This window comes from Papilio machaon, chromosome 8, assembly GCF_912999745.1.
Source record: "Papilio machaon chromosome 8, ilPapMach1.1, whole genome shotgun sequence".
Classification (NCBI taxonomy): domain Eukaryota; kingdom Metazoa; phylum Arthropoda; class Insecta; order Lepidoptera; family Papilionidae; genus Papilio; species Papilio machaon.
The window spans coordinates 6027949-6474828 of NC_059993.1; the positions used below are offsets into that span (position 1 = coordinate 6027949).

Sequence of the window (446880 nt, forward strand, 5' to 3'; positions counted from 1 at the left end):
TATAATTGTGACATAGCTGGACGCGAACTACTCTTGCCCTTCTTGTTGCAACCATTAACTTTCATTATTCTATGGCCAGGAGCTCGGGGGTTAAGCACTTAAAACATCATGTTGCAACCCGCACTGCATATGTGTTAACTCAACCCACCCACAATGGGCCCGCGTAGTTGACTATGGTCTAGTCACCTCTAACTTAGAATAGGATACGAGCCCCTCGGTGGAGACATGAAGTGGACTATATATTTGACATAGGTTAAGTCTTTTGTCTGAGAAAACCGAAAACCAATCGTTAAATGTAGACCCAAAAACAGTTACACATTTATTTTATATGTTTCCAATTGTTTTTCTGTATGCGATAATTGCGTTGTAAACAACTACTTTTGGACGAAAGTGCTTGGTCATTTACCTACATAAATTGTGATACAGAAAGCAATGTGAGTGTCATTAAGGCTTGTTTGCTTGGATACGGTAGCGGCAGCGGCGGCATCGTTTCCGGGGAACCGGCGTCGCATCGCATTTATTGTGCGTTCACTTGTTCCGCATGAATAGATTCCCGTTGTATGCATTTCATATTCCGTTTGCAAACCTTAGTAATTGAAAAAGTGGTCTGCTTCTAGTATTTTATCAAACGTAGTGTGTTGGCAAAGCAAATGGATTTTACTTCCATTTTCGATGTTTGCTGACGACAGTATATTTTATTTTGCACTTTTTAATGCATTATTTTAACTTTATTAAAAATAAAAAGTGTATTGAACAAAAGTTTTCTTTGTCTATCACAAAAAATAATTTTAGAGTTGGCATACTGAATTAGTATTCAAATAAAAATACTTCAATTGTACAAGTTAGAAAGTAAATAGATTTGAATAAATAAAACTTTTCCATATAATACTCCCTTACAGCATCATGATACCAAAATTTCTAGATAATTTGCTTCTCAGTTATTAAAAAAGTAACTTGAATTTTTATAACGTTATAGGTAATAATATAACTTTGAAATATTAATGCAAAATAGAAGCTATTCTTCCATAGTCCAATCCAATATTAAATTAACAAGTCCACGTGAGTGTTACCTTGCATAATATTCAAATTGTATAACTTCGAGAGTTATTATGCTACCTTATTTACTTTTACTTATTATATTATGAATAGAAAAAGATTGGGTTAACAATAGAACGATGATTTGGATGGATTGTGTGGAAGAGAACACGCGTAAGAAGGGAATGAATTGATAGAGATGTATGGAAAAGTAGAACATACTATGCGGATCCTTCGTAAGGAAAAGAGCAGCCTGGTTAAAAGTAAATAAAACCCGATGTAGGAATTTTGTTACATATAAACTAGTGATTATTTTTATTCTATATTTTTAATTTATAAAACAGTAGAAATAAAATTTTTACAAATTAATCCATATAAAATAATTACGAACTTGTACGCAAATATACAAAAACAATTTGTAGTTTTAAAAAGTTACATCGTTATGATTAGACCGATATCTGTGAAGACAAATGCATTTCTATCAATTATAGAAGACTTATAAATAACTCTTATACTTAGATACATATATGTGTGTGTATTCACTAATATTTAATAAACATGATATATTTAGCAATTTCATAACTACTTTTTACAAATTATTTCTCACATTTACATAGCTTATTACAATTATTTAATGAAGACATAAATTAAATTTAACAAACATCATATTTAACAAACGTTTTACGTTTTTGACAACATTTAAAATAATACAAATAATTTAATATTGCCTGATTATCTAAAACAATCTTATAGGTATAAATACAAAATAAGGCTTATTAAAAACGTTTATAACACAAAAATAAACAAATAAAAAGTTACCTAATTGGTTTCCATAAAGTTAATGTAAAGTATTAGAATGCGCAATAATTTCAGTACTTATCTAAATATTTTGCTTATATTTTTAACTTTAGGGTGATCATAAAATATGGTCAGATTATCGTAACCTATGTCACAACTAACTAACTTTGTTTAAATTGTATTTTACTTTTATCCATAATAGTATTTAAATCCATTTCTGTAGTCTGACCGTCCGGATTGGATGTAGAAAAGTTATCATAAGATATATATTGTGGAGTTTGTTGAACTTCCGACTTAATAACAACAGGACGCTTCTTTGTCTTTATATATCCCAATGCTGATACAAGCACTATGAATACTATAAATCCTATGCAGCATCCAACTACTAAACTAAGTCTTCTCGTTAAGATATCAGCTAGACCCAAATACGTATTAGAAAAAGGACTATCCATTGCAGCACCGAATATCTCTATTGTACGTACTGTGGTACATTTTGTAGTTAACGAATCGTTCATCGATGATTTCAAATAGTTGAATTGATGTTCATCACCGAACAATGTTATACTAGGATTTTCTTTTGGCAGTGCAACTCTCGCATCTGTGGTAGATGAATCCGTCGGTATACCGAAATTGCCAATGGCTATTACGCATATGTAATACCTTGTCCCTGGAGTTAAATGATTCAGTCTGGTTGATCGGGCAGTAAGGTTGAGAAGTTTTCCTCTTATCTGCAAACGTAGTGTCAAGAATGTAACAAACTATTGTACAATTATTTTTTACTAAAACAACTTTAGAAATATTTTTACGAATATGTGCTAATTTACAAATTTTATTAAAGTTTATAACATTATTAAGATCATACATTTGCATGTTAATCGTGAGAGTTTGTAATTAAATTAGATTACGAGCTAATTACATTATTCCCGTCCTTTAATTATAGTACATTGGTGTTAATATTGACTAATTCAAAACTGCATACTCACGCTATTTGTATTTTGCTCGCTAAAGTAAGCAACTTGAAATCCACTTAATCCTGTCTGATTGCGGCTCTGCCAAGATACAATTACTGAATATGTTTGAATATCTTGTATTGCGACTCGTAGTACAATGGGCACGTCGCACAATTTGTGAGGCGTCAGTTCCGTGAAACGGAAACCTTGCAGTTCATCGGGATGTTCACATAATAAGTTTCTCGTCCCTTTGTAAACTATTTTACGATGTTCCTGCATCCATTTCCATTGATCTTGTGACTCGCAATTGCACGTTATGGGATTTTCTGAAATGAAATTCATATACATTTGAATGAAAGGTTTTTTTGAACTTATTATTAACTTAAATGTGAAAATAGTAATAACACAAAGAAAACCGCATCGTAAAAATACTTCGGCCACATTTTCCTTTTTTTCTATTAAAAGTTGCAATACAAATTAATAAATATTTTTTATTTTTATAAAAACATTCAAAGGAATTACGCTGCTTTTAAATTGGTACGGAGTTATGATTGTAATTAAATAGAGGTCAGTAGAGATCATCATCTCGTAGACTTATCAACCTATAAGCAAACCTTGAACAAGATAAGTATTCTAATCGAATTCGGTACAATCACGTTGCAATTGTAAATGTCGGCTAGTATTGATCCGACTCTCAGGGCTGTATCACCGTTTTTGTAAAAAAAAAAAAAGGCATGAGAATATGGTTGAGTACAAGTACCTTCCAAAATTAGAGATTTTATTTGCGTTTCCAATCCATTCAATAACTTCATTTGAATTTTTTCAATGTAATTTCTACTCAAATCTATATAAGTCAATTTGTGTATGTTCTGGAATGCTTCCGATGATATAAACGATAGCCAATTTCCACTTAAATTTAACTCTACCAAACTTTGAAGATTACGAAAGTTATCTTTTGTTATTCTTGTCAAATGATTTAATGAAATATCCAACTTTTGCAAATTTTGTAAGTCTGGCGTAAACTCTTCTAGCTCTCTCAGTGTATTTCGTGAGATATTAAACAATCGAATAGAATATAAGCCTTGGAGTCTCTCTCGGGGAATATTTTCCAATTTATTTTGACTCAGGTCCAGTACTTCCAAAATATGAAGTTTGGAGAACGCGCCCGGGGACAAGCGAATTATGTCGTTGGCTGATAATGTCAATTTCTTCAAGGATGGAAAATTTTCGAAATCTTTGCTAGTTATAATAGTTAAATTTGTCTTAGTTACAACTAACTCCTCAAGAAGTGGAAATTGTTTTAAAGGATATGTTTGTAGCAGTTGAATTAACGGATTATAAGACATATTTAATGTAGCTAGCACCGGCAACACAGTTTCGGAAAGACCATTGCTTGGAATGTGCTTAAAAATATTATTTGATAAATCAATTTCCTTTAAACCTAGCGAGTGTTGGAAGAAATTTGGAGGAAGAACCGTTAGCTTATTATTATTCAAGTTTAAAGTTATCAAGTTTTTTAATGCCGGAGAATTGAAACCACTTAGAAAGGATATTTGATTTTTACATAAATTCAACGTTCTTAGATTTTGAAGGCCAACGAATTTGAAAAAATCAATACTTTTTAATTGGTTCTGACATAAATCCAAAATCTCCAAAGATGATATATTAAATAACGCAACATGTGGGAAGTCTGAAAAATGATTTCCTTTTAAATTTAGTTCTTGCAATATCGTAGTGTATGCAAATACATCTTTATGCAAGTCTCTTAGCATGTTAAAAGCCAAATTAATTCGTAATAAATTCTGATTCTTAATAAAGGTAGCCGGTCGTAGCTGCGATATGTTCGAACTTTCTAATGTTAATGACTGTAAAGAGGGTAATTGAGAAAATGTCGTATTTTCTAGGACACTAAAGTTGTTCTTGGAAATAATAAATGACTTTAATACTGGTATCTGAACTTCAATAATGTTTTCCCAGTTGAGAAAATTATTGCTCATTTCTAACTCACTTAAGTTAGGCATTGTTTTTAATGAATTGATTTCTATAGTTGAAATTAAATTGTTATTTATTCTGAGATGTTTAATTGGAAGCGGAGCGAGAATTAATTCTAAAATTGTTATCTTATTATCAGATAGATCGAGAACTTTCAGTTTAACTAAATATTGAAATGTATCTTTGACGATGTGTCGTATATCATTATTTTGTAAATGAAGTTCTTCCAAAGAAGTAAGATTAAAAAATGTTTCGTTGTTCAAAACAGTAAGTTTATTGACACTAAGATCTAAATACTTTATTCTCTTTAAACGAATAAATGTTTTGCTTTCAATGTGCATTATTGAATTATTTTTAAGATAAAGTCTTTGAATATTAATTAAGTCACTAAAAAGATGAGCGTTTAAAGCTTTTATTTTATTTTGTGTGAGCCACATGATGTGTACATTAGTTTGTCCTTCTAATGAGCTATTTTTTAATAAAGTTAAAGAATTCGCACTAAGTTGAATCGACACCAATGAAGAGTTTCTATTCGGGAATATGTCTCCAATCGTTGTTAACAGATTTCCTTGTAAGTTAATATGCTGAAGTTTTCTCAATGTTATAAAGGCATGTGATTCTATAGTCGTAATGAAATTATTTTGTAAATGTAATTCTAATAGACCCGGCAAGGGGCTAAATACATTTCGCTTAATATAATTTAAATGATTGTTTTGCAAACGAATTTCTCGTAATTCTGTCAATGTATTGAAAACAAACTCGTCCAGTTCGTTTATTTCATTATTATCTAGACTAAGAGTTACCAGTTTCGTATTGAATTTAAAAATATCACTTGGAATTTTTTGTAAAAAATTTGTTCCCATGTGCAGTTGTGTTATATTTTTTAAAGATGAAAAGCAATTGCTATGTAATTTGTGTAAGGCGTTATGTTCTAAATTAAGAACAGTCAATCCTTGTGTGTTTTGAAATGCATTAAACGGTATTTCTAGTATATTATTATCGGATAAAAATATTTCTGAAAGTTGTAAAAGATTGGAAAAGACACCCTCAATTTGATGGAGATGATTATAGCTTAAATCTATTGTACGTATTTTAAGATTTCTTTTAAAAGTATTTTGCGCTAATTGTATAAGCTTGTTTCTACTTAAATCTATATTTTCTAAATTTTCTAAGGGATAAAACGCCTCCTCATCAATCGTTTGTATTTGATTACTAAAAAATGCTAACGTCTTAATATTTGGCATACATTTTAACCATTCTCTTTCAATTTTTATAAATAAGTTAGAGTTTAAATCTAAATTAACTAAGTTATTGATGGTAATATTATAACTTTCTGGAATAGTTTTTATTTTATTCCAAGCTAATTTTAGATGACTTAGTTGGTATAGTCCTCCTACAGATGTCAATGGAAATACTTCAAGGAAATTTTCGGTAATATCTAATTCAGTCAGTGAATCTTCTAAATTATAAAATGCATTTTCTGAAATATTTTCAAGTTTATTTGCTTTCAAGTTTATTTTCTTTAATTTAACATCTTTAAATGTATTTGCCTCTATTTCTTTAATCTCGTTTAACTGCAAATCGAGAGCCTCAATTTTAAGTAGTTTTGAAAAAGATTCGTGTGGAACTGTATTTAGTTTGCTTGATATTATGCTTAAACTTTGTAATGAATCATGAATGGCCAAAAACGCGTTAGGATTGATTCTATTAATATTTGACTGTGAAATTTGTAAATTAACTATTTTGGTTTGAGGTGAAAAGAGATCCTGTTTAAGCTCTGTAATAGACCCATCTAGATCATAGATGGATAGAGACTGTATAGTTCCTTTGATCTTCAATAGTACACTTCTTACGACACCGGGTGTCGCACTTGGACATTCAAGAAATAATCCTGAAACATAAAAAACCACATTAAATAAGAACGCTTAACTATGTTTCATGATAGAGAGCGCCACATGCATACCTTCTTTGAAATTATAACAAGGACAGATTGGATTCTCTGTTAGACTGGGGCACTGTGGTTGTTCTTCTCCTTGCAGTATCTGAATATGGATGATAAAAAGAAATGCGTATATTCCGAATTCCACTTTGGACAGCTGAGTACAAATGCCCATATTGATTTGACGTCATTTCATCCACATGTTGCATTCGGAGCGTCGATGTTCTTAATCTAAAATACATTTTAAATAATTTATAAAATTTTACAATTTTCAATGTCGTTGTATAATATGCAATTGTTATAAGATACGTACAAAATAAATAGATCCAGTTTTACAATTACTTTTTATGTTACCAGAATTCAGTTTGTGACAAAAGTTTTACCAAGATGTTTAATGATTACCAAGATTTGTTTTCATGAATTTAAAAAGGAACGGATAAGTAAATAGCTTTTCCATAGTTTGTTTAAAGTAAAAAAAAAAATTCTGTGACCATGTGAATACAAACCATGGCCAATTATTAACATTAAAACAAAAAAAGTATTTGGATTGAAAGTTTGATGCGATCAATTCGGACAACGAAAATTATTTTGCTTTTGTAAACAAATTTTCAGGTTACGCATTTAATAAAAAATATATGAAAGTTATTAAAGCGAATCGGAAGTAAATGCAAATAAAGTATGTCTGGCTAGTTAACGTTTCTTCTCGAACTTTAAGGCATCTTTAATTTAAAAAGTTTCTCTTCAATTCCAAACTCCACAATGTAACCTTTGCACACACAACCTATTTTAATGGTATTTACTATTGTCAGTGTACCGATAGAAATCAAACTGCCTTTAACTAGAAAGAAAAAATAACTTCTAATTAAGATGTATGAATATTAAGCTTTACCTGAAGTTACTTCTAACTTTGTTTATAATGATAGATATTACTTAATTTAATTTCGTTTTGAAAATATTTTTTTTTTACATATAAAGTTTAAAAATAAATATATAATATCATAGATTTATAACAGACTTATTATATGTACAGATATCGTTGTTTAAACGAAATGTAAGCAAAATATGTTTTACGTTTATCATACGATGTAAACGAGCCAAAGTTTTCGCATAAATAGGACCAAGTTGTCATGTCGCCACGTTTTGTATTAATATAAATTAGATACACATCGGACATTTCAAAAGTTACGAACAAGAATTTAAAAATAACAATTGTTAATATACGAGTACTTGTATGAAGACAAATGAATGGAAACTTTAAACACCAAGTATGCACTGAAATTATTAAAATCTTTACTGAGACCACTTAAGATTGAATATCTAACAGCCAACTGACTAAGATACAATTCTATGACATGTTTGATCCGAATGCATTGTAACCGGCAAATAAAAATTTTACCGAAATGGGTAGTAATTAAACTTCCGCGATTGTACTCGTGCATTTATAAGTATGAATATGCGGCTATGTTACGAGTTTTAGTATAGTTCTTTTAATCTTATGAACTTGACACAAGTATCATATGATTTATTTTATATATTTGTAAATATTTTCTTTATAAATTTCATTATGTGCTTGAACGTCTCAAGTCAATTAAGTTACATGAGCAGTATATCGTAATAAGTTTTTGTGTGTGTGATATTGAAGTTTCTTTGTGTGGTTCAACATCAGAGCTGTTGTAATTCTGAAGCTTAAATAAAAGGTTTCTTCAAACAAATATAAATGTTTATGTTGGGCTTGTTAGACCATGTTTGTGGAAGAATCTGGAGCAAATAAATACCTTTGTGGTTTGAATATACAGTGACGAGATCAAATCGACTGTGTTCCTCAGTGTTGATAAAAGAACACATATTGTCAATTAAACGTAAACAAATGAGAATACAACATTGAAACCATTTTGTATTTGTATTTACAAAATTTATGGAAGTATGTATTACACACAAAAGTTCGGATAAAAGGCGAATGTACCTGTTTTCCTAGAATGGTAGTTTCAATTTTATCTTTCGATACGGATTCATATCATCTCGGTTAACGATCATACCTTCGTCGATTTCAATTTACTGCGGCTTTTACTGGGATAACAAAAACCGACCATTCATCGTGTTGTGTATTGTTGTTTTTCTTTTAATTTTTTACAATTTATCGTACTGAAAATTTGGAACGACGTAAGTATGTACGACAATGAAATTGTTTGCTAATCCTGCCAAGAGAAATTCTGTGTTTGTAGCTTTTGTCTGACCTACTAAATAATTAAGCAGTGTTTTTTTAAACTAGTATCATTATTTTAAAATAATTACCTAATTCCGAAAGAAAGACACACATTTTTGTGGAATCCATCCGACTGACAGAAGGATAATATTTTTCGCGCTTATTTAAGTTTGTTTTTATGTGTATGGATTTGTATGTATGTAAATTTTAGCAAGTCAGGTGTCTTTCGATTCATATTCTTTCTCGATGTGTCTAAGGGTATATCACATTAGCACAAGATTATACGTGAGTGGAAATAAAACAAAGTAAATTAATCAAAAACGAGTTCGAATCTAAGTCGCATAGCTTTTTTTAAATCGCTAAAAGTTTTTCGATGTTTTCAAGTATATTTAGAAAAACAAAGTGTAACATATTATAACAATAAAGTTTGATTAAATTAAATTAACAACATTTAAACTCTTTGTTTTAAGGCGCAGCCAATAGATGGCGCTATTTCATCACTTAGAGTCTTAGTCAGATGGGGTTTTTGGTTTTAAATTAAGGGTAATTTTCTTCTAAATGTTATTTATTTGATTTATGAGGTATACTTATTTTAAAATAGTATTTCGCCATCAATAATTTTAGATAACTAAGTTAAGTGGAATGTTTACTTAACTTAAGAACATAGTTTTAACGATAAAGGGTACAAGTAGGTTGGAAGCGACCGTTAAAATAGAACGATTCGAATGAAGAAAAATTCTTTTTGATGCGTAAGTTATAAAATTATAATTTTATTATGTAATAACTCAGGACACTTAACAATAGTCCTCCAATATTTCGCAATATTTTCCTTAGAAACCTACAATAAGTATCTAAAATTACTGTTCAAGGATAACGTTTGAAAGTTAGAAAGTTTTAACTTTCGTTAAATAAACGCTACATGGTTTCTTAAATTTTACTGAAAACTTTAAAATTTAATGTTTTTTAAATTGCATAAACTATATCACAATGATAAATAAATTTACGTCAAATTAATTTTTGTCACTATGACCAACATATAAAAACAATTAACTATACAAATATTAAAACACTATACTTACCAGATTTAGTTAATTTGAATATTCAAATTGCGTGAAAGTACTAAACGTCACTTTCTTCCGTTTGCAATAGCATATTATAAATAGATCATCCAGTTACATTCGCACATTCAAACTTCACTCACGATGAACTAGTCGATCGCGGAGCTAGGTTGTAGTTCGGGACGTTTGGGAGCATTCGGGAGCGACCGCTCCGTCCCCACTCTCGCAGCCTACTGGAGCTCTGATCTCGACGGAGTCTGCGTAATAGGGACGCCATCTCTACAGATTGCTGTATGGGAATAAGCGCTAATAAATTACAAACGTTGTACGCGTTACGCGAACGGGACCATGTTCTTGATTAGTTTGAAGTCTTCCGCTAATGTGTCTGACGATCATAAGGAAGTCTGTTCACCCATTCCACTCGATTTAAACTTCGTTTGATTTTTTAAATTATTTAAAAATGAATTCCATCTTATTTTACAAACTAGTTTGTTAGTTTCAATCAATGTTTTATACATATACTAGCTTTTACCCGCGACTCCGTCCGCGCGGAATAAAAAATAGAAAACGGGGTAAAAATTATCCTATGTCCGTTTCCTGGTTCTAAGCTACCTGCCCACCAATTTTCAGTCAAATCGATTCAGACGTTCTTGAGTTATAAATGGTGTAACTAACACGACTTTCTTTTATATATATAGATATAAATAACAAAAAAATGTAGGTAAGATATTGGTCCTCTAGATAATTTGCGACTTAAAGCTAGTTAGTTATCAACCAATAGCATTGTACCGAACATTAAAGTATTGAATAAGAAAAACGGTTAGTTACTTCAATCAACAAGAACTGTTAGAAACTGTTAAGAAGTAAGCTCTTTTGTACGCAAGGCAACGTTAATCTTCGAAACTATAATATTGTATCCTTGCATTGCGTGTATCGCGTTACTCGCACTCTTAAGGCCTTCGCACAAAAGGCAACGTTAGTTAGTATAAACTTAAAGGAAATCACGGCGACTTTCCTTAACGAACAGGTTGCGAGCGACTACGCACAAACGTTCACGATGGTTGTCTGTCTACGAAACTCTATCACATATTATTTCGTAATGGCTTAGCGACTAAAATCACCGGGTTTCAAAGATTTACGTTGCCTTGTGTACGATGGGCCTAATGTAACTTACCTCATTAATCAGCTTTATCTTAAGCTTGTACTTCACACTACTAGTGTGAAGATACCATTTTCACCACCATTTCCATCACTTCTGAAAAATCAGAGATATTATAGTTTCGTTCAAGTGTTTCAGCTATGGAACTATCGAATAAGTTTTAACGTGTCGTAGTTTTATGTTAAAGCTTATTTGTAACATTGCAATAATAGAAATTCGTTAACGCTTTACACGCTCTAGTATAAAGTAGATTAAATTCATTTTACTACTTTTTTTATACCGCCGTTGAAATAAAACAGTAAGTGATTTGCATAAAAGTGTAACGTTTTCTACAATATTAGACTGTATTCTTTTAACTTTACATTCGTTCCAATATAAAATTCTGATGCAGTAAATGCTAATAATTGCTTTAACAGAGTTAAAATTAAATAAATTTTCAATCAAATGAAATAAATTAATATATATTTATATTAATAAATAAATTTGAACTCTGTTGAAACAATGTTTTATCATAATCTTTTTATTTTTAATTTTTTTGTTATTTGAAAAACTATAATAAAAATTTTCAAAATATTTCAGATGTTAAAATTTCTTTCAACTCATTGAGGCATTTCCTATCTCGATATCGGTCGAATGTATGTCCTCTACAAGTTGACTTATCCCGGGGGAAATAAGGAAAAGCAGGAAATACCCTTGAGATCTCACGTAAAAATATGCCGTCAAACGTTGTTTTCTATAAAATAAAAAGTTTATTTGAAATAAAAGAAGAAAAGTCACTTTGGTTTCATACTTTGATATGAAATATCACCACGAAATAAACTTGAAGTTTCGTGCATTAATAAACTAAATGTAATAAAAAAAAAAACTTGAGAGGTATCATGGAACACCCGGATGGAACGAAGTTCCTTTCGATTAATTAGTGAAGGAACCAATGTTTATTCTATGAATAAAAAACTTAAGTCTTCACAAGAAGTACATTTTATTTCTATGAATTTTTGTTATATATTGTCACGTCGTTGCCATGGTTACTATTGCAAAAAGTGTCGTGACAACTTTTCGTAAGAATTTTTTCCGTCTAGCCCCCCTTTCACAACGCGCGATAAGGAATTTCGTTCCAAAAAATGAAAATTTAAGTTTTATTCTCATACAAAGTACTCAGCATTACAGTTGTCAGAAAAACCTCAACATGAAGTATAAATTAAAATTAACATTATATTTGAACAGTTATTTGGAATTTGTTAGTGAAATGTAAATTAAAAAATGTCGATGTGAGAAATTTGTCGTGCTACAAACTGCAGTAATTGAGTACGCCGGAGCCCGGATGTTTGTTTACCAAGGAGAAGTTTTTATCAGCCTCTACTAGCGGACTTTCAGTGTCGCGCTAACTGCTCGTTACATAAAAACCATGGAAAAACTTCCACTGCTTCCCTTTGACTATAAAAACTAAATTAAAAAGTAAATTGGACATTCGATCTTATGCCTTTTGGGTGGCTCAAAGTTGCACTTAAAATGTCTGTTTTTAATAATTTAAATAGTAATTCGTAATGCAAATGCAAGATTATCGCAATTACGAGTATATACGGACAAAAAAAGTAATGATTTGTCCAACTAACATATTTTTATTCACCATTTCAGACAAGCAATAAATAGTGTTTGATAACAAGACTCGGCCTCTAGTCAGTTACTTGTTTATGTTTTTCCTGTGTGATGTTTTGAACCATTGTATTTTTTTCATTGATAAATATACATTGGTTTGTTGTAAAATGAATCTGTAAATATTGTACAGTTCCGAGCAATCCTTCAGCCGGAAAACAAAACTTGATTTCACAATCCGCGGCCCGACGACGCCCTAAAATTATTTACCTTTCATTCCGTTCACTAAATGAGTAGGTTTATTGGATTAAGGCCAGAAAGCTTTGCCCTTAATTGGGGCTTTCCGACAAATAACTTTTCTGTTTTCTCAAACTCGGACAGCTCTTAAATAATACTCTTAATTAAATTTGTATGCCTCACGAAATAGATTTTGGTAATTTTCTATTTTCCATACTTTATTATTAGGTTTTTTCGTAATTTTAATTTAGATCGCGTTACGATGTACCTTTTTATTTATTTTACTCGTATCATTCTATTTTTAGATTACTTATATTACGAATGAATCGCAGTAATTTAAAACTCTTCAAATACTTTAGACAATACTTGAAGCAGATTGTAAAGCAATTGAATAGTGTCGAGACGGTAAGTCAAATTGAAAGAATCAGTGAATGATTCAATTGCTCGGATAATCGCATTCATCCTTTCTCTAACAAAGAGTGACATGGGCTACTGCGAAACATTCTTAACAAACATTTAGATCATTTAATACTTGAAATCTATTCGTGCAAATTGTGTGTTTTATTATAATTCCCTAGTTTTGAACATGTATTAACTCTAACTAACCTTATTAATCTCATAGTCTAAATTAGATAACTTAATAATATGGACTTTTTTGTCACAAAAGATACATTTATAATAGTCTTATTAAAATTTGTTAAAGCTAATCGGATAATTAAATCCTGTAAAATGACTAAAACCAGATTACAAATTTACAATAAAGTCCATTAAGTAATTAAGTGTGTATCTACAAGGCCCTTTGTCTAATTTCGATTAGTGATCTTAAAAGTGTCTAATTAAAATGACATTTCAACCTCTACGACGGTTGCTCGATACCCTAAGTACATGTTGTACCTTGGACCCTAGGGATACATTCTTTGAAGTCAAGGTGAATTACGCCTCTAGGCAAAGAATAAGTCACGTTTTTGCTTTCTTGGCATTCAATACTTGAACCGTGACATTGAAAGTAAGACGAATTTCTTACTTTTTCCAAAAATACAGAATTGCAAACTGAAAAACGTCACACGTTCAATATGTGATTTAAAAATATTAATATAAACTTTTTCAATTTAAATTGTCTTTTCAATTTAGAAACGAGAATGGAAAAAAACTTAAGAACAGCGCGTAAAGTACATCGTTTACAAAAGGTGGTGTGTGATGGGTGCCATTATGAAAGGTATTACCGACAATTTCCAGTTTGTATACATGAATTATTCATATACACAATCTATAAAGCAGACTGGGGGAGGGCGTTTTACAAAATAAACAAATTTTATTGATCTCTCAGGCGTTGTTTGTGCGTCCACAATAAAACATTTACATTTATTTAACACTTCGTACGTTGAGGGATTATATAAATAACTCGGTTATGCGGGGAGTTCCCGCATATAGATGCGCATATGGGCATATGGGCTAACGCCTATTAAAAATTATCGGTCGATGTAAAACAAACGTCGTGCACTCAGTTGACGAGTATAATACGCAGTAAGGAAAAGTAAGGATTATCGCCCAACGCATGCGGGCCCTTACGACTAATGAAAATCTTTTTTGCGTGCGTGAACAGGAAATCTCTCTCACCAGGCATAAAAGCGCTAGCGAGTAAGGAAACTGCACCCCCAACATATTAGTAAAGTTTAGTTTAGCGGGTGTATTGTGTCTGAGAACGAGTTTCACTTTGTTTTTTATAGCTTTCCTATATGACGCTTGACTGCCTTAAATTCTAAGTTCCGTCTTAATTGAAAACCTCACAAAAATGGTTATTAATTGCGGTCTCTACATTTAATTTTAACGACACCGAAATTATACTTATCGGCGTGACCATCTTATTAAATTATCTCATTGTTGAAATTAATTAAATAACTCTTGTAAATACGTTCTTACAATCGATTAATTGATTAAAACTTCATTTATTGTAATTTTTAGATTAATTTACAAACGATTACTAAATTCAAACACTTTATTGTAAGTCTCGTGAGGGTATAAATAAGAATGTTCCGGCGGCACAGAGCCAGTCCCAGTACAACCGCCGGAGTGTTCAGAGCTCTTCAAGGAGGCAAAAACTCTGCTGCAAAATATAAGTATTTTCATCAAAGGCTGCGTTTCATTTAAGGATGAGCAATGCTAAAAATGATGTTAGTGGTGCTACCACCACTGACGTTGTGTGTTTTTCAAACACTTCGGGCGGTGCTCTTCCGACATCAGAAGTGGGATTACAAGAGCTTTCAGCCCACGAATTCACTTCGGTAGCTCATCCGCCGCCTGATGAAGTAGAGAACAAAATTCTCAGCGATGATGGAGATGATGCAGAAGATGTCGGAACGTTTGTGCGCTCCACCCCCAGAAACAAAAGTCAAGATCAATGATATCTACTTCCCATCGTTTGATCCGGATACAAACGTCGGTGTACGAGAGTGGTGCCAGCACATAGATCAAGGTAATCAAAGCTTATAACCTTAATGATTTAGACATCCGGATGGAGGTGTGTAGCCTGTTGAAAGGACGCGCCAAAATGTAGGTAGATGATTGGATGGTGACCACTTTTAAATGGGAGAACAGTTGACCGTATCGGCAGAGAATGAATCAACCCAGAATGAATTAACCCAAGAAGGTGATACTGTTTCAAATCAACCTCTCCTATCAACCTCTCGAGAAATATGCTGATCATCAAAATAAAATTGTAAGTTCACATTTTTATTACTATTAAACTACTACCATAAATTCATAACAATAAAACTCTGAGCAATCTACGAGACCCTCCGAGATATCTACGAGACCCTACGAGAATCTACGAGACCCTACGAGACCCTACGAGACCCTACGAGAATCGACGAGAATCTACGAGAGTCTACGAGAATCTACGAGACCCTACGAGAATCTACGAGACTCCACGAGACCCTACTAGAATCTACGAGACTCTAAAAAAAAAAATCTACGGGACCAATGTTCAGAACATTCATAGTCATAACATTCATGATTGTTTGTTTAGTAATTAATTCGCAACATACAGTGTTGATTAACAATAGGTTACTGATTAGTGACAAGTTGCTTACAGATAGCGAACTCAGAGAAATACTCTTCAATGATTACAGGTGAACAAACAGGTTTCTACGAGGCTGGTGCAGAGCGCGCACCGCCTGTCAGCATGGCCGTATCGGCGTGACCATCTTATTAAATTATCTCATTGTTGAAATTAATTAAATAACTCTTGTAAATACGTTCTTACAATCGATTAATTGATTAAAACTTCATTTATTGTAATTTTTAGATTAATTTACAAACGATTACTAAATTCAAACACTTTATTGTAAGTCTCGTGAGGGTATAAATAAGAATGTTCCGGCGGCACAGAGCCAGTCCCAGTACAACCGCCGGAGTGTTCAGAGCTCTTCAAGGAGGCAAAAACTCTGCTGCAAAATATAAGTATTTTCATCAAAGGCTGCGTTTCATTTAAGGATGAGCAATGCTAAAAATGATGTTAGTGGTGCTACCACCACTGACGTTGTGTGTTTTTCAAACACTTCGGGCGGTGCTCTTCCGACATACTATATACTTACAGCAAATAACAGATTGCACTATTTTCAATGAAATAGTCTGTTTATAAAGTTGACCAAAAATTAAGCCTAAAATATTAAATTGATTTAAGGAACAGGTACCTAGAAAACGTCATATGGCAAGGTGTCAAGAAAAAGGTCCCGAGAGAACCGGAGAACAATAAATTTAATTCAAGCAAGAACCAAGAGCTTAGATTATTTCACACCATTTACTCCTTTCAGCTATCGTGTTCGTAATGTTAGGTTTCATGAAAGGGAATTCTTGAACGACTATATAAAGTTTAGATATCATATTTCCTGAGTCAGAATTATAAAAAATATGGTCACAAGAAATTTCAACGTTATATTAAATTTAGTATCTAGAAAAAAAATCCTTGTTTCTACACCTGTAAAAATGAAAATTAGCAAATAATTTTAGCACTTTATAATCATTGTTAAGTTTCCATTCGGAGATTCATTGAGAAATAAATAAGATATAAGTTTATTAAATGAAGAGATTATAATTATTATATTTTTACTGTGGTAATAAAATATAAATGAAAATGTCCTATCGAACCCACAGTGTCTGTCAGCAAATATTGTACATCATCAATTTTAATATTTCAACACTTTTTTTAAACTTTTATACATTTTTTATTTATTATTTACGCCTCCATCAAAAACAATTCGTTTAATTTCAGGAGTTTTTAGAATGTGAACCTTTTGTCCATGGTAGTATCTTTTCGTTGTAAAATTAAGGTGTCGGCGAAATGGGCCGCTATGAGAATCGAGGGGCAATAAATTCCTACTCAGCTACACAGAACTATGAGTTCCGATTATTTCGCGCCATTTACTCTTTTCATTCACCGTCTGTGTAATATAAGATTCAATGCGAAATTTCGTAACACAATTTTCCGGTGAAATATAATATTATATTATTAAACGTATCAAATATATTTATTACTCCATAAAATTTATTTTTTTTTGGCCGAAAAAGTAATTTAATATCACTGAATTCCTGAAATTTCAGTAAAGAATTGGCGACACCCTTTTACTATTGAGACCTAACATAGTGACAAACCAAGCACAAATACTGCGTCAAATGGAAGAAAAACATTTCAATTAGATTTCAAAAATATGCTTACTAAATTCATTTGGCTAAAGGTGATCTTTACTATTGGTAAATGTATAGGCAATGAGTGGTAGGCAAATGGTTTGTGTTAACATTTACGGTCTAAACAAGTTGAAATTAATGTTACAGAAATACTACCGACGGCGAGCCGGGCGCTGCAGTCCCGACGCTATCTGTCGTCCGCTGACCTATATTTTATTTTTAAATTTCCTATATCAATGTACTTCTAAGTCTGATATTACTAAAAAAAATCATTGCTAATCGGGGAGCTAAATTTCATAATTTTTAATAATAGTTTGATTATACTTCTAACATATCCTTATTTTATCAGTTATAACACATATCTATAAATTAAATTTTACTTAAACAGTGAAAGTGAGTAATGAGTTTATTAACTGTGTCATAATCTTTTAAAAAACAAAATGCGATAAAAGAGTATCACATATGTCGTAGGTAATCGTTCAGTTTCTTGATTATGGCTCTCCCTCAGCGGATTGGGCCAGTGTCGAGTGATTATAGTTTTATTCTTGTATTAAATAGGTAATCGTTATAGTCCCACAAGAATCTTATGACAGTTTCTTGACATTGACACGGGGGCACCTACTAGTTTTGAGGGTTACCAGTGAGCAAAAACTTTTTCCGAAAGTCGATGTTGCAACTCCAAGCAATTGATTTGAAACTTGTTGACCTGTGTTCTCGTAACAATTCCTTACTATTAATCTTGATACATCCATGCATTAGCAAATTTACTTATATGTCATTAACATCATGTGGAATATTTTTATGTAATTATGAAAATAGCAAAAAAACGTGCAGATGCCGTTCCCTTATTGGTCGAAATGTGACGCTGTCAAGATGATATTATTACTTCACATATTTTCCGACTGGCTCCAAATCATTGTCGCATTATATTTGCTTTAACAACAAGAAACTTGCAATTAAATCTGATAGCTTTATATTTTGAATCCACAAATTAGGCAAATTTGAAAGCAAAATGAGCTAGTCTTGTTGAGTGCAGATTGTAAAGTTCGTCATTTTATGTGAAAACTTTAAGACACGCTCTGGTACTAGGAACTTGAGGACAAGTGCTGGCGACGTGACGCTCATTTTACGTTAAAGTTTTATTCTCATGTAAAGCGCATGGTGTACAGTAGCTTACAGTTAAAATTTACTTTACGTCACACACTTCGAACTTTAAACAACGTATTATAATATATAGGTATTAGTGATTATTGCCGATGCAAATTTTATGTGTTTACGTTTTTACTTAAAATTGTATATTTTTGAGTTTAGAATATTATATATTTTTGTTAATCTTAGTTATTCTAAAATGTATCAGTAGCAAATATACTTCTTTTCGCCATTTTATTTAATTATTTAAATTTTATTTTTCATTTTTATTCTTTACAAAATTATCTTAAATTATCGCTCGTGGTTTTTCTTCCTCACAATGACTGTTAAGTAATTTAACCCAAGGAAGACTGGCATTTGCTTTCATCTGTTTGTTGTAAGTTTAAAAATTTTGTCGTGGTATTTTATTACTTAATCAAATAAATAAATTTGATTATAAAATCAAATAAAACGAAGCATAAAATAATATTTTACGGTTAAATATCAAGGCAGTGATAAATTTTACCGAGATTTTTTCACGGTGTCTCGTTTAGCTTTTATTTATTTCTGTAAGTTTTTTAATAATTCTATGTCATATATTACAAAAAGTAAAGGCAATGTGGGGGCTATATACTATGAAAAGACCTTTGAGATTGGACGTATTTCCTTTTTACGTGCATAGACCCACCATTAATTTTCTTAGGATCATAAGAAAGTTTTATTATAATGTAATGATTAACGTTACTATCAGTGTAATAAAAAAGGAACCCTTATCTTTTGAATTAATATAAAACGTTGAGATTGATATTCGAAGTTCAAAGTTTAACAAGAAATCATTCGATAGTCAAATGAAAAACGAAAAATGTTCTTGGGATATTATGATTACGTGACAATTTATTGACGAAATTGATAAACAACTTTTTTAGAATTTCAACACTTGCAAATGATCTTGTAAATGATGACTAGGTTTTATCGAATTAGTAGAAAAAAAAAGTAAATATAAAGACATGACTTAAATAAGCCTACAAGTATTTAAAAGTGCACTCTTGATATTTCTTTTCATATTTGTAGCATACATTATTATTCACAACATTACTAGTGAGTCATTAAATCATACACACGCAAATAAGTTCGAATGTTCGTTCGCTAAACAAGGGAACTGTTCTAAATATAAATAAGTGCGCTTGCGATGTTCCTTCGTACAGGAAGGCATTTATGACTTCAAACAATGCGTAAAAGATTGTACGTCGACGCGTTAATGTTCGCTTTCGTAAGTAGATGGAACTACAAAAAAGAAATTGGTATTTTGAAACATTGACAATAAATATTGGAATTTTCTTATGTAGAGCTTCACAAAGATATTAAAGTTTAATCATTATTGGAATGAATAATGTAGGCATGTTGGTTGATAAACATAATTTAAAAAACAAAAATCTTAAGCAAGCCTAGTCTTCATCATGATTTTTATTATTTATAACATAAAAATATAACCACAAAGCGTCCAATTCCTCACTCATTCATAAACTGAAGCACGTGTTGGCTAGAGCTTTGAATGAACGAGGGAGAACATTAAAGCTACATTTACAATGAGGCAAAGCTATTTCAAGCAACTTTACGTCAACAACAAGTTGAGTATAAAACTCGGTGTATAACAATGTCGTGGTGAAAGTTTCATGAATTAGCCTCGAGAGTTATAATGCCTCGTTCAAGTGGTGTATTTTGAACGGCATTACGTAAACTTTCATAATTATTTTCATTTCCTACTCTAAATATTGAATTACGGTTGGTTTACTAACTTTTGCGCCACGATAGCTGTTTTTGCCTTCACAAGTGTTTACGAGTCTTTAGTTTGCGGTGTAAACTAAACCAATTTCATATATCCATACGACGAAAAGAATGAAATCTCTTAAGAAATCCTATGACTGGTGTAAGTCTATTCGTTGCATAGTCGATATAGGATGAAAATATGGAAATAATAAAAAAAAAAAAAATTAATAATATGAAAATAATAAAAGCCTTCGATAGTTACGTTCGTGTCTTACAACTGGGTTAAAAAGATAAAAACTTTTTTGAAGTGAAATTAAAAACTTAACTTGACCCGTCACTCTTACTGTGGGTTTCTAAGACCCAAATCTCCAGATAAACATATTTCTATCTTTGTTTTGTTAAAGATAATGACAGGGATGACGATATGTTTTATACAGAGATTTTAGTCTCAGAAGCAAACGGTTTGACATGTTATTACAAGAAACATTAAACGTACGTAGAAGAAAAAAGAACTATTCAAAAATAGCTTTTGCCCGCGACTTCGTTCCTGCGGAATTAAAAATAGAAAACGGGGTAAAAATTATCCTATGTCCGTTTCCAGGTTCTAAGCTACCTGCTCACCAATTTTCAGTCAAATCGATTCAGCCGTTCTTGAGTTATAAATGGTGTAACTAACACGACTTTCTTTTATATATATAGATATAAACATCACAAGCAATACTAGTTATATTGTCTTTGACACACGCGTTGGATAAAAAAAGAAATTTTCCTTTTCTTAACTATATTTTTATTTCTATCAAAAGTGTACGTTTTTTGTATTATAAGGTAAACGAGCAAGCGGCCACCTAAATTCACCAAAATAGTGAAGCGATCGTTACTCGTTTTAGAAGCAAATAACGAAATCAACAAAACCAAGTTTAATATGAAAACTGTTTCCAGCATCGTTTTGAATGGAAAACATTATGGAATAGACAATGAAATAGGCAGGTTAAATTGAACTGACACGTGATGCCACTTTGAGATACATGATTGCCACATGCATATTCAATTATATCGAGCAGGTAATTGCCTCTAGTTGAGCAAGTGATTTTGTTATATAACTATTCAGACACGATCTATCTTAATCTGAAGGAGAGCTATTATATTTTTATTTGATATTGGTTTTACTTTTTGATTCAAAAAGGGGATATTTTTCTTTTGAAAACTAATTAATATAAACTTCATTTTTTATATTACAAGGTGGCAAACGAACATGGGCAACTGAATTCGCCAAAATAGCGAAGCAAACGAAGCCCATGGACATCTGCAATTGCACATGCTTTGCCTACTTTTTATCAACGGATGAGGGATGCACAGTTAGAAGATATTTCCCCTTCTTATGTGTCCAAATTCACTTCCCCTTCCCATCATTTCCTTATAGAAAAAGGGTGGGATACGAACTTAGTCTAATATTAGGCCTCTAACACGCACGCACATCAAACAAAACGCGAAATTGCTTCCACTTGACGCCTGTCTTCTGTGTGGTCGTTATATTTAGAATATTATAAGAAATATTGTTGCGGGATCTATGTAATACTGTATCATTGACAGTATTAGATCCCACAATCCCGATTATAGAGTGTTTGTTGAGTTTAATTGGTGAATCAAAATAGTTGCTGAAATTTAACTTTTTATAACATTAATATGTGGTTAAACAATAGTATAGAAATAGTATAAAAAAGTGTTATCACATATTTAAGATTTATTAACGAAAGGTTGCTCGGTGAAATCGTCTGAAATATTGAACACGTCGGCCAAATTTATAGGGATAATATGTTGTAGGAAGCAAACTGTGCTTCCAAAAATTTATCTTTCAACAAAAAAGTATTTACTCTTAAGATACCTACAAGCTTTATTTTGTTCAAACAATACTATTTCTTCATTATTTACTTTGTTTCTTAATTTTTATCAGGGAAATATAAGGATAATATAAGTTTTGTTCTGTGATCTTTCATCTCTAAATCTCATGTAGTTATAGTTTTAAAGCGTTTTAGTGTACAATAAAAACTACTCTTATAGGTAATTGTCTCTGCGATAGGCAATATATAAGGTACAAAATAATTTCACATAGGATATATTAAAATTTACCAAAAGATAAATTTTATATACTTAGGTTTACTACGCCACGTTATATTTATAAAGTATGCGTGACGTCGTTAATTATATAGAATTAACTGTAACTATCCAACGATCGATGTAAATGACCGACACATTTATGTTATCTCACTCTGCAAATTCACTTTACCCTGGGCCATAAAAATGATACATGATAGCACTTAACGCGTCTAACGCCTCGAGGTTTAGAAACGGAGGAACGGGATCTGTAAGGAATGTGTGTCCCATAAACATAATCGCACTCATCAACGCCCAAAATCATCGTCCGAGCATTATCGAATAATGTTTTTCCTCGATGAGATTTCGCTCTTATTGACGAAATATTAAATTCTACGAAAACGATCACGAACTATTAGATAATGTGCGTATTCGTGTATTAAACATAACAACACGAAAATGAGAAACTTTCACATGTTCATTATGAATGGGATAGAAATTAATATAAAAACTTTTGTATCAAGTTTGTGCTTTGTGTGTGTCTTACGTTTTATGTTCCTTATGTGGTGATAAATGTTTTTTATCCTTCTTTTTTCCTAAAAATTTTTAGTTATTTATAACAATGCCGAAATAATTTCTACCCCTTAACCTTTGTGTGTTTGGCACAATAATATTTAAGTAGATTTCTCCAGTTTTTTTATTGTTATTCATGCATTTGTAAAAATAAGATGTACAAACGCTTATTTACTATAATATCAATTTTATTTCAAAAGTTATAGACATCTAAGGTCTATAAGAGTAAGTAAGAGTAAGCCTGTCCCTGTGTACTATGTAATTAAATGTCTCGAGAGCTTATTTTAAATATAATATTAGAACATTTTTTTGTCTAAGAGTGCACACTGGCTTACATTTGAACAAAGCAATGCTTTGCTTAGGTCTCTCTGTGAATTGTTAAAAATATGAAACAATGACATTCTAATTAAAAACAAACAGTAAAAATATGGCTCGCTGTCCTCTTTAATGTCTTGTTTAATATAACAGGTTTACATACCGTAATGATACAGCAATGATTTTTATATTTATTTAATAAGTAGCTACCAGTTAAGGTCAAGGTCATAAGTATATAAGTTAATTTAAAATGTTATTACTTCAACTAAGACATTTTTTTAATTGTTTATATTGAATTGAATAGAGCTTGTCGACGATACCAGCTGATGTTAAGTGATGATATGGTCGAAAGATGTTACGCGCTAGTTTAATAGATATGAAATAGTCTTAATGGAAATAAATCAATTAATGATTACTTGAGCGGTTCTTTAGTGTATTCGAATGTATGTATGTATAAATGCGAATGTTTGGATGGATGGATGGATGTTTGTTTGAAGGTATCTCCGAAACAACTCAACGGATCTTGATGATATTTGGCACAGATGTAGTCTGGAAAAACACATAGGAAGGAGTCGCGGGTTACAGCTAGTTAGTAACAATTTCAATTCACAGTAACAATATATGTACAAACAAAATTTTAAATGTTTAAACATATACATCAACGCCTTGTTTTTTTTGTGCCTTTTTAACGCTTTCAATATAAAAGAGAATGCAAAATTCTAAAATGTGTGAAGAGCTGGGAGCGTAGTTGAAAATTCACGCGTCGGGTAATTCTGCAAAGCGTAAAAACCCAAATGGACTTTTTCTTATCAATGTTTGTGCACTAAATTAAAATTCTATTTATAACAAGATTTGATGATTACAATTAAAATATTTTTTAACATATGTTTTCTGGAGTAGTCACGAAGTAGTAACGAAGAAAGCAATATGTACTTGAATGGAATATTGTTATAAGATAATATTCTAGAAATTACTATCCTAATAAAACTAGAACAGATTTGTGTTTTACCGATACAACTAATATAAATATTTCAGTAACAAACATTTGTCGTCTAATTAAATAACAAGCGATTGTGGATGTGAATTTATTCATATAGCGTTTTATCCACGCATGTGCTTACATACTAGTAACAAGATAAATTTCCTCTGGCACAAGTTTCAAATAACATCGACTTAATTAAAGTTAATCTAAAATGGCGTAGCTCACGACGACATGATTCCATTAGTCGGCTACATCGAACTAGCTCTATCTAGGACAACTTATTGAATTTATTCCTCCCATCAATTGTTATAAGAATAACAAAGTTTTAGTTCAATTGACTTCGACGTAACATAATTTTAGTGGTTTTTGATTGATATTTTTACGAAGAACATTGCGCGAGTTTCCACTGTCGTAGTTTTACAAAAATAAGAAAGTACGACTTTTTTATATATCATAAGGTGGCAAGCGATCGAGTGGCCACTTGAATTCGCCGAAACAGCGAAGTGATCGCTGCCCATAGACGCCTGCTAATCGAGGAAGGACGGGACGCACAAAAGAGAACATTTCCTCTTTCATTCCCTCCTCCGTCAAATCCACTTCCCCTTCCCATTGACTTCTTATAAAAAAAGGGTGGGATGGGAAAAAGGACTAAAATTAGGCCTCCGGTACCACACTCATAAAACAAAACGAGGAATTGCTTACACTTCAGGCATGACTTTTTTCACCGGACGAGCCGGCAAAAATGTGCAACAGATGTGGTTCTTGCTGGCGTCTATCAGTGTTAACAAATATTTTAATACAAGTATAATTGCAGGAGAATAACACGATAATAATATGTTTAGTTACAAGGATGGTAATATTTTCAACACGTAAACTAACGATATTTAAACAACTTATAACATTTCATGTAACGAAACCAAGTTCCGGATGAAGGATTGACATTCAGTAAAAAATACATATATGTGATGAATGCTGGAACTTTAAAGTTTTATTTTTATTTCTACTTTATCTCACTACTATCTGCCGTCGTTCAAAGAAATATGGTCATTTTATTTGTTCCATGGTAAGGCTTTACGGGGCGATTTAGAGCCTCGTTTCTATCGTGTAAAGAGAGGATAGAAACATTTTCCGACATAGCAGCAAATGCTTCAGTTCTGCTGAACTGTATTATTTGCTCATCGTGTTTGTCAATCGTTTAAGAACTTTAGTGTAAAAGAAGATACATTTTTACTAATTTTATGGAACCACGTTCATTTAAGTTGCTACGAGAATAAAACCTAATAAAACATCATTAATTAGATTTTGGCGTGTTTTCAAAAATACTTTGAAGAATAAGTGAAGATAAAGTTAATGAACAATGTAATTTTTAAAAGACGTCCGAAAAAATTGTATTCATTAGACGACTTGAATAAATGAATAAATACAAACGATTGGTGTAAACTTACTTTATGCTAATTATCGTTAAATCAAAGTAATTCTTATCAAAGTTAGTTGAATTTGACTTAAATTCTTATAGCATGAAAATGTATGGCGTTTATTTTTAGTATGTGATCTAATTTTCATAGCACAAAAGTTGGAATATGAACTCAACTAATTGCTTGTACTCACGTAAAAGGAAAATAACCCATCGTAGTTAATTACATTTTCGCATGCTTTACTTTCTTTGAAGGGTCACTTTATATAAACTGTTTACTTTTTCCTATTTAAATTCTTTGGCATTTATTTTATGTTTCTAAATTTTATCATTCCTTGCGTTTGATAATATAATTTTGTGTTACTATTTAAAGTTAAACAAAACACTTAAACCAACTATTTTATTAATATTACTTATTTTGCTCCTCATAATCTTCAGCCTACTATACGTCCCCAATGAGGGACTCGGAGCCTACCCTAAGTCAGGACAGGAGTGACTAGGCCATAGTGTACCGTAAAAGTAGAAATAAGGTATTGAACTAACCCAATTATGTATTAAATAACTGATAAAATTCACATCATTAACGAAATCAATGTTCGGTAAATTAACATGGTTTTCATTTATTTATCTAATATATAAAATTCTCGTGTCACAGTTTTCGTTCCCGTACTCCTCCGAAACGGCTTGACCGATTCTCATGAAATTTTGTGAGCATATTGAGTAAGTCTGAGAATCGGCCAACATCTATTTTTCATACCCCCCCCCCCATTTAGTTTCTTTTTACTGCGCGCGGACGACAGCTAGTAATATATAATACACCAACACTAACGTAAAAGACAAAACAAAATTACAGTATATTTTTTCCATTGTTACCTTTTCGCCAAAATATAATTAACTTTGAAACGCTATTAAGAGAAAGGAAATATATTAAATTTTGAAAGTTCAAGTATGGAAAGTTTGAAACGCCTTTTATTAACAATCTCTCTAAAGAAAATAAATTATGATCAACTTTCAAAGGAAAAAATAATTTAATCAGTTTCTTAGAAGTTTTTTTTTTTTTTTTAGACGAAAAAAAGGATAAATCAACTCTAGTTTCTTATATAAAAGTCGGATTGATTTTACACACACCTTTGAATTTTGTTATAGAAAAGTGTAGGATTCCTCACGATACTTTCTTAAGGTAAGTTTGAGTACCCGTGGAGACGTATATTAGCTAGACGATGACTCATCTGTAAAGTTGGCTACAGACTCATACTGCACAGTGGAACTGTTCAGTTAAGACTGTGCAGTTTAAACTGTGTATCTATCTGGCTTAATGTGTGTAATAGTCGTACACGGGAATATGAGTTTTACCGAAAAATTATTTCCTTACATACGAAATGTAGAACAATGCCATTGGTTGACAGTATTCTATGTTGTGGTCAACCGTATAATATTAATAATTATAATAAAGCCATTTATTTCCAAACAGATAAAAAAAGAAAAAAGTAAATAAATTTAGCAATAGGAATTAAATTAACAAAACACAGAAAATGAAATAAAATCAATATGTTAAAATTGTAGTTAAACGGAATGAAATCAATATCGACTAGTTACAATTTTAAATCTTGCTGAACCTTTGCCCTATTGAGCATTCTAACTAATTGGAACACTCGTTCCAATATACGTAGCGATGTTTTATTTTGATGAGATTATTTTATTTGTAAATGAATATTGCTGGATAATAAATTTGAAATTGTATATTGTAGAAGCAGAGTAGCACTTGAGCAAGATATATCTAGTTAAATTACAAAGTGCCGAGTGTTACGAGTAAGCAGCTATTCCAACTAGGTTACTTAGTTATTATATTCATAATTATTAAAAAATATAATTTGTTACGTTTTAATTAAGACTTGAGACGTTTAACAAATTGATTAATTTCTTCCAACATCTACATTTTTTTGCGCTTTTACTTTACTAAAAGTATTAGGTCCTTACATATGAAATTGGCGTTTTTCGTACTGGCCACTTTAATCACGAATTTCTCCTCTTTGGTAAGGAATTCTAAATTCAAATTTGTACAGCTATAGACTCATGTATTTGTGGTTCGATGACCGTCATTCATTTGTTTTTTTTCTTCTGTTTTTTTCTGTTTGCGTCACTCATTTTACAAAATGGAAAACTTAAAATATCGCATTATTTACGAGTACGAGTTCCGCCGTGGCACTAGTGCTGCGGAAACGACTCGAAGGGTGAATGATGTGTATGGCGGTCGTGTTGCAAAAGAAAACACAGTTCGTTTTTGGTTCCAACGTTTTCGTTCTGGAAAATTCGATCTGCAGAACAAGCCCCGTGGACGGCCTGAGACTCAAGTTGATAATGAAGAGTTGAAGGCTATTGTGGAAGCGGATCCATCGCAAACCACGTCCGAGTTAGCTGCAGGTTGCGATGTTAGTGATAAAACTGTTTTAATCCACTTGAAGCAAATTGGGAAGATTAAAAAGCTTGAAAGGTGGGTACCTCACGAATTGACTGAAGCAAACCGGCAAACGCGCGTCGACTGTTGCGTTACATTACTAAACCGGCACAATAATGAAGGTATTTTAAACGGAATCATTACCTGTGATGAAAAATGGGTTCTTTACGATAATCGGAAGCGCTCAGCGCAATGGTTGGATCCTGGCCAGCCAGCCAAATCCTGCCCCAAGCGAAAATTAACCCCAAAAAAGTTACTTGTAAGCGTTTGGTGGACTAGTGCCGGTATTGTTCATTACAGTTTTCTCAAATCTGGCCAGACTATTAGGGCTGATGTCTATTGTCAGCAATTGCAAACCATGATGGAAAAGCTAGCGGCTAAACAACCTAGGCTGGTCAATCGCTCCACGCCACTGCTGCTTCACGACAACGCTAGACCACACACTGCGCAACAGACGGCTACTAAATTAGAAGAGCTTCAATTGGAAAGTCTAAGACATCCTCCGTACTCCCCGGACCTTGCTCCAACAGATTACCATTTTTTTCGAAATTTGGATAACTTCTTGCAAGGGAAAAAATTCAACTCCGATGGGGCAGTCCAAATCGCCTTCAAAGATTTTATTGATTCCCGTCCGACTGGTTTTTTTAGTAAAGGGATCAATGAACTACCTATGAGATGGCAAAAGTGCATAGAAAATAATGGTTCATACTTTCATTAATTAAATATATTATATCAAAAAATATTCGACTTTTTGTTCCTCCCATACAAAACGCCAATTTCATATGTAAGGACCTAATATAATTCGTTTAACTTGAATGAAATCTTTTATTTAACGAATATTTTTTGTGTAAAAAGTCTGTGGTCAAATAAAAAATATAAAACATCTAGAGACGGCGACAGGTGTGCATTCGTGAATAAAGGAAAACCACTTTCTTTCTTTGTCCCGACTATTTCCACAAAGAAATTGCAAGTATTGTAGACAAGGATTTTAAGCAAAATACTTAAATTATTTTTATGCAAAATTTAAGGAATACAATACTGCTTAGGTTAAAGGAATAATAGAATTGAATAGGGATTTTTATTGTTGAATTCTTGATAAACTTAGTTAAAACTTCTTTCCTTAGCTTTTTTTCTAAGCTGTTTAGTATCTAATTAGTATAACAATAAAGTTTATAGATATTTTATGAATTACAACTCTGTTTATAAAGAGAAAAAGAAATTGAAAAATAAATCGTTTTTACTTTCAAAATGTTTACTTCCTTAGCAATTTAGTTATAAAAGCTTTTTATTATTAATAGTAATAATTGTTACCATAAAAAAGCTCTGAAATATTAAGAAGAAAATTTAAAAGCAAGTAGTTAGTCGCGTCGGTACCCGACGGGCGCATAGTTATAGAATAAATTCGCTTTCCCACGGAGACATTTTTACAAGAAATTTTGAATAGAGCGTACATTATGAAACCTTACCTGCGTTATAACAAGAAGCCTCTCAGGCAATGTCGTTACGTCACTTTTATCCCGACATAGGCAAAGACGTTTAAGAAGGAGCCATAATTTTATCATAGTTAAGCAAATTCTTTAGAAATGGGATGTTTTAATTTAAAACATTTAGTTTTTGTGTATCTAATAAATTAAATTATCTAAAGTTATCTTAATGACTTCTCTGAGTGTGGTATATATTGTTTACTAAGGGGCACCATTAGCAAATATTCTGAAAATAATATGAGGTTTACATTAGTTTAAAAATTAACTTCACTACACGCGCCTGAGCAATAATTTCTCTGAATTGTTTAGACCGCTCTTTAATATTTACTTACATATGTTTGGTACGTGTTTTAATATTATTTGTACCCTTTCGACAAACTTTTAGTGACGTGTGCTTTCAAACTTGTGTATATCCCGCAGACCCTTTCGTGAGTAAAATTCTAATACTTCAAAATCGTTTAAAGCTTTTGAGCTGGCCCGTTCATTTCATTTCACAAATAGACCATTAGGTCCAATCCCTTTGCTATTTTAAATGGACGAAGGGTTAATTTACAAGCTTAAAATTTAAATCTATGACCAACTTCCTTAATGGTCGCCTCAGGGTTAAATGTGTTGTTGAACTGTATTATTATGAAGCAACCTCGCTTAATGTATTCTTATTTCATTTTTATACAATGAAAATGTAAATCCGGATCACTTATTTTCCTGGATTTTTAATCCTGAAACAAACAGTTACCTCCGCTAACAGCTTTACGTTCGTTTATATCTGTGTAGGAACGATAAGTAATGAAAGATAATTTGAAGCGATATGTCATTACAAGAACTAGTGTTTTCGATGTCGATTGACAAGTAGCGAAACTGTTTGGTTTAAGAAAGGATAAGGCCCATTTCGAAGAATATCTTGGTTTACAAAAAAGATAAAGACACAAACATTCTTTACAGTAGTTCTAATGATTTAATTTGATTTTATCTAATTTATCCGTCATATTTATAAAGATATTTAAGTTTATGAACATGTATGCTCAAACAAAAGGGAAAATTTCGTACCCAACTCACTAATTATGTTTCCGCATCCTTTATTTAACTCAAAAAGGGTTACCTGCCTTACCGTTTATATAGCTGAAAGTTGTTACAGATTATACGGACCTCCGGATTTAGGATTATATTTGGTAATTAATACATTAAATTCAACTTACATTTTCTTATGTTATGATATATGATAGAAAGGTATTTATTATCAAGTAGGGTTGGTGACAGGCAGGCGGCCGGCCGTAAAAAATGAAGCCAAATCTTTAAGGTTTTTAAAACCTTGTACGCCGACCCCACGTGAGTAGGATAAGGCCAGGGTGATGATGATGTTGTTGGAGAATGATATTTTTCAGATTTTAAGCACTCATTTTGTTTTCAAAGTCGACATATTAAATGAGAGACGCATATCGCGCCTTAATGCTTAAAGTCATTTCTTGTATTCTTCATGTAGTTTGGCATGAGTTCGGTAATTTATGAAATGAAGTAAGGAGACTATCACATTCTTTATTAATCTTGATAGCAATAGAAATCAATTGCATCACAATCGTCGAGGAAAGAGTTTCGTTGATTACTCTGACGATAAAGTACATTTTTTAAAATCCTCATTTTAAAATTGAAGCAGTTTAAAAACAAAATATAAGTAGACATTATAATCAACCTTAATTCAAATTGTATATAAACTACGCTCAAAAACTTTAGTTGAATAACCAGAAACTCCTACAGGCGTATTAGTTTTCTATAACTGAATAAGTTGTTTCAACGTTATGTCTGAAGTTAGAAATAGAAAGATGGAACTTTATGAAAACATTTTTACAAGTTGCTGAGCAACGCAGGGGGTTTGTCTTTATATACCTTGTACTAGTTTCACACGTGAGCACAGTGAGGCAAAACAGTAGGAGAGAATTTCACTGCTATTGTTTGAACGCCGAACACCACAGGCTGACATTACAGTACTGTTTTGATAACAATATATCGTTGTCTACTACTCGGCCTCTCGTGTGAAACTAGCTTTACAATTAATATAACTGAATAGATGTATTTATTTCTACAATCGACATGTGTAAAAACGTTATAAGATTTATGGCAACCTAGTTAACAGACAAAACTTTTCTTTATGTACTCATTGTTAAGTCCATTAACACGAGCAAAATTTCGAACTAATATGTTTTATATATAAAATGGACATTAAATTGATATATGAGCATTACGTAATAATAATTCTTAAATGATGTTTAGTAAAACAATGTGAATTTATTGTCTGATTTATAAATTTATTGCTAACCAAAATCTCCAGTACACGTCGGAAGATATTTAATGGCTAAGACCTTTATTTTAGGTTTATGTATATTTTTGTTTAGCAATCATGACATGACATAATACGAGATAAATTCAACCTACGATTTTGTTTGTACGAATTATTTATTACTCTTCAGAAGTCGACAGTACCAACTTTGTACAGTCGGCTGCATAAATGTGTATACGTTTATAAAGCTTCAAAAACTTCTATTCGCTCTTGGTATTTGAGCGTATCCGTCTGTACGGTTCCGACCATGTATACAAGCTACTGTCGAATACCTGCATAAGTATTTTTACGAGTAAAACCGAACTTCTACACAAGTTTCTAAAATGTTGTACGTTATACATATTTATGCAGCAGACTGTACATGGGAGTACTGAATCGAACAAAGAATTCTCGAAATACGGATGTCAAAAAGTAATCTTACTAATTTTATAAACACGAATGTTTGGATGGTTGGATGGATGGATGTTCGTTTGCACGTATCGCCAGAACGGCTCAACGGATCTCGATTAAATGTGGCATAGATGTAGATCATAAACTTGAAGAACACATAAGACTGCTTATAACGTTTTCTCTTTTAATTCCGCGCGAACGGAGTCGCGGTTAACAGCTAGTTACTAAATAAAATGATTGACGGGTACTAAGTATACATACGTTCTGATATGTTATAGGTTACGGATACCCCTAATATCCGTTTCCGTTTCCTAATTCATGCGAAACGTAACACTAATAGGAAAGATATAATTTCATCTTAAAATTATATATCTAAAAAAAATAATACAATGATAATGTTATAGAGTGTATTTTCGCAAGTTAAAGCGATTTTGAAAGTGGAACTTTGGTATTTTATTCCTCGGTATTTATGTTAATACAATAAATAATGTGGGATATTTATCCGGCACGTATAATAATAAATAACTGAATAATAAATCCGGAGTATCTACGTGGTATCCCCGGTTAGTCAAAACCCTATGAAACATATGTATCTTCCCGTAAGAGACAAACTGCGGCTGCTTCTGAATTATTCATAAGGTATTTGGACCTAAATCTCAGAGTATTCCAGAAAAGAATTTTAAAAACATAAAAAAATACTTCATTGAAAAGGAATAATTTCGAAAATAAATTTTACCATGCATTTTTATTTTATTAGTAATCGTAAAAATTTTCAAAAAGTGTTGTGACAATGTAATTAAAAATCTAAGTGATTTCCTTTTTCTATGTAGAATCCGATAAATACATTTTAATATAATTGAGATACCTATATTATTAAATTAGTGTAGAAAAAGGGCATAAATGTAAATGTTTTGTATTACATTAATAAAATTGAATAAAATGTTTCAAAATACAAACAGAGCTATGCATTTAAAAAGCCAATTATATAATTAATTCGATAAACCAGCGTATGTCCCTATTTGAATTAATTTTATGCTTAAAGAAAGAGTATAACAGCATTAAAAGCTTGTTTAGTATTCCAAATACATTACAATATATTTTATTTGTTTCACATTTAGTTTCGTTGAACGTGATTGTACAAATGTAAGTCCACTTAATTCAGAATTGTGACTCAGAAATTTATGCCGTGTTGTATCATTCTAATGCTAAAGCCGTGACAACGCATACGTTATCATTTGTAACTTAAATGTAATGTAAAAAAATGTTATATTTAATACAAAATTGCTTGTATTAATAATAAAGAGATTCCCGCGAATTCGTCTGCATGAAATAAAAAAGTAGCAATAAATATAGCCTGTGTCACCAGGGAATAGTGTAGCTTCCAAACAGTGAAAGATTTTTTAAAATCGGTTCTGTAGTTTTGGAGACAATGCAAACAAAGAATGAAACCTTGTCTCTTTATAATATCGGTATAGATATATTTATTTTGAATTTCAAAAACATTAAATTTTAGAAATTCATTTTTATATAATTTACAGCAATATTTTAATTTTAACTTGTCATTTTATGTGAAAGTCAAATAAAATTGAACGCACGATATATGGTTTTTAAAACATTTATTTGTTTTTCTGACTACAATTTATCTACTAATTATTTAGAAGAAAAAATGTCTAATAAAGATAGACTAACCACAGAGTAATAACACTGTCAGAGTGATCGTGCCTTCGATAAAGCGATTGTCCTCACGTCTACGGTCTACGGAACGAATGACAAAATACCTCTACGTGCCAGGCTAACACTCGATTAATTTGACGTAGCGGCGAACTTTATCTAAGACTCAGTTTTTTTTTTATAATTACAAAGAAACATTTGTTTTTAGTGTCTTTTTAAAATAGAATTAAAATTGTTACTAACTAGCTGTCGCCAGCAACTTCGTCCTACGTGTTCTTCTAGACTATGTTCTACATCTGTGCCAAATATTATCAAGATCCGTTGAGCAGTTCCGGAGCTTCCTTCATACATACATCCATCCATCTAAACATTTGCATTTATAATATTAATAAAATTTGTTGACTTACACGTCCCTACTGAAGGGCTTGAAGCCTACTCTAAGTCAGGGGTGACTAGGCCTTAGTCAAACACGCTGGCCCAATGAGGGTTGTTGACTTCACACATAGCTTTGAATTTCTTCGCAGATATGTGCAGGTTGTATCACTTTGTTTCTTTCACAATTATTTAACATGGATGCACTTAAATAAAACGTTTTTCTTCAACTTAGAAAGTCGGATTGTACATACGTAAATTGAAAATCGAAAAACACTTTGGTACATGGTGGGATTCCAACCCAGAACCTGCAGATTACAAGTCAAATGCTTAATAACTGAGCCACCAACGCTCTTAAACACTACAAATATGATTGAAAGTAATAAAAGAACACAATCGTTTTAAAGTTGTCAGATTCTGTCACGAAACCGACATATGTTCGAAGAAGCGGTATCAAAGTTATAACAGTTAATTTGAATATTAATGAGAAAAGTTAGCTCATTTACCACAATCGTTATACCTTTATAATGTTGTGTTTGTTTAACGACAAACAATAGATTTATATATATGAATATTTCTCTTTTTACACGACTGACTGGATGGTAATGAGTTAGGCAGGTACGTCACAACTAGCTGTCGCCGCGACTCTGTCCGCGCGGAATTAAAAAAAACTTAATTAGTAGACTATGTTCTTTCAGACTATGTTATACATCTATACCAAATTATGCCGTTCTGGTGATACCTTGTAACAAACATCCATCCATCCATCTAAACATTCGTATATACAATATTAGTAAAAAGTAAGATATTGGTTTGTAAATACGTCTGCTAATTGCATTTCAGCCGCCTGTAAACTATATCTTAGCATATATCCCAGCAGAACGGATTTTGATTTTGGTATTTTTGACACCACACGGAGAACATCGTCATAATTTTTGATGCCAGTACAAGTACTGTTTTTTTAATCGAGAATTATTTTTTTGACTTAAACATACTCACATCTATTTAGATGATTACAAATAACTTAATGCCTAAAACAACAGTATGAGAACAACGCCCTTAGACATCGATTTTATACTGATATTTTGGGCCTTATTGTTTTCATAGATTTCCGATGAGACCCATAATATTTGATGCCCAATATCACTTAACAATATGTGGATAAACTCCAGCTTGTTGTAACAATCTTCTTCAGTATAAAATTTATTAACATAATAATGTTGCGGCACCTTTCTAAATAGTTTCATGTCTATAGAACGTTAATCATTATCTACCTACGATGTTACCTTATAGCGTTATAGGTATTACAAGCTACCAAAGCTGATTTATGTCAAACGTAACTTAATGAGACTAAAGAAAATGTCTATCAATAACAAATGAGTTCGTTGCGTGACTGTGAGTAATCATATTTTTCTTTACAACGTAATATATTGTTTTTTTTTCAAGTAACACGTTACATCGCGTTATTTTCCAGCTATAAAAATAAGCTTTATTAAGTTTTTTGTAAAATTAATTAGAGTTCTCTCTTTGTACTTTGCTATGATTTCTATTCTTAATATTAAAGTGTATTTTTATTATAAGTTATTGTATCGGTGTTGTTGATAGACTCCTGCATCCTTTGGCCCGTATAAGCAAGGATATAGGGACCTTAAAGCTGTCTTTGAAATCTTATTTCAATTCTTTCTTTTAACTTTTAATGTATTAAATTTCAAAAGATCATTATTAACCAGCAAAATGTGCTTGTACACATAAATAGATGAAAATATCTTCAATAAATCAGTGATTACTACTGATTAGACCTGATAAAAACTTATATAACTTTAAACTTTCGTGGTTTTTACTAATATAATGTTCGTAAGAAACGGGATTCTTACCACGATTAGGCTGTTTGAGCTCCCGATATTTCGGCACAGTTGCATGCGCCATGTTCACGGGCTGACGTGCAACTGTGCCGAAATATCGAGAGCTCAAACAGCCTAATCGTGGTAAGAATCCCGTTTCTTACGAACATTATACTGATAAAAACTTTCTTAATAATCTCAACTATTAAAACTATGTAAAAAAATAATACAAAGTAATCTATTTGTTGAGTATACGAGTAGAGGAAAATTTAGACTGGTTATTGGAAACAATTGAAACACACGCTAACCTAATTCTAATTACAAAATAATTCTCGCTACATTACATAGTAATTTATCTAACAGTTTAAATTTTGCATACAAACGATTTAACTGTACAGTTCGACTGTTCAGTTCAAACTGTGAAGTTTAAACTGAAGGTGTGTGGCGTGTTTTAAATTCATAAGATTAAGTCAATCAGTTGCTTCACTGTTTGTATCAGATTAAACTGATTCGCTCAAATGACTTGGCTCAGTGATACCGGAGCCCGTATTTGCTTACGATCAACATAGCATTTCTGTTTACAAGATAATATATGGAATGGGGCAATGACTTCGTCAAACATATTCCATGTAAACATGGACTGTATAGACTGGATTACTACATAACTTAGTGTTTAAATTAGTGTAAAGCAAATAAACTGGAAGAACAGACAACCACAGATATTAATAAGCTTTATATAATAAAATGGATAGCAATTTCCGGCGACTTCGTCCGCGCGGAATTAAGAAAAATTTAGATTTGAAAGATTTTTCAAATCGGTTAAGTAGTGACAGAACTTATTCTATGTAAACAAACAAACGATCAAATCTTCCTTCTTCACAATACAAGTATAGAAGACTATTCGTTAGTAATACAATCTGTAAACTATAAACTTCTGTAAACTAGATTATTTTTGTTCTGATGTATTTTATTGTTCTTAGTCTATCGGCTTGCCCTGTGCTTCGTGTTGCCGAAGCTTGGCACTTAATTATAATGTAATAATCTAACGATAAACTTAGTAAAATTATATCGAAATTGGTTTAATTCATTTATCGTTGCAAATCTGCTTTGATTCAACTAATTTTTTTAATTAGTTTAAATTATAAAAGGAAAACTTTTATTGCCACTTAAAATAGCAAATACTTTAATTTTTATGACTACAATTTGTAAAAGAGGGCAAGTATACTGACCTATATGCTGTCTGGGGTCGAGGCAACGAGCTAAATTTACAAGAAGCCTCACTGAAGTGTTGGCCTATCTCCATTTCTTTGCATTGGTACAGGGAATTTTATCAAAAAGTCCAAAAAAATGTAGAGACGACAATAAAAATAAAGGAAAAGGTGAAATACTTTTATAGTTGACATTTAAATCACAGACGAACAAAACTAACAGTATGAATAAAAGTGTTAACTGCTTCTTCATAAATATTCTATGTATTGTAGTGTATTAAGCTTTAGTACAAATCTTAAGCGATGTTAAATTACTGTTCACATAATATAAACAAGAAACAAATAGCAAATACCCACAATTCTCTTGTCCAGAGATTCTGAACCAATTGAAAATAAAGTCAAACTTCAAGTAAGACAACATTGCGTCCGATCTATTTAAACTACGTTACTATGTGGTGAACCATCCCTTTTATTGGGGTTAAAATAATGGTGTTAGGACCAAAGAAACAAATAAAATTCATTTTATCTCTTAATTTTAGATTTAACGACGGAGTGTATCTAAAAGCAAAAGCAATAAATAAAATACATAGGTAGATTTAAAAATAACAGACAGTTAAAACATAAACTCTTTGAAAGAGCTTCTTTGCTATTCTTTGCTATACTTTCTACTTATACTTTCTTTGCTTTACTTTCAGTCGGCTACTCAAAAAAAAAAAAATAGTGATTTACAATGGGAATATTTTTTGATTCTTGGACTCAATCGACCAAAAGAAAAAAATATCGATATTGTACCTTACATTGAACGTTTAGATAGCCTTTAACTTAAATTGCCTTTTTTAAGTCTATGATTTTCGTCACCGAATTTGTAATGATGTCGTATGGTATAATATAACCTTACTCGTAACCTACATTTGTTAAATTTTAAAAGTGTACGCGAAACATTCTGAAGCTGAAGTTTCCGCCTACATACATATGTAGATAGTATAAACTTTTCAAATTGAATTCTCATAAACGACGTTACTTTTCATGAAAAATATTCTTTGCAAGTAAAATGTTTCTTTTTGTCTTTTTTTAATGCAAACTTGTTACGAAATAAACATGACTTTCCTAATTGGTACTTAAGTTTCAAAACTTGTAATAAAATTTAGAGTAATAAAAAAATATTTATGGTTATATATACTTTGGTATTATTACTTCAGTACCAACAAAGGTTTGTTTTTAATATCTGAGGTAAATTTTACTGAAACTACGAGTACATTTATTTTATGAAGGAGCATGAAATTTTGCTGAAAAATAAACGGTTATGCATGTTAGATAAGCTCTTATGCGGTGGCTTCACACAAAGCTCGAGTGGCAAAATCCGATTCGTCATAAAAGTATAATAATAGTGGGTCGTGGTCGGGGGTGCCGCAACAACGCGGTGACCTACACAGCGCGCGCCGCCGCGGCAGTCTTCACTCGAGCTTTCTAATGACCTCCAGCGTTCCGTGTTTCGTTCCACAATAAATTTGTTCACATACAACTTGCATAAAGTATTACAAAAGTTCAGTTAAATACTTTTACTTCCAACGCGGGCACGTAACAGAGTAACAGATATGCGCATGTGAATCTCTGCAATCGGCGTCCGGTTGATCTGCGAAAATGAACTTTAAGTTCTACGATATAACTATGTTTTGTAATTAATTATGTACAAGCATGTGCTACTTAATAACATATTCAGGTGAGTAACAGTTTGCTTTGCTATAGTGTTTTTTTAAACTTCAAGGTCGTTATTTATTGTTACTTAGACACAATAAATTAGTAGAATGTAATAACGATCCTTTCTTTTACACATTTTCGTACTAAGCTAACCATTGTATACAATTTGTTTTTGAATTCAATTTGTGCTCTTTTTATAAAATCACATGATGGACTCTTTAAGTTTTAACGGCATTAAGCATTATTATGGTGAACTTTTTATTAAGAATAAATAAAAAAAAAAATTTGTACACTTTATTGATTCAAATGTTTTGTTTCAGATTTATATGCAAGTTTATTATGAAGATTTAAAATGCTACGAATTATGTAACTATGATAAATAATTTATTTTTGGGAAACAAACAAAATGGGCGAGATTTACTGCAAGTTATATCAGTATTACTGGTATTCTATATTATACTCCGAGCTGAAGATACCTTGGCTTGTTCAGATGTAATGACAAACGATAAATGCTCATGCTACACATTCGAAGATGGTAAGTAAAAATTATCTTTTTGTCATTTATAACATATTTCTATACGTTTATTTTTTTCAGCTGTTTTCCTCGATTGCCAAGATTCTAATACAAAGCAAATAAAAAATGCTCTGAAGAAAGTATCCGCCGTACATTCGTTGTCCATAAATGATCTAGATGACACTGAGGAAGTTTTGGGACCACATTTTGTGCCGTTAGGTGTATGCATAAAACATATACATATGTCAAGAACTGGCATAAGAGATATAGATGATGAGACTTTTATGCCACTAAGACAGTGCCTTGAAACGTTAAGTATTGTGTCAAGTAAAATTAAATTTATACCACAAAAGGCATTTTCTGGATTGCTCAAACTGATTTCAATCGAACTCACATCAAATCACATTGAGGATATTCCAAGTTATAGTTTCTATGGTCTTCCATTAATGAAAATAAACATAAAGCAGAATATGATACGACATATTTCAGATTCCGCGTTTTCTAGTTTAGATTTAACTCTGTCAGAAATTGATTTAAGTGAAAACAATCTCACTACTTTCCCTATTATATCGATTGCCAAATTAAGGCACCTTCGGTCTTTACGGTTGTCTTGGAACGAAATGTCATCTTTTCCAGTCGTCGATGATTTCGATTTACCATCTCTTGAATTTTTAGATTTAAGTTCTAATAATTTTGAATTTGTTTCGGAAGACTGCCTTAAATTTTGTCCGTCCCTGTTAATATTATCGTTTCATTTTAATTTCATAAGTAATATACATTATCGTGCATTTCAATCCTTAATTCATCTCAAATCTTTAGATTTGAGCCATAATAGAATCAAAGTATTGAATACTAATTTATTCCTAAATAACAAGAAATTAGAATTTATTGATTTGAGCCACAATCATTTGCACCATATACACGGCCTGTTTTGTAACATGCCAATATTAGCCGAAGTATTTTTAGGTAACAACAATATTTTGGAAGTGCCAATTGATTCCTTTTTTAACTCGACTAAAATTAATACGATACATTTAAATAAAAATTGTATACATACGATTCATAGTAAAAGCTTTAGTGATTTAGAAGAATTAGCCACGTTACGTTTAGATTATAACTACGTAACTCAAGTGCCACACGATACTTTTATTAATAACAGTAATATAACGATATTAAGATTAGACAATAATAATATTGTAGATTTAAAAAATGATACATTATGCTATCAATCAATGCTAAACGAAATACGTTTAAATAATAATAATTTAAAATTCATATCAAAATATCATTTTCATAATTCATCGAAAGTTGAAGAAATTTATTTGAATAACAACAAAATCACCAGCATTGATTCTGAAACATTTTCAAAAATGTCTCATTTAAAACATTTAAGTTTACACGACAATTATTTAGTTGAAATTAATGACATATTACCGAAACCAAGTTCATCTCTGTTAACATTTCACATTGACTCTAATTTGTTATCATCATTAAAAAGTTTGACATTTCGTTATCAACAGAAGCTTTATCATCTCAGTTTAACAAATAATCACGTAAAATTTTTATCAAAAAGTATATTTGCTAATTTGACTTATTTAACTAGGATTGAGCTTTACAATAATGAAATATCTGTAATTGATGATTTTACATTCCAACAAATTCGTTCTGCGAGAATCTTAGACTTACATAATAATTTACTGCGCAATGTGACAAATTATACATTTGTAGGTCTGTTTGAATTAGAGGATTTAAATTTATCACACAACAAAATCACTTTTATCTATACCATGGCATTCGATACCTTAAAGAAAATACGAACCTTAAATATATCATTTAATCCGCTTAAAATACTTTATAAAAATCTATTTCAACAAGGATTACCATTGAGTTCATTATATTTAGACAATTGTGAAATACAACAAATAGAAAATGGCACTTTCGAAGGTATGAACAATCTTAAATATCTCTCTCTTAAAAATAATTCACTGAAATCCAGCGAATTGATTTTCATTGACATACCCGGATTAAAGTTTTTGTCACTTTCTTACAATATATTCGACAACTTACCCGTTGAATCTTTCTCACAACTTCCTCTTTTAGAAGTTTTATTTTTAGAACATTGTAATATTGAACATATTTTCCAAGGCACTTTTTCTTCCAACAAACATCTTGTACGTTTAAATGTAGCACAAAATATTATTAGCGGAATACCTCCTACATTATTTGAAACATACAATTCGGTATCTGAGGTAAATATAAGCAATAATTTTTTAGATTATGTACCTTACAATACTTTAGATAACCTTACGCAAATAGAAATTTTAGACATCGCCGATAACTTGTTACCAAAAATAGAATTTAGCGGATTAGAGAAGTTAAAAAAATTAAAACATTTAATTCTAAGAAAAAATGAAATTCAATCGATTACTATGAAGAAAAACGTTATTTTCAAAGAACTATTAGAAATGGATATAAGTTTTAATAAACTGACTGCTGTACCGTCTATGTTGTTTGAAAATTTTCCGAAAATTCAGAACGTTAACATTTCGTACAACGATATCGTGCGATTTGATTTTCTATTGTCACACAAAATCAATGGAGTTTCATTAATAAGTATGGACTTAAGTAAAAATCCTGCAGTGTCATGGCCTTCAGTAAATAGTAGAGATAATAATAATACACTTTTGTCCAATCTTTATGAATTACACATTTGTTATACAAACTTATCTAATTTAGATGACGTCACATTCGATTCATTCCTCAGTTTGCAGCATTTATACTTAAAGTTTAATAAAATAAGGCGTCTATCTATAAGTCCTTTTTCAAAATTAAGTTTCTTAGAAAATTTAGATATGAGCTATAATAAAATAACGCATGTAAAAACTAGCAACTTTCGCGGCCTCGTTAAGTTGAATGCTTTATGTTTATCCAACAATTATATAGAGTCAATAGAAACTTTTACTGAAGACCTTAGCAATTTAAAACTTTTGGATCTTTCTCATAATAGATTACAAAACATACTTAACCAAGATTTAGTAAATTTAAAGGAACTAACTGTTTTGTACTTAAGTTTTAACAATATAAAGTATATCTCAGTCACAGCATTTAACAATTTGAATAAAATTATACATATAGATCTAGAACACAATAAACTTCAAACAATACCAATTGATCTGTTTACAATAATTGAAAGTCATATTCAAGAAATATCAATAAAAGGTATGTATGTATTATATACGTGTTAGAGGCCATTTTAAATACAATTTAAACTTTACAAAAATGACTGACTTTCTGTTATTTTAGATAACATTATAATGTGTAGCTGTCAAAGAAATAATACATGGACTTGGATACAAGATCATCCGAAAATAATAGACTCTAATGCGGTGACATGCCTTAACGACGAATATCCTAAGCAGAAGTGTGATTTTCCGACCATCACACAATTGTCCATTGACAAACATAAAGATAATTCTGTTTCTGTATCGTGGTTTATTCGTAATCGTACTGCTGTTAAATCACTACAAATAATTTACTACGATGATGATATAACTACCGATGTAAGTATTGTACAAAAAAAAATATTATCGCCCCTTTTATTTATAACGTATGCGCTTGCGACGCGATGAAGACTGTCGAGCGTAGCGGTTTTCTAAACATCGCTCTTCCGATGTCATCGGGTCTAATGAGCGATGACCTTTTAATGGAGTCTTAACAATTATATATGTTATAATGTACATACCATTTCTATTTCTTGCAGGTGACATACAGTTATTTGGATAAATCTGAAACGTCTACACTTATATCTGATTTGATGCCGAATAAAAACTACATTGTATGCATTTTAACATTGGATCTTAATCCTTTTTCTAAACTAATTGACGAGGAAATATCTGAAGTGAATGTTTCACTCAATGATTTTAAATTTACATCTAACATCAGTCGAAGCTATGCCGCAACGTTAATTTCACAGTCCCCTTCTAGCGAATGTGTTACCTTTGATACATTTACAAAGCACTCTATAAAAATGAAACCAAATAAAACCTTTCATTTATCGTCAATACTAAATCGACGAATGGGTCTGATAGTAGGCTGTGCTTTAGGATTTGTAGTATTTTTTGTTATGGTATCAGTTTTATTATACACAAAAATAAAAGAAAGAAAACGAATTGCTAAATCTGACCCAGCGTGGTCAGAAATGAACGATTATCACTCGATTCAAAGTAAAGAAGATGTTTTGCAATCTACTACTGCTTCCACGGATAATATATTACTAGGCATGGCAAAAAATCGGAAAATGTCTTTAGAACAATTAAAATAGAATGTAGACACACAGCTATTTAACATGTTAAGTAGGTCTGAAAGTTGAAGTTGAGTTTTAAGTTTCATTAAACTGTTAAATAGTGTTGTAGTTAGCTTAAAGCTGTAAACAAGTTAATTTAGATGGTGCAGTATAGTGATTGTCAAAAAATATATTACAGGTATTGATAATATTTACATAATTTAGTTTAGTAGCAGTAGACGACTACAACACACTATTAAATAAATTGTTGAAACAGTTACTGAGGGAGTTTTATTTTTATAAGTTTCAATAAGCAATATGTTTGAATTTTCACGTGAAAGGGATTGGGATAGTAGATAAAAAAATTTGGTCCTAAATAATTAAAATACATTATAATTTGACTTGTGCATTTCACTGAGATGTAATAGTATAATCTGATGCATAAACGTGTCAACTTGTGCAGAATTCTGTGAGTTAATAAATAAACCAATATGTGACGTAAGGTAGCACAAAGTGTGAATATTCATTTGTGTATTTTAGCGTCTGTTAAGTTCCATCTAATAGTTTTAATTGACAGACTCAACTTTGGTTTGTAAAGCAAAAGCTATAAAGACTAAGAGCCTACAGACATACTTTAATATATTCTGTAGTTCAACAAAAAAAGAAAATAGTGTATAAATAGACATAAATAGAACGGAACAACAGCTTTTAATGTTCGAGTGTTCTAAATTGCACTATATATTTATTTTTGTGATAATATGTAAAAAAATATAAAAACTTAAAAAGTAAAATTAATCGAAAATTCTTGTAAACTTTTCTATATCGACTGCGACAAATATCTTACAATATTAATCTTCACCGATACCATTTCTTATTGTTTCTCGAAGATTACAAAATAATTGCACGCTCATGATACTTTTTTTTACCCAGCCTGAACTTTAACAATGGGTCTGCGGAAAGATTAATCGTCCAATGAAGCTTTCAGATGAGAGAAACATTTTTCATTTTTTATCATGTTTTTCATATTTTATTATTTTGGGAAATGGATCTGCTTTTGTTAGAATTATTTAAAATATAAGTTCTTCGGTGTATTGTTTGAGTGCTAAAGAGACGCTGTATTGCACGAGTTCTTTCTTAACTTCAAATGCGAACAGAGGCTCTGCTAGGTTATTGTTACAAGCTACAATCTTACGTACAGCCTTAGTATTAATTGTTTTGATATAACACGACAGTGACTACTTACTAAATTATTCTTATCATTTAGTTGTAAATCCATAGTTTACACGAAATAAAAGATATTTTTATATAAATAAATATATAAATTTCAATATACATTATTAATCATCCACATGGAAGTTCGGAATACGAGCAGCAAAAACGAAGCTTAATTAATACCTTCAGTTTGTCAATGAAAGCCGTGCGCCCGGACGCATTTACATGCATTGATAGGATGATGTCGCTTCCATTCCGTTAGCTCTAATTTAAAGGCCCACGCGGTGATTACGAAGCCTGACAGAGAATGGATAATGAGAGAATAATGTTGCAACGCATTGATCCGCCATTACTAAATGCCATTCGGAGCTCTGCTGATATTTCGGGATATTACCCGAAAATGCATGAAGTCGACAGTAGAAAAAATTGTACACTAATCATGATTATCAATAATAAAATAATATCAATATATACCAAAACATATAATACATTTTTATTTTTTAGTATATAAGTAATGTCATTGATCTAAGTTTTTCTTGTAACTTATCCACATTGGCATTAAATTTTGTCGTTCGTAATTTCAAGTATATTGCAAAATTTGTCTACAAAATGTAGTAAATATTCATTTCGATACATTTCCATCCATTCCATTCCATCCTCCTTGAGGAGTATATCATGTCGTTGTTAATAAAGTTGCTAAAATTTTAGAATTATAAATATAAAAAAAAAATTAAATATTAAAATGTTTAAAATTATAAAATATATTCCATTATTCGAGAAATAACTTATGGTGAGTGTACTCTACGCCAGAACGGAACGGATTAATAAGGAAAATTAATGGAATAAGTGGTTAAGCCCAGCTATCATTTAAAGAGAGTAACTATCAACGCTTTTTTATTTCAAACTAGCTTTTTCCCGCGACTCCGTCCGCGCGGAATAAAAAAAAAAGAAAACGGGGTAAAAATTATCCTATGTCCGTTTCCTGGTTCTAAGCTACCTGTCCACCAATTTTCAGTCAAATCCATTCAGCCGTTCTTGAGTTATAAATGGTGTAACTAACACAACTTTCTTTTATATATATAGATATACTTGAATGTTAGCGACGTTAAATTATGTTGAAAATGTAATTGCGATAAAAAATCTAATTTAATAGTTTTATTGGTTTATTTAATAATCCTGTTTTATGAAAGTCAAGCGTACTTAATTATCATGTCATAAGTCTGAAGATCCCCTTGTATTAAATCGTTACGGATTAGCTCTCTTAAAAAACTTCACAAAAATTTAATACAACAATTTAAATAAAATTTGCAACGTATTTTAATGTTTACTTGAAGAAGGAATTATTGCGTAATATTTGTACATTAATCAGAAATGATCAGTGTTGTTAATGATTGACTAAATTCCTTTCTCGTCCACTTCTATTACAATGAAGTAGAGATCAAAAAGGTAAGCGAATACACCAGAACGAAAACGTTTATTTACAAGGAAGTCAATTTTGTAATAAAGAAACGGGGGTTACTTTTGATTAAAAGTAGATTTGACATAAGATAAATTGTTAGTAACATCGAATCAAAATTTCCCATTGTATTGGCTTAATTAATTGTAATTGCTTTCGGTTTATTGTTTTCTTTTTTTCTCGAAAGAACGGTATTAATTAAATTGTCCATAAAATGATTTATTGCAGGCAGTCGTAACGGCAACAAATCGACTCATATAGAATATTAATCTTTTAAGTGGTTTCCTCCAATTATATTTCGAATGGATTTTCATTTTACACGGCATATATATATTGTATAAGTAGCTGTCGCCCGCAACTTCGTCCGCGCGGAATTAAAAAAAATAGCCTGTGTGTTCTTCCGGACTATGTTCTACACCTGTGCCAAATTTCATCAAGATCCGTTGAATCGTTCCGGAGATATCTTCAAACAAACATCCATCCATCCATCCATCCATCCATCTATCTAAATATTCGGATTTATGATATTAGTAAGAAGTAAGACTGGTTTTTATTAAATTGGTTTGAATTAAATCTTATTAATATTATAAATGTGAATGTTTATATGAATGGATAGATGGATGTCTATTTATAAGGTATCTCTAGAACGGCTCAAAAAATCTCGCCGTTTGATACAAATGTAGAATAGTCTGGTAGAACACATAAGCAACTAATGAAGATTTTTTATTAAATCCGCGCGGTCGTCGGAAGTCGTAGGCGGAAACTAGTAAATGTAGTATATAACCAGAAATACAAAGAGAATATTTATACGAGAAAAGGTATTATTGAACACATGACATGACAGTGTGTCAACTTCGTAACAAGACGACAAGGAAGGTGGATTACAACAAATGACTAAAAACCTTACAATAATATATTTTGATTGGTATTTTGACAGAATATTGTCATATTTAAGACATCAGGTTTGGATGATGGTTCATCTATTTAAGAATTTACATTCCCACCCCACCGAGGTCTCGGAGCTACCCTAAGTTAGGTGTGACTAGGCCATAGTCAAGCACGCTGGCCCACGGGTTGGTTGACTTCACACATATCTTTGAATTTCTTCTCAGATATGTTGCGGGTATAAATGTACATATGTAGATCGAAAATCTAAAAACACATTGGTACATGGCGGGATTCGAACCCAGGATCTACAGATGGCAAGTCAAGTGCTTAACCCCTTAGCCACCGACGCTCTAGAATTTCCATTAGAATTCAAGAAATAATTTGTAAAGTAAAAAGCAATTTTTTTAGTCTATGACCACAGAATTAATAGCGTACACTTAATTTAATCGTTTTTATTTAACCTAAATTGGTTGTCTCATATAATGACTGCCCATGAACTGCAGGCGACATTGAACTAGTTTTTGTTGTACTTAATTTCAATGAAAAGACTAACTTCATTATGAAGCTTTTGGATTTTAGAGTTTTTGCCTATTCTTGATTTTGTTCAATGGAATTGATCCCTAAGGTATTATCTAAATAAAAGCGTTACGCATTTAAAATAGAACATGAAAATAATTAAATATTGCCTACAGGCTATATTTTTCTGTAATATACTCGTAATTTCCTATGAAATACATGATCACGAAAGAGTGTTTACTTTTCTGCAAGAATCAAAACATATTAGCAGTCCAAACAACAATTTTGCAGGATCAATGTGAGCATTATATCTGCTTCATAATATTAACTTTATTAAATTTTCAAAATACGAGTGAAAAATCCTCTTTAGCAGTTTAAGCAATACACATTAAATATAATGTGTTTTTAATGCTCTCATGTTGCTACAAATCACTAAACCTTGCACGATTGTAAAAAAATTATTCCCATTCCTATATGGGTCTCAAATTAATAAATTACATTCACTAGTAAAATGTTACAACCAAAATAATTTGTCTCCAATGTCGTTAGCAAAAACACATCATAAAATTTGGTAAATTTTAGAAAATTCGGCTGCAGAATGCAGTATTATGTCGTTTTTTGCTGTCTTTTATGAGGCTTTTGAAAATATTTGATTCGCTTTAGAATCTTCCCTAGCTGCTTGATATAAATGTATAACAATTAGGGGCAAAATGCAGTCAGAACCTCGGTACTGTTCAAGTACTTATATGCACGACAATGTTTCTTCCTTAATTATTTATAGGCAAAAGACGTTATAAAAGTAATGTGTAAATGTTGTAAGCTTCCTATACTTGAAATTCTTTAGTATACTATCTATCTTCTTTGATTCGGAAATAGGAAAGTGATTGCTGTTAAAATACCTATAATTTTTCTGTCTAATCTAAATCTAATAAAATGTACACAAACATAAAAAACTGTGGACAAAAATCCTTAATCCGTAAATGACCAATTGTATTTGGCTCTATTGACATTTCCACGACAGTCCACTCACTGGAGTGAATGATCTCTCTCGATTTGACACGTGACGTTTTGGAGATACGATGTCAATCCACTACAGTGAAGGATTACACTTTATCACATAGATTAGGTTTTGAAGTTCCGACGTAGTATGTAATTATTATGGATATTTATTATTATATTCTATCATAATTGTAAAATAAAATAAACAGTGATCAAGTTTATCAATTCCTTTCTGGTCATATCATTCTCAACTTTATCAACTTTTCAGTGACGCTCTGTATAATAAAAGACAAACACTACATTTATAAAGGCTAAGAGAAAAAAAAACGTGAGCCGTCACGGGACGCCTGGCAGATGTGAAACATCGTGTGTGTACAAGTAATATGCATAAAATATTAAATAAATAAATAAATTAAAAATGACTGAATGAATGAATGAATGAAGGAATGCATGAATGAATGAAGGAAGGAATGAAGGAATGAAGGAATAAATGAATGCAGGAATGAGTGAATGAATGAATGAATGAATGAAGGAAGGAATGAAGGAATGAATGAATGCAGGAATGAATGAATGAATGAATGAATGAATGAATAATAATAATAATAATTAATAATATTAAATAATATTAAAATAATATATATATATATATATATATATATATATATATATATATATATATATATATATATATACCTTCATTCATTCATGAATTATAAAAAATAATTAATTGAAGATAATATTAATATAATTTATATAATTACTAATATGATTAATATGAATATAATTAATTAATAAATATAATATAAAAATTTTCACATCAAAATTAAATAAAACGCAGGTTATGTGTACCGTAGTAACCAACAACGTCGAACTGAGTGAGAAGCTACACCGTTCACTCAACTATTCATAAAATATATACATGTATACCTTAGTCACGGCCAGTACTTAAAATAATAAACATTAAACCAAAAAGTTGTATATATCACACAATCTGTTTTAGAGTACAAGATGAATTATATCACAGATAATATCAAAATATTTTCGAGGTTTTTACATGTGTAATTAAGGTTTTGATGCGTCTTGAGAAACGGAGATATGCTAAAAGGCAATTGCTACTCATTTTATAACCTTAATTAATTAAATATAATATCTGATTATAATCTGTGGAATGAGGTTGTGTGTAAAATAACAGGCCATTTAGAATTATAAAAAGTTGTATAGTTACAGTTGTAGAAAAAAACATCGTGTACAAGTAATATGCATAAAATATTAAATAAATAATAATAATAATAATAATATATTTATATAGTTTATATTTTACCATTATTTATTTACTTTATCTTTCATATAAAAACCAGCCAGGCGGAGACAGAATTAATATAAAAGAAATAATAATGATGATAATGATAATGATAACGATGACGATGATGATGACGATGACGATGACGATGATGACGATAATGATAATGATAATAATGACATTAATGATAAAAATGATAATAATGATAATAATGAAAATAATGATAAAAATGACATTAATGATAAAAATGATAAAAATGACATTAATGGTAAAAATGATAAAAATGATAAAAATGACATTAATGATAAAAATGATAATAATGATAAAAATGATAATAGTGATAAAAATGACATTAATGATAATAATGATAAAAATGACATTAAAGATAAAAATTATAATAATGATAAAAATGATAAAAATGACATTAATGATAAAAATGACATTAATGATAATAATGATAAAAATGACGTTAATGATAAAAATGACATTAATGATAAAAATGATTATAATGATAAAAATGACATTAATGATAAAAATGATAATAATGATAAAAATGACATTAATGATAAAAATGATAATAATGATAAAAATGACATTAATGATAAAAATTATAATAATGATAAAAATGACGTTAATGATAAAAATGATAAAAATGACATTAATGATAATAATGATAAAAATGACATTAATGATAAAAATTATAATAATGATAAAAATGACATTATGATAAAAATGATAAAAATTACATTAATGATAAAAATGATAATAATGATAAAAATGACGTTAATGATAAAAATGACATTAATGATAAAAATGATTATAATGATAAAAATGACATTAATGATAAAAATGATAATAATGATAAAAATGACATTAATGATAAAAATGATAATAATGATAAAAATGACATTAATGATAAAAATGATAATAATTATAAAAATGACGTTAATGATAAAAATGACATTAATGATAATAATGATAAAAATGACATTAATGATAAAAATTATAATAATGATAAAAATGATAAAAATGACATTAATGATAAAAATGATAAAAATTACATTAATGATAATAATGATAAAAATGATAAAAATTACATTAATGATAAAAATGATAATAATGATAAAAATGACGTTAATGATAAAAATGACATTAATGATAAAAATGATTATAATGATAAAAATAACATTAATGATAAAAATGATAATAATGATAAAAATGACATTAATGATAAAAATGATAATAATGATAAAAATGACATTAATGATAAAAATGATAATAATTATAAAAATGACATTAATGATAAAAATGACATTAATGATAAAAATGATAATAATGATAATAGTGATAAAAATGACATTAATGATAATAATGATAATAATGATAATAATGATAATAATGACATTAATTATATTAATGTTATTAATTATATTAAAGATATTAATGATATTAATGATAATAATGATATTAGATATTAATGATAATAATAATAATAAAAATAATATTAAATATTCAATATTATTAAACTAAACACATAAAATATATATATGTATACCTCAGTATAGCTTGGCGACCCGTCGCCACGGCAAGCGTCGCCAACCCAACGATTCGGTTTACAAGTGATCCTATAGATGTTTCACATCAAAAATAGTTTATTATATTTTTCATTTCAACTGTATGGTTTTAAGAAGTTACTTTTACTGTATGAAATAAATCTTAAGACATATCTATATTTTAAGATCAAAATAAAGCGTGGCACTCCTCCGAAAAGCTGAAAAGAAAATCCTAAAATCGCTGTAATTTTTCGGGTACGTAAAATATGTTGCCATTTCGAAACAACAGAATGTGTGAAGTCTTCGGGCATAAATCACTTCACGGTTCAACAACGTAATAGCAATTCGAAGTATAAATTTAAACTTCCATTCTATGTATGTGTACACAGTCATGAATTTGTTTTTGGGTAGCAGTTGAGTAGATTTATGCATGCGGGTTACGATCATTCCCCCTTGACTTTAAAAATTGCACATAAAACAATACTTTTTTTTAAATATACATCACGTGGGGTACTGCTGAAATGGGCAATATAACTTTTAAATGTCGAATTTTTCTACAACAAACTGCTTGCAACAAATGTGACTGTGTTATTGAAAGAGCTATGAAAAAGTTTGGGAATGAGTTCTAAAAAACAATTGATACATATTTTTGTTCTATCGCATAAAATGATGAACATAAAATAAGGTAAAATGTCGTTGTTACCTTCCACACTTACAGTTGATTGAAAGGTAACCTTACTATAGAATTATCTTTATACGAACTACTTAAGCAATCAGTGGCAGTAACGGGGATAACTCCAACAAGACAAGCGTAAAGTCAATCGGTTTTTATTTGTTTCTAGATAGAATACTTCGTTATTTCTTTACGACGTAGTACTGTTTTGTTCAGTGAGACGATGAAGCTAAAACTTATTTCATTATCAGTACACAAAAGGTCTTTTAACAAGACGACGGAATAAGTGGAATGAGTTTTATTTAACGTTTCTATTAACAAAACAAATATAAATTAAACGTTCAACTGAAACGTACTTAGGTTTTAAAACTTTATCATAGATGATATGAAAAATATATTCAGTTTTCATAATTCTTAAATCGATTGTTTCCAACCGTAGTTATAGTCTTATAAATAATACTTCAGTTACGAATTCTATCTGCTCAAAATCCCTGATTTAGCGTTTTTACATTTATTAATTTTTGCTGCACACTTTATTTATTTATTCGTTTATAAAAAGTAGCAGTTGACCATATCCCACCTGCCTGTCACTTGACAACGGTTTCGGAAGCACATATGCACTATTTTATCAGATATTTAAGTAAATATATTTTCCAATAAATTATCATGCTATATCTATGCAAGGCTATATGTTAATAGATAACGCAGGGTAAGCCTACATGGCATGTGTCGCAGGATACATTGAGTTTGAATATTAATTTGTGTACCTTGGCGCCTATAATACTCTATCCATTAGACGGAATTGATAGTCTGCAATGAGGCTTAAACAAGTTATATATAATTTCCAAAGTATAATACACACGCTCATAACTTAAAGGGGTAGGCAGGGATTGCTCACTATATATGAAAATATTATTTGTTTATTAAGAAACCAAAACACCCGTGGTTGAATTCAATGGAAATAAGAAATTATTTTATCAAATTTTATTCTCTTTATTGTCTCTGGATTTATTATGGATAGTATTCTATATCCGGAGTTTTTATATTGATGTTACAAACAAGACCGTTTTTAATAAGTCTTTGATTATAATCTTACTTAAGTAAAATTGTTAAGATAGGGTTGTTATATTGCTCATTTCTATTGAATTCGACTATAAACCCATCAGTACATTCAGGAGACGAAAACGAATTGAATAACACCTCACTCATCAAAATTTCTTCAGTTTTTTAGGCTACAGTAGGTAACAATAGAATTGACATGTACATAAACGCATTCATACACGCGAAAAATATTCCGCTCCTGAGTCAGTTGAGTAAAAACAAATTGTATTTTGGATTTATCTTGTAATACACAAATTAAAACGATGCTCGTTAATTCCTTTGCTGATACAGCGATGTCGCTTCAATTTCCATTTCGTTAGCTCTAATTTAAAGCTGCCCAATTGATGATTACGCAAACTGACAGTGATTGGATAACAATGTCAGTACGTATTGCTTCTGCAATACTCGTACAAAGCTCAATCAGACAACGTTATGCTCATTTCTGTTTTACAATATGTAATCTAGATGTAATTTTTTGTAAGTTTTTATCTAATAACACTAAAAGGGATTGATAGAATATATTCTGGAATAGCGGACTGGCTACTAAGTATTTTTTTTTAATTTAGCGCGGACGAAGTAGTTCGCGATAGTCAGTAAATTAAAAAATGATGCAGTTCTTCTATGATCCAAATGCTTTTTTTCGTACTGCTTGAAATGCTTTATTTAGGCGCATTCATAAAAAGTTGCCTAGCTTGAATTGGGAACTTTTATTTTAACAGTCGCATGGAATGACTTATAGCAAGCGGTATGCACTGCGCCAAAGCGGAGCCGCTTAATAAAGAAAATTAATGGAATAAGTGGTTAAGCCCAGCTATCATTCAAAATAAGTGAGTGCCATTAAGCCCGTTTTATATTTTATTTTAGCTTAAACTTCTGTGTCACAAAATTTAGCCGTACTGGCAATTGGAATGGTTCCAAATTTACATTTTACGTGTAGTATGTTAATAGATTACAATTCGAATTTATTAATTTGAACATGAAAAACTATTGAATTTAGTACTTTTTATTGATATCATACCTATATATATTGAAATATACTATGTAGTTATAAAGAGGACATAACTCTTACTTTCCGTCTGACAGTTTTTCACATAGTCAACAGTAGTGTTATCTGTTAATGAATAGTTAAAAGTGTATGTCAACTTAATTAGTTTCCATTAGTCAGATAGTCCGTTAGATATCCTATATTATTATTATTTGGATAGAGAGAGGATATAACGACATTGGTAACATCGATAAATCATTCCTAACTAGCTATCGCTCGCGACTTTGTCCGCGCAGATTTTAAAAAAATCATTAGAAGTTTATATCTAAGCTAAAGTCCTACAATTTTAATCAATTTGGCTGTCAGTTTTATAGTAAAAAACAAAAATTTAAAGAATTAATAAATTAATTTTCAATAGCCCGTAGGTACGATCCGAGCCCTAGATATTCCAAACATTCTGCTTATTGAAATCTTCCGGCGATCACGACATCACCCGTCAAGACGAAGGATTCCTTTATATTCCCGAGAGATATTTATAATGAAATTCGTTCATACCTTTTTCACTCATTCTTAATCCCCATACTTGCGAGACCAAGTGAGGTTATTAAGGAAATAGAATAGTGATTTTTTGTTACATTCTTACATAAGAATGAATATAAGTGGTTTCGATTCGTCAAAATTTTAAATATTATGTGTTATTCGGTATTTTTTTTGTATTATTTGATTTTAAATTGCAAAGAATACTACATCAATTAAATGTAATACTGAGATAACCTCAAATAACATTATCTTTCCATCATTCGGACAAGAACTGTAATTATAATTATGTTGCATTGTGCAATATTTCAATACGTTCTAAAACAAATATGTAATTATAAGTTACAGTAAGGCGTAGTCGATGTGGTTCTCATTTGCGGCGACTGGAATATTGTAATAACATAAACAAAGTGCCACATGGAGCTGCGTAACCACATACATGACGTCTACTCGCATATTCATGATTAATATTAATATCTAAAGCAATCTATCTTATCACCGATTAGTAAAATGTTACATCTTACTAATATTATAAATACGAATGTTTAGATGGATGGATAGATGTTTGTTGGAAGGTATCTCCAAAACGGCTCAACGGATCTCGATTAAATATGGCATAGGTTTAAATCATAGTCTGGAAGAACACATAGGCTACTAATTAAGTTTTTTTTTTAATTCCACGCGGACGGAGTTGTGGGCGACAGCAAGTTGCCTATAAATTGCAAGTATGAAGCGCTAGAAATTAAGAAAGATTTCTACGTAATAATAATTTAACTATTTTTATGCCGGATACCTTATTTTAGTCCACGTTCATTTTCCACTCTTTTCTTATAAGGAAATTAACGAAAGAGGATTAACGGATTTAACGGAGGAGGGGACGCATAGGAAGAAGGAGTATCCTGTTTCTGTGCGTCCTCTCCTCCGTTTATTAGGTAGTTTAGTAGGTAGGCAACGCATCTGCACTTACAGATATCCATGGGCAGCGGATGCTTCGCTGTTTCGGCGAATTACGCCATAAAAATACCAGTGTACACCTATGTGTCGAAAATTGGCATTGATTTTAATTAGAATAACTTTATGTACTTTTGCTTCATATTAACTTCAAATGATTCAATTTAATATTCATCCTTTCTCGCAACTTCCTTATAATGGGATAAAAAGTCTTCGCTTCACGTATTAATATTTTTCTACAACATAATGATTACTTTACATAAAGTAATTATTATTTGTTCAGCAGCATTGTTTAGTAACCTTTCAATCATAATTATTTAATGTAGTAGTGTCTTGACAAGTTGTACATTAGATATTCAGTCCTATTTCAATCAACTTAATTAGTGACATGACAGCTCTGCTGCCCCTAAGGTGTTAATAGCTTGTTAAATTTGAATAGAATTCAATTATGTTAGACTTTAACTCAATTAATGATTTCCGAATTGAATTCTGTGGGAAATTTCAAATTTAACTAACAGATGTGCTAAAGTCGATTTATCGCAGTAAATTAAATAGTTGCTCAGAGAATTAAATCATACCATTTTATAAAATTAAAAAAAAATAAACGAACCTGACTAAAATAGAATTAAACTTCACTGTTCAAAGATGCACATAATTAAGGTTGCCTTAATTGTTGTCTTGAATTCATGTTACTAACAACTTCATAAGAACCTTAGAAATGCTACATCAACAAACACATAGAAATAATTACTTTCTTAATCCTTTATTTAAGACTTCTGTTCTGTTGAACAGAACGATGGAGCCGAAACTTATTTCATTATCTGAAGACAAAAGGTCTCTCAGTAAACAAACAAGCTACGTGCCTTTTGTTTACCCTTCTATTAACTGAGGCATGTTCACGCTTATTATTATGTACTACACGACGTCTAGAGTTACAATTTCCGAATGAGTAAAAGACAAATGCTAACTTTTTGCCCGACTGATAGGTCCTTAATGTTTTTCACGGGTGTGTTATGTACACGTACATGTTATGGGTTTTTATATGTGTATGTTTATTTCATTTTGACTGTCTTCAGCTTAAGATTGATCGATTTTGACATGCTCAGTATAATTCTATACGCATTCTTCTCGAGTGTTATATTGAGTAATAATAGGTAACGATAAATGAATTAGAAACGGACATTAAAACTAGTCTTACGTCATAGATAAAGAATAACTTCTTTCCATGAAGGAAGAGTAAATAAAATACATATAGAGCTAGTTGTTTATTTTTGTTTAGACGACGTGACGCAAAATGACGCAGATGGCTTCCTTTAACGTCAACGCGCACTGGGTAAGTGAGGTCGATGCCTCAAAAAAAGACGTATGTGGCGACCTCTGTTTGTAGTATAGCCGAAAACGACCGAAGAATTTCTATATCTCTCGTATTTGAAGTAATAATAAAGTATTAAGAAAGTAAAGACATTAAAAGTATATAAGAATTAAACACTTATTCGTGTGCGGCAATAAATAGCGTCGTTGTAGAAGATAATGTGTAGGGGTTGGTTGTTTACGAGCCATAAGACACGCTCGATAAGCCCCAAGGTAGATAAACAATTTTTTTCCACGAAAACGTCCGTGTCAACTATAACGACTGAGCCGTTTTCATATGGGCGACTATAAACGTCTTTTATTTGTAAAAAATATATTAAATGAATAACTAGTAACTTTAAGATGTGATGTTTTTATCTATTCGAACTTCACTAGAAATTTAGACTTGAAAAATTTGCAATGCTGTCAAACTAAAGTCCCAAATTACACCACTAAATAAATAACTATTTGCAAAATTTTCAAGTCTAAATTACTAAACATCACTAAAATATTTCTAATCCTACCCCAGTAACATTGTGCAAACAAAATTAGAAAAAAACCTCTGTTTGAAGATCAAATTATTACACAAAGGTTCAAAATCTAGCTATTTCCAGGAACTTCGCAAAAGTAGACACTTTTCTTACATCTGTATCTTGTATTCTAATATATCTATAGGAATAAGTGATTTTCTAGTCGTTTAAGTTTTAGTAAGTAATTAATTACAGTAAAACATTTTGAATAACTTATTTATTAATCTATGTAATCTACTAAACACAGTAAAAGTACTCTTAACAATATAAATATTTTATAGCTCTTTACGGATCAAGGAAATGAGAGTGAATGTTTGGCAAATAACACAACGTAACATCTTTCCTCCGGATGTGACGCAAGACAAAGTAATTCATTCATATAAATGAAGCGTGAGTAACTATATTTTTCTGGTTTTTGTATTACGCACATTCGAAGATAAGGCATTATTATTATTACCAGTTTTTACTATTCATCTACGACTAAAGACTTACAAGGATTAATTTTAATTTATAATTTAATTGAAATGCTTAAAAATTTATTTAGGAAACTTTTTATAAAGCTCTTTCTTTTCAAACAATCGTTGCGTGACTTTTAGATTCGTGTCAAACTTTTATTAAAAAATTGTGGTCAATCATAAATAGGCCCCGTAATGACGGTTAATTTAGCACAAAGCCATGACCTAATAACCGCAAGAATAGATTAGGGCCTATTCTAAATTACTTTTTAATTCAGTCATTAACGAGACTGTAAATTTAAACTAGTTGCGAAAAAAAAATCATTCCGAAATAAATAAATGGGAAAAATCCCATCGAATAATTTCGCGTGCTCTTACAAGGAAACTTTGCTATTAATGAGACATTTGGCATTTAGCACACAAGTTTCAATTTTTAAATAATACAAACTACGCTATAATATTAAACGTGTCGACATCGACCGCTTAATTTTGTGCTATCTGAATAATTTCATTTGCTTGCACAATAATGCGAAATTTTCAATTAAGGTCAATTAAGGTTTTAATCAATTTTATCGGTCTTTAAGCGGATTTCAGATTACAGATGTTGCTGTGCATAATATTTAAATTCTATTATCGTATTAAGCCAACATTTACATTTTCACACATAATTTTCGCTTTGAATTTTCGAACTGCGTTCAGCTTCACTAAGGATTAAGTTTGTTTGCTTTTAATTTTCACGAGCTTTACTATATCAAATAGATCTTCAGATATTTTACGTTAGCTAAATAACACGTTGTGTGGAGGAAAGAATCGTACAACATCGACTTTTAGTGGATAGGTCTCGGATGAGTTGTGTGAGACATGAATAGAGAAGTAATAAAAATATAACGTACGTACAAGATACGCTAGTCATATCGCGACTAATGAAAATTACCTGAAAATCAAATAAAATAAGAGGCTATAATAATATTTGACAGGGATTTTAATACTTAATTACCTCGCCACCTGAATCAATTGATAGATAAACGTCCCCTAGGATAAATCAGGGAACGACAGTCGCTTAATCGAAACTATGTCGATGACCTCTAGTATAGATCCTAATACTCATATCTACGTACTCGTATTAAATAAAGGCGCCTAATGTTACGTTTTTTGTCCCATATAACTAACCTTATTTTTATTAGTTAAGCGATTGCGTGCACGCAACTCGTTTTATTTGACCTAAACGTTTCAAATTGCTAAGCCAGGTCAAATTAATAACTAACCTGAATAAATAAAATTTAATTTTAAGATAGTTGAAAAACATATTAAAAATCACCTTTAAAAAAAAACATCTTTTAAAATAATAGATGAAATTTCTATGTTAAAAATAGTTACCTTTGTGATTTTTATCAACTTTAATAATCAAAACGCTATAAGCAGGTTTTTACATTTTAACTTAAATTTTCTAAAGTAAAGGCACCGTGACTCAAAACGATGTTGTTAGTGTACTCTAAAATTCAAAGCGAGTGACTAGCCTCTAGCCTGAAATAGCTTTCGTCAGATTTTATATGGTAAGGTAGTTATTTATGTATGTTGTTACAAACTTGGTTCCTACTGGTAACGTCGCGAGTTAAGTCTTTGTTAAATCTTAAGTAAACATTTCCTTACTCGGACAAAGAGTTGAAAGGGTATTAGTACTAAAACCAGTAATATCAAAGTTATATTGTTAAAGAAATTGAAAACTAAGCAGTTTTAGTTATAAAAGCAATAAAAATGTGTAAATTATTTTAATTATAACCTACCACAGGTTACAATATTTTTGTTTTTATATTAAAAGGTGGCAAAAGAGCAAACGGCCACCTGAATTCGCCGAAAGGACGAGGCGACCGTTACCCATAGACACCCATAGACGCAAATGCTGATGCGTTGCCTACCTTTAATCAACGGAGAAGGGGACGCACAGAAAAAGGACATTTATTCTTCCTATGCGTCCCCTCTTCCGCCAAATCCTCTTCCCCTTCTCATCCTTTCCTAATAAGAAAAGATTGTGAAGGGAAAGAGGACTAAAATTAGGCCTCCAACACCACACTCATCAGACGAAACGTAGAATTGCTCCCACTTCACGCTTGTCTTCTGTTTGTTCACCCAATAAATGTTGTTGCGTGATCTACCACTGTTAAAATTATTACAATGGTATTAAAAATGCACGCACAGGTTTCATTCTTTTTAAATTCCGCAGAACTGACGATCGCCGACGGCCATCGGTGTCACTTAGCAGTAGTACAGTGCAGTATAACAATGAAATTTTCTTTTGGTCCTTTTATAATAAATCTATATTTCTACCAAAAGGTATAATAAAAATAACCCGAGAGTCGTCGCTAACATACTTGGAATTTTCGACCGAAGAATTTTCATTATAAAATTTCGTAAATGAATGTTTTAATAATTAAGGTGGCATAAAATTGGAAAAGTAAGATTATAACAATATGTTTTTGTACAAGTAGTTCGACTGTGGACCTGTAAAGTAATATGTTTCATGAAATTCTTGTAAGACAATGAACTTGTGCGACATGAAACTTAATGGAACAGCAACATATGAAACTCTGGAGCAATTGATATTCCTGGTAGTGTAACAAAGAGCAGCTGCGCTCGTGTGTCTACGACGCAAATTAAAACCGGATTTGCATAGGACATTATAAATAAGCGCACCCGTCGAACGGCGCCCCTGTGTAATGCAGATATATTCAAATTAATTTAGCGAACGCTGCAAACTACCTTTTATTATATTTGTTGTTTAAAGTTGGGGATTGGGAAAACGAAGCACGTCCTTTAACAACGGTTATAGCAAACTACTCTTAGGAATTTATAATTATTTCTAATCTTATCTTCTATCTTCTATTATAAATAAAAGGACCAAAAATTAAATGTTGATGTGCTATGCATTAATAAAACAATAAACAGTTTTTCATAAAACTTTGATTGAATGTTCCGAGGATGTCTGAAAAGGTTAGTTAGATTGACTATTTTTGTTTGCTTGATTTTTATTTCTATATATTCGGGGCGCACGCCTAACACAAAACAAAATAAAAATATTTTCACTATTTTTAACAGATAGCTCAACTATGCGTAAGCAAGCAAGATAAACAATCAACTTAATTTACTTTCTAAGTTAAAATCAATTTAATAACTACGTAGACTTTTGTAGAAGAGAAGTTTTTTTTTCAGTTAATCACAATATAATTCAAAGTGTTTTATTGGAACAATATTTTAACTTTGTTCAAGATATTTTAAAATCTGAGTGTTGTAGATTGTCAGTAAAACAAATAGAGTTACCGTGGATTTCTGAGACCAAAATCTCCGTTTAAGATATATGGTTTTCTCTGTTTTATCAAAGATAATGACAGGGATGACGCTCTATTTTACACAGATATCGATCTTAGAAACAACGGATAGTGATGTGAAATAAGAACTAATGAAAGATTATTTTTACAAGTGTTTTTATTAAGATTAAGGATGCATACATTTAGAGAGGTATAACAAAGTGCGTAGCTAAGCGCACTGTGGCGCTGTAGCAATTAGTCGCCGGCGACAGTTGCTAAATATTAACATTTGTAATTGTACGTTGAACGTCAGCTTTCTCGATGTTCGTTACAGGCCCCGCTCGCCACCTGAATATAAATGAATCCATTATCAGAAATTGCGAAGATAGTAGATTGACACTGGTATCACGTACGACCGTATTTGTATGTTGTAACTACATATACTTACTTTTTTTTAATTAACTTTACAGTTTGTTTAAGCAATATGTGCTCAGCTTAGTAATTAATAATGGTCAATATTTAAAAAAAATCACGACCACCTTACCATTCATTAAATTTTGTGTCAAAAATTAGTCTTTCAAAAGCAAAATCGAAGGCCAAGAGAAAAAGTAACTAATGTCGACCAACGCTAGAATTTATTATATGTGCATACTCTTTAAACAAAATTACTGATCACTTCAATGTTCAATTAATGAATAAGGTCGATATTTTCACTTTATTATTAAATTAAAAATTGCTTTCCCAAAAATTAAAATCATTCAAACTGTAAATAAGTTTATTTAATCAATTTAATTTCATCTCATTTTACAGTCCACTTCTCAAATTGTTTTAAAACCCAAAGTTTTTCAACAACTTTACATTACTACATATATTCTATTGTCTACTAAAATTATCTTTGTTACTACGAAGCTTTGAGTCTATCTATAAGGAATGCATTTTTTTTTGTATAGAAGGCTTTAAGTTGCGTTGCTGTATAATTATAAATTAATGAAATTACAACTTTGTTAAGAAGTTTTTGTCGCTATCTCGGGTAGTACACTCGATATGAAAACATTTTTTAAAAGTTTGTTTTTGAACATAGGCTCTGTATTCAAAGCTCGTATTTCGTTTACTTCCTCTCAGGCTTGCATTGTTTATTCGAGAGATACGGCTCCGTTACAATTGTTCGGTGAACGTTTTTGTTCGATTTGTTTATTGGTTCGTTAGATACGATTCTCAATAATGTACAGTTTTCGATTCTTCGTCAATATGATATATTTTTATCAAGTTTATTTTCGATATAATAATATAGAATGAGTCTTGTTAATTAGAATACCGCTATTGAATCATTACATTATTTTTACAATAAAGAGATCTTTATGATGCAGATTTGATGATTGCATCAACGACACAGAAAAGCGAATTTAGGTTATGATTTTATTGTTGCCTTACATTAAGCCAAAGTCTTGATGTAAGTACTCATTTAGATTTTTTTGTGTCAAATAAAAAAAAATATCTGTCTCAACCTTAACCGATCCCTATAACTATATATCTTTACTAGCTGTCACCCGCGACTCCGTCCGCGCGCAGTTAAAAAAAAAATGAAAAATAGATGTTGGCCGATTCTCAGACCTACTGAATATACTCACAAAATTTCATGAGAATCGGTCAAGCCGTTTCGGAGGAGTATGGGAACGAAAACTGTGACACGAGAATTTTATATATTAGACTAGCTGTCGGCCGCGATTCAGTCCGCGCGCAGTTAAAAAAAAATAATGAAAAATAGATGTTGGCCGATTCTCAGACCTACTGAATATGCTCACAAAATTTCATGAGAATCGGTCAAGCCGTTTCGGAGGAGTACGGGAACGAAAACTGTGACACGAGATTTTTATATTAGATTAAATTATGGTATTGTTACTTACGTCAACTTATTAGAGTACAAATAGAGAAATTATTGTTGTTCCCAACTCCCAACTTAATTTTAATGCGTTAAGAAATCTGTAAGCTTTATTTTCAATCCGTCTGCAGCTTTTCAACTTTCTCTTACCATTTGTTTGGCACTTATAAGAAAAGTTTATTTGCGCCGCATATTTTTACTTGGCGCATGTCGCATAACTTTGTGTTGAATTTGGCTTTCATCCAATTCTATATTTTTGTGTCTGTTTTGAATTTAAATTTTAATATTTATATAAAATATGCCCGGATTAAAGGTGAAGAAGACTTTAGGGTACTTAAATGCAGACTATTTTAACTTGATATATTTATAAATGAACCTAATAGACTATAGTTAAATAAATCGTAACCGTAAATATGTATACATATATGTTAATACTTTAACAAAAATTTCCTTAACACGAACACAATATACCTTAATAATGTTATAAATGCGAATGTTTAGATGGATGAATGGATGGATGGATGTTTGTTTGAAGTTATCTCCAGAACGGCTCATCGGATCTCAATGAAATTTGGCATAGTTGTAGATCATAGTCTGGAAGAACACATAGGCTACATATTATGTTTTTTTTTTTAATTACGCGCGGACGGAGTCACGGGCGACAGCTAGTACTGAAAATAAGGGATAATAACACTGTTAACATAAAGGAGCTCTAAAACTTCATATTAAACATTAAAATTGAAAAAAGTGAAAAATCGTTCTAAATTTAAAAACGGTTGCAGCGTGCAATTATTTACCTTGCAAACGCTAGCACTCGTACTGCGATCTCTTCCTTTATGCTCGCATCCTGACAGAGAACCGTGTGATTGCGCCACGAAAATCCATTATCCTTCTCGTCCCATAGGTGACATAAAAGGGAAACACTTATTTTTTCCATTTACAACTGATTCAGTAAATGTACTAAAGTCAACTCTCTTTTTGTCGGCTTTACATAACTGATATTGTATTGTTGCTACAGCATGTAATTTTTTTTGTAATTCCTTCTTTTATCTAATTATTATGTTATGTAATTATTTCATTTGAAATGAAAAATGTGATTATAAGTTTTTTTCTGCAAAGCAATAGATTTGCTTCTTTTGCAGACTCAGAACAACTTGTCAAAGTTTGATTTAAATCGAACAAACGATTTTGGAAGCAATTACGACAAATATATAACATTATTTTTTCAATAACACTCGATTACTTCGAGTACTTACTTGTATATAATCAAAGATTTTGAAATGAAATTATTTTCGTACCAAATCTTTTCTATAGTCTCAGTAGCACTTACAATGAAAGGAAATAATGAACTTCGATTGATTAATAACCAAGCCGGATTATTATGGCGGGTCACCTTTAAGACTAAAAACGTCTGAACGTAAGAGATAAGCTCACGTCTATTGTCAGTAACCCAACCTATAAGTAGTCAATTGAAAAGATCCTTCACAATTTTTTTGCAGAAACGAAGAAATGAGTAGAATGGTGAAATTTAATGTAATTCCAACTCCTTCAAAAATATTAGACTTAATATTCAATTCTTAAAAATGTGTTATGGAAATTCGCTTCTATTTGTAATAAAAGCTATTATATTTAAATATAACGTAAATATGTCTATAACGAGCTAAATATCGATCGATATACAAAGATGCAAGTCACCTTTAAAGCTATATGTAGGCATATATGTAGGTTCTTACTTATATCTGTGTATAAAGGACATACATAATTAAAAAAAAATTACTTTTACATTTATTATTTAACGTAGAAAAATGTGCATAATTTTACAATTGATAGTCTGTTTTGTATTAATGTTTGTATTAATTCTCTATAAAAGTTGACCGGGTTGACATTAATTACAACACTTCGATTATGCGACTTTTATATAAGAGGATGACTGTTTAACCACGACCACAGTATTAATTACATCATAATTTATAGGGAATAATAATAACATGTAATCTTCACCTTACTAACTTCCACTATAACCCATCCGAATTGTCCACCTGGACTGGAAGAAGCGCATAGAGTCTTGGGCAGATAGAGACGTGGACATCAGCACATCGGGTTTTCGTCTTCCAGATCGATTTACTATTTGGCATTTCAATCATCACTTCCTACATATTATAATTTAGGATACAATAAAGTCATGTTAATATCTCTTAAAAATATCGCAATCGATGCCCACTTTATATGAAATGAGATGTAGATTTCTGTGTTTTCCCTTTTCTATTTTTCAGGGAATTTTGTACAATTTTGGGGAATAATTTACTATTAATTACCACTTTCCTATTTTCTCCACTGCTCTACTGTACTTAGCCGGTACCTTATAATTTTTAAGATAAAATTATTTTAAATTCATTTTATACGAAGCTATGTTTAATGAAGAGGATACGCAATTGTAGTCCCCTTTTTTAATTCATGTAGTCCACTGACGATAGCAAATATTAATTAAACGCTTACCTTTCATACACGCACAGCAATTATATTTTGTGGTTCGCCACCACAATGGTCTATTAAAAGGGATAATGCGATGAAACCGTGAGTCCGCTTTGGTAATATGGAAATTACATTTAACTTTATCCTCCGAATCTGTGTTGACTCAGGTGGCATTGTGTGCGTAGGCAGCTGCATTAACTATAACGCCAGCTCGCTCCTATACGATTAAAGCACGATTAATTAATTCTGGTTATTGAAAGATTTATAGACACTACGTTTATAGACATTAGTCCTGTTCCGTGGTCTTGCCCATCACGGCGAACATTAACAGAGCGTGCAGATTATATATAACATGTAAGGAGCCGGTTCAATATAGAAAAAAAAAGAATGAAATCATTCCTTTTTTATTTATTACAAGGTGGCAAACGAGCAAGCGGCCACATGAATTCGCCGAAATGGCGAAGAGACCGCTGCCCATAGACATTCGCAATAGCAGACGCGTTGCCTACCCCCAATCGACGAAGTAGGAGACGCACAAAAAGATAATATTTAACCTTCCTATACATCTCCTCCTCCATCAAATCCACCTCACCTTCCCATCCTTTCCTTATAAAAAAGGGTAGGAAGGGATAGAGGGCTAAAATTAGGCCTCGGGCACCACACTTATCAGACGAAACGCGGAATTACTTCCACTTCACGCTTGTTATTAGTATTGAAAATATAAATATTTACGATAAGCACTTCCTTTATCACTTAGCATTTAAGTTAAGGCTTATTAATGTCGCTGGTAAAATTAGATCGCGTGTTAACGTTGCACATTGCCCTGGGAATGTCGGCGGCTAGTCGCACTCGCCTCGGCTTAATTGAAGGATCTAGAATGACTTAGCACGCAACCCCATATACTATTATAAAGTGAACCCTAATGTTATAATATAAAGGAGCTCCCAACATAGGTCAATCATTTTATTAATGGTGTCAGTTAAACAAGGTTAACGATTTAGCATTCACGTACCTTTTGAATGAAATATGGAGCAACTACTAATGGACTTTATTATGTTACGTGTTATTTGGTTATGTAATTTCAGTATGTTATTTTATTTTATAAAAAAACATTCAGGTATTATTAAATACGAAATAAAAAATTCTTGTTTCGAAATTTGATACCTCCATTAGGCATACATACTTCTCTCACAAAGAAAGGATCTTACTAGAAATGAACTCTTGAACAATACCTTGTTTACTACGAGTAATACATTTTCCATAGATTCTCATTAAACTCTTTGAATCAAGTAAATTGTAAAGAAATACTTGAATATCATAAATGTGTGGTTTAAGATCTTTATTTCTCTAAGAATTTACAAAATTCACTGTACGAGAAAACAAAATTATAACTTACAAATCAAATTACACCAGTAGTCTAATTTGGCATATTAAGTTTTATACACGTTTTATATTAAATTTACATTTTACTAACAAATTTTTTTAGTTTGTTTTTAAATGATGACATTGTTTTTATATCACGGGTATTTCTAGGCAAATTATTATATAACTGCACTCCCTCAAATGTTACACTTTTGTGACCAAAATTTGTTCTAGGTTTTGGTAATTTTAATTTGTCTTTGCTTCTGGTTTGATATCTATGAGTCCTCTTTTTAAATATTATTTGCGAATTTGTCTCATGTGTTAAGATTTTCCTAATGAGAATACACGTATTATATATGTAAAGTTGTTTTATATTAAATTTATTTGTTTTTATATAAATTTCAGAAGTCGGTGAAAGGTAATGGAATCTAAACAATGTTTTTATAAGTTTATTTTGTGTCCTTTGTAAAGTATCTAGGGTTGTCTTTGAAGCAGAACCCCATTTTCTATTTTTCCTTCCCCAAATTTCTATTTTAACTGAAGTTCTCCTTGGAAAGTCAAACAAATCTAATTAGATGTAGAGGTAGATTAACAAAGTACCTCGTTACATAGTTTTTCTTTTACATTTTTATTACTGTAGCTTCTTTTGAATGCGATGTTTAAGTCAAGTACACGGCACACACGGCAGTCAGAGGTAACACCGTGATAACTCCAAAGCACAGCTCTCTCTCACCCTCGTTAAATTTTCACATACTCTTGACGTGCTTCCCCCGGGTACTTTAATTATGTAATCTCATTTGTGAGCAAACCTTAACGTTTGAAATATGAGTATTTTCAGTGTAAAGGTTCTTCTTTCATCCTACACTACATCTCTAGCTTTTGTAATTTATTATTTATTGTGAGTTAAATACGCATATTCAACGCATGTTTGTTCTTGACTTGTGTAGAAATTGTTTTATGTTATAATTCTCTTATGTACGTACTACTAAATTGTAGTGAGATATTTATGAAGTATACACTCTATATTTATGACTATTTCTTTAAATTATTATCCCTATGATACGTACAATAAATTTTTATAGGACATCATACTAATATGTAAAAGTTTGAATGGATGGATGTTTATTACTTTCATGAATCTCCAAAACGGCTGAACGTATTTTGGTGAAATTTGGCCTATATGTAGGACATAGTCTAGAAGAACACATAGGCTACTTACTAAGTTTTTTTTACGGACGAAGTCACGGTCAGAAGCTATTGTATATACATAAACAAGTAAACCAAACACACTGATATGAACAATAACATTTAGAAAGTTGTTTCTAAATGTTAGTGTTTAGAAAGTTATTTATAAATGTAGTGTGTTAGTCGAGGAGCTTAATTTTATTTAAAATGAAAGGACTTAAAACTACACGTTAAAAGGCATTTTCTTCTTTTATAATATGCATTGGAAATGGCGATGTCATAATTCGTCCTAGCGCTCGTCAAAAATGACAAAGCAGAGTTACAACTTTGCAGCGCAGTCCGCAGCTTTGTAAATTTACTTCAAAAAGTTTCAAAAGCTTCTTCGCTTTTGCAAAACTTCGCTATATCGCAGTCACGTTTGCATTTGCGTCAACAGGAATTATAGCTTCACTGTCCTATATCAAAGGAGACTTTGTAATTTAAACCGTTTACTTATGAAACTGCCTGAAAGTGCTATGTTATAGGAATTTTACTAAATACCACTACATCATACTTCATTCCGGTTCACAGAAATGAAGGCGACAACACTACTTCGAAAATTATTTGATACTTTCAAATAATTTTCATAAATGAAAAAAAATAATAATTTTCAAAGTACCTCTAGTTCAATCTTACCTCTTACTAATATTACAAATACGAATGTTTTAAATGGATGGATGTTTGCGTGAAGTTATCTCCGGAACGGATTAACAGATTTTGATGAAATTTGGCACAGTTGTAAAACATAGCCTGGAAGAACACAAAAGCTACTTATAAAGTTTTTTAATTCCGCGCGGACGGAGTCGCGGGCGACAGCTAGTTTATTATACACTTACAACTTATTTTATATTCATAATTAATGAAATTATTATGAAGATAAAATAAGTTGTAAGTATTGCAGATGTCCATGGGCGTCGATGAACACCTTGGTGTTCTCGCTGCTCGTTTGCCCCAAACTCTTATAAAAAAAAAACAATTCCTTCAAATGTTAAACGTTTTTTGATTTCATTTCACTTTCAAATCCTGTTCATTAAAAAGTCTTATTATTTCTACGATAAATTGTATAAAATCGACTGTAAAATAAAACTAACTTTGTTTAAATTGTAATATCAAGAAGTTAGTACAAATAGTTTATCACAGCAAAAAGTTTGAGGCATATCTAAGGCTGTAATTTATTGTGAGTCAGATAAGCGGTGCAAGTTCCGTTGGATTACACTTTTTACTGCGGACAACGAGTAAACAACTATTTAAGCCTAAACCAAAGAAATTTATCTCTTCCACCTTACTTTACTAAAATTTATACTGATACATTATATTGTTATATAAATAAATGATAACATAAAAATAAAGGTAAATAAAATAACGAACTGGCTGTTATAGTTCAATAGGTAATAGTTACTGTTTCAAGTTATATGAAAACCTTTAAATTAGTAATTTTCAGCATTGTTATAAATAATTAGCATGCGAAAGTAAATAATTTAGTTAACTAATCATATGGTTATTGTGATAACCGTGATATGATTTTTATATTAATTTATTGTTATTGTAATAATTATATTAAATCTAATAAATAATAACAACGCAGGCTATTGTAACAACGTTTAATTTCCAAGTCTGAGTCGTTTTTCCGTAATGTGTTTTTGATGTTCCCATATTACTAGGAATAAAAAATAACAGCCACTTCTGTTCTTCATAGCTTTAACGGCATATTGCTAAAGATTATAAGGTTTTATTATATTATACGCGCTTTATAGTACCTCGTAAGCGTTTGAGGAGTAAAAACAAAGTATTATTTGCTTAACACACTTCAAAAAGGACGCACACAAAAGATTGTATATTTGTTATATTTTCGGAAGACGTAAATAAAAAAAAAACTTCTCATTTTTCTTACATAATAAATTTTGCTGGTTTGTATGTTTGGCTAGCGGCATGTATTGAGTATAAGTTTCGTATGTCTAATTAAATATTTCGATGAGCGTTAAAAAAAATGTTGAGGCAAAAAAAATAAATGAAAAGAATATTTTAAAAAGTTTAGAAAAATCCAAAAAAGTTTAGCATCTGCGAAATATTTCGTTGCCGCTAATTAACACAAAACAAAAGGCGATGTAGCCAAAAATGTTTGCAGATGTTGAAGGAATTTTTGAAGTTAAGATAATTTATGTCCAACAATTTTGAGTAATACTTAGTGGCTGGCTTTTTTATTATTACTCCGGATAAAAAACCAATGTGACCTATAATAATATAAATAATATTTAATATGATTATTAATAAGACCAGTTGAATTTATATCTCCGTGACTGTATAATCATTAACTCACAAGAGTTGCTTAACTCAAACATAAGCACGCGGCGCTGGTTATTACTTAATGCTTCAGCTATGCAGTTTGTGTGCAGTCGACTTATATCCCTCGTTAAAATGTAACATACACTTGACATGATTCCGTTTGCTGAAATTATAAACTACAAGAAGTAAAGATTATATAAATTATTTCAGGATTCCAATTTTGTACAATCATAAAACACAAATAAAACAACAACGTAGCAATATTTTCTTGCAAGATAATTAAAATCTAACCGAAGAAAATTTAGTCAAGGTTATAAGAATATATTTAAAATTAATTTTATAGATCGTAGCAACTTTTCAATTCGTGTTCTTCGAAACTTAAAACCAAAATTACTGTAAACTAATTAGAAATAAGTAGTCAAAATAAGCCTAAAACGTGTTTGTTAAGATCTTGTTATTTAATGAACTAATTAACTGTTATTAAATTCGTAATTAACATTAATTAGAAAACTTCTTATCTTACCGAATTTTTGTTTACCGAAATAACCTAAATAATTTAGTTTACCACTGGATAAAAAAACTAACATATTTTCAGCAATATACCTTTTTATAAATACTTTTCTGCTCTTTTAATTCATACCTTAATTACAGTTTTTTTTAATTGTGTATAAGAAAAAACAGTTCAAACAATTTGGAGAAATCATTTATTAACGTTGAAGTATCCTTCCTTACTCATGTTTTCGTAATGCGTTTTTAATGTTCCCATTTAACTTGTATAAATCACAAAAGCAACTTCTGTTCTAGATGGTTTAATGGCTTATTAAATAGAATGAAAGGGATCTTAAATAATTTTCCGCGGCCTGATATATTTTTGACATTAAAAACATAATATCAATATTCCGTAAAATTTCTGTCAGTTTTAGATTAAGGAAATAATCAAAGAAACAGTTTTTTTTTTTACCTGGTTATAGCTAATTATTATGTGATGATTGCTTTTGGAACTTTAATTTGCTTAAATCGAATCATTCAAGCAACTTTGCAGCTATTCTAGAATAAGAATTTTTATAAAAATTAAAATCTGCTCTTTTACTAAATTAGCACTTAGTAAAGTCGTAGAGTAATTTAGTTTTTCGATCTCGTTGAAACTTAATTAAATTGGTTATATAACTTCATGGTCTATTAGTGAGACAGTGATGTTATTTAAGACTGCTATTACGAGCTCAGTATAATGTGGCAATTAACATCCAGCGCAGTACAGCTTTGCATAAGTGCATTATCTTGTTCTTGAGCGCTTATTGGCAAATACATCAAGCATGTGTTCAAATTTACTGAACGTATTTGTCAAGACTACGAGGTAACAAACTATTATCGTGACTTGGTCTGTTTCTTAGATCTTCCAAAAGTTTATTTAAAATTTTGTTTCTGTTAACAAAATAACTATTTATTTCACATTAGATCTGCTGGAAAGAAATGTTTAGAAGCTCATGAAATATTTAATAAAGTACGAATACGAGGACCTAACACTTTTGTTAACGTCGTATGTAAGATACAATGCATGATTAAAATCCACTTTATTTCCGTGAACTTTGTATTTCAATGGCTTAGATTGTTTGACCTGAAATGAGTATAATAATAAATATAAGATAGTCCCTCTTTAAGTGCACATAAATGTTTAATGCGGAAAGTGAATGGGTCTCGGTGATGAATTGAAACCATATGTACATATTTAAAATAAATAAATATATTTCTACGTGTTTTCATTTAAATAATAGTAGCAAAATAGTTGTTTGGTTGAGTTAAATTTAAAACATAAGAGATCAATAACAAAAATAAGAACTTATTATACTAGTTTGTTACGTGCTGTTTTTTGATAAAACTTAAAAGCTCAAGAGAAAGAATAATTATATGCATATAGCAAGCAAAACTATTTTTAGTTAACTCTAAAATGTAATTTATTGTAAAAAAGAAATGCTTAATATACATTTATATTAATTAACAATACATTATTTATTTTGTATCTAATTTACATAAATGGCGAGCACTATAAGACGTTTAAACTTTTATCTATTCTAATCTCAGTCTATTAATAGTTGACAACAGTCGCCGTTTTACAAGAAACGGAAATGTAGGCCACTGAAACTTTCATGATACGTATCACTATTAATTTATCGCAGCTTTCTCTGACAAATTGAATTGGAGCATAACTTTTATATAAATATTTTTCTATGATAATCAAACTATATTTTTAAATAATACTCTTTTCATTGTATAAGGTAATAAACAAGTAATCGGCCACCATAATTCTCCAAGTGGCTGTGGTTCGTAGACACTTGCAGATGTGATTCCTACCCTTAACAGGCAGTGCATTATATAAGTGAATATTTATTCTTCATATGCGTCCCCTTCTGCGTCAATACCAAAACAAGAAAAAGGAGAGGATTAATTTCATTCATCTCTAGTCAAAAAGGATTCTGCATTACGTGCATATTCATATTTTCTCGGAGTTATATTAAAATAAAACATCGTAGTAAATGTGTATAAATAAAGAAAAAAATACAATAAGTTAGTTTGATTAGCAACTTTTTCAAGACTTTTTTATTTTCTTCAGATGTTATGCTCTATCGAAAAATAGAGAGGCCCAAAAAAGGGAACAAAAAGACACGCACAGCTGAATTATAATTAATACTCGCTTGTTGGCAATCGATCAAATAATCCAAAGCCAACAACATGAGCAATGTTTCCAATTCATGTCCGCAGCTTAATTTACTATTAATCAAATTTGTCGCAATATTGGAAAATCGTAATTAAACAATACGTTACACAGTTGCACGTTAACAAACATTGATGAGATATTTTAATAAATGTAATAAAATTGAAATGTATTTAAATGTTTGCAATTTTCAACATAAATTCATCAATTGTTGTGTCACGATGTGATTGTAATTTATAAACGAATATTTAAAATTTATTATTTATTATTCTTCAACAAGCGTTTTAGCATGGTATAGAACCTTGTTCGTGTTTATTAAAAAGGTTTTAAATAGAGTAAATCTATAATTAATTTAACTAAAAATCTCTCGGATTTATCGAAATTAGTAAAACTGTCGATATCTAAACAAATGAACAGATTAAACTTTATGATTTACTGCAAACTCTGTTTTCTACTCCGTGATGACATAACAAAGTTTCCGCTATGTTTTACTCATTAATTATACTTTAACTTGGCCTAAAATATAGAGACCAAAGTTTCCCAAGATTGAAAAATTTGGTTTAAATTATCTCTACCAATTTTATCATTAATCTACATTGTCTTGAAAAATTACTTAGGATTTTGGATTACATTTTTTATGATATACTTGCGATTACGATGATAAAACAAAATTATTTATAATATATTGTTTTGTCAGATCTGTAAAATGTTGGTATATTCATTGTAAGATGTTGGTGTAGTGTTGGTATCTATGCCATAGATACAAATCACTGTCTCATGTACCACACTGGAAGGCACAGCTGTCCCTGGGTAGTTGAGTGACGAACGCGGTACGAAGCGGACGTGCGCCTGCGCTCCAGTGTGGTAGTGGTGAGCCAGTGTCTGTCCTTAATCATCTTTAGGGACCCTATGGTCCTACAGTTGGTGTAAAAATTAGTGAGTTTTATACGGAATAAAACAAATTTTTGCCAGAGAGGGAAGAGACGTGTAATGCGAGTTGATCGATAACAGCGAACAGAATGACACAGTTAAAAATTAATTTAAATTAACAAATCTTAATTCTATGACGGTGATCCTAAAATTACGCCGTTGCTCGTTGAAAAATGGCAGGCGCATATCCCAACGGCGAATTGGCGCGAACATGCCCCCGGGCGTTGAAGGCTCGTCCTTCAACAGAACTAGATGTCGTCTTGAGGCAGCGGGCAGATCTTGCTAAAAGCGCGGCGTACGACTCCTGTCGCAGTCCGCACGTCAGCCACACGGGATACTCCGTCCGCTCCGGGATGGACTGCCACGACTCGACCCAGCCGCCATTTCAGCGGCGGTAGATTGTCCTCCTTCAGGATCACGAGGACACCTTCCTGTAAAGGGTTTAGATCAGAGCGCCATTTCGTCCTCAACTGAAGTTCCGATATATACTCTTTGCTCCATCTGCGCCAAAAGTGTTGGCGGAGTTGCTCCAAATGTTGGTATCGGCTCAGTGTTCCTGTGACGTGTCGCTCGTAGCAGTCTGTCGGCAGGGCGGTGAGAGGGCGGCCGATGAGGAAGTGTCCCGGCGTCAACGGAAGCAGGTCGCTAGGATCTGCTGAGAGCGGCGTTAGCGGACGTGAGTTGAGAACTGCCTCAATTTGGACCAGCACAGTGTTTAATTCCTCGTATGTGAGGTTACAATTACCAAGAATTCGTTTAAGATGGAACTTTACAGATTTAACGCCTGCCTCCCATAGACCACCGAAATGAGGGGCGTGAGGAGGTAGGAAATGGAAATTAATACCTTCAGGAGCTAGGTCACCAGGCAGCGAATTGTTACAACTTTTAATAAAACGACCGATTTCATTATACGCACCTACGAATGAGGTCCCGTTATCGGAATAAATGTGTTTAGGTTTGCCGCGACGTGACATAAATCGACGAAGAGCCGACAGAAAATTATTACTTGTCAAATCACCTACTAACTCAATGTGCATGGCCTTAGTAACGAAACACACGAAAACAATAATATAAACTTTGACAAGTTTACAGCCGCGTCCTTGTCGACTGGCTGACATGATAGGTCCGGCGTAGTCGATGCCAACGGTCTCGAAGGGATAGCCACTCGCGGTCACACGTCGCTGCGGCAGGTTACCCATGATAGGATTCACTACCTTTCCTTTAAATCTACAACATAAATGACAATTACGAAAAGTTCGTTTAGCTAAATTTAGACCACCGATTGGCCAGTAAGTTTCTCTAATTGAAGTCAATAATAAACGAGGGCCAGCATGTAAAAGTTTTACATGCATATATTTAAAAAGTATTTTTGTTAAATGATGAGTGGACTGTAATAAAATAGGATGCTTCTTTTCATAAGAAAACAATGAATTACCTAAGCGACCGCCGACACGCATTAATTTGTTGTTGTCTAAAAACGGATTAAATTTCAATAGATGGTTCTTTGCGGGCAAGCGCTTATTCTGCAATAAAATATTGTATTCATTGAATGACTCGATTTGTGATAATTTTAATAAAACAATTAAAGAATTTTGAAGTTCATCGTTGGTTAGAAATTGTGTTGGTGGACGCTGTTTCTTACAAATATTAATGAATCTTAATACATACGCCATGGTGCGTTGTAATCTTACAAAATTAGAAAAACGTTCGAAATTGATTAAAGATCTATTAGAGTAATTATTAATTAAAGTAATTTCAGTACGCGTTTCAGGTAAACACTCATTTGCCGTAACATTTTTTGGCCAAGAGGAAATATCATTCTTCAGAAACTGAGGGCCTGACCACCACATGTCGAGATCGCGTATCTTTTCAATAGTGACACCGCGTGAGACATAATCTGCCGGGTTCAATTCAGTGGGAACATGACGCCAAACGTGTGAGCTAGTTTTATCTAGTATCTCGGCTACGCGGTTACGCACAAACGGTTGTAATTTACTCGGCAACATTCTTAACCAGCCTAAGACGATAGTGGAGTCTGTCCAAAAAGTTACTGATCTTACTTGAACTCGTAGAGAACGTAACACCTTTTCGTATAGGCACACTCCGACGAGCGCAGCGCACAGCTCGAGTCTCGGGATCGTGGTGGGCTTTATAGGCGCCACTCGACTTTTTGCTGAAAGCAACCGCACCAAAACAACATTATCATTTGTGCTACGAACGTATAAACAAGCACCGTAAGCAGATTGCGATGCGTCACAAAAAATATGCAAATCAATCGAGTCGTAACTATTGCAAAGTATAAGACGAGGAATACGCAAAGAACTTAATAAAGGCAAGCTGTCTGCAATTATTTGCCACGATTTAATAATTTCTATAGGCAGTGGATCGTCCCACGAAAGTTTAAGAAGCCATAATTTTTGCATTAATATTTTCATGGAAATAATGCAGGGAGCTAAGAGACCAAGCGGGTCGAATATTTGTGAAATGACTGAAAGTAGTCCTCGCTTAGTTAATTTATTTAATTTAATATTATTTGTAGAAAAATGCAAATCATCTGATTCGATAAGCCAACTGAGACCTAATGTTTTACAAGGCTCCGTGGACCCAATGTTTAAATTTAATGAGTGATGTGGAATAAAGTAAGCTTGTCTCTGTGAATCAAATGAACATTCGGACATATGACCTAATGATAGGTATTCAGACATAAACTCAATATAATTATTTTTAAATTCGGATTGCCCTTTGAATTTTCTCTCTAAGGAAAGTAAACAATGCTCGGCGCGCTGCAGCGAGCCGCCTAATACATCAGGTGACTGTGTCAGTGGCAACCTGACACAGAACCGACCGTCTGCCTGACGAGATGTATTTTTGATAAAATGTTCTTCGCACATTTTCTCTTCTTCGGAGAAAGATGAAGACTGAGGGCTGACCTCCTCGAGGCGCCAAAACCGCGTTAATAGGGTTTGAATGTCATCACTGGAATCATTGCACGAAGAAACATTATTATTTGATTTTACCGACACGAAATTGGACTTAAAGTCAGAAGTCGAGCGCGCTTGGCCACTATTATACAAAGGGCCTGAAACTAGCCACCCTAGACTAGATTCAAATAGCACGGGTTTCCCGGCTCCTAAACTAATTTTACGTAGCCCTAATAAATCCCAGAAAACATCCGCACCAATAATTAAATCCACCGAAGATGGAGTGTGGAAGTTGGGATCCGCTAAACAGAGGTTGCTAGGTAAATTTAAGTCTTTTAAAATTATTTGCTGACTGGGCACATCGTCAGTTATATTCGGCAAAACAAAACAGAAAATCTTTGTCGAAAAGTTTTCATTTAACGACTTAATGGGTAAACAACACATTTCGCCTATATGCGATTTTGAATTATTTATACCCAAAAGTGACTCGTTTACCTTCATTGTTGGTAAATTTAACGATTGTTTTAATCGTTCACTAATAAGGCATGAAGTGCTGCCGCTGTCGAGAACAGCGCGGGCGAGACGCTCGCCGCCGCGGTCGTCGATAATTTTTATAAGGGAAGTGGCTAAGAGTACCTGCGTTCTGTTGGGCAAGTAGGTTGAAAGTTGAGCAGACAACGTGACATTACCAGAGGGCTCGTCACTGCCTTGTGTCGGGTTTGCGGGAGAAAGTGCGGAGCGGTCCTCAGTGTTAGAACATACATTAGTTGTTGGCTTATACTTCAGATCTGGAATGTGAATTAGAACATTATGTCGCTTTTTACATATTTTGCAACCGTTAGTTCTACAATTGTTTGCATAATGACCTGAACGTAAACAATTGAAACAAACCTTTAATTTGGGTAAAAGTTCCAAACGCTGTTCGTAATTAAGTTCTAAAAACTTGGGACAATTGCTTAATTTATGTTCGCATTTGCAATTAGGACATAACTGTAACGAAGGCTTCTCGTTATTTTGAATTTTTGAACATTGTGCAATCGACACCATACTTTTAATACTGCTTGTCCTCTTTTGTGCAGGTTGAGAACAACGAGATAGTTCTAAAGTTTCTAAAAGGTCTGCACGATTTCGAAGAAATGTTAGAAATAATTGAAATGAAATAGCAGTATTACAGTCCAACCTACCTTTATATTCCTCCCACTCACGATACGTTATTGAATCTAATTTATGACTAATTATGTATATTAATAACGTATCCCAGTAACTTACAGGTTCTCCTAACGATTCTAAAGCCCTAATATTTTTATTTATCGTATCAATTGTACGCTTTAAAATATAATTCGACTCCTTTGTAATTGTCTCGATATTAAATATTACAGCAACATGATTCTGTATCAATAGCCTTTTGTTATCAAACCGGTCGCATAACAAATTCCAAGCAATTAAGTAATTACCGGCTGAAAATTCAATAGATTGAATAACTACAGCGGCTGTCCCTTCGAGCGACGCGCGAAGATAATGAAACTTATTTATATTATCTATACTATCGTTCGAGTGTATTAAGCTAGAAAAAGTGTCTCTAAACTCAAGCCAATTATCATATGAACCACTAAACTTAGGTAGCTGTATAGTAGGCAATTTAACGATATTATCGTTGCGCTGTGAACTACTGCAACTTAGTGCGCTTTTGTTTTGCTCACTATTGTCATGACGCATTATTAAGTCTTGCGCCTTTGCAATAATTTTAAAATAAATTGACTCGAAATCGGTACGTTCGCTAATTTGACTGTCAATATCGTCGGCTAAACACTCTAAACGTAGTTGGACCTCATCGTAGTTTGTATATAAAATATCAATTTTACTTACGCGGGTCTTCAATTCGCTAACCTGGGACGAAGTTAAAGGCTCTTTTAAATCGCTGATGTAATTACTAAATACAGTTAGGCGACCTTTATAACTCGCTCGCTTTTTAATTAATTCCCTCTCCTCGGTCATTGTATATGGAAAAAGGCAAAAATCTGAAAATTTACAAAAATAATCTTAAAGTAAACTAAACAACACTACACAAATGATCAAAATACTAATAAACTTCCATTAAACACTGTGCGGTGCTGAGTATGTTTGTCCGTTTCTTTGTTCTCAAGATGTCCTTCACATGACCTCCGGACGAACTAATGTCTTCTTCAAGATCTTCGTTAAATCCGTAGAAATCGACGAAATTATTAACTCCACTGGTTATTAACAATATATAATTTGGCTCGAAGCTGACCATGTAAAAGTTAGTGAGTTTTATACGGAATAAAACAAATTTTTGCCAGAGAGGGAAGAGACGTGTAATGCGAGTTGATCGATAACAGCGAACAGAATGACACAGTTAAAAATTAATTTAAATTAACAAATCTTAATTCTATGACGGTGATCCTAAAATTACGCCGTTGCTCGTTGAAAAATGGCAGGCGCATATCCCAACGGCGAATTGGCGCGAACAGTTGGTTTATTCATTGCTTCCTGAGAAGTGGACGAGTATTTAGTAATATATAAAAACTTAGATACATAATTTTTTTAATTATTCACAAGGCTAAAATATTGAGTATATTTATAAACAACGATAGAAGTACGTGTATCGTCACTCGAGGCGGGCTATACCATCTTCACACCAACTCGTTTCCCTCGTTAAATATTTCCATGCACTTGACGCAGAGTTAAGTAGGGAATCTCATTTAAATGCACACCTACTGATTTAAGCATTAAACCTTGAAAATTAAAAGAGTAAGATTTTTTATTTATATTAAGTTATGTGTACAGTAGACGATGCTAATAAACGCTGAAAAAAACCTTTATTATGTAATTTATGAAACCAATAAACCTGAATAACCATAATCAACTTGAAGTTAGCATAGGAATTCAATGACATACCACCGTTAAACATTGTTGATTCCGTTATAATAAATAATAATAATAATAATAATATATAATATATTATAATAATGACCTCATATTATGAGAGCATCATGAAAAGCATGTCATATGCCAGTTTTCACTTTTCAGTAAAGTATTTTCCGAGTTTATACGAAGCACATTATTTTATTATAAATTATTTTATATTTAACAAATACAAATTAATTAATTAACAGGATATTAGGTTTTTATCTTCAAAATTATTAAAATGCCGAATAAAAGCAAAGTATGAATTTCAATTAATTATGTACAAGTTTAACCTGTACAAACAAGAACAATACGCGGGTTAAATGTGTAAACCTTAGCTTTATAATTCAAAACTAATTACAATCGAACAACAACTTTAATTACATCCTCTCAAAGGCTTTCAATATGCTAAAGGTTTATGTTTGTAGAAAATACTCTTAATCCCAAAATTGTTTTTGATTAAAAGATTTTCAATAATTTACATTATGTATAAATTATTGAAGTTATTAAGCAATTACTTAAGCAATTACGTAAGTCTTAAACTAAATCCTATATCTTATAAGTTTTTTTTCAAAATTGTATTTATAAAGCAATAAAACCTTTGTAAAATTTTATTTATTTTTACACATTTTATTTTTCAAACCTCTGGCAGTATTTTTACAATCTAAGTAAAAACAAAGCCGTAATGAGTATTGATCAAATTCATTTCAATTTATAAATCTCGTTCATATATTACCGTAATATTTCCTGCGAGAAATTCTTGTCTGTTTAATCTTACCATCTATTTAACAGTAATAATATAAAAAGAACAAAAGATAAATGTGCATGTTTACATACGAGTGTAGCGACTTCACACTTTAGTAAAAAATAATTATTCAATCTACGTCAATCTCATTGGTCATGTCGATATACGCATTGCAAGTGTTTAATTTTTCTCTCAAATGATTAGCTCTATATGGTTAGATTCGGACCTGATCTGATTGTATTGCCAATTCTGTCAAAACACAAAGAAAATATCTTTTACATAGACGTTTGGTTAACATAATCTATCTATATATACGTACACCTGTTTGTTATCAACTATATGCTTGAACCATCAAACTCTGCATTTAGTTTTCAGTTCATATATGTAAATGTCGTTTATGAAATATCCCAAAAATCTAAAACGGAAAATAAGACGGTGCTCGTATGGAATAGCTTTGCGCTCGCGATTTCCGCCCGCCTCAAGTTATGCAACTACCTTGAACCGGAAACCTACTTTCTTCCTGCCGACAACACTCCCATCAACACATTTTATGCCACAGTGATCTTAAAATGTTAGAACTTTACGCAAACATATAGTATATTTTTTGCACCTAATTTTTGACTAACATAAAAACAATGCACTCATACAATTATTAATTAATATGAATAACTTTACCCGCTTATTCATTTAATGCCAGATAAATATAATGATTATTAATTGGAAAAATTAAAATCCTATACGCCTATAATTTACTTATTTCTCTGATGTAAAGTTGAATTTACACATTTTCTATACACAAATTAAAAAGTACTTTGTATAGAATACCTATTGTGGCAACACTAGGGTTTCAGAGTGAGATACTCTTTGTTTTTAATCTATGTTTTTAGTAGTAGAAAAATTATTATTAAATAAGTGGGTAGCTAAGGAGAAAAGTCTTGTTATAAATTAGTAAAATATTAATTGATTTTTATTTATTTAAAGTGTGTCATACTAAGATAATATACAAAATAGTACATGGCGCAGCCGGTAGGATTCGAACCTACGCTCCCAAAGGGAATCTAATTCCGATTCAGGTACTTTGTGGTTTTACAAAATTCTAAGTACACTTAAAGGAATTATCATGTTAAACATATTATTTCAAATCAAGAGAACAGAAGTTGCAAACTGCATTTAAATTGCTAACAAGGAGAAACGATATCCGTTAAGTTATTAATTGGCTGGCTGAATAGCCTTCTGGATGCAGCTTAGGAAAGTGGAGCAAACGCTAATTAACAAGATTATTTCATGTTATGATCCAGTTGGCAAATACTAAAACGGTTAGTTTAATTTCTTAATACACCTGTAAACCCTATACTGTGTTATTAACATAATATTATTGCAAGTAATGATAATGTAAATACTAAACGAAGCCCTCTTATTAGTTTCCAGTCCCTAACTGTAACAAAGAAAAAAACCATTTATGTTAACCAGTTGATAATTCCCAATTAGGGCTGGTAACAGGTAGGCGGCCGGCCGTAAAAAATGTAGCCAAAACTTTAAGGTGTATAAAACATTGTGCGCCGAACCCACGTGATTAGGATAAGAACTGTTGATGATGATAATGACATGGCAGTTGATAAAAGTAATATTGAGAAACCAAAGACTATGATGACGAGAGGGAGACTTATTAAAAGGTTTTTTAAAAATCATTATGAAGACACTGTTAACTTTATTTCCCAAAGGCCAGCAATGCATCTGCAGTTCCTGTGGTGTTGTTAGTTTCCATGGGGTTCGATGATCTCTCCGTTATAAAAAAGAAACAATTACAGAAAAGTTTTTTTATAAATCTTTGTAAAATTTATTTTTCTTTTATTTATATCCATGTCTAGTTTTATTGATTGATATTTGTGTCACCATTGATGTGATTTAGAACATTAAACCTAAACAGGGAAGTTAAACCTACCAGATGACACACAGTAAAACATCGGAGTCCATGATTCAATTCCAGTTAAAGTATTTTGAGTTGGAAACATCCAATTCGTAACAATAAATAAGAAATCTACAAAAAACGAACGAAACGAATTGATAACGTAAGTATTTGATTTTGGAAGTCGGTTGAAAACGTTAATAATACAAAAACTCGTAGCCTCTGGCGTGACCTCGAAGGGTTTTTGTAGTTGAGTAACATTTTTCTCACAACGTCCTTCACCACAGAGCACGTTAATCAACACAGAGCCGCCACAATAGCTAATTAGGTTTCACTCTAATTAGTACAACAAAGTAGCCTCTACCTACTTCTTGTCATCCTACATCTTTGAACCAGAACTCTAGTGTAATGATAAAATATCTGAAACAGATTATAAATAATTTACAGACATTGGTGAGGTAACGAGCTGTTACCCACAAATTAGCAATTCGTTCATATTTATGTAATAAACGATACCACGGAAATTAATACTGTATTAGAAAGCTTATTGGAATAAATAAGGAAAAGCATGACGGAAATTATCCAAGGACGATTCCGCGTTGATTGATCATAGTTTCGTACCGACATGTTGTTTATTTTTCACTTGATTGACCAATAATAAAGTTATTTATATAATACAATAATTTATATGTATTTTATTTTTGTAACAATGTCCATGGTTTGTAAACTTTGCTTTTTATTGAAGATTCGTGTGCTCCATCGAGGCATCAAACTCGATATCTGCTCTTATTTATACCAATATAGAAATCTACATGCCTACGCCGTAGCGATCGCTACGTTCAAGCTTTTGTTATGTATTGAAGAATGGGAAAAAGGGTGACGTGGTATAGGTATACATACTTCATCTTAAAAAAATTGAATATTGTATAATTTTTGAGTGACCTAAAGACTTTTCGTTATCATCTAAAAAAATATTTTAAATCATATGAATACGATTTATGGTATAAGAATACAAAGCACACGCTTTTTAATTGAATTCTTCTACGTAATAAGTATTTTGTTTTAACTGTAATGAATAACAATCCCATTAAGATAATTGCCTTTCGTGACCCAAAGCAAAGCGGCTATTTAATCTGGTGTTACAATAAAATTTACATAAAACTTACTCTAAATTGCACTGTGGTCAGACATAAATTAACCGTCATTGTTATTTTAATTTTAAAGCTTTAAATTTTTAAAGGATACCTATAGTAACTCTAAAATAACCTAAAAATAAGATCTTATTATTTGTATTGTTGTTTAACTTTTTACGAGAATATGAACATTATGAATACCGACTGCACTGTTTCCATCTGATTAATCAAAGCCTTCATTGCAATGAAATTGAACTAAAGAATTAAATTAGTCGTGAACTATAAACTTTTGACCAAATAGATTTCAATACCATTGAATTAATTAATTTCATTGAACTTTCTGGTACCCTAAATACATCGAAAAGACTAGACACTTCGTAAATAAAATAACATTACAGTAGATACATACACAGAAATTGACGACCAACAAAACGCAAATTTTAAAACATAATTATTACAATTTTTAGGACATTTCCTGTACTTTATACGATTATTTATGAACATAGGATTTTATAGAATTAAAAGATGTAAGTAATTTATTATCCAGTTCGGAAACAATGTCAGCCCACGCGCTGCAATGACAAATAGTATTCAAAATGAAATCTGTGAGCCAACAAATGATTGATGTGTTGTGACGATTTCGCTGTATTGCTCTCATGAAAGCTATGTTTCATTTTGGTAATTAACTGTTACGAGTGAAAACGCGCCGTTTAAAATATTTTTATTGTGTCACAATATGTTACACCGTTCGTAAAGTAATTTGGGATAGTCATACTTCATGCTAATATTATCAATGCGAAAGTTTAGATGGATGAATGGATGTTCGTTACTACGTATATCAAAAACAATTTAACTATTCTCGATGTAATTTGGTATAGATGTAGACCATAGTCTGGAACAAATATTCACATAAGTGGACATTAACTCGTTAATCCGTTAATCGTTAATTAACGAAGTAAACAATCTGCTTAACGGATTAACTTTTAAGTTAAGTTTAAAAAGTGTTAACGCTTTTGTTAACTTCAGTTAAAGTCTACTTCCGTTAATTTAGTCCGTTAATTGTTACAATAGACACTTATTGACATGCTGTAATTTTATTTAAATTATGCATCAGGCTACAATCGTAAGTTCGGCTATGTTCGGTGACCGTCGGCGAATCGAACTTAGAAAATTTAGCTTTCCTTCACCTTAAGAACGTCGGATAAATGTACATGTGTGTCAGGTACTTGTAAAGATGTTGAGGGTAGATATAGAAAAACAATAAATCAGTCGATACTCAGCTCCTCTTTGATTTAACACCTCTCGTATATATTATAAAAATTACATGGCGCAGCCGGTAGGATTCTGGAAATTTTAAGCTAAGCTAGTTTAAAAGTGGTGTTAAGACTATATCAGTGAAAAGATTTAAACAGTTATCAAGAAAGTGCAAAGTGTACGTTCAAAATGAATAACGCGTTACAACCGCCGCCGCCGTTTCGTTTCGACGACTCTGTGAGCAACGTTACATCGGGCAATATAACGCGAGAGTGGAGCAAGTGGAAAAACAGTTTTAAGATTTACATGAAAGCGATTAAGCTGGATAAGGAGACACCGGATGTGCAGGTCAACGTATTGCTGCACGTAGCTGGCGAGAAGTGTCAAGAAATCTTCGAGCAATTTAATGAACAATTCAGGACGGCTGAAGATTTACTCATAAAGTTCGACGGATATTTTGGTGGTAAAAAGAACCTAACGATCGAGAGGCATAAATTTTTTGGACGCAATCAACAGGATTGTGAATCTATGGAGCAATATATTACTGAGTTAAGTAAACTCTCAATGTCTTGTGAATTCCAAAGTTTACGCGAAGACTTGTTAAAAGACAGGCTAATATATGGCATTAGAGATGACGGCCTCCGCGAAAGGCTATTGAGGGAGCAAGACCTTACTCTCAATAAGTCTATCGAACTATGTAAGCTAGCGGAAATGTCGAGAGCACAGGCCAGTATGATTAAAAGAGACAATCTACGAGAGCAAGTACTTGAAGTGAAGACAGAAGGTCATGTACATGCAATTCAGCGGTCTCGCGGCTATCTCGGGACTGGTAACATGGTGTGTACGTGTGGCATAAACCAGACCGGCAGTTCGGCGCGCCCGGTAAACAGTGAGCGTGCCACCGGCAGCCGGCAGCGCGGCAGCGCCGGGCGCGCGGTGACGTCATCTCAACGGTCGAAGAGCGCAGCGCGACCTGTTCAGTGGCAGCGCGGCGCATGCGGTTATTGCGGCACTGTGCACTCGAGATTCGAGTGCCCGGCGTACGGGAAAACATGCAGAAAGTGTAACAAATTGAACCATTTTTCAAAAATGTGTCGTGCGGGTCATATCCATACCGTGCAGGAGGACACCTCGGATCGGGTATGTAAAAATTATATATTTTCTAAAAATAGTGATTGGGTGGTAGATGTAATAATCAATAATACTGTATTGAAAATGAAGTTGGACACGGGAGCTGACGTAAATGTTTTGCCGACTAGGTATTTGACATCAATAGGTATAAATAAAATTAACATAATTCCAACTTCGACTAAGTTAATAGGATACTCGGGTACAGCAATTAAAGTTATGGGTAAATGTAGTTTGAAAGTAAAATATAAACAAAACGATTATATATTAAGATTTATTGTCGCGGATGTCGATTCTGTGCCTATTTTGGGGCGTCAATCGTGCGAGGAGTTAAATGCAGTGCGCCGGGTGTTAGCAGTTAACAACCAGACGAGTGATAGTATTTTAGATGAATTTGACGACATTTTTCAAGGCATGGGCTGTTTGCCAGGTGAATATAAAATACAAATAAAAGACAATATCTCACCGGTAATACATGCGCCTCGGAAGTTACCGATAGCGTTGAGAGATAGTGTAAAAAACAAGTTAGATGAATTAGTCAAACAAAATGTAATTGCTAAAGTTGAGGGTCCGACGGACTGGGTGAATAGTATGACAGTCGTGAAAAAACCAGACGGGGACATACGTATTTGTTTAGATCCCAAAGATTTGAATAAAGCAATTAGGCGGGAACATTTTAAATTGCCTACTTTGGACGAAATCACGTCCAGGTTATCGGGTGCAACATTTTTTAGCACCCTGGACGCTAAGCAGTCTTTTTTCCAAGTAAAATTACACAATAGTTCAACCAATTTATGTACCTTTAATACCGCGTTCGGCCGATATAAATTTTTAAGAATGCCGTTTGGGATTTCGTCGGCATCCGAAATCTTTCATAAAAAATTGTACGAATTTTTTGATGACTTAGATGGCGTTATATTATTTGTGGACGATTTGTTAGTGTTCGGTCCAACGCGACAAGTGCACGATGAACGGTTACGGCGTGTATTGAAAAGATGTAGGGAAATTAATATAAAATTAAATAAAAAGAAGTGCAAAATTGGATTAACAGAATTGAAATATTTAGGTCATAAAATTTCAAAAAATGGTATCTCCCCTGATGACTCGCATACGTTGGCCGTACAAAATATGCCCACACCTAAATCAGTAAAAGATTTAGAAAGGTTTTTAGGTCTTGTAAATTACGTAGGCAATTTTATACCAAATTTGTCAGAGAAAACACATCTTCTTAGAGAACTACTTAAAAAAAATGTTGAATGGCACTGGGATGAGAGACATGATAAATGTTTTAATGAATTAAAAACGTGTTTGATTAGTCCACCGGTGTTAAGGTACTACAGTTTAGAGAAGCCGGTGACGCTGTCCGTGGACGCCAGCAAGCACGGGCTGGGCGCGTGCCTCATGCAGGACGACGCACCTGTCTGCTACGCGTCCAAGTCGTTAACGGAAACCGAGCAGCGATACGCACAGATTGAGAAAGAATTATATGCGTGTGTATTCGCTTGCGAAAAATTTTATTCGTATATTTATGGCCGCGACGATGTTATTATAGAAACCGACCACAAGCCTCTCATAAGTATAACAAAAAAGCCAATATCCGAGGCACCGGCACGTTTGCAGAGAATGCTCTTGAGATTGCAACCGTATTCTTTTAAACTTATATACAAACCGGGCAAATACTTGTACGTAGCAGACACGCTGTCACGCGCAGTGGCACCAGCGCCGGCGTTGAGTGAAGCCGCGCGTGAACACTGGGCGATGCGCGCGCAGGTGTGCGCAGTCGCGATCAGCAATCCTCTGACGGACACGCATTTTTTGGAATTGCAGCGCAACACAAAATTAGATGAGGAAATGCAATTATTAATTAAAACGATAAAGAAGGGTTGGCCCGATCACAAGAGCAAATTAGATTTGAGCTTGAGACCTTATTGGGACAGTAGGGATGAGCTCACTGTTGCGTACAATATGGTATGGAAAGGCGCTAAGATAGTTATACCTAAATGCATGCGCAAGCAAATGCTAACAAAAATTCACTCAGGTCATTTAGGAGCGGAAAAATGTAAAAACAGAGCGCGCGAAATAATGTATTGGCCTAATATGAACTCGCAAATTGTAGATTTGATATCGCATTGTCAAGCTTGTCTTACTTATAGAAAACAAAACAATAAAGAATGTCTGATACCTCACGAGATACCCAACAGGGCATGGTCTAAGTTAGGAGTGGATGTTTTTCATTTTGCAAGTAAGCCGTATTTATTAGTGATAGATTACTATAGTAAGTACATCGAAGTGGTCGAGTTAAATACCATGACCTCATTGGAGGTAATTAACAATTTAAAAAACATATTTTGTAGACAGGGCATTCCTGAAATATTAATGACAGACAATGGTCCTGAATTTGTGTCACAATATTTTAAACGGTTTGAGACTGATTGGCAGTTTAAACATATAACCTCATCTCCGCGGTATCCACAGTCTAATGGTCAAGTAGAACGAGCGATACAAACTATCAAAAGTATGCTCAAAAAGACGTACTACGATCAATCGGAATTTCGGTTAGCGCTATTAGAATATTTAAATACACCAATTTGTACCGAATTAGCGTCCCCCGCACAACTTTTAAATAATCGTAGACTTAGAGGTATATTACCGAGGGCTCCGACATTTCTCGAACCAAAAATTATAGATAAAAACAAAATAATAAAAAGTTTACGCAAACGACAAAATTATCATAAGTTTTATTACGATAAAAATTGTAAACAGTTAAAAGAATTAAAGGCAGGAGATAAAGTAAAAGCTTTAATTAATGGAGATTGGTCCAACGGCATTATAATAGGGAACATAGGGCCCCGTTCTTATATTATAAAAATGTGCACAGGTCGCGAGATACGCAGAAACCGTAGGCACATAATAAAAGATAGCCAGTTCCGTTCTGAGTCATATGTGTCGCCGTATGATGCGGACGACTTCAATATGAGTTGCGAGAGTACGTCACATGACGACGACGCCCGTGTCCAACCACATCAATCTTCCACCCAGTCATCATCATGTAATAATACAAGTAGAGACGGCCGTAATTTACATGTAACTAAATTTGGCAGGACAGTGAGGCCTCCTGAGCGGTATGGATACTCCTAAGGCAGGGGTAAGAAATTTATAAAATCTAATAGTTGCACAGTTGTTACGGAAGGTTTTTGCTGGTTTTTGTTATTGTTTAATTTCCATTAATTTTAGTGTTGTTGTAGTTAGTATGCCCTGTAGTATGTAGTATTCAAAAAAAAAAAAAAAAAAAAAAAAAAAAAAAAAAAAAAAAAAAAAAAAAAAAAAAAAAAAAAAAAAAAAAAAAAAAAAAAAAGAAGAAAACAATAAATCAGTCGATACTCAGCTCCTCTTTGATTTAACACCTCTCGTATATATTATAAAAATTACAATGTGTAAATCAAAAATCGAAAAACACGTTAGTACATGGCGGGATTCGAACCCATGACCCGCAGAATGCAAGTCAAGTGCTTAACCCCTGAACACCGACTTATTATTTTCGCAAATACATTATTATCACGAAAAAAATGATATTCGAATTGAAGAATACTAAGACGGTAAAAGAGAAACAAACATGTTTCAATGACACAAATGGAGGAACGTGTGTTCCATCAGTGCGAAATATTATGCCTGGACACGATCTGGTGTAAGTGACGGGCTTTATCTGCAACGCCGCGCCGCGCCGCGTGCTCACAATCACACGTAGCGCGCAAAACGAACCCAAATCATAAATGGATTTAAATACAGGGTATGTTGTATCAACATACACTTTTTATCTTTGTAAAACGTTAGTGAAAATGAGAAAACGTATGCGTGTAACTTTTTCAGGACGGATGGTTTAACTTTGCGATTTTGTTTTGTGTTAGCCCGCGACATCGCTAGCGCAGAATTTAAAAAAGTTGCTTATATTCCCGCGTGCATCAGCTACCTTCCCATCTACTTCAATTTAAAATCGGTCCAGCCGTTCCAGAAATTATCTGGAACAAACGTGGCCTTGCGGACAGACACAAAGACAAGAATTTAAAAAACTATTTCGTTACAAGACTAGAGTGGGAAAGAGAAGACATCTGACGAAACGCGGGAATACTTTCACTTCACGCCGGCCATCTGAATTGTCGTGATAATGTACCGGTCGAGCGGACTATTCTTGCAGCAACTAAAGCTGTTTTAGACTCTATTTAATTGTACTAATATCGTCGTTTACAATAGGATTGATTCCCCTTAATATTGCAGTTGTATTTTGTTGCACTCAAAAATTTGAGAACGTTTTTTTATATCGAACTAGCTTTTACCCGCGACTCCGTCCGCGCGGAATAAAAAATAGAAAACAGGGTAAAAATTATCCTATGTCCGTTTCCTGGTTCTAAGCTACCTGCCCACCAATTTTCAGTCAAATCAATTCAGCCGTTCTCGAGTTATAAATAGTGTAACTAACACGACTTTCTTTATATATATATAGATGTTTAACGTGACTTCGCTGCCTATAAGTTATGACTTTGTATTTTAATTATGACTTTTTTGTATGTCAACCAATTTCTTAGCCTTGAACTGATTAAAAGGATGAAATTACTTTAAATGAAATTAAATCAATTTAATAAATTAAATTAAATAAATTTTAATTACATTCATATTAAAATAAGTTTGTTTGAAGAAGGATAACTTAAACGACCTAAAATACTTTACTGGCAATGTTCGATAGAACTCACCTTGGTGAGGCTTGACGCATTTAAAGCAGACCTCGTATCTTAAATATTCGAATTGCATTTGAATACAAAATGGGAATCACATAATAAAATTTCAAGGGAACATTATTCGCACTATATAGGGATATTCACAACATTATATGGACGATCTCGAACCTTCATTTGTGGTTTAAATAATATTTTGAAATTAAATAATATTTTGTACATACGATACCAACTGAAATGAAATATGAAATGTATTTTCAAAAGTAAACCTGTGTATAAAATAAAACAGCTGCGGCCTTCGAATAATTCCACGATTTCACTTTAACATATTCTCGTATCCAAAGTTACACCAGGAAAGTAATTCATATTTAAACCTATATCTAATCAAAACATTTAAATGCAATCTTTATAAATGACGTAATATTTAAATATAAAACTATGAATAATATGTTAAAACTACTAAACTAAACTATATACTTATACCAAACTAAAAATAAAACTAGATTATGTAAAAAATCGACCCCAAATCGCTGCGCTCACAGGGTAAGGTGCCCAAGAGACTGGCGGCATTTCCCCGTTGAATGGCCAGGCTCACTTTAATATATCTGTAAAAAATGTTAAAACATTGCTTGATTTATGTAACTAATAAATTTCACATCCCTACGTCAGCAAGCGAACATTTATTCAGTGATTACCAAACATACATAATCCGCTTAAAATACAGTATGCTCGGGGATCGCAAGGCAAACCAAACTTTCTAATATAAACCAAAATCCGACGCTGAAACAATTCAACACAAACAAATGTTAAATATACTAAAGAGCTATCACGAATACGTTGTCTGAATATCATTTTACTTTGTGCACGATGTTTTAGAGCTTTATAATTTTAATAACAAGCTTAATAAATACACATTAATAATGTGTTCTTGAAAATCCAAAGACAAATTCAAATCCTCCTTCTCTTCAAATCCTTTTGTTATATCAGAGTATATGGACTCGACGGAAGAGAGGATGAATAGGTAAAAAATCTTTGTTAGTTTAATCTCTCCTCTGCCCAACAAAGGTAGTCGCGTCCTTTACACAAAAGCGATCACTTAACACCAAGTGGCCTGCTTGCTCGTTTACTTCTTCATTGATAAAAAAAATATAATAATCTCAGTATTTCGTACTTTTTTATAGTACAAGATGGCAAATGAACAAATTTATTTCAGCCTATAAAAAATAATAAAACTCTATCAGTGAAATTTAGTAATTATTTAAATCGTATTCGCTACAAAAAAACGTATTCGATGTATATTGAAAGTGAAGTGATGAGATTCTTAATTCAACAAACTCACGGATCCCTTCGCCTATTTGCATATAAAAGGTTGGAAACTGTACCTTCACTTTAGAAACGCGTATCATTGAAAGCCTAATATTGTAACTTGGTGTCTAAAAGAGTAACACGTTTACTTTCTAAATAAAAATATAAAAAGGCTTAGCATGAATATTAGTGACAATTGCCTACGTATCATCATCGACAAAATGTGTGCAGCGTTTGTGTATGTTTTGTGTGTGTGCATTGTGTTAGGTTACTAGATTTATTAGTATCGTCAACAACAATGATGTCAAAATTGCATCAAAAACCTCATACTAATTTTCACATAAGTAACGATGATGATATGAAGGCGATCGTCTCAAATATTCGTACTAGGCGCTCTGTAAAACTTTTATTACTGTAAATTTACATTTAGTCATTAAAAATAATGAACGAGACATTAAAAAAAATAAACTACATTTTGAAATACGTTACGAATCATATTAATTATTTCTAAATATCAAGAAGTAGTTGGCGAAAAAAAAACCATGCCCCGTTTGATTCCTAAGCAGGTCAAGTTAAGCTTACTTCACACGGAAAAAGAAGCCATATTTAAAATGACAAATTTAGCTTCGAATAATGTAAATGTATTTTTTCCCTTTAGTAAAATTACTTGAAAATTACAGATACAGAGATTTGTTATCTACTGCGGAATTTATACAATTTCATCTTCTGTGCGGACGAAGAACGCTTGGCCCAAAATTTTAGTACAGTCAGCTTCATAAATATAGTGGCAGTCAAGATATCCAAATATATAGGAACACCTAAAGTGATCAATTATATAAGTACAACCAAAGTTATCAAATTAATTGAAGCATCCACTCTGCTCAAAAACACCGGAGCGTTCACATCGTCATATATATGAGTACATTCAAAGTGCCCATAATTATAGTAACAGACAGAGCGTCAATAGTAACGAAGCATCGAAAGTATGCAAAAATATCGTAACATTTGACAAAATTGAACTCTATCTTTATTTACTTAAGATACACTTTGAAATATACTACTTCTGTTAAATTCATTTGACATTTTAATCAAAACATTTTTTTGCTATTTACTTCAAGTTTACGTCCCGCATGACAGATAGATACGAGATAGATAAGCAATATCAAATTTTAATTTGTCACCATATATGCCAGTTTAGCCTTACGGCTTAACTGTTCGCTGTAATACGCAGTTTTGGCGATTCGAATCCCAAACTTATTTTTACATTTTTAAGGTTTTTAATTTTATTATCAAAGCATTATATAAAATTGAACTTTATCGCAACAATTATTGGTTACTATTCGACATCTTTAAAAATTAAGGAACCACAATATTCCTTGTTCCATGTTTTTTTATTGTTAACGTTTATTATTGTAAGTTTCGTCATTAAATTCCGCGCGGACTGTCACTGGCGACATCGAATAAAGATAAAGATAAAGATAAAGATAGCTTTATTTCCCTTATAACATGGTACATATAATGTGAATTGTATTATTTACACATTTACTAACAAAGTTTTAAATAATTATTTACTATGCTAATATTACTAAAATTTATGACGGAAAGAAAAAAATAATAATAATTGTTAGTTTGGTTAGTATTCTTAAGCTATTGTATGCAAAAATATTAGTATTGTTAGTATGATTGCTACTCATCTTCATTATAAGGGCCGCCTAGCGCGGTAAAAGCCTCCTCCAGAGTGCTCCACGTCGTCCTGTCAGTCGTCAACCTTGTCCAGCAGTGACCCGCTACTTTGGCTATGTCGTCGCACCACCGTTGATATGGCCTTCCTTTCCTTCTTTTGTGATCGATGGGCAGCCAGTTGGTTATTATTTTTGTCCATCGTTCATCTTTCACTCGTTGTGTATGTCCGGCCCATTTCCATTTTAGACGTAATATTTGTTTAGCTACATCTTTTGCTTTTGTTTGATTCCTTATTACTTTGTTTTTTACTTTATCTTTGAGTTTCAGTCCTAGGTAGCTTCTCTCGATTGCTCTCTGACATGTCTTAAGTTTGTACAGATTTTTCCTTGTTAATGGCCAGGTTTGACACGAGTATGTAAGACAGGGTAGGAGACAAATGTTCATGGCCTTTGTTTTCAATGCCATAGGGATTTTACTTTTAAATACTTCTTTCATTGACCAATACTTGTTCCATGTCCTTTTAATTCTTCTTTCTACTTCTTTATCAATACTCGACTTGAAGAAAATTAAATGTCCAAGGTAGATATAGTCTTCAACGTATTCTAACGGTGTTAACGGCGACATCGAATACGTGTAATAAATCTATGCTTGGAAAATTATACTGCAACCGGACTGAAGATACCTAACAGGAAGAGAAAAATATTTTGATACAAATTGTCAATTAATTTAACAGAAGTTGTATAGATGGCCGAACCTAATCGTTATTAATTTTATTTAAATATTTAATACCCCAAAAATAAAAATTTAAATTGTTTTTGTTAAGTAAAAAACATATTCTAAGTAAATTACTAGATTTTTCCTTTTCATTAAAAATAAATCAAGCTCTATACATATATTGATAATATTGAAAAATAAAAACCTTGTAAGCCTGGGATTCGAACCATTAAACTTACGTACTGCGGCGAAAATAGTAAAACACTGAAACTAGCACATATTGTGACAGAATAAAATTTGATATTACTTACTAGCTTTTACCCGCGACTTCGTCCGCGCGGAATAAAAAAAATGCTCACAAGATAAAAAGTTCCTATGTCCGTCTCCTAGTTCTAAGCTACCTCCCCATCAATTTTCAACTAAATCAGTTCGACCGAACTTGAGTTATAAACAGTGTAACTAACACGACTTTCTTTTATATATATAGATAGGTAGATTAGGTATCTGTCATGTATCGTCAATTTATAAATTTTAAACGTTATAATAATAAGAAGAAAAATGTTGGGTTGTCCAATAAGTTCGTGCCCATTTTTAATGGAAATTTTAAAGGCCCTTAAGTTTTGGCATACGTCTTTTAAATTATATTTGTTCGATTTTATAGCAAAACGTCTTATGTATTTCGGCAAAAATTAAGTCAATCAGTTTTTATAAAACTGATAGAAAAGAACGAATCGTGTCCTACCATTTGTCAAAATATGGCTGAAGTTAAGCTTTTCAGTACGTATGTGTTATGTAAACATGTCATATGTTTTCAATAATTGTAATATATTCGGGTCTATTCTAAGATACCTATTGAAAATCGGAACGAACTTATTGGACAACCTATTATGTTGATACAAAGCGTCAAATGAATTTAACAGAAGTAGTATATTTCAAAGTGTATCTTAAGTGAATAGAGATAGAGTTCAATTTTGTCAAATGTTACGATATTTTTGCATACTTTCGATGCTTCGTTACTATTGACGCTCTGTCTGTTACTATAATTATGGGCACTTTGAATGTACTCATATATATGACGATGTGAACGCTCCGGTGTTTTTGAGCAGAGTGGATGCTTCAGTTAATTTGATAACTTTGGTTGTACTTATATAATTGATCACTTTAGGTGTTCCTATATATTTGGATATCTTGACTGCCACTATATTTATGAAGCTGACTGTACCTTGGCAGTTGCGTTCCTTGAATATTTTGCGACATATGTCATAACTCTTGTGTGGCTTTTCATTGCCCTTCCTTACGACTTACAATAGATAGATATTGATATTTTGCAAATTGTTATTCGGAGCGTGCTTCCTATGAAACATCTTTTAGGTGATGTGATTTAAAATGATTTTTTTATACTCATTAAAAGTTATGTTTTAATTTATTATAAACAGATTGAAATAGTCGTCGATGCTAAAAAATATATGTTTATTTTTAATGAGATGTCATAATTAACGCATGTTGAGTATCCCCGTCGAGTACACGTGAAAATTTAACGAGGGTTTTCAAGTGGCATTTTCAGAGCTGTCGCGAACAAAGTTCGAAGTTTAGTGCAGTCAAGTACCATTTATAAAGGAGAATTAGATTTAAATTATATGTCATATGCCTTCTACTTTGGCTATGTAGAAACTGATTAGACCGCCGTTGTATAGCTGGCTCAAAAATTTATACACCTACACAAAACGAGCACACGTGCATGAAGCATAAGAAGTATGATCGTTTTTATTTTACAAGAGGGAATGCGCGAGCTTGACTCATCCTGTCAATTAATAGTCAAAGGTTTTTAATATGTCTGTACATCTTTTGTATTATTTAAAGAATTTGTATTATTTCACTCGAGGTGTGATAAAATTTAAGACGTGACTTGACTTAAAATACTTCGATATTAAATTGTAAAATGACCTATTAAAACTACAGAAGAAAAACATTTGTCCCAAATTGCAGTTATTAAATTAAAAACAATTACTTGTGAACCTGAATAAACATGTACTTATTAAGTTTTTAACATAAAAAAACACTTTTGTTATTATAAACTAGCTTTTTCCCGCGACTCCGTCCGCGCAGAATAAAAAAAAAAAAAAAAACGGGGTAAAAATTATCCTATGTCCTATTCCTGGTTCTAAGCTACCTGCCCACCAATTTTCAGTCAAATCGATTCAGCCGTTCTTGAGTTATAAATGGTGTAACTAATTTTTTTTTTTTTTTTTTGTGACTGAGTAGTCACTGTTTGCCTTGAGGAGGCATTTACAGTTTCACCGGGCTTGAGGTGGCCGGGCGCAGATGGCGCTTAGCCTAAACCTCGTTTAAGAGTAACTAGGCTCGAGGGCTCCCTCAGGAGCCTCGGCTCGGGCTGTTACTTCGTTATTATTACCGGATTGGGAGGTCACCGAGCTCTTAGGTCGCTTCGGTGGACGCTCCATGGAGTGACTGGGCGCAAGGGCCCCCGAGAGGGGACCTCGGCTTGGGCTGTCACTCATTACGCGTTTAGCATTCCGATTCAAGGGTGCCCGAGAGGGCCGAACCTCGGCTTGATCGGTTGCTATTATCTGATTGCTATTATTAATACAGCTAACATTACTACCACTTCGGAAAGCGTTAGCGCTGGGAGAAGAAGTGGCGGAAGAAACTCCAGCAACGCTTCTACTATTAATAGGAGAAAACCTGCCTGCTATGAGGCCGTATCGCGAGAATGATTGTCGCAGCCGACATCGACTGCGGCGTGTGATCTGTTTGTGATGTTTGAGCTTAGCCTGGGCGATAGTAATTGCATCGTCTTGAAAGTCAAGAACGTGCCTAGGTCTACGATAATCCCGACGAAACTTACCGAGCGCGATTGGATTGTAGGTGGCGGCACCTACAACTAGCGGATTAGGATGACCGACGGCAGAGTCAAAATAACGACGCGACGCCAACTTCAGGTGTTGGGCAATGGTGGGCAAGTCCAAGTCTATATGGAGATCGCTGTTGCGCATGTACCACGGGGCTCCCGTGGCTCTACGCATGAATCTATTCTGAATCACCTGAAGTCGATGTATTTGTTTCGGGGCGATGTGCGCGAATACCGGACTAGAGGTGTAACTAACACGACTTTCTTTTATATATATAGATAGTGTTAGAGACAAAAATCAACACTGTGCCGGTGTATCGGCGCAGCACTAAACATGTCAAATATCAACGCTTACGTCGCCTCACTACAGCTATCTGTCACTTGGTTTGGGGAACTTTGGCGCGCAATTCGCTCGAGATGATCTTGACTAATAATTCTCTAAAAATAGGTATAGACTAGCTTTCGCCCGCGACTCTGTCCGCGCGGCTTTAAAAAACTTAATAAGTAGCCCATTTGTTCTTCTAGACTATGTTCTCCATCCCTTGAGCCGTTCCGGAGAGACCTTCAAACAAACATCAATCCATCCATGTATATAAAGATAAAATTAGTAAGATGAAATATCGAAATATTCTTATTAGATTTTATTCATGTTGAAATCATGGTTATGGTTATTAAACTACACAGTTTTGTGATACATAAAACTCGATAAGTTTCTAAATAATTCGTCTCAAAATCAATATACACCATATTGATGATTCAGTAAAGATAACATCAAAATGTATTACATAAAAATAATTATACTGAATTGAAGTTTCTTATCTATGTACTGGAAATAAATTAAAACACGCGTATTGTGGTATTTGATGTCATACTACATTCAAACACGTTGCAGAGTAGATATTTTTATAAACACGTTTGGTGTTTTAAATTATTGAAAAATGATTATTGATCAACATTCTGCCGTTGACGAAATTAGTGATTCTATAGTAAATTGTATAAAACCATTGTTGTATGTTGAATATTGTTATGGGTTATTCAGATATCGCCTGGGAAAACAATCTTCCGATTCCATTGATTTGCGAATGAAAATAATTAGTGCTGCTATTACTGCAATATGGATTATCACCTTTTCCTGCGTCTTTGCACATGATCATATAGTTCCTGCTAATGCGATCTTTATAGCATCTTATTCGATTTCCTTGTTGATTATGGCTGCATACGCAAGTTCCACACTTATATTAATTTTGTGGCAAACCCAATATAATCGAAAATTAATTGAGATGTTTGCCTCTATTGATATTTCTCTCCATGCAAGTATTGACCAAAAAGTTTATAAAATGTCATTCCGTCAGTGCAAAATATTGTTCACGTTATATTTAATCCTTTGTATTATGTGTATGGCTATTTACGTTTACTCTTCTAAAAATGGTATCAGCATTAGCTTTTTATTATTTACTTTAGTTTATTTCCAAAGAAAAATTGAACTGTGTGTGTTTTGTCAATTTTTGTATATGCTCAAACAAAGATTACTATTGATAAATAATTATTTAAGTATGTTTACAGATGATCCAAATTATGTAATGTTTAGACAAAATAATGTACAAAGATTGAACATCAACTTCATTGGGAAAATTTGTAATACAAATAACAGACTACGGGATTTGGCACGTGTGTATTGTAAAGTGGGAAAAACTTTCATATTTATCAATAAAATTTATAATTACATAATTATAATGACGTTAGGTACTGCATTTATATTTATTTTAGTAACTTCATGGACCATCTTGTATAGTCATAAGATTGATGATAATTCTATAGTTTCATTGTCATTGTTGTATTATCTATTTATTGAATTTGTGTCAATAATTTTAATAACATATTATTGTGAAAACATTATAAAAGCACGTAATAAATTAAGAAGGTTATTGTATAAAATGAATCATATCGATTTACCAATAAATATGAGTAAACAACTGAATATTTTTGTGAAAATAACAAACATATGGCATTTATCAATTAATGTATTCGGTATGTTGGAAGTAAATCTTAGTTTAATTCTTAAAATTATAAGTATCTGCACTTCTTACTTAATTGTTATAATTCAAATTAATCGTTTGATATAGTTAAGTTAGGTTTAGGTTTAAAGAATGTATTCTCAAAAAGAGAAAGGAAAGTCACTTACATGAGATCAATATCGCACAATATTTATAATACAAAATGGTCGCCGTTTTTGTTGTCAATTTACTTTTTTACAACAATCTAAATGTATTGAGCTAGCTTTCATTTAAATTGGTTATATGAACTTAAATGTTTAATGTATCAAGGTAACGAGTTATAAAGTTGATTCCCTTCGTATGTTATACTTTTTGTATTGTTGGGCAGAACAAGTAGACTTGCTCGTCGAGTGTGACGCTTTTTAATGAAAAAAAAATGAAAAATGAAAAATAATTTATTGCAATCCAAAAAAAAATTAAGTTTAAGTTTACATTGAACAGTTAAGCTAAGAATCTTTATGGATACAAAAGGGTTGCTTTATAAGCATTGATCAGTACCCTCGCATTAGGCGTAGCCTGTATCGCGAGGATCCTGCTCTTAAGTTTTATCAAAGATTTGTTAGATGGCAACAAATTAACTAAAGAAAATCAAAAGTGCAATTTGTCTTAAAGTAAAGTTAAATTATTAATACTAAATAAATAGTAATAAACTCAATACACTATTTTAAGAATATCTTCTGTGTCCTCGTACGATATTTTCAACAACCACGATTTTAATTTTATTTTGGCTTTATATATCGAGTCTCGCTTAATGTCGCACTTTCCTAAGATTATGTTATAAATATATGGGCCTAAGAAATGCATAAAACCTTGGGCAAACGAAGAGTTAACCCTCGGTTTAGGCACCTTAAACTTTCGCTTTGCAAGAAAATTTTGGCGAGTGGTACTATTTGTAATAGCTTTATGCTGTAATATAGTTGTTGTAATATAGTTGTGATAACTTTAGAAAAGATGTTTCAGTGTTGATTTGTTTGTTTATAATTTTTCTAATTATAATGCACTAGCTTTTACCTGCGACTCCGTTCGCGCGGATTAAAAAAAAATTGCACACAAGATAAAAAAGTTCCTATGTCCGTCTCCTAGTTCTAAGCTACCTCACCACCAATATTCAGCTAAATCAGTTCGAGCGATCTTGAGTTATAAATATTGTAACTAACACGACTTTCTTTTATATATATAGATAGATGTGTAAAACTGATATAGATTTTTTTAAGACTGAAACTACTAATTTGAAAATAATTATTTAAAGCTTTTTATATAACAACTAGCTGTCGCCCGCGACTCCGTCCGCGCGCATTTAATAAGCTTATATGACACGTTCGTAGATTTACCATAGCAGCGCCATCTATTGATTACTTACTCAACCCAGTCGAAAGGTATCGACATATGTTAGAATCATTTGGAGTTAACAGATAATTGTGACTGTCAATTAATAATAGAAAAATAATTAGCAATAAATTAAAATTGCGACTATAATTTGAGATTTAAACTATCCTATCTCTCAAGTTGGATCGAACTGCACATGGTGTGCGAATTTTATTATAATCGGTTAAGTGGTTTAGGAGTCCATTGAGGACAAACATTGTGACACGAGATTTATATATATTAAGATTGGTTTGTGGAATAATTTCCAATCTCAATCTCTTGAGCCATCCTCTTTACTTCTTGATACGAAATAACCAAGAACCAAGAAAGTGGGTTCTTGGTGCTTTTTTCTTTTCTTTTCTAATTTTTCTTTTATTATTGTGGTTATGAGGTCACTATGACACATCAAATGTGGTAGTGTCTTTCCTCTTTTGTTTTTTTTATTTGCACTCCCTTCTTTTATTCTGTCTAATACTTCCTGATTTGTGACTTTTCCACTTAAAAAAATCTTTTCCATCTATCGCCAATACCAAATCCCCAACGCCTCAAGCCTTTCCCTGTCCTTTTGTGTGCATACCCAAGTCTTGCACGCTTACAATGCTATACATGTATGATTTTATTAATATTTTTTAAGTTTTTAATGCAGGTAGCATTTTTTTACTTTAACAGGTGTTTATTTTTGAAGAATTTTTGAACAATTTGAAGGCTATGGCAATTCTACTTATAATAAATATCTTTTATGTTTCGGTTAAACGGTTTTTTAGGTTTATTGTGGGTTTTTAACGGGTCTTTTAGACGTTATCATTGTTCTTGTTATTATAACATATAAAAAAAGTTATGAAAACGCAAACCTAAATAAAGCGTTGTTAATAAGAGTCGATATTCGTTGTTCTATTTTTCTTAGTACAAACTCAACCAAGAAGCTATCATTACTTTAATTATACTTAATGATTTCCAAGAGCAATTATTTCGAAGTATCAAAGACTAATGATTTTGAATTTTCATTCATCCCTTTTCAAACGAATTGTTCAAATTGGTTAATCAATTTGGAACCATTTTGATAATAATTGGCGGTTAATAACTTTGGAATTATTTTATTCGAAATTATTTGATATTTCTCTAATTAAGCTAATTAAACGTTCGTACAAAATTATTTTACATTTTGTATTTTCCTAAAATAATTAATATTTATAAAAGAACTTGTATATGTAAGTATACATATTGTATAAGTACACTTTTCAAGACTCAGTGTTTCAATTAATAATAACGTAATAAAATGTACAAAATTTTAGACTCGAAGAAACACTTATTACATAAAATTCACACATTTTGACGTCCGTATTAATCACAAGCGGTCAAAGGTTCAAAACACATGTTTTATTAAAAAACTTTTTGAGTAATACAGATAATTTTTCTTCTGTCGTTATTTTATCCCGGTAAAGTTTACTTTAGGAAAACAACAATAACGGACTGCTTAAGTAATTAACGCTACAGATGATTCAATAATAACGAAACTATTGAACAGAAAAGTAGCTTTTAAATTTATATAAATAAGGGATATTTTATAGCGTACTTATAATAAGGCGATGCAGAGCACGGCTTTGTAAATCAGATGTGCCGCGTTCAAAATGAATGAGCAAATAAAACGACCGCACTGAATCCAGACCGGTACGTGGAATTCATTTAATTTACCGTCACTCGTGTAGTTATAATGTAATTTGTTACTTTAACTTCAAGTTGAACATGTTCCTTTTATATCAATACAAAGAAAAGTTGTTATAAATTAAATATATTTTTCTTTGACAGTTGAAGATTTCTCATCATGGAAAGAGATAAGATTTTATTTTAAAAGTATAACTCTGCGTGAGAGAAGGAATTTTTAATTTGATGTCAATAATTAAGTGGTTATGAACTCTCTCTTTGTCACGTTAATATTTGTGGACATACTGTAGCGAAGCAATAATCAAACTTGAAAAATTAAAATCAAATTGAAAAAAAAAAATTAAAAAATTGTAAATAATTTGGAAATAAATTTTTAGTTTAACCTTTTTTCTACAAAAAATATGAGACGATAAAGAAAGCAGCTGAAATTTTAATAATATGTAATTGAATAAATCAACCCTTAAGGGTTAATACACCAATATTTTATGTTTTATTTTGAGATATATCTATTGTTATTTCGTAATACTTTACTTCTAAAAACAGAAGCTTTTGTTTTTTAAAAGCTTTTTAAAATAATTTTAATTTAAATTTTATTTTATTATTTTATTTAAATTAATTTTTAAAAGCTTATACTCCTACATTGTTCAACCTACGTAATTGGTATTTCAAATTGCTGAACTTATTGTTGCCTTTAATAAAAATAAATGTACGTGGGATTTAATCTCTTATTTAATCGTTCATTATATTTCAGGATGGATTAATTGATTGATGAACGCTTAAATTCGTTTATTTTTTGCGCAACTAAGACATTCTTTAATTAAAACAGCTCTGATCTATTCATTGATACAAGTGTAGAAAATCGAATCAATTTAAAAGCGATATCAGCTAAGGAAAAACGTTATTTTAAAAATATATCTATATTGTTAGAGTTTTTATTCCTAGGACCGACTTATAACAGAATGTATTTTACCAACGTTGTAAAAGTATTCTTGTTCTTATTTTCCTTTTACTTAATTGTTAGACACCTTCAACAAAACGAAGCCTTGCTACTCTTATTTGTTACATAAACTCTTTTCTATTCAACGTTTGTTATTTTGAAAGTGACATTATGATTTTAAGTTCAGTTAAAGCGTCTTTTATAAAAAAAAAAAAACTTTGTACAGGGTGATTGTTAATACAGGATTCAATTGATTTTATTTTTCTTCGAATAGAAATATTGAAAACCATAGAAATGTTATTTGGAACCACATGTCATTTTTTAATAAATCTTCGTCATATTGTCTCTATTTTCAATTTTCTTCTAGATTTCATATTCATCACAATCGCTGTAGTGGAAATAGGACACATATGTAATTCTACACAAAAGGCGACTATCCATTACGGTGCGTTTGTAACTAGTTATATCTGAAACCTAAACGTCTTGTACTATCTATTGTCATTATGTGCCTAAACGGAATGTCATCGATTCGTATCCTTCCACGAAGTATTATAGAGTTTATGTCTTTCGAGTTCATTTCTTTAATTAGCAACTAATTGTCGAAATAGTTTAATGCAACTGTAACATAAGTATATAGTCAATGTGTAAATACGAAAAAAACATAAAAGAAAGATAAGATTGGTTGCTAAGAAAACATATTTCATAACACAATGGTTTCGCTCAACATATGAATGGTGCCATTCTTCACGCCGCCTCGTCTATCACTTGCGTTCGGTTTGATATGTATTCATTCTATTGTATAGGTATATTTATATTAAATATATTAAATCCAATTTAAAAAGTTTTCAAATAATCGTTTCTCGTTTTAAAACAGGAACCTGTTTCAACTTATAATCAGTTAGCTGTAAATAGTCTGAACTCTGAACCACTAGATTTTTGCCAAAAATTGAGAGTAACAATTTCTTAGTAACATTTTAATGCTTCGATATAAGATTTTGAGCTTAGTATAAAGTTTTTATATTGGAACGAAGTTCCTTATCGCGCGTTGTGAAAGGGGGCTAGACGGAAAAAATTCTTACGAAAAGTTGTCACGACACTTTTTGGTATAGTAGGTATGTTAACGACGAATGAGCGCTACTTCACCATGGCAACGACGTGACAATATGTAACGAAAATTCATAGAAATAAAATGTGCTCTCAAGTTTTTTTTCAAATAAAGGATTTAACATCCAAATTCTCGAAATGTTTCTTTAATTTATAACGAATGTTGAAAAAAATCATAAAAAGGAAAATAGCACAAAAGCAAAATATATCAAAATATGTAGGCATCCGCATTCGGCTTTTGTTTCTTGTAGAGTCGCACTGCTTGCGCTGATGAAAAAGAAAAATGGCGCTTTAAACTCACTGTCATTTGAATTGTCTCAAGAGAGATGAGTGCGAATAACTCTTATAATGAACAAAAACCACAGCCATAGTAGTATACAAATGTGATGCACTTTTCATTTGGTATTATTTTAGTAGCATTTGTTATTGTAATAAAAAATAGGTGAATATTTTTAAAGACGGAAGCATCTAGAGAGATTTATAGAGACTTCTCGAAAACGTAGGAAGTTAAGTAATTAATTAGTGTAACGTATACCACTTTTAAATGGGAACAACTAGAAAATTTGTTTCTTTTTTTGTCCGAATTCAGGTGAATATTGTTTTTCATTGGAATTAGAAGGGAAAATCACTATCAAGCAGAGATAATGGAAAGGGGCAAAAGAGTACTTAGCCTTGCAGTGTAACCATTTTCGTTGTGATCGCTTGTAGTCTTAATATCCTGACCTATTTTGAGATTCATTTTATAAAACTAAGATACATTCAGTAAAAAAGTATTTTACAGAGATGTGAAATTTAGATGCAGATTCGTATAAATTTAAAATTTAATATACACAGGTGTTCGTTATGTGTAACCTAAATCAGCATATAGAATAAAAATTATTACATCGAAGATTTTAATATTAAAAGTAGAAAGAACTTTGTTTCAATATGCAGCTATAATCTGCAATTACTTATACAATATCTACGAAATATCGAAGCCATATTTTTCCGAAACAACTAGAACTTCACAGAAGCGAATTATATTTTTACATATTGCCATCACATTTATTCATATTCATTTTTTTTTTTTCAGGTAAACTGACACTAGCGAGTTCGAAGACACTTGTAAATCATGTATAGATGTAAAATTACTAGTAAGGGAAGTAATGTAAGTACTAAAATATTTAAAGATTTCCTAGACGGGCATAAATTATATGTAAAATTGCGAAGTCAGTGGTTACAGAGTTATAAAGGCTAGTGTTATGATGTTACAGAGTTTTGTATGACAAAACTTTTAATCTTAAAGTACGTGGGGACATTTATGTAACAACTTCACACACACACAAATTTAAATAATTTTGTAGCCTAAATTACTCTTATAAAAATACTTTTATTGCTAATAGTGTTTTTAAAGTTGATTCACTAGTTTTCTGTATTCTCCAAATAAAAATCATTACTCTGTGTAATGTAAGAAATCGTGGATCGGGAAATTTGCTTAATGTCCGCTCTATAATTAATTTATTTAAATCTCATTGGTTGTATTACACGATTTCTGTGTAGATGACCAGACAGTTTATTTGTTTGTATGTCATTTATCCCATTTATAACACAATTTACATCATAATTCATAACCTATACAATTTTTTATAACTAGCGTACAGCGAACATCGACTATATGTTCTTTCTTTTTCATCTTGGGAAGGGGGGGGGGGTGGCTGAAAACCAGCTCGACACTTTATCCTAACCGGTGTTGGCGAAGCTGAGCCACCCCCTTTTTCCATCACTGAACATTGAAAATATCTGTGTTTTAAAATTTTATTAATTTCTATGGTAAAAACAAAAATATTATTTAGAAACTGCTCCAATTCCCTCCCTTGCAATGGAATGAATTTTGTCCAATAAACTGTCATTAACATTGCTTTTGTAGTCACTTTTAATGAATATTAGTTAGGATTCGTGCGTGGGACACATTTGCCGTGAAATACAATCGTAATTACATCCGTACATTTGTGCTATAGTTGAGTGCTCAATCACAACTATGTTATAATTAACCGGGCAAATCGGTTATAGCTCACGATTTATTTGAAGTTGAACTGTGATTATTCTTCATGATATTGAACTCGATTATAATTTGCTCGACTAAAATTCTTCCTATGTTATGTGAATGAAGTAATTAAAATGCTTCCAAAGTTGTATTAGTTTCCTTATATGACTGATAATATTTTTGAAAAAAACATCTTTGCTCTATTAAATGATAATATTATAAATATCGGAAGTGATAAAATGATAATGTCCCGATTTCCTGAAACTGTAATAAATTCAACTGATTCTGATTAAAGTTTTCATTCGCGATACATTTTAAAACTGTCAATTCTATTTGTAGTTTGTATCACAAAATGTTCACGATCTTTTGAGGTCAGTTATATTCAATTCGTAATACAATATAGATGTAATATTTAGTTCAGCCGTAGACACGGCCAGCTAAATTAGGTTCAGAATTTCTTTGGTAATAATAACACCTAATGTATTAGATTCTAAAATGAAATATCATTGCAACACTCCGCATCGGCAATTATAGGCCGCTTTATTTTTGATTTTAAATCAAATAATAGCTAATTTTTTAATAGTTTTTGATGTTCAATCATCATCAAAATCATCAAAAGTTACTTTACTTACAATACAGGTAAAAAAGCATGCACTCCTCTTATACGAAGAAAACGAAAAGAGGTTACATCAGCATTCTTTGATGTTGAGGTGACCTATTTATGTTGCAGTTGCAAGCTTTATAGGGCTCCAAAATTTTGGGACTAATAAGGGCTGTATTATGCTTTAAAAAGTGTAAGTTATGGCAAATTACAATACATCCTGTATACCGTTAAAATTGGAGTAGTGCTGTTAAAGACTGCCTAAGTTAGTTTTAACAATATATTTCACGTTTTCATATAAAAAGGTCCTACAATTAGTTATCATTCGCCTGTCCTTATAAAAATCATATCGGTTTTAACTTCCAGATGAACTCTCTTCCGTCATTTCGATGTGCCGTCTTAATCATTTCACCTTTCACTCAATTCATCCATCTATTGCTTGGCTGAAACCTACCGGTGTACTCCTCCAAATTCTTTTTTAAAATCGTAGTAAACGCAGTTCTCAAAAAAGATATAGTACAAAAATAAATTGTTATTAGATTTTCTAATATTTAAATTTTATGATGTAAGTTTTTGTATTAAAAATTAGTTGACTAGACTAGGCATTATTCAAACTAATCCCTCAGGTAAGAGTACCTTTAGTCAATAATTGCCAGCAGGCAATGCCTAGCTCAAGTTGTACAATTAAAGTCTTAACAGTGCCGTTAAGCGTGACCCTCTCATTAGCAGGGTGCTTGTCGTTGGCGACGTGATTTTATCGAGCAGTTAAATGACTTCTGAAACATTAAAGAGCTTTAAGGTATAAAACGGTTAAGTATTTTCATTACCTCAGCTCAACATACTTACGAACGACAGAGAAGTACATTTTTACATGTAGTGTAAGAGTTGCCAAAGTAGATTCTATCGTTAAATTCTAACGTAGACAACTGCCAGTGATATATAGAACATCTATATATATAAAAGAAAGTCGTTTTAGTTACACTATTTACAACTCAAGAACGGCTGAATTGATTTGACTGAAAATTGGTGGGCAGGTAGCTTAGAACCAGGAAACTGGCATAAGATAATTTTTACCTCGTTTTCTATTTTTTATTACGCGCGGACGGAGTCGCGAATAAAAGCTAGTTCATTATAAATATGTTAATTTATATGTTATTGATGTGGCATTGAAACTGAAATGACTCTCCTTATCTTTAACTTCGTTCTCATATTTATCAATATATTAACCGTTTTATTTTTTTATCAAACATACTATCACGCGCAGTAGGCAATCAATCGTACTGTTCTATTAACGGCTTTAATATTATCAGACGCACCAGGTGTTAATTATTAAAAGTTAAAAATTATAAAATTATATTCTTCTAATACACTAAAATGTTATTACTTTTAATTATTCTTATTTTATGTTGTGCAGTTATGTTAGGAATGATCATAAAAATCTATGAAAAATTGACTTTAGGAATATGTCGTTCAAGTGCACACATGGTTGGTAAAGTGGTGATAGTAACTGGTGGGAATAGTGGAATCGGTTTAGAAACTGCAAAAATTTAGCAGATCGAGGTGCTAAAGTGATAATCGCATGTCGAAGTGCAATCCGAGGCGCAGCAGCTAAGGAAGAAATCATCAAATCCACTGGAAATCCGAATGTTAACTATGAATTATTAGATTTAGCATCGCTACAATCAGTTCGTGAATTCTGTGCGACGATTATGAAAAAAGAAGAGCGTTTAGATGTTCTTATCAATAATGCAGCGGCCGGTGGTCTTGGAAACAATAAAACCAAAGATGGACTACACAAAGGAATGCAAGTTAACTATTTCGGTTCGTTTCTACTTACATATTTATTGTTGCCCCTCCTAAAATCTTCTGCTCCAAGTCGCATAATAAATGTGTCATCGGTAATGCATCATTACGGTTTAATGGATTTTGATAATTTAAATATGGAAAAGTATTGGAGTGACTACTTGGTATATGCTAATAGCAAATTATATCTTAATCTAATGACGTTAGAGCTAAGTCGGAGATTGAACAATAATGAGGTAACAGCTAATGCTGTACATCCAGGAGTTGCAGCGACAAACATCTTCAGAAATATTAGGATATCTTTCATTAGAAATATTTTTTTTTTTTTTTTTTTTTTTTTTTTTTTTTGTGACTGAGTAGTCACTGTTTGCCTTGAGGAGGCATTTACAGTTTCACCGGACTTGAGGTGGCCGGGCGCAGATGGCGCTTAGCCTAAACCTCGTTTATGAGTAACTGGGCTCGAGGGCTCCCTCAGGAGCCTCGGCTCGGGCTGTTACTTCGTTATTATTACCGGATTGGGAGGTCACCGAGCTCTTAGGTCGCTTCGGTGGACGCTCCATGGAGTGACTGGGCGCAAGGGCCCCCAAGAGGGGACCTCGGCTTGGGCTGTCACTCATTACGCGTTTAGCATTCCGATTCAAGGGTGCCCGAGAGGGCCGAACCTCGGCTTGATCGGTTGCTATTATCTGATTGCTATTATTAATACAGCTAACATTACTACCACTTCGGAAAGCGTTAGCGCTGGGAGAAGAAGTGGCGGAAGAAACTCCAGCAACGCTTCTACTATTAATAGGTGAAAACCTGCCTGCTATGAGGCCGTATCGCGAGAATGATTGTCGCAGCCGACAGCGACTGCGGCGTGTGATCTGTTTGTGATGTTTGAGCTTAGCCTGGGCGATAGTAATTGCATCGTCTTGAAAGTCAAGAACGTGCCTAGGTCTGCGATAATCCCGACGAAACTTACCGAGCGCGATTGGATTGTAGGTGGCGGCACCTACAACTAGCGGATTTGGATGACCGACGGCAGAGTCAAAATAACGACGCGACGCCAACTTCAGGTGTTGGGCAATGGTGGGCAAGTCCAAGTCTATATGAAGATTGCTGTTGCGCATGTACCACGGGGCTCCCGTGGCTCTGCGCAAGAATCTATTCTGAATCACCTGAAGTCGATGTATTTGTTTCGGGGCGATGTGCGCGAATACCGGACTAGCATACGTCATGACGGGACGAACTACTGATTTATAGAGTGTCACCTTGTTCCGAAGGGACATTTTACTCTTTCTATTAATTAACGCGGAAAGACGACCTAGGATGAAAGCCGCGCGGTTCCTGACCCGGGTCACGTGAGCGGAGAAGTTAAGTTTAGTGTCAAGTGTGACACCTAGGTATTTAACTTGGTCTTCCCAAGGTATTGGGCTGTCCATGAGTTTAATAGACGGAAGAGCAGCACCTTTCTGGCGTGAAAAGTATAGTGCCGCGCTTTTGCTAGGATTAATTTCGATCCTCCATTTCCGAAACCAAGCACCTAACGTGTTGGCAGCGGTTTGGAGACGTCGACATATAGCATCGGGGGAACGACCAGATGTGTATACGCAGGTGTCATCGGCGAATAGAGCTAGCTCTACACCGTGTACGCGGGGAATGTCATTGGTGTATAGGGTAAAGAGAACTGGCCCTAACACCGAACCTTGGGGCACCCCGGCTCGAACGGGGTGCAATTGTGAGCACACTCCCTCGACGCGGTAGCGAAACGTGCGATTACTTAGGAAGTCTCGTATTATGCATACGAGACGGTCGGGTACTCCGTACTCATATAGCTTGTATATAAGCCCGTTGTGCCATACTTTATCGAACGCTTTCGCTACGTCGAGGAAGATAGCTCCGGTGCTAAGGCCACGTTGGCGTTTGACAAGTATGTGCTCCGTGATGCGGTGCACTTGATTGGTGCATGAATGTTTGGCGCGAAAGCCAAACTGTTCTGCAATAGGCATGCCTTTTGTGTCCATAAAGATGCGAAGGCGAGCTAATATTAATCTTTCATAAATCTTCCCAAGGGTTTTGAGAAGGCTTATGGGGCGATAAGACGTGGGATTGGAAGGCGGCTTTGAGGGTTTGAGGAACCCTATGACTTCAGCGTCCTTCCACTCGCTGGGAAAGACGCCTTTGGTCATTGCCGCATTGTAAATGGCTACGAGAAGTTGTATAATGGCAACTGGAAATAGTTTCGCCACCCTATTGGTGATGCCATCTGAGCCGGGAGCTTTGCGTGGACGTAGATTTTTAATTAATTTCTCGACTTCGTCGCTAGTAACCGGAGGAATTGAGTCGAGAAGGGGTTCGTTTTTCCTCCGGTCGACCTCGCTGTCCACCTTCCGTAGGTGGTCAGGGTCGACCGGTAGGCTACTGGGGGAACACTGGGCCTCGAGGCTGTCGGCAAGACATTCGGCTTTCTCTTCGTCCAACATAGCTGGTGTTGTATTTGGGCGTGACAATGGCGGCATCGTTGAGTACGTGTCGCCTTTAAGTGACTTGGGAAGCTTCCAGAATGCTAAGTGTGATGGCTTTATATTTCGAAGCGTTGAATCCCACCGTTCGTTCCGGATGGCAGCTATGCGTGTTTTTACTTCACGCTGTAATTTACGTAGCTGTTTTCGGTTCGATTCAGTGGGATACAAATCGTGAGCTCGGGTAGCCGCGTTCTTGCGTCTCAACAAGTCTCTGGCATCTGGTGGTAGTGCCCAGCGTTGATTGTCTGACTCTGGCATTTGCCTAGAGCAGTCCTTGATGACAGTTTGGATATGACTTGTTAGAGAGCCGATCGCGACGCCCATATCGTTATCAGAATTAATTATGTCGGGGATGTCGTTTAGATGTGGGGAGTTAATGTCTTTGAGCCTGGCACTAAGTTTGTGCCAGTCAACGACTGTCTTAATTGGGGGGTCAGCCGGTGCAGAGGGCCCTAGCTGTAGCAAAACTGGTCGGTGATCTGAGTGAAGCTCATGTATCACCTCAATATTACGTAACATTCAATATTACGTAACATTAGAAATACTGTGCTGAAGAGTATTAATTTCCTGTTCCAAGATTCGTGGGAGGCTTCACAGACATCGGTGTATTTAGCGGTATCGCCTGAAGTGGCCGGTAAAAGTGGCCTATATTTTAGTAATTGTAAAGTGAAGAAACCTTCAAAGTTATCACAAGATCTAAATTTAGCAAAAAAATTGTGGATACAATCGGAGAAATTGGTAAACTTATCATAACGATCTTAAGTTTAATAATTGTTAACTTAAATAGATATTTAGTTATTTTATGGACAGTTTAATTTCATTCCTCATTTCTGTTTACGTGACATGGCAGGTAGACGTCTCATAAAATAGACCATCTATTTCATAAGGTTGCATAAACCTGAATTAGACGAGGAAATGGAAGATTTGTAGATTCATAGATGCACTATATTGATTATTTCATTCCCTGATTTTTGTTATTGTTGTAAGTATATTGTTCTGTTTCTTCACTTCATGTTATTATCCTAATGAATTGCACGTTGAATTGCACAATGTAATGTGTGTGTGTACGGCGTTTAATAAATTAATTTTTTATAATCATTTATTCAAATAAATTAGAAATCGTGATGGAAACTGCACATATCTACGAAGAAATTCATAGACATGTGTCAAGTGAATCAACCTGCACTGAGCCAGCATAGTTGACTATTGCTTAATCACTCCTGACTTAACTAGGGTGGACTCCAAGCCACTTGTTGGGGACGTAAGCTGATGATGATGATGATGATTCAAATAATTAATTATAAATAATAATTCAAATATACCTTATTAAAACATTCGCGTATAATACATTATATTATATAATATTTTATTACATATTATAATTATTATATTGTATATAATAGTGCAGTAAGTGCTGCGGAATAACATGACTTAAGTAACCATTGGTAAGGGCTGGAGAGAAAAGAACCTCCTTAGTATGCGCGGTTACTATAATAACTGCTTTTTGTATCGAGTCCTTAATCCAACTATGTAGCTTCTTAAAATGTTGATCAAAGTTCTTCACAGTTAGTGCTTACACCGATACAACTATCAGAATAATGTTAGTAGATTTCATATGTCATATGGTAACCTCGTGAGCAAGTCTAAGTAGTTAACATTTAAGTTTAACATTTTGTGTTTATTATTAAAAAGGAGGCCTTTTGCTATTATATTGTTGGCTGACGGAGAAAAATTAAAAAGATTTACACTTATATATACATACTGATCAATAGTTATATTGAATTCTTGCTCCAGTGAATACTTATTTGATCACTAGTCCTCATATTCAGCCAGGCAGATGAAAGGTGACCATGTGTAACACCGAATCCCTTATTCAATACCTGTCGAATGACGTCGTGGAATTTTCACGCCTGCGACCCAAAGGGTGAAGCTGACATCGTACACGCAAAAAGCGTATTCGGCGCTTAGCAATTTACAACTGTCAGCGTCACACACCTATCGTTTATGATTTTACGCTTACGTGACTCTTAACGTAATGCTTAGAGCTGGCGCTGAATTTTTATAGCAACATTTTGCTTATAAAACGAATGATGTTTTTATTATGAAAAGAATTCTTTTAAAAAAGTAATTTGAATACTTACGCTAATTGTAATCTCAGATTTCAGCAACGAGAGAACACAATACTAACCTGCATCTGAGGTAATTCACTTCATTTTTATATTTTCATAGTACAAAAACAGAGGGCCTGGCACGAATATTTGAGACACGCGCCTTCATGACGTTATCGATAAAACATGTCAAAATTTGTATGAGATCTGTTGGTGTACTTTACTTCCGGTAGGGACACTACACAAATTTTACTATTTTATTTTACAAATATTATAGATGACATTACGAAAACGTTCTCACGAATATTATGTAGAAATGTCAGATGAGAGTGGAAATAAGTTCATTTTACTTGTACTATATAATAATGGTGGAAGATTACTCTTTAAAAAAAACTAAACGTAAAAACAATTCAAACTTTATAGTAAATGAAAAAGTAGTAAAATATTAAATTATTACGTTGGGGCGCCAGAACTCAATTAAAATGCTCATGACGTGGGTTTAACCGAGCGATTTATTATAACTTTTAATAGGTCACAAGTGGTTAAAATATGAGTAGGTATAATGGTTACAATAGTTTATAAATTTACATAAATCTTTTAATAAAAAGATTTATATAAATTAAATAATAATTTAATTTGTGAGTCTTATGCATATAAGTACTTTAGTCTTGTTTGATCAATATATTATATTGATCAAACAAGACTAAAGTATATATTATATTGATCATCTTTGAAGATTTAGAATACTCTTTAAATTACATAAAAATAAACGAGAAAAAACAAACGACTACCAATAATCGAACTTTATCTCGTAAACCCACACAGGCTAGCCAGTTTTGGCTTTGGGAGAAAATTGGGCTTAACGAATTTTTAAGATAACCAAAAGAACATAATTACTTAATCCATTATTTATTAAAATTATCGTGTAGAAATAATTGAGTTTCAATTACTTGATATTAGGTCTCTTAGTAATCATTAAAGGTGAATAATGAATGAAATTTACGTAACTGAAAAGATACCCCAGCGACGTAATTTCAAGAAGCGACTGAGAATGCAAAAGGTAAGCTTTTAAATGAACTTTTTCCGTTTTCATTGTGAGAATTTCTTTCTTAATTTACTTTTGGCAAAGCCGAAAGCTCAAGTTCAACAATTAAAAGGCTTAACGTAGCCGTAAGATGCGGCTGGCTCATTAGCAGCTTACCGCCCTCTTGCGGTAACATTTTATCAAGCGGATAATTGAGTATTAAAAAGTTTTAGGCACCCAAAGGGGTTATCATGTAAAGTATTTAGTTTTAAAAGTCTATTTACATAATTGGAAATACGTGGAACTTCGCTTAACTATCTTTGTCACCTTAACACCAACATTTGGTATTCGAATAGGAAAAATCTTAATGTAAAAGTAATTTAAAATATGGAGTTAGAAGTATTTATGTTAATGCCATAGTTCCATAATTAAACCTTTTTAAATTCTTTGAATAATTTACTTACAAATTAATCCATTGTAATATTCACTTCCGATTATTTAATTAAAATGATTCTGGAACAATTCTTTTCTATCAATATTAATAAATATCAAATAAGTCAATAAATTTGCAAACACATTAAAATGTCACGGTCAATGGATTCAGTTCCAAATCGTTGTCGTATTTTTCCGCTACATTATGATAATTTAGTGTCCTTTGATTAATTATATGGCAATAGATTTTAGTTTTGTAGTATCTTTGAAATTGATCAGAGGCAATTTTCATAAAACGCATTTAAATGATTCTTTACATAGACTGTATAATAATTGTAAGATATCAAAATACCGTGCACAACAACAGTAGTACGAGAGTAAAATTTTTAAATTGAAAACTGAACTTTTACTGTCAATTTATTCTTTTTACAACGTAATTGAGCAAATGCAACGAATGTGAACGACCTCTCTGGAACAATAAAATAAATTGCGCCTAGCTTTATATTAGCTGCAATGTTTGTTTGTCAGTACAACTTGCCCTGAACAAACATAAGTATGAAGAAAATTTTTGCGTTTACATTTGGTCATCATCTTCTTGGTCTTACCCCACTAGCGTGACTACACATAAGGTTTTATAAAGGTTACTGGTTTGGCATAACTTTTGTCATGGTCATAAATATTGTAATATTTTGATCGTATTACATCAAACATTTGGATTATTATGCGAATTTGTATTCAATTTAAATAAAATGAATTTTAAATTAAAAAGTCTTAACCTCGTCTCTTAACGGTAAATTATTTTAAAATGATGTTTTTATTAATTTATCTTGATGAATTGCTAGTAATTAATAGTCAGATATCACATAATATGAAACTAACTTAAATCTACTGTTGCGTTTGATGCATTTAGTTATAAATTATACTTTATATAAATATTAATAAAGTAAGTCAACTTGACCACAAGCTAACTGTGCACAGGTCAGCATTAAATTAGCATATCTAAATACAATCAACTTCCTATTCAGTATTAAATAATTTACCTTCAAGGCTAGATTTTTTAGAGCGACACAATTTCAATGTTGAGTTGCGCAAGAGCGTATCGTCACGAGTCAGTCGCCGGCGCGTACGCACGCGCGTTACTGCTCATAAATAAAACACGAGACGGCCACTTTCGTTGCGACTTGCGATGTACAAAAATGTAGAGAAACCAAATCGATGTGTATTATCTACGAGTACACACGTCTATCGCTCGAATGACAGTATCATAGACTTTATCGTCTACATAACGGAGTGACCTTAGCTCGAGCATACTTTGAAATATAATTAAAAACATTGATGTTAGTTGCCTGTGCGTTGATTTCCGTCTTATATAACTATCGGTTGTGTTTAATAGATATGTAAAATGCTCTTGTGGTTGCCTTTATTTTCCTTTGTGTTAATAGTGATTATTGTGAAAGTGTATCTACAGTTGACGAGTGGAATCTGTCGTTCGAATGCTCACATGGTCGGCAAGGTTGTCATCATAACGGGAGGTAGCAGTGGCATAGGATTAGAAACGGCTAAGAATCTAGCGGAGCGCGGCGCTAAAGTGATCATAGCGTGTCGAAGTGTTCGTCGCGCCGCTAAAGCCATAGAAGAAATAATCAAACAGACTGGTAACACTAACGTACACCATAGACAATTGGATCTCTCTTCACTGAAATCTGTACGTGAATTTTGTTCGAATATATATAAAACAGAAAAACGTTTAGATGTTCTTATCAATAACGCAGCAGCCGGTGGCCTTGGAAGTGGCAAAACTGAAGATGGACTACATAAAGGAATGCAAGTGAATTACTTTGGACCTTTCTTGTTAACTTGTCTTCTAGTACCTCTTTTAAAATCTTCAGCACCAAGTCGTATCATCAACGTTTCATCGTCTATGCATAAATACGGTGAAATGGACTTTGATAATTTAAACATGGAAAGGTATTGGAGTGACCACTTGGTGTACGCAAACAGTAAACTGTTCCTCAATTTAATGACCCTGGAACTAAGTCGAAGATTAAGGGGCATCAATGTTACAGCAAATTCTTTACATCCTGGTGTAACTGCTACTACTGTCTATAAGAACATTAAAAATTCTATTATTCGTGAAATAGTTAATACGCTTGTTAATTTTTTAAACAAGGACCTGTGGCAAGCGTCGCAGACGTCTGTTTACTTGGCGGTATCTCCTGAAGTAGCAAACATAAGTGGTCGCTACTTTAGCGATTGTCGGGAAAAACAACCATCGCTTTTGTCGCAAGATTTAGAACTTGCTAAGCGATTATGGATCGAATCAGAAAATCTTGTCGATTACAAGTTACCTATTGAATAAAACCGTTTAACTAAAAAATGTTTATTAAAATAATTTATTTGTAAATATAGACATTAGTGACTGACGAAATATTGCTCAACTCAAATTTGACAATAAGTGAATTTTTAACATCAATGTATTTGTATAATACACGTATAAGGTATGTTATCAAAAATAAAATCTATTACTAAAAGTGACTCGACACATTAATTTTTCAAATTTCCGTAACGTGACGAACTCTATATCACTTTATATCGCTGAATTATAATCTACAGACATATTTACCCATTATTTTATTAAAATTTATGTAATGAAAAAAAATCTTATCAGTCTGTGAACATCACTATTTTAATTATGCTGTAAATAATCGGAAATTATACAACAAAATCTTTTAAATTATGCAAATATATATTAAGATTGTACTTATGTATATAAATTAAATATAAATTTATTGTGTAAAAGTTTTTATGTGTACCAAGTAGCAATGAAGTCGTGAAACAAACATTTTTCCTTAGTAATATATAAATTAACAACTATTCAAACAGACAAGTAATTTATGTAGATGTTTCAAGAAAGAGCCTTATAACTTTTTTGTTCATGTTTTTCAAGTGTTTCTTCAATCTTCGTTTTATTGCTTATCGTTACAAAGACATCGAATAAAAAATGTTGATTCCGGTTTCATTATCTGTGTCTTTAAGCATTAGGTTTTTTGTAGGATAAAGTAGAAAAAAAAATTTACATATTTAACTGAATCTTGCATTAATTTTAGCGTTTAAATTTGGATGAAATGTATGCAAAGTATATTAAAACACCAAACCGTTCATTTATGTCGCGTATTATATTTATTTTTATTCTTACTGCCCGGAAACACGCTATAAAAACATTAACATTAACTAGTTGTAACCTTCGTCGATCTAGAACAGTGATTCTCAACCTTTTTTTGTTGCGGCACATATTTATCGATTTCATAATTTGGCGTCACACAAAGAAAAAGATAAAAATTATTTACTTACTACAACACACTGCATAAATAGTTTATCAACTGTATATCATTATTTGTATCTATATGACATTTCTAGACCCTAATTTATTTTGTCAACTATTTTTCTGGCATTGTTCTTATATGCGAAGAAATACAGACAAAAAACTTATTTAGAAAACCGTGTAAAAACGAAAACGTGTAAAACAAGTACCGTGTAAATCATTGGATATGTGTACTGCAAAGTTAATAAGTTTACAAATTTATAAATTGACACTACATGCAATTAAATTAATATTAAACCGAATCACATACATTGGCAAAATTTGGCGGCACACTTTTGAAATTTGGCGGCACACAGAAGTGCCGCGGCACAGTGGTTGAGAATCACTGATCTAGAATAACGCTTGAAACACACACACAAAAGAATCGTATGCGAAGTAAAGAATAAACCATTTAAAATATGAAAATTTAATTGGTAGGCAGTTCCTCGGAACTACTGATAATACTATAACATTCTAGTACACCATATCCATTTTATCTTTATATTGAATTTCACTTCGGGTCGGTTTTACTTCGCTTTCGCGGTTATGTGCTACGGACATAAATATGGCTTACCATGGTGACGTATAACGAACAGCGATTTAAATAATTATGTTCTATAGAACGCTACAGTAAAAAAATGTTGCATTAATAAATGTGTATTACTACTACATGATAAGAAACTTGCATAACGTACAACATGCAATCAAACATTAACTGTGAGTTAGTGATATAAAAATTTCCGTTTAAATCATTTTGTTATCTTATTTCTCTTATGTCAAAGATAATGACAAATATAACTGTATGTTTTATACAGTGATTTAGATCTCATAAACCCACAGTAAATGGTACATTAGCAGTTTTTAGTCCTAAAAGGATAAAAATAACGACGTATAAAGAAACTTCTAGAATATTTCTACTAAATTTCGTCAAGATCGATTGAGTTAAGTAGTAACGATTAAAATCAAGTTCATAAAAGTTGTTCATTTAAGTTTAAAAATCATAAACTACAGTAGTTTTCAAAAATTTTAATTAAGGTTATAATTCATATTTGTAGAAAATTCGCATGAACTTGGACAATTTATGGGCAAGCACACGTGAACGTTAAATTGAAATAGCTTCGTGGCCGAGAACGCTATCCGATTTATTTGCTGATAAATTCTTCGAACCGAAATTGAACTTTTTATGAAATATCTCTGTGTTATTTGGTATTGGAATTTGTGATATCATTGCAAGGTGTTTAACACGACACCCTAACCTGGGACACGACCTGACTGACAAGAGACTATTGTTTTCATGTAGATATTTGTATATTATACTAGCTGTCGCCCGCGACTCCGTCCGCGCGCAGTTAAAAAAAAAATGAAAAATAGATGTTGGCCGATTCTCAGACCTACAGAATATGCTCACAAAATTTCATGAGAATCGGTCAAGCCGTTTCGGAGGAGTATGGCAACGAAAACTGTGACACGAGAATTTTATATATTAGATATTCATTCTGTTGTAAAATGCAGCTTAAATTCCTTTGGCCATTTTGAAGAGTCGTGTTTCATTTAGTTGTGTTCTTTGAAGTGTCATAGAGGTATAATGTGTTGGGCTTATCGATTTTATATTACACAAATCCTAATTGTATTGTTTCCCGTCTAGTTCAGCCGAACTTGGATAAGTGAGAACTGGATAAGCGAGAAAAATATTACAGTTTTTTTGGACTCTCGCTCGGATTTAACAGATTTCAGTCTGAATTATTAATATAATTTTAAGCTTTATAAAACATTAGATTAAGCAAACTCTGATCAATTCAAATAAGTAATTAATTTACTTTACTGTAAATTTATTACGCTCTCAATCAGAATGTAAGAAATTGTGTTAAATTTTAATCATTTCTTAATAGCAAAGTTTGTACAAGAAATTAATAAACTCGTATCTTGAAGAATTTCCGACGAATAAAGAATAAAAATTATCAAGAAATACTTTACGAGTAAAAATTATATTGTTTACTGGTTTTTCTCAATACTTAATCATCTATCTATATATATAAAAGAAAGTCGTGTTAGTTACACCATTTATAACTCAAGAACGACTGAATCGATTTGACTGAAAATTGGTGGGCAGGTAGCTTAGAACCAGGAATAGGACATAGGATAATTTTTATCCTGTTTCCTTTTTTTTTTAATTCCGCGGGAACGAAGTCGCGGGCAAAAGCTAGTAATATATAAAATTAACTTTTACTCGATATTTAAGAAAAATGTCATGTATTATTTTAATACATTATACACTAACAAACTAAAATTATGTAATATATCTGGATGTATATATATTTTAATTTAAGATATGTAATTATATATTTACTAGCTGTCGCTCGCGAATCCACCTGCCCGGAATTAAAAAAAAACTACTTGGTAGCATATGTGTTCTTCCAGACTATGTTCTATATCTATACACCAAATTCTAACGAGATTCTTGGAACCATTAATAATAATAATAATAATAATAATCAATTTATTTGCCAGAATATGGTACAAATGGTGTTACATGATTAGACGAACAAACATATTCTGCCACGTATGGCATGCAAATATTATATTGAATGCAAATTTAACCTTATTATATAAAATCATACTAGTAGCATTATTTTAGTCATTAATTATTTATTTATTATTAGGTCAACATTTTGTAAATTGTCAGCTAGGAAGTGTTCAACACTATAATAGCATTTATCCAACAGCAAATTAAATAATTGATTTTTAAACCATTCTGTAGATACCTTCTAACAAACATCCATCTAAACATCCAGCTAAACATTCGCATTTATAATATTAATATTATAAAGATATATTTTGGATATAGTGCTTTCTATTTGTATTTTATAATATCTAACAAGAAGGACTTATTTCAGGCGAGGGTTGAGGATCAAAATTATATTTTATGTAATATAACTATTAGGTCGACGGGCAAATTGTTTCACAAAACTAACGTTGATTTGATTTTCAATGTGGTAAAATAAGTGACGAGGGTAAGTATGAAAATATTTTCATAAATGTTATATGGAATATTACAAAAAGCGAAAAAATAAACAGAATACAAAAACAATTTAAATACTAAACATAATCCACGTAAAACCTATTTTTTTTTATGTAGACTCAAGTAAGTGGAACGTCAGAAAAATATAGATTTAATATTGTTATACTATGCCACCCGAATGAAACCGGGGAGAATAGCTAGTTTGAGAAAAGAGTCTATATTTATTTGTTATTTTTTTATAAACCACGTGTTCAACGTTGCCATGTACATATTATAAGCTTATCGCCCTAAAACAAATTGTAATTAAAGCCAGAGAGGGTTCAGGAAAAAATGAATTCCTTTATATTTTGGCTGAGGACGGCATATTTTTCACATATGAGCTGACAGACGGTGGCCGCCAGTACTAATTAACGAGATTAGCATACTTCTTTGCGGAGTTTTTACATTTCAAATGTTAACACGAATTTAAAATATTGAATTTTTTATTGCAATAAAATTCTTTTAACAAATATCTGTAATGAGACTTATTAATATGAGTTTTGACCCTAATGTGCATATTTTAAGATTCAAATGATAAGGGAATGTAAGGAAGCTGATTTTTAATTTTGGTTTATTATAAATATTATAAATTCTAATAGCCTTCACACTCTAGTATAGTCGTAGAAAATATCCATATCACATGATTCACACTTTGCTATTTTGAATTAGCAGGCGCAAATTTTAATAATTACTATTTATTAAGTTTCTTACATAAAACATTAGGTTTATTCAAATTAAACTCTTTGAATGTAGTCTAGATATGTATAATAATATTTAATTGCAATATTTACGAACCTACTACTGTAAAAAATGAAAAGAAATTTAACATCAGTCAATTAACTAAAGGAATAAACCACAGACCCCGCCGAGTGTCTAATTGTTTGCATCAGTGGATGCTTTAAAGCCAGCAATTACTCTCCGGTTGCCAAACCTTCCGGTAAGCGTGACAGGTATGTAAATTACCTATTTACATAAGTATGATAACTATAAGATGGCTATATTCTCCACCAGACAAATACGGTCTTAATGATTAATATTACCAAAATAAGAATGTTCGAAGCATCTAAGCATTAAAGGAAAATTCCTCCAACGCTTCTATTGAGCTCTGTATGAAGAAGTTTCGACAAATTCCAAACTATCATATATTTTTTAAAGAATGGTAGCCTAAACTTTATGTATAAGCTCATTGTTGCCGTATTTTAGTATGTAAATAATTACCCAGTCCTTTTGTTCAGTTCTCTTTATTTATTCCAAAAAAAAAAAAACTTCTTAATAACAGTCTTAAGTCAACAATCGGAATTTTAAATATCCTTCGTTTTTAATTTAACAAGATAAAAAGTTTATTTCTCTTTTAGAAATTATAATAAAGGCATGAAGGTCCGGAAAGAAGGACAAAATTGATGTTCGCCATTTTTCAGTTAAGGACGTCGAGGCATTTTTTCACGTACAAACTGGGGCAGCTCGAGCCACTAATTAACAGGATTAGCTTTAACTTTTTATTCAACCCTTGAAATATTTTATTTAATATAACTTAAATTAAATTTTACAAGACTTCGATATCTGTTCAAAATGTAGATGTGTAGGAATGTAATTTAATTAATACATTTACTTATTAGTCATTTAAAATTACATTTAATAGTCATTTGTCCCTTGGATAAATTTTAATTGAGCATCTGTCTGATAATATTGAACTTACATTTTTATTATTTAGATTATTTAAATATAAAAGTGGGCTTCGCGAAAAACTAGATTAGTATCAATTACAACTGACCGTATGTTTTTTATGCATGACTTGGCAAAAAGAGTGCGCTTAATATTAATTAACAAAATTATCATTTGTATATTGAAAAAATCTTTAAGCAACACAGTTATTCAATATTAAGTGATTTTAAAAATACATTGTGTTAAAGTTTATTTAATACTAGCTATCGCCCGCGACTCCGTCCGTAAGTAGCCTATGTGGGTTCTGGACTATGATCTACACCTATGCCAAATTTATACCGTACTAGATACCTTCAAACAATCCCCCATCAAAACATAGGCATTTATAATATTAGTAAGAGTACACTACAAAATGTATGTATAGACTAAAAACTATGAGCGAGTTCCAAACGCATTATTGATTCATGTATATCGGTAAAGTTTAAAGTTATGAGCAAACTTAGACATTTAATTAATTATCTTCATAAAAGCTTCTCAAACAACTAACTTGCCTGAAATATTAATAAATATAAACATAGCATCGATTTCCTTCATTTCTTAACATGACTCTATTAAAAAAATGTACCCAAAATACGGCCAAGATAAGATATGTCGTTTAGTTACTGAAATTTCACTCATAACAAATTTCGTTTAAATAAATAACTGGGATTAGTGAAAAACGTCGTATAATTTGGATATCTTCAAATAAACTCTAAGTGCATAAGTATAAAAAGTAAAGGCCTGTTCAATAAAACTTTTGCTATTTTTAATTCAGAGCAATTTGTTGATATGATTTTTTCATCAATTCTCATCAACATTTTAGGCTGACGACGTAAATTATTATAACTACAACTCAAGACGGTTGTCAAATTGTTAATTAAATTATCAATTTTTCCCAGTGTACTGCAAAATCGAGATATTTATTAGCCTCGCGCAGTCAGGAAGTGAACGCCACGCTGTACTAATTAAACAAGATTTGTTAGTTCATTTGGAGAGTATTCCGTCAAGTAATTTACTAATTTATTACGTAGTACTGCGTACTTCTATGTACGAAATATATATGTATAAGTATACGATACATTAACATATCAGAAATATACAAATTAATTATTCTACTTATAAATTGTTTCACATTACTTAATTTCTCGTTAAAATTGCAACGTGCCTCTCAACTCTTTATATTGTAAAGAAAATCTTGACATGTTAATTAACAAGATTTACATGTTCATTCTAAAAGAGCTACTCATATGAACGGGCAGACAGTTTATCTTACATACTTGTGGTCTTTAAGGCTTAATATTATGTTAACAATTAACATGAGAAAGTTACTATTAAGACTCACTTCTTAATTAAATTAGGAATAAAAAACACTTGGTTATTTATTATTTCACAAACTTTTAAAAAAATCTTTGAATCTGTAAATAATTAACAAACAAACGCTGTATAACTTTCATGGTTTTTACTAATATAATGTTCGTAAGAAACGGGATTCTTACCACGATTAGGCTGTTTGAGCTCCCGATATTATTAGCTTTATTCAACCCGTGAACATGGCGCATGCAACTGTGCCGAAATATCGGGAGCTCAAACAGCCTAATCGTGGTAAGAATCCCGTTTCTTACGAACATTATATAAACAAACGTTGTATTTAATCTAAAACCGATATCATCAATTCAAATTTATTTTATTTTTAAAGACAAATAATACATAAATAGAAACCTTTAAGACAACAACAAGCCTTGCTAACCACAAACATTTCATCGTTTAACCTAAAATCATGAACACACGTGTGACACCGCTACATGGAAATTAAACTAGTGGCACTGATCAAAGTTTTCTCATACAATTTAAACTTTATATTCAATGAATAGAGTCTTATGTGATATACGTAACAAACGAATAAAGCCTCTACTGCTACCAGGTAAGATTTATTATTATATACAATCTTTCATTTTTATAACATACTAGCTTTTACCCGCGACTCCGTCCGCGCGGAATAAAAAAAATAGAAAACGGGGTAAAAATTATCCTATGTCCGTTTCCTGGTTCTAAGCTACCTGCCCACCAATTTTCAGTCAAATCGATTCAGCCGTTCTTGAGTTATAAATAGTGTAACTAACACGACTTTCTTTTATATATATATAGATACTAGCTTTTTCCCGCGACTCCGTCCGCGCGGAATAAAAAAAAAAAGAAAACGGGGTAAAAATTATCCTATGTCCGTTTCCTGGTTCTAAGCTACCTGCCCACCAATTTTCAGTCAAATCGATTCAGCCGTTCTTGAGTTATAAATGGTGTAACTAACACAACTTTCTTTTATATATATAGATAGAAGTAGAGGATTTTTAATTGTTTAACACAAATAGCAGGTTTAACCGATGTATTAAACTTTCAGAAAAAAATCAAACGTATATGTATATGTTGGTTTGTTGCCTTAGATTTATTTCTAGAAAAAATTGAAGCACAACTAATTACGCCACAAAATACGTTGAAGGTATATTGTATATTCGTACAGCAAACTCAAGTATTGCAGACTCGACTAATTAACAAGATTTGCATGTTCGTTTTCAAAGGACGTCTTAGTTAGTGGAACAAGAGCTTTATTACAGATACAGTGGAATCTCTATAACTCAAACCTTGTTAAGTTGAAATCCTTAGTAAGTTGAAAAATGTCGTTCCATTTTTATATCATAAGGTGGCAAACGAGCGAGCTGCCAAATGATTCGATGAATAGCGAAGCTACCGCTACCCATAGATATCGAAGAGGAAACGCACAGAAAATAGTATTTTCCCTACCTATGCGTACCCTCCCATCTCTTCATCCTTTCCTTATATGAAATTTGTTCGTATAGTCTTCGAATAAAACCACAATTCATTCAATCAGTCGAATCACTATTACTTTATAATTTAATAGTACATTTAAAAAATCATCATTTCAATCAATTTTATAATAATCTTGTAATAATCATTTTTATTTACCTACAAAAAACATAATCCTTTAAATATTAAAACACTAAACATGCGTTTAAATAATTGATCATTTAAATATTTTTTATTGTTTTAAAAATGTTGATTATTAGCAGGTATCATACAGTTGAGCCGTAATTAAATTAAAACAGATTTGAATCTACAATAATTCCAGCAATGTCAGTAGAGGATAAATCCCACAAGACGTACTCGTGATTTATGCAATTACTACTTGCGCTAACTCTAGTTTTGCAATTCGAGTTAGTGTCAAGAACAATTGGATATAACTTAGTCGGACTCACTGTGCTGTTTCTTTTAATAAATAAATTTTAATTTAAATTCCATTCGTTAATGAACGTGGTAAAGTTGAACATAACGATTTGGTTCATCAATAAATAATTTAAAAAAAAATAGTTATGCAAATTATTGTTTTCTTCAGGTTAGAATTTAATATTACATACACGTATTTGTAAAGCATTAAGAATGTTGCTAACCACAAATAACATGATGGCATCTTTCTTTTCTGATAAATATTGGTGAATTTTTAATTCAAAACAAAATACTACACATTAAAAAATCCTCGGTATTCAAGATGTCTATTTCCTACTAGCTAAAGCAGAAATAATACAGCAAAAGTTATGTAACTCTATATTTACTCGTAGAGCAGCAACTAATCTTCGTCATTGTGTTCACAAAAGTTACTTTGACTTAAAGCTCCTTTTAATAATAAATTTTGACACAAAGCACAGCTTCGCTTTCGTACACTTTGAAATTTAACATTGAAACTACAACTTTGGTAAAGTTTCGTTTCCGGTTCGTCGCACTCATACGTTCCTTTATATTCAAGATTTGAATAGGCTGAAACTTTAAGCATTCGTTCATGCGAATAATGAGAATTAACCAACTTACATCATCCTAATTGGACCTTGAAATTATATAATTAAAATATAATGACATGATATACCTATATATGTTGTTTTGAGTAATCGACCTAAGTACTTAAGTATAGGATGTGTGATACAAATTAAATCATCGCGTTTTTTATCGATTTGATCATTTTATTAAGAATGCGTTGTAGTACATTAATTGGCATTAATTTAAAGAATAAGTTTGAATTGTTTAGTCTTTAGTCGATTTCTTATTCACAGTTTTCAAGTATTAGACTTAACCCAAATGCCTAGTACTCGTAGTAGTACGAAAGACTATACATACACCTGTAAAACATAGCCGGCCTATCCAATGGGCTATAATTAATAATCACCAGTGAATTTAAGTCTTATTTCCATCATATTCGTTACTGACAACCATGTTTGTATTTGTATAAGTAATAAAACTATGAATTTTCATTTTTCATCTACAACATGACTACGTAACCAAACAGCTTTATGTGTAAATCGTCACATGAAACTAGCTCGCGTCAGTATCGACAAAATTGTAAAAAAAAGTAACTGGATGAAACTTTTTTTTATCGAAAAAGTTCAGTTTTCAATATAGGGTACAACATTTCATGTAGAAAATTTATTATTTTTCTAGTTCTATATTTACAGTAACTCGATACATATCTAACAATATGTTAATATTTAAAACTGTTCCTGGTCATAAAACTATAAAGTTTATTTACCGTTGGTTTCCAATGGTTGGTAGATGTAGAACATAGTCTGGAAGAACACATACGCTACTATTTTTTTAACTAATACCGCGCAGACGAAGTCGCATGTGACAGCTAGTAAGCTCCTAAGGTTATTTAAGGTAAAGAAAAATCAAACGTACAAAAGAAGTAAGGGTGACGCAGTACTTATACCTAAGTTATTTGTTTTGAACTATTCGCACGAAAACACGGTTTATAACGAATGTAGAATTAAAGAACGTATTTAATTGTATTACATGCACAATTAATTTTTCCAACGTCGCGAGCTGCCATATATTATTCCAAATAATAAACGCTTATACCTTGTACTTGTATTAAAGCGAGAAGAGCGCGAACCAACTGTTGTTGGGTTGCTTTATTACACTATAAATCTCACAAGCGGCAAGGCTGATTTACAAAATTGCTTTTTGCGTACATTGCACTGTTCGTAAAGCTAAAAAAAGACCGCCAATTTGTTAAAGCGCTGTAGTTGCTGTTAAGAAAATTGAATGCTTTCCATTAATTTCAAAAAAATATGCACGTTTCTGTTCACATCGATCAAAGTGACAGAAATAGTCGACTCAATCAGATTATCTATACATAGTTGTACCCATATAATTTGAATTTTGAAGATATAGAATTTAACAACATGCCTTGGAAAGTCACGGCTACGAAAAACGGCAATGCCCATTTCAATACAGAAAGGGAACGTATCATCAACTTCTGTACATGTAGCGAAGCCTAATGTTTGTGGGTAGTAATAAAAGAAATATCGACTCTGATATTCTGATATATATGATTATTTCTAAAAAAACTATAAAATAACTAGCCTATTAAAACAGCCAGAAAAAAATGCAAATTTACAGCACATTCTAATACAAATGTAGGAACAAATTGCAGTCGTGTCAGAGCAACGGTCGCAGTGTAAAACTATATATTTCTCCCTCTAAAATATAGCTGCCATTAATACTGAATTACTTTTATTGTTCCTATTATATCGTCACAAATTTAAACCAAACAATGTATGTAACAGTTAAAACATACATATATATGTATATACACATGACAATGACTACAAAGAGTTCATATATGCAAGTTTATATAATGTGCTAAAATTCATTTTGAGCTAGGCCAAGAATTCAGCTATTACACGAGAATGTAACACAAGAAATTTTATACTTTTGGGTTTTTACAATCTTCATTCAAGGGCTACAAAAGTTATCTCGTGTGGAATTCTTATAAGGTCATTCAATTAAGAGCTGAGTGTAATTGAAATATTAAACATACCATATCTACGAGTAGTAGTGAAAGTCCTTCTAATAATTGGACTATTCATATACATTCAAGTACACTTATGTCCTACTAGCTGTCTGCAGCGATACCGTCCGTGGGGCATTAGAAAAAAAAATACAATAAGTAGCCTATGTGTTCTTCTAAACTATTTTCTACATCTGTGTCAAACTTCATCAAGATTCGTTGAGCCGTTCTGGAAACAACGTCCTCTCATCCATCCATCCATCTAAACTTTGGCATTAATAATATTGGTAAGATTAAATTAAGTGAAATATTTTTTAAGACTGACAAATCAATTGGTTCGAAAACGCTCGTTACAACATACATCTTCTATATATATAAAAGAAAGTCGTGTTAGTTACACTATTTATAACTCAAGAACGGCTGAATCGATTTGACTGAAAATTGGTGGGCAGGTAGCTTAGAACCAGGAAACGGACATAGGATAATTTTTACCCCGTTTTCTATTTTTTATTCCGCGCGGACGGAGTCGCGGGTAAAAGCTAGTATGTGATACTTAAAATGTAGCTCCTATGATGACAATTCGATACAATACTAGATCCTTAGTTGAAAAAATATTTTGCGTAATATTATTCAATTCTTGTTTATTTTCAATACAGCTATCGAAAATACTGCAGTTTATTTAAAAGTGTAAGCTCTTTCTATTTCATAGTATTTGTTTATTGCGTATTCAAATACAGCAGTTAGTAACACATGTCGCTTCCCTTTAGAAAGTATATAAATCGGTGCAATACGTTCACGGGTGTCCGGGCAGTCGCGCGAAATCACCAGCCGACAGCCGAATGAATAAAAGCTTTTAAATGTAAATCTTAACAACGTACAAGCGTAAAACGAATTTGCATTCTGTCGGTAATGTAACATCACTATTTAAAACTCTAAATTAATAGTTTAATTTGTTAAAAAGGTAATTTCAGTGAAGATCTCGGTGACGATTTCAACATACTTTTTAATTATTATTTTTTCTTTCAGACGGATGATTCTTAATTATAACTATCAATTGTAAGTATAGACAACAAGCTTATATATTCCTACGATACTCAAGGGATAGGGTAGAGTGTAAATTATACGTTTAAAAATAGTAATTACTTAAGTCCTACTTATATTTCTTATTTCTCTAAGTGAGAGGGTAAATTACTGACGCAATGGGACCTTAGTATATGTTTAGGTCTGCATACAATGCGCAACATTATATAAATGTATTATATAAGGGGAATCCTTAATATTTACCTTACCATTGGCAGAGTGACTACATGTCAACTGTAAAGATTTGCTCCACCATCTTGAAAATCGCAGAAACTTTTCACATGACGATCTTGACCAACAGGTTGCGAGCGACTGTCTTTGGCAATCTAATATATAAAATTCTCGTGTCACAGTTTTCGTTCCCGTACTCCTCCGAAACGGCTTGACCGATTCTCATGAAATTTTGTGAGCATATTCAGTAGGTCTGAGAATCGGCTATCTATTTTTTTTTAACTGCGCGCGGACCGAGTTGCGGGCGACAGCTAGTAATAAATAGAAATGTCGGCGATGCGCGCTTTGTATGAACCTCTATGTCTATGACATTGCAATGCGTCAGTCGCTTAGCGACTAACTCCGCCAGGTTTCGTAAATTTACGTTGCCTTGTGTATGAAGTTGTATGTTATTATTATGCAAATATTTAAATAGTATGATCCATGCATAGTTGTAACTATTATAAAACCATTGCATACAACACCAGATAAATATTAGGTTATTCATACTGTGTTTCAATAAGAAAACCCGTTCAAAGTTAACATTAACGTCAAAAGTATTGTGTGCATTCTTTCCGGGCTTTTCGTACGCGGTGCATTCACTTCGCGGCCAGCTAGCTATTGCGAATTTAAATAAGAGCTGCTGGATTAAATAGTTTAACAGTAGTTACAGTTCGAATATTTAATCATATCCATTCTAGTCATATTTTATCGTGTTTTGTGCCTTAATTATTTTGTGCCTAGATCAACATTGGATATTCCGAATCTCTGATAAATCTCTTCTTCTTCCCAGTCGCTTCAGTCTTTACAGGCTGGTCGTGGTCAACAAGTAGGTGCCGTGACCCGTTTGACTAGACACCTCCACTCTTCTATAAATACTCTTCGATAAATCTCTACCCATTGTTAAAAACGTATTTTGTGTTTGAAAAAAAAAAACAGTTTATAACTTCCAATAAACATTAATATCCTAAAATTTTACCGTTCAGCGTCGTAAATTTTTACTTTGTGAGAAATTTAGAACTAAATCTATTGGGCATTCGCCCTGTGTTCACCACTTACCACACCCAATCTAATCGTTTTACCGATCACCGTTAGATGTGAAAATGGCTTAATTTTTAAACAATTGTAAATACATACATTTAAAGTCCGCTTACATATAAAGTAAAGAACCGACGGGTAAATAAATTACAAACCGAGAACTGAATCAATATATGCTCTACATTGTAACGTAGCTTTGAGGTTTTCACATTCGCGGATATAAAATACTCGACTGGATTAACACAATACAGTTGGAAAATGTATGTGAATTCGCGACTTCCGCAAATTGTATAATTTAAAATACAATATGTAGGAAATAATTGAACTTGCAATTTTAATCACAGTAATTTATTCTTTATTAAAAGATAACGAAGAAGAACAGTAAAAATAGAACAATCTGACTGCAAACGACCAATATAAAATGTATTTAAACATTTACATATGCGATGAAACTGAGTTTTATTCCGTAAAAAAACAATGATTCGACTATTCGCCTCGGCGGGGGCATCGCTGCGACCCCAGATAACTAAGTAGAAGATGTACTTGTCATCCTAAAATAACAACGTTATCTCTACAGAATTTGTAAGTGTTTAACAGAGGTCTAAGTGGGGAACAGGCCAAAAATTATTTAACTTAGGAAATCCGTCAACAGCAGTTGTTATATTAAATAATTAATAACATAAAATACGTCTGAATCAGCATTCAGCGAGTATAATTTTTACTTTCGTACATGTTGGTAATTTAATAAATTGTTAATCATAATGTAACAACTTAGTGTAGAAACGAGGAAGGGAACTAGGTATCATTTTTGTTAAAACTATTATGATAATAGTATTACAAAAGGGACAGAAATGACCAGTTTGGATGACGGTCACAAGCATTATAAAGTAAAATTGTAACCAATTTTGTAGATTTCAAAATGTAAATTAAAAACATGTCTATAATTGTGTTACTCTAGTCGAAACTATAAGGTCCGTTGTATACACAAAGCAACGTAAATCTTCAAACCCGATGGTTTTCGTCGCTAAGACAATTCGTACAATACGCACGTCGCGGATATATCAATCCATCATCGCCAAAGAGAGGCGCTGGTATCTTGTTTGTCAAGATCATTGCTACAATTCCCTATATTGACTGACTGACTGCGTCCGGAGTACATGCAACGCAATACTCGCGACGCAACCATATAATATTAATTTTGACGATTTAAGTTGCTATGATTACTGTTGGAATTTAATAAAACTCCCGGTAGATTTGATAACGACGTTTTAATGAATAGATTAACAGAGTGAACAAAAAGGATGTGACACAAAAGAAAAAGCAAAGAGTAAACATAGAATAATATCATAGAGTAAATAGATGAAGACACAATTTATGTTTATTCCATCATCCTCCCTTAAACATAAATCAAACCCATCTTGGATGCACAATAAATTAGTTTAGGGTAAGGTGTAGCTTTGGTGAGAGCATCTGCCACCATCATGTCGCTTTGTATGTACTGCACATCAATGGCCCCCGCTGCAACTTTATCACGGATGAAATGATGCCGCACATCAATATGCTTGGTCCTCGGATGATGGCCATCGGTACCTGAAAGCTTTATGGAACTTTGATTATCGCTATAAATGATCATTGGTTCATTTTCTAGCACAGGCCAAAAACTTTCTTGAAATTGTTTAAGCCACAAAGCCTCTTGTATACATGATGACAAAGACATATACTCTGCTTCAGTGGTAGAGAGAGCAACAGTAGGTTGCCGTTTCGAGTTCCAGCTGATCGCTCCTCCCTGAAACAAGAAGGTGTAACCAGTACAGGAACGCCGGTCGTCTTCCGAGCTGGCCCAGTCAGCATCACAATAACCATGACTCATATTCTCTCCAGAATTGCATTTATAAGTTAATTTATATCCCTCAGTGCCTTTCAAATAGCGCATAACGCGTTTCAGGGCAATCCAATGTGACATTTCAGGTTTGTTATTGTATTTACTCAACATACCAATGACAAAACTAATATCCGGCCTTGTAATCTGTGAAATATATAATAAGCAGCCAACAATTTCTTGATAAGGGACATCATTTAATGTACTCGATTTATCCAATGTGTCATGTTCAAACTTTACATTAGTGTCCATTGGTGTCTTTACACTTTTACAATCTGACATTCCATACTTATATAACACTTCTTGTATGTATTTTTTTTGATCTAAGTAAATAATCCCATTCTTTCTGTCTCTTTGTACATGTATACCAATGCAATAGTTTATATCACCCAAGTCCTTTATTTTAAATTGTTTTTGAAGTTCTTCTTTGAAATATCTTTTTGATTCCAAGTTATTTGTAAATATGATTATATCATCCACATATACAGCCAAGAAAAACATGTTTTTTTCATCAACAATTTTATAAAAAATACAAGGATCTAATCTATTCTGTAATAAGCCCATACCTTTCAGTGTATGACTCAGCTTCTTGTTCCACTGCCTGCTGGCCTGCTTCAGCCCATATAAAGATTTTCTTAAACGGCAAACTTCTTTACCACTGCCATACATTGGCGGTTGAAGCATATATATTTCTTCTTCTATGTCTCCTTGGAGAAAAGCAGATACTGCATCCATCTGACAAATATCCAAATCATATTTAGCTGACAACGCAAATAAATATCTCAAAGAGGCATACTTTACAACTGGTGAAAATACTTCTGTGTAATCTACTCCAGGTCTTTGTGAACAACCTTTAATTACTAAACGGGCTTTATATTTAACCGTCTCTCCATTCTCATCTGTTTTCTTTTTGAAAACCCATTTGCATGGTATAGGATGTTTGTTGTCAGGGAGCTTCGTAATCTCCCAAGTATTATTTTCTAGTAAAGATTGGTACTCCTCATCCATAGCAGCTTTCCAGTATTCAGCATCAATGCCCGACAAGGCATCTTCAACAGTCTGCGGATCTGGAATCTGTTGAACACACATACAGTTTTTGTGTATCTGACGGGACCTTAAGGTTATATTTCTTTCAAAGTTATGGGTTATTTCATCATCACTAGTACTGGGACAATATGTTTCATCATTTGTTTTGTTCTCAATACAACTGTCAAAGGATGAATCTTGTGAGAAGCTTGATGTGGACAAAGTCTCATTCAAGGGGCTGTCATCATTTTCATTGACTAGCTCTAAATTGGCTTGACTAGAAGATGTAGGTTGTAATTTATCAATATTATTATTCATTGAGCTTTCAATAAATATGACGTCCCTACTAATAACAATCCTTTTATTTTGCAAATCATACAATCTATATCCTTTTGTATTGTCACAATAACCCATGAAAACTAACTCCTTTGACTTGCTATCCCACTTTAATCGACTCTGTTTGGGTACATGCACCATGGCTTTAGATCCAAAAATTTTTAAATTAGAAATATTTGGCTTTTTACCTGTCCATTTTTCATGAGGAGTTACCTCATTCAAAACTCGAGAAGGTGAGCGATTAATCAGGTAGGCTGCAGTGGCAACCGCCTCAGCCCAGAACTGCTTTTGCAGCTTTGCTTCAAACATCATGCATTTTGCACGCTCCACCAATGTCCTGTTCATCCTCTCCGCTAGCCCATTTTGCTCCGGAGTATAAGGAGTACTGGTCTGATGCTTGATACCGGAAGCTGCTAGGAAATCTGAAAACACTTTATTATCATATTCTTTTCCATTATCACTTCTTACTACTTTAATCCTTTTTTCTAGTTCATTTTCTACTTCTTCTTTAAATCTCTGGAAAACTGTCTTTATGTCTAATTTATTTCTTAGAAAATATACAAAAACTCTGCGGGAAAAATCATCTATAAAGGTTATAAAGTACCTTGCACCACCTGCTGATGGTGTCTCCATCGGACCACACAGATCGGTATGCACTATTTCTAGTAATGCTTTTGCCCTTGAACCTGCATGTGGGAAAGGTGATCGTGTTTGTTTACCCTCACAACAGGGTATACAGACAGTATTAATATCTTTATTGGTAATAGTTATTCCCTCCGCACATGACTCTAATCTCTTAACATCTGCCAAATTTAAATGACCCATTCTCTTGTGCCATGTAATTATATCTGCATTATTATTTTCACATGAAATGGCATAAGCTTTATCAGGAATAGTGTTCAGTTTATACATGTTATTGATTAACTTTGCATTGGCTAATATAACTCCATTGGCATTAAGTATTTTACAGCCTGTGTTAGTAAATTCAACTTTACAGCCATTTTTTGTTAATTGACAGACTGATAAAAGATTTGCACTCAAATTAGGGATAAATAAAACATTTCTCACCTGAATAGGAAGTTCAGAACAAAATCTTGTTTTAATATTGACTTTACCCATTTTTTCAACATTGATGACATCATTATTAGCCAGCTTAATGATTTTAATCGGTGAGGGCTGTATGTCATACAACCACTGGCTGTTTTTAGTCATGTGCATTGTGGCACCAGAATCTATATACCAATTATCTTCATTAATATTATCAAAAGCTGAAAAAACTGCAGAAAAATTGTTGTGATTAAATTTTGTCTCTTTACACTGACTTTTAAAATGACCATAGTTATTACAATTGAAACAGCGTGGGCCTTTTCCCTTTGATTTAGCATTGTTGTAAGAATAATTTCTGTGTTTTGTATAAAAGGCGGTAGAATCAGAAATTTTCACTTCCTGTAAAAGTTTCGTTTTTACGAAATCTGCCGAAATTACTATTCCGGAACTTTCCAAACCCATGATCATTGGTTTATAATCATCGGGTAATCCTGCTAACATGAGTGTACCCAGCCATTGATCACCAACTTCGAAACCAACATTTCTCAATTTGTATGCGGTAGTCATGATTTTATTAATATATTCTTCTACGTTTGCGCAGTTATCCAACGTAGTATTTATTAAATCTCGTAATAGACCGACTTTCCTTGATAGCCCGGAGTCTTCGAAAGCATTTTGGAGGTTCGTCCAAACTTCTTTGGATGATTTTGCGTTTTCAATATGGACGTAATTTATTGGGTCGACCAACAAAATGATTTTTGACTTGGCTTTAACATCCTTTTTTATGTCGATATCAGTACCCGGTTCGACACAATCCCATAAATCTTCATGCTCGAGATAAGATCTGACTGCAAACTTCCAAGTTGTGTAATTCTCCCGGCCGGCTAATTTTTCTATTTGCGGGTTGAGAGCGGCCATTGTTCTCAGCGTCGGCGGGTGAATGCGTCACGACGAAATTAATACGTTTTACAAATATTGATGCAGTTTTCTTCTTCTCGACAATTAAATTATACCGAGTCGTCACAAAACTATTTAGGTATACGGCCTGGGCCCATAACCTGTTGGAATTTAATAAAACTCCCGGTAGATTTGATAACGACGTTTTAATGAATAGATTAACAGAGTGAACAAAAAGGATGTGACACAAAAGAAAAAGCAAAGAGTAAACATAGAATAATATCATAGAGTAAATAGATGAAGACACAATTTATGTTTATTCCATCAATTACAAAGGGCCTAAGAGAAAACAAATGATTTCAGCACATATTCATTATTTTTTATTATTTTCGTAGTAATAAGGTAAAAAGGGAGACACGTGATAGTAGGCTAATCTAATTCCTATTAAGTTGACTTGCGTTACTTAATGATAGTCAATTTATCGCGTCAGAAATCATCAAACGATTCCATTACATTCCCGATTCCGAGGGAGTAACGTTTATTACAGCTTTCATTGCTTTGATATAGACATAGGCAGGTTAGGTGAAATATATTAGTGATCTAAAAAAATTAAATAGCAATAAATAGAAAACCTAGTGAGTTAATAAATATAATATATGCATACTGTCTATTTACTTTTATTGATTACTTTTATTTTTTATATTGGTTGGAAGCAATAGGCGTCTGAGCTTATAAAAATTACTTACTTGCTGATAACTGACATACTACTGACTATCGAATAATAATTACACGACTCTGGTATTTCCAAATTCGAAAACAATGACACCTATCTTTTTTTCCAAGAGAATATGACGGATGATAATATACGATCTTAAAATCAAACAAGAATATCCGGCCCCGTCGAAAGAGGCGATGTTATCGCGGTATATCTGTCAGAAGATATTGTAAACCTAAAAATGGCCAAAAATAAAATCGTCGGTCTACACATGTAGAATCAGTACCATCTGTTGTATTACAAGTGTTAAGGCAATTGAAGTACTCGGTTAGGTTTATACAAGTTAATTGTGTTAAGTTGATAAACATTAATTAATTTAAACCCTTTAATAATTGCACTTAATAATTACCACTCGATTAACAAGCCCTCAGGTAAATTTAATTAAATTATTCTAAGCTTTTGAACTCTTCCCTGTTTAATTTTCAGGCATCTAATTAAAACGTAACTTCGTGACTCATAATACTCTAATTTATCTATATCATTAGTGATGTGTATTAATAAAATAAAAATTATTTTATCAGTAGTTACTTTGTTTATTATAACTATAATTAGCAGTTACATTAATTAAATTAATAATTTTAAACAAAAATGTAACAAAAATATTAAAAAACAAATGTTGTATCTAGGAAATCTTTAAAATATACTCCGCCTTTTTGGGGAAAAGACAGGGTTACGAAAGATTTCTACTCTCTAAAACCCCCTCAGTTCCTATCCTCAAGTGAGACTACGGGGGTTCCGGGATCTTTAATGGAACGCACTGGGACCCTCTACATTGAGCCTCTGTACGACCCCAGGAAAATATTTCCTCGGCCTTTAAACAATTTGGCAACATGGGATTATGCTATGTTTTCGTTTTACATACGTTCGTCTCTTTACGATCTATGTAATTACTATGTAAACGAGTGTCTTTCCACGAATAAAAAAATTAAAACGGTTAAAAAATTAACTTGAAGTGTCGGTAACTTCCACCATTCAATTGTTATTGTAATTGTGATAGATTTTAGAACGAGCTTTTAAGCTTTTAAGCACGACTTTCTTTTATATGTATCTTCTATATAGGTACATATAAAAGAAAGTCGTGTTAGTTACACTATTTATAACTGAAGATCGGTCGAACTGATTTAGCTGAAAATTGATGGGGAGGTAGCTTAGAACTAGGAGACGGAAATAGGAACTTTTTTATATTGTGTGCATTTTTTTTATTCCGCGCGGACGAAGTCGCGAGTAAGAGCTAGTTTTGTATAAAAAATACCATTAATTGAAAATAGAAAGTCAGTAAAGAGTGCCTCGTTCAGAGTTAATTGGTGTAACGTGTAGGGCTACGTAATTTTCCACGTCGAATATTATCAAAAGAAATGATTACGAGCCAGATTCCACACCAGGAAGACTTGGCAGGGTTGTGTACCATTATAACCCTAAATTGCGTATTATATTATTTATAAAAAAGGAAAACTTATTTCCGTACTTCTGATATTTGTTTCCTTGTTTGTTTCCCGTAAATAAAAATGAATAAATACGTTGAATTGGGACGTGGAGACTCCTAAATCGATGTCAACAAGAATCTCCTGGGAAACGATAAAGGACGTTGTATGTACTATTAATTTGCATTAACAATTTCTATAGGTTTATCTTTCGTATTATAAATAGTTATATATTTTTATTCAAGGAAGTTTAATAAAATTAAGCGACCATTCGTTTAACTTTTATAACTCAGTATTAAGTATGCCATTTAAAGTTCACTTCGTAAATTTAAGTACTTACTACACTTTATGATAGGCCTTTGAAATGTTTATTATATTCTGAATTTACGATCTTTCACAAAATTACATTCTCACGACAAAAGGATTTAATGTGCATGAAAAAACTCGAGTTTGGATCAGTAATAACATTTCACCATGACACAACAAACACACACGTGTAAAGTACAAAGTCTTATGTTTTCTCGTAGATCAAAGGAAAACATAGACTATTTAGTATTACGGTTCAATGCCAAATATTTCGCTCTTAGATTTAATTAGATATTCAAACATAAAGGAACAGTTTAAAACACATCTACTCTCATGTTATGTATGATAAGTGATAATCTTAAACGCCTGATAAATTACAATAGTTCAAAATTAATTGAAAATAGATTGCTATTTTTTTGTATTTCACAATACCAATTTTTTTAGGTTTCTTGTTGAAGAAATGCACTTCACTTCTAACGGATGTGTGTTGTTTGATTTTACTTACCACCATAGAGGATGGATTGCCTTCATTTCGATTGTGGAATGTGGTGAATAATGCGAATCCGTTTAAGCTACAGGAATAACGGAATACTATAACTCACAAACAAAATTACACTCTTGTCAATAACATAAAAACTGATGAAACCCATTGCAATTCAAAACGCTGTCCAACGTTTGAACTAAAGTGGTTCAATAATTTATTATTTTAAATAGTTTAATCGTAAATTCACGTTTTCATTTTGGTGCCAAAACTCTGTATAAATACAGAGATACTCGCTCGGGCTTACGTTGAAGTGAATAATGGATGCTTAAGTGATACGTGCGGGGGTTTTGATGCAGTCTCCAAGACAAGGAAATATACATACATTTATGTCTTTACTTTGAATATATTCCACCGAATCAAATTAAATTCGTAAAATAAAAAAAAAAAACCAAATTATAAATTCCTGCTTGCGTTATATCATGTTTCAATTTGTTTTATTAACATTTGATTTTTTTTATGTTTTAGACTCGTCTAGTTCAGTTGACAAAAATGTAGTTTCAAGGTGGTTTGAAAATATTGTTGCGGAGTTGATAAACAATATTACGATATTATTTACACCTTACTTCCCGTTTTGAATTGAAGTGCCATTTTTTTAATAAATTAGCTTTGCGCCATTCTTTTTCAAGCTGTGTACCAATACCAATATATTGTATATACCAATCAGGTTCCTTCTTAGAAGAGAGATATTCAAATAGATCAGTTTCATTCTAGTGTGGATTAAATAATATCATAGTTACATATTGTAAGGATACATGAAAGCGTTATCTATTTTAGGCAAACTCACAAAGGCGATATATTAATTAATTTTCGCCAGAGCAATTAACCGTTACGTAAAATTGCCTTAAACCCCTAATTTCTTCTTGGCCGTCAAGTAGCGAACGAGAGGGACTAACTTAACAATACTATTAAGCCCTTTATTGCTTTAGGGTTGAAGTGTTAGGTCCTTAAACCAACGAGGTATAAATTCAATTTTCTTTTGAAAATTGAATAAATATCAACTGTACCAAAATCTATCAAGCTTTTCTATCAAATCTTCATGGAGTGAATAAAACCTAGTATTATGATTATTACTTCCAAAAGTTACAAAAAAGGCAGAAACATTTAAAGTATTACGTCTAAAGTTTAGAATAGCAAATGAAACAAATTTAATCTTTTGTAAATCCATGATTTCCTTGATCCCGCGCAAACATAACTTTAACAGGAATGGCTTCCTATTGGGACAAGCGGAATTCCGTCGCTAATCCGCAAGCTTGGCAGATGATGCTACAATTTGCTGAAATAATATTCATATTACAGATATTAATAAGAAGTTTAGAATATTGTTGACTTAATTAATTTGCATCTGACTAGTGATAATTAACGTAATTGAAGATGCCACTCGAGTACCTAGTTTAAAGTTATTAGTTTATATACTCGTAATATACAAGTACTTTAGTTCAGTACCAAAATATGTCTTTTGACAATGGCTTTTTCAGAACACAAATTTTTGCATCAATTTTTTTTTATTTAAACTTAAAAAGTCGTTAAAATCCAATTCAACTAACTGTTTAAAATAATACTTTATGTATTGTTATAAAAATCTAATATTTTTTAATATGTCGCCTTTGTCATGCTAAAAACGAAGTAAAATCTAAAGGATAAAGAACAAAAGGAATAGAGAAGAAATAATTTATATCTTACATGAATTACCCAAATTGCTATGCCATTGTGCGTAATTTAAATAATTAGAGTGGTGATAACGTTCTCTTCTTTGAATTGAAGATCTCATTATTACAAGATGAGTTCTTTTGATGAATTTTGATGTGAGGAATTTCACGACATTCTCATGTATATTTACGTTTTACTCTAATAATAGAGTTGTTTAATATAAATTGCTAACTTTTACTTATTCGTTTGATTAAGAATAATTCTAAAAAATAATATTATGTTTTGATAATCATAATAAACATTTCCCTCATAGAATAATGAATACTCAGTGCCGGGATAACGAGACAAAACTTGTCAAGTTTTGAGTATAGCTTGAATTCAGTTGAGTTTCGCTCTATTGTTGTTGTTTAGTTTGTTTTCTTGTGTTTATGACGCGACTATTTCGGTCTAACTTTGCAGTCCTAGTCACTGTTATGCTAGGGTTAAAAATGTGGTATGAAATAATATTAACATAAAATTATTCAGTATTTTATGAAAAATTCATTATTTCAGTGGTATACACCAGTAATAACAACATCTTTAGCACGGATAGGCCGTCTCGCCCGGTAAAATACCATGACCACGCAAAAGATAGAGGTTAAGTGGAAGCAATCCTTCTTTCCCTTCCCTTCCTTATAAGAAAGGAAGGGAAGGGAAAGAAGGAGGTTTTGATAGACGAGAGGACGCGTAGAAAGGGGGAGTATTATCTTTCTGTGCATTTCCTCTTCCATCTATAAAAGTAGGTAACGTACGTAACGTGCAATAGCGAATGTCTATAAGCAGCGGTCGTTTCGCCATTTCGATCAACTCAGATGGCCGCTAGCTTGTTTGCCACGTTTTAATGTAAAAAAAATCTTAACAAATTATGAGTTTGTATAAAGAATGTAATTTTGAATTAAAACAAAGGATAAAACAAATATTTTATCATAAATTTGATATGAACTATTCAAAAAAAAAACATCTTATTTACTGATTTAAAAACTTTCAAGACAAACTTTTTTGTTTCCATTTTTCCGATTATACAATGTTTTTTAACAATAAATATTATCCATTGTTTCTTTAAAAAAAGATACAAAGCGTAGCGCACTGTTCACATAACTCTATCAAGCATAAAAGCTAACTGTACCCATTCAAATTTAAATCGTTTGGTGCGATGCGAGCACAATGCAAGGAGTGCGAGAAAAGAAGGAAAGCGCACAATGCATCTGACGCTAATGTTTAACAACGTATGAGTGAGAACCTCTAGCGTTTGTATTAAACAGAGCAAAACTAGGCAACGATGCACATTAATATTTTATGAAAAATGCAGTTTTGTTGTTTGTGTAAAAAACAAAACTTTTAGCTTAACAACTGGTTAATCAACAAAGTAAAATATATGTTCGTAATGGAAACAATTTATTCCACGATATTGGGATATCCACAAAAGACTTAGCTATATTTAAAACGTTCATTCATTCGTCTGTCTGGTGATTCCGCGCAATCGTACACCTGTGAACCTGTTACGCCAATTTATTTCCTATTCAAAGGGGAACATTCTACCAGCGATACGTCTAAACCTCTTTGAGGGCATATTTATAAAGAATAATGAAATTAATATCAATGTAAAAACATTTTAGATTATTACAGATACCTTGAGTTTCCAATGCCGAAATACCTGTACGAAAATATGTTTTTTTAACAGATTGTGAAATACGTTTATTTTTCCGTTTCAACGGTGGAAAATTGAGTTTATACAACTCGAAAATTCCACAATTTTTATTTTTTAACTAATAAATCGTGTCTAAAACAAAACATTAAGTTCAATCAATTATAATTCGATTGTAGGTTTAAATTTATTTAGCTGAAAATTGAATACATGCATCAAACTTTAATAACTTTCGTCGTCAGCACCCCATAAATCAACTGCGAGGCTTCATGAATTAATAAAACGATATTGTGACCGATCATTTTATGGAAATTTTTCCATTACATTTTTATAACATCGAAAGTATGTATGTTAGTTTATTATTTTATGTATTCGATGATTAACATAGAAACTATAAGTCCTTTATTCTCTTATTTTACATATTTTTCACGTGATCGTGACGTGAAAATATCGTGATCTTGACGTGACACTTGATCACAAACACGTGATCTTCAACTATGATGTAATAACTGAGACTTGCAAAGTATTCGTCTAAATAGTAATAAGAACCGTAAACGAAGAATATTTCTTATATTAATATAGTTAAAAAGTGTATTTTATTTAAAATCTAGTGTTCTAATTCAACCAGCATTAATAACAAAAATATTTCTCACTTAAAAGCTTAATTTGTCGGCTTAGAAACCTTAATATGAAAATAGCTGTGTAAATATCAACATTCTTTACACAATAGGTAAATAACTCGAATTTCACACCGCACCGCATTTGTCAACAAAGACTTCAAAATATGGAAAAACAGATTGTGACGAAACCCAGAAATGTAACCACCGTATAATAATCCAGATTCTTCATGTAATTAAAAATTTTCAAATTCAAGGCTGCACATAAAAAGTTGTCGTATATTATTACGATTTTTACTGTTTATTTAATCATTTAATCGTTTTCATACCACTTTGGAGTTTACTATTTTTTTTTTTCTTAAACCCAAAGGTTTATAAATCCAAAGGTTTATAACAGTATATAAACCTTTGGATTTTCTATATGATCCAAGCAATCGCTTTAAGAGTGAAAAAGCCACTTTAATACAAATTGCTTGGATTTGGACATTATTTAAAAAAAAAAGTTTTCAGTTCAAGAATTTAATTAAATTTCAACAAATAGAAGAAAACGAAATCTAGTAACATTTATTTTTCGATGATCAAACTTTTTTCTTCATTCAATTGTATTTTTAATCTTTAATAATTAATTTAAATAAACATGATAATATTTATCAATATAAGAAGACTTGTCTATATTTATGATACTCATTTTATCTAATAAATTAAATTGAAATCCTTCTTTATTATTAAAATAGCAAAGGATTTAACTAATTGTATTCATCAGTTTTATATTATAAAAGAGTGATGAGGTTGTTAAGAGGCTAACTAAGCTAGTGCGTATCATCTTTCGACAACGAAGTAACAGCCCGAGCCGAGGCACCTAGGGGAGCCTTCGAGTCTAGTTACTCTTAAACGAGGTTTAGGCTAAGCGCCATCTGCGCCGGGCCACCTCAAGCCCAGTGAAACTGTAAATGTCTCTTCAAGGCAATCAGTGACTACTCAGACACAAAAACAGATCTTTCGATAGCCTCGCTTTCCGAAATCAAGTGCAGCGAATCGATCAATGCTAAATAAAAAAAAAATTAATTAAACATAGGATTTTCAATTGTTGTACAAAATTTTAGTGTTTTTTTTTATAAATATACTGTATACCTATGTGTATACATATATGTATATTTAAATTTGAAACTGTACTATTCAATGCGAGTGCGGATTGCACGAAACGTTGGCAAAGAATGCACACAATGCTTTTGACGCTAGTGTTTACTATGAACGAGCGGGAATTGCTTGGATTTGTATGTAGGTATAAAATTGTACAGTTTGGTGGAACTTTAATAATTTGAAGATAAAAATGAGTGAATACATTTTGGTCTTTCGAATCTCATGGTGTTAGGACGAGTTTTCCTTTCAAAACATTAAATCAACCATAAACAGAACATTCAATTTACATTAATTTCATCCACCAGTTGCAGAATCTTTCATTGACACATTTCTCATTGTATTTTTAATAGCAATGAAAAGTCCATATTGTGGTTACAGAATTAATAAACACGGTAAACAACGTTCCCTTCACAAAATCCGGCTTGTAATGAGGTCTTTTAATGAAAACCTTAAACGATACAATCCCTGTTATTAAAATTTGGGGTAATTAAGGTATTTGAAATTCAATTCAAACTAATAGCTGTTAGCAAAATGATAAATATCAATCATGAATAAAAAACCTAGAAAATTCTCTATTATCATCCATCCAACTAAACTTTCGCATGTATCATATTAATAAGATAAGTACAGACTTTCAGTGAAATTACAAATTTAATTTTTATTATACATTTTCGAATAATTTTAAAACAAAATTTTAAACATCTTGTGAAATTCAAACTTCAAAGTAACCTATATCTGGAAGAATATTAGGATAGATATTTAAAATTTGACCTCTCGTATTTCTTTGAATTCAAAAGGATAAAAAATATCCATAACGAATAATAATACTGGTAAAAGGGTAGCATAATCCATGATATTCCGTTTTTTGTTCAATGTATTAAAACGTCAAACGGAAGAATGATATAGAAAAAAAAAACTTCTAAAATTTAATCAAGCCCATCACAATTGAAAAAGGAACCTGTAAAATTTAATTGAATAGAGGTTGTATGAGCGGCTATCGTAGTCCACGGTAAACAAACTAAAATACCTACGACACGAACCTACAATATTTCAATTTACTTTGAAAAAGTCAAAATAAAGTTTGCCAAAACAAGCAAAATTGTATGTGTAAAATGATGGAATGTGTAAAAGATGATGTGTGTACGTTAGTTAAGTAAAATTTTATTTTATAACTATTATATTATGTTACTGACTGATTAACAAATGATAGGTTATAAAAGATGAAAAGAATTAATGTTTTACTCCACAAATGTGTGTTAGTATAGAGATTCAAATACAAAATGTGTATAAATTGAAAACACCAGCACGGCCGCCAAAACTGCTTTTATTACGATGTTAAAATCATTTATACTAACACTATATACACATTTACAATAATTCCAAAAAAGTCTATTCGCGAATACATTTATTTGTTAATACAGTTTTCGCGCCATTCTCCTACTATTTTTTTACCTATCTTTTTCTATTACAAAAGGCAAAGATCTTGGTGGCCAGTATGCCAGAATTAATAAGAATAGAAGAAACCTCTTTGGCCGAATGTACATTCCTTGTCTGCCAAAGAGATGGGCAAAGGTGGGCATTAACTCGTTAATCTGTTAATCGTTAATTAACGAAGTTAACATTTTGCTTAACGGATTAACTGTTAGCAAATGTCCTATTACATTAGAATACAGTTCGGCGTGTTGAATTTAACAACTAAGGTAGTACCAGTAGTATATCTGTTTGTAATATCCGTCTGATCTTATTATCTAGAGTTTCTTTGGCGTCAATCATTTAATAATAATTGTGTCGTATAGAGGAGGGAGTGTCCGTTCACTGTTTGACGTTGTACGTACTAATGATACGAGCACTCCCTATAAACGAAACGATACAGAGGTAAACGGTAAACGTAAACGGTAAAATGGTAAACGGATACATATATACAACACTACGGATTAAATTAGAAACAGGTATTTTTAAGAAAGAATTGAAGTTGTTTAGGACACTAACATGTTATACGTTATTATAACTATTAAACTGTACCCACATATCTGAAATTAATGTCCTTCAAAACCTGTTGTTTAAAAATTCATTGTATGTAACGTTATCTCGCTTCAAACTTACATGCGCTGCGTGGAATTAAATGAAACAAAATTATATTGTACTATCTTTACATTTAAAGGCTAATATCATGCTAAATCATTAACTTACTAGTGAAAACAAAAACTCACACAAAGAATTGAAATAATAAAGCATCTGCCGATATTACAATTACTAACCATGTGTTTCTGAGACCAAAATCTCTGTATAAAAATATCATCATATCTGCCATTATCTTGGACAAAACAGAGATAACGATATGTTTGAAACGGATTAGTCTCAGAAACCCACGGTAAGTCAAAAATGATGTCTCACCGGCCTCACCTATATTTCACTAAGACTGTTGAATGATAGAAACAATATATAAACCAGATAGCAAATATTTACTTGTGACTTCGTGGCGTCATTGCCGTAATAATAAAACACTGTCTAATCATTCATTCGCAAAGTGAACGTACTTCAAGCACCATGTTGTTAATATCGCTAGTGATACTGATAATTTCCACGTACGGAATTTTTTATGTGTATTTAAAGTTAACATCAGGTATTTGTAAATGTAGTAAGCATTTAGTGGGAAAAGTGGTTATTGTTACTGGGGGAAATAATGGTATCGGATTTGAAACCGCAAAAGATCTAGCAGAAAGAGGAGCTCGTGTTATACTGGCCTGCAGAGACGAGAGTCGCGGTACCGCCGCAAGAGACAAAATCATCGCTGCGACAGGTAATAATGATGTACACTATAGACATCTGGACCTTGCCTCTTTAACTTCCGTCAAAAAATTCGCCGAGGAATTTATTCGAGATGAGAAATGCCTAGATATACTCATCAACAATGCCGGCATGAACGGATCTCAAAATGAGCGAACTGAGGACGGACTACTACTGGGAATGCAAACAAATCATTTCGCACCATTTTTGTTAACTTGTCTTTTGGTTCCTTTGCTCAAATCATCAGCTCCGAGTCGCATTATTAATGTCTCTTCGATGGCCCATTATCGAGCAACTCTCAATTTGGATAATCTCAACATGGAAAAGGAAACCGAAGAAACCTTCAGCAAAAATCATGTCTACGCTGTATCTAAGCTTTGTAATATCTTATTTACTCTGGAATTAAGCAGAAGATTAAAAGGGAGTAAGGTGACAACTAATAGTCTTCATCCGGGTGTTGTCGATACTGATATTTTAGATGAAATGGATTTTAAATATGTACACCTTATAAAACGATTAGCTAGACCTTTGTTGAAAAATCGATGGGAAGGTTCACAAACCACCATATACCTCGCAGTTTCGCCAGAAGTTGAGAACGTAAGCGGTAAATACTTCAGGGATTGTAAAATGGTCGATGTGAGCACGGAGCAAGCACGAGATGTCGAACTGGCTCGGAAACTTTGGGAAAAATCGGAGAAACTGCTAAATTTCAAATCAAATTTGTAACATACTCTAAGTACTTGTATGCTTAACCTTAAAACAATAAAAATAATAGTAGACATAGACAAAATTTATATGTTTCAAAAGACGGGACACCTTTTTTGTTGATATCCAATCTTATCTTTAATGGTTTATCTTATCAATTTTATACGTAGATATATTGTATGGCAAAACATTTTATGTCGACACTCTCGCAACATGTAGTTTTGGAATGATCTTATTATGCTTGTTGATTTCTTTAAAATACTCCATTCGATCAAAGTACTCCTAAACAATCCCTCACTCAAACATTGTCATGATTATTTGGTGTGTTGATCTTCACACACCTTTTAAGATTTTCGATAAATGTAGCACAAGACTTCAGTTTATTTGCTAACTGTTTGCTAACTGATAAAACATTTTTGAATGCATATTTCCCTACTGTGATATAAGCTTATAGTAAATGAAACACAACAAGAAGCTCAAGAATTTCAAATAGTCGCATCGACAAATTTGTATGAGATTTGTCCAGCGCCTCTGTCGGGCTTAAAAGTAACTAAGAAACTTACAAGCACAACAACAACAACTTCTGTTTGACGTACGGTGAACTTTCACGGCCAATAAGTCGATTATATGTTTCGAATCATTTCGCATCAAAAAAATTTAGGCTCGATAGCAGCCGCCTGAATTAGTTTCACCATGCGTCAAAATGAATTTTGTGCTAACAAGATTCTTAGTAACTTGTATGCATGATAGAGGCACTGCACAAATCTCATACAGATTTGTCGATGTGTCGATACGAAATTCAGAGAAATTCCGGTAAAATGTTTCCTGTAAAATGGTATATATGTATAAACAACAACAATACAGTGTATTCCTGTTTTTACGTTAGCAAATTCTTCTCTTTTCTTCTAAATATGCGGTCACTTGTTAATGCTAAACCAATAAAATCACTATAGATATCTGCAACAACTGGTACAAATAATTTGTCATAACTATAAATATATTTAGAAAAAAAAAGTAATAAACATAAAAAATACTAAATGATAATCACGTCTGAGACGATCGTTACGTGAATGAATGAGGTTACAAACTGAATCAATCATTCGTTGAAAATGCTAATTCAACCGCGTATTTTTTTCCTTCCGTAAATACATTGTAGCAAAATAAAACCGTCGACATGTTCAATCACTCAATGTAGCTCTCTGTTATCTTTAAATCACTCAGGAGAAACGAAAACATATAGTATATGTAAACAAGTATTGCTTCCTATGTACTATATGTACTAAAGCTCGCAATCAATCGCAGTTCAATTTGTGAGCCTTCAAACATTGTCAGCAAATTATCTTACAATGTATTTAACCAGCGTGATATTTTACAATATACGTCTAATGATGACGATGGTAAATATTTTGTATTAAAAATCACTTAGTGATTATTTTTTTATACTTTAACATACTTCATTTGATCAATGTATTCTAAAAAATCCCTCCATCAATAATTTCTATGATTATTTGGTGAGTTGCTCTCTATCGATCTAACACGATATGTATCTCTAAATTTCAATTAATAGAAATGATATTTTATCGTTAAAAATTGAACTCGAAACTGAATATTTCAGACGATTTATGTCACAGGTATAACTGGCAACTTTAATTTTAAATTCTATTTTCATATAAAGTTTTTGTTAACACAAAACTCCCTATTTTAATTTTACACAACGGTTACAAACTTACAAAATTTTATTTATTTCATCATTTAATTTTATCCGATTATTTTGCAAAATTCTGAGCCACCATAACATTCGTTGTTAAATTCAAGTGACGCTATAATTTTTCAAACTAAACTCGATATTTGTATACTTATTTTAGGGATACAAGGTAACTTGCAGAACATAATATTTGTACTTTTATGTTAATATAATATTACTATACTACTATATTACATCAACACTTACCATGAGGTGGGTTGAGGTTGAGGTGGAAAAAAATACTACAATAGTAATTATTATCCAGTGTGTAAGTTTTATTAATATTGATTACATATGTAGAACCTAATTACACTAAGTCAAATTAATATTTGTAAATTTTTAATGTTTAAATTACATTTTTAATCGCTATTTCTTAAAACGATTTCGTTAACTGCAGAAAAAGTAAAATTACCTCAACATGAAGCCAAATTGTCTACTAATTTGAGTAAACGTTAATAAAATGTTAATTAAATACACTAAATGGTTTTAAAGCCCTTAGAAAAGCAGTAAATCGCATTAATTTGAATTTATTAAATAAAAGGTTTTCAGAAGTACTAAAGTGTCGGTTTTCTCGACGCCTTTGTAAATTACTTATACATTTATTCATATCGTCGGTAGCGTAGTGGTCAGGACACACCATTATATCTTAGTATCCAAAAGTTAAATTGAGAAAAAAATATTTTCAGTTAAAAAAAAAATATTATGCAATTAGATTTTTAATCATTTTATAACCTGTCATTTAATGACTAATTTCTTATTACATAGAATTTTAAATTGATTTAATAGTTTTGATACGATTTTAAGAATCTAAGTCTAAAAGTGCATTTCACATCCCTCTTCTCTGTTGCGGCAAGTATTCTATCTCTTGCAGCATTACCACGGCTTTGCCTTCGACAAGCGAGAATTATACGACCTCCGCCGACTGCTAAATGTATTATGGCTTGAAAAACACACCAATACACGTTGTTTTAAAGGGTAACTAATACAAAACAATTTTAAGTTAAAAACGTTCTTAAAGAATTTATGACATAAATTCGTTATGTCATAAAACGCACAAACTGATTATGAGTTTTTACGAAAATACACTTTTAGAAATAAATTTATGAGTCCATTTCCTCAAAAGTTAAATCAAAGTTTGTTGTTAACATGTTCGTTGAATTACTAGTGTTTTTATTTCTTAATTGCATTAAAGCTTTTATTAAAGTTTTATGTTTTTGATTTATATCCCTATAGTAATTAGTTAGTATAAATTGAAGGTAAGCTACTTGTTTTTGGTTTTAATACAGCATTTATTAATGCAGTCGAAAAAATGTCCCTTACATTTATTATTATTGTTACGTCAGGAAGTCCAACCTGTGAAATTATTTTTTTATTACTTAAATAATTATTATAATCTTAATCGATTTTAATAATTTATTTAATTGCTTACTCATTTCGAAGAACACGTGAGTCATTGCAATATTAGTGTAGGTATAATATCAGATAATTATCTGTCCTCGATATTTTGATTCGATATTTTCCGAAAAAGATAAAAAACATATTTTATTACTTTATTCATACATTAAGGAACAATACTACAACTACTATATTTATGAAGTGAAAGGTACTACGGCACTTTATCACGAGTTGTCACTTTATGATATTATATGGGGAAATAATGCGTAAAGCGGAAGAACACAGACTTACCGGTTAAATTGTATAGTTTAGGCGCTATAAGGCTTTGCATATTTAAATAATACACTCGATAGTATACTTTAGATCCTCAATTTTCACCAACTGGGTTACCTTTTCTATAAACTTGAATTTGTTTAAAAAAAAATTTGTTCCGTCACGTTCTATCACTCAGGGTTCTTGCTATGCGTAAATTCGGTGAGAGGCGAAAACAAACACAGTTCCACAATCGCTAAGAAACATCTTCGAGCCTTTTAAAGTACTTTGTAAACACATTTCAAGTGAAGGCTTAAATTGAAACCACAGCCTAAATATATATTAAATAAGACAATGGTACAGACAGACTATTTTGTGATGCTGAATCGTTATTTCTACTACTTATTGTTTTTCTCTATCTATCCTTTTCCACGTTCACCATCTTTGTTCTTCCCTTACGTACATGTAGCTTGGGCTTCGCCCCAGAATATAACTCATAGTGATAAAAATAATTTATAGACTAAACAAAACATTATTAAATTCAGTTATGCTATAATGTATTGCCTAAAAGTTATTTCAAAAAATGAGACATAAGGTAAACAGTACAATAAAATAAAAGACATCTTTGTTTATACTCGTGTTATAATTTAAATTGTACCCAATCACCTGTTAAAAACCCCCACTTTAAAAAACATTCGGTTAGCATAAAAGCAATTCGAGCTATGGGAATGTCTCTTCAGTATATTAAAGACATTCACTGCAACAAGTTACGTAGGATTAAAAACTTTTGAGATAAACATGTATATCGAATATTATTTTGCATTCAATTTGATACTAATCATTTTTGTATTTGTTCTGTGGACGTATTGCAAATTATCAGTCGGTATTTGCAAATGCAAGAATCATTTAGTTGGAAAAGTAGCGGTGATAACAGGCGGCTGCACGGGAATTGGGTTCGAAACAGCAAAAGATCTTGCAGAAAGAGGTGCCAGAGTTATTATAACTGACATAGACGACAAACGAGGAATCAATGCTAAGAACGAGATCATTGCAGCAACAGCAAATAACAATATCCACTATCATTACTTGAATCTTGCTTCTTTTAAATCTATAAAGAAATTCGCAGCAGAAATCATTACTCAAGAGAAACGTCTAGATATTCTTATTAATAACGCTGGTGTGTTCGGTTCAGAAAATGTCAAAACTGAAGATGGTTTGTTGCTTGGAATGCAAGTCAATTACTTCGGACCATTTCTTCTAACTAATCTACTGCTACCTCTACTGAAATCATCCAAACCCAGTCGCATAATCAACGTATCATCGATGTTAAGCTATTTCGGTACAATAGATCTTCAAAATCTTAATATGGAAAAGGAATCTCCAGAAACATATAAAAGAGAAAAGGTTTACGCAAATTCGAAACTTTGCTTAATTCTTATAACACACGAATTAGGTCGAAGGTTAAAAGGAACCGGGGTGACTGCTAATTGTTTACACCCTGGAGTTTCCTTAACTGAAATGTCAGGAAATACCAATATAGCATTAATTGCGTATTCTCTACCATGGTTAAAACTGTTTTGGAAAACAAAGTGGGAAGCGGCACAGACAAGCGTATACTTAGCAGTGTCGCCAGAAGTTGCCGACGTGACTGGAAAATATTTCCGAGATTGCCGTGAATCGAGTGCACTTAGTCGGCAGGCAAAAGATACGGAATTAGCACAAAAATTGTGGATAATAACAGAGAAACTCGTTGGGCTGTAAATTGTGATTTTGTAAAGTGTTTGTGATTGTTTTGATATAAATTTTGCTTTGTACAAGTATAATTCATTACAAAATTTCTTAATAACATTAAATTCAAAATAATCGACATTATTAGCAATCTTCATAAATCGTGTATTGCATAATTAAATTAACGGGCGAAGTTTTTCGCTAAAATTATGAAGTTACTGAAGATCAGAATATTTCTTATTTATTTCTGTATTCATTGTTGGTCAAATTGTAATTTTTGTTCAGACGAGATAATACAGTATTTTTCTCAGATTTTAGTGTATAAAATAAAAAAAAGTGTTTTGTCCGTTTGAGATACAATCTTATTCTTTCTCATATATTATAATAATACAGTTACAAATAACTTATAGATGACTAAATCTTGTATTATTCTTTGACAAACAAGGCTCAAGCCAAGGCAATTACTAAGCTTCGAATGAACAATAAAAGTAAGAGACAATAATGAGGACATTTATAAATTTAAAATTAATAATTATAATATGAAATTATACTAAAATATATCATAATTAACTAATTAAGTGAATTATAATTTTGCTTATTATCTAATTAAGTTCAAAAATAAAGGATAACAAACATACACACCAAAATAATTTTTAATTTTAGTACCACTTCCGACAAAAGTGAATATACATGACAACAGTGACAAACTGCTCGTAAGACTGTTCTACTCGTATTTAACGTTAAATTTATCACCTATATCTATATATCGACGCTGGAAAGCATAAACGCTGTAACCCTTGAAATCGCGAATATGTTTTTCACACATTAATAATTTCAACCATTATCAAACGATAATGATTTTATTATAGGTTAGCACACACTATGTGTAATGTATATGTGTAATGTGTACTAACTATAATAAAATCATTATTATAGTTATAATAATGATTTTATTATAGTTAGTACACAACATTGCTAAATACCGCATGCTTGTAGGCGTATCAGCTCACGAGTTATCATTTTTGGCTCTCCTGTAAAGTTCATACTTTCGGGGTTACAGCGTTTACGCTTTCCAGCGTCGATATATACTCGTAAAAGAAAGTCGTGTTAGTTACCCTATTTATAACTCAAGAACGGCTGAATCGATTTGACTGAAAATTGGTAGGCAGGTAGCTTAGAACTAGGAAAAGGACATAGGATAATTTTTACCCCGTTCTCTATTTTTATTCCGCGCGGACAGAGTCGCGGGTAAAAGCTAGTTTCTAATAAACTAGAAAAAATATTTTAATATTCGCACAATATTAATATTGATTAATGATATCGTAAGCAACTTTTTATTTTATAAGTTAGTAAAAAAATCAACTAAGCATTACAATTAACATGTATACATTTTTAAACCTTTAAATATTAATATTACCTAATGTTTTGTAACAAAATTCCACTATTTGATTACTTACTCAAATACCTCGAATAGCAACTACAGTTATGAAATATGTGCTGTTTCATTGGCATGAATTAGAACTCAAGCGGAAAATATATGTATCATCAATAGTTAGCGACTCGCTGTCGACGCGAAATCATGTTACTAATGTTATTACTTGTTATTTTTGTGATTTTAATATTTCTTTTAGTGACATGGGCATACTCATATAATAGACTAACTCTTGGTATATGTAAAAGTAGCCGACATTTAGTAGGAAAAGTGGTTATTGTGACTGGAGGCAATGCTGGAATCGGATATGAAACAGCAAAAGATTTAGCAGATAGAGGGGCTCGTGTTATAATCGCCTGTAGGAACGAGGTTCGAGGTATATCCGCCAGAGACAGCATCATCAAGGCAACTGGTAACAACGACGTCCATTACCGGAACCTAGATTTGGCATCATTAAAATCTGTCAAAAAATTTGCTGATGATTTCTTAAAAACCGAAAATCGCCTTCACATACTTATCAATAACGCTGGAGTATTTGCATCGGAAAATGTTAAAACGGAAGACGGATTATTATTAGGAACGCAAGTAAATCATTTCGGGCCGTTTCTCTTGACATCTTTGCTATTACCACTATTAAAATCGTCGGCACCAAGTCGTATTATTAACGTTTCTTCGATAGCATACGCGAAATGTGAAATGGATCTAGATAATTTAAATGCTGAAAAAGAAAACGAGAAGTCATATCAAAAGATAAATTTGTATGGAATGTCAAAACTTTGCAACATTCTCATGGCAGTGGAATTAAGTCATCGACTTAAAGATACAGGAGTAACAGCAAATAGTTTACATCCAGGTTTAGTAAGGACAGATATACTTTACGACATTAATGTTTTCGGTTTTCAATTGATATTACCACTGGTAAAACTTTTTACTAAGTCCGCTTGGGAAGGTGCACAAACGTCAATATATCTGGCTGTTTCGCCTGAAGTCGATGAAATATCGGGAAAATACTTTGTGGATTGTCGCGTTAAGAAAACTGTAAAGAGAAATGGATATGATCTGGAGTTAGCACATAAACTTTGGGAATTGTCAGAGAAGTATGTCGGTCTCAAAACATATCATCTGTAACATTGTGAACAATATTTGTGAAAACAAAAATGTAGAGTTATAAACATAAACTTAAATAAATTCGCCAAGCAAAGGGATTTATTAAAACGAGAAAAGTTTTGTTACATTTTTTTTGTCATATATATATATATATATCATACCATTTTATTATATTGCCAATAAAATCAAAATGTCTTCATTCCAATGTCTTTGTTTTGACTTATTTTTTTAATCTACGCAATAATTGGCAATTTTTTTAAATGCCGTTAAAATGTTTTTGAAAAGCAATAACAACTTCTTAATTACATGTTACTTTTAATAAACATTGACAAATAATGTATTCTTATTTTTTATTACATTAAATGATAAAAAAACAACAACTTTTGTATATTTTTCTTCCCTTCCTATATTTCCTTTTTTGATCCTACAGTCAAATTATTTTAGATAATTTTGTGGGATATAGTTGTATTTCCAAGGTTCACTGTATTATAAATAAATAATAATAAATATAGTTACTAGAACGTGTTTGAATTGATAATCATTAGAATAAACAGTTTTGGTATTTAAACCGATTCCAAGAGATCTAATACTGAACCCGATAGAACACAGATATCAGAATAAGGATTTTTGCCATCTTTTCTTGGGTATAACGAAACATGAGAAACACCATCACCCAAAAATAGTTAAGACAACATTTCTGTGAGACAATTTTTTTACACACTTGAGATTACCCGACGGGCAGACAGTCATATATTTTAAAATTGGTTTTTCATTATCTATTACGCATTAACATAATGTGTACGAAATGTGACTTTTTAACATAACATACAAACACTCTAATTTTATTAATATGTATAAATGAGCTTCTCAGTAAAATAATACTAAATTCAATATTACTCAAAATAATACCTTTGGCATACTACAAGTACAACAACATAAAAATATAACATTAACATCATCATCTCTATGGCCTTTTCCCACTCACGTAAGGTCGGCACACAAGGTTTTACAAACCTTAAAGTTTTAACCTTAAACATTAACATTTTTTTATTTACGACGAATATTGACAACATATAACTGGTCCTTTATTTGGTTTTACAAATTTGATACAAATTTAATTGGTTGTAAATATGTTGCAATGTACAATATTAATTAATTATTATAAATCTCGTGCGTATTTTTTCCTCATATGGTTAAGACATTGATGACATCAACTACGTAAGTAGAATATTGTTGACGTAACATTTTATCTTTAAAGGTGGAATCATTATTCTTTTACAATATCAGGCTCAGAAATAACTAAATAAAGTTAAATAATCACCACTAACTTTTGCATTCTTCACAGTAAATACGTCACGTTATATTAAAATACGCTTTTTTAACTTTCTTTGCTGTAAATATTATATTACCAGGAGGATCTAAGAGAGTACTATATCACAATGTGAACACTTTTGTAGTACACTTTACTAATAAACCATTACTCTTTTAGATATGACTTTGGCCCAGTAATTTATTAATTAAGCAGTATTAATTTTTTAAAAATTATGACACCAATAAGATGTGTATCCCTAAAAGTTATATTTTTTTAAATTATGACAAAGTAGAAGTCTTCGCAAGCCCTCTTTAAGCACCATATTTGTTGGTTTAATGTATTATATTTTAATTCAAAACTCTTTATCGAGAACTAAATAACTATTTGCCTTCTTGACGAATTTATTCCGTCGCGGGAAACGGGAGTGAAAACCAAATTGTGCAGCTACGGAAGCTGTGCTTAGAAATCTTTTAGAGATTCAATTACTCGTTTGAAAGAAACCTTTTCCCCTTAAAGAAACCCGTTAGTAGTAAAATATTCTTTTCAATCTCAGTAATTGAATTTCTTTGATAGTCCAACAACTTTAACTATGCTTAAAGTTATATTTCTCAATACGTTCTCTATACATAGAATATAGAAAGACCGCAAAGCACTTGAGTTTCAATTTGTTTTCAAATCGAAAAATTTGATACTATCACCTGCGTACTTTTTGTGATCTCTCTTAATATTAAATATTGTAAACTTTCGTTTAAATTCAGCAAAAAACCTAAACGTCTTTTAAACAGTTGACTATTTCTCTTGTTTTGAATCAATAAAACCTATTAACATAAAAGCTCATTGTCACACAGTTAAATGGTCCTCTAAAATATCTTATATTCATTATAACAATTCATATAATATAAAGAAGTCAAACATATAGCAGAGAAAATTGGCTTCATTCTATTTCCATACGAAACTTTTCAACTCACTTTCGTTATACACGATATACTGTTTGTGAGAAATTCCTCTGCATATAAAACAATTTAAACTTTGAATTAACTTCTGTTTGTTATACTCTATATGTAATATGATTTCGTTTTCACTTATTCAAATTTGTTAAACTTTGTTAATATTCATTGAATTTAAATTTAAAAAGTACATTATAAATAAAATTCGAGTAACGAATTCTACCGATACGTATACAAAAGAAGATAACTTGTTGTCCGTAAAAAAACTATAGTATCGCAACCGGTTTTAAATTAGTTTGGATTCGAGCCTCTTTATATGGTAATAACAAATTACAACCGGCTTGAGTACTTACAATTCCAAATCGTATAACAATATTAAATTATTCGTTTATATGCAAAAATACGAAATCACTTTAAAAGAAAAACAACTTATAATAACTGCATATACCACAACTATTCAATTCGTAGTCAGCTATATCTTTACAATATTACCTATATAACTGCTGAAGCGACTTAAAAATTCTTACACAGTTACATACACAAAGATACATAATCCACAGTCGTCATAGGCTATATTTTTTTAATCCTGCGCGGACGAAGTCGCGGTCAACTGCTAGTATGTTCTATAAAAAGCACAACAAAACTGTATCATATGAAATGGTAAAAGCTTAACTTGCGAGCTTAAGATAAGATATCATAAATCACTTTGATGTTGGCTTAGAATCTTGTCTTTTGTGTTCCAAACTTTGTACGCTATGAAATATTGCCAAATGTTACACAAATATATCTTAAAGTGTGCTGTTGAAAATATATAACGCAATGGACTTGGATAGCGCACTCGCAGACGACGATGCAACTTCTTAGTAAGCAATTTATACATACACAATGCAACCACCGAAATTCATTGAACAATGTTTTTGTTGTGAAATTCAAAACATATTATAATTATTAGATACAGTTGATGCCATTTTCATTGTCAATCCTTACTAATATCATAAATGCATCACGTCACGTATTCAAGTCAAAACTACTGAAATGATTTAAATGAAATTTGGTACACTGTCTAAAACCTGAAAAAGGATAAAAAAGGATTGTAAGTGGTTGAAAGGGGGGATGAAAAGTTGTATGGAAGTATCGTCATTTTAACTACTTCTTAAAACTTATTTTTTATAATGTTAATTTAATAGAAATAAATAGGACATTCAAAGTTCTTAAAAGTTTTATCCTCATGCTAGTTTATATGAGAATATGTAAAGTTTATGTGAATCTTTAGTAAGTATGATATGTTTTGTTTTGATGTTTTCTAAGTTTTAAGTAAAATAATTAGCCTAAATATTTAAAATGCTACCCGCAGACAATATTGCATGCGGGAAGTCGCGGGCACAACTAGTTGAGTCATATTTCACGACACGCGTACTCATTCAATTACTTAGTGAGGAAGAAATATATTTTACATTAAATTTCAAAAAGTCTAGACTTCCTTTTAAGTAAATATAAAAATATGAAAAAGTTCCTCGAAAAAAAATATTTATTAAAAAAAATCCACCAGATTTCTCTGAAATGAACAAAATTTTGGCGCAATAAACAATTTAAAATCTAGAAGGTGTTGACTCAAGGCCGTTGGAGCGGCGACATTTACAGGTCCAGAAATCTTGAAAGGGTAATTAATGGATGCATAAATTTTAAAATGTCGTCCTATAATAATTCCTTATAAGAATAGTGAGATAATCTTCAAAGATTTAAGAAATAACATTTTATGAAATTAAAAAGTTATTCTGTTTCGTGCTTTTACGGTTATTATTGTTCAGAATACGACACCGCCAGCATTCTGCACTAGCAAAATAAAAGCGCTCAGTTTGACAATGGCGGGTTTAAGTATACGATGATGTAACAAGATGGGCGCTTTCATTAAAACAATATCATATTTCTATGAAACTATCAAACCTAAAATGATCTATTGTACCATAAGTTTTATCAAAATACGCCGTTATAAATACACGCTTTATAAACGCCTTTCCGTTTAAGTGTATATGTTTAATTAAATCTTATTTCCAAAAATTATAGACTGATACGAAATATTCTCAAGAAAAATAAAGCGTGACCAAAAATATAATAAGTCTATCATGGGAGGTCGATGCCATGGCAACGAATTTTTTAATGTTTTTTTAATTGTTTTTGCATTTCAAGATATCAGTTTCGTAGGTTTTTTCACTTTATGGGTTAGTGTTCTATTTTTATTGGCATCATATTTTTCTCAGTATTTCTTATCCGAAGTTCGAAATCGGAATATTATCATCTGTACTAAGCTTTTTAGACTTTTCTCTCTTTGACAGAACAAAACATGTACTCTTTGTTTTGCAGAAGACTAAATCATGTCAATTTGACGATAAGTATTTTCGTCAAGATGTAAAAATTTATCGTTTGTTAGCTCAATATGAATGATTCTTATCTACATTCGTGCTTCTGGAATTCCATAAATTTCGCTGAAGATTTTTCGTTGTTCACCTCCTACCAAAATTCTCATAAATTTTTCGTATTACTGATTGCTTTACATGTCAGTGCGTTGGTTATGTTCTACGCCAATGTATTATTCTGTAGAGACGTGGACATCCTGCTGAATCAAACAGATGAATGCATAAAAGTAATCAAAATCAAATTAAAATCTATCCAGTTGGATCATAAAAAGTTGACGAATATTAAGAAAAGAACGGAAGAGCAAACAGAGACTTGTCGCAAATGTGAACATATGATAACAATGCTACGTACTGCCTGTGTAAATAATTTTAGAAACATATCAGAAATGAGCAGCGAAAACTAAAGTATCAAAACTTAGTTATCTAATTTTGGACGGATAGAGGATTATGGAAGCGAAAAATAGAAAAATCCAACGCTGAATTTTGAGTTGAACATTTATAATCTTGTACAAATTATTGCTATAATCATTATTTCACCTGAGTTCTTTCGCAGGTTAGTTTCTAATGGTTAATTATTTTTTTGCTTGGCTGAGTGGAAATAACTTTAAGAAACATTTAAAAGTTTGTCGACAATTTCCATATTGCTCAAAGCTTTGCTTATTGTTCCGGATAAAACTCAGAGAATGATCCTTTCCATGATTTATCATTTATGACAATATCTTTTTTGGGTCGTCGTTAAGCACCCAAAGAAAGTTAGCATTACGTACAATTAATATCAAAATATTTCATTTACAAACCATCTTTTTTTACTGTTTAGTTATCAATCTTAATATTTTTTGTGTAAAGGGTGAAGCGTAATATTAAATTGTTGTAATTATTTTTTTGTCGTTATTTTTAAGGTGAACAAAATTTGTACAGTATTTACTCTTTATTTAAATTGTTCAGTCAGCCATCAATAAATTTATAAGAAAATTGACTTATTCGACAATTTTTTTTACGCCTTGATAAATTGTCCGCTTCGGTTACTATCTCGTAACTTTAAGAAACTGAATTCAATATCTTAAGTTGTTATTGCGATTTACACTGACCTAGATATTCGACTTCAAAACCATTATAACTATAAATTCATGAACAGCTTCTTTTATTGTAGTTGTATTGTTTATTTTTTCAGATAATCGTGTCTCTTCGATAACTGTCATTAGCCACAATTTTTCTTTACCACATGGACCCTATGTATTGATTTGTTTTATTTTTATTGATAGGTTTTTTATCAGACGGTACTTTATATAATACGCCATAAATAACATCATGTGATTTGTGTTTTAGTTCTTGAATTTTGCATAAAATCTATGACAACATGGACCAAATAGGTAAACTAAGTTTAAACGCCATCTATTGCTTCCACTGATTTTTTAAATAAGTAAGTTTATTCATGTTGGAAACAGCCAGAACTATTTTTTTTTAAATATTAATTCTAATAAATGTTATCGACATTGACATTGCTGGTAATTAGACGTGGTAATTAAGATATAGGTAATAAATTTTAGTATGTCGTAGATTAAGATATTTATCGAAATAATTAACGATACGATATAAAGTTCTAAAGTAAATTCAACGCTTACTTTGCTCCGAATGAAGTATGCGTAAAGTTAAACGAATTCCACGACATGGTAGGAGGTATTAGTTAAAGTTAAGCAATTAAGAAGAGCGTAAGCGGAGAGATTGGATGCAGTGAAGTTCTTGTTTTCCGTTCCTAAAACTATCTTCATTACACTATCTCCGTATCCGAGCGGGCCGGGGCGCCGGGCGCTCCGCCGGGTCGGAGATGCTGTTTCGTAACCGCGCATATGAACACACACCAGCAGTATTTCGCCGGCGGATAACAGCGCGGTTGGACAGCCTCCAACCGTTTCCGGCCAGATTAACTTTTTATTCAATCCAAACCGCATTAAAGCTCTCGCGACCGACAAAATGTTTATTAAATTCAAACAGCGAAATTAGGTTTTTATAAGCTTTATTTTACACACGTGCCAGTTCTATGTTATTGCTAATTAAAGTAAAAAACAGATTGTGTACGAATTTCTTGAACAAATGGGTATCTACTCCAGATAGGAAAGAAAATCTGAGAGAAAGAATGAGTATAAAATATGAATGTGACGAATATTAGCAATCTTACTAATATTATAAATGCGAATGTTTGGATGGATGGATGGATGTTTGTTTGAATGTATCTCCAGAACGGTTGAACGGATCCCGGTTTGTCTGGAAGAACACGTAGGTACTTATTTTTTTTTTTTTTAAAGCAACGCGAGCGGTGTCGCGTGCGACAACTAGTCTTATATAAAACGAGAAGCGCTCCGATTTGGTGCACAATTGAGAGATGCCAAATTAAAAAGCAAATTGCATCAAATACAAACTTGAATTGTTCCACCGAAAATTAACTCAAAGTAGCTCCAATTAAATAGATAATTAATAATAAGATACACTATCATCTAGTACTTTGTTTTGTGTCTATGTATCGATGTCAGGTGTTCAATTGTCTCGTATACTATAAAAGAAAAGGTTAACAATGAAAAACAAATTATGATTTCATCGGCTTTATTTCACACAATCTTCACACACATTATTCTCACTTACATACCTATCGTATACCTATTTGTTAATTTTATACAAAGCTTTTGTTTTAACTTAATGTAAACACTTAACTATGTTTTATAACTACACAATTTTACGGTGACATCACTATTGTATTTTACAGTGTGGCCTTAATGTCGGCAGAACAATTAACAATCCAAAGTTAAAACTAAAACTCAACATAAAACTAACAAACAAAGCCAAATTTAAATTCAACAATAACGTAACATTAAAACATAACAACAAATCAATACTTAAAAATTATTTAACATAAACAAAGTAATAGATTAACAACACAACCATTAAGCTTTTGATAACGTAAATTTTCGCTGACGAAAGAACAAAAACATTCTTATCTCCCTCATTCCTTTGAAAAAAGACAGATAACAATATGTATCGCCAGTCGAATCTACAACTTAACAATAACAATTAACGCATAACTTGTAACTATTTTATCCCCTTGGCAAATTTTCTTAATCACTGTAAATGTTTAATCATTTCTACAGATATATTAAGAATATTATAAACTATGTATGTCAGAATTCATTTACTATATATACATAATACCTTGTACATAATTGTAGTATTTAAAAAAATGGAGGAGAAAATAGTTACAATATTAAACTATAGTTATTATGAATTAATGTGTGCATAACTCGTCGCTCACAAATGATGAAATTATAACAACCAACGTTAACGAAATTAACAATGTTAAAACAATGTATACTATATACGCATTGTTTTCTCCGATTTCAATTATTCGAATGGTTTTGATTTCAATCTATTTTATAAAAGTTTTGACTCGTTATTTCAGACTAACAATAATTATTATGATGTTTAAACATGAAAATTAATGTGTGACATTTCTTTACTGTATTTAAAAAGGATTTTGGAACCCAATCTATACGAAAAATACGTACGAGCGTGCACACAATATTCATACAACAAAAAGCATCCTATTAAGATTCTATACAGAACCGTAACAGAAGGCGAAACAAACAAAAGCATAGGAGAAACAATTCAGGCACTTCGTGAGATTAAGGCACGATGTGATCGGTACGAATGTTAGCAAATGTTTATGGAGTAACTTACAACTTTCTTATTTGTATCGCAGAGAGTGAGCCCCAACTAATTGTGCTGGAGTACTTATTTAAGTTATCAGAAACAATCGGTGGATGAACAACAAAACAAAAACTTAACTTCGAATCAATTAAGTTAACATTAACAATGGCCGGTTATCGAATTATTCGATTGCGTCCTGATTAGTTTAGTAACAAAACAAAAATTCAACTTTTAACAGCAACGAAGATGAACATCTTTTGTTTAGAGATTAACATTTAAAGTGCAAACAATCAAACTTAATTTAACAAAAAGCAGCAAAAACTGATAACTCATTACTATTAACATTGTGTCGTGTCAACTGAAATATTAACAAAACAAAAATTCAACTATTTAAAAAAAGAACTTTAACTATTTTTCTTGAACATCATAGGGATTAAAATGAACTTTTGAATTTACAAGAAAGTTCAGAAAATAATCAAAACAATATTATTTACAAACAAAAAAAAAACAAACTGCAATGAATTAACAATAACATATTCAAACTTAAACGATATCAATATCAGACCAGCTGATTATGAGTTTGTGTATGAAACAAGTTTAACAAAACCAAGTAAACAATTTTAATCAATTATAATCAAGTTATCAATTGGAAATAATTCTGTGGGTATAAGTTAATACCCAATTATAAAAAGTGGACTTATTAAAACAATGTTGTGAGCCAAAATATTTTCCTAATTATATTGAGATTTATTTTGCAATATACTTTGATGTTATAATTGATTAAATTTTAATACAATGTTATTATGCTGGGAGATCGAAACTAAAAATCAACGAATTCAAACAAAAACATTAACTGCCAAAACATAAACAACTGAAAGTAATTTTAGTTAAGTAAACAACTCAATGGTACAAACTTAACGCAAGCTTGATGCTTTAGAAAAACTAAAAACAATGTACAAACTCTTGTTACACTCAACTCAGATTTCCAACAAAAGATTTAACGTGATTTAATTAAAAAAAAATAGAATGGGATGCAAGTAACTATAACAAAATTACATCCAACTCGGAACAAGCGTAACAAGATTAAACGAGAACGTGAAAGGTAACTCAAGAACTTTTAACAAACAACGCCGTACATTAAGGCACTCTTGATCGAAAACTGAAGAACGTCTGCAAAGCATTGAACAAGTATTGACTGTGTACTTTACAAGTAAACGTATTTATTCTTTATTTATTTAACATACTTCTATTATTATAAAATGATGTACTAAGCAATAATAAAAACCATGAACACATTTAGGTCACTAAATGAATTCCTATTCCTAAAATACACGAACACAAGCCCTAAACTATCCTAGCCTACCGTATCTACACTATCTTTGGGATTATCTAGAAGAAATATTGTTCCAAATACCTCTTATTGGAGCTTCTTCATAGATGAAATGTATAATATAGCTCTCCTTACATATTGTAGCTGAATCACTGATCATTTTCTATTCAACAAGGAATAGTCTTCGCAGTGTAATCCTCCGATTTCAATCATGTTTAGTAACTGGAAGGAAAAAAATCATTAATTAAATAAACATACAAATTACAAGGCAAACTGGAATAGAACAAAAGTTGAAGTGTGCACAACACTAGTTAAATTTAACTTACCCATAAACATTAGCGAGAGATCTCGACGTTCGGGAAATAGTATCTTTTGAAACTGTTTTTCACAGACCCGCTTTCTCGTTGCTTAAACATTAATTAACTTCACTAGAGACTCGAACTTTTTAATTGACAACTATTAACGAGTACAGTAAAGTTTGTACGTGAGTTGTAATTTAAGTTTCACAAAGCTCAACGGGGGACCCGAGCCGGTCCCCCGTTGATGTTCACCGGAGCCGTGTTATTTCGAAAGTGATGGTCTACGGGACTTTGCCCGCTTATATATGGGTCCTGAATTCCCTCCAGGGCGCACCGTGGGAGCGCGAGCGCACGTGTGGACTCCACGTCGTTGCGTAAAGCGAACACAATAGTTCCCTTTTCTTTGTCCTATCGACCCCTTGAACGTCTTGCCTTCTATCTGTATTTACCTTTACTTGCGCTAGGGGAGAAATCTCGCCCGGTGGGAACATGCGCAATCCTAACTGAACTTTAATTGTAGTGTAGGATTATCGCTTTATATTCTAAAGAGGGTCGATACGTCGCAACGACTTTCACACGATGAAGAAATTATGCATTCATAAATATAACCGTTATTTTATTATCTGTGTCATTTGGTTTGATATTGCATGCTAAAAAACAGATGTAACCTAAACCATAGATAAAATATGTTTTTTGCAAAACCAAGCAAATTTTACCAAAACCTTGTACTTATCTATCTTAAAATCCACGTCCATTTTGCTTCGTCTCCGTTTTATTTTATTTTATTATTTACGTATTTGAAAACATTCTAAACCGATGACGAAAAGTTTTTCAAAACTTTCTCTTCATAAAAACACCACAATATTTTATATTTTGTTTTTTTTTTATTTGATTTGAATCATAATATTGCCTAACTTTTTGATTGAATCAAAATGCGCACAATTGAAACATGTTAAAACAATAGAAATTCAAAAGTAATAACATAGAAGTGCGAATACGCAATGCATGCATTGCCAAGAGAAGCATAATATAAATCTAAGTATATCCGCTGTACTTAGAACTCATTAATTTGCAAACGTTCAAAGGCCAACTCGACCGCTACCCGATTGACTCGCCCCAAGTGTTCCACACGAACAAAAGATCCTTTCAACGATGCCCCGTGAACGTGCTCCGCTTAAAATAATGACGTCTTTAATTTATTAAGGTAAAAAGTAAATACTCAGCTTACAGTGACCCCTTCCGTACTTAGACGTACGCAAGAGTGAATTACTCGCACTTACCGCCTGGCGTTTGCAGGATTTCTGATACGTGCTTGACATTTTATAGCACGTGAACTTTTAGCACGTATTAAATTAAAAAGGAGGAAATTAGAAGTGGATTTTCATAATTAAAAATAATATTTTTGCATAATTGTAACCATCGCTCGTTAAATACGAATTTATAAACATAGTTATTAAATTAATAAGACAAACTTTTTTTATATGCTTATAATCTTCATGACACAAGGTTTTGTTTATTAAATTGAAATTCGAGATATTTTATTAGATTCAATAAACTTAATTACCTTCCTAAAATTTCTACTCTAAACAATCCATATACTTATACCAAATTATTAGTTATTTCCGTCTATAATCAGCAGTGGAGTGAAACAGTCTGATTGTTGATACATAAATAAATGATAATGGTAACGACCGCGACTTTGTGCAATTATACAACAAAACGATTCCTCTCTTAACTAAACAAAAAATAGTGTAGGTGTTTGCTCAGTGAAGCAGCTGCCTTCACCTGCCAACAGCACAGCTAGATCTTTTGCAACTATTTATTAAAGTATACGCAAATCGATAGAGAAGCGGAAGCGGCACATCGCTACGTCTCATAGAACTATCTTACGCTTCTACAAACACGAATATCTCACTAGCAAAGCGTCTGCATACTTTCTACCGTCTTATTTATATAAATAAACTGAAGATATCTTGAAAAGCAGACATTAAACACTAAATGAAAAGCACTGTTATGTAAATACGTAATAACAGACATCTATTCCTGCAGCATCGGATTCTTAAGCGATCCGAAGATTAATTATTATTGCAATGCAAAAATCTTAATTATAAGTAGCTTTGACAAGCAAACATGGATCTATTGCTTGCCAAGGTTTTAATAGGTTAACCAAATGTGGTTTGACACTTGGCAGTACAAAGAGAAAGATATCTCAGTTTTAAAAAAATGCTAACTGCATATCAGACTTTATTATCAATGTATGTATTTATATTAAGCTTGCAAATACATACATTCAGTTTAGAAAACATTGTTTCTACATTCTCTATTACAATTTTAAGCCCAACATATGCAATTTCGGTAAACATAGACCAACAGAGTATTTAATTGTTTAGACCATAGTCTAAACAATACAGATGTAAAATTAACGAGCGATACTCAGCAGGGTCAACTATTTGCTTATAGTTATAGAAGCGTTTAAGCTTCCATTAACATTGCACAGCTGTTACTGCTACACTGTAATAATGGTAATCGTCTAAGTTCTACGTTTGGTGAATGTTACCGATTCTCGTGTTGTGAGGTATCCTGAGATTATGATAACATGGCTTAACAAATGATCTATTTTAAGAATTAAGAAAAGAAGAAAGGACCGCAGTCGAGTCAAAATCGAACTGGTTCATAGTTCTTGAATTATTCTATGTTAAATAATATTCCAATTTGAACAAAAAATCACACTGTTTTTTAATTAATTTTATAAAATAACAATGCCAAAAGCAACTTCTAACCCAAAAGAGCATAACATGAAAGAATTTCGTCACAATGTTTGAAGAAAAATAAAATTAAACTTTAGACATAAAAGTTTTCTCCGATTTCTTTCCTTTATCTAAGAAAGTTACGGACGTTAGCAAAAATTCAATCTGCCATGGTTAACGCTATTAAACTGGAAAACTGTTTAAAAATCTTAAAATGTTTTTAAACTCGAATTATATTAGCATTTTACGAGCACAATAGTACAATAAAATAATTGCATAATTAAATACTTAACTCCAGTACTGGCTTAATGATATTAAAGCAAACGCAAGCTTGCATTTTGCTTCGGTTGAGCACAGCTATAGCGAAGCACTACCATTTATTTTCATTTCAGATTATTCCGGTTCAAACTGGTATGAGAGTTGTATCAAAGTGTATCGTTATGGTCCAATTTATTTACTTTGAGTAGCTGTTATCACCAAGCTACTTTAATCCGTTATCTGGACAAAACCATACTAATCGTCTAAAACCACTTTTCACCGAAGCTTATTTGAAACAAACTAAACCCAAAACAAATAGATTGACTATGAAGTTTCAGTATTTAAACTAAAATAAAACAATGTACAAAATAAATTAGATATAACGCAAAAAAACCAAACTTTTGAGCAATAGTAATTTAGTCTTTAAATTTAAAAATCTCCCACAAAAAGACTATACAAGTCATTCTGATTTGCTTCCTAAAAATCTTAGTTTTATTTTTTCAAAATTGTGAATATTATCGTTTAATTTATACATTGTATCGAAGTGTATACGAAGAACTGGTAATCAATGTTTATTCCTCAGCCAGTTACCCCAGTTACCCGAGATCCGGGTAAGGCAATCGCGGCGGCCGCGAGCAGGGCGTATTTGCCCGACTCCATTGGGAATTATTCCCGGCCGTTTCGCTCCACGCTATCCCATCCGGAGCGGGGATTGCAATTGTCTTGCTTTTCGTATAATTTTATCTTGATAAGATTGTTAGCACTATCGTTAATTCCCCTTTGACTGCTCTTCGCTTTGTTTTGTTAAGGATTAGCGTAGAGTAAATGTTTTCCTCGTAATATGTTACTCTATATGTTTATTTCTGTTGTTCATTTTGATTTTTAGATGTTACCATATTATAATATTGTCTATACCTAAGTATTTAATTCGACATATGTAATATGGTGTCGCCAGGGTGATAAAGAGGGGCAGCTGAGAGAATTGAAAAAAGTAAAATAGATATGAAAACTACTTTGAATAAGATCATATAGCTCCCAAAAATTTTAAAAGTGAATTTAAAATGTCATTATTACTCATATTGTATACTAGCTGTCGCCCGCAAATCCGTCCGCTCGGAAGAAAAAAAAAACTTGATTAAGTAGCCTATGTGTTCTTCCAGTCTATGACCTACATATTTGCCAAATTTCTGGAGATACCTTCTAACAACATCCATCTAAACATTCGCATTTATAATATTAGTAAGATTAACTGTTTACTTCTGAAATCCCAAATATAAAGTTATATTCATTTTATTTTCCGTACGTACGAACTTGACTCGTTAACTCGCATTGCAGTTACCAACATACGTATAAAATATATAAATTTTGTTCCTTTTTCCAATCTTAAACGACGAGGTAAAAATGAAAACCTGTATTTGCTGAGTAAATCACACCGCCTTAAGGGCACAAAGGTATAATGAAATTGCGTATGTATGAGTTAGTCTTTGACCCGGAATAAAAAATACGTAAACGCGCTCTAAGATTCGAGGGGGAAAATTCCACAGCAAATTTCATTCAGAAGCAACGCGAGGACCAGGAAATCCTGTGTATTTTTAATGAATAAAATTTTAGAGAAACACTACTAGTTCTTGACTCTACTATTTTTTACGTGATGCTATAAATCATATTTGATAAAATGTACTCTAGCAGTGAAGTTATTTTTCTTTAGAAAATTTATTTTTTGGTTTTCTAATATTATATACATAATATAAGTATCTGCAATATTAACACAATCTATCAAGATTAACAAATCAAGATTAAATTAAAGTTTATTAGATTTCATATTAAAGCGTTTATTAACAATATTTTTTGTGTGTATGTTTGTTGCCAAAGAATAAGTTTAACGTTCATAAGCAGCGGTTAGTATATAAATTATTATTAAAATGCTACAACTGGCAATAATGCGGGAGAAAGAAAATTAATTCATTGGAAGCTGAGAGGAAATTTATGCGTTGTACAAGATAAAATATTTCTTGCTTTTTAGTAGAGACGACATAAAGAATAATTTATGAATGAAACGAATTAATAATAATGAGACGGTTTCATTATTAATATAAGAAGACGATTTTCGAGGTAAATTATTTTTTTAATATACGCTGTACATGAAAGTAATAATATCATTATTTGAATATATTAGTTAATGACTGTCAGTTAATATCTTAAATACACAAAATATATTTCCTGACGTTTAAAAAAATTTACTATTTAAAGTTGATAATACTTATTGGTTATTTTGTACCAAAATCTATTAGTAATTAGAAATTTAAATACAGGTCAAAATCTTCATCGTTTAATTGTCAGTTAGATTAAAGTCTACTTTTAATAGTTGCGTGCTTTGACACAGTTTAAACCTGTAAAGCTATGTGTACTCAAAAACTTCGTGCCTGTCGTAGCAATCGCGCACATCGACGGTAAAAAAAACTACCGCGAGAATATTCCAAAAATTCCGTATTTCTTCGTGTAACAGGTACTAGTATAGTGAGGCCAAGTGATGTCTGCATACGAATTTATTACGTTTCATATCGATGTTATCTTATTCGTAGCCAGCCTTATCCCGCCATATGTAATATTCTGGCATATGCCGCTATATTCTGAGCTCTTGATCTTCATAAGACGGTACATGCACATAGAATTACCTGACTACACAACCTGTGTCGTAGCCGATAAGTCTTAGTCAGCTCGGATTCTACTCCGTGAGGAATGCTCGTATGCTTCGTGGAGTACAATGGGCAACACATATCTCTATTTTCACGGTACAAGCGCTACACTATTGTATTGAATCAGTTTCACACTCTACGCTTCTGATTACGAATAACTACATTAATACCTATTAATATGTAACTGTGACTCAACATATTCTAAGAAGCTCTAATTGGCATCTTTAATGGTTTGGAAAACTATAGTAAGAACTTATAAAACAATACAAAAATGAACCACCCCACTGGCATCCCTAACCAATCGGGCTGGGCTTGTCCTACTTTCACATACAGTGCATTGTTCTTGTTCCGAAAAGTGGTGTCAAGAATGACATGCACTGACTAAAACTTATCTATAATTTAAAAGAAGAATGGAAATCATGAAAACCTGCATACGAATGAAAGTTACAACATAAAAAAATTCAAACGCTCATTCGTAATTTTAAACATACCAATTTAAATATCGAACATCGCTGCAAGTTTTTAATTGAAGTTAATTTATTGATATACAAATAAAATACTTTTCATTATTACAGTTTGTACATGCTGATCATTGAAATTTTTTATAAACTTCAAATCAAATCATTTAAATGCTACTTTAAACGAAATAAACGAAACGACGAACGAACGATTTAATCGAAATACTTTGAAAGAATAACTAATTTTCGAAAGCTTTAATGACAAAATGAATCAAACTAATTAATAACTAACATAATACACTTATATATTACTTCATCAATCTTATTCACCTGAATAAACCAATACTGTAAGATTACTTCCCTAATAACCTTTTATTCGAATGAACAATGCTAATTATGAATAATGTAAATTTTAAATTCGGTGCAAAGTGATTATTTCAATGAGCAAAGGAAAGTAAAACTGTGCTATTAACGAGCATTGCCCTGTGCCTAATAGCCAAAGTAATATTCAAGCCTGCCGGCGATAGTTTAGTCTTTAGCCCGGCCTTTAGTCCTAATTTTAGCCAGATTTAACTTATTACAGGCCAGTGGCTGGTAGCAAAGGCACGAAGGCCAATTATACCGTTGATCTAGTAGCCCGCAATGGCAATTTGGATCGGCATATATCTGGCATATACAGAGATGTATGAATTATAGTGTAATACTGTACGTAAGTGTGTGATAACTTGTGAATGTAGAAAGATATCATTCGTTTATCACTTTCCATTCTTTGATAAAGTGGTTTTATATTTTTGAATAACTCTCTCTTCTTTCCAGTGTCAGATTTTTACAATAAAGCAAAGCATTTTTTTTCAATTTTTCTTAGCCACATATTTATGCGAAACTGGGTGGTCGAACCCAGTTTTAGCACAGTCTAATACGTCAGTATTACATTATAATAAATGTGCTAAAAATTAGACAATCGAATTGCATTCAAATTCATTTTAAATCCTTCACAAACAACTTTATTTCTCGCCTAGGTGGCGTGAAAACTTCAACAATGTGATCTAAAATTTAGTGTGTAACTTTAAAAAACAATTCTACAGAATGAAACATAACTTAAGTAGTCATAGCTTAGAGCATGTTATCAGATAGCGAGCATATTTCCATGCACTGGGAAGCATCGCATGTCGTCTGTAGGTAGCTTATCGCTGCGCTTTTGTTTGCCGACATAGTTTGTCGCCCGCCTAATCTGAGAATGTAAATTTTAAGGTAACGCAGAGCTATGTCCGTGTTTTAAAATATTTTAAAAGAGCAATATATTTGAAAGATATGATTTTATCACATAAAATTATCACAGAAATTGCCTTAGTTTTCTGTGTACAAATCCACTAGACAAAGGAAAAGATAAGTTTGTAAAACATTTTGATTTAAGTTACAAAGTAACAAATGTGTACTTCTGTTTGAAAAAATCCTTTATTCTTTACTTGTGATGTGAAGTATATAAACATATGATCCATGGAGTAAAAGGGCTGTTTTTTTGACGACCGATAGCGTAACTTACGTCCAGCAGAAATCGCTATTATTCTACTGTTCATAAATCATTTAATAAACATTACAAATATGTTTCTTACTCTCTTTACTTATCCATGAGTACATAATAAACTATATTAAAAATGAAAATTATGTATATACCATAACTGTACCATTATTACTATCGTATAGTAATGGATGCTATCAATAATTTGTCATTTGAGATTTATGGCGAACTTATTTATTGGCTTTCATCGAATTAATCGTTCCATGCTCTAATAACGTACAATACATACAAATTAATTACCCGAAATAATATTGCTCAAGATGAAATACAATATGCATATTCAATATACTGCCAATAATGATAATATTTGATTGACAAGACCAATCCAATGGAGAATTACCTTGGAATACAATACTAGGATTATTACTGGAACAATCTAGAAATAGTAATTAATATAATGTAATAGATATATTGTACTATGTTTCATGTAGTGGTATGTATATAATAACTGTTAATCATGTCTTTTCTAATCAGGATTAAGTAAGGATAGAATATATTTAGGCCTCAATTGTCATGTGCGAATACAAACGGATGCTGTTTTCCGTGAGTCGTGATGCATTTGCGGATTTGACGTCACTTTAGGTCTTATTTGCTGTATGTATGTATATACTGGATTGCTTGTAAATAATATGTCTGGAAAGTAGAGACAATCAAATGTTTCTCCGGCTTCTAACTAACAAATAAATCATAAACCAGCCGGGTATGTTAAAGTGAGTCGTAATTGCGAAATAAAACGGTGAATTATTTATAGCGGCCCTTCATTTGACATTGCGCAAAGGGCACATTGCTCCAAATTAAAAAGCTCGCTTCATTTCAAGTGGCCCAAACTAAAGTTTAATTTCATCACTTCAGCAACTTTCGTTGTTTGAACATTCATTCAATGTTCTTAAAAACAGAAATAAAACTAATATTAACTTTCAATGAATATTTTTTATTAAGTTTCGAAGTTTTAGGTTTCAATTCGAATTAATTTTACCAATTTAAATTTCTTATTCCCGTATATTAATTAAATATCGTCTAGTAATTATTAAATTAAAAAATAGTTCCATATACTGATATTAATGTAAAATAGAATAACTCCTTCGTGAGTAGAATATAACATAATGTACATATAGCTACAAAAGCTTCTTTCTCCTCGGTAATTAATGAGCTCGATAAAGTGCTGTTTAAACCGACTGTAAGTACAGTCGCGCACGTTAATTTGTGACTTTTCATCAACTAACCGCGTGTGGAAATTAATTGGCTGTGTATTCTTACATCATAAATTATCAATTCAAAATACACATCTATTTTACCGTTAAAGACAACTGTATTTGTAGTATGATATAATATCTCCTATAGTCTTACGATCAGAAAGTAATATGATTTTGTATTATTTTTCCAATAGCAGAGCACATAAGTCTTTTAACCTTTAACCTCGCCTTGTTCTTTGTTATCTTCATCAAAACATTTTCATAAATTTTGATATATGTTGAGAAATGATCGTTACACTTTAGACGGTGATTGTACATAGCACGTGCGCGAGTTGCCCACCGGTGAGTTTTGTTAAGGCTTCGCGAGTCGTGAGCCGGCAACGCCGCTTCTCAATTATTCACACACACTCGCTTTCTGGTCCCCGTTCTTTTCATGCATGACAAAAGCGAATTCAGGTCGCGGGAACAACGGAAAGATTGCAAAGGACGTAATAGCGTGTAGGTAAAGACGTGAGCTTTTAATATTAACCGCTCAGCGGGTCCGACTTTATTACGCGGCACCGTCACATGCAAACCTTACCGATAGAACTTTACGTACCTATAATTCGGTAATGTGAATTTTTTGTACCTTTATGCCTTGCATACCTGAGTAAAACAATGCGAATTGTTTATTGCCTTACAAATTTCTTCTTTAGGCTCACATGGCACGTGGTGGTACGTTTTAAAAATTAAATAGCGCTTTTGAACGAAACGATAACTTGTTTTTAGATCTTTTTAAATAAAAGAAAATAAAATTCATTTTACGAATTTTACGAGCAGTTTTTGTAATTTGACTGTTTTACACGATATTAAAATGTTTTTGTTTGGCCTCAAACTCATAAATGCTTATCCTAATAGTTAAGGTAATTGCCTTTTCAGAAACCTTTTATAATAATTACCTAAAAACAAATTAAATTAAACCTCGTCATTACTATTTGAAAATATAATAGTTTTAATATAAGATTTATTCAAACTTTAAAACTTGAAATGCAAAAAAATGGCAAAGTTGAGTAGTTTAATTTCAAACAAGATCCGCAGTCTAGGCAAGAGCAGACACGAAAGTTAAACAAAAACGACGTGGATCCGTCATAAAGTGGCCCGTTTCTCCCCGAGGGGGTTCCCCTTCCGTGCGAAACTGTTTATGTAAATCAGAATGAAAATCTTGTCGGCTCCTCCATCTGTTATAGACACTGTACGTAGTAACGCGAGGGTCCTTTTCAAACATACCCTTATGCGAGGACACGATTGAACGTACGTTTTTTTATAGCTCGGATACAGTAATCTAGTTCAGGTGTGCTCGCGAGAAATCCTTTCAAATCTGAGGTCGAATACGTTATCCGATTTTATTGTATATTGAGACGCACTACCTTTGATATATTTTTCCTCTTATCCTGATATCATTCTGATGCTACCGCCCTTAAAACTATTCGGAAGGCAATTTCGTAACAAAGGCGTCGATTCTCTTACGATTGTGATGCCAAGAGCTTACGAAGTGCGACATCAAATATTAAACTTGTGAGCGAGAAAAATCGTTCGTAGATCGACTCAATTTACTAACCGTGGGTTTGCACTGCCGATACATATACAAAAAATATATTGTTTTGTGACATTACCACTTTTTCAAAATATGATTTCAAAACTAGCTGTCGACCGCGACTCCGTCCGTGCGGAATTAAGTAAAAACATAATAACTATCCTATGTGTTCTTCCAAACTATGTTCTCCTCTGTGCCAAATTTCATCAAGATTCGTTGAGCCGTTCCGGAGACACCTTCCATCCATCCATCCATCTAAACATTCGCATTTATAATATTAGTAAGAAGAGAGTTTAGTAATTACAGATAGAGATTCACTGATAGAATCATAGCCATAGAATAGTAGCCAAGCTTTTAGGTTCATATGACAAAACTTCGCGGATATCACCTCTCTCGTTCTCTCTGAAGAAAACTGAGATAACAATATGTGTCTGTATAGATACTTCGACAGTGGAAACCGACCCTGAGTAAACTCACCTCACTTTTCAAAATAAGATCGTGTTATTTTTGCCTTATTATTACATATTGATATTAATAATAATAATTTAAGAGCCATACTCTTAGCGTCTGTGAATTTTAAATTAAGTTTTATAGCACCTTAATAGTGCTGGTAATTCGTATTAAGTGGATAAGCTACGCACATAACGACTTCACTTTCAATTAAAATTTAATTATCTCATATTCTCCAGTCACATTTTTCTGATCTTTTTATAGTGAGTTTTAAAATATAAGTATGAAAAAGTACGTTTATAAATGACATTTTAATATTGTGCGTGGGGCAATAATTTTATAAGTAATGAGTAAGGATTTTTAGATTTTTAGATTTTTATAATTAACACACTTGCAAAAAAACATGTATAAACGTTCATATAAGAACATTTGGCATAATACTTACATTAGTATTCAACACAAATGCAACAAAATAGTTCGAAATCTTTTAATAAATACTGAAGTATACTTTAAAATGTAATAAGTAAAGTTTTCATTATAACAAAAACATCCACAATTCGCAGACGGGCACCTTACGCCGGCTCTAATCCGCACTGCGACCGCGGAACGCAATTAGACGCCTTTCGAAGTACGCTCAAACAGGAGCTCGAATTTATCTGTTTGTACATTTAAATCGGACAGGTTAAGTACTACTTTTAATTTTATTGTATGCATGAGTGTAAGAGCGTCGGTGCCTCAGGGATTAAGCACTTGACTTGCAATCTGCAGGTAACAGGTTCGAATCTGTCATATACCAATGTGTTTTTGGAAGATTATAGATATGATTGAGAATGTTTTATATTATAATTAATTGTAGTAGTAATGTAGGGAAACAATTTAACCCTACTTTTAATTTCAATTTTACAATAATTATTTTATTGTATTGTGTATTACTGCAAAAAATACAATTAGACACTCTATGTTATTCCAAAAATACAGTTAGACACTGTATAATTAAACCTTTTGACCGCCGATGATTGATATTATGGACGACAGCGTGGTTATAAAACTGTGTGTATGTTCTACCCTTAAACGTGTATTATCAAAACTGCTTTCGGTATAAGTACTTTGTCGTTTACTTGTCGAGATCGCATTTCTGTAGTGTACGCATTTAAAATTTCAATAATTATGATTTCTAGTAATGTCTATTTGCAGCGTGCGATAAAACGGTTGACATAAATTTGATGTTTAAGCTAAAATGTAATTAAATAGCTGTCAAAGTTTTTTATGGTTATGCCCTTGGTTATATTAGTTGTTTACAAGAGTTCACTTAAATGTATGCATTCTTAATACATAATAATGTACATACAATTTAACAACAACATTTACTGTATTAATAACACAATACATCCTTCCCATTTCTTGGCTCAACAAAAAATACTTTCTCTGTTGCTTTGTCTTTTTATAACATGATATTTGTAGCAAAAAAGTATAGAAATTTCCATAGGACGCGCCCAGGTGTCGTCACAGTTACCGTGGGAAAGACGTAAGGTGCTCGCCGCTCACTCGCAATTTGCTTTTATTCACCGTCCACCGGCAGACGGTGGGATTGCGCGATTTCGGTGCTGCAGTTTGAACGAGCAAAAAGACTACCAGTAGGGTAACTTCAGCTACAATACGGGCGCAAGATTACATTGCACTGTACCGAATAGATTGCCGGCTTTGAATAAATGATTATTTTGTTTCAACTCTCATCGGAGTAAGTAAACGAAATGCATTTGCAACATTCACTATTTGCCATTCCAAACGTTTTCTAACGAGTATTTGTTCTTACAGTTCGAGCGAATTCGATAGCTATCTTTTTAAATTTGTTCTTTGATCGATGTAATTATATAAATAGTTTTTTCTTTGAGATGAAAGTAAATTGATTGTGTAAAGACCACTCGAAGGATTCAATTAAAAGATCGACAATTCCAAAAGTGAAAGGGAGATATCTTAAAAATAAAAATATACAAAAAAAAATAGATTTTAGAATTTTGAGTCGAACTTTAAGAATTTTAGGGTAAAAAACGCCACAAGACAAGACAGTTTGCTCAACATGGTATCAGTTTTTGACAGAAAAAAAATAAAATAAATATGAAGGGGCAGGAGGGCCTTCATCAGAAATCATCTTGTTCGAGTATAAAAGCGGGTATGTCGGCAGGTGGGTGTGAACAGATCACGAGTTCTTGTTGCAATCGCAGTTGTTTAATAAGGGTTAGGTAACCAAAAATACACAGTGGAATGAACACTGTAGTGTCTAACCAATGCGACACCAACTTAATTAAGCGCTAGATTTTAATTGTTAGTTAGATGCAAAGCGATTCGTCGCAAGCGTCGTGCGCGGGCGCCGTCTCGAACAACACTGTTTAATGGCTGCCCTCACAACCAACGACAGTGACGCTTCGCTTGGCTGAAAAAGTCAACCAGTCATTTGACTTTGGCGGATACGCCGTCACGGCCGGACTGACATTCGACCGTCCTCGGGCGATTCTCTGAAACAATGAACTGCAGTTGTACCTATTCCGTTCGGCATCCTGACGGACTACTCATTACAATCCTCATATGATACTTAAGACTTAAGGCGAGCGTCTCATAACAATTAAGTCAGTTGACACCGCCTTGTCACTAAACAGCATATAGGTTAACTGTTCACAATCGGTACTATTGGACAGGTCAATCCTTTGGTGGATGTGACCCGGACGACAATATTCGTCTTAACACAATCTGCAAGGCATCCAGAACAAGTCATCCAACATAAATGGCTCTGACTCGGACGACAATATTCGTCTTACCACAATCTGCAAGGCATCCAGAACAAGTCATCCAACATAAATGGCTCTGACTCGGACGACAATATTCGTCTTACCACAATCTGCAAGGCATCCAGAACAAGTCATCCAACATAAATGGCTCTGACTCGGACGACAATATTCGTCTTACCACAATCTGCAAGGCATCCAGAACAAGTCATCCAACATAAATGGCTCTGACTCGGATAACGTTTTCGACTATGCACCGAAGATCGTTCACTATCACTATCACTAGATGTAGACGTATCCCTATTACGATCGGCACAACGCCTCCTCTTGCGAGACTCGTTTGTTCGCAGAGGTGGACTACCTTCCGACCTGCTACGCGATCTAAACCGGTTACGCATCCCGAGCAAATTTTAATTAAAAACGCAAGAGATTTGATTAACGGCCGTTTGTTTTTTTCACCCTCTTATAAAGTAATTTGGAAAGCAGATAGTGGGCTGAAAGGCCTATCCCACTTCTGATGAAGGGGCAGGAGGGCCTTCATCAGAAATCATCTTGTTCGAGTATAAAAGCGGGTATGTCGGCAGGTGGGTGTGAACAGATCACGAGTTCTTGTTGCAATCGCAGTTGTTTAATAAGGGTTAGGTAACCAAAAATACACAGTGGAATGAACACTGTAGTGTCTAACCAATGCGACACCAACTTAATTAAGCGCTAGATTTTAATTGTTAGTTAGATGCAAAGCGATTCGTCGCAAGCGTCGTGCGCGGGCGCCGTCTCGAACAACACTGTTTAATGGCTGCCCTCACAACCAACGACAGTGACGCTTCGCTTGGCTGAAAAAGTCAACCAGTCATTTGACTTTGGCGGATACGCCGTCAAATATAACAAATGTTTGCTAACAACTACATAATATTATTTGGTATATTTAAATCATAATTTATATTTCCTCTTCGCAAGGGACATGTAGATTTGTAACACATTATTATGCGCATATCTTTCAGTTCACCTTTCTAACGTACGAATAAAATATAACGACGGACTGCCTAGATTTACATCTACTCAGTAATATTTCAAGCATAAACAAATAAATTTCAGGTTTTAAGATCCAGAGGGATGATCTCTGCGGTTAATAATCGCATAAGTATATTTTCTATCGGCAGGGATAGACTTAGGGAAAGGACAGACGACTGAGATGATTAACGATAGATCTGTGGGACTACCACAAAAACTTATGACAATCGCTATCGTATCGTCATGGACAAACTTTGTATTAAATTTATGCAGCGTCCGTAAATTATCGGGCGTAAAGTACACCAAAAATCTCATACTAATTTTGACATATGGACGACGACGATAAAACGAGTGTCATAAATATTCCTGCTAGGCACACTGCATCGAAACTTGGTTTGCCGACTCCGTGAAGAGTGACATAAGGACAGGGAGATAATAATTGTGATATTTTGCATTTGTCAAATATATAAATAACATTTTCAAAAGCCAATACTATTCTAGTATGATTATATATTACTATAGTTAATGCGTCATAATTCTTGATTGTCTTATTTAGCTTATAGCTTATACACTAATACATTTTACAGATAATCTGTTAATAGAAAGACTTTATGCATGAATGAAGAAAGATTGCCAGTAGGTAATTGAGATTCGATCCGGTTTATTTTAAATAATTGATAAAAATAAATGAGAAGGTTATTTTAATGGACCTATGTTATATTAAGTAATTTTTGTAGATACGAATGCAAAAACTAAAACATTTCCCGTAGAGGCTTTGTCTTCAATATTAAAGATAAAGAACGACTATTTTTCCCTATCGAAATTGGAATTTCTTGGCGACATTCCTCGTCAGCGGTTATGCCGCGCAAGGAATGGATTCTTAGCGATATTTAATATTTAAACGTACATTGTTAAAAAGATAGATGGACCTTAGGTTACGCAATTACACAATTATTGGAATACTTAAAAGATGGCGTTGATTTTTATGTTAACCCTATCAATGCTGTAGATTATTTTAAATTTTGGATAATATTTCGTCGACTTTTATTAAATATTTACTTTTATTGTACAGGCTAGTTATTTTACATCTTAGTGTCATAAAAATAGAATCCAATTTCCTAGAACAGAAATTCAATCACTTTATTACAGCGGTTACGATGTTAGTGTGTTATACTGTCATAAAAAGGGGATTCGGAAATTAGATTGAGCAGTTTTGATGTCTACTATCAAAATCGATTCTATAAGACATCTATACCCACACAAAATTGTGTTCAATGACATGTTTTAGAAAATGGAAATATAGATTTTGTTTCATTAGAAAAACTCCATTCATTAATTTTTTATAAACATAGACAGAAATATTACAAATAATATAAAATGTGCAGATAAAAGATTAAAATAATGCAGGATGAAATAAAACCTATATCGTATCGATAAACTCGATTACATCTTAAAAATTTAACATGAATTTCAAATTCCAATATTGGGAATTTGTGAGGACAATATTACCATAATGTATGCGTGTATTAGAAGATGTGCCGTATTGAAAACGAATTCGTCGTCATCTTGAGATCGTTATTGTAAAGGCATTATCTGGGATCCGGTCTCCGAGGACAGAATATAAATGTCGGGGAGCGGTGGCGGTGGGAGCTTACAGCAATATGTCAGCGGTACCACTTGTTTCTATGTAGATCTGTGGAACGCCGCCCGCCCAACGTATAATATATTGACCTACTTAGCACCTTATTAATTTTATGCAGAATTTCTCATAAAAGAAGTTATACCCATTTTCAATATCATTTCGAATTTAAATCCAATTTATGTTATCGAACACGTTCACATTTAATTTTATTCATATTGAATTCCCATGTTGGAGGGAAGTCCGATTGTAATGGAAATCATTTTTTATTTACTACTTTTACTTCATTGTTTCATCAAAATTGAACCTTATTAACCTATGTAATCCTTATGTATTGTGTACGCTTTGTACGTGGAAACACTGCTTCAAACGCGTGCTTACTTTTGTAGAGTTAAATTCCTTCACCACTACAAAAGGTTAACAACAGAAATACAACACGTTTATCTGTCAATCGAGGTGAATTAATTTTCATACAGTCATATTTAACAATTCAACAATAAGCACAACTTAGTGTGAAATATTAAATAAACCGAAATACAGGTGAGATGTAACAAAAGACCTTGAAATAAATGTACCTTATATCTTTATCTTCAAGTGAAAAACTTCGTATGAGTATCGCGTTACACTACATTACTAAAACGATTTTACACATATTAAAATTCAGATATGATTCTATATTCTCTAGTAGTATAAAGTTGTAGAGTGTTTTGGACATAGAATATAGTGGTAAATTGTGAGTGGGCGACGCGTGCCGCCCGCATGCCCGCACTCTCAATAACAGTTCACACGGATATTTGTCACGCTACATCTATTGATTTTACAACTGAAACAAATGACGCTAGTACTACGAGTACGAGTCACTAACATTAAAATAACAATAGGTGTATTGAATGTTTTTTTTACTTTATTACGAATGCTTGAAACTGGCAACATTGGTCATCAATTTCAGCAAAGTAACTTTACTTACTAATATTATAAGTATGGATGGATGTTTGTTGGAAGTTATCTCCTAAAACGGCTACATAGATCTCGATGAAATTTGGTATAGAGAACGCAGTCTAGAAGAAACCACAGGATATCTATGATCCTCGAAATGTGTACGTTTCCCGTGGGATACGTTATATTAACATATTTACTCGATAACTTCGCAACTGTTTGAAAGACATTATTGAAAGGCACAGATATACATATAACATAGTCTCTCGCAACACATGAGATACTTATCGCCATTTTTTTTAATGTAGTGCATACGAAGTCGCTGGAAATGCAGTAGTTTATAATTATATTTAGATTTAATTTGATTATAATAAAAAATATATTTGAAAAACTCTATTCTTTCTTTGTTATCTGTTTTATAACTATTCATTATTACAACTAAAGTTTTAAAGGTTATTTTGTGTTGAGATAAACATGTCTCTTTAACGCCAATCTTATTACATTCCATTTGTTGTCTTGAGACAGGGCCTACTTCTATGCTGGTCCTTATTTTAGGTATTGATTCTATTGTACGCATGAATCAGTGAAGCGTGAACTCGAATATCCGAACCGTAATTTGTATGTTCCAGTACAATACTATCCATGATCAACAACGATTGCTTAAATTTACACATGTATGTAATATTTGATTATATTAGGTAATATTGTACATATATACAAGAAAGCTATTGCGATCTTCGTTTTTTTTTTAGGAGAATGAGGTATAAAATAATATTGTGAAAGGGCTATGACAGTGAAGACTTATTAAGAAATAAGTCTATACTAACGCAGAAAATATATCGTGCCAAACTGGAATTTATGGCATCTATAAGATGCTCACTAATCTCACAATAAAAGTTTCAATTATGTATGTCTATTTTCTCAAAACAATATAGTATAAAGTGTAGTACTTGGCAATATTCGCAACAACCCTACCTTTGCGGTGACGTTTTAACAAGTATCAATCATGATTTGGAGTTGAATCTGCTGTAGCAAGACACGAGACACGTGACACATGCGGGGTCGCGTGCCCGTGCCAGCACACGAACCACTCAGAGCTTAATGACTCCCCTATCACTTTATCATCGGCAACAACACAGGGTTGCGATATTGCAATTACTATTCTCTTAACACGTTTTCATTGGTGGATACTTCTTAATAAATTATTTACATAAGGAATTTGACGTTTAATTAATGGACGGATGACAGTATAGTACAAATATGCACTATTATGTTTTATTTTATTAATTATTTGATAGCGGTTAATATACTTCTCTAAATGTGTGCCTTTGCCAAATCCATTTTAGTTAAGTATCTTAAAGTAAAAGCTATTCATTAACTTAATCTTATTTACTAGTAACAATTAAGTTATGTGGCGTTATATCGGAATTAATAAGTTAACGTCGCATTCGATCTATTTTTAATAAGCATAGATATTTAAATACGACATACTAATTAACAACATGTTTTCTTCAACTATTATTGTTCCTAATGTAGGACGAGCAAGCAAGCTTAACCTATACCATGTCAGGAATAAATCGAGCACACATGTTCCGGATTCTGTAACCAGACCACGTAGTCTTGATATGATTATTAGACGGCTGAGATATTCCTCAGTACGGAGGATGTTCGTAATACATCAGAATGTATTCCACGCATACGTCACTTCTACTAATATGTCAGTTGTGTGGAGATTAAATCAGAGATATAGCTTCGCTTAGAACATAGTTCAATAGCTTACACCATTACAACGTACACATCTACGTCAATATACACCGATGTTTTCTTCAATAATATGAAAAACAAGCATTTCATTCGGACAAATATTATGTTTTTAAAGATCACATGATGTGATTTTTACAATATGAAAACTATAAATCAAAAGTCAAGCTCAGATTAATACATTTGTAGGCAGCAGAATACTTACATCTCTCACTAATAGGCTATTAATGAAGCGGGATATTTTAATACGATGTAAAATGAAGCGACAACGTTTCTGACAACCCTAGAAAATTGTCTCGAACAGAAACGACGTGAAAACATCGGTGAACCACAACACACGTTACCGAGACAACTGTTATCAAGCCTGCTAAGATTATAAACAAGAGAGAGTTAAATTTAACACGCATCGTGTTCTTGCGTTCCCGGTTTTGTTGATTAATTCCTGTTAAATATAAAGACAGTGAATGTAAATTACAGAGCAGACAATAAATTACAGCAATCGTTGTAATTAAATTGTATAAAAGCGTCGCTCTTAACAATTATAGTTAAAGTCTATTTTAACAAATTGTATGCTTAAGATACCCTATAACTGTCGAAATGTACTTACAGATGTAAAAGGTAAATAGTTAGTTGTTAGATCTTTTAATTCACAACAACACTAAGCTCAAATTTCAAAAAGCATTCGTATGTATTCTCTATAACTAAAATTGCCCTCCAGAGTAATCAAAAGACCTAATGCTACAATCTAATCATAAAAAAATCTTTCATTATCCAGGTTAATGTCGGATTAATGCAAGTAAACATATAAAAATAGACTTCGAACCAAGGTCGTCAAATAAAAACGGGAAGCTCCAAACCCTTAAACTTTCGCAATAAAGAATCGGCACAAAAAACCTTGCATCGACCATTGAAATATTTATCAAGTCATACCGTTAGAAGAATTATTACGGGGCATGTCAAAAAAGTACGCTCATTTATTACAACCCCGGCTGAATCTTTATCGTCGGTTATAGCGAAACTTTTATATTTCGATATCTTTAACGTCTTCCTTGAGATTGCAGCCGTTAAATAAATCCGACTAATCGCCTCGCAACCGGGACCGCGCATTGTCCAGACATTCAATGCCTTCATTGTCTACAAAAGGTGCCGAAGATGCACAGAAGAAGAACGTCGTAAGCCACATCAATTTTTTTAGGAAACTCAACTCAACGTTTTAAGGAAAATGATCTAATTTCGAATCGCAATTGAAATTGATAAGATTGCACAAAATAGTGAGAAGGTAGACAAGATTGATGTAACGGTCACAAGTTGGCGCACGTGTCCGGGCCGGGTGTTCACATCTTCGCCATATAAAAAACCTTGCAAGCACAATTCCCATGTGCACGATTTTAAAGTCCGTAACTAGCACCTCAGTGGCGGAAAAAATTGGACGGTAAAAGATAATGGCTTGTGACCGTCGCCCGTGAGGGGTGGAGGCAATTTTAACGCTTGACCAAACTCGCTACTGTTACGGTTAACTTGGAATTAACATTTGCTCGTTTTATACGAATTTAGTTCGCAAACTTGTTAAAACATTATTTTGTTTTTGCTAATTACCTTACCTGACTAAAATGGTGAATTCTTTTTTAGAAAAAAGATGCCAAGCTAGCTGAAATGTTGCTTTTTTGGCAGTCAGTGTTTAATTTGGATATTATGCAAAATATTATTTTATGTTGCTGTCTGAGCTTACTAAAAATATTAAAACAAATTAATGCTTATTTATCGTTCTAAGACCAACATAGAAATCCCACTGCTAATCTTCAGAAAGACTACGTGAACACTTAGCAAAGTTATGTATGGATCTCGCAAATTAATAATTGTGAACCTATACATGAATTATTGATTGGCAACATACTTTATATAGCTAAAATGAAAGTAAATTATTTTCAATCAACTCATATTCAAAAACGAACTTAAAAGTAAATGGAAACTAAAAAATCTGTTTTCCGTAAACTGCTACGCTAAAGTAATTTTTTTAACCAAAGGAATTAATCATTTATCTATTTGAAAGTTCAACTTCAGGAGCATATTTGTAATAGTGCTTATTCAGCGATCGGTAAAAAAGCTCGTTAAAAATTGTACGGTTAGTTAAAACAACGCGCGCTCCGACAGAGTTGTAAAGTCTTTCGACTCGCGCTGAAATTGTTTCCAAATGAAACGTAACAACAATCCCGTCGAGGTAACGCGCCGCTGCCGCTGTCCGCTGCCCGCTGTCCGCTGCCCGCTGCCCGCTCATAGCCGCTCTGTTTTCAATTTGCCTATCAATTGGCCGCACGCCCACTTTTTGGATTTCAATTGGAACAATTAAAAAGTTTTATTTCAATGTTACAAGTTTTCGCGTTTTACAGAAAAATTATCGTAATGTTAAAAGATAAACATACCTAACTTTTAAGTAATTTCCATTTCATTTCTCTTTAAAATATCTACTTTGTTTTATGATAAGACTTTTACTCCCCTGCTACTTTTCTCATCGGTATCTAAATTTCCAGAAATTCGAAGATTTCGATGTAGCAGAATCTATGCATGGTATAATAAGAGTTACTTAGCGACCGAACGAAAAAACTTCCTGGACTCAGAAAAACCAAAAGTCAAATGATGCGCTTATTGTCCTTCAATGTTACCATAATTAAATGGATTTCACATTGTATTCGCATCTCATTACGTGAGGTCGCACACGAGGTTCAATTGTTCACCAGCTGCATTCAAAATCGTTCCCTATTTGATTCAATGAAATAATGTATAATATTATGCGGACGCACAAAACCTCTCCCAGGTCTGTAATTCATGTAATTCATTTTCTGTTATTCTGTAATAATGTAGGTTAACTACAATGGTTAAATGTGGTTACAAAGTCCTCTTTAGTAAGTTAACACTTTCAAAAATAAATAGCAAATATGCGTAAAAATGTTATTGCTTCGTAACTGTTTTCAGGAGATGACGGATGTTTTTTTTTTCTTTGAAAAGTTTTCTATGAATATTTTCGATGATTATGAAAAAAAAAATTATAGTGTAAGGTGACTAACGGACAAGCGGCCACCTTATTTCGCTAAAATAGCGAAGCGACCGGTACCCATTTGCAGATACGATGCGATAAGCAGAGGAGGGAATGCACATAAAGAGGATGTTTCCTCTTGAACCCCCTCCTCCACCGAACCCACGTCGCCATTCCATACTTTCCTTATAAAATAAGGGTGGGAACGGGAAGAAGGCTAAAGTTAGGCCACACAAACAATCGTCTGACGAAACGAGGAAACTGTCTTCTGTGTGGTCGCGGTCGTGGTATTTTAAATTTATCTATCTATCTTCAATTATTAAAATGCAACCTATATATTTATACGTTACCTTAATAAATTAAAATGCCATTTCTATATTTATTTATATGCATTTATACATTATACCTATATTTAAGGTTTATAAAAGCTGGTGCTTCGACTTCAAGTGAGTGGGATAAGAACAGGGAGATGATGTGTGACAAGGAGGAGAAGGACAAGGAGAGGATATACTTACGTGTATGTACATCCAATTTAATCTCACAGTAGCGAAGAAAGTTGTTGTTGTTGAAATACTTCAATAAAAGTAATTGGATCACTTAATGTTTAATGTTACATCTATATATATAAAAGAAAGTCGTGTTAGTTACACTATTTATAACTCAAGAACGATTTGACTAAAAATTGGTGTGCAGGTAGCTTAGAACCAGGAAACGGACATAGGATAATTTTTACCCCGTTTTCTATTTTTTATTCCGCGCGGACGGAGTCGCGGGTAAAAGCTAGTAAGATATATTTCTTTCATTAAAGTCAAGAGACTTATCTTGCGAAAAAGGAAAATTACCTGACAAGATTAACTCCATTGACATTACCTTTATAACTATACTTGTTAGAAGTTGTTCTCTATAATTGTATTTGTTTCTGTTAATAGACTTCTGTGACAACGTTCCTTTGCTGGACGAAACAGACTGCTAAGAGGAGACAGCCTCGCATCATTTAGAAATAAATTAAAGTCGTGGCTTAACCAGAAAGCTCTATGTAGGTATAGCTATAAGATTTTTTAACTGAAACAACTAGCATTGTTATATTCTTTATTTCAATTCAATTATTACAGTGTATTCTATTTGTTGTAATAAACTTTTTGTGGGTAGTGTTGTATAATACAAAAATTGAATAGTTACGAATTGTATCGTATTTGTATTTGGTAACTTACGCTGATTTGGAAATCATTCAGTCAATCATCATTAGTCAAATCTCGATGCTATCTTACTAATATTATAAATGCGAATGTTTAGATGAATGAATGGATGGATGTTTGTTTAAAATTATCTCCAGAACGGCTCAACGGATCTCGATGAAAGTTGGCATAGATGTAGATCATAGTTTGTTAGAACACATTGGCTACTTTTTGTGTTTTTCTTTAATTTCGCGCGGACGGAGTCGCGAGCGATAGCTAGTAATGCTATAAATTAAGTAAATAAAATTAAACAGATGAATTCACTGTTTTTTATAAAAAATGATTTCTATCAGTTTTTCCTATCAATGAATTACTAAAGAACCACGTATCTTAAGTCTTAGGTAAAAGTTTTTATTAGTAAAATCATTTCCTTTGTTACGATCACAATTTGATTAATATATTCATAGTAACGTTTTCACAATTGTCACTTTCTAGAGTACATTTTAAGCATTATAAATATATGTTTTTATGCAGGAGATGCCATTGCGATCAAGTAGTGGCAACTGCGATCGTGTATTTTCCTTCAGTTAATCATATACTCTGATACCATTTCAATGAATATACAGTTATTTTAAATATTTAATCATCAAATTACTTTTGTGGTACAAGTGTTACGTGTGACATGACTGACCGCTGTGCCAGCGGAAAACATTGTTTTGTTATAATTTCCAAACAATACTGATAATTCGATCCATTTGTTGAAATTAATTTCGAACCAACAGTGCTTGTTTCGTTCATGTTTGTGATTTATCTGTTACAAACAGTAGTCCAATTACATCACCAGCTCGTAAAGTTAACAATAATAAATATTATTGATGACTTGTATAGTACTGTATATTCATATCACAGATACAATTATATTGCAATATGCTATAGAAGTCACATAAGTAATGCATAGTTAGCTTTGCATAGAAAATGACATTTTCATCGATTAATTCACTATTTAATCACAATGTAGGGACATTTATAAACGCTGCAAGTTGTCAATTTTCATTTTTATATTTGTTAAATGTACTAGCAGTCGCCCGCGACTCCGTCCAAGCGGGATTTAAAAAATAATAATTAGTAGCCTATGTGTTATTCCAGACGATGTTCTACATCTATGCCTAATTTCAGCAAGATCCGTTGAGCCGTTATAGAGAAACATTCAAACAAACATTCATCCATCCGCCTATCCAAAATATTATAAATTTAAATTAACTCGTAACAAGATTATAATATGTGTTTACATTTTTATAAAGTAACATCATATTGTTTACTAACAAGTTACTTTGCTTCCGTAAATAGGAAATGGCACAAAAGTTGGGCAGTTAGAATTCTATATGTTGCGTTAACTGACGTCGGTGTTATATGCGAGGGGAAAACTATCTGCGAAAATTGGAGGGTCAGTGCTCGTTAGTTCCATGCTCCTTCCGGATTTCAGCTAATATTTTTTGGTTACTTCCATTCTAAACTTTTAAATTTCGATGTTAATTACTCTGTTTTTTTTAAGAATAAAATTGACGTTTACCAAATTATATAAAGCGTTGAGTTTGCAAAATAAAAAAAAACGTATTACTAATTAACATGTAAGGTATATTTCCCTAACCTTTGACATGCAAAATAAAGGAAGAATGTAATCAAAATAATATTCATGAACTTACTTTGAGTTTAAATAATAATCTCTATATTAAGAATTAAGCCATTATGTATACAAATAATAAGAAAATAAATAAATATGTATTTACATTGAAAAAATATTTACATATTTGTTAGACGTAACTTGATGCACTGGGAAGAACACGATAACTCAGGCAGGTTTCAACGACTTTTTCGAAGTTTCAACACGATAACTCAAAATTAAATTTGGATGGATATAACCAGTAAATATTAGACCTTGAGAAATGATTTATATCATTATATTCTTAATCTGGAATCTTGTCGTAAATCTTGTATCGAATAAACTTAGGTAGTCGATTTTTTTTTGGACTGCATTGTCACTGTTTGCCTTGAAGAGGCAGTTTCACCGGGCTTGAAGGGGCCAGGCGCAGATGGCGCTTAGCCTAAACCTCGTTTATTAAATAGTCGAAGAATCTCTACTAGGTAAAAGAAACAAGTGAAGTAAAAATCAACTATATTATAATCATAAAATTAACACTAAATGTATTAGGAACTATAATTTATTATACAATGTAAAACTTAATGCTATATTTACAAGGATTATATTCGAAAATACTTGGAGATTTCTTATACATTAAAATTACATCGCTTTTACACTTTGTGCCATATTACTTTGTAACATTGAATCCGTCGTACTTGAGGTTTCGTCGAGAGGTGTAACTAGGACCTGAAAAAAAAATTAGTCTCAGTCTTGTTTTAAGAAATAAATAGAAAAATAAAAAGCTTTTTGTTTATTTAGCGAAACATATTGTGTTTTTTTTTTAATATTGTGTATTTTTTAATAAAAGTGAGTCCACATTAATATTGGAATAGTGGTATGTCTTTTCGATAAACTATATAATCTTGGTTAATCCTACATATTGTGAAAGGTATTGGCAAAGGCTGGATTGAAATGATATAGGTTGATGATAGACTAACAAAATACCCCAGGCGATGCCTCTGAATTGAAATGTTTTATGCTAGACTGTTGAACTTTATACAGTTACCATAATTTCTTAAGCAGCCGCGTCGCTTTGAATATTTTACGAGCGTCGCTATATGAAATACGTTTTAAATTTTATAAGTTTTAAAATTTACATTTAAAAGTTTTAAATATTCCTTACCTCTAGTTTGATGTTCCTGAGTGGTATGCTGCCGTCTAGTTCAGCCATCACTCGGTCTAACGTGTCCACCAGTCTGTCTGCATCTTGTGTTGAAAACACCATAGGCGGTTTGAACTTAAGCACGTTACTGTCTGGTCCGTCGCGACTTATCAATATTTTTTCTTCACGCATTCTGTTCAATTAGAATGAAGTTAGTACCTTACTTCCAATATCATAATGTGGTATAAAAGTTAGTCGTGTTTTTCCCATATTTCATTTAAAACTGTCACAGACGTATAACTGTCTAAAACATTTACCCATCTACAATTTTATGCATTTCTTTCATTCATGCTAAATCAAAAGTTAAAATGTAGTTACCTATTCACAATGTGTTTTGCCTCCGCTGTCGCTGGTGTTCTCGTCTCTCTATCGGTGACTAATTCCACTCCAACGAAAAGTCCTCGCCCTCTGACGTCACCGATCAGACGATGCTTGTGTTTGAGCTTCTCGCAGCGGGTCAGCAGATGGTTGCCCACGCGCTGTGCTCGCTCCAGCAAACGTTCCTCTTCTATCACGTCCAGGACAGCGTTAGCAATTGCACACGACACCGGGTTACCGCCGTACTGTATAACAAAATTATACATTACAGAAAAACAATATATCTAAACAGCAGGAAAAATACTTTTCGCTTAGCATAAAATAATTCCTTCGACAGTATTAAATACATTTTATAAATTAAAAAGGATCGTTGACTTGTAACTTCTATGACCGAGCAAATAGTTCAGCAGACTTGGCATTTATAAGTTATCACTTGAAAGAAAAGCCTCTTATTAAAATATGAATTTTCAAAACCAATAAATATTATAAGTTATTCTGAAGCAATTAAATCTTATTCAATTTAAACGTCTATTATAATTCGGAGAGTTTAGTATAAGATTGCTAATTCAATAAAATGTTTTGTAACCTTTGCAGAAACAACTTTTTATACCAACGTTTTTTTATTTTTACATATAAATAACTAGCAACAGTTCAATATCCCAAAACAAATATTCTAAAAGATTGTGTTCAATTGAAAAATGTCTTATTTGGATCTTTTGTAGAACAAACTTTACGCTTCATGACTTACTGACATAAACTCGCTAGTAAATGGAGCGGCAAACTAAAAATTGGTGTTGCATTTCAGCAAATTTTTCTCGAGTGAATCTGTACGAGCAAAGTTTGTCGTGAAACTTGTGTAACATATTAAAAAAGTTTTCTACAACTGATTCAATATACTGTCTATACGAAATTTAAGTTGAAAATCGACCGGAATGCATTTCGTCTCGACTTCTTTATTCTTCACTTCAAACAACTTGCTAAGAATTGTGCGTTGTAAAGTTGTGAGATCCAACCTCGGGGATGAAATAAAGTTAACTAACTCGCTCGGTTCCATCATCATAAACATTTGTAATCTACAAGTAGGGAAGAAGTTAGGAGAAACATTTAATACAACTACGCTCCTATTTCGCTGACGTTAACTTCGAGACTACTTGAAAGAACAAGTTAACTGGTGGCCGACGGGAAATATGTTTTCTTTAACAGAAAACTACATCAGAACTTGAAGATTGTTTTTTTTAATCTTTGACTAAATGATGAAAGTTTCAAAGTGGCTCATTACTGAAGCTACTTCCTGCTTACATTTTATTATGAACTTTAATGAACGACTGGGAACGAGTTCGACTTTAAAAATATAAGCAATTACTTAGCATATCAAGGTACGACTAATGTTTTCAAATAAAATTATACGATGCTTTTTCTGTTTCAATACTATGTTTACAATAATTACTATCATTCTTTTAAATCATAACACGGAATAATGTTTTTGATTAACTTAGATAAATAATATAGTATGTTTATATAAGTTGTTTGACCAATAATTCACCGTGTTAAAATACTCCACTCCGGTATCGGCAAAGCTCTTAGCAATCTCTGGTGTTGTGATGACAGCAGCAACCGGGTGCCCATTGCCCATCGGTTTGCCCATCGTCACAATGTCGGGCACAACGTCTTGCGTCTCGAACGCCCACATGTGGGTGCCCACGCGCCCGAAGCCCACTTGCACTTCGTCAGCTATGCATACTCCGTCCGCTTCACGCACGTATCTATTAAACAAAGAAAATAATAATTATTACAGTGTATTTGTATTCTGTTACGGAAAATGTTTGTCAATCTCTTTCTACGAAAGAATCATTTTATTAAAAGATATGCAATTTAATACATTTTTAACCAAAATGCAACTAAGAGTTTGTAAAATTTAAACATAATTGATTCTGTTAACGCTTAGATTCAGTTTACATGGCCACATGTCACGAAGCATTCACGTGACAGCCGCGAGTGTGACATCAACATTAATTTAAATGGACATGTGAACCCATACTAATCGTGATGAACATATATGTACATATTTACGCTTGTACTCTAAATTATCACCACGACTTGTTTATCTTATCGCTATATTTATAAACTCTCAATGTATTAGGTTATTTAATTATAACATCTAGCACAAATATAGCATTTGTTATCTAACTATGAGTTCACGTGTTAATACGTTTTATGATAATATATAGAAAACATTATGTAGAGTTCAAACAAACATGATGTAAGCTAGATATCTGTGGAAAATATCCATGTGTGTTAATAATGACAGGAGGACCTTGGTTTATTGATCTGTCTTTACTTTTCTCCTTGTGTAAATTTAATATTTATATATCTACTAGCTGTCGCCCACGACTCCGTCCGCGCGCAGTTAAAAAAAACTAAAATTGAGATTTAAACTATCCTATCTCTCAAGTTGGATCGAACTGCACATGGTGTGCGAATTTTATTATAATCGGTTAAGTGGTTTAGGAGTCCATTGAGGACAAACATTGTGACACGAGATTTATATATATTAAGATATAGAATAACAAATTATGTAACTATTTTTTAGTAAAGACAAGAAGTGTTCACACTAGATATACTTATCACTTATCTAATCCGATACATTCCATGAATAACAATGAATATCAAAAACCTAGCAACTTAGATATCGAATAAATTTCTATGTAACTCACAAAACTTCTTTATCTCTTGTACTGTCAGCTGCTAAATATGTATATATGTACAAAGCTTCAGAAACATGTATAGGCCTTCCATTTCAAAAATATGTATGCACATATCCATCCGAATGCCTCCGACCATGAATACATGGTGTTGACGAATACGCGCATATGTATTTTTAAAACGGAAGGCCTATACATGTTTCTGAAGTTTGTAAATATATACATATTTATTTATGCACCTGACTGTACTGTTATTATTTCATAAAACATGCTATTCATATAGTCTAACGTTTCCTTAACAAAGCAAAATATTAAGAAAATAATTATTTATTTGGATAGTTGTGTAACATAATCCGCTTCCGTGTTGTTATTTATTTAATAAGGAGTAATTACGTCATTGGGACCGCCGTTACTCCCTTTAGGGTTCGAGCACGAGAATAACAAGCAACTGTCCCTGCGACAAACACTTCCGAAGATATTTTTAATTAAGTCAGGTTTTAAATCTCTATCTATCTTTGATGAAGTAGCCCTTCAAATATGTACTAAAATTTAGTTGACTGTAGTTTTATATTCCGTAGATAATTTTAATTTTTTTTCTCATAAGTGCCTCAGCCTTTTTGAGGTGATAAATATTTTATTATTAGTGGAATAAGTATTTATCTGACAGACGAGTTTTGAACTTGCATTCTTTAACCTCGAAAACTGATATAGAAAACATGAAAGACGTATTTTTTATCCATTCTCATTGTTTTTGCAAGTCATTAAAATAAATAATAAAACTATTTTAATTACTTCAACATTGTATATAAGTCATGTTTTGATTCTTTATTATTGTTAGATAATCTATGTTACGTTGCTCTAAGTCAAGCGTAGTTGAAACCTATCCGTCCGTATTTTATTGCATTCTGCGCGTTGATTGCAAGTCTCTATCCTCGTTTATATGTTACATCTAACCCCTACAAGGTCTGCATAAAGCACATTTATCAATATATTATTAAAATGTAGTTATATATATTGTTCTGTTATCTATAGGTTTTTAGATAAGTCTGACAGATTCTGGCAGTACGACACACATACATTCGAAGCAAGACACATTCGGATTAAAAAAGTCTTAAAACTTTTTCTATTAAACAAGATAACATCATTCCAAGTTCGAGTCATTCCCGAAGTAAAGTCATAAAAACAATGTACTTACTCAAAAACACGTTTCAGGTATCCATCGGGCGGGATGATCTGGCCGCCACAACTCTGCAAACTTTCCGCTATAAAGGCGCACACGCCGCCGTTTTTGTCCGAGATATATTTACAGATCCGGCCAACTTCGTCGGCGTACATCTTCCCTAGTTCCTCTTCTGATTGAGAATGTTTCGGGTACGTGTATTTTCCACGGTACGTGTCAGGAACTGGCGCCTGTTGTTTAAAAAGTCATTTTGTGATACTATTCTATTTTTATTACGATACTTGTGGGGAAAATAAAAAAAACATATAAAAACTGGAATAAAAGACTTTTTTAACATCGAATCCTACACAAAAACGTCCAAGAACCACATTTTAAATTAAATGTTTTTTTAGTATTTTTTTAAGAATATTTTTTCTAGAAATATTTTCCTTTTTCAATTATGCAAAGAACATTTTTTTAACTAAAAAATTATAATACTGTCATTGAGTTTCAAACTAAATTTTTCATCACATCATTTTTATTTACAATACATTATATTGCGTATGAAAAAATATTACCAAGACCTTTTGAAATTGAATTATATGTTCAGAATAAGTTGGTAATAAAGATTGACATTTCATTACAATACAAAATAATTTATGAAAATATAATGTCATCAGTGATGGTAGTTAAATTTAACACTTGAGCTCGTCTTCGGCCTCAAAGGGTTTTATCGCATTTAAATAGGTCACATTACACGTAAACCGATACGACGTAATATCTCAATTGTTCCCGAGATGGGTTATTTTAATTGAAGTTGTAATTAAGCATCCGAATGATATTTGGTATGCAAAATTATTTGAGACCGCTTGTAATGAGTGCTGGAAGTATGACAGAAGATGTTCGGCGGGAGTTAGGTGCATAACCAACTCACCACGTGAACCCACTCTGGCTTCTCTGGCCCTCCCGGTAGGTTCAGTTTGTAGGGGGAGACATCAATCATAGACGTAAGGTGGCCATGATACGCGCTGCAACAAACAGGCGCTAGTAGCACCTAAGAAACTTCGAGCGTCTCGAAGTAACGCACACACGCTCACCATTTCACGCTTTGTTGGCGAAATTAATATGGGAAATCGATTGTAAGTAATTTCGATTATTGGTAATATATCTTAACATATTCGCTGTTAGGTATATGTGTGTAATTAGCAGAATAATTTTAAATTAACGATAAAAATTAACAAATAAAACAAGTTATGGTCCCCACTAAATACAAACTTGAAACGTATTTATCAGAATTGTAAACAAAATATAAATATACTTATTTTATTTTCACTTTTATAAACGCCAACAACCTTTCGCAGTTTTCTCGTAGATTCGATCATAAACTCATAATAGACGGACTTTGAAGAGTCACAATAATATTCAATACTTACTGGTCAAGAGTGATGACGTCTTTCCTCTTTGTGTGCACCCTGGCTAATCTGAGTGCGAGGTCATTGGCCTCTGAGCCAGAGTTGACTAAAAAGCAAACGGAGAGAGGCTCCGGCATTGTCTTGACGAGCCTTTCAGCTAATATCACGAGCTCGTCGTGTAAATATCTATTGTTGGTTGATATAAGTGACATTTGATTCCTGCCCGCTTCTACGACGTGCGGATGACAATGGCCAACTGTGAACGAATTAAAATCATGATTGATTATGATTGATTTTAAGCACAAATAGTGAAATTAGAAAGTTTTATATTATACCCTGTGTTTCTACTGCCCGATACTTCTGATCAAAAACAAATTCTTGTCTCTGTTCTTTCCAAAATATTTAGAAGGATAACAATATGTTTTTTGTAAAGGAGTTACACCAGTGATATAGATTGTTAGGCCTATTGTCTTTGTTATAAATAGGGTTTTATGTATATAGTTACCATGTGCCACATTATTAATGCAGTCGAGGTATCGCTCGCCGGTCTCATCATACATGTACTGGGCAATGCCTCGGACGATTTTCAGCGGCGATGAGCGGAAAAACAACTGGCAGGCGGCTCTGTGAAACAAATTTACCGTTATCCAACTCCACCCTATTCCCGTTCAGCTGTAATGAACGACTCGCTATTATAGACAACAAATCGACACGTACGCTCGAGGAAGCCTCGAATTGCTTTGTTAAATATATGATGCAGCTACATCTTTCTATTAATAAAGGAATACATTTATATTTATTTTCACTTACCCAAGATGTTTTTCGCGCAATTTTATGGTTTCAGATTTAGGCATTGACTGCAAGTAAGCCATTTTTAATATTTTTTTTTATCTGAAAAGAAATAATTCAATTTACATTTGCTTTCCCTAACCAGCGACCTAACCTACCAACCTAAAAACGTTTTACAAATTTTCCATTATATCAATTCTTCTAAATTGTTCGGAATCACGGTTAATGTAATTCTTAAGTGCAACGATTTATAAAATCCACCTAATAATAATATCAACCTATCATTTTTATATCCAGCCATCATTTTAAAATGGAGCAAATTTTTCAATAAGAAAAATTGTCACTGCGAGCGAACAATTTCATTTTGTCATTCTAATTCCATTGTCTGGCCGTGATGTAGGACGATAAATTTTTTAAAAGATAGAATAAATCAAACAGTCTACTAAGTAATTCTCTGGCGGTTTCATTTCTCGAACAAAGTTAAAATCGATTTATGCAAATCGTTCAGTTGTCGATCGCAATAAAACGACGGTAATAAAATTGTGGTTTTTCGTCTTCTTGTACCAACTTGGGTATTGGAAAGGAGGAATTCAGTGTCAAATCAAGGAAAAGAAAAGATTTAAATGAGATGGCGATACTCATTTAGGTTAAGGCTTTCAAATTGTCTGGTTTATCGTTCACGACTCTATTTAGTTTTTCATAATTGTGTAGTTTTCTAAATTTAAATACGTAAATGTACTCACCTGTCAAGTAGGTGTTTAAAGTTTGTTAAGTGAGGTTAGTACGCGTCACGTGCGGCGTCTGAGCAAGTAATGCTGAGGCAAATGTTGGCACAATTGAATATATAGTTGCGGGCGGGAGACGCACGCCCTCGTCGCGTCCAATCGCGTCGAATTAGCGCACCGCTATCAGTTGATAACAGCCCATGATGACAAAAGTCGCTGGCCACGCGGTAGCCACGCCGGCATGGAACGAACGCATGGCTCTTAAGGCGAAGCTACACTGCATCCCGGATATTTATAGTATTCTAGTATATTTATATCTTTCAGAAAGTTGAAAGTAGTACGTCATCTCCTTAAGACCGTAATCTTATCTCATCGAAAACCGACGTACTATCATGTCATAGGTAATTAATAAATACCCTCTAAGAAAAGGAGGTGGAGGTGAGTTGTAACTGAGAAAAAGATAAACTATCATAGTACCGATAAAACTCTTCTACATCTCTCTGTCTTTAATCTAATAAGACGAAGCAAACAAAACAACTATGTATTTATATTTTATTTTGGCTGGGAGAAGTAAACAGTAAAGGTGAGACTCCATTTAACGTAAGACTACGTATGTTATAAAACATTTTCCGTTCATTACATTTATCACCTAAGTGATTAAGAGGCCAAATAATGAAATCAGTCATTACCCCAATACGTATGTTTTTACACATGCACTAATCATTTAAAACATTGCACTAAAAGGAGCCTACTTAAAGTTTTAAAAAGCCGGCCTTTGTAAACTTATGGCAACGTTTAAATCCACTACCTACTTATTACCCGATTCATTTAGCATGTGGTTCAACATATAAATGAGAAATGAGAAATTAATGAGACAAAAAATTAAAATAAAAGTTGATTATAGTTGTGAACGAATAACATTTATGTACAAATATTTTTCATATTCGATAAAAGGTTACAGTGTGAAAAAGTTGAAAAAATCTGAATTATAATTTGAATTCCATATCTGCTATTAAGTGTAAAAAATATTGTAAAGAATTTTTTAAAGTGTTTTAAAATTACTAAGTATACAAGTGCTTCCCTGTCCCTCCCAAGTAGAACTAAGTGTAAGTTGTTTATTCTATGGTGATAAAGCGGTCCTCTTTTTGTTTCCACTGCGCAAGTAGTTAGGAGTCCACGTCGTGAGAAGGTAATAATCCCAGCGGAAACGGGCGCAACTAAGGGAAGTTTTTACTTGTTTGCTCGCACCGACCCAGCCAGCACTACTTTAAACTTTTTTACTTTACTGCTATAAAATAAATGGGTCTTTAGCTTATAGCGTGATTATTTAATAATCCTAATTCAAAATATAATAATAGTTGATACACAGGACAAAGTGTCAAGTCGAAAGTCAATCAAGTGAAATAAGCTTATCGATTACAATGCCTTGTTTTAACTGTAAAATTAAAGAATAAAATAATAGATGGAATTATATCTAATTAAAAATATTATTTTAATTGTAACCTTTCTATAGAGAAAAAAAGTGAAAGTTAAATTAGTCATTTTTAGAACCTAACCTTTTTTGGTATCGCTCGGGAAATCTTCGTAAGACAATCCTGTCTTTTGACGGAAAGACAGGGTTATGTCAAATTTCCAATCACTATAACTCCTACGGTAACCAACCTCAAGTGCTTTAATTTTTGAAAATTTTGCCTTAAAAGACAGTGTAACTAAAGCTCAGCTTGCCTTAAAAACACAGACGCTCTAAAACAGGGGATATTAAGCCGACCGACGGACGTAAGACGCGGTGGCACACAGCTTAATACAGATTATGGCCAAGATCCTTTTGTGTAACGTTAACGTATATTACACGAAAGATACAGGAACACTGGACATTCTCTTTAAGTTTTACACTTCTCGAATTCTAACTGCGAACTGTAATAATATTGTTATTTGAAAATAATACCGGCTACACACGTTATGTTTGCATGATGGTTTATACATAAACTACAGGCAAACCCTAGTACGTGTGATAAAACTGTCCAGTTTTAAAATTATGAAACCGGTGTATAGGGCTAGGCCTCTAGGATATGCCTGCAAGGTATAATAGTCCAATAAAAACCTAACGAGTGGCCGGTGTAATGCAGGGATTAAAGAAAAAGCGGACGGTTTTCGTGAATGTCTATTTCACATCATACACTTTATTGTAAACAGCAAAAGACGATGCTTTGACGTCATCGGACACTAACTTCATTTTATCGTGGTCATCTAGTATGTTACTTATATAATAGTAAACAAAATCTTCGTTAGTTTGCGGCTGTCCGCTGCTGGTTGTAATAGAATAGAAACCGCATCTTAAACAATCACTTGTCTATTGGCTTCAAGTAAACAATGTTCTTAGTTAAATCCTAAGATGCATTTTAGGTTAGTTGTTAAAATCTGTACATTATTTTTACGCTAGCTATCCACACCACAATATTCCATGTTATAGTAATTATTTATTACTAAAAAGTTAGAACTGAAGTTCTATTTCTTGATACTCTAAAATAAAAAAGACACTTTAAAATCAGAGTACTTCATTTACATCTCTAATAACTTCATCAATGTCATAGTCATTAATCAACATTGATAGTGCAGAAAACATTTTTCTGGAAAACCAGCTATGGAGCCATTCTGATTCTATGTATCTATTATCGTTAATATTGCACATATTATATTCGACTTTATCCGAGCGGAACTTATAAACTAGTGATAAAAAAAATCTAGTAATAAATATAGCCTATATCACCAGGAAATATGTAGCTTCCCAACAGTGAAAGAATTTTTCAAAAAACTTATTTGAAAAATTCAGTCCTCTGTCCGCGCGGCATTAAAAAAAACTTAATACATAGCCTATGTGTTCTTCCAGACTATGTTCTACATCTGTGCCAAATTTCATCTATTTATAGATCCGTTGAGCCGTTCTGGAGATACCTTCAAATAAACATCCATCCATATAAACTTTCGCATTAATAATATTATTAGAACTAGGAAGAAGTATAGATTACTTCATTTTATTGTTACTATTTTATATCTTAAATATAATAATAACCTCTTATAACTTTCGTTATGTTTCGAGTGCATCACTCGCGTACATCGTAAACATGAGTGGTGTAAGGTAATCTGGTAGCAGGTGGATTTAATGGTAGTTCATTAAAAATAATTATTACGAGTAAATTTATTGAGTTTTTGGGAATTCGCTTATGCGCAAAATTAATATGGATAAGTGTTTTTCCCGTGCAATAATTTCACTGAATCATGCGGGTCGAAATTGTTCAGACAATATCAATGTGTGCTATAAATGATACATTTTTGTTTATGTATATAGGCCTCGATAACGTGTGACATACATATGTACAGTCACTTTCGTTTGTGCTATGAATTAATTTGCCACGAGTGCTACAATTGTTTTGGTAAAATTAAAAACAACCGTAAATCTGAGTAATGTATAATACGCTATTGTTACAAGATTTACAAATCTATATCGTTTAAAATTACACATGGGATTCAGCTATTTTTGCGAGAAACATATTACCTATATACCTAATATATTACTATATACCTATATATTACCTAATATATTACTATATATCTATATATTACCACCAACAAACCCCACTGTACATTTTATCGACGCATGCATATTCACGGTATTTCTTTATGACGGTCTTAATTTTATGTATCACTTATGAAGTCAATATCCTAACATTTACAAAGAACTGTAATATTTCAACGCAATATAAAATATAAATAAAACAAAACCAAACAATTTGAAATAAAAGTGTTAGGAGGATAAATAAAAGAAAGTACCGCTTGAGAAAGGCACCAAACAAAAGTAACCTAAAAAAACCAATTTCAAACAAAATGCACTCAAAAGTAACATAAAAAAACAATTTCAAACAAAATGCACTCAAAAGTAACCTAAAAAAACCAATTTCAAACAAAATGCACTCAAAAGTAACATAAAAAATTTTTTCAAACAAAATGCACTAAAAAGAAACAAAATAATGTCATGAAAACTCTCTAAACTCTATTAGTTAGTAGTAGGGGCTCAGTTTTCCGCAACTCCACGACAAGCGCGTATTTTGCGTGTCTCTAAACTCTAAAGAAAGTTCTCTTCTTTCTTGTAACATGTCTATATTGTATAATTATTGTTATTTCGCAGTCGGTGTCGGCCGAAGTAAATAGGTGACATTTTATATTTGAGATGTATTAGACATACTTACGTTTATGTCCCTACTTAGGCCGAAACCGACTCCAAAATAACAATAATGGACCTGCAAGCACTTCCTTTCGATTAAAATATTTTTCATCAAAATCGGACCACCAGGGGCGGAGATTCGCGGTAACACACATAAAAAAAAAAAATACAGTCGAATTGATAACCTCCTTCTTTTTGAAGTCGGCTAAAAACAGACAACATTATATACATCATTAAATTCTATAGAAATTAGTTGGGCCGTGGAAATTTTCCAACTGTGAATTACTTACTAGAATTGTTTTAATTTCGTACCTAAAATATAATAAATCATTATCCTATTACATATTACTTACTCTTATACCATCTTCACGTACCAAATAATTGTAGAATTAACTTAATATAATTAATAATTAATTACTGTTACGGAAAATTGCTGTTAAATGAGTAACAAAAGCCTGGTATCGCATAACTGCAGGTTTCCACCGGCGAAACACCTGTCCATAACTTCTTTTTTATAAGAAACAAAGATAACTATGAGTATTTGTATAGTAGTTGCGAAAGTAATATGAAAACGATGTGATGGATTCGGAAATAACAAAGAAGTTTCAGGAAAACTGCTGATATTTCTTGTACAAGGAACAAATTACCTTTAGATATTTTTCTTTGTTTTGATTATTGAACAAAATAGTTTCGATAACAAGTCTGGAATTATAAGCAATTTTCTATATAATAGATTGTTGTCAATGAAATAGATTGATGTAATTCTCGAGTAACTAGAACCTTCTTCAAATGGGGACTTAATAAAACAATTGGAAACATCCTATAGTTATTGTGTAGACAAGGACGTGGTGTAGATGACATCTAGTAATCAGACAGATATGCGTCTTGAGAAAGATAATGCGTCTTTCCTCTCGTTGTTATGTAACTAAAGGATACTTTTGTTGATATCGACAAATACTCATCTAAGTTATAGATTATAGTTTTAAATTGTTGATGACAAACATAGTAAGTACTATGAACATATAACTATACTGTTGATTTTCGTTTTTTTTAATCGACATACTTTATATTTTTCGCATTTTGTATGCACGTACAGTATAAATGTGTGACCAAAATTTGTCTGATGTTTTCTTACATTTCGACAAACGACTTCGACTCGACCATATATACACGTAATGCTTCGCCATTTGTGGTAAATCTTTAAGTTAGAATGCTGCGTTACCCAAAAGTAACAACATCTAGAACTTGAACTTTATTTGTGTTGAAATCTTACTAATATTATAAATGCGAATGTTTAGATGGATGAATGTTTGTTTGAAGGTATCTCCAGAACGGCTCAATGGATCTAACTTGTTGTAATTTGGCACAGATGTAGAACTCTCTTTTCACCTTTCATAGTATGGAAGAACACATAGGCTACATATTAGGTTTTTATTTAATTCGGTACGGATGGAGTCGCGAGCGACAGCTAGTATAGATATAATTATAAGACTTGTACAACTTAGTTAATAAAGTGAGTGTAAACTACGAAGCCTGTTGTAAAACCCGCTTCTAAAATAGATCGCCTTGTTTTGTTTATGAAGCGACGTCGTTGGCGCTAACAAACTGTGTTTGTTTCGCAAATTTATTTACAGAATTTTCCGTTTGTGTATATATCTGCCGAGAGCATCATTTATAACGCGAAAGATTCCTTTGTTTGTGATGCGAATTAGATACTTAATAATGTATGTCATAATGATAAATGTGTAATAGAACTTGATCCAGGGATTAAAATAACTTCTATAAATACGCTACCAATTGTAACTCAACAGATTACAATTTAATTGTCATTAATACGTCGATATCTCATTAATAATGTCACAAATGATAATCTAAGCATTTTCTTAAATATAATCTCAAAATTGAAGATTTCTTTTCTATGTTACGAAAAAAACTACGTGTAGAGTACAGTACTCTTATCACTCGTGAAAAGCCGCAACCGCTTAATGCATAGAGGCCCTTAGACAAGTATCACTATGACAGTGGTGTAATGGAAATCGCTCAGTTTGATTATGATTAGTTGGATATTGCTAACGTGATTATACGCTTTGTTCGGAACAGAGCACAAGCATAGGAACATCTCCGATATGAAGTCTCATCAAGCGACATCTGACGTGACGTTGTGGAAATTTGATCGGAACAATATTGAACGCGGCGCGTCTCTGTGTCATCAAAGCGACCTCGCCGACAGCGATCGCGTCAATTTCGAAATTGAATAGTCTTCTTGTATGTATGCCAAGTCAATTACATTTTAGAGATTTCTTTTTCCTTGGGTCACAATTTGAATAGCGTACATAGTAGATTAAATTGACACCAACACTTTGGTTTTAACTCTAATATTATTTTCAGTAATCTGTATATAGATGTGTATACGGGCAGGTAGATTTTTATGAATTCAATTTTCATCCAAGTTTTTGAGCAAGTAGATAAGGACAAAAGATAGTGGCCTCCGAGAAAAAAAAGAATCAAATAAAGTAATTGGAAACGAATAAATGCAAGTAAGAAGTAAACAAGTGATAATATACCACGTTTTTATATTTTCATAACCTATAGAATGTTTTGACAACTATTACAAAGTAAATCAACTATTTTTATAATAAACATAAATAACTGTTATCAGTTACCGAAACAGATATATACTTTTTTTACAACAACATCATCATGGAACAATGACCGCAATGCAAGCTGGCAATTAACACAAAGAAAAAAGAAGCATATTGTAAAACCTACAACTAACCAAAGTTAATAATGTTGCTATTATTATTACATATTATAAATTTTATGATGTGCAATGTGTAACAAAAGCTTTCATATGTCCACTGTTACTGTTGGGTTCTGAGACCAAAATCTATGTATAAAACAAATCGTCATCCCTGTACTGAGATTTTTATCTTAAAAATCTAACTGATCCAACTAAAACGAAGCCGAATTTACTTTATTACTACAACATATGTAAGTATAAATGTTATGAATCATAAACAACTGAATTTTATGTAACTAGTTTTATGTAATTTTTTTTTTCACGGTAACCTTGCGGCTTTGTAACAAAAAGTATTGTCTTAAGAGCTTCTAGAATTTTATGACTAGTTTTACATACATGAAAATAAAATCTACGTACTCGGTTAGATTTTGCATAAAATATATGTTACGTAAATTAAGATCACATTTGAAAAGGTGTTTCCCCTTGAGTCGATTGAATCAAATAAAATCCTATTGGACCGATTGATCGGTAGGCCGATCGGCCCAACGGGAAATACCCGTTTGAAAAACCTTCAGAGGACATGAGTGAACCCCAAATTTTACAGATAACAAACTACTTACTAAATATAAATAAAAGTTATCTAATCACGACTTGCACTTAATAACATTCACATCTAGCGAAAGAACACATCTATAAATAATGTTATAAAATATTGTGTTGTTATTAGCGTTCGCACTGAAGATAAGTTTCCAAACTTGTGTTCGAATCTTAAAATTAGGTCCACAGTTAGTATTGATGTTTATTTTGCCATCCATACATGTCCTGATTCCCACTATAATTCGCACTCACACATTTATTAACCGCTTTAAAATAACACTTCTGTTCAATTCTGCACAAATACAAGTAAATAATTTTTATTCTTACCGGAAATATTCATGAATGACTTAATGATGATGATGTGAATTTCGTATCGTTTTCCTATATCCGAACGTGTATTAAAACTACTAGTGAGATTCAGATTTACACACATGTATACAGCAGTTTTATCTATATGTAATCGCAAAGATAGTCAAGTGTTAAATACATTGCATATATTAGAACAGTGGTAAGCACCTTTAATCCTGATGATAATAAAGCTCTAATAAAAATACTTTCAATATACATTGGATACTAGATAATATCTTGTTTTGTTTTATATGTCGTCAGCGTAAACACATTCCCACCAGAGGTGTCGATCCTAGTTAGGGTTGGCAATCAATTTTTATGTCTTGTGTTTTTACAATTTTTTTCATATTGAAGGTCAATTAATTCACTTAAAGATCACTCCTTCAAATGTTAAAAAGTTATCTAAACGTAAAGTGTTAACACTGCTTTATAGTACAAAATAATATATACAAATAATGATATTGAAGTGTCTGCATGTAATATAAAAAAAGTATTTTGAGAATATTATATTTTTGATGTGTTTATTACGAAAATCCATGTTTTTTTTTATTTTTGTCTCTATGTCTACAAATCCGCGTTTGTTCCAGGTAATCTTCGGATCTCCTGAAGCGTTTCAGAGGGGGTTGTTAATGGAAGGTAGCTGATGATGAGTGAGGAAGAAATTAAAGCTTTTATTATTCTGCGCTGACGAAGTCGCAGGTTTCCACTAGTCTGTAATAAAGTTTTTGAGTCGGCGAAGTGAATACAAAGCGAGTCGAACATTTGTGAACGATATCTAACACGATATCTGAGACGGGCACGCGACTCTCACGCCCACGCGACATGCGGCCTATCCACTAGCCTCTTATCGGATCTTGTAAATTGTAAAGATATGATTAAAGTCTTTGCCCACTTTACACTTACAAATTGCTAAGCAAATAGACTAACTGCCGTGCCAAGACAGCAGTCTTTGAATGTACATTTCTCACACTAAATCTACAGAACATTGTGTACTTCTTTAGTGAGTATAAAACACTCTGACTACGGCAGTCAAGGTTTTTTATTGTGTCTCAGCAATTTGTCAAACAAAACTTTATAAATGACTGGCTATGTAAATATATCAACGGACAGACGAAATAATTGAAACTATTTTTCTGATCACTTACAATAAATATTAGAGTAACTTTTAAAACAATGTTTCCCTCTATAGAATCTTTCATTGAAATTCAGTTTATACAGACTGAATTTATATGAAATTCTATGAACGTTTGAAAAGCGAGCCGTAAATACCGTTGGAGCAGAGCTTAAACCGTATTCACAATAAACCGCACGGTTCTTATCTATAACTGAAGTTGGGGGGCGAAGCGGCGTGCTTTGTGAATGCGTTCACGCGACTGCATACCGTGAAAAGACGTCCAATGTTTTTATTTACCAACCTTTGAGGAAGAAAGCTATGCAATAATATTTGATATTTTGTATTTAAAGAGTGTATTGGCATACAGCAGGAATACCAAAGCATATGCAAAAATGTAACGAGCGTAAATTTTGGAAAAATTTTCATATGATAATATCTAAAATATAATATTTTGATACATGAGCTTTAGTGTAATAAAAGGGCCTACGTTTGGATGTATTTTCTTTAAAAGTCCTTTGCTGTAAAGTTTAAATATTTATTTTTTTACTTGCTGCATCTTAACACAATTTATGCAACAATAAGTAGACGTATATGATAATGACTGTTAGATTGCAACTTTGTACAATCTTATCTTGTTAAACCATATTTCCTTGATGTATGTCGATCAATCTCTCTCATGAATATTTCAAAGAATTCCAATATATTAATAAAATTTTATAATTTTGTATTCCATAAAATTAATTCCGAGCAATCACCTTATAGTATCCTAATCAATTTTAATAATGATCTTTATTAGTTTAGTAAATTTGAAAAATTACGCCTAGTCTTCAATAATTTGCACCATGATCCTTATTTGTAATTTTGACGTTTTATAACCTAACATTTGGAAGATTTAAACGAACACCACTAAAAAAAGGAGAAGCAATAGAATATTACTATTAATAAAATTATTGTAATTATAAACATTAAAAGCCATCCGCCTTAACATTTTTATCTTATCTAGCAGATAAAGTTATCTTTTAGTATTGAATAAATAACTAGTTCTAATTTAGTTGCTATGCGCAAATAAAATTGTGACATTGAATAGGTCACAAATTCCTAATACAAGAAAACGGCACGCTTCATTTACTGTAAGAAGAACTGGGAATGATTCTCCAAGTTAATGTTCTGTGCAAGGGATTGGTAATCACATAAAACAAAGGCGACGCGGCCAGCCCACGAACACTACTATAAAATTTGCTTAAACAGCTACTTAGTTAAAAAAAAGTAAAATTAGGAATAGAATTTCACCTAAAATTTTGCAGACTTTATTTTAGACTCCTTAACTTAATAACAGAAGTTTCAGACAAAACGTATATTGTCAGTAAAAAGACATAATTAAACGCGAGTATATAAATATATTAAAAACTAATGTGCAAATAGAAATCAAAATAATACGTAATCATAAAAAGACTTCAAATAAGTATGTCAAATATAATACTCCACAGAATACTCATATAATATGACCTTTTAAATCTATTCTCAAGTACATCAAGGGAATGATATTACGTACTCGACTTGATATGTCGATAAGTGTTGCCATGGCTCAACAAAACTATCGCTACGTTATTACATACACTCTTGAGTAAAGTTTGGCAAATAGACTTACTTATCCGCAATATCGATTCATCAAATATCTAGCAGTTACTTTAATCTATTCGGACTTATTATAAGACACCCTTTACTAAAATATTAAATCCTCTTCATTTAAATCATAATGATTTATCATGTAACCCGGATTACAATCGTATTCCATAAAATATACATAATAATTTCGGAATAGATATTAGTTAGAATTAAACGGCCAGCTAATTTATAGAAGTTTATCTTCTCTGAACATAGCTTTGATTATGTTCCCGTCCTTTATTACATGGGGTTTCATCCTTTAAAGTGACACATTTCGTGCCATTCAATAAATTGGATCCGGAGGAACTGCCGCGCAATCACTCCAATGAAGTCGAATCGTAAGTTATAGATAGGTACTTTATTTTCCTTCCTAATTTATGATATCTAAGGAAAATGAATTGAAAATTATTTATTAACTAAAAATATACATTGATACTCGTTGAGGTCTACGAAGTTACGCACTTTATGGAAATTCATTACAGAAAATTAAGCTAGTAGCATTTTCTCTAGTATGTACGCCTTTAAAACATAACAATACATTCAAGTTGTTTAAATAACATAATATTGAAAAAAAAAGATTCAATTCACTTTCCCTATATCCGTCAAAGCGAAATGACAAATTGTTCCGGGGATCGGGCGTACAATGTCGAACTTAAGTTCGCGAGTAACTTAGCGGCTTAGTTGCCAAATCAAGGCAAACTATTGGAGCAGTGCGGGGCGGAGCATTATGGATCGAACTTCATCCGTTAGCCAATGTCATTTTGTAAGTAGTATTTGATAAATGGTCTCGGACCTTCCCAAGTCAGGGAACAAAGAGGCACTTAGCCCTAAACATTACAAGGATGATGAGATGTTGTAATAATATTACGAACTAAACGTGTTTTCACATAAAAATCCTTGCAAATTATATACGTATCTAATTTTAAAACGGTTTGTCCATAGTTTTGTTTACAAAAAAGGATAGGTATAAAAATGATTTTTCTACAGGTTTTAGTGCGAGTTTAAGATTAAGTTAGATAAAGCGTAAGATCTTTTTCTGTGGTTCACTATTTAACATTGGTCTTAACTTCTCCGACACTGTCTATTATTTGTGTAGTTTGTAGTGTTATTAAAACGTTTGCAGTACAATTAATGTTACATATTTGATAATGTTAGGTCGTTCTATTTAATGTTATCAACTATATTTAAACTCGTTATGCACTAACACAATTAACTAGGAAGCAACACGACTTGTATAAAACGCATTGAACTAAATAGATTATCGATACGGTACTTAAATTAATAAATATAACAATATGAACCTACACCATGACAAGAAAATCAATGTAATCACTGTTTAGAACGCGATATGTGGCAACAAAGGAATATTTCAGGGTTATACATATTTATAATTGACTAGCTGTCGCCCGCGACTCCGTCCACGCGCAGTTAAAAAAAACTTAATAGGGGTATGAAAATTAGATGTTGGCCAATTCTCAGACCTACTCAATATGCTCACAAAATTTCATGAGAATCGGTCAAGCCGTTTCGGAAGAGTACGGGAACGAACATTGTGACACGAGAATTATATATATAAGATCTTAAGATTAATTTTATTGTTCGCGAGTGTAATGAATTACGTTTTAATTCATAATTTAATACATAATAAGGAAGCGACAATCATAAATGTGTTTTGAAAATTATAAAGAAATCAAAAAGATTTATTAAGACCGAACCTGCTTGCTTCTTGAAAATTTCAATATGTACTAAATTTAATACCTAAGTAGTGTCATGTACGTTTAAATAAATGTATTTCATTATAGAATGTTTATCGACTAATACGAAAGTTAAATAGGTCACGAGTACATCACTAACGATACGTTTAGTACTACTAACAAACGTCACGTGACATTTCTAAGCGAACATATTTATCGTCGCAGCTAGCTAACAATTGCGTCAGTTGGCAAAGTGTAATTGGCTTTAGGCATAAATAAGGATCACTAGTGACGGGACAGAAGTCTAGGATTATCCACGCCAGAATCGATTTGAATGTTACCTGGCTAACGATGTGTCGTTTCGGAGCGGAATGGCTTTCGGATTTGTATAGGATTGTTACATTTATATTGTTCATCGGTTAATTCTGAGTTGATTGAGTTCCAGTTAGGTACTGTATCGACGGTTTCAATATCCATATAATGTTATCAACGATTGGGTCGTTGATTATTATAAATATACGATAATGTCGAAAACCTGCGATTAATTTTGTCCCGTATCATTTATGTTAAGTCTGTTATATTAACAGTAGTAATTTTCATTTCTTATTTCCAGTGTTTGCGTAAGGGGCATTTCATCGAGTGAAGATTACTATATGATCCACAGAGTTACCTCACTTTATTTATAAGACAACACGTTTGGTACAAGATGAAAACTCCCGAAAACCTCAAAAACCCGCCAGTTACAAGCTGAAAAACACACGGACAATAAAGTGATTATCTATTTTTCTATGACAATAGTTAAATAAACTAAGTCAATATTGTTACCTGGGATTAAATTTACTGTTAAAATAAAACACATTTTTTTCTTAAATATAGAATAAGTATATTGAATAATTAAATAATGTTACCTCAAATATTTTGCCAAAAAAGACTTATAATATTGTGTAATCGTAAAAGTAATAATAAAAATTATCTAGATGTCAATAAATTTCGAGTTTAGAGTGGAAACATACATTTATATAGTAGTGATATTATGAAGGAAAGTTTATTGAGTGTCGTGATACGCACAATGTGTACGAATCTGACAAATAGGTTTGCCAAATAGGCACATTATAGCAAAAGATTGTTACATAGTTGGCATAAACAAAATCGTGCGTAAACAGTCTAATCAAATCACTAAGAATACATTTATCCTTTTAATTACAACCATATAGGACAACGGAGCGTAATGCCTAATTTTATATATTCCATAAATATTATAATGACCTGATTAAGGAATTTTATCACATTTAAATAAAATAACAGATGTTTCTAAAACTTCTCAAAAAGAGGTATGAACCGAACACATTTCTACTATTATTTAAACCGTTTTCCGTAAAGATATAGAGTCTTTTGTTTTTAACTCTTTGTAGTCTGATCATTTTGAAAAAAATCTTGTATTGATGTATTATATTCGATGTGTTATATTTTAATAAAAGAAACGTGACGTGAGAAAACATTTAAATTGTGATAAAATCCACATAACTAGTGTTCTTCTGTAAGTATAAGAAAATATAATTACATTATACATAAATGGGCGTTTCTGTTATCGTATGGTATTGCAAAACAACTCAACATTAATTGTAACAACGAGTTATTGTGTTGTTTTACTATACATATACTTGACATTTAATAGATTTCATACTTGTATATTCAACAATTTTCCTGTCAGTCTTACGTCCAGTTATAATAAATATATTTCCCACATTACATACATTGAAATAAACAACGACGCGAAGACGAACTGTTTGCAATTTTACGAAATACTAAGAGAATCGAGAGCGTATAATTGTGCCAAACTTATACAAACAATACCGTACATCCACTTAAGACACATTCATACGAAAAATACTACTGTATTTTTTTTCATAGAGACTGAACGACAAATTGTTTTCGCTTGAATGTTTCAGCGGTGGAAACTTACATTATACTGACACTGAGCTTGAAAATGATACATATGCGATACACTATTGAGTTTGAAAATGATACATATGCGATATTAATAAAATAATGTGTATATTAAATGTATAACGTACGCTTACAAGTAGCCATTCGAACTGCGATGGTTACATATAATAGGCGGAGATACCACACTTACCAAAGTGTATCAATTAAACTACAAATTGTGATGTATAAATTAATTATGCATCTTCGATTTAGAAACTAAACAGACTACGATATTTTTCTAACTGCTAGTTGTGATGTAAATAGGGCTGCCACCTCGGGTTAGATCGATCAAAATCTTTGGATTTGCACTTTATATATTTGCGTTGATGCTTTTTCTAACTCATGAGCACGAGCGCGAGCGCGATCGACCGGTTCAAACCAGTTAAACTCAGATAGAAACTAGTTAGATGCGAACACTCTCATACAACGTCATATACAGTCAGTTACATAGTACACGTTTGACATCGATGTGTTCGGGTCAGAGTCATTGGTAGTCGTTTTTTTTTTTTTTTTAGTTTATTAAATTTGACAGCCCTAAATGTCATATATGACTGAGATACGGTACAGGACAGACGCACTCAGCTGACCTACAACCTGCATTGGGAGGTAACTCATGACTTGAACTACTATAGCAGCGTACTCTGTCCATATCAACATGAGATTTTATAAAAAAAACATACGAAAGTTAGGCTACAGAAAACGGGAAATTTTGATCGTTATCTCTTAATAAGCAACTGCTTTATCATGCTTTTTTTTAATAATACTTACAAGATTCCAGTATCGTAAAGTTTTAAATAGAATAAACTTTGTTTCAAATATCTCATGTTGAAATGACTAGATTATACCGAGGTAGCCAACAACAAACGCAATAGATAAAAAAGTCGGACACTTTGTTCGAATACATTTGAGCGTAAAAATATTGATACATCGTAATATTTGAATGATGTTCTTTGACAAATCCTTCAATAAACCTTATGCCCAAGGTTGGCCACCCCTGCATTTTGTTCTTTTACTTTATAAATTAAGTCCAGTTTCCTGATTTCAGACGGTCTACAAAACAAGAATATAATGTAGTTCTCCAAATAAATATAACCGACGTCGCGTTTTGTGACGCATTCAAATTTTTTAATTGTGATGATGCAATTATTTTAAACGATAGCATACTGTTTCGACGACTTACGCTTTTTAAGTAAAAACCGTACTCGTGTTAATAAACTAATAAATAACTCTAAAGTCTAACCACGTCTCGCGACCTTGCCTGATAACTGAGCGAATTACAACTATGACATGCATTAAACGACTAATTAAAAATATGCTCCATACTAAAAGTTCTTAATTTATCAAACTAACGATATATTTATATATTTTTTTCATTAAATATGCTTTTAAGTGTAAAAATAGTTCTTTAAGACCAAACGTCAAGTTACATGCTTCGATGGAGTTCCAATTTCTCCCTTGAGACCGTTGTTACCGAAAAATGTTAATAATGCCCAACGAGAAAAACATGTCATAAATAATTTAGTACTCTAGAATAAATATAAAGATCGGCATATCATATTCTTAATTCGATTATAAGCAAATAAAATACACACATTTGCAAATTATATTGGACGGCAAAGACGTTACACAAGTGACTGGTAAACAAATACGAAATCTAATAGCAATAAATAAATTGTAACCAGACGCGTCAAACTACAGCTTAATGACAGACGTTTTTGATTAATAGTATAGTGCGCGCCATAACTGAATCCAAGATGGCGCCGATGAGACGGTACATCTTCATATAATAAATAATTAAAAGGCTAGTTAGGTGATCGTGTTATTAGCTTTATATTATTATATTATTTAACAATAAGAAGTTTAATTGGAAACGTCCTTAAGCTGTGATAGTTTTCCATGGTCCAACAATGATTTTGACTGTACGCGACCTCTATCCTTGTATATAACGAGCACGACATAACAAAATAGATACAAATAACTCAAAGTGCATTATTAACGAGTTGGTAAGAGCTAGTTCTATTGTTCGAGTATACTTAATAGGTTTCAAAATTTTACAATCGGTACCGGTTCTATTGATAATTACTGACTATCAATTTATTCAACGAAACGTGGAGACATACGTAGTCCTATATAGTTTTCTTAGTCCGATCATTACAATGTCAATTTATACTAACTAGCATTCTAAAAATTTACTAACTACTGAATGCTGAATACATCCACACTTGAATGAATGCTCATAGACATCTACTTAGTAAAGATATTAAACTAAAAACTACGAAGGCAACAGTTGGCAACAGAATACGTATACAAAGTTAGATGGCAATAAACGCATCGAATATTTAGACTTCACTACAAACTAGCGAACTAATTATAATATGAGGGTCATCTTTTGACAATGCGATTCCAATTCACGAAAAAACGAAAGGTGTGTGGAACCACAGATTTGTTAACCTAATTAATATTTCATCATATATTTGTAATTTTGTTAACTTTAGGAAGTGAATTGCCGAATATTTACATTATTTAATAACTTAATTTTAAAAACATTTAATGCATAATGAGTTTAAAACGCATTACGCGAAATATATCAACAGAGCGTAAAATCGACACGGCCTGTAATTTAAACATAGTAATTGTGATACTTTGTGATCACTTGCAAATTACACGCATCCCTGGCCACAGCATGCGTATAATTACATCGCAAATAATCCCTATTTACCACTTTTTATTGCCTGTATTAATTTTCAATGAAACGCATTACTCTTTGATTTATGTATAATATATGAACAGTGAAGGCAAACATCGTCATATAAACTGCACATATCTGTGAAATAATTCAAATATATGTGTGAAGTCAAACAACCCACACTGGGCCAAAGTGGTTGACTATCTCTCGATCGGGACTTATACGAGCTGACGACGACGGTATAGTTTTAAAACTTTTTCATTATAATCGAATACGATGAACATGCTTTCTATAGTCTAGAGTTTATTTCACTGACCCGTATTCTTTTATTCAGTCTACGTGTCCAAATAATCGATGCAAAATATTTAACCATAAGTCATCATTCCAAGTTACATTAACACACCAAATATTAAGTACGTCTACATATAAATGATATCTTAATTTTTATTGCTTTTTGGTATGTGGAAGAACTTTTATATTTTTCCGATATATATTTTCTTACCCGACGATCTCATTACAATATAATACTTGTATATAGATATATGTTGCCGACTGCTGCCTTATCCGCTGTTATATACTCCCGAACGGCTCAAAATCGCTACTTTGCATTATAATATAATAATATAAACGTGTAAATAAAGTTACTATAGTTACTCGAACGCACGTCTACGTGTTCGTGTGCGAACTATACGTAGACATTCGGACACAAATTTCGACAAGAGAATATCAAAAATAGTGTATCGACGGCCGTAATCTACAATCTGTCTTATATATCTGTCTGTACTCGAGCGACTTTCCTCGCCCGAATCATCTGCTGCCAATCATCATCATATAATGGACTATTGTTATAAAATTTTGAATTTTTCATCTCTTTTAAATATAACCACAAATATTTCTCCCTTTTATACGAATTTATCTGCACCTTTTAGATTTCTTTAGGAAATTTTCTTCTCTCGAATTAATTCAAATAAATCGTCTCAAAATAAACACACCCTCAGATTGTAGTTCTTAAACATCTTATATAAATTATAAAATATTTAAATGAGCGTCGAACACAAAAAAAATTGAAATGATACTAAATTCTTATTTAAATAAACGACAGAGATCTTTAAAATAATTCGCTAATGGACTTTAAAATGAGTCTGGCTGTATGGACAACACAAATTCAATATAATTACGATCGAAATCGAAAATAATGAAATGGTTATCCCTACAGCATACAAAATTAAACTAAGAAATATTTAATGCTAACCAAAACTGAACTCACAAACAAAAAATTAAGATGTCCAATAATAAAACTATGTTACGATACATGTGCATACAGTGCCATCCAAACTTTACAGCGGTTCCGAATATCGCACTTACAGCTAACGAAGAGCCGCCATAAAGAATGAATCTTATAATACCACTCCAAAAGTGAGACATAAAAAGCCTCAGTTTTGATTAACATTCTTGTCATTGCAATTTAACATCATAAGCAAACGAATTAAAATCTTTTGCTGCAAGATATCAAACAATATACTTATATTTGTATAAAGAAACTATTAAAAGATTTAAAGTACTTCACCACTGGGCTGTGGGCTTTCAGACATCTCCCGCAACTGACTAGTTAACAGCTTATTGTAAGAAATGCTATCAATGAATGAATGCTAGATGAAAATATATAAACCGTATTACGCGTGCAATATTGAGACTAGTGTGTAATCATACTCGCGTGACGTCATGGAACTAAAGTCTCGTGTTATCTTGCACGAGTGGCATTTGATTTCATTTGTGCATTTTACATGTCGAACGCGAATCTTAAGAAAACTTAGAATAACAACTAAAATAAGTATATTATTCTTTGTTGCAATTTATTAATAAGAAAAAAACTTGATGGTAAAATGAGATATATAGTTTTCTTTCCTTAATGAATGTTCATATTTTTCGTGTTGTTTGAACTTAATAAAGTTATTTTCCTTTACTAAGTTACAATTTAATTAAATCGGCACATATTAGTGTCATCTTTTAAGAATACAAATACAGTTTCAATACATAAATCTTATTAAATACTATAGAAATACGAAAAATCAAAGGAGGCGTATAAATAAATAATAAGAATGATCATACGCCAGTAATCATTCTATAGATCGAAAATTCACATGAGCAAAAAAAATGTTACTAATCTCTTCTAATGTTTACTAAGCAAGTTAATTTCTTAAGATGTAAAAACACACAACCGTCGAATAACCTTGAATTATTCAAGGTTTCAATAACATATTATGATTAATAATGAAATTAATTATACATAAATATATGCATTGTCAACGACGTTGCCAAAAACAACTGAGTAGAAATTTTTTAAGTAAACAATAACGCCTTGCGTGCTCTGGGCAGGGGTTCGCAACATTTTACTGTGATCATCAAAACTACGTGTTTTTTACAACTGAGATCGAATACCCTAAACACGATCGTCAAAATTATCACTAAAAGAGGTATTTGCACTCTAAATGCTTTAAAAAGTGCTAATATGTTGTTTGTAACGCGATGTCTCGATAATGGAATGTCGTCTCAAAATTTTTTTCTGAAAGAAATTTTAACCATAAGAGTATTTTCATAAACAACAATAAAAAATTTAGTGAACTTACAAAAACGTTCTCATAAAGAAACCAAAGCACAATATGTATTGTTCTTCAAGTAAGTAAATTTATATAGAAATTAAGCTAAAAAGGATATGTTCATTTTAAATTATATTAATTATTATTGGTAATAATTTTCCGGGCTACTTTATAGAAAGAAATCATTACCAGTTTATACAGAAAAAAAGAAACTAGCAATTTATCAGCTCACCAAGAAAGTTAAATTCATACATCATCAAAACACAAAACATAAAATATCGAAGCCGCATATTGAGTGCGTAACAATACTTCGGTAGATTCTGTGATAGTAATCGGGTTACAAACAACACAAGCACTTGAGAAACACTAGAGATGTAAGTAGTACAAGAGCCGGTAGTCCGGACATTGCATGGGCTGTGACAGTGTGTGGGGGGCGCACTGCACCATACAAACTATCGGCTGACGTCATTTGCCATTCGTCTGCAGCGCCGCGTTCAGCTGCGTCCATAGATCCTTCTTGCAAGACTTCGATCTGAAACAAATACCCATAGATACTACGACATATCATAAAAAATACCAAATAAACTCTTACAAAATAAGCAACCAAAATAAAGTTTGAGAGATTACAATGCAATTGGCTATAATTATTTTAATGGACAGAAAAAACATCACCCTGTGCATCAAGGAAATAGGATGAGGGTTTCCTGTTCGATTGATTGGTAGATATTTTTCCCATAAGGCGAATTAAGTCCATACAATCCAAAAAAAATCCCAATAGCCCATTGACCATAGCCGATCAGCCGAGAAACACCAATAGAACTCTTAGAATATATCATTAAAGTACAAAATAGAACAACCAGTAGACAGTAAATGCTACCTGCGCAGCGAGGCGAGCCATTCCTTGAACTGCGTGTGTCCCTCAGGTGTCAGCTGGAAGGCGGTGCGAGCTGACAGCACCACGCCTACGAACTCTTCATACTCCAGCGGCGTCAAGTGGTACAGCTTCTGGTGAATACACTGGATGTACCTGCACACAAATGTTTATGCACAATTATCATCTGTACACTATTTAAAATCAACACTAAAACACACATTACTATGCTCAAAGTTTCATAAAAGAAATATCTAATCGACATAATAGTCATTATTGATGGTTATCAAGTTGTAAAATTATAATTTTAATATTTAAACTGTGAAGGGGTTAAAGCACTAATTTTTAAATAACGCTTTTCACCTACATATAAAGTATTGCAAACACTGATGCGCCTCAGGTTAAATTTAATAGATGCTTATCAAGCTTAAACTATGGAAAAGTACATAAAATGATTTTATACTTACATCTGCTGACACTTCTGTACGAGGGGCGATAGTGTGCCCCGGAAGTGCTGCATGACCAGCTGGTGCGGTCCACCTCGAGCCAACCAGTGCGCCGACTCCACGCACAGCTCGTACAACACGAACGGCGACACCACAGAGTTCACCGCGCACATGCAGAACTGGTGCAAGTACTGAGCGCCCAGTCGCTTCGATATGCGCAGCAACCACTTCACGTGCTCACCGTAAGGCGGGTTCCTGCAAATATGAGCTAATATCAGACAGCGTTACATGATAATCATTTCGAAAGATAATAAAATCATTTAAATTAAATATTTAGAATAAATAATAGAAGTAACAATACCTTCCAAATTTATTCTGCGGCCGGTCGTCGTGCACCCGCCGTGCTTGCGTCTCCAGAGCCAACATGCCCACTCTGTACGCTGCCAGCAAACGTCTCAATTGCGCTTGAGGTAGCGAGGGCAGGCCCGGCGCGGGAGGGGGCACGCTGCCCAAGTTGTTCACATTGCCCACGTTCGCCACGTTGCCCACGTTGCCCATATTAACTACCACACCGTTTCCCATATTTCCCACACTTCCTGTGTTGTTCATGTTTCCAATTAATCCTACATTTCCCATATTGTTAACGTTGCCCATGTTTCCCATGTTGTTAACATTCCCCATGGTGCTAACGTTTCCGATATTGGTCACGTTTCCCATGTTACTGGTGTTTCCCATGCTGCCCATGTTGGGAACGTTTGCCATGTTGGCCACATTCGTCATATTGGCCACATTGGGTATTGTGCCCACGTTGGTCACACTGCCCACTCCATTCACGCTATTAACGGGACCCACGGCGGACACGGTGCCCACGCCCGCTACTGCGGTGTGTGTCGCTGGGATCGGTGGGGGGATCGTTGCTGGATGCTGTAATCAAAATGAAACGGGAAGGACGTAATACAAATTTGAGCCATCAACAATCTTATAACATAATGCACTAATACTGACATTGACAGTTATAGATGGCGGTAGCGTGTGCGGCTGATGTGGCTGGTGCGGCTGATGGGACGGGTGCGCGGGGAGCGGCGGTAGCGCGGGGAGGGGCTGGTGCGGCGCGTGCGCCACGTGCTGCGGCAGTGTGGCGTGCGCCGGGTGGGCGTGCGGGTGCGGGGGCGGCGGCGGCGCCACTATACCCCGCAAGAAGTACTGCGGCATAGCGTAGGGCGGCGCCGGATGAGGAGGCGGCGCGGCTCCGTACTATAAATGTTTAATAAAATAATAACGGGTTTAGTTTAAGTTTAAAAAATTAACAATTAAATTATCTTGAGAAATATTAAATCTTATTGCTGGTGACCTGCAGCTGGTAGATGTGCGGCGGATAAGGGTGGTAGGTGAAGGGATAAGGCAGGGCGTATGGCATGGGCATGGCGAGCGGCGGCGGCGCGCGGTACTGCGGCTCCTCGGCAGCCTCCTCCTCGCTGCCCTGACGCAGGTACAGCTCGTGCCAATAACGCGCCACCGTGTACAACACCTCGGGATACACTCCACCACCTGAACATAATACATTTGTTTTAGTCGAATTAAATATAGAGTACGATACGATAAGGAGTTCAACAAGATTATCAGGTGAACCGCTTGCTTGTTTGGGTCGTTGTGCAGTACCTTTGGCTGCGGCCTCTACTGTGAGGCAGGCGCGCTCGAGCATGGCATCGCTCTGCTCCTTGCACTGCAGCACGGCGCGCTGGATCTCGTTGTAGTTGAGCGCATGTGCGTGCGGTAACACCGACAACGCCAGCTCCGCCGCCGCGCGCACTATGTGTACGTCGCGACCTGACGACGCCTGCGGAACAATTTTATAGTAACCGTTAAGCTTAATCTTTACCGAGAATAAATGTCTGACTTACACTAAATCAGAGGATAATTAATATACCTTATCAGCAATGCCCGCAGCTTCCGGCGGTGTTAAATGTCCCTCCCAGGCGTCGATTAAAAACAAAATGGCAGGTGCACCGATGTCCATAGCTTGACCTGATCACAAACAAAATTATAAATATTTGGCTATCAACTACCCAAAGCACGATCTTCGTGACCTACCTGTGATCCAGCTAACATGCGAGGAGTACGTACGACTCAACCAATTCGCACTCACGCAGTTGTGCAAGCCCAGTGCATAGAGACCCAATTGAAACGCAGCCATATGTAAACCTCTGTAAAGGATTGGTATAACGTTATTAGCGCTAACCTACCGACGCGATCTAATCGTTTGGGCTAGCGATAGTTGTGTTACCTATGCGGTCCTTGCGGCTCCTCCCTGGCGCACGTTGTCTGTGTAAAGAGACTGGTGCTGGAGGTGCCGCCCGCTTTGAACAGCACGGACTTAGCGAGCTCGAACATGAAGTGCGCCGACGCCTCCGACGGTTGGTTGGGTACAGAAGGGTAGACGCGTTTCCCTTTATATCTGGAGGAAGTGATGTGATCACTTATATGCATGTAACAGACGAGAAAAAACACAATGCAGCATCAAGAAATACAAACACCTGAAGTGATCTTGAACGTCTACAATATCTCTTTACGTTTAGACCTTCAAAGAACAACATTTCAAAGAAAAGATACAATTTCATCGTGACGAAAGTTAATTTCCGCGGTCTGGATCATTTGTAAAATAAACATACCTCGAATCTTTAGATCTCGTGATAGATTGTGTATGCGTATGTTGCGAATGCTGCGGGAGTTGAGGAAGTTGTGTCTGCTGCGACGGCTGCATCGGCTGCATGGGTTGCGAGTGCTGTGCGGGCGGCATGTGCTGCAGCTGCGTCTGCGGCGCGAGCTGTGTCTGCTGCGGGTGCTGCGGTTGCTGCGGGAGCTGCGTCTGTTGCATGAGCTGAGTGTGCTGCGGATGTTGCGCGTGCTGCAAGTGCTGCGGGTGCTGTCCGTGCTGCGGCATTGGCGGAATCGAGGTGTGCTGCGGCGCGGGAAGCATCGCCGGCGGTGACGATCCCGCATCTGCTATCGCCAGCCGCTCAATGTCCGATACCAATGGGCATGGCGCCTGTCACAATCACGAATTATTATTTTTTTCTTTTACCTGTAACATAGATAACTTTATAACAGGTAGAGTAGTAATTGCTAACCTGTTGCTGCATTGTCGGCTGCGGGTGTGGTGCGGCGACGGGCAGCGGCGGCAGTGCGGGCACGTGCGCAGGGTGAGCGTGGCCAGCGTGCACCACATGTTGCGGGTGCGGCGCGTGCGTCACGTGTGTCGGGTGCGTCGCATGCGGTACATGTGGAGCATGCGCTGGATGTGGTGCATGTTGGACGTGCGCGTGTTGAACATGCGCAACATGTTGCGTCTGCACTGCGTGTTGGGCATGCGCGGCATACTCGGCTGCGTGTTGAGCATGCGCGGCGTACTCAGCTGCGTGTTGCGCATGCGCAGCGTAATCGACGTGCGCGGTGTGCTGAGGCACGTGCGCCATATGAGGGGGTGGCGGTGGCGGGCCGGGGTGCACCTGATGTGCGGCGTGAGCTGCATGTACCGCGTGTGCAGCATGTGTCGCGTGTGAGACGTGGGCTCCGTAGTGCTGCGCGATGCCGGCTTCCGAACGATACGAGCTGAGACGCGGGTTGGTCATGTAGTACATGCTCACCATCGGGCCCTTAGTCAGCTGATGAATTTCACGATCTAGTAGCTGTATGGACAATTTTTAGATAAAGTTAAGTTTGACACGTGGACCATTTGACATACTGTTTGTAATATGTAGTTTGAAATGTTGAGTTACTGTCTTTTATCATAAAGTATAAGAGAAAATCTTTAGAAAATGATAGTTTTTTTTTTTTAAACTTACTTTGTTCATAACCCGTGCCATCTTGACGGGATCATCTTTATAGTAGCCCAGCAACAGTAGAGCGAGCTCGCCGCGCTGCCGGCGTGTGCCCTCGCACAGAAGCGGGTGTTCCGCCTCCGACACATTCGCCTTCAGTCCCAAAGTTGCCACGGCTGCTTCAAAACCCAACATTTCATCCGTCGGCAAACGTTCCTAAAAACAGATTTTCATTAATTATTTCTCGAAATAAGCTATGTTATTATGGTTTCAAACATCTTTTGCCAACATCTGGGAAAGTCTTAAGTCTTCCCATCCCAATTGAAATTAGTCCATGTAGTAGAAATTACATTGTTAACGACGAACTTACATTACAACACTTTCATTCCTAAGAAACCATAATTAAAAATAAACATTATTAAAAAAGTACTCACCACTGGCTGCTTTCTTTCTTTATCAGTTGCAGACATTACCAAAGCATCGAACAAGAAGGAAGCGAGTGTGATGGGCAATAATGTAGGACCACGATTTCTGAAATAATCAAAACTATTGTACTACTATCCTATTTATTTCGGATTTTTCGAATGACAGTTCAGATAAATTGCAAATCGGAATTTTTTATAAATTTGATTTTCTAAGAAAATTGATAATTTATAATTTATATTGTCACAAAAATAATAAAAGGAGATTACTTAAAAGTCTATTATTAGATAAATATAATAAGTTGTAATACCTTAATACACCATCTCGCAGTTGTTCAGCCTTTTCCCTTGCGAGGGCGAGTTGTTGCGGGCCCGTTGGCAGCTTCTTCAGCAAGGCGACCAGCTCAGTCTCCTGGTTGCTCAGTTTCACTTCCAACGACTTGGTGCTGGCGGGCGGCCGCGACATCTCAAGCGCGTACAGACCCACACGGAAAGCTAATTCATGATGCTCGCTGAATTCACTTAATACCTGGAAATAAATTACATTTAATAATTTTAAAAAGTACAAAATACAAGCAACATTATTTATTTTAACATAAGGTTCTGATGAATAAGAGGCAAATAAATGGTTTTTTTTTATTAATCCTATTTTGTTGTGTTCTGTTTATCTTAAACCAAGGCTAGTCAATGTGTGCATTACTTATCTTATAGTTCAAGATACGTGTTTACTTAGCAAAAGGTAAGCTCATTTTATTAAATCATATCATAGAATATAATAGAATGGAAAGCGTTAAGGATGAGTATATATATATATACATACGGTGCAGAGGAAGGCGCACTTGGCGAGCGTGGCTGAGGCGAGGCAGGTGAGGCGGTGAGTGGCGGCGCACAGGCGCGGCGGTGGCAGGTGTCGCTTCTTCGCGCGCCTCACCTCCGCCGCAGCAGCCGCTGCCGCCGCGTTGCTAGCGCTACTCCCGAAACCTACACAAAAATATATAGAACAACGATTTTTTAATGCTCGCGTGCCCATTAGTATCTTTTAAGTATAAACGCGTTTGTAATTTTATGTTGATATGTGGGGATAACTTGGCGGGAACTATTGCTGTTTATCAAGAAAACATTGTCAGTTACCGAGTGCAGGAGGTCTGGAGAGCAGGTCGCGGGCGAGGCTGGCGCCGAGCGCGCAAGCCTCACGCGTGTGTCCGTGCGCCTGCAGGCCCTCGGCCCGCGCAAATGACACCTCCCACCCGCAACCCCAGTCAGCCGCCACACCGCCGCCCCCTCCACCACCACCGCCACCGCCGCCGCCCCCACCACTGGACGACTGTAACACGACATAAACATTAAATACAATAGAATTAATGTTGTCATATTTCAAACTATGCTTATTGCACAAATCACAATCGATACAATGGTTTCTTGAGGATGACCAAATAATAATTTCATTTAATAACATAACATAAGATTTTCGTATCACAAATTAGTATGTAATGCAAAGATAAAGGTTGTTTAAATGATATCTAGTGTATCATCTACATATACTAACGGCAGTATTCACGTGAGCGCTGGAGCCGGCGCCCTCGTTTGCGACGCGCCTTGCGGCCGCCGCGTCATAGTAGTACATCTGACAGTCGTCGTCTGACACCGAGTCGTCGTTGGAGATGCGACGACGTGCGTCATCCGACGACACTGGCGGAGAACTGGACGCGTGCGAGTCCGTGTCGCCACCGCTCTGTTGTAATATCTCTTCTTCATTCTCACAGAAACCTATAAATAATTTGTTAATTTAGTTTTTTTTTTTTTTATAGAATATCAAAAACCAATGTTAGACTTAAAGCTGGCATAATCTATAAGACGATTAATGGTAACTAACTACCTCACTACCTACCTACACTACCTCATTCAATAACTTAATATTACACAAACACCACTTAATCCAGTTTTTTTATACTAAATTTAAGCTAAAGGATTTACTTAATGACTCTGAGAGGGAACCGACCTGTTGTTTATAACGTACCTTCAGAAGATACACTGGAATGATTGCCGTCTCCCAGTGATCCAGATTCTCGCGGTGGTGCACTAGGCCCCACTCCCGAACCCGACGGCTGAAACAATCGATATGTATGTGTACAATCAGGTCCCTTCGCGGTTTTCTATTTACAGATGAAATGTCTTGTTCTTAACAAATACTATTCTTACAAAATAACCAATTGGGTAGCAGTGAGTTCCTCAAACAACGGCATAACAGTAAAAAAGCAATTAGTCGTGTATTAGTGACCGAACTTTTTTCGTACAGACACATGTAAAAGCTGCATCCTATTGGTTATTGTTTCCGCGTCGTATCAATACTAACGAAACACTCAAACGACTGTCGTTTTTAAGGTGGAATACAGCTTGATTCCTTGATAGTACTTGCATTCATACATTCGTTGTATATAACTTGCTATTTAAAAGTTTACAACTTAAACGTTTCTGGGAGTTACTTTTCATTATTTTTTTCGCAATAATATTTCAAGTTTCCCATACCTGATTAGACGGTCCTGGTATAGCCAAGTCAACAGTGACACGACTAGTCCTGTGCATCATAGTGCGTTGACTTTGTATTGAAGGGTCCTGGTTTGACAATCGGTAACTCAACGACATTTCATTGTTTAATACTGCTTTTGAAGAATTGACCTACAAAGTTAAATTATTTAAAAAATATATGGGATAATATTAAATGAGAATTCATCAACAATAGATTAAAACTATTTTATAATCACTTGATTAGAAAACATTTAATTTAATTACAAATATAAAATTTTAGATATTTTGAGTCAAAAAGGATTTAGGTACTTAAAAAGAGCAAGTTTATCTCTTATAAGTATAAAATTGCTAATTAATATAGTCCGGTCGCGGAGCACGAAGAATTTCGTACAATGACCTCTTTACCTACTGACAGAGGTTACAAACATTTTTGTATTTAGTGCGTTTTACATGAATTATTTGAAGGAGAAAGAAAATTTACCAACTTATAAAATATAGTTATTATTAATATATAAATTATTTATTTAGATTGAATAATACAAGTAATAAAAATCAAGACAGTATCTAATAATAAAAATCAGAATCCGATTCCTCTGTTTCGGAGTAACTGTTTTCCGAAGACGTCTCGCCTGTCACATTTATTACAAAAGAATCAACAGTTTTGTCAACATTATCATCTAGTCTAGCTAATTTCGATTCCCCTTATTAAAAATTAAACTTATAGTCTCTTATAGTCTCCAATAAAAGGTTTACAATCCCTGAGGATGGCGGCCTTTGTTTATGTGCGAGCGAGACTCATTGTATTAGTATACGCGGGAGTGACAGAGACAGGTAATGCGAGTTCAATGTACGAAATTCTTCGTGCTCCGCGACTGGACTATAGTAAATTTTATTTCAACCAGTCTTTTTTCTCAAATCTAAGTAGAACAAAAACGTACATGTATAAACTTAGACTAAAAACTAACATACCTGATGTACACTATCATTGTGTTTGTCGGTATGACGGAATATGGTGAACGGACTGTGATATAACGGATTCAGATCCTTGCTGTAAGTCACTCCTGGGATCTGATAATCATCCCACTCCAAGAAGCAGGCCTCCATAGCTGGATGGAATCCGGGGAACACCTCGTTCTCACTGATACCGTTAATGTACGGCGAATGCGTGTGAGATCTTGAATGCCTTGAGTGAGACGATGATGCATTCATATTAAGGTTGTTACGATTTTTTGCCACCTGGATAAAAATATTTACTTAATAATTAAATAATCATTGTATTAACAAAATTTCTAGATCATAATTAAGAAGCTTTATGTTTGGAACCTAAAAAACTAAAAACTAAAAGTTGTATATCTGTTTAATACGGAAACTTACTGCCACATTGATTCGTAAAGTGGTGACCTGGGAAAACTTAGCGTAGATATAACATAGTAAATCTACAGTAAGGAAATACTTATGTAATTATTAAACGACTGTGAGTGTGGATAAAAATGTTGTTTATGGGAATAATTTTTGACGATGGATCATTAGACATTTATATATGATGATGTTGATGATCATATGTTAAAGTATATACTAGCCTTGTCCAAGACCTTCATGTGCCATTGGGCGAATTGTTCGTGCAAGGTGTCTCGTTCATGCGGTGCCAGAGACGGATTAAGTGCCGCCAGCCTCCACAGTACCACCATCTGAAAGCAATACCATATATAATACAAGCATTGACAACATTCTTACTATGAGTTTCCATTGCAGAAACATCTGTAAAAAAACCTATCATGGGGATAACTGTGCGTTTCGGGAATGGAAACCCAGTTATACTTATTTCACTAGTATCAATATTCAGGTTAGTTTAAAATGAAGTTATAATCAAAACAATCACCCTTATACAAAAATGTTGAAAATCCTAAATACTTTTCATAGAAGTTGATGACAACCTAAGTTAGTTGGTCAAGCCAAATTCGACATTTAGATCGAAAAATATACATGTTTAATAGAATTTCTATGATAGTAAGTCTAAGTTGACAACTCGAAAAAGTTTTATCAACACACTTTTATATCATACTTATGAATAACATTTTCTATTAGACATGTAAGCTTAAAATTGCAATTTGTGTTGATAGCTAGTTACATGTAGCTCCCGTATGATATGACGCGCGCTGTCGGCTGATATTGGCTCAGGTTTACCGTAACAGCAGTCTTGTCGACTCGTAATTGATGACCAGGAAAGAAACTTTCCTACAGCATAAAAAACGTAAAGCGAGTGAGCAAAGTATAAAAAAATTAAACATCACACGCATTTTTCAACCTTTTCTTCGAATAACGATCGACGATATTTCAAACCTTTTTATGGCTTGTTAATAAAAATGAGCTACTTGTGACAAGACATTGCCGCAGCTTTTAAGAGGTTTATGAACAACCAAAATCAATTTTCCGAATTTATATGAAACGAAGTACAAAAATTATTCAATCGATCTTATTGTTAATTAAAAAACCGCGGATGATGATAAATGTTTCTAGATCGAATATTGATTTCGATCGTAAGAGTATGTATGTGAGTATATTACAAAAGAGTGTGTAAGCAGTAGTAGTGAGTTGTTACCTCATCACAGAGCGAGGAGCAGGCGTGTTGTGCGGCAGAGTTTCCACCGGCACCGCCATGTTTGCCACCCGCACCACCAGACCCGCTCCAAGACACCAGCGCCGCCTTCGTGCTGTACCACCACACTATGATCTGCACAAATGTTTACTTATTTACCACAGTTAAAATACTTTATAAATATTTAAACTATCTACAGAAAATGAATATCTAAATGAAGGTACAATCAATGAAATTAAGGTAAACAAAGGTGACAGAAAATAAACATTAAAGGATGTTACCAGAGTGAAAGCAATTAAAATATAACAAAAGCAGCTTAATTCGATTTTAAGGAAATAAAGAAATAAAGCAATAATATTGAGCCAACTTCAAGCTTAGCATAAAATTAATAATACAAAGTTATAGAAACCAGAAATGTTATCTAAAGCTATAATTTACCTGTTCACAAGCCATGATCTCTTCGGTGATGATTTCCAACAGTGGTATAGCATTCCTGTCATTACGTTTGAACATCTCGCGCACTATGGAGAGCAGGTTCCACATGCCCTCCGGCTCTCGTCCTCTCAACGGTCGCAGGAGAGATGTCCATTCTGCCGCCGCCGGTGGGGCGCTAGTGCTTAAGTAATTCACATCACTGTAATATTAATATTAATTCATTAAATTATAGTTCTGAATGTAAAATCAGTTTCGTTTTTTGTACTATCTATCTTTATCTCCTTGGAGCCATTGGGTAATGTGAATAAGTCTATTTTTTTAGGCTGATAAACACCAAAAGAATTGTTCAAATTTAAATGCTCCTTCAGATTAATGTGTTCAAATAAAGTTGTTTTATTTTCATATTTACATAATAATGAAAATTTACAGAGAAATATCAATATTTAAAATATAGAAGGATGTAGCCATTTTACATTTTGAACTTTGCTCAATGAGTCAACTTGCCACATCATGAATTATTATTTATTGCAAAAAAAAATTGTAGCTTAGTCATTTAGCATAATGGATGCAACACTGAAATCACATTTAAAGCACATTAAACTAGCGTTTGGCCTTTATATTAATATAGATATAAAACCAAGAACAATAAAAGGTCACGCATTTTTGGTCGTAAATCGTAAAAAAACAAAATTTAATAATCAATAAAACCATCTAAAAAAAAACCTTTCGAAAAGTAAAATGTTATAACTTGATTCCGATATGCTTACCTGAACACTATAGGAGCGGGTACACAAAACTTGACTAAAATCTTGTTGATATTACTGTGCAAAGTCTTTTCATCGAGAAACCATGATGTGTATTCATAAGCAGATGCTCCCGCTGTAGGATCAGGAGCCCCACATGTGGCATTAATTTGATTTGGATGAGCTGATAGTAGTTCATCCAGTATTCTTTGAGCCGTAGGTAATACTTGTCTTGGCAACTCCGATATTAGGTATTGTGCAAATTTTTGCAATTGATCTCGTCGTAATCTTTGTAGTGATTCGGACACTGGTGCTCTGAGGCATACTTGTGTTGGCTTTAAACAATAATTATTGTTAAAAATGCATACCCAATATTATCCACATAAAACAAAATGATTCGAAAACTCAAATATTACTCACTAGATGTATTCTGAAGAGGCATACTGCCACAATATGAGAACACCAATGTGCTGATGATGCACAAGTACAGTTGCATGAGGAGATCCTTTGTCTGTCAAATGTTACTGCCACATTGAATTGAGCTCTTGGCATGTTAAGGACCACTGTTGCTGATAAATGGAATCCTAAAAGAAATAGGTCCATAAACATTCTTATTTCATATGAGTTGTCACCTGTGACCTGGTCAATGCAGATTTATAAAAAATAGCCTAAGTTACTCCCGCAAATGTCAGCTACCTTCCAGAACAAGTCCCGTTAGAATTAGTCCAGTCAACCAAAACAAATGCAGACTTGCAGATAAACAACAATTAAAAGCAGCGGTTTTTCATAATAAGTAGCGTAAATACGTAATGTTTTTTTAATATTACATACATAGACTCCAATATTATCAACTATATAGATAAATGCACTTTGCGTTTTTATTGTTTTAGATTCGGAACTAAGCAAACTTCCACCTTTAAATGTAGTCAGCTAACAAAAATTACCGTAAAAAGGTCAATGCCAGTTTCATTCAATACAATCGCATAACTTATTCATAAAGTAAATAATAACTATAGCAAACTTAACATACAAAACTTACCAATTTGTAAAACATCTTTGACTGCCCTATCTCTGAAAAGATGTTCACCTCTCTGAAACTCATCAGCAGATCCATTTGCGAGACAGGAATAAAGCCGGACGTCATCCTCGCTGTCAGGGAAACTCCAGAAGGCAATTTGCAACTGTAGCTGCTCAGGTACAGGTGGATATACATGCTCCACTAATTCAAATGGTATGTGGCATGCTACACACTTTGCTGCCAGCTCACTTAACGTTGACACAGTTTTTTCTATAAAATAATAGAAATAAAAAGATCACTTATTATTTTAGAGCTAAGAACTAAAAATTGTGTCTTAGTTGTGGTATGAATATTAAGTGCAACTGCATACGTACTGGTTGATGGCTAAAATTTTTAATACTTCCAAATGTAAACAAAACTGAAGTTTCATTATTGATGTTTTTAATTTTGAATATAATTTTATTTCAACCTTTTTATCTTAATTTTTGAATCTATATAAAGTACGAATTTACTTAAAATCGTAGATAAGTTTATAAGTAAGTAATTATATAAGATGATATCGTGAATTCAGATAATACTGAGTGAAAGTTGTAAAAGTTCTCTACAACACTGACCTTTTATTTATTAATACATTCATTTAGACTTTAGAACAAAGAAAAACTAGAGAACTGGCAGGGATTTGAAAGCAAAGGCATTATTATTAACTGTTCGGTCCAGTCAAAGGTAAATGACTTCACGACACCTGTTCTTTATGCCATCGCATATTATGTATAATGTACTCGCGTATCATAAACGTATATATTGTATACGACACCAAAACTCGTTATGAAAATAATAACAATTCTTAACCATGATCATGGTGATAATAAGTTGCAATATATAAAACAGAGTTATATAAAATTACAAGTAACATATTTCGAGACAATGAAACAAAGGATCAGCTGTAAGGGTTACCTTGAACAGCCTTTTTTACGGGACGACCGCCGTAAATTGCCTGTAATATTGTTGGTCTTCTCCATCCGCGCCAATTGTTACAGAGACTTTCAGGTTCTGAACTCCAACTACAAAGGGAATCCTCTTCGAAACGTTCGGAATCTTCAAAGCTGAAATGGTCACCCTCTTCCCAGTCGAGGAGAGGGGACCCCACGTCCACTCGGGCGGCTGGTCGTCCCCCTTTTCCATTATTATTTGATGTCCCCGCCACTTTATCTTAATTTATCAAGATAATTCTAAAATAATACTCGCTGATGGCTGCAGCGAATTGCCACAGGGGGTATCGCCAATCACTAAATAAGCATACTACTTCTTTATAAGCTTAAAGTTTTATGTAACAAGACAACAACTTTGGAAATATTTTTTCCAGGAAAAAAGATACATTACAAACTTAAATGTCTGAAACGTTTCCTATTCAGAAATCAAAATCCTAAATAAAGTCTCATCGAGCACAATAACAAATATGGCCGAACACCGTCCCTTCCCGCCCCGTCCCGTACCTCCCTTCTTCCCGATCACTCTCGCCTTGTGGTTCAATTTGTAAATTCACGTTTAAGATTGCAGACGAGCCGGTAGATGTCAGTGATAGAATAAAATTCCACCTTGCTATGCTTTAGGTAGGGGAAACTATACAGATACGGTCCATTTTACGGATTGACCCACAAAATTCATTTTAAATTATCTTTCCTGATCATGAAATGAATGAAAGTATGTTCACTTTAAACTTGAAAATATTATCTAAATGATTATAAGGTCCTAGATCGTATATTATATCACAAATTAAAATAATAGGACCACAAAGAAGTCCCCTAAAATACAAATCACGGTCCACCCAAGACAGATATGGCCTGGCCCACCCAAAGAGTACAACAATATATGTAGGAACCAAACCTCTTGGGCACAATGTCCACCCTGAAATTACTATAAAATATGTGAAATGATTGTTCTTTGTCATTTCCTTTTTTTGTATCAAAAAATAAATTATGATATAATTAGAAAGTACATAATCAGTAAATTACCATTTTATTACAAAAACAATTCCCTAGTAGGATTATTAAGTATATTAATTTAACGGGTCCGTAGTATACAATGAAAATCAAAATACTTGTGACATTTTATTGTTACATTAACAAACCATTTTTCAATTCCTATTAGTAGCTTGCAAATCGTCTATATTTGTATATGTGACATATATTTTATCTTGTACAAATCTGGTAACCTAAATTAGACCCGTTGTCAAAACTTGTTTTTACTGAGTCCAATGTTTTCATTGCGTTCTTTATTTTAATTTACATTTCTTACTTTAATTTTTTGTTAAATTGATTTCCCTTGTGTAATAACGGGCGGGAACTATAAAGAAGTAATATCTTACGACCAATTAAATTGTTTTGTGTTACGTGGTCCATAACTATACTATGCGCGAAATCTGTCTGATCTACCTATAGTTATCAGGCTATGGTCTAAGAGACTCTGTGGTGCAGCTGGTAATCAATCTATGTCAAATGTCTATGCCTACTCTGCTCTATGGACGGTTTGTGACTGAAAATCTGAAAAACTGAGATTGTTCTCGATTCCGAATTCATTACTTTTCGGTAAATACCTGATTATAGAAAAATCAGTACAATGTTACAGAAAATTCGCCGGTAGTTCTTTTATGTCAACAATATATTCAGCAATTATCACAATTTTATCTCCAATGATTTCACAATATTATTTGTGTAGGTTACTTTATAAATAGTTAAATCCATTCAATTTACTTTTTTGAAATCTGAAGAATAAAGATGTTTTGTTGGGGTAATTCAACTCATCATGAGTTGTATATAAATGGAGCAGATATAAAAGATTTGGTGAGTCCTCATATACATTAACTTCTTTTGAAGGCAATTTTTCATAGTAAAACAATATATTTATGGTTCAGAATTTCCTTAGTTAACCATAACAAAAAAAAAAAGATTATTAAAAATAAGTACCGATACGACCGTTCTACAATTTTAATAACTTTTACAGGTTTGAAATTTACTTACCATATACACTTATCAATAATTAAATTATATTTTTCGTCTCTGCACTAAATATATAGGTTATAAAACCAACATTATCGAAATGGAAGGAAAGCAATCATTTACAAGTTGTAGCTGCTGGAGAATTCCATACCCTGTATCTAACAAACCATGGACATTTGTATTCTTGTGGAAGCAATGATGTGGGCCAACTTGGACGTCACACACAAAGCAGTGATGGAGAAACCCCAGGTATTAGTAACTACGCAAAATGTAGTTAATATAAATTATACTTCTAGAGAAAAATTATATTTTTCAAACACCTTTCAAAAATAAAATTCTACAAATGTATGTATTTGAAGCTCAAGATGACTTGGCAATTTTTTATATCATAGTAGTAAGTTAATATATTCAACTCTACAACATTTTTTAATATCAAACAGAATGCAAAGAGACTCAGTGGCACTAAATGTGTTAACCAAGGTTTGAAACTGATGATTGTCTATTAATTGTTGTATTTAGTAATTATATAAGTTGTTTAATTCTTTTTAGATTTAGTTGAAACTTTCAAAGGCTGTACAATATCAACAGTAGCATGTGGAATTCAGCACTCAATGGCGCTAGATGAATGGGGCCAGCCATTCAGTTGGGGTTCGGACAGTATGGGACAACTGGGGAGCAATCTTGGTGCTCATGCTCAAGACAAACCCAAAATTATTAAGTTCCTTGCAGCAAAAAGTGTAATACAGATTGCATGCGGATCATATCACTCAATTGCTCTAACAAATAGTAAGTTGATCTTATTTTAAACTATGACCCATTGTTAGCGCTACATTTTATTGTTCGAATGATGTTTTATGTTATAAGGCCCATTTACAAATCTTTAAAAGTTCAAACATAGTATATGTTAAACATGTAAGGCGAGATAAAGCCTTGATTAAAATTTGTACTTATAAAAAAGTGTCTAATCAAAGTATGATGATGGGGATTTAATTAATGTAAATTATGATTATTCAAAGTTAATTTTAGCAAAGGGATAAAAAAATGTTCATTACTTTTTCTTGTATTTTATTATGTATATTGTAGATGGTGATCTATATTCATGGGGTGCAAATAGTTATGGACAATGTGGGTTGGGAAATATGACAAACAAGGAAACCACACCACAACAGATTACATCATTGTTTGGTGTGCCTATAGCATTGGTGGCTTGTGGTAGTAACCACACATTTGTTTTATCTAAGTAAGTTATGTTTTAGTGATTAAATTTAAAAAAATATTTAATTTAATTTACAAAGAAAGCTAAGTAATGATATTAAAAAAATGACAACATTAATTATTTGATTCTACATTATTTCAAATTTCAGTTATTTCATTTTCTTATATATACTGATTAAGTAATTACAAAATATGTTAATATATTAATATATAATAATTAATTAATAATAATTGAAAATTACTACTAAAGTAAAAGAAATAGTAATTTAATATAGTTAGGTAAATTTTTATTCAATAAAATGAATAAATACCCTTTTTATTTTTAGGACATTTTTTGCAATAAAGTTTTTTTTAACATAGACATTTTATCAAGAAGTGACCTGACTTAAATCACTCTAAAATATATATATTTTTTTAGATCCGGTGCAGTTTTTGGTTGGGGTAAAAATAGTAATGGACAATTAGGCCTACAAGACAGAGAGAATAGATATTATCCTACACATTTGAAAACATTGAGAAATGTTAAGGTAATAATAGTACTAGCTTTTACCTGCAACACTGTCTGCGCAGAATTTAAAAAGAGTGAAAAGTATCTCAAATGTTACTTGAGTCTATGTTCTATATCTGGGCAAAAAAATCAATAAGATGTGTTGATCAGTTGCAGAGTTATCAAGTAAATTTGTAAATTTATCCCACAGGGAATGTAACTATTTCCGGGATCAAAGGTAGTCATTTAGTAGCGTTTAGCTGTTTTGGAGATATTCTCTAGTAAATATCCATCTATCTAAACATTCACATTTATAATATTAGTAAGATTACTTTTAGATACAAATGACAAAAAGTAAGTGAAATATAAGACATTATTTTCATTCTGGTTGTTTTGAGACAGTTGATGTACAGATTGTGATGGGTATAAATGGAATTAATTTAATGTATGGAAAAGTGGATTTAAGTTTCAATAATTTTTTACACTGGGAAATCATACTAAACCTTTTCTATATGTGAATTATCTGTATGGGAAGTTGTTCTTATGTCCTTTTACCTATGACCTTGACATGAGTACCATTGTTGTTTGTGTTGCATGCATATACAATAGGATTGAATGAAAAGATGTAAACATTGTAGTTTGACATTGTTTAGTTGATACTTTAAATTATTAAATGTTCCAAATCACTTCATCATTTGTAAAAAAAATACGAATGTTAACCATATATAAAATACTAGCTTTTACCCGCGACTCCGTCCGCGCGGAATAAAAAAATGCACACAAGATAAAAAAGTTCCTATGTCCGTCTCCTAGCTCTAACCTACCTCCCCATAAATTTTCAGCTAAATCTGTTCTACCGATCTTGAGTTATAAATAGTGTAACTTACACGACTTTCTTTTATATATATAGATTTTTCTTGTAGGTGTGTCATATATCATGCGGCGAAGATTTCACAGCATTTCTGACGTTAGATGGAGGCGTGTTTACTTGCGGCTCAGGAGAATATGGTCAGACTGGTCATGGAACCACCAGAGACGAGTTAGTTCCTAAGAAGGTATACTAAATTAACCTATTAAACTAAAGTATTGAATCTTTTTTTAACTGCTCGTGTAAGGAATGGCCAAAATTGAGTTTTTTAAGTGATATGCTAATTTAAAAAATATCTCAAAATACACTCACAGGGTATAAAGTACCTACTTAAATGGTACAGTTGCCCTTTCAAATAATTCCTTAGAAAATATTTAGGACACTATTCATATAATATAAGAAAATCTTTATAGCTTTTAATAAATCCTTGGATATCTTAATGCTATGTAAGTTGTGTAAGGTACCAATCGACTCATATTCCTTCTAAAGTGTCATAGAGTCAAGTTTTTTTTTTGTATTTGTTTTAGGTGATGGAACTAATGGGTAGTACGGTGACACAAGTGGCGAGCGGGCGCCGTCACCTGCTGTGCGTAGTCGGAGACCGCATCCTGGCGTGCGGGTACGGCGCTCGCGGTCAGCTCGGCTGCCCTCACATGACCTTCGCATTGGTACCCACACCGGTACCCTTCACACCTAATGATGATTCACCGGTCAGTTTTATTCATACACTAACTGTCATATACAGTCATTTTATGGTAACTTGGAATAGATATAGAACTGAGAGATAAGATTTTATGAATGACAATTGGTAAATGATTATTTGGTTTACCTGACGTTGGGTCACAGCCAATATACTTGAAACTGATATCGGAGTTCCGGATTTTTAGTCTTTATGTTGGAAACGAGGAAGGTAATTGATACTAATCTTAGAGTGAACAACTTAGTATTTAGTATTACTGAGTAAAATGTAATGAACCGTGTTTTCTTTTTTTTCCCTGCAGACTGATAATATTGGACAAAGTAAGGTGAATAACATACTTAATGTTTTTGTAGCAGTTAATGCTTATGGTATTTGTAATTTTTATTTTTTCACTAGTGTCTCTCTTCTCTATAGTTATTGAAATAAAACTAGTTCTACACTTAATACCTTACTGCTTCTTAATTAGGTACTAAAAATTTCTGTTTATAGTTAGTTGAAATAGTAATGTTTAGGTTAAAAAAAAATTTAGACCGTGTTGTAGTAGTAGTGATAAAAAAACTCGATATTTGTTTTTCTGCCTTTAAGCTTTGGGCTGTTTTTGTGGGATGCTATTTAAATCCTATAAAGTCCTCTTTACGGAATATTAAATTCCGTTATTCCGTTATTTAATATCTAAAAAAGTGGTTACTAACGGATTGGTATCCTTTTCATAGCCCCGGAAGAAATCCAAGATGGACAAGGCTAGGAGTTCTAGCAAAGGCAGCGGGCGGTTCTCTAAACTTGACGTTGAGTTATTTCCATTTTTAATTCATTATTACGTAAATAATTTAATGTAAAATTGTTAATGCTTGCATATTTATAAGTTTATTTTGTTCTAATTTTATGCCCTAAGTTAAAAGACAGGTTAAAATACTTTTGGTAATTCACTGTTGAAAATTAAATAATAAAATTTCTTAGTTAATTAACATATTAGCTTACGTACGCGTTGAATATAGGTTACATAAAAATGCGAGGTATTATAGTACAAGTTTATAAATTGAACAAAAAGCATGTGTTAGAATTGTTCAAGTATTTAAATATAGGAACTATATTTAATCTCATATAATATAATATATGTTTGTGTATGTTTTTATATATGTTTTTGTGTATAATGTATACATTTATTGTATTTCTTTGTCAACAGTTCATATCGGATATATTCAGTGGTCCAATAAAAGTGTTTGCGGGTGGTGACCACAGTTTTCTTATAATGAGCAACGATAAAACTCTGTCTGACTTTAGAGTGCCTGACGCTAAAAAACAGATCCTAACACTCACACTGCCGAGACTTGCTGCATGTGAAATGTTTAAAGATGATGATACTGTCAACCAAGTAAGTGAAATTTTATTACTTTGTTGCTTAAAATAAAATTATTGTTATAAAAAAAAAACATTCCCGTATTTAAAATAAGCCATTGTTAATTATTTCATACTCACAAAATTATTCTCTTATTTTTGACCAATTGACAGGATAGAAATGTTTGTTTATGTATTTGGGTTTGATTATATGCCTAATTTAAATAATGACAAGAAGTTTTACTCTCTGCCTTTTCCTTATTATATAGGTAAATTATGTAGTTGATTAATGTTAATTATTTTAAAATTTTCTGAATGTTTGCTAATATTATTTTGCAGGATCTGATGGCATATTTAGAGACAGTGTTTGGTTCACTGGCCTGCATGAACGGCTCCTTCCTGCAGGCGAACAGCGCTCACTTCGGTTGTAACACCAAAGTGCCTGGCGTCGATTTGAAGAGAGCAGAGGAAGCGTTCACACTTATAAGCAGATTTGAAAATACATCTATAAAAAATCTTGTAAGTATGAAATAAATAGATAAAAATTCTGATTTATCTGACTATATTTTAATTTATATAAATATAAAAAAATCTATTGTACTTTATTAAAATAAACTTATTTCACAGATTTTCACTCACTTAACCGAGAATATAATAAAAAAAATGAAAGCATCGCCCCCTGACGCAGAGGTACTACGAGTATTCTTAATATTACCGTTATATCATGAGATGAGAAACCCACGTCGACATCCTGAATTACAGGTATAGTCGTTTTCAAATATTAGGTCCTTACATATGAAATTGGCGTTTTGTATGGGAGGAACAAAAAGTCGAATATTTTTTAATATAATATATTTAATTAATCAAAGTATGAACCATTATTTTCTATGCACTTTTGCCATCTCATAGGTAGTTCATTGATCCCTTTACTAAAAAAACCAGTCGGACGGGAATCAATAAAATCTTTGAAGGCGATTTGGATTGCCCCATCGGAGTTGAATTTTTTCCCTTGCAAGAAGTTATCCAAATTTCGAAAAAAATGGTAATCTGTTGGAGCAAGGTCCGGCGAGTACGGAGGATGTCTTAGACTTTCCAATTGAAGCTCTTCTAATTTAGTAGCCGTCTGTTGCGCAGTGTGTGGTCTAGCGTTGTCGTGAAGCAGCAGTGGCGTGGAGCGATTGACCAGCCTAGGTTGTTTAGCCGCTAGCTTTTCCATCATGGTTTGCAATTGCTGACAATAGACATCAGCCGTAATAGTCTGGCCAGATTTGAGAAAACTGTAATGAACAATACCGGCACTAGTCCACCAAACGCTTACAAGTAACTTTTTTGGGGTTAATTTTCGCTTGGGGCAGGATTTGGCTGGCTGGCCAGGATCCAACCATTGCGCTGAGCGCTTCCGATTATCGTAAAGAACCCATTTTTCATCACAGGTAATGATTCGGTTTAAAATACCTTCATTATTGTGCCGGTTTAGTAATGTAACGCAACATTCGACGCGCGTTTGCCGGTTTGCTTCAGTCAATTCGTGAGGTACCCACCTTTCAAGCTTTTTAATCTTCCCAATTTGGTTCAAGTGAATTAAAACAGTTTTATCACTAACATCGCAGCCTGGAGCTAACTCGGACGTGGTTTGCGATGGATCCGCTTCCACAATAGCCTTCAACTCTTCATTATCAACTTGAGTCTCAGGCCGTCCACGGGGCTTGTTCTGCAGATTGAAATTTCCAGAACGAAAACGTTGGAACCAAAAACGAACTGTGTTTTCTTTTGCAACACGACCGCCAAACACATCATTCACCCTTCGAGTCGTTTCCGCAGCACTAGTGCCACGGCGGAACTCGTACTCGTAAATAATGCGATATTTTAAGTTTTCCATTTTGTAAAATGAGTGACGCAAACAGAAAAAAACAGAAGAAAAAAACAAATGAATGACGGTCATCGAACCACAAATACATGAGTCTATAGCTGTACAAATTTGAATTTGGAATTCCTTACCAAAGAGGAGAAATTCGTGATTAAAGTGGCCAGTACGAAAAACGCCAATTTCATATGTAAGGACCTAATATCTTAATTCTTCAGTTCGTGCAAATCGTTGCTCAGAACATAATGTTGTGTTGGGACGTAGCGGGATGTGAGGGGAAGGAACTGCGCTGTGATTCCATAACCTTGAGCTGCCAAGATATATGAAAAGAACTACACTTTAAATGATTACTTACTTAGATATTTTTCATTGATGAGTTAATATTTAAACAAAACGATCTTTGTGTGAAAACGAATTTTAAAACTCGCAGAATTATTTTTTTGATTTGAGGTTATGACGTAGTAATATGGTGCGGGTTATAGCACATTCTTATTTGAAACGTATCAAGAAACATACTATAATTTATCTTCTATTAACACATGATTTATGTTCGTATGTATTTATGTTTTCAGGGTCCATTTGCGGAAGCATTTAACAAATTAGCTACGTATCCACAAAAGATAGTGCAAATGTGGTGGGAAGCGCAAACCACTGATTACTTTGAAATGCTCGTGGACATATTTAAGAGTGTTATTGTTTACGAATTACATACTGTAGTGCGAGTTAATAAGGTACGATAAGGTTTATCATTTGATAAGTATCCTAAAGATAGCATATCATTTTAAAACGTTGATAAGGTCAAGGACATTTTTTGTTTTATTATACAAGATGTTAACTGTATATTTTTGATGTAATTTAAATAGTCATGGGCAACTCAACTTAAAATTGATGAATTGAAAATCAGCTCTCATTCCAGTTCAATTTTTACCAGCATAGAGATAAGATTTGGGTTTCGAGTTGCAAACTGCTAGTCACCAGACAGCTCGCGGCGGCTCGTCAGCTCACTTAGCTATAGTACATCTCGATGATCTGTAAGCTGCGAAATTAATTGTTGAGCCGCAGATCAACGGTACAAGTACTTGTGACCTGAACTTTTGAGAGCTGCTGCTGCTGCTGCTGAGCTTTTGAAATCAAATTTAGATGTTTGTAAATCAAACATCTAAATTTGACTTCTAATGACTTAAAAATTAATTGATTAAAATAAAATTTTATCACACATATTTTTTATTAATTATTTTTAAACTCTATGCTTTTATAGATATTTCATTGACCCAAAGATATATTATTTATAACAAAATAAAGCCATAGAAAAAATCTACTTATTACAAACCTGGTAGAAAGAAGCTCTCAACTGCATTTTGTTTTAAAAAAATGATATTGTTTTCAGAAGTTATCTTTCACTCACAGTATAGTGCAGATTTTGAATGCATTATCATTCTTAAATAAAATTAATTTCGTGAATCCAAAGAAACCCAAAATTCCAGCTGAATGTTTTTATATAGAAGATCTATGCGACTATGTGGACATTGCAACGGATTACATACATTGGCTTGCTGATCAGGATGTGAGTAAAAAAAGAAAATAAAAAAGTTATAAAGTGGCTTCAAAAGATTGTCTTTCCTCTATTTCTTTCAATTTCTATATACTAACTAACGTTTTTCAGTCGTCACAACCGCACATGTGTAACTACGCGTTTTTATTCGACGTGCAATGTAAATCATTGCTATTGAAGATAGATCAGCAAGTGCAGATGCAGATGGCCATCAGCAGAGCCGCCACGCAGATACTGACACGCCTCTTTTTCGACCCTACCTTCGAGTACCAGAGGAACCAGTTCCTAAACCTCACGGTGTCGAGGAACCACCTGGTGAGGGATACCATGATGCAGATCAGCAGCCATGATACGTCACAGCTCAAGAAACCTCTTAGAGTATGTATTGGTTTTTTGTAATTGTTAAAATGTTTTCTAAAAAAATGTCCTAGAAAATTTTAGTGTAATTAATTGCTAATATCAAAAGATCCAAAACATTGTCTTGCATGAGTTGTTTTTCACATAATTTTCTTTACTGGATAAATGCCTCGTCTCAAGCCATCAGAAAAAATTAAAAAGAAAGGAAGAAAGTAGCCGTATACATAATAAAAACCTTGTCTCAGTTAGGAAGGATGATTAATCATGGCTTGTTTCAGGTAGAATTCGTGGGCGAGGAGGCGGAGGACGCGGGCGGCGTGCGCAAGGAGTTCTTCATGCTGCTACTCAAGGAGATCTTCGACCCAGTCTACGGCATGTTCAAGCAGTCCGAGGAGACCAATATGATATGGTTCTCCAACAACCCTTTTGAAGATGATGTTATGTACTATTTGATTGGTAAGTTTTTGTTTATAATTATTCATATAAAGTTTATTATGTACCAGCTGTCGCCCACGACTCCGTCCGCGCGGAATTAAAAAAGCTTAGTAAGTAACCTATGTGTTCTTCCACAGTATGCTCTACATCTGTGCCAAATTTCATCAAGATACATTGAGTTGTTTTGGAGATACCTTCAAACAAAAAGTTGTTTTGAAACAAATATATAAGTTGTTGGTGTTTACAGAATGATTTATCTTCCAGGTGCAATATATGGTCTAGCTATATATAATTCTATAATTATATATGTACCGTTTCCATTGGTGTTGTACAAGAAACTGCTCGGAGAGTCAGTTATGTTGGACGATCTGTCAGATCTGTATCCAACATTGGCCAACAGTTTGAGGAGTTTGTTAGAGTATCCAGATGAAGATGTCGAGGAGGTTTGTATCATATTTCTTTATTACGTCATAAATGTGACCAACAACTCTATATTCTGATAGCATACATATAAACCATAGCAGTGGCAAATTTACTTTGTCTATAGTTCAAATATTTAGACTTTGGATATTAATTTTTAATTTAAATATTTAAGGTGTTCAGTTTATGTTTCGCGGTGAACACAATTGTGTTCGATGAGATACAAGTTCACAATCTGAAGGAGAACGGCGAGAACATTCCCGTCACACACGAGAACAAGGAGGAGTATGTGGAGTTGTACGTAGACTTTCTGCTCAATAAATCTGTGCTCAATCAATTCAAAGCTTTCGATCAAGGATTCCAGAAGGTAAATATTATGTATCTTATTTTTTTTTGCAATAAACAAAATACATATAACCTAAAAAAAAATATTTATATCATTGTATACCGTGTCATGAGACCAAGATGTTTAGGATAAACTCCGAAACTAATAATTTAGAAGGTATGATAGTTTTCATGTTGATTTATGACCATAACCCTTTGCAAAATCTAGGATCGTATTATTTTTTTCAAATAACTTGGTGCCTCTGCAACTACGCATCGACTCTAGCGAAGTTAAGAGTCGTCAATATCTGAAAACTATAATAGATAATATTTTTATAAAAATATTGATTGTTCCAGGTGTGTGGAGGTAGGATTATAAAGTTGTTCAGATCACACGAGCTGATGTCTGTTGTGATCGGCAACGAGGAGTACGACTGGGAAATGTTTGAGAACAATTGTGAATATAAAAATGGTTACACCTCTACTGACCCACAGATTAGGTACATTTTTCATATATCTATTTTTACATTTTTTTTTCTACTAATTAGTTTCAATATAGAAAATATTATGCAGTTTCAATATTTGATAATATTAAGTAAACAAATTTTTCGTGTATTTTTTTACTAGGGAAAATGTTATTAGAGCTGGATTCAAATAAATAGGAATTTATCATTATATTTTACTTACAGATGGTTCTGGGAGGTGTTCCATGAGCTATCTCTAGAGGATAAAAAGAAATTCCTTCTGTTTCTGACGGGCAGTGATCGTGTTCCCATACAGGGTATGAGAGATATCAAAGTAAGTATATTAAACAAATACAACAAAATATTTGTGTAATAATTTTTTTTTTCACAAAAATGTGGCTCGCTTTTAACACTTTTAATTCATTCGATTCACTTCGCAATATTACACAAAAATGGTAATAGCACTGCATGTGTTAAAATATATATTGTGTTATTTCAGATCAGAATACAGCCGGTAGCTGATGAAAGATTTTATCCCGTAGCCCACACTTGCTTCAATCTACTCGACTTACCTCGGTACAACACCAAAGAACGGCTTAAGTACTATCTCCTGCAAGCTATACAACAGACGCAAGGCTTCTCCTTAGTGTGAACACAATACAAATGGTACTCCTATCGAATTTAATTCGATTACGAATTTGTTATTTTATTATGTCGTAAAATGTATCGTATTGAATCAAAAATAGACAGTTAGATAGTTGAATTGACAATAAGCTTATTTAGATTTTTTTTTTAAACTACAAATTTAAATCAGTTAGCCTATCGGTTTGTTGTAGAAATTCTAGACTTACTTTAATTTAATCAGTATTTTTTTTTATTCTTATCAGATGACTAGTTATCTATAACTAGTCTTTTTATAACCACGCGTTTAATGAATCAAAATAATTTGCCGTTTGCAGTTTTTCTCGTCCGATATTGACATGTACAAATAATTATCTAATACCTATAAGGATTTTGTGGCATTCGGAAAATATGTAAACAATGTCATCTTGAAACTGTCATATTTCGACCAATAGGGGAACAGCAACTGCATGTTTTAATGTTGCCATTTTCATAATTACAAAATTCATAAAAATCGCTCATAATGTTGTCATGTAGAAAATAATTACTACGAGAACTTAGGTCATAAGTTACAAATCAATAGCTTGTTGCAAACGTGGCAAAATGCCGGTAGTTATTAAATATTGCTTACTGGTAACTCTTAAAATAGACGCCTCTATCAATGCTAATAAATTGCCTTAAGATCCTTATAGAATAACATCAGATGAGATCGTGGTTACGCTCTGCAAAAATACTATTTTTGATTCTTTACGAAATAAGCGATGTTTGAAATGTTGACTAGTGCAACTAAATACATACCCTTAGTGTGCTGTTTATCTATAATTTGATATTATGGTGAGTCTCCACTGTAGTAGCACTTGTGTCACAACAATATTCCCTTATCTCTCATTTTTTCCTTTGAAGAAGACGGATAACAATAGTGTTCCTATACATTTGCTACGACAATTCACGATTACTTAAATTCTAAATTGATTAATTACTTTTGCCCCCTATAAACTATGCACCTATAAACTTATAGAATGTCTGCAGGATGAATAGATTAGCTTTTTGTTACCATTAGTGTTTTTGGGAATTTATGACAATTATATGTTGTTGTGCTTAAATATCGCATAAATATCAAAGTACATTTTAAATCATGTAAAACCTAAATCAGTCAAATTGTTTTTATAAATTATGTTAAAACTTAAAACATATCGTTTTTAAATAATATATGCATTTGGTTTTCTTTTGACATGTTCAGTTATGGTTTAATTGTTTAAACTATCGTGAGACATTATAAAATTTAGTTTACTAAATAAAAACTACCACTACCTAGTTTGGAGCCCACCGGAGGCCCTCGCCTCTTTTTTTTTCAGTGAGGAATATTTTTTTTCCCATACTCCGCGCCACGGAAGGGACGAGGTAGTTATGTGAGATTCTCTTCCTTATTGGAAGCATACCCACTAAACCTCTCTTTTCCTCCAACGCATCGGGACGGGACCACGGGCACGCTTTCGCTTTAGTCCGCGATCCCGTCAGGAGCCCTAAAAAAGGACCTTCAGCCTCAAGAAGGCTTTAAACTAGTCTGTGCCGAGACCGGATTAAATGTACGTTAATGTAGCAGTTTTTATTTTTTAGTTATGTAATATTGTTTCTGTTTTACATTTGTGTTTTCATGAAAAAATTACATATATTTTCATAAACACGCAGCGAGAGATATAAACTAGTGTATAAAATATAAGACAATAACACACCAGTAGTTTAGTATATTTCTTTGTTCACTCCATATTAATTGATATTTAACATACATTCAAAACTGAACTTTATGGAATATGGAATACGGCCTATAACCTGTTGCTACAACGGGCACAAATTTTTGCATGCTTTTTTTTAATAATACTGCGACGAACAAAAAATCCTTCTTTAAAACCTATTGCGTACAATCTTCATATTATAAATTTTGTAATGTATGTAAATTTTGTAAAAAAAAAATATTTTTTTAACCGTAATATATTTTTTTATACGTAATACAGGCATTGTTTTTATTTTGTAAAAAAAACTACTATAGGAAGAAATGGTAGGAAATTTTCTCGAACTCTGATTTAATACCTATGTATATAAAGTTTCAAAATTTATTAACAAACACTATATTGTTTTTGGTTTATTTTTGCTTTATTCAATTATATATTATATTTAATATAAAATATTATATGCAATCTATTTTGAGGAAATATGTTTATTCGCTTTATTTATTTAATTGTATTGTATTGTTTTATTATAATTTGTTTAACTTGTCTTTTGTTTAGAATCTAAATATTTAATAAAAATAAAACTATATTAATTTTGTAATTATACAATAAATAATTAGACAGTCATAATTAAATCATAATAAAAGTAATTTCAAATAATTGTTGAAACTTTTAACGTAGGTTTCTGAGACCAAAGTCTGTATAAAACAAGATAAAAGTATGTTTTAAACGGATACTTTGATCTCGGAAACCCACGGTTAATTAGCAAACGGAATTTGTCATTGTTGTTTGTTGTGTATAAATAATATTTAAAAATATTTTTGTAACGCAATTAATTTTATCTTATTATATTGTTTATAATCTGCATTTATTTGTATCAACATTTAAGCGAGAAATGACAGGAAAAAACTTGAGAAGTGGAATGGTGGCTTGATTTTGAGTGAAACTTATCTATTTGACGATTCTTAAGAATTATTTTAACATTTTATGAAAATTTATAACAATATTTTAATTTGCGACTGTATTAGGCATTTTTGTTTAAAAGTAAAAGATTTAATTTGTACTACATTACAAATATTATATAAAATTGTAAACATAATTGTGTACATTTTAATTTTTTTTTACAATTTATTGCTCAAATCGGCAATCGTTTGCACTCTGTTTCCAATAAAAAGGAGATTGCAAAATAGTACATAGACAATTTACCCTCACAGAATATAATCTTGTAAAATTGTTCCTTTTCTGATGTAGCCATTGTGTTGTCTGTATGTAGTTACTCTGTGATACTATGGCCCTCCCGCTTCAGGTGAGCTTGTTGACAATGCATATATCAACGTATCACGAAAAGAGTTATATCTCAGGTGAGATGTAACTCTTTTCTTGGTATGGGTCGATATCGTTTTAGGAGTTTTTCGATATGTACAAACACTGCGTAGCATTGCTAGTTGTCTGTTGTAATTGTAAAGCATTTATACGTGCACCCGACTCCGTGCTCAGGTGTGGTTTGTACGCGACGTTATGTATATTAAAATATTTTTGTAAATATTTTTTTTGTTTTTTTTCTCGACAAAAATATCATAAGTTCATAAGACATTGCCAAATTGCCAACAAAGTGTCTGCTGGTTCCTTTATTGGCACTTTCAATAATATTGGTAAATGTAATTAAAATCAAATTTGTCAATTTTTTTTTAAATTTTTCCTCTAAAAGTAAATCCTAAAAAAATACAATTCCAATGACTCTTAATTACGACTTCCTATTTTCTATATTGTATTATATTTTATGTACTGTTCAAAAACTCCTGTTGGCAAAGTGATGAATTATAAAAAGATTTTAGTGTTTGTTCAAAATAGATTTCAAACAAATTCCCGCAGAAAACTACGAGGGTCAATACTTTGAAATTATAAGAGATGACAGGTGCGATAGCTATTCTTATAAATAACATCCTGGCCCAAATCCAAGGCAAAAAAGATATCTCGAACAAACGATGACGTCTTTGACATCTTTACAAAGGGTTGCTTACGTATTACAACTGAATTTATACAGAATCCACATGTGTCCATATTACAAGGCGTTATTATATGACAAACATGTGACCAGTGAATTGGTTTGAATATCATAGTGCGTACTATCATCTTATCAGATTGCTACTTAACGTTAGGTTGGATTGGTGAGACTCGGTTTTTCATAAAAAAAAGATCGATAAAATTTACTCCTACATATCTCATATGGGCAGCACAATTTGCGGTCGTTTTCTTTCTAGTTAGATCGTTAACCTAACATTCTAGGCTCACTGAGTATCTTGATAACATATAAACACTAATAAGAAACTGGTTCGTGTGGTTGCAGTAAGCCAGACTTGTGCTGTATCGTCCCATTTTGAGATCTCTGTCCCAGTAGTTTGCATTGCCATCTTTAGAATGTATACCAGGCAATCATAGTTCCGGAGGTCTTGTCCGAATTAATCAATAGCTTGGTGATTTTACAAAATCGAGATATTTACTGTCCAGTCAAGATCGCGTAACATCAAAATAAATCTTACTCTTACTAATATTAACACTAATGTCTAGATAGAATGTTGGATAGAAAGTTTCTCCAGAATGGCTTAAGGTATCTCGCTGAAATATGGCATAGATGTAAAACATAGTCTGGAACAACACAGGCTACGAATTAAGCTTTTTTTTAAATTCCGCGCGGACCACGCGGGCGACAGCTAGTATCATTTAAATGCTTGAAGCGAAAACTTTTGTACTTCATTTTAATGAAACTTCTCGGACTACCAAAGTGTGACCCGGTTAAAATTAACGTAGAAGTGGCGTAGAAGTGCATAGTGCTATTTTTTATAATAAAAAAAATCTTTAATTATGAATAGGGGTCCAAGGTCGACTCGACCAATAGGCGACTACTAGTTATAATGCATCAGGCGATTGTCGAAAAACTTTATTAGGAAAATAAATGTACGTTTATGAATATAAAAGTTATTTGAAGTTAAATAAAAAGAGAATGTAGTTTAAAGAATTTTTTATTTCATTAGAATATAAATAACACAATGAAATAGAAAAATCAACATTTTATATACAAAATATACGTGATCTCTTCGTGACTAGTTTTATATATTAATTTATGCTTAGTTATAATTTTTTTTTGTCACATCAATAATTGTTAATAATAGCTTTGGTTGTTTACAATTTTTTTGCACGCTTTTTATAAGCACAGCAATTGAGCTTTATTTACATACAAATGTTGTTGAAAGCATTAAAAAGCTTTTTGTTTATAATCGAAACTTAGCCGCATAACATAATGCTTATTCAACATAAATTAATGATTTCGTAAAAATTTAAAGCATGATTTATATTTTTATATATTTTGTAAAATTATAATACTTAAAAACTACATAATGATTATAGCGTAAATAAATTAACATTAAAATTAAGCACTGATTACATTTGTATGTTTGTATTAGACATTTGTTTTGTGTATATTTGGATGGAGTTATTTTAATAAAAAAATAAAAATATAGTAATCTTTTTTTCTCATCCTGATACACTATGTGTTGCTAGAAACGGATTATTACCAAGATGATTGTCACTTATTTTTATCACAAAATCAGTGCTTAATTTTTATTTTAAGTACTTAGTTTGAGACTAAGACTTTATCGACTAAAGTCTACACAAGTACTTACTCTGGCGTCCCCTACCCTGATATCTAGAGACAATTTATGATAAACGAGGCTGATTCCTCATTGATAACATCCGAGCACTAACCCCTATATTTTAAGACATTTAGGCGCAACGGATTTATATATGAAGCTAAAGAAAATGATCTTTTGGAATATTGAGATTATTCATGATCGAATCTATTCATTGAAATCTGGTGACTCTAGTATTAAAGACTAATATATTATTTTAGTACGAAGATCGGCCAGAATGGTCCTCGAAGTGTTGGGTGCCAGGGGGCGCGCGGTAGCCAGGGTAGTTGTGATTGAGAGCATGCTTCGCGAAGAAGCCAGAGTAATCCCTGTTTACCTGTAACATAAAGTTCCAATTAGCTTGTCCAATTATATCACTATTACACTTAATATACCAGTTTACTACACCTCTACAACGCACAATCAAGCCTTTCACAGCGAAGCTAGTAGAGAGAAATAGGTGACACTTTTAAGACGTACACGGATGTGATTTAGTCAATTACGTGATGTCATGGTACTAGAATTGTGCGAAGCCTAATTCTAAACGCGTTAGCTGATTGCTACTACATAGAGTACTAATCGTGTACCGTTGATCTTATTCATAAAGACATGTAATACTGAAGGTAGCCGGTATTCGTTTGTGCCAAAAGTATTCCTCATTACAAAATATTGTTTTTTTTATCATTGTTTCATGAGACGAGCAAGATTGTATGCTTTGCATCTGTATTTGCATTGGTTTGAACTATTTTGTGAGCGTAACAAAAATAACCCTTCAAATATTATTTAAATAAGTTTCTCTTAATAAAGGAATAGACGGAAAAACTAAATTGCGGAAATATCTTGCACACTTCTTATCGACGTGAGTAACGTTACATGTATATAAAATCTTATATACCTACTTTGTGCACAAAAAGCTATCTCCAATAGTACATGCCCTAAAAGTATATTTTTAAATTAAGTTAATGGAAGAGATTGTGTCACACTATGTCCGAAGAAGCTTCACTTACAAATCGATTAAAATCCGGACCGAACCGAACGAGTCGGTAGGACGGACTTACACCTCCCTCATGGCAATTAATTCAGCAAGCGAATATTGCCGCGGCTAAAACAGACAACGGTTGCACTCAGGATGGGGAATGAGGGCTGGTTATTCATGTTTGATGTTCTATGCTGTAGTGAGTAGTGTATTTGTATTAAGAATTATGTAAATACCTATTGCCAAAGACAAGTTTGAAATTACTATATCAAAAAACCGATCACGTAATGCGTTTAGAAGGAGTCTCATGGAGTCTATCGTAAACTTAATATCTTATTTAAAAAAAAATTATGATTACGTTTAAAAAATTTTGAAAATGTTAAGATTGTAGCCAATATCATAAATACATTTTATGTAATTAATTTAATAATAAGCAATTTCAGAAGCTTAACTGAAAAAAAAACAAAGTGTGCAAATCTTTGAATTAAATACAAAACACACACTGCTGTAATAATTTTTATCCGACACCGATTTTAATAAAATTACAGCGGGAAAAAGTGTTAATTTAAAAGCGATATAACGTATAATGAAATGTATGATTTGGCAATATACAGAGCAAAGTATGTTGTGGTTGTTTGTATGGCTGATCTGTCATATATAATCTGTGAAGGTTACCTTGCGCGGTCTGCAAGCTGGTCCTTTGGCTAGCATCATTCTCGCCTCGTTCTCAGCCGCGACGGCCTCCTTTACCGACTGCGGCGGCCACTTTTGATCTCCACGCATGTTTACACCTCCTGTTACGATTAATACATTCGTTGAGTCTTGAATATTAAATTTAATTTTTTATTATTAGTAATCAAATCAAGCGTTTCCACTGCCAAAACGACTGTAAAACATATTGTCCATCCCTATCATAATCTCTTTAAAGAACCAAAGATAACAATGTTTTAGTAAGGGCGAAACTCACACTATTGATTTGTAAGCACACATTTATATAAAGTAATCCAAATAAATAAATGTTTAATAATAAATTAATTTGATAAATAATAAATGTTTTGATTTGATTAATAATAAATGTTTTGTCGTTGATACTCTCCGTATATTAATATACAAAAGTAATCATAGTAAGACGTAGCTTTCTACGATATTTCGTATATTGTGGTTATCCACAGTCTATATGTTCTAACCACAATTAACCTAGTTTAATTATGAGAAAGTAGAAATAAACAACAATAAATATCATGAAAGTACGTAGGTATTAATAAGTTTCAAAAACATTTCATATTATCTTAGAAAAACAAACTTTAATGTTGTAAAGTATTTTCTACGCGTTATATGAACACTTTACGAGTTTTATCAGGTGTATGAAAGCTTTTACGTGTTCTAAGACTTCTCTAAAGCGACACTGCGACATATAAAAACACAATCTTAAAAAACAATATACTGACAATCTCGTATCTTACATTGTGACATTGCTTTAAAGATTTTTATGGGATTTAATATAGCCCCTTTAGACATTACGTAGATCGCACCTGTACCTTGCTTTACGAAGAGATGTAACACACAAGATGTTTATTTGTACATATTTTATTTTGTATTACGAGTATTTTTATATCATAAGTTCAAACGAGCAAACAGCCAACTGAATACGCCGATAAAGCGAAGCGACCGCCGCCCATAGACATCCACAATTTTAGATACGAGTAGGGAAAGAAAAAAGGATATATCCCCTAAGAGTAAATTATAGACGTTAAATAACGAAATGCTAATGTAAGTTTAGCGCCCTACACGTATTTACACCTTGAAAAATTAAAATGAAATTTTACAGTTTTGTTTTCGAATAGAGTAGAGCGGAGGAAAAAAGACAAACCACGTTTATCAAAAGCTGCAATAATTATTTCGGTTTCAGTAAATATGCTAGGTACATTTGAAGTATCAAAACCAAATATTTTGTATGTTTTTAGATTCTCCAAAATAGATTCATTAGATTCTCCAAAATAGCCCAATATTAATTGAAATCAAAATAAAAGTCGCATTTTATTTGGTTTCAATTTATGGTACTGAAAAAAATATTAACGAGTTCGAATCACTTTAAAAAATCAAGTAGGTTGATATAAGATCGAGATGCATATAAATAATGTAAACTTAGTACGCACTTATTACGCTAACTTTAATGACTTCTGTATTATATTCTTTTAATGATAATAACCTTAATTTCACTACCAGAAAAAATTATTACACTTTTGAAAATCACGCGTGGATTTAATACTTATAAACTCGGGTATCGAGATATCGGGTTCTTCCAAACTATGTTCTATAATTTCATCGAAATTAGTTGAGTCGTTCTAGCGATACTTTCAAACAAACATCCGTTCATCGATCCATCCACCTAAACCTAAACCTTTTACTTCGAAAGTTGACAATAACTAAGAAGGTTGTGATTAAGTCACGTATGGTAGATTATTTTGAAGGACGAAAACTTAGTATATCGACCGCATAGAGAGGATAAGGACAGCGAGTTATGATGACATTACCTTTAAACGAAGCTGTAGCAGGTTGGCTGGGGAAGACCGGGGGCGGCTTCTGGTGGACTGGCTGCTGCTGGCGCAGAGTGATGGTGGACGGCGGCGGTTCGAACTGCTTCTGCGGCGGCTGGTACTGAGGCGGCTGGTACTGAGGCTCCGAGTACTGAGACTGCGGCGAATACTGCGGCTGCCCCGTGTACTGTGGCTGAAGGTAAGTAAGTGAAGTGTTCTTACTGAATATGAGGAAGTAAACGATGTGTACTGTACATGTCATGTTCTATAAGCCAGTACCTTTTTATAAGGGTTTCTAAGCCACATAAGCAACTTAGTATAGCTTATAAACTGAAGCACTAAAAATCGTTAAATATTTACTTAAAGAATCTCCTCCTCCTTCACCAAGATATGTCCTGGCCATTTAACGATAGTGCGACAATTACTGCGTTAGTTAATGACAGCAATAGCGTACAAGAATTATATATGCAAATTATTTTCAATTCAACTTAACGATCCCGTTTAGTACACTTCAATCAGTAGTCATTTGGATATACTTCAAAGATCTATATGAACAACAAAGTACAGTTGCAACAATTGTATTAATAAAATTTACGTAACAAAGTTAAAATGCGCGACAACTAGATATTATCGCGATGAAGTCTTAATGTCGCGAAGTGTTATAAAGCAGCGTATAAAAATAAATAACTTAAGAAAACGCTTACATACCATCGCAGTCAAGAGCCTTACCAGGTCAAGTAAATTAAAATACTATTGTATTATAGTGCTGTTAATATAATACATAGGTCAATATATGACAAAACATGGATAAATTCTGGTTATTACATGTTAAATCAGTAAACGTATACAAGTACGACAGAAATGACACGACAAACGCTGACGACGATGCATTCTCTTTTCAAAGAGTACCTGTGGAGAAGTAGGAGCGGGCACGGGGGCCCAGCGGCTGTTCTGTTGGCGGTAGGGCTGCGGCGAAGGCGGGCCCTGACGGTAGGGGGCTACAGGGGAGGCACCAGCCCCAACCGGGATCAGCTTACTCAGCCCAGTCGCTTCCTGTCGCTTGCCCTCGCTGTAGGCCGGCGACTGCGTCTGGTACTGAGGCTGCGGTTGGTACTGGGGCTGGGATTGATACTGGGACGGTTGATACTGAGGTTGGGATTGGTACTGGGGTTGGGATTGATATTGGGGCTGAGGGGAGAGGTAAGGGGATTGAGGCTGGGGCTGTGCCTGGGGTTGAGCCGAGGGTGAGTACTGTGGCTGTTGCGATGGGGAGTGCTGAGCGTTGTTGTAGAGCGCAGGGCTCTGCTGTGGGTATAATGATGTAACTAATTGGGGCTATCCATAAATCACGTAGAGGTATGTATGCTCCTGAAGCGCAAAATAGATGAATTTATCTTATTCATCAAAAATTTTAATGAGTAAATATTTAACAGCTGCATATTGTTCAGAAATATACATATTTGTGAATTGCAAATAACCCCTTTTTCTTTTTAGTTATTCAGGAACTTATGAACATTTATTTAATGTTTTATGTTAAAATACCTTTAATATCTGTGTCACTAAAAGAGTAAAAATCAAACTTAAAATTCAATTCCTAAGACCTATCAAATTATTATATATAAAATATATAATATATATTAAATTTGAAAATTGTTGACCGAAACTCTTAAGTTGTTTGAAAATTGTTTTAAAAATTTCTATTTAAAGAAAAGCTCAATGCAAGCGCGAAGAGACACTTATCATAGAAGCAAATAATATTATATAAATGTTCAAAACGTTCCCGCTTTTGCGAAACATAATCGCTATAATTTGCAAGCTCTATTAACCATAATATTGGATTTCATGCAATTACTGTGCTCCTGCCACCACTAAGCTTTAATGGCTATGTGCAGCTTTTTTTCTCGTTCGTTATATACACATATACATGGGGTCTGAATGATCTCACTTAGTTTTATATAAGTTGTGTTGTTACCTGTTGGGTCTGATGGTAGCCGTTGGTTTCTGGCACCGGTGGCCAAACGACTTTTTTCTGACCTAAAAGAAAAAAAGTTATCAATGTTAATGAACAACAGAAACGACTAGTTTCATTGTTAATTTGAAAGGAACTATTCAATTGGAAAATCTTTACTATGTCTGCAAGTTTATACTGTATCCAACATATATGATAAAAGTGGATTTCCAATAACTTAAAATATGTCCCAAAGTTTACTCTAGAAGTTTATTAACCCATGCGAATATCATAGCAATGTTACTCATCGTCTCTGTCCTTGGTAATAAATCTATTGGCGTTATAATTATTACACTTCAAACAATTGTATAGCATGTTCACAGTTATTTATGGTCAGTAGATAAATATTTAAGAATAACTTTTTTAAAGTTAGTATTAGAATAAAAAAAAATATGTACTTTGTAATCTATTTAAACATTTTAGCATAAAAAACAAGAAATTACAATGTGAGGCAAAGAAAACATGCAAATCACATTATTTAAGAACGTTATCTGTCGTATCTATCACCGCATCAAATGTCTCAGACCACACATATCTATGTTCAAACTTTCGTTATACACATTTTGACACATTCTGCTTTAAATTAGATCGAACGATACTCATTGGATCAAAGCCAAAAAGTCGACCAAAAAATATAGTTTTCATGGAATTGTGAACTGAATTTATTAAGCAGATGCGTAAGTATTTTAATTTTAGATTTATGTTGCTGGCGAAATAAAGTTTAATTAAAAAAAAATAGATTGCACCTAAAGCGGTAAATTGAAATAAATAACTGCTAATTTAAGGACATTAAGTGGCATGTTGTACAATTTGTTTTATTCTCTCTTGATTTTGCTATAGCTCCTCTAAAGTTCTAATTGAGTTTACTTTGAGTTGCTTATTTTTTAACGATTCTTAGTGCAGCATATACTTAAATTGAATTGCTTAAAATAACAATGGCGAAATTCCTAATAGAGAAAGGGAAGTATTAGAATTCGATAGATGGATTTCTCGCGGGAAATCGTCCATGTATGTACGGACGAGTGCGGTTTTAAGGCTTATTCTTCTAAATTGTTCTTTCTCAATGCAACATTGAATTATTTTTTAAAGATTCTTGAGTTAATCACTTTAATGAATTACGAACACGTTGCATATTATTTACGTTAATTCAATGGATACTCTGAAAGTATTGCAAATAATGTCGAGTATTTAAAACTTGTATCAGTACAATAAACCATGTTTCTGAGTGAAGAGAAATACAAAACTAAAAAGTTTTGTTAACTAACAAATTTATGAAAAATAAACTACTTATTTAAAAAAAGAAAATTTAAAAATTTAGCAAAACTCGATTAGTTATAGATGTGGAAAGCAGAGAATAAAATATGTTAGAAAACATTGCCCGGAGTTGGTGGCTTATAGTGCTGGCCGGTAGTAATAATGACATTACCATTTTTTTTTAAATTTTATTTGATGCTCTGTGAAGAAGCACTCGTTTATTTTTTATAGGATAAATTATAATTATAGCGATAAAGATGTATTGATAAAAATGTATCTTAGAAAGCTCCCGAACATTCTATGTTGGCAAAAGTTCACTCGCTAGCAAAGCATTGAAAGCAATGACAATAATGATTAAGTGTTTAATGTCTATATTCTAATACTGTACAAAAGTGTCTATGGTAATATAAATGTGTACCTTACGACTGCTATCGCTGGAGACTATGTTACGTTTAATCTGTTCAGTGTCAGGATGTCTTGTGGCCAGTTGGCTTCTGCCAGGTGTGTAGGTGCGAAACAACCGCATATTATTTTGAGAGTTTAAGACCCTTTTTCCTCTAGCCGCGACTAGTCACCTGACTTTGGTTATACGCAATTGTAGATTTATATGTGTGTGATATCCCGTGACGACGATTGCCATAGAAAAGCATACGCGCTACTAATCGGTTAGTGGAAAAGGGTGTTAAAGGTTACTATCGCGGACTCTTTCTAGTGTATTCGTTTGTTGTATGACACACCAGACCGTGAATTTTGATATGTGACGTGTTCGTATTAGAAATAGATACAGTAAAATTATACATTTATTTTATCCGATTGAATCTTCCCTGCTATCCGTTTCTTTAGGTCGTTTATTCAGACTTAGGTCTTGAGATATTTGCCATCTCAGTTATGAAATAGATAGTCATTATTTCTATAATCACATCGGTACTTTTGAAGACTTCTGACCGTAGCTTGCAGTTAAGTTTTAGGGGTTTGTTACAAAATTCTCAAATGTACAGTCAGCTGCATAAATATGTAACATTTACACAACTTTAGAATCTTATAAAGGGCTACAGTTTCAAAAGTCGTCATTAGCATGTATTTATTATGGTCGGAAGGATACGGACGGATACGTGTATACATATTGAAACCGAAAGCATATACTAGTTTCATAGGCATATACTTTGGAAAAGTATACATATTTAAGCAGTTGACTGTATATCATACATAGGCAATAAACTACAACAATTCCAATTTCCGATGTTTATGACAAATTATATCTTTACTTTATGCAGATTGTTTAGTAAAATTTTAGTATTAGTTATATTCTAGTATTATATTCTTTTATGTAAATGTATGTAAATGCATAGTACAGTACGAACCGGGTAAATTATTATCGTTAGCGTGTTGTGGGACATGGCCACAATTATCAACAAATTAGCCATGTCACTAAGATGAAAATTAATTAAACATAATTATCATGAAGTTAATTGTAATTCCTAATTGCTATGTATAGAAAATTTTTGGCAATATTTCAGGTCAATTTTAAGTTTTGAATTATGACTATTTTCATAGCTTGTCATATTGCTTATTTATTGTAATTAAACAAAAGCAATACTTTCTTAAAATATAGATTTTTAAGATATTATAACAATATTTACAAATTGTTAATTAGTGCATTTAAGCTGTTTTCACGTGTACTAAAATATAGCAAAACGTGTACGTATTAAATATAGTTTATGTTTAAATAAGTGCTTAAAAATAATGTTAAGATATAATATAGGAATACATAGTTCGTTGTTACCCACTGCAGTAGTTTCATTATATTTTTCTACGATTATTTCGATATCGATACTGATAGTTGCAAACATTCTTCATGAGTTTTATTAAACGCATTTACTTCTGCTAGATAAGAGAGTGTTCGCGGTTCTGAATACTTTCGTACGTCTGCACTTCGAATGGATAAAATTAGTTGGCTGATTCATCGCGGCTAGCGATTGTGGAGCACAGAAATAGTTACCGCTTGCAAAAAAATATGTTATTATTCTAAGCTGTGCAGGTATTCAAAGATAAAAATAATATATTAATACTGATGTTTCTTCTTGTATATTTTCTAAGGTTATAATTAAAATCACTTGTATTATTTTTTCAAAATAATATGTAACTTATAAGAAGTGTAGAGAAAATAGTGTGTTATAAATAGTTAGTGTCTGCAGAATTTTCAGAAATCATAAATTAGAAGCGTTATTTCATCAGATCCTTGCATTTGTGTTGACCTATATTCTAAAAGTAACGACCTATGTTTATTCACAGACATCCTTCACGTGGTTGTTACACTGAGTATTAGCGAACATCAGCGAAGCAAATCAAACAAGTTGTTGACGATGATTCAAACTTTGTATCACGTAGTGCAAGGGTTATTTATTCAATGTTCGATTAAATTATTAATCTAGTCTTCATCTAGTACAGATCCAAAGTAGAGTCTACAAAGTTACGGGTACAAAACTTCTAAAGATGTTGATTTATTTTTATGTCCATATTTTCTTAGTGGAACGACGTAAATATCTACTTAAATCTAAAATATATATTTCACAGTCAGAAATCTTAAATGTTTGCCAAAAACTTTCATTAATGAGCGATTTGCTCCATCTGTATGGATGGTCATAACAATACTGACACATGATGTTAGAATTTACGAATATTTCGTACATTTACGCGTAATACGTAAACACTCAAATATAAGGAAACCATTGTATGAATCATGTATAGCCAAGACGACGATTTTAAATTAGTTCGTAACATTTTTAGAGTACACCAACTGGTGAAATTGTGATTGACTATCTACTTCGTTGCATAATGGTAAACTACGTCTACTGGTGCCCAATCCAGTACCTTTAGTAGCCTTCAAGAAATCAGAATATATGTGACCGGTGGTATCAAGCAAGTGCCAACCCCGTCGGACTGAATGCTCCTTGCGCGGTGGCCACGAGCTGTCAAAACGACGGCGTGCCAGGACCAAATTGTCCATTATTGCTTGGATTTGCGTCGGATCTAACTCTGGCGAAGCAATGCAAGTTACTCGGCGTTAGTTAAGCTTTAGACTTATCAATCAATGAAATTGGTACGGACTTTGAAAAGGTCGTGGATTCGAATCCAATATTCGATTTCTTTAAACTATCAATAACATGAGCTTAAAGTTGCTTTGATAAGTTGATAATAATTAAGTTAGTAAATTATTTACAACTATTGTTATTTTTAACAAACAAAACAGATATTTTCAACATCAGTTACTTTTTCTTCGAGATTAGCAAACAACAAATTATGTAATGTCTTACTAGGAAGCCCCTTGCGGTTGCGCTCTTCTTCCTCAAGCATTCGCAGAACGGCCGAGTTGGCGAGGTTGGCTGGCTTATTGGCGCCTGGATTGTTGAAGTCGATCCTATAACAAAATGTCTCGTTTAATATTTTTTTTTTTGTAACAACTGCCGTTAAAAGCATATGATGCTTTATTTTTATTTGTAAGAACTTACGAGTTAAAACTATTCAAAATGAATTAAGTAAATAATAAAAATGATTTTCGTGACACATTCGGTGATCAATTCTCGTTTGTGTGTAGAAATTATTATTAACTTTATATCTATAACCTTCATTCTTCTACAAAAAACTTTGCTCAAATGCGCGGAAAATAATAATAATATATAGTTAACAACAACCAGAAAATAATCACTATTACATAATTTAAGAACTTTGTAGTACTTGTAAATGTTGAAAAACATTATTATGTACTACTACACGCCTTATATGTTAACGTTAACCTCAATAAACCTTCTTTGGCAAGTTATCGTGACTCAATGTTAAACGGTTAAACGACAAGTTCTCTATTAAATCTCGAAGGTAAACAATATAAAAACTTGTACTAAGTTAACAAAATGATACATTGCAATGTCAACTATAAGGCTCTGTGTTTATGGTTAATTTTCTTTTGTAATTTGCAGTCGAAATGTAATTTGTTTTAAAGTTCAGCCGCGTATTTATAATGTGACAACTTTGGCACGTATTGACAGTAACATTTGCTCTTTCTGTCAATCAGTTGTCATTAGTCACTATTACTAAGAAGAATCGAAGAATTGTTTGAGAGTCTTCAATCTAGTAATCATTAATTATTTCTAACGGTATTTTGTATAACATTGCACTGAGGAATATAATAAATATTGTTTTTTTTTACTTAACTTCTTTTATTCAATCTTACTAATATTATAAATGCGAAAGTTTAAATTTAAATATAATATAAGTTTAAATTTCGCACAGATGTAGAACATAGTATAGAAGAGCACATAGCCTCGCATTTATTACGTGATTTTTTTTAATTCTGCATGAACGGAGTCGCGGGCTACTATTAGTACTCATATAAACATAAATTTTACCATCGATATTATGAACATCTAGAAGTAAATTGAAATGTATATCAGACGTAAAGTACACCAAAAATCTCATACTAGTTTTGACATAATTGACGATGAAGATACGAAGGCGCTTGTTGCCACTGTTTCTGAAAATGATGATCCTTATTTGATATTGCCTTCCTTAAGAACTTAAGGATTATAATACAAAGTTTAATGTATAATGTATCCATAACCAGGAAATAAGGTTTAAATAGAATGATAGTGAAAGTTGTGAATGCTTTCTTGCATAGTCTGTTGGTGGAATGATCAATTATGTACCGGTTTACCTCTACTATCAATTGCTATCTACAACCTTCGATAACCGCGATGTGAACGTAAGCGTGCTGTTTATGAGAAATTATAGGCTGGTTTTACAGTCACGCCGCTAGACGCGCCGTTGGACAGCGCGCTGTTGGACAGCGCGCGTTTGAACAGTGGTGCACCAAAAACGACATTAGTACGGCGCGTTTCGCTGCTGTGAGACAGTCGTGTACAAACAGATACAAAATGAACGGCAATGCGGTTAGAGTACTGGCTATTTACTTTTTATGGAAAAAAAGGCAACAAAAACGTCGAAGAACAGTAGGTGTTGATCCTTATAACGCTACAAGGTTACTGAGAGGCGAACACGTAACATCTTTCTCTGATTTACGAGAAAATAGTTATAAATTTTATAAATATTTTCGCCTATCCACCAGCAGTTTTGTACACAACAGTACCTAACGGCACGTCTCAACGGCGTGAGACTAAAACGCACAATGGCCGTAGAAGCGCACGAGCGGCGCGCACTTCGACCGCGCCGCGCGAATAGGACGCGTTCAACGAACGGCGCTGCTCAAGCGCGCGAATTTGAAACGCTACTAATACCCCAATACCAAGTCTATGACACGGTAATAATAATACCGTGAGTGAGAGAGATACAGTTATACCCAATTCCTGTGACGTGACAAAGACAGGGATAACTATCTTCTGTCCCTTTCTGCGTACCAGGCTTTGGAGTTTGTTTGGAACAAAGGTTGTCCCCTACAAACAACCTAGGTTGTCCCTAACAAAGTTTGACATTCGTGTTATTTTTCGAAAATTGTGAGTACTTAGGGGCTTTAATTGTGCAAAAATATTTTGATATTACAGTTTTAGTGAGATCAAGTGTATAAAACATGGTATACTGCTGTATTGTTGGTTGTAAAAGCCGTAGTCAGCGAAAAGAGAAAAACATAACCTTTCAATCGTAAGTACTGAAACTACGCACTTATTCACATGTATTCATACAAAATAAGGAAGAAAATACAAACTAGTTGTTCTTTACAGTCTTTGTAATAACTAATATGTTAAAATACGGGTAAAATCAGCTAAAATAAAATAGTATTTTTCGAACATTATGCGCCCAAACGCAGATGTCATTTGTGTCAAATAATCTACTGTAGATCTGGGAAACAAGCGGTTATATTAAACTTCTTTTCAAATTGGTTGGTTATTACCCGTAAAAATAATACCACCATCTTGTTGTAAAAATTACCCTGAATTTAGGGGAAATAAATTATAGTATGTATAATGTATATAAATGAAACAATTCACATTTTTTATACTATTTTCAACAGATTTCAAAAGGAGTTTTTAATTCTGGTATATGCTGTGTTTTTAAATATTTGATACTTTCTTATCCCGTTGATTTTAAAGAGTATGCTTTTTAATTTGTCCCATGTAAATTTTGTTTCTTAGAAATTACAATCAAAATAGTTTAATATTAAGTAGTTTTACATGTAGTGTTCACTGTAATGATATACAGAGTAATTTAAAATTATATGACTATAATATTGGTATGTTTTTTGTAGCTTTTTATGAAGACTTAGGGCTTCGTGCATATCGAAGAAAAACAGGACATCGTTTGAATGCTGGTCTAATGGACCTAAGACTGAAGAGATGCCGCGCTTTGTTGAAGCGGTACGCGGGAAAATAATATCGGGAAATTCTTTTTTTGGAGTCACTCAAGACATCCTAGATTAAGGCAGCCGCCGATATTGACATGGACCTCGTTCGTGCTGCGATAGACAACTGGCCGCGCAGATTGAAGGCCTGTATTCAAAATCACGGAGGTCATTTTGAATAAACTTTAGTGTCATAAGAATCTATGTTTTGTTAAGTTCATTTTGGTATATAAATGGTCACATAATGAATAAACTTGTTTCAATTATTTTATATTAAACATGTGACAGAATTTATGACCTGACTAAGTATTACTAAAAAATCTGTTTACGTAATCTTAGTCACAGAAACAAAAATTACGCATTGTTTTTTATATTTATTACAATTATTAATTACAATATAATTGGGAATATATAAATTGGTGTATATTAAATTATATCGTAATTATTCACTTTCGGGATAAAATAAATAACTGGTAACCCCAATCCTTTTACTTATATATAGGTATAGTCTATAGTACTCTCTATCTGTCCCTTACGGGTGAACGCGCGTGCCATATCTATATAATTCTTCATCTGAGCCCAATACATATCCGAGCGCGCGCGCTCCGACGGCGCTGCCGAAACGCGTGACTGTAAAACCAGCCATAATCGACTCACAATTAAACGTCGCTGTATTGGTGTCCGATAAACATCTATGTTACCGATAGAATGTAATATACGGTATTCGATAAAATGTCTGGGCTTTTTATAAAATTTTAAAATAGCATCGTTTAGTAACTAGTTCAATTTTTTATTTTTATTTTATTAGACAGACTCTTTTATTACATACCGAAGAAAGCCAAATAAAATAAAAAAAAGATTTCGAACTCACAACTTTACCGTGAATTACAGACAGTGTTTGTACAAGCAATGAACGTATACTTAAACCTCACAGTTGCTCAGACTAAACTATTGTTAATCTATCAATCTCACAATAAAAAGTAGAAAGTGATGGAAACTTACTCATTGTTTTCATCGACAATCTCCATTTTCCACGACACGAACGAAACAACAATAGATAATTTTTTATTTACACTTTCGTACGTACTGACAATTTTTTAAGTATTTACAAATGTAACGCATGCGTTTTTGAGCGTGTGCCAGAGTTATATTCAAAGATCTTTTATTGCCTGTGATTAATTATTTTAATGACTTATTTCTGAATCATTAAAATTGGCGTCATTAATATTACAATTTAAAATAGAACAACTAAGATAACTCGATCTATAGACATTTTTATTATCAATCTATCTTTTTGATTCAGTTATTTTAACAATATATGTGTCGTGCAGTCGATCGAAAAGCTAATAAAAACTTCTGAAGAAAGAAAAATTGGAACACGTTAGCAAATTGTTTTTGAAGAAATATGGCACATTACAAGTGTTACAAATAAATTGTTTTTCTTAAATTTATTTTTATTGACAATTTCAAAAGTATTTAAGTTGACTCTATTTTTTACTTAACTACACTTTTTTTAAATAACTTAAATTATTAACCGGTGACTGTTTTTATAACAAAATATGTCACAGTACAAGAAAATTGTTGTTGAAATTGTAAAACGGTAGGCGAACAGCCTGCGCCCGCGCCGCGGATACACTGTGACCGGTGCGAGCTGGCCGCGCTAGATCTCCACTTACTGTACCTGTTTGTCATTAAATGTCATGGATATTTTTTCACCCCCGATAGAAGATATGCAATGATAAAGGGATATATATCGAAGAAAGATTTAAAGATTACCTTAGTAAAAGTTAAAGGTATTTTTTACACCAGGTGACTCATTTAATGTCTGATCTCGACACAAAATATTTATTTATGTTCATAATTCATATGAGTAAACGTGCTTAATAAAACAAAAATTACTCATTTACATAAACATATTTTTCTTGAAAGTTAAGTAATACAGAATTTCAAATGTAGAATGTATTCTTATATGGATAACTATTTTGCCAAATTCCGTAAAATAACTATTTTGTTTAAAGAAATGTATGAATCATAGTTCGAATACTAAATATTTAATTTATGTTTGCAGTGTCAGTCCGGTATGCGCAGTGCTAAATTTTATGCATGCAAAATGTCAGCGGCCGTCGAGATCTTGTCTCTTTATAATTATGACGGTAGACGCAAATACACATAAACGCACTGACACATTATTGGTATTAAAAAAATCTATTTGAAGTTAGAGCAATCTCACAAAGATTGACCATTTTAGATAAAAATACATACATAAAGGAGAGGGAATTAGCAACCACAGCAGTAAAAAAAACTATAACCACTGCCAGTACACCTAAGAATATATCGTTACAATTAAATATAATATAATTTGAAGAACAACATGAATAATAAGGAACAGATTATTAATTTGTAATAACAATTGTAAACTTACTAGTAATTTTAATGGAAGTACTGTGTTCACTAAAAATATGGTTGCACGAACTCTGTTTCACAAATACTGAGGCAATCCGTGCATAGCTTCGTCCCGATTACTATGACACGATTTTGCATTTTGTTTTCCATTGCCGTAATTTTGGCTTGCTCCTTACCACCAAATATAGCTTCAATTATTTATCGCGTGTTTACTTTGTACTTGTGAGATCATTGTTTATCTCACGACAATCTATCAGTCTATTTTAAAAGCGCATTTATTACAGTCAACCGTGAATTATTCGACTACTTATCTTATTTTTCGTCAATTTATTAGTCCACGTGGATTTCGTAGAAATTAAATTAAATATCCATTAATTACTGATATTTTATTATAATATTGGCAGCACTGTCATTTGTCAAATTTTTAAGATTGTTTTGTGGAAAAGCAAACGTGTATATTTAAAAGTAGTCTCAACTTGTGACGGGTCTTTTAGACTATGACTATAAAATACTTGAAACTTCATAATATCTAAGAAAACCGGACGGCGAAATATTGGAAAAGAAAAACATTATCCAAGTCTATGAGCGAAAACTTAGAATCTTGTGTGGCTTTTATGTAAGTATTACCGCTTCATTAGATTGACTTTTAAAGTTTTATTTAGAAAATTTTGTACCTTTTTTACTTTTGAATTTGCACATTTCTTTGTTTAGCAGAGTGTATCCACTTATTTATTGAGCAAGAAAATTCTGGCGAGTTTAATAGAGCAATAGTTTTTAATTGGAACATTTGCAATAATTTTTACATCACGTACAAAAATATACGTTGAGATTATGTATAAATGAAATTATATGTGTAATATGTATTAGTAATTATATTTGTGTTGTATTGTAACAAACAACAATCACTAACTCAAATATCACAGTGAAATTCCACTGTCGTAACACTACTTTTCTCTGACAGTCGAAACGATGATAACATGTTTTTTTTAAATGCTCTATAATTGAACCCCATGTTCACAATATATTTATTTTCTCTATATTCCGAATAGAGAAATACAGCTAATATTCACTGAATTATATTAATTCTAATTGCAAATCAGCCTCTGAAATGGAATAGGTATTATCCAATTATCATATGATAATAATCAAAGTACAGTTATGTAATAATACTAGACGAGGGTATCAAATTCCAGACACTAAAGCTATGCCCTAAAGCAACCTTAATACAATACAAGAACATCAAACCGTTAAAGTTTGACATTCATTTGTATAAACTACCCTTTGAATGTTAATATATTTAATAAGTTATGAAGTAGAGCGATAATATCACCCTGGGTTAATTTTGTACATCACGATTTCAGTGAAAAATTGCTACATGATTTCTTCTCAAAATCGGTTTGTTTACATTTAATTCAACTTATAAAGCATAATACAACTCCATTATTACATGCGAGAGATTCGAATAGTTCGTAGGTAGTCTAAAACTTGCTATGATTATCAAAATACACTTAAAGAAAGTAGTTTTTTATGATAGCAGTATTGGTACGGAGGTTTTGATTTTTCAGAAAAAGTTATCGAACACCTTTTAAATTCTATTGGAAATCGTAAACATTTATTAAGTAATACAAAAATGTAATTAAAATGTCGCACGTATTTACCATATACATATACGAATTTAGGATTGAATATTATCTGAATGTTCCATAACTACGAAATAATCGAAATAAACTACTTTGCAAACTGTTTCTGACACGTGGTTATTGGTTTGCTCTGATGTAGAATTGATTTGTTGTGTAAACTTGCCTTGCAACGAATTTTCGTTCAGACCGAAATATTGATGCAGCATTTACAGCTCTCAAGAATGCTAGAAAGTGAAATAATATCGCTCTATTTCTTATCGAATTTGTTGTAGACGGATACAAATAGGCAAAGAAAGACGAAATGTGCATTCTATATTTTTTCACGTATTTAAATATTGATTTATTTGAGGAAATTTATTATTATTCGTATGAAAATTGCATTCTCCATCCTCACATTTCTCGATTAGTGTCTGTAAAATCTTACTTTCTAAAATTCTGGAGGTTAAAGCTTCTAAAATTTAAATCCATAATATATCCCCTTGTATCGATCCTTGAGATTTGTTTGTTGATGTTGTATTAATGGTTTAAGTCAACATGTTGTGTTAATATTAAGTACGTACCCTACGGTGCCATTGTCGAGGTTCTGCAGGTGCTTGTTGAGGGTCTCCTGTATGTTCTGCTGGGAGTACAGCCCGATGGGCGAGTTGAACTGCTTGTGTACTATCTTAGGGCCAGTGGCCATCTTGGAGTCGTTCGTTCGGCGCTGGAACATGAAAGGAATAGTTTCACGTCAAGTTTGTCTTTAAAGCTTTTAAATACGACGGTTTTTTTATAGAAATCGAAAGCAAAGAAATTGTGTGAAAACTATTCTTTCGCGACGCGGCAGACAAAGATATGCATTTTTATTGAAGGAAAGGAATTAAAATAATTAAAACAAATTTAATAACTTATGTACTCTACAATCAGTAATAAAATTCAAGAATACTTCAACCTCTCGATTTAATTTTGTCATAAATTTATTACAATTTGTAATACTCTTCCTGAATATTCAGTCACATAATTAATTCCAAGAACGTAACAGTATATCACCGGTGCTCTAAAGATTAGATTGACAATTTTTATCCTCCTCATGAGGTAATTTTATTACAGCGCTGGTAGATTCGCGAGCCGGGGGTTAGAGGAAAGCTCGGCTTCTTATTGCAATTTTATTAGCCCCGGCACCAACGGCGACGGCTATAATATTTTGTTCCGAATGTCCCGTCGACAGGTAGCTTTGTACAAATAAGTTTTCAATATTAACATCCGACGAGACGCGGAAAATGGTAAAATTATTGGACAAATAAGTGGTTTCAAGGACTTGAAAATCAAAAGATATTCCAGTGACAAAAATATTAAATTTACTGAGAGAAGTTATTTTGGCCGATAAAAATGAGTCTAAAAGTCTAAATTATAATTGAAAGCCACTTTGTTTTGATATGATAAGCAATATGATTGTGTACTGTGGATGTTGTTACAACGTCTTTCCGCCGAAATGTTTCGAGACGATGTGCAGATTTTGCATTCGGTGTGATAGAGGATCAATGAGGTGTCAATGATATATTGTGCAAACAGTATCAGTTGAGATAGGAATGTTGTGTTGTGTGAAGAATGGGCAATTTATTCGGCGGCGCGGAAATTGATACAAAATCTATTTGTGTGAGAGTCGGTACTCGCGAAATGTAGGCGGAAGGCGTCTGAGTATCGTCGATCTGGAATTAGACGGCCGTGTGCTGCATTGTGAAAGCGAATGTTTATCTGCCGTTTAATTACGAATTCGCAATGAAGTTCCAAGGTGTTTGATGCAATGTAAAACGAATAAAGGTAAAAGATCTGTTTAGTAAAACTTCATTAGTCATGTGTGCAAATGTTGTATTGTACGAGTACAGACTGTACTGTCTCGGCTTTACTCGATATTCGTCTATATCCTTGTCTCCAGGTATAAATTGTCGATTTTTCGCCTAAGCTATTTTAAGTTTAATACGTCCATTTTTCTTAATGTAAATTAGATTTTTCTTAGAGTTGTTGTCAGAATTGTGAAATATATCTATTAATACAACGGTGTTCATATATATTACTCGGTTTAGCCTGTGACTTCGTCCGTGCGCAATAAAAAAAAAATGTGTGCCGCCTATGTGTTCTTCCAGAACAAACAAACAACCAACTAAACATCAATCTATCAAAATATTTGCATTTGTAATATTAGTACGAAGTATGATCTAGCAGGATGTATTTTAGTTAAAGACATTCAATATTCGGACCTTCTTGGCTATTTAAAATGAACAAAAAACGTGGAATTTTGAAATCGGAAATAATAGTGTGTTTTAAATTGTCAAATCTTAAAAAGAGTTATGATTTCGGTATTCTCAATGTTTTTCGTATCATACATATACAATTTGGTAGAGTAACGTTTATAAAAGAAGCGGCGTGGGAGTTTTTAAAAACTTGCCAGTGCCTCTGTTCAAAAGATAAGATATTTAGAGAAGGCAATGAAAATAATCTCCAAGCATAAATATTTTGAAGGCCAGGGAATGAATTTCATGTGTTAATAAAATGCAAACTATACATAATTTTAGATTGTAGTATATAATATTATATTTATTATATCTATATATATAAAAGAAAGTCGCGTTAGTTACACTATTTATAACTCAAGAACGGCTGAATCGATTTGACTGAAAATTGGTGGGCAAGTAGATTAGAACCAGGAAACGGACATAGGATATTTTTTACCCCGTTTTCAATTTTTTAATTCCGCGCGGACGGAGTCGCGGGTAAAAGCTAGTAATATATAAATATATAATAGACATACCGTGTTCACAACATGTATGTATAAATGATTTTATTATTTTTATTTCCTTTACTCGTTTTTAAAACTAGGAGATATTGTGTTCGATTTTACTCAATGTTTAGTTGATAATTGACTAAATTGATAGTCAATTACAAAAAAATTAGGTACGTTTATATTACAAGGGTAAATGTGATGTAAAAATATTTTCCAGACGATTTTTGTGGCCGATAATGATGTTTTTAAAGTAACAAGGTTAACAATACCGTCATCAAGGTTCGAAATAAATCTGTCGTCTAAGCGGACGATAAAAATAGTTTCAGATATTTTCAAGCGCATCTAACCGCGTGGAAATGTCCATGTGTATTTCATAATGGATCAATTAGTGACGAGTAGATTGGTTAGTTTGTTTTATCTGGAATGTCTGTGTAATGAAATCACCATCAGTCAACCGTTTGGTCACCGCTTACGCGTCCGCATAAACGAAGACGCGTCCAGTCTATTTCAGTAACATGAAGTCATGGCGAATTATTTTTGTAACCGTACACCTATGCAGTTAGTTACAACGGCCAGGTGAGAAGCGAATAAAAATACGCTATGTATCTAGAAGCATTTTATTAGTGCTAATGTTACGCGAAGCTTAAATTTAGTTTGTAATGGGTACCTTGGGCGGCGGTCAGGTTCGTGCGAGCGGCGTGGATGCCGGCCTCTTACTGAGCGGGAGGAAAAGCGGGCGCCCACGCGCAAGCTCTCGTCTCACCTGTAATGTTTCACTGAACATGAAAAACTTTACTCACATACATATATTTTGGATTTATAATTCACTTGTATCACGTATGCATATATTGATGACATTATTAGAAATCGCACAATCGCACTCATTTTGAGTACATATTTACAAAAACAATTTTCTGTTTTTCCCGGAACACTGTGTGTAGTTAAGGTTATTAGTATGTTTACCTTGGGCTATATTTTTAGTTGAAATATTTATTATTTGTACGTCTGTAAATAAGTTACCTGGTGCTAACACTGACAAGGCGGACCTTGAACTTAAACGACCGTGCACTGATACAGTACTGATTTGTGACACACTGTCTCTGCCACCTTCGGCTTCCAGTCTACGAATGAAGGCGCACCGATCTCATAGTCACGAATTTTATAACTTCGACTATTTTTAAATGTTCGTTGCGAACATGGCGAAAATAAATTAAAAGCGAGTACATCTGATATTATCTGTCCTGCAGGCACTCGTTTTCGTTATGATAAGGTTGTTGATCTCGCAGCTCCGAGCGTTATTTCCGGCAAAGAAATGGAGCACACTTTCTACGTTTATGCGATCATCGACTACTGTTTTTGATCAACTTCCCCAATTACAATGTAAACCAAACAAAGTTTTCGATTTCTCACCTTAAGTTCAAAGAAATATTCATGTAACGTGAGATATACTAAAATTTAACACATTATACATATGTTATTAGGTATATATAAATTAATTTACTGCTTTGTTTCTTTATTTAAAAAATGTATATTGAAATAATTTTCGGTCCCAATTAATATTTGGAAAATTAGAGAACATTTTATTTTTATCAGTAAATTTTTTTTAATCACCCACCATTATCATTATCATTATCTTTGCTTTTCTTTTATTAACAAGTCCTATGAATGCGTATTTCGTCAGATTCAAAATACTTTTATAACTCTAATTTCAGTAGCATTACTTAAATAAAAAACAGAAATGTTTGTTTAGTGTATACAGGTATAGAGAGATGCGTGTTTAAAAACAAATGAATCTTGTTTTATTTCTGTCCGTCCAAGTACAGCCAAACAGGTGCGCAATGGTGTTACTATGAACTCGCGAGTGGGACGCGAACAAAGAGTTACGAAATGATGGAACTACAAAGTTTAAGGGCAAGGAAACAAATAGTAAAATACTTAAATATTACTTTCTTACTGCTTTTCATAAAATTAAAAAAAACATGTTAAACATCATTGAAACGACGAATAGGTGGGATAACTGATTTTCCTTTAGGTAATTGCTGCCTGTCTCTCTGTCTGAAAATCCACGTAATCTCCGAAACAACTGGACCAATTTTGACGGGACTGGAACAGGAAGATGAAGTTGATGCACGGAGGCATATTATAGGCTTTTTTTGCGCTGACAAAGTCACGGGCGACCGCTAGTGTTTTATAAAATTTTCGTAGCTCTATGTTCTCTGGTAGATGAATGCGTTTTTGGAGGGCTCTGCGCGTCAGGGAGTATGAATCACCCCGACTGCCGGCTGCAGACACTAATCGTTTGACATTGTGTCTATAAAAATACATTCATTGTCTCATTTTCGTAGCCATTTTCAAGGTTATTTGAATAATTAAGCGTAATTAAACACGGCACTGCATCATACTTAATTTTATGTTTAAAGGTCATTTTATTTTAGGTCATTATGTCTGTAACTTTAAAAGGAATTTCTCTATACAATCATCATGCATGTACATACTTCATAGACATATTCTTAGATACAATTATTAGTTTCGTAGTTTTATTATTATTATTATTTTATTATAAATAATTATTATTTTCTTAATTATTTAATAGAGTTGAATTGGTATTTCCGAATAGGGCATTTCTAAGACGTTCTAGACTGTTCGCGGCACGTGCTCATGACATTATGACAAGTACAATATCTTGCAGGCGAGCATAATCACAAGACTATGCATTTCATGGCTTCGATTGTATACAAATGTCTTATATTACAAAGGACGAGACTGTCGCTAACATTAAATACATTTGTTGGATTAAGAACATTTCAAGGACGACCTTCAATAGTTATTTTTCAACAACAGTTTATGTGTAATGTAACTCTAATTGCATTATAACCCTTTTCATTAAAAAGCATTGTAATACTTCAGTTAATTTTTGTTTTGAAACCTACTTTCATGATTTTGGTAATCGAACTGTAGTAAAGAACGAGCGTTAGGTTATCAAAAAAGTGAAGAATACGTAAGTTCTTAAGACATCAAAATTTATATTTTAATTTAAGTAAAATATAAATTTAACTTTCATCGAACAATTTTTATCCTTTTAAGTATACACAGATAACGATATCAAAGCGAAGGAATAATTTTAAAAATATTAACAAAAGATCAAAGAAGTGTTATCTTAACTTCGGCAAAGATTTAGTAAAAAACATTTAGCTTTATTAAAGCCTTAGTAAAAATATTTACTTAAAGATACATCATTTAAGGATTAAGAAATTTAAGGTTCAATGGTTTTGAAGATGAAATCTAATCATTAAAAAAATAACCAACTTACATCTTTCTTCTTTCATACTTAAAACATTACTAGTTAGTCGCCCGCGACACCGTCCGCACGGAATTAAAAAAAAATCTTAATAAGTAGTTTATGTGTTATTCCAGACTATATTCTTCAGACCCGTACAGATCCGTTAAGCCATTCCGGATACCTCTATCCTTTATCTATCAAACATCCATCCATCTAAACATTCGCATTCATAATATTAGTAAGATTAGTGCGAAAGTTTAGACGGATAGATGGATGGATGTTTATTCTTTCGTATCTCCAGAACGGCTCAACAGATGTAGCGGAAATTTGGCTAAGAACATAGTCTGAAAGAACACTAAGGGTAACGCATAAGGTTTTTTTTTAATTCCGCGCGGTTGGAATCGCGGGAGATGACTAGTAAAATATTATCTCATACCATTAAGCTATTAAAATATCAACTTTGTATAAAACGAGTACCTTATAAACAAACTTTAATAGAAATTATTGCTTCAGTATAAATGATAAATTTGATTTAAAATTAACATACTCAAGACCTGCTGTAGATTTAAGCGTAGGAGCGAATTCATTCATTGTTTAAATGAATTAATGATGTTGAATATTAAATTACATAATTATTCTGAAATGTTAACGAAGAAATGGAAATGCATAGGATTTACATTTTGTATACTTATGCTTAAAACTAATGAATAAGGAATCTTAAGCTACATCTGTTATAAGGTAAAATTAGTTTTAACAATGAGTCGCTTTAACTAAGGAAAAATAATATTTTCATAAAACCCCGCTGCTAAAAACAATACGCGGTGCCCGCTCTTTTGTATGTAGTTTTTTAAATGTACAAAGAATTTATACTGTTTAAGGTTTCCATCTTACTTTCCAAGTGTAAAGTATATATTATTTCACTTTAAGTTTTTAGGTATAAAATAAAGTAATAACCGTGGTTTTCCACTTCAGGAACACTGTTCAAAAACAAATTCTCATCACTCTCTTTCTTTTACGAAATGTTACAAAAATTAAGCTAACAATATGTTCATTTGTTTATTTATTTTATATTTATTAATTTATTTTATTTCATTTTCATGACTAATTATCTGTGCATATAACTCAGACCTGCTATATGTACATAGCCTATCCCTGATGCTAAACGCATAACAGATATTATCTTTTAGATACAGATAGGAATACGAATAGTACCGATAGTAATCGGAAGTTTCGGATAGACCTCGCTTCTAGATCATAGAGTTGTTTTCTCATTACTAAAGTCATTTAATTTATATTATACAAGTGTGACCGGGTGTAGGGGATATTTTCTGAATAAAACGCTTTGTATTTAGATATATTTTATTTATTTGAACTCATCAACTGCACTATACAAATTGACTACACTTATAATATTTAAATTTATGTTTTCTTGTACAAATAGGATTTTGCCATAACAATAATTTTTCATCGCAGAGAAGATATATGTCTGTTGATTTATAATACAAAATAAACCAAATAAGATTTATTTTTTTGATTTAGAATATAAAACATATAAAGACAGGAAAAGTTTTACATTTACCCAGCTCATAAAATGTAAAACTCTTCGCCGTTTCAAAGTTAAATAATGAGATCATATTTATCACGTAATTAATATTATAATAAAATGTAAATTAAGAAATATAAACTTACACAAAAACAAGAATAAGATAAAAAAAGAAAAACTTTATAATCTAATACTGGCACATTAAAAAAAATCTTTTAGGATTACGACGTAAGATTTTAGATGTAATTTGTTAACAATATCATAGATAAACTTTGTATACATTTATCTTATATCATTTATTAGTAAAACACCTAAAGATTGATATTTAAACTTTGACAGCATGATTAGCGGGTATAGCTTGCCACAACAGACTAGCGACGTAGTACGGAGCGTTGAGATGCGGGAATTGTTTAGTTACGAGTATAATCGATAAGTTTACTGTTGTCTGTCGTCTTCCACGGAGCCGTTGGCTTTCACCTCCTTAGGCAAGGCGGACTGAAAGAAACATTCATAGTTTTTAACCTTTAATTCTCGAAAACTTTGGGAATCTGACTTTGGGAGCATAAATAATTACGGTTTCAGATCGAACATGTATGTATGCGATTTAGGGAATTTTAGTTAATGTTTTGATTATATGTACACAATAAAACATGTGAATTAATGTCAAAAAGGTTAATTTATATAAGTTTTATAAGAAATCGGTGTTTATGTGTTTTGTAAAACGTTAATTAAAATACACACCTCTAGGGGTAGCAAGTACATGTTGTTGTCGGATCGACGACCGAAACGAAGGCGCATGGAGGGGGTGCGCACAGCACGGTCCTGTTCCTGCACAAACCATACAAACGATAATTTAATACAATGAAAACTGCCACACTAAACTTCGGTTAAAACAAAATATATGTTATAGTGACCAAGATCGTAACCAAGTCAATCAAATGGAAAACAAATCGAACTTATTCAATATAGAAACAAAGTTATAAGGTGGCGGGAAGCTCGTTCGTCGTAAAACAGTATTATTGTCGTAACAAGGCTTATGCAATAGTGCCTTGTTAGTGTGGATACTTTCCTTTCACGTCTTTACATTTTATTTACGGTTCGATACAACAATACTAGTAATTTTATAAGGTCAAAGTAAACGATTAGACTACAGAGAGATCTAGATCTATTATAGTTTGTGTAATTGATAAGATAACTCAAAAAAAATGTTCACAAAATCATAAAAGAATTCAGGTATACAGTGCCATCCCAACTTTGCAGCATGCAATTTTGTACGTAACAATTTGCTGAATACAATTTTAAATATCAGCGAGATAAAGAGTTTCCTCTTGCCGCAATCTGGCAATACATTCTCTAGTGCTGTCATTTGCATTACGAATAGTTACCTCCTGGGGGAAGACGTGAGGCACGGCGTGTTCCTCGGAGCGGCGGCCAAAACGCAGGCGAACGGGCGTACGCAACTCACGCATCACCAGTTCTTCCATCTCGTCCAACTAACAGGAATATGTTGGAGACTTAATAATTATATATTAAGTTTAAATGACGTAATTATTGTGTCCAAATTAAGCTTAGATTTCTGGTAAGTCATGAAAACTCGGCGACATAATTTTTTCCTCGTCGACAAGCACCAAAGGTTAAAAAAAAAGTTTCTCGATCAGTGTCGTTTTTTCTTCATGTTTTCTCGCGAAATAATTTAACGTTCGTACGAGGGTCGTAGTAAAAAAAATGAAATTAATTAAATAAATTAAAATCAATTATCAGATATGGTCTGTACAATACATGTGTCATAAATAATATTGTAGGTAATATTAACTTAGTTGACCCTTTATATTAATGTAGAAGAAAGTAACAAATGTAACTTTGTAAATAATGGATGTGGATCGATTATAAATTCAGATAAACATAATTAACAAAAAATTACAATATAATTATAAACAAATCATCAACAATAAAGTAATGGAGCAAAGTTCCTGTGTAAGGATAACCGCCGAGATGAAACTCACGCGTTACATAATGAAGTAATCGTGTTTAAATTGAGAGATTTACGTTAAACGGAGTATAACAAGGTTCTTTATCGCAGTTATCAGCGCGGAGGGAGAGATACACTTGTTGTGCGTTGAGCGCCCTACTTTTAACATCCAGTCGTTTTGTGGATAAGAAAATACTTTGAAGAAATCGTTTTAAAGTTGTCTTAAGTATAACGTTCGTTTGAATACCATTTGGTAAGTTTAAAATACAGTTCTAAGCATTTTTTCATTACAGATTAGGATAATACCGCGTTTAAAAATTTATCATTCTACTTGTAGTAATTCCAAGTTTTAATATAGTTAGGTAATAGTGCCTGATGTTGTGTGCCTAACGCGATCTTAGTATTGATAGAAGCGCGACATTACATTTTTTTTACGTCTTGATATTAAGATGAATTTTACTACTAGTCGTAGTTTTATCATTCAGATCCGTTAAATCGTTCTGGAGTTACGTCGTAGCAAATTGATCTAAATTGTAAAATCCAGTAATAATTACCGGAGCCTGTGCGGGCATGTCGGGGTCGGAGCGGCGGCCGAAGCGCAGCCGGCGCGAGGGCGAACGCACAGACTTGCGGGCCAGTGCATGCCCGTCGAGTGCATCGTGCTGCGCCAGAAGAGCGTACAGCCCGCCCAGCGCCTCCCAGCCCTGGCCCTCGCCCACCGCACCTGCACACAATAGTTTTAATAATATATACAAACATTACGAAAGTGTCAATAGTATGAACATTAATTTGACTATTATAATGTCATTACTATAAAAGTTGACTATGGAACACTCAAGCGTTTTCTTAGATTGTCTTCTGACCCGTTATAGGTTACCTACATAAAATTTATACTATAATAATTCAATCTTAATATTTCTTATTTAAAATTAATTTCAGAGAGAATGCGAATAAAATATATATTTTTTTAGATTTCCACATTTACTTATATTAAATTTTCTATTTCAGATTTAAATCAAAACAAACTGTGAAAGAGAAGTGAATCAACCAAGCGTATTGCCTGCCGTTGACATGATGAGTGGCACTGCCTTCCTTACTGAACTGATGTTCACTATCTACTTTAAAACATCCTGACAAAGTTCGTAAGTAATATTATATAATGTACATATGAGTAGTCGGTGTAATGCTAAGATTTTTCGAATTCCTAGCATCGAGACACTTTCTTGAAGTAGGCGCATTTAAGTTTAACTGCATAAACTGCATATTCTCAATGCCCTTTTAAAGGAAATAAGCTTATTACTTAAACCTTTACGTTTGTAAAGTATAAAGAAGTGTGCAACTTATGTTTTACTGCATAATACCGTAACAGTTTTACTGGCAGCGTAGCACAGATTGTATAATAAACTTTTATAAAGTTTTAAGCTACTTTAATGGACAGTATAAAAAATCTGTGTATTCCTTAATGTATTGGAAAATATATTTTACTACAGTGACTGAATCCTTAGAATTTTAACCCAAACGTCCTTGATATATTAGTTACGTGTTGATTTTTTTTTTAGAATTAATGACATTTTAAATTTTACCACAAAATTTGATTGCGAGTGTAACAAAAGATATGGCCAATTAAAACATTTATATACAATTAGTTGCACAATTTTGCAACATTGTTGTATGTTGTAACTTGTAACTTTGTCGTGTCCGAGTGCTAGTTCTGTATACGCTAACTCTATACTCAAGTGTAAATATTAAGCATCAGTAAAGTTGTGTGTTACCAGAACTTTACTTTATTGCTTCTTCGAACTTCCTTATTGATCTAGGTACTGATCTTTGATACTACATTGTTGTTATGATATTATTATATATGAAATTTACTATTTCTCTCAAGACTTAGTACGTGATACAATATTCTTATTTTGTTTCTTCATGTGCCTGGTATAAAAAATTAGCAATGATTTAGACATTCTTGCAATGCGGATTTTTGCCGATGTTAATGGGATGTGGTCAAATAACAAAAGGAAAACCATTAAATACTACTGTTTATAAAAAGCACTTTATGAAAAAATAATTATACTAATAACATAGAAAAAAATTGATAATTTATTGTATCTTTGTCTGCTTTGCGTCCGCGCTTCATAGGAGGATGTCACAAAAGATCTCCCTTGCTTACAATAAGTCACGTATTTCATTTTTAATGTTAAATACAGATAATAAGACTTTTAAGACATCACATTTATTTTACAGTCAGGGTTAATGCACAATAGACTAATACAAAGAAATTATGAAAAATTATTCTAACGCATATTCTGAATCTAATTTCTTTTAATTAATGTAAAAAATGTAATATACACATTTTGCGGTATATATAAAATATTTCGTAATCCCTCTCATTATATAGAGATAACAATATGTATATTTTGTGATTTTAGTCTCAGAAAAAACGATAATAGAAGTGATAATAATCTAAATTAATGTATATTTTTTGTGTAAGGAACGAGTGATAGAGTATTCCAATTATGATTAAATTAGCTAATAAATTACTATGTCGACATTCTCATTCAGTTTAATGTATATTTTTATCATTTGAGGCAATCTCAATCGTTTACGGCTGTATGCGTTTTCATTAAAATCATATTCCGCTAAGTTAATAAGATTCTTTAAGTACTATGAATATTTACGAATAATAATAATTACAATTATTTTTTAAAAGTATTTTTCAAATAGTTAAGGTCTAGAATTAAAATAAAAAATCCTGGATTTGTAGGCTCTAAAATTATATAAAACAAATGTTTTTTAATATAGACGATACTTTACATGTAGAAGACAGTTGTTTTTGGATCGAATGTCTACGTATTTAGTAAAACAAAGTTTTAGACTAGTATAGTGATTTTTATCCTTTAGTTTTAATTCCAACAAGACTATTATATTTTTACCGAACCCATTAAGTAAATGATATTAAGAAATTACACTGCCTTAAAACATTAATCAACATCGTCTTGTCTCCCTGTCGAAGTGGACTTAAATGTTAACTCTACTTAAATAAGTCGATTAAATATTTAACAAAGTTCCTGTTTCGAGGAAAATGTTTCATAAATTACAGTTTTAATAAAATGAAAAACAAAATATTAAAAATTGATAATTCAAATAAGTAAGTTAATTAAAGCATAACTTATTTGAACCTGTAAAAAATAGCCGATTCGTATGTTTCTAAAGTTTGGAAAGGTGAAAATTTTGCATTATTCATTGAAAATTGTCTGTACAAAAAAAAACATGGATAACATAAATTAAGATTTTGGATAAGTGCTTTATTAATGAAACCACGGTTTTATTTTGATTTTACCTTCGTATTGTGCACTGGAGGCCGGCAACAAGTAGATGGCGGTCAATGCGCACAACGCTAGAGAAATGGTGCAACTGCGAGACATGACTGAAACAAATGAAAAATATAATTCATTTAACATTCCTGAATATTGTTGATTGACTGTTGGTTTTGTAGAAACATTCTACTTTTTCGTTTTAATTTCTAATTCACAAATGGTGTATACGTTTTTTTTTTAATTTGTTAAATTAATAAAGCGAATTAAAATATTATTTGAATAGCCGAATATGAGAAGATTTTCTAAATAAACTTTGTTCTATTTAAGATATGTCATTAAGATTGTAAAGTAAATTTTAAATGGGTTTAGAATTTATTTATGAATTACATTGAAATACAAATATTTGTGCCTTATTGAAGAAAAAAAGTTAAATGTCAATAGCATAATGGCTCAACAAGTCGAACGACACACGCGTTCGTGTGCACGGCAATAGTGACGTCATCAATCACTGTTATCAAGGGACGGTGTCAGTTCGTCACATCACGAACTCCCCCTGCCCTTCCCGCGCTCAGGGCACAGCGACCCCCCCGCGCTAACACATAAAATGTACAGACGTTTTTATTAAAGCGCTTTTCACATGTGTAGCCGACACAATAACTGAGATTTATCACACACATTCCGTCCTAGGGATTGAGGGGCCCAATTTAGCTTATGTTGTGAGAGATAACGAATAGCAGCTTCTTTTTATTGTCAAATAAAATTTAACCTGCGTAACATATTGGGTATGAAATATATCTACTTATAATGCTGTCAGTTTGGTTGAGACGGCAATTTGTAAGAAAGTGAATAATGCGGTATATAAATTATAATACAAGTGTCACACGCTCGATTCGGATTTTTAACTAAAAATGTGATATTTTTTACGTTAAATGTATGAATACAAAAATATATCTAAGAACTGGAACGTCCTGAAGTAGCTTTTGCAATGTTAATTTATTTTTTGATTACACAAATTACACGGCTCCAACGTTGTGATAAAAAGGAAAATGCGTGGGGTAAAGTTCAAAAGTCGACATCCCTAGTTCTAAGCTCATAACAGGAACAGTTATTAACAACTACGTGCAATGCCTTTTGATCAAAACTATGCGATATGAAGAACTAAGTGTGCGGGTATGAGACCACGATTCTATGTAAGTCTTTTAATATGACATACCTAATGAATACTTAAATAAATCCATGAGTTCAACTATATCATCAACTAACTCAGATGTCAATATAATAAATATAAATCCACGTATTTCCTATACTTAAACAAGAAAATGTCAACCCACAAACAAAACAAGAAGAAATTTGAAACAATATATCCCTATTGATATCCCGAAGATATTTGCTTAACAAAATGGTATTTGTACATCCAACAAACACAGCTACCTTAATATATCTTAGTAGCTGTCCTTGTGGTAAATTACGTTGTTTGAATGTTTCATTGTATTTGTTATTTAAATTCCAGATTATGTTAATAAAATACTTTACTAACGAAGATTGAGTTACCTACTTAGCTTACTATATAATATCATATATCATAATATTGTGTATAACTTTGTCTATACTATGCTATACTATTTTCAATATAAACTCTATGGAATCTGATCGATATTATGATGGATGAGTCTACGATCTGAGGAACTAAGTTGCGGTGGAGTGCATTCGCCGCAAAACAATTTCCAATTATAATAAATTTTGTATTAAACCTAGAAACAGTTCATGCAGATGTTACCACATTAATAAACTTATTTAAATGGCTAATTGCAAATATTTTATTATACATTGAGATAAATTATCCTAATAATTCTATTTTATAAAAACAATAGTAAATAGAGAAAGAAAAGAGATTAAAACAATAACAGATTTATCTAATTCAGTTCTAATATAAGAGGCAATATTAAAGTTTTTTTTACGATAATGTATAAAATTTTTGTCTTTTGCGTAAAACAAGTAAATCGTTCAGAAGTTTCTTTATGTGAACTTAATAAGCAAATCGGGTAAATATACAATCTGGTTTTATTTGTTTTTTAAATTAAATTTATAGTTTATTTTAATTATATTTATATTATTTCTCTATGGGCGCACAAGATTATTAAAAATGTGATTTTCGTACAAATGAAGTTACATTCTTTGACCTGTGGTGCGGTAAATTAGTACACGTCTATGTACACATCAGTCGACATGACAAGTAAATGTATTAGGAGCATTATGAATATTTTTTGAACACATATTACTTTACGAGAATAACTCAGTAAGCTATAAAAAGACATGGAATGTTATTTAAAAGCGTCAGCTACACATAATAGGAGAGAAAATATGGCTTATTTTATATTAATAACTTTATTGATCATTTTTTAATTATTATAAATGTATATTTATAAATAAGAAGATAGATTTGCTAGCTTAATGTATTTTATCTTTCTCTCGTTGCATAAAATGTCAACTAATTGCCTCTATCACTTTATTAAATATCTCCGTGACATCTGTGTTCAACTTTCATTGCCAACTGATGTACATAATTCAAAGTGATATAATAAATGCACTTCGTTGCTACTGCGAATTTTTGGATGGATGGATGAATGTTTGAAGGTATCTCTGGAACGGCTCAACGGATCTTGATGAAATTTGGCACAGACGTAGAACATAGTCTGGAAGAACACATAGGCTACTTATTACGTTTATTTTTAATTCCGCGCGGACGGAATCGTGGCCTACAGCTAGTATTTTATATGCTTCATATGTAATATTATAATAGGTGAAATAATGTGCATTCAAAAACATTTACATGTAAAAATACAGTAAAATTGTACCCATTTACTTTATCGTTAAAATAGAACCGTAAAACATTTAAAAAAAATAAAATAAACTGGTGTCATTGACCTCAAATGATGAGTTTGCTTTCATAATACGACAGACTATCAACAGGTGGGGAATATAGTCTTTGGCGGCCGGTCACAACTTACTGTAGCCAATGAACAAGTGATTGATGACGGGAGGACCAAATGAACGATAAACTTGACACTACATCACTTTATTATGATATTTTTAAACGACTGGCAGCCTTCGAGTCATCTAATCATTACCAGTCACGTATTAAGTTATTTCTGAAATATACAATTATTTTTCATTCTTATAGTTAGTAAAAACTTTTACTTATCTTATCTTAACTAGAATTGAATTAAAGTATTAGTCTAGTTATCGTTTAATACCTAAATCTTAAAAATAAAGTAATTACAATTTTTTAAATAAAATTCAACAATACAAATATTTGTCGACATAATACGTCTCCAGTGTCTATGTCCTCGTAATTGAATATTTGGTTCGTCCGTTTGTAAGTGACATTGGTGGTCTACGCAATGCTAAACTAGTTTCCAACTACTCGAATAGAGGAGGAAGCACGTTGTTTGAATGAATTTAAATCAATCCAGATGCTTATCTTGTCGTAGAACCAAATAGTTGAAAATGTTAGGAATTAGTTGGATATTTACGGAATTATAGAAGTATTCAAAAATAATTTTATTCGGCATCGTAAATGTCTTTGAAGGATTATTATAAAAAAACCACGTCATTGAAATCAAACTTTAAATAAAAAAATAACTTTATCACAAAAGAAATTACAATTGTTATATTGATCTAAATTCTAAATTAAAACAAAAAAAAATCACTGTTAATATTATATCTCGGAAAAAAAACCAACGAAGGAAATGCCTTTTCATGTGTTGAAAAAATAACGTAAAAAGTCGTCTCCTATGAAATGGCAAGCCTTTTACAAAGTTGACGGACACCATGTGCACCGAGATACGCTTGTAAATAAAACATACACGAGTACTGACTACGGCAATTGTCTACCGAAACAACAGATCCTTACTGAATGTGAAATTCTGTGAAGCAGTTCACAAAACGAAATTCTGAAACTTGTACGCGGTATTGTTTGAAGTCATTTAAATGTACTTTATCTTTATTGAATTTTTCTTTTTAAAGTTTCAGAGAACCTCGATCAGATTTAAAAAAATACGTTTTAAATTGTTTATGTAAAACTATTGTTAAACGTAACGTACAGAATGTCATAATAAACTAATAACTAAACTAAACCTTCCAGTATTATTAATTACCTGCTAAAATGTATAAATTAGGGTTTGTTTTGGTAAAGTAATTGTTGTGGTTTGTGCTACGGCGTGTAGCACTCGTAGCGCTGTGTAGGCACTCGTGTAGCAGGTAGCGGCTCACCGTGACATTGCTTTGATCAGCCGGGCGGGAAATTGCATGGCGACACACCCCATAGGCATAGACCTTAGCTCAACATAGAGTGTCGTTAACACTATAGTAAGTGAGACCTTTATTATAAAATGGAACCAAAGGAAAATTCTAAAAATAGTTTAATGCCTATTTTAAAACATTGTTATTAAGAATAAAAGTATAATTTTATTTTTCTTACTTACTTTTATTCATTTTAGTTTTACTTGTTTATATTTTAATAATATAAAAAAATACAATTGTCTGTTTAAGGGAATCCAGGATTCGGAGATCGATTCGATTGGATGAAACCTTTGTATTCATATATTAAAAAAAACACAACCATGTAGTACATACTAACTGGTACAAATATAGATTACTATTTGCATAGAAATATTTTAAAGCGTCTGGAACATTTTCATTTGCTTTATATTCTATGGGCGTATTGTTAGAATACGAAAAAAAAACAATAATACGTATAAAAAAGAAACGACCTTCATATCACAATATTTATCCATGGATTTTAATTTGTATGAATTGTAGTGTATTGTTGAAGTGTACTCGTATATCATGTGAAAACCCATAACTTTTACAAATAAGTTTATCGAACCGTTAAACTGTAGTTGAAAGTGAGCATGTCTGTGAGGTAGACTAAGTTTTCCCCGTCCAGGTTTCATACAAACGCTTAATGTAGACGGCGGATAGGGGCGGGTCAAGAAAACTTTAATTGGTTATCTAAGCACCTGACACTTTAAACTTTCAATAACAAAGTTATGTACAAATCTGTTCTGTATCAAAACTTTATTGAAATATATTTTATTTACTTAACATTCCTTGAATATTATGTGTAAAATTAATTGTTAGAAAAAATCGATCAAACTAAGTTATACACTTGGTTGTAAACTATAACTAAGTTATAGTTTACAACCAAGACTTGCAATTCACTTATTTTTTTTTTTTGTAAATGTAAATTAAGTTATAGGTTCCACATTAATATAAACAGTCATTTAAACTTGTTACTTATCATTGGTTTAAAACATCTCGTTATCCCTCTCATTATCTTTGACAAAACAGTGATAACGATATATTTTATAGAGGGATTTCGGTCTCAGAAACCAACTATTATTAAGCACCTATCTTTTTGTTTGTTTCGCTTTTAATTTTAACTCAAATACAATTATAAGTGTAACATTAGTTTTCAAGTTAAACTAGCGTAAATGATAAAAATGAAATGAAAATTCGCATACATAAAATTTTTATACTTTATTCACAGCTCAGCAAAACGAGCGACATTTTACTGGGTTGGAAATTTAAAACTCTACTTCCCGTTACATTGCAATCTCCCTAATCCTTATCAAGTACTCTACCTCATAGTTTAGTGATTTACTAAGTATTACATTTTAAACTCTATGTCGATAGAGACCAAGGTAAATAGTAATCTGACGATGTTAAATTTGACGATTTTAAGGCGTGACGACCATTAAGGAATATGTGTGTTACATCATCATCAGCTCACTATACGTCCCTACCGAGGGGCTCAGAGCCTGCCCTAAGTTAGGGGTGACTAGGCCATAGTCAACCACGCCGACCCAGTGCGGATTGCTTGATTTGACACATATCTTTGAATTTCTTCTAAGTATGTATATTTCACGAATAAGTAAAATATAATATACCTTTTTTTTATGAACGTGAACTCCTAGGAATAATACTATACGGAATTATTTGATACGGTAGAATATGTTTAAAACTGTAATTGACTCTTTCTATTTATAATGTTAAGTTTTCTCGCATAATTATTGTACATAATGCTTACCATAATTTGTTAGTAATATTTTGTGATGATAAGACCAATCATACTTAAACATCTCTACAAAATATTATATAAGTTTATTTAAGTTATCAAGAGCTCAGACAATATACTATTTCCTTACTTTGGTATATGGAGCGCTAAATTATAGCATGAATGACTCATCCTGGCTTCTTAAAGATATATTTCTGTGTACATTATATAATTCAGTACAATATATATGTTCCTACGCATTATTATTATTACATTTGGCGAATTTATACGAAAAGTATTCCATATGTAGATTATATAAAAGCAATGTACTACTTTGTATTGACTTTTCTGTTTGCTTAACGTAATCTGTCTCAAAATCACAATCACTGAGCGAAAGCTATTAGCAAATCAAGTTACGTGCAGAAAAGAAATTTCACTAATGGCTGCCATCACTAAATTAAAACTCCACACTTCGCTTCATCTTTACGAGATTTCCAATTTACACGGACTTTTTTACCTAAGCCATTCCCTTGGTAAATGTTCCTGAACTAGTTACGTAGAATAAAACAGAATACATAGAACTAAATAACCTATGATCACCACCGAAATGTATATAGAAATGAAACAGTTATCTACAGAAATATGGTATCAGATAACAGAAAAATCTATTAGAATTCTATTAAGAATAATGGCCGTCATAAATGTAGATGAAATTACCTAATACTAATCTTTTAAAATTATTTGATTTTCGTTTATCAAGGGACTCATTGTACTTATGATATAATTGTTAATGACAAATTGGTCTATGCTAACTATAAGTTTAATGCAAGGCTTTATGCTGACTTCATTCTCTGTTAAGTTTAATTACGTCCCCTAGGAGCGAATCAGCTAGTCCGTGTCAATGCTCGAAACAGATTCTGTTTGAGATTAATATTGAAAACGCTAAAACTAGTATCCGCTACTCAGCTATGCTGTCTGCGTTATTTTTGGAACATACAACTTTAGTTCTTTTAATTTTTTTTTTTTGTTTAAACAGGGAGAATAATTAAGATGTTTTAATTAATTAACGTGATTTATGAAAGGCATTCAAGAGTTTAAAAATAACGAACGGAACGAATTAAATATTAAATTCTTTATATAAATGTAATATTCTATAATATAAATATAATATTTATAATAATAAATAAAATAAAACCTTTTAAAATCCTATCTAGTTATTTGCAGAGCAATATCTAAAGCGTAAAACATGTCCGATGGGGAGGAGAAAGTCAATCAAGTTTCCCGGAAAAAGTACTGTAGCGAAGCTCTTTCACTAAGAGTACAGAAAAATGATGAAAAAATCCATGTCAGGGGAGTTGTCTATCCATTTCGATCTGACCGTGATATAGATTGCTCGTAAGTCGACAGAGTGGTTTTAAGCGGATAATATTATGAAACGATATACCAAGATTTTTAATTAAAATTTTAAAAAGCAGACTTATCTCACATTTAATTACTGTTCGATTTATTGTCTAGGGTAAATAAAATTTTCATTAATATGGTAATTGTTGTTTGTACGTGATTTGAAATCAAATTAATTGCATTCAGTTTTTTTTGGTTCATTGTTAATATAATTTTTGTTACAACAAATTGCGACGTATTTAAAATGATTATATAACTACATTTAAACCTTTAATTTAATTATATTTTTGTAACAAACAACTTTGAAATTGGAAATTAAATTTCTATAGTTTAAGATCAAAGTTTAGCGGCGACGTCTGTCTGTTCGGATAAAGCGTTGATGCTACTTAATGGATTTTCCAGCGGTTTTCATTGTCGTTCTGATATCGTCATTATGAGGATATAAACATAAACCATGCTGTACAATATAATTGTTATCATAAGCTAATATAATTATTTTTTTGTACTTTACATACATTGTTTTTATCACTGTATTTCATTAGTATCTGTTTCTAAATAACAAGACTTAAATATCAATCGAAAATGTTTTTAAATAACATTGTACGTGGATTAATTTAACGGTAAGGTATGTTAATACTATATATAATTTAGGGTTATTGTTCCTTTAGTCTAATTAAGCTTGATATACAACGTAATGTTGAGTTATTGTTCGGTCTTCGGTGTATTTATTGCTGGTGTAAACGTTTACTAAACAAAAGGTGTGTGGAAGTTGTAAGGTTTAAATTACAAAATGATGAATAGTGGCGTTTAAAATCTCAGCTACTTCGCATCTCGCCTGCCATTTTCTGGCTACGCGTCTCTTGGATTAAATTTTCGTAACAAAATTAACGGAGGCTTGCTGATTTGTTTAGAATAGGGAGGAAGAGATTTGTAATTTTCATTCCTTTAAACATATTCCAATTGATATTAGTTAAATTAAAATTTTTCGACTACTTATATGTTCATGTTAGATCTTGTGCAGATTTCAGTGAAACTTTTAACTTCTATTGTTGTTTTTTGCATTAATTCTGGTACCACATAATGTAATTTCGACGACATTCATTCAAATACGATTTTAAAGATAATTATCAATGTAAATAGGAAAAAGTGTGTAATTTTCAAAACATTTTTTTTGTCTTGTCCACTCCAATCTTTCGCTTGTATTGCATAGATAGCAACAGTTATTGCGGGATGATTTAGGGCAGCGATTCAAATTGTATGGGGGTTTTGCTAATGTAATTTTCAACCTCCTTCGAGATGAATTTATGTAATGGTTCTGTGCGGCCGTGGTCGTGATGTATTGCAATACGTTTTACGTTAGTAACGATTGCGAAATAATTGAGAATATGAATTTAATTTTGCTACCATATTAGTTTTAAATTAATATTTGTATTTACCGTTATAATTGGTCCCGGAATCTAAAATGGCAATCATATAAAAGCAAATCGTTTCTCCTCCAAATTATTTTATCATTAGAGAACTTATAATTTATCTCTCCAGATTAAAATTAAATATTAATAAGCTGCGGTCAAAGAATTTCTAATGTTCAAATAGCCGGAGATAATTTATTACTTCAGTTACTCCTACCTCATTACAAAATTCACCAAAGATTATAAACACAAAACAAAATAAATTATTACGAAAACGTGTTATTGTTTCGAAACGTGACTAACATTTTTAAATGATTTCTTTTGTAATTGAAATTAATTAAAGAAATCTACAATTATATTGCTAAAATATTAAATTAACTATTTCCGTCTTATTAAATGTTCAGTCAGCTTAAACGCAACCTCATGTAATCGTCTATAAAGATAGATGAAGTAGTAAAAGTGAGAATGTTCGTTATATAGGGCGGACAATAAACATAGTTGGCCGTAAAGCTTAGCAGTTTGTGAAATAGACGCGTCTGCGGTAATCAAAGGTGTCGAGTATTAAGCTGATTACACCCTGTTGACATTTTATAAACGCACGAAGCTCAGTGAAAATTCTAATAAAGCTTAAGACTTAATATACATGAAGATTAATGATGCTCGTTGTCACTCGATTAAATTACAGTTACTGAAATGAATTTACTGCAGGTTATCTCAAATTTTAAAATAGACTTTTTTGTTTATAACACGGTATTTAAAGCAATGAGTTTTCAGTTACATTCATTCTTATTATTATAAAGAACAGAAAATCTAATAAACGTAATTTATTTTCTATTAATTATAAATATCTAGTACACCCTACTTATAAATTATGAAGTGGTTAAAATTTATCCTATTTTATGCGGGAGAGCAAATTTTATGGAACACAATAGAGCTAGTGAGGACAATGAGTGGGTAAAGATGATTCGAGGATGCTATTAGGAATGTTTGATTAAGGAGCGAGTCCGTAAACACTCGCGTAGAGAGCGGTCAAGCTATTCACAGGTTGGGAGCGTGTTGTATCTATGTATATCTTTACTGATATTATAAAGCGGAATTTTTTTTATTTTTCTATTTCTGTATGTAACGTATAAACTCAAAAACTACTAAACCGATTTCAATATTCTTGTGTCCATTAAAAAGCTACATTATCACTGTGTAACATACATTGTATTTATTATAATTAAAGTTTAGTAAACGAAAATAAACGGCGTGTTTCTGAACCTATGAAATTTCCTATGTTTGTGGCTTATATAGGCGAAACCGTTAGATTTATAGGTATATAAAATTGATATTTGATGTATGAGAGAATCGTAGATCGCGTAAAGTGCTACAAAAAGTCACTTGATGGTAAGATGTTTTTAATATCACGTTCACAAACAATAAGTGTAATCGAAAAATCAGATCACAAATCGGGCGCGGTTGTGTTTACAAGGTTTTTACTACTTAATAAACATGACATCAAAGGGAAGGATACTGATATAAAAGAAAAGACATCAGATGTATATTCTTCGCCAGACGGGCAAAGACGCGGCGGGTTGCTAGTTAGATATGTTAAGTTTGTAAAAATTTAATATTAATAATTTGTGGTTTATGTAACTTTGATGGTATCGTGAAACCACGTAATAAATTATTATAAATAATATTTAGAAACCTGAAAATAAAATAAATTAATAAATTGTGCGTTCAAGGTTTTCTAACGGATAACGTAGCATGTGTACGATTAGTAGATAATGATTATCGAAAAAAAATGATGTGTCAACATGAAATGCTTTAAGATTCAATGTAGGTTATTCATGATGTTTATTTTTTCTTTTCATCACGTAAATGAATTTGAAATCATAGATGTCGTTAGCATTACCACAGCCACTAACTCTGGCTCGACTGTGTAATGAAGAGGACAAAGTGATGTCGTGAGATTAAATCAGACTTCTACATTTCGCGAGTTCGCGCGGTAAACACATTTAGTTTGTTACTTCACCATTTTACTCACATACAATATTGTTTTTTTGTCCTTCGTCTTCTTCGATTGCTTGAGTTTACATGTTTTTGAATAGAAACTTTTCATTTTAAATTATTTACTTAGAGAATTAATGTTATATGTTATGTAGGTAATTATATGAATATCTATATATATAAAAGAAAGTTGTGTTAGTTACACCATTTATAACTCAAGAACGGCTGAATCGATTTGACTGAAAATTGGTGGGCAGATAGCTTAGAACCAGGAATAGGACATAGGATAATTTTTACCCCGTTTTCTATTATTTTTTTTTTATTTCGCGCGGACGGAGTCGCGGGTTAAAGCTAGTATAAAATATATGAATTTATGTATGAATTAGAATTGCACGCGACTTACGATCTTTTGGGTTTTTGCTTGCAACTATGTATTTTAAAGAGAATTTTTTAAATATTAAAAAAGAAGATAAAGAAAATTGTTCTTGAACGTGTAATTTCACAAGTACTTCTTGAAAAACGAGAAATAATGTATCTTTAATATATTTTTTTTGGATTAAAAGATGTGATTATGTTTTATAATTTATTTGTGTTTGAAATTCATGAAGCAACTAGCAAAATGTATTACAATTTGAAATTTGTCGTATAATGTTATTTGCGAACAGAATCAGAAAGCCCAGCTCTATCTCTCTGCTAAATCAAATTGTATATAACGACGTTTTAATTCGTGACAGTTGAACGCTTTGATCATAACAGCATTAATTACGAAATACGCATTGCATACTAATTCGAGCTTAGATTAAATAACAATATATTTACAGGTATTAATTTTACAACTCGATGAATAAAAATAAATAGAAAAACAGGCTTACAATTAGTGATGCAACGGAAGTGTCTTACCGGAACCAGAAACGGAAACAGATGTCAAAAATAAATTTTAGCAGAAACGGAAACGGAAACGGATGCGGAAACAGAAGTGTAAATAATAATAAAAAACATATTTACAAAAATATTTTTTTCGGTAAAAACAGTTTGTATTCGTTTTTAATTTATTAAGGCATTGGATATCGGTGTCCTTTAGCGTATTTTTACTGCGCTGCAATAAGTTAAAATACGCGTTTTTTTTAATTTATTTTCAGGAAACAAAATTACACTATTTACAAATTAAAGTTCGCCAAATCACTCGTGTTGACAAACGACAAATATATTTCTAACTATATAATGATGATGATATATTACATGTTTATCAGTTATTAAAAAGTACATTTAATAACTCGTAAGTGTGAAATAGTCACATTTTGCCAGTTGTCAAATTTTATATGGACAACAACTAGACAGTTTACTCCAGCAAGAGAAACTGTTTGTTTCAAACAGCAGCAGAAAATATTACGCGCTTAAATTCACAAAATAGTACGTAAACAAACAAATGCGAAAAGTGCCGAAAGGCCGCGCACGGACTGCCCGTCTCGCGCCGCGCATTTGGATCGCTCAGCCGTCGTAAAGTTCCGTTTTATCTCCGTTATAAAAGTTGCGGAAACAGAAGCAGAAACGGATGTTGAAAAGCACGCGGAACTTCCGCACTTGCGGAAACGGAAACAGACATCCGTTGCATCACTACTTACAATCTAATAAGCACTACTAAGAAAAAAAATGCAGAATTAATTTTAACTTATCGATGTTTTTTGGTTTTAAAACTTTATGTAACAGCAAAATTAACAGGAGCTTTTGTAACATTGTGGCTATTCAGAATTTATATTATATTTATCATTTACTTTTATGATACTCGTAAGTGGAACAAAATAATTTGAAATTATCTCAAGATTCAGTGGATCTCTTAGAGTAATAAATTGTTCTTTTGTAACATGAAATAGCCGCGTCCTCGTAAGCCGCTCCGCTCCGCCTTCATAAAGCTAAGTAATTTTACGACTCACTTAAAATACATCTGTTATCATTATTCATTATGCTCAGTACAATTCAAACTAGAATAATAGTAATATTGGTACTCAAGATAACTTTAATTCATGTCAAAATATTGTCACATAACCTTCAAAAATAATAATAATTTTAGTATTTACAGAACTCTTCGAATTACGGCCTTTTGATATTAAAACGCTCCTTTACCTGAAATATGAACGCCTACTGTAATTGAATAATAAAATTACGTAATCAATTAAAGGAAATGTGAATACCGTTCCCCTCTACACCGCCCTTTCTATATTAAAGTTATTCTCCGTCGAAAATATCGAATGGTGCGATAAATGTTCAAAGTACCGTGCGTTCGAAAATTCAACATTCCTTTAATTAATATACGCGAAGATGTTTTAATCCTATTGATGAATGCAAAGCTTTGTCCCGACTTCGGAACTTCACACAACGATGCATAGCGACGACTTCTAGACGATATGTTAATGAGACAACTGATAAATTCATTTACGATCAATTCAAACAAAACTCCTTTAAATAAACACGTACGAAATCAATATAAGAGCAACTTAGCGACTTACGATTTTAATAAACAAATATTTGTATTTCTAGCGACATGAGAAACTGGTGCGCTAAAATGAATAAACCTTTTGCTCCGCTGACTTCATTTTTACGTTCTTGCTTTTTCTTTGTGATTGATCATCTATGTGACATTTGTTCACATCAGTTATTTCAATGTAATGTCTTGTTGACTGCGTGTCCTTTGCGAGGGATATCTAGAGAGAACACAAATTTACAACGAACGATAATAAATATTTCTAGAGTGTAAAACTTGTAAAAATTGAAATTGACTTGTGCTTAACAACATTGTATAGACTATGTTTCATAATATATATCGTATCGGTACTGAATATTTATTATGCCATGAAGTCTTCAAAATGTTACGATCTCTCTTTCCGCGCGTGTCGTAAGGCGATGCATCTAAACCCGTTGAGAGGATGGGTCGCGTTTCAAACGACCTGTTATCGGAACATAAAGTACTATGGGATGTAATTTGTTTGGTCGATACCGTTTAATAGTTCATTTAATGCAAATACTATACAAGATTATTAATATTAAAAAATAAGCTTAATATAGTACATGCAACATTTTGTTTTTTATCATTCTTCATTTAAATCACGTGAATCGTAGTTTGCTAACGTTAAAGAAAATGAAGTGGTACGTAGCACGCACTATGATGCCGCACCTTTACAGAATAGCTTCATATAATGAGTAAGTTACGGCAGTTTTATCCGTTTGACCTAGGGACACAAATAATTAAGTCTACATTTGTATGCCATTTTATTTCAGCCCGAAAAATGGTCCTAATATACTTGTTTTGATTATAAAATTTACGTGTTTGTAAATGCTATGTAAAATTTTATTGACTGACCTCTAAATACAAACAATTGAAATCCTTTCAGAAGAGCAGGGCTCAAGAGCACTGATTTTAATTTCACAGTAAACTAACAAACATTAAAACGAAAGGGTCAAATGAATCAGTAGTTGGAGCACGCGTTTGTAGTGAATTGGGCAAAGTTTGAGCGGCCGCGGTGGCCGGCGGAAAATTGTTTCTAGTGTTTGAATATTCATGTCCGACTATTAAAGAGATTCCGGACAACTGAGAATTGTTTATTGCTAACTATTTATGTCACATCGTAATTAAATAATTAAATCATTTGATAGTTTATTATAGCTTGACACACAAAATTTACTAACGTAACTTGGATATATTAACAGAACCTGATTCAATTGTTTTAATATATTGTGAGCTTATTGCTATTTTACATCTCAAGTTAAGTTTTAAATACGCACCGACTTATCCATAAATTAACAATTTATTAAATCAACTGAAAAATATCAAAAATATTTTTTTTTTGTTTTGTTTATATCCAAAGGTGGCAAACGATCAAACGGCCACCAGAATTCGCCGAAATAGCGAAGCGACCGTTGCCCATAGACATCCGCAAATGCAGATGCGTTGCCTACCTTTAATCAACGGAGAAGGGGCGCCCAGAAAGAGGATATTTCCCCTTGCTATGCGTCCCCTCTTCCGCCAAATCCACTTCCCCTTACCATCCTTTTCCTATTAGGAAAGAGGACTAAAATTAGGCCTATCCAAAATCCGAAATTCATTACCTTCACTTTTTATGTAAGCTGAGGATATTATTTAACAGGTTTTATACAATGAACTGTCGTAGTCGCGATCTGAGAATGTATCATACTTAATATTGTTTCACGTTGCAGTCTTCAACTTCCATACTGACACGAAGTTATTTAACTAGAACTTGTAGCGCGCTGAATACCTGAGATTCCTGATGAGACATACACTGAGGTTTGATATTATACAATTTTAGGGAATACATTTTTATTAAAAACATTTATTGTGGGTTTCTGAGACCAAAAGCTCCCTTTAAAACATAATATTGTTATCTCTGTTTTGTCAAAGATAATGACAGGTATGACGATGTGTATTTTACAGAGATTTTATTCTCAGAAACCAACAGTTAGAGACGATGATGATGTTATATGTTATATTAACATATGTTATTGAAGTAAATAAATTCTACAAATCTTTTTTCTTTATGCTGAACGTACATAATACAACAAAACGGTCCATGAGCCTTGATTTACATATATATAAAAGTTTATTAGATTACATACTTTTCAAATTATAATTAATTGGCATCTTTAATATCAAGTTACCTAGAAAGTGAAAACACTTAACGCATTCGGTATTCGCTTAATAAAATTACGAAGAGTTTATTAAATTAACGTGAGGAGGCTAATATTAGATGAAATTAAGTACGGAGAATATTTTGGCTAATTTATTACGATCTGTAAATAACTGAAATACTTGAAACAAGTATTTCACGTAGTTTTAAATTAAAGTTTATGTAATAAATTATCTTGAAAATATACTCAAACAGTAATAATAATATAATCATTTAATAAATCTAATACTTCTAATACTTACGATATATTGTTATATTTCCTAGGTAGCAATTAGTGCACATTACCACTGTTTGAAATTGCCATAGCTATTTATATAAATGTTGAGCGTAGCGACTCATGTAGAATTTTTTTCACTTTATTGATTTATAATACATATCATTTAGTTTATGTTGTCATATGAGGATAAAATAATCGAAGACCGAACGAAGGGACTCTAATGGGTTTACTTTTAAAACTTTTGTCGTTATTGTTATTAAGGGCCTCTACAGTTGCTCATTTTGGTAATTGTTACTGATTTTCCCCCTGTATTTTCTATGAAAATGTTACAAAAACTAAAGAAGACCAAGACATATTTATAGGAATTACAATTAAAGTTTATATAATGAAAACTCAGCTGAAAAATAAGTATCGCTGAACAATTTTTAAAAGGTCGATTTTTGTAATAATTGGTACGTTCAAATCGAAACCCGTCTGGCGATAGAGAATTGGGAGATGTTTACTCAAGCATCTGCGGCGGAAGTAACCTTGTTAATGAAACAAAACGATTTTTTTACATAAAAAGTATCTCCAAGTTTTAACGAAGTCATTTACAGGGGCGAACTTTTGCTCGTAACTATTCAAAGGTTGATGTTATTCATGAAGCAAGTTTAAATGAAAAAAATATATATTGCAAATATTGTTTTTATTTATTTATCACTTTTATTGGTAGCTTCAGCAAATTGTTACATATAAAATAAATAAATTGAAGATAGAAAATTAGCTTATATACTGCCTTATAATACCGGACCTCGTCTATTCGATTTACCTTTATTGTCAAATTGGAAACACGCGTCGACGGCGAAATTGGGATGGTGTGATAGAAAAATTAAATTTCCCTTTGCATATGGATTATTCATGAGACGTAACAAGCGGGCGGACAGCGCAGAAACTCGGTGGCGACTTTTCAAGCTTACTTTGTACAGTATTGTTTTGTAAACAACTTGTTTTTGTATTTATGACTCACATATCTGACGTGGAACAAATTTTAAAATAAGCTTTTATCAGCGTGAATACATTCGTTCGTTAGCTGTTGTACTTGTTGTTACTGTTATACCAACAATTTCACATTTATACAAATATTGTTTGACACCAAGCAATAAAAATTATTTTACTTTCATTATAACAAATATAAAAATATCATTGCCTAATTTTTACATACATACCATAAAGATTCATTAATAAAATACATTCAACTCCCTTGTGTTATAAAAATATTAGATATAGAATAAAATAATATAATTCTGGATATAAGAGTATTAGAAATATTATTGATAATGTTGGTAGTGTAAGATGTGTATGTAAGTATCTCTATAATTTGTTCAACGCTAAATAAAAATAATATTTTCAGCTACTTTGGTTAGTACCAAAGAAGAAATACTATTGCAGGTTCTAATTGAATTGTATACGAAATTCCCCCAGTATTTATATTTTACAGAGAGATAGCGTCAGCTCGGCGCTTTCCTTTCAGGGTGGTGTCAATTATTCAACGTCACTAATGAGGGAAAGACAATGCGACGGCAAGACTCACACGGTGAGTTGCTTTGAAGTTTTTAATAAAAACTTTCTCGAAACTTTAATCCAACTATTGTGGCATTACTTAATTTACTCAAAGAGATACAGGAAGAAATTATAGTTTATCGAAGTCATTAATAGCTTCGGCTTTTTTTTGTGATTTTAGCTGAATATTTCAATATCATCATTTTATCGTAACGAAGGTTCATCCAAATTTTCCACAGCGCTCTAATTACGCCGCCATTAAAGATTCCGTTTATAGCTATAGAATTTATAGAATCTATAGTATTATTACGAAGAAATTATAAATTTCAGAACTCCTCATAACTAAATAATTGGTTTTTATCAAAGTTTCTTTTAAAGGCCGACATTTTTTTTAACTAAAAAAATTACAAAAAATTTACATAGTAAATGATAATTGCAAAAACATGGTTATTGTTTTGAAACGTCAGTTATATATCTGATGAACTAAAAAAAATAATCATTAGAAGAAAGAAAACAAGGTCGTACGAAAGGCCTTAAAATTATAAAGGAGGCACGTCACGGCTCTCAACGAAACGCCTCCAGTTTGTATCAACAAAAGACAATTATTTTATTAAATTCCACGGTTAACCAAAGATGGTTGCTGTACATATTAAATCGTATCCGTTAAATAAGTTATAAAATCTGATTTTACAATTTTTTATTTCTTTGAATAACATTTGCTCTATTTCACATTTTTGTACAAGTTATTGTTGTTATTTATTTGCAGCATTAACTATTGCACAAGTTATACTTTGAACTAAAGCAAGTCATTCACTTATAAATGAGTTTCTCTTTCGGTAGTCTTTAATAGTATTTTCGTGAAGTAAACGTAAGCCTTTATCTTATTTATAAAATTCTCATGTCACAATGTTAGTTACCATACTCCACCGAAACGGCTTGACCGATTGTAATGAAATTATATATTCATATTCAATAGATCTGAGAATCGGCTACTATCTAGTTTTCATACCGCTATTATTATTTTTTTGACTGCGCGCGGACGGAGTCGCGGGCGATAGCTAGTTTATGTGTAAAGCATATCCTATTACGGTGTCTAACAAATAAATTATATTTTGCTATATAATTTGACAAACTAAATTATGTATTTTATAAAAAACAATTATGAAACATGGTTATGTTCGAAACACCACAAAGGTGTACACCATCACATTCATAAAAAATGAATTTTATGTTGATTTTATACATTTTGAAGTTTGTTAGCGCAAATGGAACAAAATATCGCGGACCCTCAGCCGAAGTTTACGACTTGCATGGAAGTAACGGCGCGGCGTCTGTTGCGAATTCTTAAACAGCGAACCTAGACGTTTATGTAACATATGATAAATATGATAATTTATATTTGCAACATAACATAGCAAAATGTAAAAGTAACATTTCTGTAAAAATTATTTCATAAAAGATTTACATCCGTTTTTCTCCAATGTTATTACACTTGTAAAACAATAATGCCATCCTTTTCATACTGTAGGAAAAAACGAAAAGAACAATAAAGAACTTATTACATGTGTTATGACACTTTCAATTCTTTAACTACGCTGAATAAAATGTTTCATTTTAACACAAAAATAAAGCAACATCTTTGCATTGAAAATGAAGTGACCGCGAAGAGGCCGATCCCCGCTTGTCATTACTAATCTTGTGCGTGACAGATGTGACGCAGCCGCAGCCTCACGTCACGCTGAGGCTGACCGCAAATTGTTCCTTCTACCGCATCTTTCAATGTATCTGACATGACATCAAATGACAAAATACAGTATAAGTATACAAAACGTTTACCTATTTTATCTATAGATATTTTAAATAGCTGATATTTCTTTTTAATCATTTTTAACTTTGCAACATTGCAAGATTGTTTTAAAAAAAATGTTTATTAGTGGTTATAATATTAACATAACAATCTGTAATGTCTTTTTAAAAGTATAATTTTATAAATGTATGCTTTTAAAAACTCCAAAGATGTAACAAACAAAAGAAAGTTTGTTAACTTATTATTTAAAAGAAAGTTCAACGAGTGTTTACTTAAAGCTTAACATTAAGCTTTGGTCTGTATAATTTTTTCACATTTATATTCGTTAGATTGGAAAATAATTGAATAAGGAATCTAAAAGACGGTAAATAGTAAAAATTGAAGACCGTTTTAAGATTTTATCATATCGATTTGTTATTTTTAATTCCAATTCAAATTTACCTTAATAGACTTCGGATAAATTTCTTTCATCTATTGATTTTGTGATAGAATTACAAAAATAAATTACTATTTTCTCGAAAAATTAATGAAAGCACAATTTTAAAACAAGCATAATTAACACGTTAGTATAAGTAGTTTTAAAACTTTATATACATAAGACGTACGTTTAATTTATGTCTTTAAACCTCTTTGTTGTTTCGTTTTATTAATTTATGCAAATGAGTATGCTTTAAGATTTCTGGTATCTTTATTATTAAATTTAATATGTTATTAATTATTAGAAGAATAGATGATAATAATAGCAAAAACTTAATTTCATATTTCCTAAAAGCTGTTTAGATTTAATTCAATGTTAAAGTTTAATTTTAAAACAATTACATTACATAGTTAGGTGGTAGTTTTTTAAATTGGAATTGAAATAAGGAAATGTTTTCAATTAGTGTTGCAAATTCTTTCAGTGTTCTGTTCGTATTAAACTGACGTTTCAAGCTAACTAGATTAAGTCTTGAAAGAAGTTATGAAACAAGGGACAGTGGAAATAAAATTAACCCGAAGACAAATGTGCTTCTTTGTAATTTTGTTTAGGAAGTTTTGGAGACGTTCCCCAGTCACATTACTTTTGTCTTGAAAATGGTACATCCAAATTAAAAATTGAATATTTAAACATTGAATACTTTTATGGGACTTTACTTATTGTTGCAGATTGCAAAGTAGGAAGCTGATATAAATATAATATTATGCTTATTATGCTGATATTCATCCACTAAAATAATACTTAATATTATTTAATTTTATTTCAAATACAGAAAAAGCTATATATTATAATCATCCTGAATAGATGACAATGGAAACAGAAAACTTTAGTTTGACATAAAACTGATTTTGTAGAATGGAATTAAGTGGATGGAATAATTAAAACAGCTAATTTAACGTTCCATTAAAGACATTTAGGTTATATCTGGAGAGACGGTGTGATATTTGGGCGTCTTAATTTTATGTTGATTAAGCTTTAAAACTGCCACGCTGGCGCTTACGAAACGTAACGCGAATGAAAACGTTAGCGGCATTACAGATGGACGATCTCACCTAACCTAACATTAAGTCAGCTCAAAATAATAATTATTTAACTATATTAATGGCCCCCTGATTATGATGATTTTATATAACATTGGAAGAAAGATAATTTTTACATTGTTTTTAAATATTCATCTTGACGTTTTTGTTGGAAACAACATAACGTTTTCTTGACATAATTTTGGAGTGATTTTAGGTTAATTTTTAGGTTAAGAATGGGGAATGTTAAAATCAAAAATGTTTAATGTGGTTTTCAAATAGTTGCACTTCCTTTTTACAAGCGATTTTCTTTATTTGAAGACTATCAACTTTTATATGATTTTTTTTTTTTATATGAGAAGGGGGCAAACGAGCGGCGCGAACACCGAAGTGATCATCGACACCCATGGACATCCGCAACACTACGAGAATTGCAGATGCGTTGCCGGCCTTTAAGAAAGAGATACGCTCGCTTCTTGAAGGACCCTAAGTCGTAGTGGTTTGGAAATACCGCCGAGGACAGACCATTCCACAACGCGGCCGTGCGCGGCAAGAAATTTCGCGAGAACCGCACTGTTGTGGAATGCCAGCCATCCAGATGGTATGGATGGTACCTGGCGGTCTGTCGGGTCGTCCGATGACGAAACTCGACGGCAGGAATCGTTCCAAACAGTTCTTCGGAACACTCCCCGTGGTATAAACGATAAAAGATGCAGAGGGAACTGCATTATATGAAAGAACGAATCGTCTCTCTCTCTCTTTCTCTCTCTTTTTCGCTCTCTCTCTCTCTCTCTAGGTAACGCATTTGTGTGTTTTTTCTATCTATTGTTATTTATTTTAATCATAAAAATGTCATCGAAGTAAAAGGTTTTTAAATGCAGTCTGCATCAGTCTTGCGTCTGCGCGTCATAGAAACAATAAAACAACTTTACTACTGTCTCGCGCGACACAAAAACGAATAATTTCACCATAAAACATCTTTTATTATCGGATACAACTCCTTACTGTTTAGGAAACTGAGCGGTGCGTTAAAATAATGACTTTCCAACATTAATGGACAATGTGCCTAAAAAAACGATGCGACAATAAAGGACAATGTAAATTCATAAAGTAACTAATAATTAAGAATAAGTACATGGTATAAAAGATATTAACCATTTTTTAATTGATTTCAGAAAAAGAACAATGCACTTTTTTCGTGTTGTTTGTGTGCACGCATTGTGTGTTTCATATAAATTTGAAATCTCTTAAAGTTTTTTTTGTGATTTGATAACATAAATATTTTGATCATGACATTTTATAATTAAACTAAATAAAGCTTCGTTAAAGGTCGTCTAAGTTCTAAGGCTATATAAAGAAATATGTTATGTTCTATCGACCTACATAATTTTTTGTATTTTTTTTTTCGATCTATTAATATACTATTCGTTACATAGCAAATTGTTATCAGTAAGCTAAGCAATGAACACTGTTAAGAAAGTTGTATTCTACTACGACACTCTTTCATTGTGGAATTCGACTGGTATGAAATGTCAAAAGAAATAAATTGCTTGCTTTATTTACAAAATACGGAAGTAAAATGCCATATATTGCTGTGTTCTTGTTGGGACATTTAATAAAAGGTTTTATGCTACGTCGTAGCATCGTAGACAACGTAGCACGCTTTTGTACGTAGCAAATCTGTAAAGCTTAACTATAACAAGAATATAAAGTTGATTCTTTTATATTGCATGTTGTAATGTATTTGAATAATATTACATATGTTATATATAATGTTTTTGGAAATGAATTAAAGTCTGAGTTGAAAACTGATTGTGACAATTAATAAGTATCAATAATATTTCACGTAAATATTGATGTATGTAAATTATTTAAATGCTATCATTTCACATTGTACGTAATTACCAATTGAAATAAATACGTGTCGGGAATACAGTATTTTGCTATAACAGACCTTTTATTTCGTATCAGATTGTTTGTTTTATCAGATTATTTATTTTTAAATTCTATAACAGACATATGTTGCAACTCTAATTTAATGTGTATAAAACGATGAGTTTAGTACATAATGGTTACTTCAACATTTATATAGGGTATGTAAAATCCTGTGTTGTGTTAACTATTTCACTGGCCTTCTGTCTGTCTGACCACAAACCCGCAGCCTTCGTACAATCGAACCGTTGCCTTGTATCTGCTCTTATTACAAACCCGAAATTACTTTTAATTAAGACCTAGGACAAGTAGAATATTAAACAATATCTAACTTATACACAATTTTAATCTCTACTTTGTCAAAAATAAATGATGATGACGATGTGTTTTATACAGAGATTTTGGTCTTTCTAATACTTTCTATTTTGCTTACTTCTATCTTCCGAGTTATTCACAATCGACAAGCATTTAACAACGTGATCAGATATATGATGTAGGAACTATATAATTATTAGTAGACTAGCAGTTGCCCGCGACTTCGTCCACGCGGAATAAAAAAAAATCTAGTAATAAATATAGCCTAAGTCACATGGGGATAGTGTAGCTTCCCACCAGTGAAAATTTTTCTAATCGATTCAGTAGTTTCGTAAGTAGATATAGTAATTATTTAAGATGACGTTAAAAATGTCAAAAGAATTGTTTAAACGATGTATGTGACATTAAATGTTACGCGGTCTGAGCAATTATAGTGACCGCAAACTATACAGAAATGAACAACCGTACCAAGAATTGCTTGAACAGTTTCAATAATATGTCTGTAACAATAAATATATAAATAACAATAAAAATAACAATAAACATCAAAGTAAATCTTAGTTTCAATAATTAAAAACAGTTTTTGTTATAACTGAACTTCATTTTTTACCCGAAATAACATTAAATAATTTCAGTATTGATTTGTTACAGTAAAAATTCTGTTAGAACCTAAACAGGAAAAATTTTAATTGAGCATTAAAATAAAACCTTTAATTATTTGCTCTATCATTTTGTTGACGTATTCATAAAATGATTTTGTATATACCAATCACTTTTAATTGAATGGCAAATAATCAAATAAGATAAAAACTCTCAATAATATGTCGTTTATATATTTATCAAGTCATCGTATACTCAACTTTAACAAGTTTTAAACAGTCTACCCTTACCCTTTTGTCTATAATCCATGCCGATTTCAATTTGACTCCAAAACTTACTTAAGATAATCTATGGACTTAGTCACAAAGACATTCATGAAACAATATTCAAGTTACCAATTCAAGAATCCATTACAAATCTTTCGTTGATTTGAAATATTGAATTAAACTTGACTTAACTTTTGTAATAAATCGAGACAGTAGGACGTTTTAACCATTAATACTTTTATGTAATTGATTGCTGTATTACCTATTTAAATAAATAAAACAAAATTTAATTAAACTTAAACAACAAAACTATATAAAATTTCGATGTATTAAATTATTTCAAATACAAGGCTTACATTACATTATCGATTTATAAGGTTTTAAAACAAGCTAACAATTTTAAATTGAATTTGGCCTAGAAAAATTAAGACAGGTAAAAAAGATAGTATATAGTATATTCGCCAAATTGTTGTTATAATAAAGAAAAACAACACAGTAGAAATATTACGGTATAAGGAAAGTGGTGTCAATAACACGTCAGTAAGAATTAAGCCTTGTGTCTGTTACATTCGTATCAGTTACATATTACATCAAATGTCTTCCGATTGATTTATAATATTAACGTAAATAATTTTCAGAATTATTTATTAATAACTACGAAAATGTATTATTATTTGACAAATAAGTTATACAGGTCGAAATTATTTTCATATTCTTTTTTGATTTTTTAGTTCTAACAATTATTATAATAACTTTCGATTCAATAATTATTGAAAAAGATATTATTAGATCAACAGCCTCTACATATTTTTTCAATGCGTGTTTATCACACTATAGTAGAAATTAAATTAAAGTTTAAACGTGAATGAAGTGCAGGAAACGTTTACTGGTTGGAATCTATAAAAGTTTCGTATAAAACATTTGCCTCATTTTCATGAAAATTAACTTTGATAGCAATTGTTTCCATAGTTTAATATTTAATTTGTAAATCTAGAGAAATTGTAGTGAAAATATAATTCCCGAGAATACATGATAATTTGTTCACAGACAAAGTACGAGTAGCTACGGCATTTTAAAATATTGTCACGCTTCTGGACTTTACAAAAGCTCTTCCCGCTACTGAAATGAGTTTTTTGATGGGAATGAATTTTGCTTGACCCTTTTCAGTGTACTATATAGAATATAACTTGGGGAAAAGCAAGTAAAAATATGTTTTATTAAACAAGACTTATGATTACTTTAATTATGAGAAAGTGTAACAAAAATTGAAAGGCCGTTGTAAAGTTTTTGTTTATTAATACTGTACTGTATCAGTCGTTATTTTCTAAATTTTAGATACGTGTAAATGTTAGTTTATTTTTTGAATATTTTATTTCTATTTATTTTCTATATATTTTATTTTATTTATTTCATTTCTAAGATATAAAAATTCATCATAATTCACAGTATTTTATAATTTTCACGTTACTTCTTCGCAAATATAATTCATTTATGATATACTAATTATATTTTTGGTCAACATAAAATCCTAAGCCAATTATTATATTATTAGATACGGATTATTTTTGCGACAAAATTCATGAATAATTTTTCCGCGTTGCTGGTCACAAGTTTTATCAGTGTAGGGAACTTACCTGACGAGTGTTGTGTCGGCGGGAGCTATCACTGCTGACTGTAGTGTTCACGATAGGATCGCGGCTTTTCAATAACAAAGTTTGTGGCATGCAAGCCTTATATAGGTGAGAGACCCGCCCACACCCCGCCCCGGGGCGGGCCGGCCACTTAGCCGTTGCTTACTTAACTTGACGCCGCAACAAGTTTTTTCTTAAACTTAAAGTAAGTTCACTTATTCGGTTTTCGTGAAAACCAACACTATAAAATGTGCCTTATTTTCTTTTGATCTACTTAAGCCGTGAAGATAGCTTCAAATATGTAGATTTGATTATACTCTTCTACATTAACGAATAAAAAAAAACTGATGTTTGTCTTAGAAATAATATTAAAGATAATTTCTATTTAGATTGTTTAAAACTAAATTAATCTAGTAGTAGTAAAATTAGTACCTTGATTTAAACTTGACAGAGCATAAAATTACTTTACTTACAATGTTTGAAAACATTATGTATTCATTTAGTGCTATTTCAAGTTTTTACCACTATATTATCATAATACTTTGATAGTTTTTATTTAAGTAAAATGTCAATTTTTTGGTCCCTGACAGAGATTTAATATCTACGTACGTCATAAAATTATATGAAGAAAATTTCGTTGATAATATTAAAATACAAAAGAGAAGGTCGCAGTTTTCCTAGTACAGACTTTAATTAGACATAACTTAAAGTTTTATAAGGGCAATATTATCTTTATGGCTCGAAAAAGATTGACAGTTAGCGACTTAGTTCTTTAAATAAGTAGAAAGTTTTTTTCTTGCGAGACTTATTATCGAGAACTTTGTGTGTAAAAAGTTTATTGCTTTAAATAATTAGTAACCACTACTATTAAATATTAAACTTTATCATAACTCAGCCTTAATGTTATAAAAATATATTTTTGATTTTTTATTTTTATTTTGTGTCGGCAACACACCTTCAATTTTAACTGAATAGTCAGACTTCAGTTGAAACGTACGTATGTAGACAACATTCTCACTTTAAATTTAATTAATTTTCAGTTTTGCTCACGTAAGTTTTAACTTGTCATACAATGCAGTTAAAATGTAGTGCAGTGAAGGTGAGAATGATTTAGTGTTATTCAACTATAAAAAAAATACATTTATTTAATTCGATTGTTCTTTTTACGAATTAATAAGACTCTTTTGATAACCATCAACCTGCCCTTATACCTATGGAGGGTCGGCACAGTATGTACTACTTCTCCATACATCTCTATCAGCCGTCATATCTGAATTTACCCCCTTCTTACGCATATCCCCTTTCACACAATCCATATCTAATCTCATATTAATAAGAATCTTTTGATAAAACAAAGAAAATGTATTTTACAACCTACAGGCCCAAATAGAAAGAACAACTGAAATTGCGATGCAGGAGTGTAAGGTAGAAGCAGGGGGGCGCCGGAAAGATTTCTTTTCAATAAAAACCTTCATTTCCCAACGGAGATGTCACATTACCTAATCGTAATCGTAATAGATAGGGGGGGAGTAAAATAGGTTTTCCACGAAATTCTACGATTACCAACGTTTTGCCAGATATGGTATTTTTTGTTGTTCTTTTCCTTAAGTTACATTGAAGACACCTATATGTTTTTTTTAAATATTAACTTCTTCGAATTTATATGGAATTTGTTGATTCGTAGATTCATCATATCTCTGTTTTTGTTAATTTCTACGTAGGGTCATCGCACGAAGTAATCATTTTGAAAATTGAACCTGTTGTGGATTTTTGAAGAGGTTTTATTTGTAATAAATTAGATTTGATACTGGCTAGCCACTAGATGTAGTAGATATGTAGATATAGTTTATGTCAATTATTAAAAGTATAAGATATTCGAAAAAGATCGACAAGAAAAAACGTGTGTCAAAAATAAAACGAAACGAATAAAAAAACGAATCTGAAAAATGTAAGAAAACTATTAATTTAAATTTTTCACACTCTCATTAGTCATTTCAGTCGTAGATCGGTTTATAGACTTTACTATTTTTTTGGATAGGCCCCAAGGATCCATTAACATAATATAATATGATATAACTCTAAACATAAGTAAGTTTAAAGTAAGTTAAGACGGCGGCGGACATTTGGCTTATGGATACAATAACACACGACATACAAAATACAATACATCTAATGCTTTAGTGAATAAAATCGTAGATTACAGATATTAGCAAATAATTCAAACATTATTTTTATCTCATCATTAATCACTGTACATACTTGATCCTGTCAAAACTGTTTGTCGTTGGTCATTAGAATCGCATTTCATTGTATTGTTATCGAGTATGACAATCTATTGATGTCATTAATTAAATTACTAATTGCCCTCGCATGAAGTAATCCATGAGCGTCGGTGGCTCAGGTGTTAAGCACTTCACTTGCAATCTGCAGGTCCTGGGTTTGAATCCCGCCATGTACCAATATGTTTTTCGACTCTCGATTTACGAGTACATATGTACATTTATCCGACGTTCATACGGTGAAGGAAAACATCGTGATGCAACCTGCACATATCTGAGAAGAAATTCAAAGATATGTGTGAAATCAACCAACCCGCACTGGGCTAGCGTGGTTGACTATGGCCTAGTCACCTCAATCTTGGGATAGGCTCTGAGCCCCTCAGTGGGGATGTATAGTGAGCTGATGATAATGAAGAAATCCATGCATGTTGTATTCAAAATTCAATAAATTAATACTTTTCTATATTGACTATTTGATATCATTTTAAATTTATTCTAAAACGTACGATGCGTATTTTAATTAGGTTACATTATTATTAATAAAAGTAACATTTATATAATTCATTTGATTTAATTGATATTTACATCAGCTAAAGTGTACAAGTCTATAAGTGTGTAACTCTTTCAATATGAAATAACCTAACACCACACTTGTAGCCAATTTAGCGTGCATCAAGAACCGATGGAAAAGTGTTTTAAATTCACATATTCTTCTGCTGTGTCGTTTTTGCGATGATTTGCGATGCGTTCATCTGTTAACAAAGATAAAAGAAAACAATTTCACTTTGATACCTTGCAAAATATATTTTAATACATTAAGATACGGTGTAAAATGAATTGGCCGTGTAGAGAAATAAATATTTTTAAATGGAAAGTGCTATTGAAAAGCTGATTAAATTTTTAAACATACATAAACCAGTTCAAGTATTTAAGTACTTACATCAGCGGCTAGGTTGAAAAAGATTGTGGCTTAGGAAATAATGACCACCTATACACAACCATTTAAAATTAGAAACCATATACAATTATCAAAAATGTAAAAGTTTATCAGAGGTCATTTATAAATCAAAGATTTCCATCTAAATACAATTTATTCTCATTTTATAATGAAAGACCAAATCTAATAAACCATTGTGTTACCATGACGGGTTTAATTCAGATAAGAATCAGTAAGATATATGACATTTCAGATGTGCAGCGTACGAGAATCCCAGTGAGTTATTTATTTTTGCTAATAACATTTACTATGCATCGTTCATGTGTTCTTTTTGATCTACTAAATTGTGAGGTTGACCATACTAGAAATATTTATGATCAGTGGGCTTAACAAGAACATTTGTTCCAATCTCCTCAGTATCGTTTAATACTACTACTACTAAAATACTAATATTAATAAAGAAAATGAAAAAAAAATTAATTTAATATCTCGAAATTTTTATTAAAATTTGTGCAGCCTATCGGGCGTAAAGTACACCTAAAACCTTCATACTAATTTTGTCATAATTGACGATGACAATACGAAAACGATTGTCAAATATTCGTGCTAGACCCATTGATCTAAGAAGACCAAGGAATACGAAAAAGTTTAAAAATAGAAAGTAGTAGATAACGTAACATAATTAAGAGTAAGATTTAATATACTTTATAAACATTTCACAAAGGTCAACAATAAATTAGAAGAATAATGTAATAATACAATCATAAGTAGAAATAAATATTATTTGGTAAGCAGTGAAATTGGAGAAAATCTATTTGTATCGTATTTCTATTAGCTAACGCTTTGTTATTCATGAAAGTGGCCTTAACGATTTATCATCCGCTCCGTCGTTATAAAGAGGATCAGGGCCACCGTAATAGTTATATCATTTTATCCTAATCATACGTTAATAACGATAGTACTTAAATATTATATGGCTTTAATATTGCCGTATGATCACTATAAATAATTAAGATAATTTTTGTAGTAGAAAATCAGAAACGAAATATCAATACATAAGTATAACTGTGTAAAAGAGATATTAGGAATATTTTTATGACATAAGAAAAAAATAGTTTAATATACATTTTGTCTATTTGCGTTTATGTTTGTTGACCTTGACTTTAGTTTAATAGTGATCCTTGCATCTCTTTAAGACAAACCTTTCTGGTCTATAATAACATATCTTCAGTTACAAATAACTCGTACATAAAACAAGGGCTTTTAATGGACTCTTCCGCGTCACCCATAAAATTATGAGACACTTTCTCGTTTATCGCATTTTGTGATCTTCACACTGGCATGAAACGTTTAAAGTACATTGCTGCTTATACACACTTACTTCCTTCTGTATTATAATTTTAAGAAACATGTACAGTATACAAAATAAATTCATATATTAACGGTCTGATTTCAATCAGATCAGATCAGTTAAGTATACATTTTATACCCTCTGAATACTCTATCTATAATAAACACAGTATTATTATACAAATCAAATAGTAAAAGTCTATTTTATTATTTAAACCTTTCATCATTTATTTATAAATAATAGTAAGCAATGTATAGAGAAATAATGTTTTCCATACTTAAAATGGATAACACGCCACGGTAGATGCCGTGCTCTCAGAGAATTCCCTTTTCGACATCAAATCATAACGAATGCGTCATCAATGTCTCGGCATGGGACACTAATACACCTAATAATGGTTCAGGTAATAAAACAGCTATGTTCTGATGGCCTAAGTAACAGATATATATATGTAACATTAACACATACTTGGTAATGTATGCATTTAAGCTAAAAGCTTTTAGCTTGCTCATAAATTACTAACGGTCATTAACCAATATTAGTACCATTAATTTATTATTTTATTATCAAAGAGACTTGTAATTTTATAAAAAAAGAGAACAACACAACAAAGATCTAATTTTGGTGTAAAAGTAACTTTTAAACTATGTAAAAAATGTTTTCAAAGATGCTTATTTTCTTCCTCTTTAAAATTTAACGGATGTCAATAATATTAAAAAAGACTTTAATACCAATCAGCTTGTAAACTCTATTTGATTCTGTTATCTGTTACATAATTTTCCTACTATGAAACATGAAGCTCAATATCGAGAAGCGCTAAACCTAAGTAAACACAAAATCTATGGCTTCTTGATATTAATAGGGTGAGTGCAGTCGAGCGTGTGCTATGTCTAGCGGGCATGTTGCTCCGATACTCTCCCCAGATGAGATTATATAACACTGTTTATGATAAGATAGGTTTTTAAAATAGTATTTCCTGCCTTCGTAACTTCTTTGATCCGTGTGCATGTGTTAATAAATAATGAAAGTTTGAAGGTTAATTAAACGGAACGTTTTCAAGGCTTCATACTCCTAACGTTAATTAAAGTTTGCTTAATTGATTCTTTGCGAACATCAAGCTATGCAACTTTACAGTTTGTATGTATTTATTATATGTGTTTTTACGGTAACCATAAAATAAAAACCTGAGAAGACGAAACACGTAGAAATCGACGCACAAATCACAGTTTTTATTTTAATTAACTTATTTATAAGCTCCATTAATTCCTTATAGAAAATGAATATAGACTCCATTTCGGAATGACTGAACGGAAATATAAATTACTATATGAAAAGTTAAAATAAGCGTAAATTTTGACAGTACCGAGGAATATTGCTCCACCATCTGTTGCATCTGTACTGTATTTTACGCAGCCAAGTTTTAAATTATTATTACTTCCTTTTATACTTTTATTAATATTCAATTTTCAGTCCTCGATTCTTATCAGATAATTTTCACAAATTTCAAACAACAGTGTCTGAATTTTATAAAAAAACAATACATCGTTAGCAGAACATTAAATCCTCATATAATCTAGAATAATCTATAAATGAATGAGAGAAACTAATTACATGTCTTCTTTTCTCCATGTCAAAAGATACTACACATTTTAAATTTAAGATATAAAAATCGCTTAAGGTAACAGCTTCTAAAAAGTTTAGATTTTTATGCGCTAGAAGCACTTTACTTAGCACTTCAAGTAAGTATTTTATATTAACCTTAAAAATGGAGATTTACGGCAGTGAATAATAAATGAAAAGAGATATTTTTTAACTCCAGAAAATTATATTTGATCCTAAATTTAAAAATGATACAATGGCTTACCATTTTAACTTTTAACTCGACTTTTAACTCTTAAGTTAAGAGTACAATTAATTAGTAAAAGCAATTCTGTGGTTAATTAGGAACATTTGGTATGTAGGACTTTACTCCTATGTAAAACAAATTACAAAGATAACATACAGTATCTAAACCCATTAATAATAACAAATATTTCGTCAGAGCTTTGAGAGAACTCAAAGCACAATTAAAAACAATCACTGCGAATTATCTATAAGAAAAATAAAATAATATCCAATAATACCGAAGCAGTTTCCAATACTGTTTGTATGTTAAGTATTAAAGTTTTGCCACAACTTCTAATGAGATTATCGGTTCCCGTATTTTCTAATCGTCCTAGTTATACCATTGTGCGGTAACGTCCGCACTTTATGCAAATGAAAACAGGACTTTCTGCTTTTACGGCCCGATAAACTTTTACTAAAGAAATGCAAAATACTCTTTTATCGACTAATAGTTAATGGAATTATCATTTCCTATTTTTTAATATTGAAACTAACGTATTTATAATAAATATTTAAAGAGTTTACCACTCCGTACGTGCTTTTATTTAATGCGATTTGAACATCTTAAGCAATTGTTTAAAATCAAGTAGCAATAACATACGACCCACGCATCGCGCCATTTTAACAATTAACTTGTTGTTTTAATTTGTAATTAGCTTACTTCCTGTTCTAATTTGATGATCTTTATATCTGAAGTATCTCGTGTATCTGAAGTACCTTAATTCCTTCGAGTTCTCTGTATTTGATCACAAATCAATGTCTAATTTTCATAAAAGCTCACTTGACGAGTAAGTAGGTAGTGGGTCCTAATCCTAATGATTAAAATACATATCTCAAAAAAAATTATAGCAAATCTGAGGTTTTCCTTATCGATATATTAAAACTAGCTGTCGCACGCGACTCCGTCCACGCGCAGTTAAAAAAAATGAAAAATAGATGTTGGCCGATTCTCAGACCTACTAAATATGCTCACAAAATGTCATGAGAATCGGTCAAGCCGTTTCGGAGAAGTACGGGAACAAAAACTGTGACACAAGAATTTTATATATTAAACAATCGTAAAAATCATTCATTTGTTTCAAGTTATATAGAATTCAAAGGTACGATATTTTGCAAACAAAGCGATGATTAATATTTAAAATTTCGACATTAACCGTATCCGTACGAGCGTGTTACAATCAAAACGGGATATAAAGGATTTATATTCCAACAATAAAAGGGATAAGTTGACGACTTACGTCTACAACGTAATGACTACTTTACGAACCTTAAAATTTAGTAGACTCGTTACAGTTAATATTCGCTTTAGAATCGATTCTGTATCCGAGTGTAGGGCATCATTTTGCATGTCATCGTTTAAAGGATTTAAACAACGTGATTGTTCATAAAGAGAATGTAATTATTATGCATTCAGTTATTTACAGTTTCATGTCGCATTTTAAATATGAAGTATTCACTATGAGTCCGTGTCGCGTCATATTAAACTATGTTGAAGTACGTCGGTATACATGGGTAAGCAGAGATCACAATTCCATCAAGCACTCTCATTATTCCATGTTTAATTCCAATATAATGCAGATTGATCTATAAATTCTATTTATAATTCTTGTTGTTATGGAAGTATCATTCTGCAACATAATCGTGAATTTCCACTGCCGAAGCATCTGTACAAATACAAAACTGTTGACCTATTTATTTTAAAGTAAATAAAAGGAACGATTATTTTTAGCATGTGTGCAATGGAGTCATGGTAAATGAATTTCTTTCTAAACTTATCATTGATGTTTTTCTTTGTGCGAATGAGATAATAATATACTATCTTATATATATATAAAAGAAAGTCGTGTTAGTTACACTATTTATAACTCAAGATCGGTCGAACTGATTTAGCTAAAAATTGATGGGGAAGTAGCTTAGAACTAGGAAACGGACATAGGATAATTTTTACCCCGTTTTCTATTTTTTTATTCCGCGCGGACGGAGTCGCGGGTAAAAGCTAGTATAATATAAAAAGGATTATTGGAATTAAAACACAATTGTCTTTTTTTATAAACTTTATACATATAAAACATAACACAAGCTGGACGAAATAAAGATTAAGTCCAAATAAAGTAGATCGTGCAAAAGCAAAAAGTACAAAGATACATAACACTGGCACATATTATGTTTATTACTTTTATATAAACATTTAACTTCAAATTTTAACAATTTTTAATTTAAAAAACAAAAATTATGGCGACATAAATAAACGCTTAGAACACACAAAGCAAGTTTAAAGCATTATTTATGTAAGGCACTGGTTTTTCTTTTACATAAAACCAAACAAAACTCAAAATAATTCTTTAAACTCTTTAAAAAAATCTTTTTTATCATGTGCTTGTTACTCTTAAGTTCCATAAAAAATAAAATTTACAGTATTCTGGTATCCATTTTAAACAATAATAATTAAAATTAATGAAGACTTCGGTATCGAAACATTTGTGCAACGTTTAAAAAAAAGCAAATTTAGTATTTAACGGATTTTCAATAGTACCACTTTTGACAATTTTTTTAGTCTAACACAAATAACATCGCGCCAAAAAAAAAAGGATTTTAACCTTATATATAATTCAAAATATTCCAAACTTAAAACAGAATTACATGTATTATTAAAATATTAAGGCAACAATTTTATAAACTTCTTTATTTAAAACAATGTAATTAAATTTAAGAATTTAACAAACTTTGTAATTTCTAACAACAATACAGAAAAAAAACAATGAAGGAAGACTAAATCGTAATAAGAAAAAATGTTACAAAATCTTGTAAAGATTATAAACAGTAAAGAGTATGTATAAATGCATATTGGTTGTAATCACAATTGGTAACTTGTCACGTGGTATCCTACATACCTACTGTTCATTATTACACATACCATAAAATAAATATAGAAAATATCATAGAATATAGTAAAATAAGATTAAATTAAGAGGTAAATTGTTTTCTGATACAAAGAGACAAAAAAAAATTACATTCACACTATAATGGTCCATCCTATAATGGTTCCATATATCGTACCAGTACAAAGCATTTGCTTGTACGTTGCTGAAGTAAAATATAAAAAAATATAGCACACGGTTATATAAGTCCATTACATAAAATACAATCAGCCGAATTCACGTACATGGTAATCAAAATAACATCATCGTATTTTGGGCCTAGAACTAATATGGTCACTTTTTCTCACTAAGTTGTACCAACCAACAAAAATATGTAGCAATAAGTCTAACCTTGCTTAGGACCAAATAACGAATTTAAATGTATTCAGAACCAGACGGGGATAACAAATTTTGATTACCTTGTACAAGTTTGACAGTTCAGCGGAAGCCGGTGCCGGTCAGGTTGAGGTGGTGCAGGTTGAAGTGATAGGCGAGTGCGTGCAGCGTCAGCATCAGCGTGGTGCGGTCCAGCAGTAGAAAGAAGTCGGCCAGAGAGCGCGTTGGGCGCGGTGGGTGTGGTGGGGATGGCGACCTTCCTTCTACAGCCTCATGTCAACGTGGTGCGCGCATCAACCGCTCGCACTGCGCCAGCAGGTAGCGCTTCTGTTGCTCGTCGTACAGGAATATCACTTTGCCTGAACCCGAGCTTGAGAACATTCCCAATACTTTCTTCTTAGCAGTCGGTATGTAGACTCCTTTGCTGACCGCTGTGGGGACTTCAGGGATCTCCGTCCACAGGTAAGTCCATACGATCTGTTGACAATTTTATATTAGCGTTAGTTGTTAAGAAACTAGCTTTAAAATTTAAAATACTCGTAAAAGTCTGTGGATTAATTGCTGGATAAATCGTTTTATCCGAGATCAATCGTGGCGGTATTAATTACCTGCCAGCCGCCGAAGACGTTATTACGCTCGAGGTAGAGCAGGCGCTTGTCTGTGCACATGACCGCCTCCTTGCCCGCGATCACCCACACGTGCGCCTCGTAAGTGTCCGTGCTTACGAATTTGCCCTGATAAAAAACATATTAAGGGTAAGTTGCATAAAAAATAGAAATTATGAAAGTTATTTTATTTTCGTTCGAACTAGAACGCAATTTCTTATTACTAACTAAATTAAGGAGTTGTTAGATATCAAATGAGTTACCTTCTCCAGTTCTGAGAGCATCTTGTAACCCTCAGCCTGCAGACGGGAGTAGGGTCGCACTCCGGCGTCGGGCGGCAAGTAGCGCGCCGCGCGCCGCTTCGTCACCTCCTCCGATAGATCCGCCGCCCTGAAGTACACATTGCAATACTTTACACTATGCATACTACTAACATTGCGTGTGTTAGACAATTATATTTCATGCATTCTAGTTACGGACTAAATTAAATGTATGGGTTTAGAAAAGCATTGCAGTGACAAGCAAAGTATTATATGATACAAAAAAATTGGAAATACAAAAAATAAAATAAAAATAAATAACACTAAAAACAAAATGGCAACGATACTTTTTAGCGCACTACTATAAATGTCATGACTGTTAAAAATATCATATACTAACAAAAAACAGATACGTTTAAAACCTACTACAATAACGACACAATTCAGTAACAACATCGAAACTTATTTATATGAACAACAAACATTCACTAAATATTCAATTCCTTAATTACCTTCAAAATAACGACACTAAATAGGACCTATTACGATTTTGCGATACACTATTACTACACCGATTTTCAATATCGTTGTGTCGTGGGACCTTTTAACTGAGGTGAGCAGTCCCGAGGTGAAGTCGACGACGCCGCTGACGGGGCGCACGACGAGGCCGACGGCGCCGTGTCCGAGGCCGCGCACGAAGCCGCCCGCCCCGCCCTCCTGCGCGCCCTGCAGCGGCCGCGTCACCACACCGCGCACACCGTCCACCACACCCTGACCACGCTACCACTCACCACTTTGACCCTTACATCGACCGCAATTTGCGGTCTTTATGACTGGCTTTCTTCAAAATTACGGTTATGTAAATTTGCGACACCAAAGTCCACTATTTACCTTAACTTCCCTAAGCGACTGTTTTATCTAACCAATGAAATATCACGTAAAAGACAAGTTGTAAAGTTTTCCAAAAAAGACAACTTAATTTTATCACAACAATGAAAATCAACTCCAACAAACTCCCCGGATGCAATGAAACCTTAAAGACGAGACTTCTATACGTTACACATTTTAAACACAATAAATAATACAAATATATACATTAAATAAAGGAACATGCAAAAGCACATGCAAAGTGAAACGATAAGCAGTGGGCATGCAAGCAAGCGAGCGGTACTCGCTCACCTCTTGACGGCGTCCAATGAACCGGACGCGAAGTCCACGACCCCAGCGGTGGGTCGCGCCACCAGGCCCACGGCGCCCACACCCAGACCCCTGAAGAAGCCCTCCACGCCGTGGTCACGAGCACCTTCGAACGGCTTCGTGAACACACCCGTCACACCGTCCACTACGCCCTAGTTTATAACACCAATACACCTCTATATCATACAGTATCATACACACAGCAGATGGACGTCGTTAATTGATGATCTAGACTAGGTCTAGGGAGTGGGGGTCAGCTATCATTGATGAGGTATTCTTCGAAGTATTTTCTTACTAATTTTATATTTTCTCTACGAGGGGGAGGTAGAAGGGGCAGTTACCTCCTCCCCTCGGCGACACCAATGACACATTCTATCATGATTACTTTTCATCAATATATACATTTAGTAAGTAAATGTTGAGTAAACAGAAATCATACCATAACAAGTCCTTTTCCGCTCCTCGCCAAACCCTCCTGCAAGTTAGCTGGAGGTTTGTTGATATTATCACGCCGGCGACGTTGGTAATCCTACAAATGTAATCAAAATCTTTATTATATTGTTACATCTTACAAAAAAAATCACATTACATGAGTTGTATAGTTCAAGGGTGGTACCCTATGTGTAGGTGACCTTCTATGTACACGTCACAACCATGCCTCTTTGTACAGTCCGCCAAGGCTATCTAAACCGGTGGGCATAAGTCAAACTAAATTATGACAGCCCACTAGCGCCCCGCTGTTAATATCAAAAAATGTCCCAAGATCCCCTTTATACTGTAGTTATCATGTCATTTTTACAACTAATAAGAACCAACCCCGATAGCAGCGCCTCTCAGATATCCTTATTTGGCTATAAAGTATTTAAGCAAGTGTAGTATACAATGCATGAGATAGACGACCTTATCCAGCGAGAGTGCGGCCAGGCCGTGTCCCATAGCGCCGGTGATACGAGACACAGCGCCCGCCGCACCGCCCACAGTGTGCCCCACCAGCGACCTCACGCCCAGCATCAGACCCTCCGCGAACTCACCCGGACCTTGGATAGCACCCTGCAAATACCAACATTTTTAGCATTAATACACAAAACTAAACTACACTATTTTATGATAAAATACTTTATGTCGTTAGATCCACACTTATAATTATTAAAACAATGTAAAAAAATATATTTAAAGAATAGGACTATCGCTTATTAATTAAGCATATAGTGATAAGTAATCGATAGCGATATATGTAGGTCTTAGTTTGGGGCTCAAACGAATTGCATAATATCATATTTGGATTTAATTTACAATTCAAAGAATGAAGTGAGTTAAAACATACTTGGAACGGTTCATAGAAGAGATCTTCGACACCTTTCTTGAGTCCAATAACGAGACCGTAGGGATTGCCAATGACGTCTAGACCTAGTACTAGGACGTACAGCTGCTTCAGGGCCTGACCCGTGTAGTGACTCTGCACTTGACTGATCAGTTCCTTCTGCGACAGGAACTCGTAGTTCCTCTCGTAGTATGATAACCTAGAAAGACATAAGATATTGTTAAAAGTGAATTGAGAAACTTATTTTTGTTAACTTGATATCAGTAAGATAAAGAAGAGGGTTTTTAATGAATGATGAATTAAAATGTGTACTAACTTGAAGACGACGTCGTTCATATCAGTCAAGGTAACGCCTATACTTTGTAGCAACGTTCCTACAAAGGTGGGAAGTTGTGTTGCACCACCCAAGGAAAATGATACGTGGACCTGAAATATATATTTTTGTAGTTCCTAGAATGCTATCTATATTAATGTTTACCTTAAAGGTGCCTTTTTAGTATGATTGACAAATGTTGTCTCTAAAATTGAAGTAACATATGTTACTCGCTTATTTAACTATGCTGCATTTTCACGAAAAATGGGACTTTTTAGTTTACAATTATTGCACAAAATGCGTTATATCTAACGAAGGCGATACCTTAAGCGGTGACAAGTGCAGATTGTCGTAGAAGTTCTTGAGGTCTGAAGCAGCGCTGAGCGCGGCCAGGGCCTCCAGCGGCTGCCCCGCGCGCTCCATGTCCAACTGGAACGCGTCCAGCTGCAACACGGACAAGGTCATACTTATAATCTTACAAAACTATAATTCTTTATAACACTCAAACAATCAAATCCACAATTTATTTTTGTTTTACTACCAAATAAGTAACTATACATAGAATGTTAATCTTCCTTCTAGAGAGTAATAAAGTAGTACTGCGAGGGACACCTTACATAAACATTCGACTCGTGATCACCCATTGGTCGAAATTTAACTTTATGATTAAACATTTATAAATATTTTTATGATTAAATTGTTCGTGTAATTTCCTTAAAAGGGGGGTTCCAAGTTATCGTTTTTGTTATGTAGTAGTAGATCTTACCGCCTCTTGTTCTGTGAGCAGGCGCTGCGGGAACATGCCCATGAGGGCGTTGATGAGACCCATGTCGACCTTCACGTGGAACTCCTGGATGAGCACCTTGTAGTACTTGTACTGGCGCACATTGCTGTGCTCCATTATGCGCTCCACGATCGACACCTCAATAAACGGCTTCATACCTTCATTAGAAACATATAACATTAAAAAAATTGTAGAAATGCTCTTTCTAACTTTAATATTTCATTTGTAATGGAAATATTTTATGAAAATTCATTACATGTACCATAGTTCAGTCATAATGGTATATCTCAACTAGGACATTATACACCATACATTCAGTGTATCATTGAAGTGTCTCAGTATGAATCTTTTGATTCATTCGTACAGTTTTAAATATAAATTTCTGTCGCAATTAACGTCGTAGTCTAATTGAACCTAATGCTAATGGTTCTTCTTTTTCCTCTATTGTTTAGCAAATGTTTTTTCACACTTTGTGACTATTATCATAACCTTCTCCCTTGCTGAGAGCTACAAAGACTACAATACAAGTAAGTACCGTTGGGGTCGTCGTTGACGACGGACTTAGGCGGAGGCACAGGCGCGAGCAGCACAGGGAAGGTGGGCAGCGGCAGTTGCTGGTCCACTTGCAGGCGGTAGAGGCGCGCGTGCAGCCGCCGCGAGTGCGCCGTCACACCCAAACTCGCCCACAGCCCGGGCTCCTGCGTGCGTCGCACCAGCCGCTGAGACGGCTTCAGTATACGCATCTCTTCGAAATCCACCTGACGAGTACAAGTTTGTGATTTAAACTGAGAAAAAAAAGACTATAACCACGCGACAGTTAAAAAGTAGGATAAAGTTTTGCGCGGAAAATACATGAAATTTGTGTCAGTTTTCATCAATATGACTAGTGTACAAGTGCCTCATACCTCCATTTTTTCATCGATTAATATTCTACATGGCACCGGTTCGTCGCTGACCATCTTCTCAGTGATGTAACGTTGGTAGGCTTCTTCCAGTTGGAGCAGTTTTGGACCTTCGATCTTCTTGTAGCGACGAGCTCCCAACTTGCACTGCTCCCATATTATTCCAGAACTGACAAGCAAATAAGAGAACTTTCAAAGAATTTTTAATAGTGACGGCACTATTTGAATTAAGTAAATGACTGGGACATGGTCTCCTTCACGTTAATTTCATGTCAGATTTTTTACTCTTACACAATTAAGTGGCAAAAAGGGTCGTTAATTGGTCGCAAAAAGTGACCTACGGGCGCTACGAGTCACTTAAAGACTGCGAGTGCAACAGTATGTGTTGTACTGACTTGGATATGCTGACGTATACGATCTCTAGTGCCTCTGTGTCGTTGACGAGAGACAGTCCGAGGCCGTGCATGGCGAGCACGACCTCGGTGTGCAGCGGCTCCGCCTCCCCCAGCGTGTGCGCGCCCGCAGCCAGCAGTGCATCTCCCGTCAACAGCACCACGCGCTGCAACCCGTCCAGGAACGACACCCATGACATCCGCTCCGTCTCACTTATCCTGCGTACAACATATTACATTCAAACATCAATTTTGTACGCTACGGTGTTGAGAAGGTTAACAATGACTTATGTGTGCGTAGAACACATCTAACAGGTTTCGACCTCAGTGATACTAGTATGAAATACATATTATAGTCATTGTTTTATCACGGACAATGAGAATGAAAGAAAATATGTATTAATACAGTTATACAGGAAAAATATACACTCACATAAATTCTCCAATACCGTCCTTTCTGAGATCGTTGAATATTTCAGTCTTCTTGTGGCCTTCAAATATCAGCATGCGTGGCCCGGCTGGATTATCCCACGTGAACAGCATACGATGCATCGGTGGTATTTTTCTGAAATTTCAATAAATTAAAAATTACCAAAAAAATACCTATTCTAACACGTTGAGTGCCGCCAACTTGACCTCAAATGCACTTTAGGACATAAAAATTTAAATGTTAAGAGTTGGGACATCATGACGTCGTTTAGTGGTGCACTTACTTGACGTTGACGTTCTCGCGCTCGTAGACAACGATGGGGTGGGAGGAGAAGTTGACGAGGAGTGCTGGGGCGTGGCCGTCGCGGTACTGACGTACCGTTATGTACGTACCGCCCTCGCTCAGCTGCACCTCCACGTGCAGTCCGCCATACTGCACACAATACTGTACATATACTTCACCGCGTGACAAAATATATTACGATATCCAGCAAAATACTATGACTACAGAGGATTGAACGAGAACTATGTCTTCTATATTCGGAAGGCTGAACAGGTCTTCGATATTACTTGGCTTCTAACTGCTACATTAGAGATGTGAATTGACCACTAAGAACGGTTGGTATCAAAAATCTATACAAAACGATTTTCAGAGTAGTTGAGGCAATGATTGTGGCTTTACTGACCTCATTGTTAAGCTTGAGGCAGACAGTGTGCTGCTCTGTGTAGAGGAAGGGCGCTGCGTGCTCGACGGAGCCCGCTACACGCAACAACAGCAGCTTGTCCTCGCGCTCCACCACCGGCCACAGCGCTGAACTTGACTTTTGTTCCACCTAACAATATCATTGTTATAACTACCACAATTAACACAATATACATTTATTTAGTGACAAATTTGTTATCTTTGTTATCCTGAAATATCTGAGCACTGGGAACATAAGACAAATAATAGCTAATTATGTCGAAGAGTACAAATAAAAGGTACATCTGTTTTGACAAGCATTGACAATGAAGATAGTCCTATTCCTATTTGTTTTTTTTTTTTAAATTAGGCATTACATATTTACATTTACAGATTTTTTGTAACATCAATAAGTGCACATTTACCTCTCTCCAGGGATCACCAGAACGATGCAGCTCCTGATATTGAATAGCGAATGGCGCCTCGTTTATGATCAGGAAGAAAGGCGTGAATATCACCATTTTCGTTAAACTGTTGAACGTCAACTGATTCGTAACTGCCACCTGTGTACAAAAAAAATGCATCAAAATCACATTTATTATCAAAGATATTATATTTTAGTCCTTAAGTGACTTATGAGAATCTAGCTAGATTTGTTTCAAGTAGTTTAGTAAAATAAAATGTAACTAACCTGGTAAGTTCTTCCCTCATTCCGGCAGATAACAACACCAGAGCTGCCGGGCACATCCAAGGAGAACTTGTCCGACCACTCCCCAAACTCCACTCTAATGGCTGCCTTCTTCTTGCCAAAGAAGTTTTTAGCACGGAACGAAAATAGTATCGGCTCCTTGTAATCTTTCGGGTGGAAGATTACATTACCCATTTCATCAGCATTCTAAAAATGTAAAGATAAAGAATCACAATAAGCAAAACAATTTTTTTATAATCACCAATACCTATATAATTTAAAAATTTATACCAGATTGTGGTGGATTTTCATGCAATGTATAAAGCTTTATACGCAACATGCAACATGCTTCTATAGTCTGAAATAATCTATACACCTATCACTTTACCACAATTTTTCTAATTTCTAAATTAGAAGCAGTAGAGAATATTTTAAGGTAATAAATAAAATAGACCAATTTATAGACAAAGATGTTATTGAGCCTAGCCTAGAGTACAGGTTGGTATTATACATAGGAATATGTTAAGAATTTCAGTGGATAAAAAGGCATCCCGCCTTTCTAGGATCAATATATCAAAGATGGTATATGGGTGTGTCAAGTTGTGTTCAATACACATCGTGTTATCGCTCTTTTCTAATTTCCTCTCGTTCCCATAACCGAAACATTTAATGCAAAAAGTAAACTGTATGTTTTATTAGGTAATAGTATCTAGTTTCAAATTCATTTAGCTTAACATATAAAGAAGAATTTAGCACTAAGTTTTACTCCCCTCTGAATTAAAGATCTTTGACCATTAACTAATGGACTCGTCTAGCTAGTTTTTAGCTACTTATACTAAAAATACACCACAAACAAAACTGTTGTTAGGTAACATTTGTGATATAAAGTGGTGTTTACACTAGTGCTAGGTAATCTATAATGGAGCCTGCACTCACCGAGCACGACGTATGACGTCTAACTAAATCACAGCAACGTGAATTTGCAATCTGTCGAAAAACTAAACATTACAGCGCTGACTAATGAGTGCAATCAACCACCTAAATGATTCCTAGATCTGTACTAGTCAAATATATTAAATGGTATGACTTATGAATACATGCGAAGTATGTACTTCAAATACAAGGCCCTGTCTCAAGGTAAAAAAATGTAAAGATAATTTAATTTCTATGTTTTTGTGTTTTTCGTTAAATGATTTTTCCATTTAAAAGCAACTCCTTAGTATACAATTATACTTTGAGATATGGCCTATTGTTAATGCAAAGCAAAATATAAGGTGTATTCATGATACTATTATCGAAACCAAAAAAAACTTAAGAACAGCATTAAATTAAAATTAATAATTGTTAATAAATAGCATTAATCGAAATAAAATGAACCGGCAAAGTAAAAGAAAATACATTCGGAATTCTACAAGCATCTTAAAGATACCTTGTTGGGTGAGCTGGAGTCTTTTTCTGGTTTCTTTGATTTCTGTAACCATTTAATCTTTTATAGCCAATTGAAGGGTCAAACTACTTGTTAGAGTTACGTCATCACACTACCTTTTACATGGACATACACAACTGGTCTAATGATAGAATTAGTACAATTTTAATACTATCAAGTGAATAGGTTAAGTTTATAAAAATTAAGGATACAAAATACAAAACAAACTTTAACGAGACAAATAAAAGCAATATAAATAGAACCTGTAATTTTTCTTTTGCAATTTTTATTTAACCATATAATAGAGATTTCATAACCTGTCTTCTAAAGCCAACACAAAAAATCCAACACATACGAGTTTACGCTTTTCAATACCATGGAGACGGTCTTAAATCATTATTAAAATCAATTTTTACTAAATACCATTGTATATTTGCTGTAGTTGTATTTTTTATTGTAATAGTGTATTGTGTACTAATTGTGTAATGTGTACTGTATATTAGATGTGTACTGACCCTGTAGCAGAGCGTGAAGCCGGTCTTGTTGAGCATCCAGAAGGGGCAGTAGAGGGAGAGGACCTGAGTGCCCTCAGTGTCGCTGCTGTGGACTCCCAGGTCCAGAGTCATCACAGTAGGGCTGTCGTGAGACTCGAACGACCAGACGGACAGTTCCGTCTCCTCATCAGGCAAATTCTTGGTGCACACCCAGCATTTATCTAGGTAGCTTTGTATCTGAAAATTTTAATACAAGATTTATTACTTACGAACTTTTGTAGAGTTAGATTTTTTTATCGTAAATTGAGTTTGGAAGGTAATTTGCCTAAATCGTAAATGTATCAAGATAGCTTTTATACATGTTTCGTTCATTTTCTCATTTTAATGTTTAACAATATATTTGAAAATAACTTCTAATAAATTATTTTAAAAGCAAAAAAAGTACTTTAAATTGGTGCAATATCTCACCATAACAACAATGGAGGCTCTATTTGGTGCCAGATGCGACAGATGGAACATCTCTCCGGGCTTGAAGACTTGCGTTCGCTTGAGGCCGAGCTGTGAGACTATGATGTCGACGGGCAGGCAGTTCTGCAGCTTGACCGCCGGCTTCAGCACCACCTCGTAGCACGAGGACGCGAACGTATGCCTGTTTGAGTGCTCGAAGAATACTTGCTCCATACTGCCCACCGCCTGGTATAAAAAAGGTGAATATTGACAGCAGAATATAGATGCCAAATAGGCGTCGCTAAAAACTTTGATCGCCCATGTGGCTTTCCTCTTACATTGTTTGTAATAACAAATACCATCAAGTTTAGGGTTTCAATAATTTTTATGTTTGAAGAAAGCTTGTATGACTTACTTTAAGATAGAACTTTTCACCACTAGTCTTATCCTTCGAGTCACACTGCAACAGCTTCGTTATCGTCACTTCATTCTGCAATTCGCGCCAAATGAATGGCGATACCGACACTGTGAAACCTGAAAGTTCCGAAATTACAATTAATTTAAATATAGATGTCCCGATTCTAGTCACATTTACTTCTATAATTGAGCTGATAGTGCCAATAACAGTTAATACCTTCAACGGAGAAGAATAGTTCAGCAGTGGGCGTGTGCACAGCTTGCAGCGGCAACCTCAGTACACCGGCCGGCTTCACCTCGCCCAGCAGCCGCACCTCGTTACCGCTCAGTGTCATGTAGTACACCGACACATTCACCGACAAACTATTTATTACCTACAACATCCAATGTAAATACGTTTAAATAAGTACATTCTAATCTAATATATAAAATTCTCATGTCACGGGGTTCGAACTTGAACTCCTCCGAAACGGCTTGACCGATTCTCATGAAATTTTGTAAGCATATTGAGTAGGTCTGAGAATCGGCCAACATCTATTTTTCATTTTTTTATAAATGCGCGCGGACGGAGTCGCGGGCGACAGCTAGTTTTATATCAATATTATGTGGGGGAGATCCAAAATCATCATCAATCGTCATGAAGACTCTGGTAAAGACGTAGCAATTTACCTGCACGATGCTACGCAGGTATATATGCAGAGCGGCGTCCTGCATCACGATATCTGAGATGAGGCCGCGCGGCTCCACGGCGGCTGCATGAGGGACATGTTTCTCCAGCGTGCCTGTAGTTCCCGTCCCTCCTTTTGACCCTGAATGTCGTCGCCCCAAAGTAAAGTACCGTTTGTCAGCGCGCTCCACCGGGATTATTATTTCTTCGTCTAGCTCGACTATCTAAAATAAAAATAAAAAAGTAGTTGCTTTTCAACAGTGTATCTTTTATTTAAATAGCGTGCGAAATTACCTTAACGTTTAATTTAAGAGGTGGAGGTGGTTCATTAAGTTTCATCAAATTGAGACCGCCATGTTTCAATTGCAAAGGAACGCATGCGCCCGGCTCTAGGACAACTTCCCTGAAATAGTAAGGTTTCATTAAACAATATTATAATCTCTTTCCAAAAAAAAATCCATTACTAAATTACGTAAGTCTCTGACAAAAAAAGGAACAAAGTAAAGGAATAGTCCTTACCTGTAATCACTAGACTTGTGTTCATCTATGAGGAAAACTGAGAAATCTTTGTTATTCTGTAGTAAAAGCTTCGCTGTCAGGCCAATACAGTTGTGCAGAACATACGGAGCGCCCAAATATTCCTTTTTAGTGATCTAAAAAAAAAATTACATAAATCTCAACAGTAATAGAAACACAAAAAACAACACAAACAAGATTTGAGAATGTATGGATTTATGATTAATAAGACTATTAGATATAATATACATACATCATCAACCTTAGCCTTAGTCACAATGGTAGTGTCAGCTTCTGTGGCCACCGCAGCGGCGAAAGAGTTTCCTAGTTGTGTCAGCACCTAACAAAAAACCATTTAAATTTTATATATTCGATGATATGTAAAATGACTCTCCAATCGCCATATCCACTGGGTTTGTGATGAACAGCTGACATACTTCCATGCCGGTCCTGGTGATGGTGATCTCGAGGGGCTCGCTGCTGGAGATGGTGATTGTCTTGTTGGCCTGCCGCTGCGCCACCACCTGCAGGTTGGCCGCCTCGTCCGTAGTGTCGATTACTGTGTGCGCTTCTTGTGGCTTCATTACAACCTACAGGCGAATAAAATAAAACACAATTTCATATATACATATTTCTTTTTTTTTTCAAACTTTGTATCAACACTTATCTGTCACTTGAGTCCTTACTTGGTTACTAAGCCTCTTAGGGGTCACTTAACGTCTCCGTTTATATTTCAAATGTTTTTAGTAACCAATCCAAATAATCTCGAAGCTTGTGCTAGGATATGGTACACTACAATAGTCGAAGAAGATTCGAACCCACTACCAAAAAAATACTATTAATATTGAGGTTATCATTTATAGTGGCAGCTCGGAATATCGCACGAATCGCTGCGCAGAACACAAATTTACGTGTAGCAGGGTATAAAAAGATGTGTGGGAGGGCACTGCATAATCTTGAGCTGCTAAAATACTTGAAAAGACGTATTCCAACGTAATATTAATGGACAATGTAAACATTTATTTGTAGTTCTAGATGTACCTCCATCTTGAGTTCCCAGGGCACATGTTTGTACTGCGAGTCCTTGAGTACCTCTACAGGCTCAATGAGCGGCTCCCACACGGCGCGCCCAATGTTGTAGTACGACACCTGCATGGCCCACGTCGACTCCATGTAGAGCTAACGAATACAAACACAAATTAAATTAAATTATTTAGTTAACATAACTCAACTAATCGTTGGTTTCTGAGTCCAAAATCCTTGTATGAAACATATTGTTATCTTTGTTTTTTCAAAGTTAATTAATTAGAGGGTTGACAATATTTTAATTATCCTTGGCGACTCTTTAACGATTCTGAGTACGACAGTAAATGTGACTCACATCGGAGCTCCAATCTCTGAGCTGCGCGGTGAGCGAGGCCTGCATGACGAGGACTGGTATGGTCTCGTTGCCGATGTCCATCTCCAATGAGACGACTATGGAAGGGCTGGACAGCAGGCAGATCTCTCCCGCCGGCGGCCGCTCTTGCTCCAGACCCGAGGGCGACTCCAAGTTTATCGCTTCCTCTGCCTCTTCTGGAATTCAAAAAAGTAAATATCTGATATAGTAACTCTCTCTTACTATCAAAATACCCGTGCTAAAAGATATTATTGTCTGTGTTATTAAAAGAGAATATAGATGTTTTTGTGCAGGTGTTTCAGCGAAAAAATTTCACGCTTATGAATTTCAGTCACCGAAAATCGACAATCCTTTTTAATCAATAATGTCATCAAGAAAAAAATATATAAATAAACAGTCTTGGTAGTGACAATTTAGCAAACTCTCAAATAGGTTTGAATAAATTGTATTTTATACGAGAAAAAAAACCTATGTACATTACCAGCTTTCAAGAACCAGTAGGAGTTAGGTCGGAATGGTTGTATGGCCCACAGGTTATCGTAGATGATGGCCTTGTCGTCCTCCTCAACGTTGTCTTCCTCACTGCTCGTCATCGTGGCCAGCACTCGGTTCAATAGACCAATTATATCTGTAAACAAAAAAAAAAACTTTATTGACTAATTTTATATGTACCCGAAAACGATAAAAATACTATTATTTGAAAATGATTAGCTATTAGTCATTTTACTTGTTTCTTTTGTAAATATTAAACCTCTAACCGTCAAGGAGAGTCGATTCGTGCTAACCTTTTCAGCTCCATAGAAAGATGTACCTTATTACAAACATAAAGGTCAATCTGCTACGTTTACTTTGAATTTCATTCAAATTTGTGTTTGATGCGTTTTGATTCTGCGATAGTATGAATCAATGTTCACTGTGGAGTACTGACCGGGCGACACTGTAAGCTTTATATCTGAGACGGCGAGATCGACGTGTGGTCCACTGCCAGGTGGCTGCGAGAGCGCGAGCGAGACGTGGGCGGGCGCGAGCAAGGTGCGGGAAGCGCCCGACCTGCCCAGCTGGCGCAGCACCAGCTGCAGCCCTGTCACCCCGCCCTCCGCCACCATGCGCTCCTCTGTGCGCCGCAACTTGAAGCGACCCTCCATCTAACACATCAATAAACAAGATAAATCAATTTCCATTTTTAACCTTTACCTACAGAATTTTTGACTGGGAAAAATGAATTAAAAGCGTAATATTTCCATAATACTACATGTTCCAAAACAATTAAAAGGAAATAGAGTTGCAATATAATTTTGTACATGTGTTGCTTGGCTTTGCTTTTCAAATACTAATTGAATATAATATAGAGACAGCAAACATTAGTGTTCTTACATTAAGCACCAGAGCGTCGCACTGCTTCTGCTCGAGCGACTCCACCAGTATGATGTCTGGCTGCTCGATCTTTATGTTGACGGTCATCATGGACGGCTTCTGAGCGGGCTCCACCACCGCACTACTCGTCATCGTCTTACGTTTCTGCAACAACATAATATCATATCACAAGATAAACTATGCAAAGTAAAGAGTAAAAAAAATCTAGTCTTTAATGAAGACTTCTCACAAATCTCATAAAAAAGATAAACAGCTAATGAATAAACTGATCGGCGAGCTCTTAAACTTGATTAATTTTGAATTAGGTTAGGTTGAATACTAACGGTGGCATTGTCTATGGACTTGTCTGCGTTGGGCCTGAGTTTAATGTCTGCGGCGTCGGGCGTGTCCTCTGCCAGGCCCGTCGTCATGAACTCCGCGATCTTGTTCAGGAAGTCCATCGCCAGGATCAGGTTGAAACTAAATATTCTCATGTCGACTGCAACAAAACATTGTATCAACTTTAACTCAATATTAAGTTATCTAAGAAATATAATTAACTAGCTTTTACCCGCGACTCCGTCCGCGCGGAATAAAAAATAGAAAACGGGGTAAAAATTATCCTATGTCCGTTTCCTGGTTCTAAGCTACCTGCCCATCAATTTTCAGTCAAATCGATTCAGCCGTTCTTGAGTTATAAATGGTGTAACTAACACAACTTTCTTTTATATATATATATACTAGCTTTTACCCGCGACTCCGTCCGCGCGGAATAAAAAATAGAAAACGGGGTAAAAATTATCCTATGTCCTTTTCCTGGTCCTAAGCTACCTGCCTACCAATTTTCAGTCAAATCGATTCAGCCGTTCTTGAGGTATAAATGGTGTAACTAACACAACTTTCTTTTATATATATAGATATAGATATATATACACAGGTGGGCACAGTTAATCGAAAAGTTAACTTCGTTAATCGTTAATTCGTTAATTAAAAAATTAACTTCGTTAATCGTTAAAGCGTTAAATTCTCGAAAATTTAACGCAAGTTAAAGTTAATCGTTAACAGTTAACCATACCAAAATTATACATACAAATTTCACACTTATTGTGCCGACACTTGTTTAAAATGTTCATTTGATTATTTTAATTATAAAAATGAATTTTATTAATATAAAAATTAATCTTAATTCTATAAAACATGAGTATAAGAGACAAGTATGAATGCATTATAGTATATTTCATTACGAGTGCGGAAAGCCTGTCATTGCAAAGTGTTCCGACAAATGTCTACCCGACCTGAGGCGCAGCCGAAGGTGAGGGTTGACAGTTGGCACAAGTTTTTTTAATACAGTTGCGAAAAAATTAAGAAATTAAAATAATAATAAAAACACAATAAACTCAACTAACTAAAAAGTTTGAAAAATTGCGCCAACCGTGAAAGAATACAAACAGAGATTTTTTTTGTTTTCTTCACCCATTCTGGGTAGGCAAAGGGAACTATGCCCAAACGTCCAACTCTTCAGGAGATTATTTTTATTGATATGACATGAAAATGAAATTTAATGAGATGAAATAAAATGAATCCAACCTAATTCATTGAATCTAATCATTAAATCTGATATTGTAACAAATTAGGAGCTTCTTTTTAGAAATATTTGTATGAATCATAAAAACTTCAATGATTTTTTTTTCTAAAAACTTCGTGGTTAGTTTTTTCTTTTTAATAGATATTATTTTGACAGTTGGGAAAGAGAACGCACGAGTTTGGAAAAGTAAAGAAAAAGCACGAATAAAAAAGTGTTTTTAATACAGTAGCTCAAAAAGTGGCGTATTGCAGGGACGAAGAGCGTTCGGAATGTGGGCTATTACATACTCGTGCTTTTTTATATACTCGTTATGAAATATACTATTTCGAACCTTCTTTTGATTTTGTCCTGTTGGTCATGTCTTTCCCGGACGCTCTGATGCATCACACTTGCACGCGAACTTCACATATATCAATTATCAACTCGCTCGTTCACCATTCGAGTCGCCGACAGTTGCCCAACATAGTTAAACTTACGAGCGTGCCGTGGCGCGTAATTTTAACAAAATGACAGCACGTCTCCAAGTTTCTAATTTAACGATTAACGGACTTTTATTAACGGAAGTTAACAAAAGCGTTAACACTTTTTGAAGTTAACTTAAAAGTTAATCCGTTAAGCAAAATGTTAACTTCGTTAATTAACGATTAACGGATTAACGAGTTAATGCCCAGCTCTGTATATATATATATTGAGATGAACCATAGATTTGAATATCTGTGGTTGGAAGGCTAAGGCCGAGCTTCCTCTAAGCCTAAAGAGTTGCAGTTCATACGAGTTGGTGATAAGACCGTATTTGTTAAGAAAAGTAACGTATAGGTATTTGTTTGTCAAACTTTTAGTTAGTTAGTAGTAGGGGCTCAGTTCTCCGCAACTCCACGACAAGCGCGTATTTTGCGTGAAGGCAGGCTGTGGGTTACTCCAGCCAGCCCAGCTCGCCAAAGAACCCCAGCGTTTGTCAAACTTACTAAATGTATCCGAGTTCTTCATTGTGTATGTGATATCGATCATGCTGCGTATTTTGTCGTTTGCCTCCATAATAGTTGTCGATTCATGCGTTCGTTCCAGCAATGTTTCTTGATTATCACGACGTCTTTCCAAATACCTGTTCAACATAAAAGTCTTGAGTCCCCATCTTTCTGCTAGTTTCAAATAACTTACAACCACTTCATGTGTTGAGTTTGCTAAGAAATAAGCTTGAAATTCGACTAACATAAAACCCATAGTGAAACACAATATACGCTTTTTCGAAGAAAACGAGAAGGTGGACAATATTCTTTTACACAATTATTTCGTCAGTGTAAAACCACCCCAAAATCAACATGTAGTCATATACCGTGTAATCTTAGCCCCTCTACCGGGGCGCGTATCGTCGAGGGTGCAGTCAACCAGCAGCACCGAGGTGTGCAGAGAGCCGTCTGAGAACATCCGCCCCTTAACCGACAGCAGCGCGAGACAGAACCGCGCTAGATCCACGTCTAAACTCTTTGATGGATTATCAACCTAAAAAAAAAAGAAGACTAAAGATGGGGTACATAATTGATTATTGATTTCAGAAATTTTATCTAAACACTTGTCAACATTTCGATGTCGATTACTTAAATAAAAGACAGAATACTAGATATTGATTTCTTTCCTTTTTTAATTTTTATCTTAACTTTATGTATATCTTAAACAAAAAATAGTTTTTATAAGAATTTACAAATACTTACAGAGGCAGTAGTATTCAAAAGATCAATAACAAAGCTATCCATAGTGAATGCAAATTTAATAGTTGTTCTGGGTTTCTTGTCCTCAGTAGGTGTTACAGGAGTCGACACAGATTTGACCTGCGCTTTGCTGACTTGTGTCTTGACTCCGGCTTTGGACGTGGCCTTGGGCATGGTCTGCGCCGCTTTCGTGTCTTCAGTCTTCGTCTGTCCCTCTTGAAGATTTTGATTTAGGATCTTCATAATACTCTTATAATCGCTATGCCCTACAGTAATCTGAAAATATTCGTATTTGCTTTATTATTTTAAAATTTATAATTTTTATTACAAATGGTCCTTAGACATAAATATCATATTATTTTCGCATTGTCTTTGAAATTATGTTTTAATTACATATTATTTTATATTCTTTGTCCTATGAATATGTGTGGTATTTTTATCGATTTCAAGATATATCGAAATCTGGTGCAGTGAAAGGATACTATTTAATTTGATTATAATGTAATATGTAAAGATCAGTACCGCAATAGTGTTCATCCTGCCGGAGATGTCGAGGTCGGGCAGCGTGTCATACCACTGTGACAGGCTGCGCTTCACAAACAGCTTGAAGCTGGTAGGACGCAGCAGCTTACGCTCGTGTAACACGTCCAGCTGATCCGCGCGCAGCTCCACACACGACAGCTTCATATCCTCTAGCTCCAGCATCAGCTCCTCCACCGTCACTTTATTACTTACGTCCTAGATTAACATCATTTCATGTTACATTACGTAATCACAAACATAGGAAGCTTAGCTGCTATCTAATTTGATTATATTTAAAAAAAAAATCTCGAATTAATTTAACTGGAAAATGTATTTTCATTTAAAATTATTGATAGCGCGTTTCCTGAAGGCAAACACGACTTTCAAATTCTTAAATTGAATACCGCCAACGCTAATCATACGTATAGTGGTAGTACTCACAGCGACGGGCAGATCAACAAACTGGTTGTTGAGCGTCATGCGGCCGAGGTCCACAAGCACGGCGTGCCGGCTGGAGGAGTTCTCCGGTACGAGGATGAGGGGCGCAGCGAGGCGCACCTTCAGCGACAACTTTGTTAGGTTCTGGTACGCATTCTGTACGTTGGCGCGCGCAGCGTCCGCCGCCTGCGATGACGCCTCGATGATCGCTTGTTGTGCCGTTTGGAAGTTGTTCAGGAACTCCTATAAACATTAACAATAATACGTAGGTCTTGCAGATTAGAAACTATTGTGACTATTGCGACACTTACCAACATCGAAGTGACGAACCAGTTGAGGAAAACGATACGCAAGCAGTTGATCTGCGCGTCTATCGACATGTTAACATCACTAACACTCGGATATTGTTCCAGATTGTACATCACTATTTGTACATTGATTACGTCACCACCGAGCACTTTCAGAATCTGAAATATAGAAAAAAAATATAGACACGAATGTAAAAAAAATCTAAAACGTTTCTCAGAAATTTTAAATTTCAACACTTAATAAACATAATATTTAAAACTATTACAATAATATTGTAGTTTTAAAGAAAAGATGGCAAATTTCAAATTATATTACGATTTTCATTTATAAATTACATCAATTTTAAGTCGCCCGTTGTAAACAAGTAAACGTCGCGTGGACACCGAGGCAAGGCGTCGAATGTAATGCGTAATAACATTTCCTCGACTACTATTGACATATAACGTTGTTAACTGACCTCTCTATGTATAGTCTCTGGGTTGAGATCCTCGACCTTGATGGATGCGATGGCGCAGTCCAGCTGCGTGTAGGAGGGCTTGAGCACGAGGCCGGCGCCGGCGCCCTGCAGACTGAGCGCGGCGAGCGGCCGACGGTCCGTCGCGAACCCAATCTCCACCGCACCAATCTTCACGTTCACCTTCAGCTGAATGCTCTCAATCTGCTTACGACGCGCAGGCTTTGATACACTCGCTGAAATAAACATGTCACAATCATGTCATTTTAGTTTAAGAACTCGCTTTCTCTCTATTACCCTCCCTCCCTGTGTGTGCGCGCGCGCAGCATTTCTGGCATCTTCGCTCTAGATCACAAATCCCCATTTGATCCAAATACTAGATACAATTTTAATATTTAATTAAACAGTAACAAACTACAATAGTAAAAAACTGTAATTTAAAAAAAAATACCTTTTGATTTGGCAACAGAAAATTCTTCATCTTCCATAATAGTTTCCAATGGACCTGCATTAGCGTATCTGTCAACTTTGCTTTGGATGTTTTGTAAACGAGTCTAAAAAAAATAAACAACAATGAAAATAAAAATAAATGGGACGACAGTATTTTACAAGTTGCACCTGTGAATATTAAAAAATTACTATTACTCGTGTAAAATAATAATTTAATGTGATAATATTAATACACACCTGATATTCATTGACAATGATGAGTATCTCTTGCAGCCCTTGTAAATGTAACAACACTTTGAGAGTGGTGAAATCCAATTCAATAAGTTGCTCGATAGATCCGTAATGACTTCTGAATTCTGGACATTTCTTGTCAACCTAAAATAAATACATCAATTTATACATTTGAGCTCGATGAAGAACATTTTGAGGAAAAAAATAAAGAAACCGCAATAAACGGTTTATCACTTTTAAAATGTTTGCATTCTATTAGAAAAATCAAAGGAATAAAAACTTTAGGAGTAAAAAGATTAGTGATTTAATATTTTAGTAGAATTACATTACATTATAGTGATACAATTTTTATAAATGCGAATGTTTAGATGGATGTTTGTTTAAAGGTATCTCCGGAATGGCTGAACGGATCTTGATGAAATTTGGCACAGATGTAGAACATAGTCTGGAAGGACATATGGGCATAAGGCTATTTTTTATATTTTGGACAGAGTTGCGGGCGACAGTTAGTATGTAATAAATAAACTTACATTACGATATGTGACTGCGAATAAGTACTGACTGGTTGTCGCAGCTGTATCCGTAACATCAATAACCGGTACATCTGGTGTTTCTATCATACTGATAATACGATGTCCAGTTCTGTGATGTTGCATGTTGACAGCACCCAGTCTCACAGTCGCCTCTAATGTGAACGTCTTCTGTGTTGCTGTTAGTTCTAGCAGTTGCAGTGAGAACACTAAGAATTTGTCGTAACCTTGCGATTCTGCTGATATCTTTCGATTCACACTAAGAATTAGTTCTGAAAGCAATAAAAAATTTGATGACGATTAAAAAAAGTTTAAGTTTCATTGTTCAAAATATTAAGAGAAATATTTGAAATTTACTAATTCTTGTAACCAAGAAATTTCTACGTATGTGCTAGAGTATGGTTCACGGCAATAGGCCAATTACGGGATTCGAACCCACAACCACGTCCTTAATTGGATGTCTCTAAACTATCATACTATTGACGCATCATAGCGCACAAAATACCTTATAATACGTTTTTTAATAGCTTTTACCTTTCATGATAAAGAATGCCTCCACTTCAGTCAGCTGAACGGATTGTTCGTCTGTTTTCCTTTGCTTGGAGCGCGCTGTGTCTCTTCTCTGTTTCTCTGCAGGATCCAAGTACTTGAGCAAAGATAGACTCGACGCCTTCGAATCACTAGCCTAAAAGTAAAATTGAAATTATATAATATTAATATTATTTTTAATATATATAAAAGAAACTCGTGTTAGTTACACTATTTATAACTCAAGATCCGTCGAACTGATTTAGCTGAAAATTGTTGGGGAGGTAGCTTAGAATTAGGAGACGTACATAGAAACTTTTTTATTCTATGTGCATTCTTTTATTCCGCGCGGACGGAGTCGCGGGTAAAAGCTAGTTTTAAATAATACTACGTTATTTCATACATGAATTAATTAAATCAAATAATACATTATAATAAAATCTACAGTAGATGACGTTCTAAGTTCGTCTGCCTTTAATGATGTTGAATAATTTCAGTTACATTTTCCTAGGAGTGTATATAACTACATACATACATATTTTTTATTTACTACAGTTAATCTAAAAAGGTGACTATTGACAGCTAAGAGTTACCGCAATGTCGTCGGTGCGAGGCTCACCAAAGAGCGGGTATTCAAGAACTTGACCACTCACAGTATATGCAAATTTGTAGCAAAATATCTTCAGACGGAAAAAAGAAAACAAACTCAAATAAAAAGGAAATTAATAGCTACTACATAAAAGGTTTGATTTCCCAATTTAGTATAAATATTATATGCATTATAGGATAGGATAATAAAATAAAAAAAAGATATAAATATTACCTTTAGTTGTGTCGTCTCTTCAGATTGGGGTAAAGGCATGCTCACTAATATTTCGCATAATGTTAGCAACCTGAAAAAATATTAACGTTTCATATTTATGTGGTTATTAAAAGCAATAAGTAAAGACACACGAAATTATGTGTTTATGAATGATCATGAAATTATACAAAGTGTTTCAATCTTTTTCCTTGTGCTGCGCAGTACACCAAAAATTGTGATCTGCGCAGCAAATCGTACGATGTTAAGAACCGCCAAGATATTTGATAAATGTAATACCTATCCTCTGAGACCGAGATGGCGATCTTCTCCAGTTCGCCGCGGACTTTAATCTTGGGCATGCGAGGGTCGTCAGTGATGAGGCACTTATGTATCTGTATGGTAAGGTTGGTGGGCTGCAGCAGGTGCAGCGGCGTGCCCACTTCAGATCCTATCGCCGTCTGCCACTCCTCTTGAGCAGACGCTATCACAATCTACAAGTAACCAATACTTTTTAACGATAATTATCTTAAAATGAGTTATACTTTCATATTTTAGATTATAAGCTGATCAAGTCAAGTACATATTACAAATATGCATGCGTACTTATGGTGGAAAAACATTTTCAGGTTCACTTAACATTAAGCGACCACCAAACATTGCATCTGCAACAAGCAAATGCTCATGTGAAATAAATATTTCACTTTCTTATCTATTCCCTACCCTGTAAAATTGTCTTACTCTTACCATCCTTATCTGATATTATCTGAGGAACCGCAGAATACTTCTATTTAACAGTCAACACCAATAATTCGTAAGACATGTCATGATGTATGGATCCCAATGTTAGGCTGTTAAAGGGACGGATGAAAAGAGAGTACATGTGGCGGAAATGCAAATGTTAAGATGGATGTGTGGTGTAACAAGAGTGGATAGAATACGAAATGAGTATATTTTTTTTTTTTTTTTTTTTTTTTTTTTTTTTTTTTTTTTTTTTTTTTTTTTTTTTTTTGGGCGGCGCTATGCCGCCCTCTCGTTCCCCTAACGTATTTATGGGTCAGGGACCTTGGGTACAACGGTGTCTTTATTTCTTTATTAAAGTGATTTAAAATACCAAAATTACAATTTTACTTACATCTAATATCACAAGTTCTTATTCTACGTTAAAACAATAAATAATTCAAATAATAAATAAAATCAAAATTAAAATACAATATTAAAATACAAGTTTAAAATCAAATCAATAAATCAATACATAAAAACTAAACCTTATTCCTATTTATTACAATTTTGGCCAAGGACCTACAATACTCTACGAAGTGCCCACTTTTACTCTTATTACTAATTAAGTTTTCCAAGTTTTCTTTATTTATTTTTTCTTTTAATTTCATTTCTAACTCTACTCTATATCTGTCAAATACTGGGCACTCCGTGAGTATGTGCAGCACGGATTCACCCCGTGCTGGATCACAAATGCAGGAGGGGTCCTCCTTGCACTTAAACCTGTGCAGGTATTCGGAGAACCCCCCATGCCCAGTCAAAACTTGAACCAGCACGGGGTCCAACTCTATCCTCCGAAGTGCAGGGTAGGCCGCCACGGCGTCGGGAAAGAAGAGCTTCGTGGTGGAAGCCGTGTCTCCATCCATATAGCGCCTGTTCCATTTGTCAAGCGTGTCCAGACGAATCTGTCGCTTGACATATGAAACAGGGCATCTTTCATAGTTAGCCTTGGTCTTCATTCCGACTGCTGCCGCTTTCGCTAGGAAATCCGCGCGTTCGTTTCCCTCCATCCCCGCGTGTGCCTTCACCCAAAATACTTTCACTACTTTCCCTTGCGCTTTCACTACTTCCATATTCTCTCTTATTCCATCCGCGAGGGGATGGAGTGAAACGCCGCTGCTTAGCGTCTCTAACGCGGATCTTGAGTCGGAATAAATACCAAAGCTACCTTTCTTACTTTTCACCACTTGCTGCACGGCCTCACTTAGGGCAAGCAGTTCCGCCTGGTATACGGTGCAGAAGCTTCCCAACTTTAATTTCCGGCAAGAGATCTCCGCGACGTTATCCCACACAGATACCGCCGCGCCGACTTTGCCGTCAATTTTGCTGCCGTCGGTGTAAATATTTACCTCGACGGCAGCTCGCTGGGCTGCTTCGTCACCGCGGAAATGAGTATATTAGAGGAAGTCTGAAAGTAGAACCGGGAGTAGAAAAATTGAGAAGTAAAAGGTTAGCGTGGTATGGGCATGTTATGACGAGGGAAGAATCGCATGTGACGAAGAGAACGTTAAGTATGAGTGTGGAGGTACACCGGTAGAGGTAGGCTTAGGAAGAGATGGATGGATTGCGTGAAAGGTGAAATGATCAAGAAGAGGGTGAATAGGAAATAACGGAATTGATTTGAAGGACGGAAACCTGGTGCACCGACCCTACGTATGTGGCTCAAGGTAAAGGAGATGATGATATAGCCACCTATCGACCACAACAAGACATTACCTGCATTTCGGTAAGCTGCAGCGTCATCTTGTCGTAACTGCGGGCTGTGATCTCTCGCAGGATGTCCTCTTCTGCGAGCCCCTCGCGGTGCAACTTGTGCACATCGAGCGGCTCCGGTCGCGGCGCAGACTTCACACTGATCGCACCCAGCTTCACCACCACACACGCTTCATTACTACGACAAAATACATTATTATTCAAACTATGCATATCAACTTTCAAACTTTCAAAAAAATGACTGATAAAAGGCCTTCTTTATTACCTGAATGACACTTACACAACATTTAAATTGAAATATATACCCGTGAAATAACAGTGATTTTACCTCAATTTTGTCTGTAATAATATAATTTTTGTTTGCTTACCCTCTGTATATACCAGTCTGTGGCACAATAATGTATGAAGCGGCGATGTCTATATCCAAATCGATGAATGTATGATTATGCACTGCATATTGCATTCCCAGTGTAGATTTTTCCTTAAGATCTGATAATTTATTACCCGCTGCAGCTTGTAAACTGAAAAAAGCAAATACATCACATAAACTATTATTAAATAATAAAAATAACTTGTTATATAGTAATTTTTGATTTACTTTAATAATTAGTTGCTTGTTGTTTTAGAATCCATCTTTAGTGTAAACACTAACAAAAAAATATAACTTTTTACTTGATAATTTGATATTTACAGTAGAACTTTTCTGTGCAATATTGCAACAAGAAAACCTACCTTCTTACAAATGATATATTAAACATTCTTTGGACCTGTTTCACAATATCATAATAAGTCTTGAAAAGGCTACTTAAAATTTATCTGTCAAATATAGTCGTAGTTGGCATCCAAATAATCTGTTAGTTAATTTATTAGTTAGTTAGTTATCCAGCACCTTACTTGTGATACAGGATCTTAGTGTATATGACTTACGTGGTCAAAGCGGTGGATTCTGTGGGTGGTTTGAAAACGTTGACGATCTCAATGACAGTCTGCGCGTCGTACACAATCTGTAGTGGCCGCGCCAGCACTTGCACCCGCTGGTCGCACTTTCCGTCTGCACATAACATAAATAATATTTATCCGAACTAAAATAGAAAGATTTTTCATGTTTCATTATATTTTAGAGGTATTAGATCAAAAAAATGACTTTCTATGATATTTCAGTATTTGTAAGTAAAATGATCGTAAAGGTCAAAGAATTCACCTAATGGATTTGTTTCGAACACAACATTCAACAAGTTGGCGTCTTGTGTAACTTCTTTTGACGTGACCATCTGAGGTACAATCTCGCCTTGCTGCACACCAGACACCGTGAACGATTTCATTTGAACATCCACTCTGGAAAATTATAATATTGATTATATTAATAATGAAATCTTTATTAATAGCTATCATTTCAAAAATGTTATATAATTTCTATTTAATTCACTTCAATATGAAATGAGCTGTTTTACCGACAGAACTTAATATTTCGCTATGAAGTCACGAGATGGCGTTGTACCTGAGCGCGTTGGCGCTGGGGCGCTGGTGCATATCGAGCTGCACTGTATCGACGCGCGCGCGCAGCACCTCGCTCTGGTCAGTGACGGCGAGCTGCAGCCTGTCCAGCCGGAAGTGACCCTCCACCGCCACGTACTCAGCGGGCAGGTGCAGCGGCGCGCTGTTCTCCTGGTAGTCGATCGCACGGAACAGCTTCTCCTTCTCCTCCACCGTCATCGCCTTCTCGAACTGTTTCACTGGTAAACAAGTACACCCATTAAACAAAAAATCCTCACATCACAACTTACACCTGCAACCCAGATGGGTAGACAGACTCAACAGTTAATAAATACGAATGATTCCCTGGTAAAATGAAAATTATAGAAGCAAATTATATATTTACTTATAGCAGTGCCTTCCGTAAGTTCTTCATCCTTGGAACTACCTCTAGACCACCAGCCGCCGAACCAGCCGCGAGACTTACGGGCTTCTTCTTCCATTTTACCTAATCTTTCCACCTTTAAAAATTAAAAATTCATTAGATTTAACAGTATACATTTATTGTGAAACAAAGACAAAAAAAATATTACAGTAGAGATGCGTTGTAGCTATAGTGGATTGACAAATGTCACTTACTTCCATTTCTATCCTCTGTCTGATGACTACTAAATTAAGAAGATCTAATGACTTCTCAGCTTGGCAGATGATATTATTCTGATCGGTGGTGACTTTCCCCTTATTGTTGAGCTTGCACTGGTACGCGCTGGCGTAGTCCTTACACAGCTGGCGATGGCTCAGCATGTGCGTCCAATTCCAATTTCTACGACGCCGTCTGACCTCTTCTTCTAATATACAAGTGTAGGCGAAATGCCACCATTGCTTGTAATGATTTTTATATGTCTTTACGTCCGGACGGTATTTCCTATAGATAAAAAAATAGTTTTAGTATAGTTTAACTTGGATAGAATTGATTTTTTTAACCACCTGCCTGACAGATTGATGACAGATATAGAAAATGATGGTTAAGTGCAGTTAGTCATTTAGTAGATGAAGGGTATGGTTACAAACCTGTAGGGGGCTCCTTTACTCATTCTGTCCATGGAGTCAGCGAGCAGCATCATGTCCTGGTACTGAGTCTTAGTGAGGCTCACTGACAGCTGCTCCATGTGCAGGCTGAGGATCACTTTAGGTATACTGAACTTCGGTGTATCGCCCTCCGGCTTGGGATTCAGTTGTAACTTGGCAGTGGCATTAATTGGACCCAATGCTGAAATTTATATCATACATTATTTAAAATTTATACTGTTGACCTTTTAGTTGGCTTTAATGAAACTAAAGCTTTCATTAAATTAGTCCTTACCGTATTTATAAGATGACGGTTGCGATGATTTTGTGGCGATCTCATTCTGAAGCCTTGTCTTGATGTCCTGAGCCTCGGACTTAGAATACAGCTCTGTGGCTGGATTCCAATAAATGGCTAATCCTTCCAAATCCAATATCTAACAACAAAAACACATAAAAATATTACCATGTTTTTGTGAACAATAAAATTAAACAAAGATATTCAGTAAAATTAAGGAATATTATTAAGAAAGAAAAACCTATTTTGTAAACATGTAACATTGCAATTGTCGTTCTCATATTAAATATATGAGTATTGTGTTCGCGAAATCTAGGACACTAGATCTCATTTCTAGATATCACATTCAACAACTTTATTATTGTTGGCAAAGGTTTTTATGTCTATTGCCTACTTTTAAACAACTATGTTTCATGCTTCTATAAAAATATTACTTAAATATAATAACTTGAGATACCCATATTCATTAATTTGACATACAAACTTTATCAAATTCAGTACTTTCATGCCTACTTTAAATAGACAGAAGATTCAAAGTACAGTACGGAAAAAACGACACTTAACGATATATTCATCCCCTGCCCTGCTAATCTTCCCCTGCCATTCATTCCTTACCAGTAAAGCATGATTTGGGAAAGAGGACTAGAATATTTTGTGTACCTTAAATATTTTGGTGACAGCTTCTTGAATAACTGCTTGCTTCCAATTCTCATCGGTGGTATGTACAGACAAGTTGTGTAACGTAATTCCGAAGGAGAAGGGCGCTTTAGGATTCGTTATACTATCCTCATATCTTATATGGATATCAGTGATTTTCAACTGCACATTCTTAATTATCTGTGTCACTAACTTCTCTACGAAGGTCTCATCCAGTTTGTTTTGATCTACAGCAATATTTATAATGTTAACTTTGGAAATACGGTTATGTTTAACATTGATCATTATCAAAGATTTATTATTTTACAGCACAATCTTTTTTTAAAGCGACGTAAACATTCAAAACAAAGCTTTGAAACAAGGAGAGTAATTGAAAACTCATTGTAGTCGTAATATAGACTTAATTTAGTTTGAAAATTAATTACAAGTCATTCAGTTATTTATTTATATTCCAACGTAAAATTAACATGAACTTAAAATTGTTAGTTTTGAAGAAAGTGAATAAGACATATTACCATTTTCATGTTTGTGTGCAATGAAAACAGTAATATTATCTTATATATGATTATCAGATATTGACAAATACAAAATGCACTTAACAAACGGCCATTTATAACTATCGCGATAAGATATAGGTGATATGTAGTGACATTCTGCATTATGCATTTATAGGCATTTTAATCTTATCAAAATAAAAAAGGAAATCAAACAATGGCTGCAATATTGATATCTTTTAAAGTTGGAAAATTTTAAGAAAATTTAAATACTTTGAATGATGTAGTACAAATTTGTACATACTAATAAAGGCAAATATACCTTGTTCACATGATGTTACTTATTATCAGACTATAGTTCTTTGCCTAACATTTATATGTACATTTTCTCTACCTTTTTGTGCCTCTTTCTTCTTGGCTTCTTCAACTCTCGCCAACTCCGCTTGCTTCGACGCTAGCGCCATCTTCTCTTCCTTCTCCGGATCATATTTGACTTCAGCAGAAGGATTAACAATCAAGAAAAGTCGTTCGATTGTTGCTTCTACTGAAGCACCATAAAGATTCTTCCATGGTATTTTAAGGACTAGCTTTCCTATTTGTAAAGAAAAGATAAATTAATACCTTAACTAAGTAACTACAGATTTAAGTAGTAGTTTCTGTGCCTAAAACTTTTTGCAAAGTTATGGCATACAATGAAGGAAAAAATATAGTTCATTCCAAACATAACCTATTTATCAGTTATTTATTTTGAAACTTAGTCATAACACTTAATTTTACAGATGTATCATTTAATTTTTCAGAATAATCTAGGCTCTGATAATAAAAATTAGGGTTCATCCGTTGTAACAATAGTGTGGGAAATTAGCGTTGATTTATTATCACCGCATCGGAGGTCAGACAGTGCCGACCTTCGTGATATGTGTGACTCACTTGCGTAACTTAACTGCCGTTTTTAGGGCATGATGTCATTCCAAATTAATAGCTGTATAAATTATTACCACCAAGCTCTGTACAGCATGATAATTGTATACCTTTATATGAACTAGGATACTGTGTCGTGAATAGAATGATTTGTTAGATGTCTTTATGAAAAATGCTAGCAAGTCATATTGCGTTATTTTTTGTTAATTTGAACAATAAGTATGTTAATGTTAACTTTTAATAAATATATTTTTATGTTAATTCATTACCTCAAATAAAAATATACGTATTGCATCTGTCCATTTGTGAACCTTTCTGTGCTTGTAATTTTTTAATACCAATTATTGGAAATTACCAAAACATTTTTTTTTTAAATATTAAAAAAACAAAGTTTTGTTATATAACCAAGGCATAATTTATTTTTATGTAAATCCAATAGAAAGTTATCTACAGAAAGCTAAAAAAAGTAGCACAAAAATGCCATATTACAACATTCTTATGTTAATTAACTAATTTGATTAAGTCCTCATTCTACCTAGTATATTGATTTTCCATGAACTAGACATAGCTTTTAACAATGTATTCATTCAATTGCCTACATGTTCCAAGTAATTACTGACATTAACTTTCATCACCTTTTTGGATCAAAGATTATTTGACAAACCAAAACAGATCAACAAATTATACTTGTCTTTGATTATAATGATAGTGCTGTAATTATATTTGAGGATAATACAGCAAACACCAGTAGCAGCCAGGCCACAGGACTTGGTGGATTAAACTATGCTGAATTAACTAACTAGCTAATGGATTAACCAGTAAAACCTAAGAATTATCAACTTGCTGTGGCAAAAGTATGAAAAGATATATCATGTTTGCTTATTTGATCCATCATTAATTCCATCAAACCGTGACATACGAAATACTTCAGAAACACAATAAAAATTAAAAAAAAATACTTCAATACGGTTTAGGAAATACCACAATCATCCATTTATTGCTTTCTTAGATAAAAACATTTAACCAAAACACAATAGGTTATGGCAAATACACAAATAGGTTTTGAGTATGTTTTACAAATTGTACTACTAGACATGCAAATCATTTTTTTAATCTTTTGAGAAACTTTTCTCTAATGTCATAAAATTGCAGGGGTATTTACATATTCGAAAATTTTATATTACAATAATTTTTATTCAATGTGCATTGTGGGTATCTGTTACTTATTTTAAAATATGGATATTTTATATGGAATATGAATACATTTTCAAAAAATTAATTAAACAAGCATAACATTTTTCTTCTGTCTCATACTACCCGCTTTATAATAACATAATTATATGTTAAATTTCTATACATTATATGTATATGTCATCATCGGCTCACTATATGTCCCCACCGAGGGGCTCGGAGCCTACCCCAAGTTAGGGGTGACGGTAGGGGTTATGTATATGTATCTTGTACATTTTATGTTATTCTGCTTATATTATTTAATTGTATTTCTATAAGTCTACGACTGAGTGTAATAATTTAAAATGATTCTTTAAATACCTTTATCTAATCAAATACCAATTAACCTATTATTGTTATGAAATACTTAACAACAAATAAACAAAATGAACATACTTTTGAGAAAAAAGAGCGGTCTTTTTAATTTTATTATTGCGACTTACCTAGGTGTCCATAAACTGTCTGGACAGGGATGTTGAGTTCTTCTAAGGCATTTTGCTTTAATATTAAGTTTTCTAGCACTACGTCGCCTGAAAAATAACACCCAAGTCATAAATAACTACTGACCTACAGTGGTATGACATCACTTGACTAAAAAACTTACCGCCCCATATTCCTAACTTTAACTGAGACCTGTTCAAATTCTCGACATAATCCCCTAGAAATCTATTAAGAACATCGACAACTATCGATTCAAACACCATTTTTGTTCAATAATTGTTTAAACCTAAAGGTTTTAAAATATTGCGATTACTTATGTCATGGTAAGACGTAACTTCGAGTCCTATATACAAATCACATACACTAAAAACTACTCCAAAATAACGAACACTAGATTTTTAATAAAATTGCATGTCTACGTATCATAGAAGACAAAAGAAACTGATTAAGAAATAAATACACGCCGCCGAAAATGATTTTAAGAACAGCGCAGATTTGATTTGTTTTTGAATAGATTTAGTGATGTTCTTTTCAATTTTCAAGCTACATTTCATCGATTCAATAAAATGTACCGATTAAAGTTTTCGATACATCGATTTAATATTTTTTATTCGCAAATTAAAATGTTAACACAATTTTGATAATTTTTCGGCAAAATTGATTCTGTTATCTACGTAAACTAGTTAGTTCACTCCAAAAATTCATAATTTTTGTTTCTGCGTCTCAGGATTCGGCTATAATTTTTTAAAACAAAACCTTGGAAAAATTTCATTAAATCGAAACCAATGCTTCATATTGTTTTATATAATGTACATAATTCGTTCGGAACGCACGACTTAAAATATACTTACCTGGCTAGCTTAATAATTACACGTCTTCTGCTAAAATAAAAGTTCGCAGCGAATCAAATATATGAATATGGAGCTTCTACAGTGGGCACTTGCTGGGCATCGCTGTTCATTGTTCGCTTAACATCTTGTGCGACGCTATCGCTATTAGTTCTTTCAGAATTATATAATACCTCATAGGTGTAGAAAATGACTTAAAACATGACATGGCTACTACGGTAAGACAAAGATCTAAGGCACTTTTTATCATTAACAGGGGAGCTAAATTTATTTAGTTGGGCATACACCGGGTCAGAGCTTTCTTATTGGCCCAATCTCAAAAAAGATGCAGACAGAATGCACGATTTCCTTTGTTTCTCAAATATTCCATTAGGTGAATGAATTTAACTAGAAATTTTGGTAACCAATGACAGTATCACTACCACTTTCACGTTTATTTAACGAATTTATAAAATTCTTCAAGTTTAAGAAAAAAAAAATAAAGATTATTCGGATAAAATTTTATTATGACAGATTTTCACATTAATTTGTTTTTAGTTTCTACCAATCTTTTATGGTCAGTAAAAGGAATGATTTGAAAGAAGTTCCAAATAAGTAAATAAAACAGTAAAAGCTTCAGTGAATAATTTCAATATTCCAAAACAAATAAATAAAAATGCGACTATCAACAATTTCGCAAAGGAAATTATTAATGAATTTAACCTCAAAGAACCAAATAGCTTTACAGGTATCTTCTTAATAACTTCCAAATAACAGAATATTCTTTCCAAAGGTAAACATAACAACTTTTTCCACTGGGATTATTTTATAAATTTACAGGAGAGTGCATTAGTTTATTCACAAACAATACTGTATTAAGATAATAATGTTTTTTTTTCATTAACTTAACTATGTAATATTATGCTAAATTTATAAATCACTTTCACTGTTCAATAATAATATATCAGATTCTAAGATATAAATTTTATAGTTATTACACTATAAGAAAAAAAAATTTTAAATACTACTGAGTACAATTTTAATCTAAGACAGAAACTTTTGTTTATCTGAAGTTGGTAATAAGTAGGTCAAAACTAAGATTCACAATACATTCTTTCTTTGTCATGTGTATATGTCCATCTTACTCACTCTGTATAAATTCACGTAATACTTCTAAAACTGACTTCAGATATACAAAGAATACTGAGCAGTATTATATAAAAATAGCAGTTTTGCTATTGATTGAAGCTGGATTAACTGTAAAGATAACATTTAGATTATAAGGAAATAGATAGTGGCATATTAAAATATATTCCGTCATTTTAACATTGAAATATATTTCAAGTCAAAATATATTAAAAATTAACAAGTATAATTTGAGATACATAGAAATTGTATATTTTATGTGGAATTACATTTGAACTTAACTCTATAAAGATTAATAGCTTAAATTTATATTTTTACTTAACACCGTTAACATGCTTGCCATTTTCAATGACAGTTTTCTCTTCAATTAAACTTAATGATGATACTGAGATATCTTCTTCATCTGAAACAATAACACATTCATTATTTAAATCTAATATATAAAATTCTCGTGTCACAATGTTCGTTCCCGTACTCCTCCGAAACGGCTTGACCGATTCTCATGACATTTTGTGAGCATATTGAGTAGGTCTGAGAATCGGCCAACATCTATTTTTAATTTTTTTTTTAACTGCGCGCGGACGGTGTCGCGGGCGACAGCTAGTAACATATATATATATATATCTATATGGATATCACCTATAGATATCTATAGATAGATGGATACATCACCTATAGATGGAATATTTCATACAAGTTTGACGTCTAATCGGGAGTCGACTTTCAAACTATCATTTTGTATTGTAAATGACATTGAGGAAATTTACCCAAACCAAAGGCATCAGGAGACCTTTTTATTGCCTCACTATTGAACCCCGAATTAGGTAACTATGTTAAATATATTTCAAAAACGTATTAATTTTTTTACATAAACTTATTATTTTTAAATTAGGTGTGCATGATATTGTCTGTAAAAAACGTAATATTTGTGACTGATGAATAATGCATTAGTACTATAGATTATGGTTTTATAAGAGCTTGCATTTGATGACTGGATAGATAACAAAATCATTATTTCTATGTCGTATATTAGAAAGATATCTTATCTTGTAGTCATAATATACTTTGAATGTTTGTACAAAATGCGATATTATTAGAATTAATTATATTTGATAAAAATATAGTAATTCCAAGTGACCCAAATATTTGACCAACAATAGTAAAGTTATACTGACCTGAACTAACATCAGACTGATTTCTGGGACTCAGTCGGCAACCTTTAGAGAGATAAGATTTCAGCTTTCCTAATGAGGCTAGTATTAATCTAAAAAAAAGGAGAAACATTTAATACATAAATTAACAAGAAACGTTACATGTATATGCTTCTCTTCATACATCTTTATCAGCCGTCATATTTCAATTCACGTTTTTTATAAATTCTTTTTTTACACAATCTACTTTTCCTTTTTGGTCCTTTCCTATTTAAAAAGATAATTCCCTTCTTCATCAGAGAACAGTAAAAAGTTGTTAAAAAAGTAATGTTTCATTTTAACATACCCCAAGAATGGTGGGCTGGGTGACAGTGGTCTGGAGAGGTATTCAGGATGGAACTGTACGGTGACATAGTATGGGTGTCCGTCCACCAGCGCCACCTCCATGCGCGTGCGCGTCTCGTCCTTGCCCACAAAGCGCAGCCCGGCAGCCTCCAGCCGCTCTATGTACTCCGGGTTCACCTCATACCGGTGCCTGTGACGCTCCTCTATTATATCTTTCTTGTATAATTGTGCTGAAAATTGGTAATTCTTTAATATAAATAATCAAGTTACAAAAGTTATATAGAAATAATATCTTTGGATTCTATTTTTATACACAATTCTCGTTTGTTTTCTCTTTATTAGAACATTTTAAATTATTCATTCATCAAATTACTGGCATTGCATAAAATATGTTGTATAGATTATTCTATTGAAGAACACACTTTATAAAATTAAATGAATACTAACATATTAAACTAGATTCCAAATATGTTTTGCGTTTCCCCAATCTCATTGTACCGCCGAGATTTCCGGGATGGTGTTCAGGCATATCAATGACCAGTTTGTCTTCACAGTTAGGATCTACTTCTGTGGTATTAGCTCCCTTCAGACCGAGAACGTTTCTAGCAAACTCTATGACAGCGGCTTGCAGACCCAAACATATGCCCAGCATAGGTTTCTGCGTTTCACGACACCATTGAGCTGCTTCGATCTTTCCCTCCATTCCCCTTTGGCCGAATCCACCGGGGATTATGACGCCACTGAAATAAAAATCGATATGTAAACATAACATTTAATATATTTAAAATATTTAATATATTTTAAATATATTTTTAATAATTTTAGGTTGAATATAATATGTAAACCGTTTCTTATGGACTTTAAAGAATGACATACATTAACGGCAGATCGAAATTAAAAAACTAACTTTTCCGACTTACTCTCTTAGGTAATATGATTTAATATAATAAATGGAAAATTTGGATATCTGGATGAATGTTTGTTAGATGGTATCTCCAGAACGGCTATATAGATCTGGACGAAATTTGGTATAGATGTAGAACACAGACTGGGAGATCACCACTTACAATTTTTTTTAAAGTTTCAGTTAAAAGCTAGTAATACATATTTTTAAACCTTTAATAAAGCAGTAATAACCAGTATTGAAGGCTATAATTGTAATCATTGCATAACTTACTCGCACTTGCAAAGATCCTGCCAAGCCTTATGATAGCTAACAGGATCATCTATCTTTGTCTGACGCTCCAAGGAAACAGCTTCCACATACGTCAGATTGAGTCTGTACCCAGCTGCTATAGACGCGTGCTGTAACGCCTTAGTAACACTTGCATAGCTGTCTTCCAACTTAGTGTACTTCCCAACTAAAGTTATGTTCACTTCTTTACGTAAATTTTCTACTCTCTTCGCTAGGTTACGCCATTTCTGCATAAATCTGTTAACAGATATGTTTTTGTGTTATTAATTTTTTCCAGTGAGAATGAGAGTGATGAATAAATTATTTTTGTATGATTTAGTGGTAAAAACTCATGGAACTTGTGAAATATTTTCCTTTGAGGAAATGTCCAAAACATGTTAAGCTAGTGTTTATTGTGGCGGTAGGTTTAATTTATCAAAAAGCTTGTTTAAGGATAGATATACCAAGAGTTATTCAAGATCTATGTACTATAATCTGTATTTGGCATAAATAAAAACAAAATACAATTAATTTTTTTGTTTGAGGTTTGTGTTTTGCAGAAAACTAGAACAAATCCCGACATACTTTAGTTTTTAAATGTTGAGTATTTAACTGGCGTGACCTGACCGATAACATTAGTCATGATTACTGTTACATTAGGAAGTAATATGTTTACTTTATTTATTGCTCTCAAATTGAGGTAGTCTCTAAGTTTATCTACTAGGAAGTGTTTTTTTTTTTATCTTACAGAGTATACAAACAATATTGAGATTTTTTACTCATTGTTTAACAACTTCATAAAACAAAAATGTTAATGCCACATATAACACAAACATAAATTAACGATCATATGTACAATATTATATGTTGTATGTTTAAGTCACAACAAAATTGTTGAAACAAGGTCATGATTACGTATGTTATTGCGTGTTAAAAATATATGTCATACAAGAATTTACAGATGAATAGTCCAAGGCTTGTGTACAAAATTTTGAAAATATTTAATTCTGTAAAGCAATGTTTTATTTTAAAATTTAAAGAAAGATACACAAATATTTTATGTTTTCAATATTTGTATTTGCTTCATTTATCATAGTTATTCAAGAAACCCATCTTACCTTCCAGGTCGAGGCACGGACATATTCAATTGCAGCCTTTCATTGAGATACTGCACCACCCCCTGTGCTTCCATCAGCAGTGGCACATGGTATACCGAGCTCAGATCATGTATGCATATAACCTGATCGGAAATGGTTCAAGTAAGAAATAAACACAACACAAAAGGATTTAAATAGACAAATTCTTGAAATAAAATTCATTTTTAAAAAATGATTTAGTTGGCAATAGTTCACTTTTAAAACTAAAAAAAAACATTCATCTATCATAGTTTTATATTTCTGTATTTCAGTTAATGGATGAAGTGTACACTTGTAAGAGTATTTTTTTTTCACTTTGTGCTATACTTTTGTACATAAAGGATAAACGTTTTGTTGATGATTATCTGTTGTCACTTATTTAGTGAACAAGTTATATATTTGGAATATTCTTTTATAATATTTAAAATTTTAATGGCTACATTTACTAATATCATTTATATGCCACATTTTAATATATGATATTGATTTGTAAACCAAGCTATATTGCAATTGTATACATTAAACATAAACATTTTTCAAAGCATAATTATTTTTATTGTATTACTAATTGTTTCATAATAAAAGAATACAATGCAATACCAGTTATGGTTATGAATAACTTTAAAGCAGAAATATTACTAGATTACTGATTTACTATTTGTATAATATATGATTGGAGCTCTCATTCCAAAATCTACTTGTCCAGTAATCTATTTTTTTTTTCTAAGACATACTACACTATTTTTATATATATAGAAGTTTTTAAAAGAACTACAAGCGAATGCCAAAACTAAATTTGTTGTGGAAGCATATAAAATTACTTTCATAATAAGTACATAATTTTCTTTAATCAAAAATTGTACATACTTGTGAACCAATATTTTCTTTTTCAGATATCTGTTTAAAAATAAATTTAATGGAACTTAAAATTTACTTCTTTAATTACGAAAATATACAGAACAAGTTTTAATTTTATTTTCTTTTCATGTGGATGGTATTAAATAAATATAATGTTTCTATTTATCTTTTCGTAAATAAAACATTACGTAAAAACAATGGCCACATGAACATGTCAACCTAATTTATTATAGTGAAGTCTAAATAATCGCATAGATGACATGAATCACTTACCTGCTCAGGTCCGACATGACAGAAATTAGAAATCTTTTCTTTCACTGTGTGATTAATAGGTATTTCAGAACGGCATAGAATTAAATCAGGGGACAGACCAAGTCCTCTTAGTTCTCTGACGGATGATTGTGTGGGTTTTGTTTTTGGTTCACCTGTTGATTTTGGCTGTAAACAAATAATAAGATTTTGATTATTTAATTGTATGTGGTTAATTAACTATCGTGTTTTTATTGTTACATACTGCCACTAGTAATGAATGAAAATGTCATGAGTCAAATCTTAAATGTCAAAAAAACACTTCAATTATAATCTTTTGGGATACTTAAAATTTTACTTATTTAACTTACTAACTGTGCCCGCATGAAATACTGTCTTTGGGTATCATTTTATTTATTTAGTTTAATTATTTTTCTTAACAGATATGTATGCATAGATGTATGAATGTAGAAGAAGTATGAGGTGTCTCAGAACCATATCAAATTTAGGTCTATTATCTCTGCCTACCAGACAGACAGAATTCCTTTCAAGTTTAAGGAGGAGAATTAAGTAAGGATTAGTTTCTGTTTCAGTGTTATGTACAATGTCAATTATTTTGAAAATTAATTATAATACAAATATATTTCACTCACCATTGGCACTAAGGAGACATGAGCACAGCAGAAATTTTCTCTTTTAACTCTAAATTGGAATTGTCTAAATGCTTCCACAAATGACATTCCTTCAATATCACCTATTGTGCCTCCCAACTCCACAATGCACACCTTGGGAGGGGAATTATCAGGAGTGACTGGAATATGTGCCACTTTTTGTACCCATTCTTGAATAGCGTCTGTTATGTGTGGTATAACTGTTGGCAATTGGGATAATAAAAAAATTTTTTATCAATAACACAACTCTTTCAAAAGAGTATTTGTGTTTGAAATCTTATTATTCAAAACCTGTGGGCAAATACTACAAATCGATGCCCCCACTGAATAACCCCGTAATAGGAAAAATCAAATATTTCTGGAGAAGCAAAGACTGTATTTCTTTAATAACTTCATCAATAATTATTGTAAATGAATCTGTCAGATACCAAAACAAAGCTAATTTTGATAGCTACATTGTATTTAATTTTCATTCATGTATTCCGGGCGTATTGTGTGCTATGAATAAAACATGATAATACCGGAAAAAAAATTGTTTCAATAATGACTTTTTATCTCCGTAATTAACATTAAGAAGAATATAAAAAAAATCACAACATATAATAGGATCTTTAGATGCCGAATTCGACGGAAAACAAGAACCCGTTAAGAGTGCAGGATTATTCGATGGGGGCGTCGAAATATTAGCTGATTTTTTTTAACTAAGAAAATGACAGAGTAATGTCCACCTTGAACAGTCTTTCCAAGATAGTCCCCTCGCCTTTCACGTTCAATGACCTGTTGGTAAATCTTCCCGGTTGTAATATTGTTGTCTCGATGCAGTGTAATATCTAAGAAACGCTCGTAGTTGCCAAGATCAAGGTCCACTTCACCTCCGTCATCAAGCACGTAAACTTCACCTAGAAAATAAAAATAGAACGTGATATGTTGTCGCACTTACTTCGGTAACCACGCGGTGTATTGTTTTGCAATTTAATTCCATAAAGCTTACCATGTTCATATGGCGAGAAGGTACCAGCGTCGATATTAATATAAGGGTCGATTTTTATAGACGTAACATCAATACCACAGCTTTTTAAAATTGTTCCGAAAGAACTTGCGATGACACCTTTTCCAACACCACTGATGACACCGCCAGTTACTAAAATGTATTTCATGTCCGGCATTTTGTATTAAACTTCTTCTACTAGCATCGTATCTAAATTTTTTTTATTAAATTTAGTTCTCAGTGTGAAATCGAATCGGTATAAATTATAAGTAGAACCAATCACACATGTGCCTGCGTCAAACTCACACTGCGCGCCAGGTTCTAGTGTTGGTGTTGCCAGTTGTTACCGTCCTATCGTTTAAAAAAAATATATTTGTACAACACGTTTCTATTCTTTGACATAATTCTCTCCCGATCCCGAACATTCTCTCTTACTCTTTGGTTTTTGTTTTATTTAAGCTATTTAAGGTTGTCAATTGTCAAAAGTGCGTTCTCTAATTCTCTACGGAAATAGGTTTATGTTGTGTATTTTAAGAAAAATGCCGAAATACTATTGTGATTATTGCGATACTTACTTGACCCACGATTCACCTAGCGTCAGAAAAACCCATTGTACGGGCAGGAAACACAAAGATAACGTAAAGTTCTATTATCAGAAATGGATGGAAGAACAAGCACAACATCTTATTGATGCTACGACCGCCGCGTTCAAAGCTGGTAAAATTGCTCAGAATCCATTTGGTAACAAAGGAGCAGCCATACCTCCTCCTTGGGATCCTTCTGTTATGGCGCAAGGAGGACCCAGACCACCCGTACCCGCACCTGGTGGACCTCCAGGGATGTTGCCACCTCCGGGAATGGGTCCCGGCGGACCTATGGCTCCTCCTATGATGATGGGACCACATGGACCTATGCCTCCAATGATGGGGATGCGGCCACCTATGATGGGTCCATTGATGGGACCCATGGGCCCTATGGGTCCAATGGGTCAGATGAGACCCCCGTTAATGAATGGACCTCCAATGAACAAATAGTGCAAAGTGAACAATTATAAATGAACAATATAGACAAAGATGTCTAGAAAACGAGAAAGTGTTGCATATTTAAGGTTATGTTAATTACAGATGTAAATGTATTAAATATATTTAAAGTGAATGTAAAGATTGTTTTAATGTTCATATATCATTCATTATTATAAAAGCAGTTAAAATGTAGTAAAGAGTGACCCAAGAGAGTTTTTGCAAACTGTTTCAACAGTAATTACTAGAGTTGTGATACTCATACAAGTTTTAACCTCATGAATACATCTTGATAATGTTGCTTAGAGACATTAAGTTCTTATATTTATAAAAAAATATGTAATTATTACAAGATATGACTTAAAGTTCATCTAAATAATGAATCAGTTTACAAAATCAGAATTCAAATTAGAACTCTTAAGCCCATATTAATTTTTTTGTATGTATTGACTAAAATAACTTTGTATTAACATTTTGTAAAATAAATTTTGAACAATTTTTGTAGTTTTAATTTATTAGTACATTAGGTATTTATTACAACAAAAATATTAAGAAAACAATGTAATAAAAACTATCACATTACACTATTCAGCTAAGGTACTGGATGGTGGAGCCACTAGAGTTCTGTTTCGATTGTATAACGCTGTCATCACAAGATCTGATAATAGAAGACATATTGAAATCATTGGTAACAAACCACTTAGCAGCAATGGGGCATGTCTTGTTTTCCTCACTAACTTAAAACCATTAAATACTGCAATTGATAAAGATATTTGCAGCGTACAACAAGCAACCAGTCCATACATTTGTAGAAAATGTGATGCATATCTGTTTCTTATTGCTCCAAATACAAAGATACTGAGAAAAATGTATGTAGTAAATATGGTAACAGGAGCTATAAGAGAATGTGTTATTCCCAGCGGAGGTGAAGACACTTCATTAATCAAATTAGCTGTATTCAATACAATTGTGAGAAATCTAATTTTGATAGAACAAGCTACAACATTCATTGGTGGCTTTTAGTATAAAAATGGCACATTAAACTTTGTTTTGCAATTTCTTTTAACTATGGATATTTGCAATATTGCAGTAAACTTCTTGATTTAGTTCTTGATCTCTTTAAATGATAAAAGACATTACAAGATTTGACACTTAAAATAATAGAATATTTTGAAAAAAATAATGTAATGTCAAAGTAAAATCTTAGAGTAGTTATGAGGCTGAGGGTTGGTAAATAAAGTTTTAATAGACCTTAAAATGTAATATTACGCAAGTTTCGCAAGATTCGATCTACTTGTAGGAAACAATAGGAGTAAAGAGGGTATAGGTAATAAATAAAGTCAAGATATCATTCAACACATTTATTATTTTCCGAATAACTTAAAAACTTTGAAAAATTGAAAACACTGCAATCATAGGTAAAACCTATTATTTATTCAATAAATACTTACACGCTAATTTGTAACCATCGAATTATATTAATATCATATTAGAAACAAATATTGGCCCCATTAGAGCAACAAAAAACAGTAAAATTTTGAGCTCGAATTACCATTTCCGGTAAAAAACACTGAATTTCAAAAACATTTCGTGCTTTCAGAAAAGATTCTAAGCAAGAAAGACTAGATTAAAGCTTCTATCAATTTCATTGCTATATTTACAAAACAGATGTTATTAAACAATTTATAAAGCACCGCTTTAAGGCTTTCACACTATCGGGATCATCATAAAGCCGTTTCGAGCGTCGTCGGTGAAGTTTTTCCTCTTTCAGGCGATGGCTCACTTCTCTGAGTTCCTGTCGGACCTGACGATGTAGGACTTTTAAATGATGTAAATTTAGGAGGTGAGGATTCCGGAGAAGTACTGAAAAATTCTGCCCGCTTCGCTTGCAGTATCTCTGATCTGGTTAGAACGTGACATTTGTTTTGATCAGCGTTCAGAGGGAATACACCATGATCAATCGATTCGGGGAAATCGCTTTCAACTTCTGGAGTCCTCTCTGATATTGGTATAAGATTTCTACGAGCACCAAAATGTTGGTTAGTTACGATAGGAATTGTTTTAGATGGCGGGCTGACTGGAGAAGCGTCCTGTTTTTCACCGGAGCTGTTAGATGTTTCATCCTCGTTATTAGCTTCAGGTATAGGCGTAGAGAGTACATCTGATCTCGGACTAGAAAAACGCCATTGCGATTTAGGCGACAGTAATATTTTTTGTGTATTTTTATGTTCTTTTATTAGAGCGCCTGTTCTGCCTGGTGACGTAGGTTGGTTGTTAGACTTTATAGTCTTTCTATGATTGTATGTTTTCGGCGATCCGCTGAGATCCAGTATGTTAATCTGCGATCGGTTACTGGGTGGCGTCATAGGTGATTTTTCTTTAGACAATTTCAATTGTTCCACTGCGGATAACTTAGCTGACTTACTTTGTGGATTCAACGTATTAAGTTTGACACTGTGTTGTAAGAGTAGTTTTTTGAAATCAAGTCTCGAAGTTTGCGGTATCGGTCCAAATCGGTCAGCGCATGTGCTCTCTTGTTTTTGTATACCAGGTGTCAAAATCGGGGCGGCTTGGGTTATCATTTGTCTCTCAGTGAGAGACCACCTGCTTCTTGGATCACCTAAATAACCAGTTTCAGGATAACGTTGAGAACCTTTGTTATACAAGGATGGCTCCGAAGGCACGGGCGATAAACTCAACGTGGACAGAGCCGGTGACTCTGACCTCTCTGGTGGTTCTTTAATATTTAGTTTCTTTTTACTTTTATGGATAACTGCATACAATTCTTCGTTTGTCATAGTAGATTTAACCGGTGACAACAATTTTGTACTTATATCGATGGTATTTTCTTTACTAGTGGGAGTGGAAGATTTAAAGGTACCCGAATTTCTAGGATCTATGGGAGAGATTTTAATATATTCATTATCACCACTTCCTTTATCTGCTAACAGATGTACATCTGCGACTGTTGTGTTCTCAGGAAAGTTTCTTCCTCGACCTTGATCATGAACGAGTCTTTGGAAATTTTGATCCAACGGCGTTCTCTTAGGAAGAGTCCAATATTTAGGTTGGCCTCTTTGAATAGAATTTTCATAATCAAGGACTCCATGTCGGCCTCGCAGATGTGCCGTGTGGGGCTGATGGAGAGTAGGACTTATTGCATTTAGATCAACTGTTGGACCGTTGTTCTGTGTCTTTCGGGTTGTAGCTAAAACGGGTTTGTCAGCACTGGCATGTCGAATGTCTGAAAATGTAATTAAAATAACGTTACATTTAAAACATTAATTTAAGCACACATACCCCTTAATAATAGTTTTTTTGATAATAATGTATAGCTACAAGATGCAATAGGCTCTTTAAGTCATTTACTTGTAAATAACGTACTACACACGTATTAAATATCTAACTGGATATAACGGCCTCTATTTGAGGGTCCTTTTTTGTTTTTGTAGACAAAGTCACCGCTTTTTTTTTTAGTTTAGACAATTTTTTATCAAAACAATTTGCTAATTACATCTTGAAAACTGCCATAGCATCTAAATGACAATACATTCAAAACATACCTAAAACCATTTCCGCAAGCTTCATCATAATGCAAATAGCGAAGTGAAAACGTTACACTTTATGATTTTGGATTTTATTTGACTAAAAGTGATTGATACCTTTAAAAGTGCATGGGTTGGTACAATTTCAAAACATGTTATAATAATAAACTTAGTAGGCGTAAGTATGTTTGTTAGTTAATTAGTATTACTTAAATCTTTGTACGGTTAGACTATTATGTGGATAGTTATGTAAAAATGTTACTAGTGAGTTAGAACTGTTAATACTTCAAACTTAAAAAGAACGATTATTACTTCATCGCGATTTGTGTGGCGGTTAATAGGCTCAGATATAAACTAAAGTAGGTTTATGTTACAAGAAATATTATTAGTATGTTCATGCATATGAATATTGGACATGCCAAGAAAGCAACAAAAACTTTACCTTTGAAGAAGATGGCGTTAACAAAGTCGCAACCATTGGAAGCAATCTCGTTCACTGTGCAAAGCGATGTAGGATGAGTTTTTAAACAAAATACCCGTGGATTAGATGCAACAATAAATTTCGTACAATACTTAATTGTGATGTGTAATACCACTTTCGAAATACTTGTGTCAGAACATACCGTTGTCCCCTTTTTCTAAAAGCCAAGGATTTCGATATGTACAAGTGTTTAAATAATGCAAACTCAGAGTATAACTTTTCATTTTGATATGAATTCTAGAAAATTTAAAGTTAACGGCAATTTATTGTTGCGAATCTCGAATTACCATGGTCTGATTTTTTTTTAGCTTTTATCTCATCTTTCCAATACAAGTTATTCAAATTAGTTATGTTATAGTGCTTGTGTCATGATTTGGATGTAACCCGTTAATTGTTTTTTGTTAATTTTCCTTTTAATTTACAAAAATGTATTTATTTACACATCCGTATGTTAAGTAAAGAATTATTATGTGCCTTTTATTTGATTTTTGACCGTAGAACGAGATCTGTTATAAAAGTTTAACGTGGTACATTTTAGCAAAGAGCATTTTTTTACTTGTTTTTATAACAGAATCGTTCAATCGATACAAATTGTTTTTTAAAGCTGTGTGCAAGGTGATAGTGAGGTGAGGGTGAGACACGAAGGAGTGACAACAAATGAAATAAGTGCAATATGTTCACAATAAATCTATTATTATTTACAAAACACAAAAGTCATACAGAATAACACACCATGCACGTACACACGAAGAATGTGATCTGTCGTAAGCTGTGCACACTGCGCTGCGGCAAGATAAGCCACCATGCAATATTTAATTCACAAACATAGAACGTACCTAAATAAAATTGATTCTATTTAAAAGGCAATTAACGGCAAAATAACTAAAAAGATAAAATCTAAAATTCATAAATTCTAATAAACAATTCAGATAAGCAATGAACTGATCAATCATTATCACAGAGTCAAATAATTTGAAAGAAATAAAATAGGAAGACGCGATTGAATGCTCATATTCAAATTGGACGGATATTTTCTACCATTTTATGATATGACTAAAACTTAACAATGTTTAATAAAGTACATTTCTAATATAAAAACATTCGATCAAAACATTTTACAATTCTTTTATTATCTACGTATAAGCGTATCAGACTTGCGAAAAGGTACAATTTTTAGGTAACAGATAAAAAAAAAATTGGATATGTTAAATAACATAAAACTACATTTTTAGTATTTACCATATCTCGGTGCCATATTCAGATTCCGAAATGGATAGAATACGAGCCCTGTGCATTGAGCCATCTACAGGGACGGTCACTTTGCTACTGGGTGAGGTAAAGGAAGGTGGAGTGTGCAGAGTGCAAATGTCATCGGGGCTAGAATCTAAGATAGCAGTTAACATGTCTATAGCAGTATCTCTCGTATGAGGTATAAATGTAATAGATTGTCTTTTCGGCAGTGGCGTCGTCAAAGGGCTCAAAGTAAGAGCAGATAATTGGGTTTCGAAACTCCTAACGGGAAAAGAATCGTTAACATTGCATTCACATGTACTGAAGTCCTCGAAAATATTCTTTTGGCCGAGTTTAGGAGATACTGTCGAGGGATAATTAATTTCTTCTCGCAAAAGATCTGCCGTTATTTCAGCTTGGATCATTTCAAACGAGTTAACTTTTTTCGCTCCATTGCCAAAGCTATCTAATTTGAGTAGCTTTTTTATTGGCATTAGCGGTGAATTTGCTAGTTTATAACTATCGCTGCGCTTTACCTTGTTAGTGTGTGATTTAGTTACATCTTTACTAGAGTTGATGGGATCCCCGTTAGTTTCGTTTGCATTTCTACCTGTAAACATTCTCATTACTTCTGCTACTTTATTGCTGCCTAATTTATTAAAATCTTGTTGACATTTACTCTTTAATATGCCCGGGGTTTGGAAATTGGATATAAAAGGAATAATGTCAGCATTTGAATTTAAGTCAATAGTTTCTGGTTTAGACTCTCTCGTAGATTTAGGACTTGGGGGTTTTGAGCAAATACGATTCTTACCTGCTGTATCATCTTTCGTTGGAGACAAGCTGACACCCTCTGCATCGTGTATGTTTACATACGCCCCAGTTCTAGTCAGAGCTTCTACTACTCGTGGAGGGTCTGGATTACGACTGGATACTTTAACTGGTTGTGGATCGGTTACGCCAGATGTTTCAGTAACTGGGGTCGCAGTTATTATGGTGCTTGGCTTTGGTACTGGTAAAGTGACAAATTCAGTAGTGATTTGGCCGTGTCGGTCTGTAGGTGCCTTGATTATCATTTTTCCTAATTGTGGGGATGTAGGCTTACTCGATGGCGCAGGAGGTTCATAGGGAAAATCAGTTTCATCTGTTATTTGAACAACGTCAGCTTTCTCTCGTTGTATCGTCAAAGTAGTTGGGCAAATTTCCTGAACAAAAGGACCCGGTTCAAAAGTAGTATGGGCACCTTTTCTACGTTTTAATGTATCTGACGAATAAATTACTTGTCCATGAGAGTCAAGTGTTACTTTAGCTCCTTTTCTTTGTATCTCCTCCAACGCAGCAGACGGTTTTTCTTCAAATCCTGGTTCAAAATCTTTACTTTCATTTAGACAATTCGGTAGTTCGTTGAGAGACACATATTCGGTTTCTGGAAGTTTTCCTGATAGTACAGTCTGCAAATTTTTTCTCACGATGTCGTTATTTCCGTAATTACCTCCGTTGATACATATTTTTTGATTATTATTTTTAACATCCGCTATAGTAACGTAATCACCAGTGTCATAGATATGTTCTACTTCTTTGGTCACGGGAGATTTTTTGTTTGATAATTTATGAGGGAGCACACCTTTTAACTTACACATAAGATTATTAAATGGTTGTCGAGCAGGTTTAGGAAGGTTCTGACATTTGTTAGTCAGTTTTATTGGCTCTATGCAAGTCTTGCTTTCCTTGGGTTTGTCATCGGGTGGTAAATCAAGTTTTGGTCGACTTCCAGCCTTAACGATGCTCTCAGGTAATTTTTCTGTTTCTAATTTTTTACTAGATCCAGAGTCCTTGCTGTTTTCACTTTCGTCATCTGAATTGGTTGGAGTGATTACACACATTGAGGGAATTCTAGAACTGTTGATTGTAGTTTTGTATCGTATTCTTTCAATTCTGTCGGTGCCTTCGAGATCAGAAGATTCGGAATAATCTTGTTCAGAGAGGCTATTTTTACCGTGAGCGCTAGAAACCGAATCTTCAATAGGTGAACTAGAGGTATTATGCCCTGAGTCTGGTGAACTAGTGCCTGTACTTTTCTTTGCACTTTCGAGATCGGTTTCTGTATGTATTTCAGCGACAGCCGTTATACTCCTTTGATTTCCGATACTTCGAGTAATAGTAATAGCAGAGGTCGTTATATCTCGTATTTCTGGGGAGGAATGGTTATTTCCTGTTTTGTCTGTATACGGTCTAACTGGGTTATATCTTAAACTGCTGAAAGGAGATTTCGCAAATGAAGAATTTGCGGTCCTGTCTAAACTAGCGTTCGCACTATGGATATTGTTGCCTCGGTTTCTATTCATTATAGTTAAAGAACTTTTTCTTTCTGGCACTGTTGGTCCTATCACTAGTGAACGATCGCTTCCTGCTGCCATCAAAGTCGTACAAACAGTACCTGCTGAGCTAGTGGTTGTACTTGTAGACCCTTTACCAAATAATTCATATTCGTTTTCCGCGGTCAAATTTTGACTATTTGAAGAGCTAGATAAAGCTGTGCTGGTATGAAGTGGGGTGCTGGGAGAAACTTCTTCTTCTTTCAATGTTTTTAAACCGGAATCCATGTGGAACGATGTATAGTAACCTTCTGTATCGCAAGAAAACTCTGAACTTGTTTCTAAATCTTCATGTAAATCATGTATAATATCTGGGGTTAGAGTACCTTCACTTGTAACGCTCCCAGAACCAGAATTATTAGGGAATCTCCTCCGACTAATGATAGAACTTGGTGGTCCATGATGCAAATTAAGAGAATTATTCGACGTACCAGCGGAGGTCGTGCTTTTAGGAGGTACAGTAGTTGTTGTTATTTCTGACCCTATGCTTGTTCGTCCAGATTCAGAACTGGCCGACCAATTACCGCTCGATGAATGTGGTTCATCTTTACCGGTCCCACTTCGCCTTAACCGTCTCTGAGTTGACGTTCCTCTTAGTTTAACCCCATTGTTAATAGTTGCCGTAGTTTGAACGTTAGTTGGTACGCCTATGCTCTTTTCTGAAGACGAATACGATGCACATCTTTGATGTGTCCTTCTATCTTCATCGCCTTGGCGTTTCTTTCTCATTGTGACTGTTTCTTGTGTTTCATTAATTTCAACACGCGGCGGAGATTTTGAATCTCCACTTTTTTCATTTTTACTATTATCTTTGAAGTTATCTCTGCTTGCACTTGGTGATCTTCCAATTAACTTCAGTCTGTTTTTGCCCCATTGCTTCAAACTATTAAAGTGTCCTTTCTTCAGAATAGGATCAATGGGGCTCTTCTTGAGCAAATCACTAGATCGTGATCTGATTACTGTGTTCGTTTCCTCCAATTCTTCAGAAGCCGCAGCATTTGTAGTATCACTATGATAAAACAAACCAAGCAAAGCATTAGTCACACGCTAAGGCATATCTAAAGGTAAAACTTTAAAAGAATCCACTTTGTCTTGTAACAGCGGAATCTTCTAAGGAAATCATTAATCATAAAAGCTAATGAACAAATGACACTATTAGTGTACAAGTGCAACATTGATTGTCTTTGTTTTTTTTTTGTTTGTTAATAAAACGTAGTGGAACAATGACAACCAGGAAAAGAAATGTATTCACAGAAGCACGAAATTATTATCAAGATGTTAAACTGTGCCAAAGATTTTAACTGAGCATTTTAGGCTCCAAACTGTACTGTGCTTTATGGGTTATAGTCGTTAATTGAAACGATGAGATTACATTATCTGTGATTTCTTATATTTTTTAATTGATATCATGTTTATTTGTTCTACATCTAATGTAACCTCGAGTGTACGGTGCAAACTAAAAGCTTACCCAGCGATAGCCTCTCTAAGCTCTTTCTGATCTGTGCCGGATATGGTGTTTCGTCTTTTACCCCGTGGTTTTCTCGTACGCGTGCGTCGCTTCACTGTATCGGTTTCTCCGGAGCCAGTCTCTATGTGTAGAGACTTACGAGAGCTGCACATTCTGTCGAAGAATTTACCCGATGTGTCTATCGCTACGACTTGTGGAGGGAATCTGAAAATCAAGAAAAACAATAAACACTCAAATTACAATGAAGATAGTAAAAAAGATATGGTATTGAGATGCGTTTGTATCAAAGCTTTGATCACGGATAAAAAGCTAACGATAATTGAGAATAATAAGATAATTAATACAGAATTTATTTTTGTAGGTTAAAGTAACTTACTTAGAAGCGATGACCCTAAGCTGTTCCTCTGGGCTAGGTAGTCTGTGGTCTATGGGTTCGTCGTCGCCGGAGCCCCACTCCGACAGCTCGTCTGGTGTCAGCGTGACGCCATTTGCAATGCGCATAGACGCGTCTGGCAGTGCTGTGACATCACCGATCGCTTCCTTCGACGTCCATTTCCGAAGCTGTTCTACAACTGTTGGCTGAAAATAGCATATTTTGTTTTAAAATAATTAAAAAGAGAGAGTCAGACTTTGAAAAATTATAAATGGCAATGTGTAGACTAAGGGTTAGGATCTGGATTATCATCAGAGTTTATTTATTTGACAACTTTTCTTTAAAAATGATTTTTTAACTGCATACTTACAATGTGCGTTTCAATTTCATCTACTTTCTGATAAATTCTTCGTCTCTTCGTGCCAAGTACGGGTGTGCATATCAGGAACTGGGAGTACTGGGAGTCGCGCCGCATCTTCTCCAGTAAGGACGCCGACAGGCGGTCTGTCGTGGCCTTATCATACATGTTGCGTAAGCTCACCGGCCTGGAATGTGCGTATTACTTTATATTGCTTGTATAAGCTTCCGCTTTGTTTTTTTTACAGAAGCTTGTACAATGTTATTTTGAACCTTTGCGTAAGAGAAGAATGAACAGGAAAGAGAAAGGGAAATATAAGTTCAATGCTACTACAATTTTCAGTATAAAGTGAACTTTTGAGGTTAGTTAGCGGCACTTAATGTGTTATTTTAATGTTATTTGCATATTATGTTGGTGCATACGCTGATCAGTCATGTTTGTATCAGATATGGGATTGAAAGATGTGTCCAACATTACGGAATTAATAGTTTTGACTTCCGGATAAACCGTTACAAACCAGTTGTACTTTACAAGTAGTTTGGTTTTAATGATTTCTGCCCACGTAGTTGCTTGCCCATATGATATGACATGATTGAGAAGGAACTTAAGACATATTATACATAAGCAATATTTTTTAAAAATACATGTACGAATTTGATTACGTGATTTTTTTTACGTTTATTAGTTCATGATGCCTAAATTGAAATTAAGTTCGTCAATTCAACAGCTTACCAATGAAAGATAAAACCTCTTGAAATAATTTAAAAACTAGACTTTCAGATTATATCTCTAAAAGTTGATATTAATAATTCTGATTTATTAGTAGTATTCTTCTTGACAGTAAACACTTCTCACATAAGTAATAATATTACCGTGCCCACATGTTTGTCTATGTTGAGTCTATGTTAGTAATTTAAATGTGGACTAATGCATTTAGCCTTGCTTGTTCTTGCTGCGTCGATTTATATTAAGGCAAATTAGTTTGAGCGCACAGACCCTTATAGGCTGAAATGCTGTTTGTTTAGAGTACGTAAAAAGAAGATATTTGAAAAGAATTTATCTTAATATTTTCTTTTTTTTTCCAAGTTCTAATCAGACCAGATATAGATATAATATAGAAACAACATATTATAGACCTATATGTCTATATTTTACATAATTTTATGCCGTATTTATTATATAAAACGCATTACATCCATTTAGTATTTTGCTCCAGTCAAAAATAATATGTGCAGTATATTACAAACGATATATGGAGTGTAATCGCGATCGGAACTTGCATAATGTTTACAAATATAGGCGGCCTTTAGATCGAGTTATTAGCATTAGGTAAAGGTAAGCTTCAGTGTTAATTAAATTAACGTTGTTTACCTGGTATCTGGTGTGAATAGGCCTTTCTTGAGGGGATTGGTCGCCGTGTAGTGAACTTTGCGTATTGCAAAGTCCGACAGGCTGCCTTCCGCTGTAACAAAAATGAATTGTTAAAATGGATTGAGGAAAATAAAGAATAAAGTGTAATCAAGAAATTATTTGCATTTATTTTATTTAACACTCATATAAATCAAAATTTGTACGTTTGTCTCGTTTGTTTGGTGATTGAAGAAAGTAGTCAATGATTATAATCTGAAGACACTAGCTTTTTCGTTTTCAGAAACATTATTTGCAATGTACAACGCAACGGGTTCAACTAGCGTAACTATGTTAAGAATACAATAGATTATAGCATTTTGTTGCTAGTTCAGTAAAATCTGACAACAAAACGCTATCGTAATATCACTTGCAGTACTGCATGTAACCATTGCAGTTGTCCTAAACCTGTTCCAATTTGCAACATTTCCATTTTCGTGCGCCGTCGCGCCCAAATTTATATGCATGAACGCAGGTGAGTTATTTGTATAGAATTATTATTTGTAAATTCAACGTATGTATTTTGTTGCAGCGTTCTTTGAAATTAATTGTAAAATATTGAAGTTCACGATACTAAAAAGTGCATTGAAGGAACTACACACAAAACCTAAACATTAGAGTATAAGGTGTAAAGTAGAAATATTATCAGAAACAAGCCTAGGAAGCGTCAATAAGAAGGTTTTTATTTTTTTTTTATAGGAGAAGGGGGCAAACGAGCAACGTACCGAGAATTTTTTCTCAAAGGCCAATCATATAATGATTAGTTGGTATAGTCAGATGTTAACAGTAATGAAAACGTGCAGGAGATTTTCTAACAGGCCAAGGTGTTGACTATATCTCTCGCAGGTCAAGCGTCACGAGAAAATGTCGCGGTATTTTAAATAGCTCGAGAAGTGTGCTCGTTTCAGAGTTCACGGAAATCGGTAAAGGTTTGAAATTTAATTTAATTTCAATTTTAAGATCTAATAGGTTTTGTGTGATTTTAACCGTATGTGTATTTATAAAAGAAGGCATTAAAATGAATTCATAATGATTATTTTTTTTTTCGTAAAAATATGCGACAGTGACATATTGAAATGCGCGGATAAGAAGAGCAGATGTTCCAGTAGTCATCATTAAATTTTTATTTGGTACGGTCAAATGAAAAAAAAAAAATCAGTTCTAATTCTTGGCGTTTGCCAGTGTGAATTTTTACCAAAATTCTAAATATTTATTGTGTCGGATTCACGCATGAAAACAACTCGCTCGCTAAAGACCAACTTTATATCGTATTTTTCTTTTTTTTCTTAAAATCACTTATAATATTGATATAATACTAGTTGATTTTAAATTTCCCTTGGATAAAAAATCTATAAATACTAATGGATATACAATTATCAAGTAATACGTAATAACGACTGTAAATAATTATTGATATGTTATGTAACATTGTTTGCACGTGTAATATAGCTGCGTTGCACATAATTAGTCATAAACTTATCCTGGTATAAGAAAGTGAAAGGCAAACACGTATCAACATAAAGATATAGGTATATTTCAAACGAAGCATGTAGAATCATGTGAGATTTGAATAATACAGAAATTTATATAATTTGATATAGTATCAAAGAAGCAATTTTTAATTTAATAAACCAATAAGTGCCTAAACCCTGAGGTTCGGACTCTTACACAAAAAATCTGCTCTGCGCTCCGCTCTAGTTTGTCTGAGCAGAACCTAAGACACTTCTTCTAGGGAAAGATTTGAATGTAACCACCTCACCTGTTATCTAAAAAAGCATATAGCCTTGCGAAAAACATTATCCAACAGTCGCGCAATTACCTAAACTATTATCAATGTTATTTTAGTTGCATCAATACTATGTAAAACGGTTCTAGTTAATAAGAAATTAATAATTACTACGAGTAATAACATTGGTACTAATAATAATTAAATACTGGCTTCAAATATTCACACTACAAGCAATTGATTTATAACATAATTATGACCCAATCATTTGTTTATTATCCGGACTAAGTGCAAAGCGAAACATTTAATAGGTTAGCCGTGTTCAATAGCCGTAGGGGTTAGAATGTACAGGTGAGGATATTTGATTAACTAGCTTGTAAACGATTAATGTTGGTATGTATTTAATGAGTTTTTGTTTGAAGAATCATTTTGTAGAAAAAAGTTGATGTAATAATAAGTAATTGTTGGGTCATTGTTATGCAGTAATCTTTTTTTGGTTTTCACGAATATAGAAAATAAATGTTTGTCCGTGAAACACCGACTGTCCGAACAATTTATTAATTTTTCTTAACTGTTTAAATAAATTTGGAATTAAAAAGGAAGTTCATTTTAGAGTTATTAGATCGAATAAGCGGTTTGAATAATGGTGCGCCTATCTAAATAATAAATGACATAATATAAATCGCGGAAGAGTCTTAAATTTTCAGAAAATACGAAATGTTTTCGATCGGAAAAATGCCATCAGAGTACAATGACAAGTAAAACATCAGTTTAGGAAGTATAATTAATAGATATATATTTTATAGAGGTTACAATAACCATTCTAATTGCTCGCTCTTTTATATGTCTTAAAAATAATTAGGTATACAAGGTCTACGTTATAGTATTTCATGGAAACTTAGCATAGTAGAAGTCCCAATAAAATTTAAATATTGCTTGCAAAAACAATCGAAATGTAACAGAGAAGTTATATATGTTGAGACAAAAGAAAAAGTGATTTAATGGTCCTTCCGCGGACCCAATAGTAAGTTTAGTACGCAATTCGGTCGGCAGGTAAACGATTAAGATACCAACTTGATTGCTTTGGAGTAGTAAAACGGCCCGTAAAGTCATGTCCGTTGTACTTACATTACTGGACAAAGGGAATGTTTATTATCTCTTATTATTTGATGACGTGCTTAAGAACAAGAATCCCGTCACAGTTTAGATTTTCGCATAACCTAGTTATCGTATTTACCACACCGTTAACGCTTAGTTTTTATCTATTTGATACACCGTTATTTTAAATTAACAATTGAAAAATCACCTAATAGTCAACAAAAATATAAAGCTTCGAATTTGATTAAAGTTTGAGTTAAAATAACCTTTGAAATTAACGTTGGAATATTACGTAGGTATATTGTAAAATATTACAGCAGAAATATTTTACATCTGTATTTTAAATTATTATCATACATCTAACATAATATGTGCGTGAATAAATATCTTCCGTATGAAAGTTCTCTGATACTCTGATCTAACATGAACTTTAGCGTACCGTCTACTTCAGAACATAAATTTTCTAAATGTTAGATTGTAATTCAATAGCTTTTCTGGTATTGTATAAAGTTAGTTTTGTTTTAAACTGTATCTTAAATGCTTGGAAGCACGTCCAGATTTTGGTTTAATATTAATCTGTTTCCCCTCCTGCCATGTCTTTCATTCTTTTTTCTATTTAAGTTGTTAACACTACCTTTTAACTTCAAAATTTAAAAGCTTTATAACTTTTGTGAAATAAAATGAAAATTGCAAAATGCAAAAAAAAAGTCGGTATCCTCATAAGATGTGATATAATGAGGCGACATGCAATCTATTCCGAGCAATATCGCCGTATAAATTCCTGAGCAGTTCTAATGCTGTGCATAAATTTGCAACAAACGCAGCGCTTGATTTGAGCTTTGCTTGCTGTATGTCTATTGAATATAAAATCAAACGCTTTAACCGACCATACGGTGGATACATGCAAATTTAACGCCATAAACCGACGGACGAAGTAAATACCTCATGTAATAGGAGACCTGTGCGAACACGATTAGCGTGCGGTACGCATGTTACAATAAAGGTGGAGTAAAATTATTTTAACGGGGTAATTAACGATGTTTTATGGATATGATGATTTTTAAAAGAGGAGTTCTATTAAAATTTAAACATATGAATCTTTTTATCCGGTGTCCGCTTTAGTACATACTGTAAATAATTCTGAGTTATGCTGCTCCTTAATAAAAGTAAACTGTTGTTTGGAACTTTATTTACGAGGGAATCAAGAGTTAACAGCAAAATTTTAACCTGGGGGGATGTAAATGTATATTAAAAGGAACAACCTGACGAGGTTCTACGAGTACGTACTGTCTAATGAGTAACGTAACGTTCTAAGGGTCTGAATTTTGTGAATAGAAGGAAGTCGACTAAAAAATTTATTTTGTTTTCGGAAGGAATTTTTATTTTAAAATTTATTTTGTTTAAAATATCAATTAACCGTAGCATCATCATCAGCTCACTATACGTCTCCATTGATTGCCTCGGAGTCTACCCCAAGTTAGGGGTGACTAGGCCATAGTCAACCACTGGCTGGCCAAGTGCGGGTTGGTTGACTTCACACATATTGAAATTCTTCTCAGATATGTGCAGGTTTCATCACGATGTTTTCCTTCATCACAAGAACGTCGGATAAATATACATATGTAGATCGAAAATCAAAAAACGCATTGGTACATTGGCGGAATTCGAACCCAGGACCTGCAGATTACAAGTCAAGTGCTAGACCTCTGAGCCACCGAGGCTCTTAAAAATGGTAGCATATTATTGCTTAAAGAAACAAGAGTTAATCCATCTAAACATTCAAGAAATAATAAGGTATAATTACTTATAGTAAAACTAACTATAACAATGTGAAACTCGTGTCAAATTCATATCTATACAAAATTGAATTAGGTCGGTGTGGAATTGACAGGTATTGGGTCAACTTGATCATGACAAAAGCGGGCTATAATAAAATTGCAAATTCGATTCCGACGAGGATACGCCGATTGCAGGAACCTAGTTCCATATGAATCGACAAATTGAATGACATTGGAAGCTAATATAGTTGAAAATACGACAAAAAAAGTTCGCTTTGAAATCGCAAAACGAATCGCATATAAAATAAAAGAGTTAAACTTTGGCAGTGTCTAGTAAAACAAGCCCTAGAGTAGTGTAAGAATTAAGAAGTTGTAGACCATTGTAGTCTCGCTACTGGCTGGGCCTCGTGGGACTAAGATGTGGCTTGAATGTGGCTAATATTACCCTAGCTTTTTCATTCCAATATTTAAATCTCTTTCTGAGTATAGGCCTCCTCCAACCTTTTCCACCTATCTTTTCCCTCTTTGATCCAAACTTTTTGAAACGTTTTATACTATCGTTGTTTTACTTACTTTCAATGGAATATCATTGGATATTTAGTTAAAAACGGCCAAGTACTAGTTCCACTTGTAGTCATGGTACCGTATTAGTTGTTGCATAGTTTTTCTACCTTCAATACCACTTATTTACGTTTACTATATTGTCAAACTTTTAAATTTTCATAAGAAAAGGAAAAGAACATTTCGGTTATTTACTCGGCTATGTGGGTGAAGGTGAACACGAGTTGTCACCTTCACCTTAAAATGTGAGCGGCTTTAGCGAAGGTTAATTAGTCTGACACTTTCAATTTGTTTATGGAAAGTTTGGTGATCTTCAATTATATTTTAAACGCTTAAACTATATGTTAAAACGAAAACAAATTTTATACAAGCAAAAAAAGCCTTGTTTGTTGAGAAATTAGAAATGGAGAGTGGTTGTAGTATGGCTGCAGGCGAGGAGTACTGAGAGGTCACGACTGGCGAGGATTTGCAAGGGCGCGACCAGTATCTATGTTTGCGTGACCACACTAACAATAAATTCCAGGACAAAACATCAAACACATATATGGGTTTCATAATGAAACCCAAATATATGTAGAATAATTTAAAAATGTACAACAATGTTAGTGATTGACATTGAAGCTATTTTATATCAAAACTACATTACACCAATTTATTTACTTCTTAGTTTTATTTCTGAGGCCTCCAAAAAGATATAAAAAAAATAATATCAAAGCTTTGTGCTATATCAATTTTCGATTAGTTAATTATGTCATATTAAATGTAAAACCTCATCTCGCATATGTATATCACTATTAGATACAAATGTAATGATTTAGTAATATCCTGAAAATTATGAAGCATGTTGTATTCCTATTAAACAAAACACATGTATTGCACTTGGAAACCAGTATTTGTAGCTCGTGGCCCACCGGCTCAGTTGGCTTCATGCCACCTGACACTCTCTAGGATTCAAATGAATTCCGATTAAAAAGATACGCATCTTCAACACATTAGATTAACAACTGCGTAAACAAATAGTTGAATATATAGAAAAATATAGCCAAAGTTACACATTCATACAAAAGCTTATTGGCCGTGAAAGAATTTTTAAAATACGTTCAGTAATACTCAAGTTTATCCAACAATGGCCTTGACCTTTTTAACCGCTGGATATTTATGTCACCTCTTGTAATTCTTTGAGGTCATGTGAAATGCGTCTTGAGTCGTAACTAGTTGTGCTGATATGCGGCTTCCATAGTGCAAATTATTATGTAATTTTACTATACCCTCTCCTAAGTCAAAACTTAAGCTTTGTAAGCAAAAAGTTCATCTCATCATTTACATAAAACTTATTAGAAGTTATAAGATATTTGCGGAAACCTATTTTTGACCAACTTGTAAAACGTGGTGATAACGTGTTTATTTTCAAAACATACATTCCTTTTTTACTTATTTATGTGATCACGGATAAAATGTAGTCAACATCAATTTGGCAAACGTACCTTAGATGTCGAAGTAAATATTGAATGTCGCTTCAAAATTCAAGCCCCTGCTTAGGTTACATTTATCCTTGGCAAGGAACGGCGAAATTGAAAAGATTTCGTTGCATAAGTACAGTAAAAGTAAATGTACATTGGCCCACGGGTGAATTATTTGAGGGTTCTTTTACATTAGGGAAGGTGAAAACGAGCGAGAGCCTCTTTATTACACAAGTACTCATTCAACGTCGCTATAATTTGTCTCACGAAACTTATTAATATACTAGTGGTTTCCGGGTGTACTCGGGACTATACTATAATATTATTTACCAAATAAAGAACACAATCAATTATCATTAAAAGCAATTCAGTTGCAGGTTTCATTGAGCTAAGTTAAAAAACCATATCTATTGCATTGGTGACTTGTTTATAACGTGGACTATGATGACAATTTTTTTAATTGCCCTTGAAATACATGTATTTATTTTTTATTGGTATGTAAAATAAAAGTGTATATCTGAAGTAATTCAAGGTACTAGTGACCGCAGGCCTTATTTTGGTCCAATATAAAAAAGGTATCATGTAAACTGCATACGCAGTTACTTTCGTTTTTTTTCGTTCCAGACATCGAAGCTCCGAAGCCAACAAAGTTCTTAATTCCTAAGAAGGATATCCTCTTTCGAAGATTAGTGTTTTCAAGCGACAAAGAGTTGCATAAAGTAACTTTTGTTATTACGCCTTTAGCTTGCGAATTTTAGAATTGATACGGTTTCGGAATCAACTTTTGTAATATAGAATGTTTAACACATTTTAACGCCTTTACCTCTGCTCTGTAGAGGTTAACAATTGAAAACAATGGAATAGCGTTTATAAGAGAAAAGTGTGACATAAAAGACTCCTCTTTTTTCTTTATCACTTACTAATCTCGTCTGTTAGGATTTAAATGGGTAAGTATTTAAAATGTAATAATTTAATTTTTTATCGTTATTAAATAACTAAATTAATAATCGTGTCTTCCGGCAATAACGTTAAGACATCGCCTCTTGGGACCAGTTTGGAAGAATACAATTTTGATCGCATGCTAAACCGTAATTTAGTCGTTTTAGCTAAACGTCTTCTTAGTCAACATTACTAATATTATAATCAATAAATTATTAGATACACTGTTATGGACTTATAAGTGTCTACACGAGTTACTAGTAAAATTAAGCCATTCTATATTATGACCAATAAATTTGGAATTCAACTTTATACGAGTATATTGCACTACTCGTAAATAGTAAATTGATGTGAATAGTGAAATTATTTATAAGCAATTTGCTTTAGAAAATTACGTCGATCTTTGGGAATTAAAAGCTTTTCTCTTATGGTTTTAAAATTCATATCGAGTGTCATGTAAGTTTAAATTTCATAAAAGATAGTAGTCCTAAGGCCATGTACGGTCTGTGAAGAATGGACACACGAAGATTATTTGTCTATTTTCTCTGAATACACATCAAGCATACTGTTTTTAGTTAAAAGTAAATTGACTAAATCTTTGTCTATAAAACTACTGATATAATAGTCGCACTACTATAGCTGTATAGTTGTATTTAAATTAGAAATTACCAGACATAGTGTGGAACAGTGCGTATTTGTGATGAGTCATGCAAGTTCCCTGGTATATTTTAGGAGCGTCTGAGAATCAGTATAAGTGCAGACAGTACGTAGCGTTCTCACCATTAATATAGCTCTGTTCTTACAGGGCTCGAATGACACCATACTCAGAAATCAATTAAAATATTTACATAAAAGTTATAAGCTGTATTTTTGTATCGTTAAATTATTATCAACGAAGTTACTTACGTATTTTTTTACAACAGAACTACGATAGAATACAACAGAATACAATTTTATTACATTTATTCTTTTCTTGAACCAATATCTCTTCACAACAGTGTAGTGATAGCATGCAAAAAGGTAAGATACTAATGAATGTTTCTGGCTCAAGGGCGAGCCTCCGTTTTGAAATTAATTACGTTTGGTTACTACAAAAGTTCTATTGCAGAATTGTAGTGTTGAAATAAAATATAGTATAATGAATGTCTGTTGAATCTTAAGCTAAAGCTTACAGGTTTATAAAACATTGTGTGTCGACCCCACGTGAGTGGGAAAAGGCCAGAGAGATAATGATAATGTATCTTAAATGGCTCGATACCACAATGAAATTATTGTGCACGACAAAACTTTGAAATTCCAAGAAACTTATTTAGGATATGAACTAATTTCCAGAAAAAATCGAAATAATAGCTTATTTTGGTGCATTTTATTTTATAGGCCACTGTAACAAGACTACAGAATTCTTGTTGTAATGTAAAATAAGGATTAAAAAACAGAACCTGGTCAAGAATGTGCAACGAAAGGCTTTTGTACCGAGTCTTGCTTTGTGCTGTCTGAGAATGTAACTTTTGTGTCAAGAAGTCTTTTTTCTTTTTCAAAACTATCTTAATTACTTCTTATACTAAGTAAAGTTTTAAATACGAAAAATATTTCAATATTTGTTTAATTTGTATTTAGATGCAATGACCTTAATAATTAGGGTTTCATATTTTTAATACGTTAAAGGTTTTTGAAATGGTTAAGTTTGATTATCGTTACTATTATATATACGAATATAATGAAAAGTCAATAAATAATTTCCAATCTAATTTTAATACTTTTGTCTCGAAAATATACGAGATTATTAAGTTTTAATAACTTAGTCGTCACAGTATAATTGTAACGTATGTTATACCATATTTTCATTATTTCATATTCTGGTTTTGACAGGAAAAGAAAACCTATGGAATATATCATAATAATACGTAATGGTACATAACATCCCCAAGTCCCATTTCCTTGCATTTTATAGTCCATATTTGTCTACGAGTAATGAACGACTTGATCTAAATGAATAATGTATTCAGTTCTTTGAATATTGGGGTGAATCGTCGACTTGCTGATATCGCAAAACCAAAATATTTTGAAACGCTATATCAACAACCAATATTATATTTCCATCATTATTGTAAAACTATCATATCTTATATTAAGTTACATTACTAGACTGGATTAAGGAAAATACAATTTATCAAGAAATAACCCCATTCCTGGAGCTATTGAATTCATTAATACATCCCTAGTTTTGGTATCTTGGGAATATAATATGATTTTTGATACAAACATGAAGCAGTGTTACTGACTTCATACAAATAATAATTTAATTGTAAATAACCTTATACATACTTTATATAAAATAAATCGCTTTTTGCCATACAATATTTTTATTTATTTAAGGAAAATCAAACCTCGCAGGCAGCATTGATATCAGCTCGATACAGGGAAGCGTATACGCTATTTGTAGTAAAACTTGTTAGGATGTTGTAGGAGCAAGGGATAGGGTCGCTTAATGACAATTTTATTTACTAGCGCAAAGTAAGATAAAGGAAACATGCTTGTGTCCATAGGCCCCTTATTACAACTAGGGCTTGGATAATCATTATTTGTAATTAGGATACTTGTCTCCTAAGTAGATATAAATACTTGCTAAATATTTAAGAGGACATTGTTTTGTTTTTTGTAATAAAGTAAAAGTAAATTTTCCACTTTACAGGCATTTCCATATGAGATCACAATGTATTGTTTTGTTTCACAGTGAAATATTAACTATGTACGTATTAGACTGTATTCTAACAACTATTATTGTAAGTAAGGAAAAGTATTATTTCTAAATTATATACAGAACTAACTTATTTATTCTCTATCGTTATTACGAGGATGCATAATTGAATATGTTAATAGATATCTCGTAAGAAATTACACTTACTAGCTTCGTCTATAGAAATAATATTATGGAATATTTATGATTATTGTTCCGAAAGCTTACCATTTACGAGTTATTTGTAAGGATATATTGTTTATTGCATTGAAGTAATTGAATATATCATCAAACATAAATTAAAGATAATTTGATTGAATATTATTGTAAAGTGTTAGTTTATTTATTGTAGTTATTCAGTAACGTGTTAGGTAATGAAAGAGCTTGTTAAATATTAATACATCGAAAGGCCAAAATGCTGTTTAATTTGGTTGTGAGTATAAATAAACAAAACGATGTTATTTGGGAAGGAGTTGATAATGTAAACAAATACAGAAGTATGGACATGATGTAGTACAAAAACTACAATATTTTTTTTTTTTTCGGAGTAATATTCGACTGGAAATTTGTTTAGGACTGTTAAGTTGTTAGCGGCATATATGTAAACTATAATAGACGTGGGAAAAACGATTATTTTTTATATGTATATACCCAAAAATTAATTGAACATAGTAGAAAACGTATGTTGATAGCACTGGTAGATGCTATGAAAAACAAAAACATAATGTGAAATTTTTCTTGGCCACTAAATATAGTAATGTTATGTTTAAAAATAAAATATAATAAATGTTAATTGTTTCTATGACGCTACAAATTAGTGTTGAGCAATAAAAGTGACATGTTTACGGCCTTGAAGATTTACTGTAGGACACCATTGACACGTCCCGAGACATAAAATCGAGACCCAACTGTTTCTTGCGATGCATCGATCTCGATCCTCATCTTTTTTGCAATTCATTTAAACATGTAAAATATTGCAGGTTTAATATAATCACACTCGTCCAACATACTAGATTTGATCATATTCTTCACATAGCTTTATTTAAGAAACAAAAGCTACTACTTTATTTCTTATAACTCAAGTAGTTTTTCTCAAACATATTGGTCACCGTTCGTTTCTCACGTTATAACAGAAACATTGAATTGAAAGAGTTTAAGGTAAACATTAGAGTCCCCGTTAGTACTATGTTTATACACAGAGCACGTACCTCCAGTTAGTCTGGAGTTGACTCGAATATTGGAGGGAACGTTCCTCACGTTTGCTCGTTCAGGGTAACGGTTCAGAAAAATCAAGAGTAATAAGCTTCAAACCTTCGCATTATCGAAATGGGAGCTTTAAAATAGATTGATCAAGAGAACTCCGTTCGATTCCTGAAAGAAACTTTTGTAAATTTAATTAATCGATATCATATTTTAATGTAACTGCGAATTTATATCGTATCATTGTGAGGTTCATTGAACCGTCTATTGGAATAAAAAAAACATGATATCGACATGATTGAAAGTATGAACTTTACAGGAGAGCCAAAAAATCATAACTCGTGAGCTGATACGCCTACAAGCATGCGGTATTTAGCAATGTTGTGTAGTTTGTGCTAACCTATAATAAAATCATTATCGTTTGATAATGGTTGAAATTATTAACGTGTGAAAAACATATTCGCGATTTCAAGGGTTACAGCGATTATGCTTTCCAGCGTCGATATGTGTTGTTAAGCAACGTTTGAACACGAGTTATACGCATTGGGTGGCGTATAACTCGTGTATCTTACTTTTAACGAACTCTATACAAGGAAAGTTATTTTGTTTTCTCTGTTTTTGCCGTGCGTTTTCTATGCGGTTGACCTATATCCTACCTACTTCATAGCGGTGGCTTCTCAAAGGACGCTGCAGCCTTAACGAGTGTTATTTGTGGAAAAATGTGTGTCTTTGCGGGATTTTGTGGGAAAGCAACGTTTATAATTCGGTTTGTTTGAAGCTAGGAATTATGTTTCTTTTATAAAAGGCAAGACTTTAAAGAAAGAGTTAAGTATAGTTTGTCTGTAATGATGATAGTATAGTGGGTTAGGAAGCTTAGCGACATATGATATATTCATCAATTTAGTTAGATGGAAATTAAATCACTGTTTAGGGATAGCATACGTGCGATACTGCCATGAAATGTTTACGCCATATCACAATATTATAGGATTATAGGAGCAATATGTTTCATACATGTATAAGAATACCCGGGTTTTCTGAACGTGTTATTTTTGATATGCCTTTTAATGTAAACAATACACTTCTGGTATGCATTGTGTGCTAGTACACCGCTATTAATTAATACAAGTGGAACATAAACAAAGAAAAAAGAGGCCAAGTTCTTATATTTTACGAAACGATAGAAGAAATAATGATCTGTTTTTCACTTAATATCAGATAATCTGTAAATAATTTGTTGCTAAAATATACTGTTCAAATTTATTCTAATAATCGTAACATAATCACAGTATCGATTTATCGAAATGTGTTAGAATCGATGTTGAAATGAGAATCGGAAGTTTCGAATATCCCGGATGTTAAATCGTCAATGGACAGCCGATGTTGCTAGATAAATTAATTTACCATAACAAGTGTATAATCTGTGAGATGTGTCGATAATGCAAGAAATCAGAAGCAATTAATACTTGTAAAGATTATCATTAGTTTATGCCGTTAAGCTTCCTTTCGATGTAAAGGAAATGAAGAATAAATTAGTTCTACAAAACTCTTTAATATAATAAGATTGCACACGTGCAAGCGGCCACCAGAATTCGACGGAATAGCGCAGCGAACTCTGCCCATAGACATATGTAATTGCAGATGCGTTGCCTACCTTTAATCATCGGAGGTAAGATATTCCACGCGTTCAGTTCTAATTAAAGCGAAGATGTAATTTCATAGAAGGCAGGTAACGAGAGTTCAATTACGAGGTATCAATGAAATTGTTTATTGCTGATTCAAGTCCGTATTTACTGATTAATGGCAGTTTATTTAAGTTATTGTAGGAAATTATGGTAATGTCGGATAAAACAAAAGGGTATCACTGGAGAAGATAGTTAGAATGATCTGTCCCCAGCATTATTTCAAATGTGACTTGTGGTCTATTAATAAGAGAAGGTACTTCAACTTTAAACATCGATAACTCTTCCTGCAATATTACAGGCGTTGTGGATTTTTGGGCGTTGCTGATTAATTAGTGCCTTGAGTCGCCTTAACAACAGATTTAAGTATAAAATATCAATGCTTTGAAGCATAGAACTGTCTGATAAAGATGTAACATAACGAATGGTAGGAGAAGGTGTGAGAGCGGTATGTTTTGTAGCTTGTAGCGCGTGCGTTGTTCGCGGAGGATTTATTGTGCAGTGCCACGGCCTTCAGCTGGCGCATTACCCCCACGCCGTTGCTTTTCAACTGATCTATTTCGTGTCGTATATATTATTTATTTTTTATTAATCAGTTATTTGTAGTCTAATTTAATAATGTAGTTACGTTGCAAATACACTTAAGGATTCATGTTCGTGCATGTGTATAACATAATAGGAATTTCCTATTGGCACTATGATTTATTACATCTACATCAATAAAATGTTTTACCGATTATTTCGGATCTTTGCAAAAATGATCTAATACTGAATGAAATAATGCTCTCTCAATACTTATGGATATTAACACTTCACAAAAGAAATGACAAGTGTCGATGTATCACCAATCGTCAGGCCTGCTCGTTTGTCAACTTCACTGGCTCAGAAAAAATCAATCTTCCTGCGAGACCGTCGCTCACGGCACCGTATAATCAAATAGTCATCTGTCAAGATGCTTGCACGATTAAATGGCACTTCATATGATCACCTTAGATTATTTCGTAATACAAATTGCTGTTTGTAATATATCGCGTAAATCTAGTAGCTGTTAAGAATAAGATATTTATAGAAATCAACACGTTCGTTTATTTTTCTATTTTACTATTTATCAGATATTTTTTGAATAAAGTTACATTTGTTAATAATTATTTGACAAAAAGAGGACTTACAAGATGGTTCATCGGCAAGCATAAACTACTAATGATAGTCGTAAATATTATTGTATTACAATAAAAAACCGCAAATAATTTTTATAGTTGATATAGAAATCAATAATTGCTATGAGCATACGTATTTAAATCGTAAGAATGCTCGGACGCCCGCGATGCTCGGTGCGCTATTTGAATTCCAAAGGAAATACTTCTGTATTCAATAAACGAATGTGCATTAGCTGCGCTAAATTATATGCCTGGTTTAATGCAATAAGTTTTTAGACTTACAGTGATAACTAAGATAAATAAATTGTAGGATTATTAACACAAGTATATAAGGTGATATGAGGATAGTTCACAACATTATCTTACTTGTATAAGTCTAATTTAAAAATAATTTAGATTACTACCTCGCCAATACTGTGAGCGTAATAACCAGTGTCTATCTTTTACCTCATATTTCAAAATGAACGTTTTTAATAAGTTTACTTTCAACCAACTTCTTTCAAACTTTCAACTCGTATATTGAACATTATGCTAAAAAGTCGTTCTCTCAATTAATAAATCTACCACAAGAATGCACGTGGAATATAGAAAAAGCTTTCGAAACACGGATGTACTATGAGTGATAATTTACTTAAAGCAATTCAAACATCCGAATGATTAAAAGTATCTCTCAATTCATTAGTAAGTTCTCACGCAAGAGAAAAAGCGAACGGCTTAACACGGCCGAGCTTACAATGGAGCCATTCAAGTATTGCGTAAGTACATTGTCGGCTTTAGTCGGTTACGTGCGAAGTTTTATGAGTTCAACTCAAGATTAATTCAAGTTGGAATCCGCTAACTCCAACTTTAAGTTGTATGTCCTGCAATTTTAGTGAATTCGTAGCTTACTATGCAAGTAAATTTGCCGACAAACGAAAAAAGAGCTAAAGTCGAAAGTTCACAATTTTTAATAATATCAAGGGTTATAAAACTTAAATTTAATTTCGTAGACATAATTAGATCAATTAATATTTTACACCAGCTGAGGTATGGTTTCATTAAACATAAGCTGTGCTAAAACGTATTCACAAAGACGGCACGTGCTCTCAAACTCCGATTAACTGCACCTGCTCAAGTCAAGCTAAATTTATCTGTAGAGAAGAGGAACCCATACTTCTTAGAATAAGTATTTTATACAGAGGTAGAATTACTGTCATGGGAAATATAAACAAATTAGAACAGAATATAAATATAATTGTTGTTTTAATCGATGAGCAATACGTTCGTTGATGCAAATATATGGGCACACAATATGTCTGTTCAATGGAAAAAATTAAGAAAAGGAAATGATAAACACGTACTTCAAAGCAACATCTCACGAGTTTATTGACCGCAACACCAAGACTAGACCAACAACAATTAGATATTTTTTACCAAGCCATACAGATGTGGATAAAAAATTGCATGGTGGAAATTATCCACATCGTTACAGGACCTTTTAAGGATCATAGCAGGAAGGGAACCGGTCGATACAGCGGTATATCTAAGAATACTGTCAGAGAAAAAAAAATGTAACCGTGTAATTAACTGGACTTCCTTTTAAGCTGAAAACAGTATCTAGTAGCGGTATTTCGCGATCCCGCTAGGCTTATTGGCCGGCATTGTTTATTTTTAATGATAAACTACGTGGCCTGTTTAACGAGCATCGTAAAGGCCGAGTTTACAAGCGTCGGTTGGCGATAATAATATTTCGCCCGCATCACTCCAACACTTGACGCAGTGTTCACGCAACAATAAATTGTGGGAGACAAAGTGGATTTGCTATAACATTGTGTTTGTGGCTTTTGACTATATTATATGAAGTTACTACTTTAACTTTTCAACTCTAAATGTGTGTGTGAATTGGCTACATGTAGAGTACATACATTGTTTACTTCACGTATGTTTAACTGAGTACAGTCATCAAAAACATTCGACTTCGTGACCCAATAGTCATATATGTATATACAAATGATTAAAATGTCCGTTTACCGTATACGAATGTATAGATGTAATTCAATATAATAATCGTAGTAATGATTTCTGGTATGATTCGTTTCGGTACATGTGTTTGTCGTTGATTGTACCGATATTGTAATTTAAAATGTGTTACGTATTTCGTAACGTATCGTTATGCGTGAAATGTAACGTTGAATGGCATGTTTAACCTGACGAGACTCTATTGTGTGTATCTATTATTGTATACGTTAAAATTTCGCAATACAGGAAGATGTCAGTGACCATATGTAATGCGATTCACCTCGGTCTACGAGAGTGGGTAATATTGATAAACAATATACTGACATATAGAGTGGAACGTTCTCGAATGTCTCGGTTTCAGCGGTGTGTCTTTCACAGATCAAGAGTTTTTTTCGGGTGGTCATTGACCATGAAATTTGTTTTACGTCTTGTTGTGTCTACGAGTTAAATCTTGAAATATCTTGTTTATTTCATCTGTATGGGACTGTCAACCCTTTCTTATAACGGTTTTCTGTACTCACGTGTATTTGGAGGAGACATGACATGGAGTAGATTCTAATTTTTATATTAGCCAGAAAAAGGTTAAACATATCATATTAAAGTGAATGATAAGTGCCTTCTGTTTCACGCTATGAGGTTAAATTTGCTAAGATATATTTTCATTGTTCGGAGCTATTGTGCTACACCGGTTGTTTGTTAATAAATTTCAATATCGATATAAAGCGTGGTTACGGGGGATAATATAATGAATTATAATTATTCCCGGGAAGCCCGACCCGAGCGTTCTAACGACTACGGCGCAACGTTACCTAAACGCAAATTACGATGGAAAGCGTAAATAGCTATTATGAGGGTCGTCGACTTTCCTTTAAATTAAGACGTAATTTTTATTTTTGTCGGAAATGTTTTCCACAAAATAATGTACAGACGTTTAACGCTCATAACAGTAATATTTATCGGCATCTTGGATACAAAAACAAAACAGTCCGAGAAGACACGCTTTCTATGTAAATACACTTGCACGTTTTTGGCTCGGGCGCTATTCTATTTACTTAAGAAGTAAGTCATTTATGGTAGTCACAAAAAGCTCATCCTCAAGCATATCCATAAAACGCATATGACATTTTTATTTTCTCAAATAAATTCACCCTGTAATATCATTGATTAAGAAAGACAGTTCCTTGATGATTAATGACAATAGTCGATTAAACGGGTCGAGGCAGTCGGTTAGCTTAGATGATTACTGTTGATATCGATGGGTAGTTGGAATAATGTCGCAATGGATATTGCGACAGTCTTCGGGTTAAGTCAGATTCGGTATCTACGGACCTAAATACACCTTATATATTTTTTTTACTTAATTCTGATGAAAAATGACAAAAATAGAAAAATCACTTTGTACATTAATTGTTTGTTCCTGGTAAACGTTTAGAAAAATATTACTGGAACAATACGGTTATGTTGAAAGTGAAATTTTTGTTTCAATTTTAGACCAGCAATTGTAATTACGGCTTTCTTCCAGGGAATAAAACATGTAAACATTAAACGCACTATACATTACTGTACCTACTTTGATGTTAACAGATTCGCACTAAACATTGCTGTAGTTAAACAGTTTAGTAGGTAAACTATCGTTGAGTCGTTACTCAATGGCAGCAAATATTAAATCACGCACAAGACTACCAAACTATAGTTATTTTATTTGTATTACTGAAGATAATAATCTACAATAATTATTTTACAATTTTATAGTCATCTGTTCATGATTCGAATTAATGTACCTGTGTCAAAATTTTTGTTTTCTGATATTTTACAAATGACATGTACTTAAATCATCATCATCATCAACCTGCCCTTATCCCTATGGAGGGTCGGCACAGTATGTACTACTCCTCCATACATCTCTATCAGACGTCATATCTGAATTTACCCCCTTCTTACGCATATCCTCTTTCACACAATCCATCCATACTTTCTTTGGTCTTCCTCTACCTTTATAGCCATCCACATTCAATCTCATTACTTTTTTATTTATATGATTATCATCCCTCCGCATAACATGTCCAAACCACGCTAACCTTCTGCTCCTCAATTTCTCGATAACTGGCGCTACTTTCAAACTTCCTCTGATATGCACATTCTTAACTTTATCTTTTCTTGTCACACCACACATCCATCTTAGCATACGCATCTCAGCTACATGCAATCTTCTTTCATCCGAAACCTTGGTGGCCCAACATTCAGATCCGTACAATAAGACAGGTCTTACGATTGACTTGTAGATCTGTCCCTTAAGCTTGGGTGGCATTCTTGGATCACAAGTCACACCGGTGACCTGTCGCCATTTCATCCAACCTGCATTTATTCGGCTTTTCACATCCCGGTCAACACCACCATCGTATTGGACGAGTGAACCGAGGTACTTAAAATCGGAGCAGGTTGGTAGGTCAACACCATTTAAAGCGATTGGAGAAAAGCTGGTCGGACCACCAAAATCGCAGAACAAATGTTCAGTTTTGGTTCTGCTGATTTTAAGACCAGCTCTCTCCAATTTATCTCGCCATTTTTCCAACCTGCTCTGCACCTCGCATTCATCCTCCCCGACAAGCACGATGTCATCAGCATAAAGCATACACCAGGGTGCTTCCTCCTGTATGTCTGATGTTAGCGCATCCATTACCAGGAGGAAGAGATACGGACTTAAAGCCGAACCCTGGTGTAGGCCTACCGAGACACCAAACCTGTCACTATCGCCAACAGCGGACTGGATGTGTGTATTGGCTCGACAATACATAGCACGAATAAGCTGCAGCTCCTTTCACTTTCAAAGCCCACCACAAAACCTTCCTCGGAACCCTATCGTATGCTTTTTCGAGGTCTACAAACACCATGTGCAGGTTTTTATGCACACGCCTATATTTCTCGCAAAGTTGGCGAATAGCAAAAATGGCATCCGTAGTCCCCCGTCCTGGTGTAAACCCAAATTGGTTCCGAGTTACCTCATTCTCCTCTCTTATTCTTCCGTCCACCACTCTCTCCCAAGCTTTCATACTGTTTGACATGAGCTTTATTCCTCTATAGTTGTTACAGATTTGTACATCACCCTTGTTTTTAAAAATTGGCACCAGCGAACTCCTACACCACTCAACGCTGTTTAATATCATTATCATCCGCCAATACATTTCCTTCATCGTCTTTAATACACTTGATGTGCTTTACATCTCTTGCATTCCTTTCTCTCTCTCTTGCTATACGGAACAGGCGTTTTTGTCCCGGCGGGCTGTTCAGGGATTCATATAATTTATCTTGTGCCTGTGCCTTAGCAGTTGCGATGGCTTTCTTAGTAAATGACATGTACTTAAATGTCGCAGATAATATATATTTATTAACACCGAAATACGAGTAAAACATAATGGTGACATTTTAGAGAAATTTACACGTTTAGACGTTGTTTCTACGTATTCTACAGCTGAATCTGCAACTCTTCCTGAATTACAAGGAGCTTACAACGAACCGGTTCCTGTGTCGAAAGCTCTGTACTCTGATCTACTGAGTCTTTGTAACAGTCATGATATTCCACAATATTATCACGATTTCTATAAATCTTTGGCATGTGGAACCCACGAAGCTGCTGAGGTACAGGATCCGCTACAGGAGTCAAGTCTTTAGACGTGATTTTGCTTTAAATATTTTGGTACCCAATTTTTTTATTATGTTAATATAATACGAATGTTGGTTTAGATGAGTTTATTTCCTACAGTTCCTAATAAACTAGTCTTAGTTTATTATAATTAGAGTAGGTACATTTTATAAAATAATTTAATTTAAATAGCACAAGTTTTAAAGTTAAGCATAAGAACCTTTTTTATTAGGAATTCTTAATTTTCATGGATAATATAAGTAAAAAAGTCTTATAAAGTCACGAATTTGTCATTTTAATTATGCTACTTTGATTCAATAATAAATGATTGTTTAATAATAACATAATGCTCTTTATTTCTACCACTTTAAATGATCCATTCTTATATTTCTAGTAAAAAAATAATAATAATAAAAGCACTGTCAATAAAAATAAGATATTCACGCAAAGATAAAAGATTAAAAAAAAACATACAACGATGAATATACAGTAAAATATGAATACCGTCCACAAAACGCTCATCAAGTTCAAGGAATAAGAACACAAACTATGGTTACTGTATCCATCGTGTATCCTATAATACACTGAAAAAAGCTGTAACATATAATTACTGTATCAACATTAATTATTTTTTTCGTGGAACAAAGCTGTAAGTGACTATTATGGGAACAACCTTTCGACATAAATAGCAGCAATATGATCTTTACCGATTTTTTCCTATTTGGATAAAATATACAATCTTGTAACTGCAACAGTACTTTAGGCAAAAAATAACGAACAAGGTGACATATAATTTATTTTAAGATATTCAGTGGTTTTATAGTTATTCCATAATTTCATTAAATATTTTTTCCTGAACATTTTCATTTTTGCGATTGCGGCTTTATTCCCGGTACCCATCGATATTCAAAATGGCCAGGAGCGGACAGATAATATCTGAACCTCGTTAACGCTTCAATTGTAAATTTTAAGTCGCTTACACAATGAGTCTGGTGCGACTACAATTCCTAAGGGTGTTTCGTAATTGTACCGTTTGCAATCGCGTAATGGATTATGTTTTTCCTAAACTTTGTTTTGAAACAATGTTGTAAGTACCTGTACCTATGTGAATAAGGTTTAACTGTTCTATTAAACAGTTTCTACTTATAAACCATATGGCAAATAATCTGTGGCTAGGAGTATCCCTTATCTCTTACAGCCAATGCTAAGACACGCCAAAACAAAATTACTCATGCAATTTATATCGAATATTAAAATAAAGTTTTCTAAAAGAATAATTCAACAAAAGTTTTCCAGATTAATTAAAAATAAATTTACCTAAAGTACCTTATGTAATCAACTTTGTTTTTATAATGTTAAAAGGCATTAAAAACCCCAACCTTATACGGCGCTGTTCCTCTTTTGTTAAACCCGATGCATATTATAATGCCGCAGCTTGCCTCAGTGGCCATTGACAAACCTGTCACGTGGCCACGACCACTCAAAATACCAATTTAATATGACTAATGTGATATTACAAGCTCACCAAACCGAATATTTCACTTGTAAAAATCGAATATCAAATTCGGAGTGACGTCAATGACCGGATACAGGCTTCCAGGGGTATTGGGTTTGCGAAATCATGATTTTTGGTTAAAGAAAATGATTTATATATTTACTTTGAATCTTATTTCACATGATTTAAGGTCTACTATTGTTTTGTCAACTGTTAAACGCGCAAAATTTAACGCCACATTGCCCCCGCTCGCGATACGGTGTTGAGTGACGTGCATTTTCTTGTTCGTGAGGTGTTTATTCTAAAATAATTGCTGCCAACCAAAATTGATTTTCTAAAATATTCTTGAATACTGAATAAAAGCAATATAAATAGTTTAAAAATCTTCTGGGGCTATTAAATTTTTGTTGCTCTCTGACCGTACCGATGAGAAATTAAAATTAATAATTAATTAAAAGATGAAAAGATGATTAAAAGAGAAATTAAATAATTCTTAAAGAAATGCAGTATTCACTTACAATTTGAGAATAATGTTGGTATTTTAATTGACCTTATAAAACATGTCGGTCATAAAGACTTGTCGATAATGTCTTACATGAATTATCTAATGCTGCAACGACAGAGCGACGCACGGCGCCGGAGCTACGAATGCGTTTCCAATAGAGTTCTCATAGTTCAATAACATGACAGAGTTCTCACAACATTTTTACATGCAGTGTATGTTTAAATTATACTGCAATTCATTCGAATACAAAACTAACAAAAGTATTAACATGTGAATTTTTAGAATGCAAAACTATTAATTATTTTGAATAAATGTACTGTAACGTATGTAACCACAAATCTTTTATATTAACCATGTACTCATAATACAGTAATTATTTTTGAAGAAAAAAATATTTTGCAAACATCCTTAACAAAATGATTATTTTTCAATCAATTAGCAACGTAAATTGAATCTAATTTTTTTTTTTTACTTCATTGTGTTTAGATTTCGTAGTTCCGGGAACTACGGTAGAGCGCGTCGCTTGCAGCATCCCACGACGTGCGTTGACCCAACGCCCTCTAGGAAGTGTTTAAGTGAAATTAATATCTGACCGTACACCTCTCCGCTATTAGTAATTCCCTACGATAATTATGAACACTACATAGAAGGTACTGTTTATTAGTTTGTTATCGGATGTTGCACAAGTAATGAACTTTACATGCTACAGTGTCTCTAAATGTGTATAAAATACTACTTTTACTTATATAAATGCTAGACTATTAAATAAAAAGCACGTTCTAAGGACACGTCTTTTGTTTCTTCTACTACCATTATTCATAGAAGCTACCTATTCATGTCATATATTAAATTCTTTATTTATTTTTGGAAAATTAAAAATCGTCCTGTAAAAGCCGCTGTAATATACCGATGAAAAAGACGATTTGCTAATATTTTCATAATTAGACGCAAGTATAAAAAGAATTGTTTGTAATTTAAAATGATTGAAGGCGTGTTATTACAATGTCTGCTCAAATACCTACCACGAGCTTTATCATTGGGTACAAGCGCGGCGCGCTTTGCTGTAATTGATGATAATTGAGACGAATGAGCGATAATCCATCAACTTTCACGAAATATTAAATAATAACATTTGATAAAAGCCACGCGAGGTATCGTGAATTCATGCTATGTAATATAACCAAACACGAAAGAGTAAACAGAATAAATACTATTCCAATACAGCAGGACAATAGCGCTGACCTGGCATGTTTTGCTCACTGGCGCCAATGAGAATTTACATAAAGCAAGTTGTACGCCAGCGCCGACTTTGAGCGCTACTGTCATATTGTACTGGCATGAAGTAAACCGGGCATAAGACTCAATTCATCCAAATATCCGTCCATCGAATAAACAACAACTCGATTTTCTTGTTTACGAGAGGGTGTCTACATTTTAAAACGCCCAATTCACAATGTGATATATTATGCATAGCGAAAAATGCTATTAAAAATAAATTGCAATCCGCATTGAATTGATAAAAATTCTCTGCTTTCCTCCTTTAAGTCATCGGTGTTCATGAAAATCTAAAACAGAATGAGGCTCAAGTAAGTCATAGTTAACGAAATTGGTTATTATGATTATTATTTGTTGGAGAATCTTTTATGGCAGGTCGTTATCGTTATAATGTCCTATCACATGTTACATTATTGCCTCTAGTTTTGGACCCGGAGGTAACATATAAATTTATAAAGTTTTCACATAAATCATGTCTTATCGATAGGTTCGAAGCGATCAGGAACTTTTAATGTTTTGGAAGTCAAACGGGAAGTTTAATTATGAAAAAGATCTCAGTAAAGATACTATGTATAAAGAAACCGTAACGAGCATGTTTAGAATTCCAGCGACCAATGCTACTTGAGTTATGTATAGGATAACATAATTAAGAACTTTGAATGTATTTTACACGAAGAATAGGAATAATTAGTAATCAGTGAAAATTGTGATTTGTAAAGTCGTCGTCTTTCTATCAGTTAAAATGTAAATAAGACTGGCCTACAAAATAAACGACAAGAGAATACTTCACGTGGTTAACATGCGAAGTTTTACGACAAACGAGCGGGTACTGTCGCGCACAGAAAAGTCTAAACCCGAGACCCAGTTGTACAGAACCTTTTTACGTTTATTTATTTCTCGGAGGGTTTCTCTACATTTCTTATATTTATTTCGACGTAGAGAATACAATCTTTCTCAGTTTCCGTAACATAACCTCATTTGTAATGTCACTGACTGTCATGTTGTCTCTATCTGAAAAAACTTGGATCGCAAGCAAGTTTGACATAAATGTTTCAGCCGTACAAATTCATGGTAAAAACGAAGATTGCGTGAAACATATCAATGGATATTATCACTAAACTTAGATAGATTTCAACAATGTCGTTTGCCCAAAGAGAAATAAAAAGTAATCCTTACTCCGACATAGAAAAAACTTTTCATGCTTCATAATTGGGTACGGTAAACGAAATTTAGTTCGCATTTGCCATTCCAATGTAGAATCGTTTCCTTTTTTTATTACCAATAGTAGTAGATTTATACGTTTTCACCGGATTGAAAGGAAGCAATGTTAGCAGCCTAAACCTCCCTTAATGTAACTTGATGTAAGATTCTGGCCTTTTAACGCTTCTCTAAAGAAAGCCTACCTACGAGTAAGAAGATTTTGATCAAACCTTTTGCTACCGTAAGAATTGTTGACACAAGCATCAACTTGACATAAAAAGTTTTGTACGTTAAACTAGAAGTTATACAACACTACGTTTAGTGTTTGAACTTGGGAACTTAGTTCGAGTTAGCGGTGCCTGTTATTTGTTCAGTGGCGGCCGCTTTAAAGTGTTCGTGTTGGCCTGACACGGGTCCAAACAATGAGGCCCTGTGTACCTCAACACCTCGGCATTTTAACATCTTGCTGGTACTCGTCTGTCTTAGTGTTTGGTTATAAGAACAAATGAAGATCTTTACCTTTAGTTTATTTGTATATAAGTTGGATAGTTGTAGCAATTTAACTGTTATTTTCTTTGAATGTAAATTTAAAGAAAAGAAACTTTTAAGCTGGTCTCAAACTACGGTTACTAGGGATATGATTGTAACGCATGAAATGTGAATTTTCAAGAGCGATCATTTCGAAATTTTAAATTTCCAGCCGATAGAATATTTTTGGAGTTAAATCAGCTGTGTAATTTAAATATATTTCTTTATTGATTGCTCATTAATTTAATTATGTAGCTACTGATACATACCCAAAAATTATTATTGTTAACTGTAAAAAGGTGGTATGTTTATTATAGGCATCATACAATCTTGCAGTCGGGTTTTTCATTTCCAATTAGTGTCTACCATTTATGGAACTTCACTTGAAATTAAAGGTTATTGTAACGTCAACATCTTTTTTGGCGTTGCATACATTTTCTAAAAGAGTTTTGTATATCTTACGGTTCATTATATGTAGGCTTGTACTTTATTCTAAAGATTTTTGACAAACTTTCTTGTAAAAAAATACATTTTCAAATTAAAACCATTCACATTATATATGTCAGTAATTATTGCTACAAGCTCTAATTAACAACAAAGTATATACGAGATCGACAACATCGACCTAGATGTTGGTAACAGATTACACAGCGGGATAATTAAAAACGATTCTTGAGTTAAAAATACGAAATAGAGCGTGTTTGTTTATTAATGTTACACTTGCGGTGTCTAGTGTATTTTGCAGTTCATTTACTCCTTTGAATTATATTTGTAATAACAAAAGGTTTATACAGAGCAATGAGAAGTGTCTATAGGAGTTTTTACTTCATAACATCAGTGATGTTTAGTTTTAAAAGAAACTGCCGAAAGTCGTTAATTTGTTCTGACTCTGAGTGAAGCAGTAAATTTATTAATGTGATGTAAATTTGTGAGGCTCCCTTGCAATTCGTTTGTCCGGTCGGTTATGGTCTACTGATCTGACATGCATGAGGTGATCGCACCTTGTTTATTGTTCTTTTGAGTTTCAAACTTGTACGTAGAATTTCTTTTGCAACATTGTTGATTTTATTTCAAATACATTTAAATCAAGAGTAGGTTTTTTTCAGTTTAGATATCTTTCTTTTATTTAACTTCTAAATAAAGCGTTTCTGTCAAAATCGTACCTTGGAACGTCGATTTTAAAGCTAAGTTGTGTAACCGCATAGTTAGATGGTTAAACTTCCGTACATCGTCGTATACTTAAATTAAATTCTTGCGCTGTGACAGAGGAAAGCGCTGGATGCTGAAATCTCCAATAAATCTTTCAGAGAATTCAATTAAACGTTTGTACACTGTCCGGACTAGATGCAGTATGTCGACCAAGTTCCTACATGGAGGCGTCAAAAGAATGATAGGCAGTTGCGCTAATTAAATTTCTTAGTATTGTGCGAGGCCATATAGAAAATTACGTTTTTAAATTGAAATATGTCGTTTTAATTTAGACTCTTTTATAACCGCAGATATTTTCTAAATAGGTGGAGATACAGTTATACAAGACCATAACTTTATACATATCTAGTAAAATTTGATAGAAAGTTTAGAAAATGTTCGTATTTGTAGTAAATTTAATGATGTTAATTATATCTTTATAACATGAATTTATATTATAATTTAATATTGTTAAATAGGTATATTTTACGAACGATAATGGAATCTCATTAGCCCTGTTGTAAATTTAGCTAAGTATTAAAATCACGAGACATCAAAATAAAACAGTACAAACAACCCATTCGTATTCAATGACGTTCAAATACACAGTTATCGGAATGCAAAGGTTTTTCTAAATCATTTATTTTTTACTGTTACAACGGTTGATTCAAGTGTAAAGTTAAATAAATCAGTAAGAAGTATAAGAAAACAGAAGTCGTTTCGCCAAATCGGGAGAGAGGAATGAAGAGCAATTTATTTCACTGGAAAACGTTGCGGAGCTGCCTTATACGCACGAAGCGAAATGGGACGGAACCACTATGACGCTTTAAATATTTGTACAACGAACAATGTACAACAATATACAACAATGAACGACGAAAATCCGACGTTATATTTGTTGAGGCTTACAACGAGGAAATTGTGAAAGATCAAAATCGTTTCATTGCGACTTGACTACAATAATGGAGGACAAGCCAAGATCTTTGGAATTGATGAAACTGCTTTTTTTTCTTGTAATTTAATCTCAGTAGCTAATAAATATGTGAAATACATTATTATTAAGTAAAAATAATCAAATAAATTACGTAAACATATTCATTGTATGAAGCAAAAAACAGAACTTAAAATATCTGTAATTTACTTATATTAGCTATTACTAATGATTGGAAGAAAATAAAATTAAGTATACATAAATCTCTCACTATAATATATTTATTATTAGTACCAATACGAGAAGTTAATCTTCCTGATTTAGTTCCAGCAATTAAAGCATAGAGTAGATTTAATGCAATAGAAAGGCAATTCCAAATAGAATCACAACAAAGCAATTGTAATTGAGTTGCTAATGGGAATACGGGTGATGTTAAGATGATCTTAGAACTAACCTGAACGTTTAACCTGAGACTAGTTTCCTAGCGCTTTGTGCACGTTGCTTTTCTCCTAGAGTTTCTGTACACAAAGTAACTGTTAGTTCCTTCGATTAGCGGTACCCTGTCCTAAGGTTCGCTTCATTAAAATTTTACAACCGCAACGCTATGATAAGATAAAAGAATCCGCTCGAGTAATGCTCGCGTTTCTCAGCATTGCCTTCTATGTTGCTAGTTTTAATGTTAATATTCTCGGTAGCGAATTGACAATATTTGTGCTTGGATTTTACATTCGCAGTTATATAGTTGTATAAGTAGATACCGTATTATGTATATAAAGTATTTTGTAAATGTAAGAATATAATTAACTTTTCTGTATAAGTGTTTTGGCTATTTTTACTTCATAACGATATCGTTTACAGGCTTAGTGGCAGAATTTTATTATCTCCTTAGATACATGTGACAACAACCGTAACGTATTATAACGATATTTAGTTACTTGCACACCATAACCAATAAACTATGTTAAAATATGTTTCAGAGCACACATTATTCCCACGTCTAACAATACAGATTATAAACAAAATAGTTGTATGTTTTTGTAGCACACAGACATAATGAAGTGTTAATCGATCAACAGAGAAGTGTGAAATTTCTCAGGACAGTCGGCATTTGAATTGTTGCGGTCAAGTCGGCGTGTTGCGGTCGCCTGTAGCTACTAGCTTGTTGTCAATCGTGGCACTGAAGGCTTCCGGCAGTGGACGCCATCCAACAGACTACCTAAGTAACTGCAATTGGAATTAAACTACGAGTATCATTTGAATAAAGAAATAACTACTATTTCTTTATTCAAATTGCTTTAAGAAATATAATTTAACAAAATGATATTGAAGAGAATGTGGCCTGAAACAAGTGATCGGGACAAAAGAATAAAAATTCTATCGGATTCTCGCCATAGATTTTTGGCGGTCGAGTGTTTTACCTTATTTTTGATAGTACCTAAATCGTGGAACGTTGTTATATGTCTGTTCAATGAAATAACTATGAGTTATAGCGGATTTCGGAATATTCAAGCAGGTAGGTATGAAGTAATGGCGATAAGGAAAATTCGTAGTGACACTGTCGACTAAGGACGGCCTAAACATATTAAAAAGAGCGAAAGCAAAAAGATCGATATGGAAAAAGATTGCAAGTGTTAAAATGAATGAATTTAAACGTATTCTTCATTTCTCTATAGATAAAACTAATACAGAACTTATAAGCTTTCTTTTAAAATATGCAAGCTTTCTATTGAATATTGTAACATAATATTTAAAACAACGTCTCTATTATGAAAACTAAAGCCATGGTCGATGAATGGTCTACTGCAGCGATACAATCCGGGCCAGGAACAAATAAAATCACTTTATGGCTTCATACCGAGATTGGTTCTCAATGGAAAGTCTTTATAGAAAAGCGGGCGGTCGCTGTTAGGTTTACGGCTCACGACTACACTACGCCCCGGGCGTCGTCTGTGTGTTCCACTAATACATAATTATCGTGGCAAGCTGCCAACTATATACGAGATGTAATTGTAACTATAAAATGAACTATTTGTAATTGATACAGGTTATAAAATCACATTATTTAATTCAAGGCTACTTTGAATGCTGATTCAATTTCCTGATATGTTTGCTGTTTTATTTTGAAATCTTTTCCTATATTTTAAGGTTTCTATTTAAGGATGTCATTCTATGGTTTAAACCCACGTTGAATCATTCACCTGAACATTCATCTAAAGAGTAGTATGTTATGAACATTACGATTTTAACATACATCATGTATGGTTTTTATAGTGAGCTAGTAAGTGATGAAAAAGACAGAGTAAAGTGGTTTGTTTATTCTTACAATCCCAACCCTCGTGGGAACTGTAAGGGTGAGATGAGACAGCACGAAAATGTCCGTCCGCGACGGAGCTTTTGTGCGTGAGCTTTGCCGCAGTTTGTTTAGCTTCGCGCCAAAGCTGTAAAGCTGTGGAATGTTTTTGATGTCAATCAATGCACCTATAGCTTGTTAGTGCGGTAAAGTAAAGTTAGAAACACTTTGAATGAAGTAAACACTGTGAAGTTTTTACTTGTTGGTTTGTTTACTTGTATATTCTAGAGTTAGTAAAATTTAGCTTAAATTACTTTAAGTAAAAGATCAATTTGGCCAAGTAACTGTAGGTTTTAATTATCTTCGTGAACCAAGTATAGGTTGAAATATTTTAAAGAAACATAATTCTTGTTTCTTCAAACATACTATTGCGTTCTATAACAAAGGTATTTACAAAAATTCTTTTAAAATAAATGGAGCAGACGGGGCGCTGGTGGTCGCAAGTACCCGAAGGAAATAAAACTGAAATTACGAAATAGAAATGATATTAATGTGTCTTTAGGGACAGTATGAGATTTTTATTCCAGTCAGTTGCTACTAAAAGACAGTACTCAACTATCAAAAGATATAAATAGGCGTCTCTTTTACCATTCATTGCTTTTAAAATAATATTTTAATATTTTTCTTTTGAATTACAACACTAATTAAAAAGTTCTACATTTTAATTACATTAGGCAACAAAAAAATATTGTAGTTTAGGATGGTCTAAGCAAATCCAATTCACTTATCCTAGCTTTGAGAAGATGTGGGTAAAGAACAAGGACCCTTTCGCTGTTTCTTATCGCAAATAGCAAAAAAGACTCCACGTCAAGAGCTGTCGATAACAAGGCCTTTGTTCCTGATCGCTCGCTGGGTGCTATTGGACGCTTTTGTATGCCACGCATAAAACTTGATCTTAAAAGACGCGGGTGCGAGCCTGCAACGACATCGATCATTCGGACACGGCCATTTACAATGTCCACCGCATAGGTTAAGGAATTCATTTTAATCAATAAATTTGTTATTTGATAGGTTAAAACATAACAAAATGTAAATAGAAAGAAATGAGCAATTATGGGTGATATTTTGTTTTAGATTTCGGTTTTATTATGATATTCCTATATGTGTGAAAGTGTACATTTCATATATAAATCAAAATTTTATTTTTAATAAGATTTCTGGAGGTGTACTTTGCAAATATCACGTCCAAAGGAAAGGGCAGGTTGGTCGCGGCTTCAGTTAATTTGTAGTCGTGCCTGAATTAATGAAGGTTCGCTTCACGGGAATCCATTTCGAAAGCTATTAAAGGCAATCTTGTGCATATATTAATTGGTATTGCCGCACGCAGAAGTACATAAGTTATATTTGAAAGTTTCGTTGGTAAATCTAAAACAAACTACTACTTGCAACAAACGAGGCTAATGAAATCCTCAACTTTATTAATAGAGTAGTAAATATTTGTGAAAAGCGAAAAATAACAAAATAAAAGCATCACGATTTATGCAAGTGATATTCTACCGTAAGCAAATCGAATATAAATAATTTAGTACAATATCGTATTGGGGACGGAGGCGAATGAAAGGAAAACAGAAAGATAAAAATGTCCTCAGTTAATAAATTTCAACTCAATGTAACAGTTCATAGAAACTTGGATTTAATCTCCAGTTTAGTAAAATTGACATAATATAGATAGTTTAAAGCCACAAATAAGTTTAAACTCATCTGGCTTCCTAAGTCAGTTGGACTATGATGTTACTGAACAGAACGTATTGACACGTAAATGCAAAACAAAAGACAATTGTGTAGTCAAGTTAAAAATGAAATCTAAAACAATACACAGAAAGTTGAATACGATTGTGAAAGCGGGGAGATAAGATCGCTCACTGTCAAGTGAACGGTAGAGTAACGCGAAGTGATCGCTCTAGGACACAGGTTGTCATGACAGGCGTCCGACTGCGACACACAGGAAACACTACACCTGCATGTTAGTTCTTCTTATAAAAAAAATTACTAACTTTGTGGTCAGAGATTTATACGCCTTGATGCTTTTAGCTCTTTGGGATATAAGTTACAATTTTTATTAGACGTGTCAAAGTTTATACGCGACAATAAATTTTGAATAAGTGATATTTTTTATGTTGTTGTCCCGGGTTGTTTGGAAAGCTTTAATCCATTTCATACCTAAATTTTTAAGAATAGTAAACGTACTATAGCAGTAATAGGTAGTGTATTTAAGTATTATGTAACATATTGGAGTTATATTTCTATAACAAATGCAAGTTATTAACACATTAAAGCCGGAACTATAATTTTGTTCTGTCTTTAAGGTACGTCATTACGTTAGCTAGGCGGGATGTTACATAATTGATACTGCGCTTATGAAGAAAGCGGTCAAATGTCAAGGAGATAATTGTTTGTGCAGGAAATTAAAGACGTTTCGTAAGTAGGTCAATCCTTCGCCGCTTAGATCATTGCTCACTACACAACTATGATGATGAAAGTTGCTAAGAATGAACTATTGACTAAGTTTGTATGAATAACTAAATATAAATCTACATTAATACGCCATCGATAATGCCTTAAGATAGTTAGTTATATGGGAGTTTCAGATTCCATTTTACATGATTTTTATATTTATCCTTAAATTTTCTCATAAGTTACAATAGTTGATTATGCAACTAGATATTTTTATTATAGCATCGCGATATCGAATCAAATAAGAGCAAAGTCGATCAAGATTAATGTAAATGTATTGTTCTCAAGGAAGTACATTTCGAATATATGCTAATGATATCAACATACGAATAAATTGTATAAAGCAATAATAAGCAATGATTTAATGATCTGTTTGTCTGAGGAGCGTCTGGCAGAGTGAGTCATACAGCGTGGGATGTCGCTGCAACGAGGCTGCACTTTGCTAACATTGACTGATTAGCTTTTATCTTGCAACGTCTAAAGTTATTATATTTATAATACTAGCCGTTGACATTGTCAGTGCGGAATTAAAAAAAAAAAAACTAACTTCCGCGCACATCAGCTACCTTCCAGTAAACACTTTGTCAAAGTCGGTCTAGCCGTATCAGAGATTACCCGAAACGAACGCGTATTTGCGGACAGACAGATAGACAAACAAAAATTTTAAAAGTTGTATGTTCGTTATAAGCCACGCACATACATCATGCTTGCGAAATGAGGATTTATTTCGCTATTACAAACATAGAAGCCGATATTATTAGTTCAAGAGTAAGAAGGCTATTCTTTTTCAATCACTGCCTAGGAAATATATCAGTATTTAGAACAGCTTTATACTAAAATAATAAACAAAGCTAATAAGCAATTATATTTTTATAGTCTGTAACATACAACAAAAACAACAAGTCTTACTTTAATAATATGCACAAAGTAAAGAATCACGAGACAGAATGATCTTGACACAAAGATACAGGATGATTGAAAGGCTTTCAGATCTGGCCGATAAGTCGCTTCCAACTTTGTCGTGGAAAGGGAAACGGACAAATGAAGAAACTTTAAAACGAGAAGTTGAAGTTTAGTAAAAGTACGAGTAGTCGGACGAGGAAAATGTAGGTATGTCAAGATATAAAAATGTTTTTTATTTACTCTACAGTTTTTACACAAAAAGGTATATATAGTATTACTACCTATGGACATTTAAGCATAAGTTTTTTGATTGACTTAACATTTTATTTAAAAACATGTAAAACACTTAGAAGGTCTATGTACCATCTTAATTCAATAGTATTGAATATATTATAACAATAAATAAAACACGTAAAATTTTAAGTACGTTCTAAAAGCTTTCATAAAACGCGAAATGACTTTTATAAAAGGAGGCCAAGTAAACCAATAATTAACATTACAGTTCATTGAATGATGCTCAAGAATCAATTAACGTGACTAAACATTAAAATGAAAGGGTATTAAGTTTTTGATAAGAACATTTTATATCAAATGTTTTATAAAACATTTTATATCAACAATTTGTATTCCATAATATAAACACAGATTCGAATAGAAAATTACTTCAGTAGCAGGTTTATAGGATTTGTCTATTTATAAAAATGTATTTACATAAAGTTCAGTTAATGAATTAAAAATAATATTATATGTATTAATAAACCGTGTAATAAAACACACATTTAATTATTAAAAACGTATTAAAACGAGCGTGAATGTAAATCAACGTTATATAATGATAATATTTTATGAAGATAATAATCTGCTATCATTTAATTAACGGTATAGCGCCAATATCGATGTGCTTGAAGCGCTTTAAGTCGCTTACTGTACTAAATAATTTACTTTTACGACCTGTGAGAAGATTACATGCGAAGAAATTGGATACGGGTCTATATGAGCTATGAAAATATAGATTACGAAGCGCGCCCAGCGCTCGATGTGGCAATATTTGTTGTATTAACCTTTTTGAAGCATTAGATCGACGGGTAATGATACTGTAATGTTGCGAAACTTACGCTCGTACAAATGTTGAAGTAAAAGGCACAGATATTTGTGATTATATTATGTTTATAAACCATCTTAGTAATCTTACGAAGTATATCAGCAGCATTAATGACAAATGTCATACATTTTTTCTATAAGCAAAAATTATTTGATACTAAATCAAATCAACCACAGGTACAGGCAAATTAAAAACAAGGAATTATTAGGCCGGCAACGCAACTGCAGTTCCTTTGGTGTTGCAGATGACCATGGTCGTCTTTGATTAGCTTATTGTTACCGCCGCTCGTTTGCCCCCTTCTCTTATACTTCAGAGACTGCAAACTTTAACATAATTTTTTATATTTGCATAAACTTTCAACATTCTCAATTGCCAATCCGATCCGTAATTGAACAACAGTTTAATGCTTTGAAAAGTTGAACAAATCTATCTGGTCATAGCCGCGGGTAACGAAAGCACGTAGATTTGTGTTGCACTTTACGGCTACGGCGCGCTAATATAGTACCCCAATAGGACATATTTAATGACCCAATCAGGTAATGTATTAGGTAACCGTTTGTTTACAATTTATTACTTGCTGCCGGCAGTCGTATATTGCGAGCTGCAATATGGTCACAGTTAGATACATTGGGAACTCTATCGCATTTATATTCTTACTAACTGTCGCCCGCGACTCCTTGCGCGAGGAATTAAAATGAAATCAATAAGTTGTTTGTTCTTCCAAACTATTTCTACATCTGTGACAAATTTCATCAAGATGATGTCATCTTGATGAAATTTGACTTTGACTTGAACCAATCTTTAGGCAAGAGATTTTTCCATAGTAAAATTTGTCACATAAAATGTAATTTTGTGGACATTGGTCACAAAGTGAACAATTTAAAAAAAAATATTTTTATAACTTAACATTTTACATTAAAATATTACCCGTTTCATTAATATTTTGAAAATGTTTTCCTCGTGGGCTTTACGTTAATTTCCTAAAACGTCGGAATGTTGCGGTTTTCACAAAATTGGGACGAGTCAATTTATGTTATTACCAAGTAAAGGTATACTAGATTATCAGTAAATATAGTTACAGTTCTGTGTTTACCGTTTATAATATAATGTCCTTTTCAAGTTGACAATTTTTTATGATAATTCAATTTAAACACATGAAAAAATAAACAACATTTATATTATAAACTAGCTTTTACCCGCGACTCCGTCCGCGCGGTTTAAAAAAAAATAGAAAACGTAAACGGTAAAAATTATCCTATGTCCGTTTCCTGGTTCTAAGCTACCTGCCCACCAATTTTCAGTCAAATCGATTCAGCCGTTCTTGAGTTATAAATGGTGTAACTAACACAACTTTCTTTTATATATATAGAAGATAGATGCTCGTTTAATGGTCATTACTTTTGTAATATTATGAATACTTTGCATTTTTGAAGAACAAGTACTATGACGTGTTTGAAGAAAGAGATTAAGGATGTTAATGTAACTCGAAAATATCCCATAGTTGAATTCATTTTAGTTTTCTTAAATTTTTTTTAGAATCCAAATATATTTATTTCACGGATGTGATTGATAAAGACCGTTGAGACATTTGAATACTCAATTTTATATCGAATAAAATACAGGTTTTGTTTATGAACAGGATACTATTAATATTCGTATTAAGATCGACGGTTAGAAGCTTGACGTGACTATAACCATCGTTTGAGCCAAGGCCGTTTGGCCAACATTTGGCGAGGCAGTACCAAGGTCGGACAAGTGGAGCGCGCTCATGATTACGACTGGCATTAAATAACTCATTATTAATCAGATTAAGGAAATGTGAAGTGGTTTTTATAATAGGAGAATTATCAGCTTTAAATATTAAAAACAAATTAAAACTGTGTTCTAGAAAAAAATAGACATAGAATTAGAATAACATTTAAGAGATTATACAAAGTAGAAATGGGCGTTATAAAAAGAGCTGTCTTTTTTACTTAATGTTTTTCCAATATCAAAAACGATGTTATGAAAAAAGAGTGTAGAAGTGACGAAATAAAGAAAGAGTAATGAAAAAGCTGCAAAAAATAAATAGAAACGTGAACTGAAAAATTAATCTAGTAACAGACGTCGTTGAAATTCTTGCACCGGTTGCTGTCTTCACATTAATCAAAGTAGATTCAGTTGTGAAATGGTTTTAGATATAAAAATTTAATTAAAACGAAACCGCTAGAGCGTAGTTAAAAAATGAATATGATAATAAATAAAAAAAATTAGCTGCATCTCGACATCACTGTATTGCACATTAGATATTCATAGTTTCAAAACACAATTAGTCTTTCGAATTCCCGTATTCATAAGATACATAATCACGAATCGGTAAACCGCAAAGTCATAAATCTAAACATTGTTTTGTTCACATATGACAAAGAGGACAGGTTCTAACGCTGCCAAATACCGGACTAGCGTGACTTCATGATAAATGAGTTACAACGCACCCTTTGAAATTTGCTACAGCAGGATTAGACGCGTGAATTTCATGGATGACGTAAAACGTTAGAAGATAACAGATGGGTGGAAAGAATAGAAGAGGAAAAATTTCATTGACTGTTTACGTTCTCATACAAATATTTAGAAAACTAAGTTCCGATTTTACTTTATAGAAGGGATTGAAAAAAAGCATACGAAAAATGTGTTATTAGTACCAAAATTACAGATATTTTGTTGACTACATTTCAAAAGGAAAGGCACCTGCTATATATTAATATACGGCCACTCCTACAAGTAGATTAAAATACGATAATGGATTTAGAAATCAGACAATTAGGTTTAATAAATGACTATCAGCGAGAGCCCAATTACGACAGTGATCTTAAATATCGCTGGAGTGGAACTGGAGACATACGTCCCAGCTCGAGCCACTCGCAGAAACAATGGAACTATAACTTAACTCGGTGAAAAGCTAGCGTTGACGTGGGTAATGTCGTCCGTTTATTTACGCTACGCTTTTATCAGGATTTCAATGAAACTGTGCTGTCATAAGACACTATTTATTGTTCCCTTTTGAAACATCGCCTTTTGTTCGATACACGGTATAAAGATAGTTATAGTTTAATTTATATTAATTAGAAAAATGTACTATGCAGGAAATAAATTTTATAAAACTTTTGATTCAGTGCTCGAAATTGTTACATAATATACGATACTAAACTCAATCTAGTAGGGAAATTATCTGGTTAAAATTAATGAACATAATGAATATAAAAGAGTGATCCAGCGTCCACCAGCAGAATTAATAATACCAGTAGGTACATACACCAAAGGATCAGAAACTTCGTGCTTTCGAACGTAAATAACAATGTTTACGTATTCATTATTTGCCTAAAGTGTTTAAAATATAATTTTTATTAATATCATGCAAACATAGTATATGAGTATACATAGTTGCGAATTACTTTTCTGCTTTATGGGTATCGGGTATCGTTCAAAATATGTGCTCATACTGGCCAGTACTATAAAACAAAATAAGGAAATAGCCAGTATATTACAGGGAGAGTACGCAAATAGAACTCAATGGAATGTGAAACCTCGGGTCCTGTCAGTTATTTTAACGTACAGTTGGTAGGTAAGGATACACGGGACTCGGTTCGTCTACCGACTATTATTGAATTTCATAACAAAAGCTACCTTTTATCCCTATGAACTCAAACTAGTGGGGTTCATTATAACTTACCCGTGAAGTGTTCTAAAGCGGATCGCAGACAGCTTTGAAAAAATTAAAATTTTAAGTTCTGATTATTAATTTTATATTGAAAAAAATAAATAATAATAATTTGCAGTGTCTTAAATAACAAGAAACATCCAGATTGGTAGACTGACATGGTAAGCATATTGATTCTAATTAACATTGGTAAAAGTGATCTACAATACAATTAATAATTCTATTCCATCAAATCATATATCTTAAAATCGTAAATATACAACAGAAAGTAAGAAAATCGAATACAAAAATAATTTTGAGGGGTTATGTTATTAATGCAAAGAGATTATTGACGACAATCCCTTTGGAAGTCTCTTCCTTTAATAACGTATTCGTATTCGAGCCCTCAGTGGGACAATTGAAAACTAAACGAGGCCATTTGTAGTCGTCAGCTTTAAGTCAGGGCGCCATCATTTGCTCGTAGAAATAAATGCTCTCGGAAATGCTTCGATAGATAAATTTGAACTAATTATTTACAATGCGATGTGGATTATTTGTAACAGTTAAACACGAGTGTTAATTTTTAAGACTAGAGCTTTATCTAATGTTATCAGTTTTGGTAAGTACAAAAGCAATAGAATGCAAGTTTTGTGAGTAATAAAGACATTCATTTTAGATGAAATGAAATGAATTTATTGACAAAAGGAATGTACAGTTTTTTAACAATCGTTACTTATTTCTAAAATTTCTATTTCCATTACCCTTGATGGTCTAAGTCTCTAAGTGTACGAAAGACAACATCATCATAAAACTAATATTTACTGTCGAGCATTTGGCATACTGACACTTATCATGTTCCGGTAACTTAGCCAACCACCAAACATAAGCATCGATCGACTAGACACCGATCAATTAAAGTTCAATTAAGTAAGTATTCAGTTGAGTAAGCGTAATTAAAAACTATTTTAGTTATTTTGGTTTACTGGCTGATAAAAACTAAAAAAAAAGCTTTCAAGAATTATCAATCACAACTTTAGCAGAGCCCGATTGAATTAATGAATATGCATCATGTTTGAAGAATTTGAAATAAATAAAAGACACTAAAAAGAACTTTTTCACCATTTAGTGTATGTACAATTATATATTTATGAGGTTTATTTTGGCTTTATTTTTGCAATAATTTCAGAATAATTTACAGTTCTAACAAAGAACATTAAATATAAATGAAGGTTATTTAAGACACTAGTATACATTTTACAATAGAATATTGTTATCGATATATTATATACTGTGCCTAAAATAGATGATTTAAAAAATTATTTAATGAGAAGGAAGCTGTAAGTTGAAGCAGTCAATGACCCTATTCATACTTTGGGAATCACGGCATCACTCTAGTACACGGAAGTCGCTCTACAACAAAAGGACCCCGATATTCGATAATTAAATTTGTAGCGCGGTACATTTAAGCAGAAGTTTAATATCGCTTTTTGATAAATTAATAGTTTTTTGCTTTTTATTAAATTAAAACCCAATAAATCGTACTGTTACACAGTTTCTTAGACATCGAATATGAATCAGATCGCTAAGGACGTTCACGTTATAGTTATAATGGAAAAGACAAACCTACATGCACAAATAGATGCGACATTAAGACAAAAAGGATTATTATTTATATTTTTGATTCATTACTTTACTAAAAAAAAAAAAAACGAAGCTGCACTTTAAAAGTTATTAAATCATAATAATTCCCGCATAAATGACGGAGCTTAAATTGAGGCGTTTCCTTAATTACAAAGCGATGACTGGACAAGCGTGTGTACGCCAAGAGACGGCATTAATAAACATAGTACAGTCGGCGTCAAAATGTTCAACTATCTGACACAATAAAGTCAGTCGAAGTTTGTGGAAAGTACAGCCACTACCAAAGTCAAAATCAACACAGTAACAATCTAAAATATAAGCTTGACGTGGATTAATTATATCTTTACGTCTAAAGTCACTTATTATGCGGTGCATTTTAATTTTGTGTTACTAAACTTTTTAATTAATTTTCATATGGAAGATTTTGGGTTAAGTTATGAAATATGAAAATGAATTAGGTACTTTAATTATTTTAATAGGTTACCAAAATTGTGATAATACTCAATTTTTTTTTAAATTTAAATTACAAGGTTATTAGGAAATCACATGCTAGTATGATCATAGAAAATACCCTCATGATTTAACAATATCTAGAATTTACAAAAAATAAATAAATAGATTAACACTTGCTCACGTTTTAATTCATATAGTTTTCACGCAATCAATTCTGCAACGAACACAATTTCGTCCATGACATTGTATGTTTTCGATGGATGTTAAATCTAGTCCTAGTCAACCGGAAACCCGATGCCGCGAATGTGTTTTGAACAACGCGGCGCCCAAAAGCCGCGCCCAATATAATATCACCGCAATGCAGTCTGTATTGTCAAATTTTTAATCTACCAGTTTATTTTATAAACTCTTTAAGAACTAATTGTAAATTGATAAATGTAGTTAGGTGTTCAATTGCTCATCTAAATAGTTGAGATTTAGCTTTAAACAAAGAAAAATAGTACAGGGAATTAATATGAAAAAAACTATATATATATATATATATTCTTCTATTTCCGTTTATGGCAAAGTTATAATTTATTTTTAATTTCAGTTATTTTTGGCATAATCTCGCGAGCTGCTGAGCATGTGATTAATTCGAACCTAAAATTATTAACGAAAACATTTCGCTTTCGGATTATGAAAATTAATTAGGAACCAGCAAGCTGTGACTGTTACGAATATAAATTTTCATCAAAGATTATCCGCGTATTACATTTATTATTTTAATCACACGTCGATCAGATTGTCGGGAAGCGAATCCTTGTTTACTAGATACTTTTATGCATACAAACCGACAAACGGCCGCTTCCTCGATGCCCTTTCTGTTATACCGACGCTCGTGACTAGCTGATGCGTTATCCAGATAAGTCTACGATATTATTTACACGAATATTCTTTGACCGGTATAGTATACGATAAAAAGTCAAACGCTCGACTTGTCTGAATGCTATGGAGATAAAGCCGTATTTTATAGCGTTACCGGCAGTGTTGCTGCGTATGATCCATCTTTAAACACTTTACACAGAGAGAGGGTGCTTTGATTTATTTTCTTAATCTTAATGCAAAGTTCTGGTGGAGTTATGGAGTCGTCTTATCTACTGTATGATTTATTTATTTTCTTCCTTAAGTAACGTGTCGGGTAATGCTTTAATGATTATCTCGACCTGACTTTTGGAATTTAAATGTGTGTAATGTCAGTATTAGTGTTAACACAAATAATTTTAATCTTTATCACGTAATATCTAAAAGGGCACAATGTGACATGAAGTGTAATTTATTTCGTTTACTTTCTGCCGAACATCAAATAGTAGGTATGTAGAGATAAATAATCATTACGGAAGCGTTTTACTTGGAAAAGTGGACGAGGAAGGAACAATTTCCTCGGAATAAGTATCCTGAGGCCATCGTCACTGAAAGGTCAGATGAGGCCTTAATTAAGCTGCCGAATTCTCATCCAACTTATTCTACAAAGGGAAATATTTATTAAGGGATCATGTAAAAGCGAAACAATTCGCAAACTTTTACACCATTGAATCAATCCTCATGATTTATTTTGAGAAATGAAAGGAAAATATTTATCATTTCGTTTTAAATTAAATAAATTGATTCCTTGAAAACATTTCTATGTAAAGTCCTCGCTTGGGAGACCTTTTAATTTGAATAGCTATGACTCTACGTACTTACTGCTTAGATATTGACAAATCTGGCTTTTTTACTTACCTGAAACAACCAAAATATTATTAGCACGAAATAAAACAAATTAAATAAAATAACGTCTTTTACATCTTTAAACAATAGCCAATATTACTAAATGTTGTTTAAGGTATTTATCACGGGATTTTAAATGTCTTAAAAAATTAAAATCATACGTAATTTTTGTCCCAAATCGATACATGATGCGAAGCGACCACCGGAATCGACCATTGTGGTCAATGTCGGATAATTGAAAAATGCTCAAATTCGATTGTAAAACTCGAGGGAACATTTCGTGTGATTTACGACCGGCCACGGCTAAAATACCAGGGTGTGTGCTCAGCGCGATGTAAAATATGACCTTTTTCGTTTATTTTCGCGGCAAACGAGCCGGTAGTGCAAATTCGGATTTTACGAGACATAGCAAATGAACAAATAAAGTAGGCATTTGTTATAATAATATTCTCGCTTAAATCTTCATGAGGGTTGGCAGATATTTTATACGGTATAAACATGTGTACAAAACATATGCGGATAAGAAAATAAGTTCGTAAACAAACCTTTACCATGTATTATAAGTATTTATAAGATATACAAAATATTATTCGTTGTGTCGAAGAGACAAACAATTTCGGTACTAATGTTCGGTATTAAAGTGTCATTTTCTTTATTCAATGATACGAAATATATATCAACTTTATCATCTTACAGGTTTGAAATTTGTTGATCTAAACATGCATAAATAATCTAAGTTTTACTCAGGGTTGACAAGTTACAATAAGTTATTTGCATGTTTATGGAATATCAAATTCCTTTGAAAATTATTTTTGAAGACCTTAAATTTTTTTATCACGACTTAAATACAAAGGCATCACTTGAAATAATTCGTCTGAAGATGAGCATTTGTAATAGCACACGATTTGCTGGTGCGGTGCGTTAATAAAAATGGAAAAATATAAAACGAGAAAACGACTGGGCCTACTTTTTTATTTAAGGAGGTTTTAGGTCAATGTTAGTATTAACGACTAGCTGTCGCGCGCGACTCCGACCGCGCGAAATAAAAAAAAAAACTTTATTAGTAGCCTATGTGTTCTTCCAGACTATGCTCTACGTCTAAGCTAAATTTCATCAAGATCCGTTGAGCCTTTCCGAAGATACCTTCAAACAAACATCCATCCATCCATCCATCCAAACATGCATACATATTAGTAATATTAAAATATATCTGATAGACTACCAAATTTTGTTAACTATTTAATACAAAACTTTAGAACACCTTATTTTCAATGACTTATCCTTATCAACTTTACCAAGATAATTTGTTAAAAAAATAAATAATTATCACATTTAAATTATAGGTAATGGATACGTAACAACCCTAACGTCAATATAGTTTGAATGATACAACAAACTAAATTAATTCTAATTATCGATCAATAGAATAAGTCAGACGGGAGCGGCGCGGGCGCATGACACACCGATCGGAATTGACAGTATACAGATAAGTGAATAGAGACTAATTAAACCGGACCGAGCGAACATTGGTCACCCATCTAAGGGTCGGCGAACAGATGTTCGCGCATATTGGGAACAGATGCACGCGAAAGTGTAATCCGACACTGAGGCAACACTGATTTCGACGAGTGCTAATTTTGCATCCAATTCGACGGAGTGCATTCAACGTTTTCTCTTTACAAATGAAGTCGTTTTATGTTTAACTTGTCAGATTTTCGAGATAGTTGTTAAAATTAAATTGAACAAGTTTTATAAAATTTAATGTTAATTTTTTTTTTTCATTTACAACTTAATTATTTTTAACAAAGTCTAACCGCGGAAATTAAGTTTACGAGCTACTACAAATAGCATGTTTTTACTTTTCGCTGGTTTCCAATTATGGCGCTTTTTAAATTTACTGCCGATCATGCCATAGTAAACGTTAGTTGTTTATTTATGAACAGAAACAGCGTTTCCACGAAGATACCTTCGTAAAGGTCAACGATGCACCTGTACATTCTCTGGTTCAAGCTACGAAAGCACCTGCTGTTTATGACTTAGTTATAAGCTATCCAAATGTAAAATTAGTCGTTATAAATTTACTAACTGTTAATGGAAAAACTATAAAATATTCTCTTCTTAGGAAGATTAGAGTCCATTCGCCATTTAAAAGACCGAGCGAAAGAAATTTTAAATCAAATTAAGTCCTGCGTAGATTTAAAATAACATATTTCTTTGTATTGTTTTAATGTACCACTAATATTTATATCAAAAAAATATTGCGTGTTGCAGTCTGAATATAAATGGCCGTTGAAGGGACATCTGGCTTACATCATAAGTTTATTTGAAATTGATAAGCGTGATAATGCGTACAACCATTAATGCCGCCCCTTGCATTAAATTACTATTAAACTCATTGCACTGAGATTACAATGTCCATTATAATTTGTAGCAGAGGGGAATTATTTAAAAATAAACGACGTTGACGACCACGTGTAATATAATTACTTTTAAATGATTATAACTTCAAATGAAGTAATCCTTCATCTGAACAATAAATCCGCATTAATCCGTAACACTTCAGCGGTTTGGGAGCGTAACAGATTTGACAGATGTAAAAGTATTATTAATGTGTTTTCACTCGTAATAAATAATTAACTGAATACATAACTTAATCAAGTCATAAGAAACTTAATGCGATGATATTAATAAAGTTTGGATGACCTTTTTACTAAGGGGTTTTCTCGCGCATATAAGAAGCCTTTTAAGAGCCATTTGGGATTCAATCCGTGATTCCCTCTTTTAAAGACGTATCACTCTTTTATTAGGTTAATGTAACCTTACCCAATATGACTGGAATAATCAACGACTAGCGCGTGAAATGTCTTCCACATTAACATGCCAGTAATCACATGTTTCAAAGATAATTTATTCTATCAACGTCACCTGTCTTTCAGTGTCAAGGATCTGTCAAATCGAGCAAACATCAAACAAAAAGAGAAATTCACTTATTGACGCACGCTCGTGTTTTGTTTTATATTTTTTTACATCATTAATGTCGTCCTTTGTTTTTTGAGAAACGGCGGCACGTGTTATGCGCATTGTGCCGTTTAGAGTCGAGCGAAAACAAAAAAAAAATGTCGACAGAGGCAAATTAAGGTGATGACTTCGAAGGGAGTTTAACGGGCCATAACTAGCGAGGTATGGCCGGTGCAAGGTAATTAAATGATCGTGTTCACGGGCCCACAGCGGAAACGGTCGAGGAAACCTTGTGTCCGGTGACACACAGTGTGCGGCGGACTTCAAAGCATCAGGTTGCGAAATGCACAGGGGATTGGGACCTACATTCTCAAAATGGATATGTAAGCAACGATGTCGTTGATTACAAAGATTGAGTAGCGGTATTTGTGAGGTTGTAACTACGATAGTGTTTTTTATTTCAGTGTGTATTAATTGTTAACTAAATACGAAAACAAACAGGAGCTTGTGAGAGAGCCATTTAAAAAATTGTTCTGATCAGCGCGCCGAAATTCGCTAATTACGTTTGCGAGGCCGAGTTGAGTAATTAAGAGATCTCCTCATTAACTTCTAACATTTCAGAACGAGCCGCCTAAATGTTTTGACGTTATTAATTACTTATACTTAATATAAAAATAATTAACTTCTTTTAATTCCTGCTGCTACCTTTGGGTTTGATTCGATATATGTAAGTTGGACATACCGACAAAGTGACAGCTTAAAAATTCCAAAATATACTGATTACCGCACTATTTTCATATGTTATTTAAGGGAAAGTATATTATTATTATGTCTCAGGAAAGTTTAAACATTAAAAAAACAAGTTATTAGTGACTGAGTAAACCGACATCGAACACTCACTCATACGACTGTTTATAAAATAATGAAAAAATTATATCACGGGTTATAAATAACGTATTATAAACAGTACACAATGGCGATTCGCGGTACAGTATCAGTAAATAATAACATTGCATGATTTTTTGTTGTTTTTATTTTATTAATATAAACAGTCTACTGTAAGGTTAAAGGCCAGTAACTGTTATTACGAATTAGAATATTACCAAATAACAATAAGCCTTTTGAAAATATCATTTTTACAATAATAAGTTTAATGCGGGATTAAAAACGTTCTATTTTCATTTATCATTTATTTTAAACTAGTTTTAACATTGTAAACTAGTTTTAACACTTATTATGTAGTTGTTATACAAGTGTTAAACCAGTCCAAATATTATTGTTACATCATATTTCAAACGTGAGAAAATTTAAAAACTTCAACAATATGTGAATGGGGACAATGTGACAGTTGTCAAAAATATTACAAAAATACTAGAACTTGTTTTTTTTTGTAGAAACGTGTCTAAGTGTTTAGGTAACCAGTACCGACTAATTGCTGTCTAATAATTTTCAGACCGGAAGTTACGAAGTTGCAGGACCGGTTTTTCTTGCAAATATTAAAGTGTGTTAATAATTTTAAAGACTAGTAATGAAATCATTTAATAATACCATGTACGTAACATGGCGCCTGTTTAATATCTTGTTTTATATCTTAATACTTTTCCCTTTAGTAAGTATTGCCAATATTACGTTACAAAGCTTATAAAAAGCTTTATAAAAATGAAAATCATTATTTAGTTTAATTGTTTTTGTTTGTATAAATCCGGTTAATCTTTTTGTCAACTTCAAAAGATATAACTAAAAGGATAGCTTTAAGGAATATCTTTTGGAGTACAAAATGTATCTGGCGATGATTTCTGTTATTGTGTATTATTGATAGCGAACAAAAATAAAATTTAATTTCTTAAAAGAATATTAACAATAACTCAGTTTTTTTTACTATTGGTATTACATTGAATATAAGAATTGATCGAATGGACACATTGGTATTTTTTATTTATGTCCATATAAACTATACATATGGCTTGCCGTATCTATATTTGCAAAATTGAACATCTGTTGCAATTAAACTTTTATTTAACTATAATAGAATCCCAAACTTTAAAGCAACAGTAGAGAGAGGTGAATAATGTTACCAACATAAAAAACAAGACAGGCGTTCGACATACTTTGACGAAAGCTACTAAATGTCAAGAGGGGCATTGCTAATTTTGAAGGGGCAAGTTTAGTGCCATCTGCCCAAGAATCAATATGCTGTCTATACTGCGAATAAAACGGTCATGCGTTTGAGGGTTCTATTTAATGCCACAAAAAAGACACGTCCATCTGTCGAAAGTACGTTTTTATGATCAAGTAAGGGAATAATATCAAATGGTTCATTGGCCAGACGTGCATTTTCTGGTACAATTGTTTAATATTGGTACATTGATAAATATTTAATGTGTTGTGTGCTTGTGTGTTAACCATAGTCACTATTTAATATTTCATAGAAAACTAAAAACTGTAATAAAAAACAAATATATAATACAATATACCTGCCTAACTTTAACTTATGTTTATTAAAAAAAATAATTTTTTTATCAGTTGAAATTTGCCCCACGAATAAAAACCTCTTAAGGCATATTGCAATAAGACTGCGTGTCAAATGTAATAAAGGAAATTTGGAATATAACCTCTGGCTGTGAATTCTGCCATGTCTGATGAAATGATATCGCTTCTGTGAGAAGCGAAGCTTATTTCTATTTTAACTTTGTCATATACTAATTCTGTAGATACACTACTTTCCAATTATACGTTACTAGCTTTTACCCGCGACTTCGTCCGCGCGGAATAAAAAATGCACATAGCCTAGTTCTAACCTCACCATCAATTTTGAGCTAAATCAGTTCGACCGATCTTGAGTTATAGTGTAACTAACACGACTTTCTTTTATATATATACATTTTGGTTTCATTTACAAATAAAAAGGTTTAATATTTAGTCCAAAAGTTATACTTTCGGTTGTAACAGCTAAAATTGTTTCTGGTAGAAATAGCCGCATATATTAGTCAAGCCAAAACACCATTCAATCGTTCCTTTAAATGAAAACATAAAATGAGTAGTGCTATAAAAGATCACCTTTGCCCTCACTGCCCATTGAGCTTTATAAAAACGATTAACAGGCACATAAAATTCATCATTTCTTGGGGAAAACAAATAAATTAGTTACAACGGGAACGGAGAACGATTCATTTAAGTCAAACGCTTAGATTCACCGATTCATTATTACGACTTGTAATCGGATAGATGCCCAGCTCTTAAAGTTGCCATTTTATACGACTCAGAATAATGGCACTTAAAACTTCAATGGTTTTTTACGTTTCGCCTTTTTTGATTAAATTTGTATTTTCATTATTTATGTAAATTTTATTGTTTTGACGTTTCAAATAACAATAGAGCAATTTGCACAAAGATTGTTTATCTGACCTAAATATTGTGACTTTTAATCACTGGACTTACAAGAAGCTGCTGACACAGCTATGCTGCTGTATGCTTTACAAAACTTTCATAATTTATCACACTTATATTTACTAATATTTTAAATGCCAAAGTTTAGATATAAACAGGTCTAGATGAAATTTGGCAGAGAGATAAATTACTTTCTGAAGTAGCGCGTAGGATAGGAACAAATTTTTTAAATCCGCGCGGACTAAGTCGTGGGCAAAGGTTGGTATGTAAATAAAATATAGAAATTCAGTAACATAAGTATGCGAGAAGCGATCGCTAAGTATAAAGCAGGAGTGGTTTTATCCAGTGTTTCGTGTTGCAGCACTTTTTAAAAGGAATCCTTAGAGCGTAACTTAGGACTTGCATCGTGTTGCTTTCACCTTTGCATTTCACTTCGGTTCGCTACTTTACCAACCTTTTCTGTGTCAAACTCTTTGCTGCTTTTAACAATGGTAACTCTACCTCTACATGCTTAGAGAACTGATATACTTTTTGAAACGTACGATGGATGAATGTTTTACAAATATGTATCCAGAAAAAAAAAAACAATACACTGCTTCTGTATTGTATCAATTGCTCTCCGAGGGTGACTTTTTATATACGCGATAATAAAACTTCATTTACACGTCTTTAAGGTTTAAGATTGTATGAAAACTATAGAATTTATGCATTTAAAACATGAATCGGCTTCCGTCACGTATTTTTGAATGAAGCCATTGTATAACATAACAAGAGGCAATACAAATTTAACGGTTACACCGGTAGCCGCCTCTCGTAAAAGCGAACGGCCCTTTTACTGTGCAATACCATCTTAAAAGCTGAGAGACGTTTGAAGACGTATCGCGTATCAAGTAGCTAAATAGAGATTGATATAAAAACGTTCAGGACATCATTGTTGAATTAGAACGTAAAGTTTTATGATGTAAAAGCAATAAGATGCAATTCGTTCAAGAAGTCACACCTGGACATAAGCATTACCAGGCGGCGGTTCAATCATAAGTGACGATTGTTATTGCAGCTGTATTTTCATTATAGAATACAACCTATCGCACGCGACGCTGTCCGCGCGGCTTTAAAAAAATTAAAACGTAGCCTATGTGTTCTCTCAGACTATGTTCTACATCTTTGCCAAATTTCATCAAAATCCATTAAGCCGTTCCGCAGATACCTTCAAACAAACATAGATCAATCCATCTTAACATTCGCATTTATAATATTAGTAAGATGTGGTTTTTAAATTTAAAATATCATACAGACAATAATAAAAAAAACTGAAATGTCGCTTTATTTCGTCCAAGACTAGGCTATCGTGACTAGGCAAATAGAATGCGAAAGTAATCCATACAATAGAAAATGAAAGTTTACTTTATACGGCACGGATACGTGGGATATTAGTATTAAAGGCATCCTAATATGGTTGGTCGATTTGGGTTCAAGTTCATCTAGTGATATAATCGCAGTCGGTATTTGTTTTGTCGGGGCGAGGTGCCGCGGGCGCCGGGTGAACCGCCATGCAGAAATAGTCTACTAAAATAGACATCGCAATTTCCTTTAAATGTCTGGCTGACATCATGGATATGCGCTGGACCGACCACTTTATAAAATGGACTCTAGGGACTTTTTTGTTGAAATACGATTCGTCAAATAACATCGTCACTTTTTATTTATTTAGGAGATATATTTTTGGTCGTGTTATATTAAAGTTTACATACTTAAATAATAACTTATGTCATTAGATGTCAACAAAATGAAAGACATTATATGTATACATAATAAAAGGATTACGTCTATTATATTTTCCGTAGTATGGAATTATGTAGTACATATTTTATTACCTACGTACACGTGCCCTATAAATACTTTTCGTTCTCGGCACTCGATAAGCATATGCGTATCTACATATATCCGAAACGTTCAAGAGCCTACAGTGTAAAAATTAGACATTTGACCTGGCATTGGCGTACAACGTAACGTGTTCGTGCATTATTAAAATTTATTCATTGTTATGACAATGGTAGTTTTTAAAACGGACTTTATAAAAGAAGCAAGAGTTAGCCTATCTCATGTTAAAATCGTACTTCCGTCCTTTACCATATTTTAATGTAAATAACGCTTCTAAGTTAGCAATGAAAATGTTTGTCTTGTAAAATTTCTAACTCTGAGTGCCAAATTTCTTAATCGCGTCTATTTAGACCGAAACGCTATAAAAGTCTAACTTAAAAAAGAATTGTGTCTCAACGACTCAGGCGTAGTATATTTCAAGCTAGCTATAACAACACTTCATTAGCAGGTAAGAACATATTTATCGTTGTTTACCGATAGCAAGTTAAAAATAAAAGTATGTAAGGGCGGGCGTGTATTCCTTCAGTTAGCGCCTAGCACGTGCAACGCCGCGCAGTCTGATTACCTTTAAGAACACGTAGAGGAGTCTATTTTTATTCCACTAGGGGGCGCTGAGAGGACGACAGAGAGCTTACCTCAAATAAGGTAAAGTTTTAATGCTTCAATTATTTACTCTTTGTAATTTTAAAACAATTAGGTTCATGGCTGGACATGGTTTATGTAGAATTAAATTTATGGTAGTTTTTGATATTGTTGAATTGTACAGCTTCAAAGTAAGTTGTGCTTACGAATTAAATTAAAAAAAAATTGAAGTTACCAGGAAACAATATATCAGGCAGATGGAATCGCAATACATAACTTGTATAAGATCATAACACTAAGTACTTTTAGATTAAGATAATACGTCCAGAAATCAAAGAACGATAGATTTCAATTGAAAGGTATTACGATCGAGACAAATGAGTCTCTCAGATATCTGCGCTCAATCAAATTGCAATTCACGGACGCAAAAACATTGACAGCTCATGATTGTGCTTATTTTTCATTTGTTTGCGCTCTTATATATATATTTTTTTCAATGATAAATGTCGGTGATTTAAGTGGCCGGACACCAAACGCTATCTCAGTTTGCGTTTTGTTCTTTTACCAAAGATTTATATTTGAATCTACAGAAGGTATAAGAGAAACAACGTGTCCAATGCACGATATCTTAAAATTTTGTGATGAAAACAAAAAAGTTTAATCAAAGATTACACTATGAATTAGGGCATAAGCTTTTGAAATGTCTGACAGTACGTGAAGGAGTAGATATGTAATCGAAGCTTATTTATCAGTACTTTAATTAAATTCCAAATAGTTTTATAAATGAAGTAGCGGCGTCCGTCTGAATAACAAACGTTGTGAAACCAGACTAACAAACAATAGGTTCGTGGGAGTTTCGGAAAGGTCTGCCGCAGATTGATATAAACACGTCTGTGATCTCTACCCACACAATTACTGTATTCTAAATGTTTACGTCACGATGTAAGTAAAGTGCTACTCGTAAGAAAATGACCCATGAATTAAGTTATTTTTGAAAACATTAATCTTTGATTCAGCAAAATGTTTTTAGATCGAAAACGGTCTCTCTCTTGCATTACTTTCTAATTTGATACGATAATATGGTAATAAGAATGGAATAAATAAAAACTTACAATGACGTTTAACTTCATCATCATCATCAGCTCACTACTAAATAAGTAGTGAGGCTTATCCCCACTGAGGGACTCGGAGCCTATCCCAAGTTAGGGGTGACTAGTGATGTTTAACAACTTCGTAGTAATAACAAATCTTTCAAATTATTTTACTCACATTTTATTACTGGCACGTTATCAGTGTGATTATGCGACGAAAAAGAAATGCTACGCCGTAATCCTCACATTACTAAATTAAGTGCGGCAAAAAAATGTTTCGTGATATGGAATTAGGCGTTGGCCGTTGCGTCATTTTGATAATCTCCCGACCACACTGCGACGGAACATAAAGTGTAATTGGATAAAATGGTAAGATCTCTTCGTTAAGGGAAACTGAAACGTAATTTTAAACGAGGATTACGTAATCCCTGTCCATTATGAAGATATGTCACGTATGCTATTTTACGACGAGAAATATAATGAATTGTTTAACTCACATACAAATATGGAATTCGTTTGGCAGAATTGTTATATTGCTATGTTGTTAATATTGAAACATATTTCTTACTAATTTTATTTCCACTTCTTTAAATTAATTGATTATTTAACCAATAAACAGCATTATGACAGAGTTTCTTTTACCTAAACCTTTACAAAAAAACATGTTGGAACGAAGTTCCTTATCGCGCGTTGTGAAAGGGGGCTAGACGGAAAAAATTCTTACGAAAAGTTATCACGACACTTTTTGCTATAGTAAGTATGTTAACGACGAATGAGCGCTACTTCACCATGACAACGACGTGACAATATATAACGAAAATTCATAGAAATAAAATGTAATTCTTGTGAAGAGTTAAGTTTCTTATTCATAGAATAAACATTGGTTCCTTCACTAATTAATTGAAAGGAACTTCGTTCCATCCGGGTATCCCTTGACACCTCTCAAGTTTTTTGTGATATTATTTATTTATGTAACTTCAGATTTACTTCTTTTCAGAGAAGTTACTTGTAAATAAACTAAACAATCTTATTTATTCTGTTAGAAAAGTATTGTGTATGTTTTTAAATAAAGTAGGTAAAGGATGAACAAAACAACATACCAACTTATTAAATAATCTTATCACGAACCGATTCAACGTACGTATTGTGATAAGATAGTGCATGCAGTAACCTATTTTGTAAATGGAACGCAAGAAAGTTTGTAATAAGCGAGTGACAAAAAGGAGGTTAAGAGAAGCGAGGTTATCGAACTTGACCGTGTACTTGAGACCGGTCCTATTGATTGATAACTCGCATAATGTACTCACAGATTGAATGATGAAGGTGCCTTGTTGCTACGAATGATGGAGAGCGTCTTGTTCGACTACGTATTTTAATTATTTCTCATACTTGTATTCTGAAGTAACTAAATGTATTTTTTTTTCTATAACTTTTCCACCCAGTGTATTTTCTTCTCTGTTCCCAGTACACTGTAAAACGGCAGTTTTTCAATGTTTCCCGGCATGGCAATATTTTATTTATTGTGAAAGTGTATATAGATATACATAGATAAGTATATACGTAGTAGTAGTATATATATACGTAGATAAGTATACATAGATTTCAATTCATGTCAGACTTCAAATCAAGTATAACAAGTATATTTGAACGCTGGAAATAATACAGATGTATGTTTAGAAACCTTTTTGTGTATCGTACTATGTAAGTACTCAACTTTCAAACTAAAAGTATGATCATATTTGTTTAAAGAGATATATAATATAGATAAGTAGGTACTACTTACAGTAGAAATTTCTGCATATGGAATGTCAATAACATTTATCAGTAAAAACAATAAAAAGACAATATATTAATGAAGCAAGCATCTTATTCCATTGTTTCGTTAACAAGAATCATTAATATCGCGTGTGATATTTTATATTGAGTTCGCATAAATATTGCAAAATGATTAAAATACAATGAGTCAAGTTCGACGTTGTCGGTGTTATTTTCAGAGATTCCCGAACTTGTTTTTCTCACAGACCCCTTTCAATATTTCACTGGTTAAGATGAACCCCTTACTGCTTCAATTCTTCCTCAAGTTTTAAACGTAACATTCATAAACCCGCGTATAGACTTCTGTCGACCCCATAGGGTTCACCTGCACAACTTTGAGAATTACTGGTGTAAGTCAAAGGATCGTGTGTCGGCACCTACTAAAGCATTACACGGAACGCTAACCGTTTACTTTCTCCACGTAAGCTGGTAACACTACACCCACGTTGGCCACACAACAGTACAGACTCAGGGCAAGCGTTGTTCCATTTTATTATTCATCTAATAGGAATTATATAATATATAAAATTCTCGTGTCACAGTTTTCGTCACCGTACTCCTCCGAAACGGCTTGACCGATTCTCATGAAATTTTGTGAGCATATTCAGTAGGTCTGAGAATCGGCTAACATCTATTTTTCATTTTTTTTAATTGCGCGCGGACGGAGTCGCGGGCGACAGCTAGTGAACATATAAAAGTGTATTATGGGTGTAGCGTCTCAGTATCTACTAATATAAGCACAGTTTACCAGTAATCAGTGATGACAACATTAACATAGCGAATTTGAGAACTAGTCAAGTCATTAATCTTAAACACCTCTTAATTTTAATTTTTCTTTCCATATTAGAAAGTAAAATATATGAATTTAGATGATAATGAAAACAAGAAGTATATGGGCAGGTGGTAGCATTCTATTTTTGCACCTGCCGAACGCCGTAGATAAGTTATAAAATTCAATATCAACGAATCACCAAATTATTTAAAACATAAGTTACTTTATGAAAAAAAATCGTGGATTTTTAAATACCTCGGTTTAGATCAGATTCGTAATAGTTCTCTTTAAATCTAGACTGAATTTAATAATATTCTTCAAATGTTTATTTCAGGTTAGTCTCGTAAAAAAAAACAGTAAATATGAACAATTAATCTTACTTCTTACTAATAATGTTTAGATAGATGGATGGATGTGTGTTTGAAAGTATCTCCAGAACGCCTTATCGGATCTGGATGAAATTTTGCATGGATACATGTAGAACATAGTCTGGAAGAACACATAGGCTACTAATACGCCGGCGACAGCTAGTAGTGTAGTGCAGCATAAAGATATAATTTGTAGATATCATTTTATTGTTTTTAAAACCTCATACTGAGATACGAAATTTCAAGCATTTTTTTAGTTAGTAGAGTTTAACCAACAGACTCGATAAGTCTGATAGATGTGTGTGTAGACAAGCTGGAAGAAAATGCGGATACGTTGTTAATATTCGAACCGTGGCTCGTCAATCCCGCTTCTCGCACCCACGTCCCATTGTACGTGATATCGCCTTATTTACATCATAATGCAGCTTTGGATAACGCCATCCTTTCCCCGACAACATATAAAGTTCGATGTGTCCTACAGTTTTCCCGTCAAAACAACTATTCGGAAATGTTTTGGAAGTTTTATCATAACACATTTTGCTTACAACATTGACCCTTTTTAGAAGTGTTTGATAAATAATACTAGGTATTTAGTACAATGTAACTACATAAACATTCTTAAAAGTATATTAAATTTCGAAAGCAATATAAATGAAACATGCTTTACGAGTTCCTTGCTGTCAATCTCAAACGCAAACAGAAATTCTCTTCATAAATAAAGCATTAACACGTCAATCAGAAGTTTTTAATCATGACTTTCTGAACACTATTTTCATACGTATTATGTTACTTTACACCTTTAGATTTACAAAAATAACATTTTTTAAATAATATTTATTTACATATTAAGTGAAAGCTTCTCGAATATTTTAAGGAATATCGGACGTGTTTTTATGTTTAGTTAAAAAGTTTGATTAATTAAATGACTTGGATGTTAAATAATTCGAACATCAAAGAGGCGTGGGGCCGATGGAAAAATTTCATGCATTTATTACGGTTATTGCTCTCAGTTTCGTGATAAAGTCTATTATTTAACACAGCGGCAGCTTCGGCGTAAATAAGTTGTTTTGCACGCGCCGCGCCACGGCTCCCGGCCACGCTATTGTGCACAAAACAAGTTATTTGCTTACCACAGTATCGCCGTTTGACATCATAAATTAAAATCAAAATTTATGAACAATAAATAGAACATTAGAAATGACAAATCAGGAGCTAGTTAAGTGGATATTTTTAAGGCAAGATACAGTTTTCTAGATTCTTGCAAATAGGTATAAGTCAGTACTACTCGTACAATTAAACTTTTAATGACCGGCAAAAAATACGTCAATAAATTAGTCGATTGAAAATAATTAATAAGGTTATCATTATAATTAAGTCGCCTGAATTAATTTAAGGTTATTTCGGCACTGGCTGATTAAATTTCAATAAAATTGTAAATTAAATTATTCAAACTTTCGTGAGACATTATCACTAACTTATATAGAAACGGCTAAAACACTCACGTATATATATCCGGTGTCGTCACCGACTAGTTTCGAGCCCTTCGGGGGCTCTTCATCAGGGTGAGTGGGATTGGTATTATTTCGCGGACGCGGCCCGTCGCTCACTGCGCGCCTGCGCTCTTAGGGCGCGTCTTGAGGGGGCGGGGGGCGCGGGGTGCGCCGGCGTCGTTGACGAGGTTGATACCAAAGCAGTGTTGGTGTTGTTATTAGAGTTTCCGGGGGCACAAAATGTACTGATTATATCCACAATATCGTCTTCAGCACTGTTGATGTTGTGTCGCGCCGCGTTCATTAAAACGGGTTCCCCTGATGAAGAGCCCCCGAAGGGCTCGAAACTAGTCGGTGACGACACCGGATATATATACGTGAGTGTTTTAGCCGTTTCTATATAAGTTAGTGAAAATTGTAAATATCGTTTTAATTATCGAAGTTCTAACAAAATGTTAAAATTTAACGGAATATTTCGTGACTATGCAAGTGTAAGTTATGATTTATTGTCCGTTATTGTTCGCAATTTCATTTGCAGGCGGCGAGAGACCCTTCATTAGCAACGATGGCTCGGCGTATTTCATTTTGCGAATTTCACATCAACGTTGAAGCCATTTTTTATGTCATAACTAAGCATTCATTACGTGCTTGATGTTTTCATACGAATATTTAAGATATTGATGTGTGTACCCTGAGTGTATTTGCAATATGAGAAATCTACACTAATAATCGGAAGACTCCGAGTGCAGGAGGCAATTAAATAAAAGTTATTTAGTAGCCAATAGACGAAAAGTTTTTTTGAAATGTCGCATAATATAATTTATATTTGAAAAACAATATTTATTTACAGTACCATAGTTACCTAAGGAACTTATTTTGCCTGGAATACTGCATAATATACTGTGGTATGTAGACTAGATTATTATTCAAGTGGGGCTTCGTTTATAAACATTTATGATTATGTTGGTTATGAACGTACCAACATGGTCATGTTTGGCACACGAAGGTCTTCTGAGAATAATTGTTGTGCACTGTCCAATAAAATCCCTTTACATTATCAAGTCTCGTATGAATTGGTTCCAAGGTAACAATGATTATATAATTATATAATACTAACTGAGGCCCGCGACTCCTTCGGCGCGGAATTAATAAAAAACTTATTAAGTAGCTTTGTGTTCTTCCAGACTATGTTCTACATCTATATCAAAATTTATCAAGATCCGTTCACCTATTCCGGAGATACCTTACAATATGATACTTCTGTAAAACTAGTACCTACGTATTGGCTACAGCGGCGTATTGCTATAGTAGACGTGATAATTGTTATCTTGTTACTGCTTCCGTCAGATCAATGTAATTAATTCTGCAAAGACAGGCGTGATAGTGATATGTCTCTGAGAACTGTGTCGAAGGCGACTAGCTGGCTATAAGGTATTATTACCCAAGCTGCGCCAGTGGCTAACCTGGGCGTCAGGCTATCGTGTGTCTACGTCGTAAAGCGATCGCTCGTCACGATTTCATATCAATTATCTATAGGGTCGCCATTTGTATAGAGAATGTGGGAAATTCTACATAATTCTCGGATAATTTTTAGTAGCGTATAAGAACTTGTAATGTACACACTTACTTTCAATATACTTTCTTTACAGACAGATATTGGAAACATTGTATATATTCGATTTGTGTGAAATGTTGTTCAAATATTTTTTTAGTTTTGTATCGGAAGTTAAGACATGCATGCATGGACTGCGCCACTCTGCTTGACCCATTTTATTCTTAACTAGCTGTAAACTCTTGGCTTTACCACTAACAAAGCTTTAGTAGTTTTAACCCAATTATGCCAGAGGTTATTTGGATCAAAGTGACGGACGGTGATTGTAACCAGTGTTGTAAGGAATCTAAGAAAGCTCGTACACATGGCTACCCTGTTTATTTCCCATGCTGTTTGAATTACGATAATAAATCGACGCATTGCGTTGCATTGGTGCTGGCGCGTTCCACAAATGTTTGATTTACACGTGTTTACATATTTAAGTTTCGTGTAGAAAGTACACGTTGACTACGTTATTACCTTTAATTTGGATGATAGCGGTTAATTTCTCTTCCTGTCTAGATAACTATTTGACTTAAAACATCTTTTCCTTTTGAACTAATCAATCTAATAAGAAAATTAATCATCAGTTTATTTATTCAGTTGCTATCGGTTTGAGTTGATTAAGTATGTCAAGTTTTTAAATATGGAACATGAGATACATCTTTAATTTGATCGTTATCCACCCAAAATTACTTCTTTCACAAAGGAAAAACGAATTTAATTTTTTAGTTTACCTACATCCATCAATCTCAAATGGCCAGTAATTATTTTGTTTGTGTCTGATTGGAGATAACTTAAGCGTTGTACAGTATCTATTTTATTTCATATTTTACCACACTCTAAACTATTATCCTCTAACACGCTGAAATAAGTATAAAATCCCAAACAAATGGGCTCCTGTGATTCTTGGTCTAATTGGTTTGCTAAGCAATAAGAATGTTAGGTTAGCATCGATGCACGTGCCTGTCGTATGTCGCTCTCGGTTCAGTGGGCGACGTGTTACCGCAGGTGGGCGACTAACGGTCGGCTGTGCTTAGTGGGCTTAGCGTAAAACATTGCAACACACAACATTATAAAAGAAAAATATATGGTACCGTTACGTGGATTATGCAGACAGAATAAAGAATTAAAGTGCATGTTAATCTAAATTACTAACACATGTATTCCCATAAACGCATGCATTTACTTGTTTCAAATTTAAAAATTGTGAAGAGACAGACTTCAAAAACAATTACACCTATTTAAGCTACACCCAATACTGCCGTGCATTTATCTAATCATGTTATTTATAGACGTACTATAGCGTAATCTTTTTAAAAATGCACAGATAAAAATCGATGGAGCGAGTATAGCTCGCCTGCTTCGAATAATAAAAGGATCATGCAAGTTTTTAGACACGTATACCCACAATGGGGTGGCTCACCCTTCAACCAGAACTCGTTTTACAGCTTTTAATAATTCGGTAAGCTGCACTGATTGTTAGAATAGCAGCTGCTAGCAGTAACAAGGATTAACACCGGCGTTTTAAAGTGTTTATCGTATGTGAATGCTTCGATGATAAGATATTATTACTATTTATCTAAACGAACATCGATATTTTAGACAACGAATGCGTTTGGGTATAAAAATAAATTAATTGAAGTTTTGATTGTTTTCTAAGTCCCTAATATGTTAAAATGTACATTTATAAGCACAAATATTTCGCATTGGAAAGAATCCAGCCACAATCGGCAGTAATACAGCTAAATATATGTGTTATGCAATAAGCATTCGTCTGCAACAATAACGTTCGAAGAATCGTCTTGTTTATAGCTTGAGAATTCGAGAGACGATAGTTTTTAGTGAATGGACCGGGCGAAGTTTCACGCCCATAAACGGTCAATATGCAGTCGAGTATGAAATCGTCTGCCGAAACCAGAAAGCAAGGTACGCTCTGCTAAGGTTCGTTCACCGCAACACGCCACTGCGTTCAATTTAAATCACCAGAATTTGAACTTAAAGATGGGAAAGCTATGATTTATTGATAAAGCCAACATATTATGTTTTTCTACGAATTTATTATTCCATGAGCACGTATTTGTGGAAGTAAAATGCAATAATGATTAGCTTATCTAGTTAGTATAAGCGTTAGAAATATACTTGTTTACCATAGTTACCATAGCAACGACAATAGTAGCATATCATACTAAAAGAACATTGTGTAATGGTGTGTTAAATTTTAGTCTGTCATTTTATAGCGTGCAAACGTTGAACGCGCTTATCTTTTTAAACGTTGTTTAAAATGCCGCTTCGGGATTTTTACAGCACGACCGACTCAAATATGGACAAAAATTGAGGCAGCATTTTACAACCCATATACTTTGTAGCATGATGAAATTTCAATTCGTTTTGTACATTTTTATGACAACGTAAAGAAAGCGAGTTTTATTAAGTCTGACAATAATTCGTAATGGCTGGAATTAAACAGCAAATTAACATTAAAATGACGTTATAAAGTTAATTGTTACAGCATTTCATTTTAAGATTATTATCAGCAGGCAGCTTAAACGGAAAAAATATGAAAGATAAAGATAATAAAATTTATGGAAAATATTATTTTTACGAGTTTTAGTAACTGATCTTATCATGAATTAAACGGATCTATCAGAGCATCGGTGATCGAAAGGGACTAAAGGGGACATGATAAAGAGAAATTACGATTGCCATTTGTCACGGTCCTGCACCAGTAACTCTCATTTTTCACGGACACTAGTGAATGTTCCAAAATTACAAATCTTCTCACTACTTGATTGTGTTGGAAGGTATTTTAGTCTATTAATTTTATTAGTTTAACTTTTAATGTACCCATTTCAAATAACTTTGTACGTCTGCATTTATTCAGCACTCGAGTGTAAATGTTTAATAGAACACGCGTGATTTGGTACTACGGCGTCCATTACGCTAAAGCACTTATTGAAACTATGCATTTATCTACAATTCGTAAACGAACTTTGCGTTTATACCGAGCTGACTCATCTCTACAGGGAAACACGCATGTGGGTAAAATATAGAGATTCCATGATAATACGAGAAATAAGTTAAAACAATTTCATGTCTCTTGTTGTTACTATTCTTTCAATTATTTATCCTTTTAATGTGGAAATCTAACTTTAAAATATGTGGAATTAGCTCTGTACTTAAATAACTATTGCGTCGTCCACTGACATTATAATTATGTTGAAATAATAGAATGTACGAAACATCTTGCATAAAGTCTAGAATGATTTCTATCGATCACGATCCAGAGACGGTGAGTCATGCTCTGTAATGAAGTTAATAGAAAATTTTCAATTCAATTGTTTCGCCTTCAGAAGACGTGCTGCGAAATGAACAATGTTTCGTACTTCACGTAGCATCGCCGCTGCCGCTGTCAGTCGATTAAACAGTCGTGCTTTAGATGAGATTTATATCTCACCAACCAATTTAATTTACGAAATGAATTAAGTTTCATGTACTCTTAACTGAGAACATAGGAGGCGGGGAACTTTCAAAACATCGAATATCGAATTTTCAAAAACAATCGAAACTATTTAATATTATGTACCTACCCGTAAAGGAAAAATATAGTTTGGTTTTAAATCGCGGTATGTAAATAAAGCCAGTCAATGTCAAACCGTGTTTTGATCCACACAGATCTAATACTGGCGACGAAGAATTTCGTTTTGTTAGTTCATAAAGTGTTCGTATTTAACAATGCTGATAAAATACCAAATAATATTACTAAATACTTTAACGGTAAGAGCATAGCACGTATCGCTTTAGTAAGAAAAAAATATTAAAATGCATGTTTTTCGTGAACTAGTTATCGTAAAAGCTGTTAAGTGAGTAATTTTTAACCTGTTTCCGTGGCGTGTTTACGACAGCGGGATATTACGATATGCGTGAACTTGTGGTGGACTGACGAGGAAGCAGGTTTGACCGCCGCCGACTCGCCTCTCCCGGTATCGCTAATGAGTTTTATCGCTATGCAGAATATGAAAGTTTCTGGATAACCGAAACGCTCCATCAAAATCGCTACAAGTTTACGAGGTCGTTGACTGCACTTGTATGTATTTATGTCCAGTGATATTAAGTGACGTGCTCGAATCATGCTTTTTTAATTAAAAAAAAATCATAACTAGGTATTGCATGTTTTGCTATTGTAGTGCATAATGGATAATGCGTTTGCGTCTTTTTAGGCGACTTGGCACAAACGATTTTTAGAAACAAAAATGAGTGATGATAAATGTAAACGTATTTGTGACTAACTTCATAATCTCATTTGAAATATCATTATAAACTCTTTCTAAGAACTTTTCAAGTACCATTAAAACTAAAAACGGAAGGCATCCCCCATTAATTTTACGTAAAAAATAATGACGCAAATTACGACTTCCGGCAATAGACATTTTTATTTCTTTTTTTTTTTTTTTTTTTTTCATTTATTGAGGTAAACTAACAATAGCACAAAAAAGTAGAAAATAAACAATATAAAATACACAAAGGAGAGTCTTAAGTAAATGTGCCATCCACAATGTTCACCACATATTGCTCTTAAAATTAGGTTTAGCTAAAACATTCGAGTAGTAGTATTCTAGTTTGTTAATAGTTTTTGTATAATATAATTTATAGTTAGACGTATAATTAATAGTTAGACAACGATTTTACAATTTCTTTTTTAAAGTTATTTTTATTAACATGCATTATATCTATATTATTAAAATTGGAGTTATATGTGTCTACAATTCTGTTAAGTGGTGATCTCTTGCCAGAATTTGTACGACACCGAGTTAGTGCAAATACTTTACATACCTTTCTGGGATGTGCCCTTGTAGGCACTTTGTAACAGAGTCTTTTAATCAAACAACTACAATCGTATCTATTGTGACATAGATCGTGTAGCAGCACCGCTTCATGTTGAGCACGTCTAGATTCGAGACGTAGTAATTTGAATTTTTCTAGTAGGCCTTGATAAGGTAAGTATGTATGGAAGCATTTATAGTTTAGACAACGAAGATATTTTTTTTGTACCGTTTCTAATGATTCGATATATTTATTATAATATGGGTTCCAGATGGGCACAGCATATTCAAGTTGTGAGCGAACTAGGGTTTTATATAAATAAAGGTAAGTAGATGGACGTTTAAACTCTGAACTCGCGCGCATGATAAAACCGTACATTTTAAATGATTTGTTTATAATGTTGTCAATGTGCAGATCAAGGTGTAATTTACTATCTAAGGTAACCCCCAGGTCTCTAATATGATTAACATTTTCTAAGGTAATGCCATTCAAATTATAGTTGAATTTGCTTACATGTCTCTTTTTAGTAAACGTTATTGAAAACGTTCTTGAGACTTCATAAAAGTCGGACGGATAATTAAAGCAAAAAAGTATCGTGATTTGATACCACAAGTGTTATTAATGTTGATCTTTTTATTCTTATAAATCACTCATACGAGTATAAGTCCACATGTGTAAGTCCGATATCCTTAAGTCGAACGTAATAGAATCGCGTTCCCGTGTCGTCTACGTCACTCATCCGGTGCGCTTCATTAGACAGATTGCTTCCATCTGATTTATTACACATGTTTAATTTTTTTATTTACTTTACAAATGTCATTTGTTTAGTTTATTGCTGTGTACATTGGAGAAAAAACTGTGGATTTTTTCTCGGTTTATTTTATCCTACATTATTTTTCACCCCCTTTAAAATTACTTAGGCTAGAAGAGACAGAATAACTTTAATTAATATTACACGGAATTATATCAGCCACTTTTATTACTAAATAAACATATGTTAAACACTATGTTTATTGATCGTAGAGAGTGTATACGGAGGCGCCGCTCGCGCACGACAGAACTAAGAGTACATTTCTGCGGCTTCCGCAAATAGTTTATTGCATCTCGACCACAAACTTATACGGAAGGCACTCCAAGTGCTTTGAAACTAGTGAAATGACTCGTGTTTTATTGCTATCTACTTTTAAATAAATTAATCTATAACTGACGCTGTAGATCTTTTATGATAAAAGTAAAAAACAGTTTTATGTAACGCAATCAGTAACATCCTTTAGGCGTTATATATATAAAAAGTTCATATTATTAATTCTTTCGAGGGGTATGAAACTCAAGTAAGTTCCATACTATGACGCCCATGTCTTCATACTAACTTTACCTTTACATCTCACGTTTAAATGGCTATAAACGTAAAAACGGCTTTCTGTGGAATCCTTATTGTATCGTTTTAGTAACTTTTTATAGTTGTAAGTAAAATTTCCAAAAGGTTTTATTATTCTATGATATGCAAAGGTTGCGAAAGACTCATGGAATTTGTCTGAATAAAAATTTTACGACCGATTTACAAAAGGATGGTCTTGTGAGCGGAAACACTTCGGGTGTGTCAGGAAATAATTAATTCTAGTTTTAAAAAGATCGACAAGGTGGGCATATGACGTGGTACATACTTCGTGTATTGTGCGTAACAAAAGCTGAATTTCTGAATAACCACCCGCGTATCTCGAACAATCGTTGCGCGCGCGCCGCTGCGAACGATTGTACAGGCAAACGTATTTCAATAATGGAACTCGTGCTTTTTATACGACATAAAAAATATTTCATACGGGACAATGGGGTCCCGCCGATAAAATTTCGTAACCACGTTCCAAAATAAAACACGTATCAGGACAACATATGGTTATGTATATTGGATATCGCAAGTCCATAAAACTGTTTTACATTGAATAGCTTTTTGCGAAGTCTGTACGTTAAGTTCTTTTGAACAGTTGAATTGTGATTTCATGATGCAATTGTCCAATTCACTTAAACAAGTTACTTGAAAAGTTAAAATTGATGGAATATTTATTTATTTTCTCGGTCAATGACCTTTAATGTTCGATATTCTAACCGTATTAAAATTCGTTTCATGACACTAAAATAGTAGCTTAGGGTAGATTTCTCATACTGTATCTACGCTAAGAACACATTTAATGACTCGACTTAAAGATTCTAATAAAGGTAAAATATTTCAAAGAAAATAATGTAAATTCAAAATTACTTATCGAAGTACTTAAGAAAGTAAGTGTACACTGAGGTGATTATAATTCTAAGTAGTCGCTTGATGTATTTACAGTAAGCGGGTTGGGTTCCAATAATCTCCCCTCTTCCTTCCTTCCTGAAGCGACAGTGCGGTGGACGAACAAAGGGCGCTACTTCCGATCAGCTGTCGCCTCACCCCACTTTTTATTTGGCTTCGGGGTAATATTAACTTGTTCGCGTCCTCAATGTGAAACTTTTAAAACATCCCATCGATTTTTACGCGAGTATTCAAATTAATGCAGTACCTTGTTACAAAATTAATTATTTATCCTATATGCCTTTGTATACTAACTAGTTGTGAGTTGTGACTTTCAAGTGCCAATTTAATTAAAAAATAAATCGTCTTGAAATAAATCTGCTGTCAATGTAAATTTACTTATATGATAATGCAAATGTACTTTGTACTAGACATTATACTCTTTACTTTGTTAATAATACAGTAATAGAGTCAAGTTGGCATTTTATCAAATACATTATTCTAGCACTTTGATATTAACGTGACATTGTTATTAAAAACTTTTGTTAATTTAAAATAGAAGATTCACAAAAATAGCAACAAAACTGAATATTTTTTGCGTTTGGTTAATAATAAAAATAACTAAGTAAATTGTCATACTATTTTTATTTTGTTCGGGTCTTTAGATTACCCTTACATTTCTTATTATATAACAAACATGATAATATAAATAATAATGTAATCAGTAAGATTGCCTAAATTTACGAAATGTGTATACTTAATAATAATTTTTGTCGAAAATTTCGTCCGTTAATTAACGGGATAAGGAGGTAATGGAGCCTATTAGGGCCGCTAGATTTCTAACATCCTTTACATAATTGCATACGCTAGGTACTCTCAAATTACCTTAAGTTAGCGGTCACTGAATTGCTATCGATGGAAATATACATTCTGCACGTATACACTTTAGTAGCAGACTACAATGTATAATTAGTGTGAATTGCGGAGGGATAAATATTCCTCCGTAATTCACACTGGATCATTTGATCCATTAAAATTTTATTTATTATTAAACTCTAGTAACCACATGATGTGTTCTATGAGCTACTGTGAAATTCCACTGCTGTAAGACTTGTACTTAAACAAGTTATTATCTTTATCTTTTTTAAAGACATGTACAAAAGTTTCGGGATTATAAAACAGTATATTTCTACAGCAGTCTAGTCTACGATATTTCGATTCGACAGCAGTATTCTCATGAAAAAAAAATACAATAGACATTTTGAGATTTCAATAAAATAAAGTAATTTATTTTTTTGTCATTTAATCAGACGTCGTATTGCAAGTCATCGATATTCTTTTTTTAAATATATGAGGTGAAAAACTTGGACACCTAATAAAATTGATTAGGAATCTAGAATCTGATCAGATTTTTTACTACAGATTACATATACTTTTATAAAATGTTATATTTGTAATGGTTCGTAATTAATAATTTTGCTCAGTGACATTTTGTTTCATTCAGTCGAATATATCCTAATTTAAGCATGAACTTATTACGTCATCTATTGCATAATCTAACGTTAAATTCGCACAAGAAGCAGTAAATTGACAATTGCGCCATGTGGGTATAACAGAGGGGTGGGCTAGTGTACTGCCGCGATTCGTCTAACTTATTACGTCATCAACCCCAATGCGCGCAATTACTTACACCCCGTGATATCTACCGATTATTTTCATTAACCCACTGTTGTTAAGTTCTTAAAAAAGTATTAGTCAATTACGCATATGGACAAAAGTTGGTGAAAAGAAAGAAAATATATTTTTAGACATTATTGCTTTATTAAATTTAGTGGTTTGCTTAACTTGCTTAACTTAAATATAAATTGATCATGATGAAATAAAGTTATTAAGATAAATATTCTATAAGTCAAGTTCAAAGTAACTCACTCAATTTACATTAAATTAAGCGATACGTAAGTTATGTATTCAAGAGTGAGACCTCCTACGCATAAGCCTCGTAGGCATTTCAAGTTCATGTTTTGATATTGTCAATGTTATGCAACTTAGTTAATTTAAACAGTTATATTGATTTGTAAATTAAGATTATTAAATGTGAAATTAAGAAATTGAGATCTTAACTTTGATTTATTAACTTCTGTAACGCATAACACCATCCATAAAATATTCTTTCATTAAAATGTTCTTTGTATATCAAAACGTGCAAACAGCGTACGTATAACATACTCAATAATTCTAGTCACAACATTCTTTAGCTATTATTTATTTCTCAGCTCTAAGATAGTTGCTACATATTGGCCTCTAAAGTATCTACTTGAATAATAACATCTCTGCCATAACAAAAGTGGGCAAGTGACAGACTCGATGTTAATGAAAGGCTTAGAACAATGGATGTATACGTCTATTTAAAGATGTGAATCCTTTCTATGCAGTGAAGCTGTGACAATGACCTTTACCAGCCCACGCTAATTATATATACACGTCTACCGAACCAAAGTCGCCGCACAAACTTGTCCGAATTCAAGGAATGTGTCTAGTTTGTTTATACGAAGTACAACTTTTGCAGGCTAGAAAGCTTCTAGGCGCTAAAAAAGTATTGAACTGTGGTGAACAAAAATCGCTCTTATTTCTAATTTAACTATAGATTTTCACCAGTTTAAGTGAAGGCCAAAATTAAATCACTTAAGATTCAATACTTTTCCAGACTTAGTGATTGCCTATGTAGTAGGTATATTATTTGATTATATCTTCAGTCTATAAGGTCTATAAGATAGATTAGTTAATTCATGAAGGACTTCAATTCAATGACCTCAAATACCATCTATTGAGTATTTATTTGGCATTTGTTAAACAAAGTTATGTTCAAGCGTTGGATCGCATTGAATGTCTATTTCCGTTGTGCCATTTACACGTTCAACTCCAGACGTGAGTTAGTCTAGATGCGGTGCACCAAAGCATCGCCTTTATCTATTCATCACGGACCACCGGCGATGCAGCGATCATCTCAAAGGAATTTACAATCGCGAACAATGTTCCTATATCACGGTCAACGTCCAAATACGACGACTAACCTTTAATTTTATTATTTAGCCCTATTCGAATCCTTAGTATGGTAAGTTATAAAATCAATATACATATTTTCCTCTGATACATATTAGAAAATAGTATTCTATAAATAGCAGACATGAATTAATTATTTACGAATGTATTAAGAGGCAGGTAAAAGAAATCTTGGTTTATTTAAAAGTAGCGTTATAGTTACACGGTATTGCGCACTTGCGATAAGCGAACCGTGTTCTTTCCTTATAATAACCACTTGTTTGATAACGATCTACGCACGTCAAATAGAACACGGACTGATTTCTCTGTACAATACTATTTTATTGTACCAAATTCTTATAATCATTCTTAGTTTATTTTATAACGTTTTAGATTATCTCACAGAATGCGAAGATTAATGTCGAGTCACTTTGTAGTATTACCTGATAAGAGAATCATTATGAAACTTTTTAACATTAAAGAAAATAATGTTAAAAAAATTAAGTAAAATATTATACCAAATTTTTACTTTTGGTAGAAACACGACTTAATTTCGTAATCTGAACTAAATGTTATTTCTGTATAACATAAATTATGAGTCCTCAATGCGCTCTGTATGGTATTCTAAGAAAGTAATCCGTGCCCAGACATAAGATCATACATTGCCCGTATCAATTTCAGTTTCTCCTCCATAAGTCGTGCCTGACTTCGTGATTTAGTTCCGAAGCCCTTATTAAATCATATATAATACTCTTTTAACATGATACTGTCATAATTCAAGCTTGTGTTTTAATTATATTTTAATGAAAATGGTTTTGAGGATAAAAAAAATTTGGAACTTTAAAAGCAAAAGTGAGCTTTTTTATTGCTAATTTTATAGCTTTGTCACTTTTAATCGTATAATAAATTCTATCACCAATTTCATACCGCAATTTGTTAATATTGTTACTACTGACTGCTGACTACCTGAACTATTTTGTTCTCAGAATATGTTCGGGCAAAAAATAACTCTAATGCATTGTCTGAATGTTCCCACAATAAGTCGAGAGGGTGACTATCTCAAGTGCGGTTTTTGTCTCTTATTCTATTTGTAGAGTGCACTGATGAAACTCTAACGCAATCTAAACTTCTAAAATACCGACAGCGTAATTTATGTTTAAAAATTGTGATGAAGATGCGTCAATGGCAAACGGTGCTATATCCAAGATTACGATCTGATCGGCTCCAAACTTAAATAATATATGCCAAGTAAATAACTTCAATCAATCTCCATTCATGCTGCATATTACTGTCACTTTCTAAAATAGGGTATAATTTTAGTTATTTTCAGTTGCGTTATACGTTTGTACGTAGCTGTTAGATTTAAGGCAGCTATCTCGAATTACCTGACGTAGACTTGCTTAATACGGATTGACTGCGGTCATTCAATAGCTTGCAAAACTACACCGAGGCGAGGAAAGGCGGTATTGGGGACGAAAGGTGACACCGACTTCTGCGGCATTAGATATACGTATATGTATGACTTGCTCTGATTAATAACATTGTACATTACCTATTAGTGCTTCACCCTTCACCGCCTCTATAGATCGGTAATGGAAACAAACTAAACGATACCCAATACTATAAAATAATACGTACAGAATTATTCGTACTAAAGTTGCCTATTTATATTTCAATACAGTTTTGGATTAGTTATTACATATTATGTTGTATATTGTAAAACATTTAATATAGATGTCTGAATTTGAATTGTAATAGCTAGAAAGAAGATAAATAAAATACTTAACTTGTCCAGCCTAGAACCATAAGGGATTGTAACCGCCAAAGTCGTTGTTATGATGAGCCACGGCCAGTGAAAGTCGAGTGCAGTTACTTACTGATGGCCCAGTTATTCACCGAGTAGCTGGGTAATTCGAGTCGATAATTACCTGTCTCATAATAACGGATTTAGAATTAACCACGCGGCAAAATAAGACTATTTTTCAACGTCATCAAGCACCGTATTACCTGTCTATTCTAATAGCAATCTGTCACTTCATGTTACTTCGATATTACGAAGATGACACATGGTATAATTTGCAACTACAGCTGTTTCGGTAGTCGTATCGTGTTACGAGTTTCAATGTACACATGTGGATAAATATATGTACTCTTTTTGCTTTAGTTATCTTCTTTAAGTAACAGAAAAGACAAACTAACAAAACATGCGATGTATATTGTAACACTGTCTCACGGCTATTATCACCCACTCATTGTAATCCAATATAACCCAACTTGCAATGATTGAATCCATAACAATGTAACAGTTACGCTAATAAGGTATGATTATAAACAAGATATATTGCTATAGTGTTATATACATACAGTATATTTTTTATATACATTTTCATCTATTTAAAATAACCGAATTAATGTTTGTTTATGGTTACACAAAAATACATTCGTAATTATTGGAACGAAGTTCCTTATCGCGCGTTGTGAAAGGGGGCTAGACGGAAAAAATTCTTACGAAAAGTTGTCACGACACTTTGCTATAGTAAGTATGTTAACGACGAATGAGCGCTACTTCACCATGGCAACGACGTGACAATATATAACGAAAATTCATAGAAGTAAAATGTACTTCTTGTGAAGACTTAAGTTTTTTATTCATAGAATAAACATTGGTTCCTTCACTAATTAATTGAAAGGAACTTCGTTCCATCCGGGTGTCCCTTGACACCTCTCATGTTTGTTTTTTTTTTTAAATAAAATGTACAGTGATTGAATATTTCATTAAAAGCAGAAGTTTGAAAAAAAACTGTCATACTTCTATCATCAGTTAATAAAGCGTCTTTACTCTGTTTATAGGACTGAAGCTATAAATCGAATGTGTTGCTTAATGGATGACTGCCAGTATTAAATAAATATTTCCAGTATGTGAACGACAAGAATTGCTTATTTATCGCCTGTTAATTAGATTTATAATCCCAAAATAATATTACGTAATTTTTATTTATTGAATTAATAAAAAGAATACCTCAAGGGTGTTAACGAAACACCAAATGTGAAAAAAATATATTGATACTAGCTGTCGCCCGCGACTCCGTCCGCGCGCAGTTAAAAAAAATAATGAAAAATAGATGTTGGCCAATTCTCAGACCTACTGAATATGCTCACAAAATTTCATGAGAATCGGTCAAGCCGTTTCGGAGGAGTACGGGAACGAAAACTGTGACACGAGAATTTTATATATTAGATAACAAAAAAAAAAAAACGTAACTATCGAATTATTTTTTTACAGAAACATTTTGCTATGTAGAATTTTTTACAGTAACGTATTACTAAGCCTTTGCAATATTTTTTTTCGGTTAGAAAAATCAATAATAAATGCATCAAATCAATATTAAAATTTAAAGCAACACAAATAAATCCCTAGTAAGTAATAAACCTAATAGTTTATACCAGACTTCTGTACTCCTATCGCAGCGTATCTTAGATATATCTGGAAGATGCGGGCTACGGAAACATGCCCTATAATTTTCTCCCCCATATAAACAAGAGCAGTGATTTATGTCCGGTAAAGTCATATCCTCTATTATTATTAAAGCGCTTTAATATAATTTATTGTATTATAAATACAGTTTGAGACTTACTGCTTTTGAAGACTTTAAGAGATACCGCTCTTTTAGTTCATAGCGAAGAAATATTTTAGAAAAATAAAATTTGGACAATTATGTTTCGTTTTCTATCATAAATGACACAACAATTTCCCCAATCATATTGTGAGTGTTTAAATCTATTAACTTTAGCGATTTATTTTTAAACCTTGCTGCTCAATCGGCCAACAAAGGCTTAAAACAACTAGATCCAGCAATCATGGACAAAGAAAGTTAATTAAAAATAGACATGCCAAAGAAACAACCACCGTTTTTGATATCATGTTAACACTTTATCGTTAAATTTTAAAAGTAAGACTAAAATAAATGGTATTCCATTCTAGCGTAAGTTAGTCTCGCTACAGAGTTATTACAAACATAAATAATAATAGGTTTACAAGACGGCAGTTCAGTTAAAAGTTGAACGGACCTTGACTAGCCCGCCGGTACATCGGCTATGGGAAATCTAAGTCGGAAGGAATCATGCATACTTTATTATTTGCAAACTACGTTTATTTAAAAGCACCCGTTTATTGTGCTTCATGTGTTTATTGTATTTTAAGTTTATTTTAGTGACTTCTTGTACCAATGAATTTGAAAGACAGGTAAAACATAGAATTATAGATTATCCTTTTGTTTGAGTTTTTATTTTATTTTTTTGGCGAAACGAGACTTTATTGTTTGTCTAAGCCAAATAAAATATAAAAAGAAACAAAGTATAACCAGAGATAGGTTTATTATATTTCCTCATCAGGAATATTCGAAGTGTGGTCGCCGAAACTATTTTAATATCGTAATAAATTTTCGAAGCGACTCGTCCTCTCGCTACATAGACCCATTTCCAAGGCCGTGCTTTGTAGAGCCATTAAACGCTTAAAAAATAACTGTGCTGTGGCTTACTCAGATATTGTCCAATGTCACTCTTTTCGTTTCTGGGAACAGTTTATTTTATTAAAAATGAAATTGTATGCCGTAAAATGAATGAAATTTTCCCTGTTGTTTTTCGATACATCGTATTAGTAGAGTGGAGATTATACATAAGGTAGCGAAATACATTATTAAATTCTCTCCACTATATTTACTTTCGATTTTTTCATATTTAATACAATATATTTTACGATGGCCACCGCAATAGCTCAATTCAACCGCCAGCCAAACTTTAATTCGGCGTGTTTTTAGCTCGTTCCTATATATTTTAAACTTAACCAAACATCACAGTAGCAATTGTAATTAACATACCACGGTATGAGATACAGTAGCAACTACAAAATCGCAAATCTTAGGTCACGATACAATTTATTCGCCACAAAGAAAACTGATAAGCTGCCTACAATCGGTCAGTGACCCTGTATTGTTGCGTAATCGACTGAGACAAGTACAAATTGCCTTCTTACTAATTCACTGCGAGCTACAGGTTCTGTCCGAGCCACGCGGCAAATCGGATTAACGATATCTACTTACTTCTTGTCTATTGCCAATGACATGTTGATAATGTACCATTCATCAAGCATTTATCCCACTAGGTATATTGATTTATGTTACTTAGTTTGTATTTAGTAAGTTAAACTCCAAGACAAGGTAAGTCGCGAAACTGCTACAATATCTTACAAATTATGGGAGTAAAAGTTATTTTAGTTCTGTATTTCATCGCATAAGTAAGGTGATGCAAGGATTATGTCTTTATTGTTTTCTCCCTTCACTCCATTATTCTTACAAAAGACCATGATTTTTATGTTTATTGGTAGTGACCACCTATCGCATATTTACGCCATTTTATTTACGTAGACTATTATAAATATATTTTTTTTTGGATTCGTTGTACTTGTCATATAAAAGACGTGTGTAAGACAGGTTAATTATTATTATCCCTTCATTGCATCTTAATTTTCAATGGCTTAATTAGAATTTATTATTCACTGATAATCTAAAGTGCTTTTAAGTGGTCAATAAATTTAAACGGTAGAAAGATTTCTTTAACGTAATCATCCTAATATGGCCTTTAAGGAAAATGTAGAAATGCTCAATGGTTCAGTAATAAAGATAATAATTAAAAGATGTAATTGTAATTTAAAAAAACAAATTGGAAAATGTTTTTAAGACTCGTTTTGATGTTTTCTGTAGTTATAGTTATAAATTAGTTAATTTAGATAAAATTTCTTTAAACTGAAAGAGGATAAACGGAAGCAAAAAGATATTCCATTTTCAAAAGTAAAAAAAAGTATCAAATTACATCTTAGGAAATTTCCCGCCAATATTCATCGGTATATCCATGAGACAATAATTGAGGTCAATTGAGTATTGCGAAGTCGATTCGGCGAGCTTTATTGATAGAATTCAACCGGTGCCTTTATTTAACTTATATATCGTTTATTATATAACACGGGTCAAGCCTATATCGGCTACATACTAACTGAGAACTGATATCTCCTTATATCGATTCAGATTTCGTTAAGACACAATATACTACCAATGTAAACTAAAAAACAAATCGACTGCATTTTCTCACGTTCAGTGAGAGACCATTTTATTATGTACTCGTATATCATATGTCGTGTATCGTAGAATTGTTACTGATTTTCTGAATATAGTTACTGATTGAACGAACTAGTGGAGTTGGGCGCTTTGATAGTTTTTAATTTTCATACGAAGTACGATATCAGAGTAAATTTTTCGAACATTAATATCTGCACTAACTGTAATTAATTCCTACCTTTCTGTACAGCCGAAGTTAAGTAAACGCATACTCCATACCTAGAGGCCATTACGATATTTGACGTTTTTAGTTGTTTAGCTAAAATTATGAGATAAAGAGAAGTGATATAAAAGATACCTTGGTACATAGTTTTGTGAGAGAAGTTTTTTTTTTACAAAGAAGAGGGTAAATGAGCGGAGGGAACGCTGAGGTGATCATCGACGTCCGCAACATCAGAGGAAATGGAGAAATATTTTGAATTTTGAAGATTTTGTAAGTGCAGTTTATATAAGTCTCGTCACCCGTAACATTAAAGGTTTCTATTAGAACCTGGTATACATGTTTCGTCAGTGGAAACCCACGGCAAAAGAATATCAATTATATTACTATTGTTCGCTCCTTCTGATATTAAAATGAGTACGGCAACTATGTCCTTGTTTTGAAGCAATTATCCCTTATTAGGTCTTTGATTACATCATAACTTTTATAATAATCGTAAGTAATAAACAATGTTATCAATAAAGTTAAGGTTGCGGACACGACGATCTTTAATTTTAACGTACAATACTAAATGAACAGTTTAAAGTAAAAGATTAGTTTCGTAATCTTGGGTTTTAGGTATTTAAACATTATTTCAGGGTTGTCAAAACTATTTAAAAAAAAATGTGGAACTTTTATATTTATAAAACTTTACAACAGTAAACGTGTTTCATAAAAAAACATGTACTTTAATTTAAGATTAAGTATGTAAGTAAATTATCAAATTGGAAAGCTCCATATTGAAAGACGAACATTGTTTTGCCAACCTTCTTAAAAGGTGCAAGGACTTGGAACTTCTAAGTTTTATCTAACAATTTTTCTTAAGTTCTTACATTTGAAACCATAATGACTTTACCGGAACACTGGCAATTGACACATCTATATAAAACTAATAGACCTGTCTCCATGTTCGGACTTACATTTTAAGTTTGACAAAATTTGTGTCAGAAACCGAATTATCAAAGAGTTTTATAGGGCTGCCAACACAATATCTCTTAGTATTTGCTCGGGTTGGTAACCCTAAGTCGGGCGGATGGGACTTGGTGTTTGGAGCGCTTGAGACACGGTCGCGCTTGAAATTATCTCGGGCCGAGACGTTTTTATGGTCCGCATTGGAATCTGGATGTTTTTTCCCATTGCGGGTCCGACCGAACGCCCAAACAGGTTTTTAGATAACGCTCTGTAATGCATCAGCCGGGAATGTTTTTGTGAAGGCGGCACATTCAAGGAGGATGTAATGAGTTTAATTCAATGAGCCAGCCTCGACGCCGCTTTATACCGAGATTAATATAATAGCGCGCTTAAGGCACATTGCGGTTCATGTTCAACAGTAAACATATCGACTTGATGACCAGTACTCGGGTGACATCCCGAGACGTGTGAGAAATAATCGATAAACAAACAAGTAAAAATCGACATCTAAAAGCCAGTTATCGATTTCTCGTCTTAGATTGATTGAGATTAGATAATACATAGTGAAAAACAACGAAACACATAATCGTAGAGTCTGTCTTCATCTTAAATTATTCATTTCATTTGATTTTGTAAGTTTTGTCTATCTATCGGATCAACTCAGATAACGCATCCATATTACTGATACCACAATTTTATCTTCTTCGTATATGCAACATTACATACTCTAAAAGGAAATTTTTGTGTTTTTAAATTTGACTCAGGGATTTCACAGTTAGTATGCACACGCACTACAAGGTATAAAAGCATTTTTTCTCTTATTTTTAACTATTTTATAAATATAGTCTCTAATGCTCTTTGGTAGGTATTTAAAGACCAATAATTAAAAAGGTAATGTTGATCTGAGACTAGATTGTGGTAAAAAGTAGCTTTATTTGTTTATTAAAGTTGACATTGTAAAGGCGGCAATACTAATCTGCTATAGGAGGAGGCCTACCTGTGTGAGGAGTAAAGTTTCAACTATTTTTATAAGCTTTTGCATAGATAGGACTATAGATAAAGCTATTTTTAAACGTTGAATATATTATGGGATGTGGTATTATTCAATTATTGGTTAAATTCTCTCTGCATCTCTAGGAAGCTTACCTACTAAACTCGGAGCCGAGTCCCTCAATGAGGACGCGACGTACATAGTGGGCTGAAGATCTCTAGCAAAGGCTAGACGATTTACTTAAAAAAACTAAAAAATCTTAACAAATTTTATTACGTCGAATGATTGTTGTTACAATAATTAAGTTTTGTGTGATCTGCATTGTTCATTATTTAGGCGAAGTTATCAAAACTAAGATAACCGTATCAAATTAATTGCGACTTCCACCTAGTTTCGTTTCATTCAAGAATTTTGTTTGAATTGACATTAATTTTCATTGTTGTTGATCTAATTAAACAAATAATTAGGCATGTATGTTTAGGTTATCGTATGAAGTCATACACAATTCAACTAAATATACGATCTAGAAAAATCTATTGTTAAACAGATAAATTCACCTGGTCAATTACAGGTTGTTGTTAATAGTATGGCAGTAATAGTATACAGTTTTCAGTTGTTATTGTCAGCCAATGTTTATGATTAGACAGAAATTAAAAAAATCGGTAAAAGAGTCAATAAGACAATTTTAAAAATATATAGTAAACTAACAAAAAGGTTCAAATTCATCGGAGAAAAAAATAGTAAAAAGAAAAAGTTTGACCAACGTGAAAGAGAAGACAAGGTCAGCTAATGTGTTATGCTAATGAGTAGGTAAACCGTACGTTTTAAAGGGCCCAACGCCCAACGCCAGTTCACAACGTAAATGTTTGTAAATTCCATTGCCACTTTAACGATACCGTAAGCATGTATGGCTATTAAAGAAATAAAGCTTTACTTACGGACTGGTACCTTCTTCGGATCATACTTCTCTACACTTTCGTTGATTTTTTCGATTTTCGCCCGAGCAACTTTTGAGCGTTCTGTTATTTCTTGAAGTTGAGAAGTGAGATCGCTAAAGATGTCCTCCGCCAAAAGCACTAGTGACGCGAGCTGTCGAAGCGCGTTGCTCAGGGTGCAGTTCGTAACCGCCTGGAGTTCTTCGTCCGTGACCTTCGGCCTTCCATCTTCATCACGCAAACTGGTCCGCGAGAGAAACTTCGGCTCGACCACGCGCTGCACGAACGGCATCTCGATAGTCCTAAGACACGAATCACTTATTCACCCATTCCCGCGCTGCGAATTAAACGTAATTCCGTCATCCATTCAACACACAACACAAAAAACGTCAGGTAACCGCCACTTTGAATTAACCGACATCCTGACCGGTGAACTTTCACTCAACTGTTGTATTTCAAGTTGTAAATATAATTTTTGTCAAGTTTTAGTTAATTGGTGACACTTTTCGTTCATTTAAAAGTAATATAAAAGTTTTCGGAAACTTTTCATGTTTACGACATCCCGCCATAAGAGGCGTATACAACAAACACATCACCTCCAGACCGCTTTTTCCGGCCGAATGAAATGAATGGGACGAATCGTACGATACGAGCTAACGTAGTGCTGTGTTACCATAACTCTATATTTGCCCCTTATTAAATAGCAAAAATTTGATTTTTGTTTTTCGTGGTTCGTAGCTTTATTCTATTAAATGTTAAAAGATTGAATGTAGTATAAATTTTACCATTTAATCAGATCTAAAAATATTAAAATGTAATTCAACTAATAAAATTTAATTACATAAAAATATAAACAACTAATTTAATTAATGTCATATTTATGAAAAGACGTTTTTACAACGAACACAATGCGGTGTAATGATAAGCATGTATAAAAATATAAATGAAATAGATTTTATCTAAATTTTAGATTTTTGGTAAATTTTCAAAACAAAATGCATATACCTAGTTAAAATATGAAATCCGAAATATTAACTATTAAGAAGTCTATTAATAAAAACTGTATTATGTTTTAAATTTAAATTTTTAGGCAATTTTCCTTATATTTATGTAAAATAATTTCACATGGCAATCACATCAGCAATTTATTTTAGCGACCTCTGTGGGCAGCTTGTTGAATTACGATCACATTCTTACTTGCACTTGCAAGTAAAATTGATGAAACAAGTACATTTTTGTTAGTTAGAAGCATTACTACTAGATGGCGTTATTTGATATATTAAAAGTTATTGCTTTTAAGTGTCCAAAGTTTAGTACTTCTAAATATGGTGGTTTTGCTTTTGAACTTAAATGTTTAAAATGATTTCAAAGAAATTAACAATTGTTTTGAAGTAACTAGTCAGTTAGCTTTACCGACAACTTTATCAACGAAAATACCATCTCTGCGTAACACTACATCATAAACCAATGCTTACGTACCAAAATGGCGTTGAATATTGATTTATTGTTCTTTATACTATTTCGTCCGCTGAATTTAAGTCAAGCCGAATTTATGAAATGAAACAACATTTTTAGCACAAATAATAGTTTATATTTCGTACATAATATAACAAAGCATTCTGCATTTATATACTAAAAACACATTTGCCAATATCGCAATTTACTGTTCAATTCTCTTATAAATTTATTTTATTAGATTCAACAATACACTCATATTTTTACGCTACTATACAAACGATTTTCAATATTTAAAATGAATGAAAAAAAAAACTAAATTGTAAAACAAATATTCAAAGTAAACATTATTACTCAAAAACGATAGCGAGTAATTTAGAAAATCAAATACATTAGTATATAAAAAGTGTATTACAAAAGTTATGAATAGTGACTTAGGTAAATTATATAACTCTAAGCTGTAAATAAAAGTTATGTAGGTATATAGACTAATATTAGTGAAGCATATATTCAGAAAGTCAAGCTATGTAATGTTATACTTATCTACTATTACAT

At 33.0% G+C, this 446880-nt stretch overlaps 17 protein-coding genes and 1 long non-coding RNA gene across 27 annotated transcripts; 9 read left to right on the forward strand and 9 right to left on the reverse strand.

Moving 5' to 3' along the window:
* Positions 1 to 1866: 1866 nt before the first annotated feature.
* On the reverse strand, positions 1867 to 10220 carry LOC106717453 (protein artichoke). The gene is made up of 5 exons (XM_014511322.2): positions 9997 to 10220; positions 6739 to 6945; positions 3544 to 6666; positions 2817 to 3109; positions 1867 to 2561 (listed from the first exon to the last, which is right to left on the reverse strand). The coding sequence occupies exons 2-5, from the start codon at positions 6887 to 6889 to the stop codon at positions 1995 to 1997; spliced, it is 4134 nt and encodes a 1377-aa protein (XP_014366808.2). The 5' UTR covers positions 6890 to 6945; positions 9997 to 10220; the 3' UTR covers positions 1867 to 1994.
* Positions 10221 to 39145: 28925 nt separating this feature from the next.
* On the forward strand, positions 39146 to 44402 carry LOC106717418 (chaoptin). Its single transcript, XM_045678950.1, has 5 exons — positions 39146 to 39390; positions 39689 to 39903; positions 39964 to 43101; positions 43186 to 43442; positions 43643 to 44402. The coding sequence occupies exons 2-5, from the start codon at positions 39741 to 39743 to the stop codon at positions 44201 to 44203; spliced, it is 4119 nt and encodes a 1372-aa protein (XP_045534906.1). The 5' UTR covers positions 39146 to 39390; positions 39689 to 39740; the 3' UTR covers positions 44204 to 44402.
* Positions 44403 to 74844: 30442 nt separating this feature from the next.
* LOC123721177 lies at positions 74845 to 80220 on the reverse strand. 2 transcript variants are annotated; one of them, XM_045678909.1, is made up of 2 exons: positions 79620 to 80220; positions 74845 to 78541 (listed from the first exon to the last, which is right to left on the reverse strand). In XM_045678909.1, the coding sequence occupies exon 2, from the start codon at positions 78252 to 78254 to the stop codon at positions 75081 to 75083; it is 3174 nt and encodes a 1057-aa protein (XP_045534865.1). In that variant the 5' UTR covers positions 78255 to 78541; positions 79620 to 80220; the 3' UTR covers positions 74845 to 75080. The 2 variants fall into 2 exon arrangements, with proteins under 2 accessions (XP_045534865.1, XP_045534866.1); XM_045678910.1 differs by lacking the exon at positions 79620 to 80220 and having other exon boundaries at positions 74845 to 76355; positions 76893 to 78606.
* A 29069-nt stretch (positions 80221 to 109289) lies between these two features.
* LOC106717419 (retinol dehydrogenase 13) lies at positions 109290 to 112951 on the forward strand. The gene is given in 3 exon segments (XM_045679082.1): positions 109290 to 109431; positions 109434 to 109996; positions 112733 to 112951. Coding segments are annotated over 3 exon segments (909 nt in total). The 5' UTR covers positions 109290 to 109304.
* Positions 112952 to 116815: 3864 nt separating this feature from the next.
* Positions 116816 to 118141, forward strand: LOC106717432 (retinol dehydrogenase 13-like). Its single transcript, XM_045678990.1, has one exon. It carries the CDS (start codon positions 117165 to 117167, stop codon positions 118119 to 118121), a length of 957 nt encoding a protein of 318 aa, XP_045534946.1. The 5' UTR covers positions 116816 to 117164; the 3' UTR covers positions 118122 to 118141.
* Positions 118142 to 147901: 29760 nt separating this feature from the next.
* LOC106717429 (retinol dehydrogenase 11-like) lies at positions 147902 to 149022 on the forward strand. The gene has a single exon (XM_045679003.1). The coding sequence runs from the start codon at positions 147928 to 147930 to the stop codon at positions 148891 to 148893; it is 966 nt and encodes a 321-aa protein (XP_045534959.1). The 5' UTR covers positions 147902 to 147927; the 3' UTR covers positions 148894 to 149022.
* A 3997-nt stretch (positions 149023 to 153019) lies between these two features.
* On the forward strand, positions 153020 to 154088 carry LOC106717420 (retinol dehydrogenase 13-like). The gene has a single exon (XM_045679020.1). The coding sequence runs from the start codon at positions 153062 to 153064 to the stop codon at positions 154022 to 154024; it is 963 nt and encodes a 320-aa protein (XP_045534976.1). The 5' UTR covers positions 153020 to 153061; the 3' UTR covers positions 154025 to 154088.
* A 1438-nt stretch (positions 154089 to 155526) lies between these two features.
* On the forward strand, positions 155527 to 156553 carry LOC106717430 (retinol dehydrogenase 12-like). Its single transcript, XM_045678995.1, has one exon. The coding sequence runs from the start codon at positions 155571 to 155573 to the stop codon at positions 156549 to 156551; it is 981 nt and encodes a 326-aa protein (XP_045534951.1). The 5' UTR covers positions 155527 to 155570; the 3' UTR covers positions 156552 to 156553.
* A 35528-nt stretch (positions 156554 to 192081) lies between these two features.
* On the reverse strand, positions 192082 to 199180 carry LOC106720379 (alanine--glyoxylate aminotransferase 2-like). The gene is made up of 9 exons (XM_045678840.1): positions 199078 to 199180; positions 198773 to 198891; positions 198289 to 198523; positions 197790 to 197883; positions 196892 to 197106; positions 194538 to 194757; positions 192995 to 193239; positions 192638 to 192809; positions 192082 to 192201 (listed from the first exon to the last, which is right to left on the reverse strand). Exons 1-9 carry the CDS (start codon positions 199137 to 199139, stop codon positions 192115 to 192117), a joined length of 1449 nt encoding a protein of 482 aa, XP_045534796.1. The 5' UTR covers positions 199140 to 199180; the 3' UTR covers positions 192082 to 192114.
* A 20445-nt stretch (positions 199181 to 219625) lies between these two features.
* LOC106720109 (zinc finger SWIM domain-containing protein 8 homolog) lies at positions 219626 to 233941 on the reverse strand. Its single transcript, XM_045679083.1, has 29 exons — positions 233935 to 233941; positions 233257 to 233511; positions 232324 to 232572; positions 231705 to 231868; positions 231309 to 231619; positions 230545 to 230740; positions 230110 to 230241; positions 229091 to 229198; positions 228480 to 228746; positions 227511 to 227660; positions 227002 to 227089; positions 226531 to 226751; positions 226116 to 226308; positions 225805 to 225965; positions 225296 to 225513; positions 224997 to 225093; positions 224587 to 224778; positions 223873 to 224430; positions 223414 to 223790; positions 223029 to 223199; positions 222836 to 222948; positions 222672 to 222769; positions 222404 to 222581; positions 222096 to 222292; positions 221750 to 221998; positions 221106 to 221668; positions 220766 to 220999; positions 220305 to 220454; positions 219626 to 219959 (listed from the first exon to the last, which is right to left on the reverse strand). Exons 1-29 carry the CDS (start codon positions 233939 to 233941, stop codon positions 219893 to 219895), a joined length of 5964 nt encoding a protein of 1987 aa, XP_045535039.1. The 3' UTR covers positions 219626 to 219892.
* An 870-nt stretch (positions 233942 to 234811) lies between these two features.
* LOC106720108 (probable E3 ubiquitin-protein ligase HERC4) lies at positions 234812 to 246114 on the forward strand. Of its 3 annotated transcripts, XM_045678847.1 has the most exons (21): positions 234812 to 235142; positions 235376 to 235547; positions 235848 to 236084; positions 236382 to 236538; positions 236932 to 237040; positions 237924 to 238055; positions 238396 to 238578; positions 238870 to 238893; positions 239282 to 239353; positions 239752 to 239940; positions 240243 to 240422; positions 240531 to 240665; positions 242340 to 242498; positions 243155 to 243331; positions 243431 to 243697; positions 243955 to 244132; positions 244376 to 244554; positions 244707 to 244898; positions 245213 to 245355; positions 245545 to 245653; positions 245819 to 246114. In XM_045678847.1, the coding sequence occupies exons 1-21, from the start codon at positions 235077 to 235079 to the stop codon at positions 245969 to 245971; spliced, it is 3213 nt and encodes a 1070-aa protein (XP_045534803.1). In that variant the 5' UTR covers positions 234812 to 235076; the 3' UTR covers positions 245972 to 246114. The 3 variants fall into 3 exon arrangements, with proteins under 3 accessions (XP_045534803.1, XP_045534804.1, XP_045534805.1); XM_045678848.1 differs by lacking the exon at positions 238870 to 238893; XM_045678849.1 differs by lacking the exons at positions 238870 to 238893; positions 239282 to 239353.
* Positions 246115 to 251173: 5059 nt separating this feature from the next.
* LOC106720344 (extensin) lies at positions 251174 to 272063 on the reverse strand. Of its 7 annotated transcripts, XM_014514991.2 has the most exons (10): positions 271946 to 272063; positions 269078 to 269220; positions 261443 to 261546; positions 261000 to 261164; positions 256839 to 256900; positions 255776 to 256171; positions 254864 to 255059; positions 253005 to 253123; positions 252361 to 252455; positions 251611 to 251690 (listed from the first exon to the last, which is right to left on the reverse strand). In XM_014514991.2, the coding sequence occupies exons 2-9, from the start codon at positions 269197 to 269199 to the stop codon at positions 252408 to 252410; spliced, it is 1212 nt and encodes a 403-aa protein (XP_014370477.2). In that variant the 5' UTR covers positions 269200 to 269220; positions 271946 to 272063; the 3' UTR covers positions 251611 to 251690; positions 252361 to 252407. The 7 variants fall into 7 exon arrangements, with proteins under 7 accessions (XP_045534818.1, XP_014370476.2, XP_045534819.1 ...); XM_045678862.1 differs by lacking the exon at positions 252361 to 252455 and having other exon boundaries at positions 251174 to 251690; positions 255776 to 256168; XM_014514990.2 differs by lacking the exon at positions 252361 to 252455 and having other exon boundaries at positions 251174 to 251690.
* LOC123721172 lies at positions 270012 to 353196 on the forward strand. The gene is made up of 3 exons (XR_006756165.1): positions 270012 to 270317; positions 279079 to 279212; positions 353135 to 353196. It is a non-coding gene; the product is annotated as an uncharacterized LOC123721172 (long non-coding RNA).
* Positions 276301 to 306809, reverse strand: LOC106720346 (short neuropeptide F). Its single transcript, XM_014514995.2, has 6 exons — positions 306749 to 306809; positions 281408 to 281494; positions 278625 to 278794; positions 277487 to 277594; positions 276843 to 276929; positions 276301 to 276596 (listed from the first exon to the last, which is right to left on the reverse strand). Exons 2-6 carry the CDS (start codon positions 281490 to 281492, stop codon positions 276537 to 276539), a joined length of 510 nt encoding a protein of 169 aa, XP_014370481.2. The 5' UTR covers positions 281493 to 281494; positions 306749 to 306809; the 3' UTR covers positions 276301 to 276536.
* Positions 316261 to 347855, reverse strand: LOC106720107 (vacuolar protein sorting-associated protein 13). The gene is made up of 61 exons (XM_045678864.1): positions 347530 to 347855; positions 347369 to 347455; positions 345169 to 345366; positions 344284 to 344507; positions 343624 to 343762; positions 343332 to 343530; positions 342900 to 343185; positions 342667 to 342781; positions 342286 to 342520; positions 341989 to 342122; positions 341715 to 341838; positions 341156 to 341308; positions 340791 to 340965; positions 338595 to 338788; positions 338319 to 338388; positions 337502 to 337652; positions 336968 to 337239; positions 336444 to 336581; positions 336208 to 336310; positions 335760 to 335992; positions 335305 to 335460; positions 334997 to 335236; positions 334556 to 334771; positions 334037 to 334309; positions 333661 to 333827; positions 333293 to 333429; positions 331087 to 331241; positions 330764 to 330907; positions 330318 to 330534; positions 329871 to 330017; positions 329372 to 329565; positions 329032 to 329169; positions 328428 to 328580; positions 328244 to 328330; positions 327994 to 328127; positions 327769 to 327877; positions 327477 to 327698; positions 327025 to 327181; positions 326806 to 326924; positions 326412 to 326636; positions 325965 to 326180; positions 325453 to 325494; positions 324960 to 325010; positions 324027 to 324230; positions 323761 to 323898; positions 323340 to 323486; positions 322938 to 323086; positions 322658 to 322789; positions 322228 to 322443; positions 321836 to 322001; positions 321466 to 321688; positions 320913 to 321088; positions 320471 to 320590; positions 320150 to 320259; positions 319837 to 320032; positions 319413 to 319562; positions 318952 to 319041; positions 318495 to 318664; positions 317319 to 317445; positions 317059 to 317184; positions 316261 to 316927 (listed from the first exon to the last, which is right to left on the reverse strand). Exons 1-61 carry the CDS (start codon positions 347627 to 347629, stop codon positions 316727 to 316729), a joined length of 9870 nt encoding a protein of 3289 aa, XP_045534820.1. The 5' UTR covers positions 347630 to 347855; the 3' UTR covers positions 316261 to 316726.
* On the reverse strand, positions 349576 to 356095 carry LOC106720188 (CTP synthase). Its single transcript, XM_014514773.2, has 10 exons — positions 355915 to 356095; positions 355652 to 355822; positions 354906 to 355123; positions 354277 to 354441; positions 353128 to 353249; positions 352013 to 352267; positions 351283 to 351575; positions 350837 to 351065; positions 350515 to 350603; positions 349576 to 349742 (listed from the first exon to the last, which is right to left on the reverse strand). The coding sequence occupies exons 1-10, from the start codon at positions 356087 to 356089 to the stop codon at positions 349654 to 349656; spliced, it is 1806 nt and encodes a 601-aa protein (XP_014370259.1). The 5' UTR covers positions 356090 to 356095; the 3' UTR covers positions 349576 to 349653.
* Positions 356096 to 356377: 282 nt separating this feature from the next.
* LOC106720250 (U1 small nuclear ribonucleoprotein C) lies at positions 356378 to 357246 on the forward strand. The gene has a single exon (XM_014514844.2). It carries the CDS (start codon positions 356430 to 356432, stop codon positions 356943 to 356945), a length of 516 nt encoding a protein of 171 aa, XP_014370330.2. The 5' UTR covers positions 356378 to 356429; the 3' UTR covers positions 356946 to 357246.
* A 1194-nt stretch (positions 357247 to 358440) lies between these two features.
* LOC106720336 lies at positions 358441 to 445477 on the reverse strand. The gene is made up of 7 exons (XM_014514979.2): positions 444874 to 445477; positions 368132 to 368222; positions 366773 to 366947; positions 366406 to 366608; positions 366030 to 366233; positions 363001 to 365570; positions 358441 to 360174 (listed from the first exon to the last, which is right to left on the reverse strand). The coding sequence occupies exons 1-7, from the start codon at positions 445160 to 445162 to the stop codon at positions 358655 to 358657; spliced, it is 5052 nt and encodes a 1683-aa protein (XP_014370465.2). The 5' UTR covers positions 445163 to 445477; the 3' UTR covers positions 358441 to 358654.
* Positions 445478 to 446880: the final 1403 nt, after the last annotated feature.

Excerpts from the sequence above, each read along its gene's own strand:
- LOC106717453 (XM_014511322.2), bottom strand. The coding sequence starts at position 6,889 with ATGGGCATTTGTACTCAGCTGTCCAAAGTGGAATTCGGAATATACGCA. Across the intron at positions 6,667-6,738 it reads TTGTTATAATTTCAAAGAAG|GATTATTTCTTGAATGTCCA; the intron begins GTATGCATGTGG and ends TTTATGTTTCAG. Across the intron at positions 3,110-3,543 it reads AAAATCTCTAATTTTGGAAG|AAAATCCCATAACGTGCAAT; the intron begins GTACTTGTACTC and ends ATTTCATTTCAG.
- LOC106717418 (XM_045678950.1), top strand. The coding sequence starts at position 39,741 with ATGATAAATAATTTATTTTTGGGAAACAAACAAAATGGGCGAGATTTA. Across the intron at positions 39,904-39,963 it reads ATGCTACACATTCGAAGATG|CTGTTTTCCTCGATTGCCAA; the intron begins GTAAGTAAAAAT and ends TATTTTTTTCAG. Across the intron at positions 43,102-43,185 it reads TCAAGAAATATCAATAAAAG|ATAACATTATAATGTGTAGC; the intron begins GTATGTATGTAT and ends CTGTTATTTTAG.
- LOC123721177 (XM_045678909.1), bottom strand. The coding sequence starts at position 78,254 with ATGAAGGTAAACGAGTCACTTTTGGGTATAAATAATTCAAAATCGCAT.
- LOC106717432 (XM_045678990.1), top strand. The coding sequence starts at position 117,165 with ATGCTCTTGTGGTTGCCTTTATTTTCCTTTGTGTTAATAGTGATTATT.
- LOC106717429 (XM_045679003.1), top strand. The coding sequence starts at position 147,928 with ATGTTGTTAATATCGCTAGTGATACTGATAATTTCCACGTACGGAATT.
- LOC106717420 (XM_045679020.1), top strand. The coding sequence starts at position 153,062 with ATGTATATCGAATATTATTTTGCATTCAATTTGATACTAATCATTTTT.
- LOC106717430 (XM_045678995.1), top strand. The coding sequence starts at position 155,571 with ATGTTACTAATGTTATTACTTGTTATTTTTGTGATTTTAATATTTCTT.
- LOC106720379 (XM_045678840.1), bottom strand. The coding sequence starts at position 199,139 with ATGGCTTACTTGCAGTCAATGCCTAAATCTGAAACCATAAAATTGCGC. Across the intron at positions 193,240-194,537 it reads GAGTGGAGTATTTTAACACG|TACGGCGGTAACCCGGTGTC; the intron begins GTGAATTATTGG and ends TTTGTTATACAG. Across the intron at positions 192,202-192,637 it reads TCAGGAACATCAAACTAGAG|GTCCTAGTTACACCTCTCGA; the intron begins GTAAGGAATATT and ends TTTTTTTTTCAG.
- LOC106720109 (XM_045679083.1), bottom strand. Across the intron at positions 226,309-226,530 it reads GCGCTCACGTGAATACTGCC|TCGTCCAGTGGTGGGGGCGG; the intron begins GTTAGTATATGT and ends GTCGTGTTACAG. Across the intron at positions 219,960-220,304 it reads TGGCTCGCCTCGCTGCGCAG|ATCGAAGTCTTGCAAGAAGG; the intron begins GTAGCATTTACT and ends TATTTGTTTCAG.
- LOC106720108 (XM_045678847.1), top strand. The coding sequence starts at position 235,077 with ATGTTTTGTTGGGGTAATTCAACTCATCATGAGTTGTATATAAATGGA. Across the intron at positions 236,085-236,381 it reads CTCAATTGCTCTAACAAATA|ATGGTGATCTATATTCATGG; the intron begins GTAAGTTGATCT and ends TGTATATTGTAG. Across the intron at positions 244,899-245,212 it reads TCGATCAAGGATTCCAGAAG|GTGTGTGGAGGTAGGATTAT; the intron begins GTAAATATTATG and ends TGATTGTTCCAG.
- LOC106720344 (XM_014514990.2), bottom strand. The coding sequence starts at position 269,199 with ATGGCCACTGGCCCTAAGATAGTACACAAGCAGTTCAACTCGCCCATC. Across the intron at positions 255,060-255,775 it reads CCGCTCCTACTTCTCCACAG|CCACAGTACACGGGGCAGCC; the intron begins GTACTCTTTGAA and ends ACTTACCTTCAG. Across the intron at positions 251,691-253,004 it reads CAGCTTGCAGACCGCGCAAG|GTAAACAGGGATTACTCTGG; the intron begins GTAACCTTCACA and ends TTTATGTTACAG.
- LOC106720346 (XM_014514995.2), bottom strand. The coding sequence starts at position 281,492 with ATGTCTCGCAGTTGCACCATTTCTCTAGCGTTGTGCGCATTGACCGCC. Across the intron at positions 278,795-281,407 it reads CTCCAGTGCACAATACGAAG|GTGCGGTGGGCGAGGGCCAG; the intron begins GTAAAATCAAAA and ends TATTGTGTGCAG. Across the intron at positions 276,930-277,486 it reads CTCACGTCTTCCCCCAGGAG|GAACAGGACCGTGCTGTGCG; the intron begins GTAACTATTCGT and ends TGGTTTGTGCAG.
- LOC106720107 (XM_045678864.1), bottom strand. The coding sequence starts at position 347,629 with ATGGTGTTTGAATCGATAGTTGTCGATGTTCTTAATAGATTTCTAGGG. Across the intron at positions 343,186-343,331 it reads AGTAAAGGAGCCCCCTACAG|GAAATACCGTCCGGACGTAA; the intron begins GTTTGTAACCAT and ends TTTTATCTATAG. Across the intron at positions 321,089-321,465 it reads CGTCAACGACGACCCCAACG|GTATGAAGCCGTTTATTGAG; the intron begins GTACTTACTTGT and ends TTTCTAATGAAG.
- LOC106720188 (XM_014514773.2), bottom strand. The coding sequence starts at position 356,089 with ATGCCGGACATGAAATACATTTTAGTAACTGGCGGTGTCATCAGTGGT. Across the intron at positions 355,823-355,914 it reads CTTCTCGCCATATGAACATG|GTGAAGTTTACGTGCTTGAT; the intron begins GTAAGCTTTATG and ends TTTATTTTCTAG. Across the intron at positions 354,442-354,905 it reads ATGTCTCCTTAGTGCCAATG|CCAAAATCAACAGGTGAACC; the intron begins GTGAGTGAAATA and ends ATTTGTTTACAG.
- LOC106720250 (XM_014514844.2), top strand. The coding sequence starts at position 356,430 with ATGTTGTGTATTTTAAGAAAAATGCCGAAATACTATTGTGATTATTGC.
- LOC106720336 (XM_014514979.2), bottom strand. The coding sequence starts at position 445,162 with ATGCCGTTCGTGCAGCGCGTGGTCGAGCCGAAGTTTCTCTCGCGGACC. Across the intron at positions 366,609-366,772 it reads ATGAAATTGAAACGCACATT|CCAACAGTTGTAGAACAGCT; the intron begins GTAAGTATGCAG and ends TGCTATTTTCAG. Across the intron at positions 360,175-363,000 it reads AACGAAAGATGATACAGCAG|ACATTCGACATGCCAGTGCT; the intron begins GTAAGAATCGTA and ends TTACATTTTCAG.